Source organism: Malus sylvestris, chromosome 15 (genome assembly GCF_916048215.2).
Source record: "Malus sylvestris chromosome 15, drMalSylv7.2, whole genome shotgun sequence".
Taxonomy (NCBI): domain Eukaryota; kingdom Viridiplantae; phylum Streptophyta; class Magnoliopsida; order Rosales; family Rosaceae; genus Malus; species Malus sylvestris.
In genome coordinates this window covers 11,237,367-11,748,049 of record NC_062274.1, presented here as the reverse complement: position 1 = coordinate 11,748,049, position 510,683 = coordinate 11,237,367, and the positions used below count along the sequence as shown (strand labels likewise).

The 510,683-nt window shown below is 38.9% G+C and overlaps 44 protein-coding genes, 5 long non-coding RNA genes and 6 pseudogenes across 78 annotated transcripts; 29 read left to right on the top strand and 26 right to left on the bottom strand.

The window, feature by feature from the left end:
- Positions 1–6,358: 6,358 nt before the first annotated feature.
- Positions 6,359–7,877, bottom strand: LOC126606053 (peptidyl-prolyl cis-trans isomerase CYP28, chloroplastic). Its single transcript, XM_050273520.1, has 2 exons — positions 7,144–7,877; positions 6,359–6,704 (listed from the first exon to the last, which is right to left on the bottom strand). Exons 1-2 carry the CDS (start codon positions 7,823–7,825, stop codon positions 6,496–6,498), a joined length of 891 nt encoding a protein of 296 aa, XP_050129477.1. The 5' UTR covers positions 7,826–7,877; the 3' UTR covers positions 6,359–6,495.
- A 125,808-nt stretch (positions 7,878–133,685) lies between these two features.
- Positions 133,686–137,933, top strand: LOC126601103 (uncharacterized). Its single transcript, XR_007615683.1, has 2 exons — positions 133,686–136,224; positions 137,349–137,933. It is a non-coding gene; the product is annotated as an uncharacterized LOC126601103 (long non-coding RNA).
- Positions 137,934–146,560: 8,627 nt separating this feature from the next.
- LOC126602664 (uncharacterized) lies at positions 146,561–147,457 on the top strand (annotated as a pseudogene).
- Positions 147,458–150,293: 2,836 nt separating this feature from the next.
- On the bottom strand, positions 150,294–150,918 carry LOC126601467 (uncharacterized). The gene has a single exon (XM_050268177.1). It carries the CDS (start codon positions 150,848–150,850, stop codon positions 150,458–150,460), a length of 393 nt encoding a protein of 130 aa, XP_050124134.1. The 5' UTR covers positions 150,851–150,918; the 3' UTR covers positions 150,294–150,457.
- Positions 150,919–156,903: 5,985 nt separating this feature from the next.
- Positions 156,904–161,755, top strand: LOC126604965 (uncharacterized). The gene is made up of 8 exons (XM_050272303.1): positions 156,904–157,303; positions 157,471–157,601; positions 158,630–159,578; positions 160,027–160,118; positions 160,232–160,306; positions 160,451–160,512; positions 160,585–160,654; positions 160,836–161,755. The coding sequence occupies exons 1-8, from the start codon at positions 157,126–157,128 to the stop codon at positions 161,550–161,552; spliced, it is 2,274 nt and encodes a 757-aa protein (XP_050128260.1). The 5' UTR covers positions 156,904–157,125; the 3' UTR covers positions 161,553–161,755.
- Positions 161,756–163,313: 1,558 nt separating this feature from the next.
- On the top strand, positions 163,314–165,926 carry LOC126603596 (transmembrane 9 superfamily member 11). Its single transcript, XM_050270503.1, has 2 exons — positions 163,314–163,502; positions 163,721–165,926. The coding sequence occupies exon 2, from the start codon at positions 163,742–163,744 to the stop codon at positions 165,713–165,715; it is 1,974 nt and encodes a 657-aa protein (XP_050126460.1). The 5' UTR covers positions 163,314–163,502; positions 163,721–163,741; the 3' UTR covers positions 165,716–165,926.
- Positions 165,927–173,944: 8,018 nt separating this feature from the next.
- Positions 173,945–174,292, bottom strand: LOC126602663 (uncharacterized). Its single transcript, XM_050269578.1, has one exon. It carries the CDS (start codon positions 174,290–174,292, stop codon positions 173,945–173,947), a length of 348 nt encoding a protein of 115 aa, XP_050125535.1.
- Positions 174,293–183,718: 9,426 nt separating this feature from the next.
- LOC126603174 (sugar transport protein 7-like) lies at positions 183,719–187,334 on the top strand. The gene is made up of 5 exons (XM_050269933.1): positions 183,719–184,367; positions 184,484–184,691; positions 185,580–185,899; positions 185,992–186,618; positions 186,711–187,334. Exons 2-5 carry the CDS (start codon positions 184,547–184,549, stop codon positions 187,173–187,175), a joined length of 1,557 nt encoding a protein of 518 aa, XP_050125890.1. The 5' UTR covers positions 183,719–184,367; positions 184,484–184,546; the 3' UTR covers positions 187,176–187,334.
- Positions 187,335–189,722: 2,388 nt separating this feature from the next.
- LOC126603175 (uncharacterized) lies at positions 189,723–190,822 on the bottom strand. Its single transcript, XM_050269934.1, has one exon. The coding sequence runs from the start codon at positions 190,704–190,706 to the stop codon at positions 190,083–190,085; it is 624 nt and encodes a 207-aa protein (XP_050125891.1). The 5' UTR covers positions 190,707–190,822; the 3' UTR covers positions 189,723–190,082.
- A 758-nt stretch (positions 190,823–191,580) lies between these two features.
- LOC126603176 (uncharacterized) lies at positions 191,581–193,922 on the top strand. 2 transcript variants are annotated; one of them, XM_050269936.1, is made up of 3 exons: positions 191,581–191,724; positions 191,953–192,165; positions 193,442–193,922. In XM_050269936.1, exons 2-3 carry the CDS (start codon positions 191,983–191,985, stop codon positions 193,715–193,717), a joined length of 459 nt encoding a protein of 152 aa, XP_050125893.1. In that variant the 5' UTR covers positions 191,581–191,724; positions 191,953–191,982; the 3' UTR covers positions 193,718–193,922. The 2 variants fall into 2 exon arrangements, with proteins under 2 accessions (XP_050125893.1, XP_050125892.1); XM_050269935.1 differs by having other exon boundaries at positions 191,587–191,724; positions 191,962–192,165.
- Positions 193,923–195,705: 1,783 nt separating this feature from the next.
- On the top strand, positions 195,706–201,869 carry LOC126605333 (protein ENHANCED DISEASE RESISTANCE 2-like). 3 transcript variants are annotated; one of them, XM_050272704.1, is made up of 22 exons: positions 195,706–196,301; positions 196,425–196,499; positions 196,653–196,706; positions 197,090–197,155; positions 197,386–197,444; positions 197,580–197,656; positions 197,783–197,908; positions 198,076–198,110; positions 198,215–198,315; positions 198,387–198,470; positions 198,672–198,736; positions 198,853–198,924; positions 199,207–199,377; positions 199,570–199,754; positions 199,887–199,917; positions 200,131–200,309; positions 200,393–200,494; positions 200,592–200,639; positions 200,761–200,904; positions 201,003–201,098; positions 201,293–201,394; positions 201,483–201,869. In XM_050272704.1, the coding sequence occupies exons 1-22, from the start codon at positions 196,017–196,019 to the stop codon at positions 201,573–201,575; spliced, it is 2,250 nt and encodes a 749-aa protein (XP_050128661.1). In that variant the 5' UTR covers positions 195,706–196,016; the 3' UTR covers positions 201,576–201,869. The 3 variants fall into 3 exon arrangements, with proteins under 3 accessions (XP_050128661.1, XP_050128660.1, XP_050128659.1); XM_050272703.1 differs by having other exon boundaries at positions 198,387–198,482; positions 200,137–200,309; XM_050272702.1 differs by having other exon boundaries at positions 198,387–198,482.
- A 3,981-nt stretch (positions 201,870–205,850) lies between these two features.
- On the top strand, positions 205,851–209,416 carry LOC126605523 (leucine-rich repeat receptor-like protein kinase TDR). Its single transcript, XM_050272931.1, has 2 exons — positions 205,851–208,542; positions 208,879–209,416. The coding sequence occupies exons 1-2, from the start codon at positions 205,977–205,979 to the stop codon at positions 209,211–209,213; spliced, it is 2,901 nt and encodes a 966-aa protein (XP_050128888.1). The 5' UTR covers positions 205,851–205,976; the 3' UTR covers positions 209,214–209,416.
- A 206-nt stretch (positions 209,417–209,622) lies between these two features.
- LOC126605524 (uncharacterized) lies at positions 209,623–210,601 on the bottom strand. Its single transcript, XM_050272932.1, has one exon. The coding sequence runs from the start codon at positions 210,588–210,590 to the stop codon at positions 209,721–209,723; it is 870 nt and encodes a 289-aa protein (XP_050128889.1). The 5' UTR covers positions 210,591–210,601; the 3' UTR covers positions 209,623–209,720.
- A 21,387-nt stretch (positions 210,602–231,988) lies between these two features.
- On the top strand, positions 231,989–249,100 carry LOC126606022 (dicer-like protein 4). The gene is made up of 25 exons (XM_050273484.1): positions 231,989–232,374; positions 232,757–232,934; positions 233,674–233,784; positions 234,186–234,326; positions 234,429–234,501; positions 234,747–234,811; positions 234,978–235,118; positions 235,209–235,337; positions 235,798–235,936; positions 236,068–236,164; positions 236,477–236,669; positions 236,809–236,969; positions 237,050–237,256; positions 237,400–237,659; positions 237,743–238,017; positions 238,090–238,511; positions 238,771–238,871; positions 239,084–239,289; positions 239,418–239,627; positions 246,667–247,131; positions 247,263–247,532; positions 247,622–247,948; positions 248,085–248,406; positions 248,486–248,597; positions 248,815–249,100. Exons 1-25 carry the CDS (start codon positions 232,256–232,258, stop codon positions 248,960–248,962), a joined length of 4,872 nt encoding a protein of 1,623 aa, XP_050129441.1. The 5' UTR covers positions 231,989–232,255; the 3' UTR covers positions 248,963–249,100.
- A 740-nt stretch (positions 249,101–249,840) lies between these two features.
- Positions 249,841–254,706, top strand: LOC126606026 (DNA replication licensing factor MCM5-like). The gene is made up of 18 exons (XM_050273490.1): positions 249,841–250,215; positions 250,320–250,463; positions 250,661–250,840; positions 250,941–251,039; positions 251,131–251,267; positions 251,366–251,471; positions 251,700–251,831; positions 251,910–251,987; positions 252,170–252,274; positions 252,420–252,511; positions 252,595–252,727; positions 252,820–252,915; positions 253,096–253,190; positions 253,287–253,377; positions 253,576–253,685; positions 253,810–253,939; positions 254,090–254,191; positions 254,400–254,706. Exons 1-18 carry the CDS (start codon positions 249,928–249,930, stop codon positions 254,481–254,483), a joined length of 2,202 nt encoding a protein of 733 aa, XP_050129447.1. The 5' UTR covers positions 249,841–249,927; the 3' UTR covers positions 254,484–254,706.
- A 1,210-nt stretch (positions 254,707–255,916) lies between these two features.
- Positions 255,917–259,835, bottom strand: LOC126606027 (uncharacterized). The gene is made up of 6 exons (XM_050273491.1): positions 259,296–259,835; positions 258,132–258,465; positions 257,334–258,048; positions 256,605–257,005; positions 256,345–256,443; positions 255,917–256,240 (listed from the first exon to the last, which is right to left on the bottom strand). The coding sequence occupies exons 2-6, from the start codon at positions 258,260–258,262 to the stop codon at positions 256,027–256,029; spliced, it is 1,560 nt and encodes a 519-aa protein (XP_050129448.1). The 5' UTR covers positions 258,263–258,465; positions 259,296–259,835; the 3' UTR covers positions 255,917–256,026.
- A 138-nt stretch (positions 259,836–259,973) lies between these two features.
- LOC126606034 (60S ribosomal protein L39-1) lies at positions 259,974–260,679 on the bottom strand. Its single transcript, XM_050273495.1, has 3 exons — positions 260,544–260,679; positions 260,345–260,448; positions 259,974–260,236 (listed from the first exon to the last, which is right to left on the bottom strand). The coding sequence occupies exons 1-3, from the start codon at positions 260,544–260,546 to the stop codon at positions 260,188–260,190; spliced, it is 156 nt and encodes a 51-aa protein (XP_050129452.1). The 5' UTR covers positions 260,547–260,679; the 3' UTR covers positions 259,974–260,187.
- Positions 260,680–262,272: 1,593 nt separating this feature from the next.
- On the top strand, positions 262,273–265,920 carry LOC126606032 (uncharacterized). The gene is made up of 10 exons (XM_050273493.1): positions 262,273–262,557; positions 263,388–263,475; positions 263,600–263,674; positions 263,773–263,809; positions 264,442–264,525; positions 264,667–264,727; positions 264,830–264,936; positions 265,062–265,127; positions 265,348–265,495; positions 265,645–265,920. Exons 1-9 carry the CDS (start codon positions 262,476–262,478, stop codon positions 265,441–265,443), a joined length of 696 nt encoding a protein of 231 aa, XP_050129450.1. The 5' UTR covers positions 262,273–262,475; the 3' UTR covers positions 265,444–265,495; positions 265,645–265,920.
- A 123-nt stretch (positions 265,921–266,043) lies between these two features.
- Positions 266,044–267,428, bottom strand: LOC126602662 (class V chitinase CHIT5b-like). The gene is made up of 2 exons (XM_050269577.1): positions 266,321–267,428; positions 266,044–266,215 (listed from the first exon to the last, which is right to left on the bottom strand). Exons 1-2 carry the CDS (start codon positions 267,426–267,428, stop codon positions 266,187–266,189), a joined length of 1,137 nt encoding a protein of 378 aa, XP_050125534.1. The 3' UTR covers positions 266,044–266,186.
- A 1,121-nt stretch (positions 267,429–268,549) lies between these two features.
- LOC126606031 (receptor-like serine/threonine-protein kinase SD1-6) lies at positions 268,550–270,920 on the bottom strand (annotated as a pseudogene).
- LOC126606029 (class V chitinase-like) lies at positions 270,810–308,205 on the bottom strand (annotated as a pseudogene).
- LOC126606024 (putative cysteine-rich receptor-like protein kinase 16) lies at positions 278,057–281,559 on the bottom strand. Of its 2 annotated transcripts, none has more exons than XM_050273487.1 (7): positions 280,370–281,558; positions 279,867–279,998; positions 279,551–279,717; positions 279,253–279,463; positions 278,828–279,065; positions 278,582–278,732; positions 278,057–278,469 (listed from the first exon to the last, which is right to left on the bottom strand). In XM_050273487.1, the coding sequence occupies exons 1-7, from the start codon at positions 281,472–281,474 to the stop codon at positions 278,164–278,166; spliced, it is 2,310 nt and encodes a 769-aa protein (XP_050129444.1). In that variant the 5' UTR covers positions 281,475–281,558; the 3' UTR covers positions 278,057–278,163. The 2 variants fall into 2 exon arrangements, 1 of the variants encoding a protein (XP_050129444.1); XR_007617095.1 differs by having other exon boundaries at positions 278,392–278,469; positions 278,582–278,647; positions 280,370–281,559.
- On the bottom strand, positions 283,360–284,779 carry LOC126602661 (uncharacterized; annotated as a pseudogene).
- On the bottom strand, positions 301,990–303,612 carry LOC126606033 (class V chitinase CHIT5b-like). The gene is made up of 2 exons (XM_050273494.1): positions 302,237–303,612; positions 301,990–302,131 (listed from the first exon to the last, which is right to left on the bottom strand). Exons 1-2 carry the CDS (start codon positions 302,592–302,594, stop codon positions 302,103–302,105), a joined length of 387 nt encoding a protein of 128 aa, XP_050129451.1. The 5' UTR covers positions 302,595–303,612; the 3' UTR covers positions 301,990–302,102.
- On the bottom strand, positions 303,933–332,165 carry LOC126606023 (cysteine-rich receptor-like protein kinase 19). Of its 2 annotated transcripts, none has more exons than XM_050273485.1 (7): positions 330,975–332,165; positions 330,655–330,786; positions 330,387–330,547; positions 330,007–330,217; positions 304,792–305,029; positions 304,568–304,718; positions 303,933–304,473 (listed from the first exon to the last, which is right to left on the bottom strand). In XM_050273485.1, exons 1-7 carry the CDS (start codon positions 332,095–332,097, stop codon positions 304,165–304,167), a joined length of 2,325 nt encoding a protein of 774 aa, XP_050129442.1. In that variant the 5' UTR covers positions 332,098–332,165; the 3' UTR covers positions 303,933–304,164. The 2 variants fall into 2 exon arrangements, with proteins under 2 accessions (XP_050129442.1, XP_050129443.1); XM_050273486.1 differs by lacking the exons at positions 303,933–304,473; positions 304,568–304,718; positions 304,792–305,029 and adding exons at positions 328,828–329,287; positions 329,382–329,532; positions 329,605–329,842.
- Positions 319,948–320,460, top strand: LOC126606035 (uncharacterized). The gene is made up of 2 exons (XR_007617096.1): positions 319,948–320,053; positions 320,203–320,460. It is a non-coding gene; the product is annotated as an uncharacterized LOC126606035 (long non-coding RNA).
- On the bottom strand, positions 320,677–328,415 carry LOC126606030 (nod factor hydrolase protein 1-like; annotated as a pseudogene).
- Positions 332,166–338,750: 6,585 nt separating the features above from the next.
- Positions 338,751–342,044, bottom strand: LOC126606025 (class V chitinase-like). 2 transcript variants are annotated; one of them, XM_050273488.1, is made up of 7 exons: positions 340,945–342,044; positions 340,432–340,563; positions 340,116–340,282; positions 339,818–340,028; positions 339,415–339,652; positions 339,169–339,319; positions 338,751–339,056 (listed from the first exon to the last, which is right to left on the bottom strand). In XM_050273488.1, exons 1-7 carry the CDS (start codon positions 342,038–342,040, stop codon positions 338,751–338,753), a joined length of 2,301 nt encoding a protein of 766 aa, XP_050129445.1. In that variant the 5' UTR covers positions 342,041–342,044. The 2 variants fall into 2 exon arrangements, with proteins under 2 accessions (XP_050129445.1, XP_050129446.1); XM_050273489.1 differs by lacking the exon at positions 338,751–339,056 and having other exon boundaries at positions 339,169–339,234.
- A 758-nt stretch (positions 342,045–342,802) lies between these two features.
- On the top strand, positions 342,803–344,474 carry LOC126604628 (class V chitinase-like). The gene is made up of 2 exons (XM_050271918.1): positions 342,803–343,932; positions 344,350–344,474. Exons 1-2 carry the CDS (start codon positions 342,822–342,824, stop codon positions 344,367–344,369), a joined length of 1,131 nt encoding a protein of 376 aa, XP_050127875.1. The 5' UTR covers positions 342,803–342,821; the 3' UTR covers positions 344,370–344,474.
- An 11,069-nt stretch (positions 344,475–355,543) lies between these two features.
- On the top strand, positions 355,544–364,481 carry LOC126604086 (uncharacterized). Of its 9 annotated transcripts, none has more exons than XM_050271171.1 (9): positions 355,544–355,748; positions 355,868–355,918; positions 356,155–356,176; positions 356,470–356,584; positions 356,851–356,883; positions 357,037–357,162; positions 357,409–357,515; positions 357,612–357,683; positions 363,915–364,481. In XM_050271171.1, the coding sequence occupies exons 1-9, from the start codon at positions 355,602–355,604 to the stop codon at positions 364,256–364,258; spliced, it is 1,017 nt and encodes a 338-aa protein (XP_050127128.1). In that variant the 5' UTR covers positions 355,544–355,601; the 3' UTR covers positions 364,259–364,481. The 9 variants fall into 9 exon arrangements, with proteins under 9 accessions (XP_050127128.1, XP_050127132.1, XP_050127133.1 ...); XM_050271175.1 differs by lacking the exons at positions 355,868–355,918; positions 356,155–356,176; positions 356,470–356,584; ... (2 more) ...; positions 357,409–357,515; positions 357,612–357,683 and adding exons at positions 361,879–361,929; positions 362,175–362,196; positions 362,490–362,604; ... (2 more) ...; positions 363,428–363,534; positions 363,631–363,702 and having other exon boundaries at positions 355,546–355,748; XM_050271176.1 differs by lacking the exons at positions 356,155–356,176; positions 356,470–356,584; positions 356,851–356,883; ... (1 more) ...; positions 357,409–357,515; positions 357,612–357,683 and adding exons at positions 362,175–362,196; positions 362,490–362,604; positions 362,871–362,903; ... (1 more) ...; positions 363,428–363,534; positions 363,631–363,702 and having other exon boundaries at positions 355,546–355,748.
- Positions 359,385–361,063, top strand: LOC126604085 (class V chitinase-like). Its single transcript, XM_050271168.1, has 2 exons — positions 359,385–360,514; positions 360,939–361,063. Exons 1-2 carry the CDS (start codon positions 359,404–359,406, stop codon positions 360,956–360,958), a joined length of 1,131 nt encoding a protein of 376 aa, XP_050127125.1. The 5' UTR covers positions 359,385–359,403; the 3' UTR covers positions 360,959–361,063.
- Positions 364,482–367,702: 3,221 nt separating the features above from the next.
- LOC126601174 (uncharacterized) lies at positions 367,703–371,131 on the top strand. Its single transcript, XM_050267852.1, has 5 exons — positions 367,703–368,573; positions 369,444–369,480; positions 369,627–369,863; positions 369,957–370,004; positions 370,480–371,131. Exons 1-5 carry the CDS (start codon positions 368,275–368,277, stop codon positions 370,744–370,746), a joined length of 888 nt encoding a protein of 295 aa, XP_050123809.1. The 5' UTR covers positions 367,703–368,274; the 3' UTR covers positions 370,747–371,131.
- A 4,189-nt stretch (positions 371,132–375,320) lies between these two features.
- On the top strand, positions 375,321–379,025 carry LOC126603127 (two-component response regulator ARR12-like). The gene is made up of 7 exons (XM_050269872.1): positions 375,321–375,534; positions 375,689–375,810; positions 376,266–376,418; positions 376,604–377,008; positions 377,097–377,173; positions 377,476–378,696; positions 378,784–379,025. Exons 2-7 carry the CDS (start codon positions 375,702–375,704, stop codon positions 378,868–378,870), a joined length of 2,052 nt encoding a protein of 683 aa, XP_050125829.1. The 5' UTR covers positions 375,321–375,534; positions 375,689–375,701; the 3' UTR covers positions 378,871–379,025.
- A 248-nt stretch (positions 379,026–379,273) lies between these two features.
- LOC126603128 (calmodulin-binding protein 60 E-like) lies at positions 379,274–383,098 on the bottom strand. Its single transcript, XM_050269873.1, has 7 exons — positions 382,619–383,098; positions 381,851–381,926; positions 381,490–381,548; positions 380,806–381,299; positions 380,480–380,640; positions 380,196–380,399; positions 379,274–380,109 (listed from the first exon to the last, which is right to left on the bottom strand). The coding sequence occupies exons 1-7, from the start codon at positions 382,726–382,728 to the stop codon at positions 379,387–379,389; spliced, it is 1,827 nt and encodes a 608-aa protein (XP_050125830.1). The 5' UTR covers positions 382,729–383,098; the 3' UTR covers positions 379,274–379,386.
- An 877-nt stretch (positions 383,099–383,975) lies between these two features.
- LOC126603130 (uncharacterized) lies at positions 383,976–386,228 on the bottom strand. The gene is made up of 3 exons (XM_050269874.1): positions 385,854–386,228; positions 384,711–384,734; positions 383,976–384,590 (listed from the first exon to the last, which is right to left on the bottom strand). Exons 1-3 carry the CDS (start codon positions 386,044–386,046, stop codon positions 384,289–384,291), a joined length of 519 nt encoding a protein of 172 aa, XP_050125831.1. The 5' UTR covers positions 386,047–386,228; the 3' UTR covers positions 383,976–384,288.
- Positions 386,229–388,557: 2,329 nt separating this feature from the next.
- LOC126605241 (temperature-induced lipocalin-1-like) lies at positions 388,558–389,787 on the top strand. Its single transcript, XM_050272615.1, has 2 exons — positions 388,558–389,051; positions 389,366–389,787. Exons 1-2 carry the CDS (start codon positions 388,677–388,679, stop codon positions 389,549–389,551), a joined length of 561 nt encoding a protein of 186 aa, XP_050128572.1. The 5' UTR covers positions 388,558–388,676; the 3' UTR covers positions 389,552–389,787.
- A 1,015-nt stretch (positions 389,788–390,802) lies between these two features.
- On the bottom strand, positions 390,803–393,699 carry LOC126605392 (VAMP-like protein YKT61). The gene is made up of 6 exons (XM_050272775.1): positions 393,256–393,699; positions 392,671–392,768; positions 392,165–392,269; positions 391,938–392,003; positions 391,558–391,644; positions 390,803–391,150 (listed from the first exon to the last, which is right to left on the bottom strand). The coding sequence occupies exons 1-6, from the start codon at positions 393,446–393,448 to the stop codon at positions 391,100–391,102; spliced, it is 600 nt and encodes a 199-aa protein (XP_050128732.1). The 5' UTR covers positions 393,449–393,699; the 3' UTR covers positions 390,803–391,099.
- A 3,392-nt stretch (positions 393,700–397,091) lies between these two features.
- On the top strand, positions 397,092–400,977 carry LOC126601723 (glycerophosphodiester phosphodiesterase GDPDL7-like). Its single transcript, XM_050268472.1, has 10 exons — positions 397,092–397,286; positions 397,546–397,685; positions 397,794–398,090; positions 398,173–398,282; positions 398,395–398,896; positions 398,985–399,026; positions 399,122–399,403; positions 399,597–399,739; positions 399,850–400,333; positions 400,514–400,977. The coding sequence occupies exons 2-10, from the start codon at positions 397,556–397,558 to the stop codon at positions 400,843–400,845; spliced, it is 2,322 nt and encodes a 773-aa protein (XP_050124429.1). The 5' UTR covers positions 397,092–397,286; positions 397,546–397,555; the 3' UTR covers positions 400,846–400,977.
- A 1,220-nt stretch (positions 400,978–402,197) lies between these two features.
- On the bottom strand, positions 402,198–403,920 carry LOC126601329 (ABC transporter I family member 1-like; annotated as a pseudogene).
- A 1,364-nt stretch (positions 403,921–405,284) lies between these two features.
- On the bottom strand, positions 405,285–408,334 carry LOC126601761 (uncharacterized). The gene is made up of 8 exons (XM_050268521.1): positions 407,944–408,334; positions 407,035–407,118; positions 406,739–406,773; positions 406,513–406,624; positions 406,311–406,393; positions 405,904–406,015; positions 405,635–405,790; positions 405,285–405,516 (listed from the first exon to the last, which is right to left on the bottom strand). Exons 1-8 carry the CDS (start codon positions 408,142–408,144, stop codon positions 405,439–405,441), a joined length of 861 nt encoding a protein of 286 aa, XP_050124478.1. The 5' UTR covers positions 408,145–408,334; the 3' UTR covers positions 405,285–405,438.
- A 1,904-nt stretch (positions 408,335–410,238) lies between these two features.
- Positions 410,239–418,490, bottom strand: LOC126603347 (FIP1[V]-like protein). Its single transcript, XM_050270159.1, has 9 exons — positions 417,505–418,490; positions 415,906–416,162; positions 415,437–415,563; positions 415,290–415,358; positions 415,023–415,160; positions 414,692–414,793; positions 414,288–414,586; positions 412,267–413,914; positions 410,239–411,535 (listed from the first exon to the last, which is right to left on the bottom strand). Exons 1-9 carry the CDS (start codon positions 418,357–418,359, stop codon positions 410,963–410,965), a joined length of 4,068 nt encoding a protein of 1,355 aa, XP_050126116.1. The 5' UTR covers positions 418,360–418,490; the 3' UTR covers positions 410,239–410,962.
- Positions 418,491–419,211: 721 nt separating this feature from the next.
- On the top strand, positions 419,212–420,866 carry LOC126602049 (uncharacterized). Its single transcript, XR_007615961.1, has 2 exons — positions 419,212–419,445; positions 420,634–420,866. It is a non-coding gene; the product is annotated as an uncharacterized LOC126602049 (long non-coding RNA).
- A 730-nt stretch (positions 420,867–421,596) lies between these two features.
- LOC126605924 (uncharacterized) lies at positions 421,597–424,312 on the top strand. The gene is made up of 8 exons (XM_050273378.1): positions 421,597–421,855; positions 422,213–422,301; positions 422,725–422,788; positions 423,219–423,296; positions 423,419–423,495; positions 423,599–423,665; positions 423,749–423,856; positions 423,952–424,312. The coding sequence occupies exons 1-8, from the start codon at positions 421,784–421,786 to the stop codon at positions 423,979–423,981; spliced, it is 585 nt and encodes a 194-aa protein (XP_050129335.1). The 5' UTR covers positions 421,597–421,783; the 3' UTR covers positions 423,982–424,312.
- Positions 424,313–425,360: 1,048 nt separating this feature from the next.
- LOC126603433 (mediator of RNA polymerase II transcription subunit 22b-like) lies at positions 425,361–427,039 on the top strand. Its single transcript, XM_050270277.1, has 3 exons — positions 425,361–425,673; positions 425,762–425,827; positions 426,488–427,039. Exons 1-3 carry the CDS (start codon positions 425,497–425,499, stop codon positions 426,725–426,727), a joined length of 483 nt encoding a protein of 160 aa, XP_050126234.1. The 5' UTR covers positions 425,361–425,496; the 3' UTR covers positions 426,728–427,039.
- Positions 427,040–427,366: 327 nt separating this feature from the next.
- On the bottom strand, positions 427,367–431,415 carry LOC126603432 (probable CCR4-associated factor 1 homolog 7). Of its 2 annotated transcripts, none has more exons than XM_050270276.1 (2): positions 431,269–431,415; positions 427,367–428,305 (listed from the first exon to the last, which is right to left on the bottom strand). In XM_050270276.1, exon 2 carries the CDS (start codon positions 428,298–428,300, stop codon positions 427,413–427,415), a length of 888 nt encoding a protein of 295 aa, XP_050126233.1. In that variant the 5' UTR covers positions 428,301–428,305; positions 431,269–431,415; the 3' UTR covers positions 427,367–427,412. The 2 variants fall into 2 exon arrangements, with proteins under 2 accessions (XP_050126233.1, XP_050126232.1); XM_050270275.1 differs by lacking the exon at positions 431,269–431,415 and adding an exon at positions 428,447–428,825.
- Positions 429,706–431,416, bottom strand: LOC126603430 (uncharacterized). Its single transcript, XM_050270274.1, has 2 exons — positions 431,269–431,416; positions 429,706–431,127 (listed from the first exon to the last, which is right to left on the bottom strand). The coding sequence occupies exon 2, from the start codon at positions 431,046–431,048 to the stop codon at positions 429,906–429,908; it is 1,143 nt and encodes a 380-aa protein (XP_050126231.1). The 5' UTR covers positions 431,049–431,127; positions 431,269–431,416; the 3' UTR covers positions 429,706–429,905.
- A 3,271-nt stretch (positions 431,417–434,687) lies between these two features.
- LOC126604073 (40S ribosomal protein S12-like) lies at positions 434,688–436,683 on the top strand. Of its 2 annotated transcripts, none has more exons than XM_050271152.1 (5): positions 434,688–434,837; positions 435,208–435,243; positions 435,845–436,145; positions 436,286–436,351; positions 436,452–436,683. In XM_050271152.1, exons 2-5 carry the CDS (start codon positions 435,236–435,238, stop codon positions 436,509–436,511), a joined length of 435 nt encoding a protein of 144 aa, XP_050127109.1. In that variant the 5' UTR covers positions 434,688–434,837; positions 435,208–435,235; the 3' UTR covers positions 436,512–436,683. The 2 variants fall into 2 exon arrangements, with proteins under 2 accessions (XP_050127109.1, XP_050127110.1); XM_050271153.1 differs by lacking the exon at positions 434,688–434,837 and adding an exon at positions 434,999–435,095.
- Positions 436,684–437,249: 566 nt separating this feature from the next.
- On the top strand, positions 437,250–439,761 carry LOC126604074 (40S ribosomal protein S12-like). Its single transcript, XM_050271154.1, has 5 exons — positions 437,250–437,377; positions 437,782–437,816; positions 438,454–438,751; positions 439,270–439,335; positions 439,509–439,761. The coding sequence occupies exons 2-5, from the start codon at positions 437,809–437,811 to the stop codon at positions 439,566–439,568; spliced, it is 432 nt and encodes a 143-aa protein (XP_050127111.1). The 5' UTR covers positions 437,250–437,377; positions 437,782–437,808; the 3' UTR covers positions 439,569–439,761.
- A 2,526-nt stretch (positions 439,762–442,287) lies between these two features.
- Positions 442,288–443,043, top strand: LOC126601886 (uncharacterized). Its single transcript, XR_007615851.1, has 3 exons — positions 442,288–442,432; positions 442,607–442,698; positions 442,953–443,043. It is a non-coding gene; the product is annotated as an uncharacterized LOC126601886 (long non-coding RNA).
- Positions 443,044–444,607: 1,564 nt separating this feature from the next.
- On the top strand, positions 444,608–448,170 carry LOC126603592 (NADP-dependent glyceraldehyde-3-phosphate dehydrogenase-like). Its single transcript, XM_050270499.1, has 9 exons — positions 444,608–445,022; positions 445,209–445,402; positions 445,696–445,824; positions 446,116–446,235; positions 446,522–446,658; positions 446,745–446,900; positions 447,005–447,383; positions 447,464–447,580; positions 447,737–448,170. The coding sequence occupies exons 1-9, from the start codon at positions 444,878–444,880 to the stop codon at positions 447,848–447,850; spliced, it is 1,491 nt and encodes a 496-aa protein (XP_050126456.1). The 5' UTR covers positions 444,608–444,877; the 3' UTR covers positions 447,851–448,170.
- Positions 448,171–453,500: 5,330 nt separating this feature from the next.
- Positions 453,501–457,615, top strand: LOC126605265 (bHLH transcription factor RHL1-like). The gene is made up of 7 exons (XM_050272637.1): positions 453,501–454,256; positions 454,371–454,472; positions 454,559–454,714; positions 454,835–454,900; positions 456,010–456,075; positions 456,264–456,332; positions 456,818–457,615. Exons 1-7 carry the CDS (start codon positions 453,699–453,701, stop codon positions 457,217–457,219), a joined length of 1,419 nt encoding a protein of 472 aa, XP_050128594.1. The 5' UTR covers positions 453,501–453,698; the 3' UTR covers positions 457,220–457,615.
- Positions 457,616–463,310: 5,695 nt separating this feature from the next.
- On the bottom strand, positions 463,311–464,676 carry LOC126601336 (cytochrome c oxidase assembly factor 6). Of its 3 annotated transcripts, none has more exons than XM_050268020.1 (4): positions 464,508–464,676; positions 464,264–464,401; positions 464,055–464,130; positions 463,311–463,628 (listed from the first exon to the last, which is right to left on the bottom strand). In XM_050268020.1, the coding sequence occupies exons 1-4, from the start codon at positions 464,589–464,591 to the stop codon at positions 463,549–463,551; spliced, it is 378 nt and encodes a 125-aa protein (XP_050123977.1). In that variant the 5' UTR covers positions 464,592–464,676; the 3' UTR covers positions 463,311–463,548. The 3 variants fall into 3 exon arrangements, with proteins under 3 accessions (XP_050123977.1, XP_050123979.1, XP_050123978.1); XM_050268022.1 differs by having other exon boundaries at positions 463,311–463,582; positions 464,508–464,675; XM_050268021.1 differs by lacking the exon at positions 463,311–463,628 and having other exon boundaries at positions 463,825–464,130; positions 464,508–464,675.
- A 2,819-nt stretch (positions 464,677–467,495) lies between these two features.
- Positions 467,496–472,884, top strand: LOC126602035 (AP2/ERF and B3 domain-containing transcription factor At1g50680-like). 2 transcript variants are annotated; one of them, XM_050268850.1, is made up of 4 exons: positions 467,496–468,026; positions 469,166–469,218; positions 469,980–470,029; positions 471,601–472,884. In XM_050268850.1, exons 1-4 carry the CDS (start codon positions 468,017–468,019, stop codon positions 472,649–472,651), a joined length of 1,164 nt encoding a protein of 387 aa, XP_050124807.1. In that variant the 5' UTR covers positions 467,496–468,016; the 3' UTR covers positions 472,652–472,884. The 2 variants fall into 2 exon arrangements, with proteins under 2 accessions (XP_050124807.1, XP_050124806.1); XM_050268849.1 differs by lacking the exons at positions 467,496–468,026; positions 469,166–469,218 and adding an exon at positions 469,225–469,847.
- An 11,574-nt stretch (positions 472,885–484,458) lies between these two features.
- On the bottom strand, positions 484,459–485,294 carry LOC126603234 (uncharacterized). Its single transcript, XM_050270014.1, has 2 exons — positions 484,898–485,294; positions 484,459–484,810 (listed from the first exon to the last, which is right to left on the bottom strand). Exons 1-2 carry the CDS (start codon positions 485,274–485,276, stop codon positions 484,773–484,775), a joined length of 417 nt encoding a protein of 138 aa, XP_050125971.1. The 5' UTR covers positions 485,277–485,294; the 3' UTR covers positions 484,459–484,772.
- A 364-nt stretch (positions 485,295–485,658) lies between these two features.
- On the top strand, positions 485,659–509,618 carry LOC126603236 (uncharacterized). 11 transcript variants are annotated; one of them, XR_007616208.1, is made up of 8 exons: positions 495,608–495,881; positions 496,135–497,472; positions 497,754–497,820; positions 498,317–498,408; positions 501,861–501,968; positions 502,205–502,312; positions 502,549–502,656; positions 508,268–508,660. It is a non-coding gene; the product is annotated as an uncharacterized LOC126603236 (long non-coding RNA). The 11 variants fall into 11 exon arrangements; XR_007616205.1 differs by lacking the exons at positions 495,608–495,881; positions 496,135–497,472; positions 497,754–497,820; positions 498,317–498,408 and adding exons at positions 485,659–486,177; positions 486,407–486,828; positions 487,671–487,763; XR_007616206.1 differs by lacking the exons at positions 495,608–495,881; positions 496,135–497,472; positions 497,754–497,820; positions 498,317–498,408 and adding exons at positions 485,666–486,502; positions 486,790–486,828; positions 487,671–487,763.
- The last annotated feature ends 1,065 nt before the right edge of the window (positions 509,619–510,683 follow it).

The window sequence follows — 510,683 nt, the reverse complement described above, 5'->3', positions numbered from 1 at the left end:
CTCCCTGCATATTTGAAGGCAAATCTCAAAAAATCAACCACAACCTCTGCACATCCATCCTAACCCTCACCCTCATCTTCTTCCTCCTTATGCTGCACCCCAACCCAAACCCAGACCGAAAGCCCCACCTTCATTCTCTTTATCCTGCACCCTAGCAACAACACCACCACCACCATTGGCTCGGAAGAGGTGCAGTCGATCCTCGTGCAGTCGCAATGCGTGGTCAACAAATACTCGTCTTCTACCTCCCCCCAAATACCCATCTTTTGCACCTGCAACACCCTCGTGCAGTCGCTTAACGGCCGGTCGTTTGACGAATCGAAGTTGATAGATCCGAAACCAGAGATGCCAATATGGGTAATGTCTCAGAGCTAGAAGAACTGGGTGAACCAGCCGATGAGTAGATTGGGACGACCGCGAAGTCGAGTCATCCGACGAGTTTGTCGAGAAAAGTAGGTGATGAACCGGTGACGTGGAGAGCTCGGAGTGAGTGAAAGTATGGTGGGTGTTGTTGGGCCATGGACTGAGGAATAAATAATCGAGAGGCAGCTGGTGGTGGTGTTGTTGCTAGGGTGCAGGATAAGGAGGATGAGGGTGAGGTTTTGGTCTGGGTCTGGGTTTGGGTTGGGGTGCAAGATAAGGAGAAAGAAAATTAGGGTGGGGTTAGGAGAGGAATGGTGGAGGAGGTGGTGGTTGTGGGGAAGGGGGGGATAAAAATGGGGGAGAGAAAAGGGGGAGCCGGAGAGGGTGTTGCAGAGGGAAGAAGGAAATGAGGTGGAAGACGGGTGAGTGGGCACGGGTGGGGATTTGGTTTTTTTTCCTTTAAATAATTATTTTTTTTAATTTTTAAATTCCACGTGGACCCCTTTTATGACACGTGGCGCCTAGTCATTGTCCACATGAACGCCACGTCATCAGTTAACGGGAGACTTAACAGCTAGATTAACGGATGTATGAGACTGTCCCAAAATTAACACTTTAGGTATAACTCTTGGACAAAAAAAATTTCATTTACTAAATGTTGAAAACCACGAAACTTAAGGGTAGTAAACTGATATTTACCCTTATTTATATGTATCGATTAATTAGTAGGACCACCTTCACATTAGGTGTGTTTGCTTGTTGGAAGTTGTATTCGAATCGGGCCAAATTATATCCAAGTACAATAAGGTATTGTTTCTTAATGAGAGCATGACTATCTAGTTGTTCAGGTTGTCTTACATAAAGTTCAATTCAAATAATTTAGTTTTTAGTCTTTAATTTTGTATACAAAATAATAGTAAAACACATATACTTTTTTCGTATCTCGAGCATAAAAAGCAAAATACAAAATTTTAAACGAAATATTTATCAAACATTATGTTAAGTTTTTTTCCCATACTCTTATTAAAAATTTCACACCACTTTAACATAGATTGTTGTCATATTATTTATATTTTGGTGAAATTGAAATATGATATATTCATTCATTTAGGGCTCGTTTGAAGTGGCAATTGTGAGTTGCTTCCTACTTCAACCCTTGGGGTTTTGCCTCTTGTCTCTTCCACTAAATTATTTGCCTTGCCTTAATAAAATAATATCTTAATATTTAAACAAATACCATTCTCGGGTGTTACAATTTTACCACAAAAAACTCAGTGTAATTAAAAATAAATCACTTAATACACATCATATTAAAATTTGTAAATTTTCTGACCCGAGATGTTTAATGTCTTCAACAATAAATGTATTATTTTTATTTAAAAAACAGACATAAAAATGAAGAAGTTGGTGGACAAGAAAAGTGAAAGGAAAGTAGGGAAGGGAAGACTAAAGTGCTTTAACGTACTTGAGCAATGTAAGCTTTTTTAGGTCAAGACAAAATACCAAGGTATCACTCAATGAAATATTCAATCACAACTAATCTTATGGCAATATTTAATTTTTTTTTGTCACGGTGGTTCTCACTTGCCATTAAGAAAACTTTGTGTCAAATTACCAAACACCTTTCGGTTAACCTAAGTAATTTATGTTAATTCAAACGAAAAGATTGTGAAGCGCAATTATGTTTGTATTTGAGACTATGCATTTGATTTGACACAAATATATTCGTTTTCACGATGTTAATAATTACGGACCGAGTTAAACTCGGGATCTACTCACATAATGGGTGAGTGGATTTCAACCTAATGAGGTTGATCTTGATAAGGATTTAGGATTATCTTGAAGAGGGGTATGAATGTAGCCATAAGTACTAAATGGAGAGTGATTAGGCACTAATAAGATTCTAAGTTATTGTGAAAAAGGTGATGAGCACATTAAACACATTCATGGAATATCATAATGAAGTAAATACTATGTACGATGACTAATTATTTAGTAAAGATGGAACAAATAATCATAAATTGAAGATTAGGAGAACACTTTATTATGCAACAATTAGCGAGATTCATCACTAGTCATAAAATACATGCAATATTGTGCATTACCAATTCAGCTCTCGGTCTTGCAGATCATTTATTCTATAAGTTACTATCACCGTTAGAGAATATAGCAACAAAATATTAACTATGACATGATCAGCCAGCTGGTCAGGTCACTCTAAAAAGGGTGAGATAAGTGTTTTAAGTTATACATATATGGAGTGGATGATATCCAGTTTGCGATAGTACTTTATTCTTTTTCGAGAGTGCTTAATCGTTAAACTGATTAGTATGTCTTACCAAAGTTTTTTCTCATCGATCGGAAACTAGGTTTAAGAAGAAAATTTATAAATTCAAAATTCAAAAATAAAATGAGGGGAGATTGCAAATGTGCCTATTGTTGACAGATGTGGGGGAAGTCGTTAGATTTTCTAGGTTATGTGATGACACATTGACATTGTGATTACAGCGGGAGAGACAGTTTACCAAACTCCCAAAAAATCAATGACGTTCACTATTCAGACGTCCTTGTCAGAGGGTCGTCAGTTGGTTTTTAGGTCACCTCTAACTGAAGGATCCAGATGGCCAGATGATCGAAAATAGCTCGAAAATCGTCTCCAACCGAGGGTTAGGCCAAATGGCTCGTGGGCCTCACGGGACAAAAAAAGGGCCAAAGGGCCAACCAACTAGCCTAACCCATCCAACCTCGAGCAGGGCTGGATTTTGAATTCAACTGTAACTAGCCGACGTTAGCTAGCCGTTATATTTGATTTTTTATTTTTATTTTTATTTTTACAGTTTTTTATTTTATTTTTATTTTACAAAATTAAAAAAAAAAAATTTAAATTTAATTTTTTTCCTATAACTTCCTAAGCCATTAGACAACATTAAGTCACATGTAACAACATTAAACAATATTAAACAACATTCAATAACATTAAACAACATAAAAAAAAACATTTAACAACATGAAACTTAAACAACATTAAGTCACATGACGACGTTAGTTACCGTTGGATTTGAATTTTTTTTTCAGCCAAATTTTTTTTTTAAATATTAAAAAATTCTCATTTTTCCTATAAATTTAAGTTGTAGTTTTTCAATTTAAGTTGTTGTAGTTTTTAAATTTAAGTTGTTGTAGTTTTTAAATTTAAATAATAAATTATGTTTGGCCCTATGACTTTTTGGCCATCGGTTGGAGATGGTTTTTTGTCACAGGACTATGTTTGGCCCTATGGCTCTTGGTTGGAGATGGTAAGAAATATGTCCATGCACTGTTCATTAAAATATTAATTTCTTGGAGGGCCAAAGGGCTAAAATGAACTCTATGGCCCTCATTCGGTCCGAGATGGAAGGCCGGATGGAGGGCTCATTTTAGCCCTCTTGCCCTCCAAGAAATTAATATTTTAATGAACAATGCATGGTCATATTTTTTACCATCTCCAATCGAGGACCAGAGGGCCATAGGGCCAAACATAATCTTGTGACAAAAAACCATCTCCAACTGAGGGCCAAACATAAATTTTATGTTGTTTAATGTTATTTAATGTTGTTTAACATTGTTTAATGTTGTTTCATATTACTTAATGGTATTTAATGTTGTTTAATGACTTAAAAAGTTACAGAAAAAAATAGAATTTTTAATTTTTTTTAAAAAAATTTTGTAAAGAAAAAAAAATATATATAAAAAATTCAAATAGGACGGCTAGTTGACGTCACTTAGCCATTGCATTCAAATTTGTGGCCCAGCTTGAGGCTAGCTAGCTAGGATGGGACAACCGGTTGGTCCATTGACCATTTTTTGTCCCACAAGCTCTTTGACTTAGCTCTTGATTGGAGATGATTTTCGAGTTATTTTCGATCCTTTGGTCATCCTTGCACAACGACCTCAAGCCTACGAGCAAACGTGTTGGCCCTAGGTTTTATGGACCACCTGGGAATACACGCCATCGCCAGAGAATCCCGTTCGTACAGCTGTAGAAAAAGCAGCAGCGGAGGGAGGTGGTGGGGTCCACCTAAGAATACAGTCATGAAATTGAATTTGGCGCTGGCGGCAGAAGTCACAGCAGGACCCTTTCACGCGCGCCTGTTCGTGGTCCCCACCTTCCCCATTTGCCCACGCCCAATTGGCCGAAAGAGAAAGGCATCCCCTTCGTCGTTTTCTACTTTGTCTCACAGCTACGGGGCCCACTTTGGTGATGGTCCAAATTCTCAACTGTAGTCTGTATACACTATAGTGGATTTTGTTGAACTGAGTAGTGTTAACGATAGTCGCCTCGTATTGAACGGTTGGCCCTTACTATTGCAAGTGAGTCACATTTAATATATTTTTAAATTTCTCGGGCGTGAGTAAGTCTATATGTGGTTCAAGCTTTGATAATGCTACTTGATCACATGACATGTTTGACTAACCCTACAATTCAGTGCGACTCTTTGTACTTTTGTTTCATTTCAGTGCTAGTTTTGCCTTATGCAATAGCTCGACTAAAAATTCTATCACGTGAAAGAGTTGGATGCTAATTCCACTTAAGGGTAAAATACACTCTTTTAATTTCCCGAGCACAAGTTTAGGTCCACCCTCGATGAAACAAATTTTGGTCGTTTAGTAATTTCGAGTATGAGAAATTGCTACGAATTTTCCCCTCAAGGTCTTGAAATTTTGGTTCTTTCCAAACGTAGTGAAGGGGGAAAGGTCATATCATCTTTTCTTGTATCATGTAACTTTTCTTTGAGGGGGGAAGAATAACGAGAGAATCCCGCCCATGCTACAAGGTGTCCTTCCTATTAAGACAAAAGAAGTCAGTAGAGACTTGCATCTAATCCCTAATTGGTCAAATCACGTGGCCCACCCAATCCAGACCGTACGATTCATTGTCTTGGATCTTGTCCCTGCAATTGATCTAAATTGTTCTGCCAAAGTAGCAAACTGATCTGTCTTTGGACAGCCAATCCCAACTTACATCATTCCCCTCACTCTATTTGCTGTAATGGGCTTAGTCCTGGCCCAAAAAAATCCAATTCCAACTTCAATTCTTAGAGTTCGACTGCTACTGTTTAGGCTTCAGAGTTCAGACCAACCTTTGTAACATCCCACATCGTTCATGAAAGTGAATTCTGTAAGCCTTATATGTATATTCGCATCTCTACCTAGCACGAGGTTTTTTGGGAGCTCACTGGCTTCGAGTTCCATCGGAACTCTGAAGTTAAGCGAGTTCACGCAAAAGCATTCCCAAGATGGGTGACCCACTGAGAAGTTCTTGTGTGAGTTCCTAGAAACAAAACCGTGAGGGCGTGGTCGGGACCCAAAGCGGACAATATCATGCTACGGTGGAGTCGAGTCCGGGATGTGGTGGGGGCCTGGGCCGGGATGTGACAATCTTATTCTCACACTCGTCTTTCTTATCCACTACAGAGCTCCTTTGGAATTTGTTTCTACAATGACTTAAAATCGTTTTTGGTGAAAATATTTTTGGAACCTCGTTTTTGAATTGAATAAATTAAAAGATAACCAAACGACGTTAACAAGGTGAGCAGTGCAAAAAGAAAACGGGAGTGTAAAAATCACTACCCAATTGGGTAGGATTTGATGCACACAATAACCAGTATGAAGTTATTATCAAATGAACTCAGCCCGTCTAAAACAGAAGCAATCCATAACCAGCCAAAGATAACTTCATATTTGCGCATCAAACATTGAGATTGTGCAGCAAAATGTAAAAAGTCATGTTATAAAACAGGCACTGCGCAATTGGCTGACACGACAATGCTTCTTATCAGCAATGTTCTTTATGTTCTGTTGCCAGACTCGGGATGCAGTAGCATCTCAAGTCAATCACGCACTATCACGATGAAATGTGAAGATACACAACAATGCCCAATTGCCTTGCGATAGTGCCAATCCGTTGTAGGTAAACTTAGAATGCTCTCAACAAAATGCACGAAGCATGCTAAACAACTTAAGAAGCAGGATGTTCTCATTACAAAATCTTCGCAAACACAAGATTTAGATACAATTATCAAAAATATTGAATCAGTGAACTGAACAATACTAACAGTTATATATATTATATGCAAATGCAATGTACATAAATGATCAAGGAAGACTAGGAGAAAGGGAAGGTTTTGCCACCTTGAGCTCACCGCAATCACTGATATAAATGGTTTTGAGAGGCTTATTCCACAGAGCCCGAGCATTCCCAGCTCTCTCGTCCCCCAAAAACTCTGCAAAATCGTTGAATTGCTGTATCTTCTCCGAGGGCCTGTACGTTGGTATGGAAGCTATGGCCGTCACAACATCCATACCTAAACAAACAGAGCAGCCAAAATTAATCGAACTTCAAAATTCGAAACAAATTAGAAAACAAAAATGAAATGGGAAATGTAGTCCGCAATTCCATTTTCTGCCTAATGAAGTCCTTCACTAATATATGTGATACAGGGCCTGTTTCGGATTGCTTCTTCAGCAAGCATTTTTTGTTTATAAGCGCTTCTGCTAGAATTGCTTTTATCATAGACACATTGATTTTTATTAACCTACAAGTGCTTGAGCAAGCAAGTGCCTATTGGGAAGTGGTATCCCTGAAGTACTTTCTGAAGTATCCGAGAAGTACTTCCTGAAGTAACTGAGTCTCGAGAAAGTGCTAAATCAGAAGCACTTTGGTGGTCTGAAGGCACGAAACTAGAGGAATACAGAGGAGAAAATGGAGTGCGGAAATTAAGTACTCCGACAAAACGTTCGAACCTTCAAGCACCGAGCCGAAGACGATGTTCTTGTAATCGAGGTCGGGGCAGGGTCCGGGTCCGGTGGTGATCAAGAATTCGACATTTCGGTATTCCGGGTCCAGCTTGATGTCGTCCTCGTCGTCGTTCTCGGAGAGGTTGAGGGAGAGGAGGCCGGGGCGGGAGTGGGTGAGAGCGAAGGATTTTGAATCGACGGTCTCGGTGTTCCGGGCAAGGCCGGAGGATCGGCGGACGTCTCCGGGCTTGTCGCCCTGGTGGCCGGCGAGGAAGAATTGACCCGGGAAAAGCTTGTGGACGAGAGTGCCCTTGTAGGCGGAGGAGGTGCACATGGACTTGAAATTGGCGACGGTGAGGGGGACGAGGTGGCCGTAGAGGCCGAGGACGAGCCGGCCGAGGGGGATGGAGTCGGGGCAGAGGTTGGGTTTCGGGTCGGGCGAGGACAATGGGCGGAAGTAGGTGGGGCAGAGGCTGAAGTCCATGAAGACGCGGTCAGTGATGGTGGTGTCGGGCGGCGGGGGAGGAGGGGGGGAGGCGGAGGAGGGTGGGGGTTTGAGGGTTAAGGAGAGAGGGGTAGAGAGGAGGAGGGAGCGTCGGGTCAGGTGGGCAATGGTGTTCCGGTTTTGGCGGTGGTGGCAGGAGAGAAGGGGTGGTGGACCTGGTGGTGGAGTTACGGAGCAGCCCATTAGGTTGGTTGGGTTGGATTGAGATGTCTTTTTTCTTCTATTTTTATCTGATTTGGGGCTTTGTGGGTAACCGAGAGATAGCCACGGAGGGGATGGTGGGCCTTACTTTTGGATAATTAATTATTTATATTTATTTCATAGTAATTCGCCGTTAACCCAGTGAAAATTAATTTTTTTATACCATTATTTCGAAAATATAAGTTCATAAACTATAATATACGGTCAATTTCAATTAATTTTTTATACCATTTTTTTCCGAAACTACTTCATAAACTACTTAATTTTTTGCAAGAGTATTAACTTAGCTTTTTAGAAGAAATATGGTCATATATATAGGGAATGGGATGTTATTTGGTGATTCAATTAGCAATTAATACATTAATTAGGTATAAATATATTAATTGGCTAATTATCATAATAAAAGAAATGTTTTGGGAGGTTTTTGGAGGTTATGGAATGAGGATGGATGAGACAAATTTGAACTTGTTACCCATTTTTAGTACTCCTGATTTGGTTGATGGATGATTCTCCACTGCTCGCGTGTAGGAGACTCGGTATGCCTCGAGGGTAAATTTGTCATCTTCACCCAAAAATCCACGTGTCGCTTTATAATTATTTTTGGCTCCACAAATGCCCCCACACCTGCTGGGCTGCTTATAGGAAAGTGCAGCAGGTGTAGAGATCTTCTTACTCTAGGAAACTTAGGATTGCTTCTTGTTTTGATGTAGATTCCCTCTTTAATATGAAATTAGATCATTCTAGGAAAAGGAAATAAATTTCTCTCAAAGCCTATTTAAGTCCACCTTAAGTGGGTTATTAAATCAACTTTGGAAAGTGATTTATTCTACCCTACAAGAGAGAGAAAGCTTAGAGGATATTTGTTCCCCTTCCTCTAGCAATCTTCTATATCTTGCTCGTGCAAATGACCGTCTTTTGTAGCTTTCTTCGTCTTCTCCATGCCGCACCAATGTAATAAAAACTTATTTTTTTCTTGCCTTCTTCTTGGATAGTGCTATTGCGGGGCAGCCGTCGGGGTGGTGCACCACGTTGGCTGACATGGGCCAGGAGTCAGCTCAGCATGTGCCAAAAAGGTGGTGTGGCAGGGGCCATTGCTTATGCTGCTCGACTTGATTAAAGCCAAGGATTAGCTCGGCATAGGCCGAGGAAGTGGTGTGGCATTGGTAACGGTTTAGGCTGCCATGTCTGGGCTGCTTGCCAAAAATGAGGAAACTGCTTGAGTTAGATTTCTTAGCTGTCGTAGATGGAGCAGTCAAGGATAAAACTGCCAAGATCGTAGCTGCTGAAGATAAAGTGTTGGATGAGTGAACTATTAAGTGCAAAAGTGGCTGCTACCCTTGACCATTTGATGCCTAGTTGATCTTCAAGCATTTGATCTTTTAAGCTATGTGGCCTTCTCACACTGAATAGCTTACCCAGATGTATGTTAGGGAATTAGTTTACCCTTTCGCACTGGAGAGCAATTAGCTTAGCCTCTCGCGCTGGAGAGCAATTAGTTTACCCTATCGCACTGGAGAGCAATTAGTTTACCCTTTCGTGCTGGAGATCAATTAGTTTACCCTCTCGCACTGGAGAGCAAACCCATATGGGTGTCGGGGAATTGGTTTACCCTATCGCACTGAAGAGCAATTAGTTTATCCTCTCGCACTGAAGAGCAAACCCATATGGGTGTCAGGGAATTGGTTTCCCTCTCACACTAGAGAGCAATTAGTTTATCCTCTCGCACTGGAGAGCAGACCCTTTTGGGTGTCGAGGAATTGGTTTACCCTCTTGCACTGGAGAACATGACACGCCTCGACCCTAATATTCCCCAAATACCAGGATAGACACGTGCTGGCTGACACCCAAGGGTGACGAAATCCATTAATTGATAAAGAATAAGAAATAAATACGGGTTATGAATTTAAATATAGTGAATTAACAATTTAGGAATGTGTTCAAAGCATACAACTAAACCTAATCACTAAAAAGAATTAAGATAAAATTGAATGAATAAAGAAGCGGGTCATACATCAAGAGGATTCAAAGATGCTGCTGCGGAAGTGTCTTGACACCGGGATTAGGTGCCTTAATCCTAAGTCCTGAATGGGGGCGTAAAACAAAGGTGAGTGGACCAAGTTCATATATACAATAATAATAAAATAGTTATCAATGTACTAACCCCCACATTTTATATATAATGAAAACTACTAGCATAATAAGTGATGGATTTAATAAAAATCCTAGCATGCCAAAAATATCTCAAAAGTCATATTGCGGAATAACATCGCATAAATCAAAACAGTAACATCTCATAGATCGTCTCGTAAGCATGGTGTGATGCTAGAAAGATCACTGAATAAATATAACCTGACCCAATGCTTGCTTCGTGGTCTCTGCGCCCGTAACCAGAGATTACCAACTCCCGGCCCAATGCCTGCTCTGTGTCCCTCAGCCCATAGCTAGGGATTATTTCTCTTGGCCTATCTGCCAACACCAGATCCTCGCCCCAGGTGGCATAGTGTCCACTAGGTACGCACAAATAGTTACGCCTCTAAAAAATAACCACTTCATGGTATAAAGTCATCTATCGTCTATACTATAAAGAGGGGTTTCTAAAACATGTTCTAGCATCCTATCGTCATCCATCAGATAGTCTACCAGTTCATGGTTTTTATAGAAAATACGATATTCCAAAATATAGCTCAATATAGGCCAACAATTAATTTCTCACAAAAAACACGAGACGAAATCAATATATTTAATAAACAGGCTTAACATAAAATCAAATCATAAAATCGTAGGCATGCTATTCATTTATGCAATTAAACTATAAAATCATGTAATTTTAGAAGGGGTCCACTCAGAGTACTTCGCCGTCGAAGAGCCGCGCAGCTAACGAATATGCAAAAGCGACAATAATTGTCCCTAAGCACATAAAGAGTTCAATAAATAAAACTATATAATAGCGATTGAATTTGGAAAAACGGACATTGGAAATGGGTTTAGGACGTCGAAATTAGCCTAGGAGAGATTTTGAGCGAAAACCTGAAAAGTCAACCCTAAAGTCAGCGTTGACCGGGGGTCGACGGTCAAACTAGGTCAAACGGGTTTTAGGCTTGAATCCGGATTAGGGTTTAGGTTAAATAGGATTAGGATCTATTGGGTTTTGGGTTTAGGGTTCTAAGGTTTTTGGTTAAAAAGGGTTAGGGTGAAAAGGGGTGGTTTGGGCTTAACCCCAAACCCACACACACACACCCACGTCACACAACACACACAACACACTCACGGCCCAAAGGCCTCACAACCAAAAGGGTTGGGCTTGGCAGGGAAGGCCCAAAGGCCTTGGGTTTGGTGGGTCGCTGGACCCAATGGGAGAGAAAGCCGGAAATTGGTCGGAAACTGCACAACCTTTAAACGGCTATAACTTTGTCAAAACTCAACGAAATCAAGTGAAATAAGAACGAAAGTTGTAGTTCTCAAAGAGATGAAGATAATGGTATCTTGTACGACGGCCAACTAGTTGTGGTTTGACCGAAAATGGCCTTGAAAGTGGCGGTGCTTGCTAGAGGCTTTTGGGATTTCGTCGTCCTTTCTACAACGGGAGAGAGAAAACTGTAGAGGTTTTGATGGTGATGTCCTTAGCAGATGGCGTGGTTGTGTGTGTTGCTAGGGGAAAATGAGTTGCAGTGAGGGAGAGAGATGAGGTTTGAGAGAGACACGGGATAGTTGGAGAAGAGAAGAGAGAGAGAGAGAGACCGGGGAAAAACAAAAAAAATCATAAGGTGGGCCCCACGTGGCTCACCATTTAAGAACTAAAACTATTTTTAAAATATAAAAGGGGGTTGGGGTGTTTCAGAGTAATTAGTTTATCCTCTCGCATAGGAGAGCAGACCCTTTTAGGTATTGGGGAATTGGTTTACCCTATCGCACTGGAGAGCAATTAGTTTATCCTCTCGCACTGGAGAGTAGACCCTTTTGAGGCTTAGTTGGCGCGAGAAATTGCGTAATCGCTTGGTCATAAGCCTTTATACTTCTTCTTGAATTTTCCTTTGTTAGGATGGCAGAGCTCTCGACTGCCCCCGATCGTGATGTGCTGATCTAAACTGTTATTCCATATGTTCGGCTTGTCTATGCCACGACTGCGGTGGGTGTGGTATGTTACTAGCAGGCGAGCATGTAACTCACAGGCTGCTGGTTGAACTTGAACTGGATTGAGTGATTGTTTCTTTCCGTCTGCTGTGCTGTTTGCTCCGATGTAATGTGGAAGATACTCCTTGCGGGCCTAGCCGTGAATGAATACTTCGCTTGGAAGGCTGCTCATGTTGATTATCGGAGTGCGTCCTCAACCATGAGTGTATGCTCGTCTGTGGGCCTAGTCGATAGTGCACGCTCATCCGTGCGCTAAGACGAGAGTATACGCTATCTCGGGAGCCAAATCGGGAGTGTACTTTGCCCAAACACTCGGTTCATGGATGTTCGAGTGGCTGCTCCCTGGGATGCTGCTGGAGAGGTTCTTCATCTGCCCTTGTCATACTTTAGGACACCTCGTTTGGGGCACGTTGCATCTTGGTGTGCTGCAAGAGCTGGTTCACTAAGGTCGTTTACTGTGCTAAGGCGCTTGTCAACTCTATGACTTGTCGAGACAAGTGTTGTTCACCATTTGGATTAGAAGAGCTTGGAAGGAATGTGCCTCCTTAAGTAGTGGAAATGTAATAGACTTCGGGCGCGAGATTTGAGTTGGGAAATGTCAAATCCTTGGAGAAATGTGGTGAGAATGCCCCCGGTTCGATCGTAAGCACAAAAATTTGAAACCGGGATGGTTGAACTAATTTTGGACCGATTTGGGCTACGAGAGTGGGCTGTTCAGCTGGAGTAAGTTGGGCCACGAGAACAGGCTGGGCTGCGAGAGCAGGTTGCTCGGCGGGAGCAGGCTGGGCCATTGGAGCAGGCTGCTTAGTGCGTGATGCATGCGAATGTGAGGCTTGGGCTCGAGCCCATGCAAGCTTGGATGGCATGGCTTGGGCCATGGTGGAACCTCGTAGTGGTGGTATCACTCCGCCTATGACCACATTTAGCCTCGTGGATCGCCGCAGTCCCATTTCTTGAGTATTAAAATTTTCACTTATGAAATTTTTTAAATTTTTAGCCATTATATTTTTCTTATACATTTTATCAAAGAACCTTTGAAAATAAAAAATTCTAATAATAAGAACGTATGAAAAATATTCAAATGGACTAGAAAATAGAGAAAAACCTTTTTATGCAAGAGTCTTCTACGAGTATCGATCTTAACTCTCAATGAAAGCACCAATTTGTGGATGCAAATTTCCGCCTTCTTCTTCTTGGAAAAAATTGCACCTACAAAACAATTAACACCTTAGGTCAAGGCCAAGAGCCTCACGCGCCCACGATGAATTAGGGGGGGCTTTGGCCGAAGAACCTCCGTTGCCAAAGTTAGAATTTAAAGAGAAAAATATTTGGAGAGTTTTTGAGAGTTTTGCAAGAGTATCAACTTAGCTTTTTAGAAGAAATAGGGTCATATATATAGGGAATGAGGTGTTATTTGGTGATTCAATTAGCAATTAATATATTAATTAAGTATAAATATATTAATTGGCTAATTATCATAATAAAAGAAATGTTTTGGGAGGTTTTTGGAGGTTATGGAATGAGGATGGATGAGACAAATTTGAACTTGTTACCTATTTTGAGTACTCCTGATTTCGTTGATGGATGATTCTCCACTGCTCGCGTGTAGGAGACCCGGTATGCCTCGAGGGTAAATTTGTCATCTTCACCCAAAAATCCACGTGTCGTTTTATGATTATTTTTGGCTCCACAATAGATTCTCTGAAGTGTGCAAATCACTTGACTTAAAACAAGGAATGATTGCTTTGATTTTCACAGAAGGGGGAGATTGACAATTTTTAACAGTTTAGACTTTAATTTTTATTTGTGTAATAATAAGAAATAAATCAACACTTAACTCCAAAAGGCCATACCATAATGGAGGGATTTGGTAAGTTTCGGCATGAAGTGTTTGTGAGGAAATACTAATATTTAGGCTTCGTTTGGCACATCGGACTGTATTGATTATTTTAATTGGACTGATTAATCCGTGCATCGGATAGTACTGACTAATAATTAGGCGTTTAAGACATTGTTGGATTAATTTGTACATCGGATCGTGCGTAGGACTATAATAATTGATGTTAAAATAAAAAATAGTTAAAGAAAAACAGAACAAATAGAATTAATCATTCATAGCACAGACAAAATAAAAATAAAAAATAAAAAAAATAGAAAAAAAGAAAACAAAAGCCCAGATTTCTCTCGACTTCCTTTCTTCACCATCTTCCTCACTACGCATCAAATCTCATCCTCCCATACAAATCTTACCCTCTTGCCCACTAATTGAAAATGGGGTATTATGCAATTGAACAAGGATTTTGAACTTTAAAAAAAATTTGAACTAAAATAAATAGAAAAAATTGCTCAGGCAGGGCATTGCTTTCTTTTTTGCTTATGGTTTTTATTCCGTTGTAGAAATTAGAAAAATGAAATAGATGAAGGGTGAGAATATGGAAGGAAAAAGAGAAGGATTGCTATGCAGAAGGATTGCTATGCAATGGGTAATCTCTTTGAAGTATCCCCAAACATTCTGGATAGTCTTTGCTCTCGAAGATCTGAACGGAAAATAGAGAAAGATAGGAGATCAGGGTCGGCGGCAATTGCCCTTGGAATGACAGCCGATTGCTGCAGGTATAGACCAGATAAAATAAGTGAGTCCGGATAATTAGTCAGCTGGCTATTTAATACGAAACTGCACCAAATAACTGGCTTCGTATTATTAATCTTATTCGGTACTTTATACGGTGTGCCAAACGAAACCTTAGGGTTTAAAAATCAGCTTAGGTTTTCTTGTTTGGCAAAGTCACTAGATTGAAAACAAACTTTATTTTTCGCTCTTTGACTGCCGAAAAGATTTGAGGTTTGGGTGTTGAAATTTGTAATTTGAATCCATTTTCATAAGTTTGAGATTGGATTGTGTTGACATTTATTGATCGATCGAGTAACGTTTAGATGTTGGAAATTTGAAGATTTTCAGGTTTGGACGAGAGAAGAGGTGTTCGGTGGCAACTACTGAAATTCTTGCTTTTTTCGATTTGCAAATCGATTGAAAAAAAGAGGATGACAAATGAAATCACAGATTGGAAATCTGAGGCATATCCTGTGTAGGGTTCATGAGTACCTTCAACTGTCATTGTTACTTGAAATCCCTTACTAATTCCTCATTGTTCTTTGTTTTCATCGTTGTTTTAAACTCATAAGCAACTACCTTCAACTAGAAACTACGAAGAATCCACTTCAGATGTTTAGTTCAGCCTTCTTATGTTTAACTTAAGGTTTCTGATCTGTAAGTCCAATATTCTTGTATCTTGCTTTTGTGTGTGATTAAGTTATCTTTGCCTTTGCCAATTGTATCACATATTGGTATGAATCCAAACTAAAATATCTTGTGCATGACCAGGAAAGTTTCAAAGAAATAAGCACTTACCAAAAAAAGCCAAAAGGTTGCCTTTGTCAGGTGAGCTTTAAGCTGGCAGATGACGTTTTGCAACTCCAGTCTGTCGCCCCAGCCTATCTGTCGTTAGTTGCTCAACTGTCAGAGGTTACTTAGCGCTGAACTAAATGTATAATTATTTGTTTGAGTGATGCACCAAATGTATGATTATTTTTTTGAGTGATGAACTAATGTTTCATGCACTTGGTGACACAGAACTGCCGAATGCAGATTAGAGGAGGATATGAATCGAGCAGACAGGAAGCTCATTTGATCAATGTGTGAATCCTGCGAAACAAGTCCCGTGGTGTGGAAAATTTATTTCGTTCTTCTTTTATCTTTGTTGATGATAGTTCAAATAGGTACTGAAACATTCATCTTATCGCTCCCACTCTGGGATAGAAATGACTAAGAATAAGCTTAGCTTCCATGGCTCCTGAAGAGAAGAGTTTTTTAATATCAAGTTGGAGTAGAGTCTTTAGACTTTAGCTGTATAGATGCAGCTAGTAATATATGCTACGCTTTACGCCAACATGCATCATCTATGTGTCTAGTCTGTTCGTTTACGTGGAAAACGTGATTTGAGAAACATATGACCCCCATCATTCCCTGGAATTATCCTTCTGCCTTTGCAGCGTAGGAGTTGAACCTTGAACCTCAGGCCTGACCTGTCTATAGTGCAAACAGAGATTTTAATAGTTGAAACAGAAGAGACTGGTTTCCTTGGTCAATATGATGAACAGTTAGGAAAGGAGACATAAAAGTATTCAGACGTAGGTTTCTATATATGCAGAAGCAGTGTCCTTCTTGTGCAATTTGTTGCGTAAAAGAAAGTCTGCACACGATGTTTACAAGAAAGAAAAAAGGGGGGAAGTTGGGAGGGTTCAACAAGCCCTCTTTCTCGACGATTTTATCTCAAGCTTTCTAGGAGAGCTGTATGTCTAGATATAGAGCGAAACAAATAAACGAAAGAATTACTTCTCATCTGCTGACCTTTTCCTTCTTGCTCTGCTGTGTTACGCTCTCTGAATCTTGTCCGTGACATGATACAGCGCGTTCGGGTCTTTTTTGTCCCATACTGATCAGCCACCGAGAAGAACGAGACTGTTTCTTGGGGAATGAAATATTCGTTTTCCGAGGGCAACAGCAAATATCCTTCAAGTTGTGCAGTGCGCAGCTGCAATTGCGGTGGTATGGCCTGTGTTCAATCTCCATGTCCTGCATTGATATGCTTACTTCAATCACGCATTGAAGCATCACCGCTGCAATCCCAAGGATCATCTGTCCTACCTCTCTTCTCTCCTAAGCTTTAATTTCTTAAGTGAAAATGCAAGTGTGAGTGTGTATCTACCAATGAAGTTTTTGAAAAGGTGTGCTTCCTTTTTTTACATGTGTATGTCTTTGAAGTGTTTCTCTTACATATTTATGTAGAGCGCGGAGGGTTGTTTCTTCACGGAAGTGTAGGAATAACCAAGAGTAGAATTTTTGTTAGTTCTGTTACCTCGTGGAACTCAAGAGAAGTTTAGCAATGGTGGTGGTTCTTGGTAAATCATTATTTGTTTTCTGCTTTTGTTGTCCATGTGGCCTTGTCAAAGTAGTTATTCAACAAGACAACTGTTTTTTCTCGAAAGTATCAGCTTCTCGTACACACGCTTGGAGAGAGAGAGAGAGAGAGAGAGAGAGCGGGGGGGGGGGAGTTTAGACAAAACGAGTGATGGTTGTAAATGTGGGACTTTAACATAGTTTTCTCCATAATAACGTCTGTTAACTAATCTCGTCAACAATCCTATTGTTATGAGTGTACGACGTCTCCGTTTTAGCATGGTGTCGCTATCCTCTCTCTCTCTGTACCTTTTAACTTTACCTTTTCACTTGATATCAACAATTATGGATCTCAATGGCTCTATTACACATTTCTGTTGAATTTTTTTACATCGACTGGCCCGGGGCTCATTCTAACCACATGTTCAATCCGTTAAGTGTGAGGTTTTACCACAAAAGGCTTCTATATTAGTTAAAGTAGAGTAATCATATTTAAAGCCACCCTTGTTGACTTCCCCCACCGATGTGGGACTGCTAACACGCACCCTCACGTGTAACCCCATTTAGTGGTTCACACGTGGAGATCCACACATCGACAATTGAAACTCGGATGTCGGCTCCAATGAAGTCTAGATTTGTTTTCAATTTTTTCAGGAAGTGACTCTTAAGAACTTAGAGGCCGGCTCTATGTTAAGAGTCCAATCTTGTTTCCAAGCCCACATTTCTTGGTGACAAACCTTTGGCTTGCACGGGCCCGTAACCATGGATTATGATACAATGTTCAAATTTTTTTTAGATCGACGAGTCCGGAAGGCCCCATTTCTAACGATACTGATACTGTCTCTAACTTTATCTGTTAGGTGTGAGGTTTTACCACAAAAGCCTCGGTATTAGTTAGAATAGGGTAATCATATTTAAAGCCACTTTTGTTGACTTTCCCCACCGATGTGGAACTGCTAACAATTTCTTTCCATTATCGGTGATTTCTCATTACTTAGAAATAACTAATAACCACTATCCTTGTAAACACTATCTGCTTCAATCCGGCGGTTTTACTGCTTCAATCCGTTTCATGATCATTTGATTTCTGTATATGGCGGCCCTGTAATCTTGAATATTGACTGCCTGCTTCCATTTGATAAACAATATTCTGATATGAACTTGTTGCTTTGTGCGATGAATTTGAAAATTCCTGACTTTATCTTTTGTTTTAAGTTGATAACACAATGCAACTATCTTATGTCTACTTATCTTTAAGTGAACTTCTCACAATAATTTCCGATATCACATATTTGAAGAAATGAAAGTCCTTTAGACCTATTAGAAACTTCAGCTAAACGTTGGAATTTTATACTAAACTTAAATTACACATTAATGTAGTTCGCATATAAATCCGGATTGTCATGTATTTTGTGTTTTCCACAGATTTAGGATGTCTTTAAATTTTCTTTAGAGTTCAAATTACTCATAATCACCATTTTCACCTCATTATTGGTTTGCAAGGCGCATGCTAGGGATGTACGTATTTGCCTCTTCCTGTCTGTATTTTTCTCTCGTATGTGATAGACTCCAAATGTTAGCTTGATATATATTGTTGTCCTTCTTTTCTTAACAAACTATTCTTTTGCCATCGTGTGGTTATCTGACTATGATCATTGTACCTATATAAGCTTCTCACTTGTCCTTTGCATACCCGTTGTCTAAGAAATTAATTTGCCATAGTGTTGCATGTTGGTAAACGGTATGCTTGAAATCAATCTAATCCACCAATATCTGTTAAAGATCAACACCAGCCCATTAAGATCAATCGCTATAAAGAAACTAGATTGTTCTAGTTCAAACATGCATGGGATTGTGCTAGAAGATTCTAGCAAGTAATATTGAAGGTGGCCGATGCATGCTAGGAAATGCTAGATAATTCTAGCAAGTTGTTTGGATGGTGATGCATGTATAAAAGGTGCATGCATATTAAGAATATGTGTTTGGGTGGAAAAGCAAGTCCACCGACTTAATAGGCTGGAATAATCTAGAATAACTAAGTTTGTGGCTAGGATGAATTTAAGCCATGTTAACCGACTTAGTTAGTCGGCAAACCTCACTATAAATATGTATGTATGTGTGTTGTAATTATTGGAAGTAGGGTTCAATATTGGAAGAATAATGCAAGTAGGGTTCGTAGGGTTCAATGTTGGAAGAATAATGCAACCCTTTGTTTAAGTTTTTGATGGATAACAGCTCAGCTTAGTGCTAGTGTTAGCTGGTTGTTATTCCACCAGCTTTGTATTTTCTTTCGTTGGTTAGGTAAGCCCTTGCTTCAGTTACACTGGTCTTTGTGCCAATGTTCATGACTTTCCTTCTTACTTCTTCACGTTGGATTGTTGCACATACACTGGTGAAGGAAGGTAGTTCGGGGTTCATGAGTATGTGGCTTCGCAGGTCTTCGTATCCAGAATCGAGGCTTGACAAGAGTTGGAATATCTTGTCTTCTTCTGCCCTTTTCAGAAGTACGGACGGTTCAGTTGTATGAGGCCGATACATTTCCAACTCATTCCACATGCTCTTCATGCTGCCTAGAAGTTGAACAAAGGGCTTTCCTTCTTGTTGTAGGTTGGAAATGTCCTTCTTCAATTGAAACACACGTGCATCATTGTTCTGACTGCCATACATCTCCTTGACTGTTTCCCATAGCTTGAATGATGATTCAGAATAACTGAATATTTCAGCTATTTTACGTTCCATGGAATTTAGGAGCCATGACATAACTAGCTGATCTTTGCAAAGCCAGGATTCATATGTTGGTGAGGACGCATCAGGGGCTTTGATGCTTCCATTTATGAACCCTAGCTTGGACCTTCCACCTAGGGCAACTGCTCTCGACCAAGGCAAGTAATTAAACTCATTTAACAAGACCGAGCTTAATCTTTGATTTGGGTTGACATCCACCTCAGACAAGGTTGAGGAGGAAAATGTCTGGGAATTTTCAGCTTCAAACGAAGAAGAATTTTCTTCCGCCATATTGGAGATGGTAGGAATGCAGCAGCAGGTTATTTTTCCTGCTCTGATACCATATTGAATTTTAATGTATATTTCATAATATGAATCAGCTACAAGGTCCAACATATATATGATAAGAAAACGGGAAGGAGAGTGGAGATGGAAAGGTGGAGGATAATGGCAGCATCATTGTGACCTCCTGGCAGCTAAGCAAGCATCATTGTGTCCTCCACTCTCTCTAACTTAAACTACTAATTAGCTTTACAAAGCTGGTGGAATAACAACCAGCTAACACTAGCACTAAGCTGAGCTGTTATCCATAAAAAACTTAAACAAAGGGTTGCATTATTCTTCCAACATTGAACCCTACGAACCCTACTTGCATTATTCTTCCAATATTGAACCCTACTTCCAATAGTAATATAAGTAAGCAATCAAACAAGCAACAATCAAGTAAGCTTGTAAAGAAGTAGTAGGCAACCAAGTGAGAGTGAGAAGCAAGAATAGTCTTGTAGGAGTGTGAGTGGTCTAGAATTTGTCTCTACAAGGTGAGTGAGTGTCATTGCTTCTCAAGTGTGTCCTTGAGAGTTTGTTGTGTTGTAATATTTTGTGAGTGTAATACAAGTAATTTGTTTACTTGTGTTGTCTCGCCAACACTTGTGTTAGAGTTGTGTACTCTAAGTTTTTCCTCAACAATATCTGTTGCCTGACCCACGTTTGGCATCCCGTTGGCCCTTACAGTGAGAGAGAAGTGGAAACAAAATCTGCAATGCTTTTCTGTGAGTCCGGCAAACTAATTTCTTTGAAGCCATCAATATAAAATCTTGAATTTTTAATGCTCCTACTACGTCATCTGTAATGCAATCTCTCTCTCTCTCTCTCTCTCTCTCTCTCTGTGATAACTATTCGATCACTTATTGAGAGTAATCTAACTGTATTGCTCTGATTTAATCCTACAATTTTGTTGTTTTGAGTTATTTTGTAGTGAATGCAAGCTGAAATTGGGATGCAGTTTTTACATTACGTACCTTTCTTTCGGTTTCAAACTTTTCCCATTTTATTTTGGCAATATGTGTCTTTGCTTAAATAGAAAAAGTTTTGATTGTAAAAAAAGTCGGTTAATTGAGTGCTTCATTATTTAGGTGATGTTCAAAACCACAATGTTAAACATCTGCAGAAAGTTCAATTCCAACTAGTGGATTTAACTGTTGTAGTTAATCAGAGAAGGGAAGGAAATAGATAAAATATATAAAATGATTTTTAGAATAAAAATAAAAAACCAGACAAAATTAAATAATTAAAATTAAAACAATCATTTTTTATTCAAGGCTATTTATTTTGCATCTTCTCATGACCTCTTTTCCCCCTAATTTTTACATGTTCTCTTGTATTTTCATCTCTTATCTATATTTCTCCTTTACATAACAAAACAGAACATAAATCGAAGTAATCTACCTTGTATTTTCATTGCCACCAAAATAACCTCCTTTTCTCACCTCTTGTATTTTCATCTCTTTTATTGTTCCCCATGTTTTCTATTTATTCTAATACTTAATCTTATGTCATTTTATTTTGTAATTTATGAATATACAATTATATATATATGTATATATATATTTTTAAATATGAGTAAACATTTATTTATATGTTATATAATAAATTTAATTAAAATTAAAAAATTCACCTAGGCCTTGCCTAGACGCTTAGGCGTTAGGCCCCTACCTGCTAACTGACTAGCACTCGGCGCCTTTTAGAACCGCTTATCTAAAAAATTTTGTGCAAAGAAAACTAGAGGCAAAACGATGAAGTAAATTGTAGAATGTGGAATGTAGAATGCAACCAAACATAAAAGGGGAGTGCAGAATCGATCGGGAAGAGAAGAGCATATGAACTCAGACAGTCAGATTCTCTGGTCGATTAAGTTTGTTGTATGTATGCAGTTTCAGTAGCATCGAGCAAAGGTGACAATGTTTAATTACAGGAATATGTACTGAGTTGAATTTACATCCGGACGAAGGTAGTAGAAATTAAACTAACCTACAAGCACCAACTTCTCCAAATCAATTATGGACAAGAATAAGATGGTGAGAAACTAACAAAAAAATTTGCTTCTCACTTCTGATTAATCTTTTAATTCTAAGTTCTAACTCACCAGTAATCATCGTGCATGAGATCAATCCAGATCTATCGCCTATGTGGCAAGGCCGGATTATGAACCCCAGTCACAATGTCGCTGTTTCTGGTGGATGTGGATGTGGACAAGTCTCCAACAAGAGGAGAAGAAAATTTGGAAGTTGCTGATGCTTGCGTGCACAGGAAACGATCGCTCCACGACTGTTTCTTGGGAAAGGAAATGTTCCTTTGACAAGCATTGGAGCAAACACCGGCCTTGGAGTGTAGAGCGCAGCTGGAGTTTTTATGGTAAGGCCTTCGCTCAATCTCTGTGTCCTGCATTGAAAGGCTTCCTTCAAACACACACTGAAACATAATCCCGGCAACTGCTGCCCTAGACATTCTCCTCAGTTGAATTGAATCTCTTGTATTCGTTTGTGTGTAAGGCTGTGAGAAGAGTAGGCTGTGTAGCTAATTTAAGTGTTTGTGTTATGTTCGAGTGTGTTGATACTGTTGCATGGTTTCTATAACATTTATATAGAAGAGGGGATCAATATATGATAAAACTATAGATTGGGTGTGGGGGAAATCAAGAAAAAATGTTTGTACAGTTATTCCCACGTACTATACTCTTGTTAAACTACTTGCAACAAGTTTAATTAATTATGGGGTCCTTGCCAATGTGGAGTAGGAGAGCAAGACAACCGTTTTTTTCTAGGGCAGTTCAGTTTTGTGAAGAAGAGAAGAACTCGACTCAGCTTTTTGTTTTCAGCTCGGCTTTGGTACCTAAGTATTGGTGGGGTTTAGGCTTTTAATAGCATAGATTGATCAACAAGACGTTATTTACCTAACTAGTTAGAAAGGCTGCTCATTTTATTATTAGGGCATTGCTTGTTGGTGGCTAAATCTATGAAACAAACTGACAAAGGTACGGGTCAAGCATCACCTTTCGTTATACAAGTAAACGACCCGCTAATCACTCAAGTGGAAGCATAGTGTGGTTTTGTGCTTCCATTATTATATTAAGGGAGACTTTGGATGCGGTCCCTAGTTATGAACAATCTTTGACTGAAACTTTGTTGGTTTTCAATTTTTGATCCAAGTCCCTAAAATTAATTGATAATTTATTTCTATGTACGTTACTATATTTTTTAAATTAAAAATTAAAATTTATAGTTGCTTATATTAATGAGATTTTAAATAAAAAACATAATTTGTGGGATTAAAAATATTAAAATATAAATATACTATTGTGTGTGTGTGTGTAAACATGGGTACATTCATAAAAAATAACCAAAAAATTATTGTATCAAAACATGGGTACATTCTTCAAAATGGGTACATTTAGCAAAAATAAAAATGGGTACAAATAAATTAAAAATATGGGTACAATACAAATAAAACTTTAAAAAATATGGGCACAAAAATAAATTAATATATGGGTACAAATTAAAATTGAAAGGAAAATTGGTACAAATTAAAAAAGGGTTGCAAATTAAAAATGGGTACAAACTAAAAATAAAAATATATGATAAAAAATTTAGCCATAAATATAAATATACTAATTGTAACATTTTTAATATTAAATGAATATATTTATAAATAAAAAATATTTTATTATTGAAATAATTAATGATATTATTAATACAAAGGACCTTGATAAAAAATTGAAAAGTAATAAGGTTTTAATCAATAGAGTAGTAAAAATAAGGATGAAAACCTAATTACTCCTTATATTAAACTGCATCACATAGTGTTGAGATGTTGGATCTTTTGTTCTTATTTCTATTTTGTTCATCAAGTTTTCATCGATATATAGTTCTAGGAAACTTTGAATTGGTTAGAAAATTTCATTGAAATTTGGCATTTTTCCACTTCTGGCACATTAAACTATGAAGAAGTAGGACTGCATAAACGATTCATTCAACTGATATAGCATCCCATTTTTCCTTGGATTTGACTGTTGAATGTGGATGCAAATTTCTTCTTCCTTGATTTTGGACAAAATTGCACCTACAAAACAATTAACACATTTGGTCAAGGCCAAAAGCCTCACGTGCTCACGATGAATTGGGGGGGGGGGGGGTGGGGCTTTGGCCGAAGAACCTCCGATGCCAAAGTTAGAATTTAGAGAGAAAGTGTTTGAGAATTTTAGCAAGAGACTTCCAAGTGGTTTTTGGAGAGAATGGAGAGCTATTTATAGGGATATGGTCGGCCCTGTTAGGAGAATAGGGACCAGCCATTTGGGGTGTTTTGTGGCTGTAATTTGTAGCTAATTAGCCATTAATAGATTAATTAGGTAATAAATCCATTAATTGACTAATTAACATAATTTGAAAGAAATAATTTGGGAGTTATAATTACCTAATTGATTGGCTAAAAAAGGGAAAATGAGGTAGAAAATATATGGAATAAAATAGGTTTTGGGAGTTACGTTGTAGAAGGGATTTGATGAGGATGAATGAGATAGGTTTTGAATTGTTACCTATTTTGGGCACTTTTGACTTGGTTGATGGATGATTGCCCATTGCTCGCGAGTAGGAATCCCAATATGCCTCAAGGGTAGATTTTCTCTTGGACTTGGAATTATATTTGTTTATACCATACTTAGGGCCTCCGTATTTAGATCTCGTATAAATACTTAGGGGACTTAAATGTAATTATGTAATAAAGGAATGAGCAAATATGTAATAAGTGAGAAGTCCTTATTCTATAAAAGGACCCCTCACCCTTACAATTAGGGGGAGCTTCCTCACTTCCGGAGGCCAATTCCTAAGCCATACCCTCACCCTCTTAGAGCTCTCATCTTCACAGAAAAGCTCTTTCTCTCCTCTCACAATCCTCTCAGAGAAATACAATATAAGTGTGAACGTAGCCTAAACATTGGGGTGAACCACGATACATCTTGTGTTATTTACATTTCTTGCAGATTCACGGTCGGATTTACGTTGTTCCTAGACCTTCGGTTTTGTGCATCAACATTTGGTGCCGTCTGTGGGAATCGACACAAAAAACTATGTCGATACTCTTTCATTTTTTCATCAAACCTCACCACTGTGAATCTACAAAATCTGCAAAAATCTGCAAAATCTGCAAAAACCCAAGATCCAAAGCCAAACCCAGAACACACACACACACACACTCTAGCTCTCTCTCCCCCATCCCCCTAAATTTTCTGAGATCGGGATCAATATGGGGAAGAAAAAGGTGTATTGAATCATGTTGGTAGCCGCTGTTCCCACACTTCCCACATGACAGAAATCATCATCACCAGCTCCCCCTTTTTTTACACCAAGAAGATCATGAAGGCCGACGATGACGTCCATATGATCTCTGCTGAGGCCCCCGTCCTCTTCACCAAGGCATGCGAGGCATGCGATTTCTTCATCCCCTAGTTCACCATTCGCTCCTCGCTCCATGCGGAGGAGAGTGAACGTCGGGTTCTCCAGAAAAATGACATGGCCGCTGCCATTACCTGCACTGACGTGTTTGATTTCTTCGCCCTGCACTGTACCCTGCTACGAGATCAATATGGGGAAGAAAAAGGTGTATTGAATCATGTTGGTAGCCGCTGTTCCCACACTTCCTACATGACAGAAATCATCATCACCAGCTCCCCCCTTTTTTACACCAAGAAGATCATGAAGGCCGACGAGGACGTCCATATGATCTCCACCGAGGCCCCCGTCCTCTTCACCAAGGCATGCGAGGCATGCGATTTCTTCATCCCCGAGCTCACCATCTGCTCTTGGCTCCATGTGGAGGAGAGCAAACGCCGGGTTTTCCAGAAAAATGACATGGCCGCTGCCATTACCCGCACCGACATGTTTGATTTCTTCGCTCTGCACTGTACCCCGCTACGAGATCAAGGAGGAGGCAGTGGGTCTTGGAGATATATTCGAGGCGACGGCGATCTGGGCTCGCCATGGACGGCGACAGCGACCTCAAGATGATACTCTGCTACTCCGGCCACCACAACGTAACCCTGGCTGGCCAGGTCACCGAGCTCAGCAGCGCTGTTTTCATCAGATGCTCGCGGCCTAATTGATGCCTGCTGCCGAGTCTCGTGGCTGCTGTGGGTCTACCTTAATTCATCCTCATCGTGGTCTTCTTCGCCGTTGCCAACAAAGGCACTGAAAAAGTACTTTCCGGAAAAGGGTACAAGGAGTACAGACTCAGAGGACTAGTCGCAATGACTGCAGAAGAGGGTTAACAACACCAAAAACTGGAACAAGATCAAGGGTTGTCTCATTGACAGCAAAGATTTGCTCTACTTTCTGGGAAATGGTGGAGGCTCTTCGGAGACGACGGCGGTGGATCCTACCCAGTACTTAAAGAACAGTAGGATTCATGGCTGCAGTGATGGATGTTATTATTTGCTTTTTCCCTTTAATCTTTCGGCGTGTCTGCACATGCATGACAACAAAATAGAGACAAAATGATTACCTGCAGTGATGATCTTACTTTAAGGATTTGGAGATTATAAAAAATTGCGCCTAAAGGATTGCATCAGACAGGGATGAGGAACATGGGTGGGCAAAGAAATGGAGTGGGAGAAACAAAAGCAAAGCAAAAGCAAAAGCAAAAGCAACGCACCAACGATCTGCAACTGTCGAAGCTTTTGTATCGAAACCTTTGTTTTGAATGATGTAATTTATTTTTCGTATCTTTCGAAGATATTTGTATAAACCCCATCAGAGGGTAATAAAAAAAAACGGAAAAGCCCAAAATAAATGGGCTGGAATGTTGTGTGAAGGGCAAAGGCCCATAAGCCCAAAATAGCACCAACCAGGTGACCAAAAGTACGTCCAGTATTACAAAAATTATTCGGCACCCTGCCATTATTATCACCAACCAGGTGACCAAAAGTACACCCAATACTACAAAAAATTATTCGGCATCTCGCCGCTATTATCGCCAACCAGGTGATCAAAAGTACGCCCAATACTCCAAATTATTCGGCAGCCGGCTGCTATTATCGCCAACCAGGTGATCAAAAGTACGCCCAGTACTCTAAAATTATTCAGCAGTCCGCTACTATTATCACCAACCAGGTGATCAAAAGTACGCCCAGTACTTCAAATTATACATGAGCATTACTCATGTCAATCATACATAAACATTCATGAGCATTACTCATGTCAATCATACATAGACATTCATGAGCATCACTCATATCAATCATACATAAACATTCATGAGCATCACTCATGTCAACATTCATTAGCATCACTCATGTCAACATCCATGAGCATCACTCATGTCAATCAACATAAACATTCATGAGCATCACTCATATCAATCATCTTCAAAAGCTTCATTTACATAGCTCTAGCTTGAAAAGCTTCATTTACAGAGCTCTAGCTTCAAAAGCTTCATTTACAAAAGCTCTAGCTTCAAAAGCTTCATTAACAGAGCTCCAGCTTCAAAAGCCTCATTTACAAAAGCTCTAGCTTCAAAAGCTTCATTTATAGAGCTCTAGCTTCAAAAGCTTCATTTACAAAAGCTTTAGCTTCAAAAGCTTCATTTGCAGAGCTACAACTTCAAAGCTTCACTTGCAAAACTTCACCTACAAAGCTTCAGTGCAGGGTATACAAATACCGCATCCGAACAACCACCACTTCGGCCCATACATAGATTCAATTTGAAGTCTCCAGCCAACAGACTCTATTGACCGAAGACTTGGGGGACTACACTATACACCATATATTGGGCCTCAACTGGGCCTTATGAAAAATACTTGGGGGACTTAGCTCATTATTTATGTACTGAGGAGGGAGCCCTTATTCTATAAAAAGGATTCCCTCACTTTCATTAGAGAGCAACCATCACTTATGTATTGAGGAGCAAACCCTTATTCTATAAAAGAGACTCCCTCATTTTCATTAGAGAGCACCAATTCTTCATGTACTGAGGAGCGAGCCCTTATTCTATAAAAGGGACTCCATCACCATCATTAGAGAGCATCGCCGCGAGCATCACTCCTAACCCATTACTTCTGTATTGAGGAACGAACCCTTATTCTATAAAAGGGACTCCCTCACCATCATTAGAGAGCATCGCCGCCAACTGAGTAATCGCCTCGCTGCAAGCATCACTCATAATCCATCATTTTTGTATTGAGGAGCGAGCCCTTATTCTATAAAAAGGACTCCCTCACCTTCAACGCCACAAGCCGAGCCAACCAGGCAACATAAGTTACGAGCCGAGTAGCCTCGCAGCCTCGCAGCATGTGCTACTTCTAGTTGAGCATCATTTTAGATTGAGCACCGCCTCATATTGAGCATCAGTTCAAGACAACATCTAGTTACTTCGGCCCACACATGGACTGAATTTCAAGTCTCCAGCCAAAAGACTCTCTTGACTGAAGACTTGGGGGACTATTGTTTATACCATACTTAGGGCCTCCGTATTTAGATCTCGTATAAATACTCAGGGGACTTAAATGTAATTATGTAATAAAGGAATGGGCAAATATGTAATAAGTGAGGAGTCTTTATTCTATAAAAGGACCCCTCACCCTCACAATTAGGGGGAGCCTCCTCACTTCCAGAGGCCAATTCCTAGGCCATACCCTCAACCACTTAGAGCTCTCATCTTCATAGAGAAGCTCTCTCTCTCCCCTCATAATCCTCTCAGAGAAATACAATATCAGTGTGGACGTAACCCAAACATTGGGGTGAACCACGATACATCTTGTGTTATTTACATTTTTTGCAGATTCACAGTCGGATTTACGTTGTTCCAAGACCTCTGATTTTATGCATCAACAATATTCTTCTAGGAAAGGGAAATAAATCGTCTCCAAAGCCTATTTAAGCCTACCTTAAGTAGGGGATTAAATCAACTTTAGAGGGCAATTATTTATTCCCACAAGAAAGAGAGAAAGCTAGAGGATATTTGTTCCCCCTCCCCTAGCACTCTTCTTTGCTTGTCCTCTTTTATCCAAAAAACCCACGTGTCGCCTTGTGATTATTTTTAACTCCACATTGAATTTTATAGTCATGCTGTTAGTCTTGACTCTTGAGTACGAATTTGTTAACGTCGTGATAGGAAAAGAGAGATTGCATTCTAAACGTTCTATGTGGTTCACTTCTATAAGGATAGAGACAAATTGCATTCAACTTAATTAAATCAAAGAAGAATGTTGCTTGGTCTTGATTTGCCTTCGAAACTCAGTCTACGAATTTGTGACCAAGTTAACTAACCTTTAATTTTTGCTTCACCTAGACAAATCTTTGTAACTTATTTGATTGAAGCCGTGCCTTTCGTCAAACTAAAATTCCTCATGACTGTAGAATGACCTGAATCTTTCTCCTACAGGAAACAAAAGTGAAATTTTCCCAATTTTATTCTCAAACGAAGAAATTATGAAGAGACGTAGTGAGACTTTAAGGTATAAGGTATTGGCTTTATTCATCAACCTTCATTATGAGTGATAACAATTTTTTAGTTCTCTTTTAAATATGCAACTTATATCAGATCATGTAAGCTGTTCTTCTCATGTAGCAGTCAACATATATTTTTTTAGGAAGTGCTTTTCGTAACGAGTGTTTCTTCATGGAAGTGCGGAGTAACCAAGAGTAGAAACTTTGTTAATTCTGTTACCGCATTGGATCGAACGAAGTTTGCTATGGAGGAGGTTCTTATGTGTGTTGAATTGTAATCTTGTCTTGGCCCAAAGATAATGGATCTAGCCCATGCTCAAAGAAAGATCCATACACATGCTAGAGAATTCTAGCAAAGTTCAAGTTGGTGGAAGAGTCTAGAAGAATGGTGAGGATTCCACCAACATACAAGATTAGTGTAGATAATTCTAGCATAGGAAGGTAGTGGAATTATTTAGATATATCTAGCATGATGTTTCCATGCTTCTCCAAGGTTCCATCCATGCCTATAAAAGGAGAAGACATCCACACCATTTGAAACAACCAAGAGAGCAAGTAGTGAGAAGTGAGAAGAAGCAACAAAGCTTCTAAGAGTGTTTGAGTGTTTCCTCTTGTACTAAGTTCGTGAGTGAATAAAAATCTTGTGTAATACATTGAGTGTTCTTTCTTTCTCTTGCCTATCAATTCCACTGCATTACATTCTTCTTTGTGAGATAAACATCTCCAAAGGAGTGAAGTCTTTTTAAGCCCCAACAGTGTGGTCTTGTCAAGTAGTTATGCAACAAGGCAATTGTTTTTTTCTTGAGAAAATCAGCTTCTCAATGTGGAATCCTTAAGCTTTGCCCGTACACGCGCACACACATTGCATTCATAGAGAGTCAAGACAAAGGCTGGCCTTGGTTCAGCTTTAGCAATCGTGGTAATTGTAGGGTTTTAGCATACTTTTCTCCATAATAACGTCTTTTAACTAATCTTGATACCAATTATATATTATGACTGTTTCTATGCAACAACATTTTGGCTTTAGCTTATTGTCGTCTCCTCTCTCTCTCTCTCTCTCTCGTTTTTGGTGAGGATCATGCTGTTACTTAATTCAAGTAAAAGACACCAGTACAAGTCATTTTTGTTAGAACATAAAAAATGCTGTCTAACTTTGTCCTTCACAAGAAGAATCATTGTGTTGCTTGATGTGAGTAGAAGCCCCTTCTTGTCATCTTTCTAACGGTTTTCTTTTTCCTTCTGCCCTTCAGCTTGATATGAACAATGATGGGTCTCAACAGATCTCCTACACAATTTTCTAGTATACTCGTGGTATATTTTCGTCGAATTTAACCAATTTGTTGGCACAAAATCTATGCATATATAGTACCAAAATGTCAGTTGTAGAAATGAACTAGAGAGTGACTTAGCTTGCATCAGAATGGTACAAATTGCCACCATTAAAATAAAAAGTTTGACAGTAAGAAAAGATAGCTCTTTCTCCTCATCTTGTTTTGCTTTTCTTTTTAGAAGTAATTGTATAAATTGGCCAAAAAATAATTTAAACAACTTATGCTTTCATTTTGTCCATACATGCATATAGTTGAACCGCCAAAGAAATGTTAAGGTATTTTTTTAGATTCTTGTTCCCCTATGTCAAATTAAAAAGTGTTGGAAAATATTAGTATTTTGGTTTATTTGAATGTTTGATTTTATGGGCTTAGCCCGTTAGAATTAGGTTTTGTTAGAGATTAGGGTTAATTTATTATAAATAGGGTGCTTTGTTATTCATTAGAGAACAAGTTAGCCACAATGTAGTCTCTTAGGGTTTTGTAGCCGTTTCGGCATTCTCAGTTTGTTTAATAATATTCTTATTATTTGTTAGTCTTGTTCGTTGCGCACTCTGATATTCAACTAAAAGATGATATTCATTTTGAAAACTTTGTAAAACACAGAAATAAAATGGCTCAAATGGTAATGACTACACAGTCCGAGTGCTAAAAAGATGTTAATATGACCACAAATACAAGTAGGGACCGAATTAGGAAGATAAGTGTAGAAGTATATAATCAGAGAAGGAACACAATAAGTATACAACAATAATATTGATGAAAGTCACATTATTCCATTGCTCAGAAACAGGTATAAATATACAAGATCTGGAGAGTCCTACAAGGACTGTATATCATCTAATACAAGTCCTATCATGATTACAAAACGTAAGGATAATCATGCAGTCTACAACTAAGTTGAAGTCGGAGAGGACTCTATGCTAACACCCCCCCGCAAACTGGGCATCCCAGGATGAACAAGTTTGGACCGTAGCAAGATATGGCGCGCTTTGAGCAACCCTTTCGTCAACAGGTCGGCAGGTTGATCAACAGAGGGGAAGAAGCGAACCTGGTGGCTACCGAGAGCAACCTTTTCACGTACAAAATGATAGTCAAGTTCGAGGTGACGGGTTCGAGCATGGAAGACAGGGTTGGCAGCCATGTACGTCGTACTGAGATTATCACAGTGAAGGTAGACAGGGAACAGAGTGGTAACACCAAGCTCATGGAGCAAGTAGATGAGCCAGGTGGTCTCGGCACATGCATGAGATAAGGCCCGATATTCAGATTCGGCGCTGGAACGCGAGACAGTTGGTTGTTTCTTGGAACACCAAGACACCAAGTTTGCTCCATGATAGATCAGGTAACTAGTGGTGGAGCGGCGTGTATCAACACACCCAGCCCAGTCCGCGTCGGAAAATGCGGAGAGGCGAGAAGAGGTAGGCTGTGGGCGGAGTAATAAACCTTGATCAAGGGTGCCTTTGACGTAACGTAAAATGCGTTTGACGGCCAGCAAGCGAGTCGAAAGGGGGTTGCTCATGTATTGAGCAACATTATTGACAGCAAATGAGATGTTTGGACGGGTTATGGTGAGGTATTGCAGGCAGCCCACTAACATTCGATACTCAGTGGGGGATGATAAGGGCACACCATCATGTGCAGATAAGGACAGTTTAGCAGCAACAGGAGTGGAACACGGCTTACACTCAAACATATTGGCTTTGTTTAATAAATCGTAAGCATATTTGGCCTGAGTGAGGTGCATGCCGAGGGCACTGGTGCTGACTTGAAGACCCAAGAAATAGTGAAGAGGTCCGAGATCCTTTAATTCAAAGACATGGCCTAATGCCGTGATAAAATGTTGCAGTAGAGAGGGGTTGTTACCAGTCAGGACAATGTCATCAACATATAATAATAACCACATACGAGAAGAACCAGTGTGATAAACGAAGAGGGAGCTGTCGGCTTTACTTTGAAGAAATCCATAGTGAAAAAGATAAGAGCTAAAGCGGTGGAACCAGGCTCGGGGAGCCTGCTTAAGACCATAAAGCGCCTTGGTGAGACGACAAACATGATTGGGCCGCTGGGGATCAACGAAGCCTGGGGGTTGAGACATATACACCTCCTCCTGTAAGTGACCATGCAAGAAGGCATTCTTGACGTCGAGTTAACGAATGGACCAACGGTTGGAAACAACAAGACTAAGAACAGTGCATATAGTTGCTGGTTTGACGATAGGGCTGAAAGTTTCAGCATAGTCAATGCCCGGTTGTTGATGAAAGCCCTTGGCCACCAAGCGGGCTTTGTACCGTTCGATGCTTCCATCAGTGTTGCGTTTGATGCGGTAAACCCATTTACAACCAACCTTGTTTTGGGTGGGAGAGGGTGGAACCAGAACCCAAGTGTTGTTCTTAAGAAGAGCATTGATTTCTTCGGTCATGGCAGCCCGTCATTCGGGTTTGCGAGTAGCATGTGTAAAACAGGTAGGTTCATCAGCAAGAAGCGAAACGGAAAGAGCATGAGGGAGAGGATACCGAATGGAGCCATCATTCCAAGTCATGGGTTTCCGCGTGCCGGCTTTGGCCCTGGTGATCATGGCATGGGAGAGAGGCGCATGTGGTTGGGGCGGTGACGGGGCAGGAAGAGGCGGCGATGGAGACTGGGCTGCAGGCGGTGGAAGGCGGGGCCCAGTCTCGGGGAGTGTGGACGGACCTGCAGAAAGGGGAGAGCCCTCGGGGGTAATAGGGGCAGGAACGGGCAGGGGGCTACGTGGCGAGGAAGCAACAACGGGATGAATGTCAAGTTCCACATATGCAGGTGGTTGGTGGCCGAGAGGATTAGCAAAGGGGAAAACCTCTTCGTTGAACACGACATGACGAGAAATATAGACGCGACCAGTGGCACGATCAAGGCACCTGTAACCTTTATGAGTAGCACTGTAACCCACAAAAACACACTCAATAGAACGAGGCATTAGTTTATCGTGAACATAAGGCCCAAGGTATGGAAAACACATACATCCAAAGGTACGTAAATGGGAGTAGATAGGTGGTCGACCAAAAAGAAGAGTGTAGGGAGTGGACCAATGAAGGGTAGATGTGGGAAGAAGATTAATGAGGTGGACAGAGGTGAGCGCAGCTTCAACCCACAAGGTGAGCGGGGCAGAAGCTGCGGCAAGCAGGTTGTGAGTCATATCAGCGATATGACGATGCTTGCGCTCAGCGAGGCCATTTTGTTGAGGTGTGTGTGGGCAAGAAAGACGGTGCTGGATACCTAACTGGCGAAGAAAAACAGAGAATGAGTGATTAACATACTCAGTGCCGCCATCACTTTGGAAATATTTAATGGAAGCATGAAAAAGGTTTTTAGCCATTGCAACAAATGTTTGAAAATGGGTGAAAACTTTAGACTTATGTTTCATGGGGTATATCCAAGAATAGCGAGAATAATCATCAGTGAACAAAACATAATAACGAAAACCAGAAGTGGAGGTAGTAGTGGACATCCAAACATCAGAATGTATAATAAAAAATGGAGAAGTAGCCCTTGTATTATTCAATTGAAAAGGAAGTTGTGTGGACTTGCCTAAAGCACAACTTGTACAAAAATGCTTAGAAGAAAATGACTGAGAGCCTAAACTAGAACTAAGACGAGATAAAACCGAGGACGAATGATGATCGAGACTTTGGTGCCAGAGTATGGAGGATGACGCAGCAAGGGCTTGGGGTGAGGGAAGCGACAATGGATAAATGCCATCTCTACATGGGCCCTGAAACAATAAGGAACCAGTGCGTAAATCATATATACGATAAAAAGAGGGAAAGAAACAAATAGCAACATTGTTGTCATGGGTAAAGCGAGCAACAGACAAAAGGTTTTTACGGAGAGACGGAACAAGAAAAACATGACGAAGAGTAAATGGAATAGAGTTGAGAGAAATAGGAATAGTACCAGTGGATGTAATATTAAGAGAAGCACCATTACCCAATTGAATTGAATTAGGACCATGATGAGGTTGAGGGTGGAGAAGGGCGTTGGGATCACCCGTCATGTGGTGGGTAGCGCCGGTGTCGGGAAACCAAGTATTGGGATCCTGATAGTAAGCCACCTGAGAGCCTGCAAAAGGAGGAAAGGAATCTGGGCCTCCATAGCGATGAGGACAGTGGGTAGCGTTGTGCTGGAAGGTGGAGCAAGTGGGGCACCATGGCCTAGGACCCAATAAGCCTGAGGTAGGACGGCCGGAGAAACCACGCGGGCCGGGCCAATGAGGAGAAGCAGGCGGCCCAGTCCACGATTGTTGGGAAGGAATATTAGAGCCATTCCAAGGTTGGGAATTGCGGGAGTGCTGATTGCGGCTAGGACGCCAGCCGCGTTGCTGACCACCGGAGTTGCGTTAGGAGCGATTGGACCAAGTACCAATGCGATTACCAGAAGGCTGAGAGGAAGCACGAGGCTGCTGGGTTGTGATGAGGGCAGTCGGGGTAGCGGCAGGAGTTGGGGAATGGCGAGGGTTTTGAAGATCAAAGGCTTCAATTTTGGAGCTGAGCTCTTCAAAGGTAGGGAGATGAGTGACATTGATGATGGCAGTGGTGAGGGTAAGATAGTCAGAACCAAGGCCACGAAGAACGGCAGTAATGAAGTCCTCGGGGTCGACGGGACGACCGATGGCTGCAAGTTTGTCAGCGAGGGATTTTGCATGTTGGAGGTATTCATTAACATGCTTAGAACCTTTGGAAATATCAAGAAGTTGGTAACGCAAGGCAGCTGAGTTGGTGACAGAGCCGTGAGCAAAACGTCTTTGGAGACATGCCCAGATAGCTTGGGCTGAGTCATGGCCAACAGTGAGAGCAAGAACAGGCTCCGTCAAGGTGGCGGTGATGTAGCTAACAACCAGTTGATCTTGTTGGTACCATTGGGTGAAAGCAGGGTTGGGTTGAAAGGAAGTAGTGACCGTCGAAGTGCTCTCAGAGTTAGAGGCAACAATGGTAGGGCTGGCAGGGACGGGGAGGGTGGTCGCTGGGGGTGGGTAAGAGCCATCAACAAACTTCCAGAGATCATGGCCAATGAGAAAGGGCTTGATTTGGCGAAGCCAGGTAAGATAGTTAGAGTCATTGAGCTTGAGAAATTGCGCCACAGCAGGGCCGGGAAGCAGGGAGGAAGAAGACATGAGGAAAAGCAGGATCGAAGAAGGTGGTTAAGCCAAAGAAAGGGATGATACCATGTAGAAGTATATAATCAGAGAAGGAACACAATAAGTATACAACAATAATATTGATGAAAGTCACATTATTCCATTGCTCAGAAACAGGTATAAATATACAAGATCTGGAGAGTCCTACAAGGACTGTATATCATCTAATACAAGTCCTATCATGATTACAAAACGTAAGGATAATCATGCAGTCTACAACTAAGTTGAAGTCGGAGATGACTCTATGCTAACAATAAGAGCATATGAACTCGGACTCTCAGGCTCTCGCTTCTAATAAGTCTGATATGCAAGTATATATGCTGTATCAGTTGCATTGAGAAATGGTGACAATGGTAAATTAGGGAGAAATATGTACTCCAAAGATTTACATTTGGATGAAGGTAGAAGAAATTAAACAAACCCACAAGCACGAATTACTCAAAATCAATTTGGTCTTTTGAGTAGTACTAGTGCAGGGGTACTAGTAATTATGAACAAGAATAAGAACATGAGAAACTAGGAATTAAAATTGCTTCTCAATTCCTAACCTTTTAATTTCTTCTAACTCATCCGTAATCTTCGCATCAAGTTAGCCTCTGAGAGGTCTCTATCTATCGTTTATGTGATAAGGAATTCTGCCCATTCAGACTCTTTCTTTTTTCAGTAGATGTGGAAATGTTACCAGCGAGAGGAGAAGAGAATTTGAAGTAGCTAACCCCTGCATGCGTAAGGAACTATCACTCCATGACTGCTTCTTTGGGAATGAGATGTTCCTTTGACATGCATTGGAGCAAACACCAACCTTGGAGTGCAGAGCGCAATTGCAGTTCTTATGATATGGCCTTCGCTCAATCTCTCTATCTTGCATTGAAAGGCTTCCTTCGAACACACACTGAAACATCATCCCGGCAACTGCTGCGCTAGACATTCTCCTCAGTTGAATTGAATCTCTTGTACTAGTTTGTGTGTAAGGCTGTGAGAAGAGTAGGCTGTGCAGCTAATTAAGTGTTTGTGTTATGTTCGAGTGTGTTGAAGCTGTTGGAGCCGTGCCTTTCGTCAAACTAGAATTCCTCATGCCAGTAGAATGACCTGAATCTTTTTCTTACAGGAAACAAAGGTGAATTTTTTAACTGTTTTACTCTTAAATGAAGAAATTATGAAGAGAGAACTTTATCAGTGCCTTTATTCATCACACCTTCGTATGAGTGATAACAATTTTTTAGTTCTCTTATAAATTGCAACTGATATCAGATCATGTAAGTTGTTCTTCTCATGTTTAGCAGTAACATGTATATTTTCTGCAAGTGCTTTTCGTAGTGAGTGTTTCTTCATGGAAACCGTGAAGTAACCAAGAGTAGAAACTTTGTTAATTCTGTTACCTCTTCTAACTCGAGCGAAGTTTGCTATGGAGGAGGTTCTTTGTGGGGTCTTGTCAAGGTAGTTATGCAACAAGGCAATTGTTTTTTTCTTGAGAAAATCAGCTTCACAATGTGGAATCCTTAAGCTTTGCCCGTACACGCGCGCAAACGTCGCATTCATAAAGAGTTAAGACAAATGCTGGCTTTGATTTAGCTTTAGTAATCGTTGTAATTGTAGGGTTTTAGCATAGTGGCTTTGTTTTCTTTTCAGAATAACGTCTTTTAACTAATCTTGGTACCAATTGTATATTATGACTGTTTCTATGCAACAACATTTTGGCTTTAGCTTAGTCTCCTTTCTCTCGGTCTTGTTTTTGGTGAGGATCATTCTGTTACTTAATTCAAGTAAAAGACACTAGTACTAGTCATTTTTATTAGAACATAAAAAATGCTGTTTAACTTTGGCTCCTTCACAAGAAGAATCATCGTGTAGCTTGATGTGAGTAGAAGCCCCCTCTTGTCATCTTTCTAACGGTTTTTTTCTTAATACCTTTCCGCTTGATGTTAACAATGATAGGCCTCAATAGATATCTTCCACAATTTTCTAGATGATTTTCATCGAATTTAACCAATTTGTTGGCAGAAAATCTATGCATATATAGTACCAAAATGTCAGTTGTAGAAATGAGTTAGAGAGTTACTTAGCTTGCATCAGAATGGTACAACATCAATTGCCACCATTAAGATAAAAATGTTCCACAGTAATATATAAAAGATAACTCTCTCCTCCTTATTTTGTTTTTTTTTCTTGTTCCCCAATGTAAACCTAATTAAAGATATTCATCTTGAAAACTTGGTAAAACACAAAAAATGGCTCAAATAGTAATGACTATACAGTGCTAGTGCTGAAATGATGTTTATGCAACCAAAAATATAAGTAGAGACCGTAGAATTATAGGAAGATATATAAGAGCATATGAACTCGGACTGCCAGACTCTCGGGTCTAATAAGTCTGTTGTATGTACGTATATATGCGGTTTCAGTTGCATTGAGAAATGGTGACAAAGGTAAATTAGGGTAGAAATATGTACTCCAAAGAATTTACATTTGGATGAAGGTAGAAGAAATTAAACAAACCCACAAGCACCAATTACTCAAAATCATTTTGATCTTTTGAGTAGTACTAGTGCAGGGGTACTAGTAATTATGGACAAGAATAAGAACATGAGAAGCGACAATTAAAATCGATTCTCAATTCCTAACCTTTTAATTTCTTCTAACTCCACCGTAATCTTCGCATTAAGCTAGCCTTTGAAAGGTATCTATCCATCGTTTATGTGATAAGGAATTCTCCCCATTCACACTCTCTTTTCAATGGATGTGGACATGTTGCCGGCGAGAGGAGAAGAGAATTTGGAAGTAGCTAACCCCTGCATGCGTAAGGAACTATCACTCCATGACTGCTTCTTTGGGAATGAAATGTTCCCTTGATATGCATTGGAGCAAATACTGGCCTTGGAGTGCAGAGCGCAACTGCAGTTCTTATGATATGGCCTTCGCTCAATCTCTGTATCCTGCATTGAAAGGCTTCCTTCGAACACACACTGAAACATCATCCCGGCAACTGCTGCGCTAGACATTCTCCTCAGTTGAATTGAATCTGTTGTACTAGTCTGTGTGCAAGGCTGTGAGAAGATTAGGCTGTGTAGCTAATTAAGTGTTTGTGTTATGTTCGAGTGTGTTGAAACTGTTGCATGGTTTCTAAAACATTTATATAGAAGAGAGGATAAATTGGGTGTGCTTTTGTTAAACTACTTGAGACAAGTTTAGTTAATTATGGGGTTCTTGCCAAAGTAGAAAGGAAAGCAAGACAAGCGTTTTTTTCTAGAGCTGTTCAGCTTTGTGAAGAAGAGAAGAACTCGACTTGGCCTTTTGTCTTTCGGCTTTGGAACCTAAGTAGTGGTGGGGTTTAGCTTTTAATTAGCATAGATTGATCCGCAATACGTTATTTACCTAACTAGTTAGAAATTATGCTCATTTTATTATTAGGACATTGCTTGAAGGTGGCTAAATCAATGAAGCAAACTGACAAAGTTATGAGTCAAGCATCACTTTTCGTTATACAAGTAACGGCCCGCTAATATCTCAATCACGTGGAAGCATAATATGGTTTTGTGCTTCCATTATCATATTAAACTGCATCACATAATGTTGAGACGTTGGATCTTTTGTTCTTAACACTATTTTTTTTCGTCAAGTTTTCATCGACATATATAGTCCTAGGACACTTTAAATTGGTTACAAAATTTCATTAAACTTTGGCATTTTTCTACTCTTGGCTCATTAAACTATGAAGTAGTAGGAATGACAATTCATTCAACTGATATGATTTCCCATTTGTCCTTCAATTCTACTGTTGAATTTTCTAGTTATGTTGTTAATCTTGACTCTTGAGTACGAATTTATTCTGACGTGGTGACAGGGAAAGAGACAGATTGTATTCTGAACGTTGTATGTGGTTCACTTCTATAAGGATAGAGAGAAATTGCATTCAAACTTAATCAGAAATCAAAGAAGAATGTTGCTTGGTCTTTGTTTGTCTTCGAAACTCAACGAAGTTGTGACTTAGTTGACTAACTTTTAATTTTTGTTTCACATAGACAAATCTTTGTAACTTATTTCATTGGAGCCGTGCCTTTCGTCAAACTAAAATTCCTCGTGCCAGTAGAATGACCTGAATCTTTCTCGTACATGAAACAAAGGTGAATTTTTCCTAGTTTTACTCTCAAATGAGATTATGACAGAGAGAATTGTTTCAGTGTGAGACTTTAAGGTACACGGTATTGCCTTTATTCATCACACCTTCATATGAGTGATAGCAATTTTTTAGTTCTCTTATAAATTGCAATTGATATCGGATCATATATGTAAGTTGTTGATGCACAAAACCGGAGGTCTTGGAACAACGTAAATCCGTCCGTGAATCTGCATGAAATGTAAATGCCACAAGAGTTATCGTGGTTCACCCCAAGGTTTGGGCTACGTCCACACTGATTGTATTATATTTCTCTGTTGAAGAGGGAGAGAGAGCTTAGAGCTTAGGGGATGTGAGGAGGCTTAAGGTTTGTGAGGGTGAGGAGGCCCTTTTATAGAAGAAGGGCTCCTCCCCTAATTACATATTTGCCCCTTCCTTTATTATATAATTACATTTAAGTCCCCCGAGTATTTATACGAGGTCTAAATATGAGGCCCTAAATATGGTATAAACAGTAGTCCCCCAAGTCTTCAGTCAAGAGAGTCTTTTGGCTGGAGACTTGAAATTCAGTCCATGTGAAGGCCGAAGTAACTAGATGTTGTCTTGAACTGATGCTCGATATGAGGCAGTGCTCAATCTGAAATGACGCTCAACTAGAAGTAGCACACACTGCGAGGCTACTCGGCTCGTGGCTTATGTTGCCTTGGTTGGCTCGGCTTGCGGCGTTTGAAGGTGAGGGAGTCCCTTTTATAGAATAAGGGCTCACTCCTCAATACATGAATGATGGGCTAGAGTTGATGCTCTCTAATAATGGTGATGGAGTCCCTTTTATAGGATAAGGGCTCGCTCATACATGAATAATGAGCTAGAGTTGATGCTCTCTGATGATGGCGAGGGAGTCCCTTTTATAAAACAAGGGCTCACTCCTCAATATATAAATAATGGGCTAGAGTCCCCCAAGTATTTTTCATGAGGCCCAGTTGAGGCCCAATATATGGTGTATAGTGTAGTCCCCCAAGTCTTCGGTCAATAGAGTCTGTTGGTCGGAGACTTCAAATCGAATCCATGTATGGGCCAAAGTGGCAATTGTTCGGAGGTGGTATTTGTATACCCTGCACTGAAGCTTTGTAGGTAAAGCTTTACAAGGGAAGCTTTGAAGCTGAAGCTCTGTAAATGAAGCTTTTAAAGCTGGAGTTTTTGTAAATGAAGCTTTTGAAGCTGATTGACATGAGTGATGCTCATGAATGTTTATGTTGATTGACATGAGTGATGCTCATGGATGTTGTCATGAGTGATGCTCATGAATGTTAACATGAGTGATGCTCATGAATGTTGACATGAATGATGGTTATGAATGTTTATGTATGATTGTCATGAGTGATGCTCATGAATGTTTATGTATGAATGACATGAGTAGTGCTTATGTATAATTTGGAGTACTAGGCGTACTTTTGATCACCTAGTTGGTGACATGAAGGAGAGTACGGGTTGTACATTTCATCACCTGGTTGGTGGTATGAATGGCTAGTTACCAAATTAGAGTACGGGTTGTACATCTCATCACCTGGTTGGTGGCATGAATGGCTAGTTGCCAAATGATATTAGAGTACAGGTTGTACATTTCATCACCTGGTCGGTGGTAATAGCGGCGGGTTGCCAAATAATTGTGGAGTACTGGGCGTACTTTTGGTCACCTGGTTGGTGATAATAATGGCAGGTTGTCGAATAATTGTTGAGTACTGGGCATACTTTTGATCGCCTGGTTGGAGCTATTTTGGGCTTATGGGCCTTCGCCCTCCACAACATGCTAGCCCATTTATATTGGGCTTTGCCGATTTTTTTTTTAGTTATTACCCTCTGATGGAGTTTATATAGATGTCTCCGAAAAATAAAAATAAATTACATTATTTAGGTGGGGTGTTTATTCCTTACTTTTGCAGTGTTTTTCTGCTGCCTTCTCTCTGTATCTTCACCTGGCAGACAGATGGAATAATAATGGGAAAATCTTTTGGTTTTCTCTTTTGCTTTCTGCTTTTGTCTTTTTTTTTGCTTTCTCTTTTCTGCTTTGTTCCCCATTGCTTTTTTACTTTGCTTGATCTCCCCGCTCCTTGCTTTTGTTTTTTGTATTCCTTTCTCTTTTCTTTTGCTTTCTGCTCCCTCATGCCTTTCTCTTTTCCGGGACTGCCCATCACATCACCACCTTCAAGCTTAGAAATATCAGGGATCAGCTCTCCCTCTTCTCGGCGAGGTTGAGTGACATCAAACCCAAGGTGAGGCCGGACAAGATCCCGGCGAAGACCGGTGTAGAGACATCACGACCCCGGCGTAGAGGAATGTCGTCCGACGTCATCCAACTGGCGAACTCCTGCGAGGTGGTGTTGGGGTTGACGGCGAGGTGGCCTCCACTTCATCGGACGAAAACCTTTGAAATCTATCTCTCTGTCTTCTTCCTATTTCGCCCATCTGTAACTCGTGAGTTTGCTTCTCCAGCTCGGCATTTTTATCAGATGCTGCAACAAAATCTGACTTCAACAGGTTGATACGTTCAGGTGACTCACACAGGGAGGAACCAACCTGGGCGATCGATTTAGCAAAGTTGCGATTGAGAATGGCGGCCGGATTGGAAATGGAAAGGAAAACACTGGGGAAGCAGAGGGCGAAGACGCAGCCGAGAAGGACTCCAACTGCTATTACGACGCCGACCTTCGATTTGCTGAGAGACTGCACTTTCTCTCTGTGACTCACCACCGCCATGCCTTTGTTTTTCTTCTCAGTTATGCTTTGAGAGGAAGGAGAGAGACAAGCGGAGAACAGAAGGTGTCGGAGCTTGCAGTCGGATTTGCAGAGCAAAACAAAACCTTTAGGTGTACAGGCGAAGCTGGCCACCTCGGAAGGCGTGAGGAACGAGAGGATGCAGAACTGGACGTCCTCGGGGAAATCGGAGAAGGAAATGGCGCGACCCGGATCGTCAATTGCGTGGTGGGTGCGTTGGCGGAAGAGAGCATGTCGTTGGAGAGATTGAAGTTGACCGAGAGAGCATGTCGTTGGCGTAGTATATCTGGAAACAAACTTGTCGAGAAAGGACTCTAGATTGTTAGACTTGAAAGCTCTGAGGAAGGACCGCATGTTGCTAATGAAAGGCAAGCCCAAGTCCAATGAAAGGCAAGCCCAAGTCACCAGGTGGGAGGGAGTATTGCCTTTCACCCAGCTGCGTTTCATACAGCAATCGATTTGCATTATTGATAAGCCACCAAAAAGGCCATAAGACCAACAAAGCTCGACATAAGTAACATCCAAATGGAAGCCAGCCCCGTTCCCACACCCACCACCAAACCCAGCACTATGATTTTCTTATGCTTTGTGACGACTCACTATTCACTCATTTAAGAAACAGGGAGTGAATAATAAACAGAGAGAGAGGGAAAAAAAGAAGCTCAAAGTTTGAGTGATATCCCTCAGGTTGTCTGTGATGCTGTTTCTGTGGTTTGCTTGTGGAATTGGAGACTATTGGTCAGCTGATTCAAGAGAGATGCATCTGGGTTTCTCTCTGTAGATTGAATGGGTGTGTCTCTGAATGTGGGTGTTGGGTTTCTGCAGATTCACGGCGGAGGTGAAAAATTGAGAGAGAACCGACATAACTTTTCGTGTCTTGTCGTTTCCCACAGACGGCGCCAAATGTTGATGCACAAAACCGGAGGTCTTGGAACAACGTAAATCCGACCGTGAATCTGCATGAAATGTAAATGACACAAGAGTTATCGTGGTTCACCCCAAGGTTTGGGCTACGTCCACACTGATTGTATTATATTTCTCTGTTGAAGAGGGAGAGAGAGCTTAGAGCTTAGGGGATGTGAGGAGGCTTAAGGTTTGTGAGGGTGAGGAGGCCTTTTTATAGAAGAAGGGCTCCTCCCCTAATTACATATTTGCCCCTTCCTTTATTACATAATTACATTTAAGTCCCCCGAGTATTTATACGAGATCTAAATACGAGGCCCTAAATATGGTATAAACATAAGTTGTTCTCCTCATATAGCATTTAACATATAATTTTTATTGAAGTGCTTTTCGTAGCGTCTGTTTCTTCATGGAAGTGTGGAGTAACCAAGAGTAGAAACTTTGTTAATTCTGTTACCCCGTTGAACTCAAGCGAAATTTTATTATGGAGGAGGTTCTTTGTGTGGTCTTGTCAAGGAAGTTATGCAACAAGGCAATTGTTTTTTTCTTCAGAAAATCAGCTTCTCAATTTGGAATCCTTAAGCTTTGCTCGTACACGCGCACACACGTCGCATTCATAGAGAGTCAAGACAAAGGCTGGCCTTGGTTTAGCTTTAGCAATCATCGTAAGTGTAGAGTTTTAGCTTAGTTTTCTCCATAATGACGTCTTTTAACTAATATTGGTACCAATTACATATTATGACTGTTTCAACAACATTTTGGCTTTAGCTTAGTTCCTCTCTCTCTCTCTCTCTCTCTCTCTCTCGGTCATGTTTTTGGTGAGGATCAATATGTTACTTAATTCAAGTAAAAGACACCAGTACTGGTCATTTTTATTAGAACATGAAAAATGCTGTATAACTTTGGCTCCTTCACAAGAAGAATCATAGTGTTGCTTGACGCGAGTAGAAGCCCCCTCTTGTCATCTTTCTAACGGTTTTCTTTTCCTTCTACCTTTCTGCTTGATGTTAACAATGATGGGTCTCAACATAACTCTTACACAACTTTCTAGTATGCTCGTGGTATCCTATACAAAGAATTTTTGTCGAATTTAACCAATTTGACGTATAGTACCAAAATGTCAGCTGTAGAATTGAGTTGAGAGTTACAAGCTATTGCCACCATTAAAATAAATGTTTGACAATAAGAAAAGATAACTCTCTGTTCTCCTTGTTTTGTTTTTTTAGATGTAATTGGATAAATTGCCAAAAAAATATTTAAACAACTCGTGCTTTCATTTTGTCCATACAAGCATAGTTGATCTGCCTAAGAAATGCTAAATGTTTTTTTATTCTTGTTCCCTGTGTAAAACTAATTAAAGATGACATTCATCTTTGGCTTGAGAAATAGTGATGTTTCATTTTAATTATTAGTTTTACTTATCTTGTATGTATGTATGCAGTTTTAGTTGCATTATCACATCCCGGCCTGGGCCCCCACCACATCCCGGGCTCGACTCCACTTTAGCACGATATTATCTGCTTCGGGCCTCGACCACCCCCTCACGGTTTTGTTTTTGGGAACTCACACGAGAACTTCCTAGTAGGTCATCCATCATGGGATTGCTCTCGTGTGAACTTGCTTAACTTCGGAGTTCCGATGGAACCTGAAGCCAGTGAGCTCCCAAAAGGCCTCGTGCTAGGTAACGCGTCGGCTAAGGCACGACCACATGCGCCGGCCACGTGCAGGCACGTGCCTGGCACACTGACGTAATCTTTAATGCCGTTAAGGAATATTTTGTTAAATAGTAGCATATACCGTTAACTTTATTTGACACCGTTAGTATATTCTGTCAAAGTTGACGGAATATTCCCCTTCCTTCTCTGATGGTTCGTCAGAATTCGGCGCCGACCACTGCTGCGTCAGTGGAAACTGGAAAATCGTAAAACTTCAATATCTTCTTCATTTTTCAACCAAATTCCACAAATTTTACATCGATTTGAAGCCCTGAACGAGTATAACATGTTCTTACCTTTTAGAGGTCCTAAAACCGATGAGAAGTTGTTGGAAAATTATTCTTAAAATATGGAGATGCTCGTGGTGTTAAGTAGGCCACGATGGTATATATAAACACCCCAATTGAGCAACGTATGAGAAGTTATTACACGGTTTTGGTTATGTACTTAAAATTAACGTTAAAATAATGGTTTCACATATAGGTGAGACGTTTCCGGAGGACGAGCGTAGCCAGGTGAGACTTGGGGGTTACGATCCAGCTACATACCAGTGAATGGGTTTTTGGTTTTCTATATATACATACATACATATATATATATATATATATATATATATATATATATATATATATATATATATATATATATATGCTTTGCGTTTCCCAGAAGTTTGTTTTAAATGGATTTACGATTTTAAATGTCATATCAATTGCATTATGCTTTAGAGTATGCATTAGTATAGATATGCATATTGTTGCTTGATGCTGCGGACGCCCATGTAAGCTTCAGGTGAGTATATATTGATGATAGTGGATGCATTGTTTGTGGTTATACATAGATACATTTAGAGCTCATTATCCTGCACCCTGGTGCTAGGGCTTCCGCCCGTGGCTAGGGCACAGTCCTTCACATGATGTTCACCTCTCGCACCACATGCTCACCTTAGATCCAAGTATAGTGCACAACCCTGTCGTACAGACCACATTAGGTGGTTCCGACTCGTAGGTGACCCACGATTATTCGCATAGCCTTCACGTGATTGTAGCACTTGAGCTTACTTATTTGCACCCAGCCTTGTCGTACAGACCACAATAGGTGGTTCCGACTCGTGTGAAGGCATACCTGATGAACTATAGGTTCAGCCGTACATGTCACGTTAGGTGACTCCGGCTGACATATCATTTTACATTGATTTATTTCACCTCGCTTATTTATTTCCATGCTGAGATACTTGACATGGCATATATTTGATTTTCACTACTCTTGAGTGTGATTTCTATATACGTATGTATTATTATTTTTTGGGAAACGATACGGGTTTTACGGTGAGGGGTTATTACTTTTTAAAAGAGAAATGGTTTTGAAAAACTTTGTTTTTGCCCACTCACATTTTCTATTTTGCTCCCCTCCAAGTTCTAGATAGAAGTTCGTGTTGGTGGCTCACGAGGACTCTGCGGCGGTTTTGACATACATATATCAATGTATGGTTTTCTTTCATATCCGGTATAATTAGTATTTAGCATGTTGGACTGCACCTTGGTACCTACGCTCTGATTATGTGTATTTACACTCTAACACTTCCGCTCGTACTTATATACTAGTCTAGTGTAAGTTAATTAGTTTGGTTTTTTATTTATTTACCCACATTTTCATATCAGTCACTTCCGCACTGCGCACATGGCTACGTCATCATCACGTGACGGCCATCACGCCTTGATTTAGGTCAGGGTGTGTCAGTTTTAGGGGCCCGGGTCAGGATGTGACAATTTGGTACTAGAGCAAATCCCTGGCCGGATGTGTGCCGATGAGGACGTTGGGCCCCAAGGGGGGTGGATTGTAATATCCCACATCACCCAGGGGTGAGGATCCTGTAAGCCTTATATGTATATTCCCATCTCTACCTAGCACAAGACCTTTTGAGAACTCACTGGCTTCGGGTTCCATTGAAACTCAGAAGTTAAGTGAGATCGCGCAAGAGCAATCCCATGATGGGTGACCCACTGGAAAGTTCTCGTGTGAGTTCCCAGAAACAAAACCATGAGGTCGTGGTTGGGTCCCAAAGAGGACAATATCGTGCTACGGCGGAGTTGAGCCCGGGATGTGGTCTGAGTTGCCCTTTTGATCAACTCAACTGTCGTATTAGATTTTAGAACACCCAAATCAACAAGCTAGTTTTCACTTGTCTGCTTTAGCTAGATGAGCAAACTCCTCATATGATTCGGGTTCATATTACATCACTCTACGGACTTGTTAAAAAAAATACATAATCTTGCAATAGTTTTGTCTGCCATGTACTCGTACTTCGCATATATTGGCTGCTTTTGTAGCAAAAGAAATTATTGAAATTGGGAAATAGTACATACTGCTGGTGGGAATGCAGATTATAGAGCAGAATATCATTTTCTCAATAGTATTGAGCAGTGGCGGTGTCAGGAATTTAAAGCGATGGAATCAAAAAATAGCTTTAAAAATTCGATCATACTTTCATTTATATTTGTACACGACGTGCTCTCATATTTTCGAAACGTCGTCTCACAACACCATTATCAGTAGAATGAAATGCATCTTTCACATTGTACACAACCAACTGTCATTCAACTATTGATGTACCCATCCTATTACGATGTGGATTGTCCACAATTTTTATCACCGAAAAGCTCTTTCAACTGAAGCAGTTGCAACAGGTAAAATCAATGCTAATTTCACTAACAAGCACCAAGGGATACTGTATATCCCTCTTTATCTCTGCCAACTTTTGTACAAGGCTACTAATTCCTTTCAACGTAGTAGCATTGTTAAATTAAAAAAGTATTAATTAAAATTATTAGTGTTCATTAAAAATTATTTTTTATTTTCTTAAGGATAAGTTTAGAAGTAAAAGGTTTTTGGGAAAAGTTGACAGTGCAGCGTGCTGCTGCAGTGCTGCTATACAGGTTCATAAAGTTTTCAAAGGGATAACTTGACAAGGTTATTGGGGTCAAGGGACGCCAGTGGTATTGAGACGGAGTGTGAGATGGTTGCATTGTCTGACTCCATTGAAGAATTTTTTTTGGGCGAAAGATGCGAAAAATAAATATACATAATCTTTTTGGTAAGGAAAATTAGGATATTTTAAACGTTCATTTTTTAATTCTATTCAATTTTCATCTTCTCTTTTCTTTGTTTTTTCTCTATCGGCATTTTCTCTTAACTACTCTTGTTTCTGTCTCTCTCTTCTTTCTCTCTCTCTTTCCGTTAGTTGGGAAAACATAAAACAAAAAGTAAAAACTGTCCAAGTGTTCAAGAGAACCTGCCTTCTCCTCTTGATGGTATCTATTAGAATGCTACAGCATCAATTTGACACCATCGGTTGTCTTTGTACGAATAGCGTAGTCACCAATTCTTCTCCATATATTCAACTAAAAGATACAAAAAAATAAACGAAATGAATCGAGTTTTCCTATCTCCTCATTTTGCCTATAACTACATAGAACAATAGAAGTCCTGCATTTTGTTCACACATACATTTTCTTAAATGACCTATGAAATAATGCATATAAATGCAGTTACGAACTCAGGCAGCTTTGTTGTATACAGCTTCAGTTGCATCGAGCAAAGGTGACAATGTTTAATTACAAAAGGCATATGTCCGCTGTGGAATTTAAACTAACCCACAAACACTAATTCCTCAAAATTTGATCTCGATTACTAATTGAGGACAAGAATAAGGTCATGAGAAACTAAAAGTTAAAATTGCTTCTCACTTCCTAATTAACATTTGGACTTCTTCTGACTCACCTGTAATCATAGAATGATCAAGCTAGCCTCTGAAATTCTCTATCTATCGTCTGTGTTACAATGCCGAGTTTGAAACCACATTCATACTTTCTCTGTTACCAGTGGGACATGGACATGTCACCGACTTCTAGAGGTATCTTCGGAAAAGAAAATACTTAACTGGATGTATCACTGAAAATAAAAAGAGCGACTGTAGAATCAGGAAGAGGAGCATATGAACTCGGACAGCCCGGCTCTTGAGTATATTGGAATAGGTCTGTTGTATGTTTGCAGTTTCAGTAGTTGTATTCAAACTTGAGAGAAATGTGACAATGTTTTTTTGTTTTTTTGGTGAACAATGTGACAATGTTTAATTACAGGAGGAATGTGTACCCCGCAGGCTTACACGGATGAAGGTAGAAGAAACTAACCCACAAGTACCAAATCCTCAAAAATCATTTTGATCTTGAGTACCAATAGTGCTGGGGTACTACTAGGACAAGAATAAGATGAGAAACTAACTATTAAAATTGTTTCTCACTTCATAATAATTTCTTCTAACTCGCCCGTAATCATTGCATGATGAAGGCAGCCTCAGAAAATCTCTATCTACCGTCTGTTTGACAAGGCCAAATTATGAATCCCAGTCATATTTTGTCTACCGACTGTGGATGTGAGCGTGGCTATGTCGCCAACAAGAAGAGTTTGGAAGTTAATTGCCGAAGCCTGCATGCACAGGGTGCCATCGCTCCATGACTGTTTCTTGGGAAAGGAAATGTTCCTTTGGCAAGCATTAGAGCAAACACCAGCGTTGGAGTGTAGAGCACAACCACAGTTTTTTTGATATGGCCTTCTCTCTATTTCAGTGTCCTGCATTGACAAGCTTCCTTCAAACACGCACTGGAACATCATCCCGGAAATTCCTGCGGTAGACATTCTCAATCTTGAACCGGAACTATTTTATTACTTTGTGTGGAAGGCAGTGAGCAGTGAGGGCTAAGTGAGTGTGTTGAAACCTTTGCATGGTCTCTAAAACATTTATATAGAAGAAGGGATTACTGTATGATAAAATTATAAATCAGGGTGTGGGGAAAATCAAGAAAAATCATTGTGCTATTTCTTCGACGTACTCTTGTTGAATCCGAGACAAGCTTAGTATGAGATTCTTGCCAAACGGGCAATGAGACCAAGACAAAAGGGTATTTTTCTAGGGAAACAGAAAGAGAGACAAAAAAAAAAAAAAAAAAAGGGGAAGTAGTCGACTTGGCCTTTTGCTTGGCGGCTTGCCTTTGGTATCTAAATATTAATTAGTTTCGTTTCAGGCTTTTTAGCATAGATTAATCCGGAAAACGTTATTTACCTAACTGATTAGAAGTTCCGTTCATTTGTTTATTAGGCATGTAATGTTGGCGGTTAATTCTATGCAACTAACTAATTAACATAGGTCTAGTTCAAGCATCAGTTTTCCGTTATACAAGAGTAAACTACCTATACTATTCACTCACGTCGAAGCCTATAAGGCACCACTTAGAGTCGAGATTCTGGATCTTTGGTTTTTCCTCCAATTTTTTGTTTTGCTTGTCAAGTTTTGATCAACTGTTTTTGCATTGCATATTTTGCTTCTCCTACATTATGCATTAATTGTTGGTTCATTTACCTCCTTAATCTTTTGGGACTATCGGTTGTTTAACATGGTATTAGATCATTATTTGCTAATGATCCTAAGTTTGCTCTCTATGTGCCTGTCTATTCATGAGCAAGATTTTATTTTATTTTATTTTTTCAAAAAAGGTAGAATTTTATTGATAATAATTAAATATGAATAGCAACATTTGCATCTTGTGCTAAAATATTAAACATAAACTCTGGTCCCAGTTCATCCTAGCCAAATCTCCCGCCATGCTTAACAACGTACGCCGTCACTGAATGAGCCACACGATTGCATTGCCAAGGGGTAAAGCAAAACTTTACCAACTGGAATAAGCTCACCATCCTCCAAATATCTTGGAGATAAACTTTTGTAGTCACCTTAGTGATAGGAGCATTTTTATACGGCTTAGTTAACTTGTTCTTGTGCATTTATGTTGTTATTTCTTAGTCAATTATGTATTTTTAAGTTATTTTCGTGTGTTTGTAGGTCCTAATAACAAAGTTGGCAAGAAAGTGCATTTCGGTGCATGTTGGAGCATTTTTGAGCCAAGATTGGATAATGCAAGCATGGAGACATGTGGATGGACGTTTTTGAAGATTAGAAGGCTGGAAATCAGCATGTGTGTGTGCAAATGTGTTGATTTTGGGCTGAAATGGTGAAGAGCATGTGTGTTCACATGCATACACACATATGGACAACACGGCACATGGGCAAAGAGAAAGGCACACCATGGACAACTTGGCATGGGCAGAAAATGGGTGGATTGGTGGCTGAAATGATGAAGAACATATGTGTGCAAATGTAAGAGGAAACACACACACATGGGCAAAGGAAACACACACACATAGGCAACAGAAAATAAAGAATGAAGGAGTGGAAATGATGAGTACATGGACAGCTTGGCATGGGCAGAAAAGGTGTGGATTGGTGGCTGAAATGATGAAGAACATGTGTGTGCAAATGTAAGAGGAAACACACACACATGGGCAAAGGAAAGGCACGGCATGGGCAGCCACATTCCCACATTCACAAACACATTCAGCCAAAATACCATTCTCTAGCCGTGAGCACCTTACATTCATCCATATATTCCCACATCCCACAAACACATACAATTACATTTCCTTGCCGTGGCACTCATCCAGCCAAAAACCAAACACCAATCCATACATTCCCTTCCCCTTGCCGTGGCATCCATCCAACCTAAATATATTCATAACCTTTCCATAAATCCATACACATCCTTATATACTTGTGCTGCAACAAGGTGGTGAAGACAAAGGTCCTTGGTGTTTCAAACTTGAAACTTTGGAGCGTTTTAGGTGTACTTCGTTCTTGCTTTCAATATCAACTTTGTTATTTTCTGATTTTGTTGCAATTATGAGTAACTAAACCCCCATTAGCTAGGGGGAAATTCAAAGCCATGAACATACTTGCAATATGAATTGATTACCTTCAGTTGTGATTTCATAAGTTATGAATTCAATTTGTTTAGCTACTTGATTGTTAACTTATTCGTGTATGTTTATTAACAGTGCACACTTAGTTGCATGCATGAATATGATGCTAGAATATAAGGGAGTTTTACCTAATAGTTACAAACTTATATTCACAAGTAGTGGAGGTCGCTTAAAAACGATCGCGTTAAATGAATTCTTGGCAAGAGTTTCATGCTCATCATAGTAACGAATGCCTCGTCAATACTTATAGTTTTCATAATGCTTAATGATATTTGATTGTTTCTTTATTGTGTTGTTCACGTAAAGGACTTTTGAAGAATGCTTAAATTGTTGTATGCGCTTTCCCATCCAATTCAATAACTTAAGGAGAACTTGAAGGTTAATTTAAGCGGACTTAATTAACCTGGGGTGTTGAGTTTCATGATTCATCGAAAGAACAACTGAAAATTGGTTTATGTGCAAGTGTGTCATGTGTGGAGAAGAACACTCTAGCTAGCCCATCATCCATAGTTTACCCAAATTCGTCCAAAATCTGTTTTAGCTTACAATCTGTTTGTTTTGTTTTGAAATTCGTCAAAATCCAATCCCCCTTTACTTTAAAGTGTTTTATTAGTCAAAATCTGTTTTGATTTGTAGTGTCTTAAGTCAAGTTAGAACCTAATTTCGTCCAAACCCATCCCTAGAGTCAGTTTAGAGTCTAAATCATTGTTTTAAGCTGTTTTGAGTCTTTTAAACTAGTTTTGAGTCTTTTTAGTTTGTATTGCATTTTTGAAGTCTAGTTTGGTGTTTTAAACTTAATTCTACATTTTAAAGTCAGTTTCAGGTGTTTTAGCAATCCCTCATAATCCCCGGCCTAGAACGATCCATACTTACATTCTTTACTACAATTGACAACAAGGGGGTTTAATTTGTGTGTTAAGTTAATTTTCGTATCACTTAGCCGTAACCTCTTTGTTCAACATTTGAATCAACCCATTCAAATCCGATTCCACCACCAAATGCAACCAAGACTCTATACAATCACTCCCGAGAACCGCCTTCATCCATTCTCTAACCGCAGCTGCCTCCGTTATAAAAACTGCCCCATACTGTTCTCCCCCACCCCTCCCGCAAGCTTCGGAATCCCAGCAAAATCCCGAAGCACCCATCCAATCCCCCCACTTCGTATCACTCTTCCAAGTAGCATCACAGTTTAACTTTAACTCGCCAAAGATGGGCTTCCTCCATTGATGGCTGTCTCTCTATTGGTGCCAAATAAGATTCACTTTTTTATTTGGAAGGCTAGTTGTAAGGCATTAGCGGTGCGTCATGAGTGGTGAACAAGTTTGAACTTTGTGGTAAGCCTGATGAAACTAAGGCTTACCTCTTTTTTGGGTGTGAGTATAGTCGAGCTTTCTGGTTTGGGACGGTAGTGCAAAACAATATGATGGACATAAGTGTCTTGGATTTGTTAGAAGGATGGCAAAGAGTAGTGAAGGGAATAGAAAAGGAGAAGGATGCATATTTGATTTTGCAGCAAGTGGCGTTTGGGTTCTGGAGAATATGGAAAATGTAGGAATAAGGCTGTCTTTACTGGGACTCGTATTCTTCCACATGTTGCTGTGGATTTATGGCAGAAGCAGGTGATGGAGTTCCGTGAGGCTACAGTAGAGATGGATGTGAAGCTGGTTATTTAAAAAGTAGGAACTTCGAACTAGTTATTGTTCGGGCAGGAAATCTGGCTGGTGTGCGTTCTTGGCTCGAGCATATGGCTCCCCGAAGAGTGTAGAGTCTGGACAAAACACGGCTTTTTGGGTGTTTGCTTGGTTGAGAGACAAGTTGTATGTTTGTTTGTTTGATTGGTTAAGTGTCATTGTCTCGGGGCCCTCTTCCTCCTTTTATAGATGAATTAACTTGACTTGTGCTGTTTCTGTTCTTGCTCGAAAGCAATTAGAAGGTAGGGAACCATCAGTATTTTACATGATATGCCATTCATAAAGTGCTTTTGGGCCTATAGTTTATGGATTTCCATCAGTTGTCACTTCCTTTGTAAGCACCTACTTTTTGCATTTAATGAGGAGTCATCATGTTGTCTCGAAGTGGACATCTGGGCTTGGTGCTGGGTTTCGGGCAGAAACCCCACTTATTGAACTCTTTTGGGCTTTCTCTCCTTTAAGCTCAAAGTTAAATATTAACCCAAACAGTGCCCCCTTCAATCGTTGTTAAGCCTGTAAACCGATGCGCTAATAATGATTGAATAGCCGTATTTTATTAACCACCGTCGCACACCTTCTCCTCAGAACTTGCACCGTTCCAAAAGCAACCGTTTAGCTAACCAAGACCTTTGCCTTTACCCACGATCTATGTCCTTAATCAACAATTTACTTATATAATCCCTTCTTAATCTTAAGGGTAAATACCTTAAACAATTTCAGTTCCTTAAAATTTTCAAAACTTCCTAAGATCCTCAGAACTCTTAAAAACCCCTCTTGTTTTTCGACTTCCTTATTTTGTTCTTGAATCTTCATATTTCCTTCCAAGTTTAACCAATGGCCCCAAAAACTTCTCAAACTTGATCTTCTTATGAATCTGATGAAGGTATAGACACCTTATGCCATTTGCTTAATGCCCTTCATCGTCCTCGGGTAGGTCTGCACTCTGAGCTTTTCTTTGAGGAGAGAGGGGTGCACTTACTAGGTCCTGCATAGACTTCTCAGGTTCCAATTGTAGTAGAGACTAACATGCGCAAGGCCAATTGGTTCACCTTAAATCCGTTCTTGGTTGAGTCGGGCATTCTTCATCTAAATGGTCAAATTACCCCCATGGATTTCCTTTGATGAATGATAAAGCTTGGGTTAAGTGGATAGATGAGCTTAAGCCTTCTTTAAAAAGGAAATGGATGAACAACAACATTTATGAACTAATAATGCTCTCAAAGACCACTGTGGTCGCTAAGCCTGAATTACTAACCACCGTTCTTTTTTTTTTGGAACTCGGGCACTAATACTTTTGACTTTAGGATGGGCCCTGTGTCTCCAACTATCCTGGATATGGCACAAGTCTTCAGGCTAAGACCATTCGGCAGAATAGTGGACGTGACTCATGATTGGGCTTCCCTCTCTCGTTCAACTGTTGAGAGTTCAGGAACAAGTTCGGGCACTTAGGCTTCCCTTCTTCATTTAGAATATAACTCCGCAACTTTCAAGAGTTATGAGACATCTTTCAAGGGTTTTACCCCTTTTGTGAAGGACAATTTCGGTGCAGGTTCTTTTAATGCTAACTTAGATCAAAAGCACATGTACTTCCTCCTGTATTGGCTCAACAAGCATGTCTTCCCCAACAAATCCAATGGGGTAAAGGTTGAATGGATCCCTTTAGTAAAAGCTCTTCATAATTTTGACGATGTTGCTACAGGCTCGTTCCTCCTCTCCCATATTTACCATCTCATTTTTGAGATGACTTGGGGTGAACCATTTGTAACCAATTTGAATGGAGCAATCTGGATGATCCAATTATGGTTACAATGGTACCTTCCAGAGTTTCAGGCATCTAACTTGGAATTCCCAGAAGGTGTGGCTCCCGCCTGAATTCTAGCTACAGCTCCTCCCATAGATCACTCCACGTTCGCCTGTTTTTATTTTTTTAGAGTTTGCAAGACTCGAGCCAACTTGGAGTGGGGAGCGTCTGTTTTTAGAAGGTATCATTGGTTCTCTGATCAAGCTTTCCAAGATGCTTTTGGAGAAGATGCTGACCTTACTTGTAGAGGGAAATTTATCAGCTGCATTTAGCCACAGAACTTAGCATGGGGAGTTTGCCGAGATCGTTATGAACGCGGGTTGAAGGTTTATCATCCCAACTTTTGCAGTAGGTAGCTAAGCTTTAGACAAGCCATTCCAATCATATTCTTTGATTCTATTCATTGCAGTACTTTTTACCGCATTCTTTCTCCTTAAGAAGTTATTTTCCGAGTTGCCCAACATAGCCTTGATGTTATAAGCAAAGTTGCTCGAAAGCTTTTGGCCTTTAACTTTGAATTCACCTCAACTTTCTCTATTTGGTGGGAGGCTAAATGGATCAAGAAGTACAGAGGAGATCTGCGGGAAGCTCACAACCGTCTCTTCAACCAACTCTCCCTTAGGTCCTATCCCAGCTCAGGCAAGCTTGAGTATTGGAAAGAAATGGTTAATCAAAAGAACCAGTTTCTTCTGATAGGTACTTTCATTCTTTTAATTTATATTTTATGAAAATCTCGTGAATCCATCTTTCCTTAGCTCCTTATTCATCTCTCTTAACATTTGCAGCCCAATGAGACACTGAAACGGCATACATTGGGTTAGAGGAAGAATTTGCTGATGCGCGGATTCTTCACGAAGCTGCAACTAAAGCTAAGAGGCGAGAGGCCAGAGAAGATGGGGATATCTCTGAGTTATTTGGAGATTCAGAAGTCAAGGGTGAGCTCGAAGCAAGCACTCAAGCATCTAAACAGGCAAGGACAGTTGTGGTGGAAACTTCTGACTTTGAGCCCGAAGAACAACCTGAACCCAAGCGGGCAACTTTAACTAGGAAGAGTAAAAGAGCTAAAACTTCCAAGTCTTCAAAAGCTGCATTTGCTTCAAATACTTCTTCCGTTGCTGTTCTTGTAGTGGGCAGGCAGAAACATAAAGCCTCCTGTAAGTGCACCTTAACTTAATCTTTTGCTCATATTTCATACTTGAGAGTTAAACAACTTTTATTTTTCTTGCACTTAGGACTTCCAACATCCACGAAGCCAACTTTTGTTTCAAGGGATGAGCCATCAGGCGTGGATATGCAGTGGAAGGCCAAAGAACATCAAGATGCTACCATTGAAGCTTTAGAGGTATAGCCTGCCATGTTTTTCAAATTCTTCTCTTCCCTCCTCTTTCAAAATAACTTACTGTCTAACTTTCTTCAATAGGAGATTCGGGCAGAAAAACTCTCTCTGCCCGAAGCTTCATCTTCTACAACCCAATCCAAGCAAACTTCTTATTCTTGAGTAAAAACCATTCCCTTGGAGGTAACTCCCATTTCTCTGTTTGATTGCTCAACTGGGAAGATGATGCACTATGTAAAGGTTGATAGTTCCTCAGTAAGTCCCTACTTGTAACACTTTTATACTAAGAATACCTTCTCTCATCTTCCTTTATTTATTTTTTCTTTTCAGCCTTCTCCAGCACAAGAATTCCATCAAACAACAGCTTCCACCTTTGGGGATTCCATAGTTCCTGAAATTCCCGTGGTTTCAGAGGTGACTAATTTGCCGGCTTTTCGGGCAATTTCTACTGATGTATTCGAAGCCTCTGAAGTGCCTACTTCGTAAGTTGATTTATGCCTTTTATCCTATTTTTGCCACTTGTAGGTCTCTGTTAAAGGTTCGAGCACCATTTCTTCCCCCTTAGTAAGCCATGACAGTCCCTCTCAGGATTTAGAGGAAGTGATTCCCCTTTCACATTCTTTCAAGGTTCCAGGCTCAACTCAGGTATATTTACGTTGCCCCCTACTGACTTTGTAAATTTCTCTTTCTAACACGCTTGTTTTGTTTGCAAAAGGATTATGAAGAAAGCTCGGGCAAATCCCCACCGCGCGTGATGCCCAAAAAAGATCTTCCTCGTCATTCTCCTGCATCTGGTACCACAATGATCTCTATTCCTGAGCTTGTGAGTGAACAAACCAAGACTTTTGCAACATTTACTTCCATTCCTGCTTCTACTCCGACCATCCTTCCCGCTCTCCTAACTGAGGTTGCCCCTATTGTTACAGTTGAAGGTGCAAGAGATGTACATTCTGTCTTACCACTATTATCCTTTTCCGACCTGGTAAAGAAGTTCGGGCACATCAAGACTAAGCCGCGTTCACCTCCAACCTCTGCTGAATCTCTTTTATTTCAAAATGCTCGTCGAATCTTCAAGGATTGGATGAAAAAGGGATTTACCATTTCTTTCAGCTTTAAGACCCTTTATGATGTAGAAAAGGCCTTTGTTGAACTTCACCAAGCTCAATTGTTGTCCCAAACTCATTACAAGTCTTTCCTGAGTTTTTTCGAGAATTTGTGGGCATTAAGGGATCAGTATCAGAAGACGGAGTGGGCGGCCAATAAAGTGAAGTGCTATTAGGAAAAACACGTGAAGGGTACAACCACACTTTAGCAATTGGTGGAAGAAGGGTCAATGATGGAAGAAAGGATTGCAGTGGTCGATTCCGAAATCTAGTGTTTGGAAGAGCAGTTGTCTTCTCTTAAAGCCGAGAAAATGGCCCTTACTAACCATCTCTCCCAAAAAGTAGAAGAAATAGAGAAGGTTTCTCAAGAAGTTGAGGATTCCAAAATCCAACTTGTGAATAGCAATATGTATTTAGGAGAACCAAGCCGAATCTTCACCGTTATGCAAACTTATTTTTCTAGAATAGTTGCTTTGGTTGAATTAGTAAAGTTGTTGGACTAAGACTTCTGTACCTTTTTCATGAAATGAATTCTTTTGCTTTCTTAGATTTTCAGCAATGTGAACTCATATCCGCCCTTATTAGCTTGTGTAAAACCTTTTTGATAACGATCCTTTCATGACTTTTATGTTGCCCATAAAACACTTTTGTTGGCTTATGGTGCTCTTTCCTTGATTATCTCTTGATTACGGATGGTTCCTTTTGCTGGTAACTTTATTATAACTGTTTTGGATTTTTCGAGCATTTTTAGAGTTTCCTCTTTAGATCTTTCATTTTACTTTTTCTTCCCACGTGGCTTTCCCTTTTCATCCCTTGGCCCATGCTAGGTCGATCATGTTTATTGGGGCTTCTAGGAAGGCATCCGTGTCAATCAACATGTTGGCCTGAGGTTTATCTAGTAGCAGTTTTCCTTTAATGATGAGATCTTGTATCCAGTCTTTAAACTGGACACAATTGGTGATGGAGTGATTGAAGGTGTAGTGCAGCTTGCATTACTTTTTCCCTCTTAACTCTTCAGGCTTAGGCAGTTTTTTGGTGTTGTTGGGCACAATCACTCTTACTTGCACCAATTCCTTATAGATTTCTGCAACCTTGGTTAAGTCAAAGGAATATCTCGGGTACTTTTGGGGTTTTATGGGGACAAACCCACCGTCGTTCATCACCACTTTTTGATATTTGACTAGTTGAACCAATCCCTTCACCATTAAAGGCTTAAAATGAGTGGTCATCTCTGCTGCACACATGTCTATTGCCTCCCTTCTATGAACTTTGCTTTCTCCTGGCTCTCCCTCAAATTCCACTTGGTGGATGACAGCTTTACTTTTGTAGAAAGGCGATGTTTTAGATGAATGCTTTAATTGATGCTCTTCAAGCAACATTTCCTCATACTTAGTGGCTGCAATCACCAACTCTTGAAGCTCATTAAACTGCACATCATAAAACTTCTTCCTCAAGGGTAGTCTTAAGGCTTTCTGAGCAATAGCTATAAGCTGGACATGGTTGATAGGAAACTGGCATCTTATCCTTGTCTTTCTAAACCTCATAGTGAAGTCTTCGGTGGATTCGTGCTCATATTATTTTACATCAATTAGATAATTGATGGTCATCTCTGGCTCCATCCTGTAAAACTGTTGTGGAACGCCATCTCCATCTACCCCCAGTCAGTAATGGAATTTGGGGGCAACAAAACGTACCACTGAGATGCTAAGCCTACCAAGGAGTTCCCGAACAACCTCAACTTATAGTTGGGATTGTCTTCAAATGCTACATAGTGGTTGGAGAACTTGAAGATGTGATCCCTGGAAGACACATTGTTATCTTTTCCGCTGAATGTTGGGAATGCGGGCATCTTGAAGTTGAGAGGAAAGGGATTCTACTCATCAAGAAACTCCAGGTAGGGCTTCTGATAAGCGAATCTAAACAGCGGGCAAGCTTATGGCTAGGCATTCCTTACCACTATCCTTCTTAACTTAACCAACTCATCTCTGAGTTATTGGTTGGCTATATTATTAGGCGGGTTTTAGGAGGCAGTTCCCACTTCAGGCTACAATCGTTGCCTAAGTTAATCTTCTTTCTTGGCTCGGGCTTTCTCCACCTGAACTCTCCTCCTTTAGTGGCCATTGGTGGTGGCCTATGAGGTGAAGGTTTGTCTGCTTTGGTAAGCTCTGCTTTCCCTCTAGATTCTTCGATCAACTGGGGCATCCACTTTGGTCTTTCTTGCCCGCTCTGCCCCCTACTATTTAGTGAAAATAGAGGGTCGGGCAACTCTGCTTCCAGCATTTCTTCCAATACTGGTTGACTAGCTCTGGATTATTTGTTATCCTTTCCTTTATTCCTTTTTTTTCTCATGTAAAGGAAACAGAGGAATAACTGATTCATCCACAAGGCTATTTTCCCTTATGGTTTCTCTAGCATGATTATTTTCTGGGGTAGGGTATTCCAAATCTAGCCTTCTTTGCAGATGTCCTGTTAAGGAATAGAGTCTGCTTACTTCCTCTCTTGTTTGTAGAGAGTTTCTCTCCACGCTCCTTATTACAGCCATCATAGTAGCCTGCAAATCTACATTTGCAAACTTTTCTCCTGATTTCTCAGAAGGGGTCGGGCTTTCTGTCAAGGCGGATCCTTGCAAGTCTTCGGGGAAATTTGCCATGCTAGATCTTGGTGTGTACCAGGGTGGTTTTTGCTTTGATTCCCACCTGAAGGTTTGTTCCTTCCTTTACCTACTTGGCATACAAGATTTGTGATCCCACCGGGCGTGCCACAACTATGTTCAGGCAGAAAATCTGGCTGGTGTGCCAAAACTATCTTCTCTTGTCTTTGTTTTTTCTCTATTGGCATTTTCTCTTAACTACTCTTGTTTCTGTCTCTCTTCTTTCTCTCTCTCTTCCCGTTAGTTAGGAAAACATAAAACAAAAAGTAAAAACTGTCCAAGTGTTCAAGAGAACCTGCCTTCTCCTCTTGATGGTATCTATTAGAATGCTACAGCATCAATTTGACACCATCGGTCGTCTTTGTACGAATAGCGTAGTCACCAATTCTTCTCCATATATTCAACTAAAAGATACAAAAAAATAAACGAAATGAATCGAGTTTTCCTATCTCCTCATTTTGCCTATAACTAAATAGAACAATAGAAGTCCTGCATTTTGTTCACACATACATTTTCTTAAATGACCTATGAAATAATGCATATAAATGCAGTTACGAACTCAGGCAGCTTTGTTGTATACAGCTTCAGTTGCATCGAGCAAAGGTGACAATGTTTAATTACAAAAGGCATATGTACTCTGTGGAATTTGAACTAACCCACAAACACTAATTCCTCAAAATTTGATCTCGATTACTAATTGAGGACAAGAATAAGGTCATGAGAAACTAAAAGTTAAAATTGCTTCTCACTTCCTAATTAACATTTGGACTTCTTCTGACTCACCTGTAATCATCGAATGATCAAGCTAGCCTCTGAAATTCTCTATCTATCGTCTGTGTTACAATGCCGAGTCTGGAACCACATTCATACTTTCTTTGTTACCAGTGGGACGTGGACATGTCACCGACTTCTAGAGGTATCTTCGGAAAAGAATATACTTAACTGGATGTATCACTGAAAATAAAAAGTGCGACTGTAGAATCAGGAAGAGGAGCATATGAACTCGGACAGCTCGGCTCTCGAGTATATTGGAACAGGTCTGTTGTATGTTTGCAGTTTCAGTAGTTGTATTCAAACTTGAGAGAAATGTGACAATATTTTTTTGCTTTTTTGGTGAACAATGTGACAATGTTTAATTACAGGAGGAATGTGTACCCCGCAGGCTTACACGGATGAAGGTAGAAGAAACTAACCCACAAGTACCAAATCCTCAAAAATCATTTTGATCTTGAGTACCAATAGTGCTGGGGTACTACTAGGACAAGAATAAGATGAGAAACTAACTATTAAAATTGTTTCTCACTTCCTAATAATATCTTCTAACTCACCCGTAATTATTGCATGATGAAGGCAGCCTCAGAAAATCTCTATCTACCGTCTGTTTGACCCAAATTATGAATCCCATTCATATTTTGTCTACCGACTGTGGATGTGAGCGTGGACATGTCGCCAACAAGAAGAGTTTGGAAGTTAATTGCCGAAGCCTGCATGCACAGGGTGCCCTCGCTCCATGACTGTTTCTTGGGAAAGGAAATGTTCCTTTGGCAAGCATTCGAGCAAACACCAGCGTTGGAGTGTAGAGCACAACCGCAGTTTTTATGATATGGCCTTCTCTCTATTTCGGTGTCCTGCATTGACAGGCTTCCTTCAAACACGCACTGGAACATCATCCCGGAAATTCCTGCGGTAGACATTCTCAATCTTGAACCGGAACTATTTTATTACTTTGTGTGGAAGGCAGTGAGCAGTGAGGGCTAAGTGAGTGTGTTGAAACCTTTGCATGGTCTCTAAAACATTTATATAGAAGAAGGGATTAATGTATGATAAAATTATAAATCAGGGTGTGGGGGAAATCAAGAAAAATCATTGTGCTATTTCTTCGACGTACTCTTGTTGAATCCGAGACAAGCTTAGTATGAGATTCTGCCAAATGGCCAATGAGACCAAGCCAAAAGGGTATTTTTCTAGGGAAACAGAAAGAGAGACAAAAAAAAAAGGGAAGTAGTCGACTTGGCCTTTTGCTTTGCGGCTTGGCTTTGGTATCTAAATATTAATTAGTTTCGTTTCAGGCTTTTTAGCATAGATTAATCCGGAAAACGTTATTTACCTAACTGATTAGAAGTTCTGTTCATTTGTTTATTAGGCATGTAATGTTGGCGGTTAATTCTATGCAACTAACTAATTAACATACGTCTAGTTCAAGCATCAGTTTTCCGTTATACAAGAGTAAACTACCTATACTATTCACTCACGTCGAAACCTATAAGGCACCACTTAGAGTCGAGATTCTGGATCTTTGGTTTTTCCTCCAATTTTTTTTCGCTTGTCAAGTTTTGATCAACTGTTTTTGTATTGCATATTTTGCTTCTCCTACATTATGCATTAATTGTTGGTTCATTTACTTAGTCTTTTGGGACTATCGGTTGTTTAACATGGTATTAGATCATTATTTGCTAATGGTCCTAAGTATGCTTTCTATGTGCCTGTCTATTCATGTGCAACATTTTTTTTTTTTTCAAAAGGTGGAATTTTATTGATAATAATTAAATATGAATAGCAACATTTGCATCTTGTGCTAAAATATTAAACTGAAACTCTGGTCCCAGTTCATCCCAGCCAAATCTCCCATCATGCTTAACAATGTACGCTGTCATTGAATGAGCCGCAAGATTGCATTTCCGAGAGGTAAAGCAAAACTTTACCAACTGGAATAAGCTCACCATCCTCCAAATGTCTTGGAGATAAACTTCTGAAGTCACCTCAACCATAACCTCTTTGTTCAACATTTGAATCAACCCCTTCGAATCTGCCTCCACCATAAAAGCCGCCCCATACCGTTCTCACCCCACCCCTCCCGCAAACTTCAGAATCCCAGCAAAATCCCGAAGCACCCATCCAATCCCTGTGGATGCAAATTTCTTCCTCCTTGATCTTGGACAAAATTGCACCTACAAAATAAATAACACATTTGGTTATGGCCACAAGCCTCACGCGCCCATGATGAATGGGGGGGGGGGCTTTGGCCGAAGAACCTCCAATGCCAAAGTTAGAATTTAGAGAGAAATAGTGTTTAGAGAATTTTGGGATTTTTGCAAGAGTATTGGAATTGTTTTTTTGGTGAAAATGGGAGCCTATTTATAGGGATAGGCCAATCCCTTTTGGAAAGGGAGGGGCCAGCCACTAGCTAGGGTTTTCTAGGTTAAATTTTGGTTTAATTAGTCAATTAATTGGCTAATTAAACATAAAGGGAATGTTTTGGTGGTTATGAACTTAATTGGCTAGTCAATTGGTGTAATAAAAAGTGAGAAATGATGAAAAAGGGTAGAAAAAGTGGTGAAACTCCTTTTTGAATGGGGATGGCCGGCCTTTGAGTGGTTTTGGGTTTGAATGAGTGATATAATTGACAATTAAGGGATTGATTACGCAATTAATCCCTTAATTAGTCAATTATTATGTTTTTAAAGGAAGATTTTAGGTAATATGAAAAGAATGTATTATTTAGCTAATTGATTAGCTAAGTAATGAAATAGAAAATATATTGAATAAATTAGGTATTGGGAATTACCTTATAGAAAGGATTTGATGAAATAGGCTTTAAATTGTTACATATTTTGGGCACTTTTGATTTGGTTGAAAGATGATTGCCCACTGCTCGCGCGTAGGAATCCCGGTATGCCTCAAGGGCATTTTTGTCCTCTTTTGTCCAAAAAACCACGTGGCGCCTACTGAATATTTTTGGCTCCACAAATGCCCCCACACCTGTTGGGCTGCTCGCAGAAAAGGGCAGCAGGTTTAGAGATCTTCTTGCTTTAGGAAACTTAGGACTGCTTCCTATTTTGATGTAGATTCTCTCTTTAATAAGAAATTAGATCCTTCTAGGAAAGGGAAATAAATTTCTCTTAAAGCCTATTTAAGTCCACCTTAAGTGGGTTATTAAATCAACTTTGGAGAGCGATTTATTCTACCCTACAAGAAAGAGATAGCTTAGAGGATATTTGTTCCCCCTCCTCTAGCAATCTTCTACATCTTGCCCGTGCAAAAGACCGTCTTTCGTTGATTTCTTCGTCTTCTTCGTGCCGCACCGAGGTAAGAAAAAATTAATTTTCCTTGTCTTCTTCTTGGATGGTGTTACCGCGGGGCAACCGTCGAGGTGGTGCGACACATCGGCTGGCATGGGCCAGGAGTCGGCTCGGCCTGGGCTAATGAGGTATTGTGGCAGGGACCACTCTTTAAGCTGCTTGACTTGGCTAGAACCAAGGGCAACTTGTGTGGCTAGGGCCGCAGATTGTGGCACTGGGGCGCAGTGCTAGGCGAGTCACATGGCTTATGTCTTTTTAGGCTTTTGAACATGATGCGAGCTAGGCCGGTGATTGAGAGAAATGAAAAGGTTGCGGACCTCATGAGCTACTGGAATATTAGGTTGAACTCCCTTGCTAGATACCACGAATGGCGTTGGCTATTTTAATTCTTTTCGTCAGGAGAAACATGGGCTGCTCTTAAAAGAGGAGGTGAATAGGATCAAGGCGGATGCATTGGCTCGTCCAATCACTGTTGTGGATCCTGTTGCAAGTAAAGGTGGGAAAAGGGATCTTCCCTGCCTGCTCAAGAGATGCCGGCTGAGAAAAAAACAAAAAACTTATTTCGCTGCTCGCGCGGGTTCGCCGACTGCCTCCAGGCTTGTGATTGACCTGACTTTTTCCAAGGGGATGAAAAATGAGGCTGCTAGATCTGAGCATATGGCACCTACCATGTCAAGAATGGCTAGTACGATTGCTGATAAGATTGTTCGGTATAAAGGTCCTGTCATACCCCTAGTGCCGAATTTTATACCAATACGTCTGTTGGGAGCTAAGTCCAGTTCACCTTCGGAGAAGCTTGCTATTATGAAAAGTGATAAGGTGGACTCTGCTGCTAAAATGGTGCCAAGGCCAATTCCTTATGCTGCTGAGACTGATTCGCCTGCTGGGAATGAGGAAACTGCTCGTGTAGGCAGCTGTGAGAAATCCAATAAACCTGCTTCTGGGGAGGCTGCTGAGATCTATGTGTTTTTGAAACCAGATCTCTTGAAAACATGGATGCTTGTGCCAAGTTTGTTGATGGCATCAGAAAGGTTGTTTGCCTAAGCTCGTTTGTGAAACATACGACCCAATATATAATGACTGCTCTGCTTGCTATGATGCAGATATAGCAAGGTTACTAGGGAGATGGCAAATACTATGGAATATTCTGAGCTCGTTGCTTTGAAGGGGTCTAATATTTATGCCTCCACTTCTTTGCAGCTTGAGATCGCTCGCCAAGAGATCATTGACTTGAAAACTAGGCTTGACGCTATCCAAGTTAAGCATGAAAGTACAGAAAATGAGATTAAATGTTACAATACCTCAGATTCAAGATCTTGAGTTTGCAGTTTCTAAGCTTCGTTTCACTGCTTATGCAAAGGATGAAAAGTTGATTGCTGCTTATGCTAAGAAGGGAATGGATGAGCTGCAGCGCGTCCGTGTTAGTCTACTTGAGAAGAAATGAGCAACTGAAGGGTGAGAAAGATGGGCTTGAGGTTTTAAGACCTTCTCTATTTCTCCAGAAGACTTGCTTACTTTTACTTTTGAGGCTTCCATTGGTGAAGTAGTTGGAGAAGTTAGTGCCCAGGCTGGGGCAGCCGAGGGTGAAGCGCCGGATGATGCCGCTGCTAAGAGCGTTACGGCTACTGAAGGTGTGGCGACCGAGTAGTTGTGGGATGTCCAAGCTGCTGTAGTGTAGTATTCTAGGTAGCCTTTAGGATTTTCTTTGTTTTTCTTTGTAGTTCTTGTTTTGCTTGAACTCCTTCGGCCTTTGCCAGTTGTTTATAAACATGTTTTCCTTTGTTTTTCTTCATCTTTGCTTCTTTTGTTCATGCCCTAACCTTTAGACTTGATAGACCAATGGCAGGCATGTTACTTTTTTTATAAGCAGACAAGCTCGCATAGCCTATGCAGCCATAGGTGTTGTGTAGAACTTTGCAAAGTTGTTAGCCATAAGGTTGGCAGCCGGATGCCTTACTTACAGAAGCAGACAAATCCATGTAACCACTAGGCTGTTAACCTTGACTTTCTTGAATTCCGTAAGTTGCGTAGCAAGTATCACAACACTTTAGGACTTGGTGTAGGTTGTTCCGCGCTTGGCAGAGGTGAAGCTTATCGACTACGTAGCATGTCGGCAGTGGATAAAACTTCGTATATGCGCGCTAGCTTGTTTAACCTTTCACAAGAATGTGCAGTTGTATAAGTCTAGCGCGGCTTTACTACTCGAAGGGCAAGCCGTAAGCAGTCTTTCAAAATCCGTAGGCTACCTTAGTGCACTCGGTAGCAGCTTTAGGGTTCCAAGATAGCCGTCTATAGGGCGTACTGCGTAATGTGCCCCCCCCGTCTCTAGGGTCCGGTTCCCTGCGGATTAGGCCAAGAGACCCAAAATCCTTCAGTTAGCTAAGCCTTGAAAAAGACCATTGTGGCTAATTCTAGGAATCCCGGCGCAAGCCATCGTGCATCTAGTTATACTAGGGTAGCCAGGCTCATCCACAACTAGATATTTGGAGTGTAAAGTTTATCCTCTCGTCTTGGAGAGCTGACCCATATGGGTGTCGGGGAATTGGTTTACCCTCTCGCACTGGAGAGCAATTAGTTTACCCTCTCGCACTCGAGAGCATGGTTGGTCCCTCAGGGGGGCGCAATTCCTACGATGAGTCCCTAAGTAGAGCGCAGTCTTCTTTTAAAATGCAGGATTGATCAGTTGTTGTAAGCATGCAGCCGAGCCAAGTTATGATTACTTCTGAATTCCTCATTAAAAAAAACGAGTGAAACGAATGAGAACTTAGCTGTAAGGTAGGAACTGCATAACAACTGGATAGTCCTCGACTTGTAAGGTGGTGCCCGTCGAGCTTCTTAAGTCTTCGGGTTTTGTTGTAGAGGGAGGTTACATATGGTACTTCTTCAGATTGTAGGCCATCCACTGCTTTTCAATCTTTTTTCCGTTTCATGGTGGCGAGGGTGTAATTACTTTTGCCACCTACTTTGTTGATCTTGTACTGACCTTCCCAGATGGGATCGATTTTTTTTGAAGCTTTCTCTGTGGGCAGTGATGAAGGCTTTTCTTAGGACTAGATCTTTGGGTTGAAACTGCAGGATCTTGGCCTTTTTGTTGTAGCTGGGGTGGAGTTGCTGCTGGTAGGCTACGATTCAAGTGATGGTCTGCTAATGCTTCTCCTCTGCCAAATCTAAACTTGTGGCCATCTTCTTACTGTTCGGTTGTTTGTCTTTTGGTGGTGCGATATGCCCCTAGACATCCGAGGAGTTCGTTTAGCCATTTTCCCTTCTTACTGGTGAGGGATTTTTTGAGGCAGTCGAGGCTCGTCTTATTGAATACTTCGGCCTGCCCATTACTTTGAGGATATCTCGGCGTGGACATGTGTTGCTAGATGCCATATTCTTAAGGCACTTTTGTACTAACTCCTTAGCATCTTGGTGCATGGTAGGCCAATAGTAGCTTGCGTTAAAAGCCTTCTATGCTAAGGATTGGCCTCCGAAGTGGTCTCCACATACACTTTCGTGGATTGATCTTAGAACTTTCAAATTGTTGGGAGGCGCTAGGCAGCAGATATGTGGTCCAGTATGGGATCTTTGGATGAGAATGTTATGACACTTAAGCTGTTGGCTTCATCTCTATGCTTGGTTTGTCAAGATATTCCACCGAAATAAAGCGTTTTGAGTTGGTGATCGAGTGTGGAGCCTAGGCCAGTTAGTACGTCTGCATGGGTGTTTAAGTCTAAAATGCCTCAAGCTGTTTGCGTACTTTCTCTAGGTATTACGTCATCGATATGCAAATGTTAGAAATCTCCATTGAGGGAGCAGGTGCAGCTAAAGTGTGCTCGGCTGCCTTCGGGGAACCGTTGGGTCGTTCTGTTGCGTTGTCAAGGCTAGGTGTGAAGGTGCGGTAGGGAGCCGTGGGACTAGGGCCATGTTACATGTGGCAGAAGATGCTCAACTGCCGATATTGGGCCACTTTAGAGCTGAATAATGGAGCAAGGGTCGGCTAGGGCCGTATGACGCATAGCAGGAGGTAGTGTTCAACTGCCGGTACATGTTGCTCTTATGTAAAATCTTCTGGGGCGACGAGGATAAAACTTGCTTATGAGTGTTCCTTCCAGAGTTCGTCTGCCCTTGATGTGTCTTTTGGACTGAGTTGTTACGTTCGTCAGAAAACTTTGCATCCGCCAAGGTCTACGCCTTTATTGTCGTACGTCTGGATTCGGCAGAATAGTGAGTCATGATGATGACTGTGTGCGTTTGAAGGTAAAACTTGAACTTTCAGGTTACAACAAATATTGCTAAAGTTAACTTTTGAATTTCTAATAGCATCGAGGAGAGCTTTTAAACTGTAGAATACAGGTAGTCGGGCCCCCAGCTCTTCTCACATGATGATAGAGCTTATTGCTAGTCTAGATACCGTCAAACACGTGAATAAGTCCTTCGCTGCTTCCGGTTTGGATAGTAGGGATGTGACGTCGGGTACTTCTTCAAGTCTTTGAATGTGTATTGGCTAGCCTCGTCCCAAAGTGCATGCTTCTCTGCCAGAGTGAAAGAGTCTGATCGAGTTAGATCTTCTTTCATGATCAATTTTTCAAATAGTGGGTGGTCTGCTGGAAGTCTTTTTTAGAAGGCTGCCCTAGCTATCGAGTCGTTACATCCGACAATCCTTGCCTTCTCTACTTTGAACCTCCTCACATAGTCGCGAAACAACTCTTTTAGGTTCTTCTTGACTTCGAACAAATGGTCATACTTCTTTTTGATCGAGCGATAGGATGAATATTCTTTGGTGAAAACCAAAGAAAGTTCGTAGAAATTCCTGATAGATTGTGGCAGTAAGGTGTAGAACCAATATTGCGCTTCGCCTTGTAGAGTGGCGGCGAATATCTTGCACATGAGATCATCATTGTTTCGATAAAGGATCATTGCACTTCGGTAGGGCTTTAAGTGTCTCTCCGGGTCTTCATCCCCTTTGAAAGATGTGAAATATGGCATGCTGAACTAGCGTGAAGGCTCTGCCTGCTCGATCTCGTCAGTGAAGGGTAACCTGCTTATGTTGGTCATGTTTCGTCGTAGTGCCTCGTCGGTGACCTCGTTGCGTTGGAAATCATGCAATCGCTTGGTCAAGAGTCTCTCTACCTCTTCCTGAATTTGCCTTTGTTGGGGTAGCGGAGCTCTAGGCTGCCCCCAGCCATGACTTGCTGGTCTAGGCTGCTCTTCCATGTGTTTGGCTCGTCTATACCGCGGATGCAGTGCATGTGGTGCGTTTCAAGCAGGCGAGCGAGTTCTTCGCACGCTGCTGGTTGAACTTGAGCTGGATTGAGTGACTGCTTCTCTCCGTCCGTCGTGCTGCCTACTCCGATGTGAGGTGGAGGATGCTCCTTATGGGCTTAGCCACGAATGAACACTTTGCCCGGAAGGTTGCTCATGTTGACAATCGGAGTGTGACCCCAACCATGAATGTATGCTCATCTGTGGGCCTAATCGAGAGTGCACGCTCTTTCGCGCGCTAAGACGGGAGTATACGCTATCTTGGGGGCCCAATCGGGAATGTACACTGTCCGAACGCTCAGCTCATGGCTGGTCGAGTGGCTGCTTACCGGGACGCTGCTGGAAAGGTTCGTCTACCCTTGTCCAACTTAGGGATACCTCGTCCGGGTCACGTTGGATCCTGATGCGTTGCAAAAGTTGATTCACCAAGGTTGTCTGTTGTGTAAGGACGCTCGTCGACTCTATGACTTGTTGAGACAAGTGTTGTTCGCCATTTGGATTGGAAAATCTTGGAATGAATGCGCCTCCTTGAGCAGTGGAAGGGTGGTAGACTCCGTGTGCGAGATTTGAGTTGGGAAATGTCAAATCCGTGAAAAAATATGGTGAGAATGCCCCCGAGTCGATGGTAGGTCCGGATGGTTGAGATAGTCTTGGACCGACTTGGGCTGCTTGGAAAGCCACGGGAGCAGGCTAGGCCGTGAGAGTGGGCTGCTTGACCGGAGTAGGTTGGACCACGGGAGTGGCCAGCTCGTCAGGAGCAGGCTGGGCCACAAGAGCAGGCTGCTCAGCGGGAGTAAGCTACTCGTCAGGAACAGGCTGGGCCATGAGAGCAGGTTGCTCGGTGGGAGTGAGCTGCTCGTCAGGAGCAGGCTGGGCCACGTTAGTAGGCTGCTTGGCGAGAGCAGGTTGGGCCGCGAGAGTGGGCTGCTCGTTGGAAGCAGGCTGGACCACGGGAGTGGGCTGCTCGTCGAGAGTAGGCTGCTCAGCGCGTGATGCATGCGAATGCGAGGCTTGGGCTTGGACGCGTGCAAGCTTGGATGGCACGGCTTGGGTCGTGGCCTTGGTGCCGTGAGCCTTGGATGGCACTGCTCGTGCCATGGTGAATGCACCATGGACCTCGCCACGGGTGGCTACCGAGGTAGCCACCATGGTGGTTCCCGTGGTGGAAACTCGTGGTGGTGGTGCTGCTCCACTTATGGTCACATTTAGCCTCATGGATCTCCGTAATTTCTTGAACATTAGAATTTTCACTTGTGGAATTTTCTAAATTTCTAACCATTATATTTTGCTTATACGTTCTATCAAAGAACCTTTGCAAGTAAAAAAATTCTAATAATAAGAACGTATGAAAAATATTCAAATGGACTAGAAAATAAAGAAAAAACCTTTTTGTGTGAGAGTCTTCTACGAGTATGGATTTCAACTCTCAATGAAAGCACCAATTTGTGGATGCAAATTTCTTCCTCCTTGATCTTGGACAAAATTTCACCTACAAAATAAATAACACCTTTGGTTATGGCCACAAGCCTCACGCGCCCACAATGAAGGGGGGGCTTTGGCCGCAGAACCTCCGATGCCAAAGTTAAAATTTAGAGAGAAATAGTGTTTAGAGAATTTTGGGATTTTTGCAAGAGTATTGGAATTGTTTTTTTGGTGAAAATGGGAGCCTATTTATAGGGATAGGCCAAGCCCTTTTGGAGAGGGAGTGGCCGGCCACTAGCTAGGGTTTTCTAGGTTAAATTTTGGTTTAATTAGTCAATTAATTGGCTAATTAAACATAAAGGGAATGTTTTGGTGGTTATGAACTTAATTGGCTAGTCAATTGGTGTAATAAAAAGTGAGAAATGATGAAAAAGGGTAGAAAAAGTGGTGAAACTCCTTTTTGAATGGGGATGGCCGACCTTTGAGTGGTTTTGGGTTTGAATGAGTGATATAATTGATAATTAAGGGATTGATTACGCAATTAATCCCTTAATTAGTCAATTATTATGTTTTTAAAGGAAGATTTTAGGTAATATGAAATGAATGTATTATTTAGCTAATTGATTAGCTAAGTAATGAAATAGAAAATATATTGAATAAATTAGGTATTGGGAATTACCTTATAGAAAGGATTTGATGAAATAGGCTTTAAATTGTTACCTATTTTGGGCACTTTTGACTTGGTTGAAAGATGATTGTCCACTGCTCGCACGTAGGAATCCCGGTATGCCTCAAGGGTATTTTTGTCATCTTTTGTCCAAAAAACCACGTGGCGCCTAGTGAATATTTTTGGCTCCACAATCCCCCCCCCCTCTTCGTATCACTCCTCCAAGCAGCATCACAGTTCAACTTTAACTCACTAAAGATGGGCTTCCTCCATCGATGGCCGTCTCTCTATTGGTGCCGAATCAGATTCACTTTTTTATTTGGAAGGCTAGTCGCAAGGCATTGGCGGTGCAGCATAATTGAAGTGACGTAGGATTCGAGTGGTGAACAAGTGTGAACTTTGTGGTAAGCCTAATGAAACTGAGGCTCACCTCTTTTTTGGGTGTGAGTTTAGTCGAGCTTTCTGGTTTGGGACGGCAGTGCAAAACAATATGATGGACATGGGGATCTTGGATTTTTTGGAAGGATGGCAGAGAGTAGTGAAGAGAATAGAGAAGGAGAAGGATGCGGATTTGATTTTGCAGCAAGTGGCGTTTGGGTTCTGGAGAATATGGAAGTGTAGGAATGAGGCTGTCTTTACTGGGACTCGCATTCTTCCACATGTTGCCGTGGATTTATGGCAGAAGCAGGTGGTGGAGTTCCGTGAGGCTACGGTAGGGATGGATGGGGGGCTGGTTATTTAAAAAGTAGGAACTTCGAACTAGTTACCATATTTGATTAAGCTACGGTGCCAATAAAATTTATCTATGTAATATTTTGCATCGATTTAACTTGTTCTCTGGATCTCTAATCAGTTGCTTTATGGTTGACTGTGAAAGTTATATTTTTAAATAATTATCACGCAGCCAAATAAGGATCTCATCAATACATGTCTGCGCTGTCTTTTTGGCTAAGGAATTACGGGTACGTAAATATCACATAAATCGACACTCTTTTCATTTTGTCTTTCTGTTGGGATGGGATTATTTCATTTAGTATTTCAGTATTCAAAAAGTACCGTCATGTATATTTCGATGATCTTGGTTCGACAACCTCTCGTAGAAATATCATGAGATTTGTGGACTTCACCTAATTTCTGTGAGAGGTGATCGCACTAGATGGTCACAACGTGGCTACCTCTAGCTTTTCGGATGGAAAGACGTTTAAGTCAAAACATACGGGTAAAAATAATAGTTTTGTTCCAATCTACCACTCATGTGTAGTTAAAATAATAGGGGAAATTTTATTTAAACTCATGTAACTTATTTCTACACTCAACTTACTCTTTACACCTATTTGGTTTTTAACTAAACTATCAATATCTCTTTAAACCCAAATTTACTACCTTAAATACCCTCACAAACCCAATTCAATATGTAAATGTATTTTTATTGTAAACCATTGTGTTGCAGAAGCTTAGAGAGAGAGAGGAAGAGAAGAAGAGAGAAGATTAAAGAAGAAAGAGAGAGATATTGCTTCAACAGATTATATTTTTCATTACTTTGTATGAGATCATTACAATCCGTATATATCATAGCTAGCTATCAATTACTTGCATAGCAAGTCATTAGTAACTAACCCTAACTAACTCAGCTAACAACTTGGCTAACAAACTTAACCAATCTCTGACACATGACACATCCTTATTCATTCGATTACTATCCTCAACATCCCCCTTCAAACTCAACAGCAGGAGCAGCAAGGCTGAGATTATGACAATGCGTTTGATAGAAAGGAGCAGACAACCCTTTTGTAAAAATATCTGCATATTAATTTGTAGAAAGAACAAAATGCACTGTCAACAGCTCTTTATTCACTATTTCTCTTGAACAAAATGAACGTCCACTTCAATATGCTTTGTTCTCTGATGAAGAATAGGATTACAAGTTAAGGCAACTGCTGACATGTTATCACAATAGAGCATTGGTTGATGGGGAATGGAAACTTGCAGAAATGACAATAGTTGTTTGATCCAATCTAATTCAGCATCAGTGGATGCTAATGCTCTATATTCAGCCTCCGTGGAAGATCGTGAGACAGTTTGTTGCTTTTTAGAGGACCATGATATTGGAGCCAAAGAACACCATAAACCCAGTTGTCGATCTTCTATCATTGGGGTCACCAGCCCAATCTGCAGTAGAAAATGCTCTCACATCTATATCACCTTTAACATACTTGATTCCCAAGTTAACTGAGCCTTTGAAATATCGAAGGATTCGTTTTACTGCAGTAAAATGTGACTCTATTGGATTCTGCACGAACTGAAACACCTGATGTACCGCAAATGCAATATCAGGTCGAGTGAATGTAAGATACTACAATGCTTAATCTTGAGTTATTATACAGTTTGCCATCATCAAGTACCAATCTGTTATAAGGCAAGCATGGTGTTGCACAAGGTTTGGAGTTATCCATATTTGTCTTGGCCAAAAGATCCCTTACATACTTTGCTTGAGACAGAAACAAGCCATCCGGTTGTGATATAACCTGGATTCCCTAAAAATAATGAAGCTGCCCCAAGTCTTTAAGATCAAACTCTTTTGTCAAGGCACCAATTACCTCATTAATCATTGAAGATGTATTACCAGTGATAATAATATCATCAACATAAAGAAGTAGAATAACTATCGAACGTCTAGTTTGTTTGACAAATAAGAAGGAATCTGCATAAATAGAGATAAACTCAAGGGATGGAAGAAAGGTTGTAAATTTCTCATTCCAAGCCCTTGGAGCTTGCTTTAACCTATATAGAGATTTGTGAAGCTTGCATACATAATCTGGATAATGAGAGTCAATAAAACTAGGAGGTTGTGACATGTAAACTTCCTCCTTCAATATGACATGTAAAAAGGCATTTTTCACATCTAATTTCCTTAGTGACCATCCATAGTGAGCTGCCAAAGCTAAGATAAGCCTAACAGTAGTAGGCTTAACAACTGGATTGAAGGTTTCTCCATAATCGATCCCTTCCTCTTGACTGAACCATTTTGCAACAAGTCTAGCTTTATATCTCCCAACTGAGCCATCTGTATTCTTCTTGATTTTAAACACCCATTTGCATCCAACTAGATTCTTGTTATGTGGTAAGGGCACCAAACTTCATGTCCCCTAAGAGTGCAATGCAGAAAGTTCTTCTCTCATTGCCTCAGTCCACACTGAACTCCTAAATGCATACTTATAAGTTGCAAGTTTTATAGTGTTCAGATCAACACCACCATTCTCATGCACAGTGGATAACAATGCCATTCTCTTGATGATACCACTTTTTGATCTTGTTTGCATAGGATGAAAATTCAATGGAGGAATGGATAAAACAACTTGAAGATTCTCAAGCTGGAATTCAGGAACCATAGGATCTGAGACTGAGATATTATGTTCATGTGCAATAATGGATTGAGGTGTTATTGACTCAGGTGATAAGGTAGGGATTAATGGCATGGAACCCGATGAAATGGGAGAAGAAGTAGGTTCAATGTTTAAGTGACTAGGTGCATTGGAAGATTAAGGGAAAAAAAGTATTAGGTCGTGGAACTACCAATACATTTTTTAGGTTTGGTGTGACAACTTGTGGACTTGACACTTAAAGTGATGGTGATAGTATAAGACAATCATGTGTAGAGCTGAGTTCCTTATAAGGGAAGTCCCCCTCATCAAATATGACATGCCTAGATATATGCACCCTCTTGTTAATAACATCATAGCATATATACCTTTTATATTTTTATGCATATCCAAGAAAAATGCATTTGATGGTTCGAGGTTGTAACTTTGATGTGTTTAGAGGTCTTAAAAGACGGTAACAGGTACAACCAAAGATTTTTAAGTGATGTACATCAGGTACAGATGTATACAACATTTCAAAAGGTGATTTATGATTCAAGATTGAATCAGGCATTCGATTGATAAGATACACAGGTGTTTGAGCTGCAAAGGACCATAATTCTGCAAGTAAGTGAGCTGTTTGTAAAAGGGTTATAGTGGTTTCAATGATATGGCGATGTTTCCTTTCAACCAGTCCATTTTGTTCTAGTGTATAGGGACAAGATAATTGATGTTTGATGCCTTTGGCTATAAGGAAAGCTTGAAACTGTTTTCCTATGTACTCACCTCCACCATCACTTTGCAATGTCTTAATTGAGACTGAAAATTGAGTGAACACAAAGTTGTAGAACTTAATGAATGTATCACAAATAGCAGCTTTATCAACAACTGGAAATATCCAACAGAATCTAGTATACTCATCTATGAAGGTTACATAGAATTTAAAACCCTTCAATAGACAAACAAGGTGCAGGACCCCATACATAACTGTGCATTATTTCAAATGGAATGACAGATTTATTTATCCTGTTTTGAAAAGGTAATTTGGTTATCCCCCCCCCCCCCCCAAACAAGTTGAACACAGACTAGGGAACATATCAGAAGTGATGAAAACATTAGACTTTGTAAGCATTTAAGACACAACAAGATTGGAAGGGTGACCTAATATGTGATGCCACAAGCTGAAGTTGACTTGTTTCCCAACATAAGCTGCAGGTTGTAGAGCTAGTTTCGAATTATTGGATGAATTTGGAATGGGGTATAATCCATTATTAAAGAGACTTTTGAATAGAATTCTCCCTGTGGCTTTATCCTGAATCCAAAAGCAAAATGCATCAAAGATCCGTCAACAATTGTTATCTAGACAAATTCGATGTACTGAGAGCAAGTTATGAGATATTTTGGGAACATATAAAATAGAATTAAGTTTCAATTTTTGAAAAGAAGTCTGCAGAATGGTAGAACCCTTGTGGGATACATGCAAACCTTCTCCACTTACTGTCTAAATCATCTCATTAGATGGGAAAGGAGTGGCAAGAGACAGATTATTCAAGTCAAAAGAGACAGATTATTCAAGTCAGCAGTCATGTGACTTGTTGCTCCAGGGTCAGTAAGTCACACTTGTGGTGATTGACACTTCATAGTTGGTGTGGATGTAGTGGCATGCATGGCAGTCATTGGAGAAGAGTGACTTTGGATGTTGGCATTTTTGAAATGATAGTATTGCGCACTGTGGTTCTTTTTGCCATAAATCTGACAACCATTGAGAGTTGAAACATCCACGTTTCTAAATCTGCAAGTGTCAGCAAGATGACCAAATTTACCACAGATTTGGCAAGGTGATATGAATGAGTTGTTGGAAAACTATTGTCTTGGTGGAGAACATCCAAGAAAGCTAGGAGCTCCATTGTTGTAAGGTGGCTTGTTTCAAAATCTTGAACCATAATGAGGCTTGCCTCTTCCCCTATTCTTGTTGAAAAAAGGCTTATAAGGAAATGGACCACCTTGATGATTGTAAGTACCACCAGAAGGCGAATCTTGATGAGTGGAAGACCCTTTTGATTGACCTCTATTTGCACTAGCAACCATTGTAGTTTGAAATGGTGGTGCTTGAGCATTTTCAATCACCATCATTTCCCAAATAATAGTCAATTGATAGGTTGCTCAACACATAAAATAATTATGACTTTTTAGCTAAAATTGTGAAATCCCGTTCCCAGAATATTACAAACAACTGAGTACATGCGTAGTAAAAATTGAAACTTGGAACCAGAAAGATTTTACAAAACAAGTATCAATCATTTTATTCAAAGTAGAGGGAAAAGATAATATCACTAGATATAAAATATTAATGATAGAATAAAATAATAATAAAATAAGAAAGAGAGGAAGGGTGGAGAACCATCGAGAAAAAAAAAAGTAAAACGGGAGAAAGGGGAAATTGGGCGTGGGAAAATGAGGGGGAGAAGCCATTTTCCTCTTCCTCATTTACTCACTTCACCCCTTGCAAACTATTTTCAATATAACTTCCTCATATGATAATGAAATCACATGAGGCCGGAAGCTATACTTTCGTAGCAAAGTCGTCTTCAATCTGATACCATACCCACCCTTTGAAAATCGGTGCACAAAGAAAACAAGGTCCAAACATATTGACGTTTCCAGTGACTTTTCCCCGATTTCAGCCAACCTCGTTGGAACCTGGACCCAAGTGAAAATGATGATTCTTTCACCGTGGGCTCTCCTCTAGCGTAAGTTTTTTTTTTCAAGGTGTTAACTTTCAGTTTTGGGTTCAGTTCTTGATTTTGAATTTTAATTTGGTATTCTGCATGAATATTTAAGATGATACTCGTTGTATTGTTTAGGAGTAGAATCGGAACTGGGCAAGAAGGATTGGTTGCATATTTAGGGAAGAACCTTGAAATCCTAACCTCAATTTGGTTCTCTTTAGAAATGTAAGAGTTAGGTTTGTTTTATAACTATCACTAGTATTCCCTTATCGAGGCCATATACATTTGAATATTTTGTATGCCATATTTGTCCTACACTTGAAGAACATTGCTGAATTTGAATGTGTTGTAGCCTAAGTTTGTGTAGATAATTAGAGTTCTAAAACTACTGAGTGGTTCTATATTTTTCCATGGCATTGTCAGATGCTGATGCTAAATACTTGATTGGACAATGCTATTACTAGAGTAGTATATGACTCTTGGTTTTGGTCATTGATTTATTGGTGGTTCTTTATGTCATTCTTTCAGTGGATGAAGAGCTTAAGACTGCTAGGAGTTTATATTTTACTTTGAGACACTTGGATAAACAATTTGGTTTTCTATGTTAATTATTAAGAATCATTGATATGGTTTGGCTAGTGTACTAGTTACGAATAATTATTCGAATGCTAAAGTTTAGGGATTGCATATTATTCTATGGCCTGAGAACTAGTTCCTTGATATCAAACATTATACCTATTCTCTAGTTGAATATAACTATGTTCTGAATTCAAGATCAAATTAATATGGCAGATCAGGTTCTTGTGGTTGGTTTGGCATGCTTATTTGATTAACTAGTGCAAATAAATGTTATCAAATTTAGTGAAGTTATAAATATATTGGATTCTATGTGAGGTGGTTGTTTTCAAACTATTATATGCTAAATACATAATTACTTATACAGAGAAAACGTAGGCAGCTAGTTTTATTTGCCTATATATCAAATTATACGTATCTTCCTCACTCAATTTCATTATATACTCCAATTGGATTAGTTCTAATGAACCATTTAATTTGCCATAACTAGTCCAGCTAGTTATTATTAGATTATAGTTATATTGTTGCTTTTATATGTACTATTGGCTTTGTATTTTGGTATACAATTTGAAAGGGGGATGCTTATAGTAGTTGATTACAATTATATCTAAAGTATATTGGTAGTAATGTCATGGCTGGTATAGATATCAATAGTTGATAGATCCAATTTGGTGTAATTACTATTCGATTGAGTACTTCACCTTTACACGTATCAAGTTGTTTGTTTAAATGGTAGAATGATGTTCCATTAAACATAAATATCTATATGCATGCCTATACTGAAACCAAAATCAAGTTGATGATTCACGTTCTGAAGTTACATGTATATATGTCTCATATGCCTAGACAAGCTATCCAAAGAAAGCATGTAGTTTGTAATAGTCATTCTAATTACATGTTTATAGTAACTTGCGGTAGTCATAGGAGGTAGTCATAGGAGTTTAGTGAACTGGTGAACTACGAATGGCTTGATCCCTTCTTAGGGTACGTAGGCAGTCTAACGAGGATGTTAGATGCAGCCATAAAATAAAAGAAAATGACTGTGTGGTTAAATCATTGATTGTGTTGTGGTCTTGTCTTGGAGGCGAGACGTGATAGATAAACAGGAATATAGTGATGTCACGTGTCGATCTTAGACGTATGTTGGGATCAAGGAGTGACAAAAATGGTCCCTGATAATGAAAATCGATAAGAGTGGTTCCTAAGTTTGTCTATCGTATATCATTTTTAAATAAAATAAAAATATTTAAAGTTCTTGTCTTTTAACTCTATTTACTTTTCATTTTTCTTGCAGCTGTTTTTTTCATTGACATCTTCTCTTCAACTCTCTCGCTTCTATCTCTCTTCTCTATTCCTTTCGTTACAAAACAAAAAATTTGAAAACATTGTCGAAGTGATCAGAAGAAAGAAAGAATCTACCTTCTCCTGCTCGCATTTTGTCTATACACAGTCAGACATGTATTTTCTAAATACCTATGAAATCTCTATGCCTTCTTGTTGTTGCCAAATGTAAACCTGATTTGATCTTGGCAACTTTGCGTAACGCAAGGGATGCTAAAATTTGAAATCAAAATGAAAAAAAAAAAAAAAAAAACAATATTCGCTTTGCTCAAATACTAATCAATGACTTCTAGACCGGTGTACACACATTGTACTAGACTGCTCGCGCTGAAATGATAATGTTAACAAAGTAACACTCATTGTAGATTTGTAGACCGTAAATATAATGAAAAAGAAAAAGTACACTGTAGAATGAGGAAGAGAATTTGGCATGAATTTTCGGTTGTATTGAATTTTGAGATAAATGTGACAATGTTTAAGTACAGGTTTACTTTTTAGAATTTACATGAAAAAAAAACCCACAAGCAGTAATTCCTCAAAATCAATTTGATCTTGAGCAGTACTAGTGCTGGAGTACGTACAAGACGATGAGAAACTAACAATTAAAATTGCTTCTCACTTTCTTTTAATTTCTTTTAAGTCACCCGTAATCACTTTATGATCAAGGTAGCCTCTGAAAACCTCTATCGTCTGTATGGCAATGTCGAAGTATGAACCCCATTAGAATTTTCTCTGTTTCCTGTGTTTGTGGACATGTTGCCAACAAGAGGAGAAGAGAATTTGGAAGTTGCCGATACCTGAATGCGCAAGGAACTACCGTTGCTTGACTGTTTCTTGGGGAAGGAAATGTTCCTTTGACAAGCGTTGGAGCAAATACTGGCCTTGGAGTGAAGAGCACAACTGCAGTTCTTATGGTACGGCCTTCGCTCAATTTCAGTGTCTTGCATTGATAGGCTTCCTTCAAACACACACTGAAACATCAATATGGTAACTCCTGTGCTAGACATTCTCTTCTATTTGAATCGAATCTGTTGTATGAATTTGTGTGTAAGAGCACAACTGCGTTGGAGCAAACAACAGTCTTGGAGTGGAGAGAACAATTGCAGTTCTTATGGTATGGACTTCGCTCAATTTCCGTGAAAGGCAGTGAGCAGTGTAGCTAATCAAGTATGTTGTGTTTGAGTATGTTGAAACTTTTGCAAGGTTATTAAAACACTTATATAGAAGAGGAGATGAATATATGATAAAGTTATAACTTGGGCGTGGGGGAAATCAAGAAAAATATTTGTGCTATATTATTCCTACGGACTCTATTCTTGTTGAATTCTTGCTTGCCAGAGTAGGAAGAAGAATAAAACAAGCGTTTGTTTCTTTACGTACGGCATTTTTAATTAGCTTTGTGAGGAGGGGCCTAGGTTTTCCACTTAGAGAGAGAGAGAGAGAGAGAGAGAGAGAGAGAGAGAGAGAGAGAGAGAGAGGTAGAGGTAGTCTCGACTTGGCATTTTGTTTAGAACTCAGAAAGGTTGTTTTTTTGTTACACAATAGTAGGAGTTTTCAAGCTTTGAGCATAGGTTGAGCCGGAAGACGTTATTAACCTAACTACTTAGAACTCATAAAGGTTGTTCTTTTGTTTTAATTAATACAAATGATTGACAGCCAAATCTAGGTAATTAACTAACTAATTAACAAAGGTCCGATTCAACCATCACTTTTTTGTTATACAAGTAATGAACAACCTAGTAATTACTTTTTTTTTTGACCATTTGGTATACCATTTACACACACAAAACTGATACATTTGTTAACACATTCTCTAATATAGGTGGATCTAACATACAATGACATTGTAGACATACTATAAAGTGTGTACTACGTAGTACATAAAATAGTACTATTGCCCAGCTTAACCAACTGATATGTCTTTGCTTCATTTTTAGCCATTCTTTCCTTAATTTGATATGGCATCCAATACATCTTGGAGTGATATAAAATTGGATCTCGTCGTAATCTTGCAATTCTTTTTTTTTATTGGTGTGAGCTGCTTTTTAGCGGAAGAAAATTGAAAATTAAAAACTGAAATTGGGGTTGTTATGCAATTAAAAATTGTCCTTATATACATAATGTGAATACCGCCACAGAGTTTATAGGTCCTACGCTCGCAATGTGGAGAAAATGTGAAAATGGTCACATTTTCGCTGCCCTCCATTGAAGACTATTTGAGATATAGATGTGAAAGAATATGCATAATGGTTATAAAATAAATTAAAATATTTAAAAGTTAATTTCTTTTTTATTCTATTAATCACTTTTCATCTTTTCTTACCTCTATTTTTTCATTGACGTCTTTCTCTCAACTCTTGTTTCTATCTCTCTTTCTCTCTTTTCTTAGGCTTTAGTTAGAAATCATAAAACAAAATTGAAAAATTTATTGAATGAACAAAAGAAACACCTTCTCTTGAGATAGGGAGAGGTACTTTTCACATCAGTTTCCATGTTTCACATCGATGATCCTTACTTCGGAAATTCTGTTGTTAGCTCACAATGACGTCTAAGGTACCGTGTCTACCAAAAATAACGCAGAATCAGGAAGAGAAATGTGACAATGTCTAATTACAAGAGGAATATTTACTCCGATCGAAGAATTTACATTTGTATGCAGGTAGGAGAAATTGAACGAACCCACAAGCACCAATCCTACAAATCAACTTGATCTTGAGTAGTACTAGTGAATATTATGGACATGAATACGATTAAGATGATGAGAAACTAACATTTGAAAAATAGCTTCTCACTAAAGAATATTATGGACAGGAAGCTTCCAGGTTAACCTTTCTAATATATATCCTAACTCACCCCCGTAATAAGTATGATCAAGCTAGCCTCTGACAGCTCTCTTTTGGGTATTTCTAAGTTTACTAACTCAATACAAAAAATATGTGGGTGATAAGTTTTTTAACATTATCACACCTCTGACTACCACTCTCAATAAAATTGGACAAACGAAAGGAAAGAAGTAGCAAGCTTGTTGATAACAAAACACTTTAAAATATTAGAAGAGTTTATAGCTCTTAAAGGTTACAAGCTGAAAATGAGAATGGGAAATTACAAAGAGCCTTACGGGAAGGCTTTCTTATACTTGCAAAAACAAAAGAACCACACAAGTGCTTTTTAATAAAAAAATACACACACACATGCAATCAATGATGGTGTTTACCATCTTTACACCCTTTCACACATGCACCACCTTTTGATGCACACACATGTAGCTTTTCTAAAAATAGTTTCATCACTTTTTGAAAAGTGTTCCAACAATTTATGAAAAGTGTTCCACTACTTTCGGCTACTGTATTTGATTTGAACTTCCAACACGTCCCCTCAAATCAAAATACCTTCATGCCTAGAATTTCACGCAACAACCAAAATGATTCAACTGGCAATGGCTTTGTGAAGATGTCAGCTACTTGTTCCTTCGTGTGACAATAGACAAGTTCAATTGTCTTTTGCTTCACGTGGTCCCATAGAAAATGGAACCTGGTATCAATATGCTTGCTCCTTCCATGTTGGACTGGATTCCTAGCAAGCTTGATAGCTGAGATGTTATCCACATGAATCACAGTCGATTCCACTTGTGGATGACACAATGACTTCAACAGATTTCTTAACCAAATTGCCTCACACACAGTTGAGGCTACAACAACGTATTCGACTTCACACGATAACAAAGCAATAATTGATTGCTTCTTTGAAGTCCATGAGAAAGTTGTTGATACTAGAAAAAACACATAGCCAGTTGTGTTTTTGCTTTCATCTTGGTCACCTCCCCAATCACTATCTGAATAACCAAATAATTTTGCATCTTCACCAAAATTATAAAACAGACCATAGTTTAGAGTACCTCTTATGTACCTCAAAATTCTCTTGGCGGCCAGCTAATGAGACTCCCTTGGTGTTTCCATGTACCAACTCACGAGTCCAACGCCATAAACTATATTAGGTCTTGTGATTGTAAGGTACCTTAGGCTTCCAACCCAGCTTTTGTACACGATTGAGTTTACAAACTCACCTTCTCCTTCCTTGGACAGCTTCAATCCAGTTGCAACTGGAGTGTTGACAATATTGCACTTGTCCATATTGAATTTCTCCAATATATCTCTCATGTACTTTTGTTGAGAGATGTAGATACCATCACTTTCTTGCTTCACCTCTATGCCAAGAAAGTATGACATTAATCCATTGTCAATCATCTCAAATTCACTGAACATGGATTGCTTGAACTCACGAAACATTACTTCATTGTTTCCTGTAAACAACAAGTCATCTACATAGAGACAAATAATTAAGAACTTCCCTTTTGTACCATTCTTCATGTAAACTGAATGCTCGTATGGACATTTCTGAAATCCATTTTGGTGAAGGTAGTTATCAATCCTTGAGTTCCAAGCTCGTGGTGCTTGCTTGAGGCCATACAAAGCCTTCTTCAAACGATACACATTTTCTTCTTCTCCTTGTACTTGGAAGCCTTCTGGTTGTTCCACGTACACTTCTTCCTCAAGTACTCCATTAAGGAAGGCTGACTTGACATCTAGTTGATAAATTTTCCATTTATGATGAGCGGCAAGAGAGATTAGCAATCTTACCGTGTCAAGTCTTGCAACTGGAGCATAGACTTCATCATAGTCCACTCCATACTTCTGTTTGTAGCCCTTCGCTACAAGCCTTGATTTGTACCTATCCACACTCCCATCTGCAGTGCGTTTGATCTTATACACCCACTTGACACCAATAGCCTTCTGATTTGGTGGGAGCTTTGTCAACTCTCAAGTGTCATTCTTCTCGATGGCATGGATTTCTTCCTCTATGGCTATTCTTCAACGATCTTTTTCCACAACTTCATTGAATGAGAGAGGCTCATGGTCTGCATACAAGCAAAAAAGGTTGCTTTTTTTTTCTTCTTCTTATCCATATATCTTGGCTTTCTTCACTGGAAGTATGACGACTCATTGCAATTCTGTGCAATGGAGTTGTTGTGATTGATTGAGCAGGTTGTTGCTCAACAAGTGATACAACTTCTGGCTTTTCAAAATCAGTGGAAACAGTCTTCTCTTTACTGACTTCTTTGTTGTTCCACTTCCATGCCTCTTCCTCACTGAAGATGACATCTCTACTAACCATTAATTTACCAGTTAGTGGGTTGTAGAGCTTATATGCCTTGGACTCTTCACTATAGCCCACAAACACACATTTTTCACCTCAATCATCAAGCTTCCTCCTCTTGGCTTTTGGAACTTGAGCATATACAACACACCCAAAAACTCTTAGGTGTGCAACATTCGGCTTGTATCCACTCCAAGCCTCTTGTGGTGTCATCCTCTTGACACTTTTTGTTGGACATTGATTCAACAAATAAATCGAACAAGCTACAGCTTCTGCCCATAATTCTTTTGGCAAATTCTTCTCTTTAAGCATGGACCTTGTCATGTCAAGGATGGTTCGATTCTCTCTTTTGGCTATCCCATTTTGTTGTGGGGTATAGGCAGCAGTCAGTTGATGCCTAATTCTTTGCTCCTTGCAATATGCTTGGAAAGCATTAAAGGTGTACTCTCCACCTTTATCTGATCTCACAGCCACAAGCTTGTGGTTACTTTCAGCTTCTGTGAGTACCTTAAACTCCTTGAAGACTCTTAGGGCAGCCGACTTCTCCATGAGAAAATAAACCCAAGTCTTTGTACTAAAATCATCAATGAAGGTAATAAAATACCTATTACCTCCATAAGACATGGGATCCAATGGACCACATATATCTGTGTGTACCAACTGCAGTGGTGCCTTTGATATCCATGTATCACCAACAGGGAACGATAGTCGTGCTTGTTTGCCAATCACACAACCTTCACATACTTGGTGTGTGGCTTCAATATGGGGTAGACCACGAACCATTTCTCCACTTGACAATAACTTTAGGCCATTGAAATGAAGATGGCCAAACTGAAGATGCCATTTCCATGACTCATCTTCCATCACACCAATGTTGCAGTTTCCAATCTTTGTGTTCAACTTCAATGGGAATATTCGGTTCTTTGACATTTGAACAAGTGCAATAAACTTTCTCCTTGCATTCCTCAGAGTGAGAAGCATATTCTCCATATGTATAACATACTTTTTCTGGAGCAGTTGACCAATGCTCAGAATGTTGCTCTTCATACCTGGTATGTAGTAGGCATCGGAGATGTATTCTTCTCTACCATCCTTCTGGATGATTTTGATCTTTCCTTTGCCTTCAACTGGCAACTTTGAGGAGTCACCAAGACTCACAGATCCATAAGGCTCATCTGTGAGTTTGGAAAAAAAACTCTTTCTTTCCACACATACGGTTGCTTGCACCAGAGTCCAAATACCAAACATCTTGTTGGCTACTGATATCATGGTGTGCTAGTAAGACTGTAAATTCCTCACCAGCATTTCCACTTGATTCTACCATGTTGACATGCTCAACATTTTTATATGAACATTCATTGGCATAATGTCCATATTGCTTGCAACTGTGACACTGGATATGCGCATTTCCTCGAGTAGATCTCCACTCTTGAGATTGACCTCGGTTTTGTGCATAGCCTTGACCTCTTCCTCAGCTATGGTTGGATGAGCTTCCACGACGTGAATTCCACTATCCACAACCTCCATTTGGTTTGTCAATAATCAACTTTGACTCCAAAGCTTGCTCTAGCGTTGTGGGGCTTGCATTCTTCTGAATGCGTTGTTCATGAACTATGAGGGATCCTAGTAGTTCTTCTACACTCATCGTCTCCAAATTCTTGGATTCCTTAATGGCAGTCACCACATGCTCAAAGTTGGATGTGAGTGACCGAAGGATTTTCTCCATGACACGAACATCGTCAAGCCTCTCGCCATTCCTTTCATTTGATTCACAATTACAAGTAGTCGAGAGTAGTAGTCTGAAATGTTTTCTCCTTCTTTCATATAAGCAGTCTCAAAAATCTGCTTTTAATGATTAAAGCCAAACTCTTTTTACTCGATCTACTCCTTGGTAAATTGTGCTCAAAGTGTCCCAAACTTGCTTGCTGGTTGTTGCTTATGCAATCTTCTCGAACGTTGAATCTTCTAATCCTTGATATAGAAGATACAACACCTTATTGTCCTTCTTTCGTAAGTCCTTGAGAGTATTCCTTTGTCCTGCAGCGTAGGCAGCTTCTTGCTCAGTAGTGGGCTCATCATACCCATTACTGACAACTTCCCATAGGTCCTGTGATCCAAACAATGCTTTGAATTGGATGCACCATCTTTCATAATTTTCTTTCTTCAATGTGGGAACCTAGAGCTGCACTAAGTTAGATGTCATAGTTACTGCACTTGCCAAAAAGGTAATCTAGCTCTGATACCAATTGTTGGTATTTCTAAGTTTACTAACTCAATACAAAAAATATGTGGGTGATAAGTTTTCTAACTTTATCACACCTCTCACTATCACTCTCAATAAAATTGGACAAACGAAAGGAAAGAAATAGCAACCTTGTTGATAACAAAACACTTTAAAATATTAGAAAAGTTTATAACTCTTAAAGGTTACAAGCTGAAAATGAGAATGGGAAATTACAAAGAGCCTTACGGGAAGGCTTTCTTATACTTGCAAAAACAAAAAACCACACAAGTGCTTTTAATAAAAAAAAATACACACACACATGCAATCAATGATGGTGTTTACCATCTTTACACCCTTTCACACATGCAGCTTTTCTAAAAATAGTTTCACCACTTTCTGAAAAGTGTTTCAACAATTTATGAAAAGTGTTCCACTACTTTCGGCTACTATATTTGATTTGAACTTCCAACATCTCTATCTATATCGTCTATGTGACAAGGCCAAATTCCGAACCCCATTCACATGTTCTCTTTTTCCAGTGGACATGGACATGTCATCGACTAGAGGAGAACAACATTTGGATGCTGCAAAAATTTGCATGCACAAGGAGCCATCTGTCCATGATTGATTTTTAGGAAAGGAAATGTTTCTTTGGCAAGCATTGGAGCAAATGCCAACCTTGGAGTGAAGAGCACAACTGCAGTTCTTGTGGTATGGGCTTCGCTCAATTTCAGTATCCTGCACTGACAGGCTTCCTTCTGATAACAGTTCTGCTAGAGTACAGAAAACCCAGAAGAACAGGATGAAGATCTAAGGAACAAATGAGAGAAAACAAGAGAGAGAAATGAGATCTTATGTAGTGATAATTCTGAATGAATACAATTGCATAGAGCTGAGGTTGTTATATATATATATATATATATATATATATATTCACTCAAGACTTAGCAGCCAAGCTACTATTCTAACTATATAATCAACTTATAACAAACTTATCTAACAACCTTGCTGACATGGCGCTTCAATCACTATCCACTTATGCTGACATGGCACTCACCATTTCTGATTTACATTCAACATCCCCCCTTCAATCTCAACTAGGATTTCCTAGTTTGAGATTGTGAAAATGTTTAACAAAAGAAGGACTATGTAACCCCTTTGTCAATATATCGGCGATTTGATCTTCTGTGGGAACATACAATACCTCCAAATCTCCTTGTTGTACTTGTTCCCTGACAAAGTGAAAATCTGTGCCAAGGTGTTTGATACATGAATGGAAAACTGTATTGGCACTATGTGCAATAGCTGACATGTTATCACAATGAATACTTAGTGGATGACATAAGAACACTCTCTGATCCTTCAATATGTTTCTGACCCAAGCTATATCAGCTACAGTATGAGCTAAGGCTTTATACTCGGCTTCTGTTGAACTCTGAGACACTGATGTTTACTTTTTAAACTGCCACGAGATAAGATTATTGCCTAAAAATAGAACATAACCAGTGACTGATCTCCTTGTATTCAAATCGGCCGCCTAATCAGAATCTGAGAATGCATTTAACTGATGAATTGTATCTGCAAAATACATGATTCCAGTAGATATTGTCCTTTGCAAGTAGCGCAAAATTCTTTTCACAGCCCCAAAATGAATCTCAATTGGTGATGACATGAATTGACACACTGTATTGACTGCATAAGCAATGTCTGGCCTGGTAAAGGTTAAATATTGTAACGAATCTACTATACTCCTATACACAGTTGGGTCTGTCAACAATATGCCTTCTGAGTTGATGATGAGGCTTGCAAGGAGTTGAAGCTGGTTTACATGTCTCCATACCAACTTTATGTATCAAATCTTTGATGTATTTTGACTTATTGACAAAGATGTCCCCATTATCCTTATACTGTATCTGTAGCCCCAAGAAATATGTGAGCTTACCCATGTCTTTTACATCAAAGACTTCAGACAGCTCTTGTATCACACCTTGTATCTTCACAGAACTAGAACCAATTAGGATTATGTCATCAACATACAACAACAAAATGATTATATCAAACCCATCTTGCTTCACAAATAAACTAGTATTAGAAGCAGAAGCACAGAATCCCAAAGCTCTCAGATAGGCAGTAAATTTCTAATTCCAAGCTCTTGAAGCTTGTTTTAAATCATACAATAATTTAACAAGTTTGCAGACATGTGTGGGATGAGCAATATCAACAAAACCCTAAGGTTGCTTCATGTATACCTCCTCTTGTAGATCCCCACGAAGAAATGCATTTTTAATGTCTAATTGTCTCAAATTTCAGTGATTAATAGCAGTCAAGGCTAATACAATTCTAATAGTAGTGTGTCTAACAACCTAGCTAAATGTGTTCATATAATTAATGTTATGTTCTTGAGAAAAGCCCTAAGCAACGAGCCTTGCTTTATACCTTAAGATTGTACCATCTGGATTCTTCTTTACTTTATATACCCACTTACTGCCAACTATAGCTCTATCTTATGGTAAAGGTACTAAAACCCAAGTGCATTGAGCCCTCAATAAGTCATATTCATCCTGCATAGCTACCTGCCATTGTGGAATTGGATATGCTTTTCTAAACGAAGAAGGTTCTTGTACATCAACTATCTTAGAAATAAATGAATAACCACCCGTGAATGGATCTTCTTCAGTAATGTGTAAAGAATGAAGCTCAGGAAATGAAACTAGTAAGGCATAGTTCTTTTTCCTAATCACTCTACTGTTTAGCCTGGTAGTCATAGAATGTGTATTGATTCCTGTATCACACTGAGTTGATTCACAATTAGGTGAGATAAGAATGATTACCTTAAGCTGATCGGAAGAGTGGACAGGCAACATGGATGTTGTACCAGAGTGATGATTTGGGGAAGAATGATGACTTGGAGAAGTAGCTTGGACATTGTTACAACCTGATGCAATCAACTGTGAATCACTGTTTTGATGAATAATCCCATTACTGTCTGAAGTTGCAGAATTATGACTAACACTGGAACCAGAAAATTAAACTTCTCTTACAGTTGATCCTAAAGACTGACTTCTTTTAGATAGTGCTACATTACTCCCTTCTTAAATCACATTTTGAAAATTAGACAATTGTTGAGACCCTGCACTTGGTATATTAATATGCACTATCACAGGAGAAGACAACCTCTTCTATGCATTATTAGAACCATTGGTATCACAAAACTGCTTGAAAGGATAGACCTCTTCATCATGAATTACACTTCTGGAAATGAAAATTTTCTTTGTATGAATATTATAACACAACACTCATTTATATCCACTGGAAAAACCCAGAAAAACACACTGAACTAATCGTGGTTGAAGCTTATTTTCATTAAAAGGTATGAGGAAAAGATATATTGCAGTTCCAAAAACCTTAAGAGAAGTAATATCAGGATTGCACTGAAACAACACTTGATAAGGAGACCTCATATCCAAATTCTTGCAGGGCATTCTATTTATCAGAAAAACTGCATATGAACAACTATGGTACCAAAACTGAGTTGGTAACTTGGCATCTGACATCAAACTAATTGTTGTTGCCATAACATGTCTATGCTTTCTTTTAACTAGACCATTCTATTGAGGTGTGTGTGGACAAGAAGTATGATGTACAATTCCTTTGCTTTCTAAAAAATTATGAAACATGTTGATGCACAAAATCAGTGGGGACTTTGGTACAACAGAAAATGTTAAGTTTGTGACCTTCGCTAGATTACTCCGGTCACTAGTATGGATAAGTATGCAAATGGATAGAGACGGGGAAGCAAACACAAGATGTACGTGGTTCACCCAGATTGGCTACGTCCACGGAGTAGAGGAGTTCTCATTAATTGTGAAAGGTTTAACAAGTACATAGGTTCAAGCTCTCCTTCAGTGAGTACTAGTGAATAATTTAGTACAAATGACATTTGGAAATATTATGAGAGAATGATCTCTATTTATAGAAGAAAGTTTCTAGTTTCATTCTGACATTGACACATGTCGTGTTGTGATTGGCTTTTAATGTTGACACATGTCGTGCTATGATTGGCTTCTAATGTCAACATGTGTCGCGCTGTGATTGGCCTCTTGGTTAGAGGGAAACTCTTCTGGGTTCTTAACTGTATGACGTTGATCGGTGCTCAGTAGTTTTGGGATTGGTCAAGTATGGTACAAACAGTGCTTCCCTAAGTTCCCAAGTGAGGGAAGCTCCTCGGTTGAGGACTTGCAAGATCCAAGCCATTGAGTAATTACGAAACTTCTAAGTACCAAAGTGTGGTATCATTTTCATTTGCCTTATCTGTCTCATATGTAGATGTGACATCTTCTCGTGAAGTACTTTTCCTCCATCTAAGGGTGGTATCTTTAACCGATGAAAATGCACAAGGTAATGTATCAATTTCACTTGAAGCTTACTTGTAGTTTCAGCCTTGGTCAAGTGCGATACAAACCCTATAATAGGAGGGCTCCAAGTCACCGAGCTAGGAGATTTACCGAATAAGGTAATAGACAAGGTAAGCAATCAGACTTCCAAGCAAGCAACTTGGATCGGAGGTTCGACTTCGGCTTCCGGTTAATTGTTCTCCTTCTTCTTATGTCGTAAACAGCAACAACGACAAGGAGAAGCAAAAGGAGAATAGATGATATGAGATATTTTTGCTTTTTAAGAAGTAACTTTTCATAGGCTTATTCTTGAACTGGGCTGGAGGGTTTTCTGGTTTCCTCCAGAGTATAAGGCCAACTCAAGAATTTGAGGGTCAAAACAAGTCCATCAAATCTAGAGTACGTTCGACCCTGATGATATGGGATACTTTTGCTGTTGACAAAGTAGTGGATGTATCGGCACGTGTCCTATTACACTTATCTCCACATGCTTTCTTATATCCTTCTCACTTGCCATATCTGTTCCTCAGGCAGATGTGGTATCTTCTCTGGAAGCATAAGATGTTGAAGATAAGTACTCGAGAGCAATGCCAGGTAAGTAATTAGGCAAGGGGTTCCAGGCAGTCAGTTCCTGACTGGAAGCTTAATTCCAAGTGCTGACTGATTGCTCTATTTCTCCTTGTCTTGCAGGTAAGAACAAGGTCAAAGGAAAAGACAGGGAAAAAGCATGATATGGGATACTCTTGCTTTTGACCCTGATGATATGAGATACTCTTGCTCTGGTATGACTGGTTTGCATAGGTATTATTAGGGGGAATAAAGCTGAGTATTTCGAGAGGCTTCGTTGGGAGTGCCTTCTCAGATATGAGGAAGGGTTGAGCATTTTTGCAGGTCTGCCTGTCCGTGAAGGATAGAGGTCGACATATATAAAAGTCTCCCTAACAACAAGTAGTAATGCTATTCCTTTACCCTTATTGGTCGTAGCAATGTAGTGGGAGCTACAAGCTTCACGTGTTTTAACTTTGTCAGAGCACTTTGAAAAAGTGGTATGTGGTATCTGGAAAGCTAATGTTGCATGTGAAGATTGCGGACAAGCTTTATCCAAGGAAATCTGGCTCTCGAAGTTCAGAGATCGATGCCTTTTTGGTTTTCGAACAAGCAATCCTGTCGGGGATCTGGCTGTTGAGATTCAGAGAACGGTGCCTCCTCGATTTTTGAGAAAGCAATCATGTTAGGAGTCTGACTTTTGAGATTTGGATAGCGGTGTCTCATCGATTTTTTAAAAAGTAATCATGTTGGGAGTCTGGCTCTTGAGATTCGGAGGGCGGTGCCTCTTCGATTTTTGAGCAAGTAATAATGTTATTCCTTTACTCTTCTTGGTCATAGCAATGTAGTGGGAGCTTCAAGCTTCACATGTTTTAACTTTGTCAGAGCACTTTGAAAAAGTGGTATGTGGTATTTGGAAAGCTGATGTTGCGTGTGAAGATTGCAAACAAGCTTTATCCAAGGAAATCTGGCTCTCGAAGTTCAGAGAACAGTGCATCTTCCGTTTTCGAACAAGCAATTCTATCGGGGATCTGGCTCTCGAGATTCAAAGAATGGTGCCTTTTCGATTTTTGAGAAAGCAATCATGTTGGGAGTCTGACTCTTAAGATTTGGAGAGCAGTGTCTCTTCGATTTTTGAGAAAGTAATCCTGTTGGGAGTCTGGCTCTCGAGATTCGAAGAGTGGTGCCTCTTCAATTTTTGAGCAAGCAATCTTGTTGGGAGTGTTTTCTCAAATGTGAGTAAAGGTTGGGCATTTTTGCCCGTCTACCTTGCCACGGAGCACGGAGGTTGACACACATTGGGACTTTCTAGTTATCAAGCAGTGATGCTGTTCCTTTACCCTTGTGGGTAATAGTATGATAGATGGACCTTTAAAATTTATGTGTCTAAACTTTGTCAGAGATCTTTGGCAAAGTTATTTGTGGTACCCGAGAAGCTGATGTTGCGTGTGAAAGTGGTGCCTCTTCGAAATCCGGAGAGTGGTGCCTCTTCGATTTTTGAACCAACGGCCCTGTTGCTCTTTCTTTTATAAGGTCACCAATTGTGTGCAAGAAGTACATTCAAAGAGTTATTGCTTGTAGGAATTTTCCCCTTACTTCAAAGATTTATTGTATCTCATTTCTCCTTCATCATTTCTGTGAATGTCTAGCCCATCCGACCGTCGTTTTGACTTGAACTTTGGCGAAGAGGCAGCCATGCCTTCTCAAGACAACATATGGCGCCCATCCTTCTTATCCCCTACTGGTCCTCTTACCGTTGGAGACTCTGTGATGAAGAATGATATGACCATTGCGGTGGTGGCTAGGAACCTTCTTACTCCCAAAGATAACAGACTACTTTCCAAACGATCTGATGAGTTGGCTGTTAAGGATTTTCTGGCTCTCAGTGTTCAGTGTGCAGGTTCTGTGTCTAATATGGTTCAACACCTATTTGCTCGAACCCGCCAAGTTGAATCATTAGCGACTAAAGTGATAAGTCTCAAACAGGAGATCAGATGGCTCAAGCATGAGAATAAACAGTTGCACAGGCTCGCACATGACTATACTACAAACATGAAGAGGAAGCTCGACCAGCTGCAGGAATCTGATGGTCATATTTTACTTGATCATCAGAGGTTTGTGGGTTTGTTCCAAAGGCATTTATTGCCTTCGTCTTCTGGGGCTGTACCACATAATGAAGCTCCAAATGATCAACCTTCGGTGCCTCCTCTTTCTGGGGTTCTGCCTAGTATTGAGGCTCCGAATAATCAGCCTCTGGTGCCTCCTTTTTCTGGGGCTCTGCCGACTTCTGAGACTTCTTCTTAGCAACCTTTATGAAGGCTCCCTCTTGTTTGTTTATTTTGATTCATGTATATGTAAATATTTGTAACTTATCGGAGATATCAATAAACAAGTTTTGTTTCATTTCAACATATTGTGTTAAATACACCAAGGCCTTCTTCACTAAGTTCTTTAAATTTTTCCTTTTGTTGAAGCTTGTATGTTGAAGCTTTGTGAGCGAAGCATGTAGGTTGAGGTAGTGCTCCCTTCATTTCCCGAGTGAGGAAAACTTCTCGTTTGGAGACTTGAAAAATCCAAGTCACTGAGTGGTCGTGAGACTTCTGAGTATCAAGGTGTTGTAGCATATGGTATGAGTCCCCTAAGTCTCCGGTCGAGGGGGTTGACGAATGAGGCATTTCCTTTCTAAGTGGTAGCCCAAAACTTCTTCTTCATATATATTTGTTATGAAAGTTGTTAAGCCTAAAGAAGATGAGGCCTAGGCAATTTTTTTTTTTTTCAAAATTTTTTTTTTCGATTTTTCGAATTTTCGAATTTTCGAATTTTGAATATTCGAATTTCCGGAAAAAAATATATATATACATATATTTTAAAGCTTTGTAGTTGAAGCTTTGTAGATGACGCTTTAAGGTTGAAGCTTTGTTGGGCACCATAAATTGATTTTGCTTCACACTATCCTGATCAAGATAGTGTGAAGTTTTTGTAGGTGAAGCTTTTGTGTTGAAGCTTTGTAGGTAAAGCTTTTGTGAGTCAAGCTTTTGTAAGTCAAGCTTTTGTGGGTCAAGCTTTTGTAGGTGAAGATTTTGTGAGTCAAGCTTTTGTGGGTCAAGCTTTTGTAGGTCAAGCTTTTGTAGGTCAAGCTTTTGTGGGTCAAACTTTTATGGGTCAAGCTTTTGTAGGTGAAGTTTTTGTGGGTGAAGCTTTTGTAGGTCGAGCGTTTGTGGGTCAAGCTTTTGTGGGTCAAGCTTTTGTAGGTGAAGCTTTTGTGGGTGAAGCTTTTGTGTTGAAGCTTTTGTGGGTGTGAAGTTTTTTTGTTGAAGCTTTTGTAGGTGAAGCTTTGTATGTGAAGCTTTGGAGTTAAAGCTTTTGTTGGTGAAGCTTTAGAGTTGAAGCTTTGTAGGTGAAGCTTTGGAGTTGAAGCTTTTGTTGGGTACCATGAATTGATTTTGCTTCACACTATCTTGATCAAGATAGTGTGAAGCTTTTGAGAATTTGTAGTTGTCCTCCATTGATGAAGCTTTGTTGGTGAAGCTTTTGTGTTGAAGCTTTTATGGGTGAAGCTTTTGTATTGAAGCTTTTGTAGGTGAAGCTTTAGAGTTGAAGCTTTGTAGGTGAAGCTTTTGAGTTGAACCTTTTGTTGGGTACCATGAATTGATTTTGCTTCACACTATCTTGATCAAGATAGTGTGAAGCTTTTGAGAATTTGTAGTTGTCCTCCATTGATAATGCTTTTCTTGGTGGAGCTTTGTTAGGTACCACGAATTGATTTTGCTTCACACTATCTTGATCAAGATAGTGTGAAGGTTTTGAGAATTTGTAGTTATCCTCCATTGATGAAGCTTTGTTGAATTTCCCTTCTTTTTTTTTTGGGAAACTAGAAATTTGAAAATGTGGAAAAGACAACATATACAAATTTTGCTTCCACACTGTTGAGCAAGAGATTGTGATGCAAGTCACACCTTGTAGTAGTCGATGGTTTGGATGAACCATAAAAATTGAATTTGCTTCAAAGGTTTTAGAATTGTAGTTGCCTTCCATTGATGAAGCTTTTGTTGGCACCATAAATTGGTTTTGCTTCACACTGTCTTGATCAAGAGTGTGTGAAGCTTTTGAGAATTGTGGTTGAACTCCTTTGATGAAGCTTTTGTTGGCATCATAAATTGGTTTTGCTTCACACTGTCTTGATCAAGAGTGTGTGAAGCTTTTGAGAATTGTGGTCGCTCTCCATTGATGAAGCTCTTATTGGCACCATACATTGGTTTTGCTTCACACTGTCTGGATAAAAAATGTGTGAAGCTTTTAAGAATTGTGGTTGAACTCCTTTAATGAAGCTCTTGTTGGCACCATAAATTGGTTTTGCTTCACACTGTCTTGATCAAGAGTGTGTGTAGCTTTTGAGAAATGGGGTGAACTCCTTTGATGAAGCTCTTGTTGGCACTATAAATTGGTTTTGCTTCACACTATCTTGATCAAGAGTGTGTGAAGCTTTTGAGAATTGTGGTTGCCCTGCATTGATGAAGCTCTTGTTGGCACCATAAATTGGTTTTGCTTCACACTGTCTTAATAAAGAGTATGTGAAGCTTTCTATGAGTTGTAGTGTTTGCATTGTTACAGAGGGGAAATGTCTAAAGCAGATGCAAGAGGGCTGAATAGCTTGATCTTCGTATGTCATGCACTGAAGGTGTTGTTGGCTTGCAATAAGACTTTGTTGGTGACTATAACTCTTGTTGGGCATAAGTGCTCCCCTAGTTGAGTTGTCAAGCTTGAGGATTTTTTATTATTTGTGAATGTTAGGAGTTCACATGTATAAATTGTACCACTCATCTTCTGGTAGGTGGAATGAATGGTAAGTTGCTTTCATCACTTGCTTGGTGGTACGAAAATGAGTTCCTTCTTCACCTGGTTGGTGGCATGAGTGGCAAGTTGCCAAATGATATTAGAGTACCGGTTGTACATTTCATCACCTGGTTGGTGACATGAATAAGAGTACGGGTTGTACATTTCATCACCTGGTTGGTGGCATGAAGATGAGCTCCTTCTTCACCTGGTTGGTGGCATGAGTGGCAAGTTGCCAAATGATATTAGAGTACGAGTTGTACATTTCATCACCTGGTTGGTGGCACGAAGATGAGTTCCTTCTTCACCTGGTTGGTGGCATGAGTGGCAAGTTGCCAAATGATATTAGAGTACGAGTTGTACATTTCATCACCTGGTTGGTGGCATGAAGGAGAACACGGGTTGTACATTTCATCACCTGGTTGGTGGCATGAAGATGAGTTCCTTCTTCACATGGTTGGTGGTATGAGTGGCAAGTTGCCAAATGATATTAGAGTACAAGTTATACATTTCATCACCTAGTTGGTGGTATGAAGGAGAGTACAGGTTGTACATTTCATCACTTGGTTGGTGGCATGAAGATGAGTGTCTTCTTCACATTTCATCACCTAGTTGGTGAGAATAATGGTAAGGTGTCGAGGCACATTGTAGCAAGTGTTGAAGACACAAAGTATGTTGAACCCTTTCAAATCACAATTGGCTTATGTATGGATGTGTTGGAATGTATGATGTTTATGTTGATTGATATGAGTGATGCTTATAAATGTTTTGCTATGCATGAAGGGATCCATGCTTTTGATATGTGAACCATGTTGATTGTAACACTTAGTATCACATACTTTGTGTCAAAGTACGCATGTTGAAGCTCTGAGTTGGAGTATAAGGGTAGGTCAGCATACACCAAGTGTTCCAGTGCTAGGAACGCAAAAGACTCAGAAGAAGTTGTCTAAATTCCCTCTTCTTTAAATATTTACCGAATGGCTTGTGTGACAAAAGATCTCAACCGGTTGAGAAACAAAACATTTGTAATGTGTATGCCTTCTTATAATAGCATTTCCTTCAGTACCTAGTCCTCCACTTTGAAAGAGTGAGGCTTGGCCCTATAGTCATAATAGTCGACAGTACGTTCACCCCTGGTTGTCTTGATACGAACTTTTATCCCTCTTGTTGTAATGGGCTTGCTGAGAGTAAAAATCCTTCATCTTGCCAAGAGACAGATACATTTGGTGACTTAGCAAGTAGTTAAATGAGGCAGGAGATAATGGAATAGGTGTCTGAATGGCCAAGATCTCCTCACTTGGTAGAACTTGACTTCCACTTCCCACTTGTTGGTAGGGGTTAACCATATGGGGGTTCCCTTTGTATGTCCTTGCTTCGGCGGAGGCGTGATTGTAAGCCTGTGCCATCACCCCAAAGTAAGTCTTCCAAGTGTTGGCATTGATCATGTACTTGAAGAAACAATCACGTAGGCCTACCGTGAAGGCCTTGAGGGCGGTCTTGTCGTCTGCCTCAGCACAACGAGAATACTCATGGCTGAAGCGACCAGCATACTCTCGTAGTGACTCGTCCGGCTCTAACAAATAGTGTACAAGTCATCTATAGAATGCAAGCAATCGGTTTGGAAGATGTGTTGAGAAACAAACAGTTTCCTCAGTTCCTTAAATGAGTCTACTGTCTCGGGTGGAAGACGGCAATACCAGTTTAAATCTCTGCCAGATAGGGTGAAGGGGAAGAGAAGACATCGGTATGCATCCGATATGCCATAGTGGACTCAAAGAGGTTAAGGTGTTCAATTGGGTCATCCTTTCCAGTATATAGTTGTAAACTAAGCTTTTATTTTGTCTTCGCTTGAAGGGGGTGTCGAGAATCTTCCTTGTGAGAGGGCCAGGCCTGGGTTGGTTCCAGCCAGGTATCTTAGCCTGACGTTCGGCTTTCAACTTGTTTACTTCTTTAAGGAGCTGTAGGACAAGGGGGTCCTGAGGGGAGCCATGTACTACTAGAATTTTCTTTCGTAAGTCTTCATCGCCTCTTGAAAGTAGGAAAGTTTGAGCAAGGGCATGTGGTTTTTTCTTGGACTCACCGTACTGACTTCTAGGACGAGTCTGTTGGAATACCTCAGAGTCCCCTGTACCTTCATATTCCTCTGGGACCTGTTGTTCCTTCCCTAGATTGGTAGCAGGCCTGGGTCGTGGGATGGGACCGAGTCTTTCAAAAACCCTTGGGTCATTGATCTTCGAGCATGTGGAGGGGATTCTCTCGACGTTGCTTTAGGAAGTCTCGGCAGTCACGATAAACAGCTTTCGATCCTTCCAACCCTTCTGCAAGGAGGTGTCTTCCTCCACTTCTCCTGCTTCGGGTTAAAGCATCTGGGTTGAGAGAAGTCTCATGTTGATCAATGCTTTAATGCTTAGCTCGCTCCTCATCAGGGATACCTATGTCAAAATGAGGTGACCCTCCGTGTTGGGGGGTACCCAGATGATGGTTGATGTCCACAGGGGCAACGAGCTCGCGTGTTTGAGTACGCCTAGTTTCATAGAGCGTCTCAAAGAGTTTCTCATACTGCTCCTAGAAGACCTCATTCTTCATTGCTATCTTGTTGTTCTGAGCTTCTAGCTCATCAACTTTAGCTTGAAGAGCAACCCTTTTTCTTTCCTTCTTTTGTTGCTTCACACTAGGTGCAAGAAGGGTGTCATTCTGTGTGTTGTGGCTTCATTCGCTCCCCATGTTGGAGAAGGATGCATGGTCAAAAGAGAGTGTACAAATGGTGGAAACCAGCTTGGCAAAGTTCAAGAGAGTGGGAATAAGCGTCGTTCCCACATACGGCTCTAAATGTTGATGCACAAAATCAGTGGGGACTTTGGTACAACAGAAAATGTTAAGTTTGTGACCTTCGCTAGATTGCTCCGGTCACTAGTGTGGATAAGTATGTAAATGGATAAAGACGGGGAAGCAAACACAAGATGTACGTGGTTCACCTAGATTGGCTACGTCCACGGAGTAGAGGAGTTCTCATTAATTGTGAAAAGTTTACACAAGTACATAGGTTCAAGCTCTCCTTTAGTGAGTACTAGTGAATGATTTAGTACAAATGACATTCGGAAATATTATGAGAATGATCTCTATTTATAGAAGAGAGTTTCTAGTTTTATTCTGACATTGACACGTGTCGTGTTGGGATTAGCTTCTGATGTTGACACGTGTCGCTCTATGATTGGCTTCTGATATCGACACGTGTCGCGCTATGATTAGCCTCCTGGTTGGAAGGAAACTCTTCTTGGTCCTTGACGATATAACGTTGACCGGTGCTCAGTAGTTTCGGGATTGGTCAAGTATGGTACAAACAAAACATGTTGCTCATATACTCACCACCACCATCTGATTGAAAGTACTTGACATGTGCATTGAATTGAGTAACAATAAATGCATAAAATTTGCAAAATATTGGAAAAGCTTCTGATTTATTCAACATTGGGAAAATCCATACAAATCTGGAATAGTCATCAACAAAGCTTATGTAATATTTAAAACCCTCAACAGACTTCACAGGTGCAGGTCCCCACACATCTGGATGTATCTTCTCAAATGCTACATGTGATCTATCTTGTTGTTTTACAGGAAAAGGTAACCTACTCATCTTGCCATGAATACATGCAGTACATATGGATTGACTAAAATATGAAGTAACAGACAATTGAGCAACATTCAACATTCTATTTAATATTTCCTCATAAGGATGACCCAACTGTTTATACCATACAGAACTCTTTATCTTATTTCCAACAAATGCAGTACTACTCCCAAGCTTTACAGCAAAATACCTTGAAAACACATTAACCGGAATCTGGAATAACTCCCCATCATCACTCTTTCTATGGTACAACACCATCCGAGTTGCCTTATCCTGTATAAAGAAAACCAAATCATCACAAATGAACCAACATCCATTATTTTTGCACAATTTCTTGACAGATAATAAATTCATGGCAATCTTTGGAACATGCAAAACATTATGTAAAACTAAAGTATGCTGAGGTGTTTTAAGTATAGATAAGCCAATATTTGAAACTGGCAAACCTTCTCTACTATCAACAGTTATCTTTGCATCACCATTATAAGGAGTAATATTGTTTAAGACATCAAGATTTGATGTCATATGGTGAGTTGCACCTGTATCAACCACCCATGGATACAGCTGATGCAAAATCATGAATATTCTGGACTCCATTTGCAGGAGTAGAACTCTGAGCAGTCATTGCAGTAATTGAAGCGAGAGGTGGAGCACCTTGATACGAAAAATTATTCATGTGAAAACATTCTAAAGCAATATGTCTCTTTTTGCCACCGATTTGACAAACCATGAATCCTCCAGAAGGTTGACCATTATCAGTTCTGAAATAGCAATTAGGTGTTGTGTGACCCCTTCTTGAACATATCTGGCACTCTGGAGATATAGCAGACCTGTAATTAGTATTTCCAGTCCAGGAGTTAACTTGCTTGCTTCCACTGAAGTAATTTTGAGACCCATTGAACTGAGAACCTTTCCCATTATCATGAGAAAAGGTAGAACCAAATATGTTTCCAGAGTGAGACCTGAAGTTGGTACCTCCTCCATTGTTTCTTCTATTGTTAAAATTGTTATAACTTGGCCTTTGATGAAAATTCTTGCCCTTATTACTTCCATAACCAGATCCTCCATTAAAACTCCCATCTCCATGACCATCATTGAAATTATTTCCTTGTGACCTCTGTAAATTCGAGCTTTCACCCTTCTCATAGTTTTGGAATTGCCCCTGTGAAGGTGAAGAATGCCTTTAAGCAGACATTGCAAAAATAGATTGAGACAAACTATATACTCTAGACTCAATGCTTGCTTCAACCCAAAGAAGTTATGCTCTAAAATCTGTCAGTGATATTGGTGTTTCTCGAGCCAAAATTACTGTTCTTATCGTTTCAAAATCTAATGGTAATCCAGATTAAGTAGCAATGACCAAATCATTCTTAGTGACCTTCTCCTCTACAGCCACTAACTGATCTTTAATACCCTTCAATCGTAACAAGTATTTATCCACAGAGTCAGATCCCTTCTGTATCGTGTGAAATTCAGTCTTATGCTAATTAATCTTGACAACAGACACATATGCATAACGTTCCTGGAGACATTTCCATGCTTCATGAAAGGATTTGCAGCCAATAACATAGTCCATGGCTCCATCCGAAAAAATGGTAATTAGCAAACTCAACAGCGATACATCAATCTTAACCCATTCTTTGTAAGCCGTGGAAACTTCCTTTGTCACTCCAGCTTCAGCAGTGCTACAAAACTTGGGCGGACATTGTGATTCCCCATCAAAGAAATAAAAAAGATCATAACCTCGAAGAACAGATTGGAATTGATAATTCCATTTGACAAAATTATCATCTTGTAGCTTCACAGTAATCATACCTAAAAGATTTTCAATCTTGACAGTACTGAACGCCATATCTTCTTAAGAACATAGAGTCTTGACACTTCAAGCAAGTAGTAACCTTTGGTTTGTTGTAATCAATACACTTCTTGGCAATTGGCCTTATGAAGCATAAAAGTTTTAATCAATCAAGAACAGACTATTCAACAGAAAGGGAATGGCTATCGGCCTTTGTATTCCTTCAACAATGCATTCAACACTATTGGCAATCGGCTTTTTTCGAGTGCACAAATCACAAACAATCAAGAACTAATCAAACAACAAAAAAGAATGGCTATTGGCCTTTGTATTCCTTCAACAATCTAGTAGAAAATGGCTATCGGCCTTAACAAAGAAACTTGCATACAAGAAATCCCATCAAAGAAGCAAAATTTTCACTGCAACATTTAAGCAAACAGATGGAGTGCAGATTTTAGGAAAAAAAAACCTGAGACTCGAGTTCATGATCGGAAAACCCCATTGCAGAAACTCCAACAAATCACCAGCTACCAGAAAACCCCAGCAAATTAGAAAGAAACACTCAACGATCACAGCGGAAGAACAGCCCCGAAGATCGAAACCTCGACGATGATACCATGATAACATTTCTGCTAGAGTATAGAAAACCTAGAAAAATAGGAAGAAGATCTAAGGAACAAATGAGAGAAAACAAGATAGAGAAATGAAATCTTGTGTATTGATAATTATGAATGAATACAATTGCATAGCTGATGTTGTTATATATATTCACTCAAGACTTAGCAGCCAAGCTACTATTCTAACTATATAACCGACTTCTAACAAACCTATCTAACAACCTTGCTGACATTGTGCTTCAATCACTATCCACTTATGTTGACATGGCACTCACCATTTCTGAATTACATTCAACACCTTCAAACACACACCGGAACATCATTCCGGCAACTCCCGCGCTAGACATTCTCGCCAATTGAATTGAATCTCTCGTACTAATTTGTGTTTAAGCTTAAGGCTGTGAGAAGGAGTAGGCTATGTGTCGTGTACTCGTGTTTGAGAGTGTTAAAACTTTTGCATGGTTTCTAGAACCTTTTTATACAAGAAGGGATCAGTGTATGATAAAAATTATAATTTAGGTGTGGGGGAAATCTAGAAAAAAAATTGTGCTATTTTTCCAACGTACTCTTGTTGAACTTGAGACAACTTTAGTTCTGGGATTCTAGCCAAAGTGGAAAGTGTTAACTACATTGTAGTGTTTGGGAATTGAAAGGAAAATCAAGAACAACGGATGAAGAGAAGGATGACCATAGAGATATTAGAGAGAGAGTTTAGAGAGAGAAATAGGATTTGTATTAACTAATCAAATGAAGATTACACATACTGTTTATATAGAAATCCTAACCACTTTAACCAAATACTAACTACCTAACTATATTACTAACTGTATTACATTTTTACCCTTAATACTCCCCCTTAATCTCAACTGGGGTAACCCAGTTTGAGATTGGAAGAACAACTGCAATCACTGTTTATGAAACCCTAAAAAACAGAACAACTTGAACCAACTGCAACTTGATTCTGCAAATTTGGAAATTATCTCGAACCTTTCTGAATAACGAGTTTGTTATAACTGCAGAGCAGCAGTGAACATCAATCTGCCCCAAATATATTCACTGACTCACTGCCCCAAACTCAATCTGCAAGCTTAGTAGGAAGCATATCCAAAAGTCTAATATTCCTCTGCCTTGTGCAGGAGCTTCAATCAAAGAACAGCCTCTTATAAAATTGTAACACACCCTCAGGCCGGTTATAACAATTTCTTACCGGATTACCCTTCGTGGGATTTACCATCAACAACTTCATTTAACATTGGCTTCGGCCTTTTAAAAACAGACAAATAACAAACTATAGTGTGGCATCGGCCTTAACTATAGCACCACGGGATCGCCCTTTGTGGATTTTACCAAAAACAACTTCTTTGAACAATGGCATCGGCCTTCACAATTTCAACAAATAAAAATCAACATCTATGTAGGATTACCCTTCGTGGTATTTACCTACTCAAACACGGGATTACCCTTCGTGGGATTTACCGTTAACAACTTCTTCAAACTTCATCTATAACCGGACTTACTGTAGATTCATGCTAACAATTGAGTTGGTTAGACTCGACATTATAGGCTGTGAAAAGAAATATACTGCACAAACTCCTGCACTTGGACAAGAATTATCCCCAGGTTGCCTGGCATTATCCATTGACAAGAATACTGAAGCAAAATTCTTAATTGATTCAATCATACCAGAGCAACTCAACAAATGCTACTCAATATACGTAACAAATTCACCAACTTTCTGACTTCGACCTTCTTCAATTATCAACTTCAATGAATACTATATAATCAAACATTTTACAACTCTCTGAACAAGCAACTTCATAAATTTCTTCAACTACCAACATTTCTTGCAATCAGCCTTAATCATATACACAAACCCCGAAATAGATCATATAAAATTCACACCAACACTACATAAAATTTCATTGACCCAAAAACACAAACACCTTATGTGCAGAATTGAAAAACCATAGAAATGTAACGACCTGATTCCAACAGTGCCACCAGAAAAGATTACAGCAAGAGCACCCATCCAAGAACAGCAACTACACTCCAAGAACTTCAAGAACCATACCCAAATCCAGTGCAAATTCAGTGAAACATTATGAAAGGAATAAGCAAAGAACCATACCATAATCTGCAGAAATAGCAGAGAGTGAGACCTTTCTGCTCAAACTAAAACTCTGAAAGCTGAATCGTTTCTTCCCCAAGAGAGACGGAGAGGTTTTGATTAGGGACCCGTATCTTGTTCTTGCCCACAAACTCTACAAAACCCAAAAGTACTTCTTCTCCAATCACTTTCGAAAATAAAAACACAACAATGCTTCGTCTCTAATCTTAGGCTCTGTTTCTTTAAGTGCACCAATGCAGTGACAGATTGTAGCGGCATTACAACCCAGAGTGCACCAATGCAGTGGTTGAAATTGAGTTTCCTGTCGAAACCAATTTTTCTCTGCTCTGATTTTTTTTCGTTGTCCCCAAATTTTTAGTGACGATGCTTCCGTGGAAGAAGACCAGAGCGACACGGATTTCCCAATTCGTCGCCGATCTCCAATCATCAAAACGCGGCGGTTCGCTTTTCGTCCAGACTGGGTTTCCCGCCTCTCTCATCGACCTCTTCCTCAAGAACCGGGATCACTTAAAGAAACCGTCGAAAAAGCATAAGAACAAGAGCAAGAAGAAAGAGAATCGGGGCGATGACCGGGTCGACGATATGATCGCTCCGAATTGTGATCTGGGTTTGAGCAATTTGCCGGTTTTGGTAAAAACCAGTTCGTCAGATTCGTCAAATGTCGAGAATTTGAAGCCCACAGAAGCTGACCATGGCGCTGAGGCTACGGAGTTTGAAAATTGTGCGGACGAGCTTGAATTGAACATCGGATTGGAGCAGGGAGCAAGTGATCTCGTTGATTCACCCGTTCAGGACCTTCTCGTCGATTACGGTCGCATTGCTCATCTACTGGAGAGCGGAAGCACCGAAGAACTTGACGGAAATTTCAAGAAAATTTGAAGAGAAAACCTAATGAAAATAAAAACGATGAAAATGACGAAATCTAATTAAAAATGAAACCACCAGAATCAAAGGCGTGAGCCTGGTGGCTCTGATACCATGTTAACTACATTGTAGTGTTTGGGAATTGAAAGGAAAATCAAGAACAACGGATGAAGAGAAGGATGAACACAGAGAGTTTAGAGAGAGAAATAAGATTTGTATTAACTAATCAAATGAAGATTACACATACTGTTTATATAGAAATCCTAACCACTTTAACCAAATACTAACTACCTAACTATATTACTAACTGTATTACATTTTTACACTTAATAGAAAGCAAAGAAAGACAAGCGTTTGTTTCTAGGGAAAATTCAGCTTTGTGAGGAGGGGCATAGTTTTTCCACTTAGATAGAAAAAAGATACAAGTGTGTTGTCTCGACTTGGCATTTTGTTTTTTGGGATTTTGTGTAGTATACAAAGTATTAGTTAGTGGGAGGTTTCAGGCTTTGAGCATAGTTTGAACCGCAAGACGTTATTAACCTAACTAATTAAAACTTAGAAAATGTCTGTTCTTTTGATTTGATTTTTAAAAGTGATTGACGGCTAAATCTAGGTGGTTAACGAACTATGTAATCAACAATGGTCTGAGTAGTCAAGCATGCATCAGTTTTAATTCGTTATGCAAGTAATTAACGACCTACAAATTAATCACTCAGGTGGACACCAAATTCAATTTTGTAGTTATTGTTATTATATTAGGTTTCCACCGCTTAGAGTTGAGATGCTGGATCTTTGGTTTTTACTACAATTTTGTTTGTCCATAAAGTTTTCATCGATTGTTCTTGCAATGTATATTCGCTTTATATTATATTAATTAATATTGTGAAATAATAATTAGTTGTCTATCGGATGTTTTTTTTTAAAGTGATCTTGAGTTCTATATGTATTAGCTTTCAAGGTGCGTAGTTAAAAAATATTAAAAGAGCTTATAAGCAGTTGAGCTATTCTCTCAAGTATTAGTTAATTTTAGAGTAGAATACCAACTTCCTTCAAGGAGGCAAACGCTTCCTTCACTATAGTTTTGTAAATGTAGGAGTACTGTCACATATACTCTTGTATTTGTACAAGTTTTAATTTAGTTGTCCATTGTTCAGTTGCTTTTTTGGTTTTTAAACTAAAGTTTTTAAAATTATCTCAACCCAAATGTCGTGATTACCCACACTTATTGAGATGCTTTAATTGACCAAACTAATTTACCAATATTCATTGCATGATCTTTGTTTGCACCAGTTGGTATAACCAACTGATATGCCTTCGCTTAATATTAGCCATTCTTTCCTAAATTCAATATAACTGATGGGAGGGATAAAAAATTGTATGTCTTGCAATTTTACTTTTTATTATCATGGGGCATGATAAATTGTCCTTCTCATATAAAAAATGTAATTACAAATGGTGGGTTGCCATAGCTAGTGGTTAGAGTCTTTTTTTTTTTTTTTACTCACTTGCACTAAATCTCGTTTCAAACCTTTCTCCTTCCCTGAAGTATATTTTAAATTAAGAATATTAAGTTTGTATTCAAATGTGAAACTTACTAAAAAGTTTATAACTCATGTACTCACAATGTGAGAGATGGTCGCATTTTTCCTCTGTTGAAGACATTTTCAGAGAGAAAAATGCAACAGAATGTGAAGAATGTCCTCTTATTTTTTTTTTAATTTAAAATATTCGAAATGATTTGCCTAATATTCTTTTAATCACTTTTCATTTTCTCTTAACTCTTTTTTTTTTTTTCATTGACATCTTCTCTTAATTCTTGTTTCTATCTCTTTTCTCTCTTTCCTAATTAGGCTTTAATTATAAAACATAAAACAAAAATAACATTTTCGTTGAAGTGATCAACTGAAACTACCTTTGTCCTCTTGATGGTATGTATAGTATAGCCTATGAGTTTGTTTATTAAACTAAAATATTTGACAAAAAGAAAAAGAAACTCTCTCTTGTTCTTCTTTAACTTGCTTTTTTTTGCATATAGAATTATCTATACCATTGAAAACTAAAAAATCCTGCATTTTGTACATGCCTACTTAAGAAAGTGGAGGCTTTTTCTTGGCCTGTGTAAAACTAATAAACTAGGATCTTCACTTGGAAATTTTGTGCAATGACGCGAAACGAAAACGAAAACATTTTCCTTGGCTCATCAAATATTAATGACTTGCAAGGTATCTACCAAACGTGAAAAAATAAATTACTTCAGTGGTGGTGCTGAAAGTAATGTTTTACAGATTGTAGATGAGAAATCTAACAATGTTTAGTTACAGGAAAAATATGTTCACAACAGAATTTACATTTGTAGAAGAAATTAAACGAGCCCACAAGCACCATTCCTCAAAATCAATCTGAACTTGAGTAGTACGTACTAGTGCTGGACTACTATAGTAATAATGGACAAGAATATATTCATAAGGTTATGAGAAACTAACAATTAAAATTGCTTCTCAATTCCTAAACTTTTTAATTTCTTCTAACTAATTAACCCATTATCATCGTGTGATCAATCTAGCCTCTGAAAACTTCAATCTATTGCCTACGTGACAAGGCCGTATTATGAACCCCAGTCACACTACTTTCGCTGTTTCCGGTGGATGTAGATGTGACGAGAGCAGAAGAGAATTTGGAAGTCGTTGCAGTAGCCTGCATGCATAAGGAACGATTGGTCCCTAACTGTTTCCTTGGAAAGGAAAGGTTTCGCTGACAAGCGTTGGAGCAAACACCAGCCTTGGAGTGGAGAGCGCAACTGCAGTTCTTATGGTATGGCCTTCGTTCAATTTCGGTGTCTTGCATTGACAGGCTTCCTTCAAACACACACTGAAACATCATCGCGGTAACTCCTCTGCTAGACATTCTCTTGTACTAGTTAATGTGAAAGGCTGTGAGTGGTGTATGCTGAGTAGCTTAATTAAGTGTTTGTGTAGGACTTGTGTTATATATGTTTGAGTGTGTTGAAAATTCTGCATGCTTTCTGAAACATTTATATACAAGAGGGAATCAATGTGTGCTAAATCTTTGTGGGGGAAATCAAGAAAAATATTTGTGCTATTACTCGTACGTACTCTTGTTGAACACGGGAAAAGTTAGGTATGGGATTCTTGCCAAAGTGGAAGGAAGAGTGAGACAAAGCGATTCTTTCTAGGGCTATTTTGATTCAACTTTGTTTATTGCCCTAGTTTTTCTAAACACAGAGAGGTCGACAAAAGACTAAGAGAAGCATTCGACTTGTCTTTCCATTTCGTGGCTTGGCTTCGGAATCTAGGTACTAATTAGTTTAGTCTGAGGCTGTTAGCACATTTATTTAACAAGGCGTTATTTACCTAACTAGTTAGAAAAGGCTGCTCATTTTATTATTAGGCCTTGTTTGACGATTGATTCAATGCAAATAACTAACAGATAGGTCTCATTCAAGCATCAGTTTTCGTTATACAAGTAAACTACATAGTATCACTCACATGGAAACGTAAATATCATTATGCGATTTGATATTATTATTATTAGTTTGCATCAGTTAGAGTTGAGAGGGTGCATTTTAGTGTTAACGACAATTCTGTTTGTCGAATTTTTGTCGATAGTTCTGCACTGCGCATATCAATCTTTGATTCCATGGTTATTATTTAGCATCAAAACCTAGAGAAAACCTTGTATTGGTTAGAAAATTTGATTAAAAAATAATCGGCTCCTATTTGCTGGGGTCGTTCTCTCTCTAGGTGTTTATACTCGTTATCTCTTTTCCGTCGAAAGATCTGACGTCGTGGTCCATTATATGTAGTAACTACAGTTACAGCTTCGTACAAGATTCAACTGACAATAAAATTTTCAAAAATGCAGGAGTACCGCCATGTACTTGTGCTTCGCATATATTGACCCTTGAGTTGCCCTTTTGATCAACTCAACTGTCGTATTAGATTTTAGAACACCCAAATCAACAAGCTAGTTTTCACTTGTCTGCTTTAGCTAGATGAGCAAACTCCTCATATGATTCGGGTTCATATTACATCACTCTACGGACTTGTTAAAAAAGATACATAATCTTGCAATAGTTTTGTCTGCCATGTACTCGTGCTTCGCATATATTGGCTGCTTTTGTAGCAAAAGAAATTATTGAAATTGGGAAATAGTACATACTGCTGGTGGGAATGCAGATTATAGAGCAGAATATCATTTTCTCAATAGTATTGAGACGGAGTGTGAGATGGTTGCATTGTCTGACTCCATTGAAGAATTTTTTTTGGGCGAAAGATGTGAAAAATAAATATACATAATCTTTTTGGTAGGGAAAATTAGGATATTTTAAACGTTCATTTTTTTATTCTATTCAATTTTCATCTTCTCTTGTCTTTGTTTTTTCTCTATTGGCATTTTCTCTTAACTACTCTTGTTTCTGTCTCTCTCTTCTTTCTCTCTCTCTTTCCGTTAGTTAGGAAAACATAAAACAAAAAGTAAAAACTGTCAAAGTGTTCAAGAGAAACTGCCTTCTCCTATTGATGGTATCTATTAGAATGCTACAGCATCAATTTGACACCATCGGTCGTCTTTGTACGAATAGCGTAGTCACCAATTCTCCTCCATATATTCAACTAAAAGATACATAAAAATAAACGAAATGAATCGAGTTTTCCTATCTCCCCATTTTGCCTATAACTACATAGAACAATAGAAGTCCTGCATTTTGTTCACACATACATTTTCTTAAATGACCTATGAAATAATGCATATAAATGCAGTTACGAACTCAGGCAGCTTTGTTGTATACAGCTTCAGTTGCATCGAGCAAAGGTGACAATGTTTAATTACAAAAGGCATATGTACTGTGCGGAATTTAAACTAACCCACAAACACTAATTCCTCAAAATTTGATCTCGATTACTAATTGAGGACAAGAATAAGGTCATGAGAAACTAAAAGTTAAAATTGCTTCTCACTTCCTAATTAACATTGGGACTTCTTCTGACTCACCCGTAATCATCGAATGATCAAGCTAGCCTCTGAAATTCTCTATCTATCGTCTGTGTTACAATGCGGAGTCTGGAACCACATGCATACGTTCTCTGTTTGTTGAGCAAAAATTGTACATAATATGTAAACAAATAATTCACTCGACACAATTTCACCCTCGTTCATTTTTCCGAAGAGGGTTTTATTAATTCGAGTTCAACCCATTCTAGGCTACGCGCCTATTAATTACAACCCTTCTTTTGGAAAGGCATACCCTTTGATTCTAATTTGAATAAATCATAACTTGAGGATTTGGGTGTTTGTTTGATTTTGTGACTGCATCTAGGTAGAATCCTAGATTGCCTACGTACCCTCGTTGAGGGATCAAGTCACTCGTAGTTCATGGATTTGGTACTTATTTGGATTTGATGCCTTGTGCAGTTTTTAGCTCATGCGGGCGAGGAGCATGGTGCCTTATGCAGTTTCAGCTCATGCAGGCGAGGAGCATTTGAAAATTTGATATGGCTTCATGTCATTTGAGACTTTTCTTCAGCTTTGTGCCATTTGAGACTTTGATACGGCTTCGTGCCCTTTAAAAACTTTTCTTTGGCTTCGTGCCATTTTGGTATTTGATAGCAGAAGTGAATTTAGTTTATATAAACCAGGGATTCGTTTCGATTTCACGGTTGCGTCTAAAGCTTGATATTAGACTGCCTACGTATCCTTAACGGAATCAAACCAGCGTAGTTCATTAATTTGGAACGACTTTGTGCTATTTGAAGCGGCTTCGTGCCATTTTAATTTGGATTTGGCTTTGTAGAAATTTTGTATCAATTATATGCCAACTAATACAATGAACGAATTTACTTTGGATATCATGTCCATTTACTTCCCTTGGAAAATTATACCAATTAATTGTTAATCAGTATAAACCCCTTTTGACTGGCAATTTTGTTTTATGAGTTCAACTTGCTTTGTATTTGAAAGCGTTGCTTCAGACCCTTTGACTAGCAATCTTGTATTTGTTGCTTGGGAGTACTGATATGCCCTTGTAGAAGTAGCTTTGTCCTTTTGGTTTTTGTACAGATAGACACCCTTTTAATTGTTGGGTCTTTCATCCTTTGAACTATTATGTGATTGCCTCATTTCCTTCATTGTACAGAGGCTTTATTTGTGACCAAGATGAGGTATTGCCATAATTTGGAATCACCACCCAGGATATTTATTATTTTTTTTATCATGTATCCACTTCCATTCTTTCATAGAGGTTTGCTCATTTAACCACGTGAAATGATCAGGGGATTTTTGACTTCCTTGCATCACACTTGCCCATCTTTTTGTCCTTTACTGCAATCATCCACTACTTTGGAATCAACTCACCTTTTCTTAATAGCAAGGCTTTCGGTGGAATAAGAAGGAAGAACAACTATTAAAGCTACGAAGCCAGAACATCAAAGCTGCTACAATATCGTCGTCTCGAGTACTGTACAAAGCTTTATTTATTTCCTTTACTTTTGAGTGTAGCTTCCATCATTTTGTCTCTATCTCATCTTTTCTTTGAGTGTAATCTTCTAGCAATTTAGAAGACAACTTCCTTTATTTTTTATTCCCTGTTGTAGCTTTCTTTGTTCTTTTGTTATCCCGATTTTAATGGAATCTTTACGAAAGACATACAACAACCTAGCAGATATGGTCCTTGAAATCACATTGGAGATTGCTTTGTTCATCTTCATTATTTTCACTTCCCATATTTGCACGAGAAGAAAATGAATGAACGACGGTGGGTAAGGGGTCGCCCTCCTCTCATTTGCTGCAGCCATCAGAGTCGGTGGTTTCTTTCCCTTGTAGACTTGTATTTCTTAGCACAAAAGGCTTTCATATACGAAGCAACTCCCATGTTAATTTTGCCCACGAAAATATTAGGTTTGTCTGGTTTTCTGCTATAAGTGAGACTGATATAGAAGCCATAGTCTTGCTTCTACTTGTTGCTTATGTCTGTGATAGAGACATTCCTCGACAAAGGCGGGAGTCAGCAAGAGCCTCGTGTATTTCTTAGATAGCTTTCTATGGGATTAAAAATCCCGAATGATGAGCACCCTTTCTTTCTTTTCCTTTGTCTTGAAACCTTTTCCATTTTGCCATGCTTGTTTCATGCACCATATTCTATTAATGGGGCCCAAGTTCATAATGCCCACGTGAATGGCATTCTAAGTTTTGGAGGAGCTTTTACTTTCTTCCTTTGTTGTTGCCTTCGGATTTTGTAGGATTTTAAGAACATTGGCCTCTTGTTCAAGTCTTGCCAAACATATCATTTTCCTCCAGGCGGGAAAACGGTACACGGCAATTCCATGCTTTGGTACCTATCGGCATATTTTGACGTAGAGAAGAGAACACAAGGGCTTTTGAAGACGACCACGGCCCTTCGACTGAACTGTAAGTCTTCCCTTCTTATTACTGATGCAAGACTTACGTAGGATTGAGAGCGCTGCAGAGGCTTAGTGCACGGAATATTGAGGTTGTCCCTTGGTTGCTGCAGTGCAGTGATCACTTAGACCTGGTTGGAACTTCAGGGGTGGTTTAGACAACCCACAAGAAATTCATGGAATTGACAACAGCGGTGAGGATCGGATCATGTAGACTTGACTGGAACTTCACGGGGTGGTTTAGACCACCCCGAAGAAATTCATGGAGTTAACGGTAACGGCAAGGACGGTTCTGTCTTCAGAACTTCTCTCGTCTGTTGGTTATTGTTGCCATGGTGAGCCGGTGGGCTTAGTCTCCATTTTTTTGACTTTGGTGAAAGATGAAGAAGAAAGCAAATTTCTTCTTTCTCTCCTGCAAAAGTCGAGAGGAAACAAAACAACAAAGAACAAATTTAAAATAAATTTATACCTTCCTGCTCTTGGCTGTTTCTTTTTTTTCTTTCTTTTTCCTTATGTTTCTCCCTTGCTTTCTTGCGTTGTTCTTCTTTGCCGTCCGTACTTCTCTGCTGTCTTCTCCGTGTCCTGCTCTTCTTCCTTTTTTTGTTCCTTTGTGCTCTTCTCTATCGTCCTTTTTTTTTTTGTCGATCTCCCTCTTTTCTGCAGTGTCTCCCCTTCCTTTTTTCTGTCCCCCGTGTGCTTCAATTTCTGCAGCGTCTCCCTCTTTTTTTCGTCCTCTCTTTTTTTTGCTGTGGTTGATGCCTATTTATAGGCATCTTAGGAGGTTTCCAGAGTTCTTACGTGGGGGAGGATAGAGGCCTTTCTTTTCGCCACTTTCTCTTAAACGGACTCCACTTTTCTTTTTGTTGCAGAAAATGGGGGAGCCGCTGATTTTGCATGTTTCTTCCCTCTTTTGTAGGGAAATGCATATTTTATTTTATTTTATTTATGGATGTATGTAAAGCCCATCCTCATTTTTGTTGGGCTGAATTACATCTTGTTTTGTCTTGTAGTTTGATCCAATTTGTATGGACCTTATTTTTTATACGTCATGTATTTTTTATTGTTCAACACTGTTACCAGTGGGACATGAACATGTCACCGACTTCTAGAGGTATCTTCGGAAAAGAAAATACTTAACTGGATGAATCACTGAAAATAAAAGGAGCGACTGTAGAATCAGGAAGAGGAGCATATGAACTCGGACAGCCCGGCTCTCAAGTATATTGGAACAGGTCTGTTGTATGTTTGCAGTTTCAGTAGTTGTATTCAAACTTGAGAGAAATGTGACAATGTTTTTTTTTTTTTGGGTGAACAATGTGACAATGTTTAATTACAGGAGGAATGTGTACCCCGCAGGCTTGCACGGATGAAGGTAGAAGAAATTAACCCACAAGTACCAAATCCTCAAAAATCATTTTGATCTTGGTACCAATAGTGCTGGGGTACTACTAGGACAAGAATAAGATGAGAAACTAAATATTAAAATTGTTTCTCACTTCCTAATAATTTCTTCTAACTCACCCGTAATCATTGCATGATGAAGGCAGCCTCAGAAAATCTCTATCTACCGTCTGTTTGACAAGGCCAAATTATGAATCCCATTCATATTTTGTCTACCGACTGTGGATGTGAGCGTGGACATGTCGCCAACAAGAAGAGTTTGGAAGTTAATTGCCGAAGCCTGCATGCAGAGGATGCCATCGCTCCATGACTGTTTCTTGGGAAAGGAAATGTTCCTTTGGCAAGCATTTGAGCAAACACCAGCGTTGGAGTGTAGAGCACAACCGCAGTTTTTATGATATGGCCTTCTCTCAATTTCGGTGTCCTGCATTGACAGGCTTCCTTCAAACACGCACCGGAACATCATCCCGGAAATTCCTGCGGTAGACATTCTCAATCTTGAACCGGAACTATTTTATTACTTTGTGTGGAAGGCAGTGAGCAGTGAGGGCTAAGTGAGTGTGTTGAAACCTTTGCATGGTCTCTAAAACATTTATATAGAAGAAGGGATTAATGTATGATAAAATTATAAATCAGGGTGTGGGGGAAATCAAGAAAAATCATTGTGCTATATTTCTTCGACGTACTCTTGTTGAATCCGAGACAAGCTTAGTATGAGATTCTTGCCAAACGGGCAATGAGACCAAAACAAAAGGGTATTTTTCTAAGGAAACAGAAAGAGAGACAAAAAAAAGGGAAGTAGTCGACTTGGCCTTTTGCTTTGCGGCTTGGCTTTGGTATCTAAATATTAATTAGTTTCGTTTCAGGCTTTTTAGCATAGATTAATCCGGAAAACGTTATTTACCTAACTGATTAGAAGTGCTGTTCATTTGTTTATTATGCATGTAATGTTGGCGGTTAATTCTATGCAGCTAACTAATTAACATAGGTCTAGTTCAAGCATCAGTTTTCCGTTATACAAGAGTAAACTACCTATACTATTCACTCACGGCGTCGAAACCTAAGGCACCAATTAGAGTTGAGATTCTGGACCTTTGGTTTTTCCTCCAATTTTTTTGCTTGTCAAGTTTTGATCAACTGGCTTTTGCATTGCATATTTTGGTTCTCCTACTTTATGCATTATGAGTAATGCTAGGAGACCAAATTTTTTAAACCAAATTTACAAACTAAATGATGTGGTTATATATGATTGGATTATTAATTAAGTGTCGATTAACATACTTGTTTCTTATTGGTGACACATCATTTGGTTTGCAATTTGGTTTTAAAAATTTGGTATCCCTAGCATTACTCTATGCATTAATTGTTGGTTCATTTACTTCCTTAATCTTTTGGGACTATCGATTGTCTAACTTGGTTAGATCATTATTCGCTAATGATGGTCCGAAATTTCTTCACGTGCAAGATTGGATTTGTATGCTCTAACAATTTAAGCTTTTGAGACTAATGGTTATCTAAAAAGTTGGAACTTCGAACTACCTACCAAATTTGGTTAAGCTTTGGCGCCAAGAAGACTTTAAGCTTTATTTGTTTTCACATTTTTGATTCATTGTAGTTAATAAAAATCGTTAGCAATTCCAAGCGAGAGAGAGACTATACATAAAGGAGTAATGTTAGGAAGACTAAATTTTTTAAACTAAGTTTACAAACCAAATGATGTGGTTGTTAATAATTGCATTATTACTTAAGCGTTTACTTATTTCCTATCAATGACATATCATTTGGTTTAAAATTTTGGCCTCCCTAGCATGACCCTTTAAATTTTAATCACACACCCAAATAAGGATCTCATCAATACCTGTCTTCGCTATCTTTTTGGCTAAGAAATTACGGGTTCGTAAATATCACATGATCCGACATACTCTTTCAGTTTTATCTTTCTGTTGGGATTGTTTCATTTGGTATTTCAGTATTCAAAAAGTACCGTCATTTATATACCGATGATCTTGGTTCGACAACCTCTCACATGAATAGCATGAGATCGATCCACTTGTTTGTGGACTTCACCTAATTTCTGTGAAACGTGGTCGAGCTAGATGGTTGCAACGTAGCCTTCAGTTTTTCCGATGGAAAGGCGTGATCAGGAGAATGAATCTACCTTCTCCTGCCTGCATTTTGTCCATACACATTCAAAACATGTATTTTCTAAAGAGTAATACTAAGTTGACCAAATTTGCAAACCATATGATGTGTCACTAATAGGAAATAAGCATGTTAGTCATCACTTAATAATAATCTAACCATCAATAACCACGTCATATGATTTACAAAATATAGTTTAAATAGTCTCCCTAGCATTACCTCTTTCTAAATACCTATGAAATTTTTATGCCTTCTTGTTGTTGCCAAATGTAAAACTGATCATTTGATCTTGGCAACTTTGCGCAACGCAAGGGAACAAAACAAAACAAAACAACTTTCGCTTGCCCCGCCCAAATACTAATCAATGACTTCTAGACCGGTGTACACATACATTGTACTAGAGTACCGCTGAAATGATAATGTTAACAAAGTAACACTCATGTAGATTTGTAGACCGTAAAAGTAATGAAAAAGAAAAAGACACTGTAGTTGAGGAAGAGAAGGGCATATGCGGTGCGAATATGAACTCAAACAGTCAGATTCTCAGGTAATGGAGAATAAGTCTGTTGCATGAAGTTTCAGTTGTATTGAAATTTAAGAGAAATCAGACAACGATGTTTAATTACAGGTATACTTTGTAAAATTTACATGAAAAAAAAACCCACAAGAAGTAATTCCTCAAAATCAATTTGATCTCGAGTAGTACTACTACTGGAGTACGTATAAGATGATGAGAAACTTAACAATTAAACTTGCTTCTCACTTTCTTTTAATTTCTTCTCTCACCCGTAATCACTGTATGATCAAGGTAGCCTCTGAAACCTCTATCGTCTGTGTGGCAAGGTCGAATTATGAACCCCATTAGAATTTTCTCTGTTTCTTGTGTTTGTGGACATGTCGCCAACACCAGCCTTGGAGCGAAGAGCACAACTGCAGAATTTGGAAGTTGTTGATACCTGAATGCGCAAGGAACTACTGTTACCTGACTGTTTCTTTGGAAAGGAAACGTTCCTTAATTTGACAAGCGTCGGAGCAAACATCAGCCTTGGAGCGAAGAGCACAACTGCAGTTCTTATGGTACGGCCTTCGCTCAATTTCAGTGTCTTGCATTGATAGGCTTCCTTCAAACACACTGAAATATCAATCCAGGAACTCCTGTGCCAGACATTCTCTTCTCTTTGAATTGAATCTGTTGTATCAAATTTGCGTGTAAGAAAACGACTGTGTTGGAGCAAACACCAGTCTTAGGGCTGGTTTGGTATTGCTGTGCTTTGAAAAAAAGCTGCTGTGAGAATAAGCGGCTGTGCTGTGAGAATAAGCGGCTGTGAAATAAATCAGCAGAGTGTTTGGTAAACTTTTTTGTAAAAGTGCTTTTGGAAAAAAAAGCAGTCTAATAGTGGGTCTTTTCATTAAAGAAGCACTGTAGTTCCATGTGCTTTGAAAAAAAGCCAGTTTTCCAAAGCTACAAATAGCAGCTTCAGCTTTTTCCTTTGATTTCAGCTTATTCTCACAGCAGCTTCCAAAATAAGCCATTTTTTTTCAGTTTACCAAACACCTAAAACTCTCACAGCTTTTTTTCATGGGTGCTTTTTTTTTAAGCACCTCACTCCCAAACTAGGTCTTAGAGTGGAGCACAACTGCAGTTCTTATGGTATATATAGCCTTCGCTCAATTTTCGTGTAAAGCAGTGAGCAGTGTAGTGTGTTGAAACTTTTGCATGGTTACTAAAACACTTATATAGAAGAGGAGATGAATATATGATAAAATTATAACTTGGGTGTGGGTGAAATCAAGAAAAATATTTGTGCTATAGTTCCTACGTACTCTACTCTTGTTGAATTCTTGCTTGCCAAATAGGACGAAGACTAAAACAAGCGTTTGTTTCGTGGGGAAATTTTAATTAGCTTTGTGAGGAGGGGGCCTAGTTTTTCCACTTCGAGAGAGAGAAAGTGTGTAATCTCAACTTGGCATTTTACTTAGTAGCCAAAGTATTAGTTATAGTAGGAGTTTTCAAGCTTTGAGCATTGGTTGAACCGGAAGACGTTAGACATTAATTATTAATCTAACTACTTAAAACTCAGAAAGGTTGTTCTTTTTATTTTATTAATTAATAGAAATGAATGACGGCTAAATCTAGGTAATTAACTAAATAATTAACAAAGGTCCGATTATACAGGTAATTAACGACCTCCTAATCACTCACGTTGCGGGGCAACAATTTTTTAATGGCATGAAGTCATATTTAATTAGATGCTTTAGATGATCAAACTAATTTACCAATATTCTTGGCATGATTTTCGTTTGCACCATTTGGTATCTATTTGTATCCACAAACCAGTGACATTTGTTGATGCATTCTCTAATACAGGAAGGTCTAATATACAATAATATTGTTTACATATATAGAGAGTGTCAGAAAACAAGTTAGTTTTGTGTGTACTACATACAAATAGTATTCTTGCTCAGCATAACCAACTGATACGTCTTTGCTTTTAGCCATTATTTTCTAAATTCGATATGGCATGCAATGCATACTCTTGGATATAAAATTGTAGGGGCATCAAGATTTGGATCCAAAAATCAACATGGTCATTAGCTTAAGTCCATTATTTTTTTCACTCCATTTTTATTTCTTTTATACTCATTAATTTAAATATTAGAGATAAATTAATATCTACATTTTCTAACAAAAAACTAATATACTTCCATGTGCAAAACATACAACCCTAACTCAAATTACAAATATATTAATTTATATTATCTTAACAGTACTTAGAACATGTAGAAGAACTCAAGCAAGAGAAATGATATCAAGAAAGCGTAGAGAAGAAGAAAGAGATTTATGTATTTGCATCAATTCAACAGTATGTACAAATGACCTCTATCCACTCTTTTATACAAGCATAACCACCTTTCTTGCACTCTAAGCCAATCTAACTCTAGCCAAGCTAGTAATGACATGGCAATCTCATCTTAATCCAATCCTATCCATACTAACGATGAAATGGCATTCCTTTTTACTCAATATAAGTCAACATCTCCCTTAATCCCAACTACGATATATAACCAAGTTTGAGATTGAAACAATGTCGATTAAAAGTAAGAGTATGGAGGCCTTTGGTAATAACATATGTTGTCTCTTCATTAGTAGGCAAATATTGAACCAAAAGATCACCTTTATGAACTCTTTCCTTGACAAAATGATAGTTAGCGTCAAGGTGTTTGATTCTGGAATGATAAACAAGATTTGCACTTAATACAATGGCTGACATATTATCACAATAAATCATTGGAGGATTAGACAACACAACTCTTAAATCCTTAAACAATAATCTGATCTAGGCAACATGTGCTAATGCCTTATATTCTACCTTAGTAGAGTTTCTTGACACTGAGGTTTGTTTCTTTGGTTGCCTTAAAATTGGATTATTGCCAAGATAAACCACATAACCAATGACTGACCTTCTTGTATTAAAATCAACAACCCAATCAGAATAAGATAATGCAGTTAAATGAATGTCTGTATCAGAAGAAAGTAAGTGATTCCACATTTTGGAGTACCCTGGAGATATATAAGAATTCTTTTAACACAACCAAAATGAGAATATGCTGGAGTTGTAATAAATTGGCAAAGTGAATCAACACCAAATGCTATATCAGGTCTTGTAAAAGTCAAATGCTGGAGTGAACCAACCAAACTTCTATACAATGTAGAATCATACAAAGACTTGCATTCAGTATTCAAAAGTTGATCGTGAGGCTTAAATGGAGTAGTAGCAGGCTTGCAAGACTTAATTCCAGCTTTATGAATGAGATTTTAATTTGACATACTTAGATTGATTTGTTAATCACTATTGTCTCTACAATGAATTTGTAGACGAAGAAAATAGGTAAGTCTACCTATATCATTCAGATCAAACACTCCAGCCAAATCTTGATAATATTCTGAACTTTTGTAGCATTGGATCCAGTAAGGCTTATATCGACAAGACAATGACATCCTAAACATCATTAACTAGACAATGGCATCTTGAACATCATTCTTAGCAAACAAACTTGTATCAAATGCTTATAATCCCAGAATGGGCAATAACTTGTAAATTTTGAATTCCAAGCTCTTAGTGCTTGTTTGAGAATAGGGACTTGACTAACTGGCACACTTAATTGGGTTTAGATGGATCAACAAAACCCTGAGGTTGTTTCATATATACCTTGTCATGCAACTCACCATGCAAGAATGCATTTTTAATGTCTAATTGCCTCAATTCCCCTTTATGTATAACTGGTAAAGACAAAATGAGTCCCACAATGGTATGTCTTACCACTGGACTAAAAGTTTCAGAATAATCAAGACCTTGTTCTTAAGAAAAACCTTGAGCCACGAGTCTACCTTTATTTCTAGATACACTTCAAGCATGATTTTTCTTGATTCTATAAACTCACTTACTACCAATAATGGACCTATAAAGTGGAGGAGGTACCAAATGCCAAGTTTTTTTTTTAGCCTTAAGAGCATTAAACTTTTCATGCATTGCAGTTTACCACTGATTTTTTTATCAATTGCACCAGACTTCATTCGTGTAACCATAGGATGACCAGCCTCAATAGAGGATGGGGAGGAATAGATAGGAAGAAATACCTCTAATTGTGAAGCATTGTGGACATGCAACAGTGATAATGTACCTTGAGAAGATGTTGGAGGAGTAAAAGAGGAAGAACAATTGAGAAGGGAGCTGAGATCTTATGAAGTATTCTCTTAAACACCTCTAACAACTTATTGAGATGAAAATTGAACCAAGTTTGAAGAAGAAGAACCTGTATTTAAATTAACCCCATAACAAGGCAACTGAACAATAATTGGAGCCATACTTGTATTCTGTGACAATACTATTCTTCCATAATATGATCTTACTTGCAACTTAAAAGGAAAAATGTACTCATTATGAATAGTATGTCATGATAAAACCAACTACCTAATTGCAATATCCTAACAAGCAACACCATGTTGAAGCAGTATTAGAAAATATGAAAATAACATAAGAATTCCAATGATAATAATCATAAATAAAATCACAACATCAATTATGTATAAGATTAATATAAACAACTAGGGAGAAAGAAATAGTAACAAACTTGGAGATTGAGGCTTGCATAAATGCAATGTCCTAAAGACAGAATTTCTTCCTTACTCTTGTGCTTGTAGTTCAGCAGACGGTCTCCCAAAATTCAACAATCTATAATCCGAAGTCAAAGCACTTCAATCTTCGGTCTCTGACGAACTTTATATATTCCGTACTCTCAAAATACGACTCAGAATTTGACAAACGAAGAATGAGATAAACAAAGTGATGAAACCCTATTTCTCAAGAGTAAAAATTAACTATAATTTTCTACTTTTTAATGATAATAGTTTCATGGGTTTATATAGAACCTAATTACTACTTATTAAAGAGATGTAACTTTTCATCTATAAATATACATCATCTATCAAGGGAATGCACCTAAACAACATAACATTTCTAAGAAATACGGTTAACACTATTTTTCATTCAATTATTAAATTATATATTACAATATTACATAGTATAATATATAATTTCCAACAATCTCCCACATGAATGAAAATTTAGGAAGAATTTGAGAGTACAGGCGGACAAGAGATGCATCGGGAAAGGTGCCTTTTAGACTTGAACCTACCCTAGTGAATACTTATAGGATTTACTTGGTGACACAGTGGATATGGAAGACCTTGGACTGTTCATCGCAGTAGTAAACCAAGATAAAAAGCAACACACATCACTAATCCTAATATATTACGGTTCATACGGTTGTGTTCATTTTTGTCCTGAACAAATCTCGGATACATGAGAGCTTTAGAGAATTTAGCCATCTCATATTCATAGAAGCGACCCACTTCTACTCTCACATAGGTGACCACTGAGCAAAAATAGTCTGCTATTCCTTTTATTTATAAGATATCACTTTCATTAAGTATAAATATACACCCTAAAACTTTTGCAGACAACACATTTCTCCCACTATAAGAATGAGGTATATAGTATGTTAACTTCTTTGAATCATGCCCAACCAGTTTGCCTATTGAACTTAGACCATGGAATCTCCAATCAACTAAGTTAGGCTTTCGCCCTGCTAATTCATTAGTTATGTTGGTTTTAGCCTCATTCCCCTCGATGATCAACTTACTCTCTAATCAAACTTTTAATAATTGGTACCACTTAAGTTGACTATCTTTAATGGTGTACACAACCCATCTTATGAAATTATATTTCATACGAGAGTAGTTGATTTATAATGTCAAAGTCCTCAACCATACATGTTGGACTTTAGTAAGTAATTTGCTAACACTTGGGCATCCCCCCTACATTTAAGGTATTTAGAAAGGTCTCTAACCTCTTCATACCTTAAAAATAATTTATCATAATATATATTGCTTATTATCTTTTTTATCGTGTAAATTACTCTTTCGCACTTAGACATTGTGCTTTGCTTAATTCGACAAACCATCACAATATTTACATAGGATTATCCTCTAAAATATTTTGAAGCCAGTATGTTTCCCCTCCAAATTTTAAAACAGTATATCAGACTGATTGCATAAGCCATGTTTGCATGCCTTCCAAGGGACAGATCTGCCCAAATAAAGACTTTCAATAACCGTTTCGTATAAGATAACCCAGATTATATGAAAATCTTTAAAATAAAACCATAAAGCATATCTCACAAGTCGTGCAATTCATGCTTTCAAAATAACTTGCCGACACACATAGACGTACTCATGCATATACACACTGGTAACCCTAATCACCCATACAAACTGCCCCCACATTTTTGGTTATGTGATGTATTTGCCCAAAAAGTTTCAATTTTTTTTTTTCTTTCTTTTCAAAAGAAACAAGCGATTGCATAGACACCGATTCCTATTGATAATGCCAAAACATCATCTAACCCCCAGACTAAAATCACAAAGTTGAAATTTTAATTGCATCAATTTTATGCAAATCATCTTAACATAAATGGGCTAGGCTATACATCAAATACAGCACTATAAGTTGCCCAACACCAACACGTTTAAAGTCGCATATTGAATCAACATGCAAACACTGCTCATGCATATATATAGATGAATATATTTTAATTGTATCATGCATTCAGCAATACAATTTGAACGCCAACATTAAAGATACTACCATGTTATTCATCAATAAGCAAATAAAATTCAGTCCCATAAAGACATACCTTTTTTCTGTAGAAAACCATAGTTTCTTCCAATTATGGTTTAGGGTTACGTTTAATGTTCTTAACAACACCATTCTCTCCAGAAGCAAAACCCAGAAAAAAACACATTGTCTGGATCTAGGTTGTAACTTGGTTAACTGTATGGTCTCAGGAAAGGGTATACTGCAATTCTAAAGATATGAAGTGTATATATGACAGATTCTTATTCAAACAACATCTGGTAGGGTGACTTCATTCCCAAATTCTTTTATGGCATCCTATTTAGTAGAAATGCAACATATATACAAGCATAATTCCAAAACAGTAATAGAATATTAGCTTATGTCATCAAGGTAATTGTTGTCTCAATCAAATGTCTATGTTTCCTATCAGCAAGACCATTTTGATGAGGAGTATAAGGATAAAAAAAACATAATGAATAATGCATTTGGACTCTAAAACTTCTAAATCTATTACTCATATATACACCACCACAATCAATTTGAAGACATTTAATTGCATAATTTAATTGAGTTGCAAGAAATGAATGAAAATTGATGAACACTTGAAACACATATGATTTATTAATAATGCGAAAAATTCACAAAAACCTTGAATATTCATTCATGAAGCTTACATAGTACCTAAAATCTTCTAAAAACTTATTAGGAGATGGACCCTAAACATCTTAATGTACTTTTTCAAATAAAACACTAGTTCTAGTTTCTTTTACAAGAAAAGGTTGCCTACACATTTTTCCTGACAAACAAGAAGAACAAATTGAAGGAGAGGCATCCACACTGACAGATTGTTTATAATTCTTAAGTATAACAGATAACCTTCCTCAGATGATGACCAAGCCTCTTGTGCCAAATTGAAACTTTAACAGTTTTTCCTAACAAAGCAACTCGTTTATTAAACTCAGCAAGAAACCTTCTTAGACAACACATTCACATGAATCTCATATAGCTCTCCTCTATTCCTGTCATGGTACAATATCACTCATGTTGCCTTATCCTATATGAAAAACAAAATTTCATCACAAATAAACCAACAGCCATTGTCTTTACAAAGCTTTTTAAGATAAAAGATTGACTATAATAGTTGGAATAATGTGTTTAACGGTTAAACCTTCACCGTTGCCAATAATGATTTATCATCACCATTATATCGAACTGGTTGATTCAAATTGACAAGATTATGTGTCATATGATGAGTCGCTCTAGTATCCAATACCCAAATGTCAGCTGCTAAAACCGCTTGTACAGATTGACCAAACTCTGCTGCAAACATATGAGAAGGAGCTTGAACAGTAAAACCAACAAGTGAAGAAGGTGGAGGTGCACTATGATACCCATTATATGATGAGCCATTATTATTTCTGTTCAAATAATTTGGAGCATTGTGTCTTCTTCTGAAACAAATTTAACACTCAACAACTATTGCAAACTTGAAATTATTAGGGTAAGAACCACCAAAATTATTTCCCCTTCTTCGTCTCATAGTAAAGCCTATAACTGTTAAATGAATCAAAACCATTTCTGTTGGAAGGGTAGTAATTTGAAGAGTTTGAACCATTTCTTCTCTGAGGCTTATTACCATTGCCAAAACAACTAGAACCTCCTTGATATGCTTGATTGTCACCTGAAAAGAACTTTCTTATATGTACCACTAATATCCACTTCTATACTTATATGTATTGTTATCAGAATTTTCACCTTGAACATACATTGTAGCCATGCTTCTAGTCAAAGCAGTAATATCTAGACTCAATAGTTGACTCAACACCTAGCAATTAAGCTTTAAAATCCTTTAAATGAATAAGAGTATCCCTTGCTAGAATAACCAATCATTATCTCTGACATTTTCTCCATCATACACTAATGATCTCTAATAGCCTTCAATCTAGCAAGTACTTATCTAGAGACACATAAGCATATCTTTCTTGTAAACAAGTTCAAGCTTTCATGTGAGGTCTTACATCCAATTACATACTCCATAACATCATCAGATAAGGTTGCAATTAACAAACTCAACAATGCCATATCTTGATGGACCCAAGATTTATAAGTATCAGTAATCTTCTTTGTCACTTCAATTTCAGTATTAATCACAAACTTAGTGGACATTGAGACTTTCTAATATAGAAATAAATAAATAAATCATACTCTCTTAACACATATTCAAACTGATAACTCCACTTTACAAAATTGTCATCTTGTAACTTGACAGTCAGCATCTCCAACAAACTTTCAATCCTTACCAATTTATTAGACATTTTGATCGAGAAATGAAAATTCAAGAATGAACAGTATACAATCAAGAATCAAGCCTTCCAATTATGGATAGCACAAATCCAAGAATCTCAAAAGAATCATTGAATAACAATCAATCTCAAAACATGCTTTGGCGTCCTTTGTAAATAACTTTCTAAGAACAAACAACAATCAATAATTGGCATTGGCCTTATCATTCATCAACAAACAAAGACATAGACTTCATCATATTCAATTAACTGGCATCGGCATTATCATCAAACAACAATAGAAACCTAGATTCAATTATTCACAGAATCACAGATACAAATACAAGCTAAGAAATGCTGAAGATTCCATAATCAAGAACTTCAAGTTGAAATCAACAATCCGCAATTAGCAATAAAAGAAGAATACGTAATTGCTCAGCGAAGAACCCCCAAAAGATCGATGCTCGGCAATTGATACCATCATAACAGTACTCAGAAAATGTAAAAGAACTCAAGAATGAGAAATGATATCAAGAAACCGTAGAGAAGAAGAAAGAGATTTTTGTATTTGCACCAATTCAACAATGTGTACAAATGACCTATGTCCACTCTTTTATACAAACATAACCACATTTCTTACACTCTAAGCCAATCCAACTAACTCTATCCAAGCTAGTAATGACATGGCAATCTCATCTTAATCAAATCCCATCCATACTAGCAATGACATGAATTGGTTGTCGCATTAGCTCTTTTATTTGCGAATGGCACTCCTTATTGGACAATATAAGTCAACATATTATACATGTAAGCAAGAGACAAAACCTAAGTAAAAGGTACTAAAACATAATATACCTACCAGCAAGACACATTAATCTATGATAAAGGTTGATTATAAAAAGAATTTATCATATAGGTAGATAAATACAATTAACCTATGATATAGGTTGGTTATAAAAATTAAAAATGAAATCTATAAATGGGGTTCAAAGCCGGAAGAAGAACATGAAATTAAAAAAAATAAAGAAAAAATTAAAGAGATAATTAGGAAGAAATTTCTTAATATTGGTTAAAAAATTAGACTTTAGATCAAGTTTTCTCTATAAAGTTGTATCTCTTGTCATAACTTGCAATTCTTTTTTCATTAGTGTGAGCTTCTTTTTAGTCGAAGAAAATTGAAAATTAAAAATTGGGGGTGTCATACAATTAAAAAAATTATCCTCCTTAAAAACATGAATAATGTTAGATAAACGACATTTGCAAACCATGTAATATGTAACAAATAAAAATAAACATTAATCAATATTTAAGTAATAATTCAATTATCAATAATCATGTCGCATTTCACTCCCTATATTGAAGACTTTTTGAGATAAAGATGTGAAAAAATATGCAAAAATAATTTTAAATTAATTAAAATATTCAAAAAATGAATTTTTTTTTTTTATTCTATTAATCACTTTTCATCTTCTCTTACCTCTACTTTCTCATTGACATCTTTCTCTCAACTCTTGTTTCTATCTCTCTATCTCTCTTTCTCTCTTTCCTTAATTAGGCTTTAGTTAGAAAACATAAAACAAAAACAAAAACTTTAATGAAGTGAACAAGATAGAAACACCTTCTCCTCTTGAGTCTTGATGGTTTCTATGCCTATGAATGGGAAAGGGAGAGAAATGTGACAATTTTTAATTAATTTCTTCTCCTCTTGATGGTTTCCACAATTCACATCAATGATCCTCACTTTGGAAATTCTGTTGTTAGCTCACAACGACGTCTAAGGTGTCTAGCAAAAACAAATTAAGTAGAAACGTGAAGACAAATGTGACAATGTTTAATTATTGGAGAAATATGTACGCCGATCGAAGAATTACATTTGTACAAAGGTAGAAGAAATTAAATGAACACACAAACACCAATATCCTCTAAATCAATTTGATCTTGAGTATTACATACTAGTGCTGGAAGACGAGTAATATATTATGGACAAGAATGATTCAGATGACAAGAAACTAAAAATTGAAAAATAGCTTCTCTATTATAGACAGGAAGCTTCCTAATTAACATTTTTAATATCTTCCAACTCACGCCCGTAATCAATATGATCAAGCCAGCCTCTGACAGCTCTCTATCTATATCGTCTATGTGACAAGGCCAAATTATGAACCCCATTAGCATTTTCTCTATTTCCAGTGGACATGGACATGTCACCAACTAGAGGAGAAGGAAATTTGGAAGTTGTAGAAACCTGCATGCACAAGGAACCACCCGTCCACGACTGTTTCTTGGGAATGGAAATGTTTCTTTGACACGTACGTATTGGAGCAAACACCAGCCTTGGAGTGAAGAGCACAACTGCAGTGTTTGTGGAACAGCCTTCCCTTAATTTCGGTATCTTGCATTGACAAGCTTCCTTCAAACACACACTGGAACACATTTCGGCAACTCTTGCGCTAGACATTCTCTTCAGTTGAATTGAATCCCTTGTACTAATTTGTGTTTAAGCTTAAGGCTGTGAGAAGAAGAGTAGGCTGCGTAGCTAAGTGTGTTGTGTACTTGTGTTTGAGAGTGTTAAAACTTTTGCATGGCTTCTAAAACATTTATATACAAGAAGGGATCAGTGTATGCTAAAAATTATAAATTAGGTGTGGGGAAATCAAGAAAAATAAAATCTGTGCTATTTTTCCAACGTACTCTTGTTGAACTCGACAGAATTTTAGTTATGGGATTCTTGCCAAAGTGGAAAGCAAAGAAAGACAAGCGTTTGTTTCTAGGGAAAATTCAGCTTTGTGAGGAGGGGCATAGTTTTAACTGGAAAATTCAGCTTTCCATTTAATTAGAGAAAAAAAAGATACAGGTTTGTAGTCTCGACTTGGCATTTTGTTTAGTGTACAAAGTATTAGTTAGTGGGAGGTTTCGGGCTTTGAGCATAGGTTGAACCGCAAGACGTTATTAACCAAACTAATTAGAACTTAGAAAGGTTTGTTCTTTTGATTTGAATATTAGAAATGCTTGACGGCCAAATCTAGGTAGTTAACTAACTAATCAACAAAGGTCTGAGTCAGGCATCAGTTTTGATTTCGTTGTACAAGTAATTAACGACCTACAACTTGGAGTCATGCCATCACTATCCGTCATACAAATTTAATTTTGTGGTTTTTATTATTATATTAGGTTTCCATTGATAAACCAAATATTCAGGATCGTTCTCCACGTCAGAAATGCATGGTAAAGGACTCTCCAAGTCAGCTACACAAGTTGGATACTCTTCAAACTCTTCAACAGATAGAAAGGAATCACAATCCTTCCTTATCTAAAACTCCTGTGTAACTTAGTTTTGAATTTCAAATGTAATCAGATGATATGTTTATATTGCAACCAACCTCATCTTGTAATCTCTATATAATGAAGTCCATACCTCACTCATAATTAATTGAGTTGAGTTTATGCAATCAGTATTTACAACCCTAGCTTAAAGTCTTTCATGGTATCACAGAGCTAAAGTCTAATGACAGAATTTTTTTTACCCTCTCCCATGGCGTCTCAATCCTCCTCTTCCATTCCCCTACCAAATGTCTCCAATTTTCTCACCATCAAACTTGATCGTATCAACTACCCATTGTGGCAAGCCCAAATGCTCCCTCTCCTCCGTAGTCGAAATTTTGTTTCCTTTGTCGAGGGAACCAGTAAGTGTCCTTCACCATTCCTGACAGATGTGGATGGCAACATCACTGACAAAGTCAACCCCGACTTTGACACCTGGATACAACAGGATGCCACCGTCATGTCTTGGATCAACTCTTCCATTCACCCCACCATACTTGCTGCTTTAATTGGGAAAACAAGCTCTCATTCTGCCTGGACAACATTACGTGATCGATATGCTTCTCAGTCAACCAGTCGTCTTCTCCAGCTTCATAGTGAGTTGATGAATACTCACAGAGGTGATTCTTCCATTTCCGAATTTTTGGATAAAATTAATTGTCTCACAGATACCCTCTCTCTCTCTGGTGCTCCTATTTCAGACTCCGACATTGTCCCCATCATTCTCAACAACGTCGGCCCTGCCTATGAAAGCACTGTTGCATCAGCCCAAGCTTGTGATGAGGCTATTACCTATAGTGCTTTAGAAGCACTTCTCCTTGGAGCTGAAAGACGACAAAAATGCATTCTACATTTGGTACTGACAGCGGCCTCACTGCTCTTGCAGCGGTTCGCAATGGAGGTCGTACACCTACTGTTTTTCACGGACGAGGATCCTCTACTGGGTTCCACGGTCGTAGTAATTTCAATAATGGTCGTGGCTCTTCAAATAGACATTGCAACTCTCCTTTTTCTCACCAACCTCAACACAATGGGTCTCACTCTTACCAAGGGTCCCACTCTCGCCACAATGATGGGATTCTCGGCCCCGCTCACTCCCAAGGTAATTTCACTTCTGGACGGATTCAATGTCAAATCTGTAGTCATCATGGTCATTCTGCGATCGATTGTTTCAACCGCCTAAACATGTCCTATGAGGGACGCGTCCCTGCCCCACGACTACAAGCTTTTGCTGCTACTGTACCTCCTGCTTCTACAACAGCACCTACCATACATGAGTGGTTGTTTGACTCAGGGGCAAATGCTCACATCACCAATAATCCTGCTACTGTTTCACATCCTCGTCCTTATAATGGCACGGACCAAGTCAATGGAGTTGTTGGTGGAACAAGTTTAACAATTTCACACATAGGCAACACTTGCATTCGTACACCTAAATCCACTTTTACATTACCCAATACACTACTGTGCCCAAATGCATCAACCAATGTTATTTCCATCCATTGCTTTACAAATGATAATAACTGCTCTCTAACCTTATATCCCAACTCATACTCTATTCAGGAACTTCACATGGGGAGGATGCTTTTCCAAGGCCCAAGTAGAAATGGATTCTACCCCTTTTCTGGTGTTTCATCTTCAAATAAAGGTGTGTCTACATTTTTAGGTACTAGGGTGTCCAATTCAATTTGGCACTCTAGGTTAGGTCATCCATCTTCTCAAATTTTGCAAAGTTTAGTTTCTAGGAATAAATTGCCCATTAAGGGAATGGGAAGGGCACCCAAACAGGAGGGCAGACAATCTGCCTCCCAGTTTTCGTTATACAAGTAAACGATATAGTAATCACTCACATGGAAAAGTAACGATTTGATAAGTTAGTTTGCATCAATCAGAGTTGAGAGGGTGCATCTTTAGGTTTAACTACAATTCTATTTGTCGAATTTTTGCCGATGGTTTGCATCTCAATCTATGATTCATGATTCCATGGTTATTATTTAGCATCAAGTCCCGGAGAAAACCTTGAATTGGTTAGAAAATTTGGTTAAAAATATAATTGGCTCCTATTCGCTGGGGTCGTTCTCTCCCTAGGTGTTTACTCGTTCTCTCTTTTCGGTCGAAAGATCCGATATCGTTGTCCAATATAGTAACTACAATTACAGCTTCGTACAAGATCCAACTGAGAATAAAATTTTCTAAATGCAGGAGTACCGGCATGTACTTGTGCTTCGCATATAAATTCTGGTGTTGTCTGGTTCGCTCATACCGCCATGTACTTGTGCTTTCACTCGTCTGCTTTAGATGAACAAACTCCTCGTACTCTCTTGAATTGTTGGGAGTGATAAAAAAAGTACATAATCTAGCAACAGTTTTGCCTTCTATTTTATATGCAAGCTGCGTGCTTTTGTAGTGGAGGAAATTACTTAAATTGGGAAGGGTAATGCTAGGGTAACCAAATTAATTTGTATGTCTTGCAATTTAACTTTTTATTATCGTAGGCTGATTTTTGTCGAAAGAAAATTATAAACTGTAAAATTCCATTGGAAAATATAGTTATGTCATAAAATTAAAAATTTGTCCTTCTCATATTAAAAATGTAGTTATAAGCGGTAGATTACTCTAGTGGTTAGGGTCCTTTTCTTCAACCCACTAAAACTGAATCTCAGGTTCAAATCCTCTCATTCCCCTTAGTGTAGTTTAAAGTAGAAATACCACTAGTATTCAAATGTAAAACTCACAAAGAAGTTCATAGCTCGTGCACTCACAATGTGCGAGATGGTCGCATTTTTCACCAGGCCCCCTCCGTTGAAGACATTTTCAGAGAGAAAAATGCAGAAGAATATGTAGAATGATTTAATAAAAATTCAAAAATTCAAGAATTATTTGCCTAATATTCTATTGATCAACTTTCGTTTTCTCTATTTGTTTTCATTGATATCTTCTCTTAACTCTTGTTTCTATCTCTCCTCTCTTTCCTTTGGCTTTAATTAGAAAATATAAAACAAACATAAAAAACTCCATCGAAAGTGATCAAGTGAAACCACCTTACTCCTCTTGCTGGTATCTATTGCCTAACTGTAATCATTAAACTATAAAATATTTGACAAAAAGAAAGAAAAGAAAAAGAAACTCTTTATCTTGTTCTTCTTTAATTTGCCTCTTTTTGCATACAGAATTATCAATACCATTTTGTCCTTACCTACCTAAGAAAATGGAGGCTTTTTCTTGGCCTATGTAAAACTAATATAGGATCTTCACTTGGAAATTTTCTGCAATGAAGCGAAACGAAAACATTTATTTGGCTCATCAAATACTAATGTCTTGCAAGGTATCTACGAAAAGTGAAAAAAAAAAAAAAAAGTACTTGAGCGGTGGTTCTGAAAGGATGTTTTACAAAATATAGATGAGAAATGTGACACTGTTTAGTTACACGAGAAATATGTACTTTCAAGAATTTACATTTGTAGAAGAAATTAAATGAACCCCCAAGCGCCATTCCTCAAAATCAATTTGAACTTGAGTAGTACGTACTAGTGCTGGAGTACTATAGGATATATAAGTTTACAGAAACTAACAATTAAAATTGCTTCTCATATCCTAACCTTTTTAATTTCTTCTAACTAACCCGAAATCTGTTGGAAATTCAAATAAAAAAGCCATGTGATGTCTAACTGTCTATCCATGTGATGCTAGCTTTTCTTTCCAGGTTGTTTCCAGCAAATATAAACATCATTGCTCCCTCCATCTGTTAACCGAAAGCTGATTACAAGACAGCAGTGTGCTGCCATGTGATGTGCTAGCCGAAACTGTGTTGATTGCAAGTTGGAAAGATAGCTGCATATGTGTGCTAGACTGTCCAAAGTTCATATGATCTGTTTGTGTGTGCTGTTGTGTTTATTTTATTAAAAGCACTTAAGTGGTCCTTCTTTTCTGCTTGTATAAATAAGCCTCCCGTAAGGCTTTAGGTATTGTCTCTGATTTGTCATTCCATTTCAGAAGTGTGTTTGCAAACTCTTTTAAATATATCAAAGTGCATTGTTTGCCGAAGCTTGTAGCTTCCCTCCTTTCTCTATTTCTTTGTCCAATTTTTATTGAGAGTGCAAAGTGAGAGGTGTGATAGAGTTTGTAAACTTATCACCCACATATTTTGGTATTGAGTTAGTAAACTTTTTTGAATACCAACAAAATCATCGTGTGATCAATCTAGCCTCTGAAAACCTTCAACTATTGCCTATGTGACAAGGCCGTGTTATGAGCCCCAACCACACTTTCGCTGTTCCCAGAGGATGTGGATGTGACGAGAGCAGAAGAGAATTTGGGAGTTGTTGCAGTAGCCTGTATCCATAAGGAACGATCGGTCCATGACCGTTTCTTTGCGAAGGAAAGGTTCCACTGACAAGTGTTGGAGCAAACACCAGACTTGGAGTGGAGAGCGCAACTGCAGTTCTTATGGTATGGTCTTCGCTCAATTTCGGTGTTTCTCATTGACAGGCTTCCTTCAAACACAGACAGAAACATCATTCCGGCAACTCCTGTGCTAAACATCCTCTTCAATGTGAATTGAATCTCTTGTGCTAAATAACGTGAAAGGCTGTGAGTGGTGTATGCCGAGGAGCTGATTAAGTGTTTGTGTATGACTTGTGTTATATATGTTTGAGTGTGTTGAAAATTCTGCATGCTTTCTGAAACATTTATATACAAGAGGGAATCAATGTGTGATAAATTTTTGAGGGGGAAATCAAGCAAAATATTTGTGCTATTGCACGTACGTACTCTTGTTGAGCACGACAAAAGTTAGGTATGGGATTCTTCCCAAAGTGGAGAGAAAAATGAGACAAAAAATTTTTTTCTAGGGCTATTTTGATTCAACTTTGTTTAGTGCCCTAGTTTTTCTAAACATAGAGAGATCGACAAAAGACTAAGAGAAGCGTTCGACTTGGCTTTCCATTTCGTGGCTTGGCTTTTGAATCCAAGTACTAATTAGTTTAGTCTGAGGCTGTTAGCATGCATTGATTCAACAAGGCGTTATTTACCTAACTAGTGAGAAAAGGCTGCACATTGTATTATTAGGCCTTGTTTGGCGATTGATTCCATGCAAATACTGACATGTAGGTCTCATTCAAGCATCAGCTTTCGTTATACAAGTAAATGATATAGTAATCACTCACATGGAAACGTAACGGTTTGATATTATTATATTAGTTTGCACCAATTAGAGTTGAGAGGGTGCATCTTTAGTTTTTCTGTTTGTCGAATTTTTGTCGATAGTTTGCATATCAGTCTTTGATTCCATGGTCATTATTTAGCATCAAGTCCTAGAGAAAACCTTGAATTGGTTAGAAATTTTGATTAAAAATATAATTGGCTCCTATTGGCTGGGGTCGTTCTCTCCCTAGGTGTTTACTCGATATCTCTTTTCGGTCGAAAGATCCGATGTCGTTATCCATTATACTAACTACAGTTTCAGCTTCGTACAAGATCCAACCGAGAATAAAATTTTCTACTTTAGATGAACAAACTCCTCGTATGATTCGGGTTCATGTTACATCACTCTCTTGAATTGTTGGGAGTGATAAAAAAAATTACATAATCTTGCAATAGTTTTGCCTTCTATTTTATGCAAGCTACGTGCTTTTGTAGTGGAAGAGATTACTGAAATTTGGAAGGATAATGCTAGAGTGATTAAATTTTTAAATCAAAGTTTGTTAACAAAATCATGTGGTTGTTTATGATTTGATTATTAATTAAATGTCAATTAATGTGCTTATTTTTTATTGGTAACATATCATTTGGTTTCAAAATTTAGTCTTCCTAATATTATTCAACTGGGAAATATTACACACTGCTGCAGGAAATGCAGATTATTGAACAGAACATCATTTTCTCACTTAGTATTGAGACGGAGTGAGAGATGCTTGTATTGTCTGACTCCATTGAAGAATTTTTTGGTGCGAAACTGCGAATAATAAATATACAAATCCTTTTGGTAAGAAAAATTAAAGATATTTGAAACATTCTTTTTTTATTATTATTCTTTCATCTTCTGTTACCTTTGTTTTCCTTTCTTTGGCATCTTCTCTTAACAACTCTACTCTCTATCTCTTTCTCTCTGTTAGTTAGGAAACATAAAACAAAAAATAAATCAATAAAACAAAAAATAAATCAAAATGTTCTAGAGAAACTGCCTTCTCCTCTTGAAGGTATCTATTAGAATGCTACAGCTTCAATTTGACACCATCGGTCGTCTGTATAGCAGTCACCAATTCTTCTCCATATATTCAACTAAAAGTAATTTAAAAATAAAAGAAAATTAATCGAGTTTTTCGATCTCCTCGTTTTGCCTTATTGTGTATAAAACCAGAGAATCATGCACCTTGTCCACACATACATTTTCGGCTTTTTAGCTAAAAGGGTTCTTGTTATTTGCATAACTCATCACTTTGATTCTTGAGATTTGAAATCAATAGAAGTAGTTCCTAAGTCTATCCACCATCAATCATTTTGATCATTCCAAGAAAAATCTTCATTAAATAAGGTTAAAATGACAAAAATAACCTTAATTATGATTTGACAAAATTTGAGGGTATTTTTAAAAATATGTAGCCTTATTTAATGGAGATTTTTCATGGAATGACCAAAACGACTGATTGTAAACAAATTTAGGGACTACCCCTATTGATTTCAGACCAAAGTAAGGAGTTATGTAAATCTCATGGATCATTTTGGCTAAAAATCCTTCATTTTCTTAAATGACCTATGAAATTTACTGCATATAAATGCAATTATGAACTCTGGACGTTTTGTTGCTGTGTAATAGCTTCAGTTGCATTATGCAAAGGCGACACTGTTTCATTACAAGAGGAATATGTACACTGTCGAATTTAAACTAACACGAACACTAATTCCTCAAAATCAATTTGATCTTGAGTACTAATTAAGGTCATGAGAAACTAAAAGTTTAAATTGCTTCTCACTTCCTAATTAACATTTGAACTTCTTCTGACTCACCCGTAATCATCGAATGAGCAAGCTAACCTTTTCAATTCTCTATGTATCTTCTGTGTGACAATGTCGAATTAGGAACCACATTCATACTTTCTCTGTTGCCAGTGTGACATGGACATGTAACCGACTAGATGACGAGAGAATTTAGATGTTGCTGCTGCCATCATTGACAGGGAACTATCGCTCCAAGACTGTTTCTTGGGAAAGGAAATGTTCCTTTGACAAGCATTGGGGCAACCACTGGCGTCGGCCTTGGAATGCAAAGCACAACTGCAGTTCTTATGGTATGGCCTTCGCCCAATCTCGGTGTCTTGCATTGAAAGGCTTCCTTCAAACACACACTGAAACATCATTCCGGCAACTCCTGCACTAGACATTGTTGATCTTGAATTGAATCTCTTGTATTAATTTGTGTATAAGGCTTCTAGAAGAAGAGTGGTCTGAATAGCCAAATGTGTTTGCGTATGGATGTATGTTGTGTTTGCGTGTGTTGAAACATTTGCATTGTTTCTAAAAATTTATATAGAAGAGGGAATTAATGTATGATAAAAATTATAAATCTGTTGTGGGGGAAAACGAGAAAAATATTTGTGCTATTGTTCCGACGTAATCTTGTTGAACTCGAGAGAAGTTTAGTAATCGGATTATTGCCAAAGTGGAAATGAAAAGAAAGACAAGCGATTGTATCAAGGGCGCAGTTCAACTTTTTAACAGCTTTCCACACAAACAGAGAGACAAAAACAAGAGAAGTAGTCGACTTGGCTCTTTATTTTCGTGGCTTGGCTTCCGTATCGACGTATTGATTAGTTATGTTTTGGGGTGTTAACTAGCATAGATTAATCCGGAGAAACGTTATATAATTTAGCTAACTACTTTGCTCATTTTATAATTAGGTTTCATTGGCGGTTAGTTCTATGTAAATAACTAACAAAGGTCTCACTCAAGCATCACTTTTCGTTATACAAGCAAGAAAAATGACGTATTAATCACTCATACGGAGACTTACATATCGATTTGTGATTTGATTATTAAATTTAGCTTTAGTTTTAACTACAATTGTTTCTGTCAAATATAATGCATTTTTGCTTATTCTTTCCATGTCTATCTAGCACATAAAAATACATAGATCTGAAATACGAGGACTGCAAAGTGGTTCATACAACTGATATAACTTCCCCGTTAATTTTTCGTTAAGAGCAAGTCCACCCCTAAGGACTTTGCGCCAGCACCCAGCGCATTTATCCACTCAAATGCACAGTAATAGACTGGAGTGAACAGTAATAGGCCAAGGCATCTCCACCCCTAAAAAAATGCGCTGGCACCCAGCGCATTTTTTTGGTGTGTTTTTTTTTTTTAAGTTTATTTCAGATAAGATTTTTAACCAATTTCAGATAAAATTTCAAATAAACTTAAAAAAAATACACACTAAAATAAAATTACATACTCATCAAATAAACTATAAAAAAAAAAAACACACTAAAATGAAATTACATAAACTCATCAAATACACTTTATTCTTCAACCACAAGTTTTTTGGTATTTTTTTTTCACACAAAAAGTATATGAAAGCTTTGGTAGAAAGTGTAGAAAATATTGAAATGTGGTGTAAGGTGGAAGATGAGAGTTAGGTATTTATAGAAAAAATAAATAATTTTTTTTTAAATTTTATGTATTTTTTAATATTTTTTCTGTATGTTTTAATAAATTTTAATTAGTTAATTAACGTGGACCGTTGATCTGTGATCGGACGGTATATTTTAAAAGTAAAATTTAATTTTTTTTTACCGTTGGAAATCCAACGGTCTAGAAAAACTAGCCGTTGGAAATCCAACGGATATAAGCATGCCACGTCGCTGATGGGATCCGGAGCACAAGTGGGCTGACAGCCCTGTCGGCTACTCGCGGCCGCGCCTGCGTGAAGCGCACGCGCCAGGCAAACTGCCCAGCTTCTTGCTCAGTCTGTTTTGGGCTGGTCCATTGCCCAGCTCGGGCTGGGTACCAGTCAAAATGAGGGGTGGAGTTGGTTGACAGGGTGCTGGCCCTGTTTTTGTGCTGGGTCCTGGGCAAAATCCACTGGGGTGGAATTGCTCTAAGGATGACTTTGGAATTTGATGTCTTTGTCCAGTATCGCTAGAGGTCCGTCCAAGATACAACTGATTTTAAAAAATTATAAATGCAAGATACTGCATCTAATTGTGTTTGCACAGATTTTCGTTCCCTTTGACCAACTGATTCTATATTTTTGAACACCCTAATAAGCTAGCTTTCACTTGTCTGCACTTCCGTCGTACAAATTTGGTTTTCATGTTATATCTTGTCAGTCTCCTGACTAGTCAGCCGGGGTGATCAGAAAAGCATAATCTTGCAATTATTTTTATTTCTTTTGTCTGCTAGTCCTGATATCAGAAATTAGGCTGTTGGCAATGCCGACGACATAGAAGAATTGCAGCAGCAAAGTTGTACTCAGAGAAAAGACCAACTGAAAAACATTATTCTCTTTCAAAAACAAGGTGAAACTCACAAAATTTTGTGGATCCTACATCATAATGTAAGAGATGACTTGTCTCAGTCTCCGTTGAAGACTTTTTCGAGCAAAAGATGGAAACAATGTACAAAGCGAGTGAAAATTGAACTCTTTTAAAAATTATTTTATTTTATTAACTCTTCATCTCCTCCTTCTCTGTTACTTTCATTGGCATCTTCTCTTAACTCTTGTTTTCATCTCTCTTCTTTCTCTTCTCTTGTCGAACTCGAGACAAGTTTAGTAACGGGTTTCTTGACAAAGAGGAAAGGAGACCAAGATAAACGTTTCTTTCTAGGGCTATTTTAATTCAACTTGTACAAGGGCCCTAGTTTTTCCACACAAAAAGTGAGACAAAAACAAGAGAAGCATTCGACTCGGCTTTTTGGTCTGTGGCTTGGCTTCGGTATCTAAGTACTAATTAGTATAGTCTGAGGATGTTAGCATAGATTGATTCAACAAGGCGTTATTTACCTAACTAGGTATAAAAGGCTGCTCATTTTATCATTAGGCATTTCTTGGCGATTGATTCTATGCAAATAACTAACAAGGTCTCATGTGAGCATCGGTTTTCCGTTATACACGTTAACAACCTGCTAATCACTCACGTCAGAACCTAATATAATATGGTTTTGTACTTTCATCAATATTATTATATCAGTTTAGCAAATCAGTTAGAATTGAGACCATGGATCTTTAGTTTTTACTACAATTTTGTTTATCAAGTAAAGTGCTGTCTTGCATTGCATATTTGCTTACTCTTTCCCTGGTCATTTAGCATAAAGTTCATGAGGAACTATGAACTGGTTGGAAACTTTGATTTAAACTTTGGCATTGTGTACTTTTTGTAAAACCATTTTGTGAATGGCAATGAATTATGCCGAGAATTATTGAGAGAATAGTTGACTTTGCATACAAGTTAATGAAATATCTAGGACTCTCGGTGCCTTAAGGAAATAAATATATTGGAGTCCTAATTACATGCAATCAATTAAGGGCCTTTATTAAGTAAATACAAGGAATGAGAGTCATGATGGGACTTAATCTTATTGAAGAGATAGAGATTATCACTCTTACTGATAATAGGCTGGTTTGAGTGAAACCCTAATATGATAATGTGAGGATATACATTTATATATCAGCTGAATAAATCCCTACTTCTACACAATTAGATTCTCAAAACTAAACCCTATTCAATAGTAGAGATCGTTGATGTGTGCTGGAAGTAGAAGACTACTTTTGTTATTCATTCAATGGCGACTCCATTAGGTAAGTCATCCTTGCAACTAATGTGATGCTATGATTTGGTTGTTACTGACCTGTTTGTTCATGTTGGTAATCCTAACACTGCATTGGTAATGTTATTTGCTTAATTCTTATGTAATTCTTACACTTTTTGCACATAAAACTACACGTGTAAATAATTATGACATCAAGGTTGAGTTTTGATTGAATTTGATGTCTTTGTCCAGATTTCAGTTGTCCATGTACTTTTGTACCGGTGTTTTGCTCAGGTTTCAATTTTCCTTTTATGTTTCCCAGCAATCTTTTAATTATTTTTTCACCCTCTTTCTCCCTCTCTTCTTGCGTTAGGAAACATATAAGTATAAAACAAAAATAAAAACCTTATCAAAGTGATCAAGATCTTGATGATATCTATAAGATTAATGTTGTTCTCCAACATCAGTTGCCACCATCAATCGTTTTTGTACTGTAGTTAGCAATTTATGTCCATTAATTAAAATATTTGAAAACAGAACAGAAAAATAGAAGAGAAAAGGAAACTAGATTTCCTACATAGAACTGGAGAAATTAATAACTCACTCCTACCTTGTTTGTCTATACATTCATTTTCCTAAATTGTCTATGAAATAACTCTATGCTTTTTTGTCGAAAATGTGACACTAGGGACTCTAGAAAATCTTAAATGAAAACACAGTGTATTGTAGAACTGGAGAATCAATAGTAATGAAAAAAAAACAGTTGCATTAAAATTTGAGAGAAATGTGAAGATGTTTAATTACATGATATATGTACTTAGAAGAATTTACATTTGGAGGAAGTATAGAATAAAAAACTAAACCAGCTAGCCCACAAGCACCAATTCCTTTCCTCAAAATCAATTTGATCTTGATCGGTAGTACTAGCGGGGAGTACTATAGCTAATTAGGGAGAAAAATAAGATCATGAGAAACTAAAAACATTAATTAAAATTGCTTCTCACGTCCTATTAACCTTTAACTCCTTTGATATCACCCGTAATCATCATGCGATCAAGCTAGCTAGCTAGCCTCAGAAAATCTCGATCTATTGTCTGGGTGACAAGTCCGAATTATGAACCACATTGAGAATTTCTCTGTTTCCGGTTCAAAGTGGACATGCACATGTCACAAACGAGAGGAGAAGAGAATTTAGAAGTTGATGATGCCTGCATGCACAAGGAACCAATATCGCTCCACGAGTGTTTCTTTGGGAGGAAAATGTTCCTTTGACATGCATTGGAGCAAACACCAACATTGGAGTGAAGAGCACAACTGCAGTTCTTATGGTACGGCCTTCGCTCAATTTCAGAATCCTGCATTGACAGACTTCCTTCAAACACACACTGAAACATCAATCCAGCAACTCCGGTGCTTGACATTCTATAAGGTTGATGAATTGAAACTCTTGAACTAAGTTTCGTGAAAGGCTGTGACTGTCAGCGACTCAGCAGTGTAGGCTCTTTTGCTAAGCGTTTGTGTATTGTTGTGTACTGTTGAAACATTTGCATGGTTTCGAAAACGTTTATATAGTAGCGGGGGATTAAGGTATGATAAAAATTATAAAAGGGGGTGTGGGGGAAATCAAGAAAATTTTTCTCACGTACTTCTTTTTGAACTCGAGAAGTTTAGTTATGGGATTCTTGTCAAAGTGGAAAGGAAAGACAAGTGTTTGTTTCTATGGAAAATTCAGCTTTGTGCACATGTGCCCTAGTTTTTCCATACACAGAGAGAGAGAGAGAGAGAGAGAGAGAGAGAGAGAGAGAGAGAGAGATAGAGAGAGAGAGAGAAGGAATTCTTGTTTGGTGGCTTAATTGGCTTTGGTATCTAAGTATTGATTATTTATGTTTCAGGTTGTTAATTATCATAGATTAATCCGCAGAAAACGTTATATGCTTAACCTAACTACTTAGAAGGGCTGCTTTGTTCGTTTTATTGATTTATTATTATGCATGCAATAAACGACCCGTCATTGATCGCTCGCTTTGAAACCAAATTAATATGGTTTTGTACTTTCATTAATTGTTATTATATTTGTCTGCACCACTTAGGGTTGAGATGTTGGATCTTTAGCTTTTACTCCAATTTTGTTGGTTAATTGAGTTTTACATTTGTTTGCGATTCCATTCTATAATTTTGCATCAAGTCTTAGAGGAACTTTGAATAGATAATTTCACCATCCCTTGATTAAGGTTGACTTCAAATTTGATAGTTTTTCATTAGTTAATAGTTTCAAAAGTAACAACCCCAATTTTAAATTAGTTGACGAAAGCTGTGCCTTCAGTCTCTTACACCCATATTGCAACAACTTGCAAGCTATGACTTGTGCATTAATTGGTCTAATATAAATGGTATATATATTTATTTCACCATCAAGGTCTAGTTAGAATTTGAATAATACTAGGGAGATCATATATTTATATTATATTATTATATCATATGATATGGTGAATGATACATATAATCGAATCGAATGAAAAAAAACTCATTAATTGACATGGCATGCACATATCAATTACTACATCATATGATACATCAATATAGTATCAATATGTGGTCTCTCCAACATTTTCCATTATGTTTAGATGATGAAAATAAACTTGAAATTTGGATAAAAGTCAGAATTTATAAACATGCACCAATTTCCTTGTTTGAATTCATAAAGATGAAATTTAGAATTTTCGCATAGAAAAAAACTTGTGATTTGAGACCTCTAATTCCCAATTTCAAATTCCCTGTAAATAATTGTCCTTTTCAAATTTCGATGAGTGAGGTTTTAAAAATAAAAAATCTAAAAAAAACTCAACCATAAGTGGCTAACACCTCCACTTGTCACCACTACCCACCATCATTATCACCATCACAAGGTTCTAAAAGACGCTAGGCATAGTTGGGCAGTGAGCTAGGGTCTAGTGTCTAGGCGGCTAGGAGAGGTCTAGACGGAGCCTTAGGCAGATCAGACAAATTTAAGTAAATTTGTTGTACATTGTATAAATAAGTGTTTTTTATATTTAAAAATTACATAATCATATAGGGATAAACAACAAAATAGAATGATATATAGATTATAAAGTATTAAAACATATTCAAACAAACATATAATAAGTGTTCATCTAGCAAACATGTAATGAGTATTCATCCAACTATTCACCAAGTCTTTTACAATTTATCCAAAGAAATAAAATGCAAAACGAAAGTTATTTATTTTCTATCCAAGTGAGAGTCGCAACTTAAGTGGCTGCCAAGGCCGATCTAGGCGGGCTAGACAAGTTTAGGTGCCCTTTCTTAATTTTCAAATGTCTAAAGCTTAATCAGGACAATAGTCAGCCGCCTAATGCCTAGGTATGAATTTCTAGAACAATGCACTATTACGGCTACCACCACCACCACACATTGATGTCTTCCCTGCCTTTGCCACCGCCACCACCACCACCACACATTGGTGTCTCCCCCGCCTTTGCTACCGCCACCACCCACCATCATTATCACCATCACGACTGCCGTTGCTACCATATAATGTTGTCTCCCCCGTCGTTGTCGCCGCCACCACCCATTGTCATCACTGCCATCACCATCACCACTACTAGGACATTTCCTAACTCCTATCTCTCATTTATATACTAATGACTATATACACAGATTAAATTCTGTGTATAATTCCGTTGTTCTTTTAAGTAACTAAACAAGAAAATTTATAAATTTTAGAAAATAAAATTTCATCATCACAATTTCTGTTATTTTAAATTTCTTAATAATTTAAAATTTTCTCATCCAAACCCAAACATTTCAATATTTTCTTTTTTGTTGTGGTAACCGGTAAATATCTCACATACTTTCGAAGTTCTTTTGATGATATACGGTGGGTGTCTCAAGGCCACGGACCATTTGTCTTAAGCCAGTGGACTGATTATTTCTTTTGCTTAGTTTTCACTTGGGCTTTGATCCCCCTTGTTTCACCACAAAAATGAAGGCCTAATTGCACTAATCATCCATGTAGCTATGTAAATGCCGGCCTTGTCATGAAAAACTCGGTATAATACTTTTGCGGTTAAGCTTTGTTATTAATCTTAATCTGATTCGAACTTTCCATCCTAATTTGACCAATTTTCCTCGCGTGTGAGCTATGTGAAAAGTCGAAAGGTTATTTTAAAACATCGAAACTTGTTTCACCCTTAAATTATGTTTGAACTGATCTTATTCACGTCTTCACGTAAGATGCATAGATGCACACAAGCAAAATCAAACAAAATTTGAACATGAAGTTTGGTAGTCCTTTGTGTTCTCCACCTCTTTGTGTAAATTGACTAAATTCTCATATTTGACGCTTTTGTCTATGATATTTTTCCTCGTAGCCCTACTTTGAGTCTTGTTTTGGCAGGGGCTGTGAGCTTTGGAACCAAGGCACGCATATCGGCAGCTTGTATTTAGTACTTTGTATTAACAAATTAACAATGTACACTTTTCTTGGTTGAGCTGGTTGAAACTTGGCTATCATCAGGCATATGCATCAGTAATGTGATAAATGTTATACTAAACAAAAAATATACCGATGTGACAAGAAAGAATGACCCCTGCAATTGGAGGAGATACTTTTATTTTGTTGTAACTTGTTGTCTCATTTGGAGTGTGTAGTGTGTACCACCACAAAACTACCTCTCTGTCTCTCTCTGTCATGTTCTTATGTGGTAGCCATCTCCGTTGTCGACAGTGAATATTTGTAATACTTATATTCATTCGACAAGAAAAAGATAACATTTTCTAATGGAAAATTATACATATATTAAAATTGGGTTTTTCCTAGCACTGTTTTTCACTGTTTGTGAACAGTGAAATGGCGGTAATGCCCTTATTTGCTTCTCTGTTCTCCGTTGTTTTCCGTCCTTGGCACAATAAAATTACTTATTTGTCCGCGCTGTGCATGCGTAGGGGTGAATTTTTTTGCCAAATTATCATACCAAAGTTGTGCCAAAAAATTTGGTGGTAATGGTACGCTATTTGTATTGTACCATACATTTTCAGTACAGTAATGGTATTCAAAACCATTACCAATGGTATACCGTACCGTATCACTCCTATTAATATTATATCATTTATTTATTCATTTATATATGTAATTATGTATTATTATCATTATATATGCACTTCTATATTTTTTGCCTAGTCATCTATCCAAACCATCCTCTCACCCTCTAACCTCTACTTTCCCAATAAAAAAACCTAAGCCTTATCTATTGCGACTTCATATTTTCACTCATCTTGCCATGGACTTCATCTCTGTTGGTCCCGTTCCGGCGACTCTCTCTCTTCGCAGTCCATCTCATCTTCTCCTTCATTAAATTGGGTTGTCTTTCTCCCTGGCTTCGATCAGCAATTATGTTTGCACCTTTTGAATTTCTTGCCTTATATGTAGGTTTAATTTAGATATTCTCGCATACTTTTTTTCTCCGGATAGTGTACTGTGTGTGGACAGCTTCTGAGTGGAATGGTTGTGTGTCATTAAATAACATGATGTTATCGTGGTTGTGGCTGGGTATATGATGGCCCAGGTGATGCCACGTGAGAAGATATCGGTTTTATGGAGGCATGAATTATGGTCACCGGATAGTATAAATAGTCACCGGACTATACTGACTATTTCTGTCGAATAGGATAAATAGTCACCGGATAGTATTGACTAAATTAGTCGGGCGTTTGGTGCAGTATCGGACTAATAATCGTATTATTTATACTGTGTTTGGTACTGAACCAGATAAGAAAAGAAAAAGAAAAAATTTGAGAAATCTTTGTTTGTTTGTAGGCGTCGGAGATGCAGCGGCGGAGAAGAATGAGAGAGATCTGGTAGCTAGAAGAAGATGCGGATAGAGGAATTTTTTTTCTTCTTTCAAATTGCAAACTTTCTGAATCATTGCAAGAATTCACGTTTCAAATTGCTAACTTTCCAATCGAGCAGATGGTGATATCGAACTCGTCAAACAGTAGATGTGGAAGGAAGAAAAATCGGAGTAAGAGGACTAGGTTCGCTAGAAGAACTGAGAAGGAAGAAGAAGAATAATACGATGGAAGGGAACCTGCGTTTCTGCTTTGCAGGTTCGCCGGCGGAGGAATTGGGTTTTGAGATTTGTGGGAAAGAGGGGGAAGAATAGAGGGAGGGGAAACGAAGAAGAAGATGTTCATCTCTGTTGATTGCGTGGTGGTAGGCAGTGGAATCAGTGGGCTCTGCATTGCTCAGGTGCTGGCTAGCAAGCACGGCGACGCCATCCCAAATGTCATAGTCACGGAGGCTAGGGATCGGGTGGGAGGCAACATCATCACCATCGAGAAGGACAACTATCCTGGAGCAGAGATAGCGGCTGCGTCTGGAGAGGAAAGACCCGACTAAATTGTACCGTGGTTTTGGAGAGGATAAACAAGCGAGTGTTTACCGTATAAAGTAGGTGGGACCGGATTGTTTAATCTGGTGACTATTTAATACAAACGGACACCAAACACCGTACTCCATATTATTAGTATTATCCAATGTCTTATACGATATGCCAAACGGGGCCTGAGAGTTCTATTTTTTGGATTTCCTCCCTTATATGTAGGTTTCGTTTAGTATGCGATGGTAACATAAATGGGTAGCAGTTGGATTATTTGGGACTCAATGAGAGACATAAAGACAGAGGAGGAACTTATTCTGTTTCTTATTGTAAGTCGATCAAATTTGGAAAATTTTACATGTAAAGATTGAATATGTTGAGGAGTCACTCTTCTATATCTAGTCAAGAAGAATTACAATAACTCATGAAAGTGGCCATGACGTTTGAGGAAATTTTTTACTTTTGCCACAAGCCAGGCACTTATCTAAAACATATTTAATTAACTTGATTGTCTTTGTTGCCACTCTGTTTGCGTTATGAATATCAATGGATTCTAAGTTTAGCATGTGTTTTTTTTATTCCCACAGCTACAGTTCTCTAAGCATGCTTACAGTGGAAACCATGATTCAAAACAGTGTATATGTCTTTGCAAGCTAATCCTACTGTTAATAGAACTATGTCCTTTATCTCTGCTTGCATGCTTTTTAACATGGAGAAAAATTGAATTTGTATGTTAGAATTAGCATTCTTCTTGGTGTTCAACTACCTGGAAAGGGTTCTTGAGATTGTATTTTGGAATTAGTGTTTTTGATTCAGAACAAAAGGTCAATAATCAATATTATACCAACATACATTTAATAGCTCAAATTTATATACAACAGCTGATTTCTAATCCCGCAGCAACGCGCCGGCATTGCTACCTAGTAATATCTAAATTCCCTTCTTGTTCTTTTGATTTTTTAAATTTTATTACTATAACAAAGTTCTAAAAGATGTTAGGCGCTGTCAAGCTGAGATCAAAGGCCTAATGCCTAGGCGGCTAGTAAGGAGCCTAGGCAGACTTAAGTAAATTTATTATAAATCGTATAAATAAGTGTATGCTTTTATTTAAGAAATACATAATTGTATTAGAATACATAAATTACAAAATAAATGACATACTGATGATAAAATATTATAACATAATGAAAACATGGGTAACAAGTATATAATGTGTTCATTCAACTATTTAACAAGTCTCTTACAATTGTCACTTAGTACTACCGTCTAGTGGTATTCCTCTTCACTTGTAAGTGAACAGTCTTAGGTTCGCTTCTCACCAAAGGTGAATTTGAACCACATTATTGTCAGCTCATTGTAAGGCTAAGCCCAACCCTTTCCCTGTAGTGTAGATAATTTTGTTTGTTAAAAAAAAAAAAAGTCTCTTACAAATTAGAAAAAATAAAATGCAAAATGAAGGTTTTTTATTTTTTGTCTAAGTGAGAGTTGCGACTTAGGCGCGTGCATAGACGGGTCTAGGTGGATGCCTAGGCAGGTTTGGAGGAGGGGGCTAGGTGGGCGCCTAAGCAACTTCATGCGTCATTTCCTAATTTTCAAACTCCTAGAATTAATCTGGACGATGGCTAGCTACCTAACGCTTAAACATGAATTTTTAGAACAGTAATTTTAAACTACACTAAAAATTTTAGATAGTTGATGAACTTGAAAACAATGAGTTGAGAAATGCCTCATTCATCGGACAATTTCTTATTTACGTGCCTCAATTCTCTTTCGATGAATCGATTTATTTAATTTAACGGCTAGAAAAAAAAAAGTACAAACTTTTGTTCTCTTTAATTAATATTTGAAAATGACAGGTTGGGAAGCACACAGACGGAGGGACATGAGAACATGGATGGCATTTCACTTTGTGTGTCATTTCTTCTGTTTGTTCGTTTTCTTTTTCCTCTTTTTGTTATAATATATAATATATTAACACAAGTTGTCTTCGAATCGTTGAACATGGCGGTGGCAGCCGACTAAACAGCCCATCCAGCCTACAATACGTTATATACGTGCGGTGGTGTTTCCGTGTTTGCATTGTATTTCATTGGTTTTATTGACTATTTGGCAATTAAACACGTACACTTAAAGGCTGATGATTGCAGGTTTACTCTTTCGTTATGTTAACGGCTCTCCAATTCCTATGCATTATTTTTAAGGAACTTTAACGAAAAGCACCCGGTACTGTTCACTTTAACGAAAAATCACATTTTTACACTAAAAAGTCAATCCTGGTACTATTCACTTTACCCTTTATTTTGTCCTTATCATTAAAACTCAAAGTTTTCAAGCCATTTTCATTAGTTTTCCTTTATTTTTAGTTTTAGATCCAGGAATCTCCAGAAAAATCTGAAAGAGTTTTATTTTCAAGTCACCAGAAAACTCTGGAAATAGGTTTATTTGCAAGTCACAATTGAGCACATATTCAAACACGATCACTTATGATTTATTTGTTAAATTGAATGACTCGTTACATGTAAGAAAACAAAAAATTACCTGTACATTTTTGGCACCAACTCTAATGAAATATTAATTTTGAGAAGGGTTACCGGATTACATTATCTGTATGATCCTTCTAACAAAAACACGCGACCTTGTTATGTTATATTTTGATCTCACTCGTTCACACACTGATTTCATCAAATGTAAAAGACAGCTCTTGGCTCAACTCAGAAATCTAGCTAGATCCCCAAATTGGGTTTTGAAAGGACATGATTTCAAATTTGCAGTCTAAAAATGCAAATTGAGAATGAAATTGACAAAGCCCGGTAGAAACAAATTAGAACCCAGTACTCTGTTTGGTGATTTCAAAACAGAACTAAACCAAAAATACGAGATCAAGTTCTTAATATCTCATATAATACGATGATTGCCAGATGAAAAGATGGTATTGATATGATGGTGATCAGAAAAAATTATAAACCTCTCTGAATATGCTCAAAATTAGATTCAATTACAAAACTTGATTATCCCATAATAATTGATCAAAGAAAGTAAGTATACATATTGTAATGATCAAATCACAAACGTACATCAAACCTTGAAGAAAACAATCTCCTCTTCCTCATCCTCCTCATCCTCATCATACAAAGTATCCAATTGTTGATGCGAGTGCCGCCGATGATGTGCCCTCCCGACCGCGTGGTTGTGCTGAGCCGGCGAGGAAGACGGCGAGGAGTGCACGGAAGAACCGGCGGAAGCCACCAAAGCCAAGTTCCCTTCGCTCCAAGCCCGCCTCAGCGGATACGACACTTTCTTACTCTTAGGCCCTCCGTGGGTGCATTGCTTGTTACGTGACTTGTTGTGTAGGGCGCACCCGCAGTTGCGGTGGTACGGGCGCCGTTCCACTCCGATATCCGACCCCGATATGCAACCCTCGTACACGCACCGGAACAGCCCGTCGGCGGCAGCTCCTGCAGCGGCCATGCGATCCGTTGATTGATTCGTATTGAATACGTGTTGCAGGTCCAGAAATAAAGTTTAGAGGCAACGGGGGCAATTTATAGGAAAAGGGGTTGTTGGTAGTTATCTAGTGAAGAACAACGGGATAGGGCTGAAAAGGACAAAAGGGGGAAAGCAGTTAGTTGTCGGCTAGGCAAAATTTTTCATTGTAACGGGAACGCAAGTGGTACACTATATGTTTTAATAGAAGTTGTGAGAAAATTTATTTTTTAAGCTATTAATTTTTTAGTACACATATTCCACAATTTGTATAGTAACACGTGATATACTACCATGTGTACTGATTACACTGAAGAATCTCTCATCAGCTAGCTCCTAGCTGGGTTGCTGATTGTGATGTATGGAAAGAGATCATCTCAGGATCTCTTCCATCAAAAACATCAAATCAAGTGACCGAGATCCTTGAAATTTAGTACAACGGTTAAAATTATTATAACTTTTTAAAATAACTTCTATTTTAAGATTATTTGATTTGATGACTTTGATGGAAAAGATCTGAAGATGATGTCTTTCCGTGATGTATGAGCATATGCCGCAGTAAATCTAGCGTTCAAGCCGTGTGTTGTGGGTTGGTCATAGTCTGAGTTAATTTTTGGCATGCACTTCTCCATGTGGGCCTGTTTGAGTGGAAATTTAGCAATGAGTTGGGAGAGAAATTGGGGAGTGAAGTTATTAACAATAAATTAATTAGATACTCTAAATTAGTTAGGCGTAACTGAGTTCCCTGTTATATGGTATTTTTAGTCTACTTGTATTATAAGATATATATGATAATAAAAAACACGTGTATCTAATTATTAATTAGTATCAATTATATCGTTCATGTGTATCATAGCGTGTGAATTAGTGTGTATTGTTAGTTTTTTTGGAAGGGTTAAGCCGTTAAAATACTTAAGATCATCTCCACAAAAAAAAATCAAATTTTAAACATAAAATTTACACTTGAAGGCTTGTGTGGCACATTAATCTTTTTTCATTAAATAGTGCTCTTCACCTGATATGTTAAATTTAAATGATTATTTATTACACTATTTACTTTTCATGATTGTAATTGCTGATGTGGACTTGTTTGAGTCTGCTTATCTTAATTCTTGTCTTTTTTACTGTTATTGCTTATATGAATTTTTTGGCTCTTCCCTTGAAGATGCTTTTAGACAACCGAAATTACTTATGTATGCATTTAGCAACAAAATTTGAAGGCACGTCCATGTGATATAAGTGTTTTCTGAAATAGCATGTGTCATTGCTCAAAAGTTTAATTACAGTTTCACCTTGTTTATGCTATAAATGTTTATGAACGTATATGCACTTAAGATAAGCAGACTCAAATGAGTCTCTAGTAACATCATGTGGTAATGTGATTAAAACACTTTGAAAAACTAAAATTCTAATTAGGTCACCCTAAACTCAAACTCATCATATATGTGAGGCGTGAGGAGAGGATTAGCTTAGCAATTATTTATCGGTGTACTTGTTTGTGTATGTATTTGGTATACTATATATTGCTGCCGTATTGCTAGAATGGTGTTGATCCTAAAAAATATCTCGTTCACCAATCATGCAAAAAACCAATTTTTTTTGGCAATTTGTGGGATTAAGTATCTATCTACATTACTTCTCAAGACCAAAGATCAACTTTCGTGGAGCTATTGACTTACTTGTGTTAATGAGAATTTTTGTGGCTTGAATTTGTGTTTGGACCTAATTTTACACTATCGGTCTGAGCAATCGAGGCCGTTGAATAAGCAGATATTAGACCGTTGGATGATAAAGTGGTTGAAATGATTTTTAGTTATTATTGAGGAATAATATTGTGTTTTTAAATCATAATATTATCTCTTAATATTAACTAGGATATTTAAACCTAATATTTGATATATCCAATTGGTTGTTTTGGAAAAAGATGATCTGATCCGTCTTCAAAGGATCGCGCGAGGACATTTGAATAGGTTCATCTTATCAGGCCCCAGGTGCATGCAATCTCCTACGTGGCTAATTATTATCAAAACCTAAGTCCTATTTCTGATACAGAAGTGGGTGGTACAATTCAAATTGACTTGGAATTCATGGATGGGATTGGTGCACGTGGGTTTGGAGATAAAAGGATTGGATTCATGCATGTACGTAGGGAATTAGGAGACCATTTTCCATGCAATTCATGCATGTAGAATCATAGATGATCTGGTGGATGGGTGATAAGATATGGTGCGTGGTGCCTAGGAGTTTGAAGTTGGCTACAATTCTAAATACGAGTCTTATCAGGAGACTAGTGTATCTAGTCTGAATACAAGGAGAATGCAATTGTCAACTATTCCAGGATGTCAAGATGACGACAAAGGCTTATGTGATAGCTATCTCAAAGGAGTGTTCTGCTTTGGGCCGGAATTGCACCGGTCGGCTAGTAAATACTTTGTCCCTATAAATACAGAGGCAATGTCAACAAGAAAACCCCCTCCAATTCAACACAAAAACTACCCTGCGCAAACCCTTGCTCTACGCGAAACCTCTCAACAACCTTGAGATATTTATTTTCTTTTTCCGCCTACACATCTTCAGTTTGGATAAACAGCACTGTAAAGGCAATCGGCGACACCTTTAGTTTAGATAAACAGCACTGGAGCCGTAGAATCAGCCGACCGATGAACACCTTCAGTTTGGATAAACAGTACTGCATCGAGGCCGACTGATTACCTATCCAAGTCTCGGCCGACAAGGATTTTTGAGTCTTTGTTGGTAGAGGTCATCTCATTAGCCTTTTCGGCGAAGTGAGGTGTTACAAGTTACTGGGCTCGTCACATTGAACGCCGAGTTTTATGATAGGATATTCACAAGTAAGTTTTAGAGTTTGGCATTCTAACGACCGAACCACATTCACCATCAAGACATATATCTCTTTTGAGTACTTGTGTCCGTATGGTTTGGAGCCAGTTTGGCGTGCTTATACTCTCACGAATATAATCACCATGACCGAACCTAGTGCCGACGATCCGTGAACTTCACAGAACTAGCAGCCTTGTCTTCAGGCTCTAAAACCCAAAGGCCGAGACGTGTTCCTTCCTCGACCGCAGTCGCAAGATCAAGAAGTCAGCAACGCGCTCAATGCAACATCAACACATTTTTACTCCCCGGCCAAGCTCGGTCAACGAGTTGGCATGTCCCACACATAACCGAAAGACGTAGTTAGCTCATTAGTTACTCGGCATACGTGTCACGTAAGCTTGGTAGTTTTTAAGGTCAACAATTTGACACATGCATTACATTGAAATGGGAGTATGCCTAGAAAAATCTGCTATATTAATTAATTCGCATATTATAATATGAGTAAACAATAAATTATAAGCAAGTGTACAGTAATGTGAGTGAATTATAATATTACGCGATCTTTCTTAAACAATTCTAATGTATGTACGATGCTTGTAAAAATTGTTGACCAAAAAATGGAAAAATAAAAAGAAAATAAAAAGGATGCTTGTAGAAAATTAAAGAACATGCATGCACTTTGATTCCTTTGGATTCAACACCAACACCAGCTAGCTAAAGTATTGTATTGTTGCTTGGGATTAAGAACTAATTAAAGATGCAAATAAATATTTATATTAGCTAAATTAAAGAAATAATAATCAACGGTTAAGATTTTCTGATGTCAGAAGGAAAATAGCATTTGGGATCGGGTCTGGGAACCAAGTAGCATGCAGCAACAAATGGACGGATACTTCTGCACTATCATGTGAGACTCTAAGCAACCCATGTGAGCATTGGAAAGGTGATGCCAAAGCATCACGATTGACGATCTTAGCAGGAAATAGTAAATGCAATTTACTGAAGGGGTGGTGAAAAAAGAAATGAACTTTAACGAAAAATTTCTGATACTGTTTATTTTAATGAAAAATTACATTTTTATACTAAAAAATCAATCTTAATATTATTCACTTTACCCTTTATTTTGTCCTTATTGTTAAAACTCAAAGTTTTCAAACTTTTTTCATTAGTTATCCTAAAAAATAAAGGCAGAGAGAATAATTGGGCATGCATACCATACCTACAGCTACATGCTATGTTGGACTTGGAGAACGGAGAATCACGTAGTTGTGATACATATACTAGGGTTACGGCGTGTTACCAACTCATATGTCGTAATAATATTATACAATGTTATTAATTTATGTATCATAATATAATATATATATATATATATATATATGTATGTGTGTGTGCGCGGAATTTATAATTTATCAAATCAACGATATTCCTTGAAAAAATACATATCAAAAACATGTACAATACACAAATATCAACATGATTTTAAAAACAACAATTTCAAAAATGTCAACTAAAACAGACAAAAGTCACACAAACTGCTAAAATAACTCACTTCAACAAAATCTTGCATAATCCGTATGCAAGCTCACATGACTGAAAACAATAAAATCAAACAAGCCTAAATAGTTTGCATTTTAGAATATAGAATTAGTGAATATACTTATATTTGTGTATTACATATACAAAACGCAGTTATAGTTACACCAGAAAATTCCCCCACCCTAAGAGAAAATTGATATGTAACAAGATATATCCAGACATTTTAAACTAATAACACAATATTCCGTTGAGAGAGACTTAAGCATATCGTCATCTTCTATAGGGAAAAAGCTTTCCAGTTAATAAAGTCGGCAAAATCTAAGCTAATATGTACCAATTCTACCAAATTTATATATGTATATGGCCAATGCATGCCCGTCTGTGGTCACATCTATTTAATTCATGGGAGGTTCTTTTCATTTTCTTCCAACTGCATTTGCTTATAAATATTAATTAAAACTTTCCACCATTAAACGGCAACCAAAGCCAGCCAAGAAAAAGAAAAAGATTCAATCCAACAACCCTCTAACGCTAACCACTATATGGGTAACCAACTGATGATTATTGGTAAGACCTTCAATATATATAATCTTTATTAAGTTCCACCTCCCCAAGTACCAAATTTTCTTAGGTACTCCAGCTAGGCAGTGGTCCACTTCACCACTCAAAAGGGAAATTATCACAGCATGATCATATTGGTGAGCTTGATCATTCCTTTATATATATATATATATATATATATATATATATATATATATATATATATATATATATATCGTAATTTAATCAAATATCGAATGGGGATATTCCAAATCATATATCTTAATTTTTCTGAATTTTTGTTTTTTTAATTAATGCAATGATATATTTACACTAAGAGGATGGTGACACTTGGGCTAAGTCACAAAACGAGTCATCCACAATAATTTGATTTGACCCGCTTTTAACGAGAATGAAACTTAAGACCTCTCATTTATCAATGAAAAAAAAATACATATAGACCATAGTAGACTTCTAAATTTTGTTTTGAAAAGAGTATAATGCATCAATTTGTCATTATATTTCTTTCTTATTGGTAAACTTTCTTTCTCTACGGTTAGGTCATTCCGTTTTAGTAGAGTAATGTTGGGAATCCAACATTTTTGTAGGATAATGCTATTCACATACTTTTTTTTTGTCTCTTACACACCTTTATTAATTTTTGTCAATTGATCTTGTTCAATTCATTCAATCCGACGGCTGAAAATTAAGAGGGGTATGTGACAGGTAAAAAAATTGAGGCTATAAAACATATTGTATATAACATGATGTGTGAATTGACGCATAAAACTTAGATCCAATGAAATAAACTTATTAACTGACATGACATATACATATCATTTATCACACCATTCATTACACCAAAGAAAAAGCCTAGGTGGGCTTTGCAATGCCATGTGGAAGAGATAATAACTTGTTGGGTGCAACTCGGACGCATCAGAAGACTCAGTGCAGGGCCTAAAACCCCAACTCCAAACATAGTTCGCAAACTGTTTTTGGGCTCGAATCACGTTTTGGACCACTTAAGTTTGGGCTTGGGTCAATGTTTGAACCATTTGAGTTTGGGCCTTGTCCATCTTCTTAAGATTCTGAAGCCAAGCATATTCCTACTGCATCTTCCAACCCTCCCTCCTGAAGGAAAAAAAAAAAAAAAAAAACAAAGGAAAAGACCAGTCGCATCAGAGCTGTCCGCGCCACGAAGTCACCGACTGGTTCATCCTCCTCAACGGTGCGGATAGAACCGCACGCGTCCGTCGGACTGCAGATCCAAAAACTCTCATTATTTTTTCATCAGACCTTCTCTGTGTGGCGGCAACAGCGCAAAAGCTCAGAGCGCAGCCATGGCTGGAGGCAGAGGAAGAAGAAGACCCAACAGCAACGACAGCAGCAACTTAAATTGGAGCAGCGGTAGGAGAAGAGCATCGTCATCGTCGTCGTCAAAATCCAAATTTCGAGGAGGTCTGCTCGTGGAGGGCGGCGTTTTATCCGATTGGTCATACCCTCAAACCGCTCAGCGAGGTCGTTCCTATATCTCTATCAAAAGATAGTAGTTTGCTAATTTTCTGTTTGGTTTCCGGGGAACTAAAGGATACTGAGATTTGAAGTGGATATTTTTTATTCAATTACAACCGATAATGTTTCCCTATCGGAAAAGATTCAAACTTTTATTGAATTTTGAATTTCAGGGAAAAATCCGAGTTCGAGCAACAAATCTGCTACGAAATCTGTAGCAAAAGCAGCTTCTGGGTCGAAAAGTGATTCTCGGGGATCTAATGTTACCGCTATAGGGTTCCAATACCCTTCTGTTGAATTTCAGGTGTGTCCTATTGGCTCAAAAGCTTCTTCCTGATTTATTTATTTTTTCAATACAAGAGAAAATGTCTTTCTTTTTTTTTCTTTTTTTTTTTGTGTATTTTGTCGTACCAAATACATTTTTAGCTGTATGATCTGAGATTTAAATTGATTTTGCAAAAAATTATTTGTTTTAATGGATTGGGTTCTAAGTTGTGTGGAAATTTTAGTTATTAGCATTTTGTGTTTGTAGTGAAGAAAATATGACTAAGCTTAAGCAGTTAACACTTTCCTCATGCTGTTGTTTACGTAAATTATAGTTCATCGAAAGTTTTGTTCTTTGTTTGAACAATAGTTAGTTCGTGGGGAAGTTTGTCGTATATTGCTAATTTAAGTCACTGCAAGCGACAGTGGCGGATCCAGGATTTCAAGATCGGGGTCCCAACATAAAAGTTCAAAAAAAATATATTAGCCTAATTTGGTTCCATATCACTATTTCCTATTGAATTTGGTTCATTGAATAAATCAAGATTAATCTCAAAGGTAATAAAACCAACAAATTCTCCTCAGCAACATAACTCAATTAGTGACTCTACAAAGATAAAATTTGTTAATGTAATGTATATATTATTAATTGGGAGTTGGGACTAGAGTCTAGGATTAAAAAACTTATATGAATTTGGAAGAAATAAAATTAGGCAGCTAAAGGCGGTGGAACGGCAAATGGTTGTGGGGAATAGGGTAACTCACCTGCCCAAATTGTTGGAGGGTCCCGAAGGTCGATCACAAGTGTTTCTTCGGGCTTCCGAAGGGTCCCGGGACCCCCTGGGTCCCTATATGCATCCGCCAGTGGCAAGCGATGTTTGAAGCATAACGTATGCACTTGTTAAATGTGGTGAGATGTTTGAGGTTCTGTTTTGGTCACTTTGGAGAATGTGTACGTAGATAATTGTGAAATTATTGATGCATTGGATATTCTTTTTTTTGTTAACAATTAAGTAGGAGCATTGGTTCTGCATTCATGTAGTTTGGATATGCTTTGGTTTTAAACAGGAGGGTTTCTATTCAGAATTACGCAAGGGTAGTGATGCAGACAAAGATATGGACGAGTCATGCCCTTTGGTTTTAGTTGATTACAAGGATACCCAAATTTTAGCTCATGGGGACCAAACACAACCGTCAAGCCCCTATGAAGTGGAATTTACTTATCACTACGGTTCAAGTTTTGTGTTAGGTGAAAGCTCTCATAGAGGGCTAGGGTTCTCTGATGAACTTGAGGAAATCCCAAGTGGTGTTGAAGATTCCTCAAAGCAAATGGAAGAGCCAGAAGATTCATGTTTTAACTTGCAATCTTCTGAGAAACATATGGATGCCAATGATGGGATGGATTGTGAAGTTGGCGATGATGAGATGGCTGAAGAGATGACAACAGAGATGTTGTCGCCCAAGAGGAACTCAGGCTTTTTGTCAATTGGTGGCATGAGATTATACACCCAAGATATTTCTGATGAAGAAAGTGAAGAAGATGAAAATGGAGAGTCACTGTATGAAGGAAGCTCAGGCTCTTCTAAGTCTGGAGAACGACTTGGATCCTCTGAAAGTGAAGACTTGTCTGATAGTGATTCAGATATAGATGACGAGGTTGCAGACGATTATTTAGTGGGAATTGGTGGTAGTTACAACATCTTAAGTTCCAAATTTTTGGTGGAACAGGATTTGGATGAGCCGGATAAGAATAGCTCTTTGAGGAAGGGCTTTGATGAGACTTTGCCGAAGTTGGGCGGAATTGCTCTTCAGGATGCATCTAGGGAGTACGGTAGGAAGAAGGTCCAGTCACAAAAGAAATACAATGTGACTGAAAGACATGCTCGGTCTTTGGCTATAGATGACCTAATGCTTGTAAAGGATACAAGAAATTATTCCAAAAAGAAAACTGTTGCCAAATTTCCTCAGTCTTGGCCTGCAGAAGCTCAAAGGAGTAAATTCTCAAGACATTTTCCTGGTATAAGATTGCTAAGATATCTTTATCTTTATAAGCTGCTTGCATATGTTTAACTTGGTTAACATGTGTCTGTTCCATGAAGGGGATGTGATACAGCAGAGCCAAGTTCGTAATGAATTTCAGCGATTAAAAACGTTTTACATTTAAGTGCTTTTTCTTTTCAGTTGGGGAAGCAAATGAGCTTTCTCATATATCCATAGTTTCTAGTATCCCTAGTATCCTTTGATGAGTATGATGAGAAGTGGATAGTTATGAACTTAGGATCTCAATTTGAATGACTTTGCGGGCAAATTTGCCCACATATCATGGGGTAATAAATGTCTGAGGACTGTCTGTTTATCAAAAACAGGATTCCTGTATGATATTGTTATTCTTTTAGGTGGATTGTCATTCATGCCTTTGGCTTATGCTATCTATTGTTCTAACTTCTAACTGACTTTCCATTCAGGGACAAAAAAGAAACATCGTAAAGAAATGATGGCTGTGAAGCGTAAGGAGAGAATGCTGCGCCAAGGTGTTGATCTTGAGCAAATAAATCTGGTATACTGCTTTGTTGTTTTGTGTGAAGTTGTGTGCTGGTACACTCATGGAATATGTATTGTGCAATGCTTTATATTTGGACTATATGACAGCTTTGTTCTTTTCTATTTTAGAAAATGGAGCAAATTGTTTCAGATGCAGTAGATATGTTTTCTTTTCAGCCTATGCATTCCCGGGATTGTTCCCAGGTATGGAATTTCGATTGATCTCTTCAATTTTCCGTTTGTAACTTATTTGATCCTCATAGTTTTACCTTTTGCACTTTCTGTGGTCACTTCATGTCCGTCAAGTGTTTACTTTTCTTTGATAGTTTGTGCTTTTGGATATTTTAGGTTCAGCGATTATCCGGAATGTATGGCCTGAGGAGTTCCTGCCAAGGATCTGGCAAGAAGAGGTAAATAATTTTGTTTCGTGAATTATAGTTAAACAAAGAAAACATGGAATTGATGTTTTTTTCCTTTCCCAGATTTGTGACAGTGATGCAGACACAACACACTGGCATGCCATCTGCAAGTGATAGACTTTGTCTTGAAAAGGTTAATCACGATTCATGGTTACAAATTACAATTAGTGTATTGTATGGTCAGGCTCTGCATTTTTCATAGTTTGTGTTTCTCGTTGTCTTCTTTGTTCTGCTCTGAAATATAATCACTAAGTACTTCGATCCTCTACGTATGCATGTGCAGCAAAATTCAGTGATTGTTTTCTATATTTCAGCTGATTGGAGCTGACATGGAGGATGCTGATTTCTCTGTTGTTGAGCCTGGTAGAGACAAAAACAGGCCAAGGAAAATTGGAAAAGGAATTGATTTTAAGACACCGGAATCTAAACAATCCAGCCAAAGAAAGACGCCGAAAACGTCAGCCAAACGTGGCAGTGGGAATATGGATTCATATGCTAATACACCAGTATCATTTGTGTCAAGTGGCGTAATGCAATCAGCGGCTGAGGGTTTAACTGTTGACTCAATAGAAGCAAGTAAAAACAAGGTTGCTGCTGAGTCAACTGAATATCGTTCCTTTGAGGTACACACTAAGGGTTTTGGATCAAAAATGCTGGCTAAAATGGGATACATAGAAGGTGGTGGCTTAGGAAAAGATGGACAAGGTATGGCTGCGCCCATCGAAGTGATCCAACGGCCTAAATCACTTGGCTTGGGTGTGGAATTCTCCACCCCCGTTGAGATCCCAGTCAGTAAAACACCCCCGGTAAAGAATATCCCGGTAAGAAGAAGATCTCAGGCTCAGAGTTCTCAAACTCAGAGTGAAAGAGTTGGATCTTTCGAAAAGCATACCAAAGGATTTGGATCGAAGATGATGGCGAAAATGGGTTTTGTTGAAGGCATGGGGTTGGGGAAAGATTCACAAGGCATTGTCTACCCTCTGGCTGCAGTCAGGCTACCGAAGTCGAGGGGATTAGGTGCCTCAGGTTAAGTGAATTTTAATTTTAATTTATAATTTCTTACTTCTTCTTGTTCTAAATCTGCATATGCAATTATGCATGTGTATTATCATCAATATTAACTTAAGAGTTGTTTTTTATTCACCATAGATCTGTACATTCAATTTTTATCATTGAAAATAAAGCATGTGGCATGGTGACCATCAAAAGCCACCATGTGGGGTTTCTGTCTTTATTCCTGATTCAAACCGTTCCTGCAATTTGCAACAAAGCCACCATGTGGGGGTTTATGTCTTCTTCTTGAGAGGAATTTCTCTGCCCTGGCTTTTACCATCCCCGGTTCATTCTCTCTCTCTCTCTCTCTCTCTCACGTGATGCAGATGCACTAATGACTCATTTACTAATCTGTAATCGGAATTCAGTTCCGCGTTTTTATTTCGATTATCATTACGTAAATGTGCCACAAATGAGGAGACACGAAGAAGGGATATCGAAACCGGGTCGGGGAAGTATTTTTCCGGTTCCTTCTTTGGGGGCTGGTTTTGACAGCCGTGGTGGTTCATGGAATACTATTCACCCATTTGCAGCTGAATTATCTTGCAAGCAATCATATTGTGCACCAAATTTGGGATTCCATTAACACGTGAGATGTGCACATGAAAGAATAACATCAACCATCTAATTTGACACAATGGGAGAGCATAATATGTAAAATATGGAAGATGACTACGTATTCTTGTTTAGGCCAGTTAGTAAAGGCTCCTTTCAAGTTCTCGTTTCGTAGATCCAAGTAGTTTAGCAAATGCTAAGAAGACTTTCTTAAAGGATGATTCTTTATGAATTTTTTGCCAGTTTAAATTTAACATCAATTCTCGTACAAATATTATAAATCATGATGTAAAAAACATAACGTAACAGAAAAACCACGACGACATCATTTTTGGGTGTCTCTTTACCACTTCTCTTTATCTAAACGTGAAAAGGGGTTCAATTCTATGTTATGTATTATTCTATTAGTTTTATTTTTCCGATGAGAAGGTAACTTACTAGACGGCCAACCTCAAATCCATTGACCAACTCATGAATCCTAGTGCTTGATTCTTGGCCATTTTAATATTGGAGTTTATCGAAGTCGTCGTTCGTGAATAACACGCACGAGTGTGATTTACTAATATCATTTACTTTCTATCAAGTAATATTATAGTAACTTTATTATTTTCTACCACAAGTTTCAAATTGGACCTAACAATCGAGAGTATATTTCAAATCGTCTAAATGTACCGAAGAAAGTCGCGACAAAGTACAATGAACTTGCCTCATGACTTTATAAATAGAGAAATATCAAATCGAGTCACTAAAAACGTAACATCTTATCAATTATTCAATTATGTGCATATTTTAACAAAAAAATATAAATCGTATGAGTAAGTTTTTTTTTTTCTTTTCTGAATTGTTCTAATGCAAGTTTTTTGGAAAACAAAAACAATGTTACTTTCTTCTTTATTTGATTTATAAGCTCTTTAACCGATGTGTTTTTTTTTTTTCAAAAAAATAGAAGCGACCTTGTTGATTAAGCGAAACTCAAATACATAAACTTTGACTAACGGGCGTGTTAATGACTTAACAACAACGTTCTCAAATAAATAAATGTGACAAAACAAATAAAAAATAAAAGTCTCATCGAGGAAAAAATTAGGCAAAATGGCAATTCTAGGAAAATGACATAAATTTAATTAATTAAAATGGCAACTTAAATGTAAAAGGAGAGCGGAGATCCGTCCAGAAAAAGTTAGGCACTCTTCTGAAGAAAATCCAACCGTATAAAACTTGCACCCCATAATACGTTCACTTGCATTTGTCTCCTCTTCCTTCCTAAAATCCCAAAAAACCCATCAGATTTGCGGAGTTTCAAGATCTCGCTCTGCTGCTCCATTTCTCAGAACGCGCTCTCCAGGTCGTCCATGTCTGGCACTCCAATAAAGGTCAGTGCAGATCCTTCCTCACTTCATATGGGTAAATAAAAAGATGGAATTTTTAGTTCTTTTGCTGTTTATTTGGTTGTTTATAGATCTTTAGTGCTGTGAAAGTTATAGTTTTGATTAGCTTTTGTGATTGAATTTTGGTTGAATTCGAAAACCCATAGGGAAAATGTGCTGATTTTTTGTTTTTGTTGCGTATTTTCTCTTCTGGGTTCTCCCAGATCTGACTCAAACATTGAAGAATGGACGTTTCTCGTCGATTTACGATTTGGGTGTTTACCATTTTGTTGATTTTTGAATCCGGATATGGGTTTTACCTTCCGGGTAGTTACCCTCACAAGTACCTTGTTGGGGACAACTTAGGGGTGAAAGTGAATTCTCTGACTTCCATTGATACCGAGCTACCCTATAGCTATTACAGTCTCCCCTTTTGTCAGCCCCCAGATGGTGTTAAGGACAGTGCCGAGAATCTCGGTGAGTTCCTCATGGGGGACCGCATTGAGAGCTCTCCATATCGGTTTAAGATGCATACCAATGAGACTGAGATCTTCTTGTGTCAGACGGATCCGTTGTCGGCGGATCAGTTCAGTCTCTTGAAGAAGAGGATTGATGAGATGTATCAGGTCAATCTCATTCTTGATAATTTGCCTGCAATCCGATATACCAAGAAGGAGGGATTTTTGTTGCGGTGGACTGGGTATCCTGTGGGAATTAAGGTTAAGGATGTGTACTACGTGTTTAACCATTTGAAGTTTAAGGTGCTTGTTCATAAGTATGAAGAGCCCAATGTAGCACGTGTGATGGGTACTGGCGAGGGGGCGGAGGTGATCCCAACAATTGCTAAATCAGATTCAGATGAGCCCGGTTATATCATTGTTGGGTTTGAGGTGATACCTTGCAGTTTCATGCACAATGTGGATTCTGTGAAGAAGTTGAAAATGTATGAAAAGTACCCTGCTAAGATCCTTTGTGATCCCACCACTGTGGCAATGCCGATTAATGAAAAGCAGTCGGTTGTATTCACTTATGAGGTTGAATTTGAGGAGAGTGACATCAAGTGGCCCTCACGGTGGGATGCTTATCTGAAGATGGAGGGAGCCAAAGTACATTGGTTCTCTATTCTCAATTCTCTGATGGTGATTACTTTCCTTGCTGGTATTGTCCTTGTGATCTTTTTGAGAACTGTTCGGCGGGATCTAACTCGTTATGAAGAGCTTGACAAAGAGGCTCAAGCACAGATGAATGAGGAGTTGTCTGGCTGGAAGCTTGTTGTAGGGGATGTTTTCCGTGCTCCAAGCAACCCTGCCCTGTTGTGTATAATGGTTGGTGATGGGGTTCAGATCCTTGGGATGGCATTGGTGACCATACTCTTTGCTGCTCTAGGGTTCATGTCACCTGCTTCTCGTGGGACACTTATCACAGGGATGCTGTTTTTCTTTATGATCCTTGGTGTTGCAGCTGGTTATGTTGCTGTTCGTCTTTGGAGGACAATTGGCTGTGGAGATCAAAAGGGATGGGTCTCGGTCTCATGGAAGGTTGCTTGTTTCTTCCCCGGAATTGCCTTTTTGATTCTGACTACTTTGAATTTCCTATTGTGGGGTAGTCACAGCACAGGAGCCATTCCATTTTCTATCTTTGTGATTCTCCTTTTGCTGTGGTTCTGCATTTCCGTTCCGCTTACTCTTGTTGGTGGATATTTTGGGGCCAAGGCACCTCACATCGAGTACCCAGTTCGAACCAATCAAATTCCCAGGGAAATCCCTGCACAGAAATACCCATCCTGGCTGTTGGTTCTTGGGGCTGGCACTCTCCCCTTTGGCACCCTATTCATCGAGCTCTTCTTTATCATGTCCAGCATTTGGATGGGCCGTGTCTATTATGTGTTTGGGTTTCTCTTGATCGTATTGATCCTTCTGGTTGTGGTTTGTGCTGAGGTATCTCTGGTTCTAACCTACATGCATCTTTGTGTGGAGGACTGGAAATGGTGGTGGAAGTCATTCTGTGCTTCTGGTTCGGTTGCCATATACATATTCCTGTACTCCATAAACTACCTTGTGTTTGATCTCAAGAGCCTGAGTGGACCTGTCTCTGCAACTCTTTACTTGGGGTATTCGCTATTCATGGTTGTGGCAATCATGCTTGCCACAGGCACAGTCGGGTTCCTCTCTTCATTCTGGTTTGTGCACTACCTGTTCTCTTCGGTGAAGCTGGACTGAAGAACGTTTAGCAACTCAAAGATTCGCACTTGAAGAAGAGTTAGCAGCGATCGTTTAGGGAAGAAAGAGTGCAAACTTTTACAGATGTTCTATTATATGTTACTTTTCATTTTATCATGTTAGGGAACTTAGTTCGTTGTAATGACAATAATTCGTCCAGTTTTACTAAATTCTTTAATAGATGAACATCACAGCATCGATTGTAGCTTCATACCGACGTTATTTGCATTCTGGCGAATAGGAGAGGATAGAGTGAGAGAAAGAGGGATACATTCTAGTTTATGGTAAAGTTGGCAAGTGTGATATTATCATCCAGTACTTGATTTGATTTGTATGGTTTTAGACTTGTTTATTTTCACAGTTTGGAGCCAATCTGGTTTCGTTTTATTAATGTCATATGCTTCTTTTTTCGGTTTTTTTTTTTTTTATTTTATCATTACCTTGACACACAAGTCTCGAGTAATCAGGGCCCCGGGTTATAGTTTAAGTAATCAGGGCCCCGGGTTATAGTTTAAGTGGCTAAGAGTATTTAGTATCAAACGAGATTGGAGTATGCTTCATCGTTCGAAAAGTGCTACGTCTTTCAGCTTCTCAATTACGCAAGAGCCCAATGTCCAAATATGGGCGCTCTCCTGTAAGCTTAGCACAATTTTCGACTCCACTACTTCCTTTTACCACTCTCAGTTTCTCACACTCGTAAATATTTGTTTGTGAGGATGTGAAGAGATATCTCGCATCTGAAAGTTAAAAAAAAAAAACTTGCATCCAGGTGAATCTGCGAATGTACTAGTTTGCAACGAAAGAAAATGGATCGATTAATAATTTATCTTCTGCAATGTGCCATGCCTGGAATGTTACGACCTTACGTTGGTTGACATCTGCAAGTGTTCTCATCACTGCTTACTTTGTGTTTTAGGTTTCTTACCCGAATCGCTATGAACTGTACAAGAGGGTCGAAGATCCTTTCGGAAAAGAGAAGTACGTAATAGTAGTACTGTCTACATTCCCTGTAAAGCCAAGTACCGATGAAGTGAACGATGTGTTTGAAGGAAAGCCTAGGTAACTCTTGTTAAGGATCATATGTTCGTTGTATTCGTTTAATTTGATAGAGTGACATTTCCCTAACCAAAGATTTCATTTCAATCAAACTTTTGCAGAAATGAAAGCAAGAAAGCCGTAGGATTTTGTTAAGGAATACGTTCAAATACTTGTGGAATTTTGCAGGTACAATGTTCTGCTATGCTGTTTTAACTATTTTTTTTGCCTTGTAGGGAATTCTTAAGTGGTATATTTTCAGTAAAATCTTAAGTAAGGTGATAGAGGACTGAAAGAATAAAATGTAAAGTTTGCATAAGAGCAGCAAATCAAGCATACGGGTGTAAAGAGTGAATGTTATTAATCGATTGAGCTGCGTACGAGCCACTTGTTGCATGTTTTTCCTTTTAAATTTGCACTCGATGTGTCCATTAGCATTTGTGTATATGTATATGACGTCTGGGAGTGCCGTGCGGGGGCAACTTGCGTATGAAAGTAATATGTTCATGTGCAAGAGTTGAATATTTAGCAATCAGATTATTGATTCTTTAGCTAATTATGTAGCTGAACATGTCGGCTCTCATTGGTGGGATTATGTATTGATTTGGTACTGGGTGTTTTTATAAAATGTGGGTATCAAAACAAATTGAGCTCAAAAATGTGTTTAGTAAACACTTAAAAACAGTTTATTTTCACAATTTTGGATGAAAAAAAAAAGCTGAAAACGTGAAGCAGCAAAAATGAACTTATTATCACAGTACAACAAAAACAGTTTTTTTTCAAAGTACAGCAATATCAAACCAGCGTCCTCCTTTTGCAACTACAGCTTAATTTAAGAATTTTTTAAGATTTCCCAGCTATCACTTTTCATGATTTTATTAGCAGAGTTTTCTTTTGCGGGATTAGATTTTTTTTATTCTCCCATCTTTGTGGTACCTTTTTCTTCTTTAATAGTTTAACAAAAGTGGGAGTTTGATCCCCTTTTATTTCAAAAAAAAAAAAGTGCAGGAGTTGAATATGTAGTTCGTTGTGAGGTCTTGCCAGGTGTTGTAAATGGTGATGATTAGAAAATTGATAATTTTTGGGAACATGGAGGAAGCAACATTATGGGATTTTTAATATGGAAAATTAATGAAAATAGCTCGGAAACTTTAAGTTTTAACAATAAAGACAAAATAAAAGGTAAAGTGAATAGTACCAAGATTAACTTTTTAGTGTAAAAATGTTGTTTTTCGTTAAAGTGAACAGTACCAGGAGCTTTTCGTTAAAGTTCCATTTTTAATAAGAGATATTTGTTGATTTGCCCTCCTAAACTTGTATGCAGCTGCAAATTTTCTCCTTTAACTTTAATTTTAGCTGATTACCCCTTTAAACTTTTTAAATTAGTCAATTTCCCCTTGCACTTTTATTTTGGCCGATTACCCCCTAAATTTTTATAAATAGCCGATTCCCCCATTGGCATTAGATTTTAAAAACCTTCATTCAATTTTTTCATCCAGCCAATGTTTCACCCTTTTTGCTTTCATATAGTTGTCATGTGTTGTTTCTGTATTCAAGATGGATGAAAAATTGGATGTAAATGACAATGGGGGAATCGGCTATTTATAAAAGTTCAAGAGGTAATCGGCTAAAATTAAAGTTCAAGGGGAAATTGGCTAATTATAAAAGTTCAAGGGGGTAATAGGCTAAAAGTAAAGTTCATGAGGGAAATTGATAGCACTATACAAGTTTAGAGGGCAAATCGACAAATATGCCTTTTTAATAAGGCTAAATTTTTTTCATGATCCTTATGGTGATACCCTGCTTTTAAATAGACTCATGTGGTGAAAAGCTATTAATTGTAGGGAGTTTTAACAAAACACTCCCACTACTATTCACTTTTAACGAAAAATCACATTTATACCTTTCTCTGGTACTATTCATTATACCTTTAAAAAGGAATTTTTATTAAAAGGGAATTTTTTTTTTTACTTTTCGTTAGTTTTCCTTTAATTGCATTCGTTATCAATCATAGTCCAAATTGGATTTTTCCTCATTCTTCTGTCATTTGTAGGGGCAAAATTGTTATTTTTGTTTTTATTGATTCCATCAACCAATCACAAAGCGCCATATGGACATTATTTTTATTTTTATTTTTAAAACTTTTAGAGCTACAATAAAAGAATAAATAAACAATAAAATTACAATGTATATGTTATTAGACTTTCTCATTTCAAGAGAGTCAAGAGTCCATTCTAGATTTAAAAAATCACAAATTACCTCAATGCGTTTAGGTTAGAATATAAGTTATTATGCAAACATTGAATTTAGTTTCATTTTAAGAAGAACAGTGGTGGACGGGATGGCTAGGGTTATGTGAGAGAGAGGGGGAAGCTGGTGGGTGGTTGTAATGCCCCGTCCCGAAATATTTATTTTCGGGAAATAGTTCCAATCATAGGCCCGAAACAAACTCTTGTTTGATTTGCTACCATTACACATTATTGTTTAATTAAAATTCCTTAATTCCTTATAAAAGTCTACCACTAAATTTACCTATCAAGAACATACGTTTATTATTTTTCATTTAGCCCAAATTTCTCCTCTTCACTTTAATTCCCAACAAGAGGTCAAAACTCGATTAATTACCCTTGTTTATTTATGGCTGCATCTAACTTCTCGTTAGACTGCCTACGTACCCTAAATAGGGATCAAGCCATTAGTAGTTCACCAATTCAAATTCATTCAAATTCCAAAATTTATACAAGTAACTAACAATCACCATCTAGCTTCAAACAAGTGAATCACACCAAATACTTATCAAATTTGGTTTCAGTACATCAAAATTTAGCTTAAAAAGACGGCATTGGCTCATTGGCCACGCGCCGCCGCTGGTGACAGTCAGACGCCTCGACTTGCCGGAAAATTCAACTATAACAAAAAATTACCAAATTTTTCAGGGTTGTAGAGTTCAATGAGAGGAACAACTTTCATACCTGGGCCAAGGTCCAATTCGCCCGGGAAAAGCCCAAATTTTACTCAAATCCACCTGAAAACCCTTGAATTGGGTGTTCTTAATTCGACTCCAAAATGGTTCTGACGCCCAAACTAGTGCTTGGGCTTTGTTCTTGGGTTGAGGGGAGTCCATTGGTTGTGGTGGTTGACGGAATTTGTTTCAGAAACGGCGGAATCGACCCCGTGGCTTCGGAACACCCACAACGCCACCTCGTCGTGAAATAGGACCAAATCAGGTCAATTTTAGGTGGAAAATTGAAGAAGGAGCAATGAAATGATGATTGGTATTGGTAATTCATGTCAATTTGTCAAAACGAATTTCACGGGGAAATATACCAGATTGAAACCGGGTCCGATGGGTATACGGGTTAGTCGGTTTCCCCTTTTTCTCCCTCTCTCTTTTCCCCTTATTTCCCTCCACTTCTGATTGGGCAGTTTCCTACCCTCTTCTCTCATTTTCATCTCAACCGTTCATCTCTCTCATTTCTCCTCATTTCCCTTCATCATAGCCACACACATGTCACAACCCATTGCTCCAGATTTTATAGAGCCTTCTAAGGTGAAGATTAAATTTACAAATTATCTCTAACTTCAAACGTTAATAACTCATTTCGTTATAATTCTATTTCACCAACGGTTTGCCTACACGCTCGTGAGGTCAAGCTCTATCCAAATATATCAAGAAATACGATAAAATATATGAGGATAAAATATGTCCTCATATAATTACATTAAGCCAACTATGGGCATTTTCATCTTTTTAACTTATCGATTCAAATATCCGCTGTAACAATAAATACATTGTAATTACAAATACGACTACAAAATACTTATTTTAATATTCAAATCCACGAATGGTTGTTACATCCCATATCGGCTCTGCCGTAGCACGATATTGTCTGTATTGAGCCCCGGTCATGCTCTCACGGTTTTGTTTCTGGGAACTCACACGAGAACTTCCCAGTGGGTCACCATTCCTAGAAATGCGTTTGCCCGAACTCGCTTAACTTCAGAGTTCCGATGGAACCCGAAGCCAGTGAGTCCTAAAAAAGTCTTGTGCTATATGGAAGTGAGCATATACATATAAGGCATAGAGGATCCACTCCCCTGGGCGATGTGGGATCTAACAATCCACCCCCTTTAGAGGCCCGACGTCCTCATCGTCACACTTCCGACCAGGGATTGGCTCTGATACCATTCTGTCACATACCAGACCGACTCCGCTATAGCATGATATTGTCCACTTTGGGCCCCGACCACGCCCTCACGGTTTTGTTTCTGGGAACTCACACGAGAACTTCCCAGTAGGTCACCCATCCTAGGAATGTTCTCGCCCGAACTTGCTTAACTTCAGAGTTCCAATAGAACCCGAAGCCAGTGAGTCCCCAAAAGGCCTCGTGCTATATAGAAGTGAGCATATACATATAAGGCATAGAGGATCCACTCCCCTCAGCAATGTTTCCGGCAGTTCGTGGCAAAAAAATTCTGATGTTGGTATCAGAGCGAATGATCATACTCTACAATATGCAATATTCTCAAATTCTTGTTGGTATGAATTATGATATGCATTGTGGTTGCATGATTACACAATTTTTGTGAATAAAGTGGCATGCATGTGACAACAGATTTTCACATTTTTCCCATTGAAAATTCCTTAACCATTTATTGATTTATTTTCCTATTTCCTTCACTTATTCATAAACATAAATAATTAATTTATATATTTAAAATTTTCAGGGTATTATAGTGGTCGTTATGGCTGTGGCTGACAAGGGTAAGAATTGGGGAGGGATTTCTTTTTTTTTTTCCTTCTTTTTTTGTTGATTATAAAAAAGTTGTGTTGATGCACAAAACCGGAGGTCTTGGAACAACGTAAATCCGACCGTGAATCTGCAAGTAATGTAAATAACACAAGGTGTATCGTGGTTCACCCCAAGGTTTGGGCTACATCCACACTGATTATGTATTTATCTAAGGAAAAGAGAGCTCTGAGAGTGAGAGCTTTGAGAGGGGGTGAAAGGGTATAGGAATTGGCCTTAGAAATGGCCTCCCTTAATTGTGAGGGTGAGGGGTCATTTTATAGAATAAGGACTCCTCACTTATTACATATTTGCCCTTCCTTTATTACATAATTACATTTAAGTCTCCCAAGTATTTATACGAGGTCTAAATACAAGGCCCTAAATATGGTATAAACAGTAGTCCCCCAAGTCTTCAGTCAATAGAGTCTTTTGGCTGGAGACTTGAAATTCAGTCCATGTGTGGGCCGAAGTAACTAGATGTTGTCTTGAACTGATGCTCGATATGAGGTGGTGCTCAATCTGAAATGATGCTCAACTAGACGTAGCACACATTGCGAGGCTGCTCGACTCGTGGCTTATGTTGCATTGGTTGGCTCGGCTTGTGGCGTTTGAAGGTGAGGGAGTCCTTTTTATAGAATAAGGGCTCACTCCTTAATACATGGATGATGGGCTAGAGTTGATGCTCTCTAATGATGGTGAGAGAGTCCCTTTTATAGAATAAGGGATCGCTCATCAATACATAAATGATGGGTTAGGAATGATGCTCGCGGCGAGGTGGTTGCTCAACTGGCGGCGATGCTCTCTAACGAAGGTAAGGGAGTCCCTTTTATAAAATTAGGGCTCGCTCTTCAGTACATGAATAATGGGTTAGGAGTGATGCTCATGGCGAGACGATTGCTCAGCTAGCGGCGGTGCTCTCTAACGAAGGTGAGGGAGTCCCTTTTATAAAATAAGGGCTCGCTCCTCAGTACATGAATAATGGGTTAGGAGTGATGCTCATGGCGAGACGATTGCTCAGATGGCGGCGGTGCTCTCTAACGAAGGTGAGGGAGTCCCTTTTATAAAATAAGGGTTCGCTCCTCAATACATAAATGATGGGCTAAGTTCCCCAAGTATTTTTCATGAGGCCCAGTTGAGGCCCAATATATGGTACATAATGTAGTCCCCCAAGTCTTCGGTCAATAGAGTCTGTTGGCTGTAGACTTCAAATTGAATCCATGTATGGGCCGAAGTGGCGGTTGTTCGGAGGTAGTATTCGTATACCCTGCACTAAAGCTTTGTAGGTGAAGCTTTGCAAGTGAAGCTTTGAAGCTAGAGCTCTGTAAATAAAGCTTTCAAAGCTAGAGCTCTGTAAATGAAGCTTTTGAAGCTAGAACTCTGTAAATGAAGCTTTTGAAGCTGATTGACATGAGTGATGCTCATGAATATTTATATTGATTGACATGAGTGATGCTCATGGATGTTGTCATGAGTGATGCTCATGAATGTTGACATGAATGATGGTCATGAATGTTTATGTATGATTGTCATGAGTGATGCTCATGAATGTTTATGTATGAATGATATGAGTAATGCTCATGTATAATTTGGAGTACTGGGCGTACTTTTGATCACCTAGTTGGTGGCATGAAGGAGAGTACGGGTTGTACATTTCATCACCTGGTTGGTGGCATGAATGGCTAGTTGCCAAATGATATTTAGAGTACGGGTTGTACATTTCATCACCTGGTTGGTGGTGATAGCGGCAGGTTGCCGAATAATTTTGGAGTACTGGGCGTACTTTTGATCACCTGGTTGGTGGTAATAAAGGCGGGTTGCCGAATAACTGTGGAGTACTAGGCGTACTTTTGATCACCTGGTTGGTGGTAATAGTGGTGGGTTGCCGAATAATTGTGGAGTACTGAACGTACTTTTGATGACCTGGTTGGTGCTATTTCGAGCTTATGGGCTTTCGCCCTCCATAACATGCCAGCCCCTTTGTTTTAGGCTTTGCCCTTTTTTTTTTTAATTAATTACCCTCTGATGGGGTTTATACAGATGTTTCCGAAAGATAAGGAAAATAAATTACATCATTCTGGTAGGGTGTTTATTCCTTGTTTTTGCAGTGTTTTTCTGCTTTCCGCCGCACTCTCTCTGTCTCTTCACCTGGTAGACAAAAGGAATCGTAATAATAGGAACCTTATAATTTTACCCTTTTTCTTCTTTTCTCTTTTCCTTTTCTGCTTTACTTTTGCTTTTGCTTTGTAGAGTGCAGATGGCACTCAAGTTCTCTGTTTCTTTTCCTGTAGCTTTACTGGTGGTCTCCCCGCTCCTTGCTTTTTCACTTTTCAGCTGGAAACCTGAAGACCCAAGACCATCTTTGCTTTCTCACTCTCATTACAGGGACTCCCTCACCACAGGATCAACGAACTGCTCGGCCCTGTCTTTCATCTCGCTCGTCTTCCCAGCCAGCTTGTGACGAGCCGAGTCCAGCTAGTCCGCGCCAGGTGGCTGCTTCCCGGTCGCGTATCTGTAGATCCATGTCACCACCGTCACCAAACCCATTGGATGTCAAGAACCCCATTATTATGAGGGAAAGGACGATCACAGCCGAAACAAGAACCGGGCTGAATATGACCAGCATAGGGGTGGCTATGGTCAAAGCTATGACCGTGCCAGCTAGACCAACCCAGAAAGCACTAAAAGGGAACCACTGACGGTCACATCGGTGGCCATCTTGGCGACTTGGTAAGAAGTGCTGATGTTGCATGCCTTGTTGACTGCCCTGGAAATTATGGAATTATTGGTAGGGGGTCGTTGACTCCGAACTGCCTCCTATGCTCCTTCTGAACCGTCTCAATTTATACGGTGCGCCTTCATAGTCTCGGTCGAGTTCGGGTGCTTGTGACGATCGGATCCAGATCTCATGCCGCCCGACGATGACCCGGCTGCTGAAGCTGGCGGTGGTGGTGTTCCTGTTGAGATAAATGAAGGGGATGATGTTGAAATTGGTTTCGAAGTCTCTCATGATCTTGCTCTTCTCCAAAGTCAAGACTCTATTGAGATGCATCTCTAGCTGCTCATCCAAGCTCTTCAGATCAATCTGATCTGCCCTAAAAACCCCATCTGAACTTTCCTTCATTTTTCGTTGCTTCATTTTTTAAGATGCTACCACCACCGACACTGTTATTGCTGCTTCCCTCGGTCTTGGTGGAGCTCGCCACGAGCTCGACACGGGAGTTCTGCGAGAGAGTGTGTCGTTACTGAACAACACAAACAATCTCATCATCAGCATCATTTTCTTCTTCTTCATTGCATTACCCATCGGATCTTGAAGCTTTTGGAGCAGCTTCATGCCTCTGTGTGTGTGCCGTGAATGTATATAGCAGCTGCTACTGACTCCACACACTCTCAAAGTTCAAGTCAATGTATATAGCAGTTGCTGGCCCCACACAACCAGGATCATCATCTTCACTGTCACCTTGGGCTTTGGCAGCCATGGCTGATCTTTGGCCCATCAGAGATATTTTCTACCCAAAGACCTGTATGTTGTAAGAGCTATATGGTATAACTCGTGTTTGATTTTTTTTTTTTTTTTTTTTTTTTGGTAATATATGGGAGTGTGGGTGTTTAGGAAAACTAGATAAAGCTTCTCCTTTGTATTTAGACTCAAAATGAGTTCTTTCTCTGTAGATGGATGGATTGGCTTTTTCTCAGCTTGGTTGTGTTTCTTTGAGAGAGAGAGCGACTGTGTTTCTTTAAGCTAGAGAGAGAAAGATCATGAGTAAAGAAAGGGCTCTGCGAAGGTTTTCTGGAAAAGCCAAAGAGTGAGGTTTTTGGGTTCTTGGGTTGTGCAGATTCACGGCGGAGATGAAAAAATGAAAGAGAACCGACACAACTTTTCGTATCGTTTCCCACAGACGGCGCCAAATGCTGATGCACAAAACTGGAGGTCTTGGAACAATGTAAATCCGACCGTGAATATGCAAGTAATGTAAATAACACAAGGTGTATCGTGGTTCACCCCAAGGTTTGGGTTATGTCCACACTGATTATGTATTTATCTGAGGGAAAGAGAGCTTTGAGAGTGAGAGCTTTGAGAGGGGGTGAGAGGGCCTACGAATTGGCCTCAGAAATGGCCTCCCTTAATTGTGAGGGTGATGGGTCCTTTTATAGAATAAGAACTCCTCACTTATTACATATTTTCACCTTCCTTTATTATATAATTACATTTAAGTCCCTCGAGTATTTATACGAGGTCTAAATACGAGACCCTAAATATGGTATAAACAAGTTGAATTACTAAAAAGAAAAGAAAAAATAATTGAATGACCTTTTTACCCCTGCATGTGGATGAGATTTTGACAGAAATTTCAATTTGGACTACGATTGATAACGAACTTCACCATAGGGTTAAGATTACCACTTTTTTCACCACAGGGGTCGATTTAAAAGTAGTGTCTCACCACAAGGATCAAGAAAAAAATAACCTTTTAATAATAATCCCATGATAGACGGGGTAATCGGCTACTCAGTTGGTGATGCTCATGATTAAGGACTAAATAATGCATAACATGTTTAGTGGTCTAATAGAAAAAATAAAAATATCAACATTTTATTTAGGTTTCAACAAGTTAAAACTTTATATTGGAAAAAAAAATTCGAATTTAAGACTTTTCTTTTACAAAGTAACAAAAATAAATAAATAAATAAATATTTGGCACTAGAAAGAACTCAAATTTCTGACCAAGTGATCAATATGTGTGGCTCACACACTGCTCAACATGTAGATCTTTTTGGGTTTTTGTTAAGGGAGATCTTTTTACGTTGATTGGACCCCGAAGATTATCACACCACGAAGATTATCACACCAGCACGCAACAGAACAAAAACAAAAACCATAACCAAACTTTATTTCACTACCTCAAGTATGTTGTATGAATCATAAAACATTATTGTGCTCGATTTTGCATCAAATCTTCTGTTAGCTTCAAGTATTTCATATATTTTCTTACAATCTCTACCCATTTTGCCCTAAGCCCTCGTTTCACAGTCGCATCTTCTTACCGAAGTATCTGTAGGTCTTCAGTTCACGTATTCAAACTATCTTAATTGATTTTATGTCATTTTATCTTCAATTGCGGATACTCTTACTGACACACCCCGACCCGGAATGTCCACTAAGACTCCGAATCAAGTTGTGTTGGTCGACACCTGGAAGGTGACGAAGCCATAAAGTGTGATGATGTGGAAAATTGTGAATAAATTTAAACCTAAGAGTGCCTAAATATCAGAATGCACTGGTGAGCGGGAATGAACCCATTTCACAATAAGCAAGTACAGAAAAGTGAATTAAGAATCATGCCCTCAAAATAGTTTCTGATACTAAGAACCGCCACGAGTCTTTAGTGATAAGAAAACTCAGCTACTAAAACCTGGAGGGTGAAAACAAGACAAGGATGAGTGGCCCTGTAAGTAAAATACTAATAGAAAACATATAAAACATTATAATCCCTTGCTACAACACCTGTATAATTTCCAGAAAAATCATAATATATCACACACAACATTTCCTCAATAATGTCAAATAATCATACGATTAATAACTCATACTAGTACGCAAGTCGAAGTCACCTATGGTGACTTGTACGACTTACCCATATCTTATCACATATACTAGTTTATTATATATTTCATCACATATGCTAGCTCATCACATATTCATCACATATGCTAACTCATCGCATATTCATCACATATGCTAGCTTATCACATATTCATCACATATGCTAGCCCATCGCATTACATATCTCATCAATCATGGTTAGCATATAAGTTGGAGTCACCTATAGTGACATGTACTACGGAAATCATAGCTCATCATTGCTAGCACATAAGCTGGAGTCACCTCTAGTGACTTGTACGACTGAAATCATAGCTCATCAATCATTGCTAGCACATAAGCCGGAGTCACCTCTAATGACCTGTACGGCACTACACTGCACACAAGTTAGAACCACTGAAAAGGTATGTACGACAAGACTGGGTGTAATATAGTTATGCTCAATGCTACGCACTTAAGATAGCCATGCGATAAATCGCTAGTCACCTACGAGTCGGAACCACCTATGGTGGTCTGTATGACAAGACTGTGCACCTAAATTGGATCCAATGTGAGCATATGGTGCGGGAGATGACATTAAAAACAAGCATGTACCATATCTCTTGCTAAATCACAATCACCCGGGGTGCAGGTTTATGAGCTTTAAATGCATCTAATACAACATGTACGACTCATAGACAACATGTACGACAATGCCGGAGTTGCCTACTATTACAACCTGTACGACAGTGTCAGAGTTGCTAAAAACGTAAATGTAGTCATATCATAACCTCATCAATTCAACTAATACCGTATACTTACTTGAACTTACCTAAACTTACCTGAACTTACATGTGTGTCCCGCGTTCACCTTTGCACATCAGAGCGTTCACAATAATTATGTGCAAAGACTATATGTATGGATATGCCATGATAAAATCTAAAATTTAAAACATCTCATAATATTTCCAATTATATAATACGGTGTACTAACTATTAATCACCAAAACATAAAGTTAAAACGCACATTTTTCACCAATATCCTTCACATCGCTCAATTCCTTAAACAAGGCTATGGTCTCGATTATTTAATCTCATTTCTTACATGGCTGCATCTAACGTCTCGCTAGACTGCCTACGTACCCTAAACAGGGATCAAGCCATTCGTAGTTCGCAATAATCATTTATAGTAATACACATATGGATATATCATGATGAAATCTAAACTCAACCATCTCATAGTATTTTATAACATATAAATAAATATATATATATGTCATGGCATAAATTTCTCAGTTTTATTTAAAAGCATTTATAGAATTATCAATCACGAAAAATATGATAAGCAAGGAAAGATCCACTCACCTGAGGTCCGCGCTACGACTCCCTAGCATGCATATCGAGACATCACGAATCATTGTTGCCTACGACCAATTATCAAATCACATCTCAGAGTTCGAACCGATAAAATACATAATTTACATAAAACACACCCCTAAGATTTGATCCAGAAGATCCGCATTATGGATTTCCAATCCGTTAATTTTAAAGATCCACATTATGCTTCTAGAACAACATCTTAAAATTTCATTACGATCCAACGGTCGAATCTCCGCCAATTACCAAAAACCAAGTGGCGGTCAACATTTTATTTTATGAATGTACAATTCCAATTCGAGAAGATCTGTACTCAAATTTCCGATCAGTTAGTTTCTATGATCCTCAACTATTATATACTATAACGTATTAAAATTTGGTGACGATCCAACGGTTGGATCGTTGATTCATATTTTGACCTATTCACATATCATAGGGAATTTAGGTTCAACGATCAACCCGTATCATACAAACATCAAAACTGAATTTAAGGCATCAATTTTAGCCTAAAAATGGTATCTACAGCCCATTGGCCATGCACCGCCGCACGTGCCACCGCGGGTGGCGGGTGGTGGTCGGCCGCCCCGGTTCGTCAGAAAATTCAACTATTTCTAAAAATTCTCAAAAATTACAGAAATGAAGATCTCAAAGAGTAGAGAAAACGTTATACCTGCGGCCAAGGTCAATTTGGCCTAGAAGAGCCCCAATTTTGCTAAAACCTGTCGGAAACCTAGTTTTGGGTGTCCTCAGTTCGGCTCCATAGCAACTCCGACGCCTCGACCGTTGCCTGGGCTTTGTTCCTGGGTTCTAGAGGAGTGTTCCAATGATGGTAATTGAAGGGGATGGTTTCACAATTGATGGATTTTGGGCAAGCTCTCCCGCGGCACTATCACCATTTTTGTACTAAAATACTATTAATTTCCCTCTAATTTTTGGTGGAAGAAGAAAAGAAAGGGCCAAGGTGATGATTGGAAGTGGTTCATAGGTCCAATTCGTCGGAAAATTGGATGAGAAATGGCGAGAAGCTGCCGATTTGAAGACATGGGTTGCACGGGTCAAGGAAGACCCGTTTCTCCCTTTCTCCCCGTTCTTCACTCTCCCTCCTTTCCCTCCTTTCTTCTCCCTCTGATTGGTCCCCCACTTTTCTCTTCTTTCTGGTTGGCCCAACTCCTTCCTCTTTCATGTTCTGATTGGGCAGCTCTGCCCAGTTCTTTCTCCTCTCCCGTTTTCCCCTTCTTCTTTTCTCTTTTTCCAACTCTTTTTAAATCACTAAAATGATAAATAAAATAGATACCTTAGAAAAATATAAATATTATATATATATATATATATATATATATATAAATAGTGACCAAACCAAAAGTACTTTAAGAAAACGCTAATGGATTAATTCATACATCTCGCTATACGTTGATCAACGAAAGTCAAGACCCTCGCCTCTAAAGGCATTTTCGTAAAATCACACATTTAAAATTTATAAAAATGTAAAATTTGGGACGGATTGTCACACTTACTTTACTTCCAACATCCTCATTCTTAATTCTATCTAGCATGCAACATTATGCATATAAATAATAAAGTTGCCCAACAAATTTTATGAGTTCATAAATAATATTGGTAATTATTATAATTTGAGTAAAAACCTAACCTATCTCATATTTATTTTTCCTTTCATACTGAAAAGGGAAAACTAATCAACTAACAAAAATAAAATGAGATAATAAATGCTTTTTTTTTTCTTGGGTTTCTTGATAAGTAAGAATATATAACTACCAAGAAATTCATGTTACTATACTAATGTCCATGTTATAAGAAATTAAAAGGATGTAGTTGTGAGTTATAACTTGCTTTATGTTTACAAAGATACTTTTACAAACAAGTTGTAACTTAACAAAAGTTACAACTGACCGCAATTTAGTATTAAAATCACTGCAACTATATATCATTTTTGCATATCCATGAGTTAAACGTGAAAACTCCTCCAATCAATTGAAGACCTCTAAACCAACTAATCACGTGTTTGGGGAATCCAACTTTCAAGACTTAACTACAACACATGCATATACAATCAACATCTAACGACTAAGTATGTTATAATGAAGAGAATATCACATCTAACTGTGTTTATTTGTAAAATAACAAAAATACATTAAATAAATACGTGTATCGTAACGTGTCTCTTCAATATAGTGATCGAGGAAAAGCTTCGCAGTTGCTTTTAAAGATTGCCTATTCTTTTCAGCACCATTAGCCATTTTTTCCCTACCACTTAAGATTGCCCTGCCGTACTAGGACTAGAAAGATTGGGACATTCCACAAGAATCAATTAAACAGTACAAACAAGATTTACTCCGGCGTTCCCACGTTTTCTACCACTACCACATTATTTCAGCTTCCACCTTAATTTCTTTAAAGCAAAGGGTAAATTGTAGTTATGATCTCTTAATTTTAACTCAATTAGAGTAATGATCTCTTAACTAAAAATCCATTACCATTAGTCCATCAACTCATCAAAACGTGTAGATATGGTCCATTAACTAAAAATTCATTATCATTGGTCCCCCAACTTTAATTCAACTGGAGAAATGATCTATTAACTTTAACTCAATTGTAGCAATGGTCATTCCAACATAACTCGTTCAAACAAAATTTTTGACGTAGTTGACGAAAAAGACCATAATTACACACTTTGATGAGCTGAGGGATCCTAATTATATAAATGGTTATTTCAACATAACTTATTTTGACAAAATTTTGACGAAAATGATGAAAATGACTATAACTACACATTTTGATAAGTTGAGGAACCAATGGTAATAAATTTTTAGTTAAGGGATCATTGCTCTAATTTGATTAAAGTCAAAGGATCATTTATTCAATTTAATTAAAATTAAAGAACCATTGTTACAATTTGTTCTAAAGCAAATAAGGATAAAATATCTCCCCCAACAATCATTCAATGGTCGTACTTACAAACAACAATCATTCAAGCCCTGCAACTGCCAGCACGATGAAAAATTAATGTATAGTACTTAAATATGATCATTTAATATAAAGGTAAACTAATGAAAAAAAATTGAAATTTTTTAGTTTTAACGATAAAGACAAAATAAAAGGTAAAGTAAATAGTATCATGATTGACTTGTTAGTGTAAAAATATAATTTTTCGTTAAAATGAACTGTACCAGGAACTTTTCGTTAAAGTTTCCTTAATATAATCAGTTGAAGTGGTATAACATGTGAAGTTAAGGCCGGTCTTGAGGTAGCTTCAGTAGGCGCCGGTCTAAGGACGCTACTTCAGAGGCTCCTAATTATATATATACATATACATATATATATATATATATATTTATACCTTTTTCCATGGTTCAAATTTAATAAAAATATTTTTAAAAATATAGGTAATAATATAATTTTCCACATTTTTTAAACTTTTTTTCTTTTTTCTTCCCCACATATAAGTGGAACTATAGTTTTATACGTATACGGAAATTACTGTCCTCTTTACTCTAGCATTTTCCTTAGCCATTAGATGCAATTCCTGTAATCCAACCATTCATTTATTTACTGAACGTAATAAGTAACATTGTAACAATAAACAATAGAAAATTGATTGGAATTTGGCGTATTGGGTAGCACCCTTCTTTCGATATTAAGTTTTAAGGATATTTGATGTAGACATAGACTTTTTTATGTATTTGGATTAAAAAAAAATTATAAATATTAATGTACAAAGGGTCAAGAGTAAAAGAACTCTAGGCTTCACTTCGAAGGTTCGTTTAGGACTCCCAAATTCTTAAGGGCGGCCATGTGTGAAGTGGCTATAGAATGGTGGATTTAATGTATATGGTATTGAAATACGATTATCTAATTGAACTAATTTAAGTGCTTAAAGATGTGAATTGACTATAGAACGGTGGATTTATGCGGTAAGCTATAGTATTCGTGTATCAATAAATATACACGGTCTTATATAACACATGAACGACTACACAACGTGATTATGCTCCACTACCCTGAAAAAGAAACCCTCTTTGTCTTACATCTTTCTATCTTTTCCCTTTTCATGTGCAGTCCAAAGCATCATACTTTAGTACAACCAAATTCCAAACAGAGCAGACACAATTTGAGAATCTGCACCAAATATGAAACCAAAGACATGCAACAAAGGCAGTTCAAGTGGAAAATTACAATACAAGAAAAGGAAGCGTGTGCATTATTGGCTCATCATAAAAGTGAATTGAAACCTGTCTTTCTCATCAAGTTTCATTATCTTGTTCTTCAACATGGTGGATATGAGTTTAGAGCCCTCTCATCACTCATTCAACACCCTTTTTATCTATGCACCACTTTAGGGCTATCAACATAAAGGTAAACGACAGAAAACCGAAGCTGTTATGGTACTCTAAAATAATCAACTTGCATTGCTTTTGTTTTCACTTTTTACATTAAAGAGAATTGTGGTATCACTACACTCGAGCGCCAGCAACAAAGCTCAACTCAAATCTAATTGTAATTGACAAAGAAGTATGTGTTTGAATCCCTCTTTAAAAAGTAAAGTAATTTAAAATATCGCATTGCTGAAAAGAAAAAAAAAACCAAATGTTATATTCAAGGTAATTCATTGTATTTCGTTCTACCAAATTGTTTGTTGCTTACTTTTAATTAGTTACCAAAAAAATGAATGACTCATCCATTTTGGATGAGAATAAAACTTACGGTGCAATATAAACGACTAAAATTGCAAATTCATGGAAAAATCTCAAAGATGGCCAACCTTCCATTGACAAATTTGGATCCATCCCAATCCATATGATGTAAGAAATTAAGAAATTAAAGGTTAAGGTTAGAAAGCAGACGAATCGTAACCAGATTTGTTAAGGTAAGTATGATTTATCTTTGTACCGATCAAAAGTTCGAATATTCTTTTTATAGCTTAGGTTAAAATAAAGTATAATATCGGAGTTTCAAAGAAAAGGTTAAGGTTAGATATGTCACTATCTTAACATTACGACGGAAAAAAAAAACAGCTATAAGTCGGATTTAAAAAATAAAATAAAAACTTATTTTTTTATGAACAATACTTGGGTACTCACTGGAGAGTACGCAATTTACTTACATGGCCCACTACAATTTTAACACATGTCAAATGAGTTTCACCCAAAACTTTTATTATCTTCGTAACCAAACACCACCCATCTTCATCCTCCCTTCTTGTAGACAAACCCTTCCTCCCTTCTCCTGCAATCCCGACCCTCACTTCCCCGGCCAGAACACCCTTGTCTTATCCGGTGTGCCGACCCTAAAATCTCTCACTTTCCGGTGAGCCCACCCCCGATTACTCTCTTCTCAGGCGAGCCAATCCCCAAACCCTCTCTTCATCGGTTAGCTCAACCAAATCCATAATTTTCCCGGCTATCCCAACTCCACCCATCTCTCCTCCGGTGACCTCAACTACCCTTACTCCTCTGTTCGCCGGCGAGTCCACCGTCATCCCTCTTTTTGACGGCAACCGCACCTGGTCCTCTTCGACAATGATCCCACTCCATTCCTTTCGATGGGGTTGGTGTTGGGGTGTACAGAGAAGAGCAGAGGCTTGAGGGTGAGGAGAAGATAGGTGTTTGGTTACAAGGATAACAAATGTTTGGGGAATTTTAGATTAGACAGGTGGACTTTTTTCATTGGGCTACATTATAAATTCAGTAAATTGGGTACTCTCCAGTGAGTACCCAAGTATTGTCCTTTTTTTATTACTTTGAAGCGTTTCGAACTCGGAACATAACAAAGTATTTTTCTCGTTTCTTTGCTTACGCTGCGTAAGTTACGCATAAACCGAGTTTCTTTATTTCTATGAAGACTCTGCAGGGTAAGAATTCCCATACAGAGATCCAAGTGGGACATTATTTTTTTCATCTAAGTCAAGTCAACTCTTTGAAAATATCCAAGTGAGCCGGTGATATTAATTTCGTTCTTTCCTCCCAGAAAGTTGAGAGTTTCTTTTTTTCTTCTTCCGTGACATACGAGCTAGCTCATCTCTATTTGGAAATGGCGGGCGCTTCTTTCGCACCGGCCGGCGTGGCCAAGGAGAGAGCAGAGCAGTACCAAGGGAGGCTAACCCTTTATGTCATCGTTGCCTGCATAGTTGCCGCCGTTGGCGGCTCGCTTTTCGGTTATGATATCGGAATTTCAGGTAACTTTGCACATTTTTGTTGGCTGGCTCTTTGGTCTTGGACTTTTTTCAGGCTTTGATGACGTGATCTACCAAAGTAATTCTCCGTATGAAAGGGGAATGGTGTCACGAAAGCAAAGTTAATGGTGAAAAGTTCAGCTTTATTAGATGCTATCATAAATTCTGCAAAAATCTTGACTGCAACAGCCAACAGGTGTTTCAAGAATTCTTGCTTCTCTTTCCTCACATGTGAGGAGAGAGAGAGAGAGAGAGAGAGGCACAAGTAGATATACAATTTGTTGCACTTAAGTTTCTCTTCTAAAAATTTACCTACATCGGAACGACACTCTGGTGATGTCGTTAGTCAACCACGCTTGTTATATGAGGTTTTAACTTTTTCATCTAGCAATGTATGATTGATTTGGGATACTGCAACTGTGACTACAGGGAATTCTTCTCCTCTATTCTTTGGTTGAGAAGAGAGAGATACAAGTTAGAACATGCAAAAAGTGAGGTAATGGAATCACAGCAGGAAAATGATGAACAACTTAATCACCATTTGAAACTAGTAAAAATCAGAAAACAAATTGAATGATTTGACTGTTTTGCATTAGAGAAAGGGTTGAAATCTATCCTACAAACATCTAGTTACAAATTTTCCTGATTTCTTTCCTGATTTCTTGCTACTGTTTGTTCTAATATAATTTAATCCACTCGGGAACTTCGAGTTTAGAATGCGTGGGTAGAAACTCCGACATCCTATCCACTCGGGTTCGAAACTATTGATTGTTTTATACACGATTGAGTGATCTTTTTCTTAACAATTTCAGCACAGAAGATTTAGACCCTTAATCTGTCTCGTTTTCAGTATATAACCCAGCTTCTAAATGTTGGTTTAACTGTAATTAGGCGGGGTTACGTCAATGGATGGATTTCTTAAGAAATTCTTCAAGACAGTGTACAAGAACAAAACGCATGCCCGGGAAAACAACTACTGCAAGTATGATAACCAGGGTCTTGCAGCGTTTACCTCTTCGCTGTACCTTGCGGGTTTAGTTGCATCTTTAGTGGCTTCTCCGGTCACAAGAAATTATGGACGCCGAGGAAGTATAATCTGTGGCGGAATCAGTTTCCTCGTTGGAGCAACTCTAAACGCTTCAGCAGCGAATTTGTCCATGCTTATCTTAGGTCGGATCATGCTTGGTGTTGGTATCGGATTTGGAAATCAGGTAACTAATTCACAGAAGAAGCAATGACTTATTTCTGGCAGGAAAATGTTCAAATAAAACTGATTTCTTCTAACTCCTTGTTTGTCTTGAAGGCTATTCCGCTATATCTATCAGAAATGGCGCCAACGCATCTTCGAGGAGCCTTAAACATGATGTTTCAGTTAGCAACTACGCTTGGGATCTTCACGGCAAACATGGTAAACTACGGAACTCAAAAGCTCGAACCATGGGGGTGGAGGCTCTCGCTAGGGCTGGCTCTAGTGCCGGCTGCAGTAATGACAGTTGGAGGAATATGTCTGCCCGAGACACCAAATAGCTTGATTGAACGAGGATGTAAAGACGAAGGAAGAAAAATTTTGGAGAGAATCAGAGGAACCAAAAACGTCAGTGCAGAGTTCCAGGACATGTTGGATGCAAGTGAGTTTGCCAGTGCAATAAAGCACCCGTTCAGAAACGTCCTCGAGCGAAGGAACAGGCCTCAGCTCGTTATGGCAATCTTCATGCCGACATTCCAGATCCTCACGGGGATAAATTCGATTCTGTTCTACGCTCCCGTGTTGTTTCAAAGTATGGGGTTCGGGGGAAATGCTGCTTTGTACTCATCTGCTTTAACCGGAGCGGTTCTTGTTACGTCTACACTGCTATCTATCGCAGCAGTTGACAAGCTGGGACGAAGAGTTCTGCTCATTACTGGTGGAATACAAATGATTGTATGCCAGGTAAACCTCATTAGAATGCAATTAGAAACAACTAATTGAATCCATAAAATGCTTTTTAAACGCTTAATACTCTCCCCTCGAATGCAAAACAGGTCATAGTCGCAGTAATCTTGGGGACCAAGTTAGGGGACAATCAAGAACTATCTAAAGGATTCTCAGTACTGGTGGTGGCGGTGATTTGCCTCTTCGTGATAGCATTCGGATATTCATGGGGTCCCCTCGGGTGGACAGTGCCAAGCGAGATATTCCCGCTAGAAACTCGATCAGCTGGACAAAGCATTACGGTGTCAGTGAACCTTCTGTTCACTTTCATCATCGCGCAGTCGTTTCTCTCCCTCCTGTGCGCGCTCAAATTCGGTATCTTTCTCTTCTTTGCGGGATGGATTACTATCATGACCGTGTTTGTTTACCTGTTCCTGCCCGAAACCAAGGGAATTCCGATCGAAGAGATGATACTGATGTGGAGAAAGCACTGGTTCTGGAAGAGGATAATGCCTGAAGAATACCCTGAAGCTGATGACTCTGTTGGTGTTAGGCAAAACAATTCAACAGTTTAACATGTATTAAAGAGTATAGTGGATGTCAATCAAGCAGATGACCTTTACTACAATACAGTTCCAAAATATATTGAGCAGAGTAGCCAACTGGCCTATTTTCCATAAATCAATCTATGTTATCCACACGTTTCTTTTATCATTCTGAGCACACTTTTGTTATTTTTGTTTATTGATTTTTCTTTAATGTATTCAATTAAGTGACTAGAAATATAGATAATCAATAAGTAAACACAAATAAATAGCATAAATCAATCAGAATGGAAAACTCCAAATTAGAATAAAATTAGGTCGATTATGCTTTATTTCTAATGTACATGGCATAAGATAATTGGTGAGGTGTGTTGGCAAAATATACAAGCAAATATTGTATTTCATTAGAGTGGATTATTAGGTGAGGTTTTAGTTTGGGAGTTAATATTACGTGTACCTTTTTTGGCATCCCTCATCACTGGTCAACCTGGAGAACTGACTACTCATATGTCAGTTTCAGTTTGGCATCCCTCATCACGGGTCAACTGGTCAACCTGGAGTACTGACTACTCATATGTCAGTTTCAGTTTGGCATCCCTCATCACTGGTCAACTGGTCAACCTGGAGAACTGACCACTCATATGTCAGTTCCGAGTTTTGAGTAACCAAAAATCCGCCCACTACCGACGGATAGTTATTGCAGGCCAATTGATACGCGCAAAACATGTAGACAACCAGTTACTCATATACAGCGGAATCTAAAACAGCTGGTTGATATGCCTATAAGAGCAACTTACATGAAATAAATTTATCGTTACATAACATTACAATCTAAAAATATATTACATGTGCAGTAGCTAATTCAGGATAAGAACTTGGGATCCCAATGTTAAAGGTACAAATTTTTTATTGCACGAAGTACACAAACAAATTTCAATTTATTCACAGAGCTATTTTATCGACACTTGCTAAACTTGTTGTTGCCTGCTGAACAATGTTGTGAATATATTGACCTTAGCCGAAGCAATTTGATGAGTGCTACCAAGAGCATTTGTGATTAGGTTAACACAACTTGTCGAGTGTTGATATGTCTAGTAAGCATTACATTACACTTAGTAGGCGTAAAAGAGAAGTAGTAGGCGTAAAAGAGAAGTACCAAACATAGAAGGTCCGAGAAAACTTAATGTGCTTGTTTCCCTGCGTCTAGATAGACCTAAGACAATCTTGGTTCTAATGTTCACGACAACATGGAGAAAAACTTAAACATAACAATGTATTATTGGACAAGAAATGTCATATAGCAGTTAACCTATCGATCACTTTTCGCATATCCCGAAACAATTTCCATACAATAATGAATAGTGAATACAACTTTTAGACAGAGAGACTCATACTTTATCTCCCTAAGGCCATCTCTAACCGAAGGGTCCAGAGGGTCGAAAATAACCCTAAAACTGTCTCCAACCGAGGGCTAGGCTAAAGGGCTTGAGAATCTGGGAGGGCCCCACGGAATTTCAAAGGGCCAAAGGGCTGGTTGCTTCCGGCCAGCCAGCTAGCCCCGGGCTGGCTATTTTTTTTTTTTATAGTTTTGTTATTCCTGTCGGTTACATGCTATTATTTAATATACTAAATAATGGTGTATTCCTGTCGGTTATAACCGACAGGATTGTTTTAAAAAAAAATTCAAATGAAATGGCTACTAGCCGTTGCATTTGATTTGATTTGTTTTTTTTACATTATTATTATTTTTTTATTTACAAAATTTTTCATATAACTTCTATTTTTTCCTATAACTTTTATTTCACAAAATTTGGTTCATATTTTTTTTTAAATTCCATTTTTTTCCTATAACTTCTATTTCACAAAATTTGTTTCATATTTTTTTTAAATTCCATTTTGTCCCTATAACTTATATTTCACAAAATTTGTTTCATATTTTTTTTAAATTCCATTTTTTCCCTATAATTTCTATTTCACAAAATTTGTTTCATATTTTTTTTAAATTCCATTTTTTCCCTATAATTTCTATTTCACAAAATTTGTTTCATATTTTTTTTTCCTATGACTTCTATTTCACAAAATTTATTTCATATTGTTTTTTAAATTCCATTTTTTTCCTATAACTTCTATTTCACAAAATTTGTTTCATATTTTTTTTTAAATTCCATTTTTTTTCCTATAACTTCTATTTGACAAAATTTGTTTCATATTTTTTTTAAATTCTATTTTTTTCCTATAACTTCTTAAGCCATTATACAACATTAAATTAAATTAAGTAACATGAAACAACATTAAACAATATGAAACAACATTAAATAACATTAACCAACATAAAAATTATACAACATGAAACTTAAACAACATTTTAGTTGTAGTTTTTAAATAATAAATTATGTTTGGCCTTATGACCTTTTGGCCCCCGGTTAGAGACGATTTTTTGTGACAGGACTAAAACGAGCCCTCTGACCATTTGGCCTTCGGTTGAAGACGGAGGCAAATATGACCATGTACTGTTCATTAAAATATTAATATCTTGAAGAATCTTGGAAAGCCAGAACCCTCTGGCCAGCCCTCGGATAGAGATGGCCTAAGCTTCTTTCTTCCAACCTCGTAAACATTTCTTGCATGCCAAGTAAAATATACAAGGCGCCAAATACCCAAACTATCCTACTAATCTTCTTCCTTCGACTTGCAGAAACCCTAGCAACATAAGCTCTAATCATATCGTCATTTGCTCGCACTCAATCGACTTTCCTCTTGAAAAAATAAAGGAAGCAAATTGGGACTAAACGAACAACCATTACCAACTAATCGAAAAAACCTTCAACCATCTCGGAATTTCGGATTCATTCAACTTTCGATCAAACGATTCAATCGCCGCTGCCAAATCGCAAAGCCGGAGCTTTTCTTGTTTCGATTCTTCAGAACGCCTGGCGCTCACACCAAATCGAGTCGCAGCAGCCTGCGGAGATCGCTGGTGGCGGTTCCGTTCCTTCCCAAAAATCTAGGCAGTGGCACCGAGCTCGGAGGCGGAGACGCGTAGAAAGCGCTCGATCCGGCGTAAATCGCATCCATAACTTTGAACTCCGCAGCCTTAATCTGCTTCTGCACGGTCTCCGGGTCGGGTCCCAAACGGTCCGTGGATCCCAAAACCAAATCCTGATCGTTTTCCTTCTTCGCCTTCGGCTTGCCATCATCGCGGGCAGCAACTCCGAGCCCTCGGTTATTCTTCTCCGGGTTCAAATCCTCGCCGCGTCTCAGGATCTTGACCTGTCCAATCACCAGGTTTTTCCCCGGCGCCTTCGCAACCGCGGCGCGATCAGAGCACCGATCGCGAGGCCGTTCGTGTTGATTGGACTGAAGCCCCATAGGACTCCTCTTCCGGCGGCGAGATTGATGAATATTGGCGGTGGAGACATGGTTGGGGGTGGAATTAGGGTTAGGGTTAGAGAAATTGGAGCTCCTTCGTGATCCGGAGCGGGGGGAGAGGGTTAGGGTTAGGGCTTCGTGGCGGAAGCGACCTCGGAGGCAATCCTGCGATCGGAGAATAGCCGTCCTCATTTTTTTTCCCTCGGAAGAAGAAAGAGAAGAAAAAAATAAAAAATTGCGAAAACAAAAGAAAAATCGATTAAATTTCTAATTTTCTGAAAATTTTGTTGTCCGATAAGAAATGCTATATTTTGCAAAGCATGCGTGAGCGTGTATTTATAGAGAGGTACTCACGTGACGTCGCGTGAGGTTTGGAACCGTCTGAGGCGCGTGGGGGCGGGGTTAAGATTTTGACCGACTTGGTTTTGCAGTTCCATCCGCGGTTGAATTACGGTATTGCCTTGGTTTTCCACATATTTACGAAGTCAACCTTGGTCTTCGCTGGCGCTGGTACGCTGGTAATTTTGGGGTAAGAGAGGAGTAATGATGTGTGGCTCGACGCTTTAGTTGCCGTGAAGCGGACTGAAAACCACGTGTCAAAAAGTGAATGGGTGGAGTGGTTGGTCTTATCGACACATGTTGACCGGGGCGACTGAGTTTCCGTCTGGGCGGTTTTACACTGAATCACCTTTTCGTGGAAGCTACGGTCCGAAAAAGAATCCTCTTCGGTTCCTTCTATCTAATATTTTTTATCAAATAATTTGGGTCATGAAATTTGATTCAATCATTAAAGTTATTATAAATTTTAAAGTAAGCTGATGTTTTTAACCGTTTGATCAAATTTCAAGGATCCAGATTGTTTGATGAGAATGATTAGGTAGAAGGGATCCACGGCCTACGGAACACAGGGGACAGTGGATCCGGACTCCGGTGAGTGGGCTTTGGGTCTGTATGGGCTAGCCAGATCATTGACCCATCAATAAATTGGACTGGATCTGCGAGTGGCCGCTTCTAAACGCAGCGTTTCACAGAACCCTTTTAAGTTGTGGGTTACGTGGCACACTTCCATTCCTCTATTTCCTATTGATTGACGGCCCAGATTTGGTGCTAAAAAACAAAGATCTTGTCCCCTTTTCTTCAGCCTCCATCGCCGTGTCTCCTCCGTCTGGTTTCTCTCTAATCTTCGCACTCCCCTAAACTACAGTCGAAGGTACTGCGCAGCTCTCTCAAATCTTTGTAATTTCTCTTTCGATTTCAAATCTTGGTTGCCGTCGTTTGAGTTGTTAGATTTCGATTGATGGGTTCTTTTTTTTTTAATTTTTTTTTATTAATTTCATGGTTTTCTTCCTGTAAATTTGTGATAATCTACTTCTTGTTATCTCACTGCATCTGGGTCGGTCCAGATTGATGAACAAAGTTGAAATTTCATTACTTTTAGTGTTTACAGGTGAAAGAAAATCCCGAAGAAATGCCGCTGTACGATTGTATGTTGCTGCTGAAACCCCATGTGAGGAAGGAGTCTCTGATGGACTTGGTCGCTCGAGTGAGCAAACACGTTTACAGAAGAAATGGAGTTATTACTGACATGAAGTCATTCGGCACTGTTCAGCTGGGTTATGGTATTAAAAAGCTTGATGGAAGGTATTATCAGGTGGGTTTTTGGTGTTTCTGCAACCTTACAGTGCAGTTGAGTTATTACAGGTTGTAGTATTCGTCGTCATTGCCTTCGTTTTATTTGTGCAATGAGAGCGTGTCGTTGTGTAACTTGTTGTGTTGGCGGATGTTTCCTAGTTGAACTTGTTAATGCCACATTTTCGATAAGTTTAGGGCCAACGTGATGCTGCAGTTTCCCATTTTCTTTGTTGATACGTAATGAAAAAGTGTATGTGAAATTTCCTTAAGCTTTTTTTTTTTTTTTAATATTATTATGGAGGTTCAAGAAATGATAATTAGTGGCCAAAGCAGGGATATTTTCATAGGCTCGAACTAGGATTTTGAATTGGGTTAAAGAAAATGCAGCTCTATCTGTTTATCTTAAGAATTTGAGTTAGTGGATTTGGTATTTAAGGTTGGAACTTCTTGGGGATGGCAATAGCTTGCCTCAGAATTCTCAGGATGCTTACTTTGAACTATCATAGGTTGTAGATTATGTCACACCCTCAGTAACAGTAAGGGACGATGTGGATTTGGGTAAGATATCTGAATTTGGATTTCTTTTCTATCTTAGCAAAACGGATGATTTTCTGTCCAAGCACTGAACTTGGAAAAAATGACAACGACAGAAAAAAGATTGTCATACTAACACAGTGTTAGAGTGCAACGGTATCTTTACTATTTGATAGTTCTTTAGACATTTTATCATCCAAAGAGCGATAGTTTTCACTGTCTTAGCACTCTTTAACATCTCCATAAGAGAGTGATATCCCTAAATTGAATTTTAAAATGCCTTCCTCCTATATGTCATCCTTGAAGGTTTTGGAGCATCTGTTGGAGATGCTTGTGCCTTGTTGAGAGGGGTTTCATTTGTCTTACTTTTCAGAATAAAGATTGGGATAAGAATTTAAAGAATCCAGTCACAAACACAAAGGAAAGGATTTTTTTTTTTTATACCTATTGTTGGCTTGCGGATCATCGTATGGATCTGAGAAACAGATTATTGTACAGTTTCTTAGAATTTCAACGAAGAGTTGCCTTTTATCTTTAAGGATGAGGGTGATCTCCTTTGGTTGATTATTGGGTTTCCAGGAACTTTTTCTTCTTGGGTGGAATTGGAGATTCCACCCGATTTATTCTTGGAATATTCTAAAACCTTTGAGAGCTTTTGACCATCTTCTTCGTTGGTTTTTCTGACTGAATTCAAATACATTATCTTCTGATGTTGACCGGTTATGATTTTAATTATAACTCAAAGTTTCCATATGGTATAGGGTCAACTAATGCAAATGACGATGATGTCTACGCCCAACATCAACAAGGAGCTGCACTACTTGAACAAGGAAGATCGGTTGCTGCGCTGGCTGTTGGTTAAACACCGAGAAACAAAGTATGGACAGGAATTTCTTAGTGAAGAGGATTCGAAAAGTGAATTTAATAAGCTTCAGCGGAGCAGCATATACGGTATGAATGAAGATGAGGACGAGGACGAGGATGATGATGACGATGACGAGGAATACGATGTGGAACAAGAAGAAAAACGTACCTGAAGGGCAGTGGAATATGTCAGGCATGGTCTGTTAGTATTTTGTTGGAGTTCCTGATTTACGATTGTCATAAGGTATGTTAGCAGTAAGCCCTATGAGGTTAACTTAGCTTATCAATGTACTAGATGTAGCGAGCTTTTAGTTTTGATCGGGGTGCTTGCTGCACCTAAAATTTTTTATATTCTCTCAATCGAAAACATCTTGAGTATCTTCTGAGAGGTAAAAGGATCAACGTAGTAGTATAATTTTCTTTGTTTCTTTCGATTACACATGTGTTTGGTTTTTGTAGAGTAGTTGTAGGAGGAATAGTTGGTTTTCTTGAACTAGAAGGAACCGTGCTCGGAACTTCCTTCTTCGATTCCAACCCTGTCGTCGGGTGGAGAGAGCTGCCTAATGAGTAATGACTATAAATCTGCCAGGCAAAAAGGGGCAGGGCTTGTTCTCAATATTAAACTAACGTGCCTTGCATTAACCAAACGAGGAAGGAAGCATGCCATGCATTGAAAAACAATAAAAACGGTATCGTTTACATTTTACCCGCTGGATGTCTTTTTGCATTTAAGAAGGGCACGGCGCATTGAGAAAAATCTCATTTCTACTTCTTTTTTGTTTTAGTTGTGATCTTATTTGTTGACATGGTTGATGGTGTTAAGGTGTACTATCGTCACTTACGATTGTTCCGCTGCTAGGACTTACCTTTTTAACTTATTGCATTCTGAATTTAAGAAATCCTACAACTAATCGAAACTTTAAAAGTTCAATTTGTATCGTAATAATATATCTAGTTTGTTTATAGGACCAAAATTTATTTGATTCTAATTTTTTATTAGTAAATATATTTAACAGAAAAGGGTTTATGCACATCACATGCACTCGATTCCATCAGGAATTTTGGCACATGACAACCATTTAAAACAAGAAATTAGCTACAAAATAAAAGGTACCTTTCCGTGATGGTTGAAATTACTTATCAATCGTCCTTTGCAAAGGCTTTAGTTTAGCAACATAATTCTCGAAAATTGACGGCGACAGACGGACTAGAGAACCGTCAAAATCGAAGCTTGCACAAGTAGGGGTGGGCAAACAAACCGAAAAACCAACCAAACCAAATCGTTTGTGTTAGTTTTTTTTTATTTTTTTTTATTTTTTTTTATTCAGTATAGTTCGATTGTGGTTCAAAATTTAGGCAAACCGCATCATGATTTGGACCCAAAACCGAACCAATCCAATCTGTATTCATTATCACTACTTTGATATCACCTTGTAATTCCACATAATATGATAAATGATATAAACGCTAAGTATATTATTATAAATAATATTATTACTCTAACTAAACTAAAAAATCAAAGTAAAGTTTTAACTCGAAATTAAACAAAAAAAAATTTAAACTTGTAACACAGTGAGCTGAATAAAAATATTTATGCACTAAAGCAAGGGTTGTACATACCAAAACTATGACACGCGCTAACGCAAATAAGGTTTTTTTTCATTATAGTTGTAGAATGGGTAAATATATTTTAGGCTAATGCTATGAAGAACAAATTTTTAAAACTAAATTTGCAAACTAAATAATATGGTTGTTGATAATTAAATTATTAGTTAAGCGTTGATTAATGTCCTTATTTCTTATTGGTGACATATCATTTTATATACAAATTTATTTTAAATTTTGACTCCCCAACCTTATCTTATATTTTATATTAAAAGATAAGAAGCAATAAAATAAATTATATCGAAAAAAAATTATTGAAAAAGAAAAGAAGGGGATGGAATGGAACTGCTATAAATGCAGATTACAAATAAAATATTTTAAAATTAAAAACAAATAAAATAACAGTACCTCGTAAAAATGGAATTAGATTTGGTGGAGGTAAGCAAGTCCGCGTGCTGCAAATTCTGCATGCTGACGCAACCTGAACCAGAGCGGGACCCACAGAACCAACAACGCCAACGGTTATATTTAATTTTAGAGCAAGGAGGACGAGGGAAAGAAAATGTCACACCGAATTTCCCGCCGGCCGGTGGCTAATTTGTAAGCAAAAATTAAGCACAAAAAATAAATAGAAATTTAAAGATAGCAAATACAGAATTGCAGAAATCAGCGGGAGTGCGTGATCGAATCGATCATCGGTTCATCACCTCCCCTCCCTCTCTCTCTCCTCCATGATATCTCTCTCCCTCCTCTGCCTCCTCTCCCGATCGTTTCCGAGAGAGAACGATCCCACGCAGCTAGCTCCCAATCAGAGAAGCTAGCTGAGCTATAATTCCCCCACCCTTCCCTCCTACCTGGCTTTTGACGATGGATGCGAGGCCGTCTCCGTTGTCGTTGAAGAAGGTGGGGAGCGGACGGTCCGAGGCCAGCACGGTGAGCGGATTGCTCGGACTCGGAGGCGGAGAAGATCAGAGAAACTCGTTGCCGTCGCCGTCATCGTCGGCGTCGTCGTCGATGTTTGAGTATTTCGGATGGGTGTATCATTTGGGCGTGAACTCCATTGGCCACGAGTACTGCCACCTCCGGTTTCTCTTCATCCGCGGCAAGTACGTCGAGATGTACAAGCGAGACCCCCACGAGAACCCCGGCATTGTGAGCTCCCCCTCCTCCTCCTGCCCCCTATTCAATTTCTAACTTTTCAACTAAATTAAAAATTAAAAATTTGTCTTTTCAATTTATTAATTTTACGTTCAATTTCTATCTGTTTTGGAGCAGAAACCGATTCGTAGAGGCGTCGTGGGCCCCACACTCATGCTGGAGGAGGTCGGGCGTCGGAAGGTCTACTACGGCGTATGTCGTCCTCTGTATAACGTTTTAAGTGATTGGATGCAATGTCATTGTTTGATAATTATTTTTTAGCATTTCAAGTTTCAGGTGATCGTTGCTGTGGATGCTGTATCGTTGCTGTTGTTGTCATGTATCTGATGTTTCTCTTTTTTCCAGGACGTTTATGTTCTTCGTTTTTTCAATCGTTTGGAGGAATCGAAAAAGGGAGAAGTAAGTATTGGTGCCATATTCATTATCCGATTCTGCAGCTGAATGCTAGAACATGTGAATGTGCTTGTTTTAAATTTTCACATATACCTGCTTTTATGTGTGTGTATTCTCCTAACATTGGATCCCGAATTCATCTGATTTTTCCTCATCCGCAATCTCTGTATTTTCAAGTTTTGACATTTCTTTGTTCGTCTTTCTTACTTTCATGAATTTTCATATATTGAATTGATGATCTTGGCAAGTTTTTGGTAGTATAGAAACCGTTTCTCATACCATGTGGTATCTGTACAGTCAATTTTGAATCAATTCTCCTAATGTATCACATTTGGGTTTCCTTTCTCTTATTTTAATCAGATGACTGATGGTTAACTGGTCTTTTGTAGATTGCTTGTGCTACCGCTGGAGAAGCCCAAAAATGGCTGGAGGCCTTTGATCAAGCCAAGCAACAGGTACATGAATTTTCTCACCAAAAATGTCCATAGAAAACAGTTAAAAGGCAGAACTTTTCCTTGTAGAGAGTGTTCTTACCTTGCAAATTGAACATTTTGGTGGTCCTTGTGACATAGAGCCATTACTTTTTTGTCCAAACATTTGAAACTGTAAATTGGAAGGAGATTCAGAATTGCATATTTCATCCAGTCCATTGTTGTGTTTAACCCTGGAACTCCGCTTCTCACAGGCTGAGTTTGAGCTGTCAAGAGGAGGTAGTGCCAGAAACAAACTGAATATGGAGACCGAGTACGCTTATATTTCCTAGATGCACTTGCATAAGTACTTGATATAAGATTGATTCTGTTCACTGTGCATATCATATTTTCCATAAATGATATTATTTTTATGTTAATGTTGACTCAAAACTTTTAAATGTGGAAGGCTCAATCTTGATGTCCATCGACCTAGAGTAAGGCGCTATGCAAGTGGATTGAAAAAGCTTATAAGGATTGGGCAAGGTAAGGCGGAATGTGAATGGCTTCTTCTAAATGTTTACAATGGGACTACTTGGTTCAGGGCCCCAAACATGAGTCATTGGTCACATTTTCAGTTGACAATTATCGAAATCTATCTTCCCATTACAGGACCAGAGACGCTTTTGTGCCAATCCTCAAGCTTGGGTGCAAATGGTAGCACGGATGGATACTTTGAGAGGGACATTGGTGATGCAATTGAGGCATATAAATGGAAATGTGTGCGAACAATTAATGGTATTCTTCTCTTAGCCTTTTATTATCTACTTGATAGTTCATAGACGTCAGCGGACAAAGAATTTTTATCTCTCTACTAAATCCTTAAGACCACACTTTGGTCATTTTCAATCAGCTATGCAATCTTTAACTTTATTTTCTTCATACATTCTCTCTTTTGGTTTCAGGTGTTAGAATATTTGAAGATGTTGCTAACTCTGAGGTATGCTATCTAATTGTAGATTAATACATGCATTTGTGTGTGTGTCTGTGTCTGTGTCTGTGCCTGCATGTAAGATAATGTATCTTTATTTCCACTTTTGGCAGAGTGGTAAAGGTGTTATTGTCAAGGCTGTTGCTGTTATCGATGCAAGTGCAGATACTGCTTTCGAAGTGCTTTTAAACCTTGAACGACATCAGAGATATGAGTAAATTGTCTTACTCTTACATGGTAGGATTATCATTACAGTACTTCTCTCTCTAATAGTTTTCTTTTCAGGTGGGATATGCTGACAGGTGACTTGGAGCTGTTAGATTCTTATGATGGGCACCTTGACGTTGTTTATGGGACATTTGATCCTAGGTATCTTACTCGGTAATGATGTTAGACGTGACTACTTCTGCCACTCTTCAACCAATATCTTATCCTTAATCTGTGCTTTGATTTACTTCACCTTGCAGTGCATTTGTTAATAGAAAATAGCTTCTTTACATAATAAAGTCAATCTGCATTCTGTTTGTTGTTCATCATCGTGAGATATTAATTTGTAACTTAATTGTACAGGTGGCATTCTAAGAGAGATTTTATCTTTTCTAGGCAATGGTTTCGCGGACAAGACGGAACATATAGTAAGACGATATAACTTTCAGCAGTATCAATATAGCTTCAGTTTGTGGTGTAGGGAGTAGAGCTTAACAATTTTGCCTTGCTATTTGGCTGATATCATTTGGTGCTCTTAATGCAGCAATTTTGCATTTCCCTGCTGTTCATAAGAAGAAGCCTCCAAGATCCGGATATCGACGTACAAAAATAAATCGTAAGAGATTTCATCTGCTTTATAAGAAACTGATAGTTAATCAAGCTTGCTAACACAGATATGGATCACTTTCTGAGGTTTTATTAAACCCTACAAATTTTCAGATGAATTCACCGTCTTCCGAGCACAGATTTGTACCCCTGAATTGTATTTTATTTCAATCTGATGATAGTTGGTTTCATATATTCTCATTAATGAAGTTGAATTTCTGATATTTGAAAGTCTTTTCTTCGTTTAGTTGTTTTTATTTTATTTTTTTTATGTTTTTAATTTGTATTGCAGCATCGACTTGGGAGATTAGAAATTTGAACACATCCATGGGTTCAAATACTCCAAGATGTCTTGTCACTCAAATGTTGGAGATAAATTCCGCGGGCTGGTGCAGATGGAAGAAAAATCACTGCTCAAAGTTTGAAAAGAGTGTACCCTATGCATTGTTGTGCCAAGTAGGAGGTTGGGAAATTATTTTACATTTTAAATTTGTTTTAAATTTATAATCCGAGTGTTTTATGCTCAAAGAAGCTTTTTCTGAGAATTGAGAAGTGTCAATTAAACTGGCTTCCAAACACAAGAGATGTCTCAAGTATGTCGTAAATGGTTTATTGCAGAGGCAGTTATATTTCCGTTGTTTTTGTAATTATTCAGGTTTGAAGGAATATATTGGAGCAAATCCTGCACTCAAATTTGAAACTTCCACTACAGTTATTCAATCGAAAGTATCTGAAGTTTCCGTTTCCACTGCTGAATTTGAAGAGTCAGAAGTCAAGGATGAGTTTTATGATGCAATGTCTGCAGACTCTTCATCTTCTGACGAAGAACTTGACCAGAAGGTTTTCCTTTTTTCAGTTTACTTTATCTTGGAATGGAGCACTGCTGGTGGTCCAAATGAATGCAGCTCAATTTTTTTATAGATGTACGATTTTGAATTCCAATTATTAATATTCTCCCCCTACAATTTGCAGGATGCAAAATTGAGCTTGAAGCGAACCTCAGGTATCCTTACTTCTTAGTACTTTTAATTAGGCATTGGCCTCTTATGTTACCATAAATTACCATCATCTTAAGTTTCAAGAGTGAATCTATAAAGCGTTTTACTTTTCCAAGAACAAAAATGACATAAATACATATTCAGAGACTGGTCTGTAACTATTGTTTCACCCTTTCAAAAAGTTACAGTGCTTAAAGCATAACTAATTCTGGATACAGCTGCAGATGCTACTAATAAGGAACTGGATTCCGAAGTGGCTCCTGTCATGATTGATACAAGCCAGTTACATGGTACCTTGCGCACCGGGAAGGATGACACTGACACAAACTGTTGGACATCTCCAAGCGGTACGGGATTTATGATCAGGGGAAAGAACTACCTAAAGGACAATTCTAAGGTGGGTTTGACTATGCTTTGAATTAATTTGACTGAAAACTTCCAGTCATATTCTCATGATTATTTCTGGCTTGCTCTTTCCAGGTAATGGGAGGAGATCCCCTTCTCAAGCTCATAGGAGTAGATTGGTTCAAAGTTGATAAAACTATAGATAGGATTGCACTCCATCCACGGAGTCTTCTTCAGGTAGAGTTAGTTTTTGATGTTCGAATTGCTTATATATTGATAACGTCAATTGGTTACTTATGATTTCTGTGTCTAAGCATGCTCTTCTTGATTACAGTCAGAGGCTGGGAAGAAGCTTCCATTTGTACTAGTCATTAATCTCCAGGTACGTGCACTAGGGCCTCCCTACAACAGCAGAATAGGAAATGAAATATCGTTGTTCTGTTTAGCTACTCTTACTATCATTCTAAGGAGTGGCTTTATGATATGTCGTTTTTCTGTTTCAGGTTCCCGCAAAACCAAACTATAGTTTGGCACTTTACTATGCTGCTGACAGACCTGCAAAGCCAAATTCTTTGTTTGCTCAATTTGTGGATGGGACTGACATGTTTCGCGATGCAAGATTTAAATTAATTCCTAGTATTGTCGAGGTATGTTGTGCTTTATGTCTAAAGTATGTATTTACCCAAAGGCATGTATGTGTTCTGCGTTGATGGGAAAATTAACTAATGGTTATCTGCTGCTACAGGGATATTGGATGGTCAAGCGTGCTGTTGGAACAAAAGCGTGCCTATTGGGGAAAGCTGTGACTTGCAAGTATTTCAGACAAGACAATTTTCTTGAGGTAATTCTATTCGCGTTCATAACTATGTGTAATCTGACATTTTCCAAAAGCAAATTTTCTACGATACAAGCGGAGACAGACTTGCTGTGTACCATAGACACAAAGTTTAGAACTAAACTGTTATGCCAATCATTATTAACCTTTCCTGATTGCTTATGGCATCTTTTAATGAAATATAATCTTGTATTTTGCAGATTGATGTGGATATTGGATCATCATCCGTAGCGAGGAGTGTCATTGGACTTGTCCTCGGTTATGTCACGAGCATAGTGGTTGACCTTGCAATTTTGATAGAGGTCCGTGTCTTTATGATCTGTTGTATTCTTTAGCACAGTATTAACAATGCATTCAGGAATATATTTCAACACCTTACGTTGTTTGCAGGGAAAAGAGGAGGCGGAGCTGCCCGAGTACATACTCGGGACTGTTCGGCTGAATCGTCTTAGGCTCGACTCTGCTGTTCATTTGAAGGTTTGATGTTGCTGTATTTCGACCTCCGTCAAAGCAATCGCTTTGACGGGGTCGTTATTTTTCCACTCTTTATAAGTGCAGACCTTCACCAGGGGTTTTGTTTCCGTTACAGTCTAATGTAAAATAAAAACATTTAATCGACTGTCTCCACAGCTTATATATAAAAGGAATGCAAAGATGGATGGCCGTTGTCTTCTTCTTCCGTTTGATTTCTTTATCCGTATTCAAATGTAGTTTAAGTATGTAGGCTTGTTATGCTACAACTTTTAAATTCGACATGGATTTTCCCATTTGTTTTTATGTCCTCATCTTTTCGTTTTTCTTTCTCTTTATTTATTTTCTTGACGCGTACAAACCTTCGTTGTTGCAATACTTAGGTACTAACCAGTTATGACCTCAAACCACAAATGTTTAAAATTTCTTCAATGTGTCTATATATGCGTAAAATATCAGACAAATAAGATAAAGATATGGATAGGCAGGGGTGGAGTTTAAATATTACCCTATATCGGAGAAATTCTTAAATTTCAGTTAAAATTAATAGATTTTGTCAATATTTCTGATATATCGATTACATATGGACAAACTGCCATATGACATTAAAGTTTCAATTTTAATTTTCACGTTTTTGAGCAAATTTGCATTATTTTTATTGATTACAACTGATCTTGATATATTATCAATATATTTATCGATATTTCCACAAATTTATATTTTAATATTTTTACCGATATCAATATTTTAAACATTGGTCAGGACAAGAGTATTGTCATTAAGAAAAGTCTCTTGTTTAAATCATCGATAAATATGTTGTTATACTGTTAATCTGAAAGAACCAAAAGGTGAAAAGAGGGACCCTTTCTTCAATCACTTTATTAACTCTTCAACCACTCTATCTTTTGCTTTTTTGAATGTGTTATGCATACTTTATGCATGATTAACGTCTTTTTTCACAGCATGTAATCCTTTCATATTTATTAGTTTCCGCACCACTAATACTTTGACTAATTGTCCCCCCAATTGCATATCTTTTAACTCTCCATTACTCTAAATTTCAGAAGATTAACTTTCATGTCACGAGTACACCGTCATTTTATCATCCTATGTTATTGATACAATAACATGTGAATCACTGACATATAACATCAAAGTGATAGCTTATATGTACCACAAAAGTTATATATCAAACCTAAGTTATTAACAGATTAGCCCTATCCACATATCTTTATATCATTGATATAGAACTTCAAAGTAATCATGCACCCGTATCAAAAAAAATCTTAAATCAGATCTAACTTATCCACAAGTTGCCCCACATAGGAAGAATGTGGTGAAAAGAATTTCCAAGATAAATCTAAAGCTATGTATGTTTAATTGTACTTATAAAGAGGTATCAAATCAAAGCATAAACTCCTACTCTTTTGAGACCCTAATGGGAATCCAAGTAAGGTAAATTCCTTTTCCTTAAAAGTTGTGTTGTTCTCAGCTGCACACGGCTAAATCCAATTCAAATCAAATCCCTCGGTGCCGTCTGTGCCTTTCAATTTCAAACCTGTCGTTGGGAAACTTCTCTGGTAGTTTCTCTTACCAACATCTTCTCTGCTCGAAGTTGAGTCCAGTCCGGAGAGATTCTTACATGTAACTAAAGCTGTATCACAATCTGTTCGTCCCTAAACGAGACAAAGAGAAAGGGGATACATATTGCACCCAAGTTTTTCTCACTTCTTGGTGAATGAACTACTCAAAAGATAACAATCTTGTAATGTAAAGTGTGTCAACTTTTTTAAGGAGATTTTCTACGGTACTCATGACATTGAAAAGAGATGTCAAGGATGATTTTTATCGTTATATCTTTGTTTGAAAAAACAAAATTCACTTTTCAACCGTTAAAACACCTGCAACATTTTTGCTTTTTAAGTACTACATTTATAAAAGAAAGTCACGAAATTTCTCAGGGTTTTTATTGGCACGCTAGCCTTGTGAAGAATTGCACTGCATTGGAGGTCCCTCTTGTGATAGCGGTGATGGCAAACCCAAAACTTGAACAACTCGACATGGTTTCCCTTGAATCAAGCAAGAGAGTTGCATGACGCTATGAGTATAATTTACGTACAATTTGGACGTTAAAATTAACGGTATTATAAATTTATCACTGAATGTCCTATGAGTAAGATAAGATACATGACGTCACATAATAAGCTTGACATGTTGTTCTACCTTAGCATCTTAATTGCATGGAATGAAAGTTTCTTTCAAAGTGTATAGTCCAGATTTTTCCATTTAATTTATAAAATTAAGTAAAAAATTAATAGGATTTTCATGTATATTAATCATATTCTAAACTAAAAATCACATTGTTAAGTAAAAAAATTATTATAAAATTAATTTAAAATACCACCGTAATAACATAACCGTTGCAGGTTTCTTTCCAAAAACTTGCATCACACTTTGAGGGCTCAAGAATTTACTCACTGAGTTACCGTTAAGGTCAAGGTTCAAAAATGGACTGTAAACTGTAGTACCTTTTTACTGTCCTTGAGGGACACAAAAGCCTGGGGGCCTGGGGCTCATCATAAATTAAGAAAAAGGTCACTTCTTTTGTCAGCAACCTTGTCTTTTACGCTGCCCCTGCAAATGTCATCAAATGAATCATCACTCAGATTTGTTCTTCTAGTTGAGATTTTAACCGTTAGATCTTAATTTTTATATTTAAAGAAGTTAATGCCCGCAAGATTCATATAATTTTATGCATTATTGTAGAGCATTGAATGGTATGTCATTTAGCGTATTTCGATTTAATTGGCGTTCAACTGTGTCTAAGAGTTCTAAGAAATAAAATAGACTTTAGTTAAGAAAATTGTTATTTGCACTTAAAAAATTTAATTTTACGCACTAAACATTTTATGTTAAAAAAAAAAAAAAAGCTCTTCTAAAGAGTGCACATTCGATTTTTATATGATTAAAAAGTGAATGCCTCGACTCTTCGTATAGCTCTCTAAGCGTAAGGCTACACTATTGTGGAGTATTAAATATTCTTCTCCATCGAATTTTCAGATACAATTCAACCCTTGTTTCTTTTCCATGACTTTAATTGTTATGTGAGAGAAAAATAACTTTTACACTATCATTTTTCAATTTAAAAAAAAAAGGAAATCAAACTGCTCTGACTAACTGAACTAACTTAATATCGATTTCACATTTTCTAAATTCATTGTAGTAAGCAATTCCAAGCGAAAGAGACGATACAAAAGTACAGCTTTACTATTTTGAATGATTTCGATAATATGTCCCCACGGCGCGCAAATTCCAATTTAGAAATTCATTCAGTCCCCTGCTTTCTACTTGATCTGCCTCTCCTCCATCTTTTTATTGGATTCTTTCTAATCAACAGAAAAAAAAGGAGATGCCCTCTCAACTTTTTATATCAAAGCTTTATTCCTAAATGGCCAGCACCATTTTAACACCTTCAGGCTCAAGGGTCCCCTGTTACTCCCAAAAGCAACCCAATTATATTCTCATTTCAATTAATCATGCATAAAGTCATTCCTTTTCCTTTTTTGGACTCACATCCAAATGTTTTTGTAACAGTATTTTAAGTCAATTACGCTTAAAAATGTGTTTTAGTTTTTTTTTTTTTTTTTTGGTATTGTAATATGTAATGATTTAAAATTTTGTCAAACTGACTTCGTTGAACAAGAACTTCTTTGAGATATTACAGGCTGCGGTATTATAAAATTGTAATTTTGTACATCGGAAGCATCAATTTTGTTATTAATAAACTAGGACACATAGGGAATAAAAAACTGATAGAAAAGAAATCGATTAGTTAATCATCAAAGTTTCATTTATTCAATGATCAGAAAAGTTAATCAAAAAACAAAGAGGAACGAATACTTCCTTATGTTAGTGTCTGTATTTAGCAAAAAAAACATGATAATGGACGCGCAATAGTTTGAGAGGACGATCGAGTACCTTATTATGCCTCTATTCAAATATCTTAAATTAATTACGCACAATTACACTTTTAATATTCTCATATACTAAACTAATTTTGAATTTTGTTTCACCCAAGAAAAGTAAAAATAAAAGGAAAATTAATAAAAATGATTTAAAAACTTTGAATTTTAATCATAATAAAAAAAATTATTGTAAATAAATAGTACCAGAAGTAAATTTTTAAAATTAAAATGTCATTTTTCGGTAAATGAAAAGTAAATATTTCATTAAAACTTCCAAAAATAAATTATTTCCCTTTTCCTTCTTTTGGTAGTTCCCATGCATTTCTAGCTCCAACCCTCACACAAAAACAAATGGATTTCCATATAATCATCTGACACATTTTTCTTTCCATTCGGGCATCCATAATTGTCCCTTTCTCTCTCAGTCATCCCCCAACTGCAAGTTCCAATGGAGAATTTCCACTCCTCCTTCTACTTCAACCTTCTCCTCCCTCTTCTCTTCCTCTACGCGGCGGTTTCCGCCGTCGATATCTACTCAGACACCCTCCTGAGCTTAAAATCCGAGCTCGCAGACGTCAATGGCAGCTTGAAAGATTGGATTCTCCCTTCTGCAGAAAACCCACCTGGCAAAATCCACGCATGTTCTTGGTCCGGCGTCAAATGCAACACCAACAACTCCGCCGTCACTGGCATAGACCTCTCCATGAAGAGTCTCGCCGGTGAAATTTCCGGCAACCAATTCGCCGTCTTCACCGACCTTGTGTCACTCAACCTCAGTTACAACTCGTTCTCCGGTCACCTCCCCGCCGGAATTTTCAACCTCACCAACCTCACAACATTAGACATCAGCAGAAACAACTTCTCCGGCCACTTCCCCGTCGGAGTCTCAGCCCTTCAAAACCTCATTGTTCTCGACGCATTCAGCAACAGCTTTTCCGGGTCGCTCCCCGCCGAAATTTCAGAGCTTCAGAACCTCAAAATCCTCAATTTAGCCGGAAGCTACTTCCGGGGACCGATCCCGTCGGAATACGGCGCTTTCCGCCGCCTCGAGTTTATTCATCTCGCCGGGAATTTGATCACCGGAAGCATTCCGCCGGAACTGGGGAAGCTGAAAACAGTGACGCACATGGAAATCGGCTACAATTATTACCACGGAAGCATTCCGTGGCAATTGGGGAACATGACGGAACTCCAGTATCTCGACATTGCCTATGCAAATCTCTCCGGCGCCATCCCAAAATCCCTCGGGGATCTCAACAATCTCGAATCCCTCTTCCTCTTCAGAAACCAGCTGTCTGGGTCGATTCCGGCGGAGCTCAGCAACATCAGAGCTCTCCAAAGCTTGGATCTTTCCGACAATCTGATTTCTGGGTCGATCCCAGAAACCTTTTCGGAGCTGAAAAACCTTAAACTCCTCAGCCTTTTTTACAACGAGATGGCCGGCGAAGTTCCCGACGGAATTGCAGAGCTTCCATCGCTGGAGACGCTGCTTTTGTGGAACAATTACTTCTCCGGCAACCTTCCCCGGAACTTGGGGAGAAACTCGATGCTCGGGTGGGTGGATGTCTCCACAAACAACCTCAGCGGTGGCGTTCCACGGGATATCTGTGCAAATGGCCAGCTCTTTAAGCTGATGCTGTTTTCGAACAACTTCACTGGCGGCCTCTCCACTTCTCTGTCAAACTGTTCGTCTCTGGTTCGTCTTCGACTCGAAGATAACATGTTTTCAGGTGAGATTCCATTGAAATTCAGCAGTCTGACTGATATCACATATGTTGATTTATCTGGGAACAATTTTAGTGGTGGGATTCCAATGGATATTTCAAAAGCTCAAAAGCTTGAGTACTTCAATTTGTCTAGAAATCCAGAATTAGGAGGCACAGTTCCTGCAGAAATGTGGGAATTGCCAAATCTTCACAATTTTTCGGCTTCCTCCTGTGGTTTGATTGGCAACGTTCCTTCATTTGAAAACTGCAGATCGATATATGTTGTTGAATTGAGCAAGAACAGTTTGGAAGGTACTGTTTCGGAAAGTATTTCTAAGTGCCAGGCTCTTGAGAGGATTGATTTAGGAAGCAATAATTTATCCGGTCGTATACCTGAGGAGCTTGCAAGTCTTCCTGCTCTTGGTGTTCTTGACCTGTCACACAATAGCTTCGATGGATCAATACCTAAAAAGTTTGGTTCTTCTTCGACCTTGGTACTTCTAAATGTGTCTTACAATGATGTTTCCGGAATTATTCCATCTGGAAAGGTATTTAGAACAATGGAACAAAGTGCGTTTGTTGGGAATCCGAAACTTTGTGGAGAGCCTCTGAGATCATGTCCTGGTTCAGTTGCTATATTTGGAAGCAGAGGCGTCGGGAAGCTTTTATGGATTCTGCTACTGTGCGCTGTAGTAGTTATGTTTGTTACTCTGTCGGTTATGGGGATATTTTATTTCCGTAGAGAAAGCAAAGGCCAATGGAAGATGATCTCGTTTGATGGACTTCCTCAATTCACAGCAAATGATGTGTTGAAGAGCTTCAGTTCCACAGAATCCATGGATGCATTACCGCCTCTGTCAGCTTCGGTAAGCAAAGCTGTTCTGCCGACGGGAATCACAGTTTCTGTGAAGAAGATTGAATGGGGAGCAAAGAGAATGAGAGTTATGTTGGAATTCGTAACACAAATAGGGAATGCAAGGCATAAGAATTTAATTCGATTGCTCGGAGTTTGCTACAACAATCAACTGGCTTATCTCTTGTACGAGTACTTGCCCAACGGAAACTTGGCTGAAAAGATAAGTGTGAAAAGGGAATGGGCAGCCAAGTACAAAATTGTCATCGGCGTTGCAAAGGGATTGCACTTCCTTCACCACGAATGTTATCCTGCAATTGCACATGGAGATCTGAGGTCAAGGAATATAGTGTTTGACGAAAACATGGAACCTTGTCTGACAGAATTCGGGTTCAAGCATCTGCTCGAGTTGAACAAAGATTCGTTTGCAGCAGCAACTTCCACCTGGGATGCAGGTATGCGTAACAAAATATGTTCTTTCATGTGGTAGAGATGTTTTTGTCGTGTTGTTTTAAAAAGTTTTAATCCGCCACGCCAAACATATAATTTAAGCCTTTACATCACCAGTTCTATAACAAAACTAGAAATATACCTGAACAACCGTAAGTACTTAAGCCTTAGAAATGTTGGGAAAGGTACAGAATTCCTGCAAAACTCAAAAACCTTATACAATAAAGAGAAGCTGTACAAAAATGTAGATGGTTTGAAAGGGAATTGTCAGAAGAATTTTATTTCTTTCGTGTACTAGCCTCGATCGGTTCTATAATTGCTCATCTCCTTCCATTGGACAGGTGATAACATCAGTGTCACAAAAGAGGAGCTATGCAGGGATGTATACAGCTTTGGGGAGATCATGCTGGAGATTCTAAGCCGCGGCAGGTTGACAAATTCTGGCGCAAGTATGCATAGCAAGTCAAGAGAAGTTGTTCTGCGGGAAATCTACAACGAGAACGAAGCTGGTTCCAACATTTCACTGCAAGAAGAGATAAAACTGGTAGTTGAGGTTGCTATGCTTTGCACCAGGAGTAGGCCATCCGATCGACCATCCATGGAAAGTGCATTGAAGCTTTTATCCGAGTCGAAAATCCAGATGAAAAACAACCCAACTTTTGAAGCAGCAGGGTGAAGAATTTAGATGCAGATTACCTTAAAAATCCAAAGATATATATACAAGATGCAGTACTTTACTGGTAAGAGTGAGCTGTTTGTACTTGTAGTCAGTCAATCAATCAATTTGTTTATAGCTTGTTGTTTGTATCATAAGAATTAGAAAAATGCTTTTGTTGTATAATAGTGCCATGTACTGATATAATATAAGTTTGTGTACCAGTTTTCTCCGACTCCAATTTTCATTAATGGTTCGGGATACCGTTGTGCCGGTATTCTTGGTTAATCACGCATTGTTATGCGTTTTAACATTCATGCGATACTATTGGCCTGGGATACCGCCATAGTGATCTCCGAAAGTTCATTTTCACTCCAGGGTGAAAAATACGGATAACAAAATGTGTATATAAATGTGTATTATACGCAAATTTACTAACAAAACGAATAAATATTAACATTAAATTAGACTCTTACAATGACAAAGGAAAATGTCTACACAAACTTTCCATGAAAATTGCTTCAAATATTAACTCAATCTCAAAATCTCAGCGTGCAAAGCATCAACAACTCCTTGAAAGCTACCAAACTGAGAACTCACCAAATCAACTCCAACTCCAAGCATCTGAGCCCCGGCTGCCGTGATGGGCCCATGGGCCGCCACCAGCATTTTGGGGCACCTCCTTTTGGCGGTCTCCCAGTCCAGCCCAAACTCTTTGAAGCTCTTTAGCAACCCCTCCACCTCCGCCGTGCTCGTAAACACAATCGCATCCAACGCTTCATCTTCGATCTTCTCCACCACTTCCTCGGCACAGCCCGGGCCGGCCCATCGCGTCTCGTACGCGTTTACCCTAACTGGAACCCAATGCTTGGCCTCCAAGTCCCGAAGAAAATGTGGGACCACGGGAGGCTCGACCAGTCCCACTACTAGCGGGACTGGACACAACACCCTTCGACCGCGCCCGTCTTCGAGCGATTGGACCAATGCGTTCGGGGTCGCGGTCAAAGGCACTAAAATTCTGATTCGGTCAGGATTGGGACAGAGCCTGTGGACGAAACTGTCGTCTATGAGCTCGGAGTCCTTTCCCAGCGCGGCAACCGTGAATACGTCCCCGTGCGGGGAGAGGAGAGGGTGGGGGACGTCTGCGGCGGCGGATGAGAACGCGGCGACGGCTGTGCGTGAAGGGAAGGCGACGGCGGAGAAGAGATCGAGGGAAGGGGGTGAGAGGTGGGGTTTGAGGGCGGCTACGGTGGACGGTGTGGGCTGAACGATGAGTGTGGGGGCGGAGAGGGGTTTGAAGCCTTTGAGGGTGAGGAGGTGGGCCAGCCTGGCGGCGTAGTTTGGAGGGGTGGTGAATGCGACGGTGGGGATGCTGCCACTGCCATGCGCGGCGGCCATTTTGGGAAGCTATAGTTTAACACGTTATTGTTAAATCCATTTTTTTAGCCCAAAGGCAACGTGATAGGGATGATAGAAGCCCAGACCCAATGTAAGCTGGTACCCGACCCAACTAAACTAGGATCATAATTTTTTAATTTTTTCATGGACAGTCATTTTCATAAATTCAGTTTTATTTCTCTCACATTTTATTAATTTTATTCATTTACCTTTGTCAATTCATCCAATTCGACGGTCATAACTTAAGAAGAGAGTGTTAGAGGTAAAAATGGATAGCACCTTTTTTTTATTAGGGGTAAATACAGTTTGAACTGGAACATATTCTCTTAATATTTTGCATTGAACATTTGTGAAACGATAAGGAGACTTTCTCAAAGTAAAACTCTCTATAAACTTCACCTCATATTTAGTACAATATTTTTCAATATTGACACATAAATTATACCAAAATATAAAGTGATGTAAAATTCATAAAGAGCCGTATTTTTCAGAATGTCCTTATCATTTCTCTTGAACATTTATTACAAGAATGCTTGGTGAGATGATAATTTACCACACCTTACACCTACTCGTTCACGTTGAGTGTTCAATTACTATACCTCGCATATATTTATTACCAAACGACACTTTCTTCACGCATTATTAATCTTCTCACACGTTAATTAGGCAATAAATATTACTTTATTTATGCTTACATTCATCTTCTCACGTGTTTACACAATTTTCCTCTCACGTGCTAATTTGGCAATAAAAAAAATAATTTTCTTTATATGTTGCATTCATCTTCTCACGTGCTAATTAGGTGATTAAAGATAAGTTACTTTCTTTACACATTACGTTTATCTTCTCATGTGCGGTTCATCCTTTCATGTGCTAATGGCAATACAAGAAATCATTTTATTTACACATTACATTCATCTTTTCACGTGCTCACATCTGTTCCATCTCACTTGCTAATTAGGTGATTAAACAAAATGTACTTTATTTACACATTCCTTTCATATTCCCATGTGCTCACATTCATTCTCTCACGTGCAAATTTGGTGATAAAAAATTACTTTCTTTATGCATTACATTCATCTTTTCACGTGCCCATATTCGTTCCCTTTCGCGCGCTAATTAGGTGATTAAAGAAAAGTTACTTTCTTTACACATTCCTTTCACCTTCCCACGTGCTCACATTCATCCTTTCACGTGCTAATTTGGCGGTAAAAATTACTTTCTTTACTCATTACATTCATCTTCTTATGTGCCCATATTCGTTCCATCTATTGTACTAAATAGGTGATATTAAAAAAAGTTAATTTCTTTACATTCCTTTCATCTTCCCACGTGCTCAAATTCATCCTCTCACATGCTAATTTGGCAATAAAAAGTTACTTTCTTTATACATTACACTTATCTTCTCACGTGCCCACAATCGTTCCCTCTCACGTGCTAATTAGGTAATTAAATAAAGGTTACTTTCTTTACACGTTACTTTTATCTTCCTACGTGCTCACATTCATCCTCTCACGTGCTAATTTGGTGATAGAAAAATTACTTTCTTTACACATTACATTGATCTTCTCACGTGCTCTCATATGTACCCTCTCACATGGTAATTAAAGAAAAGTTACTTTACATACACATTAAGTTCATATTCTCACGTTCATGCTATCTCATGTGCAAAATAGGTGATTCAATAATCGCGAGATATACACACTTTCTATATGCATCTCATTCATCCTTTCACGTGCTCACATTTGTTATCTTACGTGTTGGTTAGTGTCATGCCCAGTACCAGGGGTCGGTAATAAAAACTCGAACCTGAATCTGAAACGTGAGTTCAAAACTAAATAATTAAAAGGAAATTGAAACGGTTTGGAAAATAAATTTCCTCTTATAAAATCTCATGATACTTAAACATATCAAGAACTCTTTACAATTCTATAGTAAATAGATGAATAAACATTATATTCTTACATCTAATCCGATCTCATCTTGCATACCCTCTTGAATGTCTAGTTTGTAAACCTACATAACAATAGAGGGGTGAGCTTCAATAGCTTAGTAGGGACATAACCTTACCATGGTAAATTGACAATACTAAATTAAGTGCCATGAAATCATATAGCAAAATATCAAATAATTATTGATAACAATGCATGAATGCAATGCAACCTCTTCGGCTACCCCCGTTAAATTATATAATAAAACACGCGGACATGCACGTCCTATACCATGCATTTTACCACTGTAGTGGTGGTTTGAATGTTCTATTATAGAAACTAACCCCTATATGATATCCCAAGTTCATAAACCTCATCTGTTAGTTATCTTATCTAATTCATTGATCTCCAGCCCAAATCACCTACATCGACAATTTATCCCGCCGATATCCTATTCTAATGTGCACACTAGGCTCGCCTGGAACTGGTTTCACAATGATAGATTCAACTACATAAAAGATCTTTTCCAACTACCCTCATTTTCCAAATTCTAATCTTAACATTGAAGTTCCAACCACATCGCAGAACATGAGCGGTGCACAAATAATGTAATTTCATCCTTCGCATGTATCACAATATATTCGACGAATAGTATTCCAGGAATAATTCCATAACCGATATCAAGTAAACACTTAATTGAAGTAATTAGCCAATTAATATCCAATCACATTAATCAAATAAAAAAGATCAAGAATATTATAACATTTTACGAAATTTAATCAAATCAATTTCCGTAAAGGTCTGCCTTATTTCCCCTACTTGGATTCCAAAGCTAAAACGAAGATCTACGTCACTACTGGAATAACTAAGCTCCACGTACTTATCCACGTCAATACCAAAATAGGTAAGTTCCATGTACTTGAGGAAACTCCTTGATCGCTCCTAACACCATGTATTTCTTCTAGGGCTGGTTCGGTATGGGATACTGAACCAAAAACCCTATCCCAATTCCCAAACCGAAGTTTTCGGGATTCTCAATTTCAAGACCGATCCTAAACCAAATTTTTGGGAATCTCAATTTTCGGGAATCCCGAAATAGTTTTGGGTTTTTGAGCTATTGGGCCGAATTTTCTATACAGAGTTGGGGTATGAATCTGCAAGCCTTATCTAAATCCTATTAAAAAAGCAAGATTGAGAGAGATAAGTAGCAGGACTGCAGGAGAAGAAAATGCAAGGACTTGTATGAATTTATAAGTTTATAACACAATTGGAAACAAGACTTTCTGAAGACCTAAAGATCTAATCCAAGTTCACATCACTACTAGGTTCTATGCAATTTTTTTTTTCCAAACACGACCACACGAATAGGTACCAGATGATGTTACCTATTACTGCAATTTATAAGGCCAGAAGAGCGCAATTCCACCTTGTTCCAATTGTAAAGCTTGATAAATAATGGGTAAATTACATAGTAACCCCTCAAGTTTGAGGTCTATTATAACCTCATACAAAACATTTCAATTTCATACCTCAAGTACTATTTTATTTCAATATAATACATACGTTAGATTTTCCATCCATGAATCTGTTAAATGTTGACGTGGTTGCCAAATGTGTGTCACGTGGCAAAAAAAATAATTAAATTTTTTTTTTTAAACCTAAATCTTCTAAATAAATTTATAATTAAAAAAAAAAAACCAAACCCCCTCCCCCCCCCCCCAAAAAAAAACCCAACCTGCAACATGCAACCCGTAAGAAGAATAAGAAGAAGAGAAAAGAAAAACTCATCTTCATCTTCCCCGACCCCCCTTCCTTGCAACCCACCCCCCTTTCTTCCCCCCTCCCGTTTTTCCCAAACCCACTGCACCCATCCTCCATGTCCTCCTCCGCACCCACAGCACACCCACCCCCCCCCCCCCGGGCACCCACCCTTTTCACTCATCTACACACCCCACTCCTTAAATCCATACCCATTTGGGAAGATGGGATTTGGGTTGCAGGGAAAGGGAGATGGGTTTTTTTTTTCTTTTCTTTTCTGGGTTGCAGGTAGTGTGGAGGGGGGCTTGAGTGAGGTGGGTCATGGGGTTGGGGGGCGCTACGGTAAGACGGTGAGGTTGGTCGCAGAGGGGGGGTTAGGGGAGGGATAATTGATGGGGGTGGGATAGGGGATTTGGGGAAGGGATAATCGTTTAGGGGGGGGTGATGGGATATGGGTTTGGGGTTTTTTTTTTTTTTTTTTTTTTTGGGTTGAAGATTCAGTTTTTTTTTTTTAAATAAATAAAAAAATTTTGCCACGTGGCACACATTTGGCAGCCGCGTAAGCATTTAACAGATTAATTGATGAATAATCTAACGGATGTATTATATTTATATAAAATAGTACTTGAGGTATGAAAGTGAAATGTTTTAAAGATATTGTATGGGGTTGTAATAAACCTCAAACCTGAGGGGTTACTATGTAATTTACCCATAAATAATTCATACGAAAAGAGTTCCTGCTGAAACAAATACAAATAATCAATTCACAAATTATATTGCAGGTGAAATATTTTACACATGTTAATGTTTTGTATATTTTGGTGCAACTGTAGGCTGTGAAAATTTGCCAAGGATTAACACTTCAAAGATGAGAGTACATTTCCAAAAAATCTAAATTTAATGGATTAAACTAAAAATCAACCAACATTTTCCTTTTCCATTATGCAAATTGAATTACTTCAGAGATGTGAGTAAAAATCAACCAACACTTTCCTTTTTCATTATGCAAAATTACAAATTATGCAGATAATTGAATTACTTCAAAGATGAGAGTACATCTAAACTAAAAATCAACACATAAATTGATTTACTTCAGACATCTAAACTAAAAATCAACCAACACTTCTAATAAAATCAAGAACAACGCCTAATCAAGACTAGATTTCACAAACCCTAAATTAATTCCAAAATTTACCTGATTTGGAGGAGAATCGATGCGTAGGGTACTAGAATCTGGATAAAGAAGTTGAGGGAGAGAGATCAGAGAGGTGAGCGGCACCGGTGGCTGTAGCTCTGCCTCTGTGCCGTGAAGGAAGGCTCCTCCACACAGTCAGGGTCTGAGGGATGAGAAGTCGAGAGATAGAGAGAGATCAGAGGGTCTGTGTGATGTGGGTGTGGATGGATTATGAGGTGAGGAGGTTATCTGAGGTGACGTCGAGGATGGTGGTGAGGTTGTCCGAGCGAGGGGAGGTTGAGTCGAAGTCGAGAGACGGAGAGAGAGTGATTGAGTTGTGAGTTCTCTAAGGGTTTGATCCTTGTGTTGTATTCAACGGTTGAGATTAAATCTCAACCGAATCCGACGACTATTAAAATTCCGAATAAATATTTAAAAATTAAATAACATAAATTTTTTTTTCGGTTTGGTTCGAGATTACTTAAATCCCAAAAACTTGAGACTGATTTATGTACCGAAATTTCGGGATTAGTTCGGTATTGAGTACTGAAATTTTCGGGATTTTCGATATGGTATTTTTTCGGTTTAGTTTGAGAATTTTGGTATTTTTTTTTCCAGCCCTAATTTCTTCCACTCTTTTATATTCTAATCTCCCTCTATACATACACACACACACGTATATGTATATAAACTGACACTTTGCATGGTTGCATGCAACATGATAAAGAGGGGAAAAGGTTGATAAATAATGTGCATAAAATTGAGAAGGGTGGAAGGTATTTATACGGGACAAAGTCGGTAACTATCCTCATTCTATCTTGGTAGGACCAAACCAATGGTAGAGAAAACTTAATAGCTAAGAGTCCATAAATTGAAATGGATAATGGTTGTCTAGAGTAGGAGGCGTCAACAACCTGAGTTACCTAGAGAAGATGATGAAGTGTAAAGGTGCAGGTGTCGATATACAAAAAGAAGAGGGAAAGATCATATTAGCCAACTCAAGCTATACAGAAGCTTTACGAGTACCTTTTAATGAGTGGTAGGATTTGTATGAATAATAGCCAGACATCTTGACAACTTGAAGGTTATCAAGTGAATGTAGTATAACATTGTAAAAGGGTATAAACTTAATAACTAAATAAATACATATGGGGAGCTGCTAGTTATAGTACATCTAGTGGAAACTTAAGCCAAAGCTAGAAATTATATAATATAAGAAAACCCAATGACAACTCTTTTTAAATAATAATAATAATAAGTATATATTTAAAAAATATGGAGTCTCATAGTTAGGCAATCAATTATAACAAAATCCACTCTTTCTACACATAGAATCTGTTTGTACCATACTTGACCAATCCCGAAACTACTGAGCACTGGTCAATGTTATACCGTCAAGGACCCAGAAGAGCTTCCCTTCAACCAGGAGGCCAATCACAGCGCGAAACGTGTCAACATCAGAAGCCAATCACAACACGACACGTGTCAATGTTAGAACAAAACTAGAAACTCTCTTCTATAAATAGGGATCATTCTCCCACAATAATCTCTAATGTCATTTTGTACTAAACTATTCACTAGAACTCACAAAATGAGAGCTTGAACCTATGTATTTGTGTAAACCCTTCACAATTAATGAGAACTCCTCTACTCCGTAGACGTAGCCGATCTGGGTGAACCAAGTACATCTTGTGTTTGCTTCCCTGTCCTTATTCATTTACGTACTTATCTTCACTAGTGATCGAAGCAACCAAGCGAAGGTCACAAACCTGACACTTTCTGTTGTACCAAAGTCTTCGCTGATTTTGTGCATCAACAGAATCCATTGCTTGCCTCATGTGATCCCATTTGTCCTCTCGTGCGCTCACTTTCATCCTCTCATGTGTTGATTAGGCAATCATTTATAACAAAATCCACTCTTACTACACCTAGAATCCACCACCTGCCTCACATGCTCACATCCGTCCTCTCAAATGCTGATTATGCAATCAATTATAATAAAAAAATCCACTCTTGCTACACCTTAAATCCGCACGTGTGTAGATATCATCACTTTTTACAAATGCTAGGGAAGCTTTTTGAAAGTAGAACTCTATATAAAAATTTCATCACCGTATGTTTTAAGCACAATACTTTAATATTGGCATGAAAATCATACCAAAACATGAAATGACTAAAAAAATTTAAAAAGTTTCACGTTTGAAAAAATGTCCTAGTATTTCTCCTGAACCTTTATTACAAGAATGATAGGTGAGATGATCATTTACCGCACCTTACACCTACTCGATGACGTTGAGTGATCAATTATTATACCTCACATTTCGTTAAAAAATAAAAATACACTATTATACCTCTGTTGACCCTAGAAACTACAAAGCCTACGTGGCGCGCAGGCCGAGTATATTCTAAGCTAACTACGTCATTCGGTGATTGCGGGGCGTGCCAACTCGTCGGCCGAGGCTCGGCCGAGAAGTAAATTTGATGATGCTGTGTTAAGTCGCGCTACTGACTTCTGCGTCTTGCAATTGCGGCCGAGAAAGGAACACGTCTCGGCCTCTTGGGTTCTCGAGCCTGAAGACAAGGCTGCTATTTCTTACAAAGTTCACGAACCGAATTCGGCTTGCAATGTGCCGAATGTAATAACTGTGACACCTCACCTCGCCGAGAAGGCTAATGAGATGACCTCGACCACCAAGGATTCGAAAACCCTTCTCGACCGAGACTTGGATAGGTAACCGACCGTTCTCGCCGCAGTGCTGTTGATGCCAACGGAAGATACTGCGAGACCGACCGACTCTACGGTGACAGAGCTATCTATGCCGACTTAAGATACCACCGGTTGCTTCCACAGTGCTGTTGATGCCAACGGAAGATGTGTCAGCGAAAAAGGAAAAGAAAAAGATCTCAAGTTGTGAGAGTTTGCGCAGGGCAATTTTGTATTGATTTTTGTGGGGGTTTTCCATTGCTGAATGTCTTGTATTTATAGTAGCAGAACACCGAGCCCGAGTTCCAATCCTATTCGAACTAGGTTTCCCTCTCCGGATTAACATTACCTCGATCAGTCCTATCTCTGCTAGGACTACGAATCTAGTCCTTAACTGAGCCGGATTCGCCTTCTAGTTTTACTGATCTCGTCGAGGGTCCCTATTGTATTAGGACTCGACTTGCACTCTGATTTAACCGACCTAGGCCTAGAAGCCCATGAGCTGAACGCCCCATGACCCTCTCGCCGTACGTCTTCCCGGGCCGAAAGTGATTCCTCCCTCGGCCCAAACTGTTATTTTGGGCCCAAACATTGCCCCCTCGCTTCTGAGGTCCTCGGCCTGAAACCTTCGGCCGAGTTTCGGCCTTGAAGAAGCGAATCTACCACTCAGGATCCCAATACCCGAGTTCCAAGGCGCATTTATTGAACACGATCGCACGATCTTGATCCTGCTAAACCACTCGCCACGTGGCATCCTCCAACATGGCCAATCCCCGATAATGACGTCTGAAGCGTGCGCCTGCCCTAACCGTCTTGCCATTATGACCACTATCTCAATCCGCGAGCCATTACATCAGTCCGTGAGCCCACCTGTCATCATGCAGGCGTCGAACCGTCTTTCGTCATTAACTTCGCCGTCACACGCGATCGTGCGCCCCCAAAACCTAAAACCGTCGGTCTTCTCAACCGCATTTCCCAAATGTTCATCATGATCAACGATTCCTCCGGTCGATTTTGCCCTTTGTTTTGAATTTCGAACGATTGCTCTTCCCCCCCATAACTCTATAAATACCGAAATTCCCTCATTTGTACTTTTACGCTCTCAAACTTCCTGAAATCCTCTGCCATTGATTTCTAGTGCATTTCTCCTATTCCAAGTCTTCGTCTTTAAATCCCCAACCCAGACAACCCTTTTACTCCGTGCCTCTTTCTCACAATGGCGTCCTTCATCTCCAAGCTTTCCAGGGAATGTGACCAACACCAGAAGATTGTTGATCGGAGCTCGATCAAGACCATCCGGTTTGAAAACGACATGAGCACCCAGTACCAAATCCTGGGTCCTCTATTCAAGGCTACAATACCGCCGACTATCACCGGCCTTCTCCAGGAGCACTGCCTAACACCCTTGCTTCAAGGGTTTGAATGGTCGCGATGGGATGTGGCTAAACCCCAAGGCTCTTGGCCCTCGACGACCACATCCTGGGCAGCCTGGGTCGTTCGAATGGAACGACTCTTCGGCGAGCAATGGAAGGCCCTTGGCCTCTACGACGCCATTCTTCTTTCGTCTATGGAAATCGTCCCCGACAAGGAGCTTCTCCAAGCCGCTCTGTGCTTCTGGTGCTCGGCCACCAACACGATGGTCCTTCCTCTGGGTCCCATTGGTCCCACCGTCCTGGATATCACTGCCATTCTGGGTACTTCGGCGACCGGGATCCTTGTCGACGCGACCCTCTCTGGGCATCCGTCGAATATCGACCTGAAAACGCTCTTCGACCGTCGGGCCTTCGAGATCTTGAACCGTGACGGTCATATCCCGTCGAAGGAAGATATTCAGAAGCTCCACAAGAACTTATGCAATTACAACACCCTCTATCTTCACTTCGCCGGCCGAGGAGAAGAGGACATGCGAGAGGGAGAGCATGAAGCCTTCCTCTTCTACTGGTACAACAAATACGTTTGTTGTACCAAGTCAAACAAGTGTTTGGTCGAGAACATGCCGGTAGCCGAAGCCCTGGCTAGTGGTCATGTCTTGGCACTGAGTTCCAATATTCTCGCCCAACTTTTCCGCTGCCTGGCCGAGGCGACCCTCCACAAGGTCGACCCACACCAGAATGGTCCTCTCTGGGTCTTCCAACTCTGGTTGCAGGTATACTTCGCCTCCCTTCGGCCGGCCATAGCTGAATTCTCACAAACAGAGGCGCTTGGACCTCAACTGACCTCTCGACCGACACCTCCCCATCAAGCCGAAGAGGTATTTCGGTACCTCTTCGCTCTCGACGACTTCTCCAACGACGAGTTCCTAATATGTCGTCGTCGAGACTATCCTTCCTCCATCAGGCTGCCTACCTCCCCATGGAGCGCGGAGGAGGACGCCGATCTTCGTCAGACCTGGGGGTCGTTTGTGCTTGCTCGCGACCTCCCTCTCGGCTGTGATGGGAAACGGTCAGGTTGGGAAGTATATCATCCGAACTTCCTTGCCCGACAGCTCGGCTACCTTCAGGGCTACCCTATCCCCCTTCTCTCCTCCCGAACGGTCCTAAGCCGTGGACGCGAACCTCGTTCCTCTGAGAAGGAGTGTAGAACCGCCGTGAGGGAATTCCAAGAGCACTGCCAAAAATTCCGGCTTCGACCAGCCACCCCAGAAACTCATTGCACCGACACCTTCGGTGAGTGGTGGGAAAATTACACCCAAGAGTTCTTTAGTGCGCCGGTCGAAGATGTGGTGAGCAGACTCTTCGGCGACCGACCTAAGAAGGTCTCGGCCCCTCATACTCAAGGTACCTGTTCCATTTTCCTCATTTCCATCAACCTTGCATATTGATTTGCCTCACTGAATTGTCTTTATCTTTTTTAGGTAGTCGGCCTTTGAGAAAGACGGAGGCAGTTGCCGCTGCTACGGCCGGGAAAAAATCGATCGTGGCCCAAAAGGACAAACCCGCTGGTAGGGCCGTGCTGATCAAACGGCCTCGCCAAGAGGCCGGGCCGGCTATCGAGCCTTCCCTGCCTGCTAAGCGGGTCAAACAACTGGCGAAGAAAGGTGCACGGGAGATCCACGTTATCTCTAGCCACACGACGACTCCCAGTGCTTCCCCTTTTCCCGCCGCCGGCCATTCTGGGGTCAAGAAACAGCCGGCTTCGGCCATAGAGACGGCCCCAGCACGGCCTGCCTCTGTGGCCGGCGAATCAGTTGTACCTCCCTCTGTCGAGAAGGCACCTGTCTCACAACAGGCGGTTCCTACGACCGAGGGAACCTCTCCCAAGAATCCAAAGCCCACGGTCTTCGTGTTGGAAGAGAGTGAGGGGAGCGACGAGGTCCCGCTGGCGCGTCGTCCTCATACTCGTCAACAACCTCATCCAGTATCCGAGATGGCGGTTCAAACCGGCCCCTCCTCGGCTAATCGTGGCAAGCGCACGGTCGAGGAACCGACCCCGGTGGCCGAACCTCTCGTTCCTTCTCAGGACCAGGACGTCCCTGCCTCCACTGAAGCAGCTGCGCCAGTCGGCCCATCGGCAACCGACCGTGGCAAACGGCTGCTCGAGGAACCCGAGGCCAAGGCGGAATCGCCGGTCCATCCTCAAGACCAAGGCTTCCACATTCCTCCACAGGAGGTTACCTCAGCTTTTGTAAGTACCTTCAATTTTCCTCCTGATTGCTTTTCTGCTTTAGAATTCTAAACAAGGAAAAACTAAATGTCAGGTGCCTGTACATTCTTTTCACCGTCAATTCTATGCGCCGAAGGGCGTTATCTATATTTCCTGGCCGCCTCAGTGCCCATCAAACGTAGATAACCTCCATCGGCCGCGTGAAGTGAGAGGCAATCTGAGACACTGGGCTCGGCCATTGAGTTCTTTAGGTTCGAGCAACGACCCTGGGGACATGGCCGAGGTCTCCTCTCGGCAGGTTAAAAACGACACCTTCTTGCTATTCTTGTCATGACTTCCTTTAAGCTTAACCTTGTTTATTCGTGCAGGCTTCATGGGAGGTTGAATTCAAAGCTCTCATCTCCAGCACGACTGCAGAGTCCGGCCCTTCGGCCGCTCCGACTGAGGCTGCCGATCCAAGCGCCCTAGCCCAGTTGCGAGAAGTCCTGTCACTCTCACCATCGCAAGTACTTGAGCGCAAAGGTCTTGATCTGCTCGGCGTGTGTCTGAACGACCTTGGAGCCGACGGTCGCCTAAGTGGAGATGCCATTGTTCGGGCATCGTCTGCCTTGGAGCGCGTTCGGGAGACATTTAGCATCTTCCAGACTGCTCTGAAGGCCGAACAGGACCTGCAAGCCGCCACGGCCGTTCAAGACACCCTCCGTCTGAAGATTGACGATCTACGGGCAAAAGGAGAAGCGTTAGCCGAGCTCGACCGTCAGATGGCCTAACTAGCAAAACACCGGTCGGTCATTGCTTCTGAGCTTGCGAGGGACTTCGAGTCAGGCGGGAAGGATCGCCTAACTGAGTATGCGGCGGCCAAAAAACGGGTCGAGCGCCTGAGGCTGGACAAAAAGAATCGGCAAGCCGAAGTCATCATGGCCGACGTGCGGTGGTTGGAGTTGAAAGCTCTGCTCAGCACTCTTCTTCCCTCGTCTCCTTGAATGTATTCGACCTACTCATTTTTGTAATACCTATCAATTTTAATGGAATGATTTTTTCTACAACAAATTTTTTATTCACGCATTTCCCATGTGACCGGATAGTATTTCTTCAAGAACTTCCCATTAATCGGTAATTTGTGAACTACTCCAGTCCGGTCTTTAAGATGATACGCCCCTTTGCCGTATACCTTATGCACAATGAACGGCCCTTCCCAATTCGGCGACCATTTGCCGAACCTAGGATCTTTTATTCCTACGGGCAACACCGTTTGCCACACCAATTCACCCTCGCCGAACGTTTTCTGTCGTACCTTTTGATTATAGGCTCGCTCGACAATCTGTTTCTGTGCCACCAGTAAGTTATAAGCGTCAAGTCGCGCCTCTTCCAAATCTTCTAGTTCCTGTCTCATGGACTGATTATATTCGGCGCTAAACAAACTACTTTGTTCAATTAATCGCAACGAATTTATGCTCAACTCGACTGGTAGCACCGCATCGTGTCCATAAGTCAATGCGTATGGGGTTGTTGCAGTCGCCGATCGGGGCGACGTTCGGTATGCCCATAACGCCTCGTTCAACTTCAAATGCCACATGCCAGGCCTTTCTTTTATTATTTTTTCGAGGATGCCAATCAACACTTTATTACTTGCCTCGGCCTGCCCATTCGCCTGTGGATAATACGGTGTGGACTGTTCCAGCCGAATTTTCAAATTGGCCGTGTATTCCTTAAACCTTTCGGCTGTGAAGATTGTTCCATTGTCGGTTATGATCGTTTCTGGCACACCGAACCGGGTCACAATGTGTTCCTCCACGAAATCGCAAACTTCTTTAGATGTTAACTCGGCATATGATTTTGCTTCGACCCACTTAGTAAAGTAATCAGTTGCGACTATTATCCATGCATGCTTAGCAGCTCCAGAAGTCGGCGTGATTTTGCCGATTACGTCCATGGCCCATCCTCTAAACGGCCACGGCTTAATGACCGAATGTAGCGATTCGGCCGGGACCCTTTGTATAGGCTCATGGATTTGGCACTGCACGAATCCTCGTGCAAACTCGATACAATCTTTCAGTATTCTCGGCCAAAAATAACCGTGTCGTCGGAGTAGCCATCGTATTTTCCGTCCAGACTGGTGAGCTCCGCATACCCCTTCATGAACCTCTGCGATCGCTCGAGCACTCTCTTGGGGGCCGAGGCATAGCAATAACAAACCATCTTCGCCCTTTCGGTACAACTCGTTCTGGTACGTGACATAGTTCGTGGCGTGAGTCCGTGTCCTGCGACTATGTTTTCCGTTAGGATTGTCCAGGTACTGCATAATGGGCTTTCTCCAATCATCTGGTACTACCTCGGCCGCGCAAATTTCTATAGAGTCCTGCCGATCTAACAACGAAGGCAAGGACATGACCCTGGTGCGTATCACATTGTCTCGACGGAGGATTTGCTGATCAACCAAGGCCGGGTATAATTGTTGTAATATTGGTATCTCCCGGCCTAGCTTGCCCCCCAGGAGTTGTGCACCGGAGGCGATTTGAGCCAACTCGTCTGCGTCGGTATTATGAACCCGAGAAACATGCTCGAATGTAATACCGTCAAAGGACTCGGCCAAATAGCTGGTGACCATGTGGTAAGGCGCCAGAGTACAACTCATGCAGCGAAAATACCCATTAATTTGGTTAATCACTAGTTCAGAATCCCCGAGGACGAGGACACGAGTGGCATGTAGGTCAAAAAGGAGGCCTAGACCAATGACCAGAGCCTCGTATTCGGCCTGATTATTGGTGCAGTCGAAATCCAACTTAAGCGAAAAATACCAACGATCGTTGTGAGGAGATTGAATGACGATGCCTGCGCCGGCCGAGGACGAAGTACTGGAACCATCGAAATACATCGTCCAATAGTTGTCGCGGGTCACCACCATGCCAATCTCGACATCAGCACCCCCGAAATCGTAAGGCGAAGGGTGCTGGGCAAGGAAATCGGCCAACGCCTGTCCTTTCACAGCTTTTTGCGGCACGTACTGCAAACTAAACTCGGACAACGCCATCGTCCATTTCCCAATTCGGCCCTTCACAATTGGCCAGGTAAGCATGTACCGGATAACGTCGGTCTGGGCAATGACTTGGGTGACCGACGGGAGCATGTAATGCCGAAGCTTGGATGCAGCGAAGAACACGGCGAGACAGAGCTTCTCAACGGCGGAATAATTGATCTCCGGAGGACTCAGATTACGGCTGAGGTAGAAGATAGCCTGTTCCCGTCCGGCATCGTTGTCTTGCGCGAGGAGGCAACCGATGGACTCGTCGGCCGTCGAAATGTACAGCTTGAGAGGCTTACCGCGCTGAGGAGGGACCAGGACAGGTGGGTTTGTAAGGGAAACCTTGATCTGCGTGAACGCCGCCTGGTGCTCCTCATTCCACATGAACTTATCTGAGTCCTTGAGCTTCAAAAGTGTGGAAAATGCTTTCATTTTACCTGCCGAATTAGCAATAAATCGGCGTAAAAATTTGATCTGGCCGAGTAAGGACTGTAATTGTTTCTTCGTTGTTGGGGGTGGGGCGGTGATGATTGCGCGTGCCTTATTCTCATCGACTTCAATCCCACGATGATGTACGAGGAAACCAAGAAAATTCCCGGCCGATACACTGAAGGCACACTTGGCAGGATTCATCTTGAGGTTGTGCTGACGCATACGGAGGAAAGCCTGTCGGAGATCGTCCAGATGTGTCTGTCGGCGTTTAGATTTGACGACAACATCGTCGATATAAACTTCGACGATGGTGCCAATTAAATCATGGAAGATGGTGTTCATCGCTCGTTGGTACGTGGCACCGGCATTCTTGAGGCCGAATGGCATGACAACCCATTCGTAAGTGCCGAGTGCCCCCAGGCAACGGAAAGCAGTTTTGTGCACATCGGCTTCGGCAATAAATATCTGGTTGTATCCGGCATGTCCATCCATAAAGGATAAGATCGCATGATTCGCCGCGGCATCGATTAACAGATCTGAAATCGGCATTGTATACTCATCTTTGGGCGTTGCCAGATTCAGATTTCGAAAATCGGTGCAGATGCGCAGTGCACCACTTTTCTTTAATACAGGAACAATATTCGCCAACCATTCGACATATCGAGCTGTCCGAATGAACCCGGCTTTCAAAAGCCGAACTAGTTCGTCCTTGACACTGAGTTGTACTTCAGTCGAGAATCGACGAGGTGGCTGACGGAAAGGCTTGAATCCGGGCTTAATACGTAATTCATGCTCGACTAAAGCACGATCTAAGCTGGGCATTTCATGATAACTCCAAGCAAAACAATCTTTGAATTCCGTAAGCAAGGCCCGCAACTCGTCCTTCATTTGTTGAGGAAGTAACGCACTAATAAACAAAAGTCGTGGGTCATCGGCCGTCCCAACATTAATCTCTTCCAACGGGTCCTTAACAAGGGGCCGATGATCTTCGAGCTCGGCCGGGGCGGCTCGAATTTTATCAAAAGATAATACAGGCCCATTATCTCCCTCAGCAAGGAACTCGACGAGGTTGACGCCCGAATTTGGTTGTTTAGATATCGTATACCAATGGGCCAGCAGTCGTTCCATAGTAGATGAAACCGCGGCCCTACGTGCTTCCCGATCGGCGTCAAACATCGGTTTCGGGGAGAAAGTTAGCTAATCCGAGTCTCGCCGAATCCTGCTGGACAGTCTCGGCGCCAACCTCGATAGCTTTCTGAACGGAAATCCGAGTCGGCCGTCCCTCTTCATTGAAGCCTTGCAACGTAATATAGCCGACGTGATCGTCATAATACCGTGCTTGAATCATGTTGGCTTCGAAGGGCTGGCTATCGGCCGGATGAACAGTGATCGATTTGCCGTCCCAAAAGATAAGCACTTGGTACAATGAGGAAGGAATACAGCTGGTTTGATGAATCCAATCTCGGCCGAGCAGTGCATTATACTCGGTTTTGGAATCAACCACGAAAAAGGCGGTCATATGGGTGCGACCGGCAATATTCACAGTTAACGGAAGCACACCTTTGGTGTGGGACTTGTCGCCGACAAAACTGCTCATTGTGATCCCTGACGGAATAAGTTCGTCATTTGAACGGCGTAAGGCCTTCATGATGTTCAGGGGCATGATATTGACAGTAGCTCCACAATCGACAAAAACTTTAGAAACCGGATATCCCTCGATGTGTGCTGTTACATACAATGGCTTTAAATGGTGAAGCTTGGCAGATGATAAACGAGGGAACAATTCGGCCAAAGCAGCCTTTAGACTATCATCTTTTGTTGGCTCGCCTTCAGCAATTGATACAAAATCCACATAGCCGGGTTCCTCAGCAACCACATCTCCATCGAGGAAATTTGGTTGAGCCGAGCTTGATTGAAAATCAGCAGGTAACACATGAACCATACTGATTTCCATATTATCCAAGACTGACGGGCCCAACTGGTCAAGACCTTCCTCGTTCGGTTGGTCAGCGACTTCGTATTCAGTTATCGTCAGAGTCGGACAATGAGATTCTTCCGTCCCTTCTTCAATAATGTCACTCGGCGGAGCCGCTTCGGCCACTTGTTGGTTCTGCGTGACCGCCTCAAGGAAGGTCGAGATTGACAATGAACTTGGGGTCAAAACCTGAACCTGTTCCTGGTAGTGTAGCCGAGCATCCCTAGTGTCAAGATAAGCATCCAGACGGGCAATACGTGCGATTTCATTGGTCGTAAGGCCGAAGAGAGAAACCGCCGAAAATACTTCAAAGTGATACCGTAAATACTGAAAGTCCTCCAGCGAGAAAGGAAGGTCGGCTGCATTGATATCGATGTACGGGTCGACTTCAAACCCAAAAACACGAGCTTCTCGTATGTGCTGGAACCTTGCTTTCAATCCGGGGTCTGAGGTCTTCTGGATGATTCGCTAGGCATCCGGACAAGTCAGGATCAGATCAATGGTGTCCTGGCATGCCTTCGGCAAACCATACAGATCGTTGGCCGAATGACTCTTATGAAATTCTCGCATATACTCTAAAGACTCCCCAAGGAACGGGGGATGCAAATTCCGTCTAATTTTGACCAAAGGCTCTTGTATAACTAGCGGGGATAATTTGCTTTCGGCCTATTGCCTGAAATGTTCAAGGCGTGCCTTCATTTCCCCTGGTCGAATAAGAAGTTTGATCCGTTTATCAGCTTCTTCAAACATGGTCTCGACGTCTTGATCGACCAGCCGTTTCCCCTGAGCCAACTCTGTCATAATTGCTGGAGGTGGTCGCTCCTCATCATTGGCAACTGTATCCTTCGGCCGCCACTTAGGGGTCGAAGTTTCTTGGGCTGCTTGTCGGCGAGCCATGCAATCTATCCGTTGATGCCGGCGTTTCTGAGATTTGGACAACGCGGTATAGACGCCCTTCGAAGAATGGTATGTATACCAACGTTGATCTCTAGGCTCAGGAGGCTTGAAGGTCTTTTGACTCCGTGATGATCCTGAACTACTAGAATTACGCTTATAGTAATCATCGTCATAAAATGAAGCATCAAAATCGAGGCGCCGCCTGACCGGGGGTGTATCTTCCATCCGTACTTTAGGACCGAGCCTCCCAAAAACCCCATGATGTTGGTCTTCATTGGCTATCTTTTGCCGAGTTACGGCCACGGGTTGCGAAGAAGGTTTCTCTTCTGGTTCACTGTCGACCTTCGCTTTACATTTCCTGCACAGAACCGCCGTCCCACTATCTTCATCGGCGTTACACTCCGTCATAGATTTGACAATAGCGGGCCCCGTTAAGGCCGCAGATGGTTTATTTGAACGCGAATCGGCCATGAACCGTGGCCGAACATTCTGATTCCGCGGGCGTTGTGTCTCAACCACTTCAGCCTTGCCTTTCCCTTTGTCCTTGGGTAGGTACGCGTCGACCATATTTACTGTTGCCGTGGGGAACGGATCAGTATCAACACTCATCCTCTTCTCGGGGAACTTCAGTTTGCCATTATCAATCCAGCTTTGGACGTTATCACGAAATACGACGCAATTGTTTGTCGTGTGTTTGCTCGAATTGTGGTATTTGCAATACACCTTTCCTTTAAGCTCTTCGGCCTTAGGAATGTTATGACCGGGCCGAAGCTTAATGATTCTTGCTGATAACAGTTGGTCAAAAATTGCGTCAGCCTTGGTAATATCAAAAGTATAAACCTTTGATGGTTTCGATGTTCCTTCAGTGGCCGAGCGACTTTTGGCTTTTCTAGAATCAACCTGAGTCAATGCCTTGCAAATGTATGGTTTATCTATTACTATCTCAGCCGCATCCACACTAACACATTCGTCCTCGGTTGATGCATAATTGACAGTAGGGTTCTTGTAAATCGTTCCCCGAGTTGGAGTCTTCGAAGTCTTTTCCTCGCGGAGCAAATAATCGTACTGCTCGACATGCTGGGCCAATTCGTACATATCCCGAAAATTTGCCCCCAAGAATTTCTTTTTGTATTCGACGTCAAGACCATTCAAAGCAAGCCTGACAAATTCGACTTCGGGTAAGGGCACTCGGCACCAATTCCTAGCCGATTTAAACCTAGTAAGATAATCCATTGGTGACTCATCAGATGCTTGAGCCATCCGTGCTAATGAAGAAACTGACATCTCCATCCCCGGCCGATAAAATTGCTCGTGGAACTTCTCGACCAACTCCTCCCAGTTTTGGACGGAATTAGGCGGGAGATTGATGTACCAGGCAAATGCCGAGCCGGTCAATGAAAAATTGAACAGCCGTAACTTGTGGAAATCACTATTCACATCTCCACATTGCGCGGTGAAACGAGCCACGTGCTCCAACGAAGACAGGGACGATTCACCAGCAAAAAGACTAAAATCTGGGATCTTGAAGCCCTTCGGGTATCCAAACGTCTCCACGCAAGCTGGGTACGGATGAATAAACTTGGGAAACTTCGGCCCTTTCTTCATAGCCGAGTCGATCATCCGCTGAACTTCGGTCATATCAACAGATGCTGCTTCGACCCTTTGGTCGGTCCCGTCTGACCTACTGTTCGACCCTCCTCCCTTCTCCAAGTTAATTGTTTTGAGCGGGGCAGGAATAGGCTCGGCCGGTACAATCGGTACCGGGTTGTTTCCTGGTAAACAATGTTGGCGAAGCTCGAAAGGCCTGCTACCACCAACTTGACTAACCAGCATTTCAAGCAGCCTGGTTTGTCGATCATTGGAACTGAGTATCGCATCATGCAGCTTGTCAATGCCTCGACTAAACGTCTGCTCGACTGACCGAGACTGCTCGTCCAATCGCTTTCGAAGAAACGACCTTGTTGGTGGATCAGATCCTTCACCACCATCCTCGTCACACTCTTCCACTATCCCTTCAGTGAGAACACAGGTGTTCCTGTTAGGGATTTCTGGACCGCGGAGTTGACTGCCGAGATTAACTTCTCTCTCTCGGCGGGTCGCACTCGTGGACTCAGGTGTCACGGCGCTATGGGGATTCTGCGCCTGTGGCACACTTTGTCCCGTGCTTTGATTCGGCAAATCAGCTATCGACTTTCCCATAGTGGTTTTCTTTTTTACCGATCGTGTTTCAATTGGCATGAACTTCGTAGTTTAGCACTAGGTCCCACCGGGCGTGCCAAAATGTTGACCCTAGAAACTACAAAGCCTACATGGCGCGCAGGCCGAGTATATTCTAAGCTAACTACGTCATTCGGTGATTGCGGGGCGTGCCAACTCGTCGGTCGAGGCTCGGCCGAGGAGTAAATTTGATGATGCTGTGTTAAGTCGCGATACTGACTTCTGCGTCTTGCGATTGCGGCCGAGAAAGGAACACGTCTCGGCCTCTTGGGTTCTCGAGCCTGAAGACAAGGCTGATATTTCTTACAAAGTTCACGAACCGAATTCGGCTTGCAATGTGCCGAATGTAATAACTGTGACACCTCACCTCGCCGAGAAGGCTAATGAGATGACCTCGACCACCAAGGATTCGAAAACCCTTCTCGACCGAGACTTGGATAGGTAACCGACCGTTCTCGCCGCAGTGCTGTTGATGCCAACGGAAGATACTGCGAGACCGACCGACTCTACGGTGACAGAGCTATCTATGCCGACTTAAGATACCACCGGTTGCTTCCACAGTGCTGTTGATGCCAACGGAAGATGTGTCAGCGAAAAAGGAAAAGAAAAAGATCTCAAGTTGTGAGAGTTTGCGCAGGGCAATTTTGTATTGATTTTTGTGGGGGTTTTCCATTGCTGAATGTCTTGTATTTATAGTAGCAGAACACCGAGCCCGAGTTCCAATCCTATTCGAACTAGGTTTCCCTCTCCGGATTAACATTACCTCGATCAGTCCTATCTCTGTTAGGACTACGAATCTAGTCCTTAACTGAGCCGGATTCGCCTTCTAGTTTTACTGATCTCGTCGAGGGTCCCTATTGTATTAGGACTCGACTTGCACTCTGATTTAACCGACCTAGGCCTAGAAGCCCATGAGCTGAACGCCCCATGACCCTCTCGCCGTACGTCTTCCCGGGCCGAAAGTGATTCCTCCCTCGGCCCAAACTGTTATTTTGGGCCCAAACAACCTCACATATATTTATTACGAAACGACACACTTTCTTCACAAATCATATTTACTTTTTCATGTGCTAATTTCTTTACACATTACATTTACCTTTTCATTACACATTACATTTACCTTTTCATGTGCTAATTTAGCGATAAAAAATTAATTTCTTTATAAATTGTATTCATTTTATCACATGATCAGATCCGTTTCCTCACACGTTCTAATTAGGTGATTAAATAAAAGTTACTTACACACTTCTTTTATCAATTATAACAAAATCCATTATTTCTGCACATAGAATCCACTGCCTGCCTCACGTGATCACGTTTGTCTTCTCGTGCGCTGACATTCGTCTTCTCACGTGTTGATTAGGTAATCATTTATAACAAAATCCATTATTTCAACACCTAGAATCCACCGCCTATTTCACGTGCTCACATTCGTCATCTCACATGCTGATTAGGCAATCAATTATAACAAAATCCACTTTTATACACCTTAAATCCGCCGCCAACCTCACGTGATCACGTCCATCCTCTCACGTGCTGATTAGGAGATCAATTACTAAAAAAAGTACACACTTTACACTTATGCAAACAAAATTTGTATACTAATCAAGAACTTGGTATTTTACTTCTTAATCCTATTTATATCCCATAAACTTTTATAAGAAGCAAAGAGAAGCCGGAGAGTCGGGGACTATAAAATCGAGCAAGTCAAGCACTAAACTTATGTCAATACTGAGAATCTCAGGAGACCCCGGACCCACTCGAATTTTGCCCAAGTGGTCAAAAGCTACCCACTTCGCACGCTATTCCGCGATTCTCGTCAGTCGTCACCATTATTCAATCGAGCCTACGGAACGCGACTTGAAGAAAACACACGCTCTCGCGCTCCGCTTTGGACGACGGTCGGTGCCGGAGTCCGACTGCGAAGCCGATCATCCCACACTGCCAGTAGCATGGACGGTGCTGGCGGAAGTTCTCCACCGTCTGATCAGGGCGGTTCGTCTACTGACCGGGTCAAGTCCGGTCATGGAGCTTCGAAGCCGGAGAAAGACCCGAGGAAGGACGCCAGAAAGTATGTTTGCCCCGTTTCTTGACTACATTGTTATCTGGGTTATTGATTTTCTTCGTTTGTTGCTTTTTTGGAATTTCATTTATTTTTGTGCACGTTATTTTTCCCCTGTTTGGCTGCAGAGAAAATATGTAGGAAAATATAGGAAAATGTGAGAAAAAGAGTTGCTTTTCCTTTTATTTCTGTATAGTGCGGATTTTTGCGTGTGTTTTTTGGTTGTTGTTGCGAATTAAATGTTCTTAGCAGTGACATGAATGAAAGGCTGGTTTTTTAAGTTTGATTTTGAACTTGGACTTTCAAAATTCTCTTTGCAAGGTTTATTAATTATCTGTTTCCGGAAATGTTTTCAATTTTGTTGTAGTGATTGTAATTGTTCATTTTGAAGGTATCAATTGGACCTGTGCAAGAAAGCTTTGGAGGAGAACGTAATTGTGTATCTAGGGACTGGTTGTGGGAAAACCCGCATAGCCGTCATGCTTATATACGAGATGCGCCACCTGATCCGCAAACCCCAAAAGAGCGTATGCGTGTTTCTTGCACCCACAGTGGCTCTGGTTCAACAGGTGATATGCTCTTCTATCCTTTGGAACTTGGCAATTTGTTTTTGCAATTTTTGGTTATCTTTAAGTTTGAGTTGAACCTTGGCTCTTCTATCAGTTGGACTAAATGGTTCTGAATTGAAAAGTGGATTCTGCGCTTGTCGGCGTACTTTATCATTATATATTAGAAATCAACGGGTGGTCTCTAATGCTATATGCAAATGAGCATAGGGACTTCATTATCCCTCTTATCTACTCCAAGGGAGAGCATAGATGAGTTGAAAATTCTGTATACTCATAACTCAGGAGAAGCTGTTCTTCCTTACAAGCAGACTACTTAGCCCCAACTCTACCTATTAGCTCTAGGCTGTAAAAAGCTTCATAGCATGTTTTTCCAATCTCACCGCATAACAAAATTTTGTCATGCTCCTTTTTTGAATGGTAGATAAACATGCATAAGAAGTGTTTCATTATTCAGTAGTATCTGATCTGAAAAAGGATTTGAATTTTATTTATTATATTAGACACATACAAAGTTACTTGTGTGAGTCCTTGCAATCTAAACTGTTATGTTCTTGCGATTCTTTATCTATGAGTTCTTAATGCTAATAGTGCAATTCTTGTTTGACGATTCCATCACACACGTTAATAAGTTTACATCTACGCATGAATTTTTTTATTTACCCCCTTTTTGGCTGAAATTACAATATCCGTGAGAAAACATGGATTCTTTTTATTTAGTTTTCTTCTAAAAAAATTGCAGCAAGCTAGGGTTATAGAAGATTCCCTTGGTTTCGATGTTGGGATTTATTGTGGAGGCTCTAACCAATTGAAGAATCACCAAGACTGGGAAAAAGAGATTGAACAATATGAGGTAATTAGTCAGTTGATTGACATGAATATCTACATTTTCCTCTCACTTAGAATTCTCTACCTTTTGATAGGTTGAACATCAGTGTCTATAAATCCATACCCACACATCCTCCTATTTGTATAGTACTATATGTTACCTTTTTTAATGCTATTATATCAACATAGAGAAAGCTAAGACGAGTGAGCTACCATCCAATTCCTGTCTAGTTCACCAAGTGAAGTTTACTTTCAAGTAATTAGGATTTTCTGAAACTGGTGCACTGTTTCTTATGGGTCCATCTTGTGTAAGTGGACAGAATTTATAGCTTTGTGAATACCATTTATAATTTTTGCACCAATTGAGATACAATCTCATAATTGTCCATCATTTTACATTTTTATTTTGTTGATTTCTTGATGCAGGTTTTTGTTATGATCCCTGAAGTACTGCTACGAAACTTATGTCACTGTTTCATTAAGATGGAGTCAATTTCTTTGTTGATATTTGATGAGTGTCATCATGCTCAAGTCCAAAGCAACCATGCCTATGCAGAAATTATGAAAGTAAGGAGCTCTCAAACACTTGCCTGGATAACACATTCTAATTTGCATATTTATGAGACCGAGTTTGATTGACATAAGCTGCCTTGACAATTTTGTCCACAGTTGTTTTACCATGCTAATACCACAAAACATCCTCGTATATTTGGCATGACGGCATCTCCAGTTGTAGGGAAAGGTAATGTGTGTTCAAATTGATGAATCTGAACTCCATCTTGATCACAATGATTAGTTCTGTCATCATATCAGTCTAGAAGTTATCTGGCATAAAACATCTGTGTAAAGTGTTGTTAACATGCGAATATGCATGTTTTGGTGAGATTAAATGTCGTTGATACTGTTACTTTGTGCGGAACTGAAGCATCTTTCTGAGACTTATCCTTTCGTTTCTCAAATTTTTACATGCATCTTTTATGCTTTCAGGTGCTTCGAGTCGGGAAAACTTATCAAAATGCATCAATAGTCTTGAAAGTATACTTGATGCTAAGGTGGGCTGTGAAAATTTTAAATTTGAGATACTTATGGGTTGGAAAATCTGTCTTTTATTATCTTCAGAGAAATAAAAAATGCAAGTTGCCATTTGCGCTATTACTTTTATGATCTAAGGTTCTTGTGATTCCCACTGCTAATCCATAATTTCACCCTTATTTGTAGGTTTATTCAGTTGATAAGAAAGAATTGGATTGTTTTGTCTCATCTCCTGTCATCACAGTGTATGATTATGGTCCAGTTATAAGCGACGCATCCAGCCCCTATAGCACTTACTACACTAAACTTGAGCAGATGAAACACCAGGCATGTTGTTTTGACATTAGTTTGGTTCTACACAGGCTCTTACTTGTTACAAAGTTTTTGTTTTTTATCCTGGTTCTTTATCTTTGGCAGTGTATAGCAGAACTTGGTAAGAAGACAAATGATCTCCAAAGTCTAAGGAGTACAAAGAAACTGTTGAACAGAATGCATGAAAGTATAAGGTTTTGCTTGGAAAATCTTGGCCTTTGGGGAGCATTAAAAGTGAGCAACTTTAACTCTAAAATTTTATCGGTCGTCAAATTATTTGTTATCTTACTGTAATCTTTAGCGACAAGAAGGGATAATATTTGATATACATACTCAATTATCTATTTCCTTGATTCCTTTTCTGCAATTATCTTTCTATATACTTAAACGAGTATGTGAAGGACTTGGTAAGTTACCTTTGTTGTCCCTAAACCCTGAGTTGTGTGTATGTGAAGGACTTGGTAAGTTACCTATGTCGTCCCTAAACTGAGTTGTGTGTCTAGAGTGAGTGATTTAGCACGCAAAGGTGGTATGAAAGAGAAAAAAAAGGAAGAAGCTTATTTTGCAATCTGATTCTTATAGTTTCAGCTCTAGTTATTCTTGCTTGTTTGTTGTTTCTTGATTTTTATTTATTTTTTAATCTTGTACAATGGTTATCTTTCTTTGTTTTTTTTTTTTTGGTTCCCTTTTAAAGGCTAGTCATGTTCTTTTGAGTGGCGATCACTTGGAAAGGAGAGAACTAATAGAGGAGGAAGGAAATAATGGTGATGATTCTCTATGTGTTAGATATCTGACTCAGGTTGATGACATCCTTACTACTGACTGCTTAAAAGGTAACTACTTGTACTTTCCCTTTATTTTTTTAAAATTTTGATCTGTAATCATTGATGGAGCAAAGTTTGGTTCCTGAGCAAACAGTACTTATAGTATTAATGAGGGGATGTTACTTTATCTGTGCCTACAGATTCCATTGCAGATGATCTATCTTCTATAGATATTTTAAAGGAGCCATTTTTCTCAAGAAAGCTCTTACGTCTTATTGGAGTTCTTTCATCCTTTAGGTTGGTATTTATGGGAGTATTTCTATCTTTTATGACCATTATGTCATTCTGACACTGTCACATGAAAGCTAATGATCCACATTTACTGAGAAGCCTGCAGTTGATACCAATGTTTTGACTTTGAGAATCGCAAAAAACTTAAGCACATGGCCTATGGAAAATCCCAATGTCCTATTTGTCATTGTTTCATGCTCACAAAGACATTTACTAATGTTCTTGTACTCTGATCTTCCACCTTCCTTACCTTAACTCATTGATCATACATGTAGTAGTTAGCAATTTATCACCCCAATTTTTTATTTCCTCTTTCAGGTTGCAACAAAATATGAAATGCATAATTTTTGTCAATAGAATTGTTACTGCAAGTTCCTTGTCGCACATACTGCAACGTCTCAAGTTTCTAGCATCTTGGAAGTGTGATTTTCTTGTAGGAGTCAACTCTAGACTGATGAATATGTCAAGGAAGAAGATGAAAATCATTCTTGATAAGTTCCGATCTGGAGAGGTAATGATTTATACTTTTAGTTTACCATAGAGTTATTTTGTGGGAAGACATATCCTATATGCATAATATAATAATATAATCCTCTGCATAGTGCATACTGAGGTGGAATTTAATTCCCTTGATTTTGTTGCTTTGTCAGTTGAATCTATTGGTTGCAACTAAAGTTGGTGAAGAAGGACTAGATATTCAGACATGCTGCCTTGTGATACGATTTGATCTTCCAGAAACTGTTGCTAGCTTTATACAATCACGAGGTCGTGCACGGATGCCTCAGTCTGAATATGCATTTTTGGTAAACAGGTGCTTTTCTAATGCTTATGTTTGAAGTTAGCTCATTCTTCTCATACCTTTTCCTTTTCTAAGTCAGAGTCTTGTTGCAGTGGCAACCAGAAAGAGAGAGATTTAATAGAAACCTTCAGACAAGATGAAGATCACATGAACATGGAAATTACTTTCAGAACATCCAGTGAGACATTTGTTGGTTCGGCAGATAGGGTGTATAATGTCGATTCTTCTGGTGCTTCCATCAGTTCTGGATATAGCATCTCACTGTTACACAAGTATTGTTCAAAGCTTCCACATGATGAGTAAGCCCTTGTGCTGATTTGATGCTTTTTTATTTGCTTTTGTCAATTTCATTTAAAGGCTATGACTTCATTCATTCGAGAAGCTGTGTAAAACTTGTATAATATTTATTTTGAGTTGAGATGAGATGTATCTCTTGTTGCAGGTACTTTGACCCCAATCCAAAATTCTTTTTTTTCGATGACTTGGGGGGAACTGTTTGTCAGATAATTTTACCTTCCAATGCACCAATCCATCAAATTGTTGGAACACAACAATCTTCGATGGAAGATGCCAAAAAAGATGTTTGTCTAAAAGCCATTGAAGAATTGCATAAATTAGGTGCCTTAAATGACTTTCTCTTACCACAGCAAGACAATGCAAATGAGGTGGAGTTGGTGTCTTCTGATTCTGACAGTACCGAAGGTTGAACAATATCAGTGCACTGTCAAGACTTTTTTTTTCTCTTGTTATTATTTTATTCAATTCCTTGTCTCCATATGTACCAGATGAGGATCCAAGAGGAGAACTACATGAAATGCTAGTTCCTGCTGCACTAAAAGAGCCATGGAGTAGTTCGGAGGACCTTGTTTCCCTCAGCTCGTACTATATAAAATTTAACCCTGTTCCTGAGGACAGGATCTATAGAAGCTTTGGTCTATTTGTCAAGGCTCCTCTCCCAGTAGAAGCCGAAACAATGGAACTTGATCTTCATCTCGCTCATGGTAGATCTGTGATTACAAAGTTGGTCCCTTCAGGATTTGCCAATTTTGGCAAAGATGAGGTACACAGTTGCTTCCCAAATGTTATTAGTTTTGGTGTAGTCTTTCTCAGTTTCCTGAATTTCTCTTTGTAGATCGTGCTGGCACAAAATTTTCAAGAAATGTTCCTCAAGCTCGTCCTTGACCGAACAGAATTTGTTTCTGATTATGTTCCATTGGGAAGGCATGATAGATCAAGCTCATCAACGTTCTACCTGTTGCTTCCAGTAATGTTGGGTAATGATGATAAGATAGCAAGCATTGATTGGGGGACTATCAGAAAATGTTTATCATCCCCAGTGTTCAGGGCTCCAGGAGATGCTACAGAGAAAGTTACTTCTTTGGATATTCGTCTTGCATCAGGTTACAAAAGCATAAGGGATATTCAGAATAGTTTAGTCTATGTCCCATATAAGAAATCATTTTACTTCATCACTGATGTTGTTCGAGAAAAGAATGGCTACAGCCAATATAAAAACTCGGGCACTTTAACCTATGTGGACCATTTAATTCAAAAGTAAGTTGCTGCTTTCCTGGTTTCTTAAGTCGATTAATATCAAGTTGTCAACATATATTCTCTTTTGAGCACATCTTATATTAGTACATTACCTTGTTCAAACTTATGTGCTAACTGGAATTTTTTTTTTTTTTTTTGTATGTGATGGGATTTTATACATGAATTTCTTTCCATCCACCTTATCTGAATAAACTTTAATTTCACAGATTCTTTTTCTCATTTATTTTTCATGGCACTTTTGTTTAAACATTCTGAGCAGATTTGGCATTTACCTTAAATACCCTGAGCAACAGCTTCTGCGTGCCAAACCACTTTTCTCTTTACACAACTTGCTACACAACCGAAGGCAAGAAGATTCGGGTAATTTCTTGTTGGAATTTGTTTCCTGTCACAGTTCTTTTTTATGGAGGTGGCTTGGTTGGTCATATTTCTGCACTGCGTTTCAGATATATGTTATTTGGATTTATAAAAGTTTCACCTCGAACATTGCTTCACTTTTGTCAGACTGCTCAAACGAATCAATACATGCATGCATGAGAATCATGCATAAGTTTTTTATGTTATTAATACAGGACCGACACAACTAGAGGAGTATTTTATTAGCTTGCCACCTGAGCTTTGCGAGTTGAAGGTAATAGGATTTTCCAAAGATATTGGGAGTTCAATATCTTTGTTACCATCACTCATGCACCGGCTGGAAAACCTGCTTGTCGCCATCGAACTGAAGCATGTATTATCTACTTCATTCCCAGAGGGAGGTGCAGTTACTGCCAAGAGAGTAAGGCCTTTCTCCACAATGTTGTTTTGATAAATACTTTATTGTTCTAATTTGGCCATTATACTACCCAACACAAGTATTAAAATGACTATTCATAATCCCCTGATGTTAAATCTTCTTTATACAAGGTTCTAGAGGCACTCACAACTGAGAAGTGCCAGGAGCGGCTTTCCCTTGAAAGGCTTGAAATACTTGGTGATGCTTTCCTCAAGTTTGCTGTTGGGCGACACTTCTTCCTTCGGCATGGTAGCCTTGATGAAGGGGGACTAACAAGGAAGCGTTCTAATGTGGTAAACAATTCCAATTTGTTCAAGCTAGCCACAAGAAGCAACTTACAGGTAGAATTTTAGTTTATTCTTTGTGGAAGTGATTCTTATTTTCCAAATTCCATTCATCTATGATTTTTTTTAGAACAACAACAACAACAACAACAACAACAAAGCCTTTTCCCACTAAGTGGGGTCGGCTATATGAATCCTAGAACGCCATTGCGCTTGGTTTTGTGTCATGTCCTCCGTTAGATCCAAGTACTCTAAGTCTTTTCTTAGAGTCTCTTCCAAAGTTTGCCTAGGTCTTCCTCTACCCCTTCGGCCCTGAACCTCTGTCCCGTAGTCACATCTTCGAACCGGAACGTCAGTCGGCCTTCTTTGCACATGTCCAAATCACCGGAGCCGATTTTCTCTCATCTTTCCTACAATTTCGGCTACTCCTACTTTACCTCGGATATCCTCATTCCCAATCTTGTCCTTTCTCGTGTGCCCACACATCCCACGAAGCATCCTCATCTCCGCTACACCCATTTTGTGTACGTGTTAATGCTTCACCGCCCAACATTCTGTGCCATACAACATCGCTGACCTTATTGCCGTCCTATAAAATTTTCCCTTGAGCTTCAGTGGCCTACGACGGTCACACAACACGCCGGATGCACTCTTACACTTCATCCATCCAGCTCGTATTCTATGGTTGAGATCTCCATCTAATTCTCCGTTCTCTTGCAAGATAGATCCTAGGTAGCGAAAACGGTCGCTTTTTGTGATCTTCGCTAGATTGCTCCGGTCATTAGTGTGGATAAGTATATAAATGGATAGAGATAGGAAAGCAAACACAAGATGTACATGGTTCACCCAGATTGGCTACGTCCACGGAATAGAAGAGTTCTCATTAATTGTGAAGGGTTTACACAAGTACATAGGTTCAAACTCTCCTTTAGTGAGTACAAGTGAATGATTTAGTACAAATGACAGTAGGAAATATTGTGGGAGAATGATCTCGTAATCACGAAACTTCTAAGTATCGGAGTGTGGTGTCGTCTTGACTTGCCTTATCTGTCTCATAGGTAGATGTGGCATCTTCTCTGGAAGTACTCTTCCTCCATCCAGGGGTGGTATCTTTAACTGGTGGAGATGCACAAGGTAATGTATCAATTTCACTTGAAGCTTACTTGTAGTTTCAGGCTTGGTCAAGCGCGATACAAACCATGTAGTAGGAGTCCCCCAAGTCGCCGAGCTAGGGGGTCTGCTGAAAGAGGTGACAGACAAGGTAAGCAATCAGAGCTCCGACTGATTGTTCACCTTCTCCCCATCTTGCAGCAGCATGAAGGATAAAGAGAAGAAAAATGAGAAGAGATGATATGAGATACTTTTGCTTTTGAAGAAGTAACTTTCCACAGGCTTATTCTTGAACTGAGCTGGAGGGTTTTCTGGTTTCCTCCAGAGTATAAGGCCGACTGAAGAATTTGAGGGTCAAAACAAGTCCATCAAATCTAGAGTACGTTCCACCCTGCTGATATGGGATACTTTTGCTTTTGACAGAGTAATGGATGTATCGGCACGTGTGCTGTTACGCTTGTCTCCACATGCTTCCTTGTATCCTTCGCACTTGCCCTATCTGTTCCTCAAGCAGATGCGGAATCTTCCCTGGAAACATAAGATGTTGAAGATGAGTACTCGAGAGCAATGCCAGGTAAGTAATCAGGTAAGGGGTTCCAGGCAGTCAGTTTCTGGCTGGAAGTTTGATTCCAAGTGCTGACTGATTGCTCTCTTTCTCCTTGTCTTGGAGGTAAAAAAAAAGGCCAAAGGAAAAGACAGGGAAAAAGCATGATATGGGATACTCTTGCTTTTAACCCTGATGATATGAGATATTCTTGCTCTAGTATAGCTTGTTTGCAGAGGTATTATCGGGGGGAAAGAAAGCTGAATATTTCGAAAGGCTTCGTTGGGAGTGCCCTCTCAGATATGATGAAGGGTTGAGCATTTTTGCAGGTCTGCCTGTCCGTTGGGGATGGAGGTCGACATATATAGGAGTCTCCCTAACAACAAGTAGTAATGCTATTCCTTTACCCTGCTTGGTCATAGCACGGTAGTGGGAGCTGCCAGTTTCACATGTTTTAACTCTGTCAGAGCATTTTGAAAAAGTGGTTTGTGGTATCTGGCTCTCGAGATTCGGAGAACGATGCCTCTTCGATTTTTGAGAAAGCAATCATGCTGGGGGTCTGGCTCTCGAGATTCGGAGAGCAGTGTCTCTTCGATTTTTGAGGAAGTAATCATGTTGGGAGTCTGGCTCTCGAGATTCGGAGGGCGGTGCCTCTTCGATTTTGGAGCAAGCAATCTTGTTGGGAGTGTTGTCTCGAATGTGAGTAAAGGTTGGGCATGTTTGCTAGTCTACCTTGCCACGAAGCACAAAGGTTGACACACAAGGACTTTCCAATTATCCAGCAATGGTACTGTTCCTTTACCCTCTCTTCGATTTTGAGAAAGTAGTCATGTTGGGAGTCTGGCTCTCGAGATTCGGAGGACGGTGCCTCTTCGATTTTGGAGCAAGCAATCTTGTTGGGAGTGTTTTCTCGAATGTGAGTAAAGGTTGGGCATGTTTGCTAGTCTACCTTGCCACGAAGCACAGAGGTTGACACACAGGGACTTTCCAATTATCCAGCAGTGGTACTGTTCCTTTACCCTTGTGGGTAATAATATGGTAGCTAGACCTTCAAAATTTATGTGTCTAAACTTTGTTAGTGCTGTTTCTTTGCTATTCTTTTACCTTTCTTGGTCAGAGCGATGTAGTGGGAGCTGCAAGCTTCACGTGCTCAACTTTGGCAGAGAACTTTGGCAAAGTTATCTGTGGTACCCATGAGCTATTGTTGCGTGTGGGAAGTGGGTGATTGAACAGTAAGATTCATGTGCTTTCTACTTCACCAGAAGTCTTCGACAGAATGCCCATAATTTCTGCAAAGCTGAGTGTGCGTGTGACAGGTGCTGACAAGGCTAGAAAAGTAGGTGCCTCTTCGATTTCTGAGATCGGCCCTCGTGGTCTCTGAGCAGCCCAGCTTTTGAGAAAGCGAGCGCCTCTTCGATTGATTCGGAGAACGATGCCTCATCGATTTTTGAGAAAGCAATCATGCTGGGGGTCTGGCTCTCGAAGATTCGGGGAGCAGTGTCTCTTCGATTTTTGAGAAAGTAATCATGTTGGGAGTCTGGCTCTCGAGATTCGGAGGGCGGTGCCTCTTCGATTTTGGAGCAAGCAATCTTGTTGGGAGTGTTTTCCCGAATGTGAGTAAAGGTTGGGCATGTTTGCTAGTCTACCTTGCCACGAAACACAGAGGTTGACACACAGGGACTTTCCAATTATCCAGCAATGGTACTGTTCCTTTACCCTCTCTTCGATTTTTAAGAAAGTAGTCATGTTGGGAGTCTGGCTCTCGAGATTCGGAGGACGGTGCCTCTTCGATTTTGGAGCAAGCAATCTTGTTGGGAGTGTTTTCTCGAATGTGAGTAAAGGTTGGGCATGTTTGCTAGTCTACCTTGCCACGAAGCACAGAGGTTGACACACAGGGACTTTCCAATTATCCAGCAGTAGTACTGTTCCTTTACCCTTGTGGGTAATAATATGGTAGCTAGACCTTCAAAATTTATGGGTCTAAACTTTGTTAGTGCTGTTTCTTTGCTATTATTTTACCCTTCTTGGTCAGAGCGATGTAGTGGGAGCTGCAAGCTTCATGTGCTCAACTTTGGCAGAGAACTTTGGCAAAGTTATCTGTGGTACCCATGAGCTATTGTTGCGTGTGGGAAGTGGGTGATTGAACAGTAAGATTCATGTGCTTTCTACTTCACCAGAAGTCTTCGACAGAATGCCCATAATTTCTGCAAAGCTGAGTGTGCGTGTGACAGGTGCTGACAAGGCTAGAAAAGTAGGTGCCTCTTCGATTTCTGAGATCGGCCCTCGTGGTCTCTGGGGAGCCCAGCTTTTGAGAAAGCGAGCGCCTCTTCGATTTCTGAGATCGGCCTTCGTGATCTTTGAGCAGCCCAACTTTTGAGAAAGCAAACGCCTCTTCGATTTCTGAGATCAACCCTCGTGATCTCTAAGCAGCCCAGCTTTTGAGAAAGCAAACGCCTCTTCGATTTCTGAGCAGGCGCCTCTTCGATTTCTGAAGCTCCGTCGAGTGCAGATTTTTATAGGGGCTGGCATTAAGTTCCAAAGCACACTTGAATCTCCACCAGTAGAAGCTTCATTCTTGCACTTCTAAGATCTTGATTTGTCCGACCTCTTCTCTCTTCAACACCTTTGAAAATGTCTGGCCCCTCCGACCGTCGTTTTGACTTGAACCTTGTTGAAGAGGCAGCCCCGCCTTCTCCAGACAACATATGGCGCCCATCCTTCGTCTCCCCTACTGGTCCTCTTACCGTTGGGGATTCCGTGATGAAGAATGATATGACCGCTGCGGTGGTGGCCAGGAACCTTCTCACTCCCAAAGATAACAGACTACTTTCCAAACGGTCTGATGAGTTAGCTGTTAAGGATTCGCTGGCTCTCAGTGTTCAGTGTGCAGGTTATGTGTCTAATATGGCCCAACGCCTATTTGCTCGAACCCGCCAAGTTGAATCATTGGCGGCTGAAGTGATGAGTCTCAAACAGGAGATTAGGGGGCTCAAGCATGAGAATAAACAGTTGCACCGGCTCGCACATGACTATGCTACAAACATGAAGAGGAAGCTTGACCAGATGAAGGAAACTGATGGTCAGGTTTTACTTGATCATCAGAGATTTGTGGGTTTGTTCCAAAGGCATTTATTGCCTTCGTCTTCTGGGGCTGTACCGCGTAATGAAGCTCCAAATGATCAACCTCTGATGCCTCCTCCTTCTAGGGTTCTGTCCAGTACTGAGGCTCCAAATGATCCCCCTCCGGTGCCTTCTCTTTCTGGGGCTCTACCGACTGCTGAGACTTCTCCTAAGCAACATTTGTGAAGGCTCCCTCTTGTGTGTTTATTTTGACTCATGTATATGTACATATTTGTAGCTTATCGGGGATATCAATAAATAAGCTTTCCTTCATTTCAACGTATTGTGTTAAATACACCAAAGCCTTCTTCGCTAAGTTCTTTGAATTTTCTTTTGTTGAAGCTTGTATGTTGAAGCTTTCTGAGTGGAGCATGTAGGTTGGGGTAGTGTTCCCTTAATTTTCCGAGTGAGGAAAACTTCTCGGTTGGAGACTTGGAAAATCCAAGTCACTGAGTGGGATCGGCTATACGAATCTTAGAACGCCATTGTGCTCGATCCTGTGTCATGTCCTTCGTTAGATCCAAGTACTCTAAGTCTTTTCTTAGAGTCTCTTCCAAAGTTTTCCTAGGTCTTCCTCTACCCCTTCGGCCCTGAACCTCTGTCCCATAGTCGCATCTTCTAATCGGAGCGTCAGTAGGCCTTCTTTGCACATGTCCAAACCACCGTAACCGATTTTCTCTCATCTTTCCTTCAATTTCTGCTACTCCTACTTTACCCCGGATATCCTCATTCCTAATCTTATCTTTTCTCGTGTGCCCACACATCCAACGAAGCATCCTCATCTCCGCTACACCCATTTTGTGTACGTGTTGATGTTTCACCGCCCAACATTCTGTGCCATACAGCATCGCCGGCCTTATTGCCGTCCTATAAAATTTTCCCTTGAGCTTCAGTGGCATACGGCGGTCACACAACACGCCGGATGCACTCTTCCACTTCATCCATCCAGCTTGTATTCTATGGTTGAGATCTCCATCTAATTCTCCGTTCTTTTGCAAGATAGATCCTAGGTAACGAAAACGGTCGCTCTTTGGTATTTCTTGATCTCCGATCCTCACCCCTAACTCGTTTTGGCCTCCATTTGCACTGAACTTGCACTCCATATATTCTGTCTTTGATCGGCTTAGGCGAAGACCTTTAGATTCCAACACTTCTCTCCAAAGGTTAAGCTTTGCATTTACCCCTTCCTGAGTTTCATCTATCAACACTATATCGTCTGCGAAAAGCATACACCAAGGAATATCATCTTGAATATGTCCTGTTAACTCATCCATTACCAACGCAAAAAGGTAAGGACTTAAGGATGAGCCTTGATGTAATCCTACAGTTATGGGAAAGCTTTCGGTTTGTCCTTCATGAGTTCTTACGGCAGTCTTTGCTCCTTCATACATATCCTTTATAGCTTGGATATATGCTACGCGTACTCCTTTCTTCTCTAAAATCCTCCAAAGAATGTCTCTTGGGACCCTATCATACGCTTTTTCCAAATCTATAAAGACCATGTGTAAATCCTTTTTCCCATCTCTATATCTTTCCATCAATCTTCGTAAGAGATAGATTGCCTCCATGGTTGAGCGCCCTGGCATGAACCCGAATTGGTTGTCCGAAACCCGTGTCTCTTGCCTCAATCTATGCTCAATGACTCTCTCCCAGAGCTTCATTGTATGACTCATTAGCTTAATACCCCTATAGTTCATGCAATTTTGTACGTCGCCCTTATTCTTGTAGATAGGCACAAAAGTGCTCGTTCGCCACTCATTTGGCATCTTCTTCGTTTTCAAAATCCTATTGAAAAGGTCAGTGAGCCATGTTATACCTGTCTCTCCCAAAAGTTTCCACACTGGTTTACTGCTGTCGATACTTGATATATTGCAGTTGCTTCATACTTTCATTCAATAATCTCTTGGCGCTACTTAAACATATTGATCTCTGAATGTTTCCTTGGTGTCTGACATTAGTTGCCACAAATAATCCATCCACTGATGTTATTTCTCATGGTTTATCAATTATCTCTATAGGTGACAAACATGCTTACCTCCAAAATGCTTAAAAAACAGCTCTGAAATAAATTGTTACTCTTCTATGGAAGTAATAATCATCTGCACAAAATTAAATGTTTCTGTGCAATGTTGCCCTCTCGAGTTCAGCGACCTCCCTACTTGTTTCTTTGAAGTCTTTGGCAAAGTTTCTTCTTGTTACCTATGCTTCATGTTCTACACTGTCACATTGAAAATCATTCAGTGAAATACAAGGCACCTTTTACATTTACTTGCTTTTAATTTTTCTCAAATTATAGTGCATAATTGTACTCTCCCTTTTCAGGTATACATACGGGATCAACCATTTGAACCCTCTCAGTTCTTTGCTTTAGGCCGTCCTTGCCCAAGAATTTGTAACAAGGAGACAGTAGGAGCTATTCATTCTCATGACGTATCTGGTGATGTAAATCACACAAGTGCTAGTGAGGTCAGATGCAGTAAGGGTCACCATTGGTTATATAATAAAACCATTGCTGATGTTGTTGAAGCCCTTGTTGGAGCATTCGTAGTTGACAGTGGCTTTATAGCTGCAACTGCATTTCTTAAGTGGATTGGCATACAAGTAGACTTCGAACCATCACAAGTTACCGAAGCATGCATAGCAAGCTCTAGATACATCCCACTTTCTGCTTGCATGGACATTGCTGCCCTTGAAAATTCATTAGGTTATAAGTTTCTCCACAGAGGTCTGCTCTTACAGGCATTTGTACATCCTTCTTACAATAAGCATGGAGGAGGCTGCTATCAGGTATGCCCTCTACTGTCATTTTCACTTCCAAAAATTTTCCCATCTGCCTAATAACTTTGGCAAACTAGCTTGCACTCGAACAATTTGTATTATGCTTGCTTCAGTTTTCTTTGCCTTGATGTTTTTATCAGAGATTGGAGTTTCTTGGGGATGCCGTCTTGGATTACTTGATCACCTCATACCTGTATTCGGTTTATCCAAAGTTGAAGCCTGGTCAATTAACGGATTTGAGATCAGTGTCTGTGAATAATAAAGCCTTTGCTAATGTTGCAGTAGATCGGTCCTTCCACAAGTTTCTAATCAGTGATTCCTGTAGCCTTTCAGAGGCGATAGAAAGTTATGTGGGCTTTATTGAAGCTGCATCAGATAGAGGTCTGCTTGATGGGCCCAAATGTCCAAAGGTATGCCTTTAGATTTCTATGATCCCTTGGGAGTATTAATAAGGTGTTAACTTCATCTGAATCTTTAACGATTAAGTTTATTGCTTCAGGCTCTGGGCGACTTGGTAGAGTCCTGTCTGGGTGCAATTCTTCTTGATACAGGGTTCAACTTGAATCGTGTTTGGGAGATAATGCTATCCTTTCTGAAACCAATTATGAGCTTTTCCAGCTTGCAACTTAGTCCTATTAGGGAACTACGTGAACTTTGCCAAGCTCATTCATGGGGTCTTGAGTTTGTACCGACAAAAATGGGTAAAAAGTATTCAGTTCGTGCAACAGTGAATGGGAATAATGTTTGTGTATCTGCTTCTACGACCAGCTTGAACAAAAAGGATGGAATAAGAATTTGTGCACAACTGATTTTCGAGAAGTTGAAGGTAAAACTGTATGCTTTATGTTTGATATGCTAGGGTTCAACCCTAAGAAACTAGCTCCTTCAAGTGTTCAACTGTATAAAACTAGCCCCTTCAGTAATTAAAGTTCTAATTTTGAGGATCATTCTCGGAATTGCAGGCTCAAGGCAACATACCTATGATTAACTCATTGGAGGAAGTCTTAAAGTCAAGCAGCGAGATGGAAGCCAAACTTATCGGATATGATGAAACACCAATAGATGTTGTGCTTCTTGATGCAAGTGGATTTGATAACTTAAATGTACAAGAAGTTTCCCGCGGAAATTTTAACTCCCAAGGTCATCCTATCAATCGAGAGAGAAATGGTCACTCTTCCTGCAGAAAACCTGTACGACAATCCCCATCTTCATCTGGAGCAGTCAAAATGCGGCCCAATAAGACCAGGGAAAATCCTAAGAATGATGCTAACTCGCAATCCGGAGGTACTGTTAATGTTTCTTGTACTTACAGGGTATCAGTATGGGATACTTTTCAAATTTGCTTACTTAGAAAATCTTCCAGGTACACACACGGCAACATCAAGATCTCGTTTGTACGAAGTTTGTGCCGCTAACTACTGGGAAACTCCCTTATTTGAGTGCTGCAATGAAGAAGGACCAAGCCACTTAAAATTGTAAGTATATATTATCAACATAGTGATAAAACTATGGTGTGTTAAAACTTAGAAGAATATTTTCTGAGGAATCAAAATCTTAATTGAAGACTGAAATAAAAATGTACGAGGTTCACCTTCATCTCGTATATCATATGTTACATTTTGTTTTAATTTTTCTAAGTTGCGGTTTGTAGCAAGACTTTTTGTATTGATTTGTTATTCAAATCCTTTGCAGGTTCACCTACAAGGCTGTAGTAAAGATAGAAGAAGATCCAGATACGCTGTTAGAGTGCTTCGGAGAGCCTAATATGAAAAAGAAAGCAGCAGCAGAGAGTGCGGCAGAAGGGGCACTTTGGTACTTGAAAAACAGAGGTTTTATGTAGGAGTGGCTAACCACAACATCTTTTAGCCCTTGCGATGGGAGGAACTTTGCCTGATGAACAATCTTTTTTATTTTTGTTTTTAGTTTTTTGATGATTTGTGGGTTGAACGCGAAATATATGTTGACAGATTGTGCAAAATGTTTGTTTGCGTATAAAATGTATGTATATGTATTAAAATGTTCTTTTGCCAGCCAATGTGGCTTGTTATATTGTCAGATTGTCAATCTGAACCTTTAATTACCATTAATTTACGTAATTAATGGTTCAGATTGACAGTCTGACAATATAACGTGCCAAACTGTTTGGCAATTGAGCATTTTCATACATATATATATATATATATATATATATATATATATATATACAGAATATTGTCATATTTCCTTATATACAGCGTCACGATATTATCGACTTTGTGTCCTTTAACACTCTCACATGGAACTAGTAGCATAATAGCATTTCTCTTCTGTTTATATGCCATTTTATATAGGCGAAGCTTTACTCGCGAGCTCTTTACGATTGGTATCAATTTAGGATTATGTCATGTGGTCCAATATTTTAGTTGATAAGGTGTTGGTTCTCACTTATATGTCTTGAGCTCGAAACTTCATCCTCTCATAAGTTATTGTAATACTCTCAAATCCTCGCTCTTCCCTTAGTAATAATAAATTTAAAAAGAAAGGCCAAGTAGAGCTTGGGCCTCTGCCCCCCAGGGTGAGCCGCCCTGTCCGGCCCAATTTACTGGTCCATTATTAACCATTGCGTCACGTGCCACTGCCAGATAAACCCTCGCCCTCTTTCCCGCCAAATTCTTCCCGCCAAAAGACGTACTCCTCCTTCGCGCGGTTGCCCTACCAGTCATCTGACCTTTTTAGACCACTGAGTGAGCATTTTAGAGAGAGAAAGTGAGAGGGACTTAACATTGTAATTCTAGAGAGAGAGAGAGAGAGAGAGAGAGCAGAGTCATGTCAGGGTGGGACGAAGGAGCGATCTATTACAGCGACCAAGCGCAGTCTCTCGGCGGCGATGGAGGAGACCCAGGAAGCAACGCCGCAGCTGCCACCCGCCACTCGGTCCTCCAGAAATTCAAGGAATTCATCCGAAGCTTTGAGACCCAGAAAAATGTGTTCTCCTACAGGGAGAGCCTCCTCCACAACCCTAAGTACCTTCTCGTCGACATTGAAGACCTCGATTCTTTCGACGCCGACCTCGTCGCAAAGCTCCGCTCTGCCCCCTCCGATTACTTGCCTCTGGTTAAAACTTGACCTCTTGGTTAATTATCCCCTATCGATTTCATTTAATCATTTTTTTGTCTGTTAATTAATTTTGATTTGCTTTAATTTTGGCGATTTTGTAGTTTGAGAACGCCGCCGGTCAGGTTTTGGCGAATTTGAAGACGAAAGTTCCCGGAAACGAAGGGAAATTGGAGGAACGGGTGCCGGAGGATGTTCAGATCTTGCTGACCTCCAAAGAGGACCCGGCGTCCATGCGCCAGCTCGGGGTTGGTTGTTTCTTTGTTTTTTTGCTTGGTCTTTGTATCTTCTGTTTGGTTGATGAGAAAGTTTGGGAAAATGATAAAACTTTTATTTCTAATCGAACATAACAAGTTGTTTATTTGAGCAATGAGAATCGGGGGGTGGTTTTTTAGGAGTTTATGGTTTGGTTATGATATATAATTTTGCTTTTAAATTATTGTAGGCACAATGCATATCAAAACTCATCAAGGTTTCCGGGATCACTATAGCTGCTTCGAGGGTCAAGGCGAAGGCGACTTATGTGATTGTCATGTGTAAGAACTGTAAAAATGTGCAGAGGGTACCTTGCCGGCCAGGTCTTGGTGGGGCAATCGTCCCTCGCTCTTGCAACCATATTCCTCAGGTTTGTTATATTCCTGTTATCTTCCTTTCTTTCGGCATTTGTCTTGGATTGGCTTTCTTTTCTAGTTTGACATCTAATACAAGGGATTGGAAATGTTTAGCCTGGAGAAGAGCCTTGTCCGCTTGATCCGTGGGTTGTGGTTCCTGATAAGAGCAAGTATGTTGATCAGCAAACCTTGAAATTGCAAGAGAATCCAGAGGTGATGATCTTAATTTATTAAGGAAACGAAGTTCAAATTGAATTATGGAATGTTCATTAATTAGTGGTTTTCACCCCCTTGGTTTATGAAGGATGTACCTACCGGAGAGCTTCCAAGAAATATGCTTCTATCTGTGGACCGTCATCTTGTTCAGACAATTGTGCCTGGCACAAGATTAACCATCATGGGCATTTATAGCATCTATCAAGCTTCCAATTCTGCCACATCGTGAGGATTGTTATTACTTTTAGATGAATATTTTAATATCTTTGTATACTGCACTTCACTGCTTAACTTCGATGTTTACTCTATTCGGTTCTATGTAGTCACAAGGGAGCAGTTGCTGTTAGGCAGCCTTACATCAGAGTGGTAGGAATAGAAGAAGCAACTGATGCCAACTCTCGTGGTCCCTCTGCTTTTACACAAGACGAGGTATTGGTTGAACTCAATATTTGGGAATATCTTTAACGTCTTCTCCACACTGCTATTGTTTTCAACATGCGTAGCTCTTGTTAGTTAGTTAAAATATAGGTCTTCATGAAATTGTGCAGTATATATTCAAGCACTAGATGCTAAATGTTTTTGTCATATTTTAATTGAAGTAGGCTTTGTTATGGAACCAGTAATATGATTTTTCAACCATTTTTCATATGTTTGCAGATAGAAGAGTTCAAGAGGTTTGCTTCAGAAGATGCTTATAAAAATATATGCTCGAAAATTGCTCCCTCTATATTTGGTCATGAAGATGTAAAGAAGGCTGTGGCGTGTCTTCTGTTCGGGGGATCTAGAAAGGTATATCCTGAATTTGTCTTTTAGTACTTGTGTGGTTTATTGATGGTAACAACTAACAACCCATCTTCATGTGAGCAGCATTTGCCTGATGGTGTGAAGCTAAGAGGTGATATTAATGTCTTACTTTTGGGGGATCCATCTACTGCTAAATCACAGGTTGGTTCTCTTATATTTATTTTATGGGCTCACAAAATAAGTGGCAGTATACTATTTTTCGCAGAAAATATCTCTGTTAGTTTAAGACCTATTTTCCTAGCCACGTGAGAATAAGACAGTTTATGCTCTTCTTCCATTCTACAAATAGCACATGCTGATTTGATTTCAACTCTTCTGTAAAGTTTCTCAAGTTTGTCGAGAAGACAGCTCCGGTGGCCGTATATACTTCAGGAAAAGGGTCATCAGCTGCTGGTCTTACAGCTTCTGTTATCAGGGATAGCAGTTCTGTAAGTTCTTGATCTTCTTTTGATTTTAATTTACGGATAATTGTTGTCTCTAGGTTTGCAATGCCTTTCACAAAATATTAGTGAGGTAGTTGTCCTTCCTTTGATATGAAAATGTCTCTAATTAGAATTTCTCGGTGCAACCCAGCGTGAGTTTTATCTTGAAGGAGGAGCCATGGTTTTAGCGGATGGAGGTGTTGTCTGTATTGACGAGTTTGACAAAATGAGATCAGAGGATAGGTAATGCAAGCTGGATAGAGATCTTGATGTGCTTAACTTAGTTTTTTCATGGAGTTCTAATAGACTACATTGTTGTGGCTTAGGGTTGCTATTCATGAAGCCATGGAGCAGCAAACCATATCCATTGCCAAAGCAGGAATAACAACCGTTCTTAATTCTAGAACCTCTGTGCTTGCAGCTGCTAACCCTCCATCTGGACGTTATGACGATCTTAAGGTACGCTGTCACCCTAGTTGATCCATTTTAAGAGTTTCACATGCAACTTGTGATTTCTTTGAATACTAACTGACACTCTTGCTTTCTTTCAGACTGCTCAGGATAATATCGATCTGCAGACGACAATTCTTTCGAGATTTGACTTGATATTCATTGTTAAAGATATCAGGATGTACAGTCAGGATAAGGTATTTTTAATATTGCTAGTTCGAAGTGTTTTGCTTAAGTACTTTGGGAGTACAATTCTTGTTTTAATTTTGGTGGGCATTTCAACACCAAATGCGTACTAATCTTTGAGTGTCACTGCTGGTCCACTTTGATTGTACTTCCTTTTCCATCAGTAGCTTGACTCAGCTTTTCAATGACAGATTATAGCAAGTCATATCATAAAGGTTCATGCGTCTGCTGGTGCAGCACTGGGTGAAGGTAGAGTAGTTTCTAAAGAAGAGAATTGGCTGAAGAGGTATATCAATTTGAAGCACAAGTTCATACATACATTATCCAATGTTGCCATTGAAATATCAATGAGATGAATTTTTTTTCTTTGCAACATTTGCAGGTACATACAATATTGTCGAACTGAATGCCACCCCCGTTTATCAGAAACTGCGTCGAGAGAGCTGCAGAGTAATTATGTGAAAATCAGACAGGTATTCTTGCTGTTAACTTATTGTATTGAGGATTGAACAGATGCCAACCCAAAAATTCTCACATGGTGCTCAAAGAAGTAGATCATGCTAAAAGTTTTTTATTGGGAGTTCCATTTGATTTCTCATTAACGGGGTCTGCATATTGGTATATTGTTCAGAAGGTTCCAATTGACGTTATCTTCACGAATTTTCTTTTAGGACATGAGACAGCTAGCAAATGAAACTGGAGAGGCTGCTGCAGTCCCAATCACTGTAAGGCAGCTTGAAGCTATAGTGAGGTTGAGTGAGGCCCTTGCAAAAATGCAACTGTAAGTATTACTGTATTAGTGACACAGACTGATGCTTAGGAGTTAGGACTTCCAGTTGTGATGTTTTTTTTATTAGGAATGGGGACTAGAACTTTAATAACGAAAACTACAATGTCAAATTCAGGCGCCACGAAGCTACTGAGGAGCATGTTCGTGAAGCAATAAGACTATTCAACGCAGCCACAATGGACGCGGCAAAGTCTGGAATACAGCAACAAGTCAATCTCACTGGTGAGATGGCGAATGAAGTTAAGGTTAGAAGAAACTATGTCATTGTCGTCTTTCCTACAAGAAAAGAAACGAAGCAACTGAGTTCTAGATAAGATATCATTTTCGTTCTCTTTCTCATCTTTCTCGTACCCTATTCTTTTCCAACGTGTGCATATTTTTTGACCCTTAAACAGCAAGCTGAAACTCAGATAAGGAGAAGAGTAGGCATTGGGAACCACATATCAGAGAGAAAGCTGATCGATGAGCTCACAAGAATGGGGATGAATGAATCCATTGTAAGCACGAATTTGATTAAATATCCATTACAGTTGCCTCCGTAAGTAAGCAACAAATCTGGAAAAGTACGATGATTGGGATTTGATGCTTTCTGATTTGAATTGTCTTTTGAATATTGATAATATCACACATTGTGTGATTCAGGGACAAATGAACAATCTTGAGTGTGTTGGTGCTTTCATTGATATCACAACTACTTATTTGCAGGTGAGAAGAGCTCTTATTATTATGCACCAGAGGGATGAAGTCGAATACAAGCGAGAAAGACGCGTTATTTTACGCAAAGCATAAATTATTTGTAATAATAATTTTCCTAACATCTTCTTAAACAGTAGTGACCTACACACATTTACAGGACAGTTATCTATGGCTTCTGTAGTCTTAGTGGCAAATGTGCCTCAGCTCTGCACTAGTTTGTGTTTCGTCCAATTTTTTGGATGTGTAATGGAAAGAGCTCTTTTGTCTACCATGTAAATATAATTGTGAAACCATGTCAATAGTATTGTGCTTTGCATGTGACAGTTTCGTACAAAAAGTTAATGAAAATTGATAGATGTATTTGGATATGAAATACTAACAAAACTACAATGATTTGCATGAAACGGAGATGCCAAGATGGTGATATTCCGATTTAATCATGCGTGGTCATGTGACGCGACGTGTTGTTTTCAGTTCGGGTTCGGGATGTCACAGTGGCATCTCAAAATAAAAGTCTTAACCTACAAACAACAGAACGATGGACGAAAGTGAAATTTTGTGAAAACTTAAATGGACTCGTTTTGGATAAGGAAAACAAAAGAAGAGAAAAGGGGATAGGTGGCGGCACAGTGAGGATGGCCTCTTCTTCTTCTTCAGTTGGGTCACCGAATTCTCTGACTCAGCGCCACCGTCCTCCTCCAAGTGTAAGTCCTAGTTGTATACGGTATGCGGTGCTCGGAGCTGGATTTGCCGGCCTCTCCGTCTCGTGGCACTTGCTAATCAGAGCTCGAAAGACTCCTACATCCGCGTCGACATATACGATGAAGTTGGAATCGGCGGCGGCGTGTCCGGGGTTTCCCGTGGGCTTCTTCACCCTTATTCCCCTAAAGCCAAGCTTCTATGGCGTGCTGCTGACTGCTGGACTGAGTCCTTGAACCTTCTGAGCGCCGCCGAAGCCGCCGTGGCTTCGGCTGCTCAAAATTCTGACGACCAATGCCAATTGTTAGAAGAAGGTTCGCTTTTCTTTTTTCAAATTTATTTAGTTTAGTTTTCAGTTCGATTTAAATTTGAAAGGGTTTGATGCATTGCTGCATTTATGCGCATTTTAGTTATCTTATAAGGGTTTGATGACGTGGATTAGGTCAGTTGGTGAGTTCATCTCATTTACGGCGAATTTCGTAGATTAGAATAATTAGAAGGCCGTTTTGTGAAAAAAGAAAACATCTTAAAAAGGGTCTTCTTTCACTCTTTATCTCAAAGTTGAAATCCGTTGTTTTGCCCAAATGAGTGTGTAACATCTTAAAGTGTTTTCCTTTCGGGTTTTTCGCACTAGAAAAACAATTCAAGCTCAATACTATTGAAAAATACCTTGTCTGCAGGGGCATCTTGAGACCGGCCTTGAGCATGGAGAACTTGACATTGTTGAAAGACGTAATTCCCCCCATCGTTCTTCTAGCACAACAATGTACATGGGTTAGGCCAGTTGGCCAGAGAAGTTCAAAATCCTCGTAAATTAGGGTCGGTACTAAACTAAAGTAGCTCGTGCCACGCAACAACAATTTCACTAAATTAAAGTTCAAGGTTCAAAACTTGTCATGTTTTCACTAACTACATGCAAGTAGAGAAGCTGAATTTCCTATCCCAATGTCCATACATAAACTTGGCCTCCAGCAGTGGATCCTGCAAGCATCCCAACATTGTTAGGGTGAGCATCAAATCGACATGGAATTGCAGTCATGTGCGGGCTCTCTAAAGTGAGCACTGTTCTTCTTTCAACTGGGGAGATCACATCTACTCCTCTTCTCACGTTGCCAATGAAGACGTAGACGTCGTCCCACCCCCATATTGCCCTGTTTCCAGTTTCAAAGTCAGCTGCCAGAAAGCGAAAGCAAAAGCGACCGCGTTCTAGCGAAAGGAAAGTCATAAACATTTCAAAATCTGGTAAAAATCATACCTGAACTTAGAAATCCATCTGCTGGTTTTATTATTATGGTATATCATTGATGTGTTCTTAAAATTAACCCCACTTGATATACCAACTGTGTCGTCAATACTACACGAAGAAAAGGAGAAGATTAGTCTGGCCACAGCGAGTGAGATCAATGCAAATCCATTTCATGAATCACCACTTAAGAACATTACTGTTATAACATAGCATTGCAGCGTGGAAGAAAAAGAGACGACTTTAAAGTTAAAAAGGCGTAAGATGGCTACCTTGTTGTTGCGAGAAAGCTTCCAGAAGGCGAGAAGTAAGCAGAATGCACAGCCCTATTGTGGCTGACTGTTTGTAAAGTTTTACCTGCAACGATTCTTCTCAGATCCCAAATGCAGGCAGTTCCATCTGTGGAACTAGTGGCCATGAGGTTAGGGTTTGCTGAGCTAAAGTCAATGCTATTGATTCTGTCTTCGTGCAAAGACCACTGGTTTGACAAGTTTCCCGTTCTCTGATCCCAGACGCTTAAACCACCGTGGCCCTCAGCAAAATATAAGCAGTTGGGATCTTTCGACTGTTGGGACATAGAGTATATAGTGTCCTCACTGGAATATACTAGATCAAACACCTCTTTCTCGGCATCCATCAACCGGATATAGCCATCATAACAACTAGTAAAGATCTGCACATAACTCAACATCATATGTTAGCATATACCACAAGAGTTACTCGAATTCATTCAAGTGATTGCTCACATAAAAGCATGCTGCAAAACAGTGCCAATGTTCGGAAAGATGAGTTTCCGCCTTATTGTCACCAAACTCATTTTCTTATGTGACTACTCAGAAGTTCAGCAGAACAAAGTATATTAGTGTGTGAGCAAACGTAACCGAGAATTTAACAGAACTTAAATCTACACTTTCGAATCGGAAACATAAACATCTCTCTCCCTTTCAAGTCTCAACACTCAAACCAAGTTATCATATAAGAATCATTCAGATAAAAATTACCTTTGACATGCAGTGTTGCTGAATCAAAATCCCGGAAATGGGACAATTATGCGGACGATACAAATGGATACCGCTTTCTTCATCTTCCTTAGAATCAATATGCCAAAATCCAATATTCCCAAACTTATTCCCAACCGCAATCATATTCGAACTAGTACAGGGAAAAAACTTCACATTCATAATCCTCCCGGGCACAACCCTCGCGACATTCTCCGGTTTTAGAGTCAAAGACTCCAACTTTAAACTACACATTTCATTTTCTTCCTTCTTAACAAAACCACGAGTAAACCCACCAATCCCCTCCCTCAAAGGCACCATCTTCACACCAATTTCAACTTCATTTTCTTTCTTCCTAATTGAAAAGCCCGAACTTTCAACTTTTCCACCTTTAAATCCGCCATTTTCGCCTTTAACTCCACCTTTCTCTGAAGCGTCCAATTGGGACTTCTTCGAAATATCCAGAATTGCTTCGATTAGAGCTCGATCTGACACTCCTCTGTAAGCGTCTTTCATGCTAAGAGGACCCATATAGCAAGGCAACCCCTTCGACGGGCTTGAAGATTTCATGGTTTTGGCCATGGATTCGAGAGCCTCATCGCTTAGGCCGTTGGCATCTGGCGGTAATCCGCGCGTGCGTAAAGACCGCCTCATGACAATTGGGGTCTGGGTTTTGGGTTGTTTCTTCGGACTGACTTTGTACGATTTGATCTCAACCCTAGAATTAAAACCAGAAATTAGAAACGGGTTTTCAAGAAAATAGTAAATTTAGAGAGAGAGAGAGAGAAAGAGAGAAAGAACCTTGGGCGTTTGGTTGAGGCGGAGACTTGGGCTTTGATGGATTGGAGTTTGAGGGAGGCCATCTTTTCGTCGTTCAGGCGGATGTTCTCGAGCCTCTTGCGCTCGTAGTCTGTGAGCTTCTCAGACGCCATTGGAGAGTATTGCAACGATTAGAGGCAGAGAGGGAGAGACAAGAGGCCGTTCACGGCGGGTGGGTGGGGTATATATATGTCATTTGCTAATTGACCCGACTATTGGCGGGAAATGAAACTGGCGGGAATGAAATTACACCAAATCTGACACGCGGCCCAATCACGGCATCACCTCTATCCTTGTGCTTTTAAGAGGCCCAAACCTTTTTAAACGACAGATGACATCTGTTAGGGTTGCGCGATTATGATTTCTCACCTACTCATCAAAATTTGATACTTTCTTGTTTAAAAAAGTAATCTTGAAAATTACACAAGTCGGAGTACAAACTCAAAGTTTTCTCCCATAATGAAAACTATTCATTTTCCTCTTCGTTTGAGGAAGGGAATTGAAACTAAAATACAAGGGTTCATTTGGAAGTTTTTTTTTTTTTTTTAACATGAAATATTATCTACACTAAAGAAAAGAGATGAACTTAACCTGCTAGCAATTATACGGTATAAATTCACCTTTGACGAGAATCAAACTTTAAGACTTCCTACTTACAAGTGAAGAAGAAAACCACTAGACTGTAGTACTAAGTGACCATTTGGAATTGTTTTTAAAATGATTAAAAACGCTTATAAAAAGCGTTTATAGGTTACAAAAACACTTAAAAGTGCTTACTGCAAGAAGCATCAGTTATGTTCTTCTTATAAAAAAACACTTCAAATGCTTTTCTAAAATTCACTTTGTACTTTTAATAAAAATTGTTTCCATAAACATCTTCAATCATTTTAAAAACAGTTCTAAACAAGCCCTAAGTTAGTAAAATGAACCGAATCATGTATTTTATATATAGACACGCGTAGGCTAAAATCGATTTGATTATCGTTGGGCAAAACAGCTCATACGAAACCCTAATAAAACGCCAGGGAAACTGCTAGTCTCCCAAAGGAAACACAATGCCAACAGAAACACAAACTTCCTGTCCTAGTACATACTACATGCAAACATAAATCGACAGTTGAAGCAAGAGTTGTAACATGAACCAACCTGGAAAATGAGATGAACGATAGCACTGAGTAGCAAACACGACAAGTTTAAAACCCAGCATGAAAACCAAGTCTAAAATATATCTCATTCCGAACTAAACAATCTTCATAACCAAAAGAGGGTGTAGTGCTCAATGATGAATCAGCCCGGGAAAATAACGACAAATCTCAACTTAGAAAGCAATTTGACATCCACACAGAAACCAGAAAATCCCTCCCTAGTAGTCACTGGACTCCATCAGTCATATATCCACCGTAAAAGACACTTCTTTAGAACACCACCAAGACAGAAGAAAAACTATTTTCATTCCCAATTACATGGCTCAACATCAACATAACTATAACCACAACGTATCCAAGCAACAACAAAAACATTGAACTATTTTGACCAGAAAATCTTAGCAACACACTAATATGCGTAACCAAAACCTTAAGGATTACTGAGGCTGGGTGGAATCATTGCCACTATCTTCCAAATTCTAAAAGCAATCAGAGAGTACAAAATGAACTACCCATCACCTCATCAAGATTTACGAGGCAAATGCAACATACCAAATCACTCATCCAAACAAGCACATCACTAATCACGACAATCCGCAATCGAATCAAATTAAGCAAGACCCAAGTATGACATTAACAAAACATATCGAAAACAGAATAAAAGCATTTGTGGTCATGATTCAGATTTAACTCAGCTAAATTCAAAAATTGGTCCTACCCAATACTGAAAATACAATTAAACTACAAATAAAATAGCAATTTCATAAAGCAATCTCCGCAACGGGACTCTATGGAAGTTCCCAATTTGATTAAACATAAAAAGTTTCCATCTGTTTCTCAGAATTAAAATCTTGACAACCACATGGCAGATATAGAGTAGCGGGTGATCCACCTCAGAACCCGAGCTTGGTCCGGCGCCAGTGCCTGCGCTTAGCGTTGTACCTGAAGCACACCACGCCGTATTAGAGCCGGCGGAAGCAATTTCCAAGAACAAAATCTAAATGTAAAAAATAGTTAAACAAAATCAAATGGGTTCTCTTTAATTATAACCTGATGGTGTTGTCGGTCCTCATGCGGATCCAGTGAGGAATGGGTCGGTTCTGCCTCATCTTCTTCGCCAGCTTCTTCTTGATCATGAAAGACTTGTGTGACGGCTGCAAATCCAACGGCCGATATCAAATGTCAGAAGAACAAGACAGAAGTCAACGAGTAGAAGATGCAGTTAGACAGGGAGAGAGCTGGCGCTTACCATCTTCGCTGCGGTAGCTCGGTGAACGGAGGAGCGCCTTGCAGACAAAACCCTAGCAATAGAAACCCTAATTGCCAAGTCTTGTAATTTATAGTTTATAACGTTGGGCTTCGTTGAAAAATTGGGCCTGCTTGAGATTATGGGTTTTATGGCCTATTGGATCGTATCTAAGCGTGGGAATTTCGTAGGCCCATTTATTGAACTGGCTTACACGGTCCAATATATATATATATATATATATATATTTTTTTTTTAAGAATCTATATTTTTTACATTAAGGGGGAGAGGTGGGCTTAGCCTCATAATAGGCTAGCAATAATGTGGTTCAAATTCGGTATAATTACTGAAAAAGAATACAACTAGACCGTAGTACTAAGTGGTTACACAGTCCAATTAGTTTAAGAAAAATCTAAAAAGTTAAATTGAGGATTGGTTTTTTTTTTCAACTAATTCGGGATAAGTCAGGTTTTTGATTGGGGAGAGTCTAAATTTCACCAAAATACTTAGAATTGATACTGTTAATAAATTGTCTACTAATTCACATGATTTGAAATAAGTTTGGTTATTGATATTCAAGTTTCTAAATATATTGTTCTAAACTACACACATTTGAAATCGAAAAATATGTGTTGTACTTTAAAATTTTGTTTTAATATACAAGTCAATTAGGGGATTTAGTTTATTCAATTTTTCTTTCTTTACTTTTTATATTCCTAAGTTTTCCGAATTTTTAATCTTTTAAGTTCTTCGATTTCTAACTTTGCTTGTTCACGTTAAGTAAGCCTGTTTAAGTTGCATGGGTTCTATTTGTGTTTTTGCCTACAATGTGGCGTCTCACTCATTAATACGGTTTGTGAATCTAACTATTTGTAAAATTTTATTAAATATTTATGTACAAAATATAACTGCTGATTTTTTGTATAACTCAGTAGTATATATTATGGAGTATATTGAAAGAAAAATTGATGAATATGATTATTAATAAACACAATTTGAGAAAAGGAAAATAGTAGTAGGGTGTGTGGAGTACAGAGAAATATGATAAAGAGACGCTTAAGAATGTGACTTTTTGCTAGACGCTTTGTCACTCATTTTTTTTATATACAATAATATTGATACGAAAATTTATATTAAATTGTAAAGTTACAAAAAATCCAAGAAGAATTCATTAACACCATGTTTGGACGAAGAAATTTAAAATTACTAAGGAATTTTAAAATGACGGAAATTGAATTGATAGAATTTTATTTTTTAGAATTTATGAATTTTTTTGTTTGGTTAACCTAAAAGAAAAATGGAATTGAAAACGGAATTTGTTATTTTTAAGTTCTCAATCATAGAATTAGGAAATGACACCTATTTACATGGAATTTAAACTTGGGAATTGGAGGCCCCAAATTCCAATTTCTTTTCCACGCGGAAATTCTAAATTTCTATGTTTATGAATTCAAATACGAGAATTAATGCACGTCAATTTACAAATTCTAATTTTTAGTCAAATTCTAAGTTTATTTCCCCATTCAATCATAGCGTAACATTTCTCATTAAATTCCGAAGGGTAAGCAAACTTGTTATCATCCGTGCCGTAACGGGCCTGTACAAATCACTTTGTCGCTTCTGAAACCGGCCAACCCGCGCACGGAAATCCATACAAGCAGTGACAAAATTCCAAAAACACCCCAAATCGCATAGACCCAAGCCACGCTCTAATCCGCGCGTGGTCTTAGTCACCCGCCCCCCTACAGGACTGCCGCAACCATCTTCTTCTTCTTCCGTTTTACTGTCTTCCAATCCAAACGCCTATAAAACTACCCACCCCCTCTCCCTCTCGCTCTCTCTCTCTCTCTCGCCGTCTTTTCGAATTCGAATCATCGTGCTTCCCGGCGATTGAATCGACGGCTGTGATTGATTGTTCCAATTCAAAAAAGCACAATGCCTCGCGCTTCGAAGAGAAAAGCACCTCCACCAACTTCGCCTTCCCTCGCGTCCTGCGACGTCGTTTCGAAGCGCGCCGGTATCTCGCTTTCCTCCGATTCTGATTGGTTTCCGATAAAAAAAACCCAGAGAAAAAAAAAAATTTAAAAATCATGTATTTTTTATGTAGAAAAATAAAATAAAAATCATTAATATATCAGTAGGCAGCTGAGTTAACTTATGCAGCTAGGAAAGTACCAAAAGCTATATTTTATTTTGTTCATGAATTTATTTAATTCGGCATCCAGTAAGTATTCGATTTCATTTGTTTTGGATTGTGTCGTAATTTTATTTATTTTGAATTTTGAAATTTTTATGCAATTTTTTAAATTTCAGTGTTTCTGTGTATTTGAATTTTGAGGAGCAGAAGAACTATGATATTTCTCAGACCATCTGATATATTGTGAATTTGAAGTGTTGAATTGTGAAATTACTTTATCACCCTTTGCTTGCCTTTGAAGAAGTGCTTCTGCTTGGCCTCTGGAATTTGGTAGACTGTTGTAAGATTTCATCACACTTTATATAAAATCTAGGCCGTTGATTTGATTTTACAAAACTCATAATTTATGTTTTAAGAAGTATTAGATACATGGATTACTTAGAGCTAACGGAAGACTTGGCGCAAAAACGAGCGTAGTGGTGTTCTAAAATTCATAGAGCCGACCCCACTTAATGGCATAAGGCTTTGTTGTTGTTGATCAAATTACAATTGTTCGGTTTAAGTATTTACAGAAGATTATCCTTGTAATGTTGGTGGAAATTATAATTCTATAACAATTTGTTTTGTTTTTCTGGATATTACTCCCACCATGTAGAAAAGGTTGAATTTACTTGTCTCTGATGTGCATTTGATGTTGTAATGTTATTCAGCAACAGGTAAAGGCAGACCAAGAAAGGATGTAGACAAAATAGATAGCCTCTTTGAATCGTATGCAAACCAGTCGTTAAACATGATTGAGTAAGTATACCGTGCCTGGATAAGCGTGGATTTATGAAGTTTCGGTAAATTCCAGTATAATAAATATGCATTTGTCTGAATGTTGTTTACCTTCTTGCTAAACTCTTTATGTTTAATTGAATAGCCCAACAGGAATCGAGGCTCTTTGTTCGGACTTGAAAGTGGACCATACCGATGTTAGAATACTGATGCTTGCTTGGTAAGTTGGTATGTTAATTATGTTTGCTGTGTTTCTGTATACACGCTTCAATTCATTTATCTTTTAACCTCATTGAATTTGATTGGTGCATGACTCAGGAAAATGAGAGCTGCAAAGCAGGGCTACTTTTCAAAGGTAAGACATAACTGTATAATTGAACTAGGTTATTCATATCTTCTAGTTTCCCAATTGGCATGCATGGTTTGCTTGTAATGCTTTCATGTTTGTATTTTTGCGATATGCTCTACAATATTGGATGATGCACTAACTAATTATGTGTATACTGATCAGTATCCCTTATTCGTAATATATTTTTCTTATGGTTTTACAAAGAAGATGCTTTCATTAGGAAACCACCCAAAGTACGACAGCCTCTTACTGAAATTTAAGTTTTGGTATACCCTAAGTGAAAGCAAAGGAGTTACTTATGTTATGTCAGAACAATTCGCAATTACAGCTTAGGAGATACAATCAGAGGCAGTAAGAGATATGTAATACCACAATTAGGAAACAGAATATACTTCTTTGTTCAGCTGGTCTTTGAGAATTCTGTCCGGTATGTGGCCTTTTCAGTGAAGAAGGCGACCTGGTGGACTAAGACTAACTTAAAAAACTTAATTAAGAATTTTGAACGTGTGCAGAGTTTGCTCTAATTGTTGAAGGTCCCTGGAATCTTCACTGTTGTCTTCTAGCATTACTTCATAAGTACTTGTATTCTAATTGTCATTTCCCTTTTCCGTTTTCCTCTTTCCTGTTCTTCTAATTAGGATGAGTGGCAAAGAGGCTTGAAAGATCTACATGCTGACACTATCCCTAAATTAAAGAAAGCACTACCGGGATTGGAGAAAGAGGTAATCATGCTTTCTTTATTTTTTTATATTTCTTGGAGTCACGTGGAATCGTTATTGAGGTGATTTGGTTCATAATACTGTATGCTGCTTGAAAGCCAGAAATATTCACTGGTACTAATCTTGCTTTCTTTGTTCGATAAGTTGACAACAGCGTCCAAATTTGAAGATTTCTATGCTTTTGCATTTCAATACTGCTTGACAGGTGAGCTTGTCTTGACAAGTCTTTTGATAAGAACCTTTTTTTTTTTTTTTTTTTTTTTGTGGAAATATCTGTCTTGACTGTCTGAAATTGTTTAATTTTCAGAGGAAAGGCAAAAGAGTGTAGACATTGAGACTGTGTGTGAATTACTGAATCTCGTACTGGGTCCTCGATACCAGCTCCAGGTTGATTTATTGATCAAGTATTTGAAGGTATGCTCCTGTGTTGGTTGTTCCTGTGCCATTTTCTTTGAAGCAATTCCAGTAATTGAACATGCATTTGCTTTCTAAAATAAGGTTCCGTCGTTCTTTGATGACTTGAATATAACTTTTGGCAGGTCCAAACTGAGTACAGGGCACTAAATATGGATCAGTGGATGCATTTTTACCGTTTTTGCAATGAGGTAAACTTGTGTTTGCTTTTATTTTGTCCAGAAATTCCGGTTCCTATGTTGTATCTTTACATATTTTAGTTTCTTCTTCTTTGGCTTGAAATCCTAACCGTGATTTTGGGAGGCTAAACAACAGCACTCTATCGAGTAAAAGATTATCACACAGACTCTTTCCGTGTAAAATCATAAGAAAAACTACGAGTTCTGATTGTTGTTTCTTTACTTTTGGCAGATAAGTTTTCCAGACCTTAAAAATTATGATTCTGATCAAGCATGGCCGGTGATTTTTGATAACTTTGTTGAATGGGTGAGAGACAAGCAAAGCTAATTCCGGCATCCTTACATTCCCTTTTGTTAGAATACACTGGTTACTTTAAAAGGTAAAAGAACTCTCTCCTCCTAATTCTTTCCATTCCTTTTCATCGGGGGTTAATATCTTAATTAACTTAAATTGCATCCCTTATTTTCCAAGAAGAATGTTTTAGTTCTAGAATGATAATTGACTTCGTTCGGTTTGGTCTATTTGCAGGGCTTGTCAAGAATTCCACCAATCGGTTCAACCAAACCATTTGTGCTTGAGGGGTTTTGTTTTCGTTTCAAATTTCATTTGGGAGGTCGTTTGGAGAGATGAGAAATGCTACAGTTTTGTGATGAGGAAATTTTGCAAGAGTCTAATTATACAAAAATGAGTTTGCAATTTGTTTTTGGGAGGTCTGTTTTTCACCGGCCGATTGGTCAAAACGTTGTGCTTGTATTATGTAATTTGTGATATTCGAAACTATAATTACGGGAAGGGGAATTTAAACTTGGGTGTTAGGAGGCGCACATACTGCCCTCTGCGATTACGTGGATCGATTGAGATGAACATTTTTCAAAATATAAGTTGAATGTGGCTCTTGATCAAGTAAAATAACAAATCTCCAATCTACTTAGATTCATACTACAGATAAAATAATTAAGGTTCATTTCAATAATCTAAACACTCGCTAATCACTCGATGAATTGATGCTTTACATATTAAACACAAAACAGTTGCGAGTTTCCAGTAGGGAATTCGATCCTTTTATCTTCTCATTCATCAAGAATCCATGACTTTGAAGCTGCAGTTTTAAAACATTCATCGTTAAGAATTTGATTTGGAAACTAAATTAAGATTAATGCAAAGTTAGGATTTCAAATTATCATGGAAAAGTGGGTCAGTTTACCTTGGGCCGAAATCTTCCAGTCGCTATCAAAACTAAGGGCCCAAAAGAAGTATCCACGAAGCCCAAGGGCCTGAGCAAACACTATCTTCGCGGCCGTGGTGAAGGCATCATCGTACGAAACCCACGTGGACCCGTTGTACGAATACACGGACATAGTGTCCACGTCATACACTACAGTTGCGCCCGATTGGTTTAGTAGCGTCTCGACTTGGTGGTAAAACAACATCCCTGCTCCTGGGCCTGGCCCAATAGCGGTGGCTCCAAAGCTGTGATTTTTCGGGTTTTGGAGCTCCCATGACCGGCCGTAGAGGGCCAGGCCCATAACCAATTTTACCGGGGGTATCCCGGCCTTGATCCATGACTTAAGCCCATATATTGAGTTTACGTTACTATTCGGGTTCAACAATGCTGCATTGGGCCCTGTGGTGTTGCTCCAAGCCCCGTTGTAGTCGTAGCACATTGGATTGATCCAGTCCAAGTACTTTTTTAGTGACGACGCCGGGTACGATCGGGGGACGGCGTCCAACAAGAAGTCGGCCGAGAAGTAAACGGCGGCGGTGAGGAGTAGCGGAGGGCGGGCCGTGGATTTGGACTCCTTCTTGAGCTCGTGGTGCCATTCTTTTAGCAAGTGGCTCAAATCCTTCATTTCTTTTGGGCTTTGAGGGAACTCCCAATCAAGGTCCAGCCCATCAAACCCAAACTTACGTGCAACCTCTATGGCAGATTGTATGAATTGTGAACGTGACGAAGCTTTTGAGGCCAAGCGAGCAAAGACGAATGGCAGTACCACGCCGTCTGCTGCGCCGCCGATGGACAACAGGGTCTTCACCGGCGGAGTTTTGTGGCGGAGAGTGGTGATGAAATTGGAAAGGAGCAAGGCCGTAGAATTTGGCAAGTCAAATTTGAAAGTGACATTATTTGGCACAAGAAAAGCATAGAAAATGTGGGTGAAGAATGATGTGTTTATGGCTGAAGGTGGGAAATCCGGCGAAAACGAAGGATAATATGCCGCTTTCACCGCCGGTGGAACCTCGGCCGTGCAGCCGGTGTTTATGATCATCAAGGAACATAACAGCAAGAGAATATGCAAAAAGTTGTGGATTGCCATTTTTGTTACAGTAGATTATGAAGGACAACATATCAAATTCGAACTATATAAATAAAACGGATTAAGCAAAACGTTAAAAATTATGCTATATAATTAATCTAGGAAGTAGTTTATTGCTAATTTAAATAATAAGTTAAGATTAAAACAATATCACAAGAAATTCTGCCGGCCATTTAAACTTAATCTGTTTTAAAATATAAAAAGGAGGACTCCGTCTCTTACTGATTGGAATGAAATCTGAGAAGTTGATTTAAGTGTATTTCATGTTCACATGTGTTCGTCTGGGAACAATGCAGGCCGAAATTTAGTTTTTTACTCCAATGTTTTGTTTTTGTTGTATAAAATAATCGTGTAGGCGAGGAGAGTTGAGGTTTCACCATAAAACCAATCGGACATATCTCTTCTCTTCCGATGTGAGATTCAGTAGAACAACAAATTGGCATATACTTGGTCATTTCATTGACTAACACCTTATCAGTTTTTAGATTTTGATCAAAGTCCCTATCATTAATATATTAATGAATTACATGTAAGTTACATAATTTTTATAAAAAAAAATTAGTAATTGATTTAGAGTTTTAATACTCACACCCTTATTAAACTACTAATTAATTTTCAATTCAAACATTTCCCAAATAAAAAAATAAAATTAGAATAAGTTTGTACCCATTAAATTTTTATAAAAAAATTTCAATTTTTTAATCTTATATGTATCCAATCTCAAATATACCAATTTGTTAAAACTGTACCCTTTTTTAATTTAAAATGTACCCATTTTTTATATAAAATTTCATTCAATCTTTTCTCTAATCCATTTTTAAACTTATATGAATACATTCTATTTTTCGTTGATTTGAGAATGTATCCATATCAAGTTTAATAGAAGAAAATTAATAATGTTATTAAGGCTTTTTTTTGTGCTTTTGAAAAATGTACCCATAATTTGGTACAATAATTTTTTTGTTAGTTTTGATGAACGTACCCATGTGTATACACACACACATATACATACACACACACACAATATATTGGAGAGTATAATTCATCTTTAATATTTTTAATCCCATAAAATATGGTTTAATTTAAAATCTCATTAATATAAATAACTAAAAATTTTATTTTTAATTTAAAAATATAATAACCTTCATAAAAATACATTATTACATTAATGTCAGGGACTTCGATAAAAAGTTAAAAACCATCAAAGTTTCAATCAAAGAACATGGGTAGTTAAGGACCGCATCCATAATGTCCCTTTAACAAAATACTAAATCTTTAAAACTTCCAATGTCTTCCACGAGACGAAGAATCCAAAATTGCTAGAAACTTGTGTGCACTTCCTTCTCATAGACGCTTCTCATTCGCGCCCGCATTTTCACTTGAGCCTGCATTCTCATCGGGGTTGGAGTTCGGAGATCTGAGCATCATTAACCGAACAATTTCCTGGCTGCGGGGTACATATGTTGTCCACGTTGTCGTAATTTTTCACTGAGAAAGCCGTCTTTGTAGGAGTTGGAACGGCTTGAGTGTCAGATATGAGCATGGAATAAACTTCCAGCATTGTAGGCCTATCGTCGGCATTTTCCTGGACACAGAGCAGTGCCACTTGCAAGCATCTCAATAACTTACAAGAAGAAGAAGAATCGTCAAGTGACGGATCGATAAAATCCAGTCCTTTGTCCTCTTTCCATGATACATATGCCTGAAACAATTTTAATGATTTCAATCATTCATGTTTAAGTAATGGTTTATGGTCGTGACAGAAGTTTGAACCGTAGAAAGTTTCTCGAACTTACATATTCCAAGAGGTGCATACTTTCGTTCGGACCATAGTAATGTGTACTCTTCCGTCCGCTAATCATTTGCAAAAGTAGAACTCCGAAGCTGTAGACGTCGTACTTCATAGAGTATATGCCTTTTCGTATGTATTCAGGAGGTACGTAGCCACTGCATTTGCGTATAACAAGTATAAGGATATGGTCACACGCGAATAACTGATGAGAGGCAGTTTATCACTTACTATGTGCCAACAATCCGCCTTGTGTTTCCTTCGAGTTCATCCTTTCTGAAAAGTTTGGCCATTCCAAAATCGGAAATCTTAGCATTCATCTCGTCATCATGCAAAATGTTGCTAGCTTTTAGATCACGGTGAATGATTGTGAAGTTTGAGTATTCTTGAAGATATAGGAGTTCTTGAATAATGCCTTCGATGATGTGCACACGCTTTCTCCAATCCATGAAATACTGTCCGGTAGGATCTGCGAAGATGACAAATTCAAGAATCGGTACATGAAGTTCTAATGAATTGAAACAATTTTTGTTGAAAAGTAATCTGCACGTCCATAAGCTTAGACCCAATGTAAATGTTATTACCGTTATTCTAGCATGCATTCTAAAATGTAACGAGAAGCATGAAAAATTGCAGACCGAAAAGGTAGAAGTCCAAGCTTTTGTTGGGCATGTACTCGTGAATCAGCATTTTTTCTTCATTCTCAGTGCAAAATCCAAGAACAGGAACTAGATTCACATGTTGTAGTCTCGCAGTAAGTTTAACCTCATTTTCGAATTCCTGAAGTCCTTGAGTAGACGTTTTTGAAAGCCTTTTCACTGCTATTTCCTGACCTCTCCGCAACTTACCCTAAGGAAACAAGGATTAGCAAAAGAATAATTAAACACTGCTCTGCCTGTTTTGTGTGTAGATGTTCCATAAGCTTTCGGTTCCCACAGCATAAAATTATATTTAGAAAATGTACCAAATGTTACCTTGTAAACGGGGACCAAATCCACCCTCTCCAAGTTTGTTTTCAATTGAGAAGTTATTTGTAGCCGCTTTGAGACTGGAAAAGTGGTATACTTTCAGATTCGGAGCATCACTGTCAACAGCTGATGTACTAGTAGACCTTGATCTGCCTAGAACAATCATCCCTGAAACCAGAAGGAATACAAATTTCAAATGCAAATCTGTTAATGTCGATCGCTATCTCTTCATTTAATTTCTATTAGAAACAAACCATCACAGTTGAGCATATAACCTCTTGTCTTCACTAGTTCTCTCTGCTAGAAACACACCACGAAAGCTATGAGAATTACGACCGAAGTAACTGATAGCACTATTACAAGCAGTAACCGGGGTTTCTTTTCGTGATCATTTCCTTCCTCCTGAGCTGTCAATCATTAAAGCAGTTGGAAGTAAAACAATTAGATGTCTGCAAATTGCCTGTTGTAACAATTAAACTTTGTTCATGCATGCTATAAACTCGAGTTGTATGACATGTTGGAACGCATCTTAGGAAATCTCTTTGGCTTATCTTCATCGATAATTAACATTGCTTGTGGGATAAGTATTGCCTACCTGCCCGAGAAAGTGCCCAATTTTCATCATCATTGCTGACTTGAAACATATTGGTACCGAGTAGCTTCTTCGCTTTCACATATGCAATCTTAGCTCTGATGGCTTCCGCATCATCGAAATTAATCCAAGTCGATCCTACCATGCAGTAATTCAAGACATAAGTATCATTATACGCTATGAGCCCTCTGTAGCTTCGAATGTACCACTTGATGAGCTTATAGCTCATTGATCCATCTTTTGTCACAGCAAAGCCAGATGCAGGTGCCCCGATTCCATTATTGTCTTTGGGGTTTGCAACTGTCCACGCATAGCCATGGTAAGGCAAACCCAAAACCAGTTTGCTGGCCGGAAATGAGTAGTTTAACCATTGCTTTATCCCATAGTCGGTGTTAACATAGCTCGAAGGATCATATAAAGCAGCATGAGCACCAATAACATTCTCCTTTAAAGGCAGATGGTAGTCATACGCCACAACATGCGCCCAATCCAAATTCCTCTTCATAGATTCAACCGGATAAATCAACGATTCAAAAGTGGGAATATACCTAACCGCCATTGTCAATGTTAATCGTGGCAGACCAGAGTTTCTTGCCTCAGAAATCACAGCAACTCGCCACTCGTCCAGTAGCTTTTCCATATTGATCACATCTGAGGTTGTGTTAAGCCAAGCCCAGAGTAAGTCTATACCTTGAAAGCCATAACGTTTTGCCACTTCGATGGAGGACTCAATGAAAGACTTTCTATTCGAAGGGATTTCGAGCATTTTAGACAAGACTGAAAAGTTTGCTCTCTGACCCAAAATTAGCTGAGTTGTTGCTGCTTCTCCATCCCATATGGATAGGAGCGTTGTGATTGATGGGTTTTTGCGCTTGACAATATCGGTGAAGCTCGAGAAGTATTGTTCATGAGCAGAAGGGATGGAGAGCTGGTAGGTGGAGAAATTCACATTGGCAAAAGAACAAATAAGATGTGTGAACAAGGCAGAGTTTACCTCCTGTAAAGGAAAGTCGCTGCCGGTGTACCAGTAACCAGCTCGAATCCAAGTTTGTGCGGAAGAACACGAAAAATTACAAGAAACAAGGAAGATGAAGAGGATCGGGTGGGAGATATTTTTCGATACCATGGAAATAAACGCTAGCTACTTCGATTCTGTTGGAACAAGATGACTCATATATGTTAGCAATCAGGAATGTGACCCTGTTTTGTAGAAATGAAATCAAGAAGAAAATGAATGATCTCTTCCTACACAGATGAATGCAGCTAGAACGTTCAAAGAGAAAAACCCGAACTAACAAAGCTTTTTCTTCATTCATGATCTGCACACAAGTCATGTGCAAGGATATACCCGAAGAGAAGAGAATTCACACAAAACAATCACAACCCTTCATGTAATCTATCCTATAAGATAGATACAAGTGGCAATATGTTAAACTAAAACTAAGATTACATCTCAGCTGTCCAATTGGTCTATAATCCAATGGCTCACATTTAAACTTAGAAACAATAAGAAAAACACAGCACACACACTTATATTCCAACACTCCCTTGTAAGTGTTGTGCTGAAATTACTCCAAGCTTCTGTCTCAGAAATTCAAACCGATCTCTGGACAAAGCCTTAGTGAAAATATCTGCAACCTGTTCCTCTGTCTTGCAGTACAGTAAGTCAATTTCTCCATCTTGCAGTGCATCACGAATGAAATGAAACCTCCTGTTTATATGTCTTGTCTTATGATGATGCACATGATTTTTGGTTATGGCAATAGCAGATGTATTGTCACATAAGATTGTAGTTGGCTCAACCTGTTCTTCACCAAAATCCGAAAGAACAAATCTCAACCAAATTGCTTGTGCTGTGGCCTCTGCTGCACTAACATATTCAGCTTCTGCAGTAGATAATGCAACACTACTTTGCTTGACTGATGCCCACGAAAACACTCCTGAACCAAGATTAAAAGCATATCCAGATGTGCTCTTCATGTCATCCTCACTACCTGACCAATCACTGTCACAGTAGCCAATAAGCATTGCTTCATTTCCTTTCTCATATGCTATACCATAATCAAGCGTACCTTGAATGTATCTCAACACCCTCTTAGCTGTTCCCATATGTTTTCTAGTAGGACCATGCATGAATCTTGCTAACAAGCTTGCTGCAAACATGATATCTGGCCTTGTTGCAGTCAAATATAATAGGCTTCCAACAATCTGCCTATATAGACTCTCATCAGCTTGTTCACTACCATCCATTTTAGACAGTTTATCATTCACAGCCAGAGGAGTAGCCACAGATTTACAATCCTTGAAACCAAACTTGTCTAACAGTGTCTTTGCATATTTCTTCTGATGCAAGAAAATGCAATTATCAGTTTGTATCACACCAAGACCCAAGAAATGATGCAACAAACCAAGGTCAGTCATTTCATATTGTCTCATCATTGCAGTTTTGAACTCCATCAACAATTCTTGAGAATTCCCAGTGTAGATTATATCATCCACATACAGTGAAACAATAAGTATTCCACCTTTAGTAATCTTCACATATAAAGTTGCTTCACTAGGACTTCTTTGAAAACCTGCCTTGGTGAAATAGGAATTGATTTCTTCATACCAAGCTCTTGGAGCTTGCTTAAGACCATAAAGTGCCTTCTTGAGTTTGTACACCCCATCTTCCTTGTTTTTAATCACAAACCCAAGAGGTTGATCAACATAAACCTCTTCCTGCAAGACTCCATTTAAAAATGCTGACTTCACATCTAACTGATAAATTTTCCACCCTTTCTGTGCAGCCAAAGCAACTAAAGTCCTTATTGTATCAAGCCTAGCAACCGGTGCAAAAGTCTCATTGAAGTCTATACCAGGCTTTTGAGAGTATCCCTTTGCAACAAGTCTTGCTTTGTTTTTCTGAACCGAGCCATCAAGATTCAGCTTAAGTTTATAAACCCATTTGACACCAATTACTGGTTTATCAGATGGTCTATCAACAAGCTCCCATGTATTATTCTTTTCTATCATTGCAATTTCACTCTCCATTGCTTTCTGCCATGCTTCATCCTTGACAGCTTCTTCAAATGTTTCAGGTTCAAGTATACACAGATTACATCTTTCATACACTTCTGCAATACTTTTATATTTCAGAGGTGTGTGATCAACATCCTGTGGACCTGAATCAGATCTAACATGTATTTCTTCACTCTCTTCTAGTATTTCAACATCATTTTCAGAGATCTCAGCTTGACTCAACTTTGTTCCTTCAGTTTCATGTCCTCTCTCAGTGAAAGAGTCAGTAATTGGCATTTTAAGACTACACTCCTTTTGTGTATTCCAGTCCCAACAAGCTTCCTCATTGAACACCACATCTCTGGAAATAATGACTTTTCCAGAGTCAATATTGTAAAGCTTGTAGCCTTTCTCACAACTTCCATATCCCAGAAACACACATTTTGTACTAGTTAAATCAAGCTTTTGTCTCTGCTGCTCTGGAATATGTGCATAGCACAGAGAACCAAACACTTTTAGATGTTTGATTCCTGGCTTTCTTCCACTATAAGCCTCAAATGGAGTTTTCTTATCTAATGCCTTAGTTGGACACCTATTTAGAACATACACTGCAGTGTTGACTGCTTCAGCCCAAAATTCCAGTGGTATATTCTTTTCAACCATCATACATCTAGCCATCTCTACAACAGTCCTGTTCTTCCTTTCAGCTACTCCATTCTGCTGTGGTGAGTATGCCACAGTGAGTTGCCTTTCCATTCCCACTTCTTCACAGAATCTATTAAACTCAATAGATGTGTATTCACCCCCTCGATCACTTCTCAGCTTTTTCAACTTATATCCACTTTGCAATTCAACAGTGACCTTGAACTTCTTAAACACATTGAATACATCTGATTTATATCTCAAAAAATAGACCCAACACATCCGAGTACAATCATCTATGAAGGTAAGAAAATACCGATTTCCAGCTTTGGTAATGGTTTGCATTGGTCCACACACATCTGTGTGTACCAACTCCAATGGAACAGTAGCTCTACTTGTTGTCTCCCTTTGAAAAGAGTCTCTGCAATGTTTCCCAAGAGTACACCCCTCACACACATTATTAGTGGTCTTGATTTCTGGCAATCCAAGTACCATTTCTTTCTCCTGTAGTAGCTTCAGACTGTTAACATTTAGATGCCCCATTCTTCTATGCCAGATCAATGTTGACTCATTTACACTTGCTTTTAATGCAAGATGCAAATCTGTTTGGAATTTCAAAGGAAAACTTCGGTTTCCTCTCATTGGCACCTTAGCCACCAAATTTGAAAGAGAGCAATCATCATAAATTTCTGCTTTGTTATCTCCAAAAATAAGGAAATACCCGTGCTCCATCATCTGCCCTACACTTAGTAGATTCTCTTTGAGACCTGAGACAAGCATTACTTCATGTATATATCTCCTTCCCATCTTTGTATCCACTACCAAACTTCCTTTTCCTATAACATCAACCAACTGTCCAGTTCCCATTTCTACCTTGGCAGTTATGCTTCTGTCAATGTCAATCAGTATATCTTCTCTACCAGTCATGTGGTTACTACAACCACTATCCACATACCATACATCTTCAATAGTCTTCTTGTCAACCTCATTACTTACATAGAACATAGTAGTTGTAGAAGGAACCTGAGCTGCAAAGTTTAGTTGCTGAACACCTTGAGCATTTTTCTTAGTATTACAATCCCTTGCAATGTTACCAATTTTTCCACAACAGTGACACTTAGGCTTGCCTTTAAGAAAACACTCTCCATAATGGTACTTATCACAGTGCTTGCAAGGATTTCTTCCCCCTTCTGCAGCTACAAATTGCTTTCCAGATTGGTAGACAGGCTTTTGATTCCAATTTTTGTATTTTGGCTTCCAATTCTTTTGATATCTATTTCCTTGATTTCCAGGAGAATTGACAGACTTGGGATTCACACTTAGACTCGCAAATGCCCTTTCAGTCTTGTTCTCATTATGTCTCTCCAACCTCTGTGCAAAACTTTTCAGTGAGGCAACTACCTCTTGAACCTCAATCACATCTATATCCCTTGAGTGTTCAATCACAGAGCATATAGAATCATACGCAGAAGGTAAGCTAATTAATAATTTTTGCACAATCCTCTCTCTAGATAGCTCTTCTCCATAACTTCTCATTTGATTTATCAGATCGAATAATTTTGTAAGATAAACAGAAATTGATTCATCATCTCTCATTCTGGTATACTCAAATTCTCTACGAAGACCTTGTAGTTTAACACTTCTAACCTGTTTGTCTCCATGAAATTCTTGCATCAGAATATCCCAGGCTCCCTTAGAAGTTTCTTCGTGTGAGATCCGAGGAAAAATTTCATCCGAGACTGCTCCCTGAATCAGCCCAAGCGCCTTGGCATCTTTCATGAGCTTCTCCGTGAGAGATGTAGTGTCACTCGATCCCTCTTTCTCCTTCATCTTCAGATCTGAATCAGCTCCCTTCGAATCTGAGCTCTCGATTCCTTTTTCCACAAATTCCCATAGTCCATAAGACTTAAAAATGGTTTTCATCCTTATACTCCAGAATTCATAATTCTCGCCGGTGAAGATCGGCGCTCTCAGCTCACCTCATCCAGATCCTGCCATGTTAGACACAGATCTCTTCACAGATTCAATCTCCCAGATTAAACGATTGAACCTGGCTCTGAGGCCATGTTAGCAATCAGGAATGTGACCCTGTTTTGTAGAAATGAAATCAAGAAGAAAATGAATGATCTCTTCCTACACAGATGAATGCAGCTAGAACGTTCAAAGAGAAAAACCCGAACTAACAAAGCTTTTTCTTCATTCATGATCTGCACACAAGTCATGTGCAAGGATATACCCGAAGAGAAGAGAATTCACACAAAACAATCACAACCCTTCATGTAATCTATCCTATAAGATAGATACAAGTGGCAATATGTTAAACTAAAACTAAGATTACATCTCAGCTGTCCAATTGGTCTATAATCCAATGGCTCACATTTAAACTTAGAAACAATAAGAAAAACACAGCACACACACTTATATTCCAACAATATATTGTTCAAATCCCACCTACCAATGATCAGAAATGTGAGAACACATGAGGTTAATGTTTTTGTTTGACCTAAAAAACGCAACGCTCACTGCTACCATTCACATTTGGAGCTACTGTTCGGTTTTCTAAGGTTAAAGATTTAAGGACAACTTCAAAGAAGTCCTTTGGGTTTTGGACAGACATAACGGGGTAGTTTGTGTTCAACGCGTTTATATTTCACTTTCGAATTATCCAGTCCAATCCATCCTAGCACACGTCTGCCCTTGACCGACCTTTTATGAGCTAGTTAATCCGATTGTAGCACCAAACGAATCCACAAAATTCTGTGACTTGCAAAATGTCTTCAGTAGGAAACAATGACAAAACCACTTAAGTTCTGTCATTTTCTCCTTTTTCCCAGTTTATTTGAGACCACATAACTTGCCGTATACACAATTGTGGTTCGAAAGGGTCGCTCTAAGCAACAGTTACACTGCCGGGTGGCCCTAGATTGGCCTTGCATTTGCCTTCAGACGCACAGACTGGCATGGTCTGCATTTTTTGTGTATAGTAAGAACATATACATTTGTCATCGATAATTGCAATGGAAACTTTTGCCGCCAAACTTTTTGTGAAATGTAAGAAGGAACAAATCGAATTATGGAGAAATTATCTTCTGCTCACGTAAGCAATTGCAAGACAAGCTTTACCGGGAAGTTCCTGGTAAACAGAGGAAAGTCCAAACTCGATAGAGAGTTCAGATTAACAGCACAAATTAACTTCCCCTTGTTTCTCTAAAGAGAAGAACAAAAAAAAAAAAAAAATGGCTACAGTTACATACTAACACAAAACAAATTTATATCAAGTTACAACCTAGGACGGTGTCGAATCATTAACCGAACAAATTTCTAGCTCCGATGTGGGATTAATTTCTTCGTCTTTGTTCGTTCTTGGATAGATTATGTAACATTTGCGTTAACATTAAAAAATTTGAGTGTGAACAAGAATTAGAGATGTGATGTCGCGGATGGCGTTCGGACATGGTAGGCCATAAGACTTCAGTTGCGTTCGGTCAATATATGCCGGACATTTCGTTTAATTAGTTCAGTCAAACTCTGCCGAACTTTAATTGAAATTCGGTGGGGTCTGCCGAACTCTTATACGGCCTAAGTGAATGTTAATTCACAACGTAGGGACTACTTTTCCTACCAGAAGATCATCCGCTGTGATAATATAGTTTTCCATCAATAAACGCATTCATCCACAACATGTTAACATTTAGCCCTTAAGTTTTCCGAGTAGAGATAGATTAATTACTTAACATTTACCACTCATCGGGCTACAACTTCAGAGATTGTTGCATCATTGATGGAACAAGCTTCTAGCCGCGGCGTGGGATTAGTTTCTTCGTCTTCTTTTCTTTTTGAGAAGGCTGGAATTTTGGGATTTTCCATTGTAGCTCCTTCATTTTGTAGCATTGAAGAAATTTCCAACATCGAAGGCCTATCGTTTGCATTTTCTTGAACACATAGGAGAGCAATTTGCAAGCATCTCATCAATTTGCATAAAGAATGTGTATCGTCAAGCGCATGATCCATAAACTCCATCCCTTTGCCTTGTTTCCAGAGTAAATATGCCTGAAATCGTTGAATGTTTCATGCCATGTAATTGAAACGCAAAGATTTAATTCGTAGAAAAACCGAAGTAAATATCAATTCTGAAGTAACTGTGGTGATTGAAGAAACTTACATATTCTAGTAGGTTTAAGTCTTCATCTGAACCATAGTAGGGGGCATTCTTCTTGCCACTTATGATCTGTAGAAAGAGAACTCCGAAGCTGTAAACATCTGATTTAGTGGAGTATAAACCCTTCTTAACGTATTCCGGTGGTACGTAACCACTGCATAGAATGATTTAGAAGAATTACTAATTACATACGTAATGAATTAAGCTCAATTAGAGAGTATAGCTTCGATAAGAAATAGAGTCACGTACTATGTTCCAACAATTCGACCTGTATTTGCTTCGAGTTCCTCCTTTGCGAAAATTCTGGCCATACCAAAATCCGAGATCTTAGGCCTCATCTCCTCATCAAGTAAAATGTTGCTAGCTTTCAAATCGCGATGGATGATTGTCAATCTTGAGTACTCTTGGAGGTAAAGAAGTCCCTGAGTAACCCCTTCGATAATTTGAACCCGCTTTCTCCAATCCAATTCATATCTTCTAACAGGATCTACATTTAGACAGATATTTTCCAATCAGTTCTGCATTGAAATGTATCAAAAAATGCATGGGTCATTAGAGACAGCATACGAGGATTAGATCCTAACAAGCTTTTCATTATATTTAGCTTAAAGGTTTGTGGCACAAAACACAGTGAAATCTCGTATAGAGTTACCAAAGAGGTAGTATAGAGTTACCAAAGAGGTAGAGGTCCAAGCTTTTCTTTGGCATGTATTCGTATATCAGCATTTGCTCATGGTGTTCGATGCAAAATCCCAAAACCCTAACAAGATTTACGTGTTGTAGTTTTGCGGTGAGCATGACCTCGTTCTTGAACTCCTCAAATCCTTGAGTTGAAGCTTTTGATAGTTTCTTCACAGCGATTTCTTGTCCATCTGGCAATACTCCCTAGTAGTTAAGCATACAATCATGGTTAGCAGCATGTTTAATGGTTTTGAATCTTCCAGTAACATGCTTATTATAAAAGTTTACTACCTTATAAACGGGGCCATAACCGCCCTCTCCAAGCTTATTTTCAATCGAAAATCCATCCGTTGCCGCCTCAACGTCAGCAATGCTAAATATTTTCAGATTAGGAACGTTGCTGTTGAATTTTCCAGCTGTGTCTGCTATATCATTTGCCCTGGATTCTGATTCCTTAGCTGCATAATTTTTAGGAAACAAAATGGTTAACAGAAAAGGTCCAAAATACTAATCCTAAAACGTAAATATTTATAGCTTCAATACTTTAGGCCGAATAAAAAAAGAAAGAAAAGAGGTCCTGCACAGAGACAGACTATAAGCTATATACCTTTTGATTTGTGCAGTCTCATGCGGAAGTAACTCAACGCAGAGCCTAGCACGAGAATAACTGAAGCTACAGTGGTCAAAACGATTAAAAGAAGTCTCCGTTTGTTTCGTCCACTGCTTCCACCCTCTTGAGCTGTGAACATATAAAATTCGTCGTTACAAGTCGGAAGGAATGCATTGCTGGGAAAAGTTTCGACGTAAACGTCCAAGTTTTTAAGTTGGATGTGACTTATATGGTTATCTTATTGATTAGTTTAAACAATCATATTGTTAATCTTCATTCAACAAACAAAACCAAATATTTTATTGTCCTGTCTTGACTGCTAATTTCTGACTTTTTTCAAATAACCATGCAGAAGCGTTTGTACACGCTTGTTTATTTCGGTCCATTGATTCTTCTTTGATTCACTCAATCCAAGGGCCAAAAACAAACAGAATGTGTGTGTGTGTTGGGGGGGGGGGGGGGGAAGAAAATGTGTGCGAAAGTTGCTTTCTTTTTCGTACCTGCAGCTGCAAGAGAAAGCACCCAATTATCATCCTGTGAGACCTGCCAGATGAAGTATCCAAGCAAATTCTGCTCCTTAGCATAAGAAACTTTTATTTTCACAACTTCAGCATCATCGAAACAGATCCAAACCGAACCAATCACACAGTACTTCGCTACATAAGTAGTATTGTAGACTATGTCAGCCCCATGTCTATCAATGTAGCGTTTGATATGCTTGTAGCTCATCGATCCATCCTCCGTCATATTAGCAGGACCTTTAGCCGGTGCGCCAATAGCGCTGTCCCTAGGATTGCTTAGCGTCCAAGCATATCCATAGAAAGGCAATCCCAAAACCAGTTTGGAAGCAGATAATCCCCTGCCAATCCATGATTTGATGCCATAGTCCGTACTCCAGATACTCGATGGATTGTATAGTGCTGCATGAGCACCAGTGACATTGGTCCACCGAGGTCCGTAATAGTCATAGGCCAAGACATGTACCCAGTTCAAGTTGTCCCGGATTGATTCAACCGGGAAAGCGAAGGACTCAACATCTGGCTTGTAGTGCACGGCAGCAGTCAAAATCAGTGGTGTTTGGCTGTTTTTTGCGGCTTCAGAAGCGATAGCTGCCCTCCACTCTTCAAATAACTTCCCCATGTTGGTCATGTCCGAGCTTGTGTTAGCTGAAACCCAACAAAAGTCTAGGCCTAGGAAGCCATAACGCCTTGCGAAAATTATCGAAGAATCAATGAAAGAATTTCTGTGAGAAGAGCTACTGAGCATGGTTGAAATGACACCGTAGTCTGCGTTTCCACCGCCAATGGAGACGAGAGTAGTGACTGATGGGTTCTTTCGCTTGACGGTTGGCGTGAAGGTGGAGTAATACTGCTCCGAGGAGTCGGAGGAGGAGGAAGAGAGCTCATAGGATGATGAGTTAACATCTTTGTAAGCGTAAATAAGGTGAGTGAAGAGCGGAGAGTTGATGTCGGAAATAGGGAATTTGCTGCCGGAATACCAGTATGCAACTTTGATCCAAGATTGTGCCTCCGAAGGTTGGATTCTAAAAGCAAAAAAAATATGGAAAAAGAAGAAGAATGGTAGAACTAAAAATTTGGATACCATTGAGAACGACGAGATAGTTGACGTCAGTGGCGGAAATAGAATTTCAGGTTGCGAGTCGATGAATGATGACTATATTTAGAAAGGAAATGTTGCAAATGACAATGAGTGGTCCATGGAGACTGGAGAGACGTGTGGAAAATTATTTAGAAGAAAAGTAATAATCCCCACGGAGACGTGTAGAAAACTTGCTGTAACAATAAAAAACAACATTAACGTCAACGTCAACGTCAACGGTGCAATTCGTCTCCATAAAATTAAAATATTGGGTCAACAAATTAATAAAATCAGATGTTGAAAAGTGAAAGTTCTAAGAAGAGTACTAGTTTAACCTAGAGGGGGTGAATAGGTTCTAATTTAAAAATTCAATTCAATTTTCAATTTAATTTTCAGTTTTCAAATTAAATCCACATTCACATCACATATCAAACTATCATACTCACATGCAATTAAAATGATAAATAAAAAGTGCACACATGATGTAGGATTTAACGAGGCAAAACTCACCACTGGGAAAATCCTCGGGCTCCCAAGCCAGGACAAACACTAAGAGACTTACAAAACTCATCAACTAGACACACATACTTGTAGGCAGTTTTGTCTCCGTGCTTTGCTACTCGATCTCTCTTTAGTCTTCAAGTTGAAGTGGCACGACACTAACGTGATCGTCAATCACCTTTTCCTCGAACTTTGCAAGATACTAACTCGATCATGTAGAATGTTTATATGATGAAGTGTTTATTTGAAAAACAATCAATTACGAAAATCACAAGGCACATTTTCATAATTGACATTTAATTAAAACCTTAAATGAAAACAGCATGAAAATAATATTTTCTCTTTAAAAACGCATGTTGTTGAAACCACAAGATAGCAGCAATAAAAATAATCTTTCTGCTAAAAATAAACCAAGGATGTTGCCTTTAGATGCTTTTATCTAAGAACCCCAATATTCATGTGACACGCCCCGATCCCGATGTCCTCGTGACATCGGAATGATCACGTGCTGGCCGACACCCAAAGGGTGACGAAAGCCATTTAAATTAAGTAAAAGCTCATAAATAAGCTAAAACAGGCAGCATGACTAGCCACATAATACTAAAATTCAACTTCTAATTAATAAAATTAGGATCATAACATCAGTACAGAGCATACGTCTATTACAGAGTACAAACAGAATTCAAGATAGAGGTGTGCTATATTACAATAGATATCGAAGCAGAGGAAATGTAGCACTGGATCACTGGTAGGGAAAGGCCTCGTAGCTTATATTGTAATCCTCGTTCATAGGTCCTGAAGGGGGCGCAAAACAAACATGAGTGGACCAATTTGATATAAATATAATAAAACAGTTATCAACATACTAACCCCCAGGTTTATGAAAACATATATATATCATGATCAAAATAGGTTTTTCGAAACCTAGCATGTCGTGCAATATCTCAAATTCATAACTTGTATAAGTAATAAACACTAGTAAATTGTCCAATAACCCTCAGGCCCCATGCCGGCTCCCCGTCTCTGAGCAGACAGTCAAAGGAAAATACACTACAGGCCCCTTACCGGCTCCACGTCCCTGGTCTTAAATGCCAGAAGAAACACCCTCCAGGCCCTATGCCAACACCAAACCGTCGCCCGAGACGGACCGGAATCTATCCCTACGTCCCGTAGCGGAAAGGACCACTAGGTAAGTACAAAACCACAGAACATGTATATATTGAAAAACAACTTCGTAGTATAAAGTCATCCATCATCTATACTACAAAGAGGTGTTATAAACATGTTCTAAATATGATATCGTCATCCATCAGATATTCTATAAGAACAAGGGTTATAGGAAAAATAGTAATAATTCAATCTAGCCTCAATAAGCATACTATCTCATAAAGTACTTCATAAAACATAAGTATTAAATCATGCTGTTCATGTATGCATTTCTATTGTTAAAACATGCTTTTGAAGGGGTCCACTCACCGTACACCGATGGTGCAAAGCTATACCAAAAAGGTATCACGGAATCACCGTTAATAATTGCACCTATTCACATAAAGGAGTACCTTTGGTCAGACTCTATTCAAACGATTGAATTTGGGAAAACGGACTTCAAAAACGGGTCCAGGACGTCGAACTTAGCCTATGAGAGGTCCTGAACGAAACCCCGAAAAGTCAACTCAAAAAATCAACGTTGACCGGTCAAAGTCAAAGTCAACTCTGACCGTTGACCAAGTCAACAGTCAACTGGTCAGAGGTCAAAGTCAACTAGGCTTTGGGTTTTGGGTTGGGCCGAAAGGCCTTAAGGGTTTTGGGTTGAAAACCCAACTTAGATTGGCCCAAGGCCTAATCTACTTGGGCTACACACACACGGGCCTAATGCCCTAAATAGCAAATGGCCCAAGGCCTTTTCCTATAACAGAAATTAACTAAAAACCTTAAAAGGTTTTTGGGTTTTGGCTAATGGGCTACGACCCTAAACATAAACGGCCCGAGGGCCTTTAGGTCCTAAAACAACTAACAATTACTAAAAACAATTAAAATGAAATTGGGCTAGGACCTAGGTTGGCCTCCCCACACGGGCCTAAGGCCCACTTGATTAGGAACCGGCCTGGAAGGCCATGGCGTCGACGGAGAAGAACGCCGGAGCTTCAACAGCTCCGGCCGGCCTCAAAACACCACCCTAGACTGCGATCTAGGTATCAAAACGAAGAGCAAGACGAAGGGAGTGCTTTTATACCTTCATTTCGTCGTGGAACGGCCAGAGATGGCCGGAATCTCCCCCGACACCCTTAGGATCGCCGGTGATGGGTGTCCCTACACCCGCCTTCGATTCGTCCTAACAACCTCAAAAATCACGAAATAACCTCCATTAAAACTCATTCACCAGATTTTAGGACGAAAAAGGGAAGGTTTGGAGCTTACCCAACCGGGAAATATAAAAGTTCGCCGGAGTTCCTTTTTCCGGTTTCCTGGGGTTGCAGCACGGGACAGAGGAAGAAAGAAGGACGAGATGGAAATGATGAGTGATGTTTCCTCGCGCGGGGAGATGAGTGCGTGCGTGCGTGCTGCTGCGGTGCAGAGAAGAGGGAGAGAAATGAGAGATGAGAGAGAGCCGAGAGAGAGAGAGACATGACAGACAAGAAACGGAAAGGAAGAAGAAAGAAGAAGGGGTTCAAAAGGGGACAAAGAGAGAAGAGAGAAGAGTGAAGGGGGTGCTGCCACGTGGCAGCGTTAGAAAGAAGGGATCCAATGTTTAGATCCTGATAGGGTAGATAAAATAGGACCAAACTGATATATTTAAAATGTTGAGGGGTTAAATTACATCAATATTTTTATAACTAGGGGGTGGGTGTTACACCATGCATATGCGGCTCATGAAATTTTCTATCTGTTTAATGCATTGCTGCTAGTGTTTATACCATACGGAAAAGCCTAAATGTATATGCAGCAACAGCAGGAAAAACCCCAAACTGATCTAAAGCATGCGGCAACCAAAACATAAAAACATATTCTGATGCACTCGGTGCTAATGCTCTGTTAATCTAGCGGCAGCCACTGAACCAGGTAACTAAGACTTCTATTTATCTGTGCAGCAGCTAGACTCTCTTATCAAGCCTAATAAGACCTAATCACTTATTAGTTAAGATATAATGAGATAACTAGGTGAAGAGATATAGATGCAAAACCAGAGACATTAACAGCAAGTTAAATACTTAAAAGCAAAATAAGGTCGTGCGGCAAGACTAGGATCCTAAAGGTACATATGTATATATATGCTAGGGTTTTAAGCTGACTTAAAATGATAGGCTTTAGCATGCTTAATTATACAAACAAACCCAATACTCTTTTATTAATGAACAATACGATTCAACATTTTAGCCAAAATTAAATAGCCCACTGAACATAAATCTAGACTGTATGAATGCATATATATGCCGAACTTACTTGAGTGATATCTCTGAAATGCTTGTCATTTGTGATTGAGAGCACTGAGACAAACTTAGACTAAAATAATTACAACGAAAAACATGACATTACAGACTCAGGCGTTTTGTTTAGGAATAGCCAATTTTACCCTAACAATCTCCCCCTTTGGCATTTCCTAAACAAAACCCTCAATCACAATATTACAGACAACTAATAAAATTAATAACCATGCATTCCATTGAAGTCTATAACATGCACACACTCAAACAAGAAAACTTGTGACGTACAAAAGATATACGTTGCTGAAAATGAAAGCATTTATCTATAAAAGCAAGCAACAAAAAACAATCAGGTTTTCGAAATTCTACTTCTCCCCCTAAATATAATCGTCCTACTTCTCCCCTTTTTTGTCTAGAAAGGTCAAAGGCCTTAGAGGTAACCATCAGGTCCAGTCAGTGAAAGATAAGTGGAACATAACAAAATGTGATGGAGAAAGATTTCCTTTCTGTGAACTAGAACCGCTTCGGAAGAATAAAAGTGGGGACAAAATCGAGAGGGAAAATAATACAGGTGCAATAGTCGAAAAGATAAACATGAAAAGAAATGCATCTTTCATATTGTTAAGCTCCCCCTAAACAAATGCTTTAAAAAAATAATGAAATGCAACACATAAATGATATGATTTTTTTTTTTTATAAAAAAAATTGTATGAGAAGCATATAATTGTTCCAACAAGAATGAAAGAGTGCAAAAACGCATGTAGTTCTGAATCCTCATTCACAAGCTAAAATTGTCCCTAAAACATAACATGTATGAGTGTTACACTCACCCCTAATTTAAATTGTATTTTCACTAAGTTTGAGTTTATCTTGCTTTTAAAATGGTTTTTGGGTCTTAAATGGTGTGCCCAAGGGGCCCACCCCCTATTTTGTCCCCCGGTTCCCTTTCCTTTTTCTTTTATTTTTTCTAAAAATCTTCCTCTTTCTCTCTTCTCCCTCACTCTCCCTCATCACTCTCTCTCGGCTCTCTCTATCTCAGCCCCTCCGAGAGCTTTTCTTACCAACAAACATCACCACAACAACATCAACATCTCCGTTAGCACCCTAGTGAGCTTAGAATCGAAGAAAGAACACCCCAAACAGTGGCGAAGCCAGAATTCTGAATGAGGAGGGGCATGTCACAAATATGTGTGTGTGTGTAAAAAGTTGAATTCATAACATGTTGACATATGCAATTTTGTAATCCTCACAAAACTGAAAAATTCTCTTAAATTCAATACTAAGAAGAAAAAATGTAAAAACCCAGACAACCAAGTAAGAGGTAGGTTGTGGAAGGCTAAAGAAAATACAAAGAAGTAGAAAAAAGAAGGAAAAAGGGGAGAGGTCTACAAATAAAAAAGGTGGGTTGCTTTAGAAAATTATAGGGTGTATATTACTGTTAGGTGACATAATCGAACCAGAAGTGGGGTTGTTTTTTCCATTTAAAATTGCACATCTCTTTTAAAACTCCCTTGTCAAACTTATCGTTTCATTAGATAGCCGAAAAGATTTAAAATCAAAACAGCTTAACGACGTCATTTGCTTCATCTTCTTCCATGAGGTTCACATCTCAGATGACGTCAGGATGGGCCGGGGACTACCCTAGTCCCTTGGTGGCTCCGCCCCTGACCCCAAACCCTTCTCTTCCTTTCGGCCGATATTGTTCATCATATTCTCCATCGAGCTTCGTATCATTCCGACATTGGTAAGCTTCTAGAAGTCCTTGGGTTGTGTTTTAGGGTTATATTGAAGCTTGTTTTAAGTGGTGTATATGTTTGAATCGCATAAAATAGCTTGGAGTAGCTTTTCCAAATTTTCCGGCGAGTACCGCCACATTCGAGGCATTTTCCAGCCAAACCACGACGATTTGTCTGGCATACAAAGTATCAATCTCTTCGTCTCGCTGATTACTACAACTTTCCTTTTTGTTTCACTCAATTTCGTTGAGTATTGAAGAAGTTATACTCATTTGAATCTTACCCAGTTTCCGGGACCTCTGAGGTTTTGAGGAATTTTCCGGCCAAACAACGGTGAGTTAGATGTCGTGTGAGGTACCATTCTCTTCGTCTATTCAAGAACTACAACTTTGGTTTTTGAATCATTCGATTTTGTTGAGTTTTGACAAAGTTATGGCCGTTTAAAGTTGGTGTAGCTTCCCGGTCGAAATCCGGCCTTCTCCTTCCTTTGAATCCGGCAACCCCGAAATCCCAAGGCCTTTGGGCCTTTCCTGCCTAGCCCAACCCAAAACCCATTTCAATTTTTATTTTTTATTTTAAATATTGTTTTAATGTAAAAGGCCCCTGGGCCATTTTAAATCAGGGCCTTAGGTTCGTCCTCCTTAAAACCCAAAAACTCTTTACTTTAAGTTGTTTTTATTTTTTATTTACTAAACTAAAGGCCTTGAGGCCATTTTCCTTTAGGGCCTTAGGCCCGTGCATCCTAAGCTAACCCTTTAAACCCCATTACCCTAAACCCTTAACCCTAACCGGTCCAAACCCTTTATGGGAAATATTCTGTTAGGGAATATTCCGTCAGGAAATATTCTAGGAATATTCTATCGACGTTTATGAAATTTAACTGGGATCCTTCTAGGATAATTCGATGTCCTGAATCCGTTTTTTAGGTCCGTTTTCCCATATTCAATTGTTATAATAGAGTTTTATTAATTAGACCCTTTATGTGCTTAGGGGCAATTGTTAGTGGAATTCCGTTTTTGCTAGCTTGCATGGCTCTTCGGCGGCTAAGTATCTGTGAGTGGACCCCTTCTAAAATTATATGATTTTATGGTTTAATTGCATAAATGAATTGCATGCCTTACGAGTTATGAACTGATTTTATGTTAAGCATGTTTATTGAATATGTTGACTTTCGTCTCGTGTTTTTGGTGAGGAATTAATTGTCGGCCTATATTGAGCTATATTTTAATATATCGTATTTTCTATAAAAATCATGAACTAGTAAACTATCTGATGGATGACGATAGGATACTAGAACGTGTTTTCATAACCCCTCTTTATAGTATAGACAATGAATGACTTTATACTATGAAGTGGTTATTTATGAGAGGCGTAACTATTTGTGCATGCCTAGTGGACACTATGCCGCCTGGGGCGAGGATCTGGTGTTGGCAGATAGGCCGGGAGAAATAATCCCTAGCTACGGGCTGAGGGACACGAAGCAGGCATTGGGCCGGGAGTTGGTAATCTCTGGCTACGGGCGCAGAGACCACGGTTCTGGCATAAGGTCGAGAGTTATATTATTATTCAGTGATCTTACTAGCAGCATACCGTGCTTACGAGACGATCTACGAGATGATACACGCGATGATTTATATGATGTTTTTCCGCGTTATACCTGTCGATATATTTTATGGCATGCTAGAGTTTCAGAAAAACCTATCACTTATTATGTTAGTAGTTTTCATTATATATAAACCTGGGGCTTAGTATGTTCATAATTGTTTTTGTATTATGTATATATATGAACTTGGTCCACTTACCCTTGTTTTGCGCCCCCTTTCAAGATTTAGAATCGAGACATACGATCCCGACGTCAACGTCTTCGCTTTGGCATATTCGAGTCATCTCGGTGCAGGACCCACATCTGTTATTTATTAAATTTTATATTAATTCTTTTAGAACTCTAGTTAGTTGTATGCTTTGAACACGTTCCTAAGTTTTTAATTCATTGTATTTTAAATTCATAACCCTTATTTATTTCTTATTCTTAGCTTTTGTATCAATTAATGGCTTTCGTCACTCTCGGGTGTCAGCCAGCACGTGTCTATCCTGGTATTCGAGAAATATCAGGGTCGGGGTGTGTCAATGAGTGTAGTTGCAAGTATAGCCAAAAGTTGATACTACACAAATGTAATTAAGTTTTACAGGACCAACTTAACTTTAACCCTTAAGCTCACAAGATATACGCTTGAATTTTCATTCAAAGTGTTTGGGGGTAAGTGTATACTCTCAAAAGATCGTTACATGAATGCTCTACCATAGGCTTGCATATTGATCTCATCTCCACACATCAAAAATTAACTTCTTTGGATCAAGTAGGTATTTGTTAAGGGTGTAATGAGGCTTCGGGTACTCGGTTAAAGAAATGAAGGATATAGGAAACACAAAGTCTAAGAAACTAATAGAGTAGTTGGAAATGAAACCGAGAGAAGCATGCAACAATTAACCAAGCAACTTGGCAGTAAATTGAGTGGTTGGATGAACGACATATAACTGCATAGTTGATTTCTGATGATTCTTCCTTTTCATTTACAATGACACACTTGATTTCTTATAATGTTGGCAGCTTACTTGTGATTCATAGTGACTTCTTTTCATCTTTTCTTCTTTTGCTCTTCATTTGTAGTTGGCTTTCTTCACAAAATTTGCATCTTCAACCTTTAAATCACCTTGAACTCTCTCTTTTGAAAAATGTACTCTACTAGCTTCTTAGTAGGGTCGGGAATTTTTAATATAAAAGGCTAGGTAAGGAAAATGTAGGTTTAAGAACAAAAAGCTTACATATAGGCTCAAAAGGGCTAACTAGGGGAAAACATGTAAGGCACTGGCATATATGGCAATGATGGTAAGTCCTAATGCCTACTATCGTCTTCAAAATAGAATAATATATGATACAAAGTTTTGAGAGGTCTCAAAGCAAGTTCTAGAGAAGCAAAACGCATAAGATCACACACATGAAAAAAAATAAGAGTGTATGAAAAATGCACACACTATATTTAGGCACAAAAGCTCACATGGGTGCGGGTTTTACTCAAGTTAAACATGTTCAACTCATTAACATTGATATATTATCAACAAGAGGCTATTGTCCACAACAGAGTCAAACATATCATGCTAGGGTCATGTTATCAAGTGAACAAAGCTAGAACTCATATGAAATCATACTTTTCCATTTCACCTCACACAATTTTTTTTTAACAAGAAAAAAATGCAACATATATTATATGAACATGCAAGCATACATGAATGAAAACATTTGCAAAGAGAGAGCTTAGTCAATATAAACAACCTGAAGGTGGAGATAAATTGACAAGTACACCACTTTGATTCTCTTTTCTTCTCCAAACTTGTCTCACTTTTGGAACTACCGTACTTGGAAGGAACAAATATAATTCTTGCAATCCGATTAATCTCTTTCAAATAAATCACAAATTGTTCCTTAAGATTTTCTTTTTCAAAGTTCCTTGAAACTTTTTCTTGAGAAGAATTTTTCTTTCTAAGCTTATTGCACTTTGGACGGATGTGACCAGGAATCCCACAAAGATGACATATAGGAATGAACTTCCTAGATTGTTTGGGTTTGTTAAGATTAATTGAAGTCTTGACAAGATTTGACACATGTGCAAAAATTGTAGATGTTTCGGGAGTAAGACCTAAACATTTATCGTCACCTACTTTCAAACTAGGAATATCAAAGGCTTTGACAAATCTGGTGACAGAAGAAGAACTTGTAGTCTTTGTAGACTTGAATCCTAGACCTCATTTGTCTCCAAAACTTTTTCCATAGCTAAGCATCTTGTCAATTTTCCCCGACCCTATGCTCAACTCCTGAACTTTTCTTCTCATCTCAACCACTTCATCTTCAAGAGCTTTCTTATCAGACGAGAGAGTGTTAATTATGGTTTGTAGAATGTGAATCTTCTCTAACAACGACTCTCGTAGTTTTTCTCCATTGTCCAACTGAGATTGATGCTCAACTTCAACTTCTTTCTTTTCACTTTCAACAAATGAAAGTTTCTTCTTCAAGTTAGAGTTATCCTTTTTTACTTGCACACTGATGTCATAGAGATTAGAATATTTTCTCAAGACTTCTTCCAAGTCAGGTTCTTCAACAAATGAACCTTCTGTGTCATATCCGTCAATAGTTCCTATAAACGCAATTGTATCCTTATCAGATTCCGATGTAGATGCATCCCCTGAATCACTATCGCTCCAAGTGACCTTCATTGCCCTATTCTTCTTCTCTTTTCTCTTGATAGTGTTTGCACACTCAGAAGCAATGTGTCCATAGCCTTGACACTCATGGCACTGAACCCTATTGTTAGAACTTCTATGTTCACTAGTTCTAGATGATCTAGAGGCTTTGTCATGTGCGACATCTAAAGAACAAAAGTTTTTTGAGTTCGAACCTGAGTTAGTTCGTTGCTCACAACCCTTGGAATTTTGAGACTTAAGAAACCTTCTAATTTGCATGGTTAATTCAACCAATTCATCTTCAGACAAGTCTTCAATTAAGCCATCATTTTCTTATTCTGTGACAGCTTTGAGAGCAATGTTTTTCATCTTCTTAGAATCAGGAAGCTCTAACTCATACGTTTGCAGAGACCCAATCAATTGCTCAAGCTTGTAGGTGTTTAGATCTTTCGATTCCTCAATCACTGTCCTCTTAACATGAAACCTCATAGGAAGTGATCTTAAGATCTTTTTCACAATCCTATGCTTAGGAATGCTGTCACCAAGATTGTGACAGCCATTGACAATTACGCTAAGCTTAGCATAAAAGTCAAAGAAACTTTCATCATCAGACATTGTGATATTTTTGAATTTTGTGATGAGATGTTGAAGTTTGGATTCTTTAACAGTTGAGTTACCCTCATGAGTAACTTCAAGAATGTCCCAAGCTTATTTCGCCGTTGTACACTTACTTATGTAATTGAATTGTTTAGGCGATACGGTTGTGAATAAAGCATTCAAAACCCTTTGGTTAAAAGTGCTAGAGCTACTTTCATCATTGCTCCATTCTTTCCTAGGCTTAAGCTTAGATATAGACACAGAGGACTTTCCGTTACCTTTAGTTTCTTCAATCGTCGGAGGTTCCCAACCTTCCTCAACAGCAAACCACACCTTGTCATCTTGTGCCCACAAAAACGATTTCATTTTCGCCTTCCACGCAACATAGTTGTCACCATCAAAATGTGGTGGATGAGAAACTGAACCCATAGCATGATTCATCCTAGACTACCCACGGATCTCACTAGGTATTTTTAGTGACCTGCTCTGATACCAATTGAAAGTTCTAGGATGGGTACTAGTTTAACCTAGATGGGGTGAATAGGTTCCAATTTAGAAATCCAATTCAATTTTCAATTTAATTTTCAGTTCTCAAATTAAATCCACATTCACATCACATATCAAACTATCATACTCATATGCAATTAAAACGATAAATAAAAAGTGCACACATGATGTATAATTTAACGAGGCAAAACCCACAACTGGGAAAATCCTCAGGCTCCCAAGCCAGGACAACCAACAACAACAACAACAACAACAAAGCCTTTTCCCACTAAGTGGGGTCAGCTATATGAATCCTAGAATGCCATTGCGCTCGGTTTTGTGTCATGTCCTTCATTAGATCTAAGTACTCTAAGTCTTTTCTTAGGGTCTCTTCCCAAGTTTTCCTAGGTCTTCCTCTACCCCTTCGGCCTTGAACCTCTATCACGTAGTCACATCTTTGAACCGGAGCGTCAGGAGGCCTTCTTTGCACATGTCCAAACCCATTTTGTGTACGTGTTGATGCTTCACCGTCCAATATTCTGTGCCATACAGCATCGCCGACCTTATTGTCGTCCTATAAAATTTTCCCTTGAGCTTCAGTGGCCTATGACGGTCACACAGCACGCCGGATGCACTCTTCCACTTCATCCATCCAGCTTGTATTCTATGGTTGAGATCTCCATCTAATTCTCCGTTCTTTTGCAATATAGATCCTAGGTAGCGAAAACGGTCGCTTTTTGGTATTTCCTGATCTCTGATCCTCACCCCAAACTCATTTTGGCCTCTATTTGCACTGAACTTGCACTCCATATATTTTGTCTTTGATCGGCTTAGGCGAAGACCTTTAGATTCCAACACTTATCTCCAAAGGTTAAGCTTCGCATTTACCCTCTTGAGTTTCATCTATCAACACTATATCGTTTGCGAAAAGCATACACCAAGGAATATCATCTTGAATATGTCCTGTTAACTCATCCATTACCAACGTAAAAAGGTAAGGACTTAAGGATTGTTGATGCACAAAATCAGTGAGGACTTTGGTACAACAGAAAGTAATAAGTTTGTGATCTTTGATAGATTGCCCTGGTCATTAGTGTGGTTAAGTATGTAAATGGATAGAGACAGGAAAGCAAACACAAGATGTACGTGGTTCACCTAGATTGGCTACGTCCATGGAGTAGATGAGTTTTCATTAATTGTGAAGGGTTTACACAATACATAGGTTCAAGCTCTCCTTTAGTGAGTACAAGTGAATGATTTAGTACAAATGACATTAGGAAATAGTGTGGGAGAATGATCTCGTAATCACGAAACTTCTAAGTACTGAAGTGTGGTATCGTCTTCACTTGCCTTATCTGTCTCATAGGTAGATGTGTCATCTTCTCTGGAAGTACTCTTCCTCTATCCAGGGGTGGTATCGTTAACTGGTGGAGATGCACAAGGTAATGTATCAATTTCACTTGAAGCTTACTTGTAGTTTCAGGCTTGGTCAAGTGCGATACAAACCATGTAGTAGGAGTCCCCCAAGTCGCCGAGCTAGGGGATCTGCTGAAAGAGGTGACAGACAAGGTAAGCAATCAGAGCTCCAAGCAATCAGTCCCAGATCAGAAGTTTGATTTTGAGTTCCGGCTGATTATTCTCATTCTCCCTATCTTGCAGGCAGCATAAAGGATAAAGAGAAGAAAAATGAGAATAGATGATATGAGATACTTTTGCTTTTGAAAAAGTAATTTTCCACAGGCTTATTCTTGAACTGGGCTGGAGGGTTTTTTGGTTTCCTCCAGAGTATAAGGTCGACTGAAGAATTTGAGGGTCAAAACAAGTCCATCAAATCTAGAGTACGTTCGACCTTGCTGATATGGGATACTTTTGCTGTTGACAAAGTAGTGGATGTATCGGCACGTGTTCTGTTACGCTTGTCTCCACATACTTCTTTGTATCCTACTCACTTTCCCTATCTGTTCCTCAGGCAGATGTGGTATCTTCTCTGGAAGCATAAGATGAGTACTCGAGAGCAATGCCAGGTAAGTAATCAGGTAAGGGGTTCCAGGCTGTCAGTTCCTGACTGGAAGCTTGATTCCAAGTGCTGACTGATTGCTCTCTTTCTCATTGTCTTGCAGGTAAGAACAAGGCCAAAGGAAAAGACAGAGAAAAAGCATGATATGGGATACTCTTGCTTTTAACCCTGATGATATGAGATATTCTTGCTCTGGTGTAGCTTGTTTGCAAAGGTATTATCGGGGGGAAAGAAAGCTGAGTATTTCGAAAGGCTTCGTTGGGAGTGCCCTTTCAGATATGAGGAAGGGTTGAGCATTTTTGCAGGTTTGCCTATCCGTTGAGGATGGAGGTCGACATATATAGGAGTCTCCCTAACAACAAGTAGTAATGATATTCCTTTACCCTACTTGGTCATAGCACGGTAGTGGGAGCTGCCAGCTTCACGTGTGTCAGAACACTTTGAAAAAATGGTATGTGGTATCTGGAAAGCTGATGTTGCTTGTGAAGATTACAGGCAAGTTTTATCCAATGAGATCTGGCTCTCGAAGTTGAGAAAGCGGTGCCTCTTCGATTTTCGAACAAGCAATCATGTCGAGGATCTGGCTCTCGAGATTCGGAGAACGGTGCCTCTTCGATTTTTGAGAAAGCAATCCTGCTGGGAGTCTGGCTCTCGAGATTCAGATAGCGGTGTCTCTTCGATTTTTGAGAAAGTAATCATGTTGGGAGTCTGGCTCTCGAGATTCGAAGGGCGGTGCCTCTTCGATTTTGGAGCAAGCAATCTTGTTGGGAGTGTTTTCTCGAATGTGAGTAAAGGTTGGGCATGTTTGCTAGTCTACCTTGCCATAGAGCACAGAGGTTGACTCACATGGACTTTCCAATTATCCAGCAGTGGTCCTGTTCCTTTACCCTTGTGGGTAATAATATGGTAGCTAGACCTTCAAAATTTATGTGTCTAAACTTTGTTAGTGCTGTTTCTTTGTTATTCTTTTACCTTTCTTGGTCATAGCGATGTAGTGGGAGCTGCAAGCTTCACGTGTCTAAACTTTGTCAGAGATCTTTGGCAAAGTTATCTGTGGTACCCATGAGCTGATGGTGCATATGGAAAGTGGATGATTGAACAGTAAGATTCATGTGCTTTCTACTTCAACAGAATGCCTGTAATTTTAGCAAAGCTGAGTGTGCATGTGACAGGTGCTGACAAGGCTGAAAAGAGCAGGTGCCTCTTCGATTTCTGAGATCGGCCCTCGTGGTTTCTGAGCAGCCCAACTTTTGATAAGGCAAGCGTCTCTTTGATTTCTGAGATCGGCCTTCGTGGTCTTTACAGCCCAGCTTTTGAGAAAGCAAATGCCTCTTCGATTTCTGAGATTGGCCCTCGTGGTCTCTGAGCAGCCCAGCTTTTGAGAAAGCAAACGCTTCTTCGATTTCTGGGCAGGCGCCTCTTCGATTTCTGAAGCTCCGTCGAGTGCAGATTTTTATAGAGGCTGGCATTAAGTTCCAAAGAACACTTGAATATCCATCAGTAGAAGCTCCCTTCTTGCACTTCTAAGATCTTGATTTGTCCGACCTTTTCTCTTTTCAACACCTTTGAAAATGTATGGCCCCTCCGACCGTCGTTTTGACTTGAACCTTGTTGAAGAGGTAGCCACGCCTTCTCCAGACAACATATGGCGCCCATTCTTCTTATCCCCTACTGGTCCTCTTACCATTGGGGATTCCGTGATGAAGAATGATATGACCGCTGCGGTGGTGGCCAGGAACCTTCTCACTCTCAAAGATAACAGACTATTTTCCAAACGATCTGATGAGTTGGCTGTTACGGATTCTTTGGCTTTGAGTGTTCAGTGTGCAGGTTCTGTGTCTAATATGGCCAAACGCCTATTAGCTCGAACCCGCCAAGTTGAATCATTGGTGGCTGAAGTGATGAGTCTCAAACAGGAGATTAGAGGGCTCAAGCATGAGAATAAACAGTTGCACCGGCTCGCACATGACTATGCTACAAACATGAAGAGGAAGCTTGACCAGATGAAGGAATCTGATGGTCAGGTTTTACTTGATCATCAGCGGTTTGTGGGTTTGTTCCAAAGGCATTTATTGCCTTCGTCTTCTGGGACTGTACCGCGTAATGAAGCTCCAAATGATCAACCTCTGATGCCTCCTCCTTCTAGGGTTCTGTCCAGTACTGAGGCTCTGAATGATCCCTCTCCGGTGCCTTCTCTTTCTGAGGCTCTACCGACTGCTGAGACTTCTCCTAAGCAACATTTGTGAAGGTTCTCTCTTGTTTGTTTATTTTGACTCATGTATATGTACATATTTGTAACTTATCGGAGATATCAATAAATAAGCTTTGCTTTATTTCAACGTATTGTGTTAAATACCAAAGCCTTCTTCACTAAGTGGGGTCGGCTATATGAATCTTAGAACGCCATTGTGCTCGGTCCTGTGTCATGTCCTCCGTTAGATCCAAGTACTCTAAGTCTTTTCTTAGAGTCTCTTCCAAAGTTTTCCTAGGTCTTCCTCTACCTATTCGGCCCTGAACCTCTGTCCCATAGTTGCATCTTCTAACCGGAGCGTCAGTAGGCCTTCTTTGCATATGTCCAAACCACCGTAACCGATTTTCTCTCAGCTTTCCTACAATTTCGGCTACTCCTACTTTACCTCGGATATCCTCATTCCTAATCTTATCCTTTCTCGTGTGCCCACACATCCAACGAAGCATCCTCATCTCCGCTACACCCATTTTGTGTACGTGTTGATGCTTCACCGCCCAACATTCTGTACCATACAGCATCGTTGGCCTTATTGCGTTCCTATAAAAAATTTCCTTGAGCTTCAGTGGCATACGGCGGTCACACAACACGCCGGATGCACTCTTCCACTTCATCTATCCAGCTTATATTCTATGGTTGAGATCTCCATCTAATTCTCCGTTCTTTTGCAAGATAGATCCTAAGTAGCGAAAACGATCGCTCTTTGGTATTTCCTGATCTCTGATCCTCACCCCTAACTCATTTTGGCCTCCATTTGCACTGAACTTACACTCCATATATTCTGTCTTTGATCGGCTTAGGCGAAGACCTTTAGATTCCAACACTTCTCTCTAAAGGTTAAGCTTCGCATTTACCCCTTCCTGAGTTTCATCTATCAACACTATATCGTCTGCGAAAAGCATACACCAAGGAATATCATCTTGAATATGTCATGTTAACTCATCAATTACCAACGTAAAAAGGTAAGGACTTAAGGATGAGCCTTGATGTAATCCTACCGTTATGGGGAAACTTTCGGTTTGTCCTTCATGAGTTCTTACGGCAGTCTTTGCTCCTTCATACATATCCTTTATAGCTTGGATATATGCTACTCGTACTCATTTCTTCTCTAAAATCCTCCAAAGAATGTCTCTTGGGACCCTATCATACGTTTTTTCCAAATCTATAAAGACCATGTGTAAATCCTTTTTCCCATCTCTATATCTTTCCATCAATCTTCGTAAGAGATAGATTGCCTCCATGGTTGAGCGCTCTGGCATGAACCCGAATTGGTTGTCCGAAACCCGTGTCTCTTGCCTCAATCTATGCTCAATGACTCTCTCCCAGAGCTTCATTGTATGACTCATTAGCTTAATACACGTATAGTTCATGCAATTTTGTACGTCGCTCTTATTCTTGTAGATAAACACCAAAGTGCTCTTTCGCCACTCATTTGGCATCTTCTTCATTTTCAAAATCCTATTGAAAAGGTCAGTGAGCCATGCTATACCTGTCTCTCCCAAGACTTTCCACACTTCAATCGGTATATCGTCTGGGCCCACTGCTTTTCTATGCTTCATCTTCTTCAAAGCTCTAACCACTTCTTCCTTCCTAATTTGACGATAAAAGGAGTAGTTTCTACACTCTTCTGAGTTACTCAACTCTTCTAAAGAAGTACTCCTTTCATGTCCTTCATTGAAAAGATTATGAAAATAACCTCTCCATCTGTCTTTGACCGCGTTTTCTGTAGCAAGAACTTTTCCATCCTCATCCTTGATGCACCTCACTTGGTTTAGGTCCCTTGTCTTCTTTTCCCTTGCTCTAGCTAGTTTATAGATATCAAACTCTCCTTATTTGGTATTTAGTCGCTTATACATATCGTCATAAGCCGCTAACTTAGCTTCTCTCACAGCTTTCTTCGCTTCTTGCTTCGCTCTTCTATACCTTTCACCATTTTCATCGGTCATGTCCTTGTATAAGGCTTTACAACATTCCTTCTTCACCTTTGTTTGTACATCCTCATTCCACCACCAAGATTCCTTTTGGTGTGGAGCAGAGCCCTTGGACTCTCCTAATACCTCTTTTGCTACTTTTCGGATACAACTTGCCATGGAATCCCACCTTTGGCTAGCTTCCCCCTCTCTATCCTACACACACTGGGTGATTACTTTCTCTTTGAAAATGACTTGTTTTTCTCCTTTTAGATTCCACCATCTAGTCATTGGGCACTTCCAAGTCTTGTTCTTTTTTCTCACTCTTTTGATATGTACATCCATCACCAACAAGCGATGTTGATTAGCCAAGCTCTCTCTCGGTATAACTTTGCAATCCTTACAAGTTATACGATCCCCTTTCCTCATTAGAAGAAAATCTATTTGTGTTTTTGACGACCCACTCTTGTAGGTGATCACATGTTCTTATCTTTTCTTAAAGAAGGTGTTGGCTAAGAATAGATCATATGCCATTGCAAAATCCAAGATAGCTTCCCCATCCTCGTTTCTCTCCCCAAAACCATGGCCACCATGAAAACCTCCATAGTTGCCTGTCTCCCTGCCCACGTGTCCATTTAAATCTCCTCCTATAAATAACTTCTCCGTCTGGGCAATTCCTTGCACCAAGTCTCCAAGGTCTTCCCAAAATTTCTCCTTCGAACTCATATCCAACCCTACTTGAGGTGCGTACGCACTAATCACATTGATGAGTTCTTGTCCTATTGCAATCTTTATTGCCATGATTCTATCTCCTACCCTCTTGACATCTACAACATCTTGTGTCAAGGTCTTGTCCACGATGATGCCAACACCGTTTCTCGTTCTATTTGTGCCCGAATACCAAAGTTTAAACCCTGAGTTTTCTAGATCTTTTGCCTTAGGCACATAATATTTATCCTTCTCCTCACCATAACTTTCACTACTTCCATAGATTTTCCTGTTAAGGTTCCTATATTCCACGTTCCTAAACGCATTCTACTCTCTTGAACTCTACCCTTCTGTCCTAGCTTCTTCACCCTCCTCCGTCCAATAGGATCAAAGTACTTCTTTTGCGTGTCCTGTGTAAAGTTGATAGGAGCATATGCTCCCAAACAACTTTGAGTGGAGTCGTTCGAAAAGAAGTTTCTATGGCCCCCTTGCTCATTTAACACTGCATCCGGGTGCCGATGGAGATACAGCGACCCTTGCTCACTTATCACTATGCTCGGGCCACACAGCGCGCCACTTAAGGGTGACGCCCTAGCTTTAGCGCGATTTCGTTCTAGATTCATTTTCATAAGGATTCGACGTAACTGAGGAGTGCCGGTTGTTGACTACCTGACGCCCTCCCCCTCCTCCTTTACCCGGGCTTGGGACCGGCAATGTAAGATAAACTTACACAGGCGGAGTTAAGCCAGGACAAACACTAAGAAAAATAAGTACAGAAAGACTTACAAAACTCATCAACTAGACACGCATACTAGTAGGCAGTTTTGTTTCCGTGCTTTGCTACTCGATCTCTCTTCATTTTTCAAGTTGAAGTGGCACAACACTAACGCGATCGTCAATCACTTTTTCCTCGAATTTTGAAAGATACTAACTTGATCATGTAGAATGTTTATATGATGAAGTGTTTATTTGAAAAACAATTAATTACGAAAATCACAAGGCACATTTTCATAATTGACATTCAATTAAAACCTTAAATGAAAACAGCATGAAAATAATATTTTCTCTTTAAAAACGCATGTTGTTCAAACCACAAGATAGCAGCAATAAAAATAATTATTTCTGCTAAAAAAAAACCAAGGCTGCTGCCTTTAGATGCTTTTATCTAAGAACCCCAATATTCATGCATATGCGGCTCATGAAATTTTCTATCTGTTTAATGCATTGTTGCTAGTGTTTATACCATGCGGAAAAGCCTAAATGCATATGCTGCAGCAGCAGGAAAAACCCCAAACTGATCTAAAGCATGCGGCAACCAAAACATAAAAACATATTCTGATGCACTCGGTGCTAATGCTCTGTTATTCTAGCGGCAACCACTGAACCAGGTAACTAAGACTTCTATTTATCTGTGCAGCAGCTGGACTCTCTTATCCCTATCATATACGCGTGAGCCACAAGCCTAATAAGACCTAATCACTTATCAGTTAAGATATAATGAGATATAGATGCAAAACCAGAGATATTAACAGCGAGTTAAATACTTAAAGCAAAACAAGGTCATGCGGCAAGACTAGGATCCTAAAGGTACATATGTATATATATGCTAGGGTTTTAAGCTGACTTAAAATGATGGGCTTTAGCATGCTTAATTATACAAACAAACCCAATACTCTTTTATTAATGAACAATACGATTCAACATTTTAGCCAAAATTAAATAACCCACTGAACATAAATCCAGACTGTATGAATGCATATGTATGCCGAACTTACTTGAGTGATATCTCTGAAACGTTTTTCATTTTTGTGATCGAGAGCACTAAGACAAACTTAGACTAAAATAATTACAACAAAAAACATGACATTACAGACTCAGGCGTTTTGTTTAGGAATAGCCAATTTTACCCTAACAAAAAGTCTTTATATTTGGTAGGATTGGGTTAGGTAACTTAATTTTTTGACGATTTCATATAGTATATTTTAGATATTACAGATCACGTGATGAGGAAGATAAAGATAAAGAAATATACTATCAATTTTATGGTAGAAAAATCTACCGTTCGGCACCCAATCTAAAGCATAGACTAATCAAAATAGGTTAGCTTGGCTTCTAGAGATAAATCATCTGTCTAAAATGTCTAAAATAGGATTAACTTAAATTGCATCCCTTATTTTCCAAGAAGAATGTTTTAGTTCTACAATGATAATTGACTTCGTTCGGTTTGGTCTATTTCATGGCTTGTCAAGAATTCCGCCAATCGGTTCTACTACCAAACCATTTATGCTCGAGGGGTTTTGTTTTCGTTTCAAATTTCATTTGGGAGGTGGTTTGGAGAGATGAGAAATGCTGCAGTTTTGTGATGAGGAAATTTTGCGAGAGTCTAATTATACAATAATGAGGTTGCAATTTGTTTTGGGGAGGTCTGTTTTTCACTGGCCGATTGGTCCAAACGTTGTGCTTGTATTATGTAATTTGTGATATTTGAAACTATAATGTACGGGAAGGGGAATTTAAACTTGGGTGTTAGGAGGCGCACATATTGCCCTCTGAGATTATGTGGATTGATTGAGATGAACATTTTTCAAAATATAAATTGAATGTGGCTCTTGATCAAGTAAAATAACAAATCTCCAATCTACTTAGATTCATACTACAAATAAAACAATTAAGGTTCATTTCAATAATCTAAACACTCGCTAAATTGATGCTTTACATTTTAAACACAAAACAGCTGCGAGTTTCTGGTAGGGAATTCGATCCTTTTATCTTCTCATTCGTCAATAATCCATGACTTTGAAGCTGCAGTTTTAAAACATTCGTCGTTAAGAATTTGATTTGGAAACTAAATTAAGATTAATGCAACGTCAGGATTTCAATTTATCAAGGAAAAGTGGGTCAATTTACCTTGGGCCGAAATCTTCCAGTCGCTATCAAAACTGAGGGCCCAAAAGAAGTATCCACGAAGCCCAAGGGCCTGAGCAAACCCTATCTTCGCGGCAGTGGTGAAGGCATCATAGTACGAAACCCACATGGACCCGTTGTACGAATACATGGATACAATGTCCACGTCATACACTACAGTTGGCCCTTTTGGTTTAGTAACAATTCGACTTGGTGGTAAAACAACATCCCTGCTCCTGGGCCTGGCCCAATATCGGTGGCTCCAAAGCCGTGATTTTTCGGGTTTTGGAGCTCCCACGACCGGCCGTAGAGGGCCAAGCCCATAACCAATTTCGCCGGGTGTATCCCGGCCTTGATCCATGACTTAAGCCCATATATTGAATTTACGTTACTAAACGGGTTCCACAATGCTGCATTGGGCCCTGTGGTATTGCTCCAAGCCCCTTTGTAGTCGTAGCACATTGGATTGATCCAGTCCAAGTACTTTTTCAGAGACGACGCCGGGTACGATCGGGGGACGGCGTCCAAGAAGAAGTCGGCCGAGAAGTAAACGGCAGCGGTGAGGAGTAGCGGAGGGCGGGCCGTGGATTTGGACTCCTTGAGCTCGTGGTGCCATTCTTTTAACAAGTGGCTCAAATCCTTCATTTCTTTTGGGCTTTGAAGGAACTCCCAATCAAGGTCCAGCCCATCAAACCCAAACTTACGTGCAACCTCTATGGCAGATTGTATGAATTGTGAACGAAGCTTTTGAGGCCAAGCGAGCAAAGACGAATGGCAGTACCACGCCGTCTGCTGCGCCGCCGATGGACAAAAGGGTCTTCACCGGCGGAGTTTTGTGGCGGAGAGTGGTGGTGAAATTGGAGAGGAGCAAAGCCGTAGAATTTGACAAGTCAAATTTGAAAGTGACATTATTTGGCACAAGAAAAGCATAGAAAATGTGGGTGAAGAATGATGTGTTTATGGCTGAAGGTGGGAAATCCGGCGAAAACGAAGGATAATACGCCGCTTCCACCGTCGGTGGAGCCTCGGCCGTGCAGCCGGTGTTTATGACCATCAAGGAACATAAGAGCAAGAGAATATGCAAAAAGTTGTGGCTTGCCATTTTTGTTACAGTAGGTTATGAAGGACAACATATCAAATTCGAACTATATAAATCAAAGGAATTAAGCAGCAGCAACAACAACAACAAACCATTTTCCCACTAAGTGGGGTCGGCTATGTGAATTCTAGAACGCTATTGCGCTCGGTTTTCGTTCTGGATTCACTTTCATAAGGATTCGACGTAAACTAGGAGTGCCGGCTGTCGACTACATGACGCCCTCCCCCTCCTCCTTTATTCGGGCTTGGGACCGGCAATGTAAGATAAACTTACACAGGCGGAGTTAAATCAAAGGAATTAAGCAAAATGTTAAAAATTATGCTATATAATTAATCCAGGAAGTAGTTTATTGTTAATTTAAATATTAAGTTAAGATTAAAACTACGTCACTAGTAATTAAGCCGGCCGTTTTATCTTAATCTGTTTTTTTTTTTTTTAATTATAAAAGACAGAGGACCCTGTCTTGTACTGATTGGAATGAAATCTAGGAAGTTGATTTAAGGGAATTTCATGTTCACATGTGTTCGTCTGGGAACAATGCAAGCTGAAATTAGTTTTTTTCTTGCAATATTTTGTTTTTGTTGTATAAAATAATCTTGCAGACGAAGAGAGTTGAGATTTCACCATAAAACCATCGGCAAGGTTCCTTCTCTCCTGAGATTCAGTAGAACAAAAAATTTGCATATACTTGGTGATTTAACAAAATACCAAACCTTTAAAACATCCAATGTCTTCCACGAGACGAAGAATCCAAAATTGCTAGGAACTTGTGTGCACTTCTTCTCATAAACGCTTCTCATTCGCGCCTGCATTTTCACTTGAGCCTGCATTCTCATCGGGGTTGGAGTTCGGAGATCTGAGCATCATTAACCGAACAATTTCCTGGCTGCAGGGTACATAGGTTGTCCACGTTGTCGTAATTTTTCACTGAGAAAGCCGTCTTTGTAGGAGTTGGAACGGCTTGAGTGTCAGATATGAGCATGGAATAAACTTCCAGCATTGTAGGCCTATCGTCGGCATTTTCCTGGACACAGAGCAGTGCCACTTGCAAGCATCTCAATAACTTACAAGAAGAAGAAGAATCGTCAAGTGACGGATCGATAAAATCCAGTCCTTTGTCCTCTTTCCATGATACATATGCCTGAAACAATTTTAATGATTTCAATCATTCATGTTTAAGTAATGGTTTATGGTCGTGACAGAAGTTTGAACCGTAGAAAGTTTCTCGAACTTACATATTCCAAGAGGTGCATACTTTCGTTCGGACCATAGTAATGTGTACTCTTCCGTCCGCTAATCATTTGCAAAAGTAGAACTCCGAAGCTGTAGACGTCGTACTTCATAGAGTATATGCCTTTTCGTACGTATTCAGGAGGTACGTAGCCACTGCATTTGCGTATAACAAGTATAAGGATATGGTCACACGCGAATAACTGATGAGAGGTAGTTTATCACTTACTATGTGCCAACAATCCGCCTTGTGTTTCCTTCGAGTTCATCCTTTCTGAAAAGTTTGGCCATTCCAAAATCAGAAATCTTAGCATTCATCTCGTCATCAAGCAAAATGTTGCTAGCTTTTAGATCACGGTGAATGATTGTGAAGTTTGAGTATTCTTGAAGATATAAGAGTCCTTGAGTAACGCCTTCGATGATGTGCACACGCTTTCCCCAATCCATGAAATACCGTCTGGTAGGATCTGCGAGATGAAAAATTCAAGAATCCGTACATGAAGTTCTAATGAATTGAAACAAATTTTGTTGAAAGTAATCTGCACCTCCATAAGCTTAGACCCAATGTAAATGTTATTACTGTTATTCTAGCATGCATTCTAAAATGTAAGGAGAAGCACGAAAAATTGCAGATCGAAAAGGTAGAAGTCCAAGCTTTTGTTGGGCATGTACTTGTAGATCAGCATTTTTTCTTCCTTCTCAGTGCAAAATCCAAGAACAGGAACTAGATTCATATGTTGTAGTCTCGCAGTAAGTTTAACCTCATGTTCGAATTCCTGAAGTCCTTGAGTAGACGTTTTCGAAAGCCTTTTCACTGCTATTTCCGGACCTCTCCGCAACTTACCCTAAAAAAACAGGATTAGCAAAAGAATAATTAAACAACTACTCTGCGTGTTTTGTGTGTAGACGTTGCATAAGCTTTCGGTTCAGTCTGAGGGACCTTTACACAAGTTTTAAACCCCGTTCCCACAGCATAAAATTATATTTAGAAAATGTACCAAATGTTACCTTGTAAACGGGACCAAATCCACCCTCCCTCTCCAAGTTTGTTTTCACTTGAGAAGTTATTTGTAGCCACTTTGAGACTGGAAAAGCGGTATACTTTCAAATTCGGAGCATCACTGTCAACAGCCGATGTACTAGTAGACCTAGATCTGCCTAGAACAATCATCCCTGAAACCAGAAGAAATAAAAATTTCAAATGCAAATCTGTTAATGTCGATAGCTATCTCTTCATTTAATTTCTATTAGAAACAAACCATCACAGTTGAGCATATAACCTCTTGTCTTCAATAGTTCTCTCTGCCAGAAACACACCACGAAAGCTATGAGAATTACGACCGAAGTAACTGATAGCACTATTACAAGCAGTAACCGGGGTTTCTTTTCGTGATCATTTCCTTCCTCCTGAGCTGTCAATCATTAAAGCAGTTGGAAGTAAAACAATTAGATGTCTGCAAATTGCCTGTTGTCACAATTAAACTTTGTTCATGCATGCTTTAAACTCGAGTTGTATGACATGTTGGAACGCAGCTTAGGAAATCTCTTTGGCTTATCTTCATCGATAATTAGCATTGCTTGTGGGATAAGTATCCACCTGCCCGAGAAAGTGCCCAATTTTCATCATCATTGCTGACTTGAAACCAAGGTTCTAAAAAACGCTAGGCGCTAGTCGGGTGGCGGGCTAGCGCCTAGCGCCTAGGTGGCTAGGCGGCGCCTAGGCGGATTTAGGTAAATTTCTTGTATATCTTGTAAATAAGTGCATATTGACATCTAAAAAAAAAACTATACTTGTATGGATAATAAAATAATGATAAAATGCAAATTAGGTACACTATTTCCATAAGTATTGGATGAACTTGTAGTAAATCCATTATTTGCAAATTATATACACCATTTCCATAAGTATACCACCATGAAACCAAAAAAGAAAAAAACACGCAATTAATAAAAAATAATAAATAAAAAAACCTCCTAGGACTGCCTAGGCCGCCTAGGACCGCCTAGCCCACCTAACCCGCCTAGCCGCCCAGCCCGCCTAGGCCCAACCCGATTTTTCCTCCCGATTTTCCAAAAAACGTCTCGGTTGCTAGGCGCCCAGCGCCTAGGCGGCCGCCTAGGCCGTTTTTTAGAACACTGCTTGAAACACATTGGTACCGAGTAGCTTCTTCGCTTTCATTTATGCAATCCTAGATCTGATAGCTTCCACATCATCGAAATTAATCCAAGTCGATCCTACCGTGCAGTAATTCACGACATAAGTATCATTATACGCTATGAGCCCTCCGTAGCTTCGAGTGTACCACTTGATGAGCTTATAGCTCATTGATCCATCTTTTGTCACAGCAAAGCCAGATGCAGGTGCCCCGATTCCACTATTGCCTTTGGGGTTTGCAATTGTCCACGCATAGCTGTGGTAAGGCAAACCCAAAACCAGTTTGCTGGCCGGAAATGAGTAGTTTAACCATTGCTTTATCCCATAGTCGGTGTTAACATAGCTCGAAGGATCATATAAAGCAGCATGAGCACCAGTAACATTCTCCTTTAAGGGAAGATGGTAGTCATATGCCGCAACATGCGCCCAATCCAAATTCCTTCAACTGGATAAATCAACGATTCAAAAGTGGGAATATACCTAACCACCATTGTCAATGTTAATCGTGGCAGATCAGAGTTTCTTGCATTAGAAGTCACAGCAGCTCGCCACTCGTCTAGTAGCTTTTCCATTTTGATCATATCTGAGGCTGTGTTTAGCCAAGGCCAGAGTTGTCTATACCTTGAAAGCCATAACGTCTTGCCACATCGATGGAAGACTCAATGAAAGACTTTCTATTTGAAGGATTTTCGAGCATTTTAGACAAGACTGAAAAGTTAGCTCTCTGACCCAAAATTAGCTGAGTTGTTGCTGCTTCTCCGTTCCATATGGATAGGAGCGTTGTGATTGATGGGTTTTTGCGCTTGACAATATCGGTGAAGCTTGAGAAGTTTTGTTCATGAGCAGAAGGGATAGAGAGCTGGTAGGTGGAGGAATTCACATTGGCAAAAGCATAAATAAGATGTGTGAACAAGGCAGAGTTTACCTCCGGTAAAGGAAAGTCGCTGCCAGTGTACCAGTAACCAGCTCGAATCCAAGTTTGTGCGGAAGAACACAAAAAATTACAAGAAACAAGGAAGATGAAGAAGATCGCGTGGGAGATATTTTTGGATGCCATGGAAATAAACGCTAGCTACTTCGATTTTGTTGGAACGAGATGACTCATATATTGTTCAAATCCCACTTACCAATGATCAGAAATGTGAAAACACCTGAGGTTAATGTTTTTATTTGACTTGAAAAATGCAACGCTCACTGCTACCTTTCACATTTGGAGCTACTGTTCGGTTTTCTAAGGTTAAAGATTTAAGGACAACTTCAAAGAAGTCATTTGGGTTTTGGACAGACATAACGGGGTAGTTTGTATTCAACGCGTTTATATTTCACCTACGAATTATCCAGTCCAATCCATCCTAGCACACGACTGCCCTCGACCGACCTTTTACGAGCTAGTTAATCCGATTGTAGCACCAAACGAATCCACAAAATTATGTGACTTGCAATATGTCTTCAGTAGGAAACAGTGACAAAACCACTTAAGTTCTGTCATTTTCTCCTCTTTCCCAGTTTATCTGAGACCACATAACTTGCCGTATACACAATTATGGTTCGAAAGGGTCGCTCTAAGCAATAGTTACACTGCCGGGTGACCCTAGATTGGCCTGACATTTGCCTTAAGATGCACAGCCTGGCATGGTCTACATTTTTGGCGTATAGTAAGAACATATACATTTTTCATCGATAATTGCAATGGAAACTTTTACCGCCAAACTTTTTGTGAAATGTAAGAAGGAACAAATCGAATTATGGAGAAATTATCTTCTGCCTGTGTAAGCGATCGCATGACAAACGTTACCGGGAAGTTCTTGGTAAATAGCGGAAAGTCCAAACTCAATAGAGAGTTCAGATTAACAACACGAATTAACTTCCGCTTGTTTCTCTAAAGAGAAGAACGAAGAAAACAAAAATGGCTACAGTTACATACTAACACAGAACAAATTTCTATCAAGCTACAACCTAGGACAATGTCGAATCATTAACCGAACAAATTTCTAGCTCCGAGGTGGGATTATGACACGCCCCGATCCCAATATTCCCCAAATACCAGGATAAGCACGTGCTGGCCGACACCCAAGGGTGACGAAAGCCATTTATTAAATGCAAATGCTAAGAATAAGGAGTAAATAAGGCTTATAAATATAAAAGAATAAGGAATATGCATTTAAGGGACGTGTTCAGAGCACACATCTAATCTAGAATATTAAAATAATTAATATAAAAATTGAATGAACACAGAAGGGGGTCCTACACCTAGAGGACTCGAAGATACCGATGCGGAAGTGCCTGGATGTCGAGATTGTACGCCTCAATTCTAAGTCCTTAAGGGGGCGCAAAACAAACATGAGTGAACCAATTTGATATATAAAAAGTAAAACAGTTATCAACATACTAACCCCCAGTTTTATGAAAACACATATATAATGATAAACATAGTTTTTCTGAAACCTAGCATGATGTGCAGTGTCTCAAATTCATAACTTGTATAAGTAATAAACACTTGATTTATCCGATAACCTCCAGGCCCCATCCCGTAGCGGAAAGGATCACTAGGTAAGTACAAAATCACAGAACACATATATATATTGAAAAACAACTTCGTAGTATAAAGTCATCCATCATCTATACTACAAAGAGGTGTTCTAAACATGTTCTAAATATCATATCGTCATCCATCGGATATTCTATAAGAACATGAGTTATAGGAAAAATAGTAATAATTCAATCTAGCCTCAGTAAGCATATTATCTCATAAAGTACTTCATAAAACATAAGTATTGAATCATGATTTTCATGTATGCATTTCTATTATTAAAACATGCTTTTGAAGGGGTCCATTCACCGTACACCGATGGTGCAAAGCTGTACCAAAAGGTATAGCGAAATCACCGTTAATAATTGCACTTATTCACATAAAGGAGTACCTTTAGTCAAACTCTATTCAACGATTGAATTTGGGAAAACATACTTCAAAAAAGGGTCCAGAACATCGAAATTAGCCTAGGAGAGGTCTTGGACAAAACCCCGAAAAGTCAACTCAAAAAGTCAAAGTTGACCGGTCAAAGCCAAAGTCAAAGTCAACTCTGACAGTTGACCGAGTCAACTTTGACCGTTGACCGAATCAACAGTCAGAGTCAACTGGTCAAAGGTCAAGGTCAAACTTGGGCTTTGGATTGGGTTGGGCCGAATGGGCTTTAAGGGTTTTGGGTTTTAAACTAAGGGTTAATGGGTTTGGGAACTCATATTGGCCCAAGGCCTAATCTGCTTGGTTCTATACACACACACACACACACGGGCCTAATGCCCTAAATAGAAAATGGCCAAAGACCTTATTTCTATAACAGAAACTAAATAAAAACCTTAACAAGGTTTTTGGGTTGGGCTAGAGGGCTATGTGCCCTAATCCTAATGGCCCGAAGGCTTTAGGGTCCTAAACAATTTAAATATAAACAAAAGAAAAACAAATGGGTTAAGGGGATTGGGCTAGGCTCACCACACGGGCCTAAGGCCCGCTGGACTTAGAAACGGCCTGGAGGGCCTGGTTTCACCGGAAAACACCGGAGCTTCAACAGCTCCGACCGACCACCACACGCAACCTTAGACATCGATTTAGTTATCAAAACGAAGAGCAAGACGAGAGGAGTATTTCTATACCTTCCTTTCGTTGTGGAACGGTCGGAGATGGCCGGAATCTCATCCGACACCCTCGGTTTGCCGGACATGGGTGTTCCTACACCCGAGTTCTATTCGTCCTAAAAACTTCAAAAAAATCACGAAGATAACTCAATTAAACCTCAATCTTGCAAGAATCAAGGACGAAAAGAGAAAATTAGGGGCTTACCTAACCGGAGATTGAAAAATCTCGCCGGAGCTCATTTTCTGGTTTTCTGGGGTCGCGGGAGCGAGAGGGAGAGAGAAAGCAGGACAAGATGGTGATGGGTGATGGGTCTTCCTCGCGTGCGCGAATGCTTGGACGTGCGTGTGTGGTTTCGCAGTGCAGAGAAGAGAAAGATGAGTAAGAGCCGAGAGGGAGAGAGACGGGACAGATAGGAAAAAAAAAAAAAAAAAAAAAGAAGAAGGAAGAGGTTCACGGGGGGGGGGGAGGGACAGAGAGAGAAGTGAGGTGAGTTAAAGGGGTGCTGCCACGTGGCAGCTTGAGGGAGAAAGAATCCAATGTTTTCAGATTCTGATTTGTAGACAAAAATGACCGAATTGCTAGAATTTAAACATTTAGGGGTAATTACAAACATATATTTTTATAACTAGGGGGCGGGTGTTACAATCTACCCCTCTTATAAAAAAATTTCGCCCCCGAAATTTAAAATCACTTACTAAACTGAAAAACTCAAAAATAGTAAGAAGAATATATGTATAAAGAGAAATCAAGTCAGAGTTGATGCATCAAAGAGAATATGCCACACCGTCACGAGCGGGTTGCAAAATCCTCTATCATGCCTCCAAGCTCTTACTTTCTTCTCCATCAGTGTAAAAGTAGAAAACATACTTTAATAAGATATAAGGTCGAAAACATATATTGATGTAAGGTCAAAAATAAGTACGCAAAATACTATAGCGTCAAAAATAGATATGTACTAACATATAGGTCGAAAACTCGTGCTGAACTTAAAATTGAAAACGGAAAATACTTTCCTCAAAACATTTATAACGACCCAAAACCAATTAACTAAATTAAAGGAAGTTAAAATACTTATACTGAAAACCAAAACTGAAAAAAAAAAAAAAAGTGGGTCTCGCCAAAGCATACTAAACGTCACGCACTTCGAGACATGAGTCTTTGGTTAGAGTCCCAAGAATAACAATTCCGTACAACTGCTGAAGACAGATCTTCCTGCCCACTTGCTTAACGAACCCAACGAATAAGTTATCAATACAACGGTCTGCAGCCCGCAATACCGACAACATATTGTTGTTTCACTAAGCAAGCAGTAATTTCCTGAGGGTACACAATTTCACACGTCGAAAATTCGATCTTCCAAATACAAGCTCGCACATCTCCTCTATCAACCAATGTTGCGTGTACAACTCTCGTACCATGCCGCAACAAGTGCCATACTCAAACCGAACAAAATAAGAATTGTCGTCGTAACAACTCCATCCAGCACCAAGCATCATATCCTCCTCAGATCTTTCAAATGTGACCAATTACTCCAGTGTTTTCCCAACAAAGAACTCACTTGAAAACTATACCTTGGAATTTAAGAAGAATGTAAAGATTATCGAATTCTCGCCTCGACTGTGTTGTAGTGTCATCCTAGCAAGCATCAAACAGATATCCTAGAAGTGTTTCGACAACCACGTACTCATATCAATAAGGTTCAGAAGTGAAGCAGTGGAAATATGCGTTGAGACGAACACATATCATTGGAAAATAACCGATGTGATGCCTATGAATTCTAGTAAGATGGTGATACAATATGCTGACCTTCAATACTAAAACCTTCAACCAACTCTTACTAAAAGACTGCTTGAACCTCATGCCCACGTGCTCTCGAACTAAAGGATCCTGGTGAGAGGTAGTGGAAAGCTGCGTTGAGGTGAACACATCACATCATCGAAAAGGTCTACCAAAGCACGATATGATGGTTATGAATTGTAGCAAGATAATGAGTGGTGACTATACAATTCAGCGTGAAGATAGTGATGCAATCTGTTGATCACCTGCACTATGATCTTCACCAATCTCTTACCAAAAGATAGTTCAAACTTCACACCCACGTGGAACTCTTTCTGGTAAGTCTGGTAAGCTTGTCAAAAATATTATGCTCGCAACATTCCTGTCCAAATCGATGAGAATTGGGCGCACCCTTCCGCCGAATCGATTGATCATGAATTCCTCACTGATTGAACGAGAAACCATGTCGAGAAGGCTAAAAGAACACTCAAGAATTTGAGAGTCAAAACAAGTCCATTAAAACTGGAGCACAAGATATTACGATTTGAACGAGAAACCACGCCGAGAACAAACATTTTTTTTATAATTTTTTTACACCCTTCGTGTAATGTCCCGACATGATCCAGTTCATATTGAGAAACAAACAAGCGAAGGAAAATGAAGATGCAGAAATAGAAGTCACTGTTTATGATTATTTGGCTAATCATCACAATAAGGTTGACAGGTTTCTTAGCCAAAAAGGGAAACAGGTATAAGATCAAGAATAGTTAAGAACTGTTAATAAGATTTGACAAGGCCAAAAACATTTCGAAATTCACAATACTTTGTGAGAGTTGTTTCAAAGTTTAAAAATTAAACATAAAACCTCTGAATCAACAGAATGACGAAGAAGAACGATACGAAGCAACCTGCGTATGCATGCAGTGACACGATTGGCTACCTTAAAGTGATGCCTCTAAGCAAACCAAAGCTCAATGAGTCCAGATGAGTTTAGAGTAAAGCTCGATATTCGTACAATGATGAATATGGTAGAGTCTCAAGCTATTACACTGAAAATTACAAGGCTGGACAGTTAACGGACAATAGCACTGGTCAGTTAAGCTACAAGCAAGAGGCTAAGTTCACCTCTATCGAAAGGTACGTGAACAAGGAGCTAAGGTTTACCACCGAGTACCAGACCCAGGTGAAATTTAAGGAGTCTGTTTATCCAAACAAGTCTGGATTTTCATCATCTAAGTCAAACTACAGCCACAACAAGAATCGCCACTTATTTTGGATTTTGGTGAGAATAGCGTCTGCTACCGAGAAGTTTCCCAAGAAAAAAATATTAATCTCTAGACGAAGTCAATTATTAAAGGATTTGATGTGAAGTTAACGATCAATGGTTCGTGAACTTGTTGTCGTCGTTGAGTAAACAAGAAGGTAATCGATAGAACAATCGTCGAGAATTGTTATAAAGATTCACCCAAATTTCTTCAGTGGTAATGAGTCCAAGAACATTGATTTGCTCCCACCAACTACCACCTAATAACCATCGTCACCACTAGCACTTACTCGCTTCTTTAGCACGCACTTTGAATATTTCAAGCAATTTCCAAGAGATATGACTCTGCCCGCCATTCCTAGGGAACGCATGTTGCAGAGTGATATAATCGCTTCAGATCTCCAGTTGGTCTTAGCCAATTCGTATCACCAGGGTTTTTCTGTTTCCCAAGATTTCGATGCAAAGCCGACTCTGCTCGCAATTCCTAGGGAAATCATGTTGCAAAATGGCATCGCCATTTCAGATTTACAACTGGTCTTGACCAGACTTCCTCAAACTGAGATTTCTAAAACACGCCGTTTCCAAGTAACACCGACTTTGCCTGTCATTCCCAGAGAATGCACGTCGCAGAGCATCGATCCGAAGTTGAAAGTCGTCCAACAATTCAAACACGTCACCGATGAGGCACAATCCCGACACGAATTCTTGTATATCAACTAGAAGGTGACAATTCAAACAGAGAAAGATTCGCATAACTGTGCCGAATGACACTAAATCCAGAAGTCCTGACATCCAAATGATGTCAAAACCGACACATTACTTTAGTAAGAGAAGATCCTAAGTATGCTCTGAACAAACCATGCTCTGATACCAATCTGACACACCCCGATCCCGATATTCCTCAAATACCAGGATAAGCATGTGCTGGCCAACACCCAAGGGTGACGAAAGCCATTTATTAAATGCAAATGATGAGAATAAAGAGTAAATAAGGCTTATAAACATAAAAGAATAAGGAATATGCATTTAAGGGACGTGTTCAGAGCACACATCTAATCTAGAATATTAAAATAATTAATATAAAAATTGAATGTACACAGAAGGGGGTCCTACACCTAAAGGACTCGAAGATACCGATGCAGAAGTGCCTGGATGCCGAGATTGTACGCCTCAATTCTAAGTCCTGAAGGAGGCGCAAAACAAACATAAGTGGACCAATTTGATATATAAAAAGTAAAACAGTTATCAACGTACTAACCCCCAGGTTTATGAAAACACATATATAATGATAAACATAGTTTTTCCGAAACCTAGCATGATGTGCAGTGTCTCAAATTCATAACTTGTATAAGTAGTAAACACTGGTGATTTATCTGATAACCTCCAGGCCCCATTCCGTAGCGAAAATGATCACTAGGTAAGTACAAAATCACAGAACACATATATATATTGAAAAACAACTTCGTAGTATAAAGTCATCCATCATCTATACTACAAAGAGGTGTTCTAAACATGTTCTAAATATCATATCGTCATCCATCGGATATTCTATAAGAACATGGGTTATAGGAAAAATAGTAATAATTCAATCTAGCCTCAGTAAGCATATTATCTCATAAAGTACTTCATAAAACATAAGTATTAAATCATGATTTTCATGTATGCATTTCTATTATTAAAACATGCTTTTGAAGGGGACACTCACCGTATACCGATGGTGCAAAGCTGTACTAAAAGGTATAGCGGAATCACCGTTAATAATTGCACTTATTCACATAAAGGAGTACCTTTAGTCAAACTCTATTCAACGATTGAATTTGGGAAAACGGACTTCAAAAACAGGTCAAGAACTTCGAAATTAGCCTAGGAAAGGTCCTGGATGAAACCCTGAAAAATCAACTAAAAAAGTCAAAGTTGACCGTTGACCAGTCAAAGCCAAAGTCAAAGTCAACTCTGACAGTTGGCCGAGTCAACGCTGACCGTTGACTGAGTCAACAGGTCAAAGGTCAAGGTCAGACTTGGGCTTTGGATTGGGTTGGGCCGAATGGGCTTTAAGAGTTTTGGGTTTTAAACTAAGGGTTAATGGGTTTGGGAACTTAGATTGGCCCAAGGCCTAATCTGCTTGGTTCTATACACACACACACACACACACACACACGGGCCTAATGCCCTAAATAGAAAATGCCCCAAGGCCTTATTTCTATAACAGAAACTAAATAAAAACCTTAAAAAGGTTTTTGGGTTGGGCTAGAGGGCTACGGGCCCTAATCCTAATGGCCCGAAGGCCTTAGGGTCCTAAACAATTTAAATAAAAACAAAAGAAAAACAAATGGGTTAGGGGGATTGGGCTAGGCTCACCACACGGGCCTAAGGCCCTCTGGACTCAGAAACGGCCTGGAGGGCCTGGTTTCACCGGAGAACACCGGAGCGTCAACAGCTCCAGCCGACCACCACACGCAACCCTAGACCTCGATCTAGTTATCAACACGAAGAGCAAGACAAGGGGAGTATTTCTATACCTTCCTTTCGTCATGGAACGGCCGGAGATGGTCGGAATCTCCCCCGACACCCTCGATTTGCCAGAAATGAGTGTTCCTACACCCGAGTTCTATTCGTCCTAAAAACTTCAAAAAAATCACGAATACAACTCAATTAAACCTCAATCTTGCAAGAATCAAGGACGAAAAGAGAAAATTAGGGGCTTACTGAACCGGAGATTGAAAAATCTCGTCGGAGCTCATTTTCCGGTTTTTTGGGGTTGCGGGAGCGAGATGGAGAGAGAGAGAGAGAGCAGGACGAGATGGTGATGGGGTGATGGGTCTTCCTCGCGTGCGCGAGTGCTTCGGCGTGCGTGTGTGGTTTCGCAGTGCAGAGAAGAGAGAGATGAGTGAGAGCCGAGAAGGAGAGAGACGGGACAGATAGGAAAAACAGAAAAGAAGAAGAAGAAGGAAGAGGTTCACGAGGGGGGGACAGAGAGAGAAGTGAGGTGAGTGAAGGGGGTGCTGCCACGTGGCAGCTTGAGGGAGAAAGAATCCAATGTTTTCAGATTCTGATTTGTAGACAAAAAGGACCAAATTGCTAGATTTATAACATTTAGGGGTAATTACAAACATATATTTTTATAACTAGGGGGCGGGTGTTACAGATTAATTTCTTCATCTTTGTTCGTTCTTGGATAGATTATGTAACATTTGCGTTGTTAACATTAAAAATTTTGAGTGTGAACAAGAATTAGAGATGTGGTGTCGCGGATGGCGTTCGGACATGGTAGACCATAGGACTTCAGTTGCGTTCGGTCAATAGATGCCGGACATTTCCTTTAAGTTCAGTCAAACTCTGCCGAACTTTAATTGCAATTCAGCGGGGTCTGCCGAACTTTTATACGGCCTAAGTGAATGTTAATTTACAACGTAGGGACTACTTTTCCCACCAGAAGATCATCCGCTGTGATAATATTGTTTTCCATCAATAAACACATTCATCCACAACATGTTAACATTAAGCCCTTAAGTTTTCTGAGTCGAGATAGATTAATTACTTAGCATTTACCACTCATCGGGCTACAACTTCTGAGATTGTTGCATCATCGATGGAACAAGCTTCTAGCAACGGTGTGGCATTAGTTTCTTCGTCTTCGTTTCTTTTTTAGAAGGCAGGAATTTTGGGATTTTCCATTGTAGCTCCTTCATTTTGTAGCATTGAAGAAATTTCCAACATCGAAGGCCCATCGTTTGCATTTTCTTGAACACATAGGAGAGCAATTTGCAAGCATCTCATCAATTTGCATAAAGAATGTATATCGTCAAGTGCAGGATCCATAAATTCCATCCCTTTGCCTTGTTTCCAAAGTAAATATGCCTAAAATCGTTGAATGTTTCCCGCCATGTAATTGAAACGCAAAGATTTAATTCGTAGAAAAACCAAAGTAAATATTAATTCTGAAGTAACTGTGGTGTTGGGGATGAACATTGCTGATACATTTACCTACAATGAAGCCACACTATATTTGTAGACAAAATACCTTGCAATAAGGGTTGATGAGGCCAAATAAACAATAACCGTTTTTTATATATCTATTGTGCTATGAGTCTATGACTTTTTTTCATTTCCTCAATTGATATTCTCTACTAACTTCGTCAATTGTTTTGTTTGCTACTCACTAATAGAGGTGGATGCCGTACTAATCTGACCTTTTAAGGCTATGCTTAATGTGACCTCACAAACCAAATGATAGTAATAAGTGGACTTGAACATCTTATCGGGGATCTATCCAAACCAATTAATTATGATGTTAAATTCGATCGGCATTTGTAAATTGTATCTATGATTCTATGTGTGTCCACAAATAATTTGGGAAATTTGTTTGAAAGATTTTACCTGGCTTTGTTAAACCCAAAACTAGCTACCCAAAACTAGCTTCGTGCATGTACTGTTGAGAAATACTCATTTCCAATTTTCTTAACTTTTTTATTGACATGCATTGTTCTTGAATGTACTTTTTTTTACCTTTTTGGATAAATTACATTTTACCCCCTTAGATTTGGGGTCAATTGCAACTTCATACAACATCTTTAAAACATTTCAATTTCATACATTTACTTATCATTTTATTTCAATTTCATAAATCCGTTAGAAAATCCGTTAAGTAAACTGTTAAGTGATGACGTGACAAATATGGAATCCACATTTGTGTTGATGTGACTGTCAAATTTATGCCACGTGTCAATTTTTTTTCTATGCATTTAAAAAATAATAGTTTAATCAGAATATTAAATACTAAAATAATTAATTAAAAAAAAGTTAAAAAAAAAACCCTAAAACCCATATCTTCACCTTCCCCATCCCCAGTCGCATTCTCGCTCTCCCCCTGCAAACCCCTTAATCCCCTAATCCAATTTCCGAATTAGCCTATGCTCACCACCGAAATAATGAAAAGAAAAAATGAAAATTGCATTTATGGCTTTGGATCTTCTCTCTTCCATCTTCTATCAATCTCTTGAATCTCTCTGGAAAACAAGAATTTTTCCTTCTATTTAGATTCAAATCGATTGAGAAATTGGGGATGGGTTTTAGGTGTTTGGGGTCGGGCCTTCAAGAATAAGAAATTGCTGGTTCTGGTAATGGTGGTAGCCTTTATTTGGTGCAGGTAGTGGCACGAATAGGTCCTTTCGGTAGAGGTGGGGTGACTAACGGAAATGGGGGTACGACGTTTTGGATTCTGGTTGTGAGTTCTGGTTTTGGGTTTTGGGTTCTGAATTTATTCGTTAACTCGAGCTTCTCGTCCCACTTCGGGTTCAGATCTCGCTGCTTCGTCTTCGTCCTCTACCGTTGCCTGTCGAAGTTGACGATCGCGTTGGCCTTCGCTAGGTTCAGATCTCACTCCTCATTTTCCCTTCGGATTCATATTTTTTCAACTTTCTGAAATTTATGCCAATTGTTTTCGAAATTTTTTTGGGATTTGCATGAACATATGTGGGTTGAAGTTGAAGATGGGAGAGAGAGTTATGGATGTTTGGATAGAGAAGAAGAGGAGAGAGAGGGGGAAGAAGGATGAGGGGGAAAAGGAAGATACTTTCATAATTTAGGGAGTGTGCGGAAGTCTGAGAAGGTACTGGGTGAGAGTGAGAGAGACTGAGCGTTGTGGCAACTATGGGCGGATCTAGGTTCTTGCAAGAAGCAAGTGAGACGGTGGAGAGGGTGTGCATTTTATAATTAAAAATTGTTTTATTTGTTTTTATCCACGTGGCACTAATTTTGTAGGGTCCCCTATGGCCATGTAAGCAGATAACAGAATGATTGACAAAAATTGTAATGGTTGTATGAAATTAAAATGAAATAGTAGTGAATGTATGAGATTGAAATGTTTTAAAGATATTGTAAGAAGTTGTTATTGACTTCAAACTTGAGGAGGTAAAATGTAATTTACCATTTTTTTTCCTTTCAAATTGATAGTCATTAAGAAACCCACAAAAAAGGGGGAATAGGATGTATAATCTCGTTTAGAGCTTTGATTTTTATATTTAAATTAGGGAGTAAGTTACGTGAAACAAATTTGAAGTCATTTCACATTTGACATGCTAGATTAATAATGCATTTTTTGTGAAAAAAAACCTTACATATGATAATAGTTAAATTAAAACATCACGTATCAGTAAATCCTAAAGTAATTATGATCATTATCACATTATTAATTATTAAATAAGTTTAATTTAATCTATTTACCACGTAAATCTAAAAGTTTAGTGTTTATCAGCAAATAATATTGTGGTGAGCTTCAGCACTGCCTTTTCCTCTTCTATTCCCCACCCCCCCCCCCCAAAACAAAAAAAAATAATCCAACCCAACGCAAGTTTAAAATATGGCCTATAACCTAAACTCAGAAGAAAGCCAAATATTGGTTCGTTTTTAGCCCACAAACTGGTGTGGGCCCTACCAGTGAGGGTGAAAACACTGGCTTGCAACCCACATGCCTTCAGCCAGTCACCCAACGCGTTAGCCTCGAAACCACCGGGACCTCTGAGGAAGATGTTGTTTTATGCTTGGCAACATAAAGCATGGTCGGTGATTTTTGATAACTTTGTTGAATGGGTGAGAGACAAGCAAAACTAATTCCGGCATCCTTACATTCCCTTTTGTTAGAATACACTGGTTACTCTAAGAAGGTAAAAGAACTCTCTCCTCCTAATTCTTTCTATTCCTTTTCATTGGGGGTTAATATCTTAATTAACTTAAATTGCATCCCTTATTTTCCAAGAAGAATGTTTTAGTTCTACAATTATAATTGACTTCGTTCAGTTTGGTCTATTTGCAGGGCTTGTCAAGAATTCCGCCAATCGGTTCTACCACCAAACCATTTGTGCTTGAGGGGTTTTGTTTTCGTTTCAAATTTCATTTGGGAGGTGGTTTGGAGAGATGAGAAATGCTACAGTTTTGTGATGAGGAAATTTTGCAAGAGTCTAATTATACAATAATGAGGTTGCAATTTGTTTTGGGGAGGTCTGTTTTTCACTGGCCGATTGGTCCAAACGTTGTGCTTGTATTATGTAATTTGTGATATTTGAAACTATAATGTACGGGAAGGGGAATTTGAACTTGGGTGTTAGGAGGTGCACATACTGCCCTCCTAGTTCATGTTGCGATTACGTGGATCGATTGAGATGAACATTTTTCAAAATATAAATTGAATGTGGCTCTTGATCAAGTAAAATAACAAATCTCCAATCTACTTAGATTCATACTATAAATAAAATAATTAAGATTCACTTCAATAATCTAAACACTCGCTAATCACTCGATGAATTGATGCTTTATATATTAAACACAAAACAGCTGCGAGTTTCCGGTAGGGAATTCGATCCTTTTATCTTCTCATTCGTCAAGAATCCATGACTTTGAAGCTGCAGTTTTAAAACATTCATCGTTAAGAATTTGATTTGGAAACTAAATTAAGATTAATGCAAAGTTAGGATTTCAAATTATCATGGAAAAGTGGGTTAGTTTACCTTGGGCCGAAATCTTCCAGTCGCTATCAAAACTGAGGGCCCAAAAGAAGTATCCACGAAGCCCAAGGGCCTGAGCAAACCCTATCTTAGCGGCCGTGGTGAAGGCATCATCATACGAAACCCACGTGGACCCGTTGTACAAATACACGAATACAGTGTCCATGTCATACACTACAGTTGCGCCCGATTGGTTTAGTAGCGTCTCGACTTGGTGGTAAAACAACATCCCTGCTCCTGGGCCTGGCCCAATAGCAATGGCTCCAAAGCTGTGAGTTTTCAGATTTTAGAGCTCCCACGACCGGCCGTAGAGGGCCAGGCCCATAACCAATTTTGCCGGGGTATCCCGGCCTTGATCCATGACTTAAGCCCATATATTGAGTTTACGTTACTATTCGGGTTCCACAATGCTGCATTGGGCCCTGTGGTGTTGCTCCAAGCCCCGTTGTAGTCGTAGCACATTGGATTGATCCAGTCCAAGTACTTTTTTAGTGACGACGCCTGGTACGATCGGAGGACGGCGTCCAAGAAGAAGTCGGCCGAGAAGTAAACGGCGGCGGTGAGGAGTAGCGGAGGGCGGGCCGTGGATTTGGACTCCTTCTTGAGCTCGTGGTGCCATTCTTTTAGCAAGTGGCTCAAATCCTTCATTTCTTTTGGGCTTTGAGGGAACTCCCAATCAAGGTCTAGTCCATCAACCCAAACTTACGTGCAACCTCTATGGCAGATTGTATGAATTGTGAACGTGAAGATGTAAGAATGTGAGTATGAGATAGAGGAGTTTTAGGACCATATGTGTTCAATTGGATAGAAAAGTCTTGTTAATAAAAGGAATGCTAATCCCTTATGAAGAGGGATTCTGTACAGCATGAAGATCAGAACAAGGAGACAAGAATTTGTTTCCTACATGGATTTTGATAGGGAATCCTAATCAGTTATGGTAAAGATTATATGTATATATATAGTGGCCTCTCTTCTCACAGGGTAACGCTTATATTCTGGACTTAACCTATTTATAAGTCGAGCTCTTGATAACCTGCGAGAGAAGAGAAGGTGCACTGAAAGTTTGCTGCTATGGCTTCGGGTTCCGCTACAAGTGCAGGTATGTTCTTCTTGCTGTGTTTCTCAGATACATAAATTGAATATTTCTCTCTAAGTTGTAGTTCATGTTTTGGTCTTGGTGATTATGATTAAGGGTCTTACATGTGGTATCAGAGCCACAAGACTTATCAACATGAATTCAATCTGTAAAGAAGAAATTTTGTATGTTACTATAAAAAATAAAAAAAAATAAAAATTTTTTTTTTTTTTACTCTTATGAAGAATCGAAGTCTGGTTCTGGAGGAAATAAAAGAAGCGTTGGTGATAATGAACCGTCAAAGGAACCCTTAAGTCATTATCGAGTGAAGGTTTTCCAGAATTGAAGAAAGCAATGCTTTCTTCTATAAACATCGATCTGGGTTTTTCCTTTCCAAAACTAAAATCTTCTATTTTCAAATTCTAAATCGCTTCCGCTGCCCGATTCGTGAATTTGAGTTATAAAGATTAAAAGGTATGTTGTTAATTGCTTTGAATCTTTTGGTGAAATGTAAAGATGAATGTGTTTACTTTCCCAGTTCATCGACTGCAAATGTAAGTCATATGCAGATGTATTTTGATCTTTTAAATTAGAGATACAGACATTATTAACCATTCGGTGCTTTCTTTGATCACTTTCAAAATGCCTTTTAAATGTATGAGACACCATTAAACCATTTGGTGTCTAAGGATATATGGCAGATATCAGCAGATCGTTTTTCAAGTTCTTGCTTAATCATTCCACTCTATGTATGCTTATCAACAGATTGTTGATTAAGACTATATATATGGGTCTGTGATTATAGTCATGATGTGCACGGTGATGTTGAGATGAAATCAGGAACTAATAAGTTCAAATTGTGATTTCATTGCAGGTTCATCATCTGCAATATCGTTTCGGACTATGAACTTGGCAAACATTCCTGTTCTCACAGGGGGAAGCAACTACAAGAAATGGAGACGTGAGATTGGGCTCTTATTGACACTCAATGACTTTGACATAGCCCTTGAAACTCCCAAGCCGATTCTGACTGATCAAAGTACAAGGGCTGAGAAAGCTGATGCAGAGAGATGGGTCAGAGCAAACAAAGTGGCACTTTCTATACTTGAAAGTGCCATGACTGATACTGTTCGCGGTGGAATCAAGAAGCATGAACTAGCTATTGATTATTTGCAAGCAATTGAAAGAAAGTTCAAAGAATCTCAGAAGGCAGAAATCAGTCACTATATGGCAATGCTGACCACATACAAGATTGAGGGCATAGGGTCAATCAGAGACCATATCTTGAAAATGACTAATGCAGCTGAGAAATTAAATTCTTTAGATGTTAATATTGGTGAAAAACAGTTAGTTTTTATGATCCTTCAAGCTCTTCCAAACAAATATAGTCAGTTAAAGGTGTCTTACAACACTCAAGACAAGAACTGGGATGTTGATGAGCTAATAGCACAGTGCGTTCAAGAAGAGGCTAGACAGAAGCAAGAAAGAGGGAAAGAAACTGAAACGGTGCATTTTGTGCAACCAGACAAGGGGAAGAAATCATTCAAATCATTCTCTGGACACTCTGGTAAGAACAACAATCCCAAGGTAACCTCTTTTAAGTCTAATGCATCTATCAAAGTAAAGGACTCTATTAAAGGATCTAACAATCTTATGGTCAAAACTAAAAATATTGCCAAACTAAGATGTTTTTTCTGCAAAACTAAAGGACACTTGAGAAAAGATTGTCAAGTTTTTCAGGACTATCTTAAAAGTAAGGGTGTAGAAAATGTCAATGTCTGTGTTGAGTCTAATTTGATTGAAATCCCTGTGAATTCTTGGTGGTTTGACACCGGTTGCTCAGTTCACATTTCAAATTCTTTGGAGGGTTTTGTGAAATCAAAACAAACTGGTTTTAAAAATTATAATGTCTTTGTGGGAGAAGGTACTAAAGTTGCGGTAGAAGCTATAGGTATGGTGTGTTTAAAATTGTCTTCTGGTTTTACACTAAAACTAAAGGATGTGCTTTATGTGCCTAAAATGAGGAGAAATCTGATCTCTGCTTCAAGAATTGTCAAAGACGGTTTTGCTTTTCTAGGTGATGATGAAAGTTTAAAATTTTTTGAAAAGAACCACCTAGATTGTGTTTTGGGAACTGCTTTTTTGAGTGACAATCTGTGGTGTCTGAATTGTACTTTGGAATCCCCAAATCAACATGTTTTAAACATAAGCACTAAGAGGATGAACTGCAGTGATGATTCTTTCCTCCTTTGGCACAAGAGGTTAGGCCACATATCCAAAGAAAGAGTTTTAAAACTGTCCAAAGCTCAGTTGATCCCTGAATTAAATCTTGCTACTGCAATTGAGTGTGTTGATTGTGCAAAAGGGAAGATGACTAATTCTAGAAAGTTAGATGCCAAAAGGAGTCAGAATTTGCTAGAGATTATACACACTGACATCTGCGGTCCTTTTCCAACCAAAACTATTTGCGGTAATTCTTATTTTGTCAACTTTATTGATGATTTTTCAAGGTTTTGTTACACTTATTTAATCAGTGAGAAATCATCTGTCCTTGATTATTTTAAAGTTTATAAAACTGAGGTAGAAAAACAATTAGGCAAGACCATTAAGATTGTTAGATCGGATAGAGGAGGAGAGTACTTTGGCAGGTACAGTGAGGCTGGACAACACAAGGGTCCGTTTGCGCTCTATCTTGAACAACAAGGCATTGTTGCGCAATACACTACACCAGGAACACCACAGCAAAACGGAGTTTCAGAAAGGAGGAATCAAACTCTGATTGGAATGGTAAGAAGCATGATGACAAGATCAAAGTTACCAGGATTCCTATGGGGTGAAGCATTGAAGACAGCAACTTATATACTGAACAGAGTTCCGAGCAAAGCTGTTTCATCAACACCTTTTGAAATCTGGAATGGCAGGAAGCCCAGTTTTAGTCATTTCCATGTTTGGGGATGTAAAGCTGAGGCTAGAATTTACAATCCAAATGAGAAGAAATTGGACTCAAGGACAAAATCATGCTATTTCATTGGCTACTCAGAGAAATCTAAGGGCTTCAAGTTTTATTGTCCTCAAGCTCACACCAGGATTCATGAAACTCACAATGCTAGGTTCTTTGAAGATCAAGATATTGCAGACTTATCACAGGGCAGGTTCATTTTTGAAGAGATTGATCAAAATGAGAAGTCCTTTTGCAGTAATTCTTACAAAGAAATGTTGATCACTCCTGCTTCCATGATTGCATTGGAGGAAGCACAATTAGACTGTCCAGAAGATATTGACAGAATGGAAATTGATCTTGGGTCCCAACCACAGCAACAAGGGGATCCAACTCCAACTGATGATGCACCAATGAATCCGAGCACTGAAGTTCTCCATGATCCGTCATTACCATTGAGACAATCTTCAAGAATCAGAAAAACCACAATGTCAAATGACTATGTTTATTTGCAGGAGCATGAGTTTGATTTTGGTGATATAGATGACCCTCTCACTTATTCTCAGGCCATGAATAGTCCTCAACAATCATTGTGGCACAGTGCAATGAAGGAGGAATTGGAGTCGATGTCAAAAAACTCAGTATGGACATTAGTGGATTCCAATCCTCAATTCAAGGCTATTGGGTGTAAATGGGTTTATAAAACCAAAAGAGATGCTCACGGCAATATTGAACGGTACAAGGCAAGGTTAGTTGCCAAAGGATTCACTCAGAGGGAAGGGGTGGATTACAATGACACCTTTTCTCCGGTCTCTTCCAAGGATTCTATGAGGGTTATCATGGCACTTGTGGCTCATTACAATCTGGAACTGCATCAAATGGATGTCAAAACTGCCTTTCTTAATGGTGAACTGGCCGAAGACATTTACATGAAGCAGCCTCCTGGATTTGTTGAAAAGGGGAAAGAAGACATGGTTTGTAAACTTAACAAGTCAATCTACGGGCTTAAACAGGCATCAAGACAATGGTTCTTAAAGTTTGATCAAGTAGTTACAGGACAAGGTTTTGTGGAAAACAAATTAGATGATTGCATCTATGTTAAGTTTTCAGGCACTAGTTTTATATTTTTAGTGTTATATGTTGATGACATTCTCCTTGCCAGTTCTAACATGAAGCTGCTCAAAGACACTAAGACCATGCTCAGTAAGAATTTTGAAATGAAGGACCTTGGTGAAGCACACTATGTACTTGGTATTGAAATTGTTCGAGATAGATCAAGAAATTTACTCGGTTTATCACAAAAGGGATACATAGAAAGGGTACTCATAAGGTTCAATATGTCAAGCTGCAGTAATGGTGAAGTGCCAGTAAACAAGGGAGACAGATTCTCAAAGGCTCAATGTCCTAAGACGCCTATGGAGATAGATAAAATGAAGAATAAGCCTTATGCTTCATTAGTGGGAAGTTTGATGTATACCACTATTTGCACAAGACCGGACATTGCTTTTATAGTTGGAATGTTGGGCAGGTTTCAAGCAAATCCAGGAGAGACACATTGGGTAGCAGCAAAGAAAGTTTTGAGATACTTGCAAAGAACCAAGAACTATATGTTGGTTTATGGCAGGAATGAGCTATTGGAGTTAGTTGGATACACTGATTCTGATTTAGCCGGTGATGTAGATGATAGGAAATCTACTGGAGGTTATATCTTTATGCTAAGTGGTGGTGCAGTCTCCTGGAAAAGTGCAAAACAGACTATCATCGCAACATCGACAATGGAGGCAGAATTTATAGCTTGTTTTGAAGGAATGAAACAAGCTGTATGGTTGAAAAACTTTGTGACAGATTTGAATGTTGTAAATTCTGTGCAAAGGCCTGTCATGATGTATTGTGATAACAATTCTGCAGTATTTTTTAGCAAGAACAATAAGAGGACTTCAGCTTCAAGACTGATGGATGTAAAATTCCTCAAGGTCCGAGAAAAGGTTAGAGAATGAGCAATTCAGGTGGAGCACTTAAGCACAAATGAAATGATTGCGGATCCTTTGACTAAAGCATTGCCGATTGGAGCATTTAAAACGCATGTCTCTCGGATGGGAATACTTGAATCCTTTGATCAGTGGGAGTAATTCGTTAGTCTTATTATGACTGTTTATTCGCTGCTGTGAAGTTCAGAGAGCTGGTGTGGTGATATAGACAGGTTTCAAATTTCACATTTAAAATCTTATGGCTGGATAGTATTAGGTTTGTTAGTTTGTTTTGTTTATTTTATCGAATTGAGATCAGTTATGATGATCTATTGTTTCGAACAAAATAAAGTTTGATATAATTCATTTGTTGCTTTTATAATGGTTTGTCCGTTTAAAGCATTTAGTGATGAGTTGATTGATTCATGCATTGTTTTGAAGCAAAGATTTGTTTCACATCTTGCTGACAATGATTTGAAATAGTGGGAGCAGATTATTTTGCTTATTGCTGATATTGATCAAGTTCATAACGTTGAGCATACAAATTGAATGTCTGTAACTCTTGAAAACCTGTTTGCTTTATTGTGGTAATACAGTTACAAGCGTTCTGCATTTTGAGATGTATGATAGCTGGTTGTGATTGAAATTTTATTAACAAGATTAGTGATCACTTCTATCTGCACATAATTGACTTGGCTGAGTACTTAAAACTGTTCTCATACTCAAGTGGGAGAATGTAAGAATGTGAGTATGAGATAGAGGAGTTTTAGGACCGGATATATGTGTTCAATTGGATAGAAAAGTCTTGTTAATAAAAGGAATGCTAATCCCTTATGAAGAGGGATTCTGTACAGCATGAAGATCAGAACAAGGAGACAAGAATTTGTTTCCTACATGGATTTTGATAGGGAATCCTAATCAGTTATGGTAAAGATTATATGTATATATATAGTGGCCTCTCTTCTCACAGGGTAACGCTCATATTCTGGACTTAATCCTATTTATAAGTCGAGCTCTTGATAACCTGCGAGAGAAGAGAAGGTGCACTGAAAGTTTGCTGCTATGGCTTCGGGTTCCGCTACAAGTGCAGGTATGTTCTTCTTGCTGTGTTTCTCAGATACATAAATTGAATATTTCTCTCTAAGTTGTAGTTCATGTTTTGGTCTTGGTGATTATGATTAAGGGTCTTACAGAAGAAGCTTTTGAGGCCAAGCGAGCAAACACGAATGGCAGCACCACGCCGTCTGCTGCGCCACCGATGGAAAAAAGGGTCTTCACCGGCGGAGTTTTGTGGCGGAGAGTGGTGGTGAAATTGGAGAGGAGCAAAGCCGTAGAATTTGGCAAGTCAAATTTGAAAGTGACATTATTTGGCACAAGAAAAGCATAGAAAATGTGGGTGAAGAATGATGTGTTTATGGCTGAAGGTGGGAAATCCGGCGAAAACGAAGGATAATATGCCGCTTTCACCGCCGGTGGAACCTCGGCCGTGCAGCCGGTGTTTATGATCATCAAGGAACATAAGAGCAAGAGAATATGCAAAAAGTTGTGGATTGTCATTTTTGTTACAGTAGATTATGAAGGACAACATATCAAATTCGAACTATATAAATAAAAGGGATTAAGCAAAACGTTAAAAATTATGCTATATAATTAATCTAGGAAGTAGTTTATTGTTAATTTAAATAATAAGTTAAGATTAAAACAATATCACAAGAAATTCTGCCGGCCATTTAAACTTTAATCTGTTTTAAAATATAAAAAGGAGGACTCCGTCTCTTACTGATTGGAATGAAATCTGAGAAGTTGATTTAAGTAAATTTCATGTTCACATGTGTTCGTCTGGGAACAATGCAGGCTGAAATCTAGTTTTTTACTCCAATGTTTTGTTTTTGTTGTATAAAATAATCACGTAGACGAGGAGAGTTGAGGTTTCACCATAAAACCAATCGGCAATTGGCATATACTTGGTCATTTAACAAAGTACTAAACCTTTAAAACTTCCATTGTCTTCCTCGAGGCGAAGAATCCAAAATTGCTAGAAACTTGTGTGCACTTCTTCTCATAAACGCTTCTCATTCGCGCCTGCATTTTCACTCGAGCCTGCATTCTCATCGGGGTTGCAGTTCGGAGATCTGAGCATCATTAACCGAACAATTTCCTGGCTGCGGGGTACATATGTTGTCCACATTGTCGTAATTTCTTACTGAGAAAGCCGTCTTTGTAGGAGTTGGAACGGCTTGAGTGTCGGATTTGAGCATGGAATAAACTTCCAGCATTGTAGGCCTATCGTCGGCATTTTCCTGGACACAGAGCAGTGCCACTTGCAAGCATCTCAATAACTTACAAGAAGAAGAAGAATCGTCAAGTGACGGATCGATAAATTCCAGTCCCTTGTCCTTTTTCCATGATACATATGCCTGAAACAATTTTAATGATTTCAATAATTCATATTTAAGTAATAGTTTATGGTCGTGACAGAAGTTTGAACCGTAGAAAGTTTCTCGAACTTACATATTCCAAGAGGTGCATACTTTCGTTCGGACCATAGTAATGTGTACTCTTCCGTCCGCTAATCATTTGCAAAAGTAGAACTCCGAAGCTGTAGACATCGTACTTCATTGAGTATATGCCTTTTCGTACATATTCAGGGGGTACGTAGCCACTGCATTGCACATTTAACAAGTATAAGGATATTGTCATGAGTGAATAACTGATGAGAGACAGTTTAACTTACTATGTGCCAACAATTCGCCTTGTGTTTGCTTCAAGTTCATCTTTTTTGAAAAGTTTGGCCATTCCAAAATCGGAAATCTTAGCATTCATCTCATCATCAAGCAAAATGTTGCTAGCCTTTAAATCACGGTGAATGATTGTGAAGTTTGAGTATTCTTGAAGATATAGGAGTCCTTGAATAATGCCTTCGATGATGTGCACACGAATTCTCCAATCCAAGAAATACGGTCCAGTAGGATCTGCGAAGATGACAAATTCAAGAATCGGTACATGAAGTTCTAATGAATTGAAACAAATTTTGTTGAAAAGTAATCTGCACGTCCATAAGCTTAGACCTAAATGTTATTACTGTTATTCTAGCATGCATTCTAAAATGTAACGAGAAGCAGGAAAAATTGTAGACCGAAAAGGTAGAAGTCCAAGCTTTTGTTGGGCATGTACTCGTAGATCAGCATTTTTTCTTCCTTCTCAGTGCAAAATCCAAGAACAGGAACTAGATTCACATGTTGTAGTCTCGCGGTAAGTTTAACCTCATTTTCGAATTCCTGAAGTCCTTGAGTAGACGTTTTCGAAAGCCTTTTCACTGCTATTTCCTGACCTCTCCGCAACTTACCCTAAAAAAAAAAACAGGATTAGCAAAAGAATAATTAAACAACTACTCTGCCTGTTTTGTGTGTAGATGTTGCATATGCTTTCGGTTCAGTCGGAGAGGGGACCTTTACACAAGTTTTAAACCCCGTTTCCACAGCATAAAATTATATTTAGAAATGTACCAAATGTTACCTTGTAAACGGGACCAAATCCACCCTCTCCAAGTTTGTTTTCACTTGAGAAGTTATTTGTAGCCGCTTTGAGACTGGAAAAGCGGTATACTTTCAGATTCGGAGCATCACTGTCAACAGCTGATGTACTAGTAGACCTTGATCTGCCTAGAACAATCATCCCTGAAACCAGAAGGAACAAAAATTTCAAATGCAAATCTGTTAATGTCGATCGCTATCTCTTCATTTAATTTCTATTAGAAACAAACCATCACAGTTGAGCATATAACCTCTTGTCTTCAATAGTTCTCTCTGCCAGAAACACACCACGAAAGCTATGAGAATTACGACCGAAGTAACTGATAGCACTATTACAAGCAATAACCGGGGTTTCTTTCCGTGATCATTTCCTTCCTCCTGAGCTGTCAATCATTAAAGCAGTTGGAAGTAAAACAATTAGATGTCTGCAAATTGCCTGTTGTAACAAATAAACTTTGTTCATGCATGCTATAAACTCGAGTTGTATGACATGTTGGAACGCATCTTAGGAAATCTCTTTGGCTTATCTTCATCGATAATTAACATTGCTTGTGGGATAAGTATTGCCTACCTGCCCGAGAAAGCGCCCAATTTTCATCATCATTGCTGACTTGAAACACATTGGTACCGAGTAGCTTCTTCGCTTTCACATAAGCAATCTTGGATCTGATAGCTTCCACATCATCGAAATTAATCCAAGTCGATCCTACCGTGCAGTAATTCACGACATAAGTATCATTATACGCTATGAGCCCTCCGTAGCTTCGAGTGTACCACTTGATGAGCTTATAGCTCATTGATCCATCTTTTGTCACAGCAAAGCCAGATGCAGGTGCCCCGATTCCATTATTGTCTTTGGGGTTTGCAATTGTCCACGCATAGCCATGGTAAGGCAAACCCAAAACCAGTTTGCTGGCCGGAAATGAGTAGTTTAACCATTGCCTTATCCCATAGTCGGTGTTAACATAGCTCGAAGGATCATATAAAGCAGCATGAGCACCAATAACATTCTCCTTTAAAGGCAGATGGTAGTCATACGCCACAACATGCGCCCAATCCAAATTCCTCTTCATAGATTCAACCGGATAAATCAACGATTCAAAAGTGGGAATATACCTAACCGCCATTGTCAATGTTAATCGTGGCAGACCAGAGTTTCTTGCCTCAGAAATCACAGCAACTCGCCACTCGTCCAGTAGCTTTTCCATATTGATCATATCTGAGGCTGTGTTAGGCCAAGGCCAGAGTAAGTCTGTACCTTGGAAGCCATAACGTCTTGCCACTTCGATGGAGGACTCAATGAAAGACTTTCTACTCGAAGGAATTTCGAGCATTTTAGACAAGACTGAAAAGTTTGCTCTCTGACCCAAAATTAGCTGACTTGCTGCTGCTTCTCCATCCCATATGGATAGGAGCGTTGTGATTGATGGGTTTTTGCGCTTGACAATATCGGTGAAGCTCGAGAAGTATTGTTCATGAGCAGAAGGGATGGAGAGTTGGTAGGTGGAGGAATTCACATCGGCAAAAGAACAAATAAGATGTGTGAACAAGGCAGAGTTTACCTCCGGTAAAGGAAAGTCGCTGCCGGTGTACCAGTAACCAGCTCGAATCCAAGTTTGTGCGGAAGAACACGAAAAATTACAAGAAACAAGGAAGATGAAGAGGATCGGGTGGGAGATATTTTTCGATACCATGGAAATAAACGCTAGCTACTTCGATTCTGTTGGAACAAGATGACTCATATATTGTTCAAATCCCACCTACCAATTGTAAACAACAACAATAGTGTAATACAATACACTAGCCCAAGATCAACACACAAAGATGTAAAGAAGAACAAGCTAAAAAGATGAATAAAAAACTCCAACTTCAATTTTCTGCACACACAAAAAAGATCTGGTACAGGGAGGAGGAAAGGCACAACTAGTGTCTTTTTGTTTCTTTCTAAAGACTCCTCTTTTTTTCTCTCAGAGACAATAAAGCTGGACCTAATAAATAATACCCAAAAAGATAATTCTAGACACTGCCAGCACATACAAACAAAAGACAAAAATACATGGCTATTTAGATTCTCCAAAACAGCAACTTTAATGTTTAACACTCCCCCTTAAAGTGATGTTTTGGAAACGAGTCCAAGCTTCACACGAAGAGCTTCAAATGGTCCCCTTGAGAGAGCTTTAGTAAAGATGTCTGCAACATTCTCCTTGCTGCTCACATGTTCATTCTTAACGGTTCCATCAAGAACCTTTTCACGAATGAAATGATGATCGATCTCAATATGCTTGGTCCTAGCATGGAAAATAGGATTTGATGCAAGCTTGATAGCACTCTGATTATCACAAAAAAGAGTAGTTGATTTTCCACAAGGTTGATAAACATCCTTGATGAGTCTCCGTAGCCAAACACATTCTTGAGCTGCGAGTGAGGCAGCCTTATACTCCGCTTCTGTAGTAGAGAGTGAAACTGAGTCTTGTTTCTTGTTGCACCAAGAAACACTTGTAGAGTCACACAAAAATACATAACCTGATGTGGATCTTCTGTCATCCATATCTCCTCCAAAATCAGCATCTGTGTAACCATTCATCACAAAGCCAGCACCTGTTTTGTAAAGAAGTCCAAAATCAAGTGTAGAGTTTACATACTTCAGAATATCCATTGCAGCTTCTAAATGAGGCTTTCGAGGCTCCTGCAAGTATCTACTAACAATCCCAACATCAAATGCAATGTCCGGCCTTGTTATAGTCAAGTAAAGAAGACTACCAACAAGAGCACGATAGGTTTTAGGATCTGGAAGAAGTGATCCTTCCTTACGCCTTAATTTCTTATCTTTGTCAAGGGGAGTAGAGCGTTTCTTGGACAACTTGAGCCCAAACCTTTCAACAAGCTTCTGAGCATATCCTTGTTGTGACATAAAAATTCCATTTGCCATGTTTTGCACTTCTAAGCCAAGAAAATGACTTAACTCACCCAAGTTCTTCATATCAAATCGAGTAGATAGTTCCGCTTGAAGCTTTGCAATCTCATTTTCATCACTTCCAGTAACTATCATATCATCCACGTACAAGAGAACAACCATATGCAGATTCCCATGTTTCTTAACAAATAAGCTTGAATCTGAATCCGAAGCACGATAGCCACAAAACTGCAAGGACTCAGCTATTTTTCCATACCAAGCACGTGGCGCTTGTTTCAACCCATAAAGGGCTTTCTTCAGTTTGCACACATAACCTGGATTGGTTTGGGATACATATCCGGCTGGTTGCTGCATATAAATATCTTTGTCAAGATCTCCATATAAAAATGCGTTTTTAACGTCAAGTTGCCACAACTTCCATCCTTGACACGCCGCCAATGAGATCACCACACGAACAGATGTCATTTTTGCTACGGGACTGAAAGTCTCTTCATAATCATCTCCATAGCTTTGAGAGAAACCACGAGCAACTAGCCTGGCCTTAAATCTGTCTATGCTTCCATCAGCTCTTCTCTTCAATCTGTAAACCCACTTACATGTAATAAGATGCACATTTTCAGGTTGCGGCACCAAATCCCATGTCTCATTCTTCATAAGGGCATGCATTTCTTCATCCATGGCTGTCCTCCATTCTTTGACATCTTTGGCTTCTTCATAATGAGAAGGTTCTGCTTCATCAATTGGACCTGCAAAAAAACAAGAATAAGTACTTGTAAAGTTTTCATCTCGAAACCTTGCCGGTTTGGTGATGGTTCTTTTTGGCCTCTGATTTTGTTCAACTTCTTCTTGCTCTAGAGATCTCACATCCTCCATCATTTCAACATTTTGTGGACTAACACTCCCCCTTTCACCTTGCTCACCAACATGTGAAGTATCATGAACACTAGGAGGATTGGAAGACGAAGGCAACTCAATTACAATAGGTTCTTGAGTGTTGTCGTCGGCTGATTCATTTTTCTGGCCATAAAAAGAAGAGATTTCATCAAAGATCACATCCCTTGACACAACACAATTGTGCGTCTCAGGATCCATACATCTCCAACCTTTTTTCCTTTCATCATATCCCACAAAAATACATTTTTTCGCCTTCGAATCTAGCTTCCCTCTCTTAGAGTCAGGCACATGAACATAACAAATTGAGCCAAACACTTTGAAGTGTTTTACACTAGGCTTATCACCAAACATCAACTCATATGGAGTTTTCATATTATTCGGACTGAGGGGCAACCGATTAATCACATGGACTGCACACATCATACTTTCTGCCCACAAGGCTTTCGGCAAGTTTTTAGCATGTAACCAGCTTCTACATGTCTCCGTCAAGTGTCTAATCTTCCGTTCAGCAACTCCGTTTTGCTGCGGAGTTTCAGCACATGATAATTGCCTTCTTATGCCAAATTGTTGACAAAATTTGAAGAAGCTTTCGGAAGTAAACTCCCCACCATTATCTGTACGCAAGCATTTAATTTTCAAACCAAGAACACCCTCCACAGTCTCCTTGAACTCCTGAAACTTGGAGAGAACTTCTGACTTCTGTTTTATGAAATAGACCCATGTAAATCTTGAAAAATCATCAACAAGAATTAGCATGTAGCGAAAACCAGAGAAGGAAGGAGTTCTAGTTGGTCCCATAACATCACCATGAATGCATTCTAAAGGAGCTTTGCTTCTAGAATCAGATTTGGCAAAAGGAAGACGATGAGCCTTGCCAAATTGACATCCTTCACAAATGACTTTGCTGGGAAAACTTGAAATATTAGGCAGCCCATTTACAAGATTTTTCTGAACCATCACCTTCAATTTTTCCATATTAACATGCCCTAACCTAGCATGCCATAAGGAAGCATTTTCATTGCAGCTAACCTTATCAATATATGATGAAGAGGCAGATAAAACAAATGTATCTTTTACCCTCCTACCGGTATGGACAACATCAGCTTTTAAAATTTCTATATTCCGGAGAAATTTCACATCTTTTGGTCCAAATAAGACAAAATTACCAGCATCCACAGCATTAGGAACAGAGAATAAATTTTTCTTCATCCCCGGAACATGGAAAACATTTTTCAATGTGATAGAATCATTACCTCCATCATTGATGATCACAATACCTTCTTTTTCAACTTGGTGCACTGTGTTGTCGGCTGTCACCATTGCTTCATTTCCTTTGTGCGGCTGCAAATGGACAAACTTTGACTCATCACCTGTCAAATGATGGCCACAACCGGAATCCACAATCCATTCATCTTTAAAGTTAATAGCCATGGCATCAATGGTTGAAGTTTCTGCTAGAAAACACTTCCCCCAATTTTCTTCATCTTCTGAATTGCTAGAAATACGAGAGTTGCCATTTGTTTCAGCCACGTTGCCTTCGCTCATTTTAACTCTACAGAATTTTTGAATGTGACCAAGTTTTCCACATCGATGACACTTGAGAGGCCTTTTATCTCTTTGATTAAATGACTCTTTAGGTGCAGCATCAAATTTCTTGTAATCCCTTTTATCAAACTTAAAATTCTTCTTTTTTCGAGTAAAAAGAGCATCTCCGGAGTTGTTCGAAATAGACACTCCAGCCATTTGGCGAGCTAAAGACTCTTGAGATGACAACAAATTCTCAAACTCTTCCAAGGTGGGTTGTCGATCCCATCCTTGAATTGAAGTCACAAAAGGAGTGTACTCCTTTTTTAAGCCACGAATAATGTGTCTCCTTATTCGAGCTTCAGAGACGGGCTCATCCGGATCTAAAAGGGAAATTTCAGAACACAAGTTCTTAATCTTCAAGAAAAATTGAGAAATTGAAAGGTCACCTTGACTTGAATTTGCCAATTCATTCTCCAGCATCTGTAGCCTCCCAATGTCCTTTTTGTTGAATAGTCTGTCAAGAGTCTCCCAAATGTCATTGGCAGACTTGCACTTGATGATATGTTCGAATAACCCATGAGAAACAGATCTCTTCAACACGAACTCAGCTTTCGCATTAGTCATTACCCACCATTTCAAGTCATCGGCATCTGCACCGTCTTCGGGTTTGGTTATGTACGCTCCTCCAACAACATCCCATAAATCTTCACCCACCAGATACGACTCCATACACGATCTCCAGATCTTGTAATTTGATGGATTGAGCAGCTCTATGCCGAGCCCAGTAACCCGAGTTGAAGATTCCATCTTTTGGAGCAACACCAGCTGATCTTCTTCACCAAGGGATTCAAGCAAACAACCAGTTACCACCCTTGTGGCTCTGGTACCATGTAAACAACAACAATAGTGTAATACAATACACTAGCCCAAGATCAACACACAAAGATGTAAAGAAGAACAAGCTAAAAAGATGAATAAAAAACTCCAACTTCAATTTTCTGCACACACAAAAAAGATCTGGTACAGGGAGGAGGAAAGGCACAACTAGTGTCTTTTTGTTTCTTTCTAAAGACTCCTCTTTTTTTCTCTCAGAGACAATAAAGCTGGACCTAATAAATAATACCCAAAAAGATAATTCTAGACACTGCCAGCACATACAAACAAAAGACAAAAATACATGGCTATTTAGATTCTCCAAAACAGCAACTTTAATGTTTAACACCAATGATCAGAAATGTGAAAACACTTGAGGTCAAGGTTTTTTGTTTGACCTAAAAAACGCAACGCTCACTGCTACCATTCACATTTGGAGCTACTGTTCGGTTTTCTAAGGTTAAAGATTTAAGGACAACTTCAAAGAAGTCCTTTGGGTTTTGGACAGACAGAACGGGGTAGTTTGTATTCAACTTCAAAGATTTAAGGTCAAGGTTTTTTGTTGTGATATTTTGTTTGAATGACTTTTATGAAGGGATGAAAATTGTTTCACTACTTATGTCATTGATAAATTCTTTATGTGTTTCTATGGATGCATACATAGTGAGCATATCTAGGATTTTAATGCTATGAATATATGTTTGCCTGTCCTTGTTGAATGAGGACCTACATATGTTCTAGAGTAGCACTTGTTAATTGTGGTTAACATGTGAACCGATTTCTAGGATAAGTAAGACAACGCCAGTACTTACGATGCCTTGTGATGACTCAAACTCTTTTTATTCTTAATGATTTCTACTTGTTAAATCTATGAACACGCCATTCTAGATTGCATGTTAGGAACTAAGTTAAGTTGAAAACGACATTCTCTTAACATACTACGTAAGAAAGAGTAATAGGTTGTGTTCTAACATTGAGCCAACTTGAGCATCTTCATCCGGAAATAAAAGGAATTTGAATGAAACATAACATGTTTGCATAATTATTTGGTGGTGGATAACAATGTCCCCTAACTCGTTTTCTTAACTTGTGAATTAAAATCTATTGGTATGATTTAAAATCTGTTTCTGTACTGTTTTTGTACGATTTAATTTAAATAGCAAATCAACTCCAAAAATCCCAAAAATTTGTGAGACTGTCGTACTGTGTGTCTAGTTTATGTGTATAAAATTTAGTTGCATTTGGATAAGTGTAAGTTAGTTTAATAGTTATTGTTCGGTGGCTGGTTAGTGGAGACAGCCACCCTGTTTTTTGTGACATTTTTAAGTATTTGGATAAAACAATCTTCTGCGGGAAAGACCCTTATTTTCATATGCTACAATTGAAAAATCTTAGTGTTAATAAGGAAAACTAATAGGATTATTGTGTACTACTTTGTGGTCCGTTATAATTCCTACCACATATGTCAATTATAGTGCATGACGAACTACGAATGACTTGATCCCTATTTAGGGTACGTAGGCAGTTTAACGATGAGGTTAGATGCATCCATAAGGCATACGAAAAATTATTATGCGATTCAATTATCGAATTGTGCTCTGCCCATATCCAGGAGGCGGGATATGATAGATACGGGTATTAGGTGACGTCACGTGTCGACCCTAGACGTATGTCGGGATCGGGGCGTAGCTGGCATTGGGCCGGGAGAAATAATCTCTGGCTTTAGGCGCAGAGACATAGTAGCTGGCATTGGGCCGAGAGATATTGTTATTGGATACCACTATTTAGCCCACTATATACGACATATGTTTTATGAAAGATTTTGGGGTGGTTTGGGAGTGAAGTGCTTAAAAAAAAAGCACCCATGAAAAAAAGCTGTGAAGGTTTTAGGTGTTTGGTAAACTGAAAAAAAAAAACTTATTTTGGAAGCTGCTGTGAGAATAAGCTGAAATCAAAGGAAAAAACTGAAGCTGCTATTTGCAGCTTTGGAAAACTGGCTTTTTTTCAAAGCACACGGAGCTACAGTGCTCCTTTAATGAAAAGACCCACTATCAGACTGCTTTTTTTTCCAAAAGCACTTTTGCAAAAAAGTTTACCAAACACTCTTCTGAGATAGATTAATTACTTAGCATTTACCACTCATCGGGCTACAATTTCTGAGATTGTTGCATCATTGATGGAACAACCTTCTGGCCGCGGTGTGGGATTAGTTTCTTCGTTTTTGTTTCTTTTTGAGAAGGCTGGAATTTTGGGATTTTCCATTGTAGCTCCTTCATTTCGTAGCATTGAAGAAATTTCCAACATCGAAGGCCTATCGTTTGCATTTTCTTGAACACATAGGAGAGCAATTTGCAAGCATCTCATCAATTTGCATAAAGAAATTGTATCGTCAAGTGCAGGATCCATAAACTCCATCCCTTTGCCTTGTTTCCAAAGTAAATATGCCTGAAATCGGTGAATGTTTAACGCCATGTAATTGAAACGCAAAGATTTAATTCGTAGAAAAACCAAAGTAAATATTAATTCTGAAGTAACTGTGGTGATTGAAGAAACTTACATATTCTAGTAGGTTTAAGTCTTCATCTGAACCATAGTAGGGGGCATTCTTCTTGCCACTTATGATCTGTAGAAGGAGAACTCCGAAGCTGTAAACATCTGATTTAGTGGAGTATATACCTTTCTTAACATATTCCGGTGGTACGTAGCCACTGCATAGAATGATTTAGAAGAATTATTAATTACGTAAGTAATGAAATAAACTCAATTATAGAGTATAGCTTTGATAAGAAATAGAGTCACGTACTATGTTCCAACAATTCGACCTGTATTTGCTTCGAGTTCATCCTTTGCGAAAATTCTGGCCATACCAAAATCCGAGATCTTAGGCCTCATCTCCTCATCAAGTAAAATGTTGCTAGCTTTCAGATCGCGATGGATGATTGTCAATCTTGAGTACTCTTGGAGGTAAAGAAGTCCCTGAGTAACCCCTTCGATAATTTGAACCCGCTTTCTCCAATCCAATTCATATCTTCCAACAGGATCTACATTTAGACAGATATTTTCCAATCAGTTATGCATTGAAATGTATCAAAAAATGCATGGGTCATTAGAGACAGCATACGAGGATTAGATGCTAACAAGCTTTTCATTATATTTAGCTTAAAGGTTTGTGGCACAAAACACAGTAAAATCTCGTATAAAGTTACCAAAGAGGTAGAGGTCCAAGCTTTTCTTTGGCATGTACTCGTAAATCAGCATTTGCTCATGGTGTTCGATGCAAAATCCCAAAACCCTAACAAGATTTACGTGTTGTAGTTTTGCGGTGAGCATGACCTCGTTCTTGAACTCCTCAAATCCTTGAGTTGAAGCTTTTGATAGTTTCTTCACAGCGATTTCTTGTCCATCTGGCAATACTCCCTAGTAGTTAAGCATACAATCATGGTTAGCAGCATGTTTAATGGTTTTGAATCTTCCAGTAACATGCTTATTATAAAAGTTTACTACCTTATAAACGGGGCCATAACCGCCCTCTCCAAGCTTATTTTCAATCGAAAATCCATCCGTTGCCGCCTCAACGTCTGCAATGCTAAATATTTTCAGATTGGGAACGTTGCTGTTGAATTTTCCAGCTGTGTCTGCTATATCATTTGCCCTGGATTCTGATTCCTTAGCTGCAATATTTTTAGGAAACAAAATGGTTAACAGAAAAGGTCCAAAATACTAATCCTAAAACGTAAATATTTATAGCTTCAATACTTTAGGCCGAATAAAAAAAGAAAGAAAAGAGGTCCTGCACAGAGACAGACTATAAGCTATATACCTTTTGATTTGTGCAGTCTCATGCGGAAGTAACTCAACGCAGAGCCTAGCACGAGAATAACTGAAGCTACAGTGGTCAAAACGATTAAAAGAAGTCTCCGTTTGTTTCGTCCACTGCTTCCACCCTCTTGAGCTGTGAACATATAAAATTCGTCGTTACAAGTCGGAAGGAATGCATTGCTGGGAAAAGTTTCGACGTAAACGTCCAAGTTTTTAAGTTGGATGTGACTTATATGGTTATCTTATTGATTAGTTTAAACAATCATATTGTTAATCTTCATTCAACAAACAAAACCAAATATTTTATTGTCCTGTCTTGACTGCTAATTTCTGACTTTTTTCAAATAACCATGCAGAAGCGTTTGTACACGCTTGTTTATTTCGGTCCATTGATTCTTCTTTGATTCACTCAATCCAAGGGCCAAAAACAAACAGAATGTGTGTGTGTGTGTGTGTGTGTTTTGGGGGGGGGGGAGGAAGAAAATGTGTGCGAAAGTTGCTTTCTTTTTCGTACCTGCAGCTGCAAGAGAAAGCACCGAATTATCATCATATGAGACCTCCCAGATGAAGTATCCAAGCAAATTCTGCTCCTTAGCATAAGAAACTTTTATTTTCACAACTTCAGCATCATCGAAACCAATCCAAGCCGAACCGATCACACAGTACTTCGCTACATAAGTAGTATTGTAGACTATGTCAGCCCCATATCTATCAATGTAGCCTTTGATATCCTTGTAGCTCATCGATCCATCCTCCTTAATAGCAGGACCTTTAGCTGGTGCGCCAATAGCGCTGTCCCTGGGATTGCTTAGCGTCCAAGCATATCCATAGAAAGGCAATCCCAAAACCAGTTTGGAAGCAGATAATCCCCTGCCAATCCATGATTTGACACCATAGTCTGTGCTCAGGTCACTTGATGGATCGTATAGTGCTGCATGAGCACCGGTGAAATTGGTCCACTGAGGTCCGTAATAGTCATAGGCCATGACATGTACCCAGTTCAAGTTGTCCCGGATTGATTCAACCGGGAAAGCGAAGGACTCAAAATCTGGCTTGTACTGCACGGCAGCAGTCAAAATCAGTGATGTTTGGCTGTTGTTTGAGGCTTCAGAAGCGATAGCTGCCCGCCACTCTTCAAATAACTTGCCCAGGTTGGTCATGTCCGAGCTTGTGTTAGCTGAAACCCAACAAAAGTCTAGGCCTAGGAAGCCATAACGCCTTGCGAAAATTATCGAAGAATCAATGAAAGACTTTCTGTGAGAAGAGCTGCTGACCATGGTTGAAATGACACCGTAGTCTGCGTTTCCACCGCCAATGGAGACGAGAGTAGTGACTGATGGGTTCTTTCGCTTGACGGTTGGCGTGAAGGTGGAGTAATACTGCTCCGAGGAGGAGGAGGAAGAGAGCTCATAGGATGATGAGTTAACACCTGTGTAAGCGTAAATAAGGTGAGTGAAGAGCGGAGAGTTGATGTCGGAAATAGGGAATTCGCTGCCGGAATACCAGTATGCAACTTTGATCCAAGATTGTGCCTCCGAAGGTTGGATTCTAAAAGCAAAAAAAATATGGAAAAAGAAGAAGAATGGTAGAACTAAAAATTTGGATACCATTGAGAACGGCAAGATAGTTGATGTCAGCGACGGAAACAGGATTTCAGGTTGCAAGTCGATGAATGATGACCATATTTAGAAAAGAAATGTTGAAAATGACAATGAGTGTTCCATGCAGAGACGTACCCATTGAATAAAGTGTGGACATTAACATTGAAAAACCAGCAGTCGGTAGGAACAAATGATTGAGGGAATAGAGCAATCAAAAGGGATACATGAAAAGTTGAAAAGTATGGGTAGATGGAAAGTAATGATCTCCACACAGAAGTGTAGAAAACTTGCTGTATCAATAAATAGCAACATTAAGATCAACGTCAATGGTGAAATTCATCTGCATAAAATTAAAATATTGGGTCAACAAATTAATAAAATCAGATGTTGAAAAGTCTTTACATTTGTATGATTTGGTTAGGTAATTTAGTTTTTTTATTATTGTAGGTATATTTTAGACATTACAAGTAACGTCATGACATTATAGGTATATATTTTAGACATTACCGTTCGGCACCGCAATCTAAAGCATAGACTAATCAAAATAGGATTAGCTTGGCTTCTAGAGATAAATCATCTGTCTAAAGTATCCAAATATATTCTTTAGTTTTGGATAATTTCAAGCTGACATTTTAGACCAGAAGCAGTGTTATCTCAAAAATTTTATCACAAGAAATCAAACAGCAAAGTTTGAATGGAGTTTTGATCAAAGTGCATATGTATGTGTGTGTGTATATATAAGTATGTTTGTATACAAGCAAGAATATATTGCTCGTCTTAATTTGCTTCAATGTCTTCCAAAACTACAACCCTTCCATTACTCCTTTCCACCCTCCTTTTCCTTATCCAACTCAATGTCTCCGCCAGCCAAGCCGCCGTCAAGGGCGCATACTGGTATTGGGACAGTGGACTTCCAGCCTCCAGCATAGATTCCACCCTCTTCACTCATCTTTTCTGTGCATTTGCTGACCTCAACGCCGACACGTACCAAGTCACAGTTTCTTCCTCTAACCAAGCACAATTCTCTAGCTTCACCCAAACAGTCCAACAAAACAACCCTTCTTTCAAAACCCTCTTGTCCATTGGAGGCGGTGTCGGTGCTGCCCTTGCAGACACATTCGCTGCAATGGCGAGCCAACCCGACCGGCGTAAGTCATTCATTGATTCCTCCATCAGTCTAGCTAGGTCATACAACTTCCACGGCCTCGACATTGATTGGGAATATCCATCCACCACCACTCACATGACCAACTTCGGCACCCTTCTCACCGAATTGCGTGCAGCCGTGGCCAATGAGTCGCAGACATCTGGGAACACGGCATTGCTTTTAACCGCAGCTGTACATCGCTCAGCGGATTACTACACCATAAATTACCCCTTTGAGTCCATATCAAACAGTCTGGACTGGATCAACGTTATGGCTTACGACTTCTATGGCTCTGCCTGGGAGTCAAGCAGAGCCAACACTGGCCCACCTGCTGCGTTATACAATGCCACAGCTAGCCAAATTAACGGGAATGCCGGGATCACATCTTGGATTGGGGCAGGTGTGGCTGCCAACAAGATAGTCCTAGGCCTTCCATTCTATGGCTACGCTTGGCGCTTGGTCAACGCCGATGACCATGGACTTTTTGCTCCGGCTGATGGACCGGCTAATGCCGGGACAGATGGGAGCATGGTTTACGACCAGATAAGGGATTTTATAAGCCAGAATGCGGCAGAGACGGTGTACAATGCGACGGTTGTAACAAACTATTGCTACTCCGGGACTACATGGATTGGGTACGATGATACGGAGAGTATCTCTGCCAAGGTTTCATATGCCAAGGAAGAGGCACTTCTTGGATACTTTGCTTGGCAAGTCAGTGGTGACGACAGCAATTGGGCTCTTTCTCAAACAGGTTGGTAGATGGTAACCTATTTATTTTTGAAACGTCTCTCCTAACGCAAAAGCAATTAATGTTATTCATATCATGTTTTTGTATCACATTTTCATATCATCTTAGATGACATTTGATGTGAACAACCACATCATTTGAATTAATCAAAATTTTAAATTTAGTTCATTATTTAATAAACTAATAATTAAGAAAAACTAGTTAATTAAATGATGATTGTGGTATATAATGAGTCTTTTTCCTTCTTTTGCTTGGGTTTTGCAAAATTTTCAAATAATATGGATGTCCACATCACCTAAGATGGTATAAAAATATAATATAAAAACATGATATGAATAGCATTACTCGACAAAAGCATGCACAACACGATAACAAATTAACATCTTTTTGATTGACCGTCTATTTTTATTGTTCTTGCAGCTTCAACTACTTGGGGATGAACATTGCTGATACATTTACCTACAATAAAGCTACACTGTATTTGTAGACAAAATACCTTGCAATAAGGGCTAATGAGGCCAAATAAACAATAACCGTTTTTTATATATCTCTTGTGCTACGAGTGTATGACTTTTTTTTTTATTTCCTCAATTTATACTCTACTAACTTGGTCAATTGTTTTGTTTGCTAGTCACTAGTAGAGGAGTTACTTAATATTACGGTTTAGTGATATTTTTATTTATTTGTAAATGAAAGGTCTTAGATTCGATTCTCACTAAAGACAAATTTGAACCACATTGCTAAACACAACCCCATCCCCCTTTATACATTTTATGTGAATAAAAAACTTACATATGATAATACACTATTAAATTAAAATATCACTGTGAACACGGAAAATTCCTGAAACGAAAGAGACAAGAACAACGTGCACAAACAAATATTAAGTATTTGGTGATTTTGGGTTACAATCTCTCTCTATTTTGATCCTCTGATTCGATCTCCGTAAGGTGTTGATTGGTGGATGTTTTGTTGATCCAAGGGCCGTTGATGCTTGATCTTGGATGAATTGTTGGAAGTTTCTTCAAAGGGCCGTGGGCTTGATCTTTGAAGGTGGATTTGAGCGGATCTTCAAGGAGCCGTTGGGACTTGATCTTGAAGAACAGTGATGAACGGATCTTCAAGGGCTTTTGGGCTTGATCTTGAAGAACAGTGATGAACGGATCTTCAAGGGCTTTTGGGCTTAATCTTGAAGAACGGTTGGATGTGTGTGGATTTGTCGACGTTGTTGATCCAAAGGGTCGTTGGGGCTTGATCTTGGATGAACGGATGATGAACGATGGTGCTTTCTTCAAGGGCCGTCGGGGGCTTGATCTTGAATTGGTGGATGATTGTTGATCCAAAGGGCCGTTGGGGCTTGATCTTGGATGAACGATGAACGAAGAACGAAGAGAGCTTTCTTGATTCTTCGGGAACCTGGATGCTTGAGAGCTTCGGAGTTTCAGAGCTTCAGAGCTTCAAGGTGTAATATGAATTGGTTCCCCCAAATGAATGAAATGGGCTTGTATTTATAGAATTTTCCAAGGCTTAATTTTGAATATAATATCCCAGATGAAATAAGTCGTTTCTGCCAAGTGTTGACACGTGTCCTATTTGATGACTTTTCCAACTCATTTCAATTTTCGTTGAGTCACACGCTACGTGTAAAATTTATGTAATACATGAGCGTTGACACTTTGATTTATCGGTCAACATTTATTTACCGAAATTTCGATGTCTACAAATGCCCCCACTTCAAGGCACGTCGTATACATGTGATTGTCACGTGTAGGAGATGCGTTTTGAAGTCCCTTACCGTAGATGCCGATCCAAGGGCCGTCGAGGCTTGATCTTGAATTGGGCTGGAGATTTCTTCAAGGGCCGTTGAAGCTTGATCTTGAATTGGGCTTGAGATTTCTTCAAGGGCCGTTGAGGCTTGTTCTTGAACTTTCGTTTGAAATTTCTTCAAGGGCCGTTGAGGCTTATTCTTGAACTTTTATTTGAAATTTCTTCAAGGGCCGTCGAGGCTTGATCTTGACGGTTGAAATTGGACCACAAGGAGCTTCATGTGGTAGATGATATTTGGCTTTGGTAGTGGGTGAATCGGCACGTATTTTGTTGCGTTTGTTGACTTTCCACAGCTTTGATCTTGGACTGGGTTGAAGGATTTTCTGGATTCCTCCAATTGTTGATTTTCCACAGCTTATTCTTGAACTAGGTTTTGATTCAAGGGTGGTAGACACTTAATCTTGAATCGGACTTGTGATTTCTTCCAGGGCCGTCGAGGCTTGATTTTGAATTTGGCTGGAAGCTTCTTCAAGGGCCGTTGAGGCTTGATTCTTGAAGGCTGACTCGAACACATGGCAAGCAGGCACGAGGTGAAGGTGACGACTTGTTGCTTTGTTCAATCTTTCTAGTTCACACCTGAGCAGTTTGGTCAACGGTATGATCTTCAAGATTGATGGGCTTTTCTTCCAGTTGGTGACTTGATCTTTAAGGATTCGGTTTAAGGGTGGTGAATCGACACGTGCAGCCCACAACGCCTAGTAAGTCGACCCAAGAATTTGAGGGTCAAAACGAGTTCTTCATCTCAGACTCTTTCTGCCGAGTTGGCTGTGCATGCTGCATTCTTCTCTGCTTGTTTCTTCAGGCAGATATGGCAGCTTCTCGAGTTCCTCAGTTCGGACTCCTTCTGCTGAGTTGACTGTGCAGACCACATTCTTCTCTACTTGTTCCTTCTGCACTTTGTCTCCACATGCTGCAATGTATCATTTTCACTTGCCTTATCTGTTCTCTGGGCAGATGTGGCAGCTTCTTTGAAAGTACAGCAGCAGTGGGGGGGGGAGTACTCGAGAGCAGTGCCAGGTAGGCAATCAGGGAAGGGTTCCAAGCAGTCGGTTCCTTACCCGAGTTTGAGTGGAGGTTCTGGCATATTGTTTTCTTTATCCTTGTCTTTGTAGGTAAGAACAAGGACAAAGGAAAGGACAGGGAAGACGCATGATATGAGATACTCTTGCTTTCTACCCTGGTGATATGAGATACTTTTGCTTTGGTGTTATTTGTTTGTTGAGGTACCCCAAGAAATAAGGAACACTGAGTGACTCGAGAGGCTTCGTTGGGAAGGCATTCTCGGAGATGAAGAAGGGTTCTGTATGTCTCCCTTGCTATGGAGGGTGAAGGTGGATAGTTATAGGGAGTTCCTTAATACCTGTAGAGGTACTATTCTTTCACTTGTGTCGGCAACTAACGCGTGATTGAACAGTAAACTTTCACGTGCTTTCTCCTTCACTGAAAATCTTCGACAAATTGCTCGCGATTTGCGCAAAGTTGAGTGCGCATATGACAGGTGATGACGCGGCTGAAAATGACTGGCGCCTCTTCGATATCTGGGATTGGCGCTTCGACAAATTACCCGTGATTTCCGCAAAGCTGAGTTTGCGTGTGATGGGTGCGACACGTCTGGAAAAGCAAGATGCTTCTCCGATTTCTGAGCTTGCCTCTTCGATTTTTGAATGGCCTCTTTGAATTCTGAGCGCGCCTCTTCAAGCTCTGAAATCCCGTCGAGCGCTGATTTTTATAGAGGCATGCAGTTCGTTTCAAAGCACACTTGAATTTTCACTTGTGAAAACTCCCTTCTTGCACTTCTAAGATCTTGATTTGTCCGACCTCTTCTTTCTTCAACACTTTGAAAATGTCTGGCCCCTCCGATCGTCGTTTTGACTTGAATCTTGGTGAAGAGGCAGTCCCTTCTTCTCCAGACAACATATGGCGCCCATCCTTCATATCCCCCACTGGTCCTCTTACCGTTGGGGATTCAGTGGTGAAGAATGATATGACCGCTGCGGTGGTGGCCCGGAACCTTGTCACTCCCAGAGATAACAGACTACTTTCCAAACGGTCTGATGAATTGGCTGTTAAGGATTCTCTGGCTCTCAGTGTGCAGTGTGCAGGTTCTGTGTCTAATATGGCCCAACGCCTATTTGCTCGAACCCGTCAAGTTGAATCATTGGCGGCTGAAGTGATGAGTCTCAAACAGGAGATCAGAGGGCTCAAGCAGGAGAACAAACAGTTGCATAAGCTCGCACATAGCTATGCGACAAACATGAAGATGAAGATTGACCAGATGCAAGAATCTGATGGTGAGATTTTACTTGATCATCAGAGGTTTGTGGGTTTGTTCCAGCAGCATTTGCCTTCGTCTTCTGAGGCTCTGCTGATTGCTGAGGCTTCAAGCAGTCAACCTCCGGCACCTACTCTTCCTGGAGCTCCGCCGAGTTGTGAGGCGCCACCTGATCGTCCTTGAATATCCCCTGTTGTAAATTTGATTTGATTTGATTTTTTTTTTTTTTTTTTTTTAATTATGTATAATGCAAATTTATGTAAAATTTCCAAAAAATAAATAAAATGAACCTTCTATTTCTCTCTATGCGTTTTTTTTTTTTTTTTTTTTTTTTTTTAAATATAATTATTATTTTTTATTATTTTTATTATTTTTTCCCGGTGCTGGATGCACCCACCATTTCTTTTTCTTTTGTCACATGGTGCCAGATGCACCATCATCATTTTTATTTTATTTTTTTTATTATATGGGCACCATCAGAAACTTTTGATCCACCATCCTCCTGTGTCGTGCATCCAGCAAGCTTCCATCATCATCTTCTTCTTCTTTTTTTTTTTTTCTTTTTTTTTCACGTGGTGCCAGCACCACTTTGCTCCACCATCCATATATTTTTTTTTTGTATAAATTTGGGTGATGGGTAGGGGATTTTGCAGGGAAGGACAAAGACGGAGAGGGCTGTAGAGTGACGAGCTCAAGGGAGGCCAGGCACTGCGGTAGAAGATGGGCAGAGAGGAGCCTGGTGGATGCGCAGCTGCTGTGGTGCTGTGCAACCCTTTAGGAAGGTGGTGTTGTGGTAGATGTCGTAGGCGGTGGTGTTGCAGAGGCAGAAGTTGGTGCCGCCGCGTGCTGCGACGCCCCACGTGAGGGTCCAGCCGTTGCAATGGAACATGGGGAGGGTCCACAAATAAACAGGCTCGCTCCCCATTTCCCAGCCCAAAACTAGGCTCATGGTGCTCAAGTATGCGCCTCTGTGGCTGTACACAACGCCCTTGGGCTCCGACGTCGTTCCGGATGTGTAATTCAAAACGACGGGGTCCCACTCGTCATCGACTGGAACGGAGACAAATCCGGGATTGCCCTTTTTGATGAGTTGCTCGTACTCCAACTCGCCGAGTCGAATGCCAGTGGGAGAGTCGATGTCGTCGATCACGATGACCAACGGCATGGATTTGTCGGCAGTATCGGTGGTGAGGATGATAGCTTGGTGGACGCGGGCATCGCACCCAACAATCTAATGGCAGCGCCGATCTGAGCACTTAGCAGCAGCAGGTGATGGTGAAGATGGCCACGGGAGTCACATCCAGAACCGTGTCGGTGACTCGGGACTAGCCGACTCCGGTGTGGAAAGTGACCTGGTCGCCTGCGGTGTGGACTGATGTAGGATATTTCCTGGGCCGGGCCTTGAACTTTAAAAGATGGGCTACAGGTTAGGATTTGATGGCGTGGATTTGGGAAGGGGAGGCGGTTTGTGAAATGGAGGAAGACCGTCGGGCTGCTGCTGCTGCAGACGCTGCTGTTGGCGTTGATGGTCGTGCCATTGTTGTTGCTCCTCGGTGCTGAATGAAGGACTGCTGTCCGATCCATTGAGATGATGACGCATTAAGCTTCACGAAGCTGGAACAGGCCATGGCTTCGATTGAGGAAAAGTCAGGTATATGAACACGCAGGCCACACAGCTCTCGGGTATGTCGCCAAAACCCGATCCACGACCCGACCCATTCATCCCCTCCGACAACGAGATTATGTGAAACACGTTCAGCGTCTCCGTCTGCTTCGCCGTGATCTTGTCGCTCAGCTCGTCCAACTCCTGCTCCTGTTTCGTCAGTACGACTTTGGGAATCGATTTCTTGAACCAGGAGGAGTCCATGACCTTGGAAATGGTGATTCGGGTACTCGGGTTCGGATCGATGGGCTTCGTCACGAGTCTCCGGGCCTCAGACGAGAACCACGGTGGCCATTTGAAATCTCCTCTATAAATCTTTCGGTACATGGCCACGAGATTGTCGTCTTGAAACGGCAAAAACCCGGCGAGAAGCACGTAGAGGATGACGCCGCAGGACCAGAGATCCACCTTGGCTCCGTTGTATTATGATGTAGGGTTCGTGTCCCCACCAACGCGTCGGTTTTCCCCACAACAGAATTCCAGATGGTTTGATGATTCACATAGAGGTGTAGATCACAATTTCAGGGGCGGGAGATTTGCCGGAAGACGGTTCCAGCCAGGACAGAGGTTTGACTCAGAGTGTTCATTTCGGAGATTGAATCGAGATGGTTACTCTGAACTCGTGATACGTCCTGATGGAAGATATGAGATTGTTCATCGCATGAGGCGTTTTGATTCAGATGGTGGAGGTGAAATCTCGTCCCGGCTTAGCCCTGAATCTGAATCTCCTTTTGGTTTTGACCTTGACCTTGACTTTCCTCGTCGTGCTCCGCGTCGTTGATGCCTTTTGTCATCAGTCTAAATCGACGGCGGCTTCACCAGTGGGCTCGCCGACCGACTCGGTCTTGTACGTTTTGCACTCATTCAAGTCGATCGAGCTCCACGATTGGTTTTACTGGTGCGAAATCACAGGAGAGTCAACATCGTTGTCGGACTTCAACGCCTCTGTTCTGCAAGCGCTGGAGAGAGCAGGAAGTACGAGGATGAATTTGGGTGCCCTCTGGGTGCTCCCAATTTCTACAGAGACACGGGAGAGGGAGGAGAGATCCATGAGGGTTTCGAGGGCGTATGACCCATGGTGGGAGACGGACGGTAGAGATCTGTCGAATTGCAACTGGAGGTCTTCCTTTTAGTGAAGATGTTTGACGAGGAACTTGGGCTAGAAGAATGGGTTGTGACCCATGTTTTGAAGGGATAGGCCTGAGGCAAGCTGCAAGTTGAGTGGATTGGGTTCTGAGAGTCGAGAGGCACGCGCATAGTGTGGGGTGGGCCTGGCTTTTTGGGCTGTGTGCCTCAGTTGCTAAGACTTGTGCCTGGAATAAGACACGGATTGGGCTTCGGGCTAGTGGAATCCGGCTGCATCAACGAGCTGGAGATGAAGAACTGGGCCACAGGAGTTTGGGCCCAACGTTTGGTGGCCTTGTTGATGGTGTGAACCGTGCTGGGCCGAAGCAATTGCAGATTATATATATGTATACATATATACATATATATATTGTACAAACCCTTTTTTTTTTTTTTTTTTTTTTTTGTAAATACATAAACATATGTATTCATCATTTTTTTTTAAAATAAAATTGACTTTCTTTAATAAAACATTTATTTATATATTGATGTGACTAAACTCGAAAAATTGAACATTCGAGCTGCCTACGTACCCCTCCAAAGAAGAGATCAAGTCGTAACGTAGTTCAAATACATTTTTTTTCTTGGTATTTTCTTTTGGTGCCGTTTGCAGTTTCAACTCGTGCAGACAAGGAGCATTTGGTGCCGTGTTGCAGTTTCAGCTCGTGCAGGCAAGGAGCGTTGGTGTTGCCTTTTATGCTCGTGCAGACCAGGAGCGTTGGTGTTGCCTTTTATGCTCGTGCAGACCAGGAGCGTTGTGCCATGCAGTTTAGGCTCATGCAGGCGAGGAGCCTCGTGTCCTACAGTTTAGGCTCGTGCGGACAAGGAGCTTTGTGTCCTACAGTTTAGGCTCGTGCGGACAAGGAGCTTTGTGTCCTACAGTTTAGGCTCGTGCGGACAAGGAGCTTTGTTTCGTCAAGCGATCTGAGAGAGTCGTTCCTCGCAATCTTCATAGCAAGGAGCCTTGACTGAGTAGTTGAAGAAGTCTTCTGGGAAGATGTCACACATCGTGATGGGGATGGATGATCTTCGTGTCAAAGTTTCATTATCTCCAACACTTTCACATTGTTCTAGAGGTGAACATGAGCTGTTTTGCCCCCTTTCCCATTGGTGAGCTTGTGGAGAAGACATATGCTTCTTGTGCAATTTCTTCGGAGTGACATGAGTCCATCCTTCAACTTCACTCGGCTTGACTGGCATGTTTTTGGAGCATGCCCCCAGCGATTGAGGTGAAGATTTTGAGTTGACAGAGCCGGAAGTGACGTCTTCTTCCAGGATTTCGTCTTCTTTGTCTTCTCGGGCCTTCTCTTCAGTGCGGTCCTCTTGGGTTTGTTGCCGTGAAGATTGGCCGGTGTAGATGATGGTGCGCCTCCTTACCTTCAGTGGTCCTTTTGTGTCGACTTCCAAAGTTGCTTGGCGCTTCATCCTTGAAGGAATCAAGCTTTGAACATCGTCTTTTCCTGCTAGACTGTCGAGCTTCTCTCCCTTTGGCGTTGTCTTCCTGTTTTTAGAAGGCTTCTTAGTTTCTTCAAATCTGTCCAAAGCCGACCGTTGCGGAGGAGATCTAGCTGTGCCGCTTTGTTTCTTGGGTTTTGATAACCTTTCAAAGACTGATCTTTGCGGTGTTGGCGTCTCAAGCCTTTTGAAGACGGAAGTTTGGTCTCGACCACTGATGCGATCAAGTGCTGCAATTCTAGGTTTTGAATAATTCAGCCTTTCGAAGACTGAAGTTCGAGGGGTGGGTTTAGGCTCCTCTTTTGGCCTTGTGGCTTGTGGTCTTGGCTTCCTCATTTTTTTGTAGGTCACCGATGTCCACCCTTTCTTATCACCAGTAGATGCATCTTGGTTGCTTGCCCCCGGTGATGGTTGTTTAGGAGGTGCCATGTGACTTGAACATTGACGGGAATGATCATGCATGCTTCGGAGATGCACAGGATCGAGTGATTCAAACACGATAGTAGTAGTGTGTGCCGCCACCGTGTCTTCGAGGTCAAGCTCGATTTCCCCTTGCTGTGCTAGCTTCAGGATGAGATCTTTCAGTACGAAGCACTTTTCCGTTGGATGACTGATGAAGCGGTGAAATTTACAGTATCTTGGGTTGTCGGTACGATTCATCTCTTCCGGCCGTCTGCACTCGGGCAAACTGATCACCTTCTTGTCCAACAGGTCATCCAGCATGGCAACTACATCAGAGTCGGGGAATGGATAAATCTTCTCCTCAAGCTCCTTCAAAGTGCGTCTACGCATCTCTTGATCACGAAAAGCTTCGGTTTGAATCGCCTTGCCTCGTGTGGAGATTTTGACGGGAGCTGTGTTGACCGTCATCGCTTCCTTGGTGGGTTTCCATGCGGCCTTTTCCACCTTTGTCCCAAGAACTTTGTCGTTCTTGTAGTCGGCGATCGGTTCTTTCTTCCCATGATGGGCGATGCTCAACTCCATGTCATGGGCGCGAGTAGCCAATTCCTCGAAGGTCCGTGGTTTAATGCCTTGAAGGATGTATTGCAAACCCCATTGCATGCCTTGGATGCACATCTCGATTGAAGAAATCTCGGAGAGTCTGTCCTTACAGTCGAGGCTTAGATTACGCCATCGGTTGATGTAGTCCATGACTGGTTCTTCCTTCCATTGCTTCGTGCTCGTCAGTTCTAGCATGCTCACAGTGCGGCGGGTACTATAGAAGCGGTTGAGGAATTCCCGCTCTAACTGCTCCCAGCTGTTGATGGACTCAGGCTCTAGGTCTGTGTACCACTCAAAGGCGTTTCCTTTCAGCGAGCGCACAAACTGCTTGGCGAGGTAATCCCCTTCGGTTCCTGCGTTGTTGCAAGTTTCAACGAAGTGGGCAACGTGCTGTTTCGGGTTTCCCTTTCCATCAAATTGCATGAACTTTGGTGGTTGATAACCCCTCGGCATCCTTAAGGCGTCGATCTTCTTTGACTACGGCTTTGAGTACAACCCGGAGGTATTTGAGCTCCCTTCGTACTGTGCCTTGATGGTGTTGGTGATCATCTCTTGCAGCTGCTGGATAGAAAGAGATCCCATGAGTGCCGCTGCTTGGTCTGGCTTCGGCTTTGCATCGTTTTTCTCCACCTGAGGCTCATCTTCTTCGTCATCTCTTCTCTTTAGTGGATCATTCTCTAGGTCGGGTTTATCGCCGTCCTGCGCCTCCAGTCGGTTGACTAGTGCTGCAATTTGCAAGTCTTTTTCTTCCACAGTTCGGGTTAGCCTTGCGATCGCTTCATTCATTTGAGCCAGTTGTTCTTCAACGGAGGTAACGCCGATAGTCATGACTTGTGCGACCAATAGACGTGACTTTCTTTTAGACATCCAGGATGCTGATGAAGAACATCGTTGGCTGCTTTGGGATGTCAACTTGTGTGCCTCAGCAGCATGCTTCGGTGCCCCCAGCAAGGTCAGGTTGATGACAGACTCACACCTTTGATGCTCTCCTCGCTCTTTTAGCGGCACCAATTTTGAAGTGGCATGTTGAGGAGCGGTTGTGGCGTCAATGGATTGTCCGTTTGCGGCAGAAGTGCTTAGGATCCTTCCCTTAGTGGTTGCGAGAACGGCTTGTCCCTTGCTTAATGCCATTGACTTTGAGGTGTGTTTGGATTCTTTGAACGGAGAAAGAGATGAGAGGCAGAGATGGTCCCACTGGGCGTGCCAATTTGTGAACACGGAAAATTCCTGAAACGAAAGAGACAAGAACAACGTGCACAAACAAATATTAAGTATTTGGTGATTTTGGGTTACAATCTCTCTCTATTTTGATCCTCTGATTCGATCTCCGTAAGGTGTTGATTGGTGGATGTTTTGTTGATCCAAGGGCCGTTGATGCTTGATCTTGGATGAATTGTTGGAAGTTTCTTCAAAGGGCCGTGGGCTTGATCTTTGAAGGTGGATTTGAGCGGATCTTCAAGGAGCCGTTGGGACTTGATCTTGAAGAACAGTGATGAACGGATCTTCAAGGGCTTTTGGGCTTAATCTTGAAGAACGGTTGGATGTGTGTGGATTTGTCGACGTTGTTGATCCAAAGGGTCGTTGGGGCTTGATCTTGGATGAACGGATGATGAACGATGGTGCTTTCTTCAAGGGCCGTCGGGGGCTTGATCTTGAATTGGTGGATGATTGTTGATCCAAAGGGCCGTTGGGGCTTGATCTTGGATGAACGATGAACGAAGAACGAAGAGAGCTTTCTTGATTCTTCGGGAACCTGGATGCTTGAGAGCTTCGGAGTTTCAGAGCTTCAGAGCTTCAAGGTGTAATATGAATTGGTTCCCCCAAATGAATGAAATGGGCTTGTATTTATAGAATTTTCCAAGGCTTAATTTTGAATATAATATCCCAGATGAAATAAGTCGTTTCTGCCAAGTGTTGACACGTGTCCTATTTGATGACTTTTCCAACTCATTTCAATTTTCGTTGAGTCACACGCTACGTGTAAAATTTATGTAATACATGAGCGTTGACACTTTGATTTATCGGTCAACATTTATTTACCGAAATTTCGATGTCTACAATCACGTGACGGTAAATTCTAAAGTAACATTTATTATGAAATTTAACTAGAATTAAATAAAATAACACGTGTCAATTAATTAAATATATGTAAGATATTATAATTATAATTATGGTGGTGAGCAAAATGTTGTCGTGGAAAAAAGCCACACGTGGTTTCACGTATACGTCGATCTCACCAATACGGCAAATTAGGTACCCTTCGCCAGACCAACCAGTAGAGCCCCGCGCGCGTGCGAGAGATAGAGCGACTATAGAGTCAGTTAGGGAATGCTCAGCGCGTCGGTGCCCGCACCCACACCGTGTTCTCTACCCGCTTCGCCTCCCCACCCTCGCTCCAAACACATCGCCGCGCGCGCTTCCATGGCCTCCGCCGCAGCTCGCAGCTCGGCTCGTATAGCAGTCGTCGGCGACGTTGTAAGTCTCTCTCTCCCTCACTCTCTGTGAATTTCCGAAGCCATCGCGGGTTGATTAAATTAAATTTCGTTTTGTATTTCTCTAAATTTTCAATTTTTTTTGTTTTGGGTTTTGTGAAGCATGATGAGTGGAATCTAGAAGAAGATACGAAAGCACTTGAACTGCTGCAGGTATTTACATTTTCCCCCTCTTCAGTATTTTCTTCAACTTAAAAAAAAAAGAGAAAGTTAAAATCTTTGTTTATTTGGGATTATATAAATTTGTGTTAAATATTAGAAACCCTTTTGCCCGAATTTTATGTTTCTAATTCGGGACCGGATTATACATATTTGCCCGATTATATTGAAAAATTGTATGTCCTACCAAGAAATCTAATAAAAGTTTGTAACTTTATATCGAAATGCAGCCGGATTTGGTTCTTTTTACAGGCAGGTTTCATTCTCCCTGACTATTTCGTCTACCATATGTTTTTCGGTGCTTCCCGATTGGTGAGCCGAGTAACTGGTAACTTTGGTTGTTTGATAAATTCATGACATGTCCCTAAGTGTTGTAATTGTGCGGATAAATTTGTTATCACAATAAAGCTAAACCGAGTTTAGACACTTAAAGCCATGTGTGGTCATTTTTACGTCGTGGCTGCTGAGTTTTATTTGTTTTGTGAAATCTGTAGTTTACCTTCCTCTGTCTATTTTGGCCTTTCCCTTTCCTCCATTTTGTTCAGGTGATTTTGGTGAAGAGAACGTTGAACTCGTTAAGAGCGTTGCAAATCTCGATTTTGCTAAAGCAGTTATTTTGGGAAACCATGATGCCTGGCATACAACACAGTTTTCTGGAAAGTAAGTTGTTTCTGTTTTTTTTCTTCTATTTTTCTTAATTATTCCTTATGCTTAAAGTTTAGGGTTCTTCAGACACAATGCTTGGTATCCAGTTCAACATGTAACTATCAATACGGTTAGTTTTGAATGTATTTCAACTGTCTCCACCCACCCCACCCTAAATTGTGCGGTGCATACGTGCCCTTGTGTGATCAAGTGTGTTGATGTAATGCTGATTCTTAGTCCACGATAATCTGGTTAATTTAATATTTGATTTCAAATATCAGGAAAAAAGACGGCGTTCAACTTCAGCTAGAATGGTGAGTTTGTATTATCTTAATGATTGTCAAACATTCTGAAATTGCTATATCTGTGGCATTTTTGTGTGCCCATTATTACTTAATGTTCCATTGAAATATGATATCTTTACTGTTCTAGATGTCATTCTTACATAATATGCTTGTAATATTCAGTCTCGGTGAGGAGCATGTAGGTTATCGGTGTTTGGACTATCCTACATTGAAGCTGAGCGTTGTTGGTGGACGACCTTTTTCTGGTGGGGGAAAGAAGTTATTTCGACAAAAGCTCCTGTCTACAAGGTGTGTAATGTTTCGAGCAGTTCTTGATGAAACATGAAACGAGAATTTTATTGATTTGTTTGCTTTCTTATTCAAAAAACAAAAAATATAGTTGGCCCCTATACAAAGTAGTATCCAAGAATTTTGTACTCGTTTTTTATGATACTATGCATGAATCACATTTATCATGCAAATTCTTCGGAGAAAGTGTTTTCCACAATAGTGGCTTAAATTCTGACTTAATGTGCTGAAACATCAATCACTGAGGTTTGGGGTCCAAGACATGGATGGAAGTGCTAAGAGAATATGCAAAGCAGCTTCGAGCGCTCCGGAGGATCATTTGGTCATATTTCTTGCCCATAATGGACCCACAGGTTTATCAGTCTGCTGAAACAAATCATAATCAGGCTTTTGGAGCCAAACTTGTCACTTCATTTAAATGCAGATTTTTGAGTTCACTCCTTGTGCAGGTCTTGGTTCTAACATGGATGACATATGTGGAAAAGATTGGGTGTTTGGAGGTGGAGATCATGGTGACCCAGGTAATCTGATTCGAACCTCTTCACTCAATCACTGAAATGGCTTTTGTTATGTTTTTAAACATAGTGACACATAATCGATGTGACTTTCCTACTCGGCCTTTCGGGTTGCTGCATGTTACTCATGACTTGATGAATCTAAGCCGATCCAAGCCAAACCGATCACACAGTACTTCGCTACATAAGTAGCATTGTAGACTATGTCAGCCCCATATCTATCAATGTAGCCTTTGATATCCTTGTAGCTCATCGATCCAACCTTGGTAATGGCAGGACCTTTAGCCGGTGCGCCAATAGCGCTGTCCCTGGGATTGCTTAGCGTCCAAGCATATCCATAGGAAGGCAATCCCAAAACCAATTTGGAAGCAGATAATCCCCTGCCAATCCATGATTTGATACCATAGTCGGTGCTCAGGTCACTCGATGGATCGTATAGTGCTGCATGAGCACCGGTGAAATTGGTCCGCTGAGGTTCGTAATAGGCATAGGAAACGACATGTACCCAGTTCAAGTTGTCCCGGATTGATTCAACCGGGTATGCGAAGGACTCAAAATCTGGCCTGTACAGCACGGCAGCAGTCAAAATCAGTGGTGTTTGGCTGGTTTTTGCGGCTTCAGAAGCGATAGCTGCCCGCCACTCTTCAAATAACTTCCCCATGTTGGTCATGTCCGAACTTGTGTTAGCTGAAGCCCAGCAAAATTCTAGGCCTAGGAAGCCATAACGCCTTGCGAAAATTATTGAAGAATCAACGAAAGACTTTCTGTGAGAAGAGCTACTGAGCATGGTTGAAATGACACCGTAGTCTGCGTTTCCACCGCCAATGGAGACGAGAGTAGTGACTGATGGGTTCTTTCGCTTGACGGTTGGCGTGAAGGTGGAGTAATACTGCTCCGAGGAGTCGGAGGAGGAGGAAGAGAGCTCATAGGATGATGAGTTAACATCTGTGTAAGCGTAAATAAGGTGAGTGAAGAGCGGAGAGTTGATGTCGGAAATAGGGAATTCGCTGCCGGAATACCAGTATGCAACTTTGATCCAAGATTGTGCTTCCGAAGGTTGGAATCTAAAAGCAAACAAAATTTGGAAAAAGAAGAAGAATGGTAGAACTAAAAATTTGGATACCATTGAGAACGGCGAGATAGTTGATGTCAGAGACGGAAACAGGATTTCACATTGCAAGTCGATGAATGATGACTGTATTTAGAAAATAAATGTTGCAAATGACAATGAGTGATCCATGGAGAGACGTACCCAACTACCCATTGAATAAAGTGTGGACATTAACATTGAAAAACCAGCAGTCGGTAGGAACAAATGATTAAGGGAATAGAGCAATCAAAAGGGATACATGAAAAGTTGAAAAGTATGGGTAGATGGAAAGTAAAATAAATTGATCAGATGTTGAAAAGTCTTTACATTTGTATTTTATTAGGTATATTTTATACATTACCGCTCCCACCGGCCCACCGCAATCTAAAGCATAGACTAAGCAACATAGGATTAGCTTGGCTTCTATAGATAAATATCCAAATATATTCTTTAGTTTTGATAATTTCAAGCTGACATTTTAGACCAGAAGCAATGTTATCTCAAACATTTCATCACAAGAAATCAAACAGCAAAGTTTGAATGGAGTTTTGATCAAAGTTCATATGTATGTGTGTGTATATATATAAGTATGTTTGTATACAAGCAAGAATATATTGCTCTTCTTAATTTGCTTCAATGTCTTCCAAAACTACAACCCTTCCATTACTCCTTTCCGCCCTCCTTTTCCTTATCCAACTCAATGTCTCCGCCGGCCAAGCCGCGGTCAAGGGCGCCTACTGGTATTGGGACAGTGGACTTCCAGCCTCCAGCATAGATTCCACCCTCTTCACTCATCTTTTCTGTGCATTTGCTGACCTCAACGTCGACACGTACCAAGTCACAGTTTCTTCCTCTAACCAAGCACAATTCTCAAGCTTCACCCAAACAGTCCAACAAAACAACCCTTCTGTCAAAACCCTCTTGTCCATTGGAGGTGGTGGCGGTGCTGCCCTTGCAGACACATTCGCTGCAATGGCGAGCCAACCCGACCGGCGTAAGTCATTCATCGATTCCTCCATCAGTCTAGCTAGGTCATACAACTTCCACGGCCTCGACGTTGATTGGGAATATCCATCCACCACCACTCACATGACCAACTTCGGCACCCTTCTCACCGAATTGCGTGCAGCCGTGGCCAATGAGTCGCAGACATCTGGGAACACGGCATTGCTTTTAACCGCAGCTGTACATCGCTCAGCGGATTACTACACCATAAATTACCCCTTTGAGTCCATATCAAACAGTCTGGACTGGATCAACGTTATGGCTTACGACTTCTATGGCTCTGCCTGGGAGTCAAGCAGAGCCAACACTGGCCCACCTGCTGCGTTATACAATGCCACAGCTAGCCAAATTAACGGGAATGCCGGGATCACATCTTGGATTGGGGCAGGTGTGGCTGCCAACAAGATAGTCCTAGGCCTTCCGTTTTATGGCTACGCTTGGCGCTTGGTCAACGCCGATGACCATGGACTTTTTGCTCCGGCTGATGGACCGGCTAATGCCGGGACAGATGGGAGCATGGTTTACCACCAGATAAGGGATTTTATAAGCCAGAATGCGGCAGAGACGGTGTACAATGCGACGGTTGTAACAAACTATTGCTACTCCGGGACTACATGGATTGGGTACGATGATACGGAGAGTATCTCTGCCAAGGTTTCATATGCTAAGGAAGAGGCACTTCTTGGATACTTTGCTTGGCAAGTCAGTGGTGACGACAGCAATTGGGCTCTTTCTCAAACAGGTTGGTAGATGGTAACCTATTTTTTATTTTTGAAACGTCTCTCTAACGCAAAACAAGTAATGTTATCCGTATCATTTTTTTGTATCACATTTTTATATTATTTTTTGTGACATTTGATGTGAACAGTCACATCATTTGAATTAATTAAAATTTTAAATTTAGTTCATTATTTAATAAACTAATAATTAAGAAAAATTAGTTAATTAAATGATGATTGTAGTATATAATGAGTCTTTCTCCTTCTTTTGCTTGGGTTTTGCAAATTTTTCAAATAATATGAATGTCCACATCAGATGCCACCTAAGATGGTATAGAAATATAATATAAAAACATGATATGAATAACATTACTCGACAAAAGCATGCACACACGATAACAAATTAACATCTTTTTTATTGACCGTCTATTTTTATTGTTGTTGCAGCTTCAACTACTTGGGGATGAACATTGCTTATACATTTACCTACAATAAAGCTACACTGTATTTGTAGACTAAATACCTTGCAATACGGGCTAATGAGGCCAAATAAACAATAACCGTTTTTTATATATCTCTTGTGCTACGAGTGTATGACTTTTTTTTTTTATTTCCTTAATTGATACTCTACTAATTTCGTCAATTGTTTTGTTTGCTAGTCACTTAATATTATGGTTTAGTGATATTCTTATTTCTTTGTAAATAAGAGGTTTTAGATTCGATTCTCACTAAGGACAAATTTGAACTACATTATTGCTAGCTCATTATAAGGTTAAACCCAACCCCATCCCTCTTTATGCATTTTATGTGAATAAAAAACTTACATATGATAATACAGTATTAAATTAAAATGTCACGTGACGGTAAATTCTAAAGTAACATTTATTGTAAAATTTAACTAGAATTGAATAAAATAATATGTGTCAATTAATTAAATATATGTTAGACATATACTATAATTATGGTGGTGAGCAAAATGTTCTCGTGGAAAAAGGCCACACGTGGTTTCACGTATACGTCGATCTCACCAATACGGCAAATTAGGTATGACCCTTCGCCAGACCAACCAGTAGAGCCCCGCGCGCACGCGAGAGATAGAGCGACTATAGAGTCAGTCAGGGAATGCTCAGCGCGTCGGTGCCCGCACCCACACCGTGTTCTCTACCCGCTTCGCCTCCCCACCCTCGCTCCAACCACATCGCCGCGCGCGCTTCCATGGCCTCCGCCGCAGCTCGCAGCTTGGCTCGTATAGCAGTCGTCGGCGACGTCGTAAGTCTCTCTCTCCCTCACTCTCTGTGAATTTCCGAAACCATGGCGGGTTGATTAAATTAAATTTCGTTTTGTATTTCTCTAAATTTTCAATTTTTTTGTTTTGGGTTTTGTGAAGCATGATCAGTGGAATCTAGAAGAAGATACGAAAGCACTTGAACTGCTGCAGGTATTTACATTGTCCCCCTCTTCAGTATTTTCTTCAACTTAAAAAAAAAAAAAAAAAAAGAGAAAGTTAAAATCTTTGTTTATTTGGGATTATATAAATTTGTGTTAAATATTAGAAACCCTTTTGCCCGAATTTTATGTTTCTAATTCGGGACCGGATTATACATATTTTCCCGATTATATTGAAAAATTGTATGTCCTACCAAGAAATCTAATAAAAGTTTGTAACTTTATATCGAAATGCAGCCGGATTTGGTTCTTTTTACAGGCAGGTTTCATTCTCCCTGACTATTTCGTCTACCATATGTTTTTCGGTGCTTCCCGATTGGTGAGCTGAGTAACTGGTAACTTTGGTTGTTTGATAAATTCAGGACATGTCCCTAAGTGTTGTAATTGTGCGGATAAATTTGTTATCACAATAAAGCTAAACCGAGTTTAGACACTTAAAGCCATGTGTGGTCATTTTTACGTCGTGGCTGCTGAGTTTTATTTGTTTTGTGAAATCTGTAGTTTACCTTCCTCTGTCTATTTTGGCCTTTCCCTTTCCTCCATTTTGTTCAGGTGATTTTGGTGAAGAGAACGTTGAACTCGTTAAGAGCGTTGCAAATCTCGATTTTGCTAAAGCAGTTATTTTGGGAAACCATGATGCCTGGCATACAACACAGTTTTCTGGAAAGTAAGTTGTTTCTGTTTTTTTTCTTCTATTTTTCTTAATTATTCCTTATGCTTAAAGTTTAGGGTTCTTCAGACACAATGCTTGGTATCCAGTTCAACATGTAACTATCAATACGGTTAGTTTTGAATGTATTTCAACTGTCTCCACCCACCCCACCCTAAATTGTGCGGTGCATACGTGCCCTTGTGTGATCAAGTGTGTTGATGTAATGCTGATTCTTAGTCCACGATAATCTGGTTAATTTAATATTTGATTTCAAATATCAGGAAAAAAGACGGCGTTCAACTTCAGCTAGAATGGTGAGTTTGTCTTATCTTAATGATTGTCAAACATTCTGAAATTGCTATATCTGTGGCATTTTTGTTTACCCATTATTACTTAATGTTCCATTGAAATATGATATCTTTACTGTTCTAGATGTCATTCTTACATAATATGCTTGTAATATTCAGTCTCGGTGAGGAGCATGTAGGTTATCGGTGTTTGGACTATCCTACATTGAAGCTGAGCGTTGTTGGTGGTCGACCTTTTTCTGGTGGGGGAAAGAACTTATTTCGACAAAAGCTCCTGTCTACAAGGTGTGTAATGTTTCGAGCAGTTCTTGATGAAACATGAAACAAGAATTTTATTGATTTGTTTCTTTCTTATTCAAAAAACAAAAAATATAGTTGGCCCCGATACAAAGTAGTATCCAAGAATTTTGTACTCGTTTTTTATGATACTATGCATGAATCACATTTATCATGCAAATTCTTCGGAGAAAGTGTTTTCCACAATAGTGGCTTAAATTCTGACTTAATGTGCTGAAACATCAATCACTGAGGTTTGGGGTCCAAGACATGGATGGAAGTGCTAAGAGAATATGCAAAGCAGCTTCGGGCGCTCCGGAGGATCATTTGGTCATATTTCTTGCACATAATGGACCCACAGGTTTATCAGTCTGCTGAAACAAATCATAATCAGGCTTTTGGAGCCAAACTTGTCACTTCATTTAAATGCAGATTTTTGAGTTCACTCCTTGTGCAGGTCTTGGTTCTAACATGGATGACATATGTGGAAAAGATTGGGTGTTTGGAGGTGGAGATCATGGTGACCCAGGTAATCTGATTCGAACCTCTTCACTCAATCACTGAAATGGCTTTTGTTATGTTTTTAAACATAGTGACACATAATCGATGTGACTTTCCTACTCGGCCTTTCGGGTTGCTGCATGTTACTCATGACTTGATGAATCTAAGAGGCGTGTCATTCATGTGGTTTGTTCATTTAAGTCGAGATTTAATAACATAAGCACTGTTCGTCCGCTACAGATCTAGCACAAGCCTTGTCCCTCTTAAAAGAAACTGGCAAAATCTGTGCTCCACTGGTGGTGTTTGGTCACATGCATAAAGAGTTAGCAGATGGAAATGGTCTTCGGAAAATGATTGTGGTTGGAGATGACAAAACCATATACCTCAATGGGGCGATTGTTCCTAGGGTTAAGAGACTGAATGTTGAACAAGGCACACCAGAGTCCTGTGGCACCATGCGCGCCTTCACCGTAGTGGAGATCTTGAACGGAACAGTTGATAATATTGTTGAAAGTTGGGTTTCAGTTGCCGGCAATAGGATCACATTGGAAGAGGAGCACTTCTTGTTCAAAAGTGGTGGTTAAAATTCGCCGAAATTGGATGTTAGTTTGAGCCTGATTGCATATGTGAGTACGTTTTCTGTCCTCAACTGTGTTACAAGATATCAACTCCGATGCAAAGGGAATATAGTTGTTTAACCCCGTTGGATGTATATGCTATTAGGGTTCCAAGACAAATCATGTTTGTACGAGGAACATGAAACTCATTTCAATAAACTCTTATCTAACCAATCTATTTTCTTGGGTATTGATCTTTTCGAAGATATTTAAATTCGAGTGCAACTGCAAGAGGGTTTCGGGTGCATTGTTCTAGCAAATTGACTTAGAGTAAATTGTAGCTATGGTACCTTAACTTTAACTCAATTGGAGCAATGGTCTCTCAACCAAAAATTCATTATCATTGGTCCCTTAATTCTTCAAAAAGTGTAGCTATGGTCCATCAACTAAAAATTCATTACTATTGGTCCCTCAACTTTAATTCAACTGAAGAAATTGTCCCCTAACTTTAACTCAATTGTAGTAATGGTCATTCCAACATAATTAGTTTTGACAAAAATTTTGACGTAGTTGACGAAAATAACCATAATTACACACTTTAATAAGTTAAGGGGCCCAAATTATATAAATAGTTATTCCAACATAACTTATTTTAACAAAATTTTAACGAAATTGATGAAAGTGACTATAGCTACATATTTTGATAAGTTAGGGACCAATTGTAATAGATTTTTAGTTAAGGGACCATTGATTCAATTTGATTAAAGTTGAAAGATCATTATTATAATTTACTTATCGACTTAATTCACGTTTGCATTTTACAGATTCTCTCCCTTTTGCAATTATGTACCCCTTTCTTTTTCTTTCCTTTCGTTTTCCCTTGATTGGTGCACAGATTCCAAAGCGGTGTAAGGCCTTTTTGACTCTATTTTTTTTGTTGGTTGGTGCACACACTTAACTCAAGACCTACCCTATCCTTAATTCACTTATGAAATGTTGATCCAAATCACAATTATTACTCTTAATTTGTCAACTTTAGTCCTAATCTAGTGAACTAAACATAGGGGTTTAATTCAAGAGAAATGCTAAGTATCTCTCTTACAAGTGGGACTTTTTATGAATTCTTTGCCATTTCATCTTTTTGACACAACGTTTTATAATATTGGTATGAGAATTAATGTTGAATTGTGATGTGGTAGAGAATCCATGAAAAGTTCTACTTTAATAAAATTGCTTCATTTCTCTTAATTCAATGAGGTCATGATTATGATTGCAGCTGTCCAACAAACAACCTAAAGCCTTATCAACAATGCCCAAATTTGTAGAAATAAAGGTGTCCATATTATTGCGTGACGACTTAAATATTTCACCAAACACTTAATGAATATCATCATCTTTATTCTATTGAGCTTTCATGTTCATTGATATGGTCCCCCATCTTAAAGCACAAAGTTCCCCTACTCTACTCATAAAGCCTACTAAATTAATCTCATTGTTGATGACATCCTCTTCTTTACACTGAATTCTTTGATACGTGTCACGTCATAGGAGAAATACTAATAAGGTGATTTAGGCTACAATGGTCAAACTCAGGCAGATGTTTGCAAAACACATATCCATGCAAGGTCATAAAACCATGTATGGGGCTTCATGCTTATCCTGCACTTAAATACATCTCGTTATACCTTAAATATCAAGTGATGAGAAATATACTAATAAAAAAATATATGTCCAACAATATTAGAATCTATCAATCTTCACACTGATTAATTCAATATTAATCGTATTTTATAATAAAGTGTAAAATTTTGCTAGCTTTCCAATTGCATCTTTCCATCTTTCCACTTTGTTAAACTTTTTACGATAATTTCTTAATCAAAATTAGATGATTTGGATCTTTGAACTAATAAGTTTTGTCACTTTTGATTTTTGGAGTAATCAAAATTGGGGGTTACGTGGGTAGTTTTGGTCAAAGCAATGACTGAAGGAGGAAAAGCTTTGGCAGGCAAACCAACTGTCGTCTTTTGGTAAAAACATTGGCTCAAGCAAAAGCAAATGAGGAATGTCTGACTTTGACATCTCTGCCGCTCTTCTCCCTTTCTTCGAAGATCCTCCCACTCTTTGACTGAATCTGGTCCGTCCATTCGTCCATCAATACCATCGTGATGTTTCCCAAATTTCATTTACAACCCACATCCACTTTTTAGTTCTAAGATATACGAGGTAGGTATTATTTAACTGTATGCTTATTTCATTGGGCATGACATAACATAATTCTATTGAAATTTCTCTTATTTTCATAAACTTAAGTACAAGAATGTTGTGTTGTGTATGAGATTTTTTTGGTGGTTTTAATGAGATGGTATTTTGAATATGTCAAAATTATGATTCTCAATTAATGAAGAATGATTCATGTGACAAAAAGATTGTTCAGTTTATATGAAACACGAGCCGGTAAATTATGTATCATAAAGCAATTGAAGAGACACTAATACTATTATCTCCATTTATATTATAACATGTAATGTATCAGTTTATGTTTCACGTCCGTCCCTAATCAAACTCTTTGGTTAATCGGATACCTCATTTTTCTTACCTGAACATTGATTATGAGATTAGCTTCTCTAATCGTCTATGAGAAAGTAGTAATACGAATCTTCTTATGCAGCTGAAGTGTCAATAAGTTATAAATAATAGCTAGTGGAAGTCATCAAATCTATCAACATTAAACCGTTGGTAATGACAATTATTTAATATCTTGAAAGTGGTGAAATCAAAAGCCAGTAAAAGTTGGGAGGCAGATTGCCTGCCCTCATGTTTGAATGTTATTCTTATCTCTTTCTATTTTATACGGTTATGGTTAAGTCACGTCAATATTTTCTATTGATTTTTTTTATAAAGATAATAAGACAAAAAACAATAAAAATATAAAATGTTGACGTGACTTAATCGTGACTGCACAAATAAAAGAGGATGAGAAGAACAACCCAAATAGGAGGGCAGAAACTTTGCCTCCTAAAAGTTAGTGCCTCAATTATTAATCTAATCACCCATTATTTTCTTAAGTTGAGTAAAAAACCAAAATCAATTTGGGTGATCTATAAACTAAATCCATGCACTAAATAATGCAAAACATACTACGCTGATCAAATAAATTTTTTTCACAATTATTATTCATATTTCAACGCACATATTTGATTGGTGCGCAAATTTGATGCATAAATTTGATGTTTTTAACATTATTTAATTAATTTTTAACGTATCCAAAATTAGAGTAAAAATAATGTAAATGCACCACGTGGTTGAACTTGTAACACCATTTAATAAAAAATTATCACGTTGTTGTAAGATAATACCAATTTGACCAAAACGTACAAGAATTCGCGGATAAAAACTTTTTCTAAAGATTGATACGAAGGACAAACAAGCCATTCGACTCACTCGAAAACAAGGGGCCGTCACAGGAACTGATTAAAATAGAAAGAGGTTTGCATCATCAACCTAACCCTGTTGTTTCCAAAAAAAAATAATTAAAAAAAAAAATCCTCGTAATTATTCCTTAGGAAGTACTAAACTAAAACTATTATTACACAAAAAAAAAAAACAACGAACAATGTTTTAACAATTTTAATGTCCGATTTCTGTTTTTTCAGATTGTGAATTTGTTTCTCTTCGTATCCAACAGCAATCCATAATTCCAGCTCACCCGCCTAGATCGGATCCATTTTTCTGCCACCACCACCACCTTTCACCTTTAATTTCATCCGACGCCACCTCGGACCTGGGTTTTTTCTCCCTTTCCATCATCCCCAGTAAAAAATTCACGCAATCCAAAAACCCCCCTCCCTCAAAAAATTAAATCTTTTTCCCCCCTTTTTTCTGCTCAAAAACAGAGAAAGAGAAAAGAAGTTATATATTTTTTTCTATTTATTGGTGTTTTAATTTTCTCTCACGATGAACAAGAACACCAAGGAGAACCAAAAGCTGAGGAAACCCAGCAAGGATTCGTAAAACCCAATTTGTCTGCAGCTGGGTTTGCGTTAATGGGCAATGTTACGGCGGGAGTGGCGGCCAAGTTTGCGTTTTTCCCACCTGACCCGCCGACGTACGACGTGTACAAGGACGAGGGAGGGAAGCTGGTGTTTTCCAGCGTGACGGCGGACAAGAACATGGAGGTGCATTTGCTGGACACGAAGGGCGGGAACAAGATCGTGGCCACGTTTTGGCGGCACCCTTTAGCGCGGTTCACGCTGCTCTACTCGCATGGGAATGCGGCTGACTTGGGGCAGATGCACGAGCTCTTCATTGAGCTCAGGTCTCACCTGCGTGTCAATATTATGAGGTATTTTTGCATTTGAATTTCTCCCTTTTTTTTATGTTTTTGATGTAGGAGAGGTGTTGGGGGAGAGATTCGAACTTAGGACCTCATGTGGTGGTGCATGGATAAATGCTCTTTATCGCTTGAGCTGCAAAAGCCTTTTGCTTTTTGCTTGTTTTGGATTCTGCTCTGGATTTTGATTGATGGGTTGGCTTTGTTTTTAATTAACTAATATCACATGGGATTTTTTTGGTACCTTTTATTCCTTTTTGTGGTATGTTTCTGGTTTTTGTTCCTTTTTTGTGCTTTGAGAAATGTTCATTGAATACCTACTCAGTTTTTTAAATTTATTTTGGTATTGGTTTCTATGTTTTTCAGTTTGTTGATTGTTTTCTGCGTTTTCCTTTTTTTCAATTAATTTTCTGATTTAATTTTTGAAATGTGGATGCTCCCTTGCTTCCATGTTTGATCTGTTTCGTTTGTTTATTTGAGAAGATTCTCAGATTATGCTAGTATTCTTATGAAATTTCAATATTTGGCTGTTCCAGTAAACAACGGTGGCCAACACAAATGTTAACTTTTCTTTATATTTCGTTGGTCTTACGTTTTTGTCTGCACTAACTCATAGATACTTGTTTAAGCTGAAACTGTTTGATTGATCCTGTAGCTTTCTTAGTTTAACTCGTTTTGGCGTAGGATGAGAACGATCTTCGTCATAAAAATTACTCTGCCGGCATTTGTCAATCGCTTGACAGTTCAGCAATGTAGTTTTATATTGAGGAGCTTTGAATGTTATATGCAGTTGATATGCTGTAATATTTCTAATTCACCGTGCCGCAGTAATATGAAAACGTTCCTGCGTTTGTTTACTTGACTTATTTTTCTTTGCGGCAGCTATGACTATTCGGGCTATGGAGCATCCACTGGTAAGGTGAGTTTGCGTATCTATGAAGTTATTTGCGTTTATAGTCTTTAGTACAGAATTAGGTTTTTACTGTCCATCATTTTTGTATCGTTCTATTGACCGGTATAGCTAAAATCTACGACTGAAAAGTGTTAATGTTGGTGATTGTTTAGCCATCTGAGTTCAACACATATTATGACATAGAAGCCGTGTACAATTGTTTAAAGAACGAGTATGAAATAAGACAGGAGGATTTGATAGTTTACGGCCAATCTGTTGGAAGTGGACCAACGCTGCACTTGGCTTCTCGCTTAAAAAAACTGAGAGCCGTTGTTCTTCACAGTGCCATCCTTTCAGGCATACGAGTCTTGTATCCTGTCAAGTTGACGTTTTGGTTCGACATTTTCAAAGTAAGTTCGACTTGTCTTCTTTGAATTGCTTAATTCTGCTGCTAGGCTTAGTTACTTGAATTTTTATTGACAAGCCCTGTGCAATGTTTTCAGAATATAGACAAAATACGGCATGTCAGCTCTCCGGTTTTAGTTATTCATGTAAGTACATATTCCAGTCAATCATTTAAAACTATTTTGTTTGAGTATATCGTTCTTTTAGAATTCAAAGAATTTGGGTTGTGCTTCTAATGTGGTTACAAATAACATCTTGTTGCATCGAAACATATAACTGTTGACTAATCTGACTAACATTGAACTTGGTAAAATTAAATGGTCGTTAATCTTCCTGTCCTTGCCGAGTATATCTTGTCTGATGAAAAGCGTAAAAAAGTCGTAACTTAAGAATGAACATTAAACTACAGCTCAACCATATCTCATTTGCTATCAACTAAATTGAGAGAACATCGTTTTTCTTTGGATATGAATAAGTTTATTTAGAAATTACAGCAAGATTCTGAATTTCCTAAACATGTAATTGAAGCATTTGATACACTTCTGGCTTGATTCACAGTCCCATTGTTCTCATTTTGATTGGTGCGTCTAATTTGATTCGTTCATACCCTACTATTTGCAGGGAACAGAGGATGAAATTGTTGACTTGTCCCACGGAAAGCGTTTGTGGGAACTATCCAAAGAAAAGTATGATCCATTATGGGTGAAGGGCGGAGGCCACTGCAACCTTGAAACATATCCCGAGTACATTAAGCACTTACGCAAGTTCATAAACGCAATGGAGAAACTCTCACTCACAAAACCACAACAGGCGAAGAAACAACTCACTTCTGATGGAAGCATCACAGAAGTAAAACACAACAAGTGCTTGAGATTTGGAAAGAGGTAGCTGTTTTTATATTACACATGATCTGAGAAGTAGGAAATGGAAACAGATAGTTCCACTGCATTTGAGTCCCCCGTCTCCGCGAATAGCTCCGATTGCTTACATGATGGACTGACTGCCCAGTGTTTAGCAGACAAGGTTGGCTATGCGTTCAGCTCGGTATTTTTCCTGGTAGGCGAAGGGATCGAATTAGGATTCATATGTAGAGTGTTTGATCCAGATCGAGTTCAGAATCAAATGACGATTTTTCAAGATAGGAAATGACTTGCATGTAAAATTCAAGAGGTTGGTTTGCTTTCCTGGTATCTGGATTTCATGTACAATATTTATAGCACTGAGCTTTTGTGCAAAGACTATCAGCAACTTCAGAAGAGAACGTTCAACACTACATGGGCTGCTTTGCTTTGATTTACTTTCTTGGCCCAACAAAACTAATTTTTTATACGAGCGATGTTGGGGGAGGGAATTATGGGAACTAATTCACATAGGAAAATATTCTTAATCAATCGAGCTACAAGTCATTTACAGTCAACGTCTGCATAAATCTTTAAACTTTTTTTTTTTATATAGAAAATGGTTGCTTTCATTTGACTTTTCTGCGGTAAACAACTTTTGTTTAAGTTTGCATCAGTTGTAGCATGTTTACTGCACTCATGTACTAATTAATTAACAAAAATAGTACAATTGGACATAAAAATAATAATTGAACTTTGCTAAAGCTGAACCCCAATAAGCATTAGCATTTGAAGATTAATTTAAGGGAACTTTAACGAAAAAGCTCCTGGTACTGTTCACTTTAACGAAAAACCACAAGCAAATCAAATGCCCAATTTACATCTATATACATCAATAAAAAGGGCCTCAACCAACAGAAAAACATAAAGAGGGCCTAACAACAGTGAAGCCCAAAAAAACACACAGCAGCCCAGAAGCTTCCGCTGAAATCTTCTACACCGACATAAATCCAGGCCAGCAACTGAAAAGTCATCCACAACCGAGAACCGCCTCCACAGACACCACCTCCAACCCCAAACAGCAACCCGATCACAGTCATTAACAAGAGATAGTCGGCAGCACATAAGTATTAGTCAATTACTAGTAGGAAGAGCGTGGAAACCCACGAGCAACACTGTCGAAAACGGCAAACAGCAAGGAGAACGTGGTGGTGGTGAAAACACTTGAGCTGGTAAAAACACCCAAACTCTACACACGAATTCAGACAGGAAATATGACTGAAGATCGAACTAAGGAAGAGATGAGAAGAGGTATACCGACGGGATACCCAATCCAAATTTTAGTAAAAAAAGGCCCCCACCATGCACAAGCAAAGCATGGGTCTCGCAGCTCTACACTGGTTTTTTTTTTTTTTTTTTTTTTAACTGTCGAAAAAATCAACCGTCCATATTTAATTTGGGTTTTTTCTTCTTTATTGTTGAAGATCATCAACCGTATGAAATTATATAACCTCAAATTTAAGGTTTTTACTATAGAAACTCTCCCATTGGAAGCAATATTTCTTTAGGATGGTGGTGAAAGTCTCTCAATATGAACTCCAATCAAAGATGCTCTTAGTATGCGTATATATATATATAGGATGATACTATCCACATACTTATTTTTACTTTTCATCATTTAATTTTCAACTGTCAGAATGAATAAATTAAAGAATATCATTATACAAAAATTAAGGATGACATGTAAAAGTTAAAAAAGATGTGTATGTATATTAGGACTTTTGATTGTTATCAAAACGCAGTTTTTAGTATAAAATAAAAGACATGTACTTGCCGTTGCGGTTGGATTCTGCAGAGGTTAAACAAATGTTAGTCACTTAATCCATTCACTCAGTCAGTCATTATTAATATTAGGAGTTCTGATGGCTTACTGATTACGAATGAAATCACGAATGATGACTTCTTTTTTTCTAATTTAAACCCAGATTCAAAGTCAATGGGAACTCAAAATTTGTAAACAATTCCACACTACTTGATCTCAGCTCTCGTTACCATTAAAAATTAAAAAGAACTCTAAAAAAACACTTGTTATAGCGCGTGGTTAGCTGGCTAGTCCGACCACTAAATGAGAATATATTCGGTCCTAAAGTATTTTTTGCATATACTATCACTGACAAACATTTTCACACAACAGTGATGACTATATAGTTGAAGTTTTGTTATTATCCATAAAATGTAAGACCCATAGATGGTTGGTAACATGTCGATATGCTTCTAGATACTCAGTGTCGGGCATATCATGTGACTTGGTAGTAAGTAGAAGTTTGATGATAAACCATATATGAGATACATTGATTCATTAAACAGCTGTAATTTGACAAGGATAATCCTAGAAAGACTAAAATTTCAAATCAAATGATATGATTGTTGATGATTGAATTATAATTTAAAAATTTATTTATATAATTAATTTTTATTGATGACACATCATTCGATTTGCAAATTTAATTTAAAATTTTAATCAATTTAGTATTCCCCTTTCGACAATGTTAATTTAATTGTTCGAAAAACGGTTGCATCTCATACATCTGTGTATGGAAGTCCCATCAACCACGTGAGAAGTAGAGCCCACATTAGCAAGTCTCCGTCGCCACTCATCTCCTCCAGTTGGGACCGACGTGTCGTTCCAGTGAAGCCTGCACTGGCTCCGTTTGTGGGTTCGTGGAATCCAAGATGGGTCCGGCCGAAGACTGAAACAGCCAATGAGAATCCGAAACGCGGCATCGTCTCGTAACGCAGTCTTCCGTCCCCCACGACGACAAGTGTACTATATTTGGCAGTTTTATAGCCCAACTCTGACCTAATTCAACCAATCCTCGTACTCTCTCCTGGGAAATGTGAATTACACGCTCTTGATATATAAATAGCAGACCCATTGTGCAAAGAAATTTTCTTTTTCTTTTTTTTCAAAAAATGAGAATTAGGTGTGGGTTCACTCTCCAGTCTACATCGAATCTTAACGATTCGAACAGTTTATTTTGTAAGTCTCGACTAATAAGTCATTCTTGCAAAAATTCAATTTAATCCGAAGCCATTTGCCTATAAATAGTAAGATAAAATTTAATTGTTTCTTATATAACAAAATATTCGTTAATTTCTTTAAACCCAATTATATGTCTTAAATATTTTCAATTTAGCTAATATTTTGCAAATATAATCTATGTGGATCCCTCCTCTTAAAGATTTCTTATAAATAGCCAATTTACCAAAAATTAAATAATAAATTGCGATGGAAATAATGTTGCTCTTTTTGAATTAGAAATTTTGAAAGCAATACCTAATTATTCTCCTCCATTTATTATGAACAGTTTAAACAAAATTCCCCTATATGTCAAACAATAATTAGTTGAAAGTTGAAATAAAACACTTCTTTTGCCCATTTAAATTACATAATGATTAGGTTACATGACTAGTGAATATTAAATAGGTTAATTTGTTAGGACAACATAGTTAAACTTCTTCTTTTTTTCCGGGTATTTTAAGATAGACTAGCTACTCAGTAATACGATTTGTTGGTATTCCTCTTCACTTATAAGTGAGATGTCTTAGGTTCGAATATTGTAGATGGCGAATTTGATACCAACTTAGGTTGTCCATTGTGTGGCTTAGTCAAACTCTCATCCTTTAGTGTAAAATATATCGTTGTACTACAAAAAAATATATCGTTGTACTACAAAAAAGAGAGATTGTTTTCTTTATATTTACTTGTTTCTTTGAAAATTTTAAAATTAGAAGAGAAATTTTGTTCAAAAAAAAATTAGAAGATAAATTTGATAATTACTTGTAAATCTCCAAGGAAATTATGGCCTAAAATCATGGCTTTTTGAAAAGGAATTTCGAAAAACCAAATGAAAGTAATGGCAAGCTCTCCAAAAACAGAGCTGAGAATAATTTGCATTGAATGCTTAGTTTATTAGGGGATTCGGTATACATTTTTCAAAGTAATCCAAAAGAGAATGTATTGTTTAAAGAAAAAAAATGTATTGTTTAAAGATTCAATGACTAAGATCAAACGGGGAAAACTTTTTATCAAAGTTTAGTAATATTTTCGGTTACAATAATACTTCAAATGTGATAGTTTTACACAAATTATTCATACCGAGCATAACACTGAAATAGTTTAAGTCCAATTTAATTACGTTACTAACACAATAACATGTGTTTTACGTAACAGTACATTATTGATACCGACAAAATAGGATAGCCAGTGCATTTAAGTTTCTCACTCAATATCCATTGGAGCCAAATAAAATGCAAATTTGGAAGGAAAATAACTTTGAGTTGAGGGTTACAAAAGGCCAAAGAAAACATTCACGAATTATTAAATGGTGGCAAAATGATAGGGTTCCATTGACCTGTTGTGGACATCATAGGGAGAGAGTTTAGCTAATTAATTAATTAATTTTTTTTTTCAACTTAATTAATTAAATTAATTAAAAATGAATATAAACAAACAAAGCAAAACTATCCATTAGAAAATATTATTTCAAAGATAAAGTCTTTGAGTTCTGTTTAGTGTTCAGAAGAAAAAGCGAAAGACAAGGACGCAGAGAGGAGGAAGAGAGAGAGAGAGAGAGAGAGATAACAAACAAACAAACAATTCTGAATTCTGAGGAGAGAGAGAGAGACTTTGAAGTACTTCTTAAAATACTAAAAAGATTTCTGTTTTTGTTGGGTCGTTGAACTCTTCACTCTCTCCTTCTCTGGCCATCACCATCATTGTCCATTTTACACAGCTTTTACTACTCCCCACATTCTCTCTCTACCCACATTCTGAGTATGTCTTTCTCTCTCCTCCATTTTTATGCTATTTATCTCTTCTGGGTTTGTTGAGAAACCCCCGGAATCTGAGTTTTATAGAAAGAAAAAAAGATTGAAACTTTAGTTCTTGTTCTTGATTTTTGTTTGATTTTTCATCTGGGTTTCTGAAGTTGGTGGTTGACTATGACGGTGGAGGACCGTTTTCCGGTGGGCATGCGAGTGTTGGCCGTCGACGACAACTCGACTTGTCTCAGACTTTTGGAGGAGCTGCTTGTCAAATGCCAGTATCAAGGTTTGTTTCTTTTAACCCTCCTTTGATTTAATTTTCTTCAAGTTCTAGCCGTTTGATTTAACAAATGATGTTCATATGTTTGTGTGGTTTAGGTATCAATGCATAGTTTAAATTTGGTTCCTTAATTTTGAAGTAGTTTGTTGTTAATCTATACGTGTAAAAGGGATAATCTTGTATACCGAGACTATGCATAGTCTCAGTTCCATGTTCTTAACTTTTCAATACGATGTTCTACTTTAAACTAATTTAAACTGTTGGAAGAAGAATTCACACTCGGTTGCACAGGAGAGCACATCCGCTCTAGCCAATTTGGTTACGCCGACGACTTTTTTTAAACTTGAGCTATATGCTCAACTGTGGTTTGCTTTAACTTGTGTTCTTACTTTTTTAGTATTTGGGTTTTGATGTTTGAAAAATTTCCGAGTGTTGAGTTATCTGATTACTGGTTTTCGCAGTTACTACGACGAATCAGGCAGTCAAGGCGCTGCAGATGTTGAGGGAAAACAGAAATAATTTTGACTTGGTGATCAGTGATGTTAATATGCCAGACATGGATGGCTTTAAGCTGCTTGAACTATTGGGACTCGAAATGGACCTGCCTGTAATCAGTAAGCATCAAATTATTCTGGATTTTTCGACATCAATGAATTTTTGTTCTTGTTGAATTGAAGAAGTGGAAGTGAAAAAGAAATATTTGAATTTTGTGTTTTGTGTGTTGTAAATAGTGAGATGTTCAGGATGTGGGAGATAAATTGGTTACTGACATAAATTTTGTGTTGTAAATTGTTTCTAGTGTTGTCGGGATATAGTGATAAAGATCTTGTGATGAAGGGAATCTCCCACGGTGCTTGTGACTATTTGTTGAAACCTGTTCGAATTGAAGAGCTCAAGAACATCTGGCAACATGTAGTCCGGAGAAAGAAGTTTTACCCTGAGGACCAAAATAAGTCTTCCAGTCAAGACAAAGGTTGCCTTGAAGCTGGAGAAGGTGGACACGCGGTTTCACCATCAGGTAGTTCAGATTGGAGTGGCAGATTCAACAGGAAAAGAAAGGAGCAAAATGAAGACGAGGAAGAAGAAGATGAAGAGGAGGAACACGAGAATGAGGAATTGTCATACCAAAAGAAGCCTCGGGTAGTTTGGTCCAGGGAGCTGCACCAGAAGTTTGTTGCAGCTGTAGATCAGTTGGGATATGATAGTGGGACTTCTGCTTCTTGGAAACGATTTGTTTGCTTTCATTATGTGGATTATTTTGACTGATGTATCTTTTGCTGTCTTAAATGCAGAGGCTGTTCCGAAGAAAATTCTTGACCTAATGAATGTTGAAGGACTCACAAGGGAAAATGTGGCCAGCCATCTACAGGCACTAATCTTTCCCTTGCCTTACTTTTAGATTACTTTTCGTCACATGTAACTTTTGCTGCACGAAATCTTGAATTAGAAATCAAATATTTGGCATGAAATAGCTAGGAACAACTCGAAGGATGATTCTACTGGGAGAAGAACTGATTGTGATAATTTTGTGTTCTAGCCATTCATGAGATTTCTTTTCTTCTCTTTAAAAGTCTGCTGATTGATCCCTGAACTTCTTTTGGGCTTGTCAGAAAGTCAGGTTTTGGGTCACAATGAATAACTCCATGCTTATGGTGTCACTTTTTGTTGCAGAAGTTTAGGCAATACCTCAAAAAACTCCGCAATCCTGCTTTTGGGGTGAGAGATTCTTCTTACACGCGCATGGCTGCACTAGATGGATTTGGAGATGCACAGTCCTTAGTTGGATCACAAAGGTTCTCAAATGCTGGTTTGTCACCATACATACCCAGTATGATGCTTGGTAGATTAAACTCCACTGCTGGTTTGAGCATAAGAGGAACTACTTCCGGACTGGTCCAACCTGGTCACTCCCAGAGCTTAAGCAACTATTTTAATATTCCCACGAAGCTCCAGCCGGTTCTGCCTGGAAACCAGAGTCCAAATGTGTATCAAACAATTCCAGCATCGTTAGAGTTCAAACAATCGCAACAGAGCAAGTATATCACTCACATTGGCGAGTCGTCTCCCAGTAGTGATTCAACAAGTTATGCCATCTCCTCTAGCTTTCCAGGGGCAAGAGTGTCTGCAAGCTCAATCTTTTCTGATTCCAATGCTTCAAGCAATCCTTTGATACTACACGGGACCCCACAACAAACACATGGCACGGGAGTTGTTGGAGATCAGTCTTCTCTTGGAGTGGCATCATTGAATCCAGAATCATTTGACATTGGCACCTCCTCGAAGTTTCTAGATCACAATCGATGTAGTGATAGCTGGCAGGTTGCAGTTCAGTTATCTGATTTTCCGATGAATTCATTGCCAATGAGCGAGCCTGTCCATCATGGTCAGCTATATGCTAATAACTTGGGTTTTGCTTCTAGTGGGCCTCAAGTTGCAACTGTTCCAAGTGATTTTTCATCTAGTGTACTTTCAGCCCCTGCTGTGGAACTAAGAGGAAGTATACTGAATCCGGAAGGCTTGATTGGAGATGTTGTGCCGACCTTGACTTGCTCACCAAGGCAAATGTGGGAAGAACATAAGCACGATTTCAACCACAATTTCGATCTATCTTTCAATGCCGATAATTCCATGGTTTCTGCCAATGTTCTCGGACCTGTAAGCCCGAGTTTGGACCAAAACGATGCAGTCTGCAGTGAAAAGATGACTTCATCTTTATTTGACATATTAGATGGTGTCACTTCACCTGTCATGCAGCCCAGTGAGTTCCAGAAATCCGCCACAACAATGAATCCCACTGAGATCTACTCCTGGGAGCAAACAAAGTCACCCGATGATGTCGCTCAAAATACTTACGGACCTTGGAATGATGTTATGACTGCAATTCTGAAACGGGTATGCGTACTGATGTCTTGTATATTTCTACTTGTTATTTCTCTTCCTCTCAGTTGTACATAATAAGAGCGCGGTTATGCTATGCAGGGACAGAATGAGAATGTGTTGTCGACGGATGGAGATTTTGGATTCGATGCTTACTCTCCCGGATCACAGCAGTTTATTCCTCTATGAGGAACCATGTATCATTATGTAATTTCTTCATCTCTTCTGTTGCCATCTTTCATGTCCGTGCAAAACCTGCATCTTTTCAATTCTTGCATCGTCTTCGCTGTTCTTCGTCGGAGTAATGCGCTAATGGAATAATAAGTTGACGACTTTCCTGTGTATATATTTATGCAAATTTTCTATCTTTTATCATATGAAACTTTTCATTTCTTGTATTTGCTTAAGGTAGCCGGGAACATGCATCGTCACCCTATTTTACATATCACTTGATGAGTCATATACGGTGATGGACATATATTTCCGGTTACACCCAAGTTTTCTCCGTATTACGCTGTCACGAAAATTATGATATGTGCCGGGTATTTCATGTCGCATACAGTATAAACAAGAAGTTGTGGATACACAAGTATAAAAGAACGCTGAAATGTTCCAATATATAATTAAACTCCTAATTTTCGTTCTCTTTTCATGGTGTTGTCTCTGCAAAGCAAACGGAATTAAACAATCACGAAAGCATTTGATTCAGTCTAGCTCTGTAAGCTGAGCTCTCCTTTCTGCAGCTCTCTTCCTAATAAAAATCCCCCACCTTAACGCAGCTTTGAGCTTAAGCCACCCGACAACAGCCTTCCCTGAGCTCTTCGCGTGCTCTTTCCTGAACGGCTGGGGCTCATATTGTACACCGTAATTATAACACGACTCATCAGAAGCACCAAAACCAGCTCCTCCTGCTCCTACGCCGACTCCCATACTAAACGTCTTGAGCAGTCTTTGCATGTCATCACTCTCCAACATCTCTGAACTCCTGATCCGGATTTCATCAGCAACAAAATCGTCCAATCCATTCCCATAGTTTGGCCTCGTCCAATCTCCTGAAAAATGTGAACCTCCAACCACTGGCATGTAACCCATGCTGCTAGGTAATGCTGCTGGTTCCGGGTTATTAAATTTGATCAACGCTGTTTGGTCGGAACTCACAAATGGAAATTCAATGAACTGAGGGACGGATGGGTGGCTATTTTCGGGTTGGAAATGTTGGCTGAATTGAGGGGTGTACTGCTGCTGCCTATTCTGAGTAGATGCAGAATGGTGATCCATCGCAGCATAGTTGTTGTGGGCAGCCACCGGTGCAGGTGAAGCTCTCACGACCTGTTTGTTTCCGGCGAGAGCATGTAAGACTTTTCCATCATATTCTACGACTTGGTGCCAATTATCGTACGCTCTCTTCACCAGAGAATCCACTGAAACCTGCATGTAGGGCTCAAAGTGGGTGAGATAAGTTGAAAGATAGGCAAAATTACCCCAACCTTTGTGAATAACAAAAATCATCCAACCTTTTGAGTGTGGGTGAGTGACTCCAAGGCAAGAAACTGCCCTTCAGCGATAAGTCCCCTAAGCTCGTAAATGTGGTTGAAAACAATGCCCGTGCCGTGAGTCTGATCAGTGTAATAAACATAGAGCTTTCCACCCAAGACACAGGTTTTGGCATGATCCACTGTGTTGTCCCACATCCTGTTGGACATCCCGCTCCCAAGCATCTATATTCCCATATACAGAAATAGAGTACCCGAAAAAGAAGAGAAAATGGTGTTCAGAAACAAATGCATAGGATACTTACATTTCTTAGTTTCTGCGGGTCCTTGACAAGAAGGCGAAGGAAGTCTTCAACGGTTATGATCTCAGCCTTTGTCAATTTTTTGTGCAGAGCTCCATCCTTTGCTATTCTATCCAATCTCCAAACTTCGTCGTGCAAAGCCGGTGGGTAGTGTTTCTTGTACACTTCAAATTACAGAAACAGAAACTTGGTTTAGATAAGCTTTGCAGGTATTTTGTCGAAAAGAGAAATCGAGGGTGAAGTGACCTTTTTATATCAAAATTTTTTTCAAGGCTGAAGTGTGGTGCATATAAAGTAAAGGGTAAAATAGCAAGCTTCAGACAACTCACATTCTCCCCTGTGATCTTTAACAGAAAAGGCATCCGTTTTAGCCTCACAAATACGAATTTCCTCACAATATCCAGGGAAAAGCTTAACACCGAGCCTGAATTTCCTGCTCCTCGTCCAGCTAGAATTGTCGGTGAAGGTAAGATCTCCTAGAGTACCTACCCCTTCCTTAAGAACAACCTGAAGATCCCCTGTCAGAAGCGGCCTTTTCCCCTCACGTTCCTTTACTTCGTGGTTCTCAAAGTGTTCTTTTGTCCAATTATCCTCAGCTTCCTCATTGAAGTCACCTTCCAGCACTACAACATTCAGTTTTGCAGCGGATTCGGGTCCTGTTTGCATAACACTGCCTGTGCCGAGATCGACCAAAACAACATGAATTGCTGCTCCTTGCTCTCCTTCAACCTTTGCACCTGTGAATAGATGAGGTGGCATTCTTGTTTTGAACTGTAGTTGCAGGGTTTTTCCTTCCGGACCCTGTATTCTTGGCGGTGGAGACCTGCAGTATTTCCGAAACTGCAAACGATAAATTTACTGATACGGTCTTCCCACCCCAACCCTCAACCAAATACACAGATAGAAGGAAATAAAGACAAAAACACGATAACTGATGAAAATACGAATAAGAAAGCACAGTCAATGACTTGCATGGAACAAAGAGACATCTAAATACTATGGTTGGAACAAACCTTCCAGCCAGTTCAGCAATGTCTAACTTTGTCAAAGCGCGCTCGACTTCTTCACTAACCTGTTACTCAAAGAAAGTTTAGAATGATCAAAAGAATGAGAATACATGTTTTTACGCATAACTGAAGACAATTTTTTGTGCAAAATGCAGCCCGGGAAATACTGTGCAGCACAGAAGTTTTTCTGCATTATCCATGTCAGGATACTAAGAAACCAATACTATATAGTAATATTTTACAGGAAGGAAAATAAACATAAAATGCTATAATTCACTGTTTCGGAAAGGTAGGAAAGCGAAGAAATGCAGTTCGTTTCAACATTTGGGTCAAATTCTAAGATGCGAAGAGTAACAATCTGACTCACAATTCGGCGGAGAAGAGGCTCCAACGATGAGCAAAGTCTTTGCAAGCTATCTACCTTCAAAGATTCCACAATTACACTGCATATAACATTCAACTGTATAAACAACAGACTTCGAAAAAACAAAAAACAAAAAGATATCGAATCCTTCTGCAATTTGGACGAAATCCCAGTGAACTTTCAGCCTCAGAAGCACAAAAATCACTTGATAATTCAATACAAGGATATGAATTTGCAACTTTCAATCAAAGTTGTTGTAATGTTAAACTTAACACGAAAGCTTGAAGTTTGAAACAACTGCCGTAACAGAGTACTGCCTTCTCTTTTTATCAGTGGGAAAGGGGATTCAAACTCGAGACATCTTCCAAAATTCTGGCAGGAAATACCGCTAGACCAATAGCTAGTCGGTGAACAGAGTATCAGTTTCAATAGCACAAAAGCACATTCATCAGCTTATAACTTATGACTGCATCCGTAAAAAAATGTGCTTTCACAGTATTTGGTACAATTATATTGGAAGTCGGGATTTGAGCCAAGTCACATCGCACTGGTCGTGAATCTTAGACCTCTAACTTACAAGCAAGCACAGATACAAGTTTCAACTTTCAACATATTCGCTAAGTTCAATCCAATTAATCGAATCAGATTAATATAAAAAAAAAACTAATCCAGAAGATTAAACCCTTTAAGCAATCAAATTAGCACCTGTTAACAAAATAAAAAATAAAGCATAAAATCCAGTGAAAAAAGAAAGAAAGAAAGAATAAAAACCTTGCCAAAGCAGGCAATCTCTGCTTCTTCGGCTCGGGAGGATGATCATCTGCATCGGCATCCAATTCATGCCCTCTCTTCTCCACCCTCGTACTCCCCGAACTTTCCATTTTCAGAAACTTATCCAAAAATCTCCGCCGCCAAAACACTTCCCAAACTTAGAAACTTCACAGAACAGAAGAATACAAAACAAAGAGGGGAACCGCAAAGTTTCCAACTTTTGAGACCCCAGAAGACAAAAAAGGTCGTTTTCGTGACGATTTTTGCGTTCTTTTGGGATCTGGGAATTGATTGGAAAGATCTGTTTGTTGAGTATTTGGTGGATCTATATCGATTTTTCTGGATTTTTTTTATATTTTATCCTGATCCGAAACAGAGTATATTATTATTGGGTTTTGCATGTTATAATATTTCACCGGCGCAGAGATGGGTTCCATGGTCTCTCTCTCTCTCTCTCCTCTGCTTGTGAGTGCATAAATCTTGAAAATCCGAACGCGTTTTTAGGTGAACTTTTGGATTTGGTAAATATTAATAATAATTATGGTAAGGAAGTCAATGGGCATCTCATGCGCCGACAGAAATGACCATTTTTGTAAGTTTGTAATTGTAATTATATTCGTGCCTCGTTTAAATTTCGTTTACTCCGAAAAATTGTGAAAAGAACAGGTCAAGTTAATCTGAATTTCAGCGCACAATTGCTGTTTAGACGAGAAAAACTTAGGTAAAGCATGAGATCTGATGTAATCAGGTCGGAAAAACAAGTCTGAAGGGGCAACTCTCGTATCATATAGGATCTGTGCGAGATCAGAATATAACGGGATCTTATATTTTTGTGAGAACTTGAAAAGTGCCTTAAAGGTGACATTCTCGAAGTGTTTCTACTCGTGTATTTCTCATAGTCAGGTAGTTTTGCCGGAATTTTTCTCAATACTCTTTAAAGAAAACTAATGAAAATAACTTGAAAACTTTGAGTTTTAATGATAAGGACAAAATAAAGGGTAAAGTGAATAGTACCAGAATTGACTTTTTAATGTAAAATTGTGGTTTTTCATTAAAGTGAACAGTACTAGGTGCTTTTCGTTAAAGTTCCCGGCTTGGTAATAGCTGCGAAACCCATGTTCTTGGAATGCATTTTTCATTCCAAAATTTCTTCACCTCGAAGACTTTGTTCGATCAACGATTAAATTATTAATTTCATGACTTGGGTGTCTTTATTAATCATAACACGTGATGCTAACATACGCAAGCAATAAACAACAGGAAATTCAGTTGATCTTTGAGGAAATACCTAAAAAATAAATAGTTCGGATCGTTAGAATACATTACGAAGTGGACTCACAAATACTCGTGTCAAAAGTTGTGTAAAAATATAGAGCCACGAATCCGCTCCCTGTATAATATATACTAATCATAATTTTACTGTGGTATGAATTACTTCATATAAGTAGAGTTGGCTAGGGATCATAACATTTTGTTCAAACGGTAAAATCTGGTAACTATATGACGTTTGAGGGCAATCAAGTACAACTAGTGGAAGAGAAAGATAGCAATTATGCTGTAACAGGGGAAGAAACAACCGATGCAATTTGCGTGGTTGTGTGTATAAATACTGCGGAGAAAGAAGAATCGCTAGTTGAGCCGAACGAGAACTTGCAATCGAATTTTACAAGCTATTCTCCTGCCCAACCCATTTGACGGGCTCGTCTTTCCCACAAGAAAGTCACCTTTCTCTCCTTGATGAGCAATGCCTCAGCGCGCTCTCTCGCCTCCTCGCAAGTTTCTGTTGCAGCATTGCACTTTTCTGCTTCTTTCTGGTACTGAGAAGCCACCCTCTTTGCTTCAGCACATGTGATGTTCATGTGTCGGGTGTGCTCTGCAGCAACAGCCTCTTGCAGCTTCAATTCCTCTGTTAAAAGGTCCACAAATTGCTTCTCCATCTCCCGCTTCAGATCTGGGTCATTACTTCCGCAATCTGATCAACATAATATTCATCACATTCATGTACTTGTACATATAGATCACAAGAAATACCTGGAATGCAGAAAAAGGAATAAACCAAGACGTTGAATGGAATGGTAGGAGGCATTGTAACCTGTGACTGAGAGATTGGCCAATCCTGCAACGGAATAACGAACAACAAAAAAGGAGCATGTTATTATACAGATGGAAATGAACTCCCAGAATACAATAGTTTGAAAGAAGATACGGAAGACTGAATAAAAATGCCATGACAAGTGCTCAATCTAAATTTAAAGCACTATATCGTTGTAGCTCTAGTTCTTCTACAGGTAGTTAAACAACTCATCAAATATGTGAACAACCCACTTACGACAAGATAAGTTCAAACAACCACTCTCCCTCTTCCCCCAGTTCGACCCATTTCGAGTAACTGGGCACACTAAGAATATTCGACAGTAATTGTATGATCAAACGAGATTTCCAGGCACCCATGGATTAAAATCACAACATGCAGAACTAGAGCAAGCAAGATTATGTTGCCAAAAAAGGAGCACATCACGGATCCATGAACTCAGATCAGAAAGACTACATACTGCCCTCGGTACTTTAAACAGTTGATATATGATATGCAGGTAGGTGCTGTATTTACATTTCAAGAACCATACTTTGCACAATGTATATAGAGCAAGTAAAAACTAGAGCAGCAAAGATCTCAACTTTACTCGAAACAAATTATAATTCAAAACCATGAACTGGATTCAATGCCACAAATCTAAAAAAAGGTCGTGCCCAGTGCTAAAGGCTCCCGCTTTACGTAGGGTCTGGGAGAGGTGAATGTCGGCTAGCCTTACCCCCATTTATGGAGAGGCTGCTCCCAAGTCTCGAACCCGAGACCTACCGCTCATGGGCGAAGGCACTTGCCATCGCACCAAGTGCGACCTCTACAATGCCACAAATCTATCAAAAAGGAAATTCCAATTTCACTCTGTTCAGCTTAAAATCAGATGGAATAAGAGGAAAAGTAATCTAAATCGGAATTGGGTTCCATTTCTCACACATAATCCAATACAACAGCAGCTACAAATCCAAAAGTAGCAAAAACAAAGATCAAAACACCAAACTGATGCCATGGGTACGCATTAATTTAACTCCAATCAATAAAAATCCATACTTTCAAAAGAACCCAGAAACGAAATATCACAAATCAGATTCGAAACAACAAAATAAACCCACATTTGAGAGAGAGAGAGAGAGAGAGAGAGAGAGAGAGAGGTACCAGGAGCAATCTTGAGGAGAGACAAAGGAGGAGGGCAATCGCAGTTGCAAGAAGGGCAAGAGATTTTAGAACCCCCCAACTTTACGGTCTTCTTGAACCGCCAATACAAGGCCGGCCCGCAAACCCCCAATGCAGAAACCACCGCAAACACCACCAAACAGCACCTCAAACAGGTAGCAGATCGTCTTGACATCTCTCTCTCTCTCTCTGTCTCTCTTGTTTCTCTCTCTAGGTATGGGAGTATTAGTGTGGGAAGTGTAATTTGGGGAAAGTGAGATCTAATTAGGAATCTATGAGAGACTGGTTGTTTTGAATCCTGATTAGGGGAGAGTCAAACTGCCTTGGAACAAGTCTCAGTGGCTCCACTCCACATCCACATTTATGGGAAACAGCCAGAAATTTTCTAGTGGTTTTGGTAAACAAGCTCTCTCCTCTCTCGGTGTTTTTTTCCCCAACTCAAAAGCAATTATTAACAGTTACTTAGTATTAAGATTTAGTGTTATTCCTTTTTACGTGAGAGATTTAGGTTCGGTTATTGCTAAAGGAGAATTTAAACTCATTATTGATTTAGTGATATAGCTGGCATAACGGTTTTTCTAGTATACACCGAAGCATAGTATAAATTAAAATCTTTACCGTCAGATCTTAGTGATTAAATTGTAACCGCAAATACAATCGGTTTGTTTACCTAATTCATATTATGTGCCGGTTCATTCTAAATTGGACGTGCAAATTTATGTTTGTGTTCGAGCGGGCCTGCTGTAAGCTTTTAGAATCGGACTAGGATTCTCTCATTCCTCTTTCCATCTCCTTCCACTCCATCTTCTCACATTCTATATTTTGTCTTTCCCTTGTATATAAAAAAATTAATATAAGATGTTAACGTGACTTAATTGTGACCGTTCAAATAGAAGATGAATAATGGGAAGGAAAAAAAGAGAAGAGATAATCCTACTCCTTTATAATCTTGTGACGGACCGTTGTTTTCGCATGCTTGTTTAAAGAAGATATTTCAATCCAATAAATATGGGCTTAAAGAGGCCCGTTGACATAACAGCAAATCCAGATAAGAAGTGGGCCATAAAGCCCAACATTGATTTTTTTTTTTTTTGACAATGGGATAATTTAAATTATTTTTAATCTCTGAGGATGGGTTTTCGAACATTTTTCTTATAGCGGTATTGGTTATGGAGGAATCAAACTCACCTATTTAACCAATTGAATTATAGAGTTGTATACATGACAAATAAATTTGAATGCATATAAGCGAAGACATATATTATGACAGTTAATTAAACTAACAACTCCTTAGATTTTTTGATTTTTCACAAAAACTTCCTCATGTTTAAGAATTTACCCCTTTAATGAAAACCCGAGGGGATTTTGTGAAAAAAATTGAAAAACGTCTAAGATTGTTAGTGTAATTGACCATTTATTTTGACAAACAGACTTAACTCAATTAGAAGTCACCACTTGCACAATTTAAGTCGTCTAGGAACAAATATTATAACTACTTACATAAATAAATAAACTGAAAAATTATATGTTTGTGTTTTTAAATAAACAATAAATTAAAAACATTGATTTCTTTTCTAATTTAGCTTGTTAATTTATATATTTATGGTGTCATAAGTTATAAGAAAATATCATAATTGTGGGATTGATCTTATCAGTTGGGCACATCCATATGTGGGATTGATCTTATCATACTTAAAGCAGAGTGTGATCGAAATTTGAGACATTTAGACCTTAGGTGGACCCCTTGATTTCACAAGGCAAAGAGAGTGACATGCCTAATGCTTCTCATCAAGTTTGCTTCTCTTTCAAGTTTCAAACTACCATCCCAAGTTGCTTTTCTTACGCCATAAGGTTTGGAGATATTTTGCAGAAAAAAACAAAATAAAATATCCACCGCTTATACAATAACACGGTAACTTAACAAAGTAAGTTAATTTTTTCTACTTAAATATCTAAATTTGTTGAATCAATGAATGCCATGACGGCAATTCAAGATTGGGAAATAGTTGTAAAAAAGAACCCCTAAGCTAAGCACTTGATCAAATAGCTTCGGAAAGTACCATACTGTCTGTGTTCGAGACACAATAAAAAATTTCTCCAAAATTTGATCCTCTTCATTGTATAAATTAATCTTATTGATAGTAAAGTTAAAAATGACATATCAATGTAATTAAAAAAGACACAATAAGAATTCGTTTCTCTTTTAAAATTAAAGAAAAAACAACAAAAATAACAAACATTTATATCTTTCGGAAAAGGATCCTCCCCTCCATCAATCCACATAATCTCTAAATTCAAAATTTTGAAATTTGATCAAACGGTTACAAAAAAAATAATATTTTTAAAAGTTATAATAATTTTAATCATTAGATTAAATTTCAAAAATCCAAATTTAAGAATGGAATGAATTTGATTGAAGAGATTCGGAGATGATTCTATCTATATCTTTCAACTTTCTCTTATAGCAAATGGGAGATCGACATTACGCGAGAGCAACTTCTCGAATTCTGAATACTTCCAGAAACAAATGCAACTGTACAAAAACCTGGATTCTGGAATATTGTCGTGTATGTGTGGATCAAGTTCAACCATTCACACTCCACGTGTAAGGCTCATAAAGCACCACGTCCCCCTCCTTCCAATACACCTTTTGCCGATAAGCAAAATCCCATTTAAACTCCGCCACCTCAACACACCTTATCCTGTTACAAAACCCCCACCGAAAAATTGAAAATTCGCAAATTCCCGCACCAATTCCTCACTCGCTCTCTCAAAAACCAGAACACAAACACTTCATCTGCAACAATGGCGACGAAGAAGGCGATGGAAGTCGTGAAGGGCCTGGATCTGCAGCGCTACATGGGGCGGTGGTACGAGATTGCCTCCGTTCCGTCGCGGTTTCAGCCCAAGAACGGCGAGAACACGCGTGCCACCTACACTCTGAAAGACGACGGCACCGTGAATGTGCTGAACGAGACTTGGACCGACGGGAAGAGGGGGTTCATCGAGGGCACCGCCTACAAGGCGGACCCGAATAGCGACGAGGCGAAACTGAAGGTGAGGTTTTATGTTCCGCCATTTCTGCCGATCATTCCTGTCACGGGGGATTACTGGGTTTTGTTCATTGACGAGGATTATCAGTACGCTTTGATTGGCCAGCCTAGCAGGAATTCCCTTTGGGTACGTATACGTTTAATTTACCGTTAAAATTCAGTATATTTTGTTAATTTATTTTTGATTTTGTTGATTTTTAGTGAGAATTAGTATTGTCGGTTGAAAAAATACGCACAGATAGAACCGATTACAAACTTTTAATCAAAACAAAAGTCCCTCATGTTGTCATCGTAGTTTCTTGGGTTTTATTTTTTATTTAAAAGTTTGTGATCGGTTCTATTTGAGCATATGACGCCTGTTTGATTTTGTTGTGCTTTGTGTAAATCCGTATATAAAAATTTGATTGTTGTTATTGGTGGGGGGTGGGGAATTGGATGCAGATATTGAGCAGGCGGCCTCATCTGGATGAAGAAATATACAACCAGCTGGTCCAAAGGGCGGCGGACGAGGGCTACGACGTGAGCAAACTCCACAAGACGCGGCAGAGCGAGAGTCCGCCGGAGGGAGAAGAAGGCCCCAAAGACACCAAGGGCATCTGGTGGTTCAAATCCATCTTCGGAAGATAGAGATAATCTCGTAGCACACTCCTACTGTAGCAGTGTAATCATATTTGGGAGTCTGAGTGAGTGTGTATGTATTTGTAATAAGAAACGCTGAGACCCCCTTTGCAACTTGTAGACTGCCTCTCTACCCTAGCAGCGACGTCGTTTTGTGATTATGTTAGTTGTTGTACTGTAACAACGTTGTAAAGTTTCCATCAAGTTGGTTTTGTTATGCATTTTGTGTCTGGATTTTGATCGAATTTTCTGGATGGTAATTTGGGATGATTAGTTAGTAAAAAAAGAATCCAAGGACCACAGTTGAGAGAAATTTTAAATAATATGAACCCTAAAAGATAAATATCAATATAGAAGTTTAAATAATGCAACAAACACAAGATTAAATAATTATCGATGTCATCGAAATCACTAAAATAATGAAAATAATGTAGTCTTACCTCATGTGAAGCTTCCGAAACATCGATTTTGTATTTCATTCGTCAAAAACAATTTTCCTCAATCAACATGTTTGTAGTATCATTGGTTAGGGTTTTGTTCAACAATGGAGGATGTGAGAGTTTTGATAGTTGAGAAGATAAATAATACACTAAAAGTGATTTGAGATGTATTTAGAATTAAAAAAAAAAAAAAAACCTAATAAGGTCAAAATTGTCATTGCATAGTAGGGTAAATAAATCATTTAATATTAAATTTTAATGTGAGGTATATTCAACATTATGTAGAGTGCTAATACTAAAAACCTTTTTTTACCACTTATATAAAAACACATAATGTATCTTTTGTGTGTACCGTTTCTGTTTCGGTGACAACGAAATTTTTTTCCACAGTTTAATGGATGTGTGTGGGGGATTATGTCTTTCCGTTCTTATCAAGGTTTTATCCGTGTGGACAATGTCAACATCGCCAGTATTCAACGGATGTCGAGAAACTTCCATGTGACAACGGATGTCGGCAAACTTTCCTGTGACGGGTGCAAGGTCTTTCTCATCACGTGATATATCACCAGCCATACATACATACGAGTACAGCACTCCTCACTTGTCCAGCGACGTGTTACTAAAATAAGACGTACAGAAATCATTTCCCGCTCAAAAATGGGCAGCATCCATTCTATTTCTGTAAACAAATCTACCATAAAGAACCCGGATGAAAGGAAATCATTTCCCGCTCACAAAATGGGCAGAATCCATTCTATTTCTGTAAACAAACCTACCATATAGAACCAGACGGTAGCATTAACAATCATGAGGACCCAGCTTCGAAAGAATAAGCAATGACATAGATTTCATAAAATCATACTGAGAATATCACGTACATGCAGGCGGAGACGTACTTAAAATCTCAAGTTACGAAACAGAAACCGTAGTATATTATAATAGCAGGAGACCTCTATGAATATTTGGTTTCCCTTTCTTTGATACATACGAAAATGAGGGAACTTCACACACTTCTGCCAAATGATATCAACATATTACAATCATCAATTTCTCATCCATCAACTTCAACATCATAGCATGGGATTGTCGTTACAGGATTGCTGCTCGGCTTACAAGCTTACAATATGGTACAACACGAATTGGCCTGTTTTGCCTGCTTGTAGAACATCTGTTTCAAACAAACACCGTCGTCATGTACTCACGTTAGAAACAAACTTAGGGTATTTAAACACTGATTGGCCCGTTGAACTTTCCAAACTTCTACGGGCAGATCTAGAGTGTTTAAAACAAAAGGCGAAAAAAGTTATCAAAAATCCTTACGCACAACTTGAAATACAAACCCTAAAATCTTCAGTACAGTGTAATCAGTGATGATATGTAAGACAGATTGTAAAAATAAAAATTAAAAAAATATTATAATCACACTACGATAAACTTGGGCCTTTATGTTCAAATGCAGACCATGACATCACACTTGAAATTATATGTAATTAACATGACAGTGGCTGATATGTACTATATGAGTGTGTGCAGCGGTAAACATGTCATTGTATCACAAGAATTTTATGAATGTACCTGCGATGCTGCACTAAGATCTGAACTCTTCTCGACTAAACTGTCCAGTCTCTCACCTCGTGCAAGCACACTATCAATAGTCTTATGCTGTACCATGGAAAGAAATAACAAATAAGCCGGGTGATAAATGTAGAAGGTGGCAAATATGAACCGGGATATGGCAGATAAAGATAAACTTATATCACTTAAGATATCTACAACTTATTTCAGGCAAAGAATTCAGCATATACGATATTAAGTTGAAGATTTATTTTGGCCATTACTAAACAAAAGTAAACATGTAAAATTGGAGGTCCAACAAACAGATTAAAGGATCACACAAAAACGAGCGACAACAATATGTTGATCAAAATCTAACTGAAGTAATGCATTATACTCACAAGGATAATTTTTGTTTCATCCAATTCCCTCTGAATTTTCAACAACTTATCAGCCTCTGCAGGATCCTGGAATTTGAAAATAAAGGAAGAAACAAGAAAGTAGCTTCAGTTATAACTCTATAAAACTTATCTGTTTGGTAAGAACAGAAAGCAGTCTTGATTAACCCATCTGTTGCCTTCCGAGTACAGCTAAACAAACGAGGTATAAAACAGCTTAACAGGCACACCTGGAATTTCGTCAGAGCCTCACTCAAATAGGGCCATGGTTGTGTGCCATCCTGTTGTGCAGTCCTCCAAGAATCACCAAAAGCTTTCTGATATTCATCTAGCACCTGTAAATCACTAACATCAATCAGTTATTTGATAAAACAAGCATGGAGCACCATATTTGTAGCAGTCCATGAAACCAAGTATGCATAAACCTCAGACACAAACAATTCAAAGACAATTGGATCTAAAATTATCACTAGGGGACCCACTTAAGCTGACAAAACTATCCATCGCCAATATTTGATAACACGAAACCCACTAACTTCAATAATTGGTTAGTGGTGATGTGGTGAAGACAATGGGAGACACGGTTGAGATTACCAGATACTTCACCAATGTCAGCCAATGCTAGCGCTTTAGTAATTCCAACCAATACAAGCCACTAGTAACATGGGAAGCAAGGCATGGAAAATGAAGGGATTATTGAATGCATAATCCAATGATTAAATGAACCCTGTGTTACCTGGTTGAGCAGAGAAAATGCACTTCGGACGGGATAGTGATCATCCATAAAACCCAGCGCACAGAGACCATTGCTGTTGTAACAATGCACTTTATACTCTGTGAAGAAACAAAACAAAGAAATTCAGGTTTCATATGAGCACACTAGAACTCCTAAAGAAGATAACAATTAACAAAAAAAATCAAAGGGGCGTCAACATATCGAAAATGATCAGACATTGCTACAAAACCTAGAAGTGCAACTGATGCCGAAGGAAATTGGGGCATCGAAATTCAAAATTGAACCCTCAAAATTCTATAATTGCTACAAAAACTTGCAGAAAAAGAAAAACTCTGCAGTTCAAAACAAATTCGAGAACCGCAAGTCCAGGAAAGAAAAAAAAATCAGTTTCACCGACAGCCCAATTCGAATCAGATTAATCAGCAATTAATTTGTAACACGAAATGGGATGATCATAGATTTCATGAAATTGCAAATTGGCATAAATTCGTATATATCCCAAAGAACAATTGTAGGTGAAAACAAAAACAACTGTAAAAGGAGATCCCTGAAAATTGGGAGGGGGGACCCGGATTAAGAACGGACCTTCGTGCTTGACGGACTGGCGTTGGCCTGGCGGGGTGCGTCTGGCGACGGTGCGACCGACGAAGACGATGAACTCCTTGACGCTGGACCTCTGGAAGTAGCCAAAGTGGCTGGTATCGGAGGCATTGGCCAAGATGATCGGGTCGGATTCGTCTGAATTGTACTTGAGGACCAGCAAGGCCGTGATCTTCATCTTCCTTCTCTGATTTTTCTGTCCGAAAGATATAATCACAGGGTTTGTACGCTGGTGACGGATTTAGGGATTTGGAGATTTGGGGATTTGGAGATTGAGATCGTGGAGAAGTGGAGAAAGCGGAACGAAAAGTAGGAATTGTGTTCTGCCAATTGGGGGAGGGGTGGGGGATCTAGTGCGGTTGGAGATTCTGTGATATTGTGCGCTTGTTTTGTTCCCTCCGTTTTAAAATCGAATAAAAATTTCCTATTCTTTTTCTAAGGTATACATAATATAATTCCTTATGTTTTACAAATGTGAACTTCGAACCATCACGAGTGGCCCAGTTAGTTGGAATGAATTTTAGGCTAGTTTTCACACGGTAGATTCTGGATTCGACCTTTTATGATGTTGAATCACATAACGATGGTTAGGAAACGCTGAAATGGTTCTGTAAATCTTTTTCGTTCCCGAAAATATAGACTATCATAGCAAAACCACCAATTGATCCATTTTTGAAAAAAATGTGAACTCATAAAGTTTGTTAGGTACTATGTTTACTTCAATATGAATGTGCTTATTTTCACTCTTAAAATCTCATTTCGCACTCTAAACTTTCTATAATTAGAAAGAAAAATACACGTGCAAGGAGTATATAATGAAATTTTTAGAATGCTAATAATAGTTCCTTTCAAAAATTATCTTTATCAATTTTTTTTCATAAGATGTTAAACCTCATCCTACACTAGTAGACGTCGTATTTCAAGTTCAAAGCCTTAAGGGGAAGTTTAAACACACGATATTGAAAGCGTGGATAAATATTATTACTACTTGAGCTACAAGTATTTTACAACGTTTATAGTTACTTAAGCTTGAATGTTATATCTTGATAGTAGTAACAATGGCTTCATGTAATAACGGTTCAAAATAATAGTGGCCGTTTGTGATTTTCTTCGAACTAGGGTGCAAAAAAGCTTTCAAGATTGATAAATACATAAATAAAAAATGATCTTGACCACTAACTGATATAACACATGCTAATTGGTATAACACACGTCTGTAGCTTTCCGTCTATTTTAAAGCGAAATTGGAAATCCATGCAACTTTACGGTTCTGTTTAAATAATGGGATTCTTTCATATGCATAGTTGTACTTTTAGCATAAGTTATAAATTTGTCCAAGTTGCCATGGTGGAGATTGGTTCTAACTAATGTATTAACAGATGTTCAGTGGAGATTTATTTATAATTGAATGGTGGAGATTGATTTAGTTGATGAAAGCTATTAGAAGAGTTTGTTAGAAGCTTGTCTGTAAACTCTCTATAATTTTTATGTATCTGGTTCAACTTTCATTTCATGGTTCTCACTGTAGTTAATATAATAGTTATTTTTGGTGTTACGAGTGGCAAAATTATGTACGACTATATGAAGGAAATTTTGTGAAAAACATGTTCATTTGAGCAACATCTATGACATGCAATTAACATTTAAAGGCGGAATCATGTTTGTATGCACTCAAAAACAAAACATTACCCATGAAATTCAAAGCCTAGTAGAAAGGCGAACCAAGACTCAACTCAAGAACATAGTGAGTTGAGATATTTTATACCTTTGTTGATTCCTCTTTGCATAAGCAAAAACTAATCACCCAAGGAGAGGGCCTTCATTCCTTGCTTCTTAGTTCCATTGATTTCTTGGAGGAGAATGCTAGAAAGGATTCTCCAAGTTCCCAAAATTGAGAACCTCTAATTTTCCACACCAAGAAGGGACTTAAAGAAGAGATGAGTGACCTTGGAGGATGAGAGATTGCTAGCTAATCTCCTCCAAGGGGGGGGCGGCCTCTTAGAGAGAAAGGGAGAGACATGTTCTCTCCAATTTTCTCTAAAAGAAACCCTAATGAAGAAAAGGCTATAAAGTCATATTTATACCTACCTTCATTGGAGTGGCAAACTTGTTATAAGTCCAAAACCCACTCCTTTATCAATATGGCCGGCCATATAGTGTTATTGGGCTGTTTGGGCCTTTGTGAATATTTAGTCATTAAGTTGTCATACAACTTAAGTCAATGGTCTTGACGTTCGAAGCCCATTGGGCCTTGAGGCCCAAAACTAACCCGAGGTCTTTAACGGACTTTATTCGTTTGATTAATTAACATATTAATTAATCATTACCATAAATAATTAAACCATTTAATTATCCTTACTCATCTCCGTTATTTCTTTAATCTCTACCCTACACGGTGTACGATCCATTAGGTTCCTTTTAGCGAGGCAATGGGCGATTAGAACTCTTTCAAATCGATTGTGAATTGAAACTTACTTTCAATTCTCCCTTTAGTGATTATACACGTTTAGGGCTTCCACAAACCATGAGTGACACCTAGCAATATGTCATGGTTACCCAAGCTAATCAGAAGAGGTGGAGAACCTATTCAGTTTAGGATTACAATGCAATACGGTCTTTCTCTAATACAATACTCTTGACCACATTGTTTGGTTTGATAGTTTATTCATGTCTACTATCCAATGTGATTCTCTTACTTATATGATTACCTTGAATGTGATTTGGAACGATTTCCTAAATCTCATTCATATTTTGGCCAAAGATTCTTAATCATATCATAGAGTATTCTCCCTCAAACGGTTTGAAGGTTAGAGATCCCTTGTTGCGCATTCACTTGCCTCCATGGTTAAGTGGCTTAACCCTAACTATGCCGTGGACACCCTCTGATGGAGTGTCTGATGGAGTGACTTTGACATAGTCAAAGATCAAGGACCTAACCACAAGACAACTATGATGCCTCATGTCAAATGACTACTTTGCATTATCCCAACCATGAGTTCTCATGTGACATGAGTATGAGAACTCATCGTTGATCGTGTTCAGTAGACTCATTCTCTATTGAGCACCTACATGCTTGTCTTGTTGTCAATCACACCAATGACTCGAGACCAGTCACTCCCCCTGAGAGAAGACACAGCACGTACTGATCTTAACAGACTGTCAATGCCCAATTGGCAATCTTATGATCAGGAACGTTTAGGATATGTATACGAAAGAGAATGGTCTCATGAATCTAACTTGTTTAAATTACATTCTCCTAATTACATATTCCTTGGACTCATCGTTTAAGCATATAACATTTATATGAGACAATTTCAAACAATAATCTTCGCCCTTGACATTAAACTAGATTAGTTTAATATGTGAAATGTCCGTAAAGTATCATGATATGATTGGTTTTAGGGCACATTTCCAACACTATACAATATAATATATTTAATTTTATATCAATTAATCAATTATGTATTGCTATGTGATGAGATAATTATAAAAGGAGGGCGTTAGTTGAAAATCGCTCGTGTTAAACCCTGAAGCATTATTACGTAATTAGCATTGAATTAATAAAAAAATGTTGAAATAAAATCGTCTGAGAAACGCCTAAATTTAGCAAAACGCATGAGTTTCAAAAAACGGTTGAGGCTTTAAAGTGAGAGAATACTGATACCTTGTTTCCCGCAAAACAAAAATTACAGCGATCCAACTCAATCACTCCACAAAAATAGTAAATACACAGATTTGACCAGAAAACTAATAAAACCGGCTACGCCTTAAAATAGTGATTCCTTGACTGGTATTAATGCGACAAATGTGTGTAAAGTAAATGGTAAAAAAAGAAACCTAAACACCTATTTGGAGGTAACTTTTTTGTAGCTGCAATTTGGGGGTAAATTTTGTTCATCATCTCTCAATTTTCTCCTCCCCCCTTCCTCCCACCACCACCTCTTTCTTTTATCTTTTCCACCGCATTCCCTTGATAGTTTTGCACAAACTTGACGGGGAGTGTTCGCTCTCCACAAGTAAGTTCTATTCGTTTTTTTTTCCGATGTTGTTAATGTTCGTATTGATCGTTTGTTTGATGATATTTAGTCAAAAGATGGATTTTCATGTTTTTTGGAATGTAAATCTATGATTTTGAAGATAATTGTGAACCACATAGTGTTTTTGTCCAATTAAATGGAAATTTAATTATGAAAAATGTGAACGTTTTGTAACACGTTAATTCGGATGTGAAAAGGTACTGACATGTTATCGATACATTTGTTTAAATCACGACAGGGCAGAAGAGATGATAAGGTGTTTGCTTTTCATTTCCTTGTTGATCCACTCGTCTTTAGCTGCAAAACCTCCAAATGCAGGACAGAATGCAGCACCTCAGGCTCAGGGGCCTCCCCCGAAAAAATGGCAGACTTTAACCGGTAATAACCACTTTTCGGCTACGATTTGGACCTACGAAATTCACCATCTCAAGAAACTAAGTTCATAATTTATTTTAACAGAACGATATTGTTTCTAAACATTTGCAGGTCAACAGCCTCTTGTAATAGCGCGTGGCGGGCTTTCAGGGCTGTTCCCGGAAGGCAGCATCCCCGCGAGCGATATGGCAAAGACTCTTAGCTTGCCGGGCTCCGCCTTCTTCTGCAATCTTCAGTTATCGAAAGACAACGTGGGAATATGCCTGTCGAACATTCTGCTTGATAATACAACAACTATATCAATGTTCTTCCCTAAGGGCCAGAATACTTACAATGTGAACGGGAAGGATATTCGCGGCTGGTTTGCGTTGGATTTCACAGCTGATGAGTTGTTAGCCAACGTGTCGCGTAAGTCTCAAATTAGCCTAATCATTAACGTTTGCAATTAAACAGTCACATTCACATTTGTGTTCTTCAATTCCTTTTGCAGTGACTCAAAACATTTATTCGCGACCAAGTCAGTTCGATGGTATGATGCCAATCTCTACTGTCGAAGATGTTTTGGGAACTAAACCGAATAAATTCTGGTTGAACGTGCCGGTATCCCTCCTGATCTGTACTGTCATGGAGTTAATTTGTAGAGCTGGTGTTTGTTCTCCACTAGTCACTAATCTTTTTTTTCGACGTTATGTTTTCTCTGCGTCGCGTGCAGTACGATTCATTTTACAACGAGCACAAGATCAGCATGGTATCATTTGTCGAGAAGGCAGTCAAATTCGCACGGATACCTTACATCTCATCTCCCGAGATCGGATTCTTGAAAGCCATTCGTGGAAAGGTGAACAAAATGAAGACAAAGCTCATCTTCCAGTTCCTTTACCCCGAAGAAACAGAACCGACAACCAAGGAAAAGTACAGCGCACTGGTGAAGCAGCTCGGAATGATCAAGTCAGTTGCAGCTGGAATCCTTGTCCCGAAAGAATACATATGGCCTGTAAACAAAAACAATTACTTGGAGGCTGCCACGACGCTTGTGAATGATGCTCACAAAGAAGGGCTAGAAGTGCATGCTTCCGGTTTTGCCAATGACGTTATCCTCCCTTATAACTACAGTTTCGATCCCACATCTGAGTACCTGCAGTTTGTCGATAACTCTCAGTTTTCGGTTGATGGTGTGCTTACAGATTTCCCTCCTACAGCATCAGAAGCCATCGGTGAGATATCATATCAGACATTCATAATTTTACAAGCAATTGTTTTATTTTATAACCTAGTTAACCTGCCAATGCTTTCGTGCTGCAGCGTGCTTTACGCAGGACAAGAACGGTACCAAGCCTAAGAAAGGTAATTATTTAGATTCATAAATGGCGTTGTATTGTGAATCGTGTGATGTGGTCGATCGTTAGGGAAATTCCTGAGAAAATTTTCGAATTTTGCAGGATTTCCTTTGATCATAACTAGAAATGGAGCTAGTGGAATCTATCCCGGCAGCACAGACCTTGCTTACAAGCAGGCAGTAGAAGATGGGGCTGACATTATCGATTGCTCGGTTCAAATGTCAAGCGATGGAGTAGCCTTCTGCTTAGACACTATAGACCTCAACTCGGGCACCAACGCATTGAGCCAATTCATGACCAAGAGTGATACTATCCCCGAACTTCAAGCAGAAGCCGGAGTCTTCTCCTTCCAGCTCTCGTGGAGCGATATTCAGAGCTTGAAACGTAAGCCTCTATAATCCAAAATTTGTTGTTGCTACTTGCTAGTAAATAGTAAGCTTCTGAAATTACAAAACCTCTAGAGTGCGTCCTACAATACTAAATTTAACGGTCAAACGACGTTAGAAGAATCCAAACGAATTTAGTGACGAGACACTTAAGTGTACTAATGGGTTTTCAACTTGGCTATTTATTTCAGCACAAATACAGAGCCCCTACGGAACCAAAGAAAAAATAGTCAGAAACCCCGCTAACAAGGACGCGGGCAAACTGGTGACCCTCAAAGAATTCCTGGAGTTTGCAAAGAAAAATGCAGCTACTGGAATTTTGATCAACATTGAGGTGAAGTTTAATTCCAGAAATTTCATTCGTTTTCAACTTTCGATTCTCAAACTCCTCTTACATTTATTTGTTTGTGCGCGAAAACTGACAAAACGCGAATATATTCTAAGAATGCTGCATACCTAGCATCAAAGGCAGGCCTAGACATTGTGGGAACTGTATCCTCTGCCTTGAGCAATGCCACACTCGACAAGCAATCCACTCAGCAAGTGTTGATCAAATCGGATGACACCTCCGTGCTGTCCAAGTTTAAAGACTCAAAAAACTACAAACGAGTGTTCAACATCAAGGAGAAGATAAGCGATGCGCCCAAGGAGTCTGTAGCAGAGATCAAGAAGTACGCAGATGCAGTAATCGTCACCAAGGATTCGATCGTTAAGATCACTGATTACTTCATTTCTGGCACGACCAACGTTGTCAAGGAAATGAAGGCTGCAAACATCTCCGTGTATGCCCACTGGATGAAGAACGAGTTTGTCAGTCTCATGTTTGATTATTTCTCGGACCCCATGACGGAGATTGCTTCATACGCTCAAGGGTTCCAAGTTGATGGCATTGTCACCGATTTCCCCGGAACTGCCAGCAAGTATATGAGTAAGTAGACTCCTATTTCTACAGCAGAATTTTAACCTATTGAATACGAACACCTGAAAATAACATCATGACGTATCTGATGAGTCGTTTGAAGGTGTTCGAACTCGACATGCGTTAATGTACGCTAAACAAACCGAATTACAAAAACCGCTGACGACAATTTTCGACATGAATTTGCAGGATCCCCGTGCACTGATATGGACCCCAAGGCCAACGTCCCATATGCAATCTTGCCAGTTGAACCAGGTTCACTGTCGAGCCTGATCGCCCCCGAGGCATTGTCTCCGGCACAAGCACCAAGCCAGGCGCTTCAAACCTCGAAGGTGGTTGACCCACCACTCCCGGAAGTGGTGAAGAAGAAGGACTCCAGCTCCGGCCCCAGCTCCGACTTGGGGAAATCCAAATCACCACCTGCTCCTTCACCTTCTGATGAAAAGTCAAGTGCTTTTGCAAACGGGGCCAGTTGGTGTGCTTCTCTAGTTGCCATGATGGTGCTTTTGCAGGCAAATTAAGTGCTTCTGAGAACTAATCTAATATTACGCGAGTCTGTAACATACATAACATCATCTCATATAGTATAGTAAATATTGGAAAATTAGACGGATTTATTTCTGACTAGTTAATTGATATGATTCTTCATTTTATTTTGTTCATGCTACATTTTCATTCAATTTCTTTCCCACTAATCATCAATCAAATCGAACCGGTTTCGATTGAAAAATCTCAAAAAAAAATAAACCTATTGAACCGGTTCGATCGATACTTATCAGACTTTGTCTCACTATTTTATCATTTGACAAGATCAACTTATTTAATTTGAAGGTACGTTCATATCAAGTAAATGTCAAAATTTTAATCCTTTAGAAGTTCGATGATTGTTTTTTTCAATTCAAATTTTCAGAAGTAGGAGATTCGAACGTCACTGCAAAAAACCGGAAATTCGGATTTTCAAAACGAAATATTTATTGTTCAAAGAAAACATGGAAATTCAGCAACAACAAAAAATAGAGAGATTTAAGAAAGGGAGAGGGCGAGGCTCAGATTCGCCTTTGTTCAGACAAAAAAAAGAGGGAAGGAAATGCAGCTTTCCGTGGCTGCGAATACGGCAGCTGCCGGGGGGATGAAAGGACAGTATAGTCATTTCCACCGCCAAACAGAGCAACCGAGTCGCCCCGCCAAGGAACCCGGTTCCGCATTCCCGCCGCCTGGTTTTACAGTCGCTAAAAGTATCATCACCGCCTCGTTTTTGAGAGAGAGAGAGAGAGAGAGAGACAGAATCAGAAGCAGGGAATTTGATGATGATGATGATGATGATGTTGATGATGAAGGAAGAGGAGTAGGATGAGCAGAGAGGGTTGTTTGGGTGCGAGTAACATAAGGTCGGGTGTGTGAAATCATCGGCTCCGCCGCCATGCAGAGAGGGCGGCAACAACCCTCAGGGACACCCGGAACGGCCTCTCTGACAGCAGAGACTCATTCTTAAACTAATGAGCCTTAAAACCCTAGACGCCGCGCCACAGGCCGGCCCCGTTGTTTATATTTGGTCCGTACCGAGTGAGGGTATTTTGGTCAATCTCATCATGGGAACACTATAAGACCCGATGGTTATATCCTGAAAAGATGGGGGGCATTATGGGAATGTCAATGACTTCACTCCTTGAACATCCCATTTCTGAATTTTGGAACTTGTTTCACTTTGTCTTTGGGGCTTATCAATTTGAATTCAATCCCCCTAAACTTTTTTTGTCACGATCCCCCCTAAACTTTCAATTCATGTAATATCCTCAATTTTTGAGAAATTTTTTCAAAGTTTTCGGTATTCAATCAGTTACTCTGCGTGTCATAATATACGTGGAGGGACACGAAAAAATTATCGTTTCTTTTATTTGTATTATGACATATAAAATGCCGCTTAAATACCCGGTCCTTGGAAAAATTGATAAGCAAATCAAACATTCACAGCATGCGTAACAAAAGAAACATGTAAAAATAGTTGCATACTTTCTTTGTAATGACAAAGAATAGGTATACATTCAAAAATCCGAACGATCAAGCATATCTACGAGAGTCATCCTCCTCGGGAACCTTGGAGGCAGCCTCAAATACGTCGCATCTTCAATGTCAATTGGCAGATGTGTTGCCACAATCACTATCCCGCCTTTCTTCCTATGCTCTCCGATGACATACTCGAGCAGCCTTGTCCCCTCAGTGTCCAGTGCAACCGAAGGCTCGTCAAGCAACCAAATTGGCCTATCGATTGCCAGCAGCCTCGCGAGCTGCAGCCTTTTCCGCTGTCCCATTGAAAGCATTCTCGCCTTCTCCTTTGCCAGTCTCCCGAGCCCCATTAGCTCCAAAGCCGGCAGTGAATTCCCTCCTTGCCTTCGAGAACTTCAAACCACTGAACATTGTCGAGAACTGTGAACTTCTCTTTCACCGCATCTTTAAGGGAGAGCCAGTTAAGTTGAAGCTTGTACTGGTGGAAAACTCCTGAGTCAGTGATGTCGTGCCCGTTCCACAGGACCTGACCAGCAGAAGGACGAGAAAATCCTGCTAACATACGCAGGAAGGTAGTCTTGCCCGAGCCATTAGTGCCCATCAGCACAAGTGCTCCGCCATCGTGAACCGAGGCATTTACGTGTCTCAAGATTTGTTGGGCATTCCTCATGCAAGAGACATTGTTGAGAAGGAGACGGGGAAGCGGAGGCTTTCTGAGAGACATCAATGGGGTGTATGAAATAGAAAAATTACAACCAATCTGGAACTACGCAGAGGCCTTCTGCTGAAGTGTGTATTATTTCGATCGATGTTCAAAATCCCGTCGGCCAAACCAAGTTCCAACCAGCAGTAGACAAAGCAGGAAGTAGCTGGTAACTGTCATCAGAAAATTCCTGTTACCGAAAGCTTGAGGAAACAATCTAAAATGAGCATATGAATCAACTAATAAAACAAAAAGAAACATGATTCATTTCCGTATTGGATTATAACCGAAAAAGAAAAAGGGATGAAATAATCTATAGCATAAGTTTCATAAATGATTTGATTTCGTATGTCACAGAACATAAATCAACAGGTAAGCTTGTTTTCCTCCTATTCATATCAAATGATAAGAAAATAACCATCTGTTCTTAACAAATTAGTATTAATCCCCAGAGCTCAGATAGCATCCAAATAATATGCGGAACCATCAAGAACAAAGTGCAATTCGCATACGATTAAAGCGTGCTCTCCATATCAGCTAGCTCCACAAACGTGCCGCTAATGAGTTTAAAAATGTTCTGAAGCAAAATGGGATCATTCAAATGATGAGTACACAGTGAAATCAAACATGGTGAAGCTATGCACAAGGGGCCATTAGAAGCCTGACGTCCTTACCCCTATGCGCAATAGCTTCTCTCAGGGCCTCCAACTTCTTGGAAGCTTCAGCCGAAGAAGCATGTTCCAAATGCGACAAAGCACTCGCAGCTTTCTGCGAATCCAAGCATACAAATTACAAAACCAGCAAAACCCCAATGGTCAACTGAAATCACCACCCCGACGAAATGAACATATTCAAACACAAAAATCCACATTTAACAAGAACCCACAGTTCCATTCAAGTCCTATGACATATGAATGATGTGGCATGTCTAGTGACTTATAAAATAAGGTATGAATTGTGTGACATGTACTAGTGTGGCCTGTTTTGAGTCTTACAACGTTTTGTATCAGAAATTGGATCGTTGTAATATTAGTCATGGTCATCAATTTCCCATTAATTTTAGTAAGAAAAATGCTAGGCTCACAACTATTGATTTTTCTTTTTATATATAATCTCGAGAACCCAAAACTCTTGGTTAAATACAAATTATTTTCTCGTCCGCAAATCACAATTAACCTGTAATTTCCAATTTTTAACAGCTGGGTTTCCATTAATCTGCGTAATAGCAAATGGGTGAAGAGAAAAACGCCACCTTTATAAAAAAATTTCACTGAAAAAAACAAAAGACGATAGAAACAGGTTCAGAGAAGGTAATGCGGAGGCTCGGATTGGTTAATATTGGTCAGGCGGCAGGGGAAAGGGAGGCAGCCGCCGTGGCTGCAACCAAAACACGGTTGCCTGTGAAGAGGACAAAACCGTCATTTCACAGGCCATTCCGGGTTGCCCCGCCACGAAAGCCGTCACCTTTCACCATGCACCGACTTCACACTCCGAAACAACGTCATCGTCACAGCCTCATAGCATAAAAACCCACAAGAAAAAGAAAGAGAAAAAGATAGATAGCTAGAGAGAGAGAGAGAGAGAGAGAGTAGTAGTAGTAGTGAAGGTGGTGATGGTGGCGGGGGAGAAATCACAGGCTCTAAAGGTCCAGAGAGGGGCGGGCAACCGCCGGCCTCCATGGAGCGGAGCCTCATTCTTTAATCGGAGTGTGACTGAAGCCCTAATCTTGAGGGCAACCTACGTATTTATACTGCCTCTAGGTTTTTTGTTTTCCCTTTTTACCCTTATATGTTGGACTGTATTGGAGGGTGTTTGCGTCATTTCATAACAACAGCCCAATGTCCCTCAAGGCCTCAACTTCTGAACTTCTTGCAATTTACTCCATCTACTTCCAATTTAGTTACAAGTCTCCCAATTTTCTTTAATGTGCCAATTTGCCCCATATTGTCAAGTTACTCGCATTTTCTTTCGGTTTTTCCCACTTGAACGGACAAAAAAATAATACCCCTCAAGTTTTCAGTTTAGCTACAACCCTTCCTAGTTTTCTAAAACGTTTCAATTTGCACCCTACTGTCAAGTTGATCATCTTTTGCGCCCTCGGCCACACTTGAATAGATGAAAAAAACACTCAATTTGGATGGAAAATTGATAAATCTAACTGTAAATGCCAAATTGACACGCTAAATACTTGGGCTCATAACCAAATTAAAAGTCGAGAAGCAAATCGAAATAAGATACTAAGTTCAAAGCACATTGCAAAAAGTTTCCCTTTTCTTGGGTGGAACTCAAAAATTTTGCCTTTTGGTTTGGTTTTACATGAAGCATTGAAAAGAAGTGAAAGCAAAAGTGAATGATGTAATCCAATTGTCAAAAAAATGTATGGTCTCTGCAAAAAGAATGTTACAATTTACATGATCTCCTTTCCTCTCTGATGGAGTACAGATTTATGCACTACTTCTCCAGCTGATGTAACAATGTAGGTTTCCTGCAAACCGAAACAACGGAAGAACGAATATGTTGAACTTGATGGACAAATTGCCAAGGACTGCAAATTTTATCAAATAAAGCTTTGTAATGAAACAGCTAAAGAAATGAATGCTCACAATCTCTAATGAGCTGACTCTGTGGAGAAGAAACCCGTCTTCCAATTTCCTGCGCAACCGAGCAGAGGGTGCTGCCATTTTGCCCGGGTTCCTGATGTAGCTCAGACTACTTAATCCGGTGCTGCTAGCGCAACCCTGCCCACTTAGGTATGCATTCTGGAGAATATAAGACGTGTACGGGTGAGTTATTAGAAGACGGATTTTGCATTTTACTTGGAACTGGTGCAGAAACATGGTATTAGTGAATACATAGAACTCTTTGTTCATACCACTTCAAATTTTGTAAAAGTACTTCGTAGAGAATCGAAAACTTGCTCTGCTTCCATTCTGTCCTCAACATCTTCACAAATAGCCAGCGGATGAAATCCAACGACTATGCGCCTATATGAAAATACAGCCAGTTAGCGATTGGAAGATTAGTTACCACTTGATGATGCCATATCTGAGATACCACAGCAATTCCAGTTCATGTAAGCATCAGAATGGAAAACTAAAGTTTCAGAGTTGCACTGCCAATACTGCAGTAACTTCTAAACAGAAACAATATGACCCATGAACATTCCAATTTCTTCAAGCTTCGTTGTGTTTCTGAAATATCACTAGCACTTAAGAACAGAAAGTGAAGAACAGAAGAAGTTAATCACAAACTGCAGGGCCATACAATAATTAATTTTACCAGTTACTACCGGTTGTCTCCAGTGTCCTTCTCAGCCAATGTAACTGATTGTTTCCAACTTCGCTTGATCCCACGGTCAAATTCTTCACGTTAAAAAATTCAAAATCAAAGGACCTAATGAGTTATTAGACAGACAAAAACATAGAAAGCTAAAGTGAAACATGATTGGATAGATTAAACCGAAAAACAAATTAGAACATACCTGTAATAATCCAGTATCCACCACAATGACATCCAAGGTCTTCTCGTAAGGTAACTTAATCATCTTTTGGAAGTAACCTCTGCCTTTTCCTTCTGAAACTCGGGTGGTGTACCTGCAAGTGCAAAATAACCAGAAAAATCAAAACAACGGTGCAAACAGCACAGCTGAATCTGAGATGAAAAAAAATTACAGCATTATGTAAAATATTGCATTGAGGACGGCGTACCAGGGAACCTTCAGTGATGAGAAATGCAGGGTACCCTGTAAAGTGAATATATCCAGCATTGTTACCAACAGTTGAAGCCTTAGAAAGGAACATGTTCTTAGCCTTTATCAATTTCTCCACGATGTCAATCTATCAACTTTATCCATTCGTGTAAAGTACAAAGATATACTTTACAATTAGACCTGTTATATCATGATTCCTACGATATCTTTCTTTCACGCTACCAGTTTCACACTTCAATAATTCCGAAAAAGGCTTTGCAGCACAAAAGTACATGAAGAGAAGAACAACCTTACATTCTGCATGAGCGGATCATCTTCCCCAAGATTGCTAACGTCCACCACAAACTCTGCATTGTACTTCTTTGCCACCTTCTCCATCTTCACCAACAGGAAGAACCACAATTAAACCACGTAAATACTGTCAGTCCCCTATTCTTTTCACTTAAAGAAACACAAAACCAAAGGTTAATACTAAGAATCAAACCCGACAACACATTTCTACCGAAAGCCTTAAATTCTTGGACCCCATTGGCACATAGCAAATGAAAAATTAGAACCGGTAAGCCACTGCCTACACACGAACAAGTAGATGTGCTTCTCGCATTTAACAGACGGCATTCGACCAAAGGCAAAGGTGAAAACAAGATTCCTCAGCAAACAAGAACATAGTATTTACTGTACAACAACAACAAAGCTTTTTCCCACTAAATGGGGTCGGCTATATGAATCTTAGAACGGCATTGCGCTCGGTTCTCTATCAGATCTTCCATTGGGTCCGGGGTCTTTTCTTAGAGTCTCTTCCAAAAAAATAACGACATAGGATTTACTCCCACCGAAACAAATAACATTCTGCTACTTTTGGTTGCTCAACAAACACAGTTTTGAATTTCACATGCATCAAAACTTGAAGCCAATGAATATCCTCATATTTTCTAACAATTAGAAAAAGATCTTTGCTTTATAATACTATAACCCATATAACTTGTGCTCCACAAGAATGAAATCGAATACATAGATACAACTTTCTACAAATTTTTAATGAAAATAACACTTTTTCCACTAAAAGGGACGTCAATAAAACACGCTTGACTGCCCCTTCATCGAAAAAGTCACACTTTTTATTTGCGATTTGTAAAAGTTGTATTTATGCGTGTTTCCCAATAAGGAGCATTGAAATTCCAATAAGCAAAGTAAGAAAGTGACCTGTTTGAGAAGATGGGTCTGTCGGGTTGGAGGCCGGAATCCTCCCCCGACGCTGATGAAGTAAAGATCCAGCGGCCTCGTCTCACTTCTGCCATGGAGGACAGAGCGCCGAGGCTGACCCAGCTGAAAAGCAAGGTAGAGACAAAAGCACAGACTCACCTGCGTTACCACTGTAGGAACCCAACTGGGTTTTTTCCCCATTGGTTAAAGAGAGAGAGGAGAGAGAGATGCCCAACATCTCACTGATAGCTTTACTTGCAGATCTGAATGGCACGGTGGTCCGGAGCGTAGGATTCTCGTACTCCGCGTGTCATTGGTGAGGTACAATATCGTTTGACGAGGGTGCCTACTGCAGCGCACATGTTACTGTCTAAGTTTGTCGATTGGTAGTCCGTTACTGAGCACGGACTGTATGAGAAATTTTTTATTATGACGGAACGTATTTTTAAGAAAATAATAGGAAATTTTATTTTTTAAGTTATTAACTTTTTAACATACTGTTTGGGCTCAAAATAATAGTTTGGGCCGAGGGTAGGATCATCCTCGGCCCGGGAGGCCGTGCGGCGAAAGAGCCATGGATCGTTCAGCTCATGGGCTTCCAAGCCTAGGTCGGTTAAATCAGAACGCAAGTCGAGTCTTAATACATCAGGGAGTCTCGACGGGATCAGTAATCCAGAAAGCGAATCCGGCTCAGTTAAAGACTAAATTCGTAGTCCTAGTGAAGATAGGACTGGTCGAGGTGATGTGGATCCGGAGAGGGAAACCTAGTCCGAGTAGGATTTTAACTCGGACTCAAGGTCCAGTGCTATAAATAGGGGAAGCTGTGCATCAAGGAGTACCCCTGCAAATCAACACAAAATTGCCCTGCGCAAATTCTCACAACTTGTGATTTTTCTTTTTCCTTTTCGCTGACACATCTTCCGTTGGCATCAACAGCATTGTGGAAGCAACCGGTGATATCTTAAGTCGGCATAGATAGCTCTGTCACCGTAGAATCAATCGGTCTCGCAGTATCTTCCGTTGGCATCAACAGCACTGCGGCGAGAACGGTTGATTACCTATCCAAGTCTCGGTCGAGAAGGGTTTATGAACCCTTATTGGTCGAGGTCATCTCATCAGCCTTCTTGGCAAAGTGAGGTGTTACACGTTATTACGTTCGGCACATTGAAAGCTGAATTTGATATTGAACTTCGTAAGAATAGTAACCTTGTCTTCAGGTTCGAGAGCCCAAGAGGCCGAGACGTGTTCCTTTCTCAGCCGCAATTGCAAGACGCAGAAGTTAGCCGCGCACCCAAAGCAACATCAACAAATTTACTCCTCGGCCGACGAGTTGGCACGCCCCGCAATCACCGAAGGACGTAGTTAGCTTATAGATTACTCGGCCTGCGCGCCACGTAGGCTTTGTAGTTTCTAGGGTCAACACATACATATTTTATCATTTATATAAAAACACGTAATGTATCATCTCGTGTGCCTATCACACTAAAAAAAACTCTCGGTTCCGTATTAATCATTATCATTCATCGGCCTCAAGCATTCCAATTAGGACCTGGATTGTCTGCCCTCCCATTTCGGTGCCCTCCCCGTGCCCTCCTATTTTATGTGGTCACGGTTAAAGCCACGTCAACATTTTATATTGTTTTTTTATAAAAATAATAAAACAAAAAGAAATAATAATATAAAATGTTGACGTGGCTTAACCGTGACCACACAAACAGGAGGGCACGAGGAGGGCACTAAAATGGGAGGGCAGAAAATCCAAGTCCTTCCGATTAACGTTTGGATCATGCTTCGGTGGGCCCATTAAGTGGCCATCAAATTATACAACGTCATGCATCTATGCTTTCCTGACCAAATGTTCTCCATTTTTAATATCCGAATTTTAGTTATGATTGTTAGAGCAATGTGCTCTTTTTTCAAATTTCACTCTAATTTTTATTAGGCTAGAACAGCACTCGAGTAACGAATTTACTTTTGTTGTTGTTGAGAAGTTGATCAAAAATACTTTGGTGTAATTTGAAACGCAACACAGGAAAGGTCGCTTCTTCTATGATATTTGTTTGAGATGCAGTCGCAACAAAGTTTCCAGATGTAGGCAAATTCTTAAGACCCAACTGTATAAATCATCGTAGTAGGTCACAAAAGATATTGGAAAAGGACAAATTAAACTTCGGATCTAAACACGGAGACACATGCTTTTATTCACTTGAGCTACAACCCGCTTGCGGTGATGTTTAATACACAAGTTAGTTGGAGAAGATGGAAAATTGTTGATATCACATGTTCACACAGACGTAAAAGAAGATATTTATGGAATAACTAATAAAACAGATAACCATTCCACTTGTGCTGTTACATTAACTTTCTGGTAACCCGATGTTTCTGAAACTCCCCTGTTCCAAAAATACAAATGGGCTTCAAATGTTGTGTACTATTAATCTCACCACCATTTTTCTTGTCTTTAAACCAAAAGTAAAGGTGTCAAAAGGTGAAAACTTGGATCAAGATCTGCTAAATCAAGTTACACTATACAGATATAAGTTCTAACATCTCCAACCAGTGGAAATCCATCTCTTCACGCACCGGTTCTTCAATCTCGTTATCTTCATCCGTGAAGCTCCACCAGTGTCAGGCTTGCTTCCGATGGCACCCGGCTTCTACACGGATCCTGTAAACAGCATTTGCCAGGTCCGGTAGATGACACTCGGAGCATGCCACATAAAACCTGAGCATCAAAATTAGAAATAGTTGCTAAAGCAATCCTGCGCCACCATCAGTGGCCAATTCAATGTTACAATCACCAGTATATACAAACAAAGACAATATAAGTATGCTGCGGCAGCATGGTTACAAGATGATATAACTACTGAAGAGCAGAGGTACACGGGCTTCTATGATTGCAAAAACAAGTTCGATGTTTGCACCGCCGGGATGTTTGAATTTAATAATCAGGCCAAGCATAACTTCTCCCAAACGACAGTGATTCAGCCAGATAACCTTAAGTTTCGTATCTTCAGATTCAGTTGCTGATCCACCTTCTTTTCCTAGCTGGCCGTTCTGGTTTGATCTCCGACTCCACAGGAGTCTGAGTCTGAGTTTGAGTCTCGCTATTGGTGCAAGGCAGCACATCACTCTCCACCTTTTTTATTGCCACTGGTTCTTTTTCACTTGGCATTGGAAGCTTGAAACGCTCACTTCTTTTCTTCAACTTCTCGACTGTGTCCAGGTGTCGCTCTTCCAATGGTTTTGTGTCTGCGTCCTTGATATCCTGATCACCGGCATCTTTCTCCTCAGCCATTGAGTGTTGATTATCAACAGCCTCAACTGGCTTGGAAGATTCCTCTGGAACTTTACTGTTATCTGAGGATCCTCTGTTGTTGATCCTATCAAGCTCTTTGAGCTTCAATGATGATTTATTGTTGATACTGAAATCCCTCTCCTTATGGCTTGTCCAGCGTTCCAATTTGGAGCGCCCCTTTTTTGAATCCTGTTGTTCATCATCAGACGAAGCATCTTCTTTATGCCTTTTGGAAGAGTGACGCTGCGGTGGGATTTCCTCACCGGTTGCTTGCACACGGGTGCCTTTCAAGCCCTAGAGGGGCAAAAGAGAGGAAACATTCTACATTAATCAACTAGGGTCATGTACAAAGGACAAAAACTGATGATGAATAACAAGAATTCTGCATGAAAATTCCATTATTAGGAGGTAACTTGTCAACTAGAAATATAAATGGTGCTCTACTTGTTAGTGCTTTATCCAACTGCAGTATGCCACATGATGCGGATAAGCCAAACCCTGCCGTACGACTACAACCCTACACTGGTTGAAGCACAAACCTCATTTGAACAGGGAAAGTTAGCATAGAAACTCAAATGCAGCTAAAACATTACTACTGGTCTCAGCAAAGTGTACCAAATCATTAAATATGCGGTCATTGCTGACCATCCAAATACCCATTATTCGAGTGAAATTTCAACCCGCAGAAGCAGCCACTAAGTAGGAGAAGATATGAATACAATCTTCTGATTTTAGCTCTTGTAAGTAAAAGAGGAAATGGAAAGCTGAACCCACAATCCAGATGTGAAACATGAAAGAGAACAAGACCAAACCAGTGAAAGTCAAGTTTGCAAATGCTCAGAATATAAAATGTATTTAATATTGAAATTTAATTGGTATAACAAAGAAAAAGAATTGGGATTTGACAAGAACTCCAAAATAAAGCTTGCATTGCACCCTATATACATTATTTTTCAAGGGAAAAAAAAACAATACAAGAATTAAGAGGGAAAAACAAAACAAGAGAACTGATGTCAAGAACATACCATCTCCTTATTCTGACCACTTTGATCTTCTTGACGTCTCTTGGAAGTGGTGCTGTTATTAGCAATCTCAGATTCTTTAGTCTTCCTTGAACTTTCTTTATGTTTTCTGTCATGGACCTTTTGGTTGTCAGCACGCTCATTACGAGTACTTGATCTCTCCTTTCCAGATCTTTTCTCGTCATTAGTTATTTGATTTCCACGTCCATGAACATCGTCACGTCCCCTATGATGTGAGCTTTCTTCCTCAACCCTATCTCTCCTTTTAGATGGTTCACTGTGCCGCACAGTCTCTTTATATTGGTGCTCCTTATCAGAGCCTTTGTTCTCCTCCTTTGCCCTAGTATGGCCAACCCATGCTTTGTCTTCTGCACCACGCCCACCCCTTATAGCAACTCGTCCTTCATCTCTTTCACGCTTGGGTATATTTTCCTCATGGGATTGTTTGACCCTAGGCCACTCCTCCCTCTCTCTTTGCCTGTCACCTCTCTCCCTTTGCGACCAGCTGTCATCTTTGTGCCTAACAGAGTGCAGATCATCAGGATTTTCTCTAACTCTCTGCTGCTCGTCTCTCTTACGCGGATCCAGAATTTCATCCCTTTCACGCTTTCGGCGAGTGGTATTATCTCTGTGGCCATGCAAAAAATCCTCTTTATCTATATGGTCTCTCTTTATATATTCCTCATCTTTCCTTCTCTTGCCATGGTAATCTTCCACGTGTTCATACCTGCCCTTCAAACTACCCTCTCTTTCCCTGGGTCGTGAACCAACATCCTTATCATGATAAGCCCTATAGCTGCCATTGTCCAATTGTTTTCTTGACTGCAGATGTTCGTCTTTGTCACTCCTGTCACTTTCTCGACCCTTACTCCTGTGCCTGGATCCCATTTCATCACCACGTTCTCTCTTCCTTGTTTCTTCAGGTCTGATCCTTCTGCTATAAGGATCATCTTCTCTCCGTTGCCATGCTCCATCAAGATTCTCCCTCTCCTTTCGCCTATGAAGGCCATCATTTTTCAATTGCAACTGATGTGCAGAGCTAGGATCCCAGTCCCTATAAGGATAAGAGCCTTCCCTCCCTTTTACTACCACGTGACTTCTATCTGGTTCCTGTCTACCATCACGGTTTTTCCTCTGGAACCCCTGTTCATTCTCATCAAGATGCCTCTTGATGCCCCCCATATGCATTGAACGTCCTTGAATGACTTCCTCTTCGACCCCATCCCTCCACTTGTGATAATCCCTGCTGCTTCCTGATCTTGCTTTGCTGTTGTCACTACTTCTTGCAGCCTTCGAGTCCTCTCCATCATCAAGCTCTTCGTCAGCAGAATGTTCGACTCTTGAAACTAATTTTTTATGCTTCGGAGCCCCATCTTGCAGGGCATCATTTTCAGCAACAGTAGCTGTTTCCTCCTTTCCCATTTCAGAGCTTCCATCAGCCAGCACAGGCTCATCTTGGTCACTATCTCTATACTCAGCACTTGACTCACGTGCAGCCCTATTTGTGACAGGTGATGATGTCCCTGGACTACGTTTACCATCCACGCTTTCAATTGATTCTTCCTTCTGATTTTCAACGTATTTCTTGTCTCTTGTATTTCGACATGGAGCCACATGAGGAGATCCATCACGTGCTCTTAGTTGTGTTTTCCTGTATTCATAAGGAGAGAGTTAAAAAGGCATTCATGAAGTTTGGACTCCAAAGCTGTAAAAAAAATCAATTTTGTATGGCTCAACACCATAAAAGCTTATAATACGAAGTGACGCGTGACATTGTTATCTGGTTCCCAGATTTGACTACAAACGGAGAGAACATCCTATTGATTTTAAACAGTTTTTATTTTTGAAACCACAATAAAAAGGGGATTGGTGCTCTTATAGTTGGCGGCATAATTGGTATTATCCGGCCCAGAATATCATATCAGTATGTTGCAAGGTCATTTTTATTTTAAAAAATAATCCTATTTTAGAAGTCTATACGGGTGATAATTTTCAACACGACAAACAAAAAGTTGTCTCATTACCTTTCCTGATAAGTAGGAGTCTCACCCCCAGAACCAGTATATGGGACTGGCACATCAGGAGGGAAGGGCAGGTTTCCTTTTTCTTCTGGTATGTTATCGTGGAAAGGCATTTTTCTTCCTACCAACTCCCTCTTTCGATCGTTAGAAGCCTGGGGCAAACCATCAAAGCACTCACTCTCAACCTGTGCAAGGTGTCCTTCACCTCTACCAAAACCCTCTCTTGGGTGATCATTTTCAGCTCCGTCTGGGATACCATTTCCTGCAGAGGAATCATCATCTAAAGAGTCCTGCAAGACAATCTGTTTGCAGAATAGCAAGAAGTTAACTTATATTGCACATCCAAAAATACAATAAAAACTTCCAACAATAGGATCAGCAAAGTAAATGATGGCTTCGAATAGTACCTCAATGATTGCATCTGAATCACGAACCCGAGGTGGTCGGGTATCAATCGAGGGGAGACGCTCACCAAAACCACCTTCCACCTGTATTGCTCTTCCAGTTGGCTGGCAAGAAGTTGATTTGATCACTAACTTTTTTTTATTTGACTTTATTTAGCTAATGAGTTTGGAAACTAGGATATCCCTTTATCAGGTCAACAAGGGCTAGCAGTATTATGGAGATTGTACAAGATGCACAGATCAAGAGGATGAACAACACGAAATAAAAGGCAAGACATCATTTTATAGTAGAATAAAATAAAATAAAAGACCTCATGAAACCAGCTATACGTACAATAGGAGGACGCAGACGAGCAGTTCCTTTTACTAAATCACTTTGGACATCTGACTTCCCAGGGTTTGCATTTTCAGGAGGCAGTTCGTGAATACCAGTTGCAGCTGCAAGCTCTGGGGGCAGATCTGGATCATACTCCTGTGATGACGACAGTAACAGACAAACTTTACTCTTTTAAATTTTTACCAATATAAGGTTGCTAAGAATAAATATTTAAAAACTGAAAAATCCAATGGGTTTTCTAGAGGTACATAATCACTTCATTACCTGTTCTGTTCGTCCACTTTCGTAAACACGAATTTTGCTTTGCATGGTGGACTCCAAGCGGAGCAGTTCCTGCAAATTTAAAATATAGGGGCACTTATAGCCTTCCCTCTCATACAATAGACAAAATGCTTTAGGGTTTATTGTTACCAGCTGTTTGCAATAATCTTTCCAGCTATCTTCATTTAAGCCAAAGTTGAAAAAGTCCGATGTATCAACACCAGGATATTTCCAAGGTTTTTCCTCAAAACCATCAATGTCGACATCAAATATGGTCCTGCAACACATAAGCAGTTCCAGAAAACAATAGTGAAAAAAACCAACTTACCAAATGGTTACACTAACACATGACACTCAAAATAATAGAACGCAGACAGGAGGCATAGAGCATACACAGAAACTGCATCGCCCATTGCACTCTAGTAACACATAAATAATGAAGAAATCAAAGAGGTCCAAAACAAAAAAAATTGTATTCACTTCAGCATGCTTTTAACATATCTAACCCTAAATGTTTCCAACCCAAAACAAAAGGAGAACAAAACACGACAGTATGGCACTATCATAGAACTAAAAAAATGAAGCCAAGTATATTGATAACTAAAATAACGAAGATTACTTGTGTGAAGGAAGTGTGAACTCCAGTCCACCACCAAAACCACGACCTCCCGTATTGTTGCCCCAGCCGGGCGTACCAAAGCCTGAATGAAAGTTCTTCTGCAGAGGAGTGCCATCTCTCATTCCTGTTGGTCTCCAGTCACCTCTACCTCGGCCAGGTACAGGACCCATGTTTAAAAGTGGACGAACTTGACCTGGGACTCCTCCAGGGCCAGAAGTAGTTGGCCCAGGCATTGGCACAGCGCCAGGTCTTACATACTGCATAACAAGAAACCATATTTAGGTAAGAAATAGAGCATTACCGTTAACAAACTACTAACATGAAAACTGTTCCTTATGTTGCAGATGAGATACAAAATCACAAAATGAGATATGGTCGTCTATAAGAAAAGAGGAGTCAAGTGCTATCACAAAACCTACATTATAGGAATGAGTAGCAATCATGCTTCTCCAAGTTAACGATTGGAAAATTCGCTACTCTAGAATAAAAGAAGCACGGAAATTCTTCTTCAATGGGTAATACATTCAAATAACAACTCTAGAAAGATCTTATTCACTATACGTGGTGGGAACAACATGCACAGCGTACAAGACTGCTAGCAACCAGAGTTTCAAGCAATAGGTGCTTTTGTATATGGGAAGGTTTCACTATGAACTCGTTAATAGAATATGTATATAACGTGCAAAATAGCTTAATAACTGCACCGTTTACTACAGCAAGATTGAAGAGGGCAGACATTAGAGAGCAATGAGGACATAACACGTCTAACGTTCTTGGGGTATAAACAAATCTCATAAATTGCAAAAACTTTGAAGTAAATTTTCATAAGAAAATTCAGAAATCCGTTAATGATATGTCTCCATAGTTAACTATCATTGTAACTCCTCAATCGCTAAGCTTTGTAATTATTGTGCCACAGGCCACGCTGTAGTTAATGTGCCTCAGCTAGGCAACGCTACAGAATCCACCACGTGGAACCTAAATTCTACGTATCAGCATTAAAGTGGCCGCATGTGATAATCAAAGATTGATGATGGTGAAGAAATCTGGGGACTGGAGTTGCAAAGGTTTGTTAGACAAAAAGCATTGATCAAGGAGTTGCCTATTGGAGCAATATTTCTCGAAAAGAGTAAATGTAAATAGCATGTTTAGTCGTCAATAATTTTTCTAAGAAAAATTAAAATTTATAAAGGAGGGTATCACTTCAGTTGTCCCCCACAGCTAAGCCTATTTAGAAGTTAATACCCAGCTCATTAATCAAGACGGTAAAACTCAGCTAATTAAAACTCAAATCTTTTGATAAAGACTATCCGAGAAAATGAACAGATTTGATTCTGTCTTGAATAGTTACACTAAACTGCAGTGACTTCCTCAAGTTTTCAAGTATCGTCCATCAAGGTAAATACCAGAATTCTGAAAACACATTCAAATTATAAATTTTCACTTCAATGGATTATCAACAATATATTCACATTGTACAAATCGTTACAAAGCATAAGTTACAATTCTAATCTCTCATCATAGAATGGGGACTTTACAAAGACCCCAAATACATAAAGTTCACAACTTTAATCAACATATTATCAAAACTAAACTAACCTTAAACTGAGAATGAAATGGATGATACCCATGACTGCTATACCCAACTTTTGGGGGCACAACCACGCTGCCGGCACCTGTCTTCCCGGCTTCACCCATCTCCTTCCTCTCGCCTTCCACTGTCAGCGCGCTCTCTTCGCCCCACTCTTGGTCGTCCATTGGCTGGTTCGGCTCACCATCAGCCACAATAACGAGCCCGTCATCGTCATCTTCATCTTCGCCGCCCATTCCACCTCTCTCCATAGCCATAGGCCCGTGGTTGTTATCATTCAACACTATCTGCAAATCGTCGTCGCTATCGTCGCTGTCCCAATCATCTTCGCCTCTCTCACCATCTCTTCTTGAACCTTCTGGGTTTCCGATATTCACCGCAGCACCACTGACCGGAAAGGTATCTGATAGCCCGGGAATCACCGGGTCCAAACCCATAGCATCAGCTCCATTGTTAGCCTCCTCGATGTCGAAATTCACATCCTTGTCCATCAAATCCAAATCTTTTCCACCAATATTCAAATCCACGGAATTGATTTTCGGCAATTCGACATCTCTAGCCTCCAAAACCCTAGACCCGCCAGCTGGAGCGCCATCTCTAGCCGAATTGGTGGGAACAGAGGCGGCGGGAGCTAGGGTTTGGGAATTGGACGGGTGAGAAACAGCGGGATTAGAGCGAGGAGTTGCGAAAAGGATCTCGTCCTCTTCGTCGGGGACGTTGACATCGATCGGACGGTGGAAAGATTGGGGTGCGGCGGAGGACTGGTGGGGCTGCGGCGCAGATGATGATGATGATGGTTGGGACGATTCAAGGGGTCGAAGAACGTCTGTGTAGAGATCTCCGAATTCGTCGTCGTCTTCCATCGGAGAGGAGGGAGCTTTAGAGAGAAAGTGTGTTTTAGACGAAGAACGAGAGGGAGGAGAGGGTTTTGAGGTCTGCAAAGAGCCAAAGGACTGAAGCAATGGCCAATGTGTTCAAACTCATAGCATTGCTTTTTATGTGTTTTCCCATTTATGTTTTTTTCCAATTTGTTTTGGATTCCAAAAATTCTAATTCTCAAAGGGTATTTATTATTTATTTTAGAGAGCTTTAATTAAAGGGAACTTTAACGAAAAGCTCCGGTACTGTTCACTTTAACGAAAAATCACATTTTTACACTAAAAAGTCAATCCTGTTACTATTCATTTTACCCTTTATTTTGTCCTTATCATTAAAACTCAAAGTTTTCAAGCCATTTTCATTAGTTTTCCTTTAATTAAAAGGGTTTCGCACGATCTCTTAATTTGATAATTTGTTAATAAAAAGGGGAAACGGTTTCTGTACGTTATTATTCTGTTATGTACATTTATGTTTATTTTTGTTCTTTTTATTTTAATTTCACTTATTAGCTTTAAAAATTGGAAATTATTATTTTTTTAAATGATTGAAGATTTTCTTTCCCCCTATAAGTTACTTTCTTGAAAAAAAAATAGCAAACCCATATTGTCCTCTTTTAAATTACTTATTTTTTTTTTAAATTATGATAACAATCAAGACAAGGCAGAAGAAAAATAAAAAAATGTGAGGAAATTATTTTTTTCTTCTGAGAATTTTCTTTTCTCTTTTAAATCAAGGGACTGACTGTGTAGTATGACACTATGGCCCTGTTTGGTACGTCGGATAACACACCGGATAGGATTAATAATACGGAGTATGGTGTTTGGTGTTCATTTGTATTGAATAGTCACCGGATTAAATATTCCGGACCCACCTCCTTTATACGGTAAACACCCGTTTCCTTATCCCCTCTAAAACCACGGGACAATTTAGTCGGAACGCACTCTCGCTCTCTCCTTCCTCCTGAGAACTCACTCTTGCTCTCTCCTTCCTCTCCAGACGGTACAAGAAAATCTGTTGGTCTCTCCTTCCTCACCATACGCACCGGTCCTCTCCAGACGCACCGCTTCCAGGTTTGTCTTCTCATTCTTCTTCTTCTTCCCAGGTTCCGCCCCTCCCTCTGTTCTTCCCCCTCCGTCTATTTTTCTTGCAATTTTCTTTCAATTGTTTGAATCTAGTTATTGTTTTCTCTGTAATTATGCAATTGATTATGTAAATTTGTGTTTTAATTAGAATTTTTGACTTTTAGGGTTTGTTGTTGGGGTCGAAACAGGGTTTGTTGCTTACGAATTTTGGCACGAGAATTGTGCTAAAAAAAAAAGGAGCTGCTTCCATATCATTATTCTGCAAATTCTTATATGGGTTTTCTTTGATTTGAGATTTGATTAGTCGGATTTCGTTGAATTTTCAAGATTTTGTCTTTCGATTTTTTGTTGAGTGACTGATGCATGGTGAAAGTTTGCTTTGATTTAGCTGTTATGTGTATATTGTTGATATGATGATGTTAAAATAATTGAGTAATTAAAGGAGTGGTCAAATGTTAATGGTAAAAAAATTTGAACTGAAATGCTCAGGTGAATTCGCTGATTTTGGAAGTCTAATAAGAAAGACTGGAACATGAGGGTAGCGGTCGACTTTACTGAAAAAAGAGAGGTAGTGAATACCTATTTGGTTGGCTATAAGGATTATATTGGCAAAAGATTTCTGAACCCAACAAAATATTTAGCCAGAAGTTATGAAATTCTTGTTGTGCAAAGGATGTGCCTATGAATTAAAAGGATTCCCACGGAAATATGGTATCCATTTACATGTTAGAGTTGTTAGACTGCATATGCTGGGGACTTGGTATGTTATATGGAATATCATGTATTTGATGCTTGTACAAAATTTTGTGTGGTAGTATTTTCTCATAAATTTTATATGTTAATTGAGAATATAACATTGTCTTGGTTCATTTTTCTGTTTGTAACTGAAGCTTTAAGCTTCTGTGAAGGAAACGCTGGCTAGTTTCACTTCAGTGGTGTGTTGATCCTTCCATGGCACTTACTTCAGTGGTTTGTAACTGAAGCTTGGTCTTGGTTTTGTTGTTTGTCTTGTTAGGCTTTCAAATCTGGTTCCTTTTAAGATTTTTTAGTTATTTTATTCGTTGCATTTATCAGATTTTTAGTTGGGTTGTCTTGGTTTTGTTGGTTAAATTTCTCTTATTGGTTGTATGGACTTAGAGTTTGCGACATTAATGCATCTGGCCTTTATGATTGCAGGAAATATTTGTTTTATTGATGCTCCCTGTGTTTGTTGGTGTTTAAGGAGAAAGCAAAGCAGAGGGAAGAGTTTGCAGAGAAGCAACTTGCATTTGTATATTTTATGAACATGGATATGTGGTTGGATTAATCTACATAATGTAACGACTGTAGTTGTTTTTTGTGAATCTTCTTTTATGTTATTGGAAAATATTTTGAATTTGATGTATGCAATTTACTATTTTTCTTTGTTATTTGAAAATTTGTGTGGTTTTCAACAGGTATAAATATGAGAAAAGCTCATCAAACAAACAAAGATTTGTCAAATTTTTTTCCCTTGTCATATCCGGTTCAGTACCAAACACAGTATAAATAATATGGTCGTTAGTCCGATACTGCACCAAACGCCCGACTAATTTAGTCAGTACTATCCGGTGGTTATTTATCCTATCCGATAGAAATAGTCAGTACAGTCCGAGCTGCCAAACGAGGCCTATGAGATATGGGCTGCCAATTGGGATGTCTTTCTGTTATTGGTGGGTTAACCAATAAATATGTGTTGTGTTGTGGCAATTTTGGGTTGGTTTGGGTTCAACAAACTTGAGAAGTGTTGTGTACTTTTGTTGTTTGGCACTTTTTTGGGTTGGTTTGAAAGTCTTCTGATGGTGTGTCGAGTGATTTGTATATTATTAAATCAAACGTGGTCTATTATTTTGGTCATTTTATAAAAATTATGTTGAATAATAAATATTATGATAAAAATATTCTTAATTTACTACACAATGGGTCAAATTTATTTGACAATAATCGAGGATATTTTTACCATTTCCTTCATATTTAACGATAAATTTTTACCAAATGACTAAAATGAAATGATTGATAATTAACAAACTCAGCATCTTTAAATCTCAAGGGCGAAAGCGCAACATACTTTTTTGTTACTTGTTTTGAACATTTATCATATAATTATTCCAAAAATAAAAATAAGGACGAGAGCGTGGAAGCTGCCGGTCCAGACCGGCACTGAGAAGGAGCGAGTCGATCGAATACACAGAAGAAGGGAGAGTTGTGTACAAGTTGTGCTTCAGAAAATCCGATCCGCAAACACCACCAGCTCTGCTTCTTCGAATTTCTTCAAATCCGGAAGAGAAAAAAAAATAGTTGGGGAAGCATGATTGGAGTAGGGAAGATCAAGCAATACTCCAATGTCCTCGACAAGCCCCTCAGCAAGGGCAAACAGGAGGTCCCTTCTCTCTCTCTCTCTCTCTCTCTCTCTCTCTCTCTCTAGTTTATGCTAAGCTTGATCAGATTACCTTAATCTTCAACAAATGGCTGCATTTTCTTTGATCTATGTATGTTACTACTGTGATTTGGGGAAAAATTAATTAAAATCGCAAGTAAAGTCTTTAAATTACATTAGTTTCGAAGTGTTATGCTGCAAATTTATGCTCAAACGACCTCAAATCCGAGTTCTGAGCACATGGGTCTTTTGGTTTGTCGAATTCTACGTTAATTGTGATCTGGGCAATTTGGTTCAGGTTATTCACTTACTTTGGATGTATTGAGTTTTGTTGATTTTGGCATTTGATGTTTGTTTCAGGTTAGTTTGAGTGCGTTTGCGTTCTTGTTTTCGGAGCTCGTTCAGTACAATCAGACGCAGGTTGACAACATTGCCGAGTTAGAACGAAGGTGATTTGAATTACCGGTGTATTCGATTATATTGTTATGTGCTTATCATGCACATTCAGATTTGGTTACTATTTGGGTTCTGTTAGGTTCATAAGGAAAATGTTATCCGAAAATGAACCTGTGAGCTCACTTAGATTAGCTGGGTGTGCAACTCTAGGCGGTAAGTGATGACAAAATGTTAAGGTCCAGAATCGCTTGGTTTACTTAATATTGCCAGTTTCTTCTGCAATCTGGCAAAATCACAGATATGGTTTGGAAAAAGAATTTGAATGAAAAAGAGGGTCTTGAGGCAGTGAGAGAGTAACAATTTCTATTGGCAAGGACAGTTTCGTCCCTTTCAGCTCTACAGTGACTTCTATTGAAATTCTAATACGTGAATGTTAGAAATCGAAATTCAGTAATATTTTATGTAAACTGGAGCAGGCTGGAGGATGCAGGATATGCTGTTGGGGCTCGAGTTCTGGAGCTTCTTTGCCACAGGGATAAGGTATGACTTCTTGTTGAGTAGAATTATCCATTACTATAATTTTCGTAATCACAATATTAAGATACCGTTGCTTCATTTGGCACTAAGTGAGAAATATGTGGTTTTAGTCTGTGTACACGTTGGATGCATATGATGCAATTGGATTCTTCTACATACTGCAAACTCAAATTACGCAACAAATGTTTTCAGTTGTGGTTATAAACTAATCCCTAGGCAGGAGAAGAAATTATGGATTTTTATTGGAGCTCTGTGCTCATCATATTGGAGTTTGGATATAGCAATATTATCCTGATGTTTTGGAGCCTAGAACCCTAATGGTCCAAATTCATAACAAATTATATGCGTTTGTGGATTTGGATCTATTTCTGGGCGTAGTAGGAGAGACTGCATGGATGCTTAATGTTATATTGATGGTTCTTTGGTGGTACAGGGAAACAGGAGGGAGACACGGTTGCTGGGTATCCTGTCTTTTGTGCATAGCACGGTGTGGAAGGTGTTATTTGGAAAGGTGAGTGCTTTTGCTTAGCCTTCTTTTATCTTTTCCATGTTCGTGGAGTTTAATGGCTGAAATACAACACAGTGTACTTATTTAGGAACTACACTAACTGCCTTATGGTACCCGAAAATTAGGTAGCTGACTCCCTTGAGAAAGGCACTGAACATGAAGATGAGTACATGATTAGTGAGAAGGAGCTCCTTGTGAACAGGTAACAGTTTATGCAATGAGGGTATTTCTACTTCGCTGTTGCAGTTAGCCGAACCTGCCGGTTTTTGTTAATCCCCAGCTAATACACCATTTTTGGATTGTAGATTTATTTCGATTCCAAAAGACATGGGAACCTTTAATTGTGGAGCATTTGTTGCTGGAATTGTAAGGGTAAGTGCAATGGTACTTTATTGCTTGTTAATTGAATTACCTGCCGCTTATAAGGTATGAATGGCATTTCCTTTTCTCTGAAGGGAGTTTTGGATGGTGCTGGTTTCCCAGCTGTGGTAACAGCGCATTTTGTACCAGTGGAGGGACAGCAACGGCCTCGAACAACCATTTTGATTAAGTTTGCTGAAGAGGTGACTGATTATCTTTTTGGTTCTCCACTATGTTAGATCTGATGTTCCAATTTTGTCTTCGTATTCTAATCTTGTTGTCCTTTTCCCTGTCCAAGGTACTACGAAGAGAAGCAAGGTTAGGTTGATGTACGTGACAAGATTATCTCATTTTGGTTTTCCTAGTGGTTCTCCGTAATACCACGAAGAAAGTTGAGACTTCAAGATGGATTATCAAGCTAGTGAGATTTTCACCGCTAAACTTATCGGTCGTACTTGTGGCAATTCAGTTGCTTTAATTCACTGTGTAAGCTATATGGCGCATTGCTGATTTGGAAGTAGCTACCGTTGTAAGTGTGATTTTATCTAAACAAGGAGAGAAGTGGAGAGAAGTAGAGAGAAGAAAACAGTTATTTACCACAAATTATGTTGTTTATAGAAACTCAAATGAATGATAGGTTTCCTTAGCCTTCGAAACAATTTTTGAGACTTTTTTTTTGTCAAATTATAGATTTAGGTTACGTTGGTTATATCAGTGTGGCTACCTTCTTGCCCGTGATTTTGAACCCTGTTCATTTTTTTAATAGATTAGACTAGTTTAGAACAACCTCTCATAGGAGAAATTTTACTTTATTGACAAGGAGAAACAAACACTGGTTTCACCAAACCTAATCCCTAGACTCTCACCATGTATTTTACATCAATATCCAAGCCAACTTGATCCTCTCCGGATCCTCTTTATGAGGATTTTGGGGATCCGTAAATCGTGTTTGTTAATCGTACATCGTGCGGTCAGTTTTTGTCGGAAATTGTTTGGGTTCATTTTTAAATAAAAAAATTTAGAATGATTTCTAACCACACGATGTACGATAAATAGACACAATTCACGGATCCAAGTGGGGATGGTTTGGAATTGAGCTCTCCTTCAAAGGAAACGATATCAAATATTTGGCGTTGTTATAAATAGGCAAAAGTTAGAGAGATAACTTTTACTAGAGACATGAGCAAAGCAGGTGCAATGTATCATACTATTTATTTTTGTAACTAAAACACAAAAGGATTGCTGGTAAAGAAGGAAAGGAAGAGATATTGATATTGTTGTTTTCACTTCTTTTCTGTTTTGTGTGTTTTGATCATACACGAAATGCTCGTTATATAGAGCTATGTCCGTGAAGAATCATATAAGTGAAATGAGTGCATCTTGAAAAACATCATACAACAACAACAATGCTACTATTCTTAAACCTTCCTCACTTTTTCATCTTTAGCTAAAACATGTGAGCATTCATTTTCACAACTTTTACAACAGGCGTTTCTTTTTTGTCAAAATCGTTTTTTATCCACTAGAAAAACTTAAAAGCACTTGGTACCATTCCCACTATGACAATCCACAATTTTCTACAATGTGTGCTTTTAGAAGCACTTTCTAAGTGTTTTTTTTTTTTTTTAGGTGAAGCAAAGTGCTTTTACAAAACACACATTTGAATTTGAAACAAAACCGTTCTTTCTATATACCAAAACGACATCGTCTCTCATCCGATTCTACCAACAAAACCCCAAAATTTCGACGGCGAAATAATCGAACTTTCCTGAGAAGTGAAAAACTCGCATCCATCTTGGACGACGACCCATATCAGTAGCTTAGACGAGCATTCCGAAGAAGAATGAATAAGGGCGGAGGTGCAGCGTCAGGGGGAGGAGGATTGGGAGGCGCGGGGAGCGGGCCCACCGCGGCTGCTGCTGTGGCGGCAGCTCAGAAGCAGAAGGCGCTGCTTCACAGAGTAGAGAACGACATCACCAACATCGTCGACAATTTCAGCCAACTCGTCAACGTCTCCAGGGTTAGACTCTGTTTCTCTCTCTCTACAATTTAATTTGAAATCACAATTTCAGAAAATTTAAAATTTTGGTTTGGGGATGTAATTGCAGGTGAATGATCCGCCTGTTAGAAACTCTCAGGAAGCTTTCATGATGGAGACGCGTGCTGCTCGAATGGTGAATCCTTTTCCTTCCCTTCCTCTCAGCTTGCTCATTGATTTTGTTGTTCTTTAATTTCCGTTCAATTAGCATAATTGTTCAGCTGATCACGTTTAGTTAGCTCTTAATCATGTGCTTATGGATTAATTTACAACTTGGAATCAGAATGTGTTGTTGTTTAGTTTGCAATGCTAAACCCAATTTAGTATCGGCCGCTATTCGTTGTACAAAAGTGGCGGATTCTGAAATATTTCTTCCCGGAACAAATGAACATTGGAAAATTCGCGTGTAGGAATAATGTAGGGGGCGGGGGAGGGCAATTGCGTTCACGGTCCTTATGGTGGAACCGCCGGTTTTTCTCCACCCGAAAGATGCTCCATTTTCATAATTTGGGCCACTCACTCAAGCATGACGGAGCACAAACTCAGACACACATTCTTTGTTTTATAAATCATTTCCTTGTTGATTGACAAAAGAAATGGTTGCTCTTCCTCTTGATTTGACTTAGGATCATGTTTGTGATGGAAATTCTGCTTACGCGTTGTCCGGCCTTATCAGTTGAACTCTAGGTTAATGCAAGCTTGATTTCCAAGACTCTGTCCTGGACATGTTTATCTTTCCCGGTTTATTTCTGCATTTGAGTTCTTGGGTTGTTTACGATTAAATCTATGACCACAGGTCCAGGCAGCTGATTCTCTACTTAAGTTGGTGTCGGAATTGAAACAGACGGCAATATTTTCAGGGTTTGCCTCCCTCAATGACCATGTCGAGAAAAGAATTGTGGAGTTCAACCAGCAAGCCGAGAACACGGACCGCTTGTTGGCTAGAATCGGCGAGCAGGCAGCTGCTAGCCTCAAGGAGCTCGAATCCCATTACTACTCTTCCGCGCTGAGGACTGCTCAAAACTTGCAGCCATGAGCTTGGCATTTACAGTAGAAACTAGTGTGGTGCTTTTACTTAATTAAGATCATTGGTATTTTGTCTGAAAGTGTATTTTTGTTTAACGTTTTCAAACCACCCTAAACCCTACCTTAAGTCGCAAAACCAAGCGTAGTGACATTCTAAAATTCCTACAGTCGAACCTACTTGAAGGGATAAGGCTTTGTTATTGTTTGTTTTCAAACAACCTTAAAGTCTCAAAGGGGTGAAATTTGCTGCTTCTCTGTGAATTCTGTAAAATTGTTTTTACCCCCTAACTATTACAACTTATGGAACTGAAGTTTTGTAGCACTATCATCCATTGACACAGCCTTCATTGCAGACATACATTACAATTGTGTGCTCTCAGACTTAACAAAACAAGTTCTGTCTATAATATGTTCTCCGACCGGAGATCTGACATGTTTTTCGACCCGGAGAAACAATCTGGGCAAGAAAAATAAAGGAAAACAGAGGCAGATTCTAATTAAACACTAAGAAGCTGACCAGGAGAATGTGCAAACATAAGCAAGGTAATGAACCATAAATCGTAATTCAATCGCACAATGGCAGCTTCAATATCTAGAAGAAGACGATAAAAGATGAGCATACGAAGAGACAGAAACATGCACAGGGATATAGTCTACCAAATCTTTTTTATTTTTATTGATATTTCTTTTTCTTTTCAAGGAGAAGTAGGTCCATTCTCAACACCAAGGCCATATAAAACACCAGCATATTTGTCAATGGACCCATCAAAGAAAGTCTCTTTCAGTTTCATGAACGTACTGCAAGTGAGCAAACTATCCGATCCAGCTTGGTGGGAGATGCCAATTCTCTCAACATCCAACAGCTCCGCGAGTTTGTTCAACCCACCATGAAGGCTGTTGCAGAACCTCATCAGATGCTTGATATCATAAACTGTAGGAAAATACACCTTGATCATTTTAAAGAACCCAACCTGTGTGTTCGGGAGGCTTTGGCCTGTAAGCAGCTTGAGCAAGTACCCGAAATCATACCCACTATGGAATGTCACCCAAACCACATTATCAGAAAGCACAACTCCGGATGTCATTAGTAGCTCGGTGAACTTACTAGCATCAACACCCTTCTCATTGTTCTTCACGAAATCCATACCGCTCTGGGACAGTAATTCTATTGAGTCACTGGCATACACATCCTCATTGGGGTTGAAGTCACGGAAATTGAATTGCCACACACAGTGCTTGTCGGTTCCACAGGTCGGAAGGTTCCCTTTCTCATCAGAAAATGTGAGACCCAACTGTATCAACTTCAAGAGGTCCACATTGGCCTTAAGGGTTTGATAGTGATAATCATAACTGTCCTTGAAAGTCCCTACAGGCCTCAAAACGATACCGGGAAACTCTGTGTCCATCGCTACATATTGGTATTCCTCTACAACACTGCGAATCAATTTAAACTCCTCCTCAAGATTATCGCTCCAAACTTCCCTAATGTGAATCGAATCGCTTTTTGGAAAACTAGACATTTTCTTCGGGCAATAACAACACAAATCGAAGCAAATAACGAGACCCAAAAGAGCAAAAACCATAAAATCTGCAAAACCAAGAAACCCACAACCCATATCAAGAAACAAGAACAACCCACATCTCAAAATTCATACTTTATCAAAACCCATGTATCCAATCATCAAAAACCTAGAAATCAATACGAGAAATCAAAGGTACGATAACTCACCCCAAGAATCAACAACTCTGGAATTCTCTTCTCGTTTTCGGATTGAGAATGACGGGTCGGCGTCGGGACGGGCGGGCAAAAAGATGGGTGGCCGGGGGAGGGGGATTTTCTCCGAGAAATCGATGATTTTCTCGGGGAAATTGGGGGTTTGGGGGGCGGAAAAACGAGGGTTTTGATGGAAAAGAAAGATGGGATTTTTTTTATAGTCGGGATGGAAAGCTAAAAATAAAATGGTTTGTTTTAACGTCGTTTAGGCGAGATGAGTGCAAGCCTTCCTTGCTTACATTGTAACAGCAAGGAATAGCTAGTGAGGTTGGTGACAGTGAACTGGGAATCCATCATGAGGTGGGTTCTTGTAGACACAACATTTCTCGGAGCCTTTTCTACTTTTCATTTTTTAACCTGTTTTCTCCTCTACTTTTTCATTTCTACCCCTTTGCTATTTTTGCCCTTCTTTAAATTTCATTTTAACAAAATCCCACGAGTTGTGGACCTCCTTTCACTTTGCTCTCCGATGAGATGCTCAATCGCCCCTTTGCTTGTGCTCATGAGGCACTACGGATCTCAACCGTGCTGAGGGACCAACTAGGGGAAAGATCGTGGTGTAGGTTCTACTTGAGTCTCATTAAACTCTCAATTCGTGTCAATGTCTTTCAAGCTGTTAAATTCATTACAATTTTAGGAGTAGTAACTTGTATTAACGCACACGAGGAAACCAAAGCCAAGGGATAGTAGCACGGATTAAGAGTATATGAGGTTTGACATAAAATTACAAATTCAGAAGGCAAGGTCAAATGAATGTTCACTTAATGCGGTAGACAGACCGCTACAAGTTTTGCAGCTGAGACACTATAATTAACCTCATTCCAAGCTCCTCTCAGGCTCCCACGTTCCAACAGCCCAAGTAGCCAACAATTGATTGCTTTTTCCTAAGGGAAGCAAGGGTGCAAAAAGGTGTGGTGTGAAACAGCTCAGGAAATCTTCAAGTTCTAAATGCTTCGTTTACAAAAACTGCCGCGGCACCGAATTTATGTTCAGGCAAATGACACTGTTTAAAACGTACAAATCTTTACAATACTACATGAATAACAAAAGCATAGCAAGATCCTACCAGTATCGGAATCCTACCAATATAAGAACAAAGGTCCCGAAAAGTGTCAATGTGAAGTATGAACCTTGATGTTCAGTAACTGTACAGTTTTTGAACCATTACCAAATTTCTGATTCTGCCTACTAGTGATCTTGCTGCAAAGTAAAGCTTGTTTAGTTGAAGTAGCAACATCGAAATCACCATCTTCACAAACATTATTGTACACCAAGGAATAATGCTTGCTAAACAAGCGACAAGAACAAGTCAAAGTGTCCTATTAAAGATGAACTTCAATTACAACAGAACAATGAATGAAATGTTTGCTCACATTACAAGACAGTATTACTTTCTCTTAGACCTTACCATCAATCAGTTTCTACCAAGTGGGAGAGATCTGCAAGAAAATGTTTCCTTGAAATCCTTCTTCCTTGATGACGTGAAGATGGACGCATACACTTCCTTAGTAGCATTAGCAGGGGCAATATCCACCGCCTTGAACCTCTTCGCCCCACCATTATTCGCACCCTTCACATCAGCCCCACCATTCACAACCTTCACATTTACCTCTAACTTTGTTGAAGCCTTCTCCACAGCCCTAGCATCAATACCATGCTTGGTACCACTCAACCGTGAGGCCTCCAAATCCACACCCTCCTCGCCATTCACACCAGCATTCCAGTTTTTCGTCTTCTTCACCTTCTTCACTCTCCCTTTCGCCTTCTCGGCCTCCATCCTCTCCCTCAACTCCGCAACTTCCTCTTCATTCCCATTAATCACAATCTTATCCGCCTCCGAAAATCCCGCATGGCAAACAAGGCAAGTTGACGACTTTATCTCCTTCAAAGCCTTTGAACTCAACACATGCCCACAAGTTCTTAATCCCACAAACTTACACTTACCGTTGAACTCGACCCCTGTAATGGGACACTGAAACCGTGGCCCGGCAACGGATTGGCGATTGAATTCAGCCCCGGTGATTGGGGTAAGATGAATACTTATCATATCCTTCAACCCCTTTATATGCCCAAACGCCTTGGGCACCTTCTTCCCCAACAACGCCTCCACAAGAGCTTCCTTGTTAAACACGTTCCCCAGAAAATCCATCACGCACGGCTCCTTCAATGGCTCGTTCGACAGCGCACAATTGAGCCACTTCGAAAGCCTCTGCTCGTTCGGGTCAACCTTATCGGGCTTCTTCTCCGCGTACATCTTGAGATAGCAGTCGCGAGACTCCGCTCCTGTCGCGCCGCCATCGCCGCCACCGCCAAGCGCTCTAATTCGTAAAATCAGAGTAGAAAGAGGGGTAATTTGGGAATCGAAAAGCGAAGTGGAATCGTTTAGGGGCTTACCATTGAGGGTGAAGTAAAGCGATGGTAGGACATGGGAGAAAACTGAGAGCTTGAGGTGCCGGAGAGTTGGGGTCTGAATTGGGGATAGGGTTAGGGTTTGAATTGGGATTTGGAGATCGGGAGATTGCAGGAAGATTTGGAAATTTTGAAGTTTGGGATGCATCGTGATCTTGGATTATTCGGGCAATAACAACACAAATCGAAGCAAATAACGAGACCCAAAAGAGCAAAAACCATAAAATCTGCAAGATCAAGAAACCGACAACCCATATCAGGAAACAAGAACAACAAACATCTCAAAATTCGTACTTTATCAAAACCCATGTATCCAATCATCCAAAACCTAGAAATCAATACGAGAAATCAAAGGTACGATAACTCACCTCAAGAATCAACAACCATGGAATTCTCTTCTCGTTTTCGGATTGAGAACGACGGGTCGGCGTCGGGACGGGCGGGCAACAAGATGGGCGGCCTGGGGAAGGGGATTTTCTCAGGAAAATTGGGGGCTTGGGGGGCGGAAAAACAAGGGTTTTGATGGAAAAGAAAGATGGGATTTTTTTTTTTAGAGGATGGGGATGGAAAGCTAAAAATGAAAAGAGAACGGGTTTTTGAAAATATTGAGTTTTAAAAGTAAAATAAAAAGTAAAGTTAATAGTATAAGAATTAATTTTTTAATAAGAAAATGTAATTTTTCGTTAAAATACAATAAGAAATATTTTTTATTAGAGTTTTCAAAATAAAATGAATTCTTTTTAATGAAAACTAATGAATAGTATCAGGATTGACTTTTTAGTGTAAAATATGATTTTTCGTTAAAATGAACAGTGAAAATTTTTCGTTAAAATTCTCTTATTTTTAACATCGTTTAGGCGAGATGAGTGTAATCCATCATGAACTGGAAATCCATCATGTGGTGGGTTCTTAATAGATACAGAATTTGTCGGAGCTATTTAAACTTTTAATTTTTAACCTGTTTTCTCCTCTACTTTTTCATTTCCATTACCCTTTGCTATTTTTGCCCTTCTTTAAATTTCATTTCAACAATGTCCCACGAGTTGTGAACCTCGTTCCACTTTGCTCTCCGATGAGATGCTCAATTCCCCCTTTGCTTGTGCTCATGATGCACTACGGATCTCAACCGTGCCGAGGGACCAAGTAGGGGAAAGATTGCGGTGTAAGTTTTACTCGAGTCTCATTAAACCCTCAATTCTTGTCAATATCTTTTGATCTGTTAAATTTATTACAATTTTATGAGTAGTAACTTGTATTAACGCACACAAGGAAACTAAAGCCAAGAGATAATGGCATGAATTGAGAATATATGAGGTTTGAAATAAAATTAAAAATTCAGAAGGCAAAATCGAATAAATATTCACTTGATGCGGTGGACAAACCTCTACAAGTTTTGCAGCTGAGACACTATAATTAACTTCATTCCAAGCCCTCGCAGGCAAGAAAGGTTGTTGGTTGCTCTTTGTGAAGGTACGTTGAATTGTGGCAATACATCATAGGGAAGTTTTGTTATTTGTGTACATACCTTATTGTGTTTTGTTTGCAGGATTTTGGTGAAGATTCGGAAGGACTTCATGTTGTTCAGGAGCACATAAAGTCCCATTAATTATAAAATATTCGGCCCCATTTTGGTTTGGGTTCGATTACTCCTTGAGCATGCTATTGGTTATTTTAGCAGAACGTTGAGGATTACCCGATGAAATATACAATTTCGTAACCTCATTTTTTCAAGTGAAAATGATTCAACGACGGTGTAACATGCTTAGTTGAATTATTGATTATCTCTATTAACTAATTTTTAAAAATATTAAGGATACAAAGTGGCTTTCGATTCAATAGTCGACATAAGCATATTTCACTTTGTCTATTAGTAGGCAGTAACAATCAATTTCAACAAAACCAAGGTTTTCTTCCTAATCAACACATTTAAATCTGACCGAATCAACAAATCTAATCTTTGATAATAATGATTTAGGTGCATCATCTTTGCGCTCAAGATTTCGAGTTTGTTTATCCTCGCTCTACGTCGCATATACATGTAGACACATTTTTTGCAATCTCTGACCAACTTCTAAAAACTTGCAGTATTCGACTAACAATATAATTCAAGATTCTCATTTGAACATAACATAAAAGCTACCGTGCATTACAAATGTGAATTAAGCAAATTAGTCCAAGTGGTGTACCCGCCTTCTTGTACCCACGTTCATATTTGTATTCTAAACATCGTTCAATAAACAACAACAACAACAAAGTTTTTTCCCACTAAGTGGGGTCGGCTATATGAATCCTAGAACGCCATTGCGCTCGGTTTTGTGTCATGTCCTCCGTTAGATCCAAGTACTCTAAGTTTTTTCTTAGGGTCTCTTCCAAAGTTTTCCTAGGTCTTCTTCTACCCCTTCGGCCCTGAACCTTTATCCCGTAGTCACATCTTCGAACCGGAGCGTCAGTAGGCCTTCTTTGCACATGTCCAAACCCATTTTGTGTACGTGTTGATGCTTCACCGCCCAACATTCTGTGCCATACAGCATCGTCGGCCTTATTGCCGTCCTATAAAATTTTCCCTTGAGCTTTAGTGGCCTACGACAGTCACACAACACGCCGGATGCACTCTTCCACTTCATCCATCCAACTTGTATTCTATGGTTGAGATCTCCATCTAATTCTCCGTTCTTTTGCAAGATAGATCATAGGTAGCGAAAACGGTCGCTCTTTGGTATTTCCTGATCTCCGATCCTCACCCCTAACTCATTTTGGCCTCCATTTGCACTGAACTTGCACTCCATATATTCTGTCTTTGATCGGCTTAGGCGAAGACCTTTAGATTCCAACACTTCTCTCCAAAGGTTAAGCTTCGCATTTACCCCTCCTGAGTTTCATCTATCAACACTATATCGTTTGCGAAAAGCATACACCAAGGAATATCATCTTGAATATGTCATGTTAACTCATCTATTACCAACGCAAAAAGGTAAGGACTTAAGGATTGTTGATGCACAAAATCAGTGAGGACTTTGGTACAACAGAAAGTATTAAGTTTGTGATCTTCGCTGGATTGCTCTGGTCATTAGTGTGGATAAGTATGTAAATGGATAGAGACAGGAAAGCAAACATAAGATGTACGTGGTTCACCCAGATTGGCTACATCCACGGAGTAGAGGAGTTTTCATTAATTGTGAAGGGTTTACACAAGTACATAGGTTCAAGCTCTTCTTTAGTGAGTACAAGTGAATGATTTAGTACAAATGAATGATTTAGTGAGTACAAGTGAATGATTTAGTACAAATGACATAGGTTCAAGCTCTCGTCTTCACTTGACTTATCTGTCTCATAGGTAGATGTGGCATCTTCTCTAGAAGTACTCTTCCTCCATCCAGGGGTGGTATCTTTAACTGGTGGAGATGCACAAGGTAATGTATCAATTTCACTTGAAGCTTACTTGTAGTTTCAGGCTTGGTCAAGCGCGATACAAACCATGTAGTAGGAGTCCCCCAAGTCGCTGAGCTAGGGGATCTGCTGAAAGAGGCGACATACAAGGTAAGCAATCAGAGCTCCAAGCAATCAGTCATAGATCAGATTTGTATTCTAAACATCGGTCAATAAAGGAAAGAAAAAAATATATATTTATTTTTGTACAACAATATTTCTTACTAAAAAGATAATATTTTATTAAAATCGTCGTTCATAAAAATCAAATATAATATATCTCGCACACATGAAAATAAACACAATTAAACCAGAACACTAGTGGTCATGCCAAGTTTAAATACACAATTAAAAGGAAAAATGAGAAAAAGGGCAGTATAGTAATTACCCAGTGATGGGTTTAGGGTTCATGTAAGTTGCAACATATAAGGCCTCCCGCCGTCGTCTCCCCATTCATTTATCTTGCAAGTGCAGCTCTCAGATCTTTACCTCGCCGCAATCATCTTCAAAGGTTAGCCATTACCTCTCTCTGCTTCCGATCACATTTTCTCCTTGTTTAAATTTGACAACTATATCTCCCAATACAAGTTCTGTTTGGCCGCTGACAAAAATTTAATCCAAAATTGAAATTAAAAATCTGAAAATTTGATGGGCAATTTGATTTCAGTGTGTTTATCATGAAAGCTACTGAATTTTTCCCAAAATTCGAAGTAACATCTTAATATCTGAGAATTTTAGCACTAGACAGAAGGGTTATATTGTTTTGCAGGTATTTTATTTTTTATAGATTTCAGTAGTGGAGCTTGCAAGTCTGGTAATTGTATATTTCACTGAAATATTTTATCTGGCTGACATCCTTTTTGTTAATTTCGTGTTACCAGGGTTTGTAATTTCAACCGGCCCCGAAAAATGTCAGGGTATGTAGACAATTGTATTTCTGATTCTATATACTCGTTTTTCCGCTTTACATGTGAAATGCTTATGATAATGGAGGATATATATGTTTTTTTAGAGATCAAGTTTGACATTGATTACTTGGCCCGAGCAGTAGTGTAGATTTATCTTTTGTACTGGTGCATTTCTGTTCTCCAATTTGTTACATATCGAAATGATGGCACCCGGTATTAGTCTAGTTATGCAAGAGAGGGGTTAGGTATCCAGATTTTCAGAATGCGAAATGCCTATAGGAGCCTTTCTGTTTCAAACTGTGGGAACGTCGTCGATGAGTTTGCGAAAGCTTAATTTAATTGTATGTTTTAGCTTTTGTGTTTCTGATACAAGGATTGGTGCTCTTGTTCTACATTTGTATTTCTACTCCGTACTTGTTTTCACTTACTGGTCTGTCCGATAGTGGGATATGGCAGTCTATCATACGCGTTCTCTATTTCTTTTTCCCTTTTTTTTTTGGTCAAACGACGCTTCTTTTATTTCTCAGTTTGATATACTTGGTATGTTTTTGGTGTGTAATGTGTGGTATGGCAGCGTGCCTAATGTTACTCCATTTTATTGATTGTACAGAGAAGAAGAGATCGCTGTTCCTATTGCTGAGCCTGTTGCTGCTGCTGCAGCTCTAGGCGAACCCATGGACCTTCTGACCGCACTGCAACTTGTGCTGAGGAAGTCATTGGCTCATGGTGGGCTCACTCGTGGACTCCACGAAGGTGCAAAGGTCATCGAGAAGCACGCTGCACAGCTCTGTGTTGTAGCTGAGGACTGTGACCAGGCTGATTATGTTAAGCTTGTTAAGGCTCTATGCGCTGATCATAATGTCAAACTAATGTCAATTCCTAGTGCGAAAACTCTTGGAGAATGGGCTGGTGTAAGTGAAAATGAATTGACTAATAGAAGTTTTGTTTGTTTTAGTTCTTGCCTCAGAGTAACTATTTTCATGTGTTAGACATATAGTTTGTTTGGATTTTGCCTTCTACTTATTGTTAATTTTGTACTGTCTTCTCGCAGCTTTGCAAGATTGATTCCGAAGGAAAGGCAAGAAAGGTTGTTGGTTGCTCTTGCGTCGTTGTGAAGGTATTCATAGCATTCAATTGAGTGCATGCTCTTAGTACCACCAATTTGATTATGCCTTGTATTCTGTTTGTTTACTTACCTTATCGCGTTTGTTCTGCAGGATTTTGGCGAGGAATCGGAAGGCCTCCATGTTGTTCAGGAGCACATTAAGTCCCATTAAATTTGAAAAGAGTCTGCCCCATGTTGATTTGGGTTTGATGCTCATTAGGTCCCAAACTTGTAGAAGTGGAATTGAGTAACTATCCTTTCTGATTATCAAAACATTCGGTATTTTTTTCGGTCTTTTACCTCTGTTCTTAAATGATGAAATTTTCCGTGTGGTTTTGTTATTAGATTTGCATTTTTATTACTCGTTGATCATGCTATCGGTTATTTCAGTAGCACGTTGTGTATCACCCGATAAGACTTTACAGTTTTGTAGCTTTGCCCTATCAAATGGAAAAAGGATCATCGCCGGTGTAGATGATTCAATTGTTTCGATGGGCGATGCTTTAAAAGAAAAGTATCCTCCGTAATGCCCGAATTGGAAAACATTGGTTTTGGAGAATTGACTATTTGCATTCGAGGTTTTGAGTTTAAAGTCTATTGGTCACCAATGGACCAATCTTAGGAACGAGGAATTTGTGCGGGGCTATTCTCGAAAGTTGAATTTAAGATATTTTACTTATAAATGAAAAGAAAATCACTAGACCGCAAGGTTGAATTTAAAACCTTTTATTTATAAATAATAAAAATAAATAAAAAAACCACTGGACCGCATTTTAAATGACGGAGAAAGATCAAAATTTAAATGCGCATGTGAATTTACGACAGCTAAGGCCCATCCCATACAATTTACTGGTATGTTTGGGCTTCGGCCCACCGTTGTACCCTAAACATAAAACCCTAAATGACAAGGATAACATAGTAATTTTGTACGAGTGTTTTAGGGTTTATGTATATTCCATGTGAGTTATAAGCGCCACCGCCGGTCTCACTCGCCTTCTCCTGCAGGTTTTCGATCTTCACCTCCCAACCACCGTCAAGGTCAGCGCTTACCTCTCCGTTCAATTCCGTTCTCTTCTGATTTAAATTTTGCAATTATATTTCGGTTAAGAAGCTGTTTGTGGCAGATGAGAATTTTAATCCAAAATTAAAAACGGAAATACAAAAAATGATTAGGGTTTAGGACTTGTGTAAAATCTGAAACTTGGTTTCTTTGGGTTTTCACGAAATCTACAAAGTTTCTTTGGGAATTCGAGGTTAAGATCTCATGTCTGAGCATTTGAACACTATACTTTACATCAAGTTTGATTTGTTATGATTTATTTTGCAGATTTTTATTGGTATAAGCTTGTTTAGATTTCAGTACTTGAGCTTGCAAGTCTGGTAATTGGTTTCACCGAAGCTTTTAATTTGCTGACATATCATTTGTTTTCTCATGTCATCAGGGCTTTTCATTTCAATCGACCAGAAAAATGTCAGGGTATGTGGACATTTTATTTTCCGGTTCTCTGTACTCGTGTTTCGCTCTACATATGGAATATTTGTTATAGAAGGGATGCATATTAGTTTTAGAGATTAATGTGTGATCCCGATTTGTTGTCCTGAGTAGTAGTTCAATTTATCTTTTGCACCAATGAAGTGCCTTTAACAGGTTTTGTTACAAACCAAATTGAGGGGACACACTATTAGAGTAGTTCTGTGAGAGCAATGGGGTTAGGAACTTAGGAGCTTAGAATCTTAGAATGCACGGTGAACTGCTGAGTTGGTTATTTGCTTGTAGGGCCATTTGGTTTCGACCATGGGTGCATGTCATGGCTTTGAGGATTGGTGCTTTTGTTCTGAATTCAATGTTGTATGTGTATGTTCTCCCATTAAAGAAATATAAGAAGCCTTTGTGAGCTGAATGTCGGGTTGAGTCTTTTTTCTTTGGTAACCTTAGGATTTGAGGTTTCACTCTGGAATTTGTTTCTTCGTTGTTCCATTAGTTTAGCGTTTTACTGGCCGGATATGCTTGCATTCTACACTCTATCTTAAGCATTTTTTCTCAGTTAATGACATTCTTTATATTCATTCGGTGCATTATGTCTAATCTTACTTTCAATAAATTGCTTGTACAGAGATGAAGAAGTTGCTGTTCCTGTTGAGCCTGTTGCAGTTGCTGCAGCTCTAGGTGAACCAATGGACCTTTTGACAGCCTTGCAACTTGTGCTGAGGAAGTCATTGGCTCATGGTGGGCTCACTCGTGGACTGCACGAGGGTGCAAAGGTCATTGAGAAGCATGCTGCACAACTCTGCGTTGTAGCTGAGGACTGTGACCAGGCTGATTATGTTAAGCTGGTCAAGGCACTATGTGCAGATCATAATGTTAAGCTTATGTCAATTCCTAGTGCTAAAACCCTTGGAGAATGGGCGGGTGTAAGTAAAACGAATTGACATAAAGTAGTTTTTTGTTTGTTTTAATTCTTTCCTCAAACGTAATTATTTTCATTTGTTCATCGTTTAGTTTGTTCCGATGTTTTCAACTATCTTTCTCTCGGCTCCTTTTCTCGACTTTCTCAGTAGCTCCATATTTAATCAGTTTTGTGTTAGTTGTCCAATAAACTAAAATTGTCCATCAATTTACTTTTCAATTGATGGCTTATGTTGCTGGCGGGTAAACTGGGGACAGTCTTTAAAGGGTTTCTAATATTCAAACTCTGCCATGTTTTCTATCTTTTAGTTTGGCATATTAATTTTGGGATCTGCTATTAGCACTCCAAAGATCTTACACTCCTCACAAGCGTATTTTTCTTTCTAAATTATAGAAAGTTTGGAGTGCCAAATGATATTTTAGGAGTGCTAATAACAATTCCCTTATTTTTTTCTCTTCTTGCTTTCCATACTTACGGATTTTTTCTTGAACATATTGTTAATTTTATACTGTCTTCTCACAGCTTTGCAAGATTGATTCAGAAGGAAAGGCAAGAAAGGTGGTTGGTTGCTCCTGTGTTGTTGTGAAGGTATTTAGAATACTTATTTGAGTGCGTGAATTTACTTCATTTCCGGTGTTATTTTTTGTAGTTGTGTCCCAAAAAAAAAAACGATTTTCTACTTATTTTCCATTCATGCCAAATTTGATTATTCCTTGCATGGTGTTTGTTCACTTGCCTTATTGCATTATTTCGTTTTGCAGGATTTTGGTGAAGAATCGGAAGGTCTTCATGTTGTTCAGGAGCACCTCAAGTCCCATTAAATTAAAAACGTTTTGATTTCGGCCTGATGTTCTTTAGGTGCTTGGTTATGATATCAGTGGTATGTCCCAATCATATAATACTGCGACTTCGTTATAAGATTTTGATTTCAGCATGATATTTCAGTACGCCCGAAAGAATTTTACAATTTTGTAACTGTTTTTTCTTCAAATGAAAAACTATCGTTGTCTTAAACGTGCTTGATTGGGTTATTTGAGGTTGAAAACAAATCTTAGATGCCATTATATGCTAGAGTGCAACGCTCTTTTGTGGACCATGAAGAAGCTGATGAGCCTCAGGTTTGTTATCTTCATGGTTTTTGTGTTTCCCCTTCCCAATTATATTTAAATCCCTGCCACAAATCTAGGTGAAAACAGACCCTGTGATTTATGGAATTTAGTTGTGGTCCATAAAAAGCAATGTTATATCCTGGAATGGTCAGTCTAGTGGCTCTCAGGCATGCCTGTTTGTGTACCACATTTGCTTTCAACCACCCTTCTTGTATATATCGGTTCCATAAACTCTTGGTATGACTCATCATGCCTAGAGATGTGACTTTTGACGAGAAGCGATAGCGAGAGATTCGAGTTTTTTGTTGCCTATGTATTGTTTAATATAGGCCTAGTATTTAAGATTAGATTGGAATCGATAACTCATCATATTCAACGTATGTTAAAGGAAGAAGTGAAATTTTTTTGTCTGACTTGACGGTAGAGAGGTGTATTGCACATTAAGCAAACTTATCATTCTAACTCTTCTAAAGAGATAAGTTTTTTTCACGATTAATTCATTCGTATTGAAAAATCATTTCCTTATCAAGCGTTTTTTGACGAGACATGATAGAAATTTTTCTTAAAAATTTAAGTATTTCATAGAAAAGCGGGTTTTGGAGAAGCACCCCACACTTTCAAACATAACTATGGACAAGGATTTTGAGAGGGTACCCCAAAAGTTCATAAATGTAAAATTCGCAGTATAGCTACCGTCACACGAGATGGTACACCACATATTCCTATATAAATTGTGGGTTATATGTGTTAAAAGGTTAATAGCTTAAAAATTAAAATTTTCTACCACTTGCATAAAAACACGTGATGTGCTATCTGTTTTCCCGTTACAACTAAAAATTTCTCGTACAGCTATAAAGCCTATCCCTTGAAAGATGGTGTTCAAGCTTTTACATATCCAATGGAAGAAGAAAGAGAACTTTGCTTTTGCAAGTTGCCACAACAAATAACGAAGTGTGGCCTAAAACAGAGAGAAACGTTTCGGTTTCGGCCATGCTCTTCTGACAAAACCCAATCGTCTCCTGTTTTGGAATCACCACCACTCCTCCCATTCTTCCATGTGGAAAGGAAAGCCTACAAGGGTAAGGAACTCAATCTGGTTGTTAAGATAAAATTTTCATTGAAACCAGAACACGAGTGCTACATCACGTGTTATTATATAAGTGGTGGAGATTTTTTATATTAAGTTATTTATTTTTTAACATAAGTATCTCACCATTTGTATAGTGATATATAATGTATCATCCCGTGTTCCAGATATGCTGAAAAATTTCTCATTTGTTACACAAACCCTAGCCAACTGCAAATTAGCAGTCAATGGGAGCCCCATAAATAAAAGATAATGTTATATAATTTGGAGGTAAATTGAGGTTGCTAAGAGAGCGTATATTTTGTTAGTTTTTTTTTCTAGGAGTGTGATATTCACCCACCCCATTTTACTTTTCACACACATTTTTAATTTTCGGTTGTCCGATCGGATGAATTGAATAAGATCTAACGGACATAAATTATCAAGGGGTGTGTGAAAAATAAAATAGGGTGTCTGAATAGCACATCCCTTTTTTCTACTTGTAAAGAAGATATAGCATACGATAACCAAGTACGTATAAAAGTATGAAATCTATCAGGAAACATATAAAAACGTGGTTATTAATTGGATAATATGAAGACAATCGGCCTGATTGATAACAAAATTTGAAAATATCCCTAGAACTTGCAACGGAGTTTTGACCTAGTAAACTGTAGAATTTGGAGCTTGTAGCTTTTAAACTTGAGTTTTGTTGCTTAACAATGTGCAAAACTTAAAACTGTTTTGACCTAATAAACACTAGAATTTGGAGTTTGGGGCATAAATTTGCAAAACTAGAATTTGTTGTTTCTAGGGTTTACGTCTGTCAGACTAGTATTCCAATCCATTCTGTCATCTATGTATGCATCAATTTGAGAACAATATATTTGCAATGTCATCGTTTATTTGTGAGCTACAAATGTATTTACCAAGGGCAATGCTAGGGAGACTAAATTTGCAAACTAAATTAATATGTCACTAATAGAAATGAGTACGTTTATCAACGTTTAAGTAATAATCCAATCATCAACTTCCATGTCATATAGTTTATAAAAAAAATTCTACAAATTTAGTCTTCCTAGCATCACTCATTTGCCAAAGATGATGTGATCGAGCTGATTTACGTATTATTTTACATAAATGATAGCAAGGGAGGGTGAATCGAACCTAAAACCTACTGGACCTAACAGCCCCCTGCAAATTCTTATTAAACTTGTTAATCTATTTTACGTTAAGTATTAGACTCGATCGCGGGTTAACGTTGTTAGATTAATTTTATACATATTTAAGATCGCATGCATACTTTAAACATAAGAAGCTGTATATACATGTAGTTGTAGTTTAAGGTTGGAGTCTGCAGAAAGATTCGTGGGAGAGATGATCCCAATTGCAGAACACGTTGAAAACATGCATGAAACATCGATGATGCCAAATTTGCCATGCGATGTCAAGCCGCCCTCCCTCGCAGGACAGAATTAACATTGTGATTATCGATCCTCCTTAATAACAGGTAGTCGGTGTTATCGACTAAAGCCAAACTAATCTCTCCGTAAAACTCGTAACATCTTACAAGTTTATTTTTTAATCACCTACTTATATATATGTAACGTGGCCATTCAGAACTAATCTCTTATTAGACAAATATTAGTTTCTTTTTATTTTTTTTATTTTTAATTTGTTCTAGAATTAGCTCGAAGAAAAAGAATGGCTCAACTTTTCTCCAGTTTTCATGTTTTAGCTGATACGAATGGCGTCGTTAAACTCAGCTTTCAGCAGGTTTCACTCCTTATACTCTCTCTCTCTCTCTCTACTTATCTCTTTCTGGTTTTGTTTAATTAATCAGCTCCTCCTCTAATCATAGATTAATTATATAGCAGACGAAAGGAGTGCCTTTGTTCATGAATGCACAATGCAGTTTAATTTGTTAATTATTGTTCTGCAATTTTCTTCATATTGATTTGTTTTCGGTTTTCGTTTTTAGTTTTTCCTTGCATGAATTTTTTAAATTAACCGTACCACTTTCAATATAGGTAGGCGGCAAACGTGGTGTACCTACTTCGTCTTATTTGCCTAACCGCAGTGTTCTTCGAATTCGCTCATGCAAAACCAATTCTTATTCAGGTATGGCTTGAAGGTCCTAATCATTTTCATATAATATGCAGTGTACATATATATATATTTGTATAGTGTACGTATATATAGATCTATATATGCACCACTCCTGCATTCACGCACATTTTGCATATTTTGAAACTGATTATATATATATATAATATATATATATATATATATGTTTAAAAACTTCATGCAGGACTAGTAGATGCAACAGCTCACCCTTCTCTTTCGTTTTCTTTACACAACTGTATAAATTCTAATTTAAAATCTTTCTCCATTAAGGTTCAAGTTTATTGACAACTACATAAGTCAAATATCAACAACCCTACGGTAGATGTATCACAATATCAATAACATCAACCTACTTTTAAAGTACAAACTTAACTACAAGTTCAAAACACCCCATTTTAACTTTGTGTTACAAGTAAGATGGTAACTGGTAGTTGCCAAACATTTTTAATTAAATCGCACTTTAGGCAATAAATGGTGACTTCTAAAATTGAAAATTATTATACAATAAGTTGAATATTATTGTTACGTAAAATAATATCAGTTCACAAGTTCAAAATAGATAGATAATAAATTTATGGGTAAATTATAATTTGCACTGTTAAATTTGAGTTCAACAACAACTCAATATGTTATTTATAAAACATTATAATATCATAGTTAAAAAATTCATCAATTTAACAGTTAATTAATGATTTTGCAAGTGTAGCTCCCACTTATTTGTTGGCATGATCGTCAAATTTATGTCACGTGGTAATAAAAATTATAAAAAGGTTCAATTATTCAAGGAGAGTGAGTGAAAAATAGCATGTATGTACACCAACCAATATTAGTACAAATAAATGCTATCGTGTCTCTTCCAAAAAAAAAAAATATATTAGTACAAATAATTCAGATAGAAAAAAAAATTATGTGGCCCAAAAAACACAACAAAAATTAAAGAGTAAATTGTACAAATGGTCCCTCAACTTTAATCAAATTGGAGCAATGGTCCCTCAACTAAAAATCCATTACCTTTGGTCCCTCAACTTATCAAAACGTGCAGCTATGGTCCCTCAACTAAAAATCCATTACCATTGGTCCCTGAACTTTAATTCAAGTGGAGAAATGATCCTTTAACTTTAACCCAATTGTAGCAATGGTCCTTCCAATATAACTCGTTTTGACAAATTTTTTGACATAGTTGACGAAAAGAACCATAATTATACATTTTGATGAGTTAAGGGACCCTAATTATATAAATGGTCATTCCAACATAGCTTATTTTGACAAAATTTTGACAAAATTGATGAAAATGACTATAGCTACACATTTTGATAAGTTGAGGGACCAATGGTAATGGATTTTTAGTTGAGGGACCATTGCTCTAATTTGATTAAAGTTGAGGGACCATTTGTACAATTTACTCAAAATTAAAAGCCGAGGACAGCACAAAGCTAACTAATTTCGAATATTCGAGTATAATTTTTACTGTCTGCAACAAAAAAACAGAGAGCCGCCCGCCATAGAAGAAAGAGAACCAGAAATTGCAGAGCAGTAAATAGCTTACTTCGTCAAACTTAATAAAAAAACCACCTAACCAAGCTCTCTCCCAACTCACAGGACAAAGCGTGGCACACCTTCCCCTTGTATAAAACCCCACCAAACCACAACCCATAAAACACCGAACTCCATATCACCACACACTCACTTCTCACTCCTCATCTTTTCATAAAAACAGAGTGGTCTTGTTAGATTCTCTCAAGCTTTTTTTATAGCTTGGAGGAAGAAATCGTGTTGGATTTCTGGGTTTTTTGGGAGATTTGGTGTTTGAATCTTTGAGAAAAGAGTGATGGCTGGGAGTGGATTGTTCGCAGAGATTCTTGATGGAGAAGCATACAAGTATTATGGTGATGGGGAGTGGAAGAAATCATCTTCTGGTAAACTTGTTCCCATCATCAACCCTACCACAAGAAAGGTTCAGTACAAGGTTCAAGGTAATGGTCATCTTCTTTCATGGTTTTCAATTGGGTAGAGGTTTTTTCGCGCTTTAATTTTAGTTATATGCACTTCAAACTGAATGTTTTACAATTTTATGTGCGCTTCAAATTGAATATTTTACAATTTTCTCTGTATATGCGCGAGTGTGATGTTAACGACTGCCCTTTGTTCGGCTGTGGCAGCTTGTACACAGGAAGAGGTGAACAAGGTCATGGAGACGGCAAAAATAGCGCAGAAGGCGTGGGCTAAGACCCCGCTTTGGAAGCGGGCCGAGCTCCTTCACAGGGCTGCTTCTATCCTCAAAGAACACAAAGCTCCAATTGGAGAGTCACTGGTTAAAGAAATTGCTAAACCTGCTAAAGATGCTATCACAGAGGTCTATAACTTGTTCACTGTCTTCTTACTAAATTAAAAAAAACACACTGACAACTATAAGTTCATACATAAACGCTTGTCGTGTTTTGATTTGTTTTTAGTTGCGAAATTTCTTAGATGAATTCGTTTATAAGTCAGCAAGTTGTTTTTCTAAAGCATCGAGTTTGAAGGTTTTTCCCTTCAAGTGTAACGTTATCAAGAGATTACATGTGAAAAATCGTTTTTGTTATATGTTCATGTTTGATTTATATATTTGAACTGGAAATTGATATGGAAATTTTGGGTTCTGTGAAGGTTGTGAGGTCTGGAGATTTGGTGTCTTACTGTGCCGAAGAAGGGGTTAGGATTCTCGGAGAGGGGAAGTTCTTGGTGTCTGATAGTTTCCCGGGAAATGACAGAACAAAATATTGCTTAACTTCCAAGGTATCTTTATTTTTCGAGTACATTTTAGTTTTAGTTTACCTTTCTACTCGACTGATGAGTTTTCGCAATCATATTTATGTTATCTGATTTCATTCTCAGCAGTTGCCAATACTTTCTTTAAATTTCTTTGGTCATGTTTGTCATAAATTCTTCCAACTTAAGTTACCAGACAAATGTAATACTTTGCTTCTTTTCAATAACACAGCATTTACTTTGTGATTACGTTGATTCCATTACGATTATCCTTACTTGTGAGCAGTTTGATTGAATGCAACTGCAATATGATTGCAGATTCCACTCGGTGTGGTTCTAGCCATTCCACCATTTAACTATCCTGTCAACCTTGCTGTCTCAAAAATTGCTCCTGCGCTGATCGCTGGAAACGCCCTTGTGCTCAAGCCCCCAACTCAGGTATTACCAATCTTCAAAATTATACACTGGTCCAGTAGTTCTTACTAGATATTAAGACATTGTGTTCGAGACTCAGTAATTCCCCTGCTGTTTGATTCTGCACATCCTTTTTACTGACCTGAGTTCAACTTCTCAGTAAATCAGTGCCACTGCGTAAATTCGTGCAAATGTATTTTGAATGACAGAACTGCATTACAAAATTCTTTCAAAAACACTTGGTAAAAGATTTATGTTTGATGATCTCTTTAAGTCTGTGGAAGACTAATTTGTACGTGTTTCCTTGTAGGGTGCTGTTTCTTGCCTTCATATGGTGCATTGCTTCCACTTGGCTGGATTTCCCAAAGGCCTTATTAGCTGTGTCACTGGGAAAGGATCTGAGATCGGCGACTTCCTTACCATGCATCCTGGAGTGAACTGCATTAGGTAATCCCAGATTGTATTTCTTCGATGCTACAATAGGCTCCCTTTCCTTATCTATCGTTACTCATTGATGAATCCCGGTTTCTCAGCTTCACTGGTGGTGACACCGGCATTGCAATTTCGAAAAAGGCAGGCATGATCCCTCTTCAGATGGAATTGGGAGGAAAAGATGCATGCATTGTGCTTGAAGATGCCGACCTAGATTTGGTCGCGGCAAACATAATAAAGGGAGGCTTTTCTTACAGGTGAAGAAATTAATTGTGTTAGTCTCACTCTTTCTGCTGCAATCAATAATACTTGACTAACAATATTTTTTTCATGCTCGCTTGACAACGCACATTTGTAACAGCGGTCAAAGATGTACTGCTGTTAAGGTTGTCTTGGTGATGGAATCCGTTGCTGATGCCCTGGTTGCGAAAGTGAATGCACGAGTGGCGAAATTAACTGTTGGTCCACCAGAGGATAACAGTGACATCACTCCCGTTGTTTCAGAATCATCTGCGAATTTTATTGAAGGTTTGGTTGTGGATGCAAAACAGAAAGGAGCAACATTTTGCCAAGAGTACAAGAGAGACGGCAACCTTATCTGGCCTTTGTTGTTAGATAATGTCAGGCCGGACATGAGAATTGCATGGGAAGAGCCATTCGGTCCAGTTTTGCCCGTTATTAGGATTACTACGGTAGAAGAAGGAATCCACCATTGCAATGCCAGTAACTTCGGACTCCAGGTAACGTTGATTTTCTTTGGAATTCACCATTTCATGCTTGCTTCACCTCATAAAGTATTGACCCATGTGTAAAAATGCAGGGCTGTGTGTTCACAAAGGACATCAACAAGGCCATGTTGATTGGTGATGCAATGGAGACGGGAACTGTTCAAATAAACTCCGCACCTGCTCGTGGACCAGATCATTTTCCGTTCCAGGTAAACCTTTAAAAGTTCGGAAAACTAGTTTGGGAAATGATTTCCGCACTCTTTTTTCTCCTTCTGCACGGTAGTTTATTTTGTCCTCTGATTCTCCTTAGAATCTCATTCCAAGACCGTCATGTTGACAATTTTTATGAATTGCTTATTTGACAGGGCATAAAGGACAGTGGAATTGGTTCACAAGGAATCACCAACAGCATCAACATGATGACCAAGATCAAGACCACTGTAATCAACTTGCCAACCCCTTCTTACACCATGGGTTAGTGACGAGTTAATAACGAATCAGATGATAATATAGTAATCGAAGCTACTTAATGTCGTTGTAGTAGCGGATTTAGTAAAATGCTTGTGTAAGTGAATTCTTAGGCTGCAGACTATAAAAATGTCATCGTTGAACAAATGGAGTCGAGAAAAAAAGAGAGAATAATGGGTATTTACCCCTTATCGAAAGGCTGCATCGCGCGATTATTACACGATGTTTTAAGCTCTTGCAAGAACTCTAGGCTTCTCTTCTGTACGAGTTAATTGGCTATGTCAGCTGATGAATTGAAACTTGGTGAATAAGAACTGAGGGACTTGTATTACTGTACTGATTTGTAACTCGGTTTATATAAGCATATCATTACATATATTAGCAAAGTAGTGCTTTGGTCCTTGGTGTCTTGGGCCTCATTTAAGGCTCATAACACTTTAGTTTGGGCCTTCTTATGTGATGATCTCAAACCTTTAGCACACTTTTGGGCTGGTCATGGAAGGAACTAACATAAGATTCTAAGCGTAAACGTTTTTTAAGCAACTGAGCTACAAGCGTCTTACTATGAGCAGTGATTTAGTAATTGCTTGAGACGTACCGCCTTTTTCTTAAGGTGCTTTTTGAGCCTTATCCTTGAGCTTCACGACGTCTTACGTGCAATAAAGATAATTACCTAATTCATAGTCTTATCTCTGTTATTTTCACTAATTAATAACTCTAGGGTTACGTAATGTGGACGCAAAAATGCACTTAGGCCCATGGAGATTGGTTAGTGAAATGCATGCTTAGAGTTTATGGTGACTAATTAACCAAAAGATGAAACGCATGCCTATTGCTTATATGGGTTTTTCTACAAAAATTTCTTTCGGTTTAACAAAGCGATATTTTAATCTGTCTTGGCCAACTAGTCTGATCAACGTCTACATGAATTGGGTAGCTAAGAATATTGGAGTGGAATATGCTGGTTTAGGTTCCCCAAATAAAATTCTCTAGACATGTTCTTGTTCTTTAATTAGACTAATCAGACATCCCAAAAGTTTCTTCAAAATATTTTAAGCAGAACTTGGTAGAGTTGACTTTGATACTAAACAATATTCAAGCCATAAATCCATAAATGCATGATTTGAAAACTGATCTGAATCCAGCCAATGCTGCATAATTCGTGTACAGTTCCAAAAAAATAAAAAATAAAATAAAAAGATGAGGATGTGATTGCAGTTGAAATTTTAGATGCCAAATCAAATTCTTATGTCTGGCAGATCAAAGTTGGCTTAAAATTCAGCTTTTGGGGAGTTGGAATATATTTTTAGCATGTGTAAGATTTTGGAAAAGAAACACGGTTTTATACTGTCTAAAAAAATAAAGATTTAATTAGATGCTCAGTTTTTTTTTTTTCCTGCAAATATCTCTGCTAGTATTTTTTTTATACTGCTTTTAAAAGGATTAAAAGTATTTTATAACAGTTAAAAGTGTTTTTGATTGTGTTTGTCATGAAAAGTTAAAACATTTATTAGTTGTAAATGCACATTTTAGATAAGCACCTATTAGTTCCTACATGTCTATTACAAAAAGCACTTTTAGAATAAGCGTTTTTTTAATAAAAACATCTCCAAACAAGCTGTCAACGTAATTATTAAGTTAGGCATAACGATTATTAGTTGGCTCAAAAGTGTTTTAGAGTGGATACCCTTGGGTATGGTACCATACTTGTATAGAGAGATTATAAGGTTCGACTGTCGAACCAAGTCATGAAAAAAATGGGAATTAGTTGTGGAATCTACTCTGTATCAAACTTTAATAATCTGCATCGTTCTATTTTGTAAGTCTCAATTCATAAATCATTTTTGCAAAAATTCAATTCAATCCAAAACTGTTTGCCCATTAAATTATCATGGTGAAATTTCAAAGTTTCTTAGAGAACAAAGTGTTCGTCAATTTCTTTGAACTTAATTAGATGTCTCAAATATTTCGAATTTGGCTAATATTTTGTAAGGATGATCTATAAGATGCAACTTGAAAAGTAGATGGTTCGGATTGTTAAATTCGATGCAGTGTGAGCTAACAACTAATCCCCATTTTTATTTAAAAAAATGGGAATCACTTCCCTTAAAAGCTCATGTTCCTAGAGCTGTGAAACCCATATAAGTGACCTAACTCTTTACTAAACAAACATGATAATCATGTTTACTGATTTGGTTTAGGGATTTTGCTAACATATAATATGTAACATGTATGGCAGTATATGAGGTGTAAAGACTAAAGAGCCTACAAAAGTGGGGATGTGATTGGTACAAGACAAGGACATATACCTACACCTTTTGGGAGCATTTTACTAATTAATCAAATTCAAACCCATTCGAATTTCCGAAGTATCTCCGGATTTCAAATAATGTCGTTAATTAAGGTGAAGCAGGAGATCACATATATGCTAATCTGTATTTAAAAACATTTTCTAATATTTGAAATATTTCTGCTGATTAATCACTAAAATCAATGCTGATCACGAATCAGGTTTCGGTTTGATTAAAAATGTATATTCATACTCCACAGCTCAAACAATGGCCAAGAGGGTTGATATTAATGAATATACAACTTTATCCTTGTTTAGTTAATCAATTAATTAGAAGCAGGATTTGGTTTAATGAGATCCTTGTGTGCACGAATTGTCTGAAGATATGGCTTTATACGTAAAATCTGAATCAGCCATTGATGATCGCTTCCATCTGTGATACGATCATTTCAAAACAACGATTTATATCAGTTGTAGAAATAAATAAACTTCATAAACATCGAAGTGTGAATATGAAGTAATGGGTATGCCAAGATTAGTGACGGGTGTATATTTGGACCAAGGTGGTTCCAAGACCATCAGGAGTCTGGAAAATATACATATGAAGTTCCTTTGAGGACATTCGAATGTTTGAAATGGGTCACTTTTGTACCCACCAAGTGTTTGATGTAATGCCTGTTAGGCATATCTTAGCAGCAGGTTGCATCGAGAGCACTTGACAAGTTCTCTTCATATCACTCATCATATTGCTTCGACATATGTCACTGATGTGTGAGCAACATGGTTTGGCTGACAATAACAAGCTCACTAAGTGTTCAACAAAATGCCTCAGTGAATAATTTTGCAATCTATTAAAAAAACTTAAGATCTTTAACATTGGGACCCCCCAATGTTTGAATCTTGGATCCGCCATTGGCCGAGATGCTATAAAAGCATCTAATTGATGGAAGAAGTGTTGTAAAAGATCAGTTCGCGAGACTTTGGTCTAATACAATAAGAATTGCTTATTGCATGTGGAGAAAAATAGAGTGCGAAAATTACTATCTAAAGTTAACAAACTAATAAATCTATTAAAAATGAATGAGAATTAAAAAAATTTAACCTAATAATATTCGATATTTGCATGCAATGAATATGGCTTGGAATTCCAACTTAGATTGCATCCCAAATGAAAGGCCAAAACAATCACAACGCTGCTGAATTTTAACACAACAAGAATATAATCCCACTGGTCGTGCTTTTCGGAAACAAAGCTTGAGCATTTTAGGGGTTGAAATTCCAAAACCCTAATTAAAAATGCATGTAACCATTGGTAATCTTTGCACATTGAGGCTCTAGCATAAAAAATTGGGATGGAAATCTTGAATATGTCATATGGGGAATTATATAGATATGATTATATAGATATGTTTTTATTCATATTTTAATGGGGATGAAGATATGAAAAGAGAGGAATAATGCAAGTGCATGTAGTTGTACTTTCACATTTAAGAAAATGGTATTGGATGTTTGAGAAATGCTAAAGAAGACTCTCTCAAAAGTAAAACTTTTAATAGATTCTCTGACATCTCATGTTTTGCACAATGTTTTACAATGTTGGCACGAGAATTAACGTTCAACTGTGAGGTAGAAGAGAGTCCATTAATAATCTCAATTTGAGAAGGTCTCCTTAGCATTTTTCTTAAATGTTTATTACTTGGAATGGGATGAGTATTGAAAATATTATGATTTTTTGTGTTATTATGTGATTGGTAATAAATAAGTATTCCAATCATTTCAATTACTGCTATTTCGTGCGTTTACAATTTATTGAGAAGATTTCGAATTAATTAAATATATTTTAATTTTTTTGACAATATATATATATATATATATATATATAAATATATTTCAGTAGAATTTTGTTTTGCTCCCCGTGTTCGTAATACAGCAGCGCATCTAGTAGCATCTTTTGTGTTCAAGGAAGGTGGCCTTCATAGTTGTAATGAGTTTAAACTAGTGTGGTTGTTCAACACTCTGACATTTGATGTAAACGTTTCAATTAGAATTTAATCAAAGTTTCTATTGTTTGGGAAAAAAGAAAACAAAAAATAGATTTTAAAATGATTAGGAGAGTAATTGATCTCATTTTATTCAGTTTCTCCCATGTTTACGACTTTCTTCATTCCAATTAACTAACCATACAGTCACAAAACATATTAAAAAAAAAAACAAATCATATTTTTATGATTTATGATTTTTTCTTCTTCTATGAGTTATGAATTAAATTTTCTTTCTTTCATATGGTTGAAACTTTGACATGAATGGCAAGCCCAAAGAAAAATGGTTACTTCCTACTTTATTACGAGCCCACCCCCGAAACCATGTCGCCGAAATAAGAGAAAAACTTTGCGATAGAGATGGGTTGGATAAGTCAGAGAAACAAGCAACATATGAGTGTAACTAGCACTATCAAAATTAAATTACAATAAAATGCATAATAATATATTTAAGTTACAACTAAGGATGGACACGGTTCGGTTTACTGATTTTAGACTCCGTCGTAATTGGACTAATGTTTTTTAGAGTTCAATTTGGTTTGGTTTAGGCCCTGAACAAGTAGTGTAAAAGACATGAGCGGAAACAAACCAATTCATTTAGTGATTGGCTTAGGTTTGGTTTAATTATTTTTCCTTTGTAAAGAATTATGTGAATCAAATCATCGAGCTTGGTTTGATTTGCATGTTTTGGACAATTTGTGCGATTCTTTTACCCAACTTTGATTTATTTGTGTTAGGATTTAATTGTCCATGAAAAACAATATATCTTGGAGCGACTTAATAGTTTTTAAGCACCATTCCTAACACGCGTTTTGAGCTGGTTTTTAGTAGCAAGTTCTACCGCTCATGAACTCTAAACACATTGATTATTGATCACATAACTAGTCAATTTAGTCGTTTTCCATGGTTACTATTCATTGAAATTTCAAATTTAAGTAGCATATAACTGTTGGTCGCAGTCGCAAAAAGCAATTATGCATATGCATGTTAAAGTTTGATTTCTTCTGATATTCCTCTTCCTAATAACTAATAATTTAATCCACTAACACTCTCTTTTGTAAAAATTCAATGGAAAAAAACGAACATACTGTCCTGATCAAAATACATTTTTTGTTGAGCAGGTAAACAAAAAAAACACATAAAATCGAAAAAACAAGAAGGCGACGCGCATACAGCACACTATTGATGTGGATGTGGTACTCTCAGGTATACTCTACTCTAGTGTCGTCGTATGTCTGACCAAAATGCTAAACGCCTGTGACGGGTGAGAGAGTGGGCCCCATCCACGCTCACTCTTCTCCTCTCTGTTTTTCCCTATTTATTTTCTCTCTCTCCCCCCCTCTCCTCCACAAAAAAACCGCCATTCCCAAACGCTTTCGCCTTTCCCTCCTCCTCCGTCCTCCTCCAATAATTCCACTCTAAAACCCCCATATCTAATTAATTAATCCTCCCCAAATTTGATTAATCTCCATCTAATCATCTGTCTATATACTATATATATACTTATTGATTGTGTGTGTGTATATATATATGCAGCCTTGTAGCAGAGAAATGCAAGAAATGAACTCTCTATTGAACGCCTCTGCTTCCGCCTCTCAGCTCTCCCTCCAAGATCACCACCACCTCCAACACCACCAACAACAACAATCTCACTCTCACAGCTCCCAGATGCATCCACAGATTCCGAACCCCTCCGCGTCCCACTTCGACTCCGCCACCCACGACGACTTCCTCGAGCAAATGCTCTCCACCCTCGGCCCCTCCTGGGCCTCTGCGGCCGACGACGCCCCGCCTCCATCCTCCTCCAACCCTGACAATGTCGTCTTCTCCTACGATGACTCCGCCACCCTCGCCTCCAAGTTTCGCAGCCAGCAGATCAGCGCCGGTTCCGGCGCTAACAAGTCCGCCTCCGCATCTGCCGCCGCTGCCGCCGCCATGATGCTCCAGCACCAGCTCATGATGTCCAGATCAGGCGCCGCCGACTCCGGCTTCTCTCCCATGGGATTGTCCTTGGGGAACAACGGAGACTTTGACCGGTCCAACAACGACGTCGGCGACGTCTCCTCCTTCAAATCCCCCAATACGGTGGTGAGTCTCCCTCCTCTCTCTCTCTCTCTCTCTCTCGCTATCAGTCTGAAGTAACCGATGGCATAAATGTAAATTTACAATGGCGGCATAAATGTAAATACGGTTATTTTACAGGGAGGCGATGGGGCTTCTTCTGTTCAATCTCTGTTCAATGGTTTTGGCGGATCACTGCATGGAGCTGCAAATTCTCAGTCTCCCAATTTTCACCACCCTCAGGCATGCCCTCGCTCTTAATTTTATTTAATTATTAATACATTAATTAATCACGATTTGTTCTAATTGGGATTGTTAATTATGCACAGGGAGGTCAGCTGCAAGCGCAGAACTACGGAGGTGCAGGGGCAGCGATGAACCAAGCTCCGGCGGGTGGGTCGGCTGGGGCTGCGCCGGCCCAACCCAAGCCCAGAGTCAGGGCGAGAAGAGGTCAAGCCACTGACCCACACAGCATAGCCGAAAGAGTGCGTCTCAGTCAATTTTATTTGTTGTTGTTATCTGCGCAACCAAACAGAAACGGCTGCAATTCTTTGTTTGTTTCTTTTCGTCAGTTACTCTGATTTCTGACTGAAATGGTGTTGCAGTTACGGCGAGAGAGAATTGCAGAGAGAATGAAGGCTCTGCAGGAGCTGGTTCCCAACGCCAACAAGGTAATTTAATTTAATTAATTAATTAACCAATTATAGTCTGTTAATCGAGATTAAACAACGTAATTTATTTGTGGCCATTAAACAATTTTTCTTTAATGTTATGTAACGATATGAAAATTAAATGGCCAAGTTAAAAATAAAAAATTTAACGAAGAACACACCGCGAACATGTCACTATTTCAGTATGTCAAACTATTATATAGTAAACAAGTAAAAACGGATTATAGTGCGTTTGTTAGCTTAGGATATGGTTGTGGTTAAATAGGGAGTATAAGGTAAATTTCCTTATGTCAAATTATGCGTCATAAATAAGAAATCAGCATATTAATGATACATAATTAATAATTTAACTATCTAAAACCACATTATTTAATTTAAAAGATTATTACTTTTTGTATTTAAAAAAAATGTTAACTAATCCTTCCGTGCGCAAAAAGAAAGGAGAAAAAGAGGAAGTTGGTCCCGAGCCGTACTCCTGCACGAGCCAAATGCCGATTGGTTAGACCAATTAATGGAGTATTCGAAACGTTACTAGTCTGTTGGTTTTTATTTATTTTTATTTTTTATTTGGAAAAAAAAGGTTACTAGTTAGTTAGACTTGCATTCTTGTATTATTTAGTATAGAACCAAGAAAATTATTAGTATTAATTATATTTTTAACCTAAACTAATGACTAAGTAGATGAAAGTTAGGACTATTGGCCAAGGGAGTGGTTGCACTTTAAGTTTCAGTCTTCCTCCTCGTAGTTTAAAACTTTTTTTTTTTTGTAAGAAAATTAAATTTAATCCAAGGATTACAGGAAACGATTTTCACACTGAACACTTGTTTACTTCCATTCATTTACTTTTGTTTATTTATGCGATTTAATAGCCAAAAATAAACGTATGAGTGTGAGGTACGGGGAAACCAGTTCCCATGATTATATTCTTCTAACTTAACCATATACTTATCTGGTCGCAAGTAACTATTTTTAGTATATATAAAACTAGTTTAGTATATTTCTATATGAGATGTTTATAGAAATGTGTGTGTGTGTGTATATACATGTGTTTCCATATGAGATGGGATCCAATAATTTAATGAATTGGATGTGGGTTTTGGAATGACAGACGGACAAAGCTTCAATGCTGGATGAGATAATCGATTATGTAAAATTCCTCCAGCTCCAAGTCAAGGTACTCCTCACATCTTTTAGATTAATGTTTATTATTTTTTGAAGATTAATTAAACAAAAAAGAAAGATTCCCTGCTGGTTTGACATTGTTTGCTATATTAGAATCTGGATACGATAATTAAGTAATTAATTTGTTATATATGTTTACTGACTGGCATTGTGCTTTTTGGGGCACCACACAATATGTAGGTTCTGAGCATGAGCAGGTTGGGCGGTGCAGCTGCTGTTGCTCCCCTTGTTGCTGATATGTCCTCTGAGGTAAATTCATTTCACAATAAACCCGCCCATAAATACGCTTTTATGATGTATTCCAAATTAAAAACGCACCGTTACTGTATGAGAAAGCTCAAACGTACGACATTGCGTTATTGACTTGGGTACTAACGTATAGAACATTCTCAAACTGCTTGGACCAAATACATGTTTTGGCCAAGCAGAAACCCACCAAGACCACCACACAAAAAAATAGAGAAAAAGACGAGGAGATTTTTCCTTCTGGATTTTTTTTTTTTTTTGTGTGGAACAAAAACCAAACCACCACATTTCACCTACCCTACACCCAGCAGTGTACCCAGCCAACCCCTAAAATTCTCCATCATATAATACAAAACGACAAAAACAAAAGCAGCACGCGTGCCCACTGTCTCAGATTCCTCTTTTCTCTTTTAGCTTTTGTCCTTTCCTTTTCACACCCTAAAAAAAAAATACTAAATGATTATTTTAATTTTTGGTCGTCGATGTAGGGTGGCGGTGACTGTATCCAAGCCAGTGCCAACGGCGGGACCCGCGGACGGAGCTCAAACGGCAACCAAACGGCGTCATCATCCAACGACAACAGCATGACGGTGACGGAACACCAAGTCGCCAAGCTCATGGAGGAAGACATGGGCTCCGCCATGCAGTACCTCCAGGGAAAAGGCCTCTGCCTCATGCCGATTTCCTTGGCCACCGCCATCTCCACAGCCACATGTCACTCCAGGAACCCCCTCCTCCAGAACAGTAACAACAACCCGGTCATCCCGTCCAACGGTGGCGACGGGCCATCTTCACCCAGCATGTCCGTGCTGACCGTCCAGTCAGCCACCATGGGTAACGGCGGGGTTGAGGGTTCCGTCAAAGACGCCACCTCCGTTTCCAAGCCCTGACTGAGGGCCTGACTGAGGGCGCCGCCGTCGATCGTCGACTGACCTTTTGGCTTTGGTCTTTACTTTTTTAGTGACAAATGAACACACACAGTGACGTGGGCTACGAGGCGGTCTAAAGTCTACGAAAATAAGGCATCTGGGGTGGTGCTTTTCCAACGACGCCGTATTTGCGTAGACTTTGGCTAAAAGCTAACTCAAGCGCACCACGAGAACCACCCGATCCCTATAAACCCTTTTCTTTCTAAAAGAGGTTTTTGGGCTCTCTTGTTTATTTCTTTTAATTTAGTCTTTCTTTTGTTTATCCTAAAAAAAATATTAATCTTTCTGTTGTTGTTGTTGTTGTTTTTTTTTTTCTCTGAAGAAAATTATAAATTTCTAGTGCAATTTGCCTTGCCATCCCTCCTTATGTTTTGTGAATTTCTAGTATGTTTCCAGATATTCTATATTTTGCAAATTTTAATTATTTGATCTATACATAAAGGCATAATGATCAACCGTCTCGAAATATAAGATACTTCATAGTAGAAAAAAATACAAAAAAACATAATGATATGTTGTTTATGACGTGATTGGGGTTTCTGGACAGAAAAAAAAAATACAAAAAAGAAGAGAAGAAGGAATTATTAGGGTTTAATAATGATGAGAGAATTATTAGAGAGTTGTATTTATCTAAAAGGAGTAGGCGGCTGCTAGGCTAAGCTTTGATGACTTTTTCTTTTTAGGGTTTTGTTTTTTATTGTTAAAGGGTCATTTAGTTTAGTTTTCTGTGTGGGGCCTTTGGAGTAAAGACAATAAAAGAGTATTGCAACGTGGATTAGGTTATAGGTCAACTAAGACTATATTTAAAAAAGACGTTAAATATGCTAAATAAGATTAAAGGATATTTAGATGTTCTTCAATAGATATCTATCTATATATAATAAATATTTGACACATCCATTAAAAAATAAGAGAATTTAACACTTGTATTTAATTTGTCACATCAACCATCAACTAAAATTTTGACATATTATATTTGACATCTTTAGAGATGCTCTCTAAATGTCTTTATATTTTTCTTCCATTTAACGAGATAAAGACTAAATATATATTAAGAAATACAAGAAATGGGATGATTGATTGATGTATACCCACTTCACTTTGGTAACCCTAAACACTTTTGTGTATGATATGAGTGTGTACGACAATTTAGAGAAAAACTTGGCAAGAGGTGTATACCAGTAATTCGTACGATGCCTCCTACAAAAATAAATATTAACGAGAGAGTTAATTTAGTATATCGGTCGTCTTGAAGAATTATGAGACAAAATGACCACAATTAGGGTTTGCTCTTTATGAGGTATTTTCTTTAGCAAATTAAGTATAAGACAAGCTTAACTGTAATTTGTTTACCAAAAAATTTACAATTTGGCATAAAAAGATTGTGAATGCAACCTACCCACTAATGAACTCTAATTTTGTTTTCGGTTGCTGGAACTTGGAAGGTTCAATTAGTCTCTTAACTATTACAGGATGGCTCAGTGGTTGGGGATAAATTCTAGGTCCGTATTAACATACGGCATGTTAAGGGTTCGATTCCTGACGCTAGTGAATTGCACAATGGCCAATGAGAGGCTGAAATGCCTCTGTGAGTCTTTTCGACCCCCGAAATAGTGAACTGTTATGGTGAAGCCACCAGCTAGTCCTTTAAAAAAAAAAAAATATTAGTCTCTTGGATTTAGGTTTAAGTGGTACCTACCTTTTGTTGTTTTTCCCATCTTTCTAATCCCCCTTCAAATTTGAATACTCATTCTATACATAAAATCTAGGGAACTTTAACGAAAAACTCCCGGTACTGTTCACTTTAACGAAAAACCACATTTTTACACTAAAAAGTCAATCCTGGTACTATTCACTTTACCCTTTATTTTGTCCTTATCATTAAAACTCAAAGTTTTCAAGCCCTTTTCATTAGTTTTCCTTAAAATCTATGGGTCAAATAGTTTTGATCATCTTCAATCGTTGCGATGATGATTGTTACACAACTTAGACTCATATTTTACACTTCTTTTTCTGTGGATGAATTTTTCTTCTCTTGAGTCAATAATTTTTGTCCTTTTTCTGTGGATGAGTTTTTAAGTTGAAACGTAAGATAAATAAGGGGGCTTCAATTGTTTTATGAATTTTGTGGAAAGGTCGGCTAACGCATGCAGATGACAAGTTATCATGGGAGTCCAATCATTCTTTATGATTTGAACACTCAGTAGAACAGTTTAATTAAGTGATTAGTCAGATATTCATTCAAGACATGAAATTATGTGCATTGAAAAATTGTATTTAAACATATTAGACCGTGCTTAAATACAAAAAGATTCATTTCTTTGTAAGAGTGGTCTGACCAACCATATAAGTATAACTAGATTGTATACCAAAGTTTTTTTAGTATTAACTATATAGTGCTTGGTGCTTAAGAAACTTAACAAACAAAGAAAACAAACTTAATGAACCACATCACATATTATTACTTCACGGTCCGAATCCCAAATTGATTCGTAATCATGTTATCATAGATGATTAGAAAAAGTTGCGTTTGGGGTGGTATTCTTTGTTGACAAAACGCACATATTATTATTACCCTTTACTTACCTTCTTTATTCTATTATCCTATGTTAGTTAAATCAAAATTAAAAAATACTAAGTTGTTTTTTATTGTGTTGATTATTTCTTAATTATCGTTAGGTTAGAAAGCACCATGACAAAATTGTATTTTTTATCTCAACTTTTCGATGTGGAACTTATATTCAACACGCTCCTTCATGAGAGACCATCGCATAATTATATTCAACATGAAACAAAACTAAACAAAGGTGAGGTTCAAGATAACATGTTATATGGCTTTATCAATTAATCTTGGTTCAGTACAATTTGTTTGCGCATGGTTCAAAATGATATGAAGTTTGACTCATATAACGAGAACGTCGTATCTTTTTATGAATTCGATACTTAGTTCTGACTACCGTCGATGTTATTCACAAACTATATAAAGAAGCGGAGAAATGAACATTGTGGATGCAAATTTCTTCCTCCTTAACCTTAGACAAAATTGCACGTACAAAACAATTAACATCTTAGGGTCAAGACCAAGAGCCTCATGCGCCCACGATGAATGAGGAGGGCTTTGGCCAAAGAACCTCCGATGCCAAAGTTAGAATTTAGAAAGAAAATTGTTTAGAGAGTTTTTTTTTGAGTTTTGCAAGAGTGTGGATTTAGCTTTTTAGAGAAAATGGGGTTCAATGTATAAAGCATGGGCAGTCCCCCTTTCGAGAAAAGGTGGCCGGCCCTTTGGGGTATTTTTGTGTGAAATTGGTGATTCAATTGGTTATTAATGGATTAATTAGGATTAAATCTATTAATTAGCCAATTAACTCAATTTATATGGAATGTTTTGAAGGTTATGAAATAATTACCTTGTGAAAAATATAGGATGAGGATATATGAAATAACTTTGAATTTGTTACCTATTTTGGGCATTTTTGACTTGATTGAGGGATGATTGTCCATTGTTCGCGCGTAGAAATCCCAATGTGCCTCGAGGGTAATTTTATCATTTTAACCCAAAAATCCACATGTTGCCTTGTGATTATTTTTGGCTCCACAAACATAAACACTTAAACTAATCTTGAACAAAAGAAAATTGGTATTGCATAATTTGAGCTTGAGGGCGTGTGAATAATTCAGAAGAGATCATCTCCAGATCTCTTCTACCAAGATCATCAGATCAAGTGATTTGGGCTTTCGAAATTTCATCCATTTGCCAAAAATTATTATAGCTTTTAAGGGGTCAAAACAGGCGGGCCGTTGAATGAAATTTCAAAGGCCCGGATCAATTGATCCGATAACCTTGGTGGAAGAGATCCGGAGAGAATCTCTTTTTTGAGTAATTAACCAGGGCGTATTTCCGGATCAAGATCCTCTCCTAAGCTAAGGGTGAGGATCCTCCTGAGCAAGTCCATCGGGCCGTTCAAATTTTATCCAATGGTTAAAAACAGGGAGCTCCTCTAAAGTTATAACAAATGTAACCGTCGGATAAAATTTGAGACACCTTGCCAGTTGCCAGCGTGTCAATGGCATGCTGACGCAAGGCCTTCGTAACGTTCGTCCAAGTCCAAGCAGCATGCATGTAACCAGTTGCTACTGACAACTCATAATTTGAGATTAGAGTAGTGCTAAATACACAGTAATTTTCACCTTCTCATTTTCTTCTTTTGCACTTATTTTGTTTATTTTGCCGAGCCGGCTGATTGATTAGGAGATTGATATTGGTAAACAAGAACTTTCCAACTTTGATCTTCCCAGATCTCCTCAAAATATCAAATTCAATTTACATATTCTTCCTCGCATTCTTTTTTTTTCTTTTGTATAAATTTCATACACGCATGATGCACATGGGAATATTAAGAGACATGTAGTCCACTACTTTTTGTAAATTCTTCACCACCCCATGATTCACCCATTGACCCTCCAGTTCTGAATCAAGATTATTTTTTAGGGTTCATCATTTTAATTTATTATTATTAATCTAATTTTGGCCATAACTCCACCGATCTAGTCAGAGATTGCAAAATATGATTTCAGGAGGATTAAACAGTTCATATTATAACTAATTAAAAAATTGTTTACGGAGCCAAAAATAATAAGGCCCTTTAGCCAAAATGAATCTTAAGATTGGCATAAACTCACATTTTAGTTCTTAAGATTTAAAGTTGATAGAAGTGGTCCCTGAGATTATCCAATGTCAATCATTTTGGTTATTCCGTAAAAAAATTTCCGCTAAATTGAGGTGTTTTTGTTAAATCAACCCCTTCACTTGAACCGGTAGTTTCTTCAATTTAATAGCAATTTTTCACGTATATAACAAAATGATTGATGGTGGACAATCTCAGAGACCATTTCTATTAATTGTAAATCTCAAAGATCAAAGTGAAAAGTTATGCCAATTTTAGCTGAAAAGCCTAATAATAACGGCATTGAAAATTGTTGATGCATTTTCCAAAATACATTTGTTTAACATATAATAAACTCAGAAACTCGTTCCCCTGAATCTTTCTGTCATGATCCGGGTTTAAATGCGATTGCAGTGCATAGATACTTAGAGTGAGGCAAAAACATGAACCATAAAAACTTGCTGTGGATATTGGCAGGGCATCTCAATCACACAAAAGTATGGACTTCATGTATTTTGGTCATATCCGACTTCACGCTAAGCCACTTTCTTGAGAACCGTCTCAGTTAAACGGCTTTATTAAAGCTTCTTTCGTACTTGAGAAACAAAAGTGAAGGTATTTCTATTTCAACCCTAGAGAGTATAGAGACGTCATCTCATCGTACTTAAATACGAGAAAAACTTAGATGAAATTGGGTTTTGATCCGCTACAAGCAGACTCTTCGACAACCTACAACAACGAACTCCCTCCATATATTTCGACTCAACTGTCACTAACTAGCAGCACAAACTGCAGTTTCATGGAACCATTCCAAATATTTCTACTCCAGTATGTAAAATAAACAGAAGGAACGTATCAAAGTTTTTCTCATGCATTCCTAACCACGTCTTCCTGTTTCAAGTTTCCGAAAACAAAAATCAGTTTTCGTATCAAACAAGTTTACTGACAGTTTGGCCCTACAAATCCTCTGTTACTCATTAAGGACTAAGCTCTCAAAATCTCTACATGCTCAGCAAATCCCTACAAATCCACAGACGCAGTTTTACTCTCACCATTTCATCATATGCTACCCGTTGCCCAAAAGTGTCACCAAGATATTGGCACATACACAGTGATGGTGATAACTGCAATCTAAGTTTGCAACAGAAGCGTCCATAAAATATGCGTAATACCTACAAATATGCCAAAACATATACAGCAACGAAGCATAAACTGTATCCCTAAACGCACGGAAAGGAGAAATTAATGTCAGAAGAATGCATATGCTCTTACATGGCTACCTTGGAATCAGAATACTAGCATTGACAACACTGCACTTCTTTCATTCTACCAGTTGCCTAGATGTCCTAGGTGTGTCAAGTTCATCAAACATATGAGCCACAAAGAAGTATTCCAACTACGTGAGCTTTCAAATTATTACATCAAATTTTGCCAGAAACACATCTTGTCGGATATATACACCATATTCTCCATTGTTTCTTATTTAAACATGAATCGACACCAAAAGAATGACAGCTTCCTAATGTGGTACTGCCTCTGCAGTGCAAACTTTAAACCTTACAGATTTCTGCTACCCACTGAATAATGAATTGAACATAAACCCAGGAACTGACCTGGACGACTCCTTCATTGTTCAGGAGCCAATTCAAGCTTTATACTCCTGCCAAAATGGATAAAGTTTCCATTCACTTCAACCATCCTTGTACCTAAGTTTTCATGTAATAAGTAATCCCACTTTCACCCTAGTATTCCTAGTAACGTTATTGCATACGAGTAACGAGTCAAAAGACTCAAAACTAAAGCATTGTATCATAGCAGTATTGTTAGAAAACGTATGTACAAATCTTCGTAAATGTATTTAGTAATCAATAATCATTAAACATCAGCATGCATCCATTAAAATTGAGTCAGAAACCGATACTCATTTTCTTTAACTGACTCTTTAACTACAAGGAGTAAGCTTTAGGCAATTAATTCTTCATTACTACTGCTGTACAACAAACAAATTCTCATAGCCAATAAGAGTAACAGCAACACATTAACCTGATCCCATTAAACCAAAAGTTGACATGAAAAGTTTTAACTAGTGGTGGTAGGCTTGAAAGTGTAAGGCTGTGGAAGTGACAACGGACCTTTCCTCGAATCTTTATCATCCAAAAGCCTCTTCAGACTCTTGTTCTTGCAGTATAGCGCATCAAAATGCTTCACCTAAAACCCCCAAAACATTAAAATTAAACAAAGAACAAAAACCCAATAGATAAAAATTAAAACTTTGTGCTCCAAGAAACCCAAAATGTGAAACAAAAATTGGAATTTGAGAATTGGGGATTTCAGATTTTACCCAAGAAGTACGGCAGTGTTTGACAAACTCCTCCCTCGAAGCTTTGCATTCTGCTGGGTACAACAGGCCCTTCGACGCGATTTCGGTCTGCTTCTTGTCCGATTCTTTCTCCACACACGCATAGAAAGCGTCCCGAGCCTTTCCGAACACGTCAAATTGCAGGTTAAACCCCAAATTTCAATCCTTGACATCTACATTTCAGGAGAAAAACAATGGAGGAGAGAGATTGAGAGAGAAGTAGGACCTTGTAGCAAGCTTGTCTGGCATTGGAGAGGACGTCCGTGTGAACCTCTGCTGGGTTTCGTGCGGCGTAAGCTTCCGTGGCCATTGATTTGAGATGAGAAGGGAGAAAGCCCTGATCTTATGATTCTGTTCAGCTGCTGTGAGTCGGCGAGGACTGCTTCGTAAGATCCGAACGCGCGTATGAGTGAATGGGCCGCGTGGGGCCGAGCTGGGTGTTAAGCCGTAGTGTTCGTGGATCGACTTCAATGGACTTTGATAATATGGGCCTTTAGACTAAAGGGCCCATGGTTCAGAAAGATTTATAAGTAGAAACTTGATATCTCACACTACATATGAAATTTGAGTGGATTATATTACGTTGAAATATCGCACATCAGCCGTCTCTTTGATAAAATAAGAGTTTGGATATCATAATCACACTTCAACTAGCAACAAGAACTTTTGTTATAAAACTCACACTTGTCAAACTGTACAAGTGATAATTAACAAGTTTGTGATAATATTGGTGTTGTTGAAGTACGCTTTGGGCCAGTGTCTATGATAGTTTGACTTGGTATTAGAGCCAAGGAACTGCCCCAAGTAGCCATGTGATGGGTAGGTCCCCTTGGCTCCATGTGATTGTCAATGTATGGATATCCCATCTTTGACCCAGTACTTGGATCCTGCATAAAGGAACATGTTGAAATATCCCACAGTGACATCTCTCTAAGAAAAGAAGAATTTAAATTTCCCAATCCCCACTCCGACTAACACCAAGCCTTTTGTGATAAACCCCACACCCATTAAACTGTGCAGTAGTAAATTGACACCAAGCCTTTTGTGATAAACCCCACACTCGTCAAACTGTGCAGGTGGTAATTTGTGATAAACCCACACCTGTCAAACAAGTTGAAGATAATATCGGTGTTGTTGAATGTGGCATTTTGGCCAATCTCTTTGATAATCGAAACTAGAAATTCATTATAGGAGAGGCACCATGCAGTTAACATCATATGAAAGAATCGAAGGCATATAGAAAACACAAAGATAGGCAAAGAAAATTATTGTCCTTTTTTGTTGTGTCTGTGTGTGTTGCGTTAGAAACGAGAGAAAAAAGTTCTGATTTTGTTTTTGCTCATTGAAACGATTTATTTCTATTTTAATTTTGGTTTCATGGATCTAAAAATAATAGATGAAAGGAGAATAGAAGAAAATACGAGGGAAGATTTATGTCCAAGATATTAGAACAAAATTGTGGAAGTGGCTAGTCTTTGTCTGATTTGATTGCTCCAGATTTCTTAGCTAAACTGAGAGTTCCATTTGGGACATCATCATGACAAGCATTTGTTGGAGGATGGTGGTAATCATTGGAAGGTCAAGTTACCAATTGGTGCTCTCCATTTAGGTACATATATGTGAACCAATTTGAAAAAAAATTCAGGACGGAATCGTGCCCATTTTGGTCCTTAAGTGGTTCTGTCACTACTTCATACCAAGCGCAGACTTAGTATGTATATATAGCACCCAAAAGAGATATTAGGGAAGACAAAGACACTCGTTTGTATGCAAAAACTTGTAAATTTTGCTTAGAACTTATGACAACTTCTTTGCAAACAGTTATATACTACCTATTTTCATTATAAATGTTAAGGAAGTTATCCACTAGGTCTTAGTCTAATATTGTTTCTCGTACTAATATTAGTAAATGTTCCACGTTCAGAACCCGTTATGGATAAAAATGTGAAGAAGGTCAATGAGGATATATTTAAGAAGCTTTTAATGGGAGAGATTCTTATTTTTTTAAATTTATAAAAATAGGGATTAGTTGTAGGGTCCATATCATATCAAACTTTAACGATCTGAACCATCTATTTTTTAAGTTGTACTTCATTGATCATCCTTGCAAAGTATTAGCCAAATCGAAAATATTTAACACATCTAATTAGGTTCAAAGAAATGAACGAATACTTTGTTGTACAAGAAACAATGAAATTTGATCTTGATAATAAAATAGGCAAATGATTTTGGATTGAATTGAATTTTTACAAGGATGATATATGAATCTAGACTTATAAAATAGATTGTTCAGATTATTAAAATTCGATGTAGAGTTAGCCCCACACCTAATCCCCATTTTTTTCAAAAAATTAGAATCCCTTTGTATAAAGATCCTGTGTGTGTGTCTATATATATCACGATTGCAAAACTTTTTTTAGAATCCCTTTTTATAAAGATCCTCTGTGTGTGTGTATGTGTGTGTCTATATATATATCACGATTGCAAAACGAAAAGGTAAGGGCGAAAATTGAAGCCAATTAGATTAAGTAAATCTCACTCAAAACAGCTATTTTTTTAGTAAAAGTTGTTTGATTAAAAGCCAAAAAGAGGCACATCAGAACAACAAGGCAGAAGCACAAAGTCGTATTACAAGAGTAGCAAAAATTTAGAAGACAAGTCAACTAGACTAATCCAAGCACCAGACCACAAAACAAGCCACAAAATCTCAATCACTACTACCCGACTCATACGAACTTACGAAGGGCAAGGAAGGCTATCGCGAGAAAGCACAAAGACCAGGGAGGTTGGAAGTCTACTGACCCAACCCTCAGCGCATAACAACTAATCAAGAGTCCAATTTCACTAAATCAGTTGGTGAGTTTCTAATATTATAGGTTCGTTTGTGTTTTGATTCTCAGAGAATTAGTAAACACATAGTAATCCTTACTGATACCCAATTTTTTATTTTGGTTCAATATAAAGAGACGCGCCTAAATTACATAAGGTAAACATTTTTACTTTTTAATTCTAATAAAAATGATAGCAAGAGAGAAAACACTTGAATTCATGACCTCATATTCGATGGTACATGCTCTTGACGAGTTGAGTCACGAGTCCCTTCTATACAAAATGAACTTTAGCTAGAGTAGAGTGGGGAGTATGGTGTGTTAGTAGATCTTCATATCTATTTTAGTCGAGGAAGAAGATATATAGATAATGGAGTTGTCGGCAATAAATAGAAGATTGAAAAAAAAGCTGCTGTAAGTAGTGTAATATACTAATATAAAGACCAAGTAGCAGAGAGAGACAGAGAGATAGAGAGAGAGAGAGAGAGAGAGAGAAGGTGAGTGGATGAGGGAGAGAAGTAGATCACTGGACTAGTAGCGAGTGGTGGTGACAGAAGAGAGTGAGCACACTCGGGCAATTGTATAAAGCCATACCTTTGCGTGATGTGTGCTCACTTCTCTTTCTGTCAGCCGCACGCCGCCCACCGCCCACCGCCCACCGCCTGCGCTGCCCTCCCTTTCATTATGTCTTTCTGTGTTCCTCCTCTCGATCTCTCTCTCAGTTCTGCTACCTACTACCGTCTCAGCTTCCACTTTCCAGGTGTACTCTTTCTTTCATTCTTTCAAGAAGATAAGAATTGAATTTATTTATTTATCCCCTTTATATCTATTTTTTCAATCAATTATTATTGCATTTTCATTTTCCCAGGCAGACCCTCCGACCTTGCCCCTTCTTCTCGTTTGGAAGATGATATCCAGTATGTATACACTAGTGTGCATCCATTCTCTCAAGTTCCACTGATAAATAACTGAGTCTCAGGTTTCATCACCATTTATCAGTATCACAGATCTAATCTTCTAGCCCTAGCTTCTTTGTTTTCCTCTTTCAAGATTTACTATAGTAAAATACAGAACGAATTTAGTACGTGAAAAATACATACATACTTGTATTATTCGGCACTTTGTTAAAAATTTATTTTAGAAAATTCGGTCTTTTTTTTTAAATTTTAGTATGTATTCATTTAATTTATTAGTTAATTTTTTTTGGTGTGAATTAATTTAGGGGATGTATTCAATTGGGATTTTAAAGGATTTTAATTCCTTTAATGAATCTAGGGGTATTCAATTGGGATTTTAAATGATTCTCTGAAATTCTAGGTGTATTCAATTAGAATTTTAAGATAGTTTATTAAAATCCTTAGAGAAATCCAGGTGTATTCAATTAGAAATTGATTTTAAAGAATTTGATAAAGTTGAGGAATTAGAGGGAATTGGAGAGATTTCGTAGTGTATTTTAAGCATCCACAAATCTCACCTCTTCCCATGAGATTTTGAGGGAATTGAATCAAAATTTTATATGGAATCTCTACAAATCAATTAAACTCCATAAAAATCCATGGATTTATAAATCCATTAAAATCTCTCACATTCTCAATTGAATACACCCCCTTAGTTTCTTTGTTAAAAAACGTGAATTTTATGTTTAATAAAATTATGCGAAATATGTGAAGATAACGGGTATTAGACGTGACTATATACGTGTATAATAAATATATTGTATGTTTAAGTTTTAGAAAACGTGTATGAAAAACAAAAGTACACGCGAATTATTATATCACAATTCAGTATTACTGTAGTATTTATCATAAATGTCTATGGAGTTTGAAATTAGCTTTTTTGATGGTCCTTTGCTAATCAAGGTACTAATTAATCCGTCCAACTGTTCACATTTTAACGGACACCTTTGTTTATTTCTCTCTCAGCATCATATCCACACCATCACAAGGTTTTTATTTTTATTTTTTGATACAAGTGATTTTCTACACTGAACTCATGTAAAGTATTAAGGCGAAATTCATATAAATTACTGTACAAAAATATTTGAACTTAAATGCAGATGAGGGAGTAGAGTGTTCAGTCAATTACCCATGTCTGCTACACCATCAAAAGGTAGGAAAATGATTTTCTCCGGATCTCTTCCTCTTAATCCATTAAGTTCGAGGATTCAGATCATTTAAATTTGATCAAACAGTTAAAGTTATTATAATTTTTAAAGTAGGTCATTGTTTGTAGTCGTTTCATCAAATTTTAATAGCCCGGATCCTTAGACTTGGTGAATTAAAAGGAAGGGATCCGAAGGAAGGGATCCGGAGATGATCCCTTTCACCGGATCCCTTTCCAAAAGGTATTATTTTCTTCAAAACCAAGACAATAATTAATTTCTTTCATATTCATAAAGATTCCAATTTGCTGATTGGATTTTTTTTTTTATTTTTTTGGGTGCATTGATGATGATATGCACATTTTCCGGTTTAAACTCAAACCCGGATTTTGTTGTGGAAGCTGGAGGCGGAAAGAGGAAACATAAACCCTTCTGGGTCACAGCGCGGTGCCAAATTTGGACAGAAATTCATAGTTCCCTCATCTCTCCATATCTCAACTTTTCTTTTATCATTAATTACCTTTTCAACGATGGGACGAATTTCCTTTTACATGTCACAAATTCTTTCAATTGCCAGATTTTCCTGGATTCTGATTTACTGCCCATTTTTGGGAAGATTTTTTTGCTTCGTTTCAAGGTGAATGAATGGATGACTAGCTAGGGTTTTAGCTTTATCTAGGCCCAAATAGAGTTTTTGATATTCTTCTATATTTGTTGTTGGTTTTTATTTTGCTTCTCCGATAGGAACTAATTCTTGTATTGAATTCAGGAGCAACAGATTTGCTGCTTCCGTTTATTTGCAGCAGGTTATTCATCTAGGTAACAGTTGTTATCTACTTAAAGATTACAAACTTCATGAGCTTTTTTTTTTAATTTATTTGCTATTTATTCACTATTTATTCTATTTTTATGGCTTCTTTTAATGCTGGTCTCTTAAGTTTTTCTACTGTAAATCCTTTTTCTGCCTGGCTTTTTAAATTTACTTTTGTTTGTGTAAGGGGGATTTGTGTGTTTAGTTTGAAGAACTGCTCGGGTAATTTTTAACTTTTTATGAGGACATGAGAAATTGACTTGATACTGAACTTTTGAGTCATTGAAGAAGATTTCATAAATTGATGAGATTCTCTCTTTTTTTCCTGGACTTGTTATGCGGGAACAACAACAACCTTTATCTTTTTTACCATTGTATAATTCTTTAACTCAAAACTAGTTTACATAATTTAAGTTCCAGGGTACTGTTTATATATATTCAAACGTTAGGTATTTAATATGAAGCTCACAAGGTCTGAAAATCTGGTTGAGATGCTCATTCAATACATGATCTTCTTGTTGCAACTCAAGAAAGATGAAAAAGAGAATGGCTTTAATTTTTTTCAATAATAAAAAAGATTTGCTTAGTCTCTTCTCAGTACTCTACACAGTTGATTCAATGCTAGAGAAAAAGAACTCCAACCATCAACCACCACATCATATGGTTTACAAAATTGGTCTAAAATTTTGTTTCAGTTATTCTTTCTTTTGGTTTCTTGATTGGCTACATTTGAAGGATGCTTTTCGAGTATCAAGGTTTCATATTACAATTATGTTTTGGAACAATTACTCCTACATGAATTTGTATTGTTTGGTGATAATTGAATGGCTTGAGTTCTTCTTGGCCTAAAATTAAATAACTTAAAAGATGCCAGTGTGTTCCCTTGATTAAGTTGCCTAGTTTTGACCTTCTTATAACTTGTTTCGATTATGGAATTTGTGGGATTTTCCTGGAGCAGTTTATAAAAAATTAAAGTTTTGTGTGTTTGTATTTTAAATTACAAAGTTGACATGTTATTGACGGTCCTTTTCCTTGAGTCTTTGTGTTTGAAATTAATAGACCGATTCCACGAAGCCTTTCTTTTATTTGTTTGAACAATTAACGTATCAATGTGTTTAATTATTGTGTTTCTCCTCTTTAGTTGTACATAAACCAAACAGGATTGTTCAATTTTCCGTGGATGAGTTATTTCCTTTTTCTCTTAATGAAGTGCATGTCACTACCCCCTAAAGGTTTTCGGGTTTTATGATGAGGACAGTTGAGAAACTAAGAAGAGAATGGGGTACATTGATCATAACCCTGAATGGTTTAAAACAGTGTAGTGTAACACTAATCCCAATAGAAGGCTAATCAGTTAGGTCCCAGCCCTAATTGCAATATGCTTTTGTTCTCCAGCTATAAACATCTCCATAGTTTTGGTTTTCGTGCATCAGAGAGCAAAGTTCATACAAGAATTCAATTGCTTGTGTACTTATAACTAGCCCCTTATTGTGTTGATTTCAGATGAGTTGTTTAGTTTACCATAACGTGTTTAACTTCTTGATTTCACGTCAGTATTAACTTCCTACTATTACTGCAGAAGCGTTATGGAAGAGGGCATGTCAAGAACGATCTCAAATGTCAGGGTGAAACGCGATGTTGAAGAAGTTTGTGATCCAAACCTTGCTGCGAATGACTCATCAGATGGTGCTAGTAGGCATGTATCGAAGAGGTTCAAAGGCGTTGTTGAGCAGCCAAATGGGCATTGGGGTGCCCAGATATATGCCAATCACGAAAGGGTTTGGCTTGGCACGTTCAGTTCTGAGAATGAAGCAGCTATGGCTTATGATAGCGCTGCAATCAAGCTTCGCGGTTGGGAGTGCCATCGCAACTTTCCATGGACCAAAGTCACCTTTGAAGAGCCACACTTTCAAAATCAGTACTCCAAAGAAGCTGTGTTGAGAATGATCAAGGATAGTTCCTACCAAGCTGAGTTCTTAGAATATCGAAAGAGTTGTGCTGCAAGCAAGAGTTTGAGGAGTGGTATTCAATTTGACAGCTTGGTTAGGGTGCATAGCAATGGAAATGCAAAGATGTTGAATCGACTTCTTTTCCAAAAAGAGCTGACGCCAAGTGATGTGAGTAAGCTGAATAGACTTGTGATACCGGTTACCAATGCTAAACGGTGCTTTCCCAGCATATCGGAATCCATAAGTCAGAAGGTTGAGAGTGGCTCCAGCCAGCTGGTGTTTTACGATAAGATGATGAGGTCGTGGACTTTCCGGTACTGTTATTGGAAGAGCAGCAGGAGTTTTGTGTTCACCAGGGGTTGGAGTCGGTTCGTAAAGACGCACCATTTGAAGGCCAAAGACATTCTTACATTCTTTCAGTGCCATTACAAGCAATTGGGGGACAATGGTAACAAGGAGCCACAAACTTTTTACATGGTTAAAGTTAACTGGGATGGTGCTGAAAGCGAAGACGACAACATTAACTGCTTGGTTGAGAATGATGCTAATAATTACCAATATGATAAATGTAAACTAGAATCTGTAAGCCAAAATATTAATGAAGCTGAAGGAATCCGTGCTGATCAAAAGAAACGTTTCAGGCTCTTCGGCGTGGAGATCTGCAACGAGGTGGCGCATTAGCCTTGAACGTGTTATAGTTCACCCTTCAATGCCTCAGAATTTTTGTTTGAGCTTTTGCAGGGAATATCATTAATTAGGTTCTGATTACTAAACATATAAATCCGTCCCTTTAAACTTACAGGATGTTAGACTGAAATGGATAAAGGTACTCTTAATTGCTTTTTGATGAGAAGTTTTGTTATATTTGATGCATGCTTGCATATAATTCGAAGGGATGGAAGATCATTCCTGCATTCCAGGGTTGAGTTAACAGCAATTTTTGGGCTGGTTTTGGTGTCCTTCAGATGATACTTTCTTGCTCGGATGTTTTGTTATATTTTTCTTCTAAAGTAGGGGTTTTATTAAAAATGGTCATTAAAATTGACTCATTCAATCAAGATCGTTTTTGAAATTGAAAATTGATTAATGTAGTATCTGAAAATGAATGTCGTAAATCAACATAGTCCTTCCGATGCAATTTCGTCAAAATTTTTGTTTTGTTCTGATGTAGCACATAACTAGGTTCCATATATCTAATTAAATTTTGTTATATGGATTAAAAAAATGTGAATAATAAAAAACAATTTTAATTTTTTGTATTATTAAAAACTTCAAAAAAAGGAAAAAAACAAAAGAAGGCTGGGAGGGGTATTGCTGCCCAGCCCAGCCTGGGTGAGCAGAATGGTCATCCCATTCAGTTCTCATTCTCGGTGTTCTGGCAGTTGGGGAGTTTAATGGAGGGGTAACAGCAGCACTGATAGAGCCGCCATGGATGTAGAGGTTCAGTAGTTTGGAAGAGGAGGTTGAAGAGGATGCAGATGAGAGGTTTTTGAGCCGTGGGATAGGCGATCTGTCATCAGCATCTTGATTACTAGCATAGGAAGATAATGTTGGGCTTGGGCAGGAGGAAGAGCATGGGCTGGGATTGTACGAAGCACAATTACTTGAGTGGAAAGACGAGCTAGCTACTGTGGATCCAGCCATCACATCCATGCGCTTCGACCGGCTTACATCCCGATATATAATTGAAGTTGATTAGTGGCGCAAAAAAAAAAAAAAAAAAAAAAAAAAAAAAAAAAAAAAAAGAAGTTCTCCTATGTGGATCTGATGGGCCATCTGTTTGGTTGCAGTTACATATGCGATGGAGTGGGGTGGCGTGGGGTTGTAGTTAGAGCTGGCATTTTCAACCCGACTCGTTAACTTGATCCGATCCGACCTAATCCGTTAAAATCAATATTCGGGTGAGTGATAAACGGGTCAGGTAGTTAACGGGTTGACGGATCAACCCGTTAATCACACGTTAAATAACAGGTCATTTTGGATGAACCCGCGAAACCCGTTAGTGTCAGTCACAAAAAACACTCATGGGTGCTCCTCCTCCAGCTGTATCTACGACATTCAGTACGAAGATCAGTCATTCTCCGTCGGATTTTTCGAGAAGGAATAGCTGAGCTTAACGCCGACGGATATTTTTGACGAGTTTTTGTTCAGGTGCGGCTAGAACAATTAGGGACTCTTCGGGGGCGCCGCCGGTTTGCTCGGTCTCGACTGGGATAAAATATCCCTCATCGAGTAATCCGCCTTGAAATACAATCGGTTATTCTCCTACTGCTGTTTGGACCCAAAATTACACAATCGGCCGAGATCGTTGAATGGGCGAATTCTAAACTGTTGGATTTACTAAGATAATTTTTTAATTATTATTTAAAGGATAACACTATGATTTTTTTAATCATATATTTATCTCTTAGATGATAAATTAAAATTATCTATACAGTTATCTCAAAGCATATCGGGTAGGCATGCAAAATAGGATACTGGAGAATATGTTTCTTTTGTGATATTGCTGTGGCCACGTGAGTCATGCATCATTAGGACTCCTGATACAAAGTGGTATTTGATGAAAGATGGTATCTCAAGTGATTAGATGATATTGCAATTAAATTATAATTTAATTTGCATGTATGGTTGCACCTGGACATCCGTCATGGAAAAAGAAGGCTTTAGTTGCATTGGGAGTCTTAATGAGATAAAGCAAGGATTTGATGGTGGAGAGAGAAGCCTAGGTAAGCTAGGTCTTTGGTCATGATGGGATAAGCCTAGATAATTTTTATATTTTGTATGAAAGGTCAACCAGCCGATGCCACATATCAGATTTCATTCTGCAAGGTAGAGTTGCAGTCAGACTCTACAACATTATATGACCGTGCAAGCCAAGTAATTCAGTCTTATAAATACAGAGGCAGTGGCAACGACAAAAGAGGACCTCCAATTCAACACACAACTACCCTGCGCAAATTCTCTCAACAACTTTGAGATTTTTATTTTCTCTTTTCGCTGACACATCTTCCGTTGGCATCAACAGCACTGTGAAAGCAACCGGTGACACCTTAAGTCGGCATAGATAGCTCTGTCACCGTAGAATCGGCCGATCTCGCAGTATCTTCCGTTGGCATCAACAGCACTGCGGGGAGGACGGTTGATTACCTATCCAAGTCTCGGTCGAGAAGGATTTATGAATCCTTATTGGTCAAGGTCATCTCATCAGCCTTCTCGGCAAAGTGAGGTGTTACAGTTATTACATTCGGCACATTGAAAGCCGAATTTGATATTGAACTTCGTAAGAATAGTAACCTTGTCTTCAGGTTCGAGAGCCCAAGAGGCCGAGACGTGTTCCTTTCTCGGCCGCAATCGCAAGACGCAGAAGTCAGCCGCGCACCTAACTCAACATCAACAAAATTTACTCATCGGCCGAGCTCGGCCGACGAGTTGGCACCCCCGCATTCACCGAAGGACGTAGTTAGCTTATAGATTGCTCGGCCTGCGAGCCACGTAGGCTTGGTAGTTTTTAGGGTCAACAACTGCCTACCCTCTAAATCCAGTGGCACTAGATACCTCAGCTTCGGAGAAGGCGGCAGATCTTCCAACGCCGTGAAATTCACACCCCTCACCGACAACAATGGCTTGGAGGATGGCATGTGGCTCGAGCTCTTCGAACGCGTTGACCATGATTCCTTAGTATTTGGGAAGATATGAGCAAAAGGAGAGGAAGTCCCAATAAACAGGGTCGTTTCGGTCGAGCACCGATTCGATCATGTGTATAGCCTTCAGAGGAGATTTCCGTCCAGGGAATTCTAAAATGGTGTCGGTGAGGTCCTTTGAACTTTGGGTGGTTTGTTCATGGATCTTAGGGAAATACAAAAAATCAGCCAGAGTTGCGGCCCAGAAGAGGTCGATGATGAAGGCGCAGATGACGGGTGAAACAAAAAAAAAAAATGTTAACAGGTTGGGTTTGGATGACCCCTAGCTTAACAGGTTAGGTTTGGATGACCCATTAACTTAACGGGTTGGGTTTGAATGACCCATTAAATTAACGGGTCAGGTGAAACCCGACCCAAACCCAATAAACCAGATCTGTTTACAGGTCTAGTTGTAGTGGTTGGTCGAGTGGGAGGGGAAGAACAAGATGAACTGTACATCTTCTTCTTCTTCTTTTTTTTTTTAATTTTTTAATTTTTTAATTTTTAAATTTTAATTACATAAGAACAAAAATTACTTTTTATTATTGAAAATTTTTAATCTACATGGCAATATTTATTAAACTTTTGAGACCTAATTTTGTGTCACGTCAGTACTTAATAGATTTTCAGAAACTACGTTAATAGATTTTCAATTTCAAGGACCATCTCTTGATGGAGTGGGTAATTTCAGAGATCATTCGTGATCAAATGTATTTTTCCAAATAGTGAAATTTTGGCTTATGAAAATGATCTTGTTTTTTTAATTATTTATTTTTTGGGAAGCCAATTAGGCCTATTAAATTGTGGAAAACATAATTAGAACAAACACTTCGACAACTTCTACATTTATACAAAAACACTTCAAGAGTTTAATTAATTGGTGAAAAAGATACCTCATCTATTCACTTGTCATGTTTTAGTTGATTTTTAGTTATGAATTTTCTTTAGTGTTACAAAGTATATTATGTTTTTTCTCTAAAGTATTGAGTTTGAAGTTGTTTTAAGTGTGTTTTTTTTCGAGGACTTACATGTAAAAACCTGTAATTACTACCTAAAGTACTAAGCATTAACAGTGCAAGCCATCCTAACATAGTAACATTGGCAACAGTTGACACTAGACCAGAAGATAAAAGAACATAAACTAGTATGCGATTTCACCTAAGAAACTAATCTAGTTGAGAATCTCATTTGGACTTTGTCCCCATGGTCCTGGCTAGCTTAGAATCCAAAGGCTAAGTTTGAACTTCGAATAAAGAGCAAAGTGATTTGCTTATGATTAGCTCGAGGGAAATGCTAAAGAGCCTCTTAAGATTGAACCCAACCCTGGGCTAAAAGCCAAATTTTCCCATTTATTTCCCCCTCCACCAAAACCTAACCCAACCCAACCTAACCTAAATGTTTGGGCTAAAAGTCAAATACCAAACAAAAGCCAAATACCCCCCCAAGAATTATCCCACAAACGCGTGGACTCGCCCAAACCCAGCCCACTCTCGACCTGAGGACGCGCCCTACTCTCCCCAAGCAAGCTGAGGCATTCAGCGCTCGACATGGTGGGACCCACTGTCAAGGCCGTTGTCAGCTACCATCAGGAGCCCAACGACTATTTTTTGCATCGGACGGTTGCTACTTTTGGACTGTTAGTTGATCCAAAGGTCCAGATTCAAATTTTGTTTTTCTTTTTTTTTAAATGTATTTTTAAAATACATTGAATCCAATGGCTGAGATAAAATATAATCAAATCTAACAGTAAAAAAAAGATATAGCAGCCCAAATTTAAATCCAACAACTAAAATAATTAAAAATAATTATTTAACTCAAAATTCACCCAAAAACTCTATAAATACCTATGTATTTGTTCAAACATCCACACAACACTCAATTTTCTCCTACAATTCTTCCAATTTTTCTTTCTACCATTTCTTTCCACTTCCAAAATTTTCAACATGGCAATAGAGCATATTAGAGGTCGTAATTGGACATGTGAGGAAGATGTTGCTTTATGCTTGGCATGAGTTTTTGTTAGCGAGGATGGTGCAGTTGGCACGAATCAAAATAAAAAGATTTTGTGGGATAAAATCATTCCAAAGTTCCATGAAAACTGCAATAGTGGCGGGAGGGAAGGCGGTGTTGTTTATGATTGGTGGAAGACTATCAACAAAGCATGCACTTTATGGAAGGGAAGCTTGAAGAGAGCCGTGGTTGGCATGGCTAGTGGAAGGAATGCCACAGAAATTGTGAGTTTTTTTGTTCATATTTTATTTGTCCTGTACATAATATTATTTTGCAACTAATTGTTTTTATGTATTTTTTGCATAGGGTGACAAAGCAATGGAAATTTACAAGACAAAAGTAACACAAAAAAATCAACCTTTTAAGTTGCATCATGCTTAGGACATCCTCAAGGATTGTCTGAGGTGGGAAACCGATGCGGACCAACAATGGGGAAAATTATTTCAACATGAAGCTGCACTGACAAATGATGAAGATGAAGGTGTCGATGAAATGACCTCAACTCCATCTTTTGCAAGGCCCCCGGGAAGAGATAAGCAAAAGGAAGCAAAGAGAAAAGTGAAGCCCCAAGATCCGATGAGTGCACACATTATTACCGGATTTGCAAGATTGACTGAAACCCATAGCGCTCGCTAAAAAGAAGCGGCCCAAATGGGTTTGCAAATTAAGGAAAAAGGGGATAGGGAGCAAGATAGGTTTGAAATTAATTTCATGATGAAAGACCTCAACAAATACACTCCAAAGAGGAAGAAGTTCTTACGTGGTAAGCAAAATGAAATTTTGCGAAAGTATGCCACAAGGAGTATATTTCAAGATGATGAATCATCTCAACCCTATATCCCAAGTCTATCATGAAGTCCACCACCAAGTTAAGATGGTGGATATCATTATTAAGTTTATGTAGTGTATGAATTATCGATTGTATTTAGTTTATGTGGTTTATGAATTGTCGTTTGTATTAAGTTTATGTAGTTTATTAATTGTCATGTGTATTAAATTTATGACTTATTAATTATTGTTTCTATTAATCTAGATGCCTTCAATAATTATTATACTTATTATTGCACACTTTGATGTAGAATAGATGCCTTCAATAGTTCAAACGACATTCAATAATTTTGACAACGTACTAGACAAAATACTTTGCAAATGAAGACACTTCATTTTATTACTAGAAAATACCAACATAGTACACTTAAAATTATTACATAAAATAACAACATAGCACACTAAAATTTAACACAAGAACACATTAATACACCAACATCATCAACGTTCACCGTTTCGGCGCCATACATGCTCAACCAAATCCTTGCGGAGCATAACATGACCTTGAGGAGCTTGAATTCTATTTAAACGTCTCATATACTCATTCAATGTGACATAATCCTGTCGGGTCTCATATGTGGTTGCAGCAAGATATTCAACATCTCTTGTCATAGCTCTCACATGTGTTGGTTGGTCATCATCCACATCTTCGTCTGAATCTTTTCAATTTCGATGTACTCATCTTCCACAATCATGTTGTGCAAAATTATGCATATCATCATGATTGAATGGAGGTCTTCGATATGCCATAATCGTGCAGCCCCTTTAACAATGGCTCATCGAGCTTGTAGGTTCCCGAATACTCTCTCCATATCCTTCTTGTAAGACTCCTGCCTCTGCGAAAATAATTTATTCTTCGCACTATCAGGATGAGAATAATTTTTGACAAAGGTAGACCAACTAGGATAAATATCATCAGTTAGGTAGTAACCTAACTCATATCTATTACCATTTACCTTGTACCAAAATTCTGGTGCCCATCCATTGACACATCATCAAATAGAGGAGAAGACCAAAGAATGTTGATATCGTTGTTTGATCCAGGAGCGTCTAAGATTGCATGCTAAATCCATGTAATGTAAGACGCCACAGCCTCGAGCACGATGGTTGGCTTGTTATGACAGCTCTTGAATTGACTGGCCCAAGCAGTAGGACAATTCTTCCACTCTTAATGCATACAATCGAGACTTCCTATTATACCAGGGAAGCTTCTTTTGTCTACCTTGCGTAGAAGCCTCTTCAAATCTTCACAATTTGGCTTGCGGAGGTATGTGGCTCCATATATGGCTTCAATTACCTTACAGAAGTGTTTCAGGTTCTCAATAGCAGTAGTCTTCGAAAGTCAGTAATACTCGTTTGTTGAGTCTGCAGAGCACTCATTAGCTAGCATCCGAAATGCAGAAATGAGCTTCTAATGAGGTGATAAACTTTGTCGGCCTACAACATCTATCTTCCTTGCAAAGTATTGGTCATGCTTGACAACTGCGTTCAAAATGCCTTCAAAAAGCTATCTCCTTATCCGAAACTGCCTCCAAAAATTTTGAGCATGAAATCTCGGATGCCCGATGACATAATCTTTCATCATTCGGTCATGACACTCTTCTCTATCACACTGCACAAATGAATGCCCCGTGACAGAACCACGATATCTAGATTCAGCATGGTGCTCATATTGCATAAGCGAGTTTGCAAATTCGGCTTCTGCGTTCATCATTTTTGCATCCACATTGTTAAGGCTTGGTATTGTGCCATTTGCATTGCCGTGCTATGTCTTCTTCTATCACCCATTGATGAGATATTAAGGATTTTTAGGAAACAAAAACACTTTAAAAGTTGAAAAATTGGTGAATATGTTGTTTGATGGTTTGATATTCAACCTGCGTTTCATGCGTTTCTTGTGTTTTGTATGTATTTTGGTATGTGTTTCATGTGTGTCATGTGTTTCACATGTGTTATGTGTGTGCTTCATCTTTATCATGTGTTTTGTATGTCCTTCACATGTATTTTGTATGTGCTTCACATGTGTTATGTGTGTCTTATGTGTTTGATGTATTCTGTGTTTATACATCTTTGTCATGATTTTCTTATTTTTCATAGTGTTTCATGAGTTTCGATTTAATGATTTTCAATATTTATCGGAATTTAAATATTTTTAGATTAAAATGTTCATAAAATTAATTTATGACAGTCTACATAATTTTTTTTAAAGTTAATTTAAGAAAAAAATTAGCCTAAGTTCATTTTTTAATAATATGGGGCTAAAATTTTTAGCTTTTAGCTCAAGGGTTGGAGATGGTCTTAGCATTTCTCTTAGGTCAAACTACTCACTAGGCAGGTGAAGTTTCGTGAACCATTTAATTGGACCTCAAGGGCCTTCATGTGGGACCATGGGTCAGTCCAAGGCTATTAAATTTTACATTAACTAGCATTTTTCCTTTTCTTTACCACTTTGGTTTTAATATTGTCATGTTCATTAGTATCATGGTTTAGTAGTATTCATCTTTATTGATGAGTGATATAATTTTTTGGCAAAGTTTTAGAAAGACTGTCCAAAACTCCAAATAGTTCAATACAAATATTATCGCATACTTAACCACTTGCTAGTCCAGTAAAAGTAGGAATTTATCATAAAAGCTGTGGTGCAATCAGGAATGGAATCGTATAATTATAAGTTGTAAATTGTTATGTCAAACGGCGGATGTGAGATTTTCAACATCTCCCTCACATGAGACCATGGTCACATGGGAAGACACGTGGCGAGGAAAGACAAGCATGTAAATACTACACTATTAGAACATACTTATTAATTAGGATTGTATACGGGCTTAGATAAACCCTGCTCTGATATCATGTTAGAGTTTCATAAAGACGAGCCAAATAGTTAAACACTGATGTTGTGCCCCACTTAACCACTTGCTAGTTTGAGTGGCGTTTAATCCTAAAAGGCTTCGACATAATTAGAAATGGAGCCGTGTAATCATAAATTAGAAATTATTTTGTCAAACTCCTGATGTACAATTCACCTTATGTGATTAACAAGTTTGTACCACATTATTAAAAGATAAGAGATTGAATTCAAGGTCTCAATAATAGATGTGATTATTAATTGATTGAGCTACAATTCATTGTAAGAGTACCTTAATAATAGATGTTAGATTGAAATGGATTTAGTTATTTGTGCAGCTTTTGTTTGCTAAAGTTTTGCGATTTTGGATTTATTGGTTTTGTTATCCTATTGCTATTTGTGATATTGTACACTAATTTACGCTAAGAAGAAAGAAGAATTTGAAATCCAAACATGTTGAAGAAATACACTAATCATTAGGGTAATCCAACGCTTGCAAAGCATTAAGGATAACATTAAGGAAGCATTAGGAAACATCATTCAATATGTCCATCACTTAGTCGTCATCAACACGGCCTGATGAAGAGAGTTCATGCATAGGTGTCTTACTGCCGGAATATGTTGCCGCTGTAATTCTCCATGATCAATCTAATTGGAGTAAGTGTGTACCATCCCATTCATATACAAATGATATTAGACTTCTGTCTAGTATCACCTAAATATATATAGTTGTTACATTTCATGCAAAGACACCTTATACGATTCCTGAGCACCAACATGGTTGTTTGCAAATTGAATAAATTTGCCCATTCAATCCGAATATTGGTCTTAACTTTTTTTTTTTTTGAGAAACTGGAAACTGGTTATTGGTCTTAACTTTTATCTCGCAATTTGATCCACTTTTTTGTCAATTGTGCCTATTTTCAGAGAATTTAGTTATCATAATAATTTGATACGCTTCATCTCCCTCTTATGCCTCCAGTAATGATCCTATCCTATTCGAAAGTGCACTTTATATGATGTGATTTGGGATTCACGCGACTATTTCTAATCGTAAAAAATTATGCAACGTCTCCCTTGGGCTCCCAAGTGCACAATGTAAATATTATAAACAAATATCTAGTATGCAATCAAAGAACATTAAGGGGATACAACTGAATTTTTTTACAGTCCAAACTTAGCCATGTTAATCGCAAACACTAAACACATAGTAGCGCATTCGCGAACTGTCTGGACTGGATATTCAAGAATTAGTTAGATTGCAGAGCCACATACTACGTCGACATGCGCATCCAACAGACTCTCAAACAGGTCAAAGGTTTTTTCGAATTTATTATACGAAGTTAATTAATATAATAAACTTCATATAAATGGTTATGAAATATTAACAAATTTTACACCACATCGCAGACTGATGCTGCACAAATTAAATTCGTTTAATCTACATATATTTCAAGGACACACAAACTCAAAATTTCACTTACCTCGCAATTTCAACATACATACATACATACATACATACATATACATATATATATATATATATATATATATAAAACAATTGAATAAATTAGAACTTACTAATTTATAATTAAAAGACATATACATACCTTTCTTTTCATTTTCTTCGAATCCAATCACAAGCCTTAACCAATCAAAATTAATATATCAATTGGAAGAGAGAGACGGAGAGGATGTGAGTGAGAGAGGGAAGAGAGAGATGCAGGTGAGCAGCGGCGAGGAAAAAGAAGAAAAGAAGAAGAGGGAAAAATGAAGAAGGCACGAACCATCTCGTCCAGCAAACATGAGGATGACGTCGAGCAAATTTTTTGTCGGTGGATTTTCTTACAGGTTATTGTAAGCCTTTACTCAACGACATAAAAACTCGAACTAACGTACATGGTCGTCGGGCACAGGGCTTCGAGTCGACGAACCTCTATTTTGTTGGGCAAACATTCTCAAATTACGCACCTTTTTTTTTTTTTGCGCCAAATATTTGCATGACGGTTTTCACCTTGCCCTACAAAAATTTTCCGTCGCATAAAGATTGTGGGCGAATCCTGAATGTTGATCATGTTTGCCTAACCAATTGCAAAATACATCGGGTAAAAGACCTTTACCCGAGAAAATGTGACTTCTTGAACAAAATTTCGTAGGACAAAGCCACATTTATGAAGAAAAAAATTCTGTAAAGAACCAACTATTTATCGTACGCATAATCAATTGAGAAACAACACAAAAGGAAGGCGAGGCAACATACGCATATGTAGGCATATGCAGAGACTTCGCATGTGCCTCAATTAATCTATCACAGACTACTCTGTTATTGTCTGATTTTCGGGATATACGATGAAAACTAATAAGGGTGGGTGATATTTAATGGGCGTCTTTATCTTTGTCTCCCTTCCATTTTACTGGGTGTCCTTACACCTGCCCCTTCCCTTTCCCTACACCAACGCAGCAGTTCGAACCCGCCAAACACCACACCAACACTCCAATGTATATAAAACCCTAAGTTAAATCTAAAGGCTGAGATTAAGATTGAATCACATTAAACGTGGATCCGACGGCTGAAACAGGAGCAACCGCAATAGAGAAGTGGCCAATGGGACTTTTGATGCCAACGCAGTTACAGGCCCTTCTCAGCACAACATTCCACAACTAGTGCTAAGTTAGTGGTGCAACTTGACAATTTTCAAAGGAGAAATCTTAAGAAGACGATCTCAAAAAATAAAATTTTTTATGAACTCATCGTCGCCTCATGTTTTTAGTATAATATTTTATAATATTATTATGAAAATACGTTGTCTTAGTAATCCCACTTTTAAAAAAGTTTACTTAATATTTTTCTTTGGGTAAATTACATTTTGCATATTGAGAGAAATTGCAACTTCATACAATATCTTTAAAATTTCATACAATATTTTTAAAATATTTCAATCACATACATTTACTTATATTCATTACAATTTCATACATCCGTTAAAAATTCTGTTAGTTTTACGGTTAAAGGATGGAAAAATATAAAGTTCATATTTGAGCTAAAATGTCTGCACCTTGTTCCACATCGCCAAACAAATAATAAAAAATACTTTCCTTTTTTTTTTTTGAGAAAGAAAAAATACTTAACTATTCAAAATTATTTCAATTCATTAATATTTTATTTAAAATAAAATAAAATAAACAACTGAGGTAGGTCTCGTTTGAACTTTGATGTATTCATCCATTCTTCCTTTCCTCTGCCGAACACTCTGCCTCCTTCGCTCTCAACCTCGAGGGCCACGGCGGCTCTGACGGCCTCCATGCCTTCGTCGCCGAGGTTGGCCTCGTGCTTAAAGAATGCCTCTCGTTTGCAATTTGGTCAAACAACAAACCCCCAATTTCAGGGATTCCCCCACCACGCTTCCAATCCCAATCGACGTTCTGAACTTCCGAGATTTCAATTGCCTTCATCTGAGTCGCCGAGCTTCGATTCCACTACAGCAAAGATCCAATATTTTCTCAATTTCGAAAACAGAAGAAAGAAATCATCTTTCCCACGTTCTCTGCAATTTCTGGGTTTACCTTCATACGGTTTCCATGGCCGCATCGTCCTACTGGTGCTACACAGACAGACCCTCTTCGCCTCGCACTTCTTCACCGCCTCCGACCGACAGAAGCAAGCTGGTGTTTTTTGACCAGAGGCAGCAGTTTGAACTGGAGGATTTGATGTGGGCACTGGCGGAGATGTTGGGGAAAGAGAGCCTGGGGCGGTGTACAAGGCGGTGCTGAACGACGGGAGCACCATGGCGTTGAAGCGGCTCAAGGATGCTGTAGTGGTGGTGATGGCTGTGTGATGGCCGATGATGGCGACGAAGATGACGCCTGGCCAATGGTCTCTCGCGTAATGGAGTCGAAGAGAGAGATGTAGAATTACAGATGCATGTTGAAGGGGTGGGCCCATTTAACATTAAAAAAATATACATTTTGTCATATTCATTTGTTTTATGAAAATTTTAATTATAACGTCATTAATTAACTGTAATCTTAACAGAAGTTTTAACGGAAATGTGAAATTTTAATAAAATGTAAGTAAAAAAATGAGATTGAAATGTTTTAAAAGTTATTGTAAGAGGTAGTAATTGCACTCAAATATGAAGGTGAAAAATGTAATTACTCTTTTTCTTTCCAAAGCACTGGCACTGCTACAAATTGGACACCTAATTGCTAGTGGTGCTAGTAAATTACTTTTGGTACTTAAATGTCGGGACATGATTCAGATGTGGATGGATCGATGGCAGTCCTTTTATCCACCAACCAGGCTTTCACCATCAATAATGGAGACCAGAAATCAGGCCCCCTTGCTCAAGTCCTGATGAATTGAAAGATTCCGCGCGTATACATAGTGAATTATCCTGGTAGATAAGGGCATTCACAGAGCATTCCGAATTCAAAACCCTAATAAAAACGTGATATGACTCAACTGAAAGGAAAGCTGCTAGGCTGACCATGGCACTTGGTGGTGTAACTAATTAGCTATATATATATGTATATATGTATATTTGTGTATATTGGAAAGCAGAAAGAAACCTGTAGGTTAAGCTGAGCGTAGTTGACAGAAGAGAGTGAGCACACACAGGCGGCAATTGTATAAAATCATACCTTTGGGCGGTGCGTGCTCACTTCTCTCTCCGTCAGCTCCTATCTGCGCGCTCGCTGGCTTTATTTCACCACTTAATTTTGATCGTCAACGTTCAAAACCTTAATTTCTCATCAACGCCCCTTCTCTTCCCGCAAAGGAATGGGAAATTAAACCAGGCCAGTCCCAGGCTCAGCCCCTTCTACTTTCCCAATTCTCTTTCCAGGTGTTTTTCTCCCAACCCTATATGCATCTATCTCACATATATGAAACAGATAGCTAGATACCCTCTGATTCCCAGCTCTCACTTTTCTTGTTTGGGAAATGGAGAAGTTGTGTATATATTTATAGATGTGTGTGTGGATCAGTGTATGTGTTAAAATTAAGACATATGACATAACTACAGGTTTTGGGTTTGTTATTGTTTTTATCATCCTGTTCTTACTTACTAACAGGTGTCCTCCAGTTTACGATCCGACCTTTTGGAAACGTACCATACCTTATGTGGCTCACTGCACTTCACAATCACAAAGGAACGAAATACAAGATAAGTTATTCTAATGTATTTATTTTCCTATTTTATTAATTTTTATTGAATTTAAAATTGTAAAAAATGGCTATGGTATTTATAAGAAGATAAATTTTTAAACAAAAGTTTATAAATCAAATAATTAATTAAATGTTCATTAATGTTTTTATTTATTATTACTGATACATCATTTAAATTTAATTTAAAATTTTAGTATTACCTATAAATTTAATGCTGGTTGACGGTCTGGTCTCTGGAATACGTTTGAAAGCGTGCCTTTTGATTGTCCCGTGCTAGATCTTCAAATAGTTTGAAGAGGACGGTTTGGGGTTCTTTTGTTTCTTCAAGGTACGCCTTCTTTTTGTTATCTTACTGTTCAATTTTTCATGGAAATTCCCGCAGTTATCCATTTTTATACTAAATTATTTTATGAGAACCCTCCGAATCCCTCTTCTATTTTCATGGAAATTCCTGCAATTTTTCTATTATTTATTTTCTATGAAAATCCTCTTCATCCTCCTCCTCCTCCTCCTCTTCTTCTTCTTCTTCTGCTTCTTCATGCAAGCTTATTTCTCTGTGCATGTCATATAAAAAGGGAAATGATAAACACACACCTTTTATAGCTTCCTACACACCCTTGGCTAATCATGTCCATTGTTTTTGTCTGATTTATTCAATCCGATGGCCTGGAACAAAGAGGGATGTAGGAAAAGCTATAAAAGGTGTGTGAAAATCAGCTCCCTATAAAAACTGTAAATTATCATATAAGTATACATTGAGCTCTTCTCCCCAAATCGGCCGATAAAAGGAAATATAAACCCTAAGGTCAGAGCTCTGCTAAATATGGACACATGTTACTCTTTGTTATCTGGCCAGATTTCAGCTTTCTTTTGTTTTTGTCATAAGTGAGATTCTTAAATCAAAATTCCTTTTCAGAAAAAAAAAAAAGAAAAAAGAAAGGTGTTCTGTTATGGAAGCATATATAATTAAATTTGTTTTATATCGTTCTTTTCTTATGATTAATTTACTAATCATTCCCTTTTAATTAATTATATTTAGTAGGAAGTACAAGTGTAGTACTTGTTGATGTTTTGGACAATGGGGGTAAGGCTAGCCGACATTCACCTCTTCCAGACCCGTAAAGCGGGAGCCTTGTGCACTGGGTACGACCTTTTTTTTTTTTTTAGTAGGAAGTACAAGTGTAGTACTTGTTGATGTTTTGGCGTCAGTGAGTGGTATAGCAGATCTGCTTCCATTAATTTGCCGCAGGTTTAATCATCAAGGTACGTATCAATCGTAATCTCCTTGATTGTACTTCTGTTTATCGATTTCTTTTCTGTTTCGTACTGTTTTTACATATGTTCAAATTTTTAATCTGGATATTTGGTTTTTGGGAAGAAATACTCGTTATCTTCATGCTTTCGGGTTAGTTAAATATGTTGGTTTAGTTCATGTAATGGGTTAGGTCAACTACTAGTTGATGATAATGAACTTGAGTCATGGACAATGGATTTAAGAATAAATTACAAATAGCAAGCATCACACTGGATGCCCTCTTTTCAAGACTGGTTTCAAGAACATTACATATCTAATCCGTTTTCCATGTGAGGTTTAAGTTTTTATCAGAGTAATGATTACAGTTGCCCTATCCCAATTCCTGATAGGATACCCAAATTGGAGTGTATAAGTAAATTGTAGTAGCTCAAGGGTTCCTTATTAATTAGATGTTTGACACTTCAGATTAGAAGATTAGTTGTTGTGGTGGTGGGTGTTAATAATCGGTTAGAAACTTAGCTTGCAAGTCTGAAGTCTATATACATACCAGATTAATTGTGCAGAGCAGGTTGTTATTGAAAAAAATATGGTTATTGATTAATTTATTCAGAAAGTTTCTGTAACATAAGATTGAAGGTCTGGACGAGGTTCATATTAAGGCCAATTCTAGGTTTGAGCACCAAAGAACAATTTAATAAATATTTTGAACAAATGGTAGGTCATCTATGATGGAAGATTTGTATTCCTAACTTATATTTTTATATTTGAGTCCAACAATAGTGGTGGGTTTCCAACAATAGTGGTGGGTTTGAGTGTTTGGTTTTCTCTTCCAATGCACATTGTTAAGATTGGGTCAATGCCTTGGAATAGAAAACATTGGAGTCAAACCCACATTTCAGTTTTAACAATTAAGGTGTGTGCCTTAGAAGAGAAAACATAAAGTCAAAACTCTCAATGTGATTTTTTAACAATTTTGGTATGTGTATTAGAGATGGTTGGGGTCAAAACTCATCTTATTTTCCTTGGTTGAAAAGCATTTTTTTATTGTTGGCATGGGATCCACCTTAGACTCCAAATTAGAGTCACATATTAGCTGAAAACTTATATATAAGTCCTAAGTATCTAGTGAATTGGAGATGTTTGATTCATATCTAGACTCAAATATGAGATTCGAGTCAAAATTTTCTAGTGCATTGGAATGGCCCAAGTCTCATGTGCATTGGCGAGTCCTTGCCTCTCATTTTTAGACTCAAATATAACATTATTTGAGTCTAAATTTTCTGGTGCATTGGAGATGACCTAACATTTTGGCTTTGTTACATAATATTTGGCAAAGTGATATTCTAAACTACTTTAATCTACTAGGACGGGGATTCATACTTAGGTGCAATGGGGGATTCATACTTAGGTACAATGGGGCGGATACGTTGTCCTAGCCAATTAGCCTAACCCACATCTTATGTTTGGGCATAACTAATGGCTTAATTATCTCTGGTCCAAAATAAATGGCTTCAATATGCCTTTGGAAAATCCTTTTGATTGAATTCCCAAAGGTTGAGCTTTTTTACCTTGTTTGTCAAAATTTTCTAGAGTAATTTATGCACTAGTTAAAATATTGTGTTTCTTTTTGTCTTGAAATGACTATTCTTATATTACAATTTGGACTTGTGTGTAACTCTAAATATAAGTTCGGGTTTTTTCTGTTATATATGTTAACATGCATGTAGCCCTTTCAGATATCTTTGTTTTAATTTGTTTCCTATATCTATTCATCTCCGTTTGGGAGCAGCCTCTTCATAAATGGGGGTAAGGCTAGCCGACATTCACCTCTCCCAGACCCTGCGTAAAGCGGGAGCCTTGTGCACTGGGTACTACCTTTTGATCTATTCATCTCCGTGGTATTTGAGTAGGTTTGTTCTTGCTTTTTTGTAATATTTCTATCCATGCACACTGTTCTTAATGGCATGTTTCTATCACTTTGTAGCGAAGGTTTGATCCTCCTTTTCTCTGGTACTTGATGGGTTTTGTTGCTTCCTAGAATCTTAGTATTGGAAGTGACATATTCCAAATTTTTTTCCATGCCAATCCTAATAGCATTTTATTCATGGATTCAATTTTATTGCCAATTTCTCTTTTATTATGCGCTTGAGAGAATCTTTAGTGTGCATGGTTCACTAGCTTGAAGTAATTACTTGTATTGTTCTTTAAATTTTTTTATTGTGGATATTTTGTTGTGAGAAGAAATATTTATTATGTTCGTACTTCCGCATTAGTCGCACACGTTGGTTTAATTAGTTTCTAGGGGGGGTTAGATCTATTACCAATTGGTGATGATGAACTTTTGGTTTCTTCTTCATTTCATTGCAATGAGAAGTTTGTAATGAACTTGAGTCATGGAGATGGTTTATAAATCGATTACATATTAGTAAGCATCATATCGCTCAAGATGTGTGTTTTGAAGTTTTTAGAATATTGCACTTCACCCTTGCTCAAGGCTTCTAGGTTTGAGAACCACCCAAATGTCATGAAATGAACAATTTTCCAAAATTGGGCCTCTAACTATTTGGTCTTGGTGGGCATAATTAAATGGCTTAAATTTCTGAGATCCGAAATAAATGGCTTGTATCCCTTTGGTATATGCTTTTAAGTTTCCCAAGCTTGGATATTCTGTAGTCTTTACCTTGTGTAATTAGTTCCATGAATTGTATGATTTGTCATAGCAATTTATGCACCAGTTAAAGTATATTTTATTTATTTACATTACAATGTGGATTGTGTTTAATTCAGGCTTGCATGTAACTCCTAATATTAGTTTCGTTCCTATTTCTACTCATCGACCTTCTATATTTTTAAATTTTAACATGGCATTTGAGTATATTTGATCTTACGGTTTTTGTTATGTTTGTATCTTTGCACACCGTTTTTGGTTATATGCGTACATCGCTTTCTAAAACCTAATTATTTCTAATGTAGGGTTGATTCTTCTCTCCATCGCTTTCTAAAACCTAATTATTTCTAATGTAGGGTTGATTCTTCTCTCCACTGTTTCACATATATCTTGCATATAATTCTCAATACTTGATGGTCTTTGTTGCTTCCTAGAATCTTTGTATGTTCATTTCTTTATTTTTATTGCCTTTTCTCTTTTATGCTACGCCTAAGAAGGTCTTTAGTGTGGTTCATTACACCTGAATTAATTAATTTCCTTGCGTACTTCCCTTGTGGGTGGAATACAGAAGTGAGTTTTGGCAACAACTACAATTTAAAGTTGGCTGCCACTTCTTTAGTGTGGTTTCTATTTTTAATTAATCTTGTTCCTTCTGTTCATATCACCCATTTTCGTTAAAGTTTAATAAATTTTACATTGTTTAACTTGATTAGTTGACTAGAATTCACATCAGGAACATTTGTTTTGAATTGGGGTGCCCGCCTCCGCGCGCCGAGGGGGGGGGGGTGTTGAAGGGAGATGTGTTTAAGCTCTTCGGATGAGTTGCAGAGTATTTCCTATTGTTGTTATGCAAGTTCCTCAAGAGGCTTTTGGGTTTAATGACCACAACATTTGATAAACTAGGACGAGAATGAAATGCATAAACGATTGTCGTTAAGGTGTATTAAAAATTAAATTAGTTCCATACCTGGCAAATACTAACGTAAAACATAAAGAAGTGGACATTTCTTGTTACTTATCGAAGGCTTGTTTCATGTGCTCCAAAAACGGTCATTTTGGTGGCCTTGGTGATGAATTTGAAAAAAATACCACATCAGTATTAGTGTTGTCATCTCGCTGTCCTTTTTGTGACCATCAATTCTGAACTCAACATTCAGGTTTGGCACTTTGCCACCTTTCAACCTTGAACACCATGATGAAAATTTGGTTCTCAGGATGGGGTGCGACATCCCAATTTACCTTCAATCTCTGGGGCTTAGCATTGTAAACTGTTAACTCATGACACAAATGGTAATGGTGTGTGGAAACTCATCGTCGCCTACTTTTCTATGATGTCATAATAGCTGGCGTATTGGCTGTTTTTTAATTAGAAGTTGGTACCATTTTGTGTTGGTTTCTCTCTATGTTTAGAATGTATGGGTAATCCCTCGTTTTTATAAATGTATGTTTAGTGTGTCTCTCCATCTGTCTCTCGAGTTTTCTATATTTTTCTGACGTATGAACGTCCCATATTATATGATTTTCGTGCAGAACCGTCATGAAAGATGATGGGTCAGGGATGGTGTGGAATGAAGCGGTGAAAAGGATATTGCAGAAGCACAATACCAGGATTCAATCTCACCACTCAAAAGTTCAAAGGAAGATGGGCGGGCGATGGAATGCTCTGATATATAATCCCAGAGACCAAAACTATTGGCACTATCAAACTCTATGATCATGAGAGTTTGAACACAAGATTTCGAGTGGAAACCACCGTCGAAAACTTTCCATGTTCAAACGGTCGAAAGGAATCTAGTGTTGGACTGCTAGCACTTAAAAAAGAGATAGCATCACTTTATGCTCATTCTACATGATCACATGATTGTAGTTAATAACTATGAATCATAAGTTAATCGTGCCACTAAATTGTTTTACTCTCTTAACGGCTGGGTTGGTAGATTTTGCTGAACTGCAGTTAGGTTCTGTTTTTATTTCCAAACACTTATACCAATTGCGGTTTTGTTATCGTATTTCCTATAAATGTGTTTGTTGTAATGTTAAAGTTTTCTTAATAAAGTTTTGATGAAAAATTCTGTAAAGAACCAACTATTTATTATATGCATATTCAGCTGAGAAAACAACACAAAAAGAAGGCCAGGCCAGGCAGCATGTGCATATTCATGGCCAGATCATCACACCAACGGTCCAACATAAACCCTAAGTTAAACGTCTGATGGCTGAAACAGACAGTGCAACCGCAAGTGTCAAATTAGAGAAACATATCAAATGAGACTATGCATATTCATGACCAGATCATCACACCAACGGTCCAACATAAACCCTAAGTTAAACATCCGATGGCTGAACTAGGCAGTGCAACCGCAAGTGTCAAATTAGAGAAACAGATCAAACGAGACTCTTGAAGACAACGCAGCTACCTAGGTACAACATTTGTGTGAATATTAACTGTCATAGTGCAACTTCACCAGTTTAAAGTCGGCTGGACAATTATTATTCACAATATATTTTTTTAAATTCACAATTAAATGAGATACAATTATTTAGTCTAGAAATATACTATTCATGGTTGAATATTGGCTTAGATATCTAGTAAGATTTTCTCATTCATTGTGCATGTCACCCGTAGAGGATGAGGACGTGAGCCCGCAAATGATGAGGTGATTTTTAGTTTCTCAAACATTATTTTCTATTTTTTGGCTATCTAACAAACAAAAATAAACCCTAAGTGAAACATTCTATGACTGAAATAGGCAGTGCAACCGTGAGTGTCAAATTAAAGAAACATATCAAATGAGACTGTTGAAGACAACACAGCTACCTAAGTACAACATTGCATAAATATTAACTTTCATAGTGCAACTTCACCCTTTTAAAGTCGGCTAGACAATTATTGTTCACAAAAAAAAAGAAAAAAAAAATATATATATATATATATTTTTTAATTAACAATTAAATGGAATAATTTGGTCTAGAAAAATACTATTCATGGTTGAATATATTGGCTTAGATTTCTAGTAAGATTTTCTCATTCATGTATACATGCCACTCATAGAGGATGAGGATGTGAACCCGCAAATGATGAGATGATTTTTAGTTTCTCAAACATTATTTTCTATTTTTTGGTTATTTATCTAATAGACAAAATTAAACAAAGGTGTGAGATGCTCAAAAAAAGGTGTGAGGTGCTCAATGAGTGATGTTTTATCTAAAATGGCTCCGTTATAATTAATAATGGGTAATGTTAGGAAACAAAAATTTTAACCTAAATGATGTGTCACTAATAAGAAATAAGTACGATAATCAACGCTTAATATAATTCAATAATCGACAACCACATAATTTAGTTTGCAAATTTGGTTTTAAAAATTTGGTCTTACTAACATTATCCATTAAGAATAAAGTCATGTAATCATAAAATTTTAAATTATTTTGTTAAATTTTTTGTGTAAAATTTAACTTATGTGAATGACGCGTTTATACCACCCATTATTAGATAGGTGACTGAATTTAAGGCCTCAATAATTGAGGTGAATATTACTCGATTGGCCTACAAATTCATTGTAAAGTGCTCACATTATTTTATTTATTTATTGGTAGTGTTGTTTAATTGATTGTCTCTTGAATGGGTTGACGATACCACCTCTGCCCCATAAAAAGTCAATTTGACTCACTTTGCCCTTTAAATTGTGTTTTTATGTTCCACTTTATCGTGTGCCCTGTCCACATAGTTAGATAATGATTAAGCTTTTAACAGTAGTTGTTAAAACTTAAATTTATGGGTTATTTTAGAATTTGTTAGTTTTGAGAGTTGTTTAGACTTGGTTAGTGATTAAGCTGAATTTTGGTAACGTGAGATTTTTAGTTGTGCGTCTTTATTTTTGTCGGCTAAATTTTGTGATTTTAGACTTGTTGGTTTTGTTATCCTATTGATTATGATACTAAGTAGTGGTAGAGAAAAGAAGTTAAAACTAGAACATTATTAAAATGTTGAAGAAGAATGTCCTAACTACTCAGATAATTCACCGTTTACAATTTTGTTATCTAAATGTATTTTTCATCCTATTAGTGCGTAATGTTAAACTTTACTCACAAAAATTTTGATGAAAAAAAATTATATAAAGAACCATCTATTTATCATACGCATGTTCAATTGACAAAACAACACAAAAAGAAGGCCGGGCAGCGTACGCATGTGTAGGCACAGGCAGAGTCGGTATATATGCTGAAAACTAATCAGGGGTGGGTGACTTTTAATGGAAGTCTTTATCCTTGTCTCCCTTCCATTTTTCTGGGTGTCCTTTCCCCTCTGCCCTTTCCCTTTCACTAAACCAACGTAGCAGTGCGAACCCACCAAACACCACACCAACGCTCCAATATACATAAAACCCTAAGTTAAATCTAAAGGTTGAGATTAAGATTGAATCATATTATACGTGGATCCGACGGCTGAAACAGGCCGAGCAACCGCAATAGAGAAGTGGCCAATGGAACTTTTAATGCCAACGCAATTACAGACCCTCCTCAGTACAACATTCCACAACTAGTCTAAGCTAGTGGTGCAACTTGACAATTTTGGAAAAATGTTAAGAAGACTTTCTCAAAAGTAGAATTCTTCGGTAACTCTCCATTAAGTGAAAACTCTCTCAAAAGAAGAACTCTTTATAGACTCTCCTTCGCCTAATGTGTTTGGTACAATATTTTAAAATATTAGCATGAAAATTATGTCAAAAACATAAGATGATGGAGCCTATGAATACTCTACTTTTGAGAGAGTTTCCTTGCGTTTTTCTTTCCAAATAGTACTACTATAAATTCGACATGGAATTACTAGTGGTATTAGTGAATTACTATTGGTACTGAGACGTCGGATGCAAGGACACGATTGAGATATGGATGGATGATGAGTCCTTATATCCACAAACCTGGCTTTCACCATTAATAATGGAGATCAGAAATCAACCGCCCTCCTTCCTCTGATGAATTGAAGGACTCCGCGAGTGTATATAGTTAATAATCCTGGTAGATAGGGCATTCGCACTGCATTCCAAATTCATAACCCTAATGAAAACATGATATTCCTTAAGTGGAGGAAAGTTGCTAGGCTGACCATTGCACTTGGTGTAACTAATTAGCTATATATATATATATATATGTATGTATTAGAAAGAAAGAAGAGAGCTGTAGGTTAATTTGAGCGTAGTTGACAGAAGAGAGTGAGCACACACAGGCAGCAATTGTATAAAATCATACCCTTGGGCGGTGCGTGCTCACCTCTCTCTCTGTCAGCTGCTATCTGCGCGCTCGCTGGCTTTATTTCACCACTTAATTTTGGTAGTCAACGTTCAAAACCTTAATTTCTCATCAAAGCCCCTTCTCTTTCCTGCAAAGGAACGGGAAATCAAACCAGGCCAGTCCCAGGCCCCGCCTCCTTCTGCTCTCCCAATTCTCCTTCTTCCAGGTGTCTTTCCCTCCACCGTATATATATACACACACACACACACACATATATATATGAAACAGATAGCTAGATACCCTCTTACTCCCAGCTCTTATTTTTCTTGTTTGGGAAATGGAGATGTTGTATGTATATTCATATATTTATAGATGTCTGTGTTGATCAGCGTATGTATTAAAATTAAGACATAAGACATACAGGTTTTGGGTTTGTCATTGTTTTTATTATCCTGATCTTACTCAAAGGTGTCCTCCAGTTCATGATTTCGACCGACGTACCATACCATAAGTGGCTCACTGTACTTCACAATCACAAAGGAATGAATTACAAGATAAGTTATTTTAATGTATTTATTTTCCTGTTTTAATAAATTTTTATTGAATTTAAAATTATATAGAATGACTATAGTTTTAACGTTGGTTGACGGTGTTCTCCGGAGTTTGAAGTGCGCCTTTTGATAGTTCTGTCCTAGACAGTCAAATAGTTTGAAGATGATGATTTGGGGGTTAGGATTCGGATTAGGAGTTTCTTTTTTTTTTCATTTATACTCTTTTTTCTTAAGGGAATTGTTATTAGTACTCCAAATTTCTCATTTTATCATCCAAATTTTCTATATTTAGAAAAAAAAAATACAATTGTGAAGAGTGTAGAATGAGATTTTTAGAGTGCTAATAATACTTCCCTTTCCTAATTGTCTTTCTCTTTAAATATAAAATTAATATAGAAAAAGAAAGACACGCTTCAAATCGATCTCTTCAAACTATTTGACGGTCGAGGATGGGGGCCTAGTTGCAGTGGCACTAGAGCCAAAGAAACTCCCACCTCACCCAAGTTCGATTCCCCCCACCCCCAAGCTTAACTAATGACAAAAAAAAAAAAACTATTTGACGGTCAAGGACAAAATTATCAAAGGCACGCTTCAAACTCCAGAGACCACACCGTCAACCAACATAAAACTATAGTCATTCTTTATAATTTTAAATGGCTTATTAAATTCACACCTCACAAATTATTGAATAAATCTCACATACTTAATACACCGTATATTTGTTTTTTCACTTAAAAATTATCTTAATACACCCCACATATTTTCCCATAATACCCTCACACCCCACATTCTCAATATACACCTTATATTGTGTACATATATCTCACATTTTCTATACACCCCACATTTATCAAATCTTATAACACTTATTTTTTTTCAGGGACTGAATCTAACCATTTGAACATTTAGTTTGCCGAAAGATTTCAAATCATTTGAACGTTTAGTTTGCTGAATGATTTCAAAATGATGATTTGAAATCATCTTAGTATAGTTTGCATCGACAGATGTCTACCTTCGTTAAGTAGGGTAACATCACCAATGGCTTATTAATAAGTTTAACTTTGTGATATGCAATTTTTGTTTTGACTTTCATGAACTTCATTTTTGCAGTGTGGGAATTTTATTTTGATTATTGTGTGGCTGGCTTTAAGACGTATACTCATGGAAATATTTGAAATATTTGAAGCTGCACTTCCAAACGAATTTGAGATATTTGATGCTGAATCATTATAGTGATGGATATAAATGGAGGTACAAGTACAAATGGTTAGTTGTGCGATTTCACATTTTAATAGTTGAGAAGATAAATAATACGCTAAAAGTGATTTGGGGTGTATTTATAATTTTTTTTTATAAATATAATAAGGTCAAAATTATCATTGCATAATGAGGTAAATAAGTCATTTAATATTAAATTTTAATGTACGGTGCATCTCACAAATGCTAATATAAAAAGCTTTTTAAATTCAATAAAAAAATTATTAAAACGGGAAAATAAATACATTAAAATAACTTATCTTGTAATTCATTCCTTTGTGATTGTGAAGTACAGTGAGCCATCTGTGGTACGATACGTCGGTCGAAATCATGAACTGGAGGACACCTTTCTTCAAGGTACGCCTTACTGTTCAAATTTTCATGGAAATTCCCGCAATTATCCTTTTCTTTATTAAGTATTTTATGAAAACCCTCCGTATCCCGCTTCTATTTTCGTGGAAATTCCCGCAAATTTTCTTTTATTTATTTTTATGAAAACCCTCTTCGTCTTCCTCCTCCTCTTTTTCTGCTTCTTCATGCAAGTATATTTCCAGGTTCATGTCGTATAAAAACTGTAAATTATTATATAGGTATAAATTGAGCTCTTCTTCCCAAATCGGCTGATAAAAGGAAATCTAAACCATCTGGACATATTTTACTCTTTTCCAATCTGGCCAGATCTCAGCTTTTTTTGTGTCATAAGTGAGATTCTTAACTCAAAATACCTTTTCAGAAAAAAAAGAAGAAGAAAGGTTTTCTGTTATTCAAGTATGTATAATTTTGTTTTATATTGTTCTTTTCTTCTGTTTAATTTACTTATCGTTCCCTTTTAATTAATTATATTTGGTACTAGGAAGTACAAGTGAAGTACTTGTTGATGTTTTGGCGTCAGTGAGTGGCAGCAGATTCTGCTTCCATTATATTGCCGCAGGTTTAATCATCAAGGTACGTATCAATTGTAATCTCCTTGATGTACTTCAGTTTATCAATTTCTTTTCTGTTTCGTACTGTTTTTACATATGTTTAAATTTTTAATCTGGATTTTTTTTTTCTTGGGGAAGAAATACTGATTATCTTCATGGTTTTGGGTTAGTTAAATATGATCGCGGAATGGGTTAGGTCAATTACCAGTTGATGATAATGAACTGGTTTGAAGAACATTACATAGCTAATCCGTTTTCCATGTGAGTTTTAAGTTTTTATCAGATTAATGATTACAGTTGACCTATTCCAAGGGCTGATAGGATACTAGAAATGGTTATCCAAATTGGAGTGTATAAGTAAATTGTAGTAGCTAAAGGGTCCCTTATTAGATGTTTGACACTTTGACGTCAGATTAGAAGATTACTTCTTGTGGTTGTTGTTGTTAATTGGTTAGAAACTTATCTTGTAAGTCTGAAGTCTAAATGTATACCAGACTAATTGAGACTAACTGTTGAGAGCAGGTTGTTATTGAAAAATATATGGTTGTTGATTATTTCGATCACAGTGTTTATGTAACATACGATTGAAGGTATGAACGAGTTTCATATTAAGGCCAATTCTAGGTTTGAGCACAAAAGAACTATTTAATAAACTTTGGAACAAATCGTAGGTAATATATGATGAAAGATTTATATTCCTGATTAATATTTTTATATTTGAGTCCAAAAAATGTGGTTGGTTTGAGTGTCTGTTTTTCTCTTCCATTGCACATTGTTAAGGTGGAGTCTATGCCTTGGAATAGAAAACATTCGAGTCAAACCCATATTTCAGTTTTAACAATTAAGGTATGTGCATTAGAAGAGAAAACATTAAAGTCAAAACTCTGAATGTGATTTTTAACAATTTTGGTATGTGTATTAGAGATGGTTGGGGTCAAAACTCATCTTATTTTCCTTGGTCGAATGGCATTTTTTATTGTTGGCATGGGATCCACCTTAAGACTCCAAATTAGAGTCACATATTAGCTGAAAACTTCCAATTAAGTATCTAGTGAATTGGAGATGTTTTGATTCATATCTAGACTCAAATATGAGATTGGAGTCCAAAATTTTCTAGTGCATTGGAGATGGTCCAAGTCTCCTGAACATTGGCGAGTGCTTGCCTCTCATTTTTAGACTCAAATATAACATTATTTGAGTCTAAATTTTCCGGTGCATTGGAGATGACCTAACATTTTGGCTTTGTTACATAATATTTGGCAAAGTGATATTCTAAACTACTTTAATCTACCATGACGGGGATTCGTACTTACGTGCAATGGGGGATTCATGATTAGGTACAATGTGGTGGGTATGTTGTCCTAGCCAATTGGCCTAACTCACATCTTCTATTTGGGCATAACTAGATAGCTTAATTAATTATCTTTAGTCCAAATAAATGGCTTGAATATGCCTTTGGAAAATCCTTTTGATTGAATTCCCAAGTTCGAGCTTTTTTACCTTGTTTATCAAAATTTTCAAGAGTAATTTATGCACGAGTTAAAATATTGTGTGTGTGTGTTTTTTTTTTTTTTTTCTTTATGTCTTTAGAATTACTGTTCTTGTATTACAATATGGACTTGTGTGTAACTCTTAATTTAAGTTCGGATTTTTTTCTGTTATGTTCTCCAGACTTAGTGACATGCAGATAGCCCTATCAGATATCTTTGTTTTAATTTGCTTCGTATTTCTATTCATCTCCGTTTTAACATGGTACTTGAGTAGGTTTGGTCTTGCTTTTCTGTAATATTTCTATCCATGCACACTGTTCTTGATTACATGTTTCTATCACTTTGTAGCGAAGGTTTGATCCTCCTTTCCTCTGGTACTTGATGGGTTTTGCTGCTTCCTAAAATCTTAGTATTGGAAGTGACATATTCCAACTTTTTTTTTTCTGTGCCAATCCGGATATCATTATATTTGTGGATTCAATTTTATTGCTAATTTCTCTTTTATTATGCGCTTGAGAGAATCTTTGCATGGCTCACTATCCTGAAGTAATTACTGTTTTTACATGTATTGGTTTTGTTTTGTGTTTTTTTTTTTTTGGGGGGGGGGGGGATTAGACCGATTACCAGTTGGTGATGATGAACTTTTGGTTTCTTCATCATTTCATGGCAATGAGAAGTTTATAATGAACTTGAGTCATGTAAATAGATTTATAAATCGATTACATATTAGTAAGATCATATGGCTCAACACTTGTGTTTTGAAGTTTTTAGAATATTGCATTTCCTTGCTTCTAGGTTTGAGAACCTCCCAAATGTCCTGAAATGAACAATTTTCCCAAATTGGTTCTCTAACCATTTAGTCTTGGCGGGCATAATTAAATAGCTTCATTTTTTCTGAGATTTGAAATAAATGGCTTGTATCCCTTGGTATATGCTTTTAAGTTTCCCAAGCTTGGATATTCGGTAGTCTTTACCTTGTTTAGTTCATGTTATAGTACTTTATGCACCAGTTAGAGTAAATTTTTTTTATTCATATTACAATGTGGATTGTGTTTAATTCAGGCTTGCCTATATCTCCTAATACTAGTTTCGTTCCTATTTCTACTATCAACCTCCTATATTTTTAAATTTTAACATGGTATTTGAGTATATTTGATCTTGCGTTTTTGTTATATTTGTATCTTTGCACACTGTTTTTGGTTATATGCATACATCTCTTACTAAGACCTAATTATTTCTAATGAAGGCAGAAGGGTTGATTCTCCTTCTCTCCACTGTTTCACTTAAATCTTGCATAATTCTCAATACTTGATGGTCTTTGTTGCTTCCTAGAATCTTGGTATTTTGAAGTGGCAAAGTCCATGTTAACCGTATAGGTATTTATATGTTCGTTGCTTTATTTTTATTGCCATTTCTCTTTTATGCTGTGCCTAAGAAAGTCTTTAGTGTGGCTCATTACGCCTGAATTAATTAATTTTCTTGCGTACTTCCCTTGTGCGTGGAATACAGAAGTGAGTTTTGGCAACAACTACAACTTAAAGTGGGCTGCTATTTCATTATTGTGGTTTTGTATTCTTAGTTAATGTTCTTCCTTCTGTTCATATCACTCATTTTCGATATATTTTAATAAATTTTACATTGTTTAATCACAATCAATTGACCACATCATGAACATCTTATTGGAATTTTGAGTTTTTTTTTTTGGCCCCCCCGCGGGGGGGGGGGGGGGGGTATGTGCGGTTAAGCTCCTCGGATGAGTTGCATTATTTCCTACTTTTGGGTTTAATGACTAGAACATTTGATAAACTAGGACGAGAATGAAATACATAAACGATTGTCATTAATGTGTATTAAAAACTAAATTAGTTCCATATATATCCGGGCAGATACCAACATAAAACATAAAGAAGTGGATATTTCTTGTTACTTATCAAAGTTTTGATATTTCTTGTTACTTATCAAAGTTTTGTTTTATGTGCTCTAGAAACGGTCATTTTGGTAGCCGTGGTGATGAATTTGAAATAAGTACCACATCAGTGTTAGAGTCGTCATCTCGTTGTCCTTTTTGTGACCTTCTGAACTCAACATTCAGGTTTGGCACTTTTCCACCTTTCAACCTTGAACACCATGATGAAATTTTTGTTCTCAGGATGGGGTGCGACGTCCCAGTTTCCTTTCATCTCATTAATGTGTATTAAAAACTAAATTAGTTCCATATATATCCGGGCAGATACCAACATAAAACATAAAGAAGTGGATATTTCTTGTTACTTATCAAAGTTTTGATATTTCTTGTTACTTATCAAAGTTTTGTTTTATGTGCTCTAGAAACGGTCATTTTGGTAGCCGTGGTGATGAATTTGAAATAAGTACCACATCAGTGTTAGAGTCGTCATCTCGTTGTCCTTTTTGTGACCTTCTGAACTCAACATTCAGGTTTGGCACTTTTCCACCTTTCAACCTTGAACACCATGATGAAATTTTTGTTCTCAGGATGGGGTGCGACGTCCCAGTTTCCTTTCATCTCATTAATGTGTATTAAAAACTAAATTAGTTCCATATATATCCGGGCAGATACCAACATAAAACATAAAGAAGTGGATATTTCTTGTTACTTATCAAAGTTTTGATATTTCTTGTTACTTATCAAAGTTTTGTTTTATGTGCTCTAGAAACGGTCATTTTGGTAGTCGTGATGATGAATTTGAAATAAGTACCACATCAGTGTTAGAGTCGTCATCTCGCTGTCCTTTTTGTGACCTTCTGAACTCAACATTCAGGTTTGGCACTTTTCCACCTTTCAACCTTGAACACCATGATGAAATTTTTGTTCTCAGGATGGGGTGCGACGTCCCAGTTTCCTTTCATCTCTGGGCTTAGCATTCGAAACTGTTAGTGTTATTGATTTATCTGAGTTATGCAATATGGAGATAGAGAGAGGATTGAAGGATGCAAAAGGAATGAATGTTTTTCTTCTTTCTCTCGCAGAAATTGCAGAGAGGAATATATTTCTCTTAATGGAAAATTTAGCACACACACGTGCATTTCATGATGGTTTTGCCTTAGCTAGATCCACACACAACACCTTTAATCTCAACCACACATCTAACTAATTTCTAGGATCACTACACATGACTATTTTAGCCTTACATATTGGAACCTCACACTTGTCATTCTATAAGACTAAGTGCATACACAATTAACATTCAAGGCTTCTTATTTACTAATCAACTCATTACTTACACTTCTACCCTCTCCTTTAAGTTTTGAGCTGATTTCACTCAAAGTTTATCCCTGAGATAGCAGAACCGATCCTTAGCCAATGACTTTGTGAAGATATCTGCTAGTTGCTCATTTGTAGGACAGTAGACAAGATCAATGATTCCTTCTTGTAGAGCATCCTTGATGAAGTGATATCTTCGATCGATATGCTTAGTTTTCTGGTGAACTACAGGGTTCTTTGTGATAGCAATTGCAGCATTATTGTCACACTGAAGTGGAGTTGCTTCAGTTTGAAATTCACCAAAATCTTTCCAAAACAAACCTGAGCCAAATGGCTTGTGCAGTTGCCTCTAATGCACTAATATATTCTGTTTCTGCAATTGAAAGTGCAACACAATTCTGTTTAACCGAGGCCCAAGAAAAAACTCCACTACCAAAGGAGAAAGCATATCCTGAGGTACTTTTACTGTCATCCAGTGAACCACTCCAGTCACTATCGCAGTAACCAATTAGAATTGCATTTCTTCCCTTCACATACTCTAAACCATAGTCAAGTGTTCCTTTGATATATCTAAGAACTCTTTTGGCAGTTCCATAGTGTTTATTGGTGGGGTAGTGCATGAACTTTGCAAGTAAACTAGCTGCATACATTACATCAGGTCTTGTGGTTGTGAGATACTGTAGATTTCCCACAATCTTCCTATATTGTTCTTCATTTGCTGGACCACTGCCATCATCTTTGCTAAGCTTCTCAGTTGTAACCAAAGGTGTAGCAACAAATTTACACTCACTCAAGCCAAATTTATTCAACAAAGATGTAGCATACTTTCTTTGATGAATAAAAATGCTTGTGTGTGTTTGGATGACTCCCATTCCCAGATAAGAGCCCTAAATCTGTCATTTCATACTTTGTCATCATGTCTCTTTTGAATTCCTCCAACATTAGTTGATTATTCCCTGTGTACACAATATCATCTACATATAGAGACACAATCAGAATTTATGCTTCTCCTCTGGTTTTGGTATATAAAGTGGCCTCACTTTGATTCTTTTCAAATCCACATTGAGCAAAATAGGAGTCAATTTCACTATACCAAACCCTTGGTGCCTGTTTTAAGCCATATAAAGCTTTATGTAGCTTGTAAACTTTGTCTTCACTCCCATTGACCACAAAACCATCTGGCTACTCTACATAAACCTCCTCTTCGAGTCCTCCGTTCAGAAAAGCAGACTTGGTATCTAGTTGGTACAGTTTCCAACTCTTATGTGCTGCCAATGCAACTAGTGTTTTGTATCAAGTCTAGCCACAGGTGAAAAGGTCTCATTATAATCAACACCTGGTTTTTGAGCATATCCCTTGGCTATCAACCTTGCTTTATTCTTCTGCACTGATCCATCAAGGTTTAGATTGGTCTTGAACACCCACTTAACCCTAATTATAGGTTTATCAGTTGACATGTCTACTAGCTCCCATGTTGCATTCTTTTCAATCATTGACAATTCATCTTTCATAGCCTTCATCCATGATTCATCTTTAGTTGCCTCATCAAACTTTTCAGGTTTCATAATGCAGATATTGCATTGAGCTAGAACATCATCCAGGTTCCTCCACCTTAATGGAGTGTGATCAAAGGCTTGAGACTTTCTCATGCTGCTACTCACATCACTTGTTGATTCATGAGAAGATAACAAGCTTGGTGACCGAGCATAGTCATGGCCTTCAGGAGTTTCCCCTGGTGTAGTACTCTTAGGCATCTCAGATAACTCATCATGATTGAGCATAGTTACATAATTCTCAGAGACATTCTTCCACTCCTAGGCTGCATTCATCAAATACATCTCTCGAGAGTATAAGCTTCTTAGTGAGAGGATCATACACTCTGTACCTCTTTTCACTGGTTGCATAACCTACAAATATGCCCTTGACACTCTTTGCATCAACTTACTTGATATGTGTACATAACACAAACAACCAAAGATTCTAAGATGTGCAATCCCTGGTTTTTAACCACTGAATGCTTCAAATGGAGTTATATCTCCGAGAGCTCTTGTAGGACATCGATTCAGTATGTAGACAATTGTGTGTACAGATTTTGCCCCCAAATAGTAAGGTAACTTTATCATGAAGCATGGCTTTTTCCATTTCAACTACATTTATGTTCTTTCTCTCTACAACTCCATTCTGTTGTGAAGTATAGGCCATAGAGAGTTGACTTTGAATACATTCGTCTTCACACAACTTGCTAAACTCACAAGATGTGAATTCACCCCTTCTGTCACTTCTCAGGCATTTTACTCTAAACCCACTTTGTAGCTCTACCATAGATTTGAATTTTCTAAAACAATTCAATGCATCTGACTTGTATCTGAGAAAATAAACCCACATCATTCTTGTGCAGTCATCTATAAAAAGCATAAAGTAATTGTTACCAGTAATGGACTCATTTTGCATAAGCCCACATAAGTCTACATGAATTAATTCTAGGGGATTGCTTGCTCTCCATGCTTGATTCTTTGGGAACCACTCTCTATGTTGTTTTCCAAGCTAACAACCTTCACAAACTTCATCAACTTCTTCTAAGTATTGAAGTCCATGCACCATTTCCTTCTGTTTGAGTTGTTTTAACCCCCTTAGATGCAGATGGCCTAGCCTTTTGTGCCACGTCCAAGTAGAGTGAGACAAACTTGTTTTCAGGGCTATATGATCATCAAGTAATAGTGCTAAAGGATATTATCTATTCCTTTTCATTTCTACTTTAATTACAAGGCATTCCAGTGAAGGAGCATAAAAAATTCAGCACATTTTACCTCCAAACAACAAATAATACCCATGCTCATCCATATGTCCCACATTCAGTAAGTTCTCCTTCAATCCAGGTAGATACATTACGTCCTTGATGTATTTTCTACCCTTACTAGTATCAATTACTAGAGTGCCCATTCCAGCTACATTCATAAGTTCACCAATTGTCATTTGTACTTTGTCTACCACATTTGTCCTTATATCAACCAGTAGCTTCTCATTTCTAGTCATATGGTTGCTGCAACCATTGTCAATATACCATTCACCATTGACAACTGATTCAGAGATAGTGTTATTGGCATAGAATAAGTTCCCTGTCACCTCTACTTGATTAGCACTATTTACCTTTTGCACTGATTTGCTTGCAGTGCACTCCCTAGCCCAGTGTCCAAACTTTTCACAGTTGTAGCCTTTAGGCTTCCCCTTATATCTACATTCACCAAAGTGAAATTTAGTGCATACTCTGCACTGTGGTTTTATAATTGTTTAACCCATTGACTGTGCATTTTGTGCAGGACTAGTAGAAAATTTCTGCTGAAACTTGGGTTTTGAATCCTATTTATTGCCCTTAGAATTCCAATTCTTCTGGAACTGAGATGGACCAGATTGAGCTCCACTTCTATTTTGCCCCTTTGGACTCACTGAGAGAGATGTAAATGCCTTCCCAGTAGTATCAACAGTATGCAGATCAAACCGTTGTTCTTGGCTCTTTAAGATTGCAATTACCTCCTGCAATTCTACAGTCTCCAAACATTTTGCATTTTCTATAACCAAACAGATAGGATCATACAGTTTACTTAGACTAATCAAAACCTTTTGCACAAGTCTCTCATTAGAAAGAGATTCACCAAATGTTTTAATCTGATAAATCAATTCATTCAGCCTTGTAAGATAACCAGATAGAGATTCATCATCTCGCATCCTAGCATATTCAAAGTCTCGTCTAAGATTTTGAAGTTTTACCGATCTAACGTGATCACTACAGTGGTATTCTCCAAACAACAGATCTCATGCCATCTTAAGTTGAATTAGCGTTGGCAATTCGAGGGAAGATCTGGTCAGAGACTGCATTTTGTATAATTCCTAGAGCCTTCGCATCCTTCATGAACACATCAGTCATTTCTTCATCGACTGCATCTTCCGATGACCTGTCAGCTTCCTTCTTCTTCTTCGAGTCGAGGGTTGTAATCCCCTTCTCTACCCGATTCCATAACCCAAGAGATTTGAAAATCGTTACTATCTTAGTTCTCCAGAACTCGTAGTTCTCAACGGAGATAATTGGAGTTCTCACCTTCGAGCTTCCAGATCCAGACATCTTTTGCCTGAATGTTGATTTCTCTTCTCAGATGATAATGGAACTCTGGCAACCTTCACCAAGCTTCGATTGAGCTTCAATTTAGCTCAGTGACTTCACATATTCATGCCCAGACTCAGTTGGTCCAACCTGGCTCTGAGGCCATGTTAGTGTTCTTGATTTATCTGAGTTATGCAATATAGAGATACAGAGAGGATTGAAGGATGCAAAAGGAATGGATGTTTTTCTTCTTTCTCTTGCAGAAATTGCAGGGAGGAATATATTTCTCTTAATGGAAAATTTAGCACACACACATGCATTTCATGACGGTTTTGCCTTAGCTGGATCCACACACAACACATTTGATCTCAACCACACATCTAGCTAATTTTTAGGATCACTACACATGGCTATTTTAGCCTTACATATTGGAACCTCACACTTGTCATTCTATAAGACCAAGTGCATACACAATTAACATTCAAGGCTTCTTATTTACTAATCAGCTCATTACTTACAATTCTACAGAAACTGTTATCTCATGACTGGTAATGGTGTGCGGAACCTCATCGTTGTCTTGTTTTCTAGGATGTCATAATAGCTGACGTTATTGGCTGTTTTTCAATTAGAAGTTGGTACCATTTTGTGTTGGTTTCACTATATGTTTAGAATGTATATATGGGCAGTCTTAATCCCTTGTATGTTTAGTGTTTCAATCTGTTTCTCGAGTTTTCTATATTTGTTCTGACGTATGTATTAGATATAACAAGAGAGTGAGAGTGGTTATATTGTAAGAAGTTGAGTTAGTTACAATTGGGAGTTAGTTGGAAACAGAGTTAGTTAGAAGTAAAACTACCAGAGGGTATTATAGTCATTGTTGTAATATGGGTGGTAGGTATATAACCATTGTATACAGACCATTTGTGATAGTATGATTGAATATACAAGAATTCCTTTTACTTCTCTCTCTAAACTTTCCTTCTTTTCTCTGAGTGTTTCTTCTATTCTTCTTTACGATATATACACTAGTGTTAATAGTATGAACGTCCCATGTTATTTGATTTTCGTGCAGAACCTTCATGAAAGATGATGGGTCAGGGATGGTGTGGAATGTGGGGTGAAAAAGATTGCAGAAGCACAATACCAGGAATCAATCTCAACATTTCAACGTTCAAAGGAAGATTGGCGGGCGATGGAATGGCCTGATATATAATCCCAGGGACCAAAACTGTTTGGCTTGGCACTATCAAATTCCATGATCATGAGAGTTCGAACAGAACATTTCTAGTGGAAACCACCATCGAAAACTTTCCATGTTCAAATGGTCGAATGGAAAAGTGTTGGACGGGTAACACTTAAAAAAATTGTGTAAGAGATAGCATCACTTTATGCTCAGTCTACACGAGTACATGATGGTAGTTAATAAATTTGAATCGTAATTTAATTGTGCTACTAAATTGTTTTACTCTCTTAGTGCCTGGGTTGGTAGATTTTGCCGAACTACTCCTTTTAGGTTCTGTTTTTATCTCTGATCACTCTTGACCGTTCTGTAGGTGGGCGCTGAACGTTTTATATAATACTCGGTAGGTATCTAATTTCATGCTTAATTTGGCCGCTGGAGCTTTAATGAGTTGAAGAGGATCTACCAATTTGACAATCTACCAATTGCGGTTTTGTTATCGTATTTCCCAAAAATGTGTTTGTTGTAATGTTTTAGTTTATTTAACAATGTTTTGATAAAAAAAGTTCTGTAAAGAACCAACTATTTATCATATGCATATTCAACTGAGAAAACAACACAAAAAGAAGGCCGGGCCGGGCAGCATATGCATATTCTTGACCAGATTATCACACCAATGGTCCAACATAACCCCTAAGTTAAACATGGCTGAAACAAGCAGCGCAACAAGTGTCAAATTAGAGAAACGGATCAAATGGGACTCTTGAAGACAATGCAGCCACCTAAGTACAACATTGCATGAATAGTAAGTCTTAGTGCAATTTCACTCGTTTAAGAGTGGCTAGAGAATCATTATTCACAATAATTTTTTTTTAATTCACGATTAAATGAAATACAACCCTTAATATTATTTACAGTCTAGAAAAATACTATTCATGGTTGAATATATTGGCTTAGATTTCTAGTAAGATTTTCTCATTCGTTGTACAAGTCACTCGTAGAGGAGGATAGTGTTGACAGATATGTACACATCAGCAAAGTAATCCACATCAGCAAGCTGTTATAACAGATAGTTGGAATTGTAGAAAGATAAGGGTGACAGTTAGTTTGTTAGTATACTTGCGATTGAAGGAAAGAATGCATGTATAAATAGTGGATATCCCTCTGTATCTTGTATCAATTCATTCTCTGCAATACACCAATATTATTCAGCTTCTTTCTTTCTTCCAAAGCTCTCTGTAACATTTCTGCTTTTCTTCTTCTTCTTCTACTAGTGTTAATAGATGGGGAGCCTACAAATGAGCTGATTTTTAGTTTCTCAAACATTATTTACTACTTTGACTATCTGATTGAATAAATTAAATGAAATTAATAGACAAAATTAAACAAAGGTGTGAGGTGCTCAATGACTGTTGTTTTATCTTAAAAAGGCTTTTACTTAATTGAAGTAGAGCAGTCACTTAGTACTACAGTATAGTGGTATTCCTCTTCATTTGTAAGTGAGATGCCTTAGGTGGATCAGGATCCTCTCCTGAACTAAGGGTGAGGATCCTCCTGAGCAAGCACATCGGGCCGTTCAAATTTTATCCAACGGTTACAATTATTATAACTTTTAGAGGGTTCCCCTGTTTGTAGCCGTTGGATAAAATTTGAACGGCCCAATGGGCTTGCTCAGGAGGATCCTCACCCTTAGCTCAGGAGAGGATCCTGATCCGTCTTAGGTTTGATTCTCCCTTATAAACTGAACAATATTGCTAGACCATTGTAAGATTAAACCCGCCATCTCTCCTTTAGTGTAGATAATATCATTTGTTAAAAACAATGAAAATAGTGCCATGTAATCATAAAATTTTAAATTATTTTGTCTAATTTCTGATGTGAAATTTGACTTATATACATTACTAGAAGATAGGTGGTTGAATTTAAGGCCTTAATAGTGAATATTGTTTGGGCTACAAATTCACAGTGAAGGGCTCACATTGTTTTATTTATTTATTAATAGGCTAGTTTTTTTTTTTTTTTTTTTGAATCAATGATATTATTTACACTAAAAGGTGAGGAAGTAGCTAAGTATCACATCAGACTAGTCAGAATAATGTCAAACTCGTATTTGATGAGAATCAAACTTAAAATCTCTTACTTACAAGTGAAGAAGAATACTAAAAAACCATAGTAGTTAGTGGCCCATGAAAGTTCATTTAACTCACTTTACCCTTTAGAGCAGTTCTAGTGTGGGAACCCTCCCCCCAGGCAATACACTATGCTATCCACCCAGTGAACAATAACTATCCTTAATGAACAGTAACCG

What these genes read in the sequence shown, in the direction of transcription:
- LOC126606053 (XM_050273520.1), bottom strand. Translation starts at nt 7,825, where the DNA reads ATGGGCTGCTCCGTAACTCCACCACCAGGTCCACCACCCCTTCTCTCC. An exon ending in CTTCGGCTCGGTGCTTGAAG is followed by an intron (nt 6,705 to 7,143) that starts GTTCGAACGTTT and finishes CTGTTTGTTTAG; the next exon opens with GTATGGATGTTGTGACGGCC.
- LOC126601467 (XM_050268177.1), bottom strand. Translation starts at nt 150,850, where the DNA reads ATGGCCGCTGCAGGAGCTGCCGCCGACGGGCTGTTCCGGTGCGTGTAC.
- LOC126604965 (XM_050272303.1), top strand. Translation starts at nt 157,126, where the DNA reads ATGGCTGGAGGCAGAGGAAGAAGAAGACCCAACAGCAACGACAGCAGC. An exon ending in ACCCTTCTGTTGAATTTCAG is followed by an intron (nt 157,602 to 158,629) that starts GTGTGTCCTATT and finishes GGTTTTAAACAG; the next exon opens with GAGGGTTTCTATTCAGAATT. An exon ending in ATTCTCAAGACATTTTCCTG is followed by an intron (nt 159,579 to 160,026) that starts GTATAAGATTGC and finishes CTTTCCATTCAG; the next exon opens with GGACAAAAAAGAAACATCGT.
- LOC126603596 (XM_050270503.1), top strand. Translation starts at nt 163,742, where the DNA reads ATGGACGTTTCTCGTCGATTTACGATTTGGGTGTTTACCATTTTGTTG.
- LOC126602663 (XM_050269578.1), bottom strand. Translation starts at nt 174,292, where the DNA reads ATGCAACATCAGCACTTCTTACCAAGTCGCCAAGATGGCCACCGATGT.
- LOC126603174 (XM_050269933.1), top strand. Translation starts at nt 184,547, where the DNA reads ATGGCGGGCGCTTCTTTCGCACCGGCCGGCGTGGCCAAGGAGAGAGCA. An exon ending in GTATCGGATTTGGAAATCAG is followed by an intron (nt 185,900 to 185,991) that starts GTAACTAATTCA and finishes TTTGTCTTGAAG; the next exon opens with GCTATTCCGCTATATCTATC. An exon ending in TACAAATGATTGTATGCCAG is followed by an intron (nt 186,619 to 186,710) that starts GTAAACCTCATT and finishes AATGCAAAACAG; the next exon opens with GTCATAGTCGCAGTAATCTT.
- LOC126603175 (XM_050269934.1), bottom strand. Translation starts at nt 190,706, where the DNA reads ATGAGGACGGCTATTCTCCGATCGCAGGATTGCCTCCGAGGTCGCTTC.
- LOC126603176 (XM_050269936.1), top strand. Translation starts at nt 191,983, where the DNA reads ATGCCGCTGTACGATTGTATGTTGCTGCTGAAACCCCATGTGAGGAAG. An exon ending in TTGATGGAAGGTATTATCAG is followed by an intron (nt 192,166 to 193,441) that starts GTGGGTTTTTGG and finishes CATATGGTATAG; the next exon opens with GGTCAACTAATGCAAATGAC.
- LOC126605333 (XM_050272702.1), top strand. Translation starts at nt 196,017, where the DNA reads ATGGATGCGAGGCCGTCTCCGTTGTCGTTGAAGAAGGTGGGGAGCGGA. An exon ending in GAACGACATCAGAGATATGA is followed by an intron (nt 198,316 to 198,386) that starts GTAAATTGTCTT and finishes TTTTCTTTTCAG; the next exon opens with GTGGGATATGCTGACAGGTG. An exon ending in TAATTCCTAGTATTGTCGAG is followed by an intron (nt 200,905 to 201,002) that starts GTATGTTGTGCT and finishes CTGCTGCTACAG; the next exon opens with GGATATTGGATGGTCAAGCG.
- LOC126605523 (XM_050272931.1), top strand. Translation starts at nt 205,977, where the DNA reads ATGGAGAATTTCCACTCCTCCTTCTACTTCAACCTTCTCCTCCCTCTT. An exon ending in AACTTCCACCTGGGATGCAG is followed by an intron (nt 208,543 to 208,878) that starts GTATGCGTAACA and finishes TCCATTGGACAG; the next exon opens with GTGATAACATCAGTGTCACA.
- LOC126605524 (XM_050272932.1), bottom strand. Translation starts at nt 210,590, where the DNA reads ATGGCCGCCGCGCATGGCAGTGGCAGCATCCCCACCGTCGCATTCACC.
- LOC126606022 (XM_050273484.1), top strand. Translation starts at nt 232,256, where the DNA reads ATGGACGGTGCTGGCGGAAGTTCTCCACCGTCTGATCAGGGCGGTTCG. An exon ending in TATGCATTTTTGGTAAACAG is followed by an intron (nt 236,970 to 237,049) that starts GTGCTTTTCTAA and finishes GTCTTGTTGCAG; the next exon opens with TGGCAACCAGAAAGAGAGAG. An exon ending in TCAAAGCTTCCACATGATGA is followed by an intron (nt 237,257 to 237,399) that starts GTAAGCCCTTGT and finishes CTCTTGTTGCAG; the next exon opens with GTACTTTGACCCCAATCCAA.
- LOC126606026 (XM_050273490.1), top strand. Translation starts at nt 249,928, where the DNA reads ATGTCAGGGTGGGACGAAGGAGCGATCTATTACAGCGACCAAGCGCAG. An exon ending in TTATCAGGGATAGCAGTTCT is followed by an intron (nt 252,275 to 252,419) that starts GTAAGTTCTTGA and finishes GGTGCAACCCAG; the next exon opens with CGTGAGTTTTATCTTGAAGG. An exon ending in TGGGGATGAATGAATCCATT is followed by an intron (nt 254,192 to 254,399) that starts GTAAGCACGAAT and finishes ACTTATTTGCAG; the next exon opens with GTGAGAAGAGCTCTTATTAT.
- LOC126606027 (XM_050273491.1), bottom strand. Translation starts at nt 258,262, where the DNA reads ATGGCGTCTGAGAAGCTCACAGACTACGAGCGCAAGAGGCTCGAGAAC. An exon ending in GCCTCAACCAAACGCCCAAG is followed by an intron (nt 258,049 to 258,131) that starts GTTCTTTCTCTC and finishes TTTTAATTCTAG; the next exon opens with GGTTGAGATCAAATCGTACA. An exon ending in AGATGGATTTCTAAGTTCAG is followed by an intron (nt 256,241 to 256,344) that starts GTATGATTTTTA and finishes AACTGGAAACAG; the next exon opens with GGCAATATGGGGGTGGGACG.
- LOC126606034 (XM_050273495.1), bottom strand. An exon ending in AGGACCGACAACACCATCAG is followed by an intron (nt 260,237 to 260,344) that starts GTTATAATTAAA and finishes GGTGTGCTTCAG; the next exon opens with GTACAACGCTAAGCGCAGGC.
- LOC126606032 (XM_050273493.1), top strand. Translation starts at nt 262,476, where the DNA reads ATGCCTCGCGCTTCGAAGAGAAAAGCACCTCCACCAACTTCGCCTTCC. An exon ending in AGAATACTGATGCTTGCTTG is followed by an intron (nt 263,675 to 263,772) that starts GTAAGTTGGTAT and finishes TGCATGACTCAG; the next exon opens with GAAAATGAGAGCTGCAAAGC. An exon ending in TATTGATCAAGTATTTGAAG is followed by an intron (nt 264,937 to 265,061) that starts GTATGCTCCTGT and finishes AACTTTTGGCAG; the next exon opens with GTCCAAACTGAGTACAGGGC.
- LOC126602662 (XM_050269577.1), bottom strand. Translation starts at nt 267,428, where the DNA reads ATGGCAATCCACAACTTTTTGCATATTCTCTTGCTGTTATGTTCCTTG. An exon ending in CTGGAAGATTTCGGCCCAAG is followed by an intron (nt 266,216 to 266,320) that starts GTAAACTGACCC and finishes TTAAAACTGCAG; the next exon opens with CTTCAAAGTCATGGATTCTT.
- LOC126606024 (XM_050273487.1), bottom strand. Translation starts at nt 281,474, where the DNA reads ATGGTATCCAAATTTTTAGTTCTACCATTCTTCTTCTTTTTCCATATT. An exon ending in GCTTTCTCTTGCAGCTGCAG is followed by an intron (nt 279,999 to 280,369) that starts GTACGAAAAAGA and finishes ATATGTTCACAG; the next exon opens with CTCAAGAGGGTGGAAGCAGT. An exon ending in CTTGGACCTCTACCTCTTTG is followed by an intron (nt 279,066 to 279,252) that starts GTAACTCTATAC and finishes GTCTAAATGTAG; the next exon opens with ATCCTGTTAGAAGATATGAA.
- LOC126606033 (XM_050273494.1), bottom strand. Translation starts at nt 302,594, where the DNA reads ATGGATCAAGGCCGGGATACACCCGGCGAAATTGGTTATGGGCTTGGC. An exon ending in CTGGAAGATTTCGGCCCAAG is followed by an intron (nt 302,132 to 302,236) that starts GTAAATTGACCC and finishes TTAAAACTGCAG; the next exon opens with CTTCAAAGTCATGGATTATT.
- LOC126606023 (XM_050273485.1), bottom strand. Translation starts at nt 332,097, where the DNA reads ATGGTATCGAAAAATATCTCCCACCCGATCCTCTTCATCTTCCTTGTT. An exon ending in GATTTGGTCCCGTTTACAAG is followed by an intron (nt 330,218 to 330,386) that starts GTAACATTTGGT and finishes TTTTTTTTTTAG; the next exon opens with GGTAAGTTGCGGAGAGGTCA. An exon ending in AGGCGGATTGTTGGCACATA is followed by an intron (nt 304,719 to 304,791) that starts GTAAGTGATAAA and finishes ACGCAAATGCAG; the next exon opens with TGGCTACGTACCTCCTGAAT.
- LOC126606025 (XM_050273488.1), bottom strand. Translation starts at nt 342,040, where the DNA reads ATGGTATCCAAATTTTTAGTTCTACCATTCTTCTTCTTTTTCCATATT. An exon ending in CTTGGACCTCTACCTCTTTG is followed by an intron (nt 339,653 to 339,817) that starts GTAACTTTATAC and finishes GTCTAAATGTAG; the next exon opens with ATCCTGTTGGAAGATATGAA. An exon ending in GGTCGAATTGTTGGAACATA is followed by an intron (nt 339,320 to 339,414) that starts GTACGTGACTCT and finishes CATTCTATGCAG; the next exon opens with TGGCTACGTACCACCGGAAT.
- LOC126604628 (XM_050271918.1), top strand. Translation starts at nt 342,822, where the DNA reads ATGTCTTCCAAAACTACAACCCTTCCATTACTCCTTTCCACCCTCCTT. An exon ending in TTGGGCTCTTTCTCAAACAG is followed by an intron (nt 343,933 to 344,349) that starts GTTGGTAGATGG and finishes TTGTTCTTGCAG; the next exon opens with CTTCAACTACTTGGGGATGA.
- LOC126604086 (XM_050271171.1), top strand. Translation starts at nt 355,602, where the DNA reads ATGCTCAGCGCGTCGGTGCCCGCACCCACACCGTGTTCTCTACCCGCT. An exon ending in GGATTTGGTTCTTTTTACAG is followed by an intron (nt 356,177 to 356,469) that starts GCAGGTTTCATT and finishes CATTTTGTTCAG; the next exon opens with GTGATTTTGGTGAAGAGAAC. An exon ending in ACAACACAGTTTTCTGGAAA is followed by an intron (nt 356,585 to 356,850) that starts GTAAGTTGTTTC and finishes TTCAAATATCAG; the next exon opens with GAAAAAAGACGGCGTTCAAC.
- LOC126604085 (XM_050271168.1), top strand. Translation starts at nt 359,404, where the DNA reads ATGTCTTCCAAAACTACAACCCTTCCATTACTCCTTTCCGCCCTCCTT. An exon ending in TTGGGCTCTTTCTCAAACAG is followed by an intron (nt 360,515 to 360,938) that starts GTTGGTAGATGG and finishes TTGTTGTTGCAG; the next exon opens with CTTCAACTACTTGGGGATGA.
- LOC126601174 (XM_050267852.1), top strand. Translation starts at nt 368,275, where the DNA reads ATGGGCAATGTTACGGCGGGAGTGGCGGCCAAGTTTGCGTTTTTCCCA. An exon ending in CTGCGTGTCAATATTATGAG is followed by an intron (nt 368,574 to 369,443) that starts GTATTTTTGCAT and finishes TCTTTGCGGCAG; the next exon opens with CTATGACTATTCGGGCTATG. An exon ending in TTTGGTTCGACATTTTCAAA is followed by an intron (nt 369,864 to 369,956) that starts GTAAGTTCGACT and finishes CAATGTTTTCAG; the next exon opens with AATATAGACAAAATACGGCA.
- LOC126603127 (XM_050269872.1), top strand. Translation starts at nt 375,702, where the DNA reads ATGACGGTGGAGGACCGTTTTCCGGTGGGCATGCGAGTGTTGGCCGTC. An exon ending in TGTCAAATGCCAGTATCAAG is followed by an intron (nt 375,811 to 376,265) that starts GTTTGTTTCTTT and finishes TGGTTTTCGCAG; the next exon opens with TTACTACGACGAATCAGGCA. An exon ending in ATGTGGCCAGCCATCTACAG is followed by an intron (nt 377,174 to 377,475) that starts GCACTAATCTTT and finishes TTTTTGTTGCAG; the next exon opens with AAGTTTAGGCAATACCTCAA.
- LOC126603128 (XM_050269873.1), bottom strand. Translation starts at nt 382,728, where the DNA reads ATGGAAAGTTCGGGGAGTACGAGGGTGGAGAAGAGAGGGCATGAATTG. An exon ending in AGATTGCCTGCTTTGGCAAG is followed by an intron (nt 381,927 to 382,618) that starts GTTTTTATTCTT and finishes TGTTATATGCAG; the next exon opens with TGTAATTGTGGAATCTTTGA. An exon ending in TAAAGATCACAGGGGAGAAT is followed by an intron (nt 380,641 to 380,805) that starts GTGAGTTGTCTG and finishes TGTAATTTGAAG; the next exon opens with TGTACAAGAAACACTACCCA.
- LOC126603130 (XM_050269874.1), bottom strand. Translation starts at nt 386,046, where the DNA reads ATGTCAAGACGATCTGCTACCTGTTTGAGGTGCTGTTTGGTGGTGTTT. An exon ending in TCTCCTCAAGATTGCTCCTG is followed by an intron (nt 384,735 to 385,853) that starts GTACCTCTCTCT and finishes ATTCCGTTGCAG; the next exon opens with GATTGGCCAATCTCTCAGTC. An exon ending in GGCCAATCTCTCAGTCACAG is followed by an intron (nt 384,591 to 384,710) that starts GTTACAATGCCT and finishes TATGTTGATCAG; the next exon opens with ATTGCGGAAGTAATGACCCA.
- LOC126605241 (XM_050272615.1), top strand. Translation starts at nt 388,677, where the DNA reads ATGGCGACGAAGAAGGCGATGGAAGTCGTGAAGGGCCTGGATCTGCAG. An exon ending in CTAGCAGGAATTCCCTTTGG is followed by an intron (nt 389,052 to 389,365) that starts GTACGTATACGT and finishes AATTGGATGCAG; the next exon opens with ATATTGAGCAGGCGGCCTCA.
- LOC126605392 (XM_050272775.1), bottom strand. Translation starts at nt 393,448, where the DNA reads ATGAAGATCACGGCCTTGCTGGTCCTCAAGTACAATTCAGACGAATCC. An exon ending in AGGCTCTGACGAAATTCCAG is followed by an intron (nt 392,004 to 392,164) that starts GTGTGCCTGTTA and finishes TTCAAATTCCAG; the next exon opens with GATCCTGCAGAGGCTGATAA. An exon ending in ATGAAACAAAAATTATCCTT is followed by an intron (nt 391,645 to 391,937) that starts GTGAGTATAATG and finishes TCCATGGTACAG; the next exon opens with CATAAGACTATTGATAGTGT.
- LOC126601723 (XM_050268472.1), top strand. Translation starts at nt 397,556, where the DNA reads ATGATAAGGTGTTTGCTTTTCATTTCCTTGTTGATCCACTCGTCTTTA. An exon ending in AAAATGGCAGACTTTAACCG is followed by an intron (nt 397,686 to 397,793) that starts GTAATAACCACT and finishes AAACATTTGCAG; the next exon opens with GTCAACAGCCTCTTGTAATA. An exon ending in AATTCTGGTTGAACGTGCCG is followed by an intron (nt 398,283 to 398,394) that starts GTATCCCTCCTG and finishes CGTCGCGTGCAG; the next exon opens with TACGATTCATTTTACAACGA.
- LOC126601761 (XM_050268521.1), bottom strand. Translation starts at nt 408,144, where the DNA reads ATGGGGAAAAAACCCAGTTGGGTTCCTACAGTGGTAACGCAGGTGAGT. An exon ending in GAGACAACCGGTAGTAACTG is followed by an intron (nt 406,016 to 406,310) that starts GTAAAATTAATT and finishes ATTTTCATATAG; the next exon opens with GCGCATAGTCGTTGGATTTC. An exon ending in GAGTCAGCTCATTAGAGATT is followed by an intron (nt 405,517 to 405,634) that starts GTGAGCATTCAT and finishes TTCGGTTTGCAG; the next exon opens with GAAACCTACATTGTTACATC.
- LOC126603347 (XM_050270159.1), bottom strand. Translation starts at nt 418,359, where the DNA reads ATGGAAGACGACGACGAATTCGGAGATCTCTACACAGACGTTCTTCGA. An exon ending in AAAGTGGACGAACAGAACAG is followed by an intron (nt 415,161 to 415,289) that starts GTAATGAAGTGA and finishes TCGTCATCACAG; the next exon opens with GAGTATGATCCAGATCTGCC. An exon ending in ATTCAGATGCAATCATTGAG is followed by an intron (nt 414,587 to 414,691) that starts GTACTATTCGAA and finishes TTCTGCAAACAG; the next exon opens with ATTGTCTTGCAGGACTCTTT.
- LOC126605924 (XM_050273378.1), top strand. Translation starts at nt 421,784, where the DNA reads ATGATTGGAGTAGGGAAGATCAAGCAATACTCCAATGTCCTCGACAAG. An exon ending in ATTGCCGAGTTAGAACGAAG is followed by an intron (nt 422,302 to 422,724) that starts GTGATTTGAATT and finishes AAACTGGAGCAG; the next exon opens with GCTGGAGGATGCAGGATATG. An exon ending in AAGGAGCTCCTTGTGAACAG is followed by an intron (nt 423,496 to 423,598) that starts GTAACAGTTTAT and finishes TTTGGATTGTAG; the next exon opens with ATTTATTTCGATTCCAAAAG.
- LOC126603433 (XM_050270277.1), top strand. Translation starts at nt 425,497, where the DNA reads ATGAATAAGGGCGGAGGTGCAGCGTCAGGGGGAGGAGGATTGGGAGGC. An exon ending in AACTCGTCAACGTCTCCAGG is followed by an intron (nt 425,674 to 425,761) that starts GTTAGACTCTGT and finishes ATGTAATTGCAG; the next exon opens with GTGAATGATCCGCCTGTTAG. An exon ending in AGACGCGTGCTGCTCGAATG is followed by an intron (nt 425,828 to 426,487) that starts GTGAATCCTTTT and finishes CTATGACCACAG; the next exon opens with GTCCAGGCAGCTGATTCTCT.
- LOC126603432 (XM_050270276.1), bottom strand. Translation starts at nt 428,300, where the DNA reads ATGGTTTTTGCTCTTTTGGGTCTCGTTATTTGCTTCGATTTGTGTTGT.
- LOC126603430 (XM_050270274.1), bottom strand. Translation starts at nt 431,048, where the DNA reads ATGCATCCCAAACTTCAAAATTTCCAAATCTTCCTGCAATCTCCCGAT.
- LOC126604073 (XM_050271152.1), top strand. An exon ending in CTCTTGGAGAATGGGCTGGT is followed by an intron (nt 436,146 to 436,285) that starts GTAAGTGAAAAT and finishes GTCTTCTCGCAG; the next exon opens with CTTTGCAAGATTGATTCCGA. An exon ending in GCTCTTGCGTCGTTGTGAAG is followed by an intron (nt 436,352 to 436,451) that starts GTATTCATAGCA and finishes TTTGTTCTGCAG; the next exon opens with GATTTTGGCGAGGAATCGGA.
- LOC126604074 (XM_050271154.1), top strand. An exon ending in CCCTTGGAGAATGGGCGGGT is followed by an intron (nt 438,752 to 439,269) that starts GTAAGTAAAACG and finishes GTCTTCTCACAG; the next exon opens with CTTTGCAAGATTGATTCAGA. An exon ending in GCTCCTGTGTTGTTGTGAAG is followed by an intron (nt 439,336 to 439,508) that starts GTATTTAGAATA and finishes TTCGTTTTGCAG; the next exon opens with GATTTTGGTGAAGAATCGGA.
- LOC126603592 (XM_050270499.1), top strand. Translation starts at nt 444,878, where the DNA reads ATGGCTGGGAGTGGATTGTTCGCAGAGATTCTTGATGGAGAAGCATAC. An exon ending in CTAAAGATGCTATCACAGAG is followed by an intron (nt 445,403 to 445,695) that starts GTCTATAACTTG and finishes GGTTCTGTGAAG; the next exon opens with GTTGTGAGGTCTGGAGATTT. An exon ending in AATATTGCTTAACTTCCAAG is followed by an intron (nt 445,825 to 446,115) that starts GTATCTTTATTT and finishes ATATGATTGCAG; the next exon opens with ATTCCACTCGGTGTGGTTCT.
- LOC126605265 (XM_050272637.1), top strand. Translation starts at nt 453,699, where the DNA reads ATGCAGCCTTGTAGCAGAGAAATGCAAGAAATGAACTCTCTATTGAAC. An exon ending in TCAAATCCCCCAATACGGTG is followed by an intron (nt 454,257 to 454,370) that starts GTGAGTCTCCCT and finishes GTTATTTTACAG; the next exon opens with GGAGGCGATGGGGCTTCTTC. An exon ending in TGGTTCCCAACGCCAACAAG is followed by an intron (nt 454,901 to 456,009) that starts GTAATTTAATTT and finishes TTGGAATGACAG; the next exon opens with ACGGACAAAGCTTCAATGCT.
- LOC126601336 (XM_050268020.1), bottom strand. Translation starts at nt 464,591, where the DNA reads ATGGCCACGGAAGCTTACGCCGCACGAAACCCAGCAGAGGTTCACACG. An exon ending in CCAGACAAGCTTGCTACAAG is followed by an intron (nt 464,402 to 464,507) that starts GTCCTACTTCTC and finishes GTGTTCGGAAAG; the next exon opens with GCTCGGGACGCTTTCTATGC. An exon ending in TGATAAAGATTCGAGGAAAG is followed by an intron (nt 463,629 to 464,054) that starts GTCCGTTGTCAC and finishes ATGAAAACTTAG; the next exon opens with GTACAAGGATGGTTGAAGTG.
- LOC126602035 (XM_050268849.1), top strand. Translation starts at nt 469,557, where the DNA reads ATGATGATATGCACATTTTCCGGTTTAAACTCAAACCCGGATTTTGTT. An exon ending in TTTTTTTGCTTCGTTTCAAG is followed by an intron (nt 469,848 to 469,979) that starts GTGAATGAATGG and finishes TATTGAATTCAG; the next exon opens with GAGCAACAGATTTGCTGCTT. An exon ending in GCAGCAGGTTATTCATCTAG is followed by an intron (nt 470,030 to 471,600) that starts GTAACAGTTGTT and finishes CTATTACTGCAG; the next exon opens with AAGCGTTATGGAAGAGGGCA.
- LOC126603234 (XM_050270014.1), bottom strand. Translation starts at nt 485,276, where the DNA reads ATGGGCCCACCCCTTCAACATGCATCTGTAATTCTACATCTCTCTCTT. An exon ending in GCCATGGAAACCGTATGAAG is followed by an intron (nt 484,811 to 484,897) that starts GTAAACCCAGAA and finishes TCTTTGCTGTAG; the next exon opens with TGGAATCGAAGCTCGGCGAC.